The 576,716-nt window shown below is 45.3% G+C and overlaps 14 protein-coding genes, 1 long non-coding RNA gene and 2 pseudogenes across 20 annotated transcripts; 4 read left to right on the forward strand and 13 right to left on the reverse strand.

Annotated features, from left to right (window-relative positions):
- Nucleotides 1-25,899: 25,899 nt before the first annotated feature.
- Nucleotides 25,900-39,928, forward strand: LOC141104586 (uncharacterized). The gene is made up of 9 exons (XM_073594206.1): nucleotides 25,900-26,040; nucleotides 26,655-26,786; nucleotides 29,721-29,894; nucleotides 29,981-30,086; nucleotides 30,211-30,308; nucleotides 30,403-30,502; nucleotides 30,592-30,693; nucleotides 30,786-30,890; nucleotides 38,405-39,928. The coding sequence occupies exons 2-9, from the start codon at nucleotides 26,709-26,711 to the stop codon at nucleotides 39,622-39,624; spliced, it is 1,983 nt and encodes a 660-aa protein (XP_073450307.1). The 5' UTR covers nucleotides 25,900-26,040; nucleotides 26,655-26,708; the 3' UTR covers nucleotides 39,625-39,928.
- Nucleotides 39,929-45,690: 5,762 nt separating this feature from the next.
- Nucleotides 45,691-263,336, forward strand: LOC141106758 (uncharacterized). Its single transcript, XM_073597685.1, is given in 26 exon segments — nucleotides 45,691-45,820; nucleotides 47,056-47,187; nucleotides 47,657-47,833; nucleotides 47,920-48,043; nucleotides 48,170-48,267; nucleotides 48,359-48,461; nucleotides 48,754-48,849; nucleotides 51,596-52,625; nucleotides 129,087-129,210; nucleotides 130,800-130,976; nucleotides 131,064-131,187; nucleotides 131,304-131,401; nucleotides 140,815-140,914; nucleotides 141,189-141,293; nucleotides 151,219-152,082; nucleotides 153,894-154,002; nucleotides 198,139-198,672; nucleotides 206,978-207,155; nucleotides 254,755-254,817; nucleotides 257,303-257,443; nucleotides 257,530-257,653; nucleotides 257,778-257,875; nucleotides 258,040-258,133; nucleotides 258,426-258,530; nucleotides 260,372-262,014; nucleotides 262,016-263,336. Coding segments are annotated over 25 exon segments (6,558 nt in total). The 5' UTR covers nucleotides 45,691-45,820; nucleotides 47,056-47,109; the 3' UTR covers nucleotides 262,187-263,336.
- LOC141104596 (uncharacterized) lies at nucleotides 72,745-127,565 on the reverse strand. 3 transcript variants are annotated; one of them, XM_073594224.1, is made up of 10 exons: nucleotides 127,312-127,565; nucleotides 126,105-126,248; nucleotides 124,343-124,519; nucleotides 124,133-124,256; nucleotides 123,911-124,008; nucleotides 123,711-123,810; nucleotides 123,314-123,418; nucleotides 119,038-119,899; nucleotides 93,963-94,810; nucleotides 72,745-74,655 (listed from the first exon to the last, which is right to left on the reverse strand). In XM_073594224.1, the coding sequence occupies exons 2-10, from the start codon at nucleotides 126,180-126,182 to the stop codon at nucleotides 73,853-73,855; spliced, it is 3,195 nt and encodes a 1,064-aa protein (XP_073450325.1). In that variant the 5' UTR covers nucleotides 126,183-126,248; nucleotides 127,312-127,565; the 3' UTR covers nucleotides 72,745-73,852. The 3 variants fall into 3 exon arrangements, with proteins under 3 accessions (XP_073450325.1, XP_073450323.1, XP_073450324.1); XM_073594222.1 differs by lacking the exons at nucleotides 93,963-94,810; nucleotides 119,038-119,899; nucleotides 123,314-123,418; ... (4 more) ...; nucleotides 126,105-126,248; nucleotides 127,312-127,565 and adding exons at nucleotides 75,924-76,019; nucleotides 76,169-76,265; nucleotides 82,703-82,800; ... (2 more) ...; nucleotides 84,359-84,540; nucleotides 85,079-85,310 and having other exon boundaries at nucleotides 72,745-75,006; XM_073594223.1 differs by lacking the exons at nucleotides 72,745-74,655; nucleotides 93,963-94,810; nucleotides 126,105-126,248; nucleotides 127,312-127,565 and adding an exon at nucleotides 125,373-125,603 and having other exon boundaries at nucleotides 114,680-119,899.
- Nucleotides 161,811-182,961, forward strand: LOC141104613 (oocyte zinc finger protein XlCOF8.4-like). Its single transcript, XM_073594257.1, has 8 exons — nucleotides 161,811-161,932; nucleotides 175,722-175,899; nucleotides 176,651-176,803; nucleotides 176,890-177,010; nucleotides 177,140-177,216; nucleotides 177,565-177,685; nucleotides 177,997-178,092; nucleotides 180,798-182,961. Exons 2-8 carry the CDS (start codon nucleotides 175,822-175,824, stop codon nucleotides 181,694-181,696), a joined length of 1,545 nt encoding a protein of 514 aa, XP_073450358.1. The 5' UTR covers nucleotides 161,811-161,932; nucleotides 175,722-175,821; the 3' UTR covers nucleotides 181,697-182,961.
- On the reverse strand, nucleotides 188,206-194,532 carry LOC141104626 (uncharacterized; annotated as a pseudogene).
- LOC141104601 (uncharacterized) lies at nucleotides 211,981-227,095 on the reverse strand. The gene is made up of 8 exons (XM_073594234.1): nucleotides 226,427-227,095; nucleotides 223,586-223,707; nucleotides 221,427-221,550; nucleotides 221,217-221,302; nucleotides 219,713-219,821; nucleotides 217,190-217,294; nucleotides 216,646-216,750; nucleotides 211,981-213,642 (listed from the first exon to the last, which is right to left on the reverse strand). Exons 3-8 carry the CDS (start codon nucleotides 221,509-221,511, stop codon nucleotides 212,399-212,401), a joined length of 1,734 nt encoding a protein of 577 aa, XP_073450335.1. The 5' UTR covers nucleotides 221,512-221,550; nucleotides 223,586-223,707; nucleotides 226,427-227,095; the 3' UTR covers nucleotides 211,981-212,398.
- On the reverse strand, nucleotides 237,311-251,591 carry LOC141104593 (uncharacterized). Of its 2 annotated transcripts, XM_073594217.1 has the most exons (10): nucleotides 251,473-251,591; nucleotides 251,214-251,381; nucleotides 248,114-248,263; nucleotides 247,724-247,873; nucleotides 247,517-247,595; nucleotides 246,511-246,602; nucleotides 240,740-240,857; nucleotides 240,165-240,266; nucleotides 239,541-239,675; nucleotides 237,311-239,374 (listed from the first exon to the last, which is right to left on the reverse strand). In XM_073594217.1, the coding sequence occupies exons 2-10, from the start codon at nucleotides 251,289-251,291 to the stop codon at nucleotides 238,428-238,430; spliced, it is 1,851 nt and encodes a 616-aa protein (XP_073450318.1). In that variant the 5' UTR covers nucleotides 251,292-251,381; nucleotides 251,473-251,591; the 3' UTR covers nucleotides 237,311-238,427. The 2 variants fall into 2 exon arrangements, with proteins under 2 accessions (XP_073450318.1, XP_073450319.1); XM_073594218.1 differs by lacking the exon at nucleotides 240,165-240,266.
- A 23,134-nt stretch (nucleotides 263,337-286,470) lies between the features above and the next one.
- Nucleotides 286,471-305,645, reverse strand: LOC141104628 (uncharacterized). Its single transcript, XM_073594281.1, has 8 exons — nucleotides 305,538-305,645; nucleotides 294,178-294,325; nucleotides 293,192-293,344; nucleotides 292,982-293,105; nucleotides 292,792-292,880; nucleotides 292,593-292,701; nucleotides 290,645-290,758; nucleotides 286,471-287,747 (listed from the first exon to the last, which is right to left on the reverse strand). Exons 2-8 carry the CDS (start codon nucleotides 294,253-294,255, stop codon nucleotides 287,017-287,019), a joined length of 1,398 nt encoding a protein of 465 aa, XP_073450382.1. The 5' UTR covers nucleotides 294,256-294,325; nucleotides 305,538-305,645; the 3' UTR covers nucleotides 286,471-287,016.
- Nucleotides 305,646-312,670: 7,025 nt separating this feature from the next.
- LOC141106759 (uncharacterized) lies at nucleotides 312,671-349,900 on the reverse strand. Its single transcript, XM_073597686.1, has 17 exons — nucleotides 349,683-349,900; nucleotides 348,061-348,215; nucleotides 346,245-346,397; nucleotides 346,035-346,158; nucleotides 345,832-345,929; nucleotides 341,728-341,848; nucleotides 337,412-337,516; nucleotides 332,995-333,699; nucleotides 322,531-323,079; nucleotides 317,789-317,883; nucleotides 317,191-317,343; nucleotides 316,981-317,104; nucleotides 316,724-316,828; nucleotides 316,526-316,623; nucleotides 316,129-316,249; nucleotides 315,672-315,767; nucleotides 312,671-313,905 (listed from the first exon to the last, which is right to left on the reverse strand). Exons 2-17 carry the CDS (start codon nucleotides 348,169-348,171, stop codon nucleotides 313,067-313,069), a joined length of 3,597 nt encoding a protein of 1,198 aa, XP_073453787.1. The 5' UTR covers nucleotides 348,172-348,215; nucleotides 349,683-349,900; the 3' UTR covers nucleotides 312,671-313,066.
- Nucleotides 349,901-354,471: 4,571 nt separating this feature from the next.
- LOC141104616 (uncharacterized) lies at nucleotides 354,472-367,930 on the reverse strand. 2 transcript variants are annotated; one of them, XM_073594260.1, is made up of 8 exons: nucleotides 367,308-367,930; nucleotides 365,107-365,218; nucleotides 364,342-364,497; nucleotides 364,144-364,255; nucleotides 363,927-364,024; nucleotides 363,653-363,692; nucleotides 358,911-359,009; nucleotides 354,472-357,536 (listed from the first exon to the last, which is right to left on the reverse strand). In XM_073594260.1, the coding sequence occupies exons 2-8, from the start codon at nucleotides 365,179-365,181 to the stop codon at nucleotides 356,665-356,667; spliced, it is 1,452 nt and encodes a 483-aa protein (XP_073450361.1). In that variant the 5' UTR covers nucleotides 365,182-365,218; nucleotides 367,308-367,930; the 3' UTR covers nucleotides 354,472-356,664. The 2 variants fall into 2 exon arrangements, with proteins under 2 accessions (XP_073450361.1, XP_073450360.1); XM_073594259.1 differs by having other exon boundaries at nucleotides 363,575-363,692; nucleotides 367,308-367,924.
- A 15,436-nt stretch (nucleotides 367,931-383,366) lies between these two features.
- LOC141104658 (uncharacterized) lies at nucleotides 383,367-436,252 on the reverse strand. The gene is made up of 9 exons (XM_073594324.1): nucleotides 435,944-436,252; nucleotides 430,620-430,751; nucleotides 429,804-429,995; nucleotides 429,594-429,717; nucleotides 429,396-429,484; nucleotides 426,872-427,054; nucleotides 426,656-426,767; nucleotides 422,973-423,873; nucleotides 383,367-384,908 (listed from the first exon to the last, which is right to left on the reverse strand). Exons 2-9 carry the CDS (start codon nucleotides 430,713-430,715, stop codon nucleotides 383,966-383,968), a joined length of 2,640 nt encoding a protein of 879 aa, XP_073450425.1. The 5' UTR covers nucleotides 430,716-430,751; nucleotides 435,944-436,252; the 3' UTR covers nucleotides 383,367-383,965.
- Nucleotides 399,242-399,494, reverse strand: LOC141104673 (uncharacterized). The gene is made up of 2 exons (XR_012235498.1): nucleotides 399,449-399,494; nucleotides 399,242-399,340 (listed from the first exon to the last, which is right to left on the reverse strand). It is a non-coding gene; the product is annotated as an uncharacterized lncRNA (long non-coding RNA).
- On the reverse strand, nucleotides 409,316-410,447 carry LOC141105434 (uncharacterized; annotated as a pseudogene).
- A 4,739-nt stretch (nucleotides 436,253-440,991) lies between the features above and the next one.
- Nucleotides 440,992-455,338, reverse strand: LOC141104618 (uncharacterized). The gene is made up of 7 exons (XM_073594271.1): nucleotides 454,501-455,338; nucleotides 452,189-452,312; nucleotides 450,827-450,991; nucleotides 450,617-450,740; nucleotides 450,395-450,492; nucleotides 444,980-445,079; nucleotides 440,992-443,447 (listed from the first exon to the last, which is right to left on the reverse strand). Exons 2-7 carry the CDS (start codon nucleotides 452,264-452,266, stop codon nucleotides 442,531-442,533), a joined length of 1,482 nt encoding a protein of 493 aa, XP_073450372.1. The 5' UTR covers nucleotides 452,267-452,312; nucleotides 454,501-455,338; the 3' UTR covers nucleotides 440,992-442,530.
- A 15,736-nt stretch (nucleotides 455,339-471,074) lies between these two features.
- Nucleotides 471,075-493,765, reverse strand: LOC141104622 (uncharacterized). Of its 2 annotated transcripts, none has more exons than XM_073594274.1 (9): nucleotides 493,617-493,765; nucleotides 487,768-487,857; nucleotides 487,546-487,643; nucleotides 487,317-487,416; nucleotides 486,929-487,024; nucleotides 486,728-486,829; nucleotides 481,267-481,364; nucleotides 480,246-480,324; nucleotides 471,075-474,167 (listed from the first exon to the last, which is right to left on the reverse strand). In XM_073594274.1, exons 2-9 carry the CDS (start codon nucleotides 487,799-487,801, stop codon nucleotides 473,317-473,319), a joined length of 1,458 nt encoding a protein of 485 aa, XP_073450375.1. In that variant the 5' UTR covers nucleotides 487,802-487,857; nucleotides 493,617-493,765; the 3' UTR covers nucleotides 471,075-473,316. The 2 variants fall into 2 exon arrangements, with proteins under 2 accessions (XP_073450375.1, XP_073450376.1); XM_073594275.1 differs by having other exon boundaries at nucleotides 487,768-487,906.
- A 39,627-nt stretch (nucleotides 493,766-533,392) lies between these two features.
- LOC141104648 (histone H3) lies at nucleotides 533,393-534,122 on the forward strand. The gene has a single exon (XM_073594312.1). The coding sequence runs from the start codon at nucleotides 533,428-533,430 to the stop codon at nucleotides 533,836-533,838; it is 411 nt and encodes a 136-aa protein (XP_073450413.1). The 5' UTR covers nucleotides 533,393-533,427; the 3' UTR covers nucleotides 533,839-534,122.
- Nucleotides 534,123-535,146: 1,024 nt separating this feature from the next.
- LOC141104644 (histone H1.01-like) lies at nucleotides 535,147-535,868 on the reverse strand. Its single transcript, XM_073594306.1, has one exon. The coding sequence runs from the start codon at nucleotides 535,837-535,839 to the stop codon at nucleotides 535,183-535,185; it is 657 nt and encodes a 218-aa protein (XP_073450407.1). The 5' UTR covers nucleotides 535,840-535,868; the 3' UTR covers nucleotides 535,147-535,182.
- Nucleotides 535,869-576,716: the final 40,848 nt, after the last annotated feature.

Consider the following 576,716-nt stretch of genomic DNA (forward strand, 5'->3'; position numbering starts at 1 on the left):
ATAATACAAGTGTAACGAGCCCCTGCTCGCTCGATTCCACTCTCCCGACACTCCTCTGCTGCTATAGAATCAGATTGCAGATCGCAACATCTGATTGCTCGGTCATCCAATGCTCCGGGATTAGAACTACAGCTATGTGCCGTTCTAACCCAGTTGTGATAGCTCAGAACAAACATCAAGCAGGCTGTATGTAAGTTCAACCAGGAATCTCTTTTATTGCAAAATACAGGCTCTTTTATACACTAAAAGTGGAGGTGCATACCTCCGGCTCATATTGCTCTGAACATACACCTGTGACCAGAAACCTAATTAACATGGGCTAATTAATTAATCCCTTTAGACAGCCTAGATGACTCAGACATGACCTTTAGGCCAGACTGGCCGTTTTGAAGCTCAGAAAACACAATCAACATAGACTCTTCTTTACACAATAGCAGAGTTAATTAACACAAACAACAATGGGGATCTAATGACTGTTAGATCCCATAGTAGACTTATTTACAATACACATTCTAGCAGGCATCAGACAGGTGGCTGGAATTGACATCAGCGTCTCCTAACAGTATTTGTCCCAGCATTATGAATCAGCCACTATTCCAAGCTTCATGACAATACTCCCCCCTGGGAAACAGTCCAACAGCCACAGTGGGACCCCGAACGAGTCAACTCGAGGATGTTGGAAAAGTAGTCTTAAGGTTCCAGGTCCATCTGCCGGGATAACCCATCCGCATTCCTGTTTTGAGGCCCTGGCCGATATTGTATGTTGAAATTGTACGGTTGCAAAGCCGGGCTCCACCTTAGTAATCGGCCGTTCTCTCCCGCCACCCGGTTAAGCCATATCAAAAGATTGTGGTCCGTCATGATGGTAAAAGAGCGTCCATACACATAGGGCTGCAATTTCTTTAAAGCCCAGACTAAGGCCAAACACTCTTTTTCCACGGCAGCATATCCAACTTCACGGGGTAACAACTTGCGGCTGAGATACGCCACCGGGTGCTCTTTCCCGTCATCGCCAACTTGACTTAGTACGGTTCCCAGTCCAAACATGGAGGCATCAGTATGAATGACAAAGCGTTTGTTAGGATCAGGTGCCGCCAGTATGGGAGCTTGCGTTAGGGCAGTTTTTAACTGATGAAACGCTGTCTCGCACTCCAGAGACCACAGGACCTGTCTAGGGAGAGTCTTTTTGGTCAGGTCCGTCAGGGGTTTGGCTATGTCACTATAGTGGGGTACAAACTTTCTGTAGTACCCTGCTGTCCCTAAAAATGCGAGTACCTGGGTCTTGGTTCTGGGAACTGGCCAGTTTAGGACGGGCTCGATTTTTGCAGGTTCTGGCCTCTGCTTCCCACACCCCACTCTATGTCCCAGATATTGCACCTCAGACATCCCGATATTACATTACGTCTGGCTTCAGGGTCAGGTTAGCGGCTCGGATCCTATCTAGCACTATTCCCAGGTGTCTAAGATGTTCCTCCCATGTCTGGCTATAGATTGCGATGTCATCAAGATATGCGCATGCAAAATCTTGCAGACCATTGAGGAGTTCATCTATCATCCGCTGGAAGGTAGCCGGAACATTCTTCATCCCAAATGGCATTACCCGAAACTGGTAAAGGCCGAACGGGGTGATGAAGGCCGACTTTGGAATTGCTTCCGCTTCCAAGGGAATCTGTCAGTAGCCCTTACATAAGTCAATAGTCGTCAGATAATGTCCCTGAGCTATTTTGTCCAGCAATTCGTCCACTCGGGGCATAGGGTAGGCATCTGTCACAGTATAGTCATTCAGTCGCCTATAGTCCACACAAAATCGGGTCGCGCCATCCCGTTTTGGGACTAATACTACAGGGGAAGCCCAGGGGCTTGCCGATGGTTCGATCACCCCTAACTCGAGCATCTCCTTAATCTCCGCTCTCATCCCTTCTTGCACTGCTCCGGGAATCCTATAGGCTGGTTGTCTCAGGGGCTTTTGCCCGGGGGTCTCTACTTTGTGCACAGCTATGTGAGTGTAACCAGGGAGTGCCGAGAACATCTCCTGCCGGTCCTGGAGTAATTCTCTGGCCTGTTCTCGTTCTTGGGATCCTAATCTATCCTAATCGATCCTAATCTATCTCCTAGCCGTATATCTTCCACACCCCTGGAACAGTTACTGATTTCGGGAAGCTCCAGCATCGGTAGATATTCAGAGTCCCCGGTGGCAGGAGCGCATATGGCGGCTACGGCCTCAGTCCTCTCGTGATAGGCCTTCATCATATTAATGTGGAACGTCCTCTTAATGTTTGTGTCTGCACAACTGGCAACCACGTAGGTGGTATTGCACAGCTGTTTTACCACCTGATAGGGGCCCTGCCAGGAGGCCTGTAATTTATTTTTCCTTCAGGGGTTTTAGTACCAGGACTTTCTGTCCGATATAAAAGGTGCGATTCCGTGCAGACCGATCATACCAAACATTCTGCTGAGTCTGGGCCGATTGCATATTCTCATGGACTAGATCGGTAAGTTCCCGCAGGCGCTCCCTGAGTTCCAAGACATAACTAAGGATGGGGAGGCCTTCTGGATCCTCTACCCCCTCCCACTGGGCCCTCACTAAGTCTAAGTGCCCCCTAACCCTTCACCCATACAACAGCTCAAATGGGGAAAACCCTGTGGACTCTTGGGTTACCTCTCTATAGGCGAACAGTAGATGGGGAAGATATTTCTCCCAGTCCTTCCTACTCTCCACGAAGGCCCGAAGCAGCTGCTTCAGGGTCCCGTTAAATCTCTCACACAGCCCATTAGTCTGAGGGTGGTAGGGGGCGCTCTGGAGGGGTTTAATCCCACAGAGACGCCAGAGCTGCAGCGTCAGCTCGGCTGTGAACTGGGTACCCTGATCGGACAATATCTCCTGGGGAAACCCTACCCTAGTGAATACCTGCAGTAAGGCATCTGCTACTGTATCAGCCTGGATATTGGATAAGGGAATGTCCTCCGGGTAGCGGGTGGTGTAATCCACCACCGTAAGAATATACTTCTTCCCAGTGGCACTGCGGCAGGCCAGTGGGCCTATATCAACTGCTATGCGGCTAAAGGGTTCTCTAATGATCGGCAGGGGTTGCAGCGAGGCTTTTGGGTGATCCCGTCTTCCCTACTTTCTGACAAGTCTCACAGGTGCGGCAGTATTCTCGCACCTCAGCATGTAACCTGGGCCAGAAGAACGCATGGGACAACCGACTCCGGGTCTTAGCTATCCCTAAATGTCCGGCCAAGGGGATGTTCTGAGCCAGCCGCAATAGCTCCCGTCTGTATTTCTGGGGTACAACTAGCCGTTTGTGGGGACCCTGTCACTTACTGGTACCCATTCCCTCGGTGTAACGATATAGAAACCCCCCCTCCCACTCTATTCTGTCTTCCCCCAACCCCCCTGGATCCTTGCCCGCCCTGTCCCGATAACCAGCTAATGTTGGGTCATTCTGAGTCTCTTGCCTAATGTCAGAGGGAGAATCCCAGGACACAGGGTTGTCAAGTCGGGGTAATGTAGGAGGATTTGGTCTTACCTGGGTCCCCATAGGATTGGAGTTGCCTTGAAGTTGGCTCTGACGTCGGGTGGTCACGGCCATGGTGGCCTCTGGGGCATATGAGGAAGTCAAACGTCCCAAATCGTTCCCCAAAAGTACTTCCGCGGGTAACTCACATAGTAATCCCACTCGCACTTGTCGCTCCCCTGAGCCCCAATCCAAGAGGACTTGGGCGGTGGATAAACGTAGCACCTGGCCCCCTGCTACCCTGACTGCAACAGTCTGGCCGGTCCGGGCCAACTGGGGAATCATGTGAGGCTGGATGAGGGTAATCGTACCCCCGGAATTGCGGAGTCCCTGGGCCGGCTGCCCATTAACCCATACTGCCTGACGATGGTGCTGCCGATTATCTCCCGCAGTAGCTTGGACGGGATCAGCCTCAAAAAGTTCGCCAAACTCTTCCTGAACATCTCGATGGTTGGGCTCGTTCTGGAAGCAATGAGCCACTGGTCTGGATGGATGAGCAGTCTCTCGGTACCTCGTGGATCGGGTAGGACAATATCGCTGCAGATGACCGGTTTGGTTACAGGTATAGCACTTAGGTCCGTTAGGAGGGTTGGGTCGGGTTGGGGGTCTAGAGGCAGACCACTGAGGTACTGAAGTTGGGTTAGAGGCTGGTAAACTGGGCCAAGATAGTGGATAGCGCTCGCTTTCGCCTGACCTTCGAGAGTCCAGATATTCATCAGCCAAAGTAGCCGCTTGCTGTACAGTCTATGGACGCTTATCTCGCACCCAATCCCGTACTACCAGAGGGGTGTGGTTAAAGAACTGTTCTAAGAGTACTAGCTGGGTGATATCCTCTATGGTATGAGCGTGGCTTCCCTGGAACCAGCCCTTAAGGTTCCGCTGCAGACGATGTGCCCACTCCACGTATGTTATGTTGGCTTGTTTCCGGGATTCTCTAAACTTACTCCGACTGGCTTCGGGTGTAATGGCAAATCGGGCTAGCAGAGCTTCTTTTACCCGGTCATAATCTTTAGCGTCCTCGTCCTCCAGGGCCCGATACGCATCGGCTGCTCTGCCAGTCAAATTACTCGCCAGTAAGGCAACCCAATCTTGGGACAGTACATTATGTATCTGGCATAGTCTCTCAAAGTCCTGCAGGAACGCTTCAATTTCCTCCTCTCCTTCCTTATAATAGTTTGAACGCCAGAAAGGGCAACTTACAGAAAGGTGCTGTATCTTTAGGTGTTGTCTTCAATTGCCGTATTTCCGCCATTCTCCGCTCATGTTGCCGCTCTAGTTCTCTCTCTTGTCGCTCATCCTGCAGCTGGATGTCTCTAATGGCATTCTGTATGACGGTCTCTGATGGGTTAGCACCATATAATGCCAATCGCTCTCGAACTTGTTGCTGAAACAAGTCTTCAACTGACCGGGGTCCTGCATCACCATCCCTCTGATCCGACTTGGCTAGCTCACTGATCAGGGTGGCCTTGTTCTTTGTCCCACCGGTCCCTCAACGGCTCTCAAGTAAGTCTTTCAGCGTGGCTCTCCTGTAGGCTGCATAGCTGGCCATTCACTGTGGTGGTTTGGAGTGTCCCAGTAACTGGAGAGCAAATCCCACCGCTGCCAACCAATGTAACGAGCCCCTGCTTGCTCGATTCCACTCTCCCGACACTCCTCTGCTGCTATAGAATCAGATTGCAGATCGCAACATCTGATTGCGCGGTCATCCAATGCTCCGGGATTAGAACTACAGCTATGTGCCGTTCTAACCCAGTTGTGATAGCTCAGAACAAACACCAGGCAGGCTGTATGTAAGTTCAACCAGGAATCTCTTTTATTGCAAAATACAGGCTCTTTTATACACTAAAAGTGGAGGTGCATACCTCCAGCTCATATTACTCTGAACATACACCTGTGACCAGAAACCTAATTAACATGGGCTAATTAACTAATCCCTTTAGACAGCCTAGATGACTCAGACATGACCTTTAGGCCAGACTGGCCGTTTTGTAGCTCAGAAAACACAATCAACATAGACTCTTCCTCACACAATAGCAGAGTTAATTAACACAAACAACAATGGGGATCTAATGACTCTTAGATCCCATAGTAGACTTATTTACAATACACATTCTAGCAGGCAACAGACAGGTGGCTGGAATTGACATCAGCATCTCCTAACAGTATTTGTCCCAGCATTATGAATCAGCCACTATTCCAAGCTTCATGACAACAAGAGAAGGTTAGATACTGCAGACATGATACAAGAGATAGTCAGAGACTGTAGACATGATAAAATATAGAAGAGCACTGGGGGGGGGGGGGAATCAGAGAGCACAGGGGGAGAAGAGTCAATGGGCCACTGGGGGAGCCGAAGGGCACTGGGGGGGCTGGAGAGCACCAGGAGGAGGAGAGCACCGGGGGTCAGAGAGAATGGGGGTGGAGAGCACTGGAGAGGGGGTGAGCAGGGAGCACTGGGGGAGGCAGGGAAAAACAGGGGGTAACGGAGAGCACTGGGGGAGCTGAAGATCCTAGGGAGCCGAAGAGCACTGGGAGAGACAGAGAGCCCTGGGGGGGAGTGGAAAGCACTGGGGGGGGTACTGGAGAGCAGGAGATGGTCGGAGAATGCAGACATGATACAAGAGATGGTCAGAGACTGCAAACATACTACAGGAGATAGTCAGAGACTGCAGACATGGTATAGGAGATGGCCAGGGACTGCAGACATGATACAGGAGAGGGCCAGAGACTGCACACATGATACAGGAGAGGGCCAGAGACTGCAGACATAGTACAGGAGATGGTCAGAGACTGCAGACATGATACAAGAGATGGTCAGAAACTGCAGATATACTACAGGAGATAGACTGCAGACATACTACAGGAGATAGAGACTTCAGACATACTACAGGAGATGGCCAGAAACTGCAGACATAATACAAGAGATGTCCAGAGACTGCAGACATACTACAGGAGATGGTCAGAGACTGCAGACATGATACAAGAGATGGTCAGAAACTGCAGACATACTACAGGAGATAGAGACTGCAGACATACTACAGGAGATGGCCAGAGACTGCAGACATGATACAGGAGATGGCCAGAGACTGCAGACATGTTACAGGAGATGGCCAGAGACTGTAGACATGATACAGGAGATGGCCAGAGACTGCAGACATACTACAGGAGATAATCAGAGACTTTTACCCCCTTTTACTCTCTGCCTCCCCATGCACAGTCCTACCTTCGGCATAAACAGATAGTTAATACTATTAGCAATGTGTTTAACTTTGAGTAAGAGATTGCAGACATACTACATGAGATAGTCAGAGACTGACGACATGATACAAGAGATGGTCAGAGACTGCAGACATGATATAGGAGATGGCCAGAGATTGCAGACATACTACAGGAGATGGCCAGAGACTGCAGATATACTACAGGAGACGGTCAGAGACTACAAACATACTACAGGGGATGGTCAGAGACTGCAGACATGATACAAGAGATAGTCAGAGACTGCAGACATGATAGAATATAGAAAAGCACTAGAGGGGTCGGAGAGTTTCGGAGGGGGAATCGGAGAGCACAGGGGGAGCAGAGAGCACTGGAGGAACCAATGGACACTGGGGGAGCCAAAGGGTACTGGGGGGCTGGAGAGCACCAGGGGGGCAGGAGAGCACCGGGGGTCCGAGAGCACGGGGGGTGAAGAGCATGGGGGGGTGGGCATGGAGAAACGGGGTGAAGGAGAGCACTGGGGGAGCTGAAGATCCTGGGGAGCCGAAGAGCACTGGGGGAGACGGAGAGTACTGGGGGGCCATAGAGCACTGGGGGGAACCAGGGAGAACAGGGGGGAGCCAGGGAGCACAGGGGAGCAGAGAGCACTGGGGGAGCCTAAGAGCACTGAGGGGGAGTGTCAGGAAGGACATTCCAGCAGACAGAATGGCTCTTCTAGAGAGCTTCCTGTGCACAGGCACAGGCTAATTCGTATTCCTGTTCATGCTCATAGAAATTGTGCAAGAGCTTGCACACGTGAGCATGCGGACATCTGTTGCTCATGTGCGCGCATCTGTTGCTCACATTGGCGCCAAGCAGGCTATTTAAACGGAGCCTGTGCTGTCTTGTCTACAAAGTTCCCGTGCATACCTGCAAACTTTTTCTCTGCATCTGACTACTGTTACTGACCCGGCTTGTCTTCTCTTGAACTCTGCCTGCGTTGATCCCAGCTTGCCTTTGACCATGCTTCTGCCTACACATCTGCACCTGATCAATTTGAATAAACAAACCCACTCCAGGTCTCTGGGTCACAAAAAATCTTCTCCTCCTCAAATAATGGTGCTGGCTCAGTATGCAAAGTAGCATATAGAAAAGAATAGAACAGTAAGCACCAGTAGTTACGGTGTGAAACATGTCAGCTGTTGATGTCATCTTTTGCTGTATGGTTTTTGACCAATAAAGAAATCGTTGTTGGAGTGCGGCCATGCGGATTTAATTATTTTCTATAAACCTGATCCGTTTGCCTGTGTATGATCTGGTTCGTCTGACTTTGCTTCTGTCTCTACTGCTGCTGGACTGCCTGCTGCGAGCCTATGCCTATGTTCCATTAGTGTCCATCTGGCGTTCCTGCTTCGCTGCGATCTACTGATTCAGCAAAAGAAGTTGGATAAGAGGAGTGGCGGGGGCAGCTGCATATAGAGGAATTGATTTTTCCATATTCCCCCTGCAGCCTCTGAACACCTGATTCTCCTCCTCTTCCTCCTTCATGCATTCAGCGGCTGCAGGAGGAATATAGAAAAATCAATTCCTCTATATGCAGCTGCCCCCACCACTCCCCCTATCCAGGCACATAGGGAGGTTGCAAGGGCACTCGCTTTCTGTCCGGTCCGGCAGACGGCATCAGGCGATGGAGTCCATTGCTGCTCCTTCCCTATCACGGTCATGGGGCAGCTGGATAGTTTCCACCCACCAGCCCCGACTGCAGAACCGAATAGGCGGCCGACCAGCCAGCCACAGAGAGGCCGGGTGAGCGGCGCAGGTTGAAGGAACAGCCCAGCAACTGCAGCTGCTTTGGGCCCCACATGGAAATGCGGCCCAGCGGTGCCGGCCTGACACCCCCCACCCAATGTGTGGCACCCAGGGCGGACCGCCCGCCCCCCCCCATTGTAATGCCACTATGTCAGTATAGTGTAGTGTGAGCATAGTGTGTCAGTTAGGGATGGGCAAATGGTTCGGCCCGAGCATCAATTCGGGTCGAACATGTGCCTGTTCGGCTGTTCAAACACCGGAATTTGCAGGGTGTTCGCCCCGATAAACACCCTGCAATGCATTGAGCCCTGCATTCTGCATTCTGATAGGGCAAAGCCTTGCCCAATCAGGGTGCAGTGTAAGCTGGCTGTTAAGGAGCAGACCTGCGAAGCCGGCCGCTGCGTCCTTAACAACCAATAAGTCATCAGCTGTCAATGGGTTTCCCCGCTGACAGCTGAATAATAAAAAAAGTGTCGGTTAAAAAATAAGGGAAAAAAACGGTGTGGGGTCCCCCCAAAATCCGTACCAGACACTTATCCGAGAATGCAGCCTGGCAGGTCAGGAAAGGGGGGGGGGGGACGAGCAAGCGTCCCCTCCCGGACCATACCAGGCCACATGCCCTCAACATGGGGGGTGGGTGCTTTGGGGCACGGGGGGCTCTGCCCTCCCTCCACCCCAAAGCATCTTGTCCCCATGTTGATGGGAACAAGAGCCTCTTCCCCACGACCGTGGCTGGTGGTTGTGGGGGTCTGCGGGCAAGGGCTTATCAGAATCTGGAAGCCCACTTTAACAAAAATGCCCAGCATGCACCCATCCATGACATCAGAAGGGGCAGTGCCACTGGGCAACATAGCCAGGTGGCCCCTTACCTATATAAGAATTGCCAAAGCTCGGAGCAGGCATTTGGCATGTGGACTGGTATGGTTCAGGAGGGGGGAGGCAAACAAGGAGAGGCAGACATTCCGATGCCACTGAGGGGGCCAGCACCTGTGTCCACAGGCAAAGGTGGACGTGGTGCCTCCTCAGGCAGGGCACATTTGTCTCTGTTTAGTGATGTTGCCCGTGCTATCCAGCCACAGCATGCAGAGGAGGTGGTGGACTGGCTTACTAAACCATTCTCATTTCCCTCATCCTTTATGACCCAAGCTGACACTAGTGCAGTCCACTACAGCTGCCAGAGAGGCTTATTCTGCCTCCTTGTCCACATCTACTCCTGCCATAGTCCCAACATCATGCATGGAGGAGTCAGCTGAATTATTTGAACACAGCGTCAGCCACTTTCTTCTTGACTATGCACAGACATTACTTGATTCTGATGTTGGTTCTGAGGTAGAGGAAGGGAGTAGCATGAGCCTACAGAGAGGGGAGAACACTAATAAACAACAAATTGTCAGTCATGTTCTCCCCAGCTGTAGTTTTTTGCAGCAAGGCCAATTCTTGCTTTTATCAAGAGTACCTCTATAGCAGGGGTCTCAAACTGACGACCCTCCAGCTGTTGCAAAACTACAAATCCCATGAGGCATTGCAAGGCTGACAGTTTCAAACATGACTCCCACAGGCAGAGGTATGATGGGACTAGTAGTTTGGTAACAGCTGGAGGGCCGTTTGAGACCCTGCTCTATAGGGTTATGGTGTGAAGGCACCACCAACACCCAAAGACCAATTTTTTCGCAACTGTTACTTCTATCCAAAGTCTGCGAAAGGGACACCAGTGTATATCTAAAAAAAAAATTGTTAATCTTGGCCTGAGTGTACTATAGTTTGTCTTCCTCACATAAGGCTTGCTCACTGTGGTGCAAAACTTCCTTATTTTCATCCAAAGTCTGCCAAAGAGACACCAGAATTTATCTAAAAAATCTCGAATCCTGTTCCGAGTGCACTAAATTGTAACCTCATCACGTTGTAACCCCCCCCCCCCCCCCGGCACTAAATTTAAAGGAATTTTTAATTTGTATTGTTTCACTTTAAGTATCATTAAGTATTATTTAAGTATCACTGCTCCTTTAAAAACAATTTTTTTAAATGTTTTTTTTGCATTGGTAGATGTCCCCCAGGGCAGTACCCGGGCCCCTATACCCTTTTATGGCCAATAACTTGCATATAAATGGGGACTTTTGATGTTTCAAGTTCGGGTCCCATAGACTTCAATTGGGTTCGTGTCCGAACTTTTGCGATGTTCGAGAGCTCTGGCGTGAACTGAACTGGGGGGTGTTCGGCCCATCTCTATAAGAGACCAGGCAAATAAATAGCCAAAGGTTTTCCAGGCATGCAGGGTATCAAAGAACCCATGAATGATTCCCTCACAAAGCTACATTTTGATCCATACTTCTCAAGGTGTCTCTTCGCATCTATAAATTATTCATCAGTTTGAGTGTGCAAAGGAGTGTAGGACTTTATAGAGAAGATGAACAACTTGTGGAGGTATCCAAGGTGTGTAAGTCCCTTTAAGGTGTACAGGTTGCAATGAGTGAGAAAAGTGGTTAAAGATGTTTCCTTTAATGGCTAATCTCTATATTATTAGTTTTTTTTTTTCTCAAGGGAGCAAATCATGACCACAATATTTCTGGCTATGCACTGGTATGTCTCCTTTGGGCAGAAGAAGTAGGCCAGAGCCATGAAAGCTGTGGTTTTTATTGTAATGCAACATGGACTGCCTTATTGGAATGCCAATTTATGGGATTCTAAAAAGTAGCAAGGATATGATCAAAGGGATCAATGTGGGCCAATCCAAAAGGCTGAAATGGAAGGTCATCCAGGTCATGTGATTAGTAGTATTGATAATAGAAAATGTGGAACAAGATAATTTTTTAAGCTGACATTTCCTAAACAAAATACTACTTTCTATCTTATACTATCTTGTAGTACTGAAATTAGAGGCAGCCAGTACACCAGTATTTTTAGAAGGAGGTCAGCAACAACAGCCCCCATATTTCTTAGCACAGGTCTTCTTCAACCACTTCCCATACATCCTTGGGTTAAAGTGGTTCTACCGGGGTGATGCCTGCAGGTGCAGGCATCATCCCTGTATTTTTATTTTTCAGCCGATGAACTCCTTTAACATAAAAGCCATCCTAGCGGCTTATTTGCCGCTGGATTGCTTTTACAGGCAGTGGGAGGGGTGTCCCCCTCTCCCCCCCGCCACCCTCTGGTGCAACCGGGGAGCCCGGCACTGAAGCTGGCAGTTGCACCAACTTACCATAGAGCTTTTCAGAGACAAGATCATCTCCAATCACCTCTATGGTATTAGGAACCGGAAGCGACCAGTATTTTGGCAATTCCAGTTACGGTCTTTTGTTTACACACTATTACTAGCTTGTACAAGCATCGGATCAGACCAATCTTGGTCTGATCTGATACAGTTAAGGGCAGAGGAGACATTTGGGGTATGATAGACCCCAGATATCTTAGTAAAGAGGACCTGTCACTGTTGATCGTGGTCACAAGTGATGTTGAACTTCCTTGTGACTGCAATAAAAGTGATAAAATAAGAGACAGTGTAAAAAAAAAAAAAAATGTAATGCGCCCTCATCCTCCCATGCTTGTGCATAAAGGAAAAAACATGTGTCGGTTTCGCACACATACGTAAACGGCGATCGCATGATACATGTGAGGTATGATGGCAAATGTCAGAGCGAGAGCAAAAATTCTAGCCCTTGACCTCCTGTGTAACTGTAAACTGGTAACTTGTAAAGGCAATTAAAGTATCGCTCATAGAAATTTTTAGGTACTGTAGTTTGGTGCCGTTCTTCAGGCATCCACAATTTTAAAGCATGACATGTTATGTATCTATTTACTCAGTGTAACATCATCTTTTATATGTTACCATGAAGGTTATTATATTGTGTTTGTTTGCACTAAAATCCATTAAAGTGTATTTTATCTCAATAATTTTAAAAAACCGCTGCAAAAATACAGTGCGACACACTCACAATTTTATTCTCTAGGGCCTCTGCTTAAGAAACAGACAGGTATATAAAGTTTTGGGGTTCTAAGTAATTTTCTTGCAAAAATATGATGATTTTTACACGCAAGAGCGAAGTGTCAGAATAGGCCTGGGAATCAGGTGGTTAAATTGATGTTCACCATTCTCACATAATATTTGTATCAGAAGAGTCATGCCTTTCTTAAAACCACATGTGATTTCAGTCTGATACATAATCAGCTGCTTTTATTTTCCCCAATATTTGCTTAAAGCAGTGTGTGCTGATAGGTAATCAAAGCCTAAAGGTTTTTTGATTAAACGTAATTCCTACCAATACACATTTATTAACCACTTACCATCTGACCACTGGATTGAAAGATCCAGACGGAACAAGAGTCAATGCTGGTGGGCGATCAATCACACATATATTTTTTATTTATTTTTATTGTTTATTTTTTTTTATGGTTGAACTAGATGGACTTGTGTCTTTTTTCAACCTGACTATGTAAAGATCTTGCGCTCCTCCACATTCTGTTTGAGGATGCCCCACAGATGCTCAATAGGGTTTAGGTCTGGAGACATGCTTGGCCAGTCCATCATTTTTACCCTCAGCTTCTTTAGCAAGGCAGTGGTCATCTTGGAGGTGTGTTTGGGGCCATTATTATGTTGAAATACTACCCTGCTGCCCAGTCTACAAAGGGAGGGGATCATACCATGACACTACCACCACCATGCTTGACTGTAGGCAAGACACACTTGTCTTTGTACTCCTCACCTGGTTGCCGTCCCACAAGCTTGACACCATCTGAACCGAATAAGTTTATCTTGGTCTCATCAGACCACAGGACATGGTTCTAGTAATCCATGACCTTAAGGCCCGTACACACGATCAGATTTTCCAACAGGAAATGTTCGATGTCAGGCTGCTGGCGGAAAATCCGACCGTGTGTATGCTGCATCAGACAATTGTTGTTGGACTTTCCGCCAACAGATGTTGGCTAGCATATCTTCAAATTTTCCGCCAACAAATGTGTATTGTCGGATTTTCCGATCGTGTGTACACAAGTCTGTCAGACAAAAGTCCAAAGTACAAACACGCATGCTCGGAAGCAAGGAGAAGCCAGAAGTGGTCTGTCTTGTAAACTAACGTTCATAATGGAGAATTAACATTTGTGACGTGGCAAAATTATGAAATCTCCAAATGCAGCGCACAATTCTCTTCTTCTTTAATGGGATAATAAGAAAGCTGCTTTGCTGGTGATACTGTTGGAGTTATTGCAAAGAAATTTTTAAAGGCTTTATTTTTCTAGTGATATCAAGAATATTATTATGCTTTTTTTTTTTTATTTGGGCAAGTTACCACAACACCATTATCCCGTAGTTTTTAAGATCAAAGATACAACTATGTTGGTGTCCCTTGTCAATTTTACATTGTATTTTTTTTTTTAAATGTAACTGCCGACTCCCAAACTGTCATTTGAAGTAAAACACATAGCCAAGTATTATTCTCCACAATTTTTTTATTGTGCATTAACAAAATAAAACAAATAAAATTAGACATGATATCTGCCAATAGAACTTAACCAAAAAGTGCATTCTATGCATCCAAAAATATAGAAAATATACCAAATCAAATCATTAATTTCAACCAAAAAAATAATGTCAAAGCAATAACTCCAAGGCCAATAATAAAGAACACGTTATCTCCTCCGATTCCGCAACATGCCTGGTTGACGAACTGGCGTTCAGAAACGAACTGAAAAGCGCGAGCTGAAAAGTGCGAAATGAAAAGTGTGAATCAACACTCACCAAACTTCTACTAACAAGAAATTAGCAGAAGGAGCCCAAAGGGTGGCGCAAAAGAGCTGAAAAAGACATAGTACGTCTAGTACGTCACTACGTTCGTAATTGTTGGCCAACAATTGTGTGACGGTGTGTATGCAAGATAAGTTTGGGCCAACGCCCTTCGGACAAAATTCCATGGTTTTGTTGGCGGAAAATCCAATCGTGTGTATGAGGCATTAGTCTGCTTGTCTTCAGCAAACTGTTTGCAGGCTTTCTTGTGCATTATCTTTAGAAGAGGCTTCCTTCTGGGACGACAGCCATGCAGACCAATTTGATGCAGTGTGTGGTGTATGGTCTGAGCACTGACAGGCTGACCCCCCACCCCTTCAACCTCTGCAGTAATGCTGGCAGCAATCAGACGTCTATTTCCCAAAGACAACCTCTGCATATGACGCTGAGCATGTGCACTCAACTTCTTTGGTCGACCATGGCGAGGCCTGCTCTGAGTGGAACCTGTCCTGTTAAACCCGCTGTATGTACTTGGCCACTGTGCTGCAGCTCAGTTTCAGGGTCTTGGCAATCTTCTTATAGCCTAGATCAAAGAGTTGCAAAAGGCACCAACACAGGATGGAACTGTGGGAGCCTAAAGTAGCACAGTGCCACGTCCCAAATTTAATTGAATGAATAAAGGAAGTTGAAAAAATTGACTTTCTAGGCACCAATCGTAGAAAAATAAACAATAATATTTTATTAACAATTAATACATTACAATAAAAAACATTTAAAATACTGCAAACTAATTGCAATAGCAACTAAACTTCTCCAATTTAGACTATAAATGTCAGGAATCATGCCATATGAGACATGTATGACTTAAAGAGGAGGGCCCATTAAAAAAAAAATTAAAAGTCAACAGCTACAAATACTGCAGCTGCTGACTTTTATATGGACACTTACCTGTCCCAGGGTCCAGCGATGCGGGGGAAATTTCAAATGTTTTTTTTTTTATTTATTTTTTTTAGGAATTTTCATGCATTTTTTTTTTGGGTGGAAAACCACTTTAAGTAGATAATAACATTCACCGTAAGCTTTGCGAAAACTTGTTTTTTCAGGAGCTTGATAAGCGTTCTAAGGAGAGAAAGAGGCAATTGATTGTAACAGTTGTGTAATCATCTAAGTATAATATAAATATGTAGAAAGAGGGTCTCAACAAGTGCGTGAAAAATTGCAGGACAACATCAAAGGGCGGCCAAGCAACAGGCATGCAATGTGCGCAGCAAGCAACATGTGGGGATGTGCCAGGTAAAAAAAAAATAGTACTTCAATAACCATATTTAACAACGCCAAAATAGAAGACTGCCAAGACCCTTTGATGTTGTCCTGCAATTTTTCAAGCACATTTTTTTCTGTACAGAGCTATTCCTGTTCATCAATTCTGTGCTGCTGAGGCTACAGAGATGGAGATTGAGGCTGCTGGTGGCATCACATGCGGTATTTGTCAAAAACAGCGTGGGGATCCACCCGCAATAGCTGGTTGCTAAGGAGCTGGCCAGGAAGCCGGTCGCTGTGTCCTTAACAATGGATGACTCATCAGCTGTCAGCGGGTTGCCCACTTACATCTGAACGTAGAGAAAACATGCCGGCAATTAAAAATTATGAAAAAAAAAAAAAAACAGCGTGGGGTTTCCTCCAATGCATACGATGCCCTTCAGGTCTGGTATGAATTTTAAGGGAAACCCCATGCCAAAATTAAAAAAAAAAAAAAAATGTCATGGGGTCTGCCCAAAATCCATACCAAACCCCTTTATCCGACCAGGCAGCCCAGGAAAGGACCTGAACCATACCAAGCCCCATGCCCTCAACATGGGGGGTGCTTTGGGGTGGGGGGGCTCTGCCAAGGACCTCTTCCCCACAACCCTGGGCAGTGACTCCAGCCTCCCCTTATGTGAATGAGTATGGGATGCCCCGTTGTACCCATACTCATTCACCAAAAAAAGTGTCAAAAAGAAATAAACACACAGTAGATCCATCGCCAATCATGATGCCCGCTGCACCGCCAGACCCCCAAAAAAATAAGAGAAAAAAACCTCCGGCCCTCAATAAAGGCTCCTGCCAACTGCCTGCTCCCCCATCTAACAGTTCTTAAATAGCCAAAAGGAGGAGTCACCCAGTGATGTCACTGTGTGGCCCCACCTCCTTGTGATGTCCCCAGACAGGAGTATGCTGGGGTGGTGACATCACAAGGGGGTGGGGCCATGATGAATCTACTTTAAAAAAAAGAAATTTAATAAAAACTGTGTGCCTGTTTTTATTTCTTTTTGACACTTTTTTGGTTAATGAGTAGGGGTACAATGTACCCCCACATTCACTTAGGAGGGCGGGATCTGGCAGAGCCCCCCACCCCAAAGCACCCCCCCCCATGTTGAGGGCATGTGGCCTGGTATGGTTCAGGAGGGGGGCGCTTGTTCGTCCCCTCCCTTTCCTGAGCTGCATGTTTCGGATAAGGGTTTGGTATGCATTTGGGGGGGGGGGCACGCTGTTTTTTTTTTTTTTTGTTTTTTTTTTTTTGTTTTTTAAGCTCTAAAAAATGCTCCTGGGGTGATGCCTGCAGCTGTAGGCATCATCCCGGTACAACTACTTGAAGCAGAAGGCCTACATCGGCATGAAGGGGTTAAAATTGTCACGATCTGGGGTCTCTATTATGTACATACCTATAACGGAGAGACACACAATGATTTTTGTATACATTTTCTATATTTTGTATTTATTCTGTCATACTTTTCTATAGAGGTCTTTTAGTTTGACCTACCCTATATACTGCAGCACACATTGGAGGGCATAGATTGCTTGTGTCATATCAGATGAAATAAAATCATTAATTTCAAACTCTTTACCCATTTTAGTGGAGGGGAACCTCTTTATTTTCTACTCGAGTATAGGTCGATCCGAGTACAAGTCGAGGCCCTAATTTACCACAAAAAAAATGGGAAAACCTTATTGACCCGAGTATAAGACGAGGGTGAGAAATGCAGCAGCTACTGTAAGTGGAAAAAGAGGGTCAACAATGCCCATCTGCAGCTGTATACCTCCCTGTGTCCTGTGCATGTGTCCTGTGTATATGTGCACGTGTCCTGTGCATATGTGCACGTGTCCTGTACCTGTGTCCTGCGTATGTGTGCATGTGTCCGTGTCCTGTGTATGTGTATGTGTGCATCCTACCTGTGTCTTGTGCATGCCTCCGTGTGCCGCTCTGCATCGATCAGCGTGTGCTATTACTATTCGGCGGCCATTCACTGTTCAAAAGCCGCGCCTCCTCCTCGTCCGTGATAGGCAGAAAACTCCATTTCCCAGCAGTCAGCGGTCAGCCTATCACGGACATTCTCTCATCCTCATACCACGGACAAGGATGAGAGAATGTCCGTGGTAAGCTGTACACTGACTGCTGGGAATGGAGTTTTCTGCCTATCACAGACGAGGAGGAGGCGCGGCTTTTGAACAGTAATTGGCCGCCGAATAGTAATAGCACACGCTGGCCGCCGTCTGCCTGCATGACACGCTGATCATGTAGGCAGACGGCGGTGACTCGAGTATAAGTCGAGGGGGGCACTTTCAGCCCAAAAAAAAAAAAATGTCTGAAAATCTCGACCTATACTCGAGTATATACAGTACTAATCCTGTGCTTCCTATACCTTCCACAGTTAAAAAAAAAAATTTAAATTTTTTTAAAAAATAACCTTTTTGATCCAAAAATGTTAATCTATTTTTAGGAGGATGAATTACATTTTTATTCATTTATCTACAAAATTAAGAGCCTTCCTGTAAATACATTTTGGAATTTCTGGGAGATGTGGTCCAACACACAATCCATTTTAACCACTTCAACACTGGGCTTACTGTATTCTGACACTTCAGAAATCAAAAAAATAAATAAATACATTTAAAAACCCGACACTACTTTTTTTTGCTAGAAAATTACTTAGAACACCCAAACATTATATATTTTTTTAAGCAGATGGGCACATCCTTTTGTGGGAAAGCAGTTAAGGATGGGCCAGTATTTTATGTATATTTTTTTCTACCCCTGTAAACCTGTAATAAAACTCCATTGAATATCATAATTTTTATGATCCCTACTATTTGAACCCCTAAATAAATGATACCTCGGTAACTGTAATGAATGTTATATAATTGTATCAATATGAGATCCAGCATACCATTTTTCTATAAATATTTGGTTCAATATTTCTGTCTGTTCCAAAAAATCATCACCCTTTATGTAATTTTGATGGTCCCTCACAATCTGGCCTTTAAGGATATTGTTGAGCTAGAGGGGATGATGGCCACTATTTACTGCTAGATAACTGTTTCTATCTGTCTGATTGCAAAAAACTTTAGTATTGAAATGGTCTCCATCTCTCAGGATGTTAACATCCTAAAAACAAAGTTACTAACTGGTAACGTTCTTTCCTGGAGTCTTTCAGGATAGTCAACCTGAGAGACCTTGGCTCCTCCCCTCTGTAGAAAACACTGCGCCAGCCTTCTTTGCAGACCAAAGATCCACTCTATAGTGTCTCACAAAAGTGGCGAAGCTGGACCATTCCGTGCGGTCCCAGAGCCTGGCGTGGCTTTGTACTACCATGCTGCTGCCGGTGTAGGACCACAAACTGGGCTACACTTCCTTCTACCGCACTCGGTAGCGAAAACGGAGCCCCCCCCCTGACCTCCACCTGCTCTCAGGGATGCGGGGGTGGTGATCTTCTCCAGGTATGTTTTACCTGGCCTGTCCAAAGAGCCTCTGCCCCTTTTCAGGACTTCTTGCCTGAGCCTCCCTGGCTCTCCTGGCTCTGTTCCAGGTGGTGTCTCCCCTCTGGAGGAAACACAAATAACTGAGGAGCCAGCAGGGGAGGATGAAATTTAAAGAAGGCTGGCGCAGTGTTTCCTACAGAGGGGAGGAGCCAATGTCTCTCAAGTGGCTGTCCTAAAAGACGGTTAGGGGAAAAATTAGCACATTCTCTATTGGTATGACAAGTTATTATTATTTCTTCACATTCTGCCATAAATAATTTGTTGTATATGTTAGGTTGCAAAAAGATATCTATATACTGTCAATCCAGCTGTAATGGAGCACTTTCCATTAGCTAATGGCCTCCCTGGGAACCTCTCTGTTCTTATACATTTTGAATAAACAATAAATAATTGGTATATGACCACCAGTGGAGTTCAAATATTTAGCTTTTTTTTTAGCCAGTACTCCCATTTTTAATCTTACATTTACTTAATCATTCCTTGTTAAACAGGTCAACAGGTCAAATAATTGTTGACAATTCGCATTGCGGCGATCGTTGTTGCAGTGTGTCAGTCTGACACACCGCAACTCCGATCTAGGTAAAGAGTCTCTGACAGAGACTCTTTACCACGTGATCAGCCAAGTCCAAAATCCTTCCTTTTTAAACAGGTCAACCTTTCAGCAAGTTGAATGATTGTATATTTTATTTTTTCTAGATCTCTAATACCCCTTTGAATATACACTATATTACCGAAAGAATTGGGATGTCTGTCTTTACACACACATGAACTTTAATGGCATCCCAGTCTTAGTCCGTAGGGTTCAATATTAAGTTGGCCCACCCTTTGCGGCTATAACAGCTTCAACTCTTCTGGGAAGGCTGTCCACAAGGTTTAGGAGTGTGTCTATGGGAATGTTTGACCATTCTTCCAGAAGAGCATTTGTGAGGTCAGGCACTGTTATGGAGGAGAAGGCCTGGCTCGCAGTCTCCACTCTAATTTTTCCCAAAGGTGTTCTATCGGGTTGAGGTCGGGACTCTGTGCAGGCCAGTCAAGTTCCTCCACCCCAAACTCACTCATCCATGTCTTTATGGACCTTGCTTTGCACACTGGTCCAAATCAAAGTGGTTGCGATATCCTGACCGGATGTCATATGACGTCTTTCAGGATATCAAGCCATTGTGCGCCCCCGGGGGCACACATCACGGCGATCGTTGTTGCGGTGTGTCAGTCTGACATACCGCAACTCTGATCTAGGTAAAGAGTCTCTGACAGAGACTCTTTACCACGTAATCAGCCATGTCCAATCACGGCTGATCACAATGTAAACAGGAAGAGCCGTTGATCGGCTGCTGATGCGAGTAGAGGAGAGCCGATCGGCTGCTCTCCTGACAGGGGGGGTCTGTGCTGATTGTTTAATCAGTGCAGCCCCCCCCCTTGGATGCCTGGCTAGGACCACTAGGATGCCGCCAGGACCTCCAGGGATGGCCACCACACTGTACCACCAGGTATGCCACCCTAGACCACCAGGGAAATGCCAATCGGTGCCCAGGCAGCTGCCAATCAGTGGCAAAGAAAAATGCCTGCCAGTGTCACCAGTGATGCCTATCAGTGAAATCTATCAGTGCCAGCCATCAGTGCCCATCAATGCCCATCAGTTCCGCCTTTCAGTGCCACCCATATGTACCTATCAGTGCAGCATATGAGTTCCCATCAGTGCCACCTATCAGTTCTGCCTATCAGTACCGCCTATCAGTGCTCATTGGTGCCACCTTATCAGTGCAGCTTATCAGTGCCCATCAATGAAGGAGAAAACTTACTTATTTACAAAATTTTATAACAAAAACAAAGAAAAACTTTTTTTTTTTCAAAATTTTCAGCCTTTGGTATTCATTTAAACCGCAGAGAAATACCACCAAAAGAAAGCTCTATTTGTGGGAACAAAATGATAAAAATTTTGTTTGGGTACAGTGTAGCATGACCGCCCAATTGTCATTTAAAAAGTGACAGCGCTGAAAGCTGAAATTTGGCCTGGGCAGGAAGGTGTGAAAGTACCCTGTACTGAAGTGGTTAAAGCGGTAGTAAACCCAGCCATAAAACAGTTTAATTTCCGGCACGTGCCGGAAATGCAGCACTCCCATTGGTTGTGCTCTCAACCAAACTGTCAAACTATCCAATGGCTGGTGTCATAATTGATCACATGTGCAGCATCATGGCAGTTGTAGATTAAACAGAGACAAAGATGGCAGCTTCCTTGGCTGAAAACAACAGGAGGGTTTACTTACACTTTAAGGGCACATTTCAAACCCAAATTTAGACTAATTCCCCGCTGAATCGGCTGAGATTTGATCCATCTATGACCGGCTTTGGGCTAAACCTTATATACAGTATACATATTTATTTATGATCTCATCCTCCTTCAGGCCAGATCTCAGACGATGTTGAGTAACCAAAATTTTATCAGGACAAGGATCCTGTGCTGTGGTACAGAATCTTCTCATAGGTTTTTGGGCTTCTCAGCATTCTTCGGGATACCTCCCCCAACCATCAACCCCTCTCCTCAGGCCACAGTGCTTGGTGTAATCCTGGGTTCTGACTTCTCATTTTGCCCCCACATTCAATTATTGACCAAATCATACCACCTTCACCTCTGCAACATTTCCAAAATTCACCCCTACCTAATAAATGACACCATAAAGCCTTGTACACGATCAGATTTTCAGACGACCGTTCGTCCGTTTTTTGTTGCATGACGAAAGTGAAGAGGTTACTCACCATACAAAGATTCTCGTACGACAGAATACAACTTCAGAAGTGACGTAATGTGTTGATTTGTTTTGTATGTATTCTTTCGTTTCTGAGCAGGCGTAGTCTTGCTCTTACGATATTTTTTCAGATGAAAACCGTACTAATTAAACAAAAATCAGATGTTGAGTTCACATACGACAAAAAATTTTAGTCTGCACATCCAGCTTTTGTCGGACGAAAAAACTGAATCGGCTGTCAAAAGCACCATGCTAACGATCCGAAAATTGGCAGATCGTCCATCGGACGAAATTTTACTTCCGATTTTCGTATCGTGTGTACGGGCCTTAAAGCTTCTAATTCACTCCCTTGTTATTTCCTGCCTCGACTATGGCAACTTCCTCCTTGCTGATCTACCTCTACGCAAGTTATCAGTCTATCATGAATGCTGCGGCCAGACCCGTCCAATTTACCAACCGTTCAGTATCCACCACCCCTTTCTACCAATCCCTATACTGGCTTCCCATTGCCCACCAAATAAAATGTAAAATACCACAACATACAAAGCCATTTAAAACTCTGCCCCAAGCTACATCACCAACCTAGTCTCAAAAATACCAACCAAACCGTCCCCTTCACTCCTCCAAAGACCTCCTGCTTTTTAGCACCCTCATAACCTTCTGCCATGCTCACCTCCAAGACTTCTTCAGAGCCTCTCCCATCCTATGGAACTCTCTACACAAATCTGTCCAGCTATCTCCTAGTGTCCACTTTAGGTGATCTTTTAAAAACTCTATTCAGAGAGGTCTATCCTGCCTCCACCTAACAACTGAACTTTTACTTTCTACATAAACTCATCCCCTCACAGGTATTACCGTTTGTACCACTTGCCCACCCCCTCTAGATTGTAAGCTTCCATAAGCAGTGTCCTCTTAACCCTCCTGTATCGATTTGTATTGTAACTGCACTGTCTCCCTTTATGATGTAAAGTGCTGAGCAAACTGTTGGCACTACAGTATATAAATCCTGTATAATAGCAACAACTATGATTTAAAAGGTGCAACTGGTTTTCAATGGCTCCTGAGGATTACAAAAGCTCCCTTTAACTATCTTGGAAGTGTTATTCTGCCAAAAAAACTCTTTTCTAAATGTTTTCGAGCAAATGTTGCCTTAGCCAGTGGTTCTCAACCTTAGGGAGACCAAGGCATGGTAAATCATTCCAAAACCCCAACATGGCCAGAATCGACAACTAGATTGCAGTTGACCTGTTGCCGACCTCTACTCTATCCATAGCAGACAAAAATACGTTTAGGATAAAAATACAGATCCATAATGTATTATTATAAGAAGCTGTAGGGATGATCCATTAAAATTGAAGAGATGAAAAAAAGGAAAATGATAGCAGTTGTATCCAACAGCATCTGATCGTATTCTCGTTAAATGTTTCCCAAAAAATTTACAAAAAAATCTAATTGGTTCCTTTTAGTTGCAACTCTTGTTCTCTGCGTATTTTCAACTCTATTTATTGCAATGGTAAATGCAGTGTAGTAGAAAAAAAACAAGGGACGCTACTTACGGTTAGTGTGATGTGTCTCTTGTGTTGCTGTCTCCTCATTTAGTAGAAATCTTCCTCCTCTGCTCTACCCCTAATCGTCGTCTTCCGATGCATACTATCCCTTTTATGAAAAAAAGTGATCTATGAAAGGTGGACGATGGATGATTGCAAGGTTTGCCTCCTCGATTCATAGATCATGTTTTATTCATTAAAGCAATAGTACGGCGTCTATGAATGGAGGGGTGGAAAGGGTGGATATAGTTGAGCAGCTAAGGATGAGCTCCGGCGTGTTCGCATGCTGCATGTGCCGAGCCCACCACGAAGTCGGCACTGCGCTAATCACAGGCAGTGAGACATTTCCCAATCTCTGCAGCCGCACATCGGGAAATGTCTCACTGCCTGTGATTAGCGCTGTGCAGTGCCGAGTTTCTGGCGGGCTCTGCACGTGCAGCATGCGAACACGCCGGAGCTTATCCTTAGTGAGCACTCTTGATGACTGCTTGTCACAACTCCCTCAGCTCTATTAATCCCTGCCACACTGGAAGATTACTGTGGTAAGGATGGGTCAGAGGAGGGAGGTTTCCACTAAACCAGGAGCCAGCAACACAAAGGACACATCACGCTGATAGTAATTAGGAATGAGTGCAGGCCTGTTCGGACGCATGACACCAGGATCCCCCAATGATGCTAAGATCCTCCATGGTACCAAGATTCACCATGACACTGCGGTCCTCATGATACTAAGACCCCCATGGCACCATGATCCTCAATGACACCAAGATTCTCCATGATGCTAAGATCCTCCTGGCACCGAAATCCCCCATGGCACCAAGATCCCTCATGATACTAAGATCCTCCTGGTGCTGAGGTCCCTAATGGCAACAAGATCCACCATGACACCAAGATCCTCTATGGCATGAGATCCTCCAAGGCACAGAGATCCTCCATGGCATCAAGATCCTCCATGGAGCAAAGATCCTCCATGGAGCAAAGATCCTCCATGGAGCAAAGATCCTCCATGGAGCAAAGATCCTCCATGGAGCAAAGATCCTCCATGGAGCAAAGATCCACCATGGAGCAAAGATCCACCATGGAGCAAAGATCCACCATGGAGCAAAGATCCACCATGACACCAAGATCCTCTATGGCATGAGATCATCCATGGAGCAAAGATCATCCATGGAGCAAAGATCATCCATGGAGCAAAGATCATCCATGACACTGAGATCCCCCATGGCACCGAGATCCCTAATGGCACAGAGATCCTCCATGGCACAGAGATCCCTAATGGCACAGAGATCCTCCATGGCACAGAGATCCCTCATGACACTGAGATCTACATTGTACAGCACTCCTGCTAGCCCCCTGTACGACTCTCTCCATCTCCGGCTGCTGTACCAGATGGGAAGCTTGAGCCTGGTGAGCATCATTATGCTGGGGTTGTCCGGGGCCTAGAGAAGCCGGAGCTGTCCAGAAGGACTTCCACATCTTCATTTCCACTCCAGGAGTTGGAGGGATTGCAGGAAAAGCACTCCTGCCAAGCCATAGCCCCCCATCTGCTAAAGTCTCCCTGTCAGATCAAACAGGAATCCAAAAACCAGCAGGAGGAAGGCTGTAGCCCAGTACCAGACCCCAGCACAGTGGTTGAGAATCAGTGGACCAAACAGCTCAGTGAGTTCTCAACAACTATAGCATACAAACATGTATTATTTTATTCAGCCAGCAGGTGGCGCTCTAGGTGGATAAATAGCTTAGTATCCGCACTATTGAATTACAACTCGCCGCTAGCTAAATCCCTCCAGCCGTGAAAAAAACATTCCTATAGTAATACTTCATATTATTATATTTTCCCCTCACAGGATACATATACAAACCTCCGCTGCCTGTGCGAGCAACTATCTTCCCTTCTCCCACTTCCGCTGTTTGCGTTCCACGGCCGCTGATGGTGACGGAACGTCACTTCCATTACTATATCTGACGGAACACCGCTCAGCTGCTTTCTGGTTGTCATGGTGACGCCCTGTAATGGATCGTCTTACAAAGGAGGTGTTTCGTCAGATTAGGCGACCCGTCAGAATGTGTAACGGAAGTGGCGTTTCGTCGCCGCCATCTTGCTACACCCCGCACTCCTCCGCAGCTAGGATACACTGAGAAGGGGGGAAGCGGACATCTTGTTACACCCACCGGAGTTTTGAATTTTACACTTATTTTAACAGTAAACTGAGTTTATATAGTGAAATACAGCACTGAGAACTCCGTCTGAATGTTTAATTTTAAAAGCAGTGAACTTCTGTTAGCAAACCTGTGAGATGAGCAGGCTTGCCACTGCTTTTAAAATTCAACATATAACCAGTCATGCGGAGTTCTAAGTACTGTATTTCACTATATAAACTCACTTTACTGTTAAAACTAAGTGCAAAATGCAAAACTGTGGTGGGTGTAACAAGATGGGTGCTTTCCCCTTCTCACTGCTTCCTTACTGTGGAGGAGTGCGGAGTGTAGCAAGATGGCGGTGATGGAACGTCACTTCCGTTGCACATTCTGACAGGTCGCCGAATCAGACGAAATAGCTGCAACAGAGTCACCACTAGAGGGCGCTCGTTTGCTGCGGGAGAGGGAGTACAGGGGCGGCGGCCATTTTGTTGTAGCTCGAAAAGGTGGAGAGTGACGCTTTTTATATTTAATAGAAGCTTCCTGCAGGAGAGTGTGTGCATAGCGAGCAGAAGGTAATAACGTCTTCGTATTATGAGAGAAAGGTGTTCCAGCACTTTCTGTAGAATGGAGTTTGGGGGGAGTCATGTGACTGGTCACATGTCCTGTATAACTTACACAGTCTCATTGGGATTTAGTGATAAAATAGATATTCTCTTCTTCCTCTTAACAGCCCCATAACAGGCCTAAGGAAAGCAATATGACCCATTGTGGGGGGATGTAATGCTGCCTGTGAGCTGTGTTATATTATTATCAATATCAGGAATGATAGGTTATCTTCATATACGTCTCCTAACACCTGTGCTGTAGAACAGTGCCATAATTAAGAGGATTTCCCGGGTGAAGTTTGCACAGAAATCCGTTTGGTAGTGTCGATCTCCTGTGTCCCCTGCAGCACTAAGTGGTTCCTCCCACAGACCCCTGAAGGACTCAATAGGGATGTGGAGGTCAGTGGCAGGAACCACTGACAGCTGTGGGGGGACATAGGAGATCAACACTGCCAGAAGTATTTCTGTGTAAACATCATTTGGCAAACCCTTTTAATCAGGGCACTGTCCTGCAGCACAGGTGGTAGGTAAAATATATATACTCTCTGTCTTATTTATTTTGTCTTATTTTTGTGTCCAAGGACAGCCAAAGTACACATAAAAACAACACCTCAAAACAGGTCAACTGATTGAAGATGGAGAAGGAGCAGAATCACATGACTGAGAGGATATTAAACCTCACATTGGAGATCATCTTCCTGCTGACCGGAGAGGTGAGGAGGATTCTGGGAGGTCACATGGCATCACTCTTATCTCTATTAATAAAACACAGAGCTGACCGGAGAGGTGAGGAGGATTCTGGGAGGTCACACGACGTCACTCTTATCTCTATTATTAAAACATAGACCTGACCGGAGAGGGGAGGAGGATTCTGGGAGGTCACATGACATCACTCTTATCTCTATTAATAAAACACAAACCTGACCGGAGAGGTGAGGAGGATTGTGGGAGGTCATATGACATCACTCATCTCTAATAATTGAACACAGACCTGACCAGAGAGGTGAGGAGGATTCTGAGAGGTCACATGACATCATTCTTATCTCTATTACTAAAACACAAACCTGACCGGAGAGGTGAGGAAGATTCTGGTAGGTCACATGACATCACTCTTATCTCTATTAATAAAACACTGACCTGACCGGAGAGGTGAGGAGGATTCTGGGAGGTCACATGACATCACTCTTATCTCTATTACTTAAACACAAACCTGACCGGAGAGGTGAGGAGGATTCTGGGAGGTCACATGACATCACTCTTCTCTCTATTAATAAAACACAAACCTGACCGGAGAGGTGAGGAGGATTCTGGGAGGTCACATGACATCACTCTTCTCTCTATTAATAAAACACTGACCTGACCGGAGAGGTGAGGAGGATTCTGGGAGGTCACATGACCAGGGCCATCTTTAAGGCAGGGCAAAAGGGGCAGCTGCCCTGGGCCCCATCATTGTTGTGGGGCACAAAGTAGCTGTCTCATACTTGCCAACTATCCCAGTTTAAATTCCCTTGTCCCTGGAAGTTTTAGTCCTGTGCTGTGTCCCGATATCTCAGTGTGAAGTTCTGTTACTAATGCTGCCCAGTTCTGCCCTATTGCCGTGTTCAGATGATTCACCTCTAGACCCTGTGTTTATATGTAAATAACCTGCATTAAAATTTAGCGGCAGCAATTATATGTAAATAGGCACGGACCGGCACCATTGATATATAAATAGAGGCAGCATTCATGTGTATATCATGCCCCCCTGAGGTCATATCCACCATCACTTCTGCTGAATGCTTCCCACTGTGGGAGGTAAAGGGGCATTCTTGAAAGTCCTGCTAACAACTGTGGTCAGTAAGCCTATAATCAGCCTGTTCTGTAAAGGTAAAAAAATTGGAGGTGGAACCCTATTTTCAAAATAACATGGGGCCACAGCGCCCTGAATTTTGGTGCATGTGAATACGCACATCTCATTAGATGCGTGAGGGTGTCATTAACAATTAATGGCATTGCTGTGTATCTGCTAAAGGGCAAAACGTTTCTGTCATGTCAGGAAAGCGATTTTGCATGCATTCCCGACATACACAAATGTATTTGCAGGCCAAATATCTCAGTTACATTGGCGGTCAGTGTAAATCTTCTCATTACTTTGGGGCTTGGTGTACAATCCTTTCATTCACACTAGTGGCCAGTGTGAAGGTCCCCCTTACATTGGTGCTCAGTGTAAATTCTTCATAAATTGGTGATCAGTGTACATTTCCCTTTACATTGGTGGTCAGTGTAAATCCCCCTTTACATTGGTGGTCAGTGTAAATCCCCCTTTACATTGGTGGTCAGTGTAAATCCCCCCGAACATTCGTGGTCTGTGTAGAAGTGTCCCCTTACATTGGTGATCAGTACAAATCTCCTCGACAATGGTTGTCAGTGTAAATTCCCCCTTACATGGAGGTCATTGTATATTCACCCTTACACCGGTGGTTGGTGTAAATGCTCCTATTACATTGGTGTCAGTGTAGAAATCCCTCTTTATATTGGTGGGTGGCGTAAAATTCCTTGTTACATGGTGGTCAGTGCAAATTCCCTCTCACATTGATGGTCAGTGTAAATCCCCCCTCACATTAGTGGTCAGTGTAGAATCCCCTACTATATACTTGCCAAAGATATCCAGCTTTGTGATTCAAAATTTGCCACAGTATACTGCCTCCTAACTAATCCCATTCCCCCACCACTACCACCGATCACATCAACCCCTCAGCATTGCCACTGATCACACCCCCCTCCCCCAGCAATGCCACTGATCTCAGGAGTCCTAGGATCCCTAGGAGTTTTCTGTCTATTGACACCTCCCCAGTCCATAGTGTGCAGGCAGTGAGGAGATGATGTGCTGTGACCTTTAGCAACCAATCAGTGAGCAGTAATGATGTGCACTAACCTCTTGAAACCAATCATTGAGCGGTAAAAATATGCAGCAGCCTCTAGCAACCAATCAGTGAGCAGTAATAATGTGCAATAGCCTCTAGCAGCCAAATAGTGAGTAGTAAGGATGTCCAGTAACCTCTAGCAACCAATCAGTTTGCAGTATTGATATACAGTAATCTCTAGCAACCAATCAAGCAGAAGTCATCGGCTGCAACCTCTAGCTAATAATCAGTGAGCCACAATGTATGCTGTAACCTCTATTAGCCAGTCAGTGAGCGCTAATGATACGCTGTAACCTCTGGCAACCAATCGCAATCTCTGCCTGATCAGATTCAGTAAACTGATTTTGAGTCTAGCTGCTATTTATTGCATGTCTCAGAGCAGGTGGAGAGTGAAATTACATGGAAGGAGGGGCCCAAGAAAATGTTTTCCCAGGGTCCAATCAATATTAAAGATGGCTCTGCACATGATATCACTCTTATCCCTATTAATAAAACACAGACCTGACCGGAGAGGTGAGGAGGATTCTGGGAGGTCACATGACATCACTCTTATCTACATTAATAAAACACAGACCTGACCGGAGAGGTGAGGAGGATTCTGGGAGGTCACATGACATCACTCTTATCTCTATTAATAAATCACAGAGCTGACCTGAGAGGTGAGTGATTTTAGGGACTCCAAGTGACAAAAAACTGCAGTGAGTTATGTTGGGAGGTCAATGATCTTCTTTTTGTAAAATACAGGAAAGCATTATAGTGAAGAAGCCATCCTACGTTCACATGACTCGTGTGCCACAAAGTTGGAGCAGGAAACAGAGCCCAGTAGCGGAGACTCCAACTCACTCTTTAATACCTGAAATAAACAATGACAAGATCTTAGAAGTCACCAACAAGATCATTGAACTGCTCACAGAAGAGGTGAGTGGTGCCGAGAATTCTGGGACATTATCCAGTAACAGACAAGGGATGTGTCTGGATGGTGACGGTATCATTGTGTGTGTCAGGTTCCTATAAGGTGTCAGGTCAACACAGAAGAAGGGAAGTATTTGTATTGCAATGATCTGCCCAAGGAGACTGTGATGGAGAACCGGCTGCCCTTCACATCACCGGGTAAGAGGAGACTTTCATTTCTGGTAAAGGAGAGAAGAGTATTGAGGTTCCCCCTAGATACACACATCCTCTGATATAAAGACATAGAAACAATGTATTCAGTCAGTGTGTGTGTTTCCTACAGATGGATCCAGTGACAGAAATCCCCCAGAGAGATGTCCCCGTCCTCTGTATTCCCGGGACTCCACACAGGAACATCAGGAGATCCCTCAGGAGGATCAGGTAGATGGAGCTGAGAGTCTTAAAGAAAGTGCCATGATGTTTGATCTGAAATCATAATGCAGATAAAGTTACCACCTATATTATTCTTATATAGTGTGATAACCAGACTGTCAAAGCTGAAGATGAAGCTGAGATGCCTGTGAAGGGTGGTGAGATGCTTAAGGAGGAAGAAATTTCTATAGAGATCAGCACAGGTGAGGAATAAACACTAAATCCAGAGAAGAGTCCCAGATTCTCATTGTTCAGTCAATACAACAATCTCATCTCCCTCTTCTATTCACAGACCCCGGAGCCACTAGAGCTACTCAGAGAGACGTCAAAGCTGAGGAGGATGAAGGACGTGTGAGGATTAAAGAGGAGGAAATGCCTATAGAGATCAGCACAGGTGAGGAATAAACACTAAACCCAGAGAAGAGTCCCAGATTCTCCTCGTTCAGTCACTACAACAATCTCTTCTTCTCCCTCTTCTATTCACAGACCCCGGAGCCACCAGAGCCATTCAGGGAAATGTAAAAGCTGAGGAAGAGGAAGAAGGACACGTGAGGATTAAAGAGGAGGAAGTTCCTTTTGAGATTGGCACAGGTAAGAAGCACAAATTGCCAATTACATATAGTTTGTGAAGGAGCAAGTTGATACTGTCTTGTGATATTCTGGAGACTTGCAGAATGCAGAGAGACCAAGAAGGGCTCCATCTCACGAGTTATGCTTTGGGAGCTTATAATACACAATGAAAGTTGTTGATTTGATGGGGTTTTAGCCACTCCTTTCAAGTGTTTTTTTTACATTTTTGGATACTGCAGTCATCTTTATTCATGTATATGCAAGTGTGGATCCTAAGGAAACAAGTTATGCGAAACCCGTTAATCCTACATGCTGATACAATGTTGTAATTGTCTATGATATAAGACATGGTGTAATTGGATTTATACTTGAAGTTTTAAATTATTGGTATATTAACTGTGCTTTGAAATAAAACTGGTTGGTTTTTATTTCTATGTGAGTTTGTATAAGTCCCACCCTCTATGGGGATTTCTGCCTTACCCTGGGTGTTACCCAAGGGATGGTTGGAGCCCCACCAATTTTCTTAGCAATGCACATTTGTGATGGTGCTCCAATGAGGATTGTTGTTAGTTCATTTCACACATTAGATAAGATTTAAAGTGATATTAAAGTCTCTTTTTTATTATATTTTTTTTAAATAACAAACATGTCGTACTCTAACTGCTCTGTGCAGAGGTTTTGCACAAAGCAGCCCAGATATTCCTCTTCTCGGGTCCCCCACCGGGGCTCCTGGCCCCTCTCACCTGCCAAGTGCCCCCAGAGCAAGCAGCTTGCAATGGGGGCACCTGAGCAGGCTCGCTCCTGACCTGTGGCTCAGCGTGTCATTTACATACAGAGCCACGGCTCGGTCCCGCCTCCACTCTCTCCTGATTGGCTCAGTGGCTGTGATTGGCTCAGATGCTGTCTCAGCCAATGAGGAGGCAGAGTCCCTGTAAGCCGAGGAACTCATGCACATCGCTGGATTGAGATGGCGTTCAGGTAAGTATTAGGTGAGGCTGCACTCAGAAGAGGCAGAGTCCCCAGGAGCTGAGGCACTCGTACACATCATTGGATCGAGATGGGGCTCAGGTAAGTATTAGGGGGGCTGCTGCACATAGAAGAGGCAGAGTCCCTGGGAGCCAAGGCACTCGTGCACATCACTGGATCGAGATGGGGCTCAGGTAAATATTTGGGGGCTGGGGGGGGGGGGGCTGCTGCACACAGAAGAGGCAGAGTCCCTGGGAGCAGAGGCACTCATGCACCTCACTGGATCGAGATAAGGCTCAGGTAAGTATTAGGGGGGCTGCTGCACACAGAAGGGGGAGCGTCCCCAGGAGCCGAGACACTCGTGCACATCACTGGATCAAGATGGGGCTGAGGTAAGTATTAGGGGGGCTGGGGGGGGGGGGCTGCTGCACACATGAGAATGTATGAAGGTAAAAAAAAACCTTGAGCCTTTAGAACCACTTTAAGACTATATAGTATTCTTCTTCGCTCCTCTGCTGGCTGCTACATATAAGGTAGAGAGGTGAGAGTAGGAGAGCTTGGCCAGCACAGACAGTAATCAAAAACTCCCAGAAAAGGAGAGGGCTGTGACATGTAAGGAGGAAGAATGCTTTACTGGTAAATCAAATCGTCGTTGTCATGATGGTGCTCTCAGCCTCACCCTGCACTGAGAGTTTCCTGCTAACAGGAGAACAATCTAAGTGCCAGCTAACTGAGAGAGATCATCACTTGGGTCAGTTCACTATGCAGTTAACCCTTTACACACACAACCTTAGCTGCCACCACATGTTTATTGGAAACATGCAATGCTCACAGTATTTACTGTGAAGATATGTGTGGGTAGGGGCAAGTGGCGCTACCTATATGGGTACGTATCTTTTATGTATTAGCTATATAGCTCAAAATTAATTATGTGCTCTCCTAGTAGTGAATAAGTGTGCTTGGGCAAACTCGTGTAATAAAGTATATATATGCCCAATGGGATAATTATCCCGTAACAAGAAAACCAGTTTACCACCAAAGTGTATATGTATATACAAATGTGACAGAAAATATCATCAGTACCATTAATTGTAAATAATAAATAAATATGACTGCACACAACTCTCTCCTATTCTATAAAGGATTAACCTTATTTTACAATTCGTTCTTATACTTCCTACAGTGGCTAATATAGAGTCTATTATCCGTCCACATCCAGTGCCATCCACTGGTTACATATTGCCACTAAATATCCATTGTGCACAATTAATTGTAATTGTCCTTCAGGTTTAGGCTTGTGTGTGTGGGTCTGTGACTGGAGACATAGCTGCTGTCCTGCTTGTGTGAATGGTTCATGTGAAATGCATTTCACATGAACCATTCACACAAGCAGGACAGCAGCTATGTCTCCAGTCACAGACCCACACACACAAGCCTAAACCTGAAGGACAGTTACACCTGGAGTGGAAGCCCCCTAAGGATAACCCCATTGGACAACTACATCGGATTCCAAGAAAGTATCGAGGATACCAGATGCTTTTTACCCCTGCAGGGGTGCAGGGAGCGGGTGAGTGGGGACCCTTGAGGGGGAGCACCTAAGTCACTGGATTTCAACTGTCATCACCACAGTCACTTCACGCAGGAATTTTTTGAATGAAATATCTTCAAGATAGAACTTTCATAATATTGATTTTTATCCACAATTTTTTAGATATTACAACTGTGTTACAACTGGTATATTTTTGAAACAACGGATCACTTTATATACACATTTTTTTATTTATATATATATATATATATATATATTGGTTGGTCACGTTAATTGTGCACAATGGATATTTAGTGGCAATATGTAACCAGTGGATGGCACTGGATGTGGACAGATAATAGACTCTATATTAGCCACTGTAGGAAGTATAAGAACGAATTGTAAAATAAGGTTAATCCTTTATAGAATAGGAGAGAGTTGTGTGCAGTCATATTTATTTATTATTTACAATTAATGGTACTGATGATATTTTCTGTCACATTTGTATATACATATACACTTTGGTGGTAAACTGGTTTTCTTGTTACGGGATAATTATCCCATTGGGCATATATATACTTTATTACACGGGTTTGCCCAAGCACACTTATTCACTACTAGGAGAGCACATAATTAATTTTGAGCTATATAGCTAATACATAAAAGATACGTACCCATATAGGTAGCGCCACTTGCCCCTACCCACACATATCTTCACTTTCTATCTCATCCCTGCGGGGGTGAGCAAGGGGAGGCTGCAAGCCTTGATCTGTGAGCGTGGGAATCTTAATCCCTTTCACAGTATTTACTGTAACAGTGGAATTCCGGGCTATCACTAACTAATCTTAAATCTGCTCCCACCCTCCTTCTAACACCTATACTAACTACCCCTTGGAAGAAAGATGCATACACTTACCTTTTTTTAGGGCACAGCTTCAGGGGAGAGACGGGAGTGCAGGCAATGGATGGCAAATAGTACGATAGCCTATAGTAAGCCTATGGGTAATGTTGCTACTCCACCTATTGCAGACCCTCCCACCCACCCGTTGCATTCCAGCAGACCCACCCACCTGGCCAGATTTCTAAATGCTTCCATATTTTCATATAAGCTCATGCTACAGCCTGATAATTAATACATTATTTCACAGCATAACATCCTGATTTGATAGATATCAATTATGGCGTCAGGAATCGGAGGCAGAGATGGCCAGATCTGCATGGCTACACTTAGAAACCATATAAATATTATATTTAATTTATTTATAATATTATTATACAGGATTTAGATAGCGCCAACAGTTTGTGCATCGCTTTGCAACATGAGAGCAGACAGTACAGTTACAATACAATTCAATACAGGAGGAATCATAGGACCCTGCTCGTTAGAGCTTACAATCTAAAAGGGATAATACAACAGAAGAAATCTAAACACGAGCAAACATAAAGATATACGTGAACAATTAACTGAATGACAAAATACCTAACCACCTAACTATAAATTCAATATATACAAGATGAGAAACACAGGTCACAGGCAAGCAGCATCTGACTTGGCACAGCAAAGCAAAACACTGACGTGAAGTGTGCTAGGAGAGGAGAGACAAAATACCCTCCCGTCAACCAGCAAAGGGTGGAGACTGATTACTGGTAACTGCTGGCTGCAGATAGACACCTGCTGGTGGACACTGGTACTACTACTTTCCACTCTGGAAAGCACAGAGCCACCACCAGGTGACCCAGGTTCGGATATATGGTATGGCTGTGATGCCAGTTACCCTCAAGAGATGCAATGTGTCTAATCTGCTTCCTGCACCTTGTAATATATGGGTATTTAATCTTAAAATGGTGCTTATTCTTTTATACATTCAAGTGGATGATCTTTCTTAACATAATTTTAACCACTGAAAGACCAGGCTTTTTCTGGCACTTTTTGTTTACAAGTTTAAATCCAGTTTTCGTTTTTTTTGCTAGAAAATTACTTATAACGCTGAAACATTATATTTCTTTTTAGCAGATACCCTAAGGAATAAATTGGCGATTGTTGCAATTTATGTCGCACACATTTGCGTAGAGGTTTTTCAAGCGCAATTTTTTTGGGAGAAATACACTTTATTGAATTAAAAAAAAAAAAAAACACAATATATACCCCAATTTTTCTTTCAAAATATTTTAATGTATTTCAAAAATATAAATCAATATAAAACAATACCCACTGGGGGTGAAATACAAGAGACATATATCAGACATTAGGTAAACCTCTAACAGAAGGATAAATAACCTCCAACTTTATATTATCTGCCCATCCTGAGGACAAAAGTACAAAGGGATAAGGAGAGGTTCCGCCAGCACCCCTATTGGGATCATGCTGTGCCTGGCCGAATCTCTACAAGCCCCCAGTTCTCATAACATCACTTGTTAGGCCTGGAATCTAACAAAAAGAATAGGGTTGCTGTAGCCTGATTCACTTGCCCCAACGGCTTAGTCCTCCGGATGAAGGTCAAGTTGTGCTAATGTTGGAGGGTCTCTCCATGTACCTTGGAGGGCTAAGAGGGGGAGGGGTAAAGGAGGGGGGAGAATTGGGGGTGAAAAAGAGGGGTAGAGTATAAAGAACCTATCAACGTGAGAGGATTGTGTGGCCCCTGCTGGGCCGAAGAACTTTACGGTTGAACTCCTGGTATAAGGGGAATGCCCATATGACGGGCCCATGGTTCCCAGGTAGCTTCAAACTGCGTTTTGGTATTGTGGAGAATGCTAGTAAGTTTCTCTTGAGACATGATCCAGGATATTTTACGTATAGCAGCCTTGTAGGAAACTTTGGGTTGTTTCCAAGCTTTGGCAATGGTAAGCTTGGCTCCCAAGAGAATGAAGTGTACTAGTTTGCGAGTGTGTTTTGGTGTTTTGGGAAAATTTGCATTGAGTAAGGCTATGGCTAGGGTTTTCGGGATCTGAAAATTCGAAACTTTTAGGATCAGGGAGAAAATCTTGCTCCAAAACGGCCTTAATCTAGGACACTCCCACCATATGTGGGCCATGGTACCTGTGAGTTGGCAGCCTCAGAAGCACAGGGGGTCTGATGAAGGGTACATTTTGGCTAGTCTGTCAGAAATACCCCAATTTTTTTTGTAAAATATGAAAGATAATGTTATGCCAAGTAAATAGATATCTAATATGTCATGCTTTAAAATTGCACACCCCCGTGGAATGGCGACAAACTACGGTACTTAATAAATCTCCATAGGAGATGCTTTAAAAAAAATGTAGGTTACCTATTTAGAGTTACAGGGGAGGTCTAGCACTAAAATTATTGCTCTTGCTCTAACCTTTGCGGTGATACCTCACATGTGTGGTGCGAACACAGTTTACATATTTTTTTTTTTTCACACTGTCCCTTTATTTTTATTTATTTTTTATCACTTTTATTCCTACTATGAGGAATGTAAACATCCCTTGTAATAGAAATAAGGATGACAGGTCCTCTTTCTAGAGAGATCTGGAATCAAAGTGACCTTAAATTTCTCCTTTGCCTTAAAAAAATAAAAAAATTTACAAAAAAAAAATTGATCTTTTGCTTTAACCTGTTGGTGCCCAGCGCACGCAAATATGCAGCCTCTCGGCGGCTGGGCCTTGGCACCAAGCGACCACATATTTGTGCGCAATAGCATCGATGACTGCCGGCAAACGGAAAGTTAGCCAGTCACGGCGGTCACATGGCAGAAAAAGCCCTGCCCCCGCCTCCCGGCATTCCAAAGCCCTTAAAGTGGCAACGGGAGCTGGTGCCAAGGGGTTAAAAAATAAATGTTGTTTTCTTCCACCCTGGACCAGAAGTGACATCATGTCATTCTAGTCCTCCAAGGCCATTGAGGCGATCAAAGATGATCTAGACTTTTATCGCCTCTGTGACCAGCCGGCCACACTGTTGGATCGTTTCTTGGGAGAGCCGGTGAAAACAGTAAGCCAGAGAAACACCGGCGGGAGGGGGGGGACAAAATGTGGGTGTACTCACTTTTGTGAGATACTGTAGATGGAAATGCATGTTCTAGGGTCAGTTTTATTTTTTTTTTAACCAATTATAGAACATTGTTTTACAATAAATATTTAATACAGGATGTTTTTTTGACATTGATATCACATCACAGCATTATGGGTTTTCTAAAGAGAAAGTAAAGTGTGTAGACTGGAGCTTGAGCTATTGAGCTCTGTAAGCAGCAGGGTTTATATAGTAAAGCAGCTTAAAGTGATAGTAAAGCCTTTTGTTTTTTTTTTAAATAACAAACATGTTATACTTACCTGTTCTGTGTAGTAATTTTGCACAGAGCAACTGCAATTCTCCTCTTCTCAGGTTCCCCGCCTGCATTCCTGGTCCCTCCCTCCTGTTGAGTTCCCCCAGAGCAAACAGATTGCTATGGAGGGCACCCAAGCACACAGCCTCCGCTTAGCCAAACCCCCTCCCTCTTCTGATTGGCTCACTGGCTGTGATTGAGAGCAGCAGGAGCCAATGGCTGCCTCAGCCAATCAGGAGTAAGAGTAGAGGCTCTTGTGGACATCGCTGGATCAAGAGGGAGCTCGGGTAAGTATTAGAGGGGGCTGTTGCTCACAGAAGGTTTTTACCATAGCATAGAATGCATGAAAGTAAAAAACCTTAAAGCCCCATACACACTATCAGATTTTCTGCTGATTTTTGTCTTCAGATTTACCAAAACCATGAAGTGCAAGGGCCTGCCTGATTGCATACAAATTGAAACTCCTAAGGTTTGACCTCATATTATATGGTTTTGGTAAATCTGAAGGAAAAAATCAGCAGAAAATCTGATAGTGTGTATGGGGCTTAAGCCTTTAGAACCACTTAAAAAATAAAGCCTAAATTTCTACTTGCTGCCTATTAATGTTTTGTTATATGTAAACAACAATATTTTAACTGATGTAAACAATTCCAAAATTTAGAACATTTTAATGTCCACAAATGTTATTAAAAACCCTTTTATTGCAGAAAACATGTCATTTAAATGCTCTAATATTTTTTTTTTCTCTTTATTTCCTCCAGATGGACAATACATCAAGAATGAAATGACGATAAATCCCATAAAGTTCATCACATCCAGTTCTCTAGGAGGAGATCCCATTACCTTAAATCCCCATTCAGTCCTTCATAGCAATGATGTGTCATCTGATCCCCCCACACCTGGGGGGAGTATTCCTGATCACTTGCTTCCCACCACCCATCATACAGACCATAGAGAAGAAGAAAAGTTCCCATGTTACATTTGTGGGAAATTTTTTACCAGAAAGGAAACTCTCACCGTACACCAAAGATCTTACACAGGGGAAAGGCCATGTTCTGTGTGTGGAAAATGTTTTCTTCGGGAATTGTGCTTAATTAATGAAGAAAGACCATCTACTGGAGAGAAGCCATATTCCTGTTCAGAGTGTGGAAAATGTTTCAGCCAGAAGTCAAGTCTTAATTACCACCTACGGGTTCACATAGGTGTGAAACCGTTTTCTTGTTCCTATTGTGATAAATGCTTTACCACAAATGCCCGTCTTCTCCAACATCAGAGAACTCACACTGGGGAGAAGCCATTTTCATGTTCAGAATGCGGGAAATTTTTTACTTCCAGTTCAGCTCTTTTCCATCACAAGAGAAGTCACACTGGAGTTAGACCGTATTCATGTTCAGAGTGCGGGAAATGTTTTACTGAGAGTTCAGCTCTTGTCAAACACCAGAGAACGCACACTGGGGTGAAGCCGTATTCATGTACGGAATGTGGGAAATGTTTCACTTCACATTCAGGGCTTGTCAATCACATGAGAACTCACACAGGGGAGAAGCCGTATTCCTGTTTAGAGTGTGGGAAATGTTTTACTGCTCCATCAGCTCTTTTTTATCACCAGAGGACTCACACTGGAGAAAAGCCGTATTCATGTTCAGAATGCGGAAAATGTTTTACTGAAAGCTCGGCTCTTATTAATCACCAAAGAACTCACACGGGGGAGAAGCCGTATTCATGTTCGGAATGTGGGAAATGTTTTACTACGAGTTCAGCTCTTGTTGATCACAAGAGAATTCACACGGGGGAGAAGCCGTATTCATGTTCAGAGTGCGGGAAGTGTTTTACTATGCGCTCAGCTTATGTTTATCACAGGAAAACTCACAAGGGCGAGAAGCCGCATTCATGTTTGCAGTGTGGGAAAAGTTTTTCTGAGAAAAAAAATCTCCTTTTACATCAGAGAAATCACACTGGGCAGAAGCCATATTTTTCATAAAAAAATTATAGACATGTTTTGTTAAAAACAGGTTATTCTGAATAACTCAAACAGCCGTCTGCATATAAAATCATGAGCCCTGTGCGGGGGAGGTTATTGCAGTACCAGTTCAAAAAAATAATAAATCACTTGCATCTTCTGAACATATGATACTGTTTCTGACCCTTCTGTATCTTACTTTTATGTAACATTTCCAGAAATGGCTATGGTTAAAGAATACGCTTTTTGTACAGAAAGGAAACTGGCATCACGCACTTTGATTATGCCTATTTGTCAGCAATCAATACATTGATTTTTAATTTCTTTTGTGTTTCCAGTTTGCATCTGTTTTCATTCTATTTTAGATATTCTTTCAGATTTATGCTGACCAGTACATAAGTACACAGACATACAATAAAGTTAAAGTGGTTGTAAAGGCTCAAGGTTTTTTACATTCCTGCATTCTATGCATGAAGACAAAAACCTTCTGTATGCAGTATCCTCCCATTACACTTACCTGTAATACATAGGCGATTTTCCGCAGCTAGCTGACTATTCTGATTGTGGACCAAATCCATGATACATAGACTAAAGACAGGTTCCGCAAATTGGGATTTTAAACGGACCACAAACAGTATTATAGTAAAAATATACAAATTTATTGAACATTGATATCAGTCAATGACATAGGAGTGGAAATAAAAGCAACAAACACATATGTTGAGAACAGAGATGGAAACCGCTGAGAGGAAAGCCCAAAACCTGTCAAACAGACAGAACGTCTAACGCGTTTTGAAAAAACAAAATGCAGATCTTCTTCAGGGACAGAGGGCTTACGAGTTCCAAATCTGTAGTTTATAGCTCAAATTTTAATGCTCCACCCATACAGAGAAAAATCATAACTCGATAATGAAACGAGAGCTATGTCTGTCAGAGCAGCGCACAGGCATCTGACTAGGGAGATGGCGACAGCCAATAATCCACATACGATGAAGTAGTCCCACTACAATATTTGTGGTATATATTGACAGTGACTCTAGAGGAGATGTTCCATCCGGCAGACACAAACAGCCACACCATTCCATCTCAGCTATATAATCAATAGGGTCTATCCAGCCATCAGGTAGATTCATGTAACATCTTACAACCTGTGATGGTTTGGACGTTTTTTTACTCAAGACACAGATTCCACTCCACACTGACCCGGTTTGTGTTTATGGGGAAAAAAGCACTATATTTTTCCTCTAGAGTCACTGTCAAATGAAAAGCATAATGGGCTATGCATTGCATACTAGCCCATTATATGACACTTACCTGCAAACGAATCCCGCGCTGTCCCCTGAGCAGGCCGCGTCCATCTTATCCCCTCTTCCTTCCGGGGCCACGGACTCCAGCTCTCGCGCGGGTGGCAGCCAGTCACAGCACACGCTGGGGAAGAAACAGCACGGTGGTCCGTTTCATCACAGCGCATGTGCCGATGACGTCGGCGCACTACAAGTGATGTATCTCCTAAACGGCACACGTTTAGGAGATATTTCCACTACCTATAGGTAAGCCTATTGGTGTGCTGTAAAAGATTTCGGAAGGACTCCTCCTAGCTTAACATAATAAACAAGATCTATGACAATGTAATAATCTTCCATCATATGAAGGATTTGCTGTGTTGGTGGTTACACTGCTTGAATTTATCCAGACATCATTCCATCGGTCCAGACACAATGACAATCCCTACCTCTGATGTCAGCCACCAGGGCTTGAGTGTTCACTACAGAGACCTTGTAGCTCAAGGAGAATGGAAAATGCAGGCCTCTACTCTTGTTTCAAACGTATTGTAGATCAGAGCAGCCTTCATGGCCCTCTAGTATCCCTCTCACCTCCTTTGTGGAAAAATAGTTCAGATAAGGTTAAGGATACAGGTTTCCATGAGCCCTGGGAATGGACACTCTGTCCCATGCTTGGTTGTCCACAATAAGGTATGCCTTCCTCCTCAGCCTCTGAATTTGAGGTTGCTACAGAGAGTGGCTCTTTTTCAAGAAGTGGTTATAGTTATAACACAGTATCGGCCACAGAGGCTGTAGATCTCCACACTTCTCTACTTAGGTCTAGAACAGGATTCTCCAAACTTTTGAAACAGAGGGCTAGTTTATTGTCCTTCAGATGTTATAGGGAGCCAGACTGTGGTCCAAGCATAGAAAATGCCCCAGAATCAGTGGGAGTAAACAATGTCTCTGACTTGGTGGTCAGTGGGAGTAAAAAACAAAACACAGTGGTAGCGGGAATAGTGCCTCATCATTGGTGTCATTTGGAATAGTGCCCCATCTTTGGTGTCATTGGGAGGAATCGTGTTCCATTGTTGGTGTCATTGGGAGGAATAGTGTTCCATTGTTGGTGTCATTGGGAGGAATAGTGCCCCATCTTTGGTGTCAGTGGGAGGAATAGTGCCCCATCTTTGGTGTCATTTGGAATAGTGCCCCATCTTTGGTGTCAGTGGGAGGAATCGTGTTCCATTGTTGGTGTCATTGGGAGGAATAGTGTTCCATTGTTGGTGTCATTGGGAGGAATAGTGCCCCATCTTTGGTGTCAGTGGGAGGAATAGTGCCCCATCTTTGGTGTCAGTGGGAGGAATAGTGCCCCATCTTTGGTGTCAGTGGGAGGAATAGTGCCCCATCTCTGATATCAGTGGCACAAACAGTGCTCCATTGTTGGTGTCATTTGGAGGAATAGTGCCCCATTGCTGGTGCCAGTGGGAGAAATGGTATCCTGAGCGCCAGGTTAAGGCAAGCAAAGGGCCGCATTTGGCCCACGGGCCGCAGTTTATAGACCACTGGTCTAGAACATCCAATAAAATTTCCAATGAGGCCGAACCTTCTGAGCCAGGGACCGTTCCATATATGAACAAACTCAACCTAACAGCATGGAGGTCAATTAATCAAATTATCAAGGCTAGGCTGCTTCCAGGCTGTGATCTCCACCTTAAAGTGAAACTCCAGTGTTTTTTTGTGTTTATTAAAAGTCAACAGCTACAAAAACTGTAGCTGCTGACTTCTAATAAACACACAATCACCTGTCCCACAATCCAGCGATGTGCTCACTTGAGACGTCCTTTCTTCCCGTCTCCTCTCCCCTGTGACTGCTTACGGCTTCACAGCCGGGTGCCCAATGCACATGCAAGAGTCGTGCTGTGCCTCCTGAATGGTCTGGCAGTAGCAGTATTCTGGGACCTGTGATGTGTTGCAGAAGACTGCAGGGAGGGAGGGGGAGAGGAGAACTTCTGCTCAGAACGCCTAGGTGATCTGATCGGAAGTGGGAGTGGGTACCTGTCAAAACTAGGTACCCGCCCCCCCCCCCCCCCCCCAAAAAAAAAATTTAAAAAAAATGACATGCCAAATGTAGCAGGGGAGGAGTACTTAAAATGGAACTTCCCTTTTTGGGTGGGGCACTACTTTATTGAAGGCCAAAAAGAAACTCAACTAAAATAACTTACAAAAAGGTATGGGAGTGCTTTGTGAAATCAGCCTTTTTACCATCATTTGACCCTTCTTTTTCCAGGGTAAATTATGTGCTAGACTTCCTTCAGAAGGGCCTGGAAAAAGTTCACTTCTCTGCTATATCGGCCTTATGTGGCACTAGATGGTCCACTTACCTTATAAGAAGCCCTACAAGTTTAAGTATAACTAAAGGCTAAACATTTTTTTTTTTGGTTTTCGATAGGGGGCGAGGAATTTGAACATCTGTCAGTTTTTATTGCTATTTGTGTCCCCGTTATGGAGATTCACCCTCTCTATTCCTCCTGTTTACCATTATCATTGAAAGTAATGACTAGGCCTCACTTAGCAATGTCCTGGGAGTATTCCAGTTGGGCTTCGGGAGGTATTGCATTTAAATGGCCTACACCTCTAACAAGGGCATTATTCAGCTTTAGTCAAAGCCGTACAGTTTGTTTATATCTATAAACCTACATAGGAAATCTTTTTCATAAAGGTAAACTAATCCTTTAACTGCTTCCCGCCACAATATTGTAGAATGATGGTAGGGTGGGACCACTTTTGTTCTGGGAGGACATAATATGATATCCTTCCATTCTTGCTGTGCGTGTGCGCATGCAGGGGGTGCGCAGCATGACGAACGGTGGTGAGCTGTGTTCCTCAGACACAACGCATCGCCAAACGCAGTAAAGAACCGATGAGGTAGGCTCTTTACCATGCGATCAGCTGTGTTCAATCATAGCTGATCACATGTAAACAAATGCTGCTTATCAGCATTTCCTTTCCTCAGCGCTGTCAGTGTCTGAGGAAAGGAAAACCGATAACCGGCTTTCCTGTGGTGACAGGAGCATTTACACTGATCACCAGGGAACTGATCATCAGTGCAGCATATCAGTGTCTATCAGTGCCTATCAATACCGCCTTATCAGTGCAGTTTAATCAGTGCCCATCAGTGCATCCTCATCAGTGCATGCAGCCTCATGAGCACACTTTAGAGCAGCCCCATCAGTGCCGCCTCATTAGTGCCCATCAGTGCTGCCTCATTGGTGCCATCTCAACAGTGCAAGCCTCACCAGTGCCAACTCGTCACTGCCCATCAGTGCAGCCTCATCAGTGCCCATCAGTGCATCCTCAGTGCCCATCAGTGCATCCTCAGTGCCCATCAGTGCAGCCTCATCAGTGCAGCCTCATGAGCACACTTTAGAGCAGCCCCATCAGTGCCGCCTCATTAGTGCCCATCAGTGCTGCCTCATTGGTGCCATCTCAACAGTACAAGCCTCACCAGTGCCAACTCGTCACTGCCCATCTGTGCAGCCTCATCAGTGCCCATCAGTGCATCCTCAGTGCCCATCAGTGCAGCTTCATCAGTGCCCATCAGTGCATCCTCAGTGCCCATCAGTGCAGCCTCATCAGTGCGGCCTCATGAGCACACTTTAGTGCAGCCCCATCAGTGCCGCCTCATTAGTGCCCATCAGTGCTGCCTCATCGGTGCCATTTCAACAGTGCAAGCCTCACCAGTGCCGATTCGTCACTGCCCATCAGTGCAGCCCCATCAGGGCATCCTCAGTGCCCATCAGTGCAGCCTCATCAGTGCCCATCAGTGCAGCCTCATCAGTTCCCATCAGTGCATCCTCAGTGCCCATCAGTGCAGCCTCATCAGTGCCCATCAGTGCAGCCTCATCAGTGCCCATCAGTGCAGCCTCATCAGTGCCGCCTCATCAGAGTTGCCACAACTGAATTTGAATTACACAGGTTTTGAGGCTAATTAAATACAAATAAGGCACCAAGTGAGTTTAATTACCACCTTAATCAGCCACAGAACCTGTGTGATCAATATGTGTTCTGGTTTAAAGGGATGAGGTGGAAACCCTATCATCAGTGCAACTTCATCGGCACACATCAGTCTAGAAAAAAAAATTACTTATTTGGAAAATTTTACAACAAAAACTAAGAAAAATGTTTTTTGGGGTTTTTTTTTTAATTTCTGTTTGTTAGGCAAAAAAATAAAAATCCAAGTGGTGATTAAATCTCACCAAAAGAAAGCTCTATCTGTCTCAAATAATAAGAATGTCATATGGATACAGTGTTTTTGCAAATGTCATTGAAAGTGTGACAGCGCTGAAAACTAAAAATTGGCCTGGGCAGGAAGGGAGTGAAAGTGCCCGGTATTGAAATGCCATGAATGTTTTATCCTATGACATCCAGCCTGCAGGGGGCGCTCTAATCTAATACTACAGTTCTAGTAATTACATTATAAAACGGAATGAGGGCTAACATTGTCTTTTTCCTAAAAACAAAATTTGTCCAGCCAAGAAAAACATTATTCTAAAGTTCTACATTTATTTTATTATCTTTATTTTTCAGCTCAGGCTGGGTACCAATGAAGCACTCTCCTGCCCTGCCTTTCTGTCACCTATCATCACCTCTATCATTACTATTCCTCCCAGCACGGAAAAACTCCTCCCATTTCCGCGCAGCTGCTTCCTGGTTGCTATAGTGACGTCTAGCGTAGCGACTGGCTGGACAATCTCCCATAAGCAGGGGACCGTTTATTCCAGGGTGGAGCCAGAGCCACCACTAGAGGACAACCTTGTAACCATGTGAGAGCAGAAAGTGTCCTCAGCGCAGGAGGGGCGGCGGCCATTTTGTCGTAGCCGGAAAAGGTGGAGAGAGGAGCTTTTGTAGCTGAAATAAACTTCCTTCTGCAAGAGTGTGTGTCCAGTGAGAAGGAGGTAATAATGTCTTCATATTAGAAGAGGAGGGGGTACCAGCACTCTGTGTAGAATGGACAGGGGAGGGGGGTCATGTGACTCTAGTCAGGTCACATGTCCTGTATAAAGCTCACAGGTGGGGATTATTTATTCCAGGTATTTATATGGTGCTGACCATTTACAGAGCACTGTACATATACATGTATGTTTTCCTTCTGCTCGTTTTGGTTTTGTCTTCAAAAAGGGATTCTCCTCTTATAAACCATGTAACAAGCAAGGCGGGGACCGCGTACCTCTCAGCTGTCCTGGAATGGATTTATCACTATAGTCCCTAGGTCCTGTGTACTGAGGCTTACCTCTGCCTCTTACCTCTCAGTAATGATTGTATTCCCGTCTCTCGGTGAGCACTGCACAGTGCGTTTCTGTACATTCATTTTATTTATCTGCATACACATAGTCCCTGCCCATGGCTCCCAACTGTCCCTGATTTCGTGGGACAGTCCCTGATTTGGAACAATGTCCCTCTGTCCCTCATTCCTCCTCATTTGTCCCTCATTTTGGTCTGATCTATATTTTGTATATAAAATTCACTATTTATCTTTCAAAAAGTGTTTCCCAGCGCTAAACTTTTCATCCAATTTCTAAATTGCTGCATTTGCAAATACCAAAAGCCAATATAAAGGAATAGTAGTGGCAAAAAGCACTTGTGAGTTTAACCAATCATTTTTTTTTATACAATTCTCCTTTAAGGGGGCATGGCAGGGGGTGTGTCCTATGGCTACATACTTTTGCTAATAGGTGTCCCTCATTGCCATTTCAGAAAGTTGGGAGATATGCCCGCGTACTTTCTCTTCACCCATCACAGCTAGTCACTTTAGACACACCCACTTTTCCATCCCTAAGCTCATCCCCAGGACTCCAGTATTTAAAGTGAAACTTCGCCAGAAGCAAAAGTCTGCCACCCAGGTGGCACTGCCCCCCTTGGGTGCCATCATTATCGTACCTGTGCAGCTAGCTGTACCCATGGGCTCTGCCTGGCCTTTGCATCCTGGCTATTTAGGGCTCACTTTATTCTCTCTAAAAGGTTCCTCTTCATGCTGTTACCAGGCCTGAGCAAGCATTTTGTCCTAATGTGGGGGATGGGATGCTGAGTGTGAGCGGTGCCAAATCAGTATCTATACATTAGCAGATGGGTTCAGACTCTGTTGTGTGTGTTCCCACGGGTATGACAGGTTTTTTTCTCTCTTTACTTATAGACAAAGTGAGGGTAAAACTGTCCATAAAGAAACATCTCAAATCACCTACTGAGGATGGAGAAAGAGCAGAGTCACATGACTGAGAAGATATTAAACCTCACACTGGAGATCATCTACCTGCTGACCGGAGAGGTGAGGAGGATTCTAGGAGGTCACATGACATCACTCTTATCTCTATTAAAAAAACACAGACCTGACCGGAGAGTGAGGAGGATTCTGGGAGGTCACATGACATCACTCTTATCTCTATTAATAAAACAGACCTGACCAGAGAGGTGAGGAGGATTCTGGGAGGTCACATGACATCACTCTTATCTCTATTAATAAAACACAGACCTGACCGGAGAGGTGAGGAGGATTCTGGGAGGTCACATGACATCACTCTTATCTCTATTAATAAAACACAGACCTGACCGGAGAGGTGAGGACGATTCTGGGAGTGGGACATGACATTGCTTATTGCTGTTTTAAAATGCAGACCTGACTAGCGTAGTGATGGGTTTACGCAACCCTCAGTGGCAAAAACTGCATGCGTTTACAGTGAGATGTAAATTATTTTACTAACTTATGTACTGAACTTTATTTCTCTTATAAACCACAGGAATGCATTATAGTGAAGAAGCCATCTGAAGATCACATGACTCGTGTGTCACAAACTTGGAGAAGGAAACAGAGCACCATGACACAGCCTCCAACTCACTCCCTAATAACAGAGATAAACAAAGACAAAAAGATTCTAGAAGTTACCCAGAAGATCACTGAGCTTCTGACAGGAGAGGTGAGCGGTGTCGGGAATTCTGGGACATTATCCAGTAACAGACAAGGGATGTGTCTGGATGGTGACTGTATCATTGTGTGTGTCAGGTTCCTATAAGATGTCAGGATGTCACTGTCTATGTCTCCACGGAGGAGTGGGAGTATATAGAAGGACACAAGGATCTCTACAAGGATGTCATGATGGAGAACTGGCCACCCCTCACATCACCGGGTAAGAGGAGACTTTCATTTCTTGTAAAGGAGAGAGCCATACGGAGGGGTCTACCTAGATACACACATCCTCTGATAGAAAAGATATAGAAACAATGTATTCAGTCAGTGTGTGTGTTTCCTACAGATGGATCCAGTAATGGGAACCCATCAGAGAGATGTCCCCGTCCTCTGTATTCCCGGGATTCCACACAGGAACATCAGGAGATCCATCAGGAGGATCAGGTAGATAGAACTAAGAGTTTTAATGAAACCTAAAGTTATGGTTGATTCAATTGGAGATAAAATATTGTATAATCTTATGTATCGTATCCAGGGTAAAGACCTTATTGTAAATAAAGTAGAATTTGAAGAAAGTCCATGTGTGATGGGTGATGATCCATGTAAGGAGGAGGAAATAATTCCAGAGATCAGCACAGGTGAGTAATAAACACTAAATCCAGAGAAGAGTCCCAGATTCTCCTTGTTCAGTCACTACAACAATCTCTTCTTCTCCTCCCTCCTCTGTCAGTAGACAGTAATGGGGAGACAGTATGTGCCCAGTGGGGGAGTCAGGAGACATCAGCCTCTATTAGACTCCGGCTCTCCTTCTCACATCATGTCATTGTGTGTTACCAGCCAAGAGACGTGACCAGTCTCCCCCCACACACACTCTCTGGGGTCTCTCATACATCTCAGTACAGGGGGCTTCACTCTTATCTTTATTCACAGACCCCGGAGACACTCAGAAAGACATAAAAGCAGAGAAGGAGGAAGAAGAACATGTGAGGATTAAAGAGGAGGAAGTTCCTGTAGAGATCAGCACAGGTGAGGAATAAACACTAAATTAAGAAAAGATTTGCCGATTCTTCCTGTTCAGATAGAGGAACCCTGGATAAACAAGAAAAATCTAATAGCCAGGGCCCGTGTACACAGCACATTCTTATATTGGATGGACAGTTCTTGGTTCCCTCAATATCCACTTATAATGTGCCTCCTTGGATACATATCTTTATTGTGTAATTGTTTGCCTGTATGGTTCCTGCCTTGTTTCCTGATGGGAACATTTTTGGTCATGTGACATCGGTCATATCTGTGTTAAATTAATAGAGATAATGAATGATCATCCCAGAATTCTCCTCGCCTGCTGTGGATTCAGGTGCCATGGGTGCTGAGACATGGGGGAAGGGGTGCTGGTGTGATCAGTAATGAGAGAATGGGGGGTTCAGATGCAGTAGGTGGTGAGAGAAGGGGGAATATAGATGCAGCGGTTTTTTAACCACTTCCCATCTGCCCATTGTATATATGTGGTTGGGGGGTGCTCTCGAGTTCAAAGAGGATGTTACTGCTCTAGGGGCACTCAGCAGGTGGGGGGGGGGGCAGGAGTGCCGGTGCGGAGGATCGGGGCTGCCCTGCCATTGCACAGAGCAGGTAAGTATGACATTATTTTTTTTTTTAAATGTGTTTTTAAAATACCTTTGAATCATTGAGGCTCAGCTTCACATATGGTTGTCACACTTACCGCTAACACAGGTGATCAGACACTATAACTGGCTTCTGTGTTCTTCACCTATAGCAGCCCTCATTCCCTTAAGAAAAGCAGACCTACCAGTACTCAGGAGATGGAGTTGTAAGTAACACTGAAAATGCACTGAGATAGGTAGGAGGAGAACCAGGATAAAGCAGAATCACGGAGGCCAAGGGAGTGTAGTTTGCTGAGAAGGAGCAGGTGGTCATCTGCGTCGAAGGCAGCAGAGAGGTCTAAGAGTATGAGTATGGGGTAATGGCCATTGGTTTTAGCAGTTAGTAAGTCATTGGTGAGTTTTAATAGGGCAGTTTCAGTGGAATGTTGTGGACGGAAGCCGGACTGTAGGGGGTTGAGGAGGTTGTTGTCCATGAGGTAGCAACTCATTTGGTCATGGACAAGGGGTTCAATGAGCTTGTAGGCAAATGGGAGCAGAGAGATGGATCTTAAGTTATTAAAACAGGTGGGGTCTAGTGAGGGTTTTTTAAGTATGGCGGTAACCAGTGTATGTTTGAGCGGGGAAGGAAAGGTGCTGGAGGAGAGGGAGAGGTTGAAGATGTGGGTTAGCGAGTTTAGGATAGAGTGGGAAGGTGGTCGCAGTAATTGTGAGGGAACAGGGTCCAGGGGACAGGTGGTGAGGTGGGCCATGGAGAGGAGTTTATCAACTTCATCGGTGGTAACTGGGCAGAAGGAGGAGAGTATTGAGTGTGGTGTTGGACCTGATGTGTTGGGTAGGGGAGGAAGTTGAATGCTGGTTATCACCTCGCGAATTGTGTCGATTTTGCTTTTGAAATGGTTGGCAATCTGTTGAGTGGTAAGCAAGTTCATGGGTGGGGGCAGTGGGGGGGTGATGTAAGGAATTAAGGGTAGAAAAGAGTTGACGAGGTTTGGATGAGAGGGTTTTGATGAGAGTGTTGTAGTAGGTTTGTTTAGCAGTGTGGAGGCAGGAGTTGTATTTGAGAAGGGCAGATTTGTAGAGGGTAAAGTCTTGCAGGGATTTAGATTTACGCCATGCCCGCTCAAGAGCATGGCTGCGTCTCTTGAGACTTCTGGTGTCGTCTGTTTGCCAGGGTTGTGGCAGATGGGGCTTGGTTCCGCGTGTAAAGAGAAGCAAGTACGTCTAGGGAGGATGACAGCGTGTTGTTGTAGATGGAAGTGGTTAGGTCTGGGCAGGACAGGGGTGCGATTTTGTCGTAAAGGCCATCAGTAGCAGAATGAAGAAGGGAAGGGTTGAGGGTTGCAAATGTTTCTGCGGGTAGTGGTTTGTGGGTTGGCAGCATGGGAGGTAGATGACTTTGAAACGGATAAGGTTGTGATCAGAGAGAGGAAAGGGGGTGTTAGAGAGGTTGCAGGGAGTGCAGCTATGGGAGAATACGAGGTTGCCATTTGAGTGAGTGGTGGATTGTGTCCATTGTGTTAGGTTAAAAGAGGAGGTTAGGTTAAGTAGTTGATAAGTGGCTGCAGTATTAACATTGATTGGAATGATAAAGTCACCTAGGATGATGGCAGGTACTTCAGAGGAGAGAAATTAGGGTAGCCATGCAGAGAAGTCATCCAGAAATTGTGACATTGGTCCAGGAGGCCGATAAATGACTGCGACCCTCAGACAAGCTGGAGAGAAAAGACGAATGCAGTGCACGTCGAAAGAGCAGGGGGAAAGAGAGGGAGGTGTGGGAAGAACCTGGAAGGTTATGACATCATTCACAGCTCTCTCTCACTCTCATGAGAGTTTGCCAGGAAGGGAGGGGGATGAGTCATAAGAGGGCCAATGAGAGCTGCAGAACTGGAGGTGTCCCTCTGTGTGTCTGTTTAAATCCAGGAAGTGAACAGGCAGCAGCTTCAGCTGCCCACAGTTAAAATGGATGCAGCTAGACTCAGTGGAGGGGGATTTTTGCAGCTTTTTGGCAAGTACAGATATATAAAATAATAAGCAAAGTGGTTGGAGGGAAGCTTCAGAATGGAAAAGATGTTTTTATTACAAATTATGTGAGCAGACTGCAGTTCCTCTTTAACTATTTATATTACTCTTCCATCTCTTATTTTTCCCAGATGGACAACACATCAGTAATGACATGGAGGAACGTCCCCTAAATTACGGCACGTCCAGTTTTCTAGGAAAAAAACCCATTACCCCAAATTCCCATCCAGTCCTTCCCAGTGCAAATCTTTTATCTAACCCCTCTATACATGGGAATCACTCCACTTCCATCACCTATCATACCAATCACAAAGGGGATGAAAAGTTTTCATGCTACATTTGTGGGAAATTCTTGACCAGGTATGAAACTCTCACCGTACACCACAGATCTTATACAGGGGAGAAGCCATGTTCTGTTTGCGGGAAATGTTTTCTTCGGAAATTGTGCTTAATTAATCAAGAAATAGTTGACCCTGAAGAAACCCCATATGTGTGTTCAGAATGCGGGAAATGTTTCAGCCAAAAGTCCAATCTTACTTACCACCTCCGGGTTCACACAGGTGAGAGGCCATTTTTCTGTTCCCAGTGTGGAAAATGCTTTAAAACAAATGCCCGTCTTCTCCAACATCAGAGAACCCATGCTGAGGTGAAGCCGTATTCTTGTTCAGAGTGTGGGAAATTTTTTACTACCAGTTCGGCTCTTGTCAAACACCAGAGTACTCACACCGGGCTGAGGCCGTATCCATGTTCAGAGTGCGGAAAATGTTTTACTACGCACTCCGTTCTCGTTAATCACAAGAGAACTCACACCGGTGAGAGGCCGTTCTCATGTTCGGAGTGCGGGAAGTGTTTCACTACTAGTTCAGCTTTGGCTGATCATCAGAGGATTCACACCGGGCAGAAGCCATATTCGTGTTCGGAATGCGGGAAATGTTTTACAACGCGCTCAGCTTTTGTTTATCACCAGAGGACTCACACCGGGCAGAAGCCGTATTCGTGTTCGGAATGTGGGAAATGTTTTACTACAAATTCAGCTCTTGTTGGTCATCAGAGGACTCACACCGGGCAGAAGCCGTATTCGTGTTCGGAATGTGGAAAATGTTTTACGACGCGTTCAGCTTTTGTTTATCACAAGAAAACCCATAACACGGAAGAGATGCAGTAGTCACGCTCAGAGCACGGGAAATGTTTTACCTGAAAAAATAAATTATCACATCAGAGAACTTACATTGGGCAGCAGCCATTGTCATGGTGAAAATGAGGGAGATATATCACCATAACAGCACATTATGAAACATCTAATAACTCCTACTGGTGACCACAAGTAATGAACCCTGCATGGAAAAATGTATTGTGTTAACAATCCACACAGACGTTAAACCATCTATAACTTCTGCATGAAGGAAGCTGTTTTCAGAGATTCTGACCCCTACACCATATCCTGTAGATTTCCAGAGTCGGCCGTTGGAGATGAGTGCTCTTTAGGCTTCCTTCACACTACTGTAGCGTACACACATGTCATGGCCGTATTTGCCCACTCAGTAATTGCACAGCAGTTCCGTGCATCCTTGTGCAAGCAGTCTTATACATGTCAATTGGGACACGGTGGCTGCATGGACACAGCCACTGCTCCCAATTTGATAGCCGTGGGGGTGCATGGCCTCAAGCGCAGACAAAGTGCATTTGAGGCCATGCACCTGCATGGCTGTTAGAGCGGAAATAAACCCATCAAATTAACAGTTTAAGAAAAAATGTAATAACCGGCACGTTCCGGGAATATAATGATCACTTTGCTTGGGCTCTCAATCAAACTGTCAAACCATCGAATGGCTGGTATCATAACTGGTCACATGTGCAGCACCATGGCAGATGAAGATCAAACAGAGGCCAAGATGGCAGCTTCCTCGGCTGAAATTGGAGGGTTTAGCTCCGCTTTATATTGGCAGCAGCGGCTGTGTTTGCAGCCACTGCATCCCAGTATGACATGAATGTAACAACCTGCAAGGGAATGAACACCTATGCACCCCCCTGTTTGTTAACACGGGCCTCGCACAGGCGTATGCTATAGTATGCCTGTGTAAACAAGGCCTTAGTAGCTAAAAAGACACTGCTCACCTTGTTTTTTGCACACTTAAAAACATGAACAGTATATCCTAGTTATATGCCGATTTGTTTTTATCCTTATTTTAAATGTGCTTTCAAGTGTTTGCCGTCATTAGCAAAGACAAATTAAAGCCTAACTCCAGGTTTACTTTCATGTAAATTAGCTTGATGGGCCAAGCTGGCCCAAACAAACTATTTCCTTTACCAATTGATGTGGCTGCTGTCAGCACTGTATAAACTTTGTGTCGCATAAGCTACATAAAGTATACAGCGGTGTGATCTGGCAGTAGGAGCGCTTCTCAGCCATTTACAGGAAGCCTTTTGTATTTTTGTACATTGAATACAAGGCTTTCTCTGATTGGCTGAGATTGAAGTTGTGATGTCATGCACCCGCCTCTCCACATCAGCCAATCAGAAGGAGCCGGGTATTCACTGTATTTACAAGGCTTCCTGTGAATGGCTGCAAAGCATTCAGCCCGACTAGATGTTGTTTCAGCAGCAGATGGAAAGTTCCTGTACTGCTGCCAGAACACAGCTGACGCAACATACAATTTATACAGGACTGACAGCAGCCCATCAATTAGTAAAGGAAATAGTTTGTTTGGGCCACCTTGGAACAAACTACAGTCAGGTCCATAAATATTGGGACAATCTTTTTGGCTCTACACACCACCACAATGGATTTGAGATGAAACAAACAGATGTGTTTTAACTGCAGACTTTCAGCTTTCATTTGAGGGTATTTACATCCAAATCAGGTGAACGGTGTAGGAATTACAACAGTTTGTATATGTGCCTCCCACTTTTTTAAGGGTTCAAAAGTAATGGGACAATTGGCTGCTCAGCTGTTCCATGGCCAGGTGTGTGTGTTATTCCCTCATTATCCCATTTACAAGGAGCAGATAAAAGGTCCAGAGTTCATTTCAAGTGTGGTATTTGCATTTGGAATGTTGCTGTCAACTCTTAATATGAGATCCAAAGAGCTGTCACTATCAGTGAAGCAAGCCATCATTAGGCTGAAAAAACAAAACCCATCAGAGAGATAGCAAAAACATTAGGTGTGGCCAAATCAACTGTTTGGAACATCCTTACAAAGAAAGAACACATCGGTGAGCTTAGCAACACCAAAAGACCCGGAAGACCACGGAAAACAACTGTGGTGGATCACCAAAGAATTATTTCCCTGGTGAAGAAAACACCCTTCACAACAGTTGGCCAGATCAAGAACACTCTCCAGAAGGTAGGTGTATGTGTGTCAAAGTCAACAATCAAGAGAAGACTTCACCAGAGTGAATACAGAGGGTTCACCACAAGATGTAAACCATTGGTGAGGCTCAAAAACAGGAAGGCCAGATTAGAGTTTGCCAAATCTAAAAAAGCCTTCACAATTCTGGAACAACATCCTATGGACAGATGAGACCAAGATCAACTTGTACCAGAGTGATGGGAAGAGAGGAGTATGGAGAAGGAAAGGAACTGCTCATGATCCAAAGCATACCACCTCATCAGTGAAGTATGGTGGTGGTAGTGTCATGGCGTGGGCATGTATGGCTGCCAATGGAACTGGTTCTCTTGTATTTATTGATGATGTGACTGCTGACAAAAGCAGCAGGATGAATTCTGAAGTGTTTCAGGCAATATTATCTGCTCATATTCAGCAAAATGCTTCAGAACTCATTGGACGGCGCTTCACAGTGCTGATGTACAATGACCCAAAGCATACTGCGAAAGCAACCAAAGAGTTTTTTAAGGGAAAGAAGTGGAATGTTATGCAATGGCCAAGTCAATCACCTGACCTGAATCCAATTGAGCATGCATTTCACTTGCTGAAGACAAAACTGAAGGGAAATGCCCCAAGAACATGCAGGAACTGAAGACAGTTGCAGTAGAGGCCTGGCAGAGCATCACCAGGGATGAAACCCAGCGTCTGGTGACGTCTATGCGTTCCAGACTTCAGGCTGTAATTGACTGCAAAGGATTTGCAACCAAGTATTAAAAAGTGAAAGTTTGATGGATGATTGTTAATCTGTCCCATTACTTTTGGTCCCTTAAAAAGTGGGAGGCACATATACAAACTGTTGTAATTCCTACACCGTTCACCTGATTTGGATGTAAATACCCTCAAATTAAAGCTGAAAGTCTGCAGTTAAATCCCATCTTTTTCGTTTCATTTCAAATGCACTGTGGTGGTGTATAGAGCCAAAACAATTAGAATTGTGTTGATGTCCCAATATTTATGGACCTGACTGTATTTAAAGTGAAAGTAAACCTGGAGGTAGGTTTTAAGGTAGAAAGTGCTTAGGCAAGGTAGCTGGTTTGACATGGAAAAGGAATGCAATTGGTACACAGAAGGTGCTCCATTTGCATTCTCTGTACTGCTATGGTGCCGTCAGACCACAAGGGAGGATCAATTTGTAGGTAGTTTGCAGGCAAGGGACAGGTGCAGAGCTTTGGCCAACTGTGCCTTGCCCCTGGTATACTGCAGGAGAATTTGAGGCTGTAGATGGGTCCTATAGCCATTCACAGGTTGCCTCATGGATTATCCATCTCTGGTCATTAGTTACATCCCAGTAAAATACCAGATGATTTACAAGAAGGCAAAACTCCTTTAGTCCTTAAAAAGAATTAAAATTTCATAGAGGTTGGTTAAGGAGGGTTTGATTTTAGGGTTCAAGTATTGCCCACAGCTGAAAGGGTTAGATTTAGGGTTAGAGTATGGCCCACCGCCGGGAGGGTTAGATTTAGGGTTATGGTGTGTGCACAATTTTCCTTCTGATTTAGACTTTACAAACGAAAATTTCCGAAGGGACAAACTCCAAAGTTGTAATCGTATGTGAACAAAACTAACGATTTTAATGTGTATTGTGTCTCCATCAAATAATAAAAAATCCTTTGTCAGTTAGGAATTTTCGTACAATAAGTACCATCCTCGGGTTTGACTTGCTGTGAAACATGGAAGAAAACTGGACAATCGTTCGCCCAATTTTCTTATAGTGTGTACCCAACTTTAGAGTATGGCCCACAGCAAGAACTAGCATTACAGAAAGATTAGGACTACAGGGAGGATTACTGCCAAGTGAAATGTACAATATCCTGTAAGCTTTATTATGTCAATGTAATTTTAAGTTATTTATTAAAATGATATTTTGTGGTCCTGTCATGAAGGTCCTTGTGCAGGCATTTATGTCTCTCGGTTGTTCTGAGTTGTCACTGTCACACACTGTCCCATTGGAGACTACAAGTGGCTGTGCTGATGCACATTGCATAGGCATGATCCATGGTTGCCACCACCCAGAAACCTACCTGGGAACATGAGATGCAGCAGTTGCTGGAGTGTATTTGTTAGGAAGTGGTTGTAAAGTGACTGCAGTTCAGTCAGGGGGTGTTGATTTGGCAATTAGCTTCAAGGGACTGTAAAATAAATACATATATATCTGCAAGGACTTGCATTTGGTGAGTCAGTATCATGGCGTAACCTACCACATGAATACAAGAGAACACTACAAGCACAAGCTAATAGTATAGAGCCATTGTGGTGCTTTTCCAACACATCAAGATAAAATGTCTTTGGGCTGTAATCGTGTACTGAAAATCGCCATCTAACTTTCCTATGTGACATAAAGGGAATATGCTTTGTGAGGAAATGCTCACAACATGAGACCCAGGACCTGCTTGTAGCTATTAGCAAAGATGGACTGTTTACCGATAGAAGTGTCACTCCTTTTACAGTATATGGAACATGGTTTAGCATTGCTGGCAAACTGGTCAAAGCAAACTGCAGTTCCATTTTTCTAAATGTGAAAAAGGAATCCTCTCATAGAATAAATATTGGGAGTACAGTGTTGGCCAGTACTACAGAAGAAACAGATTTGGGGTGTTTATTTCAGAAAATTGCAGAATGAGCAAAAAGTGTGACCAGGCAGTGGAGAAAGTAAATCAAATCAGTGGGTGCCTTCCTAGAGAAAGCATTAGCAGAAAAAAAGGTGGTACTGATCACACTATATAGCTCATTGAGTTATCACTAGAAGGATCACCAGCAGAAGGAAAATGGTCCTGATTCCCTTATATAGAGCTTCAAGCAGGCCATGGATGATGTGATTGTTGCAGGAAAGAAAACTGATTCCCTTATCAACACAGTCAGTGTCCGGCGGGGGTATCAGGGAGCTGTCCCTGCTAGTGGCAATAATCATATGTAGAAATCCAGCATGCTGTTTGTACCCAAGTCGATTGTTGGATCAACTTAGGTACAATGAGCCTGCCCATAGATGGTTCGAATCTCGGCCATCTATGGCCGGCATTAGTTATCACTAGAGGGATCAACAACATGAGGAAGTAGCTCCTGATTCCTCTATATAGATATTTATAACTAGAGGGATCACCAGGAGAAACAAGGTCCTGATCCCACTATAAAGATCCTTAGTTATCACTAGAGGGAGCACAAGCAGGAGGAAAGAGGTCCTGTTCCCACTATATAGATCTTTATATCACAAGAGGGATCATCAGAAAGAGGACTTGATCCCACTAAATAGATCTTTATCTATCACTAGAGGTATTACTAATATTTAAAGGAGAGGGGAGGTCATGAACCCCCCATGTAGATCTTTAGTTATCACTAGAGTGATCGCCAGAAGGAGGAAAGAGGTCCTGATTCCTCTATATAGATCTTTATTTACCACTAGAGGGATCACCATCAGTAGGAAGGTGGCCCTGATTCCTCTATATAGATCTTTATATCACTAGACGGGGCACCAGCAGGAGAAAGAAAGTCTTAATACCTCTATATAGATCTTTAGATATCACTAGATGGGTCATCAGCAGAAGGAAGGAGGTCTTGAGCCGTCTAAATAGATATTTAATTCACTGGAGGTATTGCCAACAGAAGGAAGGAGGTCCTGATCCCCCCCATATAGATCTTTAGTTATCACTTGAGGGATCACCAGAAGGAGGATGGAGGTCCTGATTATGCTATGATGCCGCGTACACACAAGCTGACTTTCCGGCAGACTTGGTTCGGCGGACTGAACCCCGTCGGACATTTCGATTGTGTGTAGGCTCCAGCTGACTTTTTTGTCCCAAAAGTCAGACGGACCTAGAAATAAAACATGTTTCAAATCTTTCCGACGGACTCAAGTCCGGTCGAAAAGTCCGCTCGTCTGTATGCTAGTCCGACGGACTAAAACCAACGCTAAGGCAGCTATTGGGTACTGGCTATCAACTTCCTTATTTTAGTCCGGTCGTACGTCATCACGTACAAATCCGTCGGACTTTGGTGTGATCGTGTGTGTCCAAGTCCGTTCGTTTGAAAGTGCGGCGGACCTACGCTGCAAAGTCCGTCGGAAAGACTGCCGGACCTAGTCCGTCGAAAAGTCCGCTCGTGTGTACGCGGCTTAAGAGAGCTTTAGTTATCACTAGAGGGATTATCATCAGGGGGAAGGAGTTCCTGATTCCTCTATAAAGATCTTTATTCATCACTAGAGGGATCACCGGCATAAGGAAAGAGGTCCTGATTCCTCTATATGGATCTCTAGATATTACTAGAGGGATCACTGGAAGGATTTCCTGATTTATCTTTAGTTATCACAAGAGGGATCAGGAGAAAAGAGGGCCTGATCTTACTATATAAAGTTTTAGTTAGACCTCATTTAGGATACTGAGTCCAGTTCTGGATACCTCATTTGCTAATGGATTTTAAGATAATCCAGAGAAGAGCAACAAAAATGGTGAAAGTCTGTGGGATAAAAATATATCAGGAACTGAAAGCATTTGTTAACCTAAAAAAAAACATATTCATCCTGTTCCTTCAAAGCTTGTTATACAGCACAGTGCTTGTGCTGTGAAATTTGGCCCCTTCTATCACCTAAAAAACCTGGCTGATCCTGCCCTTCCCCCCTGTAAACTGACCACGGTATATCATGGCTGCTGAGCCCTGACACCATGGTCAGTTTACGTGCCTCTGCTATCTGCAGCTCTTCCGTCCCCCCCACTCCCTGCCTGTCTGCTCCTGTGTCAGTGCCTACCCCCTCCTGCTGCAAAAGTTACTTTAAATGCTTTATACCATTCTCTCTGTTTAACTACTTCAGCCCCGGAAGGATTTACCCCCTTCACGACCAGGCCATATTTTGCGATACGGCACTGTGTCGCTTTAACTGACAATTGTGCGGTCCTGCAACGCTGTACCCAAACAAATTGATGTTCTTTTTTTCCCACAAATAGAGCTTTCTTTTGGTGGTATTTGATCATCTCTGCGTTTTTCTTTTGTACTACAAACAAAAAACACAGATAATTCTGAAAAAAAAACTATATTTTTTACTTTTTTCTGTAATACATATCCCCAAAAAATATATAAAAAAACAATTTTATTCATCAGTTTAGACCAATATGAATTCTTCTACATATTTTTGCTAAAAAAAAAAATTGCAATAAGCGTATATTGATTTGTTTGCGCAAAAGTTATTGCGTCTTCAAATTAGGGGATAGATTTATGGACTTTTTTTTTTTTAAATATGTTTTTACTAGTAATGGCGGTGATCAGCGATTTTTAGCGGAAATGCGACATTGCGGCAGACAAATCTGACCCCAAGTGACATTTTTTTTGGTGACCAATGACATTATTACATTGATCAGTTCTAAAAAATACACTGATCAATGTATAAATGACACTGGCAGGGAAGGGGTCAACACTAGATGGCGATTAAAGTGTTAACTGTGTTCCCTGGGTGTGTTCTAACTGTGTGGGGGATGGTCTCACAGTATGCATTAAAACAGTGGTCATCAACCCTGTCCTCAGGGCCCACTAACAGGCCAGGTTTGCAAGATAACTGAAATACATCACAGGTGATATAATTTGCTGCTCCGTGATTGCAGTATGCTAGTCTGCATCTCCCCAAGGTAATACATAAAGCCTGGCCTGTTAGTGGGCCCTGAGTACAGGGTTGATGACCACTGCATTAAAAGACGTACAGGTATGTCATTTTGCGTGTAGCATCCAGATGTTTAGGCAGGGTTGCTCCTAAAATTACCTTGGCACATTGTTAGAGATCAATTGGTTTCACCCTAAATGTAAAATTTCTGCACTTCTCTCTTCTGTGGCTAGATGTCTATGATATAAGATAAGGGCAAAACGAGATTAGGAGTATATGGGGTATCTCAGCCAATGGGCAGGGGTTTTCTTAATTTCCTTGGCCTGCTGGGAGAGCCTACATATTGGGTGGAGTCAAGTGATCGGGGTTCTGTGCCACCTGGACGGCTTTCTGGGTGGAGGTGTGTTGTGCTGCCCAGGCTGCTAGGCCAGAGTTTGGGCCTATCCCAGGCACATCTGGCTGTTAGACTGTCTGAGGGTCAATCCAGAAGCAAGAGAGCAGCGTAGGGTTGGCACTGGCTTGTAGTCCAACCAGAGGTGACGGTTCAGCCGGCTGGAGAACCTGTCATGGTCAGAGGTAGAGGGGAAGTTGTCTCCACTAAGGGACCAACCACCTTATTACCAGGGACCACAGTGAGTAGCTGAAGCAAGTACCGGAGCAGTATTCTCGGCAACCCAGGATGGTGAACAATAGGGAAACTTCAGCAGGTGCCAAGCCAGGGACCTAGCCAGTGAGGTGACGCTTGAGGAGTATCCAGAGTGCCAAACCAGAGACCCAGCAGGGAAGCGGGAGTGACGCTTGAGGAGGATACTAAAGTAAAAAGATTGGAAGAGCTCATAGGATTCAGTGGCAGTGAATCAGCGAGTCTAGTGAGAGAGATTGGGAGCCCAGTGGGCTGAGAGTCTACAAGAAGTGATCGTTTAAAAGTAAAAGGAGTTTGTTACAACTTGTGTTAGGAACTGTTCTAAGACTGTTGCCATAGAAGACAGCGCTTCTACACATGCAGAGGTGGTGTCTTGCTGGATGCCTTTCCCTGCATGGCTGTCTACCTGTAGAAGTCTCAGAGTCTGCTAATTAGCATTGCAACTACCTAAGGGTGTCCTGGCCCTAAACCCTCTCTCCCATAGTTCTTTTAAAGAGAAAATAAATCTCTTTGCATCCAAGAAGTGTCTGATGCCCATGAATCTAACTTGCACTACACCCAATATGCCTTGCAATCCACTCTATATAGAAGGATGTCAGCTGTCCCTGGCTTTGGAGGTTCTCATTAGACTAAAGGAGGCCTGAGATCTTGCTACATGCGAAATAGAGCCGACCTGCCACAGTATATATACTGTGGCTGGTTGGCAAGTGGTTAATTGTATACAGAGGGGAGGGGGAGGAGTACACAGACTGGTCAACTGCCAATCCCCCAGTCTAAATCCCAAAGACTGCACTGATCTCCAACCCCAGCAGCAGATGGGGGAGGAATGGAAGTCGGCCAGCAGCACTCCATTGAGGGGAACTTGGGGAGGTCCTAGGACAGGGATGGGGATTTTCAGTGGCTGGAGGATGTATTTGGACATTTTGATCTCCCTGTGGCTCCCCTGCAGCAGCTGAAGCCAGTGGGAGTGAAGAGAAGAAGCCAGAAGCAGAGGAGCTACAAGTGGATTGGTGCTGTGGGGGGGGGGCATATCAGTGCTGTGGTGGGATGTTGGAGCTGTGGGGGGGCCATCTTAGAGGACAGACAGAGGAGCTGTGAGGTCGAGGGTAATTTCAGCAGACCACAAGCTTATAGAAGAAGGGGGAATGCCATGGACATACATTGTACTGACCTGGCCAGCTTGAAGCAGTTCTGTAGGTCAGTATGACCATTTCACTGCCATGGATGTATAATCCATGGCAGTGAAATGGTTTAACCACTTATAGACCGGAAGAATTTGCCCCCTTAATGGCTCACTGCATCACTTTCACTGACAATTGCACGGTCGGGCGACGCTGTGCCCAAACAAAATTGACGTCCCTTTTTCCCACAAATAGAGCTTTCTTTTTGTGGCATTTGATCACCTCTGCAGTTTTTATTTTTTGCGCTATAAACATAGAGCGACAATTTTGAAAAAAAAAAATATATATATATATTTTTACTTTTTTCTATAATATACAAGAAAAAAAATATAAAAAACAAATGTACTCATCAGTTTAGGCCGATATATATTCTTCTACATATTTTTGGTAAAAAAAATATCGTAATAGGCGTATATTGATTGGTTTGCACAAAAGTTATCGCAGCTACAAACTATGGGATAGATTTAGGGGCTTTTATTTATTTTTATCGTTTTTACAGGTAATGGCAGCGATCTGCAATTTTTAGCGGGACTGCGACATTGCGATGGACAAATCTGACCCCAAATGACACTTTTTGGGGACCAGTGACATTATTACATTGGTCAGTGCAAAAAAAATAAAAATGCACTGATCAATGTAAAAATTAAGGGGTTAACTGTGTTACCTAGGTGTCTTCTAACTGTAGGGGGGATGGGCTGCCAGGGACATGACAGAGATCACTGTTCTCAATCACTGGGAACAGTATATCTCTGACATGTCCCCTGTCAAAATGGGTCATCGAGTCTACCCGATCAGCGGGCATGCTCTCACAGCACGCAGCGGGTGCGCGCCACCGGCGCCCGCAACTGAGCCTGCACGAGCCGCCGTACAGCTACGGCGCTTCACACAGGAGAGCCAATCTGTTGCCGTATAACGACGGTGGCTGGTCGGCAACTAGTTAATAATCCTTTGGCCCCTGTGTTTTATAAAAATAAGCTGTTCTTTACCTCATCTCAGAGCTCCCGTGACCCGCCGCCTCTCTTCTCTCCTCTCTGCCTCCCGTCAGCAGGGTTTTCTCAGCCCCGCCCCCGCTGCAGCTGTCAGACGGGGAGAGCAGAGAGGCTGCGGGTCATGGGAGTGGCACTCTGAGATAAAGTAAAGAACGGCTTATTTTTATAAAACATGGACACAGGGGCACAAAAGACTATTAAACAGAGAGAATGGTATAAAGTGCATAAGGTGGCTTAACAACCACTTTAAAGCTGAACTCCAGCCTTGCACAGTTGTACAGGTTCCTCTCCTGTACTGAAATAGTTTACTCTGATTTCACTGCACACTAGGAGCTTCTCACAGTGTGCATTAGAAGCTGCGGCAAGTCAGATACACTAATCAGTCATAAAATAATGTCCACCCACCATAACATGACCACCCATCTAATATTAAGTAGGGCTGTCAAAACAGCCCTGACTCATTGAGGCATGGACTCCACTAGACCTCTGAAAGTTATGCTGTGGTATCTCACACCAAGTCGTCATAAGCAGATCCTTTAAGTCCTGTAAGTCCGGGCCTCCATGGATTGGCCATCCCACAGGTGCTTAATTGGATTAAGTATAGAATATGGAAGCCAAGTCAACATTTCAAAGACATCTTCTTCCATGGTGTCAGTGAGAGCATTTAAAACATTCAGGGTGTCCTTTTATGCACAGGTGGATCTGACTTGAGGAAAAGGTTCTCCCTGAAACACCACCGGTCTCTTCCATCCCCAATTCTTTCATACACTTGTGAATGCTGAGAATCTCACCACCCTGACATTGGTTATTATATTGGGGTACTATGCATCAGGATTGGCTTATGTCTAGTTTCATGGTGAGTTCCGATTTGTCAATGTTGTTGTATTATATCTGTATAATTAATACAAGTAATTGGTTAAACACTGTACTGTTTGGTGTGCTGCCTTTCATTTATATATTATGTATAATGTGAATATTTTAGTGGAAACCATTTCATTTACCAGGATAGTGAGAGACAAACAAGAAACCATGCAAACCTGGAGAAAAAATACAGACGTACAGAGTATATCCTACAATACAGTCTACCCATCAGCAATTTCTCTTTTTGACCATAAGAGTTCAGGCTTTAGATGAACAATGCATTTATACAAAAAGATACAAAGGAAGACATACACACAAAGAACAGTTATCGAAAATAAAAGAGGTAAATATTACAGAAAGATGACCATCATCTTTCTTCTGCTTCAGGGGCTGCATGAATTATCTGAATCGTACCCCAATCAGCAACTGGACCCCAAAATATGAACAAAGGTAGAACTTCAATCCTCAACTCTATACTGTCTAAGCTCAAAGAAGAGTTAGCAAATTCCAACCTGTCCAATGAGGAATGAGGGTTGCAGTTGATTTATCCAAAGCTTCAAACATTCATAACTATCATGCTATGAGTAACAAATCTTAGGATAAGTGGTCTCAGCCTTCATCTATGAACGCTTAGAGACCAAAGCTGACTATCGAATTCAAGGCAAGAGAGCTAACCATACAGTCAACATGCAGACTCTCTCTATTACTATAGGTGCCTGATTTTGTTGGGGGGATTTCTTTGCCCTGCATTTGTTCTTTTTTTTCAAATATTATTTATTGAACAGTTTTACTTTTTTTTTTTTTTTTTAAACATGCATACACACAAGCAATCAAATTAGTTGGCACTGTGTCAGAAACCATGAAATCAGGCCGAGGCAGAATTAGTTAAATCACACTTAATAATAAAAGTAAAAAGAACAAACGGAGTCAAAACATAGCCAGAGTTCAGTAAGCAGAATGGATAGTCAGCCAAGCCAAAAGTCAGGGATCAATGTAGTGGAACAGCAAGCAGGATCTGGAGCCAGAAGGGATGTCAGCAAAGCCAGTCTTGAACAGGATCACAGGAGATTTCTGTGAAGTTGACCAAGGCGAAGGCAGAGATCCTCTAGACTGGACGGCTTAAGTAGGCAGGACTGACAAGCAGGATATCATCAACAGCTGAGTAACTGTGGAGAGATAGGAGCTGGCAATTAGCTGACAGCTGAGCGGCCAGCTCAGAGAAGGAAGGACTGAGCCCAGCCCTGACACACTGCCTGCTTATGCTCTTATTATAGACTAGCATCAGAAGCCTTGGAGCTAGAATCCAAACATTAACCCTCAAATTAAATTCCCCCTGTAACCCTAACCTTCAATCTAACTCTGTAACCCCAACACTAATACATCATGCCTTCCTGTAAACCAAATATTAAAGTGATTGTTATTTAAAATAAAAATAAGGGTTTACAAATATATTATACTTACCTGCTCTGTGAAATGGTTTTGCACAGAGCAGCCCCGATCCTCCTCTTTTCGAGTCCCCTGCCGGCACTCCTGGCTTCTCCCCCCATTCAGTGGCCACTATAGCAAGCCACTTGCTATAGGGGCACTCGTGCGAGCTCACTCCCAAGCTGGCATAGAGCGTGTCCCCGCCCCTCCTCAAAGGCTGTGATTGACAGCAACGGGAGTCAATGGCTCTCACTGCTGTCTCTGAGCCTGAGTATGCAGACAGCAAAGAGAGCCACTGTTTTTGTGCACAGTGCTAGTTCGAGCTCAGGCAAGTATAGGGGGAGCTGGGAGCTTCAGCCTTTAGAACCACTTTAACTCCCTGTAACGCTCATACAGACCTTATAACCCTGTATATAATACTAATCCTAACCCTTTCTGTAACCCAAACAAAAATCTCCCTGAAAAACCTAATGATAAATCTCTGCATAACACTAAGACCCCATACACACTATTAGATTTTCTGTAGATTTTTGTCTTCAGATTTACCAAAACCATATAATATGAGGTCAAACACTAATGCCGCGTACGCACGGTCGGACTTTCCGACGGGAAGTGTTCGATGTGAGCTTGTTGTCGGAAAGGCCGACCATGTGTATGCTCCATCGAATATTTGCTGTTGGTCAAATTTTCCGCCAACTTCACTTGTTGTCGGAAAGTCCGATCATGTGTACACAAGTCCGTCGCAGAAAAGCTCACGCGTGCTCAGAATCAAGCAGAAGGAGCCGCACTGGATACTGAACCTCCTTTTTCTCGGCTCGTCGTACGTCTTGTAAGTCACCGAGTTCTTACGTTCGGAATTTCCGACAACATTTGTATGACCGTGTGTATGCAAGACAAGTTTGAGCCAACATCCCTTCGAAAAAAATCCATGGCTTTGTTGCCAGAAATTTCGATTGTGTGTACGCGGCATAAGAATTTCAATTTGTATACAATCAGGCAGGCCCTTGCACTACATGGTTTTGGTAAATCCGAAGACAAAAATCTGCAGAATATCTAATAGTGTGTATGGGGTCTAACCCTTCTTGTAATCTTCTTAATTTCTGTAAACCTATGGAGGGAAGGTATGAATACCACTAATCCTCCCTGTAACCCCTACCCTTCATGTAATACTAACACCAAGGCTGGTTTTACACCTGTAGAATTTCGTTTTGGTGAAAAAAGTATTAAAATCCCTCATTCTCCCATTTGATGGTGCCTTCTCGGACTTGCCTAATTTTGAACAAATTTTCTTTGGAGTACCATCTCAATGTCTCGATTTTCATACAGTAGAACGAACATTCTACTTCTGGGTTATCTTTGACAAGTACATGCGCATAAGACTAGTTACAATTTTTCTCAGTCAGGAGCGAATTCAACTATTGGAAATTTGTTCATTCCCAACAGATTCAACAAAAATTTTCCATCCTTGTCCTTTAATTTTTTTTGCTTGCTCTGGTCAAAACTGATTGTGGAACCATCCCCTCTAATTCTCAGATAATTAAACCAACGTTGAAAACAACAATTTTCTATTGAAATTGTAAAGCTGTAAGGCCTACTTAACACTAGCCATTTTTGTTACTATGCCCCCTCCTTGTGACCCCACCACCAACTAACCCTTCCTGTAACCTTAATTAGGTTTGTAACCTTACAAGTATACCTCCCTCTATTCTCAACAGTAACCCTACCTATAACCCTAACACTAATGACCTCTCATGTAATATTTACCCCTTGTTCTCAGGATTATTTTTTTTTGCTGACTCTTCTTACCAATTTGAGGAGCAGAGCTCCCAGAATGGGAATGCTCAAGGCATAGAGAGTGACCACACTGACCCTGTGTGGAGACAGCTTTTCTCTACCTGTGCACTAGAAAGGCAGTGTGTTCCCTCCCTTGCTGGGTGACCGTAGCCTCAATAGTTGAAGGTTTTGACCTTTTATTGTGGAAGTATTTTAACCTCCCTTTTTTTTTTTGGTGGACATCCTGAGTTTAACCAAAGACCCCTGATCAGCTCCTCAGGATCCTTTGGTCCGCAGTCTACCACCACATCCTAGACCCTAACCATTTTTTGTGACTATTCCCCTCCTCGTGACCCTACCACCAACCCTTCCTATAACCCTATAACTTCTCTATAGAGAAGGCCAACCAAACTGATAACAGGCATGGAGGAGCTCAGCTATGGGGAAAGAGGAGAGGAACTGAATTTATTCTCTCTTTAGAAGAGGGGGGATATGATCAACATGTACAAATACAGAAGGGGTCCATATAGTGAACTTGATGTTCAGTTATTCACTTTAAGGTCATCACAGAGGACAAGGGGGCACTCTTTACATCTAGAGGAAAAGAGAGTTCATCTCTAAATAAGGAAAGGTTTCTTCACAGTAAGAGCTTTGAAAATATGGAATACACTCTCTCCTGAGCTGGTTCTGGGTAGCTCATTAGATTGCTTTAAACAAGGCCTGGATTCTTTCCTAAATGTACGTCAATACTTACATTTTAGCTGCCTCGGAGGGGACAGGGAAGGGGTCGGGACGAGCGCCGTCAGATTAAATACAGTGAGAATCTCCTGTTTACTTGGCAGCCTCTGTAATAGGAAGTCACGTCTCCTGGGACACCACTGGACCACTGTTCTGTCTATCATAGGAGATTCTCACTGTAATCTGTCGGTGCTCATCCCGCCCCCCTCCCTGTCCCCTCTAGGCTGCAGATGGGCATCAGGCTGCATTGATGGCAATGGTGAGGCTGGTGCATTGATGGCAATGGTGAGGCTGCATTGAGGTGGACTGATGAGGCTGCATTGATGGCACTTGTGAGGCTGCAGATGGGCATTCCTTATTTAAAATTTAAGTTTTTTTCCTGAAACTTTCCTCTTAAAATGAATGTGCGTGTTATACGCCTGTGCGTGTAATACGCCGATAAATACAGTAACTGCGTACTAACATTTATAAGTAAAGTTGATCCAGGGAATATCCAATTGCCTCTTGGGGGTTTAGGAAGGATTTTTTTTCCCCTGCTGTAGCAAATTGGATCATGCTTTCCTGGGGGTTTCGCCTTCCTCTGGGTCAACTGTGGGTATAGGATTGTGTATATGGGATTGTATGATTTTTTATTTTTTTTTTTTTATTGGTTGAACTAGATGGTCTTTTTTCAACCTGACTAACTATGTAACCCTAATTATTATTTTTCCCATACAGGTCTCCTTCTAATCTCAACAGTAACCCTGACACTAATGTGCCCTTGGAGCTACTGATTATTTTCCCTGTTGCATCAAATTGTGCAACTCTTTGTAAAGTTTTGCCCACTGTAAATCAAATGGAATTTTCTGTGGATGAAAGGAGAGTGTATTTCTAACTTGTTTAGCACCCTCTACCTGAAGGTAGGTGCTAGAGTAGTATTCTCTTTAGCTCAGGGCCCAAGTGCAGGTAAATATAGCCAGGCCTGTAGTTTAGGCTGAGCCTGGTTGTTTTGATTTGGGACTGGGAGTGTTCAGTGCAGTGGTGGGTGTGGCCACCTGTGCTCTGACTCAAAAGGTGCCTCCCCTGCTTTCAGAAGGATTGTTCTGGAAGAGGGGTTGGAGCTGATGTTTGAGTGGCAGGCAGCTCATGTGAGGAGCTCTGACCAATTACCCTTTGGTGTTGGCAGGGGGAAGGCCTCCCATATAAGCTGAGGTCACATGCTGCCAAGGGGGAGTTCTGGAAAGTAGTAACAGAAAGAATGGAGTATTGAGTTGCTGTTCCGGGCGTCCCCACGTGGGGATGCGCCGAAAGCGGAGGAGGGATGGAGGGAGTCTTAGATAAGATCTTCATCTCCATGAGGTATCAGGCTGCTGTGACCGGGGAACACCGGACTTGTATGCTGGAGGAGATCTGTTCGGAAGAAGTAGCAGTCAAGCGGAGGAGAGTAGAGCAGAGTTCTGTGACCGGGGACACAGAACTATTATGCTCTTAAAGAAAGATCAGTGCAGAATGCTGTGGCCGGGGAACACAACATTGATAGTCATGGACTGGCTAAAAGCAGTAGTCCGCCCATTACCATGTGTCAGGCCATCGTGTGGAGGTACAGAGTTATCTCTGGCCTGGTTAGCACAATGGTAATACCTTCCAAAAGACTGTGTGGCTGTCTGATTCTCTGGGCCATCGGGGAGAGGCTGTGTATGCTTCTGGTTCTTTGATTCGCATAGACAATACCATTATGGTCTGCGAGGAATTATTCAGAGTGATTCTTTCTTGTCCCAATGGAAGCGAAGAAATAGAATGTCAGTACTCTTGCAGTAAAGGATTTGTACAAGGAAAGAAGGAGCAACAGTCTGCAGAAAAGTTATTCAAAAGAAGGAGACTGGGGTGCAAGGAGTGTATCCAGTTTTTGCAAGGCCAAGGCCACTGAATAACTTCACATAATGTGCTGAATGTTATGGGCATCTCATATCATCCTTTCCCCAATTCAAGTTGTATCCTACAATAAACGTAACAAAATTGTGCAAATGACTGTCCATTGTCTTCACTGATAGATGGAGGTCTGGCAGCAGGGTGATTGGCGGATTGCTAAGTAACCAAGAGGTAAACATACCGCTACACTTGCTAAACATGTCTTTTCATACTAACCATGTACCTATGTAATTAAAGACTCCACCAATTTACCGACTCCATTACTCCGCAATTAGTCAATTTAAATCTTCCCAGGTTACGCTAAAACAAACTTCTCTAGAAATACAATTGTTATCTCCAAATTAATCCAAACTGATCTCTAAGTATTATCTTGAGCTACTTACTACCAAAACAACTCAAACCTCCAAATCGTTCCAGGTGGCATGATGTTATACCAAAATTGACGACAGAGGAGTGGGAAATGTTGAGGAAACCTACAGTTGTGCTCATAAGTTTACATACCCTGGCAGAATTTATGATTTCTTGGCCATTTTTCTGAGAATATGAATGATAAAACTTTTCTTTCGCTCATGGTTAGTGTTTAGCTACAGCACAATAAAGTGAAGGTTCTGGAGTAGCCATCTCAGTCTCCTGACCTCAATATCATTGAGCCACTCTGGGGAGATCTCCAACGTGCAGTTCATGCAAGACAGCCCAAGAATTTATAGGAACTGGAGGCTTTTTGCCAAGAAGAATAGGCAGCTTTACCATTTGAGAAGATAAAGAGCCTCATCCACAAATGACTTCAAGCTGTCATTGATGTTAAATGGGGCAATACATGGTAAACTTTTGATCAGAGTCATTTGGGTAGTTTCTGTTGTCATTATGATTTAAAAAGTGAAAAAACACAGTTGATTGATAATAAATGGCTTCAGCCAAACACTAACCAAGAGTGAAAGAAAAGTTTTGTGTTATCATTCATATTCTCCAAAGAATGGCCATGAAATCATAAATTCTGCCAGGGTATGTAAACTTATGAGCACAACTGTATATGTTCTCAGTTATCTCCTTTAAAGATAAACTCATCCAACTCAAAATCTACCATCAAATGTACTATACACCTATGAGACTATATTCTCCACTTTGTTTCTGCCTCTGCGGTTGTGAAGCAAATTTCTATAATGCCATACAGTTATGCCCACAGATACAAATATTTTCGGCTTTAGGCCTTCCAAATTTACACTGTCCCAGGGTGTGTCTACTGGAGCTGGTGGAGGATTTCCCCATCAACCTCCATACTAAGAAAATTTCAAGGGTACTATACTTTTATGCTAAAAAAAAAATCTAATTACCTGGAAAAGACCCCTCCCTCTGACTTTAGCGGAGAATAAGAAACAAATTCCATACTTTCCTTGTACAAACTCACCTATACTACCAGAGGTTCTCCTAAAAGATTCAACAAAATTATGAGTCCATAACTCAATCTACTCTTACCACTTTTCCCTGTTCGGTCTCAGGAGACCACAATTACTCACCTTTCTTTCTATGTATACCTTCTAGGTGAATATACCAATTGTATGTACTCCCACTACTGTATGTCATTGTGTTCAAGCAGTTATACCGGGGATATGACTGCAGCTGTTAGCCATAACCCCAGTATCGATTTTCCCAAGTGGTGGTGCCCTACATCATAAAAGCATTCCTAGCAGCTAATTAGCCACAGATCACTTTTACAAGTGGCCGGTGCCTCTCTGGGCTCTCTCTTACAATCGCGGAGCTCGGCACTGATCATGGTTTAAGATATCGGAAGCGACGAGCATTTCATCACTTCCGGTTAGGGCAGATGTAAACAGAGACATTTTATTTCTGGAAAGCAGATCAATGTTTTTATTTTAATCTCATGCTTTCAATGGTAGAGGAGGGTTTTGGGGTCTTATACACCCCAGATGTCTTCATAAAGAGGACCTGTCATGCTTTATTGCAATCAAAAGGAATGTTTAAATTTCTTGTAATAGCAATAAAAGTGATTACAAAATAATAATAATAACAGGACACGGTAAAAATATGGCATACTGTATGTTATAATATATCTACTTTACAAACACAGAGTCAGAAACAAAGTGGGCAATATAGTTTCATATGTGTATGGTACATTTGATGGTAGATTTTGAGTTGGATGAGTTTATCTTTAGAGTAGATGACTGAGAACATATAGGTTTCCTCAACATCCTCCCACCCCTTTGTTGTCAGTTTAGGTATAACATCATGCCACCTGGAATAAACTCTGAGGGTATGAGTTGTTTTGGTAAAAAATAAATAATACAAATGTTTTTTTAAAAGGGCCCTGGTCCCCCTGCGCTCACACGCAGAGGTGAACACATACGTAGGTCGCACACACATATGTAAACAGTGTTCGCACCACACATTAGAGGTATCACCGCAATCATTATAGCAAGAGCAATAATTCCAGTGCTAGACTTCCTTTTGTAACTCTAAACTGGTTACCTGTAAAAAAATGTAAAGCATTGCCCATGGAGAATTTTAGGCATCGTAGTTTGCCACCATTTCACAAAAGTGCGCAATTTTAAAGTATCACATGCTAGGTAACTATTTACTCAGCGTAACATCATCATTTATATTTTACCAAAAAATTGGGTTATATATATATATATTTTTTTTTGCATTAAAAATTGCATTAAAGTGTATTTTTTCCAAAAGAAAGTGCGTTTGAAAAACCACAGCGTAAATACCATATGACATAAAAAATTGCAATGACCACCATTTTATTCTCTAGGGCCTCTTCTAAAAAAAAAAAAAATAATAATAATGTTTGGGGTTCTAAGTATTTTTCTAGCAAAAAAAAATACTGATTTTTACATGTACAGTAGAAGTGTCAGAATATGCCTTCAAGTGGTTAAAAGCAATAAAGAGTAATAAAAAAGACTACATCAATCTAAAGGTAACGTTAAATACTGAAATTAATTAAATCAGACTTGGAAAGAAAACACAAAACAAATAAAACTAAAGATGTATTTTTCATGTTAACAAGCAGATAAAAACAAAGTGCGTGGTGGCGGTTTCCTTCCTGTACATGAATGGTACTTATATTCACCATATCCCTCCCTGGAAACAAGGATGTGACATAAGGATCAGAATTTCAAAAAAGTTAATTCAGAAGACACAACTGAGGGCCCGTTTTCAACCTTACATTGTGGTAATGTGCATGTTACTGCAACACAAGGCAATGCACATTATACTCATTACTATGTTATGATGTCTTTTATTTTAAGCTGCACCTCATCACAACACCTGCATTGCAGAGTTACAAACATGTTTTGGTGCTATGGGAGCCCATTCATTTCAGTGGTCTGCCTTAACACGACGCACATTAATGCACAACCTAGCGTGCTGCAAAAATGCAAATAGTCTCTTAACATTGGTGTGGACTATTAATACAAACATAATACCTCTCCTGCACAGGGTTCATGATTACAAAAGGAGTTCAGTGTGAGTTAGGCTACATTCACACTGAGGGGCGTTAGCGGTAAAGTGCCGCTAGTTTTAGCGGCGCTTTACCACTGTTATAGCGGTGCTTTTCGGCCGCTAGCAGGTAAGGAAAGGGTTAAAAGCGCACGAAAAGCCACTGCCGAAGCGCTTTGCAGGCGCTTTGGCAGTGCTGCCCATTGATTTCAGGACTTTTTTTCCCGTCCTACAAGCGCACCACCCCAGCGTGAAACTCAGGCTTTCACACTGGGGCTGCAGAACAGGCAGTTTTACAGGCGCTAATTTTAGCGCAAAACACCTGTATACCTTTTCAGTAAAACATCTTTCTCAATTTTATCAAAAATATGATTTCTGTCCTTTATTTTTTCTCTGATGTAATACATTTTTTTTCCTGGGTTAAACATTTCCTGAAATGTGACCCTAACTACAACTTCACTGCCATGTGGGTTTTCTTGTGGGCACTGAGAGCTGAACTTGCAGTAAAACATTTCCCGCAATCTGAACATGAGTACGGCTTCTCCCCCGTGTGAGTTCTCTCGTGATAAACAAGAGCTGAGCGTGTAGTAAAACAATTCCCACATTGTGAACATGAATACGGCTTGTGCCCGGTGTGAGTTCTCATGTGATAAACAAAAGCAGTACTCGTAGTAAAGCATTTCCCACATTCTGAACAAGAATACGGCTTCTGCCCAGTGTGAATTCTCTTATGTAATTTGAGATTGCTCCGCTGGCTAAAACATTTCCCACACTCCGAACATGAATACGGCTTCTCCCCCGTGTGAGTTCTTTTGTGTAACTCAAGATGGGATCCTCGAGCAAAACTTTTTCCACATTCTAAACATGAATACGGCTTCTCTCCTGTGTGAGTTCTCATGTGGTTCACAAGGGTTGAACTCATACTAAAACATTTCCCACACTCGGTGCATGAATACGGCTTCTCCCTTGTGTGAGATCTCTTGTGAGTAACAAGAGCTGAACTCTCAGTAAAACATTTCCCGCACTCTGAACACGAATATGGTTTCTCCCCCTCATGAGTTCTCCTCTTGTGATAAACAACAGCTGATTTCGTAGTAAAACATTTTCCACATTCTGAACACGAGTGTGGCTTCTCCCCCGTGTGAGTCTTCTTGTGATAGATAAGAGCTGAACACGCACTAAAACATTTTCCACACTCTGAACATGAATACGGCTTCTCCCCAGTATGAGTTCTCTTGTGATTAACAAGAGCTGTACTTGTGGTAAAACATTTCCCGCACTCGGAACATGAATATGGCTTTACCCCGGTGTGAATTCTCTGATGGCGAAGAAGATGGGCATTTGTGTTAAAACGTTTCCCACACTGGGAGCAAAAATACGGTTTCTCGCCTGTATGGATCCGTAGGTGGGAAGTAAGAGTTGACTTCTGAGTGAAATATTTTCCGCATTCTTGACACACAAAATGCTTCTCTTCACTATTAATTCTTTCTTTATGATCTGTATGATGGGTGATGGGAGGGGAGTGATTGGGAAAACTCCCCCTAGGTGTAGAGGGATCAGATGATAGAAGTTCCCCCATATCATTCCTGATGTATTGTCCATCTGGAGGAAATAAGATAGAAGGGGAATAGGGACAGTTAAAATACATGGTAAGACTTCTTATATATCAGTGTAGTGTATGGCAGCATTACAATGGTATCCATGTGTTACTTGTCAAGTAGCGGTTATATGACTTGTCTTACATGCAACAGGGTTCATATTGGCAAGGCTCATGTACATCACTTCTGCTGCTGTCCCTCTCCCATCCAGGACTACATTGCTTTAGTAGGCATTTCTGGCACTTCCTACAGGGTGACTATGTCAGAAAAAGTGCCTTTATGCCCAAAAAAGCCTGCAAAAGGGATAAACGGAAAAAGGAGAGAACACTGCTGGGATTAAGGCCTGGTTCACACCTTTGCATTTTTAGCGCGTTTTGCAGAAACACACTTCCATCCATTTAACATGGTTTCCTATGGATGTAGTTCACATCTGTGCATTTTATGAAAAGGGCCAGGGACTTTTTTTCTGGCTTTTGGTTCCATAGACTTCATTGGATGAAAAGCATGTATTGAAAAACACAAAATACACCTGCAATATGCAAACTGCAACGTGCATAAGTGTGAATCAGGCCTTAAAGCAGCAACCCTGCAACGTTATGAAATAATGGCACAACTGAATCCCTAGGGGGAAAGAATAAAGTCATGCAGGGTGATGGTAGCAGCTCCCCTGGATAGGTCCTGAGATAGCCTGATATACATATGCAAAGAAAAAAAAGGAGATGGGCGCACCATCTGTATTAATAATTGGAATAGATTAGGAAAAAATGCACTCACTTCTGAGTCAGGATCAGTGTGTGAATGTTGCCCTCTGAGATATGCAGAGATCATCAGGCAAGTGGCTGGTGGATGCAGAAGTCCGCTCTGCAGAGACCATGCAGGGAAATACGTTTCTGTATTTAACATATACTGTATATTACTCACTCATATGGATCTCTATAGGAAATTCCTCCTCTTTTATTCTCTCGTATGCCTCTTCCTCCTCCTCAGCTTTGACGTCTCTCCGAGTTTCTCCGGGGTCTGTGAATAAAGAGGAGAGTGAAGCCCCCTGTACTGATATGTATGAGAGAACCCAGAGAGTGTGTGTGGGGGGGAGAAGAAGAGATTGTTGTAGTGACTGAACAAGGAGAATCTGGGACTCTTCTCTGGATTTACTTTTTATTACTCACCTGTGCTGATCTCTGGAGGACTTTCCTTCTCCTTATACAGATCACAAATCTCAAGTGTCTCTTCATCCTCAATTTTAACAAAAATCAGGCTTTCCTCCTGGATAAGATACATTGTGATATCTGCAACTTTAGTTGTCCTTTAAAATAAAAATGCTGATAAACACATGAAAAACATTTAATATGTTGCAACTTACCAGTCTTTAGTGGGCAAGTTCACCTTTACAGAAAATCTGTAAGGTGAACTTACACTGGACCCCCTCCCCTCTCCTCCCCCCCCCCCCCCCCCCCCTCCGTCCCGCTATACAGAAGTCGTACACATGTGACACATTCGGTCGCCGCTTCACCGGTCCAGGGATTTTAAATCCCAGCAACTTAATCTCTCCTAGACCTACTTCGTAAAAGGAGACATTCTAATTGGTCTGCGCCATCACGTGGACAGAGCTGGCCAATCGGAACCCACCTAGCCCACCCCGTCAGCACTGGAGAAGAGGAGAGAAAGCCACAGGGATTTGAAATCCCCGGACTGGTAAAGCAGCGACCTGATGTCTCCTAGCGAGTGATCGTGGGGGGGTCCAGTGTAAGTTCACCTTACAGATTTTCTGTAAAGGTGAACTTACACTTTAAATATAGTGGCTGCATTTGTTTTTAGTACAGAAAATACCTGTTGATTTTGCCACAAATACAGTGTCTCTGACCTCCTGTGAGTTTAACAGGAAATGAAAAATCCAAGTTAAAACGAAAAAGAGTTCTGCCAATTTTTTTTTTTAAAGTCAGCAGCTACAAATACTGCAGCTGCTGACTTTTAAAATAAGGACACTTACCTGTCCTGGGTTCCCGCGATATCCTCATCCGAACTGTCCCTCGGCTCTCTGGTGGAGGCGCCGCCATCTTCGGTAAGGGAATTAGAAAGTGAAGTCTTGCGGCTTCACAGCCTGGTTCCCTACTCTCGCTGCGTGATGCCACTGGTCCCTGCTGTCTTCTGGGACCTGTGTGTCTCCCATAAGACAGCAAGACAGCGGGGGGGGGGGGATGAGGCGCCGGACGTGACATAGATAGCCGTAGGTGGCTCGGCTCGGCTATCTATGCCCGGAAGTGGGAGCCAAATACCTGTATTAGACGGTATCTGCTCCCCCCTCCCCCTTGAAAGGTGCCAAATGTGACACACTGGAGGGGGGAGGATTCTGAAAAGCGTAAGTTCCATTTTTGGGTGGAATTCCGCTTTAAAGATTAAGGATGATTTGTTTTTCTTTCCTGCAACCCTGCCGGGAGAACAGTGATTATTGCTAGCAGCTATGGCCGCTGGCAATAATCACATGTAAAAATCCGAAATGCTGGTTGTACCTAAGTGGATCGATGGATCAACTTGGGTACAATCAGCCTGCCCATAGATGGTTCAAATCTCAGCTGGTCCCTGCTGAACTAGTGGAGATTGAAACTATCTATGGCCTGCTTTACCAGAAACTTGGTTCCCATAAATCTTTGCAATGGCGGATAAAATTCAAAGCACTTGACCATGTAGCAGGTTCACAAATTTGCTCTGGACTGTCACCACCTCTTTCTGTCCAAGTAGTTGCAATAGCTCTGGTAGAATGTGCTGAGACATGGGGGCTTCACATTTATAGCTATATAGAATTCCTCAGACATGAAAGATGAACAAAACATATTTACTATAGTGTGTACTTTTCTCAATTAAGAGCACTAAGTGTAATTTACGTCTGCTACTATGTTACTTCACTATTTGCACGAGTCACTTTTGAAAAGTTTTCCTGACACCAAGAAAAAAAAAAAGTGACAGGGGAGGAGTTCCAGCACACAGACTGTAATTGACAGCTCTAGCTCTGTTCCTGCATGCTGTGGGAAGGGTGGGGGTGGGGGGGGGATGTCCCTTCTCTCCAATCAGCTCTCAGAGCTCTCCTCACTGATGTACCTTTAGCTTTCCACCCCCTGTATTGCAGAGCTGAGAGATCCTGTGTAAATCCTGCACTTTGAATGGATGTAGAGGAAAGATGGCTGCAGATAAACAGGTACAACATATGTAGGAGGATTTGTTTAATATCCATGTATTGCCTGAGGCTAGTCAAGTCACTGGGTATATAGAAGGGTTTATAAACAACTTTAATAGTGTAGCAGGGGGACCCCATGCTACTCTGTAAAATGGTGGTTTACTTCAGATTTCGTGGGAAGCAAGCACACTGATGGCACAGGTATGTGCTGGCGTCATAGGAGAGCCAGAGATAGACCTCAGAGCCACACCCTCCCGAGGGGGTCAGTGTGTGAAGGGAGCTGTGAGAGGTGCTGGTATGCACCATGGTGTCCAGGTTGAGACAGAGGAAGGTCAGAGCCTGAGATAGAGTCCATGAGGAACCGACAGCTAGGTAGTTGTAAGGAAGAAGCAGGGTACTCTTGAACCCTGCACTCTCTATGTAATGCACATCAGAACTATGTACATAGCGCACTCTGAACTCTGCACTCTGTACGTAGCGCACTCCTAAACTCTGTAGGTATCGCACTTATAAACTCTGCATTCTGTATATGGCACACACCTGAACTCTGCACTTTGTATGCAGGGCATTACTAAACTCTTCACTCTGTACGTAATGCACCCCTGCACGCTGTATGTAGCGCACTCCTGGACCCTGCACTCTATACGTAGCGCACTCTTGAACCCTGCAATCTGTATGTAATGCACACCAGAACTCTGTACATAGCGCACTCCTGAACTCTGCACTCTGTATGTAGCGGACTCCTGGACTCTGTAGGTAGCGCACTTATAAACTGCATTCTGTATATGTCACACACCTGAACTCAGTACTCTGTTTGCAGGGCATTACTGAACTCTATACGTAACCCACCCCTGCACTCTGTACATAGCGCACTCCTGAACTCTGCACTCTGTACGTAACACACTCCTGAACCCTGCACTCTGTAAATAGCACACCCCAGATGTAACCAGACTTTTGAGTTAACCATACTGCTGATGCGGCCCACGATGAAATTGAGTTTGATACCCCTGCTCTAAAACATCATTCCTCTTCAACAACTGCTCCTCAGAAGACACACTATCATTCTTAAGTTGTTGATTAATGGGAGAAGGAGAGGACCCTGATGAAGCAAGGGGTAGAGTCCACTGAGCGTCTACTAACAGATGAAGGAGCATAGAGAGCCAAAGCATTTTGGACAAATGGGAGCAATCAGGATAAGGGATGTCCTCGTCTCTTGAATTTTTTTTATGGATCTGGGGTTCACCAAGGCTTCAACCCTTCTGTTAACTGTAAAAAAGCCAGGAACCAGTGCATTGTCCCGATTACCGAATAGATTTACTTGGGGCCACCCCTATTCGTCCGTGATCATGTGGAAAAGAAAAAAAAAACTTCCTGATGTAAGATCCATTTGGACATTAGAACATGGTGTCTGCTTAGGAAGTTGGCCATCAGATTGAGGATTCACTTCATATGAACTGCTGTTAAAGATGTCAAGTTAATCTCTGACAAGGATAGGATTTCCTTTGCCAGTTAGAACAAAGTTTTGATCTTGGTATCACCCCCCACCCCCCATTTTGTGATATACCACTTCTGTGGCATTGTTCCAGAAAAACAGCACATATTGACCCTACTGAAAGGAGATCAGAACCAGTGCAATGGCATTCAATTCTCTGCAATTGGGGAGAACCTTTCTGCATCCTTCTTTGACCATTCTCATGCCCAAATGCCTACAAGCAGGATTGCTTCCAAATCTGTGCCATAGAGAGGAGCTCTTGAAAAGGGAATACCACCCAACTTGATCTTTGAAGTGGAGTCCCCTTCAGCCAAAAGGTTAATAAAGAGGACCTAACTGATAAGCAGATGGATTCTGCTGATGTATGTAACCAACTACTCTAAAAAGTGTAGGAAAGGATTCCAAAATCTCTTTCTGAGATGTAGCTTTTTCTATACGAGCCTTCACCTGCCCCAACCAATGTTTCAGGTTTCTGGTGGTCACCGAGGCAGGCTTGAGATTAGACAAAGTTGACCCCCAGGATCTTTTGAACATGGTCCCTTTTTATCCCTGGTATATTTCATAAAACCCATGTCTTTGAAGGCCGTGTTTGTGCTGGAGATTGCTCTGGACAATCTGACAGCTGAAAGGTAAAATGTCTACATCCTCGCTGAGGCTTTGGTCTTCAGAACATAAATAGACACAAACCAGCTGCGACAAACTAGGAGCCCAGAGAGAGAGAACACGGAGGCAAAAAAAAAAAAAACACAGGACCTAAAGTGCAGGTGCTTTTTGGGGGGAATTGAGGGTACAGGATGAGTAGTAATAGGGCACAATGCAGAGAGATAGTTTACAGGGTGACAAGCAGGCACGGCAAGGGATTATGACACATGATATTAGGGTGCAGCAGAGGAGAAATAGTCTACAGGGTGACCAGGAAGCACATCAAGAAAGAATGATTCTCAGGATGGTAATAGGGGAGAGCAGAGGATAAATAGTCCACATGGCAACCAGAGGGCACAGGAAGGGAGAATGATCCTCTAGACGATAATATATATGGGATAGCAAAAAAGAAATAGCCCACAGGGAAACTTGAAGACACAGCAAGGGAGAAGGATCCTCAAGACGGTAATATGGATAGGCAAAGGAGGACGGACAGGTTCAAGGACTCACGGTTAGGACACCAGAGTGCCCATGGCCTCTGGTAGGGTGGACTTGGTGCTGGGTGGCTTGTCCCGGTGGGTCCGTGGAAGCAAGGGATTGGCAGCCTGAGCTAGATCCAAGGGGAGAGGAGCAGAAGATGCAGGCAGAGAGACAGCTGGGCAATGGGAAGCCCGGAGTCACTCCTGGAGATCCGACCTTAATCTGGGGTCCTCACTGTCATAGGTACCCCGTAGGGCTGGCAGACTCTGGCTCTTTTACCCAGTTCAGGTAGATATAACTGAGCAGAGACTCGATTTCACAAACCAGGCAATTTGAGACATCAGATTGCCTGGGTAAAAGGATCCGCCCGCCGCCCTCCCACGTGGCCACATCAGGAGCACTAGACTTTGGCGCTCTGCCCACTAGACCCTGGGGGAAAGGAAGTCTGCAGAGATCAATACACTGGCCGCAGCAGGGGATCCGACTGCCTGGTGCCCCACACACAGGAGATGTGGAGTGGCAGGAGCTGTGTGCAAGGGGCCAGGTGCCGGATGCATGGCTCCCTGCATGTATGTGGTGAGGGCATGCGGGGATCAGAGGGGGAAGCCGGTAAGAGGAGACAGAAACAGCATCAGAGGTAGCACAGCTCCTCACAGTTCCTGCCATGCCGGGGGAGACACTAAAACTAAGGTTGGAAGAGAAGCAGCTGCTTTTAACCACTTCCGGACTGCCCACTCTATATATACGTCGGCTGTTTGAAGAGGGTTATCTCAGCCTTTTTGACACCAGATCTCATATTTAAGAGGACCTGTCATGCTTTTTTCTATTATAAGGGATGTTTACATTCCTTGTAATAGGAATTAAAGTGACACCTTTTTTTTTTTTTTTTTTTTTTTTTTTTTAAGAACAGTGTAAAAAATAAACATAAAAAGGTAAAATAAATGAGAAAAAAAAAAAAAGAAATTGAAACACGCCCCGTCCCGAAGAGCTCGCGTGCAGAAGCGAACACATACGTGAGCAGCGCCCGTATATGAAAGCAAAGCACACACGTGAGGTATCGCCGCAATCAGTAGAGCAATAGCAATAATTCTAGCCCTAGACCTCCTCTGTAACTCAAAACATGCAACCTGTAAATTTTTAAACATTGCCTATGGAGATTTTTAAGGGTAAAAGTTTGTCGCCATTCCACGAGTGGGTGCAATTTTGAAGAGTGACATGTTGGATATCAATTTACTCGGCTTAACATTATCTTTCACAATATAACAAAAAAAATTGGGCTAACTTTACTGTGGTCTTATTTTTCAATTAAAAAAAAGTGTATTTCTTTTCCAAAAAAAGACCGCTGCACAAATACGGTGTGACATAAAGTATTGCAACGACCGCTATTTTATTCTCTAGGGTGTTAGAAAAAAAATGTATAATGTTTGGGGGTTCTAAGAAACTTTCTAGCAAAAAAAAACTGTTTTTAACTTGTAAACAACAAATCTCAGAGAGAGGCTCGGTCCTTAAGTGGTTAAAGATTTGTATGACAGTGTTTGTTGTAAATTGTGGGTGGTGCTACGCTATCAGGTGCTGTCTGAATGACAATTTGGGAAAACAACAACCTTATCTTTCCTATGTAGACTACTAATCCCATCAGTCCCCTGTAATGAAGATGAACAAAAACAGACATATCTGTAGCCTAGCTTAGGTGACAACCATGGCTCCTTCCCTAGATACAGTGGAGGAGTGAGTATAGCCTTTTGGGGACATGTTATTAGTAGGATTACCATTTAAAAATTAATGGAAGAAAAATGAATAAAGCCACTTCTTCTAGGGACTGAAAAGGTGCAATATATTACATTTGTGTGTTTGGGTTTCAATACACTTTGAAATCAAACATAATATTAACTTTCAATAGGACTCCATTTCTTCTACCTCGTCATCCTGAGGGATCTCCTGATGTTCCTGTATGGAGTCCCGGGAATACAGAGGATGGGGACATCTCTCTGGGGGATTTCTGTTACTGGATCCATCTGTAGGAAACACACACACTGACTGAATACATTGTTTCTATGTCTTTATATCAGAGGATGTGTGTATCTAGGTGAATCCTTAATACTCTTCTCTCCTTTACAAGAAATGAAAGTCTCCTCTTACCCGGTGATGTGAGGGGCAGCCGGTTCTCCATCATGACGTCCTTGTAGAGATCCTTGTGTCCTTCTATATACTCCCACTCCTCCATGGAGAAATAGACAGTGACATCCTGACATCTTATAGGAACCTGACACACACAATGATACAGTCACCATCCAGACACATCCCTTGTCTGTTACTGGATAATGCCCCAGAATTCCCGACACCGCTCACCTCTCCTGTCAGCAGTTCAATGATCTTCTGAATCACTTCTAAGATCTTCTTGTCATTTCTCTCAGATCTCAGAAAGAAAGTCTGAGGCACTGTGATGGTCAAATGGTCACCGGAATTCACATAAGGAAAACTCTGTATAAAGAAATAATCATATCATGTGATCTCCCAGAATCCTCCTCACCTCTCCGGTCAGGTCTGTGTTTTATTAACCACTTCAGCCCCGGACCATTTGGCTGCCCAAAGACCAGAGCACTTTTTGCAATTCGGCACTGCGACGCTTTAACTGACAATTGCGCAGTCGTGCAACGTGGCTCCCAAATAAAATCAATGTCCTTTTTTTCCCACAAATAGAGCTCTCTTTTGGTGGTATTTGATCACCTCTGCGTTTTTTATTGTTTGCACTATAAACAAAAATAGAGCTAAAATTTGAAAAAAAAAAACAATATTTTTTACTATAATAAATATCCCCAAAAAAATATATAAAAAAACAATTTTTTTCCTCAGTTTAGGTCGATATGTATTCTACATATTTTTGGTAAAAAAAAAAAAAATTGCAATAAGCGTCTATAGATTGGTTTGCACAAAAGTTATAGCATCTACAAAATAGGGGAGTCTTATGGCATTTTTATTAATATTTTTTTTTTACTAGTAATGGCGGTGATCAGCAATTTTTATCGTGACTGCAACACTATGGCGGACACATCGGACACTTTTGGCGCTATTTTGGGACCATTCACATTTATACAGCGATCAGTGCTATAAAAATGCACTGATTAGTGTGTACATGTGACTGGCAGTGAAGAGGTTAACCAGTAAGGGGTGGGGAAGGGGTTAAGTGTGTCCTAGAGAGTGATTCTAACTGTCTGGGGGATGGGCTAGCAGTGACACGACACTGATCACGGCTCCCGCTGAGAGGGAGCAGACGATCAGTGCCCTGTCACTAGGCAGAACGGGGAGATGCTGTGTTTACACTGGCATCTCCCCATTCTTCAGCTCCGTGACACGATCGCGCGCACCCGGCGGACATCGAGTCCGCGGGTCCCGCGGGCACGGTCATGGAGCTCGAGGCAGGGGCGCGCGTGCGCCGCAAAATTGAACGTAATGTATACATACGTTAATTTGCGCAGCCGTGCCATTCTGCCGACGTATATGTACAGGAGCCGGTCCTTAAGTGGTTAATAGAGATAAGAGTGATGTCATGTGACCTCCCAGAATCCTCCTCACCTCTCCAGTCAGCAGGTAGATGATGTCCAGGGTGAGGTTTAGTATCCTCTTGGTCATGTGACTCGGCTCCTCCTCCATCCTTTGTCAGGTGATCAGATTTGAGGGGTTTCCTATTTGCATTTATTTGTCTTTGGACACAGAAGCCGAAAACCAGGAGAGGTAGAGAACATCTATGGAATCCACTATGTCATAGATCAATGTCATCAGAGAGAAGTATGGACCAAAGAGACATGAAGAGAGAGGAGAACAAGATCAGCACATTAATAGACATGGAGATGAAGAGAACCTGTCATTCCTCATATTGATAACAATATAACACAGCTCACATTCAACATCCCATCCCCTCACAATGGGTCGTAGTGCTTCCCTCGGATCTGGGAACTAGAAGAAGAGGATCCTTTTATATCCCTTCTCACCAAATCCCAATGAAACTACCCTATCCACCCTATGTGTTTACAGGACATGTAGAGTTGCCACCTCATCCCTTTAAACCCTAACACCTTTAAATTACACAGGTTCTGAGGCTAATTAAATGCAGAGAAGGCACCAAGTGAGTTTAATTACCACCTTAATCAGCCACAGAACCCGTGTAATTAATATGTATTCGGGTTTAAAGGGATGAGGTGGCAACCATAAGGACATGTCCCCAGTCACATGACACCCCCACCTCCTAAATTCATTCCATTGAGATCCCCTCCTCTCATTAGACGAAGTTTTTACCTTTTCATACCCGAGCACACACTCCCAAGCTTCATTCAGCTTTAAATCTTCTACTCATGCCTACTTCCGAGCTACGAAAAAATGGCCGAAAACTCTCCACCATTGAGGACACTCTCTCCTCATACACTGCAAACGGCCGCCCTCTAGTGGTGGCTCTGGTCTCCCACTGGAATACATGGCGCTCTGTCACTGTCTGACTTCCGGAGGATTGTCCAGTCATTCGGCTGTGGAACGCAAACAGCGGAAGTGCAGGAGCCAATGGGCGGAAGTTGAAGGATATAGACAAAGGCTAGTGTGAGTAGAGAGGAGGCAGACAGTGTTTTAGGAATGAGGGTGGTATCCAAGTACCCAGCCTGAAATAGAAATAATTAAAAAAAAATAATGACTTAGGAACGCTTTAACAACAGGATGGACGTCATAGGGGGAGATTTATTAAATACTGGTGCAGCTTTGCATAGAAACCAATCAGATTCCAGTTTTTTTGTCAAAGCTTAATTGAACAAGCTGAACTTAGAAGCTGATTGGTTACTATGCACAGCTGCACCAGATTCTGTGTGCTCCAGTTTTAGTAAATCCCTCCCATAGTATTCATATTCAATTTATTTGATAAAAAAAAAATTTGGCAAGGGGCATATGAGCATCACAATCACCCTTCATTCAATCATAGAAAACCAAGAAGGAAATTTATTAAATCTGGAGCTGACCAAATTTGGAGAAGCTGTGCACAGCAACCAATCAGCTGCTATCTTCAGCTTTTTCAGTTAGAACCCTTTCACACTAGGGCACTTTGCAGGCGCTACAGCGCTAAAAAAAAGCACCTGCAAAGCACCCTGAAAGAGTCGCTCCTGTCTCTCCAATGTGAAAGCCAGAGGGCTTTCACACTGGCGTGGTGCGCTGGCAGGACGCTAAAAAGCGCCCCGCTATCGGCCGAATACCTCCGCAAGTACTACGGTATAGCGGCGATTTACCGCCGATGCCCCAGTGTGAAAGGGGCCTTAAGCTTTGAAGATAAAAGCTGATTGGTGGTTACCATGTACAGCTGCTTCAGTTTTAATAATTGCCCTCCTGTGTTCTGAATGGAGGAGCGCTCAGCAAGTGACCCTCTGTGATCACTGTACTCCAGCCCTGACTGTCAGTGTCACTGCTGGAACTTCAGCGGTGATCTCGCCTTCAGAGGCCGCATGTAAGGAACATTTTTTTTTTTTTAAAAGAAGCAGCAGCCGCCATGGGGCACATATCATTAGAGTTACCTGATTGGTACCTAGCCAACGCTCACGCTTCAGCTTTAAGGGCTCATTTACACTTGTGGTTGGAGGAGGTAAAACCACATGATTGAGCCGTGTTTTTACCTCGCCCAACCACTCCCCTTTTAGCTGCAAAGGCAGTGGGCACATCCCGCAAGCTCGATTCTTTGCAGGAATTACACCCCCAGTTGAATTTGGAGGCCACTACCGCCCGCGGAAAGCAACCTTTTCATATAAATGGGGCTGTGCTGCAGCTGCCCCACTACCTACCGCGCACAATGCACGCAGGTTGTGGTGTAGTAATGCAGCATTTAGAAGGTTAAACAGGCAGTGAGGAGGTGACATATCATGTCAAAAGTCTCTATAAAGTGATCCAAGGGTGGGTTGCTTTACAGAGAAGTGCCAGGCCTTGCTGCTAGTGTAAATGATTATAGAAAAAACAACCAGCACAATAAAAATAACCCTCTTCAAAACTGCTAAACACTCAGGGTCAATCATTCAAATCCCATGCAGTAAAAATGGCTATTTACATTTTTACTACTAGTGTAAATGAGCCATAAATGAAAAAAAGTCACTGGGCTATAACAGAATCCTGTAAATCACCATCTATCACCACTATGTGAGATAAAGGGAACATGCCCAAAATGTTTAGAACCCCCCCCCCCCAAAAAAAAAAATGTAATATATTAGGATACATAGTGGGGTAAGGGCAGAGCAAGGGGGAGGCCTCCTATAGTGGCATGCTTTGTGTGCTGTGGCAGCAATAGTTTATTAGCTGCGTATACAGGACAAACCAGGGGGATCAGGGACTAGAGACACAATGCAGGGAAGGTCAGGAACTGCAAACATGTAATGGGGGGAGGTCAATAACTGTGAACATGGAACAGAAGGTGGTCAGGAACTGCACACATGGAACAGGGGGAGGCCAGGAACTGCACACATGGAACAGTGGGAGGCCAGGAACTGCACACATGAAACAGTGGGGGGTCAGGAACTGCACACATGAAACAGTGGGGGGTCAGGAACTGCACACATGAAACAGTGGGAGGTCAGGAACTGCACACATGAAACAGTGGGGGGTCAGGAACTGCACACATGAAACAGTGGGGGGTCAGGAACTGCACACACGGAACAGGTGGAGGTTAGTAACTGCACACATGGAACAGTTGGGGGGTCAGGAACTGCAAACATGGAACAGTAGGTGGTCAGGAACTGCACACATGGAACAGGGGGCGATCAGGAACTGCACACATGGAACAGGGGGAGGCCAGGAACTGCACACATGGAACAGGGGGCGATCAGGAACTGCACACATGGAACAGGGGGAGGCCAGGAACTGCACACATGGAACAGAGGGAGGCCAGGAACTGCACACATGGAACAGAGGGAGGCCAGGAACTGCACACATGGAACAGAGGGAGGCCAGGAACTGCACACATGGAACAGGGGGCAGTCAGGAACTGCACACATGGAACTGGGGGAGATCAGGAACTGCACACATGGAACAGGGGAAGGTCAGGAACTGCACACATGGAACTGGGGGAGATCAGGAACTGCACACATGGAACAGGGGAAGGTCAGGAACTGCACACATGGAACAGGGGGAGGTCAGGAACTGCACACATGGAACAGTTGGGGGGTCAGGAACTGCACACATGAAACAGTGGAGGGTCAGGAACTGCACACACGGAACAGGGGGAGGTTAGTAACTGCACACATGGAACAGTTGGGGGGTCAGGAACTGCACACATGAAACAGTGGGGGGTCAGGAAATGCACACATGAAACAGTGGGGGGTCAGGAACTGCACACATGAAACAGTGGGGGGTCAGGAACTGCACACATGAAACAGTGGGGGGTCAGGAACTGCACACACGGAACAGGGGGAGGTTAGTAACTGCACACATGAAACAGTGGGGGGTCAGGAACTGCACACATGAAACAGTGGAGGGTCAGGAACTGCACACACGGAACAGGGGGAGGTTAGTAACTGCACACATGGAACAGTTGGGGGGTCAGGAACTGCACACATGAAACAGTGGGGGGTCAGGAACTGCACACATGAAACAGTGGGGGGTCAGGAACTGCACACACGGAACAGGTGGAGGTTAGTAACTGCACACATGGAACAGTTGGGGGGTCAGGAACTGCACACATGAAACAGTGGGGGGTCAGGAACTGCAAACATGGAACAGTAGGTGGTCAGGAACTGCACACATGGAACAGGGGGCGATCAGGAACTGCACACATGGAACAGGGGGAGGCCAGGAACTGCACACATGGAACAGGGGGCGATCAGGAACTGCACACATGGAACAGGGGGAGGCCAGGAACTGCACACATGGAACAGAGGGAGGCCAGGAACTGCACACATGGAACAGAGGGAGGCCAGGAACTGCACACATGGAACAGAGGGAGGCCAGGAACTGCACACATGGAACAGGGGGCAGTCAGGAACTGCACACATGGAACTGGGGGAGATCAGGAACTGCACACATGGAACAGGGGAAGGTCAGGAACTGCACACATGGAACTGGGGGAGATCAGGAACTGCACACATGGAACAGGGGAAGGTCAGGAACTGCACACATGGAACAGGGGGAGGTCAGGAACTGCACACATGGAACAGTTGGGGGGTCAGGAACTGCACACATGAAACAGTGGGGGGTCAGGAACTGCACACACGGAACAGGGGGAGGTTAGTAACTGCACACATGGAACAGTTGGGGGGTCAGGAACTGCACACATGAAACAGTGGGGGGTCAGGAAATGCACACATGAAACAGTGGGGGGTCAGGAACTGCACACATGAAACAGTGGGGGGTCAGGAACTGCACACATGAAACAGTGGGGGGTCAGGAACTGCACACATGAAACAGTGGGGGGTCAGGAACTGCACACACGGAACAGGGGGAGGTTAGTAACTGCACACATGAAACAGTGGGGGGTCAGGAACTGCACACATGAAACAGTGGAGGGTCAGGAACTGCACACACGGAACAGGGGGAGGTTAGTAACTGCACACATGGAACAGTTGGGGGGTCAGGAACTGCACACATGAAACAGTGGGGGGTCAGGAACTGCACACATGAAACAGTGGGGGGTCAGGAACTGCACACATGGAACAGGAGGTGGTCAGGAACTGCACACACGGAACAGGGGGCGATCAGGAACTGCACACATGGAACAGGGGGAGGCCAGGAACTGCACACATGGAACAGGGGGCGATCAGGAACTGCACACATGGAACAGGGGGAGGCCAGGAACTGCACACATGGAACAGGGGGCGATCAGGAACTGCACACATGGAACAGGGGGAGGCCAGGAACTGCACACATGGAACAGAGGGAGGCCAGGAACTGCACACATGGAACAGAGGGAGGCCAGGAACTGCACACATGGAACAGGGGGCAGTCAGGAACTGCACACATGGAACTGGGGGAGATCAGGAACTGCACACATGGAACAGGGGGAGGTCAGGAACTGCACACATGGAACTGGGGGAGATCAGGAACTGCACACATGGAACAGGGGGAGGTCAGGAACTGCACACATGGAACAGGGGGAGGCCAGGAACTGCACACATGGAACTGGGGGAGATCAGGAACTGCACACATGGAACAGGGGGAGGCCAGGAACTGCACACATGGAACAGAGGGAGATCAGGAACTGCACACATGGAACAGTGGGGGGTCAGGAACTGCACACATGGAACTGGGGGAGATCAGGAACTGCACACATGGAACAGGGGGAGGTCAGGAACTGCACACATGGAACAGTTGGGGGGTCAGGAACTGCACACATGAAACAGTGGGGGGTCAGGAACTGCACACACGGAACAGGGGGAGGTTAGTAACTGCACACATGGAACAGTTGGGGGGTCAGGAACTGCACACATGAAACAGTGGGGGGTCAGGAACTGCACACATGAAACAGTGGGGGGTCAGGAACTGCACACATGAAACAGTGGGGGGTCAGGAACTGCACACATGAAACAGTGGGGGGTCAGGAACTGCACACATGGAACAATGGGGGGTCAGGAACTGCACACAGGGAACAGGGGGAGGTCAGAAATAGCACACGTAGAACAAGGGGTGCTCAGGAACTGCACACATAGAACAGGAAGAGGTCAGAAACATGGAACAAAGGAAGGTCAGGAACTGTGGCCATGTCACAGGGGGTAGGTCAGGAACTGCAGACATGCAACAGTGGGAGGTCAGGAACTGTGGTCATGTTACGAGGTGAGGTCAGCAACTGCAGGCATGAAACAAGGGGCAGTATGGAACTTTGGCAGCAGAGGACCTTAGAAAATTACAGTAAAGATGGTTGACTTCTGCAACCCTGCTGGACTTCCTAACAGCTGTCCTTATTGAATCAGCACAGCATTTTTTTATGTACTTTAAATACTGCGACTCTCCTTGTGTTTCTGTATCTCGGCAGCGCTGAGGAGGGCAAGGTCGAAACCTGATGTAGCATTCCTTTCTCAGAGACAGGAGAGGGGTAAGATGTGACAGGCTGTTCGGGCTTCTGGAGAACAGAGGCAAAAAGTCCTGAGACCAGAAGGCCATGGAGCCTCCAGGCGAGATCTGGAGAGTTTTAAAATATACATATAAGAGGCTGTATTTTTTTTTTTCAGGCTCTTTCCCTTTATTTTCACCTGGTAATGCTGCTCATAACAGTCACTGTCCTAGGGTGGCAATTCATTTTATCTATTTGCAGAAAATGTTCTTAGCCTTAAAAATGAAAACTAATGCAGACACCACATCAAAGGAGTGGTAAGCTACAATACATTATATTTTTGTCCTTGGGTTTAGATACACTTTATGTGCTTAAAACATGTGATTATTAAGTCCACCCTGTTCTGGATGGATAGAGGTGTCACCATTGTCATGTGATAATGGAAAATTAGTCAAAGCAGTAAAAGCTGAAGCTCAGTGTTTCTAAATATAAAATAATTGACTTAAAGCCTTTTAAGCTTCACAGCTGGTTCCCTACTGCGCATGCGTGAAGGGTGCTGCGCTAACTGGCCCAGCGGCGGAGAAAGGAGGAGGGGGCCGAACCTCCGGGGTATCTTGCCGAAAGCCAGGTCTCCCAGAAGTGGGAACGGGTATCTGTCAAAAACAGGTACCTGTTCCCCACTCCCCCCCCCCCCCGAAAGGTGACAGATGTGGCACCGGAGGGGGGAGGAAGCAAACAAGTGGAGCTTCCCCTTTTCGGTGGCGCTCTGCTTTTAGAGAAAAAAGAATCTTCTCTCAGAGTACAACTTTGGAGGCACAGGGTTAGCCAGAAGAAAGAGATTTACCAGTGCTAATTAGAAGTAGGAATAAGCTCAGGGGTGTTTGGATCCCAGTCTGAACTCACCTGAGCGAGCCCATCAGGAAGCTGTCACCTGTAAATGGGCCAATCATAGGCAGCCGAGGCATTCTCCACCCCGCAGCTGCATGTATACTCACCTATTGTATGCATGCGGCTGCTGAGCAGGAAATGCCCCGGCCACAGATGACTGGCCCAGTACAGTTGACAGCTTCTTCTCATGTTGAATCAGGTGGGTTCGGACTGAGATTCAAACACTTCTGAGCTAATCACAAATTAGGATCAAATAATATGGTCAGGAAGAGCAAAAATAATTAGGGGCTCATTAGAGGGATTACCAGCAGGAGGAAAGAAGTCCTGATCCCACCATATAGAGCTTCAGTTAAAGCAGGCTCCAGGTTAGGCACCAGGGTTCTAGTCATTAAACTCTGTCACTGTCACTCTCTCTTTCAATTGAAAAGCAATCAAAACCCTGTTCATTTTGTATATAATATACCTGAATGCGGAACGCCAGTCAGCCATAAAATAGCAGTATGTGTCCCTCATACCAGTTTGGTAGCCTTGTTTAGATGCATATTTAGTCTAGGGGAGGTTTAATACTATGTTGGCATGGGCGACTAGCGCCAAGGTGAATGACAGTGGTAGGAAGCTAATTCCTGCAGTTATTTTACCCACCTGTGAGCGGCTAGCTGCGGCACCGAGCCCTGTACACTTCAATGACAGGTTGTGGTGGCTGCAGATATCTATGGCTGTCCACACAGCCAGTGATTACCTGCGGAGATTTCTGCAGACAGCCATGGATAGCTGTGGCCACCGCCAATCTGTCATTGAAGTGTACAGGGCTCGGGGGCCACAGCTAGATGCTCATAGATGGCTAAAACAGCTGCAAGAGACAGCAGATTCCTGTCGCTCTCATTCACACTGGCACTAGTCGACTATGCCAATGTAACCCACATCAGAGGTATACTGATCTTATTCCTAGATATCGCCGGTTTCCTCTCCGACATAAGTCCAGTCACATTAGGCCACCCCTCTTCACCAGTCATGCCCTTCTCTAAAGTATAACTAAAGACAAACTTTTTTTTTTTTTTTAGTTTTGGATACAGTGGAGAGGGATTAGAACACTTGTTTGTTTTTATTGCTGTCTGTACCCCTGTTAAAGCGCACCTTCAGTCATTATTCTGTATCACAGAAAATTAGAATATTACATAGGACCAATAAAAGAAAAGATTTTTATTACAGAAATGTTGGCTTACTGAAAAGTACGTCCATGTACAGTAAAGCACTATGCACTCATTACTTGGTCAGGGCTCCTTTTGCATGAATTACTGCATCAATGTGGAGTGGCATGGAGGCGATCAGCCTGTGGCACTGCTGAGGTGTTATGGAAGCCCAGGTTGCTTTGATAGCAGCCTTCAGCTTGTCTGCATTGTTGGGTCTGGTGTCTCTCATCTTCCTCTTGACTATACCTCACAGATTCTCTATGGGGTTTAGGTCAGACGAGTTTTCTGGCCAGCCAAGCACAGTGATACCATGATCATTAAATTAGATATTGGTACTTTTGGCAGTGTGGGCAGGTGCCAAGTCCTGCTGGAAAATGAAATCAGCATCTCCATAAAGCTGGTCAGCAGAGGGAAGCATGATGTTTTCTAGAATTTCCTGCTAGAGGGCTGCACTGACTTTGGACTTGATGAAACACAGTGGACCAACACCAGCAGATGGCATGGCTCCCCAAATCATCACTGACTGTGGAAACTTCACACTGGACCACTCTTCCTCCAGACTCTGGGACCTTAATTTCCAATTTAAGTGAAAACATTTTCACAGTCTGTGATGATTTGGGAAACCAAAAACGCCGCTCCTGTATGCAGATGGACCGGAAGTGGAGCTTGTCACTAGGGTAACCTGACACCAATCATGTTAACAGGTATGCAAAAACAAACTGAATTTTTAAACTAACTTTGTTACTGTATAAACCTAAAAGAATGGTAAAATAGAATGAAACACTCAAAGAAATAAAACTATAATGTTATTATTCATATTAACAAATAGGCAACAACAAACTGCATGAAGCTGGTTTCTGTCCAGCACAAAAAGCACACTCATCCACCACAACCGTCTCTGGTAGTTTGCTGGATGTGGAGTAAGGGTCAGAATCTCTGTTTATTTAAAATAAATTAGTGATTTAACGTTGGTGTGCAGACCGCTACGACAGCAACCTTTTCCTTTCTTGTGAAAACAAAAGCTGTACTTGCAGTAAAAATGTTCTGCATTAAGAACAAGAATCTGGCTTCTGCCCGGTGTGAGTTTTTTTGTGAAGTTTAAGACTGCTCCGCTGGCTAAAACATTTCCCACACTCCAAACATGTATATGGCTTCTCCCCCGTGTGAGTCCTTAAGTGTAACTCAAGACTGCATCCCAGAGTAAAACATTTCCCACACTCTGAACATGAATACGGCCTCTCCCCTGTGTGAGTTCTCATGTGATTAACAAGAATTGAACTCCTACTAAAACATTTTCCACACTCTGAACATAAATATGGCTTCTCCCTCGTGTGAGTTCTCTTGTGAGTAATGAGAGCTGAACTCTGAGTAAAACTTTTTCCGCACTCTGAACATGAGTACGGCTTCTCTCCAGTGTGAGATCTCTTATGATAAATAAGAGCTGAGCTCTCAGTGAAACATTTCCCGCACTCTGAACACAAATACGGCTTCTCCCCAGTGTGAGTTCTCTTGTGTTTAACAAGAACCGTACTCGTAGTAAAACATTTCCCACACTCCGAACAGGAATATGGCTTCTCCCCGGTGTGAGTTCTTTTGTGATTAAGAAGAGCAGAACTTGTGGTAAAACATTTCCCGCATTCTGAACATGAATATGCCTTCATCATTGTGTGAGTTCTCTTGTGGCAAATGAGATTTGAGCTAGAAGTAAAACATTTTCCACACTCTGAACATGAATATGGCTTCTCACCTGTGTGAATTCTTTGATGTAGGAGAAGCTGGGAATTTGAGTTAAAACATTTTCCACACTGGGAACAGGAGTAAAGCTTAATGCCTATGTGGATCCGTCCATGGGAAACAAGAGAGGACTTATGGGCGAAAGATTTCCCGCATTCTGTACATGAAAATGGTTTATTATCTGTGTGAGTTCTTTTTCTATGTTCTGCATGATGGGTGGTGGGAGGTGAGTGATCAGAAAAACTCCCCCCAGGTGTAGAGGGATCTGATGACAAATTTGTCCCCACATCACTTGTGATGTGTTGTCCATCTGGAGGAAATAGGAGACAGAATGAAATTAGGAACCATTAATACACAGAAAGGCTCCACACTTCATATGGCATGTGTTCCCCGGTCCCCCATACTCCTCCATTAACCCCTCCTTTGATCCCTCTGGTTTCCCCCAACTCCACCACCACCACCATATTGTATGTTCTGTCCAACAGCCTCCACCCAAGTGTTTCTCTACCCATGACCCAAATCCCATCCTTCTACTTTTTTTTTCTACTACACCTATCTCACACATTACTCACCCAACACCTTTCAGACCTCACATCCTTTATAGGTGCCAAACAGATATTAGATTTCCCTTTACCTTGAAAATTTTCTATAAAACAGAAAGAATGGGAATATAACCCAGGCTGCACTAGGAGAACACGGCAAAGACTTTTGCTACATTTTTGCAAGTCTTACTAGAATTTTCTAAAAGTGACTAAAAAGTGTTCCCCTTCATGATAACTACCTGATCAGTCTCAGACCTGTTATGAAAAAAAGCTTCAGTAACATTTTATGCATTTTCATTATAGCAAGGAATGCCTGTAATTTGAGTTCAAGCTCTGTGCAGACCTCTGGAGTGGACAGTAGTCCTGACTAGATAGGTGAGGAGGATTCTGGAAGGCTACATGACTTCACTTTCATCTCTAGTAATAAAACACAGACTTGACCGGAGGGGTGAGGAGGATTCTGGGAGGTCACATGACGTCACTCTTATCTCTATTAATAAAACACAGACCTGGTGGCCACATTGAGGCTTGGAACACACGCCGTATACCATGTTGTGTGTGGCTGTGCAGTTAAGTGACGTCTGGAGCTTGGCTCTATCCAAGCCTCGCTGTGGTTTAGCACCTATCATTGTTGGTGGTCACATTGAGGCTTGGAACACATGCCGGATACCATGTTGAATATGGCCACATGTCATTATCTTGTACACAGGTTTGTTTAATTATTATTGATTATTGAGTGTATATTACTGCGCAGTGCATGGATGTGGACTCATACTCCAGTTGAAGTCTTTGTAGACGAAACGTGTAGGGTCTGATGAGTCCTTTCCATGCCATTGCGCCTTTTTGAATTTTATGCTTTTGTGATCACAGAGGATATTTTTTACTTGATGCAATACATCTTGGAACCTATGTAAAGCCTTTTTATTCTAAATAAACCTGTAACCATACAGTTTTTCACTATGTGGTGGCTTTCTGTTGTTTTTTATTGATGCTGTTAACCATAAACCTACCAAACGGTTCTGTGGTGGAAGGAGGCTTTTTGCCATCTGGGACATTTCAATCCTGATCCATATTCTCACATGGCGGGTCGAGGTTGCCTGAGGTGGCTCAGCTGAGGAGGAGCAATGGCGCCACTCGCTATCCAGAGCTTTGATACCACATGCCTGATTGATGCTACCTTCTGGTAAGCGTATTTAATCTTCTCCCTTGGGTGGTGGATGCACACAGCGGTGACTCCTTTAATCCTACACTCCTGGATTCCTTCCCATCAATTTATACTAAAAGATGAATGTTTTATTCACCAATGGGACTATACTACCAATGTGGATTTACAATTTGCACAGTGCACTTTATTTAGAGACTATCAATCAGATGATGGTGTTAGAGTTTTATGTATATGCTAATCACAATTTATCTTGTATATCACAGTATGTTGATATGTCAATACTCAACATTTGATTCTTCTGTTTTCACTTTATTCATTCACATAATTTTTGTTAAGGTTGTAGTGCTGGCTGCTATTGTTTATTTATGTGGATAGCACAGTTTTTGTTTTTTTTATTAATTCCTAAAACACAGACCTGAAAGGAGAGGTGAGGAGGATTCTGGATGGTCACCTGATATCACTCTTGTAGTGGAGGGCAGAAACTTTTTTTTCTTTTTGTGTGTGTGTTGTTTTGTTGAAATCAACAGTGTAAAGCAGTCAGGTGGATAGGTGATGAGGTGGATCTCAGCAGGATGGTGTGCTGTGGCTGGACAGGGCTAGACATGCCGGCACCGGGCATTGTGCGCTAGTCTTGGTTGAGCTCAAAGTACAGTATAATTTCCCTATGCTGGGAGAAAGTGGCAGTCTTTTTCTGAGCTTTCCCCAGTGATGGACATGGGGAACTGGTGTCTGGGTGTCCCAAGGAAAGGAGAACGGAGGGTGCTTTGAGCTGCTGAGTCTGATGGCTTGGTAAGGATAGTGTGCTACTTTCTGGACCCTGGGACTGCTGGGACATAGTTCTGTATTGTCTGAGCTGCTGTGCTATGTGAGGCTCTCAGCTGCAGCCAGACCCCCACAGCCCCCTTCCAAGAGCCTGTGGACTTCACCTTGTCTCCGCTAGCAGCCCCTAGCCTTGTCTACCTGGATCTCTGCCCTGTTCTGAACTTACCCTTGTCTGCCTGGTTTTCCGCCCTGATCTGGACTTAGCCATCTTTACCCGGATTTCAGCCCCATTCTGAACTTACCCCTGTCTGCCTGGATCTCTGCCTGTTTGCACTTAGTCCTGACTACTCGGGTCTCCGCCCCTGGGTACGGATTCCCCATTTCTGCATGGACTGTGTGGTGTTACATTGCTATCAGGTGGACGGTTTCACTTCATACTGTGTCTTGCTACCCTGCTGTGCCAACACTGCTCTGCCCATCTGCCAAGGACTTTAAAGTGGTTGTAAACCCTTACAGACCACTTTAACCTACAGGTAAGCCTAGATTAAGGCTTACCTGTAGGTGCAAGAAATATCTCCTTAACGTACACGGTTAAGGAGATGTTTTCCTAAAAACAGGCACCGATGTCTGCGTGCCATTAGTGAAGGCGATCATGCCCTCACTGACTGCTCCCGCGTGCATGCGCCGGAGTGACGTCATTGTTGCTCCGGCCAGTCACAGCGCCAGAGGAGCGATACCCGGAAGTCACTCTGGTATCATGGCGGCAACGGAGGAGGTGAACGAGGGTTGCTTTGGGCACTTCGATCTCAGGTAAGTAATTCATAATGAGCTAGTATGCTATGCATACTAGCTCATTATGCCTTTGTCCTGCAGGGTGTTTTTTTTTTGCCCTGTGGACTATAACCCTTTTGCTGTCCCAAAATGCTGCCCTGAGGATCACCCTTCATCGCTGTCTACTGTTTGTTCTATGGACCAATCCTCCTCCTGCCTGTACCCTGAGTCCCCCAATAAACACTCACGCATTCCTTATGATTTGCCTTTGTGTGCTCTCTCTTTGCACTCCTGGTTCGTCACAATTCTTATCTCTAATAATAAAACACAGACCTTACCGGAGAGGTAAGGAGGATTCTGGGAGGTCACATGACAACACTTTCTCATCAGCAGCCAAGGCAGGGACCATGCAGGGAAACAATAGTTTCTATATTTAATGTATATATTACTCACCCATGGGGATCTCTATAGGAATTTCCTCCTCTTTAATCCTCTCTTGTTCTTCTTCCTCCTCCTCAGCTTTGCCGTCTCTCTGAGTGGCTCTGGTGTCTCCGGGGTCTGTGAATAAAGATGAGAGTGAAGCCCCCTGTACTGAGATGTATGAGAGACCCCAGAGAATGTGTGTGGGGGGGAGACTGGTAACACACAATGACATGATGTGAGGAGAGCCGGAGTCTAATAGGGGCTGATGACTCCTGACTCCCCCACTGGGCACATACTGTCTCCCCATTACTGTCTACTGACAGAGGAGGGGGGAGAAGAAGAGATTGTTGTAGTGACTGAACAAGGAGAATCTGGGACTCTTCTCTGAATTAAGCCCTCATGCACCTCGGTTTGTCATGCAATTTGTCATGTAAGTTGCATCCCATTGCCGGCAACTCGTTGCGTATCATGTTGCAACGACTTTGAAAAAGGTTCCTGCGCGACTTTTTCCAATTTCATTGCGACTTGCATAGACTTCTGTTAAACAAAGTCGCAAGTTGCAATGAAATCGTAGGTGCAAAACACATTGATCTGTGGCTTTGAAATCGCACTGGGCTTAGTGTTTATTACTCACCGGTGCTGATCTCTAAAGGGATTTCCTCCTCCTTACATGACTCATCATCCATCATGAGTGTCTCTTCATCCTCAATTTTTACCAAAATCAGCCCGTCTCCCTGGATAAGATATATTAGGTTATTTGCAACTTTATCTGCATTGTGATACAAAAGATGACTAAACACAATAACAAAAAATGAATATATTGCTGCTCATCAGCTATTAGATGTGCTGGCGACATTTGTTTTCAATTTTCAAGGTAGGAACATTTTCAGTAAGTACAGAAAATACCTCTGACGAAGTCGATGACGAAACACGTTAGCGCGTGACCACGCGGCTATCGGGTCAGTCAACAAGTGTGGAGCACAACCCAGGAATCACCGCAGCTAACAAAAACTGGGGAGTGGTGAAAGTGACACACATAGCTGGATGAGTGACCCATTGTTTACATTCTTTTAAATAGTGCAATTGTTCAGGGGGGTTTTGGACTAAATTAGTGTAACAGTATCAAGCTACAAGATTGTTTTTTCCACATGAGTGTTATTGCTGATGAGAGGAGGATCCTCATTCAAGGAGAACTCTGTTGGAAGAAGGTGTCTGAGTATAAGGTGTAGTCTATCCCTTGATCTGCTGATGAGAGGAGGATTCTTTCATACGATTGGCACTGTACTTAAGGTGTATTTCCTATTAAGATCTGGTGAGTTTAACATCCACAGGGAGCGGTATTCCACGAGGTGTGGTGATGGGACTCAAGGAATAGATCTGGATCATCAGCAGCCTTATTTAATCCGTCCTGATATGATGAATATATGATTCACAGGGTGCATATGTTTTAGACTTTCATTAAAAGACATTTCATATGGTGTGTGCAGCCCTGCAAATGCTTGTATTTCCCTGGAAATTTAACCAATTAAGGACCGAGCCTCTTTCTGAGATTTGGTATTTACAAGTTAAAAACATTTTTTTTTTGCTAGAAAATTACTTAGAACCCCCAAACATTATATATAATTATATATATATATATATATATATATATATATATATATATATATATATATATATATATATAATTTTTTTTTTCTAACACCATAGAGAATAAAATGGCGGTCTTTGCAATACTTTTTGTCACACCGTATTTGCGCAGCGGTCTTACAAGTGCACTTTTTTGGAAAAAAATTCACTTTTTTAAATTAAAAAATAAGACAACAGTAAAGTTAGCCCAATTTTTTTTTATTGCGATAGATAATGTTACGCCGAGTAAATTGATACCCAACATGTCACGCTTCAAAGTTGCGCCCGCTTGTGGAATGGCGACAAACTTTTACCCTTAAAAATCTCCATAGGTGACGTTTAAAAAATTCTACAGGTTGCATGTTTTGAATTACAGAGGAGGTCTAGAGTGAGAATTATTGCTCTTGCTCTAACATTCATGGTGATACCTCACATGTGTGGTTTGAACATATGTGGGCGCTGCTCACGTATGTGTTCGCTTCTGCGCGCCATCTTCACCTCACTCATCTCCATGTCAGGCTAGAGAGAGGATCCGATCGCCTATGCTGCTACTGACGGCTTCGGTAAGCGGCAGAGGGCACCAGAGTGTGGTGGGAGGGCGGCCCCCTCCCGCCACCGATAAAAGTGATCTTGCGGCGATTCCGCTGCAGAGACCACTTTTATCCTGAAGCGGACCGCCCGCTGAAGAAGAGGATACCGGGGTTATGGTAGCTAGCTGCTGCCATAACAACGATATTCCTCTTCAAAGTACCGATGTATAACGTATGGAGACGGGTGGGAGCCATCTTCCTCTCACTCGTCTCCATGTCAGGCTAGGGAGAGGACCCGATCGCCTCCACCACTGCCTACGGCTCCGGTAAGCAGCGGAGGGCACCAGAGAGAGGCGGGGGGGAGGCGGGGGGGGGCCCTCGGGCCCTCCCCCCGCCGATAAAAGTGATCTTGTGGCGAATCCACTGCAGAGACCACTTTTATCTGAAACCAGACCGCCCGCTCTTGAAGAGGATACCGGGGTTATGACAGACTACTACTACAATAACAACAGTACTCCTCTTCAAAGTAACGACGTATAACGACGGTGGGCGGTCCTGAAGTGGTTAAGCATACAAATTTATGTCATGCAACCTTTATAGCAGGAGCTTTTTGTATATTGGAATAATTTTTAGTATAATATCTGTTTAAATATATGAGCGCTGGGGAAAGCACAATTTTTGTAGTTGTTTGCTTTCGTTTTTATAGTACAGAAAATACCTGTTGATCCTGCCAGAAATTAGGTGTCCAGCTCACATCCTGTGAGCTGAACAGGAAGCACAAACAACTTCTATTTCTTATGTTAACTATCAACCCCATCAGCTCACAGAAATGAACCAAAGTAAACAGATTGCTAGTCCAGCCTGGGTGACAACCATGGTTCCCTCCATAGATGCAGTGGAGGAGTGAGCGTACGCAGATAGCATGTAGTTTGTTAAACTACAGAGAAAAAAGCACTTTGTAACAAAAACATCTAAGGGTCGGTAAGCTGTAATACAATACCGTTTTGATTTTAGGCTAAGATAAGTTTTAAAAACAAACCTAATTTCATTAAGATTCTCCAATCCTCCTACCTGATCCTCCTGAAGGATCTTCTGATCTTCCTGTGTGGAGTCCCGGGAATACAGAGGACGGGGACATCTCTCTGGGGGATTTCTGTTACTGGATCCATCTGTAGGAGACACATCCCCGGCACCGCTCACCTCCTCTGTCAGCAGCTCAATAATTTTCTGGGTGACTTCTAGAATCTTTTTGCTTCTCTTAGGTGTCAGGGAGGGTGTTGGAGGCTCCATCATGGTGCTCTGTTTCCTGCTCCAAGTTTGTGACACACGAGTCATGTGATCATCAAATGGCTTCTTAACTATAATGCATTCCTGTGTTTTAGCAAGAAAATACTTACTTACACATAATAAATGTGTAAATAGTTTACGTCATACAGTAAATCAATCGAAGCCCCCAAAATCACCAACAGTCAGGTTGCTGCTTTCTTAAAGCTCCTCCCCTATAACTGATCTCTGTAGTGTAAAAGTAACAAAAAGTTGTAACGTATTAATGATTTCGGCTAAAACCTGCTGATCACCGGTGTCTAATCATACAAACACACAGAAATTTGTGTACAGAGAACATCGATCTGGCTGTTTTTTCTCCCTGAAAAGCAGGGAGAAAAAACAGCCAGATCAGCAAGTAAAAGCAGCAAATATTACACTTGTTAGGCACCAGTGTCGTTAGTACAGTGTCATGTACAGCATTATCACTAATCGCTGTACAATAAAACCTCGGATTGCGAGTAAAGCGGTTAACAAGCGTTTCGCAATACGAGCACTGTTTTTTAAAAAATCCTGACTTGGTTTGTGAGTGTTGTCTCGCAAAACGAGCAGGTTTCAAGCCACAGTGGTGTGCAGTACTGCGTTTGGCCTGAGGTGGGGGGAGCCGGATCCGAGCGGAGCCAATCAGAGTTCAGCCGAGCTGTCCCCGGGCCTTTCCGAGTGTTTCCGAGGCTCTCCGGCGCCCCCCCACCTCTGGCCACATGGGGTATTGCATGCCTTTAAAAGTCAATGCGTAACAAATTATTTTCGTTTCCATTGACTTCTATGGGGAAACTCGCTTTGATATGCGAGTGCTTTGGATTACGAGCATTCTCCTGGAACGGATTATGCTCCTAATCCAAGGTTCCACTGTATTAGTGTCACTAGTGATGCCATTGTCAGTTAGTGTCCCTCTCAGCCAGTGTCTGTTAGCCTCAGATTTCCCGCCACACTATCACAATCCCACTATAAGTCGCGGATCACCACTATTACAGTATAGCGTCATCGCTGCTTAAATTCTAGTACAGTGGAACCTTGGATTACGAGCATAATCCATTCCAGGAGAATGCTTGTAATCCAAAGCATGTGCATATCAAAGCAAGTTTCCCCATGGAAGTCAATGGAAACGAAGATAATTTGTTCCACATTGACTTCTATGGCATGCAATACCACATGTGGCCAGAGGTGGGGGGTGGACGCCAGAGAGACTTGGAAATACTCGGAGACCATTTAGTTACCCTTGGCAAGACTCTGGAACTGAGTATTTTTGAGTGCTTCCAAGTTTCCGAACGGCTCCGAGTGTCACCGGCACCCCGCACCTCTGGCCAAATGCGGTACTGCACACCGCAGAGGCTTGAATCCTGCTCATTTTGCGAGACAACACTCGCAAACCAAGTCAGGATTTAAAAAAAAGAATTGCTCATACTGCAAAAAGCTTGTTAACCGCGTTACTCACAATCCGAGGTTCCACTGTATACAGTATATACCAGGGATATGCAATTAGCGGACCTCCATCTGTTTCAGAACTACAAGTCCCATGAGGCATAGCAAGACTCTGACAGCCACAAGCATGACATCCAGAGACAGAGGCATGATGGGACTTGTAGTTTTGCAACAGCTGGAGTTTCGCTAATTGTAGACGCCAAAGCTTGCACGCAAACCAATTAATATATGCTTAATGGGGTTTTTCTTTTTTACTAAAGACATGTAGCAGAATACATTTTGGCCTAAATTTACGAAGAAATTTGATTTTCTTTAATTGGATATATTTTATAACAGAAAGTAGAAAAAAAATAAAAAATCGGGGCCCCCCCTCTTTTTTCATTTGTGTAAATAAAAATAAAAACCCCAGTGGTGATCAAATACCATCAAAAGAAAGCTCTATTTGTGTGAGAAAAACAAATTATATACATTTTATTTGGGTACGCAATTGCCAGTTAAGATATTGCAGTGCTAAATAGCAAAAAAAAAAAAACGACCTGGTCATTAACGGGGTAAAACCTTCCAGAGAGCAAGTGAGCAGCAGCCACCCTGGAAGACGGCACTATGTAGGTTACATACTCCTGACCACTACACTACATTCGTTACATACGGAACAAGTGGTTAAATTACCTGAAGCTGTGATGATTTGACAGCGCTGGTCTGAGTCTTCTCCTCTTCTCTTTACTTCCTGGAGTGGTCCTTTTTCAGGTGTCCATGTCACCCAAAGAAGGACCTGCCTGTGAGACGTGTACACTTCCTATGAATGGCCACCGGTGGGGTGCTCTCAGTAGAGAGAAGAGGGTGACATCACCACAGGGGAGGGCAGGTGACTGGTGATCTTGGGGTGCCATCGCAGTACTGAATCAGTGGTTCCCCCGTACCAGAACTGGTGGTAGTGAGGGACCTGGACTGGGGGCTTAGGCGAGTATGACTGCCTTCATCAGGTAAGAGAGGGGAAAAGACCAGGAGTAGCAGTTGGAGGGTGGTATAATTAAAAATTGGTCTTTGCCCAGAGCGGGGTTTTAAAGAGGAATTTCAGGAAAAATGCAAAATTTCCCTGCCATACTCTCCGATACCTCTTGCCCGCCATCATCGGACTATGTGTTTCTATGCAACATTTTGATGCGTACAGTTTAATCTGTGTTTTATTAATAGAGATAAGAGTGATGTCATGTGACCTCCCAGAATCCTCCTCACCTCTCCGGTCAGGTCTGTGTTTTATTAACCCTTTCATGACTAAGCCTATTTTTGAAATTTGGTGTTTACAAGTTAAAATCCGTATTTTTTGCTAGAAAATTACTTAGAGTTCCCAAACATTATATATATTTTTTTAGCAGAGAATCTAGAGAATAAAATGGCGATTGTTGCAATATTTTTTATCACACGGTATTTGTGCAGCGGTGTTTTAAATGCAAATTTTTGGAAAAGGGACACTTTCATGAATTTTAAAAAATCCAAACAGTAAAGTTACCCCAATTTTTTTGTATAATGTGAAAGATGATGTTACGCCGAGTAAATAGATACCAAACATGTCACCCTTTATAATTGCACGCACTCGTGGAATGGCGACAAACTACGGTACCTATGAATATCCATAGGCGACGCTTTAAAAATTTTTTACGGTTACCAGGTTTGAGCTACAGAGGAGGTCTAGTGCTAGAATTATTGCTCTCGCTCTGACGATCGCGGCGATACCTCACATGTGTGGTTTGAACACCGTTTACATATGCGGGCGCGACTTCCGTATGCGTTTTCTTCGCTGCGCGAGCTCGCGGGAACAGGGGCACTTTAAAAAAAAAATTTTATTATTTATTTATTTAATTTATTTATTTTTTTACTTTAAAATTGTGTTTAAAAAAATTTTTTATTTTTTTTTTATTTTTATTGCTGTCACAAGGAATGTAAACATCCCTTGTGACAGTAATAGGTGGTGACAGTTACTCTTTATGGAAGGATGGGGGGTCTAAAAGACCCCCCATCCCTCCTTTATACTTCAAAGTATTCAGATTGCCGAAAACGGCGATTCTGAATACTGTGTACTTTTTTAAATTCGGCGCCATTGGCAGCCGAGTAAACGGGAAGTGACGTCATGACGTCGCTTCCGCGTTTACAACAAGAAGGCTGGAACGAAGCCGCTCACAGCTTCGTTCCAGCCCGCCCCCAGCCGCCGAAGATTCCCGATTGGACACCGGGCCTCCCGATCGCACGGGAGGCCCGGTAACAGCGGCGGGAGGCGGCGGGAGGGGGGGATGTCCCCTCCCGCTCCCCCGGTATAACAACCGAGCGGCTTTTAGCCGCATCGGTTGTTATACACGGGTAGCCGATCGCCTGCTGGAAACAACGGTACCGGGATGATGCCTGCAGCTGCAGGTATCATCCCGGTATAACCCCGGAAAGCCGAGTACGCACATCTGCGTACGGTCGGCGGGAAGGGGTTTAATAGAGATAAGAGTGATGTCATGTTACCTCCCAGAATCCTCCTCACCTCTCCGGTCAGGTCTGTGTTTTATTAATAGAGATAAGAGTGATGTCATGTGACCTCCCAGAATCCTCCTCACCTCTCCAGTCAGGTCTGTGTTTTTTGTTAATAGAGATAAGAGTGATGTCATGTGACCTCCCAGAATCCTCCTCACCTCTCCGGTCAGGTCTGTGTTTTATTGATAAAGATAAAAGCGATGTCATGTGACCTCCCAGAATCCTCCTCACCTCTCCGGTCAGCAGGTAGATGATCTCCAGGGTGAGGTTTAGTATCCTCTTGGTCATGTGACTTGGCTCCTCCCCCATCCTTTGTCAGGTGATTAGATTTGAGGGGTTTCCTATTTGTATTTTGTTGTCTCTGGATACAGAACCTAAAACCAGGAGAAGTAGAGAATAAGGATGAGCTCAGGCGTGTTCGCAGCCCCACGTGCCGAGCCCGCCAGGAAGTCAGCACTGCACAGCGCTAATCACAAGCAGTGATACATTTCCCGATTTCTGCAGCCGCGGATCGGGAAAATGTCTCACTGTCTGTGATTAGCCCTGTGCAGTGCCGACTTCCTGACGGGCTTGGCGCGTGCAGCTGTGAACACGCCTGAGCTCATCCTTAGTAGAGAACATCTATAGAATCCATTATGTCATAGATTAAGGTGATTATTTTTTTTAAATGAAATCCGGGGACATATTTTTTTTTTACTAGTAATGGCGGCAATCAGCGACTCATAGCAGGACTGCGATATTGCGGCAGGCAAATCTGACATTAAGTGGAACTTTTGACACTTTGTGGAAACCAGTGATGTTAATACAGTGATCAGTGCTAAAAATATGCACTGTCACTGTGCTAATGACACCGGCTGGGAAGGGGATAACATCTAGGGCAATCAAAGGACTAAATGTGTACCTAACAAGTGTTTTCGCACTGTGGAGGAGGTGTTTTCACTAAGGGATGGCATAGATCCCTGTCCCTGCTTTGCAGGAACACAGGATCAATGTTTTTCATACTGACAGAACGGTGATTTGCCTTGTTTACATAGGCAGACCACTGTTCTGCCTGCGTACATAACGATCAGCAGGTACCGGTGGACCCAGAAATGCAGGATCACGTGTGTACGTGATCCTTCGCAGAGCGACCGCCCTGTAGCAGTAAATCTGCTATCGGACGATTGGCAACTGGTTAAGATCATCAGCATTATAACTCACAGGCAGCAGGCACTCTATCATGGCTCTGGCTGGCAGTGTCACAGTGTGTCACATAACATGGCTGCTGGGTGCAGATTTTGTTAACTTATAACCAATATGCCAGAGACACAAAGTGCAATGTCATCTATTCACAGACACCCCCAAGCACCCCTGTGTTGAAAGCACTGGCAGCCCCACGCCGCCAGCTTCACAGCCTCTCAAGTCTCCCTCTCCGGGCCCCGGCTACTACTGGGTGGGGAGCAGAGGAAGGTCACTCCGCCAGGGAAGGCAAGGAGATAAGCAGGTAGGTGGCTGCCCGGGACTTGAGCCAAGGCAGAAGAACATGCGAGAGCGGAGCTGAATGGACATGTGCCCAGAACTGAAGAAATGGCACACGATCATCAGGCTCACACGATCATAGGCTAGTTGGAGCGGTGGAGTGTAATTCTGAATTTTTTTTTTTATTCTGCACTGACTGTCTTTAAAATTGCCCCAGCCCCTGTTCAAATCCAATCCAGGGACAAAACCGGGGAAAGATTTGGTCCGGGGACAGTGTCCTCAATCCGGGGACTGTCCCCAGGAACCGGGGATGTCTGGTCACCCTATTATAGCGCTGGTAGATTTTTATCTACCGCTGATAGGTAAATTTAGTGGGTTGCTTATTATAGGAAGTTAGATTTGCCTCTGTTCCAGCTTGGCAGACGTTGCATGCAGTTCCACATTGTGCCGGTGGGTGTCGTTGTCACCATAGGCAGGTGTTGGAAAATGGCTGTTGAAGACCCCCTTGGTCGAAACGCGTCGGACGATCTCCCCTTCCTTACGCTGCTTAGATTTTATTTTAATTGTGATCACTTTTATCCATTTTTTGTATGGTATTTTTAGAAATAAAAATCCCTGGTTTACCTGCACTATGCAGAAGCTTTTTATTTTTTATTTGCATATTATCCCGATGCAAGAAACTGCCTTCCAGTAGCCCTACTTCCATCACGGGGTCTGGATCAAATCTGTCCCCGGCTTCTCCTTGGAACACATCCTTGAGGTCTATTGGCTGATATCCAGTTGGCGGCCCTTCCTGATGTTTCTTCACCCCACCAGAGAAGTCAAGAAGGGAGACAGAGGTTCCACCGTTCCGGATATCGTTTTCCAGCCTAGGTTTGGCTCCATGCACCATTGACTCCATGTCATATGACAGTGGAGTCCACGTCATCTGGTAAGAGTACCCATCTTATCTTACTTCTTGATGTTTTCATTCTGATGCCCCATATTGAGATGTTGGTTTACAGCTACGGAAGTTCTGTACCCCGTTGTTGACTCAGTCACAGATCCACACCGTGCACCATTGACTTTATTTTCTAGTTTCACATCATTTTTTGGTCCATACCAGTTCCTCTTAATAATTTGAGTTTGGAATCATCCATTTACCATATGTGGACACTTTATACTGTGTTTGTTCATTTCATTTCACTTATGGTTTTTGCACATATGCTTTACTGTTCAGTACAGCATCTCTTACTTAATTGTTTCACTACACCTTAACTTCCTATTACTTCTTAGCGCTGCATTTTTTTGCCATTTACCAGTTATTGTTTGTCACAATGTATGCAGCTGCTGGCTCACATATATTTTATTTTTGCTATTAGAGCGCAGTGTTTTCTTATTCTCAGGTGTTGGAAAAGCAACGTGTCGAAGCGTATGGGTGCTCCTCTGTCCCGGAGATAACTCGGTGGAGGTGGTCCTCCGAGTTGCATTCTGGGAGAGGGTATTTTTGGGACAGACGCCATGTTTTAGGGGTTCGTTTTCAGCCACCTGCTGGCCCTCCTGGCCGACAGGTATGCACTAGGAATACCACCTCGTGGTCTGTCGCTGTGGCTTGTGAGTGGGCCCACAAGCTTGTCTGGGGCCTACCACAGCAGCCGAGGAATGGTCCTGAGCTGTCTATCCAGAGTGAAGAAGCTGGACAACCGAGAAGATCCCAGGGGAGGACCCATCATGGAAGGATCATGCAGAGTGCTGGTCTGGAGAGGGGCCTGGTGACTCGGTTGGAAGACGCGTTCCGAAGTAATCTTATTGCATGGTACTGCCGGGTTGGCTTAAAGGTTCAAGTATTATATCTGACATTCACCACAAACCAATACATCTTGTGGCAGAGGATCGTACGGGTTTTATTCCAGATAAGTCTGTGGCAGAGACTTTTGTTCCTGCTACGTGCTGGCTGCTAGGCAAGTGAGAGATGTCTATCCAGATGGGCAAAGATTGAATCCTACAAAAAGGGGGGACCTTTCGATTGCAAGTGTTCAATTACAAAGAATATTTCTGAAGAAATACAACAGAAAGGTATTTGAGCTTCCCTGCAGCTTTCCTGCTACCTCTTTCCTGCTACTTCCCTGGTTTATTCTATTAAAGCATTGGAAAACGTACTCAAGTGTTTGGTGCTTATATCGTCCAGAGATAAACTCAACGGAACCCTAGACCCGGTGTTAGTGAAACGGAGGTATCCAGAGTGAAGGTAACAAGCCGCTTAAACCAGCAGCTCCACCGAGAGTTATTGCTACACTATCATAGATCAATGTCATCATAGAGAGACGGACAACGAGAGAAATACGGAGCAGAGAGACATGAAGAGAGAGGAGAACAAGATCAGCACTTCCATAGGTATGGAGATGAAGAGAACCTGTCATTCCTCATATTGATAATAATAAGACACAGCTCACACTCAACATCCCATCCCCCCACAATGGGTCATAGTGCTTTCCTCGGATCTGGTATGGGGCTGGTAACAGGAAGAAGAGGATTTTTTTTATATCTCTTCTCACCAAATCCATCCCAATGAGCCTGTGATTTATACGGGACATTTGACGTGATCAGTCACATGACCCCCCCCCAAATTCATTACACAGAGACCCCCTCCTCTCATAATAAGAAGACATTATTACCTCCTCCTCACTGGGCACACACTCTGCAGGAAATCGTTTCTCTCAGCTATAAAAAAATACCACCTTGCATCTCTTTTCGGCTACAACAAAATGGCCGCCACCCTCCCTGGACCGAGGACACTTCTTCCTTTCAAATGGCAGACGGTCGCCCTCTAGTGGTAGCTCTGGTGGCCTTACCGCTGGAATAAACTACTGGAAGATCGTATAATCAGTTCGCTGGGCGTCACTGTGGCAACCAGTCGCACATAGCGGAAATATGCAAAGGGAAACACCCCCTCGAAATATGGAAGCCACAGAGCGGAAGTGGGAGGAGAATGGTGATGATAGAGAGGAGACAAGCCGTTGTTTGGGGCTGAAGGAGGTGTCCATGTATCCAGCCTGAGCTAGAGAAATAATGTAGTAGGAATAGGATGAGAAGGATATATTTCTTTGCTGTACAAGTTTAGCTTTAAGAAAATAGGAGGAACGTGTTAGACCATTCCATCTCCAGATGTGTGTGTGTGGTGCAGATACCTGAGCTTTATTATCAGCCTAGAGCGCCACCTTGTGGCTAGATGTCATAATGATGCATTTAATATTTGTATTAATAAAAATTCTGTAGCGCCTTTCTTCCTGGGGACTCAAAGTGCTCATCAGATTGGTTTCTGGAACTGGTACTGCAATGCTGGAACTTTTCTCCATTTGTGGGGTCATTACCAAAATAACTACTTGCCGTCTGTCCAAAGTAGATTTACTGCGGACGGGCGGCGCGGGCACGCTGGACAACGTACCGGTACCTCGCCGCCTGTCTTCCAGGTTCGGGGATGCACATGAGCCCCCTGCTGATCTATGCTGTGATTGGACACACCACAAGTTTGGGAGCAGTTTTCAGCCAATGGTTTTGGCTGAAGTCAGCTGATTGGCTGTGTCCAATCAATCAGAACTCTGCATAGAAACAGAGAAAAGCAGGGAGAAAAAACAGTCAGATCAGAAAAGCAGCACATATTACACATTGTTTGGCGCACAGTTAACCCCTTAATTGCCCCTAGATGTTAACCCCTTCCCTGCTCCTGACAGTGTACAGTATTATCACTGATCTCTGCATTAGTGTCACTGGTGACATTATTGTCAGTTAGCACCAGATTGTCCACCACCCTATCACAGTCACACTATAGGTCGCTGATCACCACCATTACAGCGTCTATAGCTGCGTCATTTCCAGTATATATACCATAGTTTGTAGACGCTATAACTACAAACCAATCAGTATACACTTATTTTCTTTTTACCAATGACATGTAGCAGAATACATTTTATGAAGAAATTTAATTTTTTTATTGGATATGTTTTATAACAGAAAGTAAAAAATATATTCTTTAGTTTCAAAATTGTCAGTATTTTTTCATTTTTATAATACACAATAAAAAAAAAAAAAACAGTGATGATCAAATACCACCAAAAGAAAGCTCTATTTGTGTAAAAAAATGTATACAAATGCCATTTGTGTACAATGTTGCATGAGTGAGTAATTGCCAGTTAAAGTAAATCCACTCCACTAAAAAAAAAAAAAAAAAAAAAACCTGCAAGACAAAGGCATAATGAGCTAGTATGCATAGCATACTAGCTCATTCTGAAATAGTTACCTTAGATCGAAGCCCCGGCAGCGGTTCCCGTACACTGGTCCAGCCGGCGACATCGCTCCTGGAGTTTTTTTCGGGTATCGCAGGCTCCGGCGCTGTGATTGGCCAGAGCCGCAATGACGTCACTCCCGTGCATGCGTGCAGGAGCCACCGGTAACGGCACGGCAGCTGAAGCAATGGCACGAACGAGCCACTGCTTCAGTGCGCATGTGCCAATGACGTCGGCACATGCTGAGACAGGGGATAACTCCTAAACCATGAAGGTTTAGGAGATATCTGGGGTAGCTACAGGTAAGCCTTATTATAGGCTTACCTGTAGTGAAAAGTGGATTGTAAAGGGTTTACAACCACTTTAAAGTAGCACAGGGTTGAATAGCAAAAAATGGCCTGGTCATAAAAGGGGTAAAATCTTTCAGAGGTCAAGTGAGCAGCAGCCACCCTGGACCACTGCACTATGTATGTTACAACTTCTGACCACTGCACTATGTATGTTACATACTCCTGACTACTGCACTATGTATGTTACATACTCCTGACCACTACACTATGTATGTTACATACTCCTGACCACTGCACTATGTATGTTACATACTCCTGACCACTGCACTATGTATGTTACATACTCCTGACCACTACACTATGTATGTTACATACTCCTGACCACTGCACTATGTATGTTACATACTCCTGACCACTGCACTATGTATGTTACATACTCCTGACCACTACACTATGTATGTTACATACCCCTGACCACTACACTATGTATGTTACAACTTCTGACCACTGCACTATGTTTGTTACAACTCCTGACCACTGCACTATGTATGTTACAACTTCTGACCACTGCACTATGTATGTTACAACTCCTGACCACTGCACTATGTATGTTACAACTTCTGACCACTGCACTATGTATGTTACATACTCCTGACTACTGCACTATGTATGTTACATACTCCTGACTACTGCACTATGTATGTTACATACTCCTGACCACTGCACTATGTATGTTACATACTCCTGACCACTGCACTATGTATGTTACATACTCCTGACCACTGCACTATGTATGTTACATACTCCTGACCACTGCACTATGTATGTTACAACTCCTGACCACTGCACTATATATGTTACAACTTCTGACCACTGCACTATGTATGTTACAACTTCTGACCACTGCACTATGTATGTTACAACTCCTGACCACTGCACTATGTATGTTACAACTTCTGACCACTGCACTATGTATGTTACAACTCCTGACCACTGCACTATGTATGTTACAACTTCTGACCACTGCACTATGTATGTTACAACTTCTGACCACTGCACTATGTATGTTACAACTTCTGACCACTGCACTATGTATGTTACAACTCCTGACCACTGCACTATGTATGTTACATACTCCTGACTACTGCACTATGTATGTTACATACTCCTGACCACTGCATTATGTATGTTACATACTCCTGACCACTGCACTATGTATGTTACAACTCCTGACCACTGCACTATGTATGTTACAACTTCTGACCACTGCACTTTGTATGTTACAACTCCTGACCACTGCACTATGTATGTTACATACTCCTGACCACTGCACTATGTATATTACATACTCCTGACCACTGCATTATGTATGTTACATACTCCTGACCACTGCACTATGTATGTTACATACTCCTGACCACTGCATTATGTATGTTACATACTCCTGACCACTGCACTATGTATGTTACATACTCCTGACCAGTTAACTACATACGCTACATACACCTGATCACTGCACTACATACATTACATACGTGTGACCACTGCACTACAAAAATTACATACTCCTGACCACTGCACTACATACATTACATACGTATGACCACTGCACTACAACAATTACATACTCCTGACCACTGCACTTCCTCTAAAAGTTCCTAAGTCTGCACACCTGCTGGCTGCTGTGCACATTATGAGGGAGGTTCCCACCATCCCTGTGCTGAGTTCCAGGGTCTGTACTCCCACTGTGCCCATTATGAGGGGTTCCCACCATTCCTGTGCTGAGTTCCTGGGTCTGTACACCCACTGTGCCCATTATGAGGGGTTCCCACCATTCCTGTGTCTGTACACCTGCTGGCTGCTGTGCCTATTTTGAGGGGTTCCCACCATTCCTGTGCTGAGTTCCCAGCCGGGTTTGTACATCTGCTGTGCCCATTATGAGGGTCCCCAGTGATGCAGGACATCAGCAATGTCAATGGCCCACTGCACTAGTATATATCAGCCACTTTTACATTTGCTAACACCTGTCCAGGATGACACACCAGTCTGGAAGGTGAAGTCCACAAGCTAAATACAGCAGAACAACTAAGCCCAGCATCCACTCTTCCCGCTAGCAGTACTGTAGTAAATTACCATGTGCACCTGCAGGCTGGCCGACTCCTCTGCTCAGGCCTCCATCCACACTCGAGAAACTGGAAGTGACAAAAGCAAGGAGTGGTTGTTTGAGTTACTGTTGCCTTTCTATCATCTGGAACCAGTCTGCCTATTCTCCTATGATATCAACAAATCATTTTCGTCCACACAACTGCTACTCACTGGATGTTTTCTTTTTCGGACCATTCTCTGTAATCCATAGAGATGATTGTGTGTGAAAATCCAAGTAGATCAGCAGTAAATGCCCAGACCAGCCCATCTGGGATCAACAACCATGCCACGTTCAAAGTCACTTAAATCCTCTTTCATCCCCATGCCGATGCTCGGTTTTGAACTTCAGCAAGTCATCTTCACAACGTCTAGATGCCTAAATGCATGAGTTGCTGCTATGTGGTTGGCTGATTAGCAATTTGTGTTACCGAGTATTTGAACAGATGTACCTAATAAAATGGCTGGTGAGTGTATATGAGATAGGGACCTTTTTAAAGTGTAAGTTCACATTTACCAAAGACCTCCCTAGGCATATAGGTATATGGGAGTTTTGATTTCCTGCAGAGCATGTACGATTTTCTGAGGTGTATTTGTTATTTTTGTTGGACAAGTCTTTTTCAAACTTACCACGTACTTAGCCCTGCAAGAATCTAGAACAGGGGTCTCAAACTGGCGGCCCTCCAGCTGTTGCGAAACTACAAGTCCCATTATGCCTCTGCCTGTGGGAGTCATGCTTGTAACTGTCAGCCTTGCACTGCCTCATGGGACTTGTAGTTGCGCAGCAGCTGGAGGGCCGCCACTTTGAAACCTGCCGGAGAATGGTAGAATAGAATAAAATCAGACGCACAAAGCAAACAAAAGAAAACAAAGCTAATCTGTATTTTTCAAGTTAACAACTAGGCAAAAACACCCATGGTACCAACTGTATAAACCTAACAGAATGTTTAAAAAAGATTAAAAACATTAAAGGAATAAAACCATAATGTTACTATTCATTTTAAAAGTAGGCATATACTAACTGGTTTACTTGCAGGTGCAGGATGTGATGCAAGGGTCAACATATCTAAAGACTGTTTAACTCATTCAGAAGACACAAGTGATTTAACGTGGGTTAATGCAACAACCTCTCCAGCACAGGGTTTATGATTACATGAGAACAGTGGGAGATATTTGGGTGCTTTAGACATTTGTAAAGAAAATTGTATTTTTACACTAAATTTTTTTTCACTGAGGTACACAGGACGTCTTCCACCATCGGGTTATACTGCTGCCTACAGGAGGATTGGACACTGGCAAACAAAAAAACTGTAGGCCAGCCCAAGATAACCCCTCTACCACAGTACTGAGTGCATGACATAAACTCATAGGGTAGGGCCTGTGTCCCTCAATATCACAAAGAAAAGGATTTAACAGTGAGTAAGAGATTCCACTTTTCTTTCTGATTCATTGAGGGACAAAAAAAGTCTTTAATTTGCAGGATGTCCACAAGTAATCCAACTCAGGGTGGTCAACACAGTAAACAAATGATAACAGGTTTAACAACTGGGAAATTGGGGACTGCTTGCAGCAAGGGACACATAAATTACCTTACACCAGTGGTCTCCAAACTGTGCCCCATGGGCCAGATGCCACCCTATTGCTTGCCTTTATCTGGCCCTTGGGGCACTGTTTCTAACCACTGATACCAGACACTATTCCTTCTACTGAGACCAACAATGGAGCACTTCCACTGACACTAACAAAGGGGTACTTTTCCTCCTCCTACTGACCACCAAGTCTGAGGCATTGGCTACTCCCACTGACGCTTTTCTAAACTCATTGGCCACAGTTCAGCTCTTCTAAAGTCTGAAGACCAGTAAACTGACCCTTTGATTGGAGACGCCTGCCTTACAACATCAGATGAGGCCACAAAATCCACCTGGTGGAACTTGGAGAACATTTGAACAGAAGACCCGGTGGCATCCCTGCAAACCTCTTAAACAGTTGCTTAATCCGCTAAAGGCTAAGAAGCACTTGATGATCTAGGAGGGTGCACCTCAACAGGAAAGAGTTAAACCCTATCCTCGAGGAAGCTAGGATCATGGTCTGTCTAGAAATGGTGGAATAAGAAGCCAGTGTGTTCTTACGGGGTCCATCCAGGATGAGAAAAAAGAAATCAGTCTTCCTGAAAGAAGCAAGGACAGAGAGATTCTCATAGCCCAAACTACATCCAGATAATGGAAGGGAATTTCATTATGGTGAACTGGAATCAGGCAAAGGTTACAGAAAAGTAATGCCCTGGTTGAGGTGAAATGAAAAAATCACTTTATGCAACACCTTACGTAAGTCCTCAATACTACCTTGTCCTTATGCAAAATGAGAAAGCATTCCTTGTAGGAAAAAGCCATTAGTTTAGTAGACAATTGCTTTGCAGAGGTGATGACTATAAAGAAAACTACCTAGTGGGTGAGAGAAGAGAGAAGTATATCCTTAATTGGTTCAAACATCTGTTTCTGAAGCACAGAAAGAACCAGATTTAGATCCCATGAAGTCACAGGAAAATGGACAGGGGGAGCTACATGGGTCTTAATCAAAGACTGAAACAGAATATAAAATGCACAAATCGGTCTTTTGATAATGCTGAGAAACATTTCCTGGTCTAGACCCAGCTGCAGAAAGAAAAGGACTCATCCCACAGAGAAAGTCATGGGGTGGAAGCCCCATGACTCACACAAACTTAGGTATACCTTCCATGTCAAATGGTAAGTATTGCCAAAAGTAGACTTATGAGCTTTTATCACTGTAGGATATACAGACTCTGATGCCCCTGTCCCTCAGAGCTTGGATTTCAACAGCCATGACATTAAAACTAGTGACCATGAAGCAGGATGGCAAATTGGTCTTGGAACAAATGATCCAGGCAATCTGGTAGAAACCACTAAGTGTCTGCCTGGGTTGGCATACCAAATCTGCTTAGGCCAGTCCAGAGTAATGAGGATCACAGGAATTAATTCTGTGAAGAAAAACAGGAAAGAGCTTCAGCAAAGGAAAGATGTACAGTAAATAAGGGTGTACTAATCTCATAGAGCCAAAAGAGCATCCATTGCTTCCACTAGATTAGAGGATCCTTGTACCTGGAAGAAAACCGGTCAAGTTTGTTGCTGAGCCTGAAAGCCACAAGGTCCATATCCTATGCCCCTTACCTGCAACACAGATCCTCAAACATCTTCCAGTGTAGTGACCACTCCCCCAGGTCAAGTCATTGCTAGCTTAGGATTGCTAAAAAGATGGAGACATGTAGACAGCACTGATAGAAGCAACTAGAGGTTGATCCTCTGGTTTCAGAGTGTTGTGCACTGCATTATTAAGAATCTCCCTTACATTAGGAGTAACAGCAGAAGACTGAAATCCTCTGGGGTACGCTCATCAGTCAAGAAGGGGGGCGACTCAGAAACAGGCTGTGGCTGATGGCTTAGAAGCCACAAATATGCAACCAAATCAGATATAGAATCTACAGTAGAGCACACTTGTAGCTTCTTCGATCAGAGTCAGCTAATAAGTTAGTGATTTGGGTCATAACCTCTTGCATGATCATGGTAGGAATCTTAGCCAAAAGGGGTGGGCTCCGTCCACACCCAACAAAGCCAAAGAGGACTCCAGGAATGAAACAGGCTCCAAGAGCAGTAGATAATAGGATTCCAGGCTGCAGACATTGGCACCATCAGTAAGCGCCTAGAAGCAGTTATTAGAATGTGACCTGGAAGCAACCAAAACAGCGGGATATGTTGTGACCGCATTATGGTAAGGAAATGTATAGAATTAGGATATGAAGCAAGACCTCAGGTATCCACAAAACCTGAACACCTGGTAGCATGTCAGAGTCAGATAGCCAGAGGTGACCAAATTCACTCTAAGCAGGCAGCAAGAATGAATCAGAAATCGAAGTGGCTCTATGCAAGCAGAAGCAGCAGGGAGATGCTTCCTACATACTGAATTGAAGGAAAGAGTATGGGGCACGTGTGACACTCCACCCAATGGATGATGTCAGCGCTCAGTTCCACAGCATTAACCCTTTCTATAGCAAAACCAGATGGAACAGGTAATTAAGACACTCAGTGATCTAAGTAAATGAGTTCCTGGTGCTCAGCCAGACCCTCCTACTCACGGAGTCTTCAGAAACAGGGCAATGCAAGCAGCTCTGGATCTGCAAAGTCCTCTACAGCTAACTTTTATTGGAACAGAGTCTGGAAACCACCCTATGCAAAACCCATTGCCCAATGGTCACTTTCACAGTATCCCCGCAACATGCAGTCCAAATGGGCCCAGACAAGGTTTCAAAAAGTCGGGCTTAGTATGACTGCAATCAAAGGGACAAAGCTCCAGCAGGGATATAATGAAAAGTCTTATGCCGCGTACACACGATCGGAAATTCTGCCAGCAAAACTCCGATGAGAGCTTTTTATCGGAAAATGCGACCGTCTGTCTGCTCCATCGGTCTTTTGCTGGCGGAATTCCAGCCAGCAAAACATTAAGAGCAGGTTCTCTATTTTTCGGTCGGGAAAAGTTCCTATCCAAAAATGCGATCGTCTGTACAAATTCTGACGCGCAAAATTCCTACGCATGCTTGGAAACAATCCGACGCATGCTCGGCAGCATTGATCTTCATTTTCTTGGCTCATCGTAGTGTTGTATGTCACTACGTTCTTGATGGTCGAAAGTTCAGAGAACTTTTGTGTGACCGTGGGTATGCAAGGCAAGCTTGAGCGGAATTCCGTCGGAAAAACCATCCAAGATTTTTCCGACGGAAAATCTGCTCACGTGTACGGGGCATTAATGAAAAAAAAGATGATAACGTTGCTAACAAGTGGGTCTTTTCATCCATCCCAATAGGACACTAGCAAAAAATCAGGGGCATACTGGAAGTAGGAGGGGTTATCCTCTGCTGGCTTACAGTATTTTTTGTTTACAGTGTTCAATCTTCCTTTAGGCGGCAGGACTGAACGTTAAAGATTGTGTCCCTAAATGAAGAAAGAAAGAAACATTTCTGTCACTTCATCATGAAGATAAGTTTTGCCCACTGTGAATTCTACAAGGTAATAGAAGATTTTTCTTTCCTTAGTAAAACATTTCTAAACATGGCTATGACTTCCCAAAAAAGCAGTACTCGTAGTGGAATAATTCTGCATTATCAACATGAATTTGGCTTCTGCTCTGTGTGAATTCTCTTATGAAATTTAAGATTACTCTGCTGACTAAAACATTTCCCACATTCCGAACATGGATACGGCTTCTCCCCTGTGTGAGTTCTCTTGTGTAACTCAAGATGGGACCCCAGAGTGAAACTTTTCCCACACTCTGAACATGAATACGGCCTCTCCCCTGTGTGAGTCCTCATGTGATTAACAAGAGTTGAACTCCTACTAAAACATTTTCCACACTCCGTACATGAATACGGCTTCTCCTTTGTGTGAGATCTCTTGTGATTAATAAGAGCTGAACTCTCACGAAAACATTTCCCGCACTCTGAACATGAATACGGCTTCTCCCCCTCGTGAGTTCTCTTGTGATAAACAAGAGCTGAATTCGTAGTAAAGCATTTACCACATTCAGAACATGAATATGGCTTCTCCCCCGTGTGAGTCCTCTTGTGATAAATAAGGGCTGAACATGCACCAAAACATTTCCCGCATTCCGAACACAAATACGGCTTCTCCCCAGTGTGAGTTCTCTTGTGGTTAACAAGAGCGGTACTTGTAGTAAAACGTTTCCCGCATTCTGAACATGAATATGGTTTCTCTCCTGTGTGGATTCTCTGATGGCGGAGAAGATGAGAATTCGAATTAAAACATTTTCCACACTGGGAACAAGAGTAAGGCTTCATGCCTATGTGGAGTCGTCCATGGGAATTAAGAGAGGACTTCTGGGTGAAACATTTCCCGCATTCTGAACATGAATATGGCTTATTTTTTGTGTGAGTTTTTTTTCTATGATCTGTATGATGGGTGATGAAAGGTGAGTGATTGGAGAAACTCCCCCCAAGTGTAGAGGGATCTGAAGACAGACGTGTCCCAATGTCACTCGTGATATGTTGTCCATCTGGAGGAAATAAAAGACAAAAGCAGAATAGGGACAGTTAAAACACATGACAAAGCTCCACATTTTCAGTATGTCAGTGTAGTGCGTGGATAGCACTAAAATCCATTCATTTGTGCAAATAAGAAATACTTAGCATATTTTTAATAATGTAAATGATTACCGTGTCTATCCTTCTTAAGCCGGGTACACATGGGCAGAATGTCAGGAGACATTTGCCAGATCAAAAAAAACGTCCAACATTCAGCCTGTGTGTATGTCGGTCTGTCCGACAGAAGCCGGCCAAACACAGAGCTGACCAGAGAGGTGAGGAGGATTCTGGGAGGTCACATGACATCACTCTTATCTCCATTGACCACTTTGAAGCGAGGTTCCCATTTAAAAAAAAAAAAAAAATTAAAAGTCAGCAGTTACAAATACTGCAGCTGCTGACTTTTAATTGGACACTTACCTGTCCCAGGGCCCAGTGATGCGGGGGATCAAAGCCCCGCTCGTCCCCCCACCCTCCGCTCGTCCGCGCCGGCATTTCAACTGCGGGCGCCCGGCTGTGGCTTCACAGCCGGGCACCCACTGCGCATGCGTGAGCCGCGCTCCGTCACTGGCCCCGCAATCATCTGGGACCGGTCACGTGTCCCAGATGGTTGACAAGAGGGAGGGAGGAGAGGCGATCTCCCTTCCTGCGCCATGGGAAGTGATGTCAGGAGCCCAGACGAGGGACCTCCTAGCAACAGGCATTTAGAGGTGAGTAAAAAAAAAATTTTCTCCAAATGTTTTTTTTTTTTTTTTTTTTAAGAACATTACTATTTTTTTGGGGGGGGGTGGAACTCAACTTTAAGACCAGGCTTTTCTGGCACTTTTTGTTTACAAGTTTAAATCAGTATTTTTTGCTAGAAAATTATGTATAACCCCCAAACATTATGCATGTTTTCAACAAAGACCCTAGGGAATAAAATGGTGGGTATTGCAATTCTTTGTCACACTGTATTTGCGCAGCGGTTTTTCAAACTCAGTTTTTGGCAAAAAACAAAACAAAATACACTTTTTAAAATTTTAATACAAAAAAACACAATACATAACCCAATTTTTTTTGTAAAATATAAAAGATGATGTCACGCCGAGTAAATAGATAAAAACATGTCACGCTTTAAAATTGTGCACACCCGCACAACGGCGACAAAACAACATAAAGTATCGATAGGCAATGCTTTGAAGGCCTTTACAGGTTACCACTTCAGATGTACAGAGGAAGTCTAGTGCTAGAATTACTGCCCATGATCTGACTATCATGGTGATACCTCACATGTGTGGGACCATTGGCCTTTGCGCTCTAGCACAGGGGCACTTTAATTTTTAATTTTTTGTTAACCACTTCAATACCAGGCACTTAGACACCTTCCTGCCCAAGCCAATTATCAGCTTTCAGCGCTGTCGCAATTTGAATGACAATTGTGCCGTCATGCTACACTGTACCCAAACTAATTTTTTATCATTTTGTTCCCACAAATAGAGCTTTCTTTTGGTGGTATTTGATCACCTCTGCGATTTTTATTTTTTGCGCAACAAATAAAAAAAGACCGAAAATTTTGCAAAAAAACATATTTTTCTTTATTTCTGTTAAATTTTTTTGTAAATAAGTACGTTTTCTTCTTCAATGACGGGTACTGATATGGCTGCACTGACGGGCACTGATAAGGCGGCACTGATGGGCACCGATGAAGTGGCACCAATGAGGTGGCACTGATGATGGACACTGATAGGTGGCACTGGTATGCAGCACTGATGGGCACTCATAGGTGGCACTGATGGGCACTCGTAGGCAGCACTGATGGGCACTTGTAGGCGGCACTGATGGGCACTCATAGGCGGCACTGATGCATACTCATGAGTGGCACTGATAGGTGGCATGGATGGGCACTGATAGGTGGCAATGATGAACACTGATGGATGGCACTGATGACACTGATGGGTGGCACTGATGACACTGATGGGTGGCATTGCTGGGCATCCCTGTTTTGTCATGTAAATATGATGTGCCAGTCAGTGCCCATTTGTGGGCACTGATTGGCATATTTTGGGCATTTTTTTTTACATGCGGATGGCCATGGGGGATGTACCTGGCCATCCACATGCTGGGGACTTCCCTGGCGGTCCTGGGGGCTTCCCTGGTGGTCTAGTGTGGCCATCTGAGGGGGGTCTGCGCAATGTCAGCAGAGCCGCCAATCGGCTCTCCTCTACTCGCGTCTGTCAGACGTGAGTGAGGAAAAGCCAATCAACGGCTCTTCCTATTTACATCGTGATCAGCCGTGATTGAACACCGGAGGCTCTTTACCGAGATCGGTGGTGCGGTGTGTCAGAATGACACACCGCACCACCGATCGCAGCAATGCGCGCCCCCACAGGCGCGCGCCGGCATGTTATCCTGCTGGACGTCATATGACGCCCAGTCAGGATAACTGAACCACCGCTCGGCCGTCATTCTGCTATAGGCTGGGCGGGAAGTGGTTAAATTATTAATGTATATTATTTTTTTTATTTTTACTGTAAACATCCCTTGTGACAGCAATAGTCACGTGACAGGTATTCTTATGGAAGGTCCTGGAGTCTATAGGACCCCAAATCCCTCCTTTGCGCTTGAAAGCATTCAAAATGCCAAGAATACTTCTGATTTTTTTAAAACTAGCACCTTTAAGACTCCAGTAAACTGTAAGTGATAACAATTAACCAGTTGCTTAGCATCACTCCGGTACAACCACCTAAAGTCAAATGATGTACAGGTACGTGATTTGGCGGCAAGTGGTTAATAATATACAGAGCTGACCGGAGAGGTGAGGAGGTTTCTGGGAGGTCACATGACATCACTCTTATCTCTATTATTAAAACACAGACCTGACCAGAGAGGTGAGAAGGATTCTGGGAGGTCACATGACATCACTCTTATCTCTATTATTAAAACACGGAGCTGACCGGAGAGGTGAGGAGGATTCTGGGAGGTCACATGACATCACTCTTCTCTCTATTATTAAAACACAGACCTGACCAGAGAGGTGAGGAGGATTCTGGGAGGGTCATGTGATATCCCTTTAATCTCTATTTGTAAAACACAGACCTGACTGGGGAAGAGAGGGGATTCTGGAAGTGTTACCTGACCATACTCTTCTCCTATCAGGAGGCCACACAATTAAAAAAAATGACCAGTCTGTGCACATAGTGACATAATCTAGAGTCAAGAAAATGTCTGTCAAGAGGACAATGAAAAACTAAGAATGGACTATACAAAAAAGTACTTTACGTGTGGACAATGGCCAGAAGAACAGTAATAAAACAGATTTTTTTTTTCCTGTGCTCAGCTACTTTACATATGGTGACTGAAAAAGAAGAATCTGCAAATCCTTTCTCGATTTAATGTTTATTTCTCACCCGTGCTGATCTCTATGTGAACTCCCTCCTCTTTAATCCTTACGCGTCCTTCTTCCTCCTCCTCAGATTTGACATCTCTCTGAGTGTCTCTGGTGTCTCCGGAGTCTGTGAATAAAGATGAGAGTGAAGCCCCCTGTACTGAGATGTATGAGAGACCCCAGAGAGTGTGTGTGGGGGGAGACTGGTCACATCTCTTGGCTGGTAACACACAATGACATGATGTGAGGAGGAGAGCCGGAGTCTAATAGAGGCTGATGTCTCCTGACTCCCCCACTGGCCACATACTGTCTCCCCATTACTGTCTACTGACAGAGGAGGGGGGAGAAGAAGAGATTGTTGTAGTGATTGAACAAGGAGAATCTGGGACTCTTCTCTGGATTTAGTGTTTATTACTCACCTGTGCTGATCTCTGGAGGGATCTCCTCTTTGCAGGGCTCATCACCCATCACAGATGGATCTTCTTCATCTTCAACTTTAACAATAATCAGGCCTTCATACTAAGTAGTACAGGAAACTTGTTAATGTCCATTTCGGTATTCAGATTTTTTGGTAAAGCAGAAAAATATCAGGTTCAACTAGAGCCCTCAATTATATTACCTGATCCTCCTCGGGGATCTCCTGATCTTCCTGTGTGGAGTCCCGGGAATACAGAGGACGGGGACATCTCTCTGGGGGATTTCTGTTACTGGGTCCATCTGTAGGAAACACACACACTGACTGAATACATTGTTTCTATGTCTTTATATCAGAGGATGTGTGTATCTAGGTGGATTCTCAATACTCTTCTCTCCTTTACAAGAAATGAAAGTCTCCTCTTACCCGGTGATGTGAGGGGCGACCGGTTCTTCATCATGTCGTCCTTGTAGAGATCCTTGTGTCCTTCTATATACTCCCACTCCTCCATGGAGAAATAGACAGTGACATCCTGACATCTTATAGGAACCTGACACACACAATGATACCGTCACCAACCAGACACATCCCTTGTCTGTTACTGGATAATGTCCCAGAATTCCCGGCACCACTCACCTCTCCCGTCAGCAGTTCAAGTATCTTCTGGGTGATTTCTAGAATCTTCTTGTCATTGTTTATATCAGATATAAGGGAATAAGTTGAATGCTCTGTCATGGGGCTCAGTTTCCTGCTCCAATGTTGTCGCACATGAGTCTGGTGATCATCGGTGGCCTTCTTCACTATAATGCATTCCTGCGTTTTAAGAGGTAAATAAATATCACGTCATAGTGAAAATAACTCACATCTCATTGTAAATCAATGGAGGTTCACAAAATCATTAGTTCTCTAATCAGTCCTAGAGATGAGAGGAGATAGCTCGACTGCCGCACATCTATGGCTTGAGTAGTTAGCAGGTAAAAGCAGCCTCAGCTTGTTTCATCCAAGCCCTGCCCCAGCGCGTTTCACCCCACCCCAGGGGCTTAATCATGGAGGTCCATGATTACATGATGCCCCTGGGGTGGGGCAAAACATGTTGGGGTCGTGGCTTGGATGAATCGAGCTGAGGCTGTTTTTACCTGCTAACCACTTGGGCCAGACAAGATGTGCAGTGGTCGAGCTATCTCCTCTCATCTCAACAGTGTGCTTTGGGTCTGGATGAACCTCTCCTCAGTCTGCACCCTCATTAGTCAGCAGCATCCAACCTATTGGACCTTAACAGCCTGAGCCGGGCCCCTAAGCATTTATCGCGGGTCATTGTAATTAGTCCTGTTTTTAAAAAATAGATGAGAATAATGGTTATCCCAGTCACGGCACTGCTGTCACGGCAGCTGCACGCCCCAAGCTATCAAAACCCCCTGTAAATTCACCCCAGTTGGAAATTAAGGGAGCCAGCCCCTGAACTGAGAGAGACTTGGTGGGAATACAAGTCCCAGGATGACCGTGTGCAAAATGAGGAGGAAAAGGATGGGAAGCACAGGGCACAAGACTCAGTCCCTATGTGGAGAGTCAGGGTGAAACTGTTGGTGTGCTGCTCTGGCTGGCGATGCTGGAGTGGAGGGACCCAGTAATTCGTGGGAAAGGACATCCGTGCCTGGAGTGCTTGTACCTTTACCCTGGATCATTGCTTCACTGTTACTGTTGCTAGTATTTGCTCTGTTGGGCATTCTGCTTAAATAACCATCTTTTCCTCCAGTCTCTGTGTGTCTGAGGCTGTGGTATTGCCTGAAGAGTTGTTATTAGTAGAAACCAGGGAATCCGCACAGCAGCAGCTTCTCCAGGGGTATATGCAGATACAGATGTCATGTGACCTCCCAGAATCCTCCTCACCTCTCCGATCAGGTCTGTGTTTTATTAATAGAGATAAGAGTGATGTCATGTGACCTCCCAGAATACTCCTCACCTCTCCGGTCAGGTCTGTGTTTTATTAATAGAGATAAGAGTGATGTTATGTGACCTCCCAGAATCCTCCCCACCTCTTCAGTTAGGTCTGTGTTTTATTGATAGAGATAAGAGTGATGTCATGTGACCTCCCAGAATCCTCCTCACCTCTCCGGTCAGGTCTGTGTCTTATTAATAGAGATAAGAGTGATGTCATGTGACCTCCCAGAATCCTCCCCACCTCTTCGGTTAGGTCTGTGTTTTATTAATAGAGATAAGAGTGATGTCATGTGACCTCCCAGAATCCTCCTCACCTCCCCGGTCAGGTCTGTGTTTTAATAATAGAGATAAGAGTGATGTCATGTGACCTCCCAGAATCCTCCCCACCTCTTCGGTTAGGTCTGTGTTTTATTAATAGAGATAAGAGTGATGTCATGTGACCTCCTAGAATCCTCCTCACCTCTCCGGTCAGCAGGTAGATGATCTCCAGGGTGAGGTTTAGTATCCTCTCGGTCATGTGATTCAGGTCCTTCACCATCCTCGGTCAGGTGTTCAGATTTGGGGAGTTTCCTATTTGTATTTCGTTGTCTCAGGACACAGAAAGCTAAAACCAGGAGAGGTAGAGAACATCTATGGGATCCATTATGTCATAGATCAATGTCATCAGAGAGAGAGACAGACAAAGGGAGAAGTACGGAACAGTGAGACATGAAGAGAGAGGAGAATAAGATCAGCACATTAATAGATATGGAGAGATATGGAGATGAAGAGAACCTGTTCAGAGGGAGCATTCCCAACACACTGACTGAGCTCCTGATCACCGTTTACGATTGAGACTCAGTGGGAGGGGCTCCAAATCATGTGACTACTGTGGCAGATATTCATAGCAGTCACATAATCAGGAACTCTGTCTCTACCTCCCATTGTTCAGAAGCCCTTAAAGTGATATTAAACCTTTTTTTCTTTTTTTGAAGTCTAATAGAGGAGGTCAGGACATGCCATATAGGAGGCGGTGGCGGCGGCAAGGGGTTAGGTTAATATATTAGATATGTTTCTACTACAGGAGAGATGCTTGCAACAGAATTATTTACACCTTACAGCCAACTACATGAATCTGTCGCATGGTTCGCCATTTGTAGAAGGGGCGGGGAATGCCTCAGATGCTTATGATTGGCCCAGTACAGTGACATCTTTCTGGAAGGCTCAGTCCGGTGGGTTTGGACTGGGATCTGAACATTCCGGAGCTCATCCTTTCTTCCGAGTGCAGAGGTCAGGAGTAGGTCACATCGTGCTGAATTCATCTCTTTTCAAACTTAGGAACTTGAGCTCTTTTTGTACACCAATGAGCTTCAGGATGAGATAAAGGGGCAAAAATAGCCCTGCCCATGGCTCATTGGAGTAAAAAAGACGGCAAATTCGCCTAGCGATGAGTTCAGGGGACACCCGAGCTCGCCTCTACTAGCCACTGATGCCGAGTTCAGTCCCACCACTGGCATAGTTCGGAGAATAGATGAGGTTGTGCTCCAGGCTGGGAGAAGATCACTATTTTATATTCCTGCTGACCAAATTTAAATGAATTAATCCCTTTATAAAGAACATGTGACCCCCCCCCCATCCAGTCCATACACAGAATGCTGAAACCCCCTTGTCCCAGAAGACAATATTACCTCCTCCTCAGTCTTCAGCAGGAATATTCTTCCAGATAATATATAAAAAAAAAGGGACACATCGGGGCTACAACAAAATGGCTGCCATGCACTCCTATTCTGAAGACACTTCCTTCTCTCACAAAGCAGTGGTATTCACGTCATGTAGTGGCCGTCTCATGGCGGCCATTTTGTTGTAGTCCACACAGGATATAGAGAGAATTTTGTTTTGTTTTTAAGCTGATAAAGATTCCTCCAGCAGAGTGTGAGCCCACTGAGTAGGAGGCAATAATGTCTTCTTATTATGAGAGGAGGGGTCACAGCACTGACTAGGAGGGAGGGGCTGTCATGTGACTTCAGTCATGTCACATGTGCTGTATAAAGCACACAGGTGGGATTTTTTTTTTCTGTTTCTGTGTGTGCTGTCCAGATATGGTTCTCCTCCATGTCTGCTCCTGTAGTTGTACCTTCTGTCTCTCATTTAATATTTACAGATGAGCTCATGTATGATCTCTGTTAGGAACTGTGCCCCTTCTAGAGAAGGTAAGTATGGAGTGGGGTGTACCTGTGGAGCATGGATGGTGGTAACGATGAGGGAGTCGGGAGAAATGTGCTACGTCCAGGCACAGCGACTGGGGAGCAGAGAGCTATAAGGGGGATGGTGATGGGGCTGGGAGGTCCCATGATCAAGAGCAGAGCTGGTGCTACCACTAGGCAGCCGACAAGGGCACCCGGCCACCGCTGTTCCTACTCTCTTCTCTCTGCAGCAAGTCTCAGCATCAGCAGGCAGCGACCACTCCGTTCGCACATAGTGTCAGAGGTGCAGTGGCGGCGAAGGACTGTGTCTGTGTCCCGACTCCCGAATGAATGGAAGCAAGCAAGCAAACATTCATTGATGGACGCTGGTGAGGCTACATTTGATGGACGCCGGTGAGGCTACATTTGATGGGCGCCGGTGAAGCTGCATTTGATGGGCGCCGGTGAGGCTGCATTTGATGGGCACCGGTGAGGCTGCATTTGATGGGCGCCGGTGAGGCTGCATTTGATGGGCGCCGGTGAGGCTGCATTTGATGGGCGCCGGTGAGGCTGCATTTGATGGGCGCCGGTGAGGCTGCATTTGATGGGCGCCGGTGAGGCTGCATTTGATGGGCGCCGGTGAGACTGCATTTGATGGGCGCCGGTGAGGCTGCATTTGATGGGCGCCGGTGAGGCTGCATTTGATGGGCGCCGGTGAGGCTGCATTTGATGGGCGCCGGTGAGGCTGCATTTGATGGGCGCCGGTGAGGCTGCATTTGATGGGCGCCGGTGAGGCTGCATTTGATGGACGCCGGTGAGGCTGCATTTGATGGACGCCGGTGAGGCTGCATTTGATGGGCGCCGGTGAGGCTGCATTTGATGGGCGCCGGTGAGGCTGCATTTGATGGACGCCGGTGAGGCTGCATTAGACGGGCGCTGATGGGCTGCATTTGGGCGCTTCATTAAATAGGTGGGGTATACATGGGCAGGGAAAAGGGGGTGGGGCCAGGGGGGCAGCAAAAATTTATTTCGCCTAGGGTGTCAAAACTTCTTGCACCAGCCCTGATCAGGAGGGAGGTGAGGTGAGTAATTTAGGTGTGCAGTGGGGCAAGTGGAAGGCACCATGTTGTGGGGGTGACATCAGTGGGAGGAGGGTTAAAAGTAGGTGGAAGGTGCTTTGACCAAGACTGTGAGAGAGTAGGGCATTTTGAAAATAATTAGGAATTTATTTTATATTTATTATTTGTCCTTTTTTTATGTATTTTTGTTTCTTGAGACAGCCAAAGCAAAAGTAGAAACGGCTTAAAACTGAAAACCTAACTAAAGATGGAGAAGGAGCCGAGTCACATGACAGAGAGGATATTAAACCTCACCCTGGAGATCATCTACCTTCTGACCGGACAGGTGAGGAGGATTCTGGGAGGTCATTTAATCCTAAAGTAAAGGTTAAATGTACAAAAATGTGCCAACTCCAGAATGAGTGAGAATGCATATATTACAAACCATGTAAAGAAGTGTTTTAACAGGCAGTATTTGCAGAGGGTATAACAGCAGGGAGTATGTTCAGGAGAGGAGTGTGGAGGGTATGACAGTGGGTGGTATGTACAGGAGAAGAGAGTGGAGGGTATGTACATGAGCAAAGAGTGCAGGGTATGACAGCAGGCAGTATGTACAGAAGAAAAGAGTGGAGGGTATGACAGCAGGCAGTATGTACAGAAGAAAAGAGTGAAGGGTATGACAGCAGGCAGTATGTACAGGAGAAAAGAGTGAAGGGTATGACGGCAGGCAGTATGTACAGGAGAAAAGAGTGGAGGGTATGACAGCAGGCAGTATGTACAGGAGAGGAGTTTGGAGGGTATGACAGTGGGCAGTATGTACAGGAGAGGAGTGTGGATGGTATGACAGCAGGGAGTATGTACAGGAGAAGAGTGTGGATGGTATAACAGTGAGCGGTATGTGCAGGAGAAAAGTGTGGCGGGTATGACACTAGGCGGTGTGTGCAGGAGAGAAGTGTGGAGGGTATGACAGAGGACGGTATGTGGAGTGTGGCGGGTATGACGATGGGCAGTATGTACAGGAGAGGAGTGTGGAGGGTATGACAGTATGTACAGGAGAGAAGTGTGGAGGGTATGACAGTGGACAGTATGTACAGGAGAAGAATGTGGAGGGTATGACAGTGGGCGGTATGTACAGGAGAGGAGTGTGTGGAAGGTATGACAGTGGGTGGTATGTACAGGAGAGGAGTGTAGAGGGTATGATAGCGGGCAATATGTGCAAGAAAGGAGTGTGGAGGGTATGACAGCGGGCGGTATGTACAAGAAAGGAGTGTGGAATATATGACAGCGGGCGGTATGTACAGGGGAGGAGTGTGAGAGGTATGACAGTGAGTGGTATGTATCAGAGAGTGTGAAAGGTATGACAGCGGACGCTATGTACAGGAGAGGAGTGTGTGTAAGGTATAACAGTGGGCAGTATGTACAGGAGAGGAGTTTGGAGGGTATGACTGTGGGTATTATGTGCAGGAGAAGAGGGTAGAGGGTATGACAGCAGGTAGTAAGTACAGGAGAAGAGTGTGGAGGGTATGACAGCGAGCGGTATGTGCAGATAAGGAGTGTGGACGATATGACAGTGGGCAGTATATGCAAGAATAGTGTGTGGAAGGTATGACAGCGGATGGTATGTACAGGAGTTTGGAGGGTATGACAGTGGGCAGTATGTAAAGGAGAGGAGTTTGGAGGGTATGACTGCGGGCAGTATGTGCAGGAGAAGTGTGTAGAGGGTATGACAGCAGGCAATGTGTGCGGTAAAAGAGTGTGGATGGTATGACTATGACTGGAAAAGGGGACAGTCTGCCAGAGAAAATATGATTGATTTTAGAAAGAGGGACTGGAAAAGAAGATATTCTGGAAGGGTATAGACTATTGCATGGATTGACAGTGAAACGTGGATTGTTTTGTCTATGAAGTGATATTTATTTAACTGCAAAAACACAGGAATGCATTATAGTGAAGAAACCATTTGATGATCACATGACTCGTGTGTCACAACATTGGAGCAGGAAAATAAGCCCCATGATGGAGCCTCCAGCTTATTCCCTTATATCTGAGATAAACAACAGCAAGAGGATTCTAGAAGTCACAAAAGATATTATTGAGTTGCTGACAGGAGAGGTGAGCGGTGTCGGGAATTCTGGGACATTTATCCAGTAACAGACAAGGGATGTGTCTGGATGGTGACGGTATCATTGTGTGTGTCAGGTTCCTATAAGGTGTCAGGATGTCACTGTCTATTTCTCCATGGAGGAGTGGGAGTATATAGAAGGACACAAGGATCTCTACAAGGACATCATGATGGAAAACTGGCCGCCCCTCACATCACCGGGTAAGAGGAGACTTTATTGTAAAGGAGAGAGCAGTACGCAGGGTCCACCTAGATCCCCCATCATCTGATAAAAACATAGAAACAATGTATTCAGTCAGTGTGTGTGTTTCCTACAGATGGATACAATAATGGGAACCCACCAGAGAGATGTCCCCGTCCTCTGTATTCCAGGGACTCCACACAGGAAGATCAGGAGATCCTTCTGGAGGATCAGGTAGCTGAAACAGAGAAAGCTAATATTATTTTCTTTCTTGTCCATAACGTGACGTAGGAATTTAGATACTGTTGGGTTATACTGCTACCTACAGCAGGATTAGACGCTGCTAACATAAAAATTGCAGGCCAGCCCCAGGATAAGGCTCTTTACTCATCATGACTCTACACGTCAGGTCTAACTAAAAAGTTTTTGCTAGCCTTTTTTTTTTTACTGTTATTTTTTTCTTTTTCCATCCACTTCAATCAAGATCCCTTACTGCACCACTGCTTGTGCTTGTCTCTTCATAGCAACTATCAGAATCAACCTTTGCTCTGAAGTGTAAAAACCCAGACCTTGGTGAAATGGACGTTGCGCGGCTAGTCTGGAATGTGTACTTTGGGCATTGTGCTCTGTGTGCACTAGTAAACATTAGCTGTGGGGCGCTTTCCAGGTTCAGAGGTTTGCCCCAATGTATGCCCTGTCTATAAAGATTCCCCTTGTTTAAGACCCTTTCGACTGAAGCATTAGAACACTGGACAATTTACAAACTTCCCACTCTCGCCACTTTTACCGCAGGAAAGGGTTAATGTGGAGTGCAACATCATGTGCATATTTACCCAGTTCCTCACATACCACAGCATGCCCCAGTCTTATCCTCTACAGCAGGGATACAGAATTAAAATTCATGGAGGTCCGATTAGTACAATTTTCTTCCAGCAGAGGTCTGAAATGCATGTTGGTCACATCACATCCCTCCTTCTTTATTTCACAATCCTGATATCTTACATCAGTGTCCTCAGACCCCCTGCATATCACAATCACCCCTTCACATCACAGTTTTCCCTTCAGTGTTCTGAACCCCCTCCACAGCGGTGTCTTCTGCCCCCATCACATCACAGCCCCCAACAGCTCTGCCCCCATCACATCACAGCTACCCACTGCTCTGCCCTCCATCACATCACAGCCCACCACAGCTCTGCCCCCATCACATCACAGCCACCCATAGCTCTGCCCTCCATCACATCACAGCCCCCCACAGCTCTGCCCCGCATCACATCACAGCCCCCCACAGCTCTGCCCCGCATCACATCACAGTCCCCCACAGCTCTGCCCCGCATCACATCACAGTCCCCCACAGCTCTGCCCCCCATCACAGCCCCCCACAGCTCTGCCCCCCATCACATCACAGCCCCCCACAGCTCTGCCCCCCATCACACCACAGCCCCCACAGCTCTGCCCACATCACAGCCACCCACTGCTCTGCCCCCCATCACATCACAGCCCCCCAGCTCTGCCCCCATCACATCACAGCCACCCACAGCACTGCCCCCATCACATCACAGCCCCCTATAGCTCTGCCCCCCCATCACATCACAGCCACCCACACCTCTGCCCACTATCACATCACAGGCCCCCATGCAGCTATTCCTCTTCCTTCATGTCAGACTTCCCTGCAGCTATTCTCCTCCTTCACATAACAGATCCTCCCTGCAACTATTTCCCTTCCACATCACAGCTCTGCCCATTCCTTCATTACTCAGGCACACAGTGGGAGGCACAGCAACAGTGGATGGAGGGCGGTAGGGGGACCTGCTGGAATAAAATTTTCAGATTAACAAGCTGGTGATTGGTTTCTAAGACCGCCCTGTAATCACCAGCACGTTGATATAAAAAGTTGATTCTGGCAGCCCCCCTCCCACCTCCCACCTCCCATCCACTGCTGCTGTACCTCCCACTCTGTGTGCAGTACTGTTCCTCCTCCTGCTCTCTACTCTGCTGTGATAGTGACAACAGCGGAGGTGGGGAGACAGAATCGGCTCCTAAATGGTAGATCTGTGGTGGTCCGGAATCTGCCATTTAGTGAATCCTGCTCTACAGAGTCTAATTCTGACCTTCCTAGGTCCTTGGAACAGGCTGGGCCACTAGTCAGTGTGACTATCTCTGATAGATTTTGAGTACCAACAGTCTGTCACTGAAGAGGCTGTACTTGAGGCATCTCACTTGATACTGTGATTAGGAATGCTATGGAGGCCAAATCGTACTCCTTCCTTAAAGTGGGAGGTCTAGAGAGAGGCCAACTAAATTCACCACCCTTCTCCTTCATCTACTCCTGCAGTAGATTCCCCTTAAAGCCTGGCTTCCATGTAACCTTTAGGGCTTCAATTCAGAAGCCGACTTAACCCTCTGAATTGCCTTCTTTATGAAGTTGTTCCCCCACTTCTACCATTGAGGGGCTAATTGTGAACCTTGGTGGGTCCTTTGTTGGTGTGCCTTACCAGCATTCTGGTGCAGAGAGTGCCCCTTTAGACCTACAGACTAATCTCTTGCCTCTGGCACTCCCTTCAGATGCTCCTTATCTTCCCTGTGCTATTGCACTTTATTCACTTTATTCATACTCTTTGGGTTCCTACTTTCCCTGGACCCCGTGCTTTAGCTCATTGATTCCTAGAACTGTGCCTCATACAGCCCTTCACTCTTTTCCTCAGGAAGATCTCCTGGCATATAAAGCCATTCATGGTACATGGTACTCCTTAGCACCTTTCTCTCCAGAGGGACCCCCTGACCTACTAAGTTACCTGGGAACTAGCTCTGACTGTTCCTTATCTGAAAAAAGACCTGGATCCTCAGTGTTGCCTAGGGAAGATTACTACTGATTGGAGAATCTGCCATCTCCTTTGTGATGCACTCAAGCAACCTCCTATCTGTTTTTTGGATCCTTGTAGTCAGCTTCTTCCTGAAGAACCTAACGCCTGCAGGATCAGGCTTTGCCAGGTTCCAGCGTTGGTAACCGTCACATGCGAGTGAGCTTTTCCTCTCTAAAAAGGTTCAGTCTGTGTACCCTCAAGTCTTTGGTCTTCAGACCGGGTGTTAACCCCTTCTCTCTCTCTCTCTCTCTCATGGGAGTTTTTGGGTGTTAAGAAACCATCCTTCAACTATATCCTCACTGCCTCCTCTCCTGTTTTTTTCCAGCGCATTTCAGCCCCTCTATTTCTTGTCATAGGTCTAGTTTCTGAGCAAGCCAGTGGGTCTATATACTATGCATGGCTCAAAATGTCAAGTCCTGAGCTACTAGCCAGGCCTCAAGGGTTACTCGCCACCATTTGCCCCACCCAACCCAGATCCTGCCCTGCCCCTAAACACGCCCTCCTAAATTATCTCATGAAATGACACTTAAATGTTTTATACAGAATGAAGTTATAAAATAAATATTAACAACAACTTTATCAATGCCCACCAATGCAGCCTGCCTGTGCCCACCAATGCAGCCTGCCTGTGCCCACCAATGCAGCCTGTGCCCACCAATGCAGCCTGTGCCCACCAATGCAGCCTGTGCTCACCATGCAGCCTGTGCTCACCATGCAGCCTGTGCTCACCATGCAGCCTGTGTCCACCATGCAGCCTGCATTCACCATTCAGCATACCTGTGCAGGAACAGGAGAGCTGCGTGGATGATCAGAGCACAGGAAACACAGCGATAACAGCTTTTATTTCATTTTCTGTGTTCCCGCCGCTCAACGTCACATACAGCCCCGCCACCTGACCGGGGAACCTTGATTGACAGATCGCCCATCCCGGGATTGGACGAGTGATCTGTCTATTAAAGTCCCAGGACCAGGAGGAGGGGCTGTATGTGACAGGGAGCAGCAGGGAACACAGAAATGTGAAATTAAAGCTGTTATCGCTGTGTTCTCTAAGCTCTGGTCATCCGGGCGGCTCTCCTTTCTCTTCTCCTCCACGATCGCTGGGAGAAGGACTCCCATTTAACCCAGGCTGCCGCCGGTGCTCGCCCCCCCACTCCCAGGCAGCCCTTTCTCGCCAGCCCTCAAAATCCACTCGCAAAATGCGAGCAGGCGAGTGTAATTTTTGAGGGCTGTACTATGGACCAAGTAGTTCTTGGTGTGATCTTTCTGCATCTTTATGTGGCTGGGATAACTTCTGCTAAAATAGTGTAACACAATCAGCGCAATGAGAAGTAATAAATGACCCTGCGCCACGGTATCTATCAAGCGAAATTAGTGTAATACTAATACTGAGATCCAGTAGGTGGATGCCGCAGTTATCAAAAATATATGGGAAAAAAATTATGTATAAAAAGAGGAAGGGGAATTGCTGCCTCTACAAATTACTACCACCTAGGTGGAGTACACAATTGTATAATGGAGTGTAGAAATGGCGCTATTCCACTCTTAATTGTGTATGGTGAAAGAAAATGCCTGGCAGTTTATTACACCCTTGGCTTGACACCAGTCCTAGACAAAATTATTAGAATACCAAAGAAAAAATTATATTATTAAATATATAACCCAAATAAGAAAGAGTGAAGCTGTGGAGAACCTCTGCCTTTGAGTAGGCAGCTGGCCAAAAAGTTGTGTAGTGATTTTACTCTCCCTAAAGGATATAGTGAAATTCAGATTCCAGGACAGCTTTGGAATCAGAAAAATTTGGGGCAAATGTGTTACACCCCCTACCAGGTAAATTATGTGCAAATGGTGCAATTGAGTATTCCTAGTAACATAAAAGACGTCACCTGGAGCGTCTTGATGATGAAACGCGTAGGGCGGTACCGTACGTCTTTGCATCACTTCTGGTCAGAGTGGCGGTTGTTTGTACACAGCGCCGGCACCATTTTTATTCCATCTCATTGCTGCATGTAAAATTTTGACTCCATGTGAGTATATATCTATACATTTTTATCATAAATAAAGTTTTTTAAAAACAATATCACGCTATGGGCATTCCTCTCTCCTGCATGTGACATCTTGGGAGAAAGCCAGCATTTGACTTGTAGACCATCGAGCAGGCTCCAGAGAGCTACACATTGGCTAAAACTGTGAATGCCAAATACCACTGAAGGGTAATGCTATCTGAGGAGTGCAATACATTACCAGCACGGATAAAGTCACCTGGCACTATTGTCAGCTGAGAGAAAAATCAGCACTAAATTTGACCAGTCTAAGAACACCGTTTAAAGCACAAAGTCACTTTAACCAATGAAGCTGTATATCATCTAAAACAGTTGGACTATTTATTTTACTCATTTTATTTTATTCATTTAAAATCCACTTGTTTATTACAGAATATTCATCATTTATATTTGTGTTCATGTTTATGGTTTTGACTTTGATACAGAGGATCAAACACACATGTTATCTGGGGTGCACTAAGATTTTTTTATTCTTGACATCATCCATTCACAGAGGGTGCAACACACCTAGTTCACTTTTCATGATTGTTTTATTTACTTTTTTTTTGTTTACATTTTTTTGTTTATATTTTTTTGGTTTCCAACAGAGAAATCACTTTGACACCCACCAGAAGGTGTAACACGCCATATCTATCCTGCTGTGTGTTTTTGCATCAGTTTATCGCACAAACTTTTATGTCACTAGGAATACTCAATTGCACCATTTGCACATAATGTACCTGTTTTTGTGACAGGCAGGGGGTGTAACACATTTGCACCAAATTTTTCTGATTCCAAAGCTGTCCTGCAATCTGAATTTCACTATATCCTTTAGGGAGAGTAAAATTACTACACAACTTTTTGGCCTAGCTGCCTACTCAATAAAGGCAGAGGGTATAACACCGTTCTCCACAGCTTCACTCTTTTTTATTTGGGTTATATATTTAATAATATATTTTTTTTCTTTGGTATTCTAATCATTTTGTGTAGGACTGGTGTCAAGCCAAGGGTGTAATAAACTGCCAAGCATTTTCTTTCACCATACACAATTAAGAGTGGAATAGCGCCATTTCTACACTTCATTATACAATCAGCGCAATCACTAGTTAAAATATAAATCAACATGTGAAAACAACTATTCCAAAATATTTCTGTGCCTAATCACCAAGGCAAACAAAACTGCCGCTCGCACTCTCAATTGTTTCCACTGTTACACCCTAAAATGTATATGTTCTACATTAATACAATGCGGCACAATTCCATCCATCACCATACTCTTCTTCATCAATGCACAAGTGAAAAAAGGTATCAATAAAATCAAACTAAAAATAAAGAAGATAAGTGTCTCTAATAATGTATATGTAACAATCAGTGCCACCGATCTGCTGAGGAAAACCAATCAGAGGTCGATACACGTGTAGAGGGGAGGAGCCGAACTTGTTGCATCACGCAGCCATGGTGGTGAGCGAGCGGACGCTATTGAATTGTATACATGCTGTTTTACTCTATTTTTCCCATAAGTGTGTTTTTTAGCGGGGTTTAATAAAGCTTTTAAATGGTGAGCACTATGTATTGTACGTTTATATTTGCATGCTATTGGAGCGATATCCCACAAGTGGAGGAGAGTCTAAGAAGCGGGGTTGTGAATAGTAGAGAGCTATTCCTCACTTATTGGAATCACTCGGGAGGCTGGTGAAGCAGCAAAGGGCTGATCATGAACAGCTAATCCACTAAGGATAAGAAAGGCCACAAAGGAGTGGAGTAAAAGATTTATTTCTAAGTCTATCTGACTCATTGTTGAGGTGAGCAGATATATTGGCTGGTGGAGGTGTACATAACTAAGCAATATCTATAGAAGAGCATGGTGGTGATTCATATCTACAGATGTTCACAGTTCAAGAATTTACACATATGTTTTCAATAGGACTATATTCAATGGCGTGTACTGTTTGATTTTAAGGACACAGATTTGCACATTTTTTGCAAGAGAGTAGCGCTGCAATATATATATATATATATATATATATATATATATCTCGAAGTGTCTCTAATAGCCTCTCAATTGAAATGTAAATATAAGATGTTCAAAAATTGTGACAAATCAGATTCTTCACAAAACCACCACCTCTGTAGGAGGTGCCCGCTCACCTCTGGAGTCACCACAGAGTCTCATTCACCTATCACCTATTTACACTCCTCCTGTGGGTATCTCAATAACACTCTTCCTCCTCCTGGATCCAACTCATGTGTTATGAGTGTACCCTTACGCTTGCTTCTCATCCAGTAGTACATAATGTGAGATAAAAAGGGAGAGAGCCATAGTGCTCTCTGTTTTGCAAACTTTTATTCTCCTTAAAAACAGGGATAAAACTCACTTGCATAGATAACATAAAAGCAGGCGTTACAAGATACTCAGCTCACTGCTGATACTCTGATTCCTGTTGTATGACATCACAGGCTCGGCTCCTCCCACCTATACGTGCTACGCCCTCCTATTGGGCTTCCTCAGTAGGCGGGGAGCCGATCTTTCTATTGGACTTTTATTGCTGTTTGTTTCCACGGTAACAATCATTTAAACCTGGACACGCCTTTACCAGCGAGCGTGCACGCCCACTAGCTCACTATAGTGATGACCTCCCCTGTCTCCTCCTTCCTCGTTGCTTTTACTCGGAAGCCACTTCTGCCCTACCTAGAACTAGAAGTCACATTCCTGTATGTGGGGGTCTTTGGATCCTTGAAGAGCCACCATCCAGAACAGGTAGTCCCTTCTACATCAGGGGGTTCCAGCCATGGGCTGGTTTCCTGGTTAGAACTCCATTAGGAAACATCTAGGTGTTGCCATGCCTTCGTCACTGAGGAGGAATGGGAGTCCTTTCCGTGAAAGGGGAGGTAGTTTGGTCCCTGCTCTGGATGGTGCCAAGAGTCTCAGCCTTGCTTGCACTGATTCATTTAAGGACAATGCCTTGGGAACCAGTTCTTGTCAACTGGTAACCTCTGCATGGAGAGGAGAGGTTAATGTACATAGGGATGCCTCATGTATGGCGAGAAATGAATGAATCATCACTGAAGGGGCCTGTGCCTCCCTGGATTGTCAGCAGGCAGAACACCCCAGTTTCCTGCTGCAGGTAGGTGGAAACTGACTGTCTTGATGACTTTGTGGGACCAGACTACTTGCGGATGGGCCTCTCTTCCCTGGCAGCCTATTAAGGTGGTTTCTTCAGATGCCCTACCTTGTTCTGTACCAAACAAGAAAAATGCTCTTAATGGTTCTAAGATTTCTGTACCTTGCTGCATGGCAGTCGGGGATTCGCTGGATCTGGGGAATTATAAGCTTTCTTCGACCTTAGCTCAAGGCTAGGGTGGATCTTCAGCAGAATTTTTCTGGTGTGTCTCTGCTACACCTTTTGTGTGCTATGAGGATGCTTTAACTTCATCCTCCGTCCTGTCTGTTGATTCTGTCTCACCAGTTTGAGGCTAAGGTCCCACCTTCACTTTTGCCTGCCCTTGTGGGGGATGCTACCGATGCATCCCACTCCTTCAATTACATTGACTTTGCAGAATCTGACCCCTCCCTGAGGACTCAAACCCACTTTACAACCCTGGTGGGCTGTGGTGCTTTGCTGATACAGGGCTTTCCCTGATATGTCTTGCCTAATGAGATTGGTTGTTGGGTCAGACAGCCTCTTAAGTCACTGGGTTTTGTCTTGTTGATCCTAGAGGATCAGTGGTGCAGTGGCCTTGGGCCTTTGTGTGTAGACCGTCTAGTCTTTCTCACCTGGATTTGCTTGATCCTAGGTTCATTCTTGGCCCCTGTGCTTTCTAGGGGTTGAGCCTATTTTCCATTGACCACATCATATTTTGGGTCTTCTCTTCACAGGAATTAGGTATGTTTTACCTGTTTTCAGTGGGTTGGGTTGAACACCTTCTCACTAGCTCAGGTTTGGTGCTCCTTTCTTGTGGAATCATTCCTTCTGGAGGGAACCTTTTTCGGTAAGTGGTCTCCAAACTTTCTAAACAAAGGGCCATTTTACTGACCCTCAGGCTTTAAGGGGGCCCAACTATGGCCAGAGGGAGTAGAAAGTGCCCCAGCATCAGGGAAGAAAACAATTTCCCATCATTGGTTTTAGCCAGAGGAATGTTACCCTATTGATGGTTGAAGGAATAGTTCCCCAAGGGCCAGGTAAGGGCAAGCAAAAGGCCACATTCAGCCCATGGGCCGCAATTTGGAGACCAATGTTATAGGTTTTAAGCATCAGACTGATTCTGCATGTCCTCCCCCTTGACAGGTTCCTCCATTGGTTGGGGGTTGGGCCTCATCTGGTCCAGATTTAGGTCTTGATTCTTCAGGTGGCTCCTGGAATGCAGGCAATCCCCAGTACCTTCCTTAGGTGATTGTTTTATTATTCACCCCATAGGGACTGCTTTTTGGACCTCTCGAAAATATCTGAATAACTGTGTCCCTCAATGGTCAAGCCATAAAATCCTGAGTTTGAGAGACCCACTTTTGTGTTTCTAATCATGCTTTTGTTATTGCTTTCTACAAACTGAGGCATGCTTTAGAAGGGGTTATCCTGGTGTTGGCCTACAATGTTCTTGTTTGCCACTATCCAATCTACTTCAAGGTGACCATATCTAAATTCCTGTGTCCCTTAATAGACCCCATGAAGAGGATTTTACAGTATTTTATTTTTTTTATTGTAAACTGATAACAAATAATGTTGCAAAGAACCTAATGTATCTTATTCAGGAAGAAAGCCTTATTGTGGTTAAAGTTGAAGATGAAGAAGAGCCATATGTGGAGGATGATTCATGTAAGGATGATGAATTCCCTCCAGAGATCAGCACAGGTGAGTAATAAACACTAAATCCAAAGAAGAGTCCCAGATTCTCCTTGTTCAGTCACTACAACAATCTCTTCTTCTCCCCCCTCCTCTGTCAGTAGACAGTAATGGGAAGACAGTATGTGCCCAGTGGGAGAGTCAGGAGCCATCAGCCTCTATTAGACTCCGGCTCTCCTCCTCACATCATGTCATTGTGTGTTACCAGCCAAGAGATCTCTATCTCCCCCCCCCCCATACATCACGGTACAGGGGGCTTCACTCTCATCTTTTTTTTTCACAGACCCCAGAGATACCAGAGAAATTCAGAGAGATGTCAGCAATGGGGGTGAGGAAGAAGCACATGTGAGGATTAATGAGCAGGACATTCCTATAGACATCAACACAAGTGAGTAATAAACACTAAATACAGATAAGGTTTGTCCTCCATACGAAGCTTGAAGTTAAATAACAGACATTCCCTGCTGTGATACTTACAAGCAAATTCCTAAAACGTCACTGAGGCTTTCTATAAAGACACTTACCTATTCTCAGGGGGTTTCAGTCCGGTCATGTGATCGGCTCCCAGGGCCCGGCTTCAAGAGAGAGGAGGGACAGCCGAAAAAAGATGCCCCATAGCAAGCCTATGTTTGACGTCACTGACCAGGCATTTCATCTGTTGTCAGTACTATCTCCTCTCCCCTGACGCCGGCTGCTGTGTGTAGACCACATGACTGGACCGGAGTGCCCTGAGAATAGGGAAGTATAAACGTCTTCCTTCTAAAGCAGGGGTCTCAAACTGGCAGCCCTCCAGCTGTTGCGAAACTTCAAGTCCCATGAGGCATTGCAAGTCAGACAATTACAAGCATGACTCCCACAGGCAGAGGGATGATGGGAATTGTAGTTTCGCAACAGCTGGAGGGCCGCCAGTTTGAGACCCCTGGGGTAGTTATATACGAGTTAGAAGGTGGATGGGAGCCGTTTTAGGCACAGCTGGTTCTAGGCCAGAATTTTTTTTTTTAACCACTTGCCTTCTGGGCACTCTTATCTCTTATCCCCCCCCCTCCTGTCCAGGCTAATTTTTAGCTTTTAGCTCTCTCACACTTTGAATGACAATTGCGCGGTCATGCAACATTGTACCCATATGAAATTTTTATTTTTTTTGAGACTGAAAGAGCTTTCTTTTGGTGGTATTTACTCATCATTGGGTTTTTTTTATTTTTAGCTAAACAAACCAAAAAATATGAAACATTTTGAAAAGGAAAAAAAATAACTTTTTTTTAGTTTGTTTTATAAAATTTTGCAAATAAGTAATTCTTCTCCTTCACTGATGTGCGCTGATGAGGCTGCATTAATGGGCACTGATAGGGCCTGATTATCTGTGTACATGTTCCCTGTCACACTTGCCGGTTACCGGCTCTCCTTTCCTCACGCTGTGACAGCACGTGAGTAAAGTACTGCCGATAACCGGTAAGTCTGTTTATGTTGTGATCAGCTGTGATTGGACACAGCTGATCACATAGTAAAGGGCCACTCTGATTCCCGCTTCACTGGGTTGGCTGGAGGACCAGTTCAGCAACATAAACAAGAATTGATGTGGTCTGAAGCACCATGGGCAACATGCCCCCATCCCTACACACACACACACACACACACACACACACACACACAAAAAGGTTCATTGGTCATGGGACTTTGTTTAAGGCAAATCTCATCAAAATCATAATATAATTGGTACACATTTAAAAAAGAAAGTATACGATTGCAAACAAGCAATAATCCACTTCCCCTCAGCGCTCAGGAATTGTCTAATATTCAAATGAAGTAAAATAGTTGATTAAACAAATAGCTGCTGCTATAAAAACAATTGTCATATAAATAAGGTGTTTAATGTCCAAGGACACTAGCGGCGCTGAAACAGGTAGGTGACTCAGTCCATATATTGAAACACCTTCAATCAATACTGCATCCTTCAAAGCAGAGCTGACACTGCTGGTAATTCACGTTAGGTTGATTAATCACATCCCCACACCTCGTAGGGCTTCTCGCCCTGAGGATATTAAACTCACCAGAAGGCAGAAGGGAATGCGCCTTGAGAATGTAATAATGATGATTTTAAAGACGCATATCCTCAAGGCGAGAAGCCCTATGAGGTGTGGTGATGTGATTAATTGGTATACATTATTTCAAATTTATTAATAGAATAAATGGAAATAATAGAGTCCTGAATACCTATGATAGCAAATTTCCTGTACAATGAATAAACACATTCAAATTCCAATGAGCTGATTCATAAGTGACATGATAACAATATGAATTGATATACGATCCTGGTATTCGTATACATGATGTTATTTTGCATATAGAGATACATGATTACATAACATATCAGCCAAAATTTCTTAACATCCTATAACTCATTTTGTGGATTCCTGTACACTTCATCAGGAGTTGATGCAAGAAAAATATATGTGGGAGTAAGTAGATCCCGAAGTGATAATATCATATAAAAAAAATAGATAACACCAGCGCAAAAAGCCACTATTCTCACAATGGCCCATGCCTCTTCTGGAGCTTCCAAAACGGCAGAGGTGAATTATAAACTGCTCACGAGATGGCACTATACTCCCATGGTGCTTCATAAGACCTTTCCTCAAACATCACCTCTGTGTTGGAGAGGGTGTGGTGAACGTGCATCACATGCTCATATATGGTGGTTTTGCCCTCTTATACGTCCTTATTGGCTGTCTATTCTTCATTGGAATAAAGAGATTCAGGGTACTGAGATTCCTAATGATCCATGGATTGTATTGCTACATTGTACAGACAAACCAGTGGTAACATATAAAAAATCTATAACACCACATCTCCTTAATGCTGCAAAAGCTCTTATCCCTCGACTTTGGAAACAACCAAACATACCTACCCTACGCCAATGGCTAGCGGAAGTAGATCGCTTGTACTGTATGGAAGATCTTACTCTCTCCCTTAGACAAAAATCTGACCTAGCGAAAAAAATATGGTTCCCCTGGTTTGCCTTTAAATATACATCTGCTTATGCGGAAATTATGTCCCCAACCAAATAATTTGTTTTTGGCTATTCTTATTGCATAATGGAGTTTGGACCGAGGCGGCCCCATTTTCCCTATAACCCAACCTCCCCCCCGTCCTCCCTTTTTTCCTTCTTTCTTTTTTCATTCTCACTCTAATTTCTTAAGGTAGTATGCTTATGTAATAGTTTTTCTCAGGGAAGATTTTGTCACTTACATGCGATACGTGGTATACGTAGGAAGGCCAGTATGGTGGCCTGAATTTATGGGAGGAGCCCGGGGGGTACTTAAGCAGCCCGCTCACCTGTGGTGCTTGTCGGTTTCCTGTGCGCGATATACGTCACTAGGCCGACTATTCGATATACCAGCGTCCGCAAGTTCTTGCCTCGCAAGTTCCCGTATTTTCGATATTCCGTACTCAAAACCTTCGAAGTCCGCGTTTTTCGTTCGTATTTTGTACCACGCGTCTGGCTTGGCTGTCGCAGGTAAGGTCCCGTCGGACTTTTCGTTTTCATATCATGTCACTAAACCGTGATTTCAAATTTTCGTTTCACTCGCATTTCACAAACTGCAATGTATATCGCTTGTACGTTCGATATGTTACCATTTCGACAGCACCGCGACACAGACGTCGCTTCATTTCTAGCATGTCGGTATTCAAAACGAAAAAAAAAAAAAAAAAAAAAAATATATATATGCGTCGGTAGACAGCCATAGCGAGTCGCAATTTGCAATTTATCAAGTCGGTTCGATACCAACCATTTCTCATTTCTGAAACATTTCTAAACTCATTTCTGACATTTCAAATCATTTCAAACATTTCTCATTTCGGTCACCTACCGCGCTCCGATTCGAATCCAGTCGCACCAAAAGATGCACCGATTCGTTCCGGTGTGCCCCAGTTATTACGGCCTCATTTCTATACATGCTCCAGAGTTACGTTATTGTCTGACATTAGTACCTCTGTCATGTTTATCATTTCATTTCCACGTATCACGTCCCGACACGAATCCAGTCGCATGCAAAATGCACCGATTCGTCTCGGCGTGCCCCAGGATTGGCCTCATTTCTATACATGCTCCAGAGTTACGTTTTCAGTCATTCATACCTCTGTCATGGTTATCATTTCATTTCCACCTATCACGTTCCGACATGAATCCAGTCGCATGGCAATGCACCGATTCGTCTCGGCGTGCCCCAGGATTGGCCTCATTTCTATACATGCTCCAGAGTTACGTTTTCAGTCATTCATACCTCTGTCATGGTTATCATTTCATTTCCACCTATCACGTTCCGACATGAATCCAGTCGCATGGCAATGCACCGATTCGTCTCGGCGTGCCCCAGGACTGGCCTCATTTCTATACATGCTCCAGAGTTACGTTTATCAGTAATTCGTACCTTCTGTCATGGTTATCATTTCATTTCCACCTATCACGTTCCGACATGAATCCAGTCGCATGGCAATGCATCGATTCGTCTCGGCGTGCCCCAGGACTGGCCTCATTTCTATACATGCTCCAGGGTTACGTTTATCAGTAATTCGTACCTTCTGTCATGGCTATCATTTCATTTCCACGTATCACGTTCACACATGAATCCAGTCGCATGGAAATGCACCGATTCATTATGGCGTACCCCAGGGCTCGGCCTCATTTCTGATACATGCTTCAAAGTCCGGATCATAGCTAATCGCAGACATCGGGGGATGGATCCATGTCTCTGCCATGCAGCTTACTACCATTTCACTCCCACAACGCATCACCGTTTCGGAACCAGTCGCATCTGACATGCACCGATTCTTTACGGAATGCCTCGCTGGTTCCAAACAGCATTTCATACCTATACCAGAGCTCGGTTGGTTGCCAGTCGCAAACACGGCACAACCAATTCAAGCCTCGGTCTAATAATCATTTCTCTCATTTCATTTCATACGGTGCTCCGATTCGAATCCAGATGCATCAAACAGGCACCAGATCGTCCCGCATGCACCAATGTTTTCACTTGCCTCATTTCAATACATGCTCCAGAGCCCGGTTCTCGGTCGAATCGATGACGACGACCAGGCCGGACCTCTGTCATGGAGTTCATTCATAATCAACGCAAACATTTCGAATCATTTCATTGTCATACAAATCGTTGCTTCAAAAAATCAGTTAGCAATCCCTTCACGAATTGTCACCTTTTCGTTTTTCTCAGGTCAGTCAAAGTTCAGTAGGTCCACCCTGCACCAGGTTGGACGATATCCCCCCAGGTAAAAAAAAAAAAAAAAAAAAAAAAAAAAAAAGGGGGAATGGGAGAATAAGTCGGGTAAGTATGACTCAGCGGATCAAAAAAAAAAAAAAAAACTTGAAATTCATCTCACCCCTAATAGGTTACAGTCAACCAGGAAATAAAAGCTCAAGAGAATCCTCACCAGAGCAACGATGTCTCAGACCGGCAGCGAAGACCTCACGGCCCCTCTGTCACCTTCTCCAGTCTCAGAAAGCGGCAGCGTGCAATCCCTTAGGGGATGGACTATCCCCAAACTGACGGCAGAGCTCAGACGCAGAGGTGTCCCCTTCCCCGCCACAGCAAGGAAAGGCGAGCTTTTCAAACTCCTCTTTCCCCCACCAGCAGCAGGACCCAGTACCCAACAGGCATCCCTTCAGTCGATATCATCGGCCATTTCACAGTTACACACGATGGTGTCATCTCTATCCGCCTCAGTGGCAGACGTCCAAACCAGGGTTGCACTTCTGGAGGCCCGACCGGCCACGGCTGTCCCCGACCCAACGGCAACTCAAAGCTTGACACCTCTTCCTGCAGGTACCTCAGGCTCGAGCCATATTGTCTACCCCTCCCACCTGGTCCCAACCAGTATCAGGAAGGACATCTTGGACGGCAAGGACGTCAACCTGGCCTCTCTCCTCATTTCCGTGCATGATTTGGCAGAAAATAAAGCCTACTCCTGGGGTGACATATCAGTGGTCCTTAAAGCCAAAGACCCCAGATTGAACCGCAAGCTAACAGTCTCAGAGTTTACCCTGGCCTTTGGCATGTTCAGAGATGTCCTGTGCTCAGCCACCCCTAGCAGGCGGGAAGAGCTGGACTTGTATCTCCATACTGTGGTAGACTTGGGCCACAAGTACGGAGGTTTTGCCTTTTACGACTACCATCGTTCCTTTTCAGCCAAGGCCGCGGCCAGACTCATACAGTTCCAGATCACGACAGATTGGAGTCTCATGGATACAGAGCTCTTCTGCCGCCACTTTGCCGGCTTACGCTCACCTCTGTGTGCGATTTGCCAGTCTTCCACCCACACTGCCACCTGGTGCGCCAATACGGCAACCAGACGGCCTTTCGAGTTTCCCTCTACCTCAGGTTCAGTACAGGGTCAGCCGATCCCTGAACCAACGCCTCAGGTGGACAAACTCGGACGCCCAGTCCGAACCGTGGGAGGGGCAGCCATCTGTAATAACTTTAATCAGGGGTCCTGCAACTTCAGTCAGTGCCGTCTACTTCACCTCTGCACCTTATGTCATAGAGCACACCCTAGGATTTTGTGCGAAGTCAAGCAACACAAGAAGGCGTGACTAAGCCGGATCAACCTCTTATGGTTAGGATGGTATCTCACTTCACATCCCACCCCTTCCCTGGCCACCTTCCTTATCCAAGGCTTCACAGCAGGCTTTCACACCGGCCTCATTTCACTACCCCACACTACCCACGAATGTGCCAATCTTCGTTCGGCAGCCATTGACGAACAAGCCATAGATCAGCTCTTACAGGCAGAGGTGGATCGAGGTTACGTGATAGGCCCTTTCAGTTGCCCCCCTTTCAACACATGGAGAGTCAGCCCTATTGGGCTTGTCAAGGGCAAGTTTTCAAATAAATTGCGTTTGGTGTACGACTTGTCTGCGCCTCATTCTTCCCACATACCCAGCCTCAATTCCCTGATCCCCTCCGAGGAGTTTTCCCTAAAATATTCTTCCGTGGACATGGCAATACAAGCGATCATCAAAGCAGGCACAGGCGCCTGGCTCTCCAAAGCCGACATCTCGGATGCCTTCAAGCTCCTGCCCATCCACCCATCCCTTTGGTGCTGGCATGGCATCAAGTGGAAGGAAGCATATTATTTTGCTACAAAGCTCACCTTCGGTTCGAAGAGTAGCCCGTGGCTCTTCGACACGTTCGCCCAGTCCCTCGGTTGGATACTATTACACAAGGGTCAATGCCATGAAGTCATCCATTATCTAGATGACTTCCTACTGATAGAACCACCCAGCAAGCCCCCAGGAGATCTCGACAAACTTAGGGTAATTTTTGGAAACCTCAATGTTCCTATTGCCGAGCACAAAGTCGATGGCCCAGCAAATAGCATCACTTTTCTCGGGGTCAGCTTGGATACCTGCGCAATGCAAGCCAGTCTCCCCCTCGACAAACTAACACGCATTAGGGCAGTCCTTCACGAGTTTACACACACCAAGGACTGTACCAAAAAACAGTTGCAGTCCCTCCTGGGCATGCTCAACTTCGCTATGCGAATTATTCCACAAGGCCGCACATTTGTATCACGCCTACTCAGATTTCTGTCGGAAACTCAAGACCCTGATCAGATTCTGAATTTAGACTCTGCAGCCATAGCGGACCTATCCATGTGGGAGGAATTCTTGTCCGCCTGGAATGGCATATCTCTATTCATACCTATAGTTTCGGTCCGTTCACCCCAGGTGGTAACGGACGCCGCAGCCTCCACAGGTTTCGCGGCAATTTTTGGCCATCATTGGTTTTCAGGACCCTGGCCCCAACAGATACTATTGATACCCGGCTTTTCCCAAACATCTGCCCTCTTTGAGCTTTACCCCATAGTGGCAGCCGCACAACTCTGGGGCCACCACTGGACAGGACAAACTGTAGTCTTTAGCACCGACAACCAGGCCACGGCAGACATCATCAACAAAGGCAGGTCCAAGTCCCTAGCAGTCATGTCCTTCCTGCGCAGGTTGGTACAACTGTCTTTACAACATCAGTTTAATATACACTGTGCATTTATTCCCGGCAGATACAACTCAGCAGCTGACGCATTGTCACGTTTCAATTATTCCTCCTTTTTCAAACAGGTTCCCGATGCCGATCCAATGTCGGCCCCTATCCCTGTCTGGTCACAACTGACCCTGGACTAGATCAACATTTACACGGAGCTACACAACTCATAAATCATTCCCTCTCCTACAACACACTTAAAGCCTACCAGACAGCTTGGAAGGCCTTTAACAAATTCCTCACGTCCTGCCGTAAAGGACCAACAGATATCAAGCAGGTACTGGCCTTCACTGCACACTGCCACACGCAGTTGGCCTTATCCTACAATACCATCCGGCTATACCTAGCCGGCATTCAACATTTTATGGCGCTTGAAGACCCCACGAAATCTTCACTATTCTCATCTCACGCTATACGAGCCGTTTTAAGGGGAATCCAGAAACAACAACCAGTCATCAGCACTAAGCGCTTGCCCATTACGGGACCCATCTTTAGGGACATGTCAACTATTCTGGCTACCTCGCCATTCGGTCTGCTCCGCAGCACGGTCTTACAAGCAGCGATATATCTAGCGTACTATGGGTTCATGCGCCCTGGCGAATTCACCTCTAACAAACCCACAGACCGAGTACTATGCAGACGACACTTACTTAGATACCAAGACCACTTCATCCTGCACCTCGAGGTCTCTAAAACCCAGCAAACGGGCTCAGGAGCGAACATTCACCTCTTCAAAACCGACAACAGCTGGTGTCCAGTCGCCGTACTCAACCGGCTCCTGTCACTCCTGCCTGAACAACCAGACAGCAGTCCCCTTCTACCGTTCCCAGTTAAACCCTTAAACGCCTCTCAGTTTGTGGAACACATAAGAATACTTCTCCGCAATCTTCATCTTAACCCTAGTCAGTATTCCGGACACTCGTTTCGCATCGGAGCAGCCTCCGCGGCATCCCGCCACGGGGTTCCGGACCACATCATCAAAAGACTGGGCAGGTGGAAGTCAGCCTGCTTCGCCCGGTATATCCCCAACCCACAAACAGAGATGGCACAGGCATTCTCCAAATTGGCTCAATGAATAATTGAAAATCAATAAATCATAACCCTACCTGAATGTTTTTGCCCCCTTATTTTGGCATACCGGCCATTAGACCAAGGCACACTTTCAGGTCCATTTCATAAGCTAAGTCCACACTTTCAGGTCCATTTCCGATGCTAAGTCCTATCTTTACTATAAGTGGTATCCATGTACATACCGGACATAGGGCTCCAACCATAAGTAGGAAGGCCAGTATGGTGGCCTGAATTTATGGGAGGAGCCCGGGGGGTACTTAAGCAGCCCGCTCACCTGTGGTGCTTGTCGGTTTCCTGTGCGCGATACCCACCCTCCCATCCCCATTTCACAGCATTTCTCAAACTATTCATTTCATTCATTTCTCTTACAGAATAATCATTTCTTAAACCAGGGTATGCCCCCTTATTTTGGCATACCGGCCATTAGACCAAGGCACACTTTCAGGTCCATTTCATAAGCTAAGTCCACACTTTCAGGTCCATTTCCGATGCTAAGTCCTATCTTTACTATAAGTGGTATCCATGTACATACCGGACATAGGGCTCCAACCATAAATGCTTTTTATGCTGACCAGTTGATAAACATTGAGTGTCTCAGATCTGGATTTGTGTTACAGACAATACGTAATTATCCATGTACCTTTATATATTTTCACTTTTGGCTAACTAATAGTTTACCACAATGTTTAAGTGTATTGTTCTTCTCTGAACTGTATATGACTCTTTTTATATTATATTCTTTCAATAACAACTAATTAAACAAAAAAAGATAGATAAAAAGTAAATAGCTCCCCCAAAGTAAAGGGGGGGGGGGGGGTTGAAGGTGAAAAGCCTTGTTACTTGTCAGCAACACTGCACAATCTTGCACATGTGCATTGCGGAAGCCGGCTGGAATTCCTCAGGAAGTCACAGCCAGCTCCCAAATCCAAGATGGCGGCACCAGGGACCAACAGCATTCAGAAGAATCAGCTGTGGAAAGACAACGCTGAACTCCAGGAACTGGTAGCTGCCTGTTTTGTAGGCCCGCAGTAACAGTATTTGTAGCTGCTGACTTGTTATTTTTCTAAAAGGCTGGGGTTCCTCTTTAATATTCATGATCGATAATAAAAGCCATTTTAATCTACCTAACAGTATAATATTTAAGGGTTCTATAACGGTTCCTATTTACCTTGCTCTTATTTCTAATAGATGGACAACATATCTGGAACGACATGGAAGAACTTCTCATAAAGTACATCTCACCCAGTTCTCCAAGAGAAAACCCCATTATCCCAAATCTCCATCCAGCCCTTCCCAGTATTGCTTTGTTCTCCGATCCCTCTAAACCTGGAGGGAGTTTTTATGACCCCTCACCTCCCATCACTCATCACACAGATAACAGAGTGTGTTATGTTTGTGGGAAATTTTTTACCAGTACTGAAATGCTCACCGTACACCAAAGATCTTACACAGGGGAGAAGCCATGTTCAGTGTGTGGGAAATGTTTTCTTCGGAAATTGTGCTTCATGAATCAAGAAAGAAGTCACACAGAAGAGAAGCCATATGTGTGTTCGGAATGCGGGAAATGTTTCAGCCAGAAGTCAAACCTTACCTTCCATCAACGGATTCACACGGGCGAAAAGCCATTTTCTTGTGCTCAGTGTGGTAAATGTTTTAGCGTAAATGCCCGTCTTCTCCAACATCAAAGAACTCACACCGGGGTAAAGCCATATTCATGTTCGGAGTGCAGGAAATGTTTTACTGAGAGTTCAGCACTTGCAAAGCACAAGAGAATTCACACCGGGGAGAAGCCGTATTCATGTTCAGAGTGTGGGAAATGTTTTACTCAGGGATGTCATCTTGAGTTACACAAGAGAACTCACACCGGGCAGAAGCCCTATTCATGTTCAGAGTGTGGAAAATGTTTTACTACGAGTTCAGCTCTTGCTAATCACAGAAGAACTCACACAGGGGAGAAGCCGTATTCATGTTCAGATTGCGAGAAATGTTTTACCCGGAAAAAAAATCTTCTGTTACATCAGAGAGTTCACACTGGGTAAATGTCATATTCATGTTGAAAGAGCACTTTTGAAACAATGCGTCGTCATGAACCCCCTGTGCAGGAAATGTCCTTGCAGCACAAACATTGAACCATAGGTACATTCTCGATGAATTAAATTTTTTTCAGAGATTCTTCTCTTGCATCACAGCCCGTAGATTTCCAGAAAGGAAGGAAGCCAACACTATGCAGTTTGCTTTTGCCTATTTGTCACTATGAACAATACCAGTATGGCGTTATTCCTTTCAGTGTCTCTTTTCATTCTATTTTAACTATTTATTTTAGGTTTATACAGTTGGTGTCATAGGTACATGGCTAGTTTAAAAAAAATATGTTACAAAAAAATCGCACTCCTTTCTTCAGAAAACATGAGCTGGTTGGCAGGAAGACAAGATCTCCTATAAAGTGTGGCCTGATTTTATTTTTAGGGGCAACCAAAATGTAATTAGTAGGTTGCATTGATGGGACTTTGATTGGTATAGGATTTGGCACAGGAGGTTTACTGGGTGGGTTAGAACAGTGCTTTTTAACCGGTATGAGAGAGTCTTCAGGGGTGCCGTGATAACAGCCCAGTCTGAGTGTGATCCTGTGTTAAATCCTGTGCCGAGAAAGAGCACAGCCTGCACCTCCAAAAAATTTGTGAGGGCTGCCTGCCCGTGTCCTACCTGCCGTGTCCTACCAACCGATGATGTGATTGGTTGCTAAGGACATGTCAATTGGCCTACACAGCTTTTTGTTTTGCCGGCAACAGTACAGATAGCAGCTGGGAGGAGGTGTTTGCTATGCTCTCTCACCTCTCTCTGCACAGGAGTTAACACAGGATTTCTTTGTAATCAGACTGTACAGGGGTTGATTACCTCTCTCTTACCTTCCCCCCACACTGCTAATCAAACTCTGTAGAGTTGGATCTAAGAGCAATCCTGTGTACTCCTGTATACAGACCGGAAGGAGAGGAGCTAGGTGGGGGAGAGCACAGCCAACACCATCTCTTGGTTCTCTCTTCCTAGGAGGGGGTATTTTGTACTGGGGGGGGTTGCGCTAGGAGGGGTGATTGATTTGGAGAGGATTGGGGGGGGCTAGAAGTTGGGGATTTGGAGGGAGACATTTTACAACCTACAGATCACTCTGCCTCATAGACTACATTTTAGAGATTTTTTGCACCAGTAACACGTCAACAACACATAAAAATCATGGCAGCACCTTTTTGCTTGTTTCAAACTCACAGAGCAGCCCATTTAAAAAAAGCGTCTCGCGGTAACACGCAAGCTCGGATGCACCTACTGGTGTGAACAAGCCCTTAGACTGGTGTGCCCTGGAATTGTGCGCAATTCTAAAGGGTGCCTCGACTGGAAGAAGGTTGAAAGACACTGGGTTAGAGTCACAGAATGGTTAAAATGGGTTAGTGTTATGGTTACAAAAAGGTTCAAGTCTACAGGGAAGGGTAATATTAGGATTACAGGGAGTGTTAGAGATAAAGGTAGGTTTAGTATGAGAATTAGGGTTTCAGAGAGGGTTAGAATCATGATTAAGTGTACAAGAAGGGTTAACGTGTTTGGGTTACAGAATAGGTGTGAGGATTAAGAATAAAGATAGAGTTACAGGGAAAGTGCATTGGTAGGGATAGAGTTATAAGAATGGTTTGTGTAAGGATTAAGATTACAGGAGGGCTAGTGTTTGGGTTGTAGCTAGGGTTAGTATGAGTGTTAGGGTCACATGGAGGGTTAATGAGACGAGGCATTTAAAGCCAAACTCATAGAACTAGAAGAAATCTGACCTTGCAATGGGGCCCCTCATGCTGCAATGGTTAAATGCTCATTATGTCTAGGGATGCAGGAACAGGCAGGAATATTCACCCCATTCTCCACTCCAGCCAGCTCCAGCACTGTCCCATTCTTTCTGAAGCTCCGGTCTCTGGGCGATTCCACAGAAAAATTGTAAGCCAGCCCCCATATAACCCCTCCTCTACTGAGCATATCTCAGTTTTTTGCTAGTTTCCTAGAAAATCGGATGCCTTTTCTTCAGCCTAGCTTTGGAGGCCGTGACTGGGTGCTGCATTATGGCATTTTTCAGACAGGAGTTGATTGTGTTAGCTGCCAAGCACCTTCAGAGAACAGAGTTGTAGCACAGCCCCAAATGTGGCCTTTCTCTGAAGACTTACTTTGTGAGTAAGGCTGTTTGGCTAAAGCACTGTTTGCACTGTTGGGTACCTTTTCAAATTTACAACCATCACTGTTTTTTACCATTGTAAGGGTTAAGGCTCAGGGGCTGAGTACTGATGTCATCCACTGGGTGGTGCTCAATGTGCTCTTCCCTCCAATCAACATAGATGAAGCACCATCCCGCTGCTGCTCCTGCTTCTGAAGCACCACATGGATCTTGGGTCTCCAAACTGTTTACACCACCTGCCCTTTGTGACCTGGTAACCTGAAGCCCTCATTATCACCAGCTGTTCAGAACTGTGATTAACTAGGGCCTTGTCTTATATTGGGCCTGCAATATTGCTGTGCAGATGAAGTATATCTGTGCTAAGACAAAGAGGACAGTCCTGGTTCCACAGGTGACCCCAGCCCATAATTTTTTCGTGGTTCTGGGTGCATTTATTCGTTATCCTAAGAAGGCACTGGCACCTGTAATCTGAAACCCCTATTTTTTAAAGGTTATCATCAGTTTCTTCTTGAGCTCCCCCAAGTCCATAGGAACCTCCATATCCAAATCAGACTTCTTAACTGTTTGTGCTCAGCTCCTGGGGCACCCAGGAAGCTCTAAGCGCACTTCAACATCACCTACTACAGAATACTACAGTCTTTGGATCAATCTAAACCTGTGTCCATCTCTTCCAATGGCCGCGCTCTGAAGAGAATGTTTTTGAGGCACTGCAGTCTCCTGTCTTTGCCAAGGGGTGTATTTAAACCTTATTAATGCACTGCATACTACTCTGCAAATGAAGGGTGAGCCTAGTATGCCAGGCCTGGAGCCTTTTAGAGTTTCTGTAGCTGTAAAGACCTCTCCACTGCTGCTGTTTGAGACATGTGGATTACTCTCTGGTACCTGTTACCCCTCAGGATCCCTCCCCTCCAGAGTGACTCCATCACCTACCTGGTTGACGACTGGTATTACTCCTGGCTGTTCACTGCCTTTATAAGGACCTGGCTCCTCAGTATCCTTTGGAGGTACCTGCTATTTAGAAGAGTGTTGGGTCTTGTGTATGCCTGAGGGTCTTTTTATGGTATCCTTATTGTGGGATACTCAGCCTGCCTCCACTGAAGAGGGTCACTTCTAGGACATTTGTAGTCAGAACACTTCTATAGGGCCTAATTCCTGCAGGTTTTGACTGGGTAAGGCCTTGCAGGTGTCTATCATTGATGGTTATCTGTAACTGGTGGCTGAGGTTGTTTAGCTTAAACTTGCACTAAAAGGTCTACACCATGTGTGTCATTGAACCCTTCACTTACAGTCAGTAAATACCCCCTACTTCAGCCATCAGAGGTCTGTAGGATGTGGGGGAAAACACTCTTTTGGCATTGTCTTGTTTTTGCTTGTTGGCCCTTGTTCCATCTCAGACATTCTCTCCATTGCTGGGGGCCTGGTCTCTGAGTGAGACATCAAGATAGTGTCTATGGACAAGAAGTCCCTGAAATCTCCCATCAGCATCTTGCAGTGAAGAGGGTGGTCTTTCTCCTTACTTCAGAAAACCCACTTACCAGGCTATCCCCATGCCCAGGGCTTCAGTCTTGTTTCTGTGAACTGAAGGTTACCTCATCAGGGAATTCTGCCATGATTTGACTTCCTCAGTTGGACTGCATTGGACCTAGGACCTTCACCTCTAGGAAGGTTTGGCAATTCTTCCTGTAATATGACAGGTGGCCTGGTCTTTACACTGGATGACTTTGAGAGTACTGCTTTAGACCACCTTGCCTTCCATGGAGGCAGTGCATTGGCATCTGGCTCTCCTGAATTAGTGGTCTCTGAGGTTTAGTCAGCTGGATGCTCCACATCTCCTGCAAGGCAGGCAAAAATTATTGCTGGAGGGCTCTGTGCTCCCCTGGATTGTAGGCTGGCAGAACATGCTGAGATCTTGCTGAAGATACACCCCTATCGGGGATTGAGTACATCCAGAGACACCTCCCAATCCCTTCTTATGGGTCTAGGAAAAGACATGCATATATAGGAGTGCCAGACCAAAAGATAAGAGTCCAAATGTATTTATTGATGTTCTGGTAAAAGACAGCCAACGTGTTTCTGGGTTTTGGCTGTCTTTTACCACAACGTCAATAAATGAATTTGGACTTTTATCTTTTGGTCTGGTGCTCCTCCCATATATGACATCTTTTCCTAGTAACCTGCTGGAGTATCCACAGTAAGGTAGCCTTGCCTGTTCTGAGCAGCCTAACCTGAGCCATTGGGTTTTTCAAATGTTTTTTGCCCCCTAACTGCCCTACTTAAATAGCATAAAAAATTCCCAGCTCCTCTTGGATGCCCTTTTGTTCATTGGAGCCTTCTTATGGGTCTGTCAGTAGCTGTTGCCCACCCCTTATTTGGACTGCTTTTGGATAGGCTGACTGTTGCTGAATTCCTGTGTCCCTCAATGGATGAGAACTAAGATACAGTTTTTGTACTAACCATAAAATCTCTTTGTTATAGTCTATTAAGAGACACAGGGCCCACCCCTCTGTGCTTTTCCTTGCCCTTGGTACTGCTTTTACACAAACCTGAGGCATGATAGGTGGCAGCGTAACCTGAGTGTTTTTAAATTTCTCTTTACCTTAACAGACTCAAATCCATTTTACAATAAGTACAAAAATCGTATGTTTCCTTTTAGGTCTGCATAGTTTCTGGTCTAATAAGCAGACCTGATGTGGATATTTGCCAGCATATCTGCACTATATCATCAGGAAATTCCACTGTGATTTGGCTTCCTGACTTTTACTTCATTGGACATCTGTTCTGGAACCTTCATGTCTGGGAAAGTTTGGCAGTCCTTCCTGTGATAGGACAGGTGACCTCCCACAACATTTGTCCACTTTGCTGATGAACCAGTGCCCTGTCTCCTCCAGGGGTTGAGCAGCCCATGTCCAATAAGGAGACCCAACACACATCCTCTTAGGGATCCCTGAATCCTGGGCTCAATCCATTATGCAACATTTTCTCTTCTCTTGTTGGTTTTTGGCCCTTGGTCCCTCTTAGTCACCCTCTCCATTGCTGGGGGCCTGGGCTCTGGGTAACACATCAAGATAGTTTCTTTGAACCAGGAAGTCCCTGAAATCTCCCATCAGCATCTTCCAGAGAATAGAGTGGCCTCTTTCCTAACATCAGACATACCTAACTTACCAAGCTATCCCCATGCCCAGGGCTTCAGTTTTGTTTCCTAGAACTGAAGGTTACCACCTCACCTGAATAGTCCATCGTGATTTGGTTTCTTGAATTGGACTCTATTTGACATCACCTAGATGGGACTGTTATGGAAATGATTAAGAGCTCCAATCGAGCTCAAGGTTATCTGCTGCTGTCTCTAATTGGAAAGTGTGGCTATGCATGCATATAAAAGTAAACACGCTGAGACACGCTCAGCACCGTTACTTCTTACACTTCTAATTTATTCAAGGCGGTGCTAATGTTTTATACACAAAAATACGTCATTGCTATGTTAGCCTAATAGGTACATCTCATTGGTTAAGATAGAAAAGAAAATGGAGAATCTTCATAACGAGGTTTGGCTGTCCTTGGTTTTATCTTCAGTTCCGCGTTCTTCTGATGTGTGGGATGTAGGGGGTACCCGCCATCTTGAGAAAAATATAGGAACAGAGCAAACCTGTATACTTATATAATGAGTAAGGAGAAAAATATGTATGCACATAAGAAAATAGACATTTTCAGATTATTATTATTATTATTATTTACATCACATTCCTTCACAGGACCTTCATGTCTGGGAAAGTTTGGCTGTCCTTTATGTGATAGGACTGGTGGCCTCTCACAACATTTGCCCATTTCGCAGATGAACCAGTACCCTGACTGGTTCCTCTAGGGGTTGAGCAACCAAAGTCCAATAAGCAAGCTCAACACATCCTCCTTGAGACCCCTCAACCCTGGGCTCTAACCATTCTGAACCATTTTCTCTTTTCGCTTGCTGGCCCTTGGTCCCTCTTAGCCACTCTCTCCATTGCTGGGGGCCTGGGCTCTGGGTGAGACATCAAAATAGTTTCCATGGACCAAAAAGTCCCTGGAAACTTCCACTAGTGTCTTCCAGTGAATAGGATGGTCTCTTTCCTAACTTCAGACATACAGTACCCCACTTATTGGGCTATCCCCATGGCCGGGGCTTCAGTTTTGTTTTCTAGAACCTTACCACCTCACCTGGAAAGCTCACCATGATTTGACTTCCTGAGTTGGACTTTGGGGACAGGTCTGATCACCTAGTTGTTCTGGGACCTTCACGTCTGGGAAAATTTGGCACTCTTTCCTGTGATAGGACAGGTGGTCTCCCGCAACATTTGTCCACCTTGCTGCTGAACCAGTGCCCTGACTGTTTCCACCAAGAGTTGAGCAGCCCAAGTCCAATAAGCAGACCCAAAACACATCCTCCTTAGAATCCCTTAAACCTGCGTTCAACCCATTCAGCACCAATTTAATAGATTGTCTAGCATTATTTCACACATGAAACATTGTATGAGGCTTGAAAGTGGAAGAAAAACTTACAAAAGGTATACACACAGCCAAAGCAATACTAGTTTTAATGGGAATCCCATTTATAGCACTGATAATTTGAAGCTGCACATTGTGGAAATCGCAAGGCGTACCAGCACAGCGCCATTCTCTGTCAAGGAGTGTTTCTGGTGCCAGGGGAGGATAGTGATGATAAGGAGAAGGAGGGCAGCTACTCGGGGGTCAAATAGGTCCATCTGTATCCAGCCTGACCTCATTTATATTCTATGGTAAAAAAAATATGAAATTTGAACTTAACTAATTTTCCTTGATATATATTTAGGAACTGGGTGACATGAGATCACGGTTTGGTACCGCATTCCATTTATACAAAAAGAAAAGAGGAAGGGGCAAGCAGGACTTTTAAGGTACCAAGGATTGAAGTAAACAATAAATTTAGAAAAAATATAAATTTTATTTAAAGCGGGGGTCCACCCACACCGCCAAAAAAAAAAATATTAAAAGCCAGCAGCTACAAATACTGCAGCTGCTGACTTTTAATACATGGCCACTTACCTGTCCCAGGGTCCAGCGATGTCGGCAGGCGACGCCGAGAACCCGCTCGGTTCTCGGCAGCTGCTGCCGCCATCCTAGGTGAGGGAATCAGGAAGTGAAGCGTTGCGGCTTCACTTCCCGGTTCCCTACTGTGCATGCACGAGTCGCGCTGCGCGTCCCAAGTGGTCCCCGCTCTCTCCTGGGAGCTGTGTGTTCCCAGGAGACAGCGCGGTGGGGACGGTAAGAAGCGTAGACTCCCATGGGAGTCTATGCCGGAAGTGGGTGCAGATACCTGTCTTAGACAGGTATCTGCACCCCCCTCCCCCCTGAAAGGTGCCAAATGTGACACCGGAGGGGGGGAGGGTTCCGAAAAGCGGAAGTTCCATTTTTGTGTGGAACTCCGCTTTAAACAATTCTTTAAAATCACAATAAACATTTTCAAGGATCTCGTATCAATTCTTTTTACATGTACAACCACTTCTTACTCTACATGTTTCGCTCAGATGAGCTTCCTCAGGAGTTTTTGGAAGTGTCACATGAAGTAAAATATACTGTAAGAGAAACAACAATTGTAAATGATTATGCTTGAAAAAAATTTTTCTAAATTTATTGTTTACTTCAATCCTTGGTACCTTAAAAGTCCCGCCTGCCCCTTCCTCTTTTCTAATTTCCCTTGATAGGTACATGCATGTTGTCAATTAGATCGCAAGCTCTAGGAAACAGGGTTGATGGTTTGTACTGTGAACAGGAACATGTTGCACAATCTGTAATGTTCTAGCAATCATCCCAAAGCATGTCAATTAAATTGCAAGCTCTTAGGGACAAGGCTGATTTATATGTGATCAGGAACATGCTGCCAAATCGGTAATTGCCCAGCAATCATCTTACAGAGAGTTGTTAATTAGATTGCCAGCTCGCGGGGCCAGTGTTAATTTATACAGTGATAAGGAACATGTTTTCAAATCAGTAGTGGGAACAGGGCCGATGGTTTGTACAGTGATCAGGGACATGCTGCCAAATTAGTAATGGTCCAGCTATCATATAGCAAAGCCTTCTTGTCAAATTGGATTGCAAGCTCTTGGGGACAGGGCTGATTTATACGGCGATCAGGTACATGCTGTCAGATCAATAATATCCCAGCAATCATCTTACAGTGCCTTACCAGATGGATTGCAAGCTCTTGGGGACAGGGCTAATTTATACAGCAATCAGGAAGGCTGCCATATTACTAATGGCCCAACAGTTATCTCACAGCTCACTGTCAATTGGATTGCAAGCTCCTTGTGACAAAACTGATTTATACAGAAATTGGGAAGGCTGCCATATTAGTAATGGTACAACAATCATCTCACAGATTACTGTCAATTAGATTGCAAGCTCTGCGGGATAGAACTGATTTATACAGAGTTCAGGAACATGCTGTCAGATCAATACTGTCCCAGCAATCATCTCACAGTGCCTTATCAATTGTATTGCAAGCTCCTGGGGACAGGGATGATTTATACAGCAATTGGGAAGGCTGCCATATTAGTAATGGTACAACAATCATCTCACAGCTCACTGTCAAATAAATTGCAAGCTCTTGGGGACAGAACTGATTTATAAAGTGTTCAGGAACATACTGTCAGATCAATAGTGGGCCAGCAATCATCTCAGCTCATTATCAATGAGATTGCAAGCTCTTGGGCCACTACTGATTTTGCAGCACGTTCCTAATCCCTGTATAAATCAGTTTTGTCTCCAGCAAAAATCTCAAAGTGTGTTGACAATTGGATTGCAAGCTCTTGGGGACAGGGCTGATTTATACAGTGGTCAGAAACATGCTAACAGAATAGTAATGGGAACAGGGGCTCCAGTTTGTACAGCGTTCAGGAAGGCTGGAATATTCATAACAGTTCGGGCAAACATCTCACAGTGTGCTGCTGATTGCAAGCTCCTGGGGACAGACTCATTCATATTAAATCTCACAGCTCTGTTTACGTTTTCTGACATCTGTTCAGTCCATGGACACAGGGGCAGCACCATGGTTAATTAGTTCACTCTCTCGCTTTGTAGCCCTGGGTTCCAGTCACAACCACATAACACCTCTTGTTCCTTGATGTGATCTAAACAAATTGGCGTAAGTGCCATGGATGCGGGCACCTCCATTTTTTTCATATAGTGCCTCTGTATACAATTATTAATTACAAAATGGTAATGGCGAGGGAGCCATTCTGCGTTTTACACTCACAAAAAATACAGAAATTACTTCACAGTAAACACGCAGTGCTTTATGTCCAAGGTACAGCCTAATAATATAGAGCCATTTTCCCCAGGTATTTATCTCACTATTCTAATCATACTATTATATTATTATCATACTATTATATTATACTGTCTCCGGCTTTATCTGGACACATTGAGAACCCTTCTCCCACTGTCCTGAGCAACTCCCTCTCTATTATCGCTGTTCTGTTCTCCTCCAGTATTTTATTACAGGAAAGAGCAGGAGCCACCACAAGAGGGCGACAATCTGCTAAAAAAGAGGAGGAAGTGTCCTCAGTACAGGAGGGGCAGTGGCCATTTTATTGTAGACCAGAATAGGACTAAAAGGAAGCTTTTTTTTCTAGATCTAAAAAGTCCTGATAGGGATGTGAGACTGGAGAGTGTGTTTCCAGAAAGGAGGAGGTAATAATGTCTTTTTATTATGAGAGGAGGGTGTGGACAGGATGGGGGGATCATGTGATTGGGGTGTCAGGTCATGTATCTCACCGGTATATATACATATATATAAAGCTCACCAGTGGGATTGTTACATTTGATGTATGTTGGCCTCTGTTTGGAGAAGTTCCCGGGAAATATCTTATTGATCATTCCACAGATAGCCTTTCATTTCGCTCTTTTTTATGCCACACTTCGATTGTGTTCATTTTTTTCCATATTACCGGTAATCTTTTTAATACTAATTTTCCACAAACCAATAGAAATATGTGAGAATTATTCTCTCAATTCCTTGCTCGGGTAGGGGGGGGGAGGCACCAATTTTTTCTGTATGATGGTCACATTGTAGACTTTACTAATTTTCATGGGCTGAAAAAAAAATGTGTTTTATAAATGAATGATTTAAATTTAAATAATTGAAATGTGCCCCAGGAAATAGCTCCACATTAGAACCCCCTTCCATATCAGAGAACCTCTTCACATCATAAATCCCCTTCACATTAGAGTTACCCCTTCAACATTAAAAGTCCCCCTTTTACATCAGAAGTTCCCCCTTTCACATCAGAGTCATCACTTTTGCATCAGAACTCCCATTTCTTATCACTGCCCCACCTTTCACATCAGAATATCCCTTCCTTCACATCAGAGTCTCCCCAATTCACATCAGGACCCTCCTTTCACATCAAAACGGGCTCCAAGAAGTAACTTCACATCAGAACCTCACTCCATATCAGAGTCCCCCCTTTAATATCAAAAGTCCCCTTCACATCAGAGTCATCACTAAGGCCCCTTTCACATGGGGGCGGCGTTGGCGGTAAAGCGCAGCTATTGTAAGCAGCGCTTTACCGTCGGTATTCGGCCACTAGCGAGGTGGTTTTACCCCCGCTAGCGGCCGAGAAACAGTTAAAAACCACCGCAAAGCGCCTCTGCAGAGATCCCCATCACATCAGATCAGATCCCCTTCACATGAGAGCCCCCCCTCCCCTTCACATGAGAGCCCCCCTCCCCTTCATATCAGAACCCCCTCCCCTTCATATTAGAGCCCCCTTCCCCTTCACATGAGAGCCCCCCTCCCCTTCACATCAGAGCCTCCCTCCCCTTCCCCTCAGAAGCCCCTCCCCTTTACATCAGAGCTCCTCTCCCCTTCACATCAGAGCCCCATCACATCAGAAGCCCCATCCCTTCACATCAGAACCCCCCCTCCCCTTCACATCAGAGCCCCCCTCCCCTTCACATCAGAGCCCCCTCCCCTTCACCTCAGAACCCCCCCTCCCCTTCACATCAGAGCCCCTTCACATCAGAGCCCCCCTCCCCTTCACATCAGTGCCCCCCCTCCCCTTCACATCAGTGCCCCCCCTCCCCTTCACATCAGAACCCCCATCCCTTCACATCAGAGCCCCCCTCCCCTTCACATCGGAGCCCCCTCCCCTTCACATCAGAGCCCCCCTCCCCTTCACCTCAGAGCCCCCCTCCCCTTCACCTCAGAGCCCCCCTCCCCTTCACATCAGAGTCCCTCTCCCCTTCATATCAGAGCCCCTTCACATCAGAAGCCCCATCCCTTCACATCAGAGCCCCCCTTCCCTTCACATCAGTGCCCCCCTCCCCTTCACATCAGTGCCCCCCTCCCCTTCACATCAGTGCCCCCCTCCCCTTCACATCAGAGCCCCCCTCCCCTTCACATCAGAGCCCCCCTCCCCTTCACCTCAGAACCCCCTCCCCTTCACCTCAGAGCCCCCCTCCCCTTCACCTCAGAGCCCCCCTCCCCTTCACCTCAGAGCCTCCCTCCCCTTCACCTCAGAACCCCCCCTCCCCTTCACATCAGAGTCCCTCTCCCCTTCATATCAGAGCCCCTTCACATCAGAAGCCCCATCCCTTCACATCAGAACCCCCCTCCCCTTCACATCAGAGCCCCCTCCCCTTCACATCAGAGCCCCCCCTCCCCTTCACATCAGAGCCCCTCTCCCCTTCATATCAGAGCCCCTTCACATCAGAAGCCCCATCCCTTCACATCAGTGCCCCCCTCCCCTTCACATCAGTGCCCCCCTCCCCTTCACATCAGTGCCCCCCTCCCCTTCACATCAGAGCCCCCCCCCCTTCACCTCAGAACCCCCCCTCCCCTTCACATCAGAACCCCCCTCCCCTTTACATCAGAGCCCCCTCCCCTTCACATCAGAGCCCCCTCCCCTTCACCTCAGAGCCCCCCTCCCCTTCACCTCAGAGCCCCCCTCCCCTTCACATCAGAGTCCCTCTCCCCTTCATATCAGAGCCCCTTCACATCAGAAGCCCCATCCCTTCACATCAGAACCCCCCTCCCCTTCACATCAGAGCCCCCCTCCCCTTCACCTCAGAACCCCCTCCCCTTCACCTCAGAACCCCCCCTCCCCTTCACATCAGAGCCCCCCTCCCCTTCACATCAGTGCCCCCCCTCCCCTTCACATCAGAACCCCCATCCCTTCACATCAGAGCCCCCCTCCCCTTCACATCGGAGCCCCCTCCCCTTCACATCAGAGCCCCCCTCCCTTTCACCTCAGAGCCCCCCTCCCCTTCACATCAGTGCCCCCCTCCCCTTCACATCAGAGTCCCTCTCCCCTTCATATCAGAGCCCCTTCACATCAGAAGCCCCATACCTTCATATCAGAGCCCCCCTCCCCTTCACATCAGTGCCCCCCTCCCCTTCACATCAGTGCCCCCCTCCCCTTCACATCAGTGCCCCCCTCCCCTTCACCTCAGAGCCCCCCTCCCCTTCACATCAGAGTCCCTCTCGCCTTCATATCAGAGCCCCTTCACATCAGAAGCCCCATACCTTCATATCAGAGCCCCCCTCCCCTTCACATCAGTGCCCCCCTCCCCTTCACATCAGTGCCCCCCTCCCCTTCACATCAGTGCCCCCCTCCCCTTCACATCAGAGCCCCTCTCCCCTTCACATCAGAGCCCCCCTCCCCTTCACATCAGAGCCCCCCTCCCCTTCACCTCAGAACCCCCTCCCCTTCACCTCAGAGCCCCCCTCCCCTTCACCTCAGAGCCTCCCTCCCCTTCACCTCAGAGCCCCCCCTCCCCTTCACATCAGAGTCCCTCTCCCCTTCATATCAGAGCCCCTTCACATCAGAAGCCCCATCCCTTCACATCAGAACCCCCCTCCCCTTCACATCAGAGCCCCCTCCCCTTCACATCAGAGCCCCCTCCCCTTCACCTCAGAACCCCCCCTCCCCTTCACATCAGAGCCCCTCTCCCCTTCATATCAGAGCCCCTTCACATCAGAAGCCCCATCCCTTCACATCAGAGCCCCCCTTCCCTTCACATCAGTGCCCCCCTCCCCTTCACATCAGTGCCCCCCTCCCCTTCACATCAGAGCCCCCTCCCCTTCACCTCAGAACCCCCCTCCCCTTCACATCAGAACCCCCCTCCCCTTCACCTCAGAGCCCCCCTCCCCTTCACCTCAGAGCCCCCCTCCCCTTCACCTCAGAGCCTCCCTCCCCTTCACCTCAGAACCCCCCCTCCCCTTCACATCAGAGTCCCTCTCCCCTTCATATCAGAGCCCCTTCACATCAGAAGCCCCATCCCTTCACATCAGAACCCCCCTCCCCTTCACATCAGAGCCCCCTCCCCTTCACATCAGAGCCCCCCCTCCCCTTCACATCAGAGCCCCTCTCCCCTTCATATCAGAGCCCCTTCACATCAGAAGCCCCATCCCTTCACATCAGTGCCCCCCTCCCCTTCACATCAGTGCCCCCCTCCCCTTCACATCAGTGCCCCCCTCCCCTTCACATCAGAGCCCCCCCCCCTTCACCTCAGAACCCCCCCTCCCCTTCACATCAGAACCCCCCTCCCCTTCACATCAGAGCCCCCTCCCCTTCACATCAGAGCCCCCTCCCCTTCACCTCAGAGCCCCCCTCCCCTTCACCTCAGAGCCCCCCTCCCCTTCACATCAGAGTCCCTCTCCCCTTCATATCAGAGCCCCTTCACATCAGAAGCCCCATCCCTTCACATCAGAACCCCCCTCCCCTTCACATCAGAGCCCCCCTCCCCTTCACCTCAGAACCCCCTCCCCTTCACCTCAGAACCCCCCCTCCCCTTCACATCAGAGCCCCCCTCCCCTTCACATCAGTGCCCCCCCTCCCCTTCACATCAGAACCCCCATCCCTTCACATCAGAGCCCCCCTCCCCTTCACATCGGAGCCCCCTCCCCTTCACATCAGAGCCCCCCTCCCTTTCACCTCAGAGCCCCCCTCCCCTTCACATCAGTGCCCCCCTCCCCTTCACATCAGAGTCCCTCTCCCCTTCATATCAGAGCCCCTTCACATCAGAAGCCCCATACCTTCATATCAGAGCCCCCCTCCCCTTCACATCAGTGCCCCCCTCCCCTTCACATCAGTGCCCCCCTCCCCTTCACATCAGTGCCCCCCTCCCCTTCACCTCAGAGCCCCCCTCCCCTTCACATCAGAGTCCCTCTCGCCTTCATATCAGAGCCCCTTCACATCAGAAGCCCCATACCTTCATATCAGAGCCCCCCTCCCCTTCACATCAGTGCCCCCCTCCCCTTCACATCAGTGCCCCCCTCCCCTTCACATCAGTGCCCCCCTCCCCTTCACATCAGAGCCCCTCTCCCCTTCACATCAGAGCCCCCCTCCCCTTCACATCAGAGCCCCCCTCCCCTTCACCTCAGAACCCCCTCCCCTTCACCTCAGAGCCCCCCTCCCCTTCACCTCAGAGCCTCCCTCCCCTTCACCTCAGAGCCCCCCCTCCCCTTCACATCAGAGTCCCTCTCCCCTTCATATCAGAGCCCCTTCACATCAGAAGCCCCATCCCTTCACATCAGAACCCCCCTCCCCTTCACATCAGAGCCCCCTCCCCTTCACATCAGAGCCCCCTCCCCTTCACCTCAGAACCCCCCCTCCCCTTCACATCAGAGCCCCTCTCCCCTTCATATCAGAGCCCCTTCACATCAGAAGCCCCATCCCTTCACATCAGAGCCCCCCTTCCCTTCACATCAGTGCCCCCCTCCCCTTCACATCAGTGCCCCCCTCCCCTTCACATCAGAGCCCCCTCCCCTTCACCTCAGAACCCCCCTCCCCTTCACATCAGAACCCCCCTCCCCTTCACATCAGAGCCCCCTCCCCTTCACCTCAGAACCCCCCCTCCCCTTCACATCAGAGCCCCCTCCCCTTCACATCAGAGCCCCCTCCCCTTCACCTCAGAACCCCCCCTCCCCTTCACATCAGAGCCCCCTCCCCTTCACATCAGAGCCCCCTCCCCTTCACCTCAGAACCCCCCCTCCCCTTCACATCAGAGCCCCCTCCCCTTCACATCAGAACCCCCCCTCCCCTTCACATCAGAGCCCCCTCCCCTTCACATCAGAGCCCCCCTCCCCTTCACCTCAGAACCCCCCCTCCCCTTCACATCAGAGCCCCCTCCCCTTCACATCAGAGCCCCCTCCCCTTCACCTCAGAACCCCCCCTCCCCTTCACATCAGAGCCCCTTCACATCAGAGCCCCCCTCCCCTTCACATCAGAGCCCCTCTCCCCTTCATATCAGAGCCCCTTCACATCAGAAGCCCCATCCCTTCACATCAGAGCCCCCCTTCCCTTCACATCAGTGCCCCCCTCCCCTTCACATCAGTGCCCCCCTCCCCTTCACATCAGTGCCCCCCTCCCCTTCACATCAGAGCCCCCTCCCCTTCACCTCAGAACCCCCCCATCCCTTCACATCAGAGCCCCCCTCCCCTTCACATCGGAGCCCCCTCCCCTTCACATCAGAGCCCCCTTCCCCTTCACCTCAGAGCCCCCCTCCCCTTCACATCAGAGTCCCTCTCCCCTTCATATCAGAGCCCCTTCACATCAGAAGCCCCATCCCTTCACATCAGAACCCCCCTCCCCTTCACATCAGAGCCCCCTCCCCTTCACATCAGAGCCCCCTCCCCTTCACCTCAGAACCCCCCCTCCCCTTCACATCAGAGCCCCTCTCCCCTTCATATCAGAGCCCCTTCACATCAGAAGCCCCATCCCTTCACATCAGAGCCCCCCTTCCCTTCACATCAGTGCCCCCCTCCCCTTCACATCAGTGCCCCCCTCCCCTTCACATCAGAGCCCCCTCCCCTTCACCTCAGAACCCCCCCTCCCCTTCACATCAGAGCCCCTCTCCCCTTCACATCAGAGCCCCCCTCCCCTTCACATCAGAGCCCCCTCTCTTTCATATCAGAATCCCCATCCCTTCACATCAGAAGCCCCATACCTTCATATCAGAGCCCCCCTCCCCTTCACATCAGTGCCCCCCTCCCCTTCACATCAGAGCCCCTCTCCCCTTCACATCAGAGCCCCCCTCCCCTTCACATCAGAGCCCCCCTCCCCTTCACCTCAGAACCCCCTCCCCTTCACCTCAGAACCCCCTCCCCTTCACCTCAGAGCCCCCCTCCCCTTCACCTCAGAGCCCCCCTCCCCTTCACCTCAGAGCCCCCCTCCCCTTCACATCAGAGTCCGTCTCCCCTTCATATCAGAGCCCCTTCACATCAGAAGCCCCATCCCTTCACATCAGAACCCCCCTCCCCTTCACATCAGAGCCCCCCTCCCCTTCACCTCAGAACCCCCCCTCCCCTTCACATCAGAGCCCCTCTCTCCTTCATATCAGAGCCCCTTCACATCAGAAGCCCCATCCCTTCACATCAGAGCCCCTCTCCCCTTCACATCAGAGCCCCCCTCCCCTTCACATCAGTGCCCCCCTCCCCTTCACATCAGTGCCCCCCTCCCCTTCACATCAGTGCCCCCCTCCCCTTCACATCAGAGCCCCCTCCCCTTCACCTCAGAACCCCCCCTCCCCTTCACATCAGAGCCCCTCTCCCCTTCACATCAGAGCCCCCCTCCCCTTCACATCAGAGCCCCCTCCCTTTCATATCAGAATCCCCATCCCTTCACATCAGAGCCCCCCTCCCCTTCACAACAGAGCCCCCCTCCCCTTTACCTCGGAACCCCCCCTCCCCTTCACATCAGAGCCCCTTCACATCATAGCCCCCCTCCCCTTCACATCAGAGCCCCCCTCCCCTTCACATCAGAGCCCCCCTCCCCTTCACATCAGAGCCCCCCTCCCCTTCACATCAGAGCCCCCATCCCTTCACATCAGAGCTCCCCTCCCCTTCATATCAGAACCCCCTCCCCTTCACATTAGAGCCCCCCTCCCCTTCACATCAGAAGCCCCATCCCTTCACATCAGAACCCCCCTCCCCTTCACATCAGAGCCCCCCTCCCCTTCACATTAGAGCCCCCCTCCCCTTCACATCAGAGCCCTCCTCCCCTTCACATCAGAGCCCTCCTCCCCTTCACATGAGAGCCCCCCTCCCCTTTACATCAGAGCCCCTCTCCCCTTCACATCAGAGCCCCATCACATCAGAAGCCCCATCCCTTCACATCAGAGCCCCTCTCCCCTTCACATCAGAGCCCCCCTCCCCTTCATATCAGAACCCCCATCCCTTCACATCAGAACCCCCTCCCCTTTACATCAGAGCCCCCCTCCCCTTCTCATCAGAGCCCCCTTCCTCTTCACATCAGAACCCCCCCCTTTACATCAGAACTTCCCTCCCCTTCACATCAGAGCCCCCCCCCCCTTCTCATCGGAGCCCCCTTCCTCTTCACATCAGAACCCCCCCCTCCCCTTCACATCAGAACTCCTCTCCCCTTCACATCAGAGCCCCTTCACATCAGAAGCCCCATCCCTTCACATCCGAGCCCCCCTCCCCTTCACATCAGAGCCCCCCTCCCCTTCACATTAGAGCCCCCCTCCCCTTCTCATCAGAGCCCCCTTCCCCTTCACATCAGAACCCCTATCCCCTTCACATCAGAACTCCCATCCCCTTCACATCAGAACCCCCCTCCCCTTCAGATCAGCGCCCCCTCCCATTCACATCAGAGCCCCCCCTCCCCTTCACATCAGAACTCCCCTCCCCTTCACATCAGAGCCCCCCTCCCCTTCACCTCAGAACCCCCTCCCCTTCACCTCAGAGCCCCCCTCCCCTTCACCTCAGAGCCCCCCTCCCCTTCACCTCAGAGCCTCCCTCCCCTTCACCTCAGAACCCCCCCTCCCCTTCACATCAGAGTCCCTCTCCCCTTCATATCAGAGCCCCTTCACATCAGAAGCCCCATCCCTTCACATCAGAACCCCCCTCCCCTTCACATCAGAGCCCCCTCCCCTTCACATCAGAGCCCCCCCTCCCCTTCACATCAGAGCCCCTCTCCCCTTCATATCAGAGCCCCTTCACATCAGAAGCCCCATCCCTTCACATCAGTGCCCCCCTCCCCTTCACATCAGTGCCCCCCTCCCCTTCACATCAGTGCCCCCCTCCCCTTCACATCAGTGCCCCCCTCCCCTTCACATCAGAGCCCCCTCCCCTTCACCTCAGAACCCCCCCTCCCCTTCACATCAGAACCCCCCTCCCCTTCACATCAGAGCCCCCTCCCCTTCACATCAGAGCCCCCTCCCCTTCACCTCAGAGCCCCCCTCCCCTTCACATCAGAGTCCCTCTCCCCTTCATATCAGAGCCCCTTCACATCAGAAGCCCCATCCCTTCACATCAGAACCCCCCTCCCCTTCACATCAGAGCCCCCCTCCCCTTCACCTCAGAACCCCCTCCCCTTCACCTCAGAACCCCCCCTCCCCTTCACATCAGAGCCCCCCTCCCCTTCACATCAGTGCCCCCCCTCCCCTTCACATCAGAACCCCCATCCCTTCACATCAGAGCCCCCCTCCCCTTCACATCGGAGCCCCCTCCCCTTCACATCAGAGCCCCCCTCCCCTTCACCTCAGAGCCCCCCTCCCCTTCACATCAGTGCCCCCCTCCCCTTCACATCAGAGTCCCTCTCCCCTTCATATCAGAGCCCCTTCACATCAGAAGCCCCATACCTTCATATCAGAGCCCCCCTCCCCTTCACATCAGTGCCCCCCTCCCCTTCACATCAGTGCCCCCCTCCCCTTCACATCAGTGCCCCCCTCCCCTTCACCTCAGAGCCCCCCTCCCCTTCACATCAGAGTCCCTCTCGCCTTCATATCAGAGCCCCTTCACATCAGAAGCCCCATACCTTCATATCAGAGCCCCCCTCCCCTTCACATCAGTGCCCCTCTCCCCTTCACATCAGTGCCCCCCTCCCCTTCACATCAGTGCCCCCCTCCCCTTCACATCAGAGCCCCTCTCCCCTTCACATCAGAGCCCCCCTCCCCTTCACATCAGAGCCCCCCTCCCCTTCACCTCAGAACCCCCTCCCCTTCACCTCAGAGCCCCCCTCCCCTTCACCTCAGAGCCTCCCTCCCCTTCACCTCAGAGCCCCCCCTCCCCTTCACATCAGAGTCCCTCTCCCCTTCATATCAGAGCCCCTTCACATCAGAAGCCCCATCCCTTCACATCAGAACCCCCCTCCCCTTCACATCAGAGCCCCCTCCCCTTCACATCAGAGCCCCCTCCCCTTCACCTCAGAACCCCCCCTCCCCTTCACATCAGAGCCCCTCTCCCCTTCATATCAGAGCCCCTTCACATCAGAAGCCCCATCCCTTCACATCAGAGCCCCCCTTCCCTTCACATCAGTGCCCCCCTCCCCTTCACATCAGTGCCCCCCTCCCCTTCACATCAGAGCCCCCTCCCCTTCACCTCAGAACCCCCCTCCCCTTCACATCAGAACCCCCCTCCCCTTCACATCAGAGCCCCCTCCCCTTCACCTCAGAACCCCCCCTCCCCTTCACATCAGAGCCCCCTCCCCTTCACATCAGAGCCCCCTCCCCTTCACCTCAGAACCCCCCCTCCCCTTCACATCAGAGCCCCTTCACATCAGAGCCCCCCTCCCCTTCACCTCAGAACCCCCCCTCCCCTTCACATCAGAGCCCCCTCCCCTTCACATCAGAGCCCCCTCCCCTTCACCTCAGAACCCCCCCTCCCCTTCACATCAGAGCCCCTTCACATCAGAGCCCCCCTCCCCTTCACATCAGAGCCCCTCTCCCCTTCATATCAGAGCCCCTTCACATCAGAAGCCCCATCCCTTCACATCAGAGCCCCCCTTCCCTTCACATCAGTGCCCCCCTCCCCTTCACATCAGTGCCCCCCTCCCCTTCACATCAGAGCCCCCTCCCCTTCACCTCAGAACCCCCCCATCCCTTCACATCAGAGCCCCCCTCCCCTTCACATCGGAGCCCCCTCCCCTTCACATCAGAGCCCCCTTCCCCTTCACCTCAGAGCCCCCCTCCCCTTCACATCAGAGTCCCTCTCCCCTTCATATCAGAGCCCCTTCACATCAGAAGCCCCATCCCTTCACATCAGAACCCCCCTCCCCTTCACATCAGAGCCCCCTCCCCTTCACATCAGAGCCCCCTCCCCTTCACCTCAGAACCCCCCCTCCCCTTCACATCAGAGCCCCTCTCCCCTTCATATCAGAGCCCCTTCACATCAGAAGCCCCATCCCTTCACATCAGAGCCCCCCTTCCCTTCACATCAGTGCCCCCCTCCCCTTCACATCAGTGCCCCCCTCCCCTTCACATCAGAGCCCCCTCCCCTTCACCTCAGAACCCCCCCTCCCCTTCACATCAGAGCCCCTCTCCCCTTCACATCAGAGCCCCCCTCCCCTTCACATCAGAGCCCCCTCCCTTTCATATCAGAATCCCCATCCCTTCACATCAGAAGCCCCATACCTTCATATCAGAGCCCCCCTCCCCTTCACATCAGTGCCCCCCTCCCCTTCACATCAGAGCCCCTCTCCCCTTCACATCAGAGCCCCCCTCCCCTTCACATCAGAGCCCCCCTCCCCTTCACCTCAGAACCCCCTCCCCTTCACCTCAGAACCCCCTCCCCTTCACCTCAGAGCCCCCCTCCCCTTCACCTCAGAGCCCCCCTCCCCTTCACCTCAGAGCCCCCCTCCCCTTCACCTCAGAGCCCCCCTCCCCTTCACATCAGAGTCCCTCTCCCCTTCATATCAGAGCCCCTTCACATCAGAAGCCCCATCCCTTCACATCAGAGCCCCTCTCCCCTTCACATCAGAGCCCCCCTCCCCTTCACATCAGTGCCCCCCTCCCCTTCACATCAGTGCCCCCCTCCCCTTCACATCAGTGCCCCCCTCCCCTTCACATCAGAGCCCCCTCCCCTTCACCTCAGAACCCCCCCTCCCCTTCACATCAGAGCCCCTCTCCCCTTCACATCAGAGCCCCCCTCCCCTTCACATCAGAGCCCCCTCCCTTTCATATCAGAATCCCCATCCCTTCACATCAGAGCCCCCCTCCCCTTCACAACAGAGCCCCCCTCCCCTTTACCTCGGAACCCCCCCTCCCCTTCACATCAGAGCCCCTTCACATCATAGCCCCCCTCCCCTTCACATCAGAGCCCCCCTCCCCTTCACATCAGAGCCCCCCTCCCCTTCACATCAGAGCCCCCCTCCCCTTCACATCAGAGCCCCCATCCCTTCACATCAGAGCTCCCCTCCCCTTCATATCAGAACCCCCTCCCCTTCACATTAGAGCCCCCCTCCCCTTCACATCAGAGCCCCCCTCCCCTTCACATCAGAGCCCCCCTCCCCTTCACATCAGAGCCCCCCTCCCCTTCACATTAGAGCCCCCCTCCCCTTCACATCAGAGCCCTCCTCCCCTTCACATCAGAGCCCCCCTCCCCTTTACATCAGAGCCCCTCTCCCCTTCACATCAGAGCCCCATCACATCAGAACCCCCATCCCTTCACATCAGAGCTCCCCTCCCCTTCATATCAGAACCCCCTCCCCTTCACATGAGAGCCCCCCTCCCCTTTACATCAGAGCCCCTCTCCCCTTCACATCAGAGCCCCATCACATCAGAAGCCCCATCCCTTCACATCAGAGCCCCTCTCCCCTTCACATCAGAGCCCCCCTCCCCTTCACATCAGAACCCCCTCCCCTTTACATCAGAGCCCCCCTCCCCTTCTCATCAGAGCCCCCTTCCTCTTCACATCAGAACCCCCCCCTTTACATCAGAACTTCCCTCCCCTTCACATCAGAGCCCCCCCCCCCTTCTCATCGGAGCCCCCTTCCTCTTCACATCAGAACCCCCCCCTCCCCTTCACATCAGAACTCCTCTCCCCTTCACATCAGAGCCCCTTCACATCAGAAGCCCCATCCCTTCACATCCGAGCCCCCCTCCCCTTCACATCAGAGCCCCCCTCCCCTTCACATTAGAGCCCCCCTCCCCTTCTCATCAGAGCCCCCTTCCCCTTCACATCAGAACCCCTATCCCCTTCACATCAGAACTCCCATCCCCTTCACATCAGAACTCCCATCCCCTTCACATCAGAACCCCCCTCCCCTTCAGATCAGCGCCCCCTCCCATTCACATCAGAGCCCCCCCTCCCCTTCACATCAGAACTCCCCTCCCCTTCACATCAGAACCCCTCTTCCCTTCACATCAGACCCCCTCCCCTCTCCTTCACATCTGAGCCCCCCTCCCCTTCACATCAGAGCCCCTCTCCCCTTCACATCATAGTTACATAGTTACATAGTAGGTGAGGTTGAAAAAAGACACAAGTCCATCAAGTCCAACCTATGTGTGTGATTATGTACATCAGAGTCCCTCCTTTCATGTCAAGGTCTTCCTTCCACATCAGAACCCCCCCCCCCTTCACATCAGAACCCCCTTCTTTCACATCAGAACCCCTCTCCCTTTTTTACATCAGTGTCCCCCTTTTCACATTAAAGTGCCCCTTTTCACATCAGAACCTCTCTCCCTTTTCACATCAGTGTCCCCCCTTTCAAAATAGGGTCCTCCTTCCAAATCACCCCCCCCCCCCCCTTCATATCCGAGTCCCCACATTACATCAGTGTCCTTAGTCATCCTGTCCTACCTTACAATCTTCATCACAGCATTACACAGGGCAATCGGTGGGGATCGTGGTTGGGAGGCCAGTCCTCTTCTGAATGCTGGGGTGGCCCTATATTAGTGTCATGCATTTGTATAGTGCAGTTGGGCTGGCTGCCAGCACCATAGCAACAAATGACATTGCGTGCCCTGGCTGCTCTAAGTCAGTTTTTTTGGTGCTGGCGGCTGACCTGCCTGCATCTTGGAAACCAATGAAGCAAATACAGAACAAGGTGCTGTAGGCTGGGTAAAATCTTGCAGTGGGCCGGATGTGGCTCAGTGGCTGTAGTTTGGAGACCCCTGCCCAAGAGGATTAGTAATAACAGTATTTAAAGCAGCATTTAACCCAAAAACAAAAATGCAATAGATTGCAGCTTACAAATCCTGTGGTGGCTGCATTCGTTTTCTTTTTTAGGCTTTTCTCATTATTTTCAACCGGTGATTGGGTCAGTACCGCACTGCTCATCTTAAGGTGTTTCCACTCTGGATGGAGATGGCATGGAGCCACCCTTGGACCAGGTCTATATATGCTAATATAATAAATCAAAAGCGCATACTTCTAAGAGGGTCATCAGTAGAGAGATCGACAATCCACTTTGCATCCACATATGTGCTCAAAACATATGGAGAACAACCATAGTGCAGTATTTAAAAACACCAAATGTTTTATTAAATATTTATGCACTAACATAATCCAGGGTTTTAACAGCATTAAAAATAATATCAGTACACTAACCATCACTTTCAGCACTGCACTTCTGGTACCCGTATTGCATCATCAAATCACATGACTTCATCTTTTCAACACTTTACACAAAAAGTGGAACAGTCCATTTACTGGTCCCACCTCTTATTAGGTTTATTTAAATATACATATATAGTGTTGATATATACTAAAGTGTTAAAATATATTCTATTTCAGTGCTATCTTTTTTGTTTTGCTGGGTCCTGGGACAACCTAAACAAAGACAAAATTGATTTCTGGGTAAACGGATCTCTCTAAACGGATCACCTGATTGAAGATGGAAAAGGAGCAGAGTCACATGACCGAGAGGATATTAAACCTCACCCTGGAGATCGTCTACCTGCTGACCGGAGAGGTGAGGAGGATTCTGGGAGGTCACATGACATCCCTCTTATCTCTATTAATAAAACACAGACCTGACTGGAGGGGTGAGGAGGATTCTGGGAGGTCACATGACATCACTCTTATCTCTATTAATAAAACACAGACCTGACCGGGAAGCTGAGGAGGATTCTGGGAGCTCACATGATGTCACTCTTATCTCTATTAAATAAACACAGACTTGACCTAAGAGGTGAGGGGAATTCTGGGAGGTCTCATGACATCACTTTTATCTTTTTGACAAAACACAGCTGATTTTACAATTCAACATCAAAACAGTCATACACATTTCCAAATACTGTATTTCACTATATAAGATCCGTTTTAGTGCTAAAAATAAGTGTGAAATGCCAGACTCCGTTGGGTTAACAAGATGTCCGTTTGCCATCTTCTCACTGTATCCTTACTGTGGACGAGTGCGGGGTGTAGCAAGATGGCGGTGACTGAACATCACTTCCATTTCGAAATCTGACGGGTCGCCTAATCTGATGAAACACTGGAGAGGTGAGGAGGATTCTGGGAGGTCACATGACATCACTCATCTCTAATAATAAAACACAGACCTGACCAGAGAGGTAGGGAGGATTCTGGGAGGTCACATGACATCACTGTCAAAGACCTGATTGGAAAGATAAAATGTATTGTCAAGGCAGACATTTTAATGAATTGGAAATGTTTAACCTAGTTGGGATGGTGACATACCCTGGTGTTTTTCTTTATTATAGAATTATATCGCTTTCAAGTTATCTGATGGCTTGGTTGCTTCCAACATGATGAAGACCCAGAATCCCATTATAGAGCCTCCATCTTACTCCTCAAGAAAGAAGAAGAAGGTTGAAGAAGTCACCAAAGAGATTGTTGAACTGCTGACAGGAGAGGTGAGCGGTGCCGGTAATTCTGGGACATTATCCAGTAACAGACAAGGGATGTGTCTGGATGGTGACTGTATCATTGTGTGTGTCAGGTTCCTATTAGGTGTCAGGATAGCATTGTCTATTTCTACCCAGAGGAAAGTAACTACTTAGGACATGAGGATCTGGAAAAGGTCATCATCATGGAAAACAAGACACCCAACACATCACCAGGTAAAAAGAGACTTTAATTTCTTGTAAAGGAGAGAAGAGTATTGAGGATCCACATTCAGTAGATATACACATCCTCTGATTTAAAGACATAGAAACAATGCATTCAGTCAGTGTGTGTGTTTCCTACAGATGAATCCAGTAACAGAAATCCCCCAAAGAGATGTCCCCGTCCTCTGTATTCCCGGAACTCCACACAGGAAGATCAGGTACATGGAAACAAATTAAATATCACCAATTTCTAAGAAGCAGATCCTAAAGCACTACTCTTAGGGCTTTGGGAATGAAACCTGAGTGCTGCCATCTTTGTGAATTGCACCATGTAGATTTACTACAACCCATTTGGAGAAGAGCTTTATACCTACTAGACTAAGGTGTGAGGGACACATTATGCTGAGTGCAGGAGCAAAGCCTAGCACATGAGTTCCTCAGCAGATCTGATAAAGACCTGTTTTTTTTATATTTTCAGTATCTTACTTTGTGACCATTTCTGTGGCAATAATGCTTTTATGCTCAAAAGAACTTCATGCAAAGAATTTTGTTTTATCTTTGTACAGGTTACACTGGAGGTATATCAGATTGATTATAAAACAGAAGTTAAAGTGGAAGCAGATGCTCCATATGTGATGGGTGATGAGCCATGTGAGGAGGATGAAATCCCTCCAGAGATCAGCACAGGTGAGTAATAAACACTAAATCCAGAGAAGAGTCCCAGATTCTCCTTGTTCAGTCACTACAACAATCTCTTCTTCTCCCCCCTCCTCTGTCAGTAGACAGTAATGGGGAGACAGTATGTGTCCAGTGGGGGAGTCAGGAGCCATCAGCCTCTATTAGACCCAGGCTCTCCTCCTCACATCATGTTATTGTGTGTTACCAGCCAAGAGACGTGACCAGGAGGATCAAAAAACCAGAGGATCAGCAGAGCTGGGGGTTACAACCTGGGGTCCCTCATTCATCTCAGTACAGGGGACTCTCCTCTTTATTCACAGACCCCAGACAGACTCAGAGAGACGTCAAAGATGGAGAGGAGGAAGAAGAACATGTGAGGATTAAAGAGGAAGAAGTTCTCATAGAGATCGGCATGGGTGAGTAGTAAACACTAAATACAGAAAAGAGTCCCAGATTCTTTGTTGAGCTGCCTATTTATAGAATCCCATGGTTTTGTACTTGCCATAAAACCAATTTCTTGGAGTTCATTAAAGTGTAACCTTAGTCAGAAAACTGAGACCTAATAGATCATGTCAGCATGGTCCGTTTTACGGGTATAGCTATGTAAAAAAATAAAAAATAAGTGCCTATACTGTTTAAAATCCAGTAATACACTGTCTCACCCACTCCGCACATGCTCAGTTACTTTCAGTTCTCTGCATTGTACCTAAAATCAGAGTCAGTAGAGGTCGATCTGCTGACAGTATTAAGATTCACTGTTGCTGAAAGGGGAAGAAGCAACAGGAATGACAGACTGTGTGAAGGGAACATAGATAAGGGAAGAAGAAGATAAAAGCAGGAGATGTGAGAGGACAAACTCTACTGCCAGTGAGAAACAAAAGAGTTAAACTTATAAGGATAGTGTCTTATCTCCCTAATTCTCTCTCCTTGCTTTCTCATGGCAGCTTGTGAACTCCAGCACTGTAAAGCTTCTGTTAGGCTTCCTCTCTAGCTAAGCTAAGACATACAATCTGTGAACAGTCTCAACCAGAGGCTGTTCAACTTGGAGACCTTCTGCAGATATGGGTACGGCCCAGCGTGATATTTACACCATCTCCCCTCTAGTTAAACTTACAAGGATAGTGTGTTATCTCCCTGATTATCTCTTCTTGCTTCTTCTTGCCAGCTTGTGATCTTCAGCACTGTAAAGCTTCTGTCAGCCTTCCTCTCTAGCTAAGCCAAGACATACAATTAAGGCTTGAAATGTACATAATTTAAGTGAGGAAAGTATAGTATAGTTTTTGAGACCAATGTAGACGGGGAGAGTTTTCTATAAGAAAGTAACTGCTCTGGGCTTCAACAAAATGGCAGCCTCCAGTGAGAAGAAACAGGAGTAATGCTGGAGGCATCTTACAGCACACACTAATGCTGGTAGCATAATTTTTAACGTGGAATGTATATTCAAGGAATTGTACAATGGAAAACAAGAAAGCCATTGACCAACCAGGTATAAGCCCTCCCACTCCCATCATGCTTCACTTTTATAAAAAAAAAGGCAGTACAAGAAGTAGTCACAAATGTATTGGGGTTGGGACCTGTGTCCTTTAATGAACTCTAAGAAAGGGAAATTACAGTAAATACAAAAATGTTGTTTTCTTTCTTGTCCATCAAGGGAAGCAGGAATCAGTAATGCAGACATAATTGGCTCATTCAAAATTTTACTGATTCATAATTTCTGTGCAGTACTATGAGGTCCCAAAGAAGCAGGTGTTCACGTAAAACATGTAGACCAACTTATGATTTAGTTAAGAACATGGAACATTGGTGATAACTGTCTCATATCCTTATGGTTCATTAAAATTTTTTGCATGTATTTTAAAGTCTAGCTTTTTTTTTTGGTCAACCAGATTTTTTATGATCCTATATTTGTAATAAAGAATACATTTTATGTATGACTTTTGTGTTATTGTGGTTTCCAGAGACGTATTCAAAATCCCACACTATAAAGCTATTCAATTTTTCTACTTTATCAAAACTAGGGGGTGGGCAACAGTAACAAAACACTAATATGCCCACATAACAAAATAGTTAAACTGGGGGCAGCCTGCAGCTAAAAGAGACTACCATAGGACATGAGGCCCAGAAGCACCACAAGCAGAATCCAGTGCCTGAGGGTCACATTCTAGGCAGTCCCCGCAATTATCAGTTCAGTGGGGTCGTGGGGTCCAGGCAGCCTCCAAGCCTATGCTGGATAGTTGCATAAAGACAAAAAAGCATCTTGAGTAGAAATAGGAAACTTGTCTCAATAGAAAAAGACATGGTTTCTCAACCAGGTTTCCATGGAATTCTATGGCTCCTCCAGAGGTTGCTAGAGGGTCCTTGAGCAATTTTTGCCCCACAGATAAGTTCCCACTGACACCATTGATCTTTTTAGCTTTCTGTAAGTGGGTAATAATTCCCAATGACCACAAGTGTAAGGAGCATTCTTCCTGCTGACCATCACAATAATGTATCATGAGTCGTAGATCTAGTCGTTTTTAGCAGGGGGTCCAAGAGACCAGAAGACCAGAGACCAGTTATTTTAAGGGTACCTATGTGTTGAAAAGGTTGGGAAAGGCTGTTCTAGGACATTAAATAACTGAAGCATGATAGGAGTCCGAGAGGTTTTACCTGGCTGGCCAACAGCTTTTTGTGTTTGCCAGTGTTCAGTTTCTCCCTTTGGCAGCAGTATACCTCGGAATTACTGATTCTTGTATCCCTTAATAAATGAGAAAAAAAATTGCTAACCAACTGTTTTTATAGCAAGCGTCCACCAATGAAGAACTTTCATTCTCTGTGTGGCCGTGCCATGTGGCTAACCCATGATGTTGGTGTCACTTAGCATTATAGGTTTTCTAAAGTGACTGCAGAGTCTGTTTCTTTTTAGACTGTCTCTCTCCAGTTGAATCTCCTTACATAGCAGGGAGGAGGAGGGATGCAATGTAATAATTGACTTGCCCATGCATAATGAGCTATTAGGTTGCTGGTGTGGTGCTCCAGTGTCCACAAACCTTTGGCAAAACAGTATATATTCAGGTGTGAGACATTTCTAAAGTATTTAATGTCCATTAAAAAGCTATTCCACCTCTTTTTTTTACCCCAGACGGACAACAGATCTTGAAGAAAAAGGAGGAATTTTCCATTTTGTTTCCAGGAAATGAAAATTACATCACATTAAGTTCTCAAAGAGAAGACCACATTACCCCAAGTCTCCATCCAGCACTCCCCAGTGCAGATCGATTATCTGATGCCTCTACTCCTGGGGAAAATTTTCCAGATCACTTACCTCCCCTCACCCATCATATTGGTCATGGAAAATTTCTTTGTTATGTGTGCGGGAAATGTTTCACCAGGAAGGAAAGTCTCACCTTACACCAGAGGTCTCACACGGGGGAAAAGCCACATTCATGTTCCGTATGTGGGAAATGTTTTCTTCGGAAATGGTGTTTAATTAATCACGAGAGGACTCACACAGGTGAGAAACCATATTCATGTACGGAATGTGGCAAACATTTCATGCACAAGTCAAATCTTGCTTTCCACCAACGGACTCACACAGGCGTTCCAGCAACAGATCTGCACAAGCCATACTCTTGTCCTGAATGCGGGAAATGTTTCAAAGTAAATGCTGGTCTTCTTCTACATCAGAGAACTCACACTGGCGTGAAACCATATTCATGTTTAGAGTGCGGGAAATGTTTTTCTATGAGCTCGGCTCTTGTGAAACACAAGAGAATTCACACCGGTGAGAAGCCGTATTCGTGTTCAGAATGTGGGAAATCCTTCAGTCAGAGGACCCATCTTGTTTTACATGAGAGAACTCACACCGGAGTGAAACCGTATTCATGTGAAGAGTGTGGGAAATGCTTTACTGCAAGTTCAGCTCTTGCTAAGCACAAGCGGACTCACACGGGGGAGAAGCCGTATTCCTGTACAGTTTGCGGGAGAGGTTTTGCGCGTAAAGAAAACCTTGTAGTACATCTTAAAATTCACACCAGGTAGAAGCCGTATTCATGTTCACAATGATGGAGATGCTTTCTGTAAAAATAAATATACATTTTTTAAACACACCTAAAAATGGGGGGAAGGAGGCCTAGCGGTGCCCAATTTTTATAAGCATTTCCTTGCTGGCCAATTGACATTTGCTCACTGCTGGCTGACTACTCCCTTAGATGACACCTCTGTATCCTTGAAGGCAGCATGTGTGGGATCATATAAGGCTCTCTCCCATCTAGTGTACAGAGGTTTGAAGTCCCCCTACTCCCTTACCTCTTCTATGCGTTCAGTTATAAAGGCATGGTCTGTGGCACAGGGGTTTACGCCATCTAGTCCTGATCGGCTTTCTCCCAACGTGCCACTGGAGAAATCCAAACCTAACTCATTTTTTTGACTATCCTGATCCGGTAGTCGGGACCAAATATGATATTAAGACTCTACAACATATAGTTTCTAATGGTTCCCTGATGGCCTTTAATGATTTTAAAGAGCGCTACGGATTGCCAAATTCACAATTTTTTAGGCATATCCAATTGAGACATGCTTTTTGCAAGAGGAAAGGATCCTCTTAATCTTGAACCAAATGACCTAGAACTACTGACACGCAGTGACTCATTATCCAAACCAGTATCCATTCTATACCGTAAACGGTTCAATTGATGACACCCTGCAGATTGGCCTGGGAGACCGCAGCTCCTGGTTTAGACCGGGACGATTGGGACATCTGGGAGGCTCAGTTTAGGTGCCTAGTCTCCACTAGAGACCGTTTGATCCATTACAAATTTCTACATAGAATATACCTTATCCCAGCTAGGCTGGCTAGGAAATTTAGAGGCCAACCCTCTCTATGCTGGAGATGTTCTGCACCCTTCCCAAATTTTATTAACACATCTTTTGGGAATGGCCTAACATTAAACCCTTTTGGCAAGAAATTGCGACATGTATCCAGTCGGTCCCCTCCATCTCGATTCCCCTTTCGGTTGAAGTATGCTTGTTGAGCATAGTTGAACCTCTGGCTACCTCTGGCTACCCTTTGTACAAAGTTAGCCTTTAAACGCGTCGAGCTATTAGATGCCCCTTTGTTTACATCTAAAGACTGTTAACAACATTATGTTCTACTGGATCTTACCAATTAAAATTATGTTTTTATTGTGGAGGCACACAATAACGAGTTTGGTGTTTTATATGATGATATCATTGTGAACCAATATGTTGCTATGCTATTATGCTACCATGTTGTTATGTATGGAATAAATTCTACCTATTTTAAATGTTTGTATGTATTATGTTACTATGCAATATATATGGTCACAACTCACAATTACCCACCAGACACATTCATGTTGTGATGCCTCCCTGGCTGCATGTTTCATATAAAGTCCCAAACCCCTCTCCCATGTATCTCAGCAATTAGGGATGGAGGCACATGCACTGTGCCTCATATAAAGTCCCAAACACTCTTTTCTCCTCATTAATGGCTGTTTTGAGTTATTTTGAGGGGACAGCAAATTTACACTGTTATACTGTCACGAATGTCACATCTACCCCAATGCAGGTGGTCAGACACTATAGCTAGCTACTGTGTGCTTCACCTATAGCAGCCCCCTTTCCCTTAAGGCAAGCAGGCCTACCGGTACTTGGTTGCCCCCAGGACTTGTACACAATACTATAGTGCCTGGCCACCACACCAGGGCACACGCAAAAATAGCAAACAACAGACTACTTGCAGTTTAGCAGACAGATAGCGTGGTTCTATGACAGTCCAGGTAAAAGGCAGGCTGAGTTCAGGGAATAGTCCAATATCCGATCCAATGACAGTCTAGGTAAAAGGAAGGCTGAGTTCAGGGAATAGTCCAATATTCAATCCAGGTCATATACAGGGAAATCCAACAGCAAAGCAGGGCAGACAAACGGGAGGCTTGATCAGGAACAATGCAGGTAACGCTGTCTCTATCACAAGCAAGAGATAGAGTGTTCGGTTTGCTTATATCAGATGACTGACCAGATCAATCACCTTGCAGGTGAACACAGACAGGGGGAATGCATTAGCCAACACCCGGATGCTGGAATGAGGAGCAGGAGCACTAAGTGATCCTGACATATACAAGCTGTACACTCACTACTGTACATTGTAGCAAAGTGTCATTTCTTCAGTGTTGTCACATGAAAAGATATAATAAAATATTTACAAAAATGTGAGGGATACTGTATTTATTACAGATATTTAAATAGTGCCAACCAGTGGCAGTGTGTCCATTAAGGGCCCCCTCTGTGTACTATGGATAGATTCATGCATTGCATGAATCTATCCACAACCGCTGTAACCACACCCATTCAAGCGCCCCGGCGCCTGAATTACAGCGGCGGGGGGGGGGTGTTTTTGAAGCACCTGATTAGAGCTATAGGCTCTAATAGGCTTCAAAAAAGGTGCACTGCAAACCATTGCGCTTGCAGTGCACCCAGGTGTGTTAGTTAGCAAAGCAAATTAATATTTGCTTTGCTAACACAGAACCGCCTCTCAGCCAATCAGGAGGCGTGGATGTAATACCAGGCACCTTTGAAGGCAGAGGCGATCCCATTGGCCGTCTAGCAAAACAGGAAGACATGCATGGAGGACACAGCATCTATTGCAGCTCTACCCGTCCCACAGCTCACCGCCTGACCCGCCACCATGATGGGGTAAGTGCCAGGCAGACAGTGGGGGGGGCACAGTGGGTGCATATGATGGGCACAAAGGCTGCAATTGATGGAGCACAGTTGGCTGCATTTGCGGGGCACAGTTGCTGCAATTGATGAGGCACAGTTTGGCTGCATTTTCTCTGCAAAGTGGCTGCATATTATAGGCCCAGAGGCTGCAATTGATGGAGCACAGTTGGCTGAATATGATGGGCACAGTTGGCTGCATTTGATGAGCACAGAGGCTGCATATGATGGGCACAGTTGGCTGCATGTGCTGGGCACAGAGTCTGCATATGATAGGCACAGTTGGCTGCATTTTCTGGGCACAGAGTCTGCATATGATAAGCACAGTTGGCTGCATTTTCTGGGCACAGGGTCTGTGAAGAATATTATTAATATTTAATATTCTTGTATCTCAGAGGCACTTCCGGATGAATAGCATTGATATTCAAACTGACTTAAAACAAAGTGTGAGTTTATTGTCACACAATTGGCATCATAAATACAATGTAAAAAATATAATAGTTCAGTTCAGTGTGGGTAAAAATATATGAAATAGAATAAAAGTTATAAAGCTGTGATAAGCTTATGAAAGCATGTGTGCTTCATGGATGCTGTCTGTCTCCATGCTGTCTTGTGTGTCGTCCAAGAAGAAGCAGGAAATGACGTTCTTAGACTTCTGGCAGAATTGACAGCTATCCCAACTTGTCACAAAGTGTCTTGTGAACATGTCAGTGTCATCTATCGTAGTGACTGTGTGTATGTGTGTGTCTGTGTCACCTTCAGTATGGAAGCATTGGCTTTATATGTTACATGTGAACGTCATAACCTCACACCAACTTAGAACCTTGTATGGCACATATTCATTTCTGCTAACTTCAGCAATATGCTATACAAGAAAAGATTCCAACTCAGAGTCATATATGGCATACGATTGACAAGCGCACATGTAACACTCCATGCTTGAAGTAATATGATGATCATGTAATGTCATATAACCAAACATCAATATAATATGAACACATTTTACCAACTTTACATTAAGTAACTATATACTAGTACTTATTAATATGACTGGAACTTCAAACTAACTTAACTTAACAGGATATAATCCACAATGTATATTCCTTTAGCTACGTGAACACGTGTCTATTTTTGTCTTCTCATGACATTCTATACCAAGATACCTTAAATGTCATACTCAAATTGGCTACACCAGAAAAATCCAGCAATGCTCAGCTGTAGATGAAGAATCATGTCAAATCAATTGATCAAGGTCATTCACACATACTCTATTTATTATGATTAATCATAAAACCAAGTATGTTTTGCAAGCTTGCCATGAATATAATATAACACCTATAAGTGCCGAATTATGAATTTGGAATAATATTCTAACAGTCTGCATATGATGGGCACCGTTGGCTGCATATTATGGGCAGAGTTGGCTGCTTAGGATTGGCACAGGTGGCTGCATTTGCTAGGCACAGAGTCTGCATATGATGGGCACCATTGGCTGCATATGATGGGCACAGTGGCTGCATTTGATGGCACAGTGGCTGCATATGTTGGGAACAGTGGCTGCATACTGTATGATGGGCACAGTGAGGCTGCAATTGATGTTTTTGTTTCAGTATTTTTCAGAATTTTTCAGTTAGTTTGCACCCCCCCAAAAGCCACCACTGGTGCCAACAATTTACGCAGCGCTTTACATATTGTACATTCACATCAGTTAATTTTCCTCAAGTAGCTTACAATCTAAGGTCCTTACTGCAGTCCACATACATACACATTCTATAGTCAATTTTGATAGGAGCCAATTGACCTGCCAGCATGTCTTCTGGAATGTGGAAGGAAACCAGAGGACTCAGAAGAAACCCACACAAGAACAGGAAGAACTTTATGCAGGTAGTGTCCTGGCTAGGGAGTGAACTGAGGACCCCAGTACTATAAGGAAAGAGTGTTAAGCATCATATACTGATGATAATGAGGTCTGATGACCCCAAAATGAGTGTGGAAATGGTATGATCCTCATTTCTCTAAAATTAGCAAATCTGTGATCAGCATTCACAGTGCTTTATAAAAGCGTGTCCAATGCCACATTTTGACGCAAGTGTACACCACCCCTAAGCATACCTCCCAACATTTTGAAATAGGAATAAGGGACACCTACTATCGAACGTATGTAGGCATAGGACACGCCCCCTGCCACACCCCCTTAAAGGGGAATTAACCCAAAAAAAGTTAATTAAATTCACAAGGGCTTTTTTTTACCACTACTATTCCTTTATATTGGGTTTTAAAATTTACAAATGCAGCTATTTAGAATTTGGATGAAAGGTTTAGCACTGAGAAACACTTTTTGAAAGATAAAAAGTGCATTTTTTACAACTATATAAATCAGACCAAAATGAAGGACGAAAGAGGGACAGATGGACATTGCTCCAAATCAAGGACAGTCCCTCGAAATCAGGGACAGTTGGGAGCTATGCCTAAAAGACAAGATGGTGGCACCCACTGGGGGAATAACTGGGTTTCTGAGGATAGACTGGAGTGTTGTTTTGTTCACTGATTATGCACTGGTGAGTTGCTTATAACCGGAATAATCCATATTTAAATATGCTGCAAAAGCAATCTCAGTGTTCCTGATCTTCTGCAGCCTCTACCTGTTCACATATATTTGCTCCAGCGTAAGCTGCACATCATTGCTCTGGACCAGCTTATTGATAGTAACAACAGAGAGCCATGCCTATGCAATGCAAATCAGCATGGTGGTCTTTGGTCTCTATTAGCGGGTCATGTGACAGGGTGACAACACAGGAGAACACCTGGCAGACAGTTGTCACCTTAAAACAGGAAGTGCCTGAACAAGGATCAGAAAGTAGAATTAAACCCTCAGCATTTTTTAGCTTAATGCAATGAGCACAAAATAATACATATTCCCCAGTAAACTTTGTTAAAATTCTTATTTTTGGAACTTGCCGTTTACAACTTTCAATGCTGCTGGCTCCCAGGCTTCACGGGAAAGCGTTAATAGTGGACAGTGCAGTCTCCAGTCAGTCTGTTAGCTTAGAGAAAAGTAGGGGGAGGAGGCAGAGTGAGGAGCAGGGGAGTGGTTTGCCATCCTAAGCTACAAGGCTGTATGCATCTATTGATGCACACAGTGTAAGTAGGCCCTGCAAGCAAGGGTGGCTACATAGGATGCTGCAAGAGAAAGGAGCCACCCTAAAACAGGAAAATTCAGCAGCAGTCAAAGCACCAACCTAAACAGGCAAAAGGGCAAGGACTGAAAAGAAAAGAAGTCACATACTCAATATGTAATTAAATCAACTGTTGAAAGGGTTTTAAAATGAAGGTTTAATATCACTTTAAAGTGTTACTAAACCCAGGACTCTGCACTCATTATATCTGGTCTCCCACAGTACACAGAACATGGAAATGCAATTATTTTTGTAAATATAAACTGCTAAATACCTTTTCTCATCAACAGTATATAGCAGTCTTGTGACTTCTATCAGTGTCTGGTTAAAGCATGCCATTCTACTCTGACTGTCCTATGAGGCTGCATGACCCCTCACCATCTGTCTGGAAAGTGCTGATTGGCCCTGTGCTGATCACATGCACTCTCCAAAGAAAAAAGAAACATTCTAGAAATACACACCAAACTGAGCATGTGCAGCTTTTCCCCAAGGCTCTGTTCAATCAGGAGATGGACTGGGGACAAGCGAAGAAGGAGAGGATCAGAGAAGACAGGATCAAACAGCCTTTTTACACAATACGGAGGATTAATCCTTAGCTTCCACGGTGAGTATAACAAGCATGCTTTACTCACTGCATACACAGACTGATTTTAATGTTGTTGGTTTAGTAACACTTTATTACCAGGATCACCAGTTTTTATTTTCAATTGAATCTGCAGACTTTAATTACATGAACACATTAAAGTGTATCAAAATCTTTAGTGATTGAGTTTACATTTTCAATGCTTTTATGAGACTAATGATGTCTAATTAGATTTGACCTCTCCCACACACACAGAACAAAGACATGGTCAGACACCAGAGGGAACTATTTCACGACAAGTCTTGGTAAACCACATCCTACATTCTGAATGGGTTTATGGCTTCTCCCCGGTATGAGTCCTCTGATGCACAAAAAGATAGGATCTCCGGGTAAAACATTTCCCGCATTCCGAACATGAATACGGTTTTTCTCCCGTGTGGATTCTCTTGTGTCTGGTAAGAGCCGAACTGATCGGAAAACGTTTCCCGCATTCCGAACACGAATATGGCTTCTCGCCGGTGTGAGTCCTCTGATGTACAATAAGGTGCCCTATCTGAGTAAAACATTTCCCGCACTCAGTACAGGGATATGGCTTCTCTGCTGTGTGAATTCTCTGATGGACGATAAGATGTCCAATTTGGGTGAAACATTTCCCACACTCAGAACACGAGTACGGCTTCTCTCCTGTGTGAGTCCTCTCGTGCTCGATAAAAGTCGATTTCCGAGAAAAAAATTTGCCACATATAGCGCAGGAATATGGCTCCTCCACTGTGTGATTTCTCTGGTGAGAGATGAGGATTGCTCTCTGAGCAAACACTCTACCGCATACAGGACACGGGAACCTTTCAGACCCTCTATGATCGATGGGGTGGGTGACAGGAGGGGAGAAATTGGAAAAGCTTCCTTCATGTGTAGAGCCATCAAAGGACAGATCTGCACTAGGAAGGATTGAATGGAGATATGGCGGTATAAAGTTTTCTTCTGTAGAATCTTCTCTGATCTCATTTTCTACTCCATGAGAGATAATGGGAAATTTCTCCATGTTATTCCCATTGTGTTGTCTGTCTGGAAGAAACAAAAGATGACAGAAATGGTTAATAAATGCAGAAGTAGAAAAATAGTGTTTGACCTATAGGGTTGTTTTATCGGCACTGCTATCATAACCTCTTGCCAGCAGCTTCAGGCACTGCGACGTATGGGTATTTCCTGGTTTAGAGGCATGCATGCGCGTGCCTCCTGCTGTTCTGTACTGTGATTGAACATAGCACAAGTATGTCAGCAGGTTACAGCCAATCATTTTGGCTATATACCTGCTGATCGGCTGTGGCCAATCACAGCACAGATCTGTGTTTTTGTAAACCCAGGCTCTGGCTGGATACCTCCTTGCTATCAGTTACCATTCAGAATTAAAAGCAAAGAAAGACCTAGCCAGATGACCAGTTAGTAAAATCAGCACATATACACTTGCATACACTTGTTAGGCACACAGTTAACCCCTTGATTGCCCTCCTGATCACTCCTGTCACCCAGCCAGTGTCATTAGTACAGTGTACAGTATTATCCCTGATCACTTTATTAGTGTAACTAGCGACGTCAGTGTCAGTCAATTAGTGACCCTCCCAGCCAGTGACAGTTAGCGCCAGATTGTCTGCCACATTATCACAGTCACACTATAAAGCCCTGTACAAACAGGCAGAATGTCAGGAGACATTTGCCGGATCAAAAAAAAAAAAAAAACTGCCAACATTCTGCCCATGTGTAAGTCGGTCTGTCAAACGGCAGACGAGCATGCTGGAAAACCAGCAGCTGACTGACTCCCGATCAACACTCTCATCCAATAGCAGAGAGTGCTGATCGGAGTGTTCTGGTGGGGGGGGGGCGTCCCACTGTCAGAACACAACAGCTCAGCAGTAGAGATCGCTGGACTAACCTCGTATGTTTAGTGCAGCAAATCTGCCAAGAGCTGACAAGTCATTTTTCATGCAGCCTGCAGGTTTGTATGAAAAAAAAACTGTAGCGTGTACCCGGGTTAGGTCGCTGATTACTAGGATATTGTCTGTACGGATTAGTATCTTGATCACGGTCAGAACTATACTAGTGTCCCCAATAACACAATGTCAGCAGGATCAGCCCTGATCACTGCCAGCACCTGTGACATGTAGCAGAATACATTTTGGCCTAAATTTATGAACAAATTTGATTTTATTGGGTATGCTTTATAACAGAAAGTAGAAAATATTGGGTGTTTTATTCAAAAATTTTGATCTTTTTTCGTTTATATAATAAAAAATACAAAACCCAGGGGTGATCAAATACCACCAAAAGACAGCTCTATTTGTGTGAAAAAAATGATATAAATGTAATTTGGGTACAGTGTTGCATGGCCACGCAATCACCAGTTAAATTAGCATGGTGCTGAATAGCAAGAAATGCCCTGGTCATGAACCTTCCAGAGGTCAAGTGGTTAAGCAATCATATTTAAAGCCTAAACTTTTTTTTAATTTGGAGGTACTTCAGACAAGTAACAGGAAAAGACTGGCACACTGCACACATGGTCTGGATTACACTTTTCAGGGCAATGGAGCTGTATGGCATGGAGGACAATGAAAGATCTAAGAAAGAGGTTTGTGGCAATAGAACATTCTCCAAAGGACAATGGATGTCATTCCTCACCTGTGCTGATCTCTGGAGGAATGTCCTCCACTTTAATCCTCACATGTTCTACTTCCTCCTCCTCCTCAGCCTTAAAGTTTTCTTGAGTGTCTCTGGTGTCTCTGGGATCTGTGAATAAAGATGAGAGTGAAGCCCCCCTGTACTGAGATGTATGAGAGACCCCAGAGAGTGTGTGAGGGGGGAGACTGGTCACGTCTCTTGGCTGGTAACACACAATGACATGATGTGAGGAGGAGAGCCGGAGTCTAATAGAGGCTGATGGCCCCTGACTCCCCCACTGAGCACATACTGTCTCCCCATTACTGTCTACTGACAGAGGAGGGGGGAGAAGAAAAGAGATTGTTGTAGTGACTGAACAATCAGAATCTGGGACTCTTCTCTGGGTTTACTGTTTATTACTCACCTGTGCTGATCTCTGCAGGGATCTCCTCCTTATACAACTCATCATCCCTCATGTAAGATTCTTCTGATTCCTCTCTAAAATCATTCTGGTTCATATCTGACACAGTCTACAAGAGAATAAGGAAGGCTCCTTTACTATTAGCATTAATGATTCCTTTAATAATAACAGGGAGAGGTTTAGGGAAGCATTCTGCTCCCAATGAGTCTTGCAGGAACATTGTTAGATGCAACACACCAAGATGAAAGTGTCCATATCAGATTCACACAGCAGGAAATGGAATTTCATTGGACTCCATGTTATTTTAAATCTTAATTCCATTCTGGAGAAAAGAAAGGTTGCCACACATCGATGATGTCACTGTATTCCTAATTTATTCCAAAGCAACCACAATAGCAGTCCCCACCTGAAGACTGCCCCCTCTAACACATTTCACCCACCTAGCTTAGCCATAGAGATTCTACAAGAGGGGGCGGTCTTCAGGCAGGAACTGCTATTGTGGTTTACACAATTGCAATGACATCATCAGTGTGTGGCGGCTTTTCTTTTCTTCAAAATGTTCAGAGTGCGAATGGTATCATTTACTCCTTGCACCCCGTGTTCAGGTGACAGTGGGAAGGCTTTATATTGGAGTGGAGGAAGCTTTATCTCATCTCATATCAACTTGGAGTGGAGGAAGAAGGTTTATCTTGTCTATCCTATCTTGGAGTGAAGCAGGAAGCTTTATCTCGTCTATCTCAGCTTGGAGTGGAGCAGGAAGCTTTATCTTGTCCATCTCAGCTTGGAGTGGAGGAGGACGCTTTATCTTCTCCATCTCAGCTTGGAGTGGAGAAGGAAGGTTAATCTTCTCCATCTCAGCTTGGAGTGGAGGAGGAAGGTTAATCTCCTCCATCTCAGCTTGGAGTGGAGGAGGAAGGTTAATCTCCTCCATCTCAGCTTGGAGTGGAGGAGGAAGGTTAATCTCCTCCATCTCAGCTTGAAGTGGAGGAGGAAGCTTTATCTCGTCCATATCAGCTTGGAGCGGAGGAGGAAGCTATATCTCATCCATCTCAGCTTGGAGTAGAGGAGAAAGCTTTATCTGGCCCATCTTAGCTTGGAGTGGAGGAGGAAACTTTATCTCATCCATCTCAGCTTGGAGTGGAGGAGGAAACTTAATGTTGTCCATTTCAGCTTGGAGTGGAGCAGGTAGCATTGTCTTGTCCAACTCCTAGATTTGAGCAACCCCACCCCCATCTAACCAACTGTTTGAATGAAAATACATTTCTAAATGCCCATTTTACTTACCAGAATCCATGGTCTAAAGACGATCCTTCTCTCTTCTTTGTTTACTTCATAGGGTTCTTCTTTGTATGTCCACATTACTGCCTGCATGATGTGGACATCTTCTATTGGTGGAGGCCACACTTCTTGGCTGAGATCTCTCTAATGGGCTCCAGAGGCTGGAGAACTCACAGGGGGTGTTTGAGGAGACTAGTGCCGAAGAAAATAATGAGCATGAAAAATCCCCAGCCCCCCAGGCAGGGAATTAGCTTGGCTCATACAGGACACTACAGGATGGCTCCGGAGCAGGTGTTTGGAATCAAGACTGAGGAGTAACGCAAATGATGCACAATGCACTATTTGCATTACATTTTTGCCTCGAGTTGCTCTTTAATTGTTCCACTTTCAATGATTCAATTCAAGGTGCAATATATTACATTTGTGTGTTTGGGTTTCAATACACTTTGAAATCAAACATAATATTAACTTTCAATAGGACTCCATTTCTTCTACCTCTTCATCCTGAGGGATCTCCTGATGTTCCTGTGTTGAGTCCTGGGAATACAGAGGACGGGGACATCTCTCTGGGGGATTTCTGTTACTGGATCCATCTGTAGGAAACACACACACTGACTGAATACATTGTTTCTATGTCTTTATATCACAGGATATGTGTATCTAGGTGGATCCCCAATACTCTTCTGTCCTTTACAAGAAATTAAAGTCTCCTCTTACCCGGTGATGTGGGGGGCAGCCCGTTCTCTATCATGACGTCAGACGTGCAGAAGGAGAAAGTGACTTCCTGATAAACACAATGATACAGTCACCATCCAGACACATCCCTTGTCTGTTACTGGATAAATGTCCCAGAATTCCCGGCACCACTCACCTCTCCTGTCAGAAGCTCAATAATCTCACTGGTGACTTCTTTGACCTTCTTGTTCTTTCTCAGGGAGTGAGATGGAGGCTCTATAACAGGTCTCTGAATCTTCATCATGTTGGAAGCAACCAAGCCATCAGACAATTTGAAAGCGATATAACTCTGTATTGAAAACAAAAAAAACAGAGTAAGTCATCATCCAAACTAGATTAAACCTTCCAAAGCATTCAAATAATTGTCATTATGTGTTTAACATCATCCCACAAATAATGCCAGGTCTGTGTTTTATTAATAGAGATAAGAGTGATGTCATGTGACCTCCCAGAATCCTCCTCACCACTCCGGTCTGGTCTGTGTTTTATTAATAGAGATAGGAGTGATGTCATGTGACCTCCCAGAATCCTCCTCACCTCTCCGGTCAGGTCTGTGTTTTATTAATAGAGATAAGAGTGATGTCATGTGACCTCCCAGAATCCTCCTCACGTCTCTGGTCAGGTCTGTGTTTTATTAATAGAGATAAGAGTGATGTCATGTGACCTCCTAGAATCCTCCTCACCTCTCCAGTCAGCAGGTAAACAATCTCTAGGGTGAGGTTTAATATCCTTTCAGTCATGTGACTCCGCTCCTTCTCCATCCTTGGTCGGGTGATCTACGTGGAGGTGCGTTCTCATGTATTAAATTTACCTTCCGTTAAACCAATTGGCTCTAACAAGAAATAAAATGTATAAGAATTAGAAGAAGTGATATCTATGTAAATGTGTATACAGTAGAAGAAATGTGCTTAGATGTTTTTACTGCAGAATCCATGCTTCAGGGGGAAAAGAAATAGAGAAAAAGCAGGTGAGGAGGGGGGGATTTTTTTTTTTGGTTTTGTTCTCTTTTTTCCCTGCTCCTGTAATAAAAAAAACACATTCTACCTGCAATGTTTATGCTCCACTGTTGTTCCTGACTTCCTCTTTGGTCCAGCACAGAATGACACACTTGACCTGGCCTACAAGTTTACATGACACCCCCACCCCCACTTTATCCAGTCCACACAGAACCCCCCTTCTCCCATAATAAGAAGACGATATTACCTCCTCCTCTCCCTCCAACCTTATATCCACCACCAGGAGGTTTGGAAAAATGATTGGAGCTACTCCTCCCTCTTCCTGAGGACTACAACAAAATGGTCACTTGGCAAAACACAACCAAAAAAAAAAAACACTGCAACTAAAAATTCTACTGCTTCCAAGTTTTTAGCACTAAAGAATTACCAACTTACACAACATTAACTTTGTTTTACGAAAACAATTCCTCTAACACAATAATAGTGGAGATTGTGAGTTCTACAACAAAATGGCTGCAGCCTCTCCTGTACTGAGGACACTTCCTCCACTTAAATAGAAGACGTTTGCCCTCTAGTGGTGGCTTTAGCTCTACACGGGTATAAAAGGGTCTGTTGCTGAGTCCAGGTGTTATTCTACAGAGAATATGACCTTGGAGTAACAAGTCTGGGGAATTTAGGTAGTATAGTGGTTGGTGGGATGTTCCTGTGGAATTTCTGACTAGAAATCTCCTATTTCACATGTGAAAAATGCTGCATGTGTGCTGCCTTTGGCCCTGTGCAAACTGGCTTTAGAGACAGGCGTTTTGGGCACATTTTGACACTCCCTGAACACCTATAAAAGCAGCCTACAATGGATAATATGCAGAGTGGACAGAACGGTTCACATTTGAAAAACATGTAGTGTTTTACGTCACTGTGTGGAAAAAATGAAGCCGTCCTTAAAGAAAAATCACTTAGCGGGTGTCTGGGGTGCAATTTTTAACGTGTGTCAAAAATGCACATTAACGCTATAGGTGCGTTGGTTCGTGTTAGTGTCAGCGCTGTTTTTTTTTTTTTTTTGTACAAGTGTGAACTTAGCCTAGGGCACTGTCTGGCATCTGGAAGATTCTACAATCAGGTCTCCTCTGCATCATGTCCGTTGATCGATGCAGGCTGAACGCAAGGGGACAGAAAGAAGTGTTTTCTACATGGTTTTCTCTGTGATTTTATATCCCTTGTGGTGTGAACTCACCCTAACTGTGTTGGGTGTCACTATGGTAACAAGGAAGGCAGCTGTGAAACGCATACAGCAGAAGTACAGGAGCAAGGGGTGAAAAAAACAAAACAATAATACTATAATATTATCAATTAGTAGTAGTGATAATAATGTTCTTACCCACTTGATGGTGCTGGAAGCATCACGTGTCCTCCTATTGGTCTATCCCATCATAGTTACAAGCTCTCACATCCTCCTATTGGTCTCTTTTAGCGGTTTCCAAGCTGCGGCCTAGGGGCCAGATGTGGCCCTTTGCTTTTATCGAACCCTTGGGACACTATTTCGTCCCACTGATATGAGGAACTATTCCTCCACTGACACCAATGATGGGACATTATTCCTCTCACTGACACCATTTATGGGGCGTTATTTTATAGTTCTTTATTCCATTTTCTACTCCCATGGGCCACAGTCCAGCCCCCCTAAGGTCTAAAGGGCAGAAAAATGATCCTTTGTTTAGAATGTCTCCAACCCCTGGTCTATTGCATCCTGGTAACATGTTCTTGTGCCCTCCTATTGGTCCACTGCAGTCTTTACTAAGTAGCAGACTGCAGTCCAGACCAAGTGACAGTCTTGGTCACCACCAACCCACCAGTCCTCAGCACCAGATCCCCAACTCAGCAGCAGTCACTGGTTGGTAGTACTGCCAGTGTCCTAGCAACAAATGATGTCACGTGTGTGCCACACCCCCCTGCCTCCCAGCTCCTGCTGACCCATAATATCTTTGTGTGTCGCTCAGGCTCAGCTGACATGGGGAATAGATGTGAGTTCCTCCACATCTGCTGCTAGAAGTGCAGGCCTCCCAGCTCCTGCTCTTTGCATGCCTGGCTACAGTGACATATCAGTAAGGTACAATGGGCAATTTTGATGGGACAACTGATCTATAGGGGCACTCTGATGGGACAACTGATACACTGTATGAGGGCACTCTGATTGGGACACCTGATGAATGGGGGAACTCTGATAGGGACACCTGATGAATGGGAGAACTCTGATAGGGACACCTAATGAATGGGGGAACTCTGATAGGAACACCTGATGAATTGTGGGAACTCTGATAGGAACACCTGATGAATTGGGGGAACTCTGATGGGGATACCTCTTGTAAGGGGGCACACTGATGGAAAGCACCTTCTGATGCAGACACCCGATTTAAGGGGGCACTCTGATGGGGATACCTGATGTAAGGAGGCACTCTGATGGGGATACCTGATGTAAGGAGGCACTCTGATGGGGGAACCTGATGTAAGGGGGCACTCTTATGGGGGAACCTGATGTAAGGGGGTACTCTTATGGGGACACCTAATCCCATCCTGGCACGAACCCCACAGCAGCTGGCAGGAGAGGAGAGGGGGAAACTAGCAGCACTGCAGTGGGGGGGCGGGGTACCAGGGGAGCACAAACTGCAGCAAACGGAAGGGGAACCTGGCGGTGGGAGCTGCATTTCCTGGAAAGAATCCCCTGTATTCTCCTCCTGCAGCAGCTGAATTTCGGTGGAAAGGAGAAGAGGAGAAGCCAGGCTCTTAGCTGCTGCAGGAGGAAAATAAAGATCAGTTCCAATAAATGCCATCCCAGCTGCTGTCCAGGTCCGGAGGGTCGACAAGGAAGGAACGTGATCTGCCCATCACCTGTCCATGATCAAAGTGTAGATCACGATTGACGGGTTGTTCTCCCACCCTACTATCATTCTATCGTATCACAGTAACATTTTCTCTGGTTCTCCTATTGGTATATAACATCATATTAATACTGTAAGTTCTCACATCCTCCTATTAGTCTATTGTATTATAGTAACTTGTTCTAACAGCCTCCTTCGGATTTATTGCATCATTGTTACAAGTTCTTATGCCCTACTATTGATATGTCACATCATATGTAAATTTCCACGCCCTCCTATTGGTCATAATAACATCTTGCGTCCTCCTGTTGGTCTATTGCATCACAGTAACATGTTATTGCGTCCTCTTTTGGGTCTAAATGTAATATTCCCCAGGCGCACATTCCTGAAAATGGCTACAGTAATGCTGGGTGCTGTAATGACCACCGGCTGGAAACCGTAGACAATTAAAGTGTAGAAATGTTGAGGGGCGTGGCCGGATCCCGTGCGTGATGGCTGCACGATAACTCCGCTCTGATCCTCAGTGGCTTCCCAGGGCTAATCTACATGAGTGATCACCGGAAAAACACAGAGGTTCCCAGGGTCAACATCCAGGGGACATTAGACAATATCCAAACGAAGGATGGACCGCTATACACCCCGCAAATTGACGGAATTCTATCCACCGCCGGGCAAGCTGCCCTTCCAAGATGGCACCAGCGGACCTGCGGCTCCCTCACGAGGCAGCCTGTCAGTATCCACAACAAGGGCACAGTATGATCACACTGCAGCAGGCACATCACAAAGGGGGGAGAGCAGCTTAGCCACCTCTACATCATCCACAAGCCCAGCTAAGTCAAAGCTGAAGTTGTCACATGCAGAAGATCTTAGCAATGAGGTAAGCCTCCCCCTGCAGCCCCCTCCTGTGAGCACAGCACTACACAGCACCATAGCAGCATTCCCCACAACGAATCAACCAGTCCTTGATACCACACTGAGAGACATGCTGTTGACTGTGCAGAGCTCCATTCACTCTGAGATATCAAATATGATGCAGCAATTTAATTTTGAAATATCCTATATGGGGAATAGAGTGACCAATATAGAAACTAAGATGGAGAAAATCACATCCTCCTTTAATGAAATGGTTGATGCCCAAGCAGAAGAGGCAGAAAACATAGACTGGATGAAAGCAAAAATAACAGATTTAGAGGATCGTTCCAGAAGGAACAATGTCAAAATCAGAGGCATTCCAGAATCCATTCAACAATCTGACCTAAGAGATTACTTCACACAACTGTTACTATCATTCATCACTGACGCTCCTCTAGGAGAGGTGATCATAGACCGCATTCACCGCCTACCAAAACTGCCACATTTACCTGAAACTACACCACGGGACACTATAGCCCGCATTCATTTCTTCCATATAAAAGAGAAATGCATGAAAGCTGCCAGAAATACTGCGGAATACCCTCAACAATACTCAAATTTTTCCTTCTTTGATGATCCTTCAAAGCACACAATGCAACAACAAAGAAACCTTGCAACTATCACTAAACCTCTTCGCAAACCACCAGATCCCCTACAAATGGGGTCACCCAATGAAACTGATAGTCACGAAAGGCAACAATTAATTCACAATTAGATTACTGGATGAAGGCCTGTTGCTCCTCAGACAATGGAACATCCTGGAACCCTTGGAACAATGCCCAGATCACCAACATCTTCATAATAGCAACAACAGGGAAGACCTAAAACCTCCAGATGACATGACCACCTGAACCACTACAACCACACTAAGCCACATACCTAGCCCTGGATTGTCGATCTGAGATTTGTTCACTTGTTACTAAGCCCCACTATTTGACGCAGTGTCAACCGCTCAAGCAGAGTTCTGCTATTTTCTTAACGTTCAGTACAGAGCCACTTATATAAATTGTTGTCCTTGATTGGATCCCCAATTCAACCGGGAAGGGAAAAAAAAACCCGACTCCTTGTGACAGAACTTTCCACGCATAAACCATGCCTTTCAAAATATCATCATTGAATGTTAAAGGCCTGAACCACCCGAGGAAAAGATACTCCCTTTGGGCCGAAACGCGCAACCTTAAGTGCGATATCCTGTGTCTCCAAGAGACTCACTTCAGCCACACAAAAGCGCCTAAAATGTTGCATAAAGACTTTCCACATATAATCACTGCAAACACTCCCACTAAATCCAAAGGAGTGCTGATAGCAGTTAAAAACACTGTGGCCTTCAAATCCCTAACTACCCCCACGGACCCTTAGGAAGGTTCATAATACTGATCTTTGAAATCAACAATACCATATATACCCTGATAAATCTTTCCACCCCCCTAACTCTGGCCAAGTACAGTCTCTGAAGAAACTGTGAAAGAAGGTGTCGAAAATAAAACAAGGTCAAGTAGTCCTCTGTGGGGACTTCAATCTGGCACCAGACCCCTCCATTGATGTGAAAGGCTCCAACCCGAAAAGACCCTAAACATTGATACAAATGCCCTTTATGATATATGGAGATGCTAGCATTCCACAGAAAGAGACTTTACCTTTATCACAAAAACACATAATACGTATACCAGAATTGACCTCTTCCTAGGAGATAAACATCTGCTTCAGGATGTCCCTGAGTCAGAGATCCACACGATCACCTATTCAGACCATACGCCCATCTTGTTAACCCTTGGGGACAGACCAGAAAAGGTACCCTTCAACAACTGGCGCAATGATCCTCACATAATGTCAATTCCTGTCAACAAAACCCAGATCCAAAAACAACTGAGATATTTTTTTACCATCAATGCAAACTCAGTTGACAACCCATTTACAGTATGGGCCTATCACAAGGCCTACATGAGAGGGGTTCTAATCCAATTAAGCTCTCGGGCGAAACGTCAGAGGACTCAGCAGCTGACAGAAATACTTGACACCATAAAATCACTAGAAACCGTTAACAAAACTAACCCAAATCCAACAACCAGTAACAAACTATTCCAAGCCAGAAGCGACCTCAGATCCCTACTCAATGCTAAGCATGCTAAACTCCTACTTAAATTATGAGCCAATTTTTACGCCCATGGCAACAAAGTGGGCAAACTAATAGCAGCATTAATTAAAAAAACGCAGAACCAAACAAAAAATCCCGTATATTCTACACCCCACCCACCCAGGGCAACAAAATGTTTCACCCTAGGGACATTGGCAATGCATTTAAAGAGTACTATGAAGCATTATACAATCTGAAAAATTACCCTTCAGTGGAACAGCCCACAGACGCAATAATTAAACGATTTCTAGATGACCTCCATCTACCTAAAATTTCCAATTGCCACCTTACTGCTCTCAATGCTCCGATCACCACTAAAGAAATAATACAGGCTATCGCGTCGCTTCCCAATGGCAAAGCCCCAGGCCCAGATGGCTTCTCAGCTGAATACTACAAAGAATTTTCCACAACACTAGCCCCCCACTCGTGTCAAACATTCAATGCTGCTGTATCCTCAGGCGAGTTCCCACCAGAGATGTTAACCGCAAACATCATTACTCTACCTAAACCAGGGAAGGAGCCGGTAACCCCACAAAACGTTTGCCTCATTTCATTGTTGAATACCGATCTCAAACTTTACACAAAAATAATTGCCCGAAGATTGACCCCCATAATGCCCCACATCTTACACCCAGACCAAGTAGGCTTTATCCTGGGCAGACAGGCACCAGACGCTACACGCAAAATTATAAACCTTTTTCACCACGCAGAACTCAAGAATACCCCAGCAATTTAGTGTAGCGCTAGACGCCGAAAAAGTGTTTGACAGAATACACTGGGGCTACTTAAAACAATCCCTTACTAAATTTGGCTTTCAAGGTAATATACTGTCAGCCATATTGGCTTTATATTCTAAACCCTCAGCCCGTAGATTTACTGATGGAATTCTGTCTGAACCCTTTACCATCTCGAATGGTACAAGACAGGGGTGCCCTCTATCCCCAATCATTTTTACGTTAATGATGGAACACTTGGCCCAAACGATCCGTAATAACACATTGATCCCAGATATACAAATTGCAGGCCGGTACCACATAATCACCCTTCTTGCCGATGACATCATCGGTACGTTATCTAAACCGGCTTCTTCCCTGACAGCAGTTTGTGAAGTATTAGATAATTTCAATGCTTGCTCTTTCTACAAAGTCAACGACTCAAAATCGAACATCTTAAATGTGGGTGTATCCAAATCTGTAAAAAAAGCAATACAATCCAGAATTCCATTTAAGTGGGTAACATCATCAATGACATACCTAGGCATATCACTAACCACCCCATCTAAAGAATTGTTCAAACAAAATTTTACCCCCTTTCTGAACACTTGCAAACAAGACCTCCAACAGATCAGCAAACAACACTTGTCATGGGCAGGTAGAATAGCAGCATTCAAAATGTTCACACTCCCAAAACTACTGTACTTATACAGAGCATTGCCTATAGACATCCCTGACATTTTTTCTTAACTCCATGAAGTAAATCCAGAGAAAATATGTATGGTCAAGTAAAAGACCACGATGTCCTCACTCTGTTACTATAAGACTGAAGAAAGCGGGTGGCATGGGTCTCCCAGAAGTAAAAGACTACTATATAGCAGTATTGATTGACCAAGCTAGACACTGTTTTACCCCTACAATGGGTAAACAACAGAGACACATAGAACAAACCTTCGTTCCGGAAGGGGATCTCGGCTCACTAATCCTAGCAAGTGGTATGCCCAATGTAAACTACACAACCAAACACCCCACAATAATGGCAACCATATTTTATCTCAAATATTAATATTAATTCCTTAGACACAAACATCCCGATATAATTGGAGATACTTCAGTTCTTAAATCCGGAACTCTCACTGCATCACTGGTCCTCCCCAAAACACCAACCACTGTCCACTGTGCTTGCAGCTGACAAACTAATTGCTTTGGATTTTGTGGGAATTTCAGAGACCTGGTTCAACAGCTTTCATGATTGGCTGGCAACCATTCAAGGGTATACCCTTTATCGCAGGGATAGAGAGGGTAAAAAAAGGGGGAGGGGTATGCCTATATATCAACAATAATGTACAAGTAAATGCGAGAGATGACATTACTAAGAGAGCTAGGGAGCTAGGGAGGAGGTGGAATCCTTATGGGTAGAGCTCCAAAGGGATGAAGCTAAGGGGAAATTAATACAGAGAGTATGCTATAGGCCCCCTAACCTGAGGAAGGAAAGGGAGACAGATCTATCACAATTTGGATTAGCAGCAAGGATGGGAAGTGTTATCATAATGGGGGATTTTAATTATCCAGGCATAGACTGGGCGGAGGGAACCACGCATTCATCTAGCGCTCGCCAGTTCCTAAATGTCTTGCAGGACAATTTTATGGGTCAGATGGTAGACGCACCAACTAGAAATAAAGCGTTACTGGATCTACTGATTACCAACAATACAGACCTGATCACAGATGTGGAAATACAGGGCAATTTAGGTAACAGCGATCACAGGTCAATTGGCTTCAGTATAAATCACACAAATAGGAAACATAAGGGGAATACAAAGACACTGAATTTCAAAGGAGCCAACTTCCCTAAACTACAAACCTTGCTAGAAGGCATAAATTGGGATAAAATCTTAGGAACAAAGAACACGGAGGAGAGATGGGTTTGCTTCAAGAGCATATTAAATAAGGGCATTAGCCAATGCATCCCATTGGGTAATAAATTTAAAAGAGGAAACAAAAGTCCTGGATGGCTTAACTCTAATGTAAAAATGCATATAAAAGCAAAGGAGAAGGCTTTCAAAAAATATAGGGTTGAGGGATCAGCATTCAGACTTTATAAAGAATGCAACAAGAAATGTAAGGGTGCAATAAGGACGGCTAAGATAGAACATGAAAGACACATTGCGGAGGAGAGCAAAAAAATCTCAAGAAATTCTTTAAGTATGTAAACAGTAAGGCCCCTTTCACACTGGGGCGGTAGGGGGCGTCGGCGGTAAAACAGCGCTATTTTTAGCGCTGTTTTACCGCGGTATTCGGCCGCTAGCGGTGCAGTTTTAACCCCCCGCTGGCGGCCGAAAAAGGGTTAAAACTACTCGTATAGCGCGGCTATAGCCGCGGTATAGCCGCGCTGTCCCATTGATTTCAATGGGCAGGAGCAGTTTAGGAGCGGTGAATACACCGCTCCTTCACCGCTCCAAAGATGCGGCTGACAGGAGATTTTTTCTTCTCCTGCCAGCGCACCGCTTCAGTGTGAAAGCCCTCAGGCTTTCACACTGAACAAACAGCGGGGGCTGTTTTGGGGCGGTTTGCAGGCTGTATTTTTAGCGCAATAACGCCTGCAAACCGCCCCAGTGTGAAAGGGGCCTAAAAAAGGGAAGACAGACCATATTAGCCCCATAAAGAATGAGGAAGGACATCTGGTTACAAAGGATGGGGAAATGGCGAAGGTATTGAATTTATTCTTCTCCTCGGGCTTCACAAGGTAATCAAAGGGCTTCAGTAACCAAAACTGCAGTGTTTATCCTCATGACACATCACAGGAAGCACCTCCATGGTTAACAGAAGACAGAATTAAAATTAGACTTGGGAAACTTAACATAAAATAAATCACCGGGACCAGATGGCTTGCACCCGAGGGTACTTAGGGAACTCAGTCGAGTGCCTGGAATGGTACCAGCTGATTGGAGAAAAGCCAATGTAGCACCAATATTTAAAAAGGGCCCAAAATACATCCCTGGGAATTACAGACCAGTTAGCCTAACATCAATAGTATGTAAACTCTTGGAGGGGGTGATAAGGGACTATATGCAAGATTTTAGTAATAAGAACGGTATCATTAGCAGTAATCAGCATGGATTCATAAAGAATAGTTCTTGCCAAATCAATCTATTAACCTTCTATGAGGAGGTGAGTTGCCATCTAGATAAAGGAAGGCCCGTAGTGGTGTATCTGGATTTTGCAAAAGCATTTGACACAGTTCCCCATAAATGTTTACTGTACAAAATAAGGTCCGTTGGCATGGACCATAAGGTGAGTACATGGATTGAAAACTGGCTACAAGGGCGAGTTCAGAGGGTGGTGATAAATGTGGAGTACTCGGAATGGTCAGGAGAATGTAGTGGGGTCCCCCAGAGTTCTGTGCTGGGACCAATCCTGTTTAATTTGTTCATGAACAACATGGAGGGTGGGGTAAACAGTTTGATCTCTGTATTTGCGAACGATACTAAGCTAAGCAGGGCAATAACTTCTCTGCGGGATGTGGAAACCTTGCAAAAAGATCTGAACAAATTAATGGGGTGGGCAACTACATGGCAAATGAGGTTCAATGTAGAAAAATGTAAAATAATGCATTTGGGTGGCAAGAATATGAATGCAATCTATACACTGGGGGGAGAACCTCTGGGGGAATCTAGGATGGAAAAGGACCTGGGGGTTCTAGTAGATGATAGGCTCAGCAATGGCATGCAATGCCAAGCTGCTGCTAACAAAGCAAACAGAATATTGGCATGCATTAAAAAGGGGATCAACTCCAGAGATAAAACGATAATTCTCCCACTCTACAAGACTCTGGTCCGGCCGCACCTAGAGCATGCTGTCCAGTTCTGGGCACCAGTCCTCAGGAAGGATGTACTGGAAATGGAGCGAGTACAAAGAAGGGCAACAAAGTTAATAAAGGGTCTGGAGGATATTAGTTATGAGGAAAGGTTGCGAGCATTGAACTTTTTCTCTCTGGAGAAGAGACACTTGAGAGGGGATATGATTTCAATATACAAATACCATACTGGTGACCCCACAATAGGGATAAAACTTTTTCGTGGAAGGGAGTTTAACAAGACTCGTGGCCACTCATGAAAATTAGAAGAAAAGAGGTTTAACCTTAAACTATGTAGAGGGTTCTTTACCGTACTGTAATCACACACATAGGTTGGACTTCATGGACTTTTTCAACTTGGTGTCTTTTTTCGACCTCACCTACTATGTAACTATGAATGAACGAATGAATGAAAAATTTATAAAGCGCTGCAAATGCGAACTGAATCGCCTCAAGGTGCTAAATGCGTTTGGTGTTGTCAGCTTGTAACTGTGGGTATGGGGTTGTGTACATGGGGTTTTTCTATTAGTTTTTTTCCCACTGGTTTAACTCGCATATTTCAAAAACAAGGCCCACAGATTGAATCTGGCCCACCAGGTCTTGTCATGTGGCCCTCACACCCAGTTTTGCAGCTGGAATAGGGTGGAACACCATTCCGCCACCTCCGGGTCTCACCCTCCACTCCTGCTCCCCCTTGTTATTTGTAAACACAGAAGCTGTTTGTGTTTACAAGGGACAGCTTTGTTCAGCAGCTCCCAGATCTAACAGACCCCTGTTTGCACTCACAACAGGGACAGATCTCCAGAGAGAGAAAACGACCTTCCAAGACAGGGAGGTACTAGAGCCGTGCCAGGTAGGAGAGAGAGATGGGAGGAAGCTATGGGGAGGGGTTGGGGTACACTCTGCACACAGCACACCCCTGAATCCTGCACTCTGTACACAGAGCACCCATGAATACTGCGCTCTGCACATAGCACACTTGTGACTGAACTCTGCACTCTGTACATAACACACTCCTGACTGAACCCAGTGCTCTGTACATAACGCACTCTTGAACCCTGCGCTCTGTACATAACACACTTCTGAACCCTGTACTCTGTGAATAGCACACTCCTGAACCCTGTGCTTTGTGCACAATGCATTTCTGAACCCTGCACACTGTACACAGCACACTGCAGATACAACTGTCCCTTAGAGGGCAACCATATTGCTGATGCATGATGCAGCGCACAATGAAACTGAGTATGATATCCCTGGTTTAACTAGATGGACTTGTATTTTATTTTAACCTATGTAGATAGCTTTTTATTCTAAACTCATACAGACGGCTCTCACTTTTTTTATGTTGTCATCACAGGATGTGTTTTGCCGTTCAGCTGTTTGTGATTGGAAATACGTGGATGTCATTGCAAATGTATTTTTTGTGTTCTCTAAAATGAATTTATTTTCTTTACAGCTTTCTTCCTATGCAGCAATTTCCAGCTAGGACAGTATCTGCATGGAGTTAGTATATTCTTCTGTAGTTGTAGTTTTTCTTATGTGCTCTTCAGTTTCCTCCAACAATTTTGCCCATACTAGGCTTGCTTTACAGGAGGGACCATAGGGAGACAGTATTCAGCTTTCCTGCAAAGTCCCCCAAAGGAAAATTTGAGACATATCCACTATTTCCTGAGAGGAGCCCTACCCACAGCACAGCACTTTGTTGCAAAGCTTTGTCTAAGATTTGACTTGTTTAGAAAGACCTTGAGTAGTCTGACCCTGGGGAAGCACAAGAAAGTTAAGTGCAAGCAACTTATGGTCTCCTGCCCTTAGTGGTTCCCCTTCTGACTTCTATGTCATTACAGCTACATGAAGAGCGCTGTTTTTCTGTTTTGTTTACTTACATTGTTTTATAAAAAATGTACGGCCCCCTCTTGATGACCTCACAAGCAGCATGGCAGCACGGGACCAAGTACTGGCAGAAGACAAGAGGATCTCAGCAGGACAACAATGGATCCTCTGGGTGGGTGAGTATTTAAATTGTGAACTACACACCAACCAGTATGCAGGGTTTAAAAAAAAAAAAAAATGGGGGGGGGGGGGGGGGGTTGGAGGCAAAGTTAGCAGACTCTACTTGTGCCTTCAGAATTTTGCCAGAGCAATGCCTGTGAAGGTTCTAATTTATCCAGGTCAAGGTATATATAGTAATAATTGGTCACATTCACCTTGGTTCTGTAATGTTGAAGATGTGTGATTCAAAGACCATTCATCCTATTTAATTGAACTCAGCAGTCTTCTGGCTCTCGGTCTTTTTAGGCAGCAGCACAGCCTTGATGTTGGACAGGATTCCTCCTTGGGTGATGGTGACTCCACCGAGAAGCTTGTTGAGCTCTTTGTTGTTGTGGACATCCAGCTGGAGGTGTCGGGGGATAATGTGGGTCTTCTTCTTGTCAAGGGTGGGGTTGCCGGTCAGCTTGAGGATCTCCGCTGTCAGGTATATGGGAGATCCGGCCCCAACACACTCTAGTTGCCCTTACTGAGCAGATGATGAACACGACTGACTGGGAACTGCAGACCAGCCCGCCATAATCAGATCTTTGCCTCAGCCCAAACCTTGCCTCCTTGCCATCTGTAGATAAATGAACAAGTCCAATTTGGCACCATGGCAGACTGACTTGTTTCCAATGGAACATGAGTGTCGTGATTACTGTACTCGCAGTCCATTGACCCTTCTTCCAGCTTTAACTGAAAGTCCATACTTTGGTATGGAGATAGAACTGGAGGAAGAGTCTGCAGGAACCTTGGATTGCACTGATTACGGTTGCAATGGTTTTGCAAAAATAAATAAATGCACATTTTTTCCTGCAAATACATGTGCAATTATTATTTTTTGTTGAAGGTAGGACTTAGCTTTAAATGATAAAAGGTTGTATCAGTTTGCAGAGGTGATGTCTTGGCAATTTATATCTTCTACCAAAATAAATGGTCACCAGAAATGTATATACCTACACTTTGGTATGCAGGTTCCTGGTAAACTGCATCAGCTATTCCAACTCAATGACAACAGAGACCAGGTTTCACAAAAAAAAATCTTTACTGCTCTGGTATGTCATGCTAGAGCTCTTCTAAGCACTTTGTCCCAGTACACCAGTTGTACAAAGAGATTTTTCTAATAGAACAAACTATAACAAAGAACACATTCAGTAGGTGTCTTTCCTGGTTACTTTTTTACTGGGCTAACCTAAAAAAAAACTTTGCACAAGCCTAAAAAAGACTGCTTGCCTTTGACTACAATGTTTAAAAGAAAACAAGACATAAAATGCAACAGGAAACTGCATTAATACAGGAGGCAAAAATAGGTGGCCAAACCGTGGAAGGCTAACATGTTTCGAGGGATGTGCCCCCTCTGAGCTCTGAAGAAGGGGGCATGTCACCAGAAACACATTAGCCTTCCAAATACGCCATGCATGGTCAGACATCATCGCCTCACGGCCGGTGTTGATATTTGAAATCTCTTGTTCCTTACTATGTTTGTGTGTATATAATCATCTATTATATCCAATAAACATTTATGGTGGTAATGCACTAGGCCTTTGCACCCTCCTGTGTATTTTTTCTACAATTTGACGTAGATTTCCCGATCTGAGGAGGGCTAAAGCACTGTGACAACACCATCGGATGTACTACTGTCTGAGTGATGTGGTATCTAAACTTTTTTTTTTTTTAAATCTTTGCCATCCAACACACTTTCAGGTTTTGTTGGATAGATTTCTTTCTCTTGCTCCTGGCTTTTTTTTAGTCTCATACTACAGGAGGCAAAAATAGGTGGCCAAACCGTGCAAACAGTTATGCATGGTCAGACATCATTGTCAGACTGTAATGCAGTTTATACCCCTGATTAATTTACGATGGGGGGGAATACCATGATGATGTAATTTCAGCATGCATGCGCAAGAGTTACATCATCAGTGGCTGCCCAATTGTAGAGGCGGGCCTGTTAGAAGACTGGCAGAATATGTCAGCAATGAGAGGGAGCTTGGATCTCTCATCACTGTGAAAGAGCACACATAAAGGGAAGTGTTCAATAATGTTCAAGAATCCTATCATACTTGACATTAGGGCGACAGCACACCCACCCCAAAAATGGTAAACTTCTAATTTAGGCGCCCATTCACACTAGTAGCTTAAGGTGATTGTAAAGGTTTGTTTTTTATTTGATTAAAATAGCAAACATGTTATACTTACCTGCTCTGTGTAATGGTTTTGCACAGAACAGTCCTGATCCTCCTCTTCTCCGGTTCCCACTCTGGGCTCCACCCCCCTGCTGAGTGCCCCCAGAGCAAGCCGCTTGCTACAGGGGCACTCGTGCACGCTCGCTCCCCTGCCCTGCTCCCTCCTTACTGGCTGTGATTGACAGCAGTGGGAGCCAATGAGGAATGAAAGAGCCTCAGCTCTCATTCACATTGCTGGATGGAGATCAGGCTCAGGTATGTATTTAGGGGGGAGCTGTATGTAGAAAGTTTTTTTAGCGACGGACTGATTAGTCATAGTGTCCACTTGAATGCTTCTATTGTCCCTTCATCTCTTTCCTGCTTGTGTATGATGGAGGCTTCCAGATCATAGATCTGCCTTCTGGGGGAAGGGGGTTATAATATGACTGCCTTTCCAATTAGGTAAAGTCCATTGGAGAAATACTGGGAAGGGGCCAGGAGAAGGAGGACCCGAGTAGAGGGGGATTGGGGATCCTATGTGCAAAACCACTACATAGAGCAGGTGAGTATAACATGTTTTTTATTTCTTAAACTTGCCTTTAATTTCACTTTAAAGTGGAACTTCACCCTAAAAGGGACGTTACCCTTTATGTCCTTGTCTACCCTCCTCCAACACTTTTATAATTTTTTTAGGGGGGGGGGAGCAAGTACCTATTTTTGCTAGGTACCTGCTTCGATCATCTGGGCCAGGGGTCTCCAAACTTTCTAAGAAATGTGCAAGATTACTGTCCTTCAGACTTTTAGGGGGCCAAACTAGGGACAGGGGAGTAGAAAATCCCCCGGTGTAAGCAATGTACAGGCTTGGTTGTCAGTGGGAGTAAGAAAGTTACATAGCACCCTGTGGTCAGTGGGAGGAGGAAGAGTGCCCCATCATTGGTGTCAGTGTGAGGAATAGTGCCTCATTGTTGGCGTCAATGAAAGTAAGGGTGCTCCATCAATGGAGTCAGTGGGAGAAAAAGTGTCCCACCATTGATGTCAGTAGAACAAAAAGTGCCTTGTATCAGTGGGAGGAATAGTGCCCCAAAAGCCAGATAAGGGCAGGCAAAGGGCCACATCTATCCCACAAGATGCAGTTTGAGACAACTGATCTAGGTGACTCCGACAGTGTGGTCCCCCCCACCTACCTTCCTGAAGCCTTCTGGGATACATCACAGGTTCCAGCAGACTGCAGTACCCTTTACAAAGTGAAGCGCAGTGGAAAGCTGGCTGTAAAGTCGCAAGGAGTCACAGCTGGCTTCCCAGACTAAACAGGCTGGCGTTAGGGATCCGAAGATTCGAACTGGCCCGGGTGAGAAAAGCGCCGGATCCTTGGACAGATAAGTGTCCTTTTGTTGAAAGTCATCAGCTACAGTATTTGGAGCTGCTGACTTTTAATTTTTCTCAAAAAGGCTGAAGAACCTCTTTAAATTGGCCATGCATGGCTTGAATTTCAGCTACCTAATGCTGAATTGACCGAAACTCAAGCTGTATATGGCTCTGTTGGCTTTACCTGGCTCAATAAAAATCAACTGAAAAATCGAAGGAGCTGGGTGCTTGCTTGTTTGGTGTTGGCTAAGTGATAACTGCACCCTATGAGATGCAGCCACTGTACGATTATCCAGACAGACGTGTACTTTAAGGCTGCTTAAATACAATATCCAGCGGGGGAGATACCTCCATCCACGCTGTTTAGCTCGGATGAAGAAATTAAGTAACAAGAGCAAAAAAAACGTGTATGGCTTGCCTTAGTTTCACCATCCTAAAGCCTGGTATAAACTGTAAATTTTTTTTTTCATTCAACTCAGCGGGCTGAATGTTAAAAACCCGACAGATCACCGTACCAACACACTCAACATTACTGCAGCAATCTCCCCCTTTGTGCCTTTGTGTTCTGACAGGAGGACTGCCCCCTCCCCACATTAATTAGCACTTGCAGCCATTAGCTGGTTTCCAAGCATGTCCCTTTGATAAAAGCCGGTGCACACCCAGGCTTAGGTTCCAGGAAGTAAGTAAATAAGAGATAGTTGTATTACTTTAAAGAGGAGCTCCAGTCTTCCCCCAAAAAATGAAAAGTCAGCAGCTACAAATACTGTAGCCGTTGACTTTTAATATATAGACACTTACTTGTCCAGGGATCCAGCGTTGTCCTCACCCAAACCAATTCTTCAATGGGCTTTGGGTCAAGGTGCCAGCATCTTAACTAAGGGAAACCTTGTGGCTTCACAGCTGGCTTCTCACTGCACATGCCTGAGCCGCGTTTCACTTTGTGAATGGTCCTTCAGTCTTCTGGGACCTGTGATGTGTCACAGAAGGCTGCGGGCAAAGGGGGGTGTTAAACTTCCGCATGGTGATCCAGACAGTAGTGGGAGCGGGTACCTGTCAAAACCAGGTACCCCCCCCCCCCCCCCCCAAAAAAAAAAAAAAAAAAAATGACTATGCAGCAATTGTGGCGGGGGGGGGTTGGGGGGGAGCAAAGCAAGCAGACCTTCCCCTCTGTGATGAAGTTCCACTTTAATGTCCTACATTTCCTATGCTCTAATTCTTTTCAAAATTGCCCAACCTAATACGTAGCATCTCTAAAATAATAAATGTCAGCCAAGGATGCATACGGTACACAGACCTTTACTTTACTTAGCTGTCTAGTCCTTTATATGTCTGTTATTTTCTCCTATAAACATACTCCAATCATACTATCATCATGCATGCTGTGTTAACATTTAGGACTGAAAATTGTTCTCTACATTATAGTCAACAATGACTAATAAAACCAATAAAATCTTTGTACATTAAAAAAAAAAAATACAATTAACACAACTGTAGATTTTAACCAGCAAAGAAATTACAAACTAATAAAAAAACAGTATTGTTATCGATTACAGGACAAAGACAGAGGAGAAAATTAGATTCTCACTTTAAGAAAAAATGAAATTTAAGAACAAACGTAGAAGACGCAATTTACTCGCCTACTTCATCCTAGCTGAGTAAAAATGTGATACAAGGGACAACATTTTTGTAAAACAAGGTTTTCATAATCAGAAAGACACATAAGATTTAAGACTTGTGTGGACCTTTCATGTTTAGAAAACTTCATTCCAGATCATTACATGCTGCTGTTCTGTAAATTCTGAGACAGACCAGTGCAGTCGTTTCCTCCTTCCAGGGTACCGAGAGGGAGGGTCTTCCTCTAGTCACATTAACAGAGTTTTTTGTAAGTAGTGTACAGAACATCCCCATTGTTCAAAGAAAACATTTACATTTCTTGCCAGTTTTAGAAAATTATAGCTGATGGTTGATTGAAACAGGACAGTATATTTAAATTAAATAGGTAATTAAATACTGTATGTAATACGTGGAGTTTTTTTGTTGTTTTTGCTTTAGGCAGATCTGAGATTATTGCTACAGACTTTTCCACCCATAAAAAGGTGATTACAGCTATTATTTGATGTATTACAAGATTTGTCATTTGTATAATGCAACATTTTGAACATCATTGCGGCTTCACGCCAGCATGCGTTCTTTGATGTTTAATAAGACTGGCTCTCTGGGAATAGGATTTTCCGCAATCCACACATGAAAACAGTGGCAACCCGGTATGTGTCCTCTGGTGCTCGGTGAGATAGACTCTCCGGGTAAAACATCTCCCACATTCTGGACATGAATATGGCTTCTCCCCGGTGTGAGTTCTCTGATGTCCAATTAGATTGGCTCTTTGGGTGAAACACCTCCCACATTCAGAACACTTAAATGGTTTCTCTCCCGTGTGAATCCTCTTATGGTTAATGTAAGCTGAAATAAGAGAAAAACCTTTCCCGCATTCAGAACACGAATACGGCTTCTCCCCTGTGTGAGTCCGCTGATGCTCAGTAAGACTAGCTCTCCTGGAAAAACATTTCCCACATTCTGCACATGAGAACGGTGACACCCCGGTGTGAGTTCTTTGATGTACGAGTAGGTTGGCTCTCCGGGTAAAATATTTCCCGCATTCCATACATGAGAAGGGCGACACTGCGGGATGAGTCCTCTGGTGTGTAATAAGATGGGACCTCTGGGTAAAACATTTGCCACATTTAGAACAGGAAAACTGAGTCACCCCAGTATGAGTACGCTGATGGAGAACAAGACTGGTTTTGCGGGTAAAACACTTTCCACATTCTGAACAAGAAAATGGAGACACTCCAGTGTGAGTCCTCTCGTGTTCGGTAAGGCTGACTCTGCGAGTAAAACATCTCCCACACTCTGAACACGAGAATGGCTTCTCCCCCGTGTGTGTTCTCTGATGCGATGCAAGATTGCCTATCTGGGTAAAACACTTCCCACACTCAGAACATGAGAAAGGCTTCTCAGGGTTGTGGATCCGTTCGTGAATGGCAAGAGTTGACTTTTGTTTAAAACATTTCCCGCACTCAGAACATGGATACGGTCTGTCGTCTGTGTGAGTTCTTTCATGTTCAAAAAGAGAGGATTTCCAAGAAAAGCACTTTCCGCATACAGAGCAAGAATATTGATCCTCTGCTGTACGATTTCTCTGGTTTGGTGTAACTTCTGTTCCCTGGGCAAAAAAACCCCCATATACGGAAAACGGCAACTTCCCACTCCTTCTACGAGCTTTACGGCAGGCGAGGGGTGTAGAGGGTTCTGAAGAAGTAGTAGGAGGTGATGGATGGAGATCTGGGGTGGTGGAGCTTTCCTCTGAAGAATCAGATGTAATACCCTCATCTTCCATTTCACCATCTGTGAAGATAATACAATTATTCCCATTGCATTGTTCATCTGGAGGAAATCAAAGAAACTAGATAGGAAGGAAGGGTTAAAGGGAAAATACCATTTATTTATGCAGGCAGACCATGGCTGTTGGAAGGAGGGGAGAGCAGGGTGCTGTACAATATCAAAGCACCCTGCCTCAGTACACATGTAATAAGAAAAAGCAACACTCAAACCAGAGTCCCAATAAGTTCTGATAGGGAGTTGAGAAATCAGTGCTCAGGCTCCGAGTGTCTTCCAATCACCCATACAAAATGCAAGCCGACAATCTGAAATACCCAAGTCTACGAGTCTATTTGGCCAGGTGGCCTTAGTCATAGCAGCTTACACCTTTTAGCCAGGTGGTCTTAGTCACAGCCAATAGGCTATGACAAAGGCCACCTGGCCGAAACGCATAAGTGTTTTATCCTGTTATATTGTAGCAAATAAAGACTCTCCTATTTTCATTTGCACCCTGCCTCTGCACTCCTCTCTGATACAAACAGTGGGCTGGCTCTTGAGAGGGGATATGCAAATATCAAAATGTCTTGATGGGTGGTGTGACAGACCCAACCGGGACAGGATCTTTTGGAGGGGACTGCAGTATAGCCTCTTGCATACTGACTATGGGCCCTGGCTTTTGAGGGGGCTCTATTCTTTGGGAAGTGTGTGTCTGGGGGACCTTTGGAGTGGTTTGACTTTGGATTCAGGTCCATGTCTCACCGAAACACACACACTCTGGGAACCTAGGACATTGATACAGGTTTGGGACCTCTGTGCCCAAACCAGCAATGACTGCTTCACCCCCACCCCCCCTCCTAGACGACTCAGAATAGATGTTAAAATAATCAGCTCAAAACAACCTAATACTGGTGTCTAATCTGATGTGTAATCTGTTTATTAAGGTGTCATTCTCTCATTGTATAATTTCCCACTGTGTGCCTCCTAGGTGCCCCCATTATTAATTGAGTGACCTACTGTTTCTGTCTGTCTGCTAATCCCCTTGGAGATGTGACTAGCATTATGTCAACTTCACCTGGTTAACAAACCATTGTGGGATGTTCATGTGTTTATGTTAGATGTTCATTAGATGTACTGATGATTCAATTGCTGTTTACAGTTTGCATTGTTTAGAATAATGTGATCAAGCTCTTACTCGATTTTGTGTGGTGTATATTCTGTGCGAGTTTACAATAATGTTGGTTTCCGGTTTGCACCTAAGCTAATGTCGTCTAGTTTTTGGGTGAAATTCTCAGCTATAATAGCTGGTATCTGGTTCAAGAGTGGAGGAAACTGTATCTTGGCAGAGGCACCCATGCCTGTCACAGGTGGATAACTGTCTAAAATAAAGGGCATTCCCAGGCAAGCTGAATCTGCATGCACATTGCCCTAAGTAAACCCCACATGTGATGCTGAGCCTCCATAAACTGAAATTCATTAAATGAAGCGGGGGTAAGGTTAATCAGGCTGCTCCAGCCTAGAAAATCGGTAGCTCTATCTGACCTGCAGCAGTTTCTAATGTGTAATGTGAGAAGCACACAGTGTGCAGTGAAAACAGAAAGTAATTTCAGTACAGGAGAGGAGTCTGTACAACTGGAGTTCCGTTTTAATTGATATATAAATATATATTTGTAAACTGACCACAAACCATTATAGTTTGGCACCCTTTTGTGCAGTAGCAGGCGCTCGACTTGTCTGGTGATCTGCCAGAGAATGAGATTCTAGCCCTGCGCTTCTTTATAGCTTTCAGGGATGCAAAGCCTCTGCTATGGTTTATTCATTTTACTCAATTATAGAGTGGAACATTTTCTAGAGTTTACAGACTGTACAGAGAACACGGATCCACAAGGAAGCTCTCAATCTAATGTCCCTAGACCAGCGGTCTCCAAACTATGGCTTTTGGGCCACATGCAGACCTTTGCTTGCCTTTATCTGGCCCTTGGGGCACTATTCAATCCACGCACACATTTAAGAAACTGGCTGTTCAGTGATGCTGGGTGCTGTAATGACCATAGGTTGGAAACCGTGGATAATCAAAGTGAAGAAAATGTCATCAGCACACCAAGGAATCCTTGAAAGGGTCCAAAGCTTTATTCCGTGGTCACATGATAAATATACAGGAACATTTTGGAGCCACGCAGGGCCTCTTCGTCAGTTGCCTGACGAAGGGGCTGCCTGGCTCCGAAACTCTGCTGTATATTTATAATTTGACCACGGAATAAAGCTTTGGACCCTTTCAAGGAATCCTTGGTGTGCTGATGACATTTTCTTTACTTTGACTATTCCATCCACTGAGACCAAAAATGGGGCATAATTCCTTTCGCCGACACCAACAATAGAACACTATTCCTCCCACTGACACTATCAACATGGGAACAATTAAGCTCATTGACACCAATGAGGCACAATTCCTTCCACTGACACCAATAATGGGGCACAATTCCTTCCATTGACACCAACAAAGGGGCACAATTTTTTCCATTGACACCAACAATGAGGCATTAGTCCTCCCACTGACACCAAAGATACAACATTGTTTACTCCCACAGGACACCAGGACAATGGCCCTAGTTGTGTCTGAAGGACAGTAAACTGGCCCTTTGTTTGAGACCACTGCTCTAGACCTTTCATGCTCATAGTACAGCTAATTTTCAGAAAGACCTCAATTAGCCTACAAGATTGTTAAAGGCTGAACCAGGCAAAGTGGAATGCACAAAGCATATTAGATTTTTGGTATTAGATCATAAGAAGTGGGGAATGGCTATTGCTTGGTCCAACAATATTAGAGTAGCATGGTCAGATTTTCAGTTCTGCACCAATTGGTCTTGTTGGTGTATCCTTGAAAGATGCTGCTCCAAGCAAAACATATGATCATAGAAATCTCTGACTGGAGTAATACAATTTGCCATCTTTATATCAAATTTTCTACTGTAACCAAATATAATTTGCCACTTTATATGCATGAATATACTGGGTATTAGTCTTTTTTCTCACCTGTGCCAATCTCTACAAGAACTTCATCCTCTTCAATCTTGACCTGTCTTATTTTTTCCTCCTCTACTTTGATGTCTCCTTGAGTCTCTGTGATGTCTCCGGGTTCTGTGAATAAAATTGAGAGTGAAGCCCCCTGTACTGAGATGTATGAGAGACCCCAGAGAGTGTGTGTGGGGGGAGACTGGTCACGTCTCTTGGCTGGTAACACACAATGACATGATGTGAGGAGGAGAGCCGGAGTCTAATAGAGGCTGATGGCTCCTGACTCCCCCACTGGGCACAAATTAGGCAGATTTACTAAAATCTGTTGTACACAGAATCTAGTGCAGCTGGGCATAGTAACCAATCAGCATCTAGATTTTATTGTCAAAGTTTAATTGGACAAGCTGAAGTTAGAAGCTGATTGGTCACCATGCACAGCTGCACCAGATTCTGTGTGCACCAGTTTTAGTAAATCAACTCCATACCGTCTCCCCATTACTGTCTACTGAGTTTAAGTTTTTTTTTTTTTTTAATTTTGTGGTATTTAGTGCTCAGTACTCACCTGTGCTGATCTCTACAGGAATTTCCTCTTCTTTGACTATTACATGTAATTCTTCCTCCTCCTCAGCTTTCACGTCTCTCTGAGTAGCTCTGGCATCTGCAGGGTCTGTGAATAAAAATAAGAGTTAAGCCCCCTGTACTGAGACATACACTATCCACTTGCCGATCAGTCGCATACCTGGTACGTCACCAGTCTTCAAGTGGTCATACCATAATGATGCATGCAGCTGCAGGCATCTTCCCGGTACCGTTTTTTAAGTTATAGCAATCGGAGCGGCTAACTAGCTGCTGGTTTGCTATTACAAGCAGCGGGAGGGGACGTCCACCACTTCCCACTGCCTTCTGTTGCTTGCTCTGGCTCTCTGGTCCCACCAAGAGACCCGAGCAACCAACCGGCGCATCAGCCAGCAGGACAGACAGCTGAACATAGCCGGGTAGCCGCTATGGTAACTCGGAAGTGATGACCTGACATCACTTTTGGTTTACTTCAGATGTAAACGGCGCCATTTTTAAAAACTCAAAAGCATTCAAGGACACAGATCTTGTTTTGAATGCTTTTAAGTGCTTTTAAGTGCAAAGGAGTGATTTGGGGTCCTAATGAGCCAAGATCCCTCCATAAAGAGTACCTGTCACATGCCTGTTTACATTTCTTGTAGCAGCAATAAAAGTGATGAAAAAAAAAATAAAGAGCCTTTACCCCCTCCATGCTGGTACGCAAAGGCAAACGCACATGTCAGCGCTGCACGTGCGCACACAGCGATTGTCCAACACGTGAGGTATCATTGCGAACGTCAGATCATGGGCACAAATTCCAGCACCAGATCTCCTCTTTAACGCTAAAGTGGTAACCTGTAAAGGCTTTTAAAGCACTGACTATGGATAGTACAATTTGTCATTTGTCACCATTGCACGGGTGTGCGCAATTTTTGACATGTTTGCGATTGTTTTGTTAAGTGTAACATCTTCTTTTATATTTTGCAAAAATTGGGTTATGTATTGTGTTTTTTTGCATTAAAATTCAAAAAAGTGTATTTTTTTCCCATAAAATACGTGTTTGAAAAAACGCTGTGCAAATATCGTGTGACAAAAATTGCAAAACCCACCAATTTATTCTCTAGAGCCTCTGCTTTAAAATAGGCATATAATGTTTGGGGGTTCTAAGTAAGTTTCTAGCAAAAAAATCTGATTGTGGCATGTGAACAAAAAGTGCCATAAAAAGCCTGGTCCTTAAAGCGAAGTTCCACCCTGAAAACTATTTTCACATTTTCCCAGTCCTTTATTAATAATAAAAGACATTTGCAGTGAAATTTTTTTTAAACTTACCAGAAGTGCCCTGTTGCTAGGTGGTTGCTCCTAATCTGCCACTTCTGGATCCGCATCACTTCCTCCCTCACCTGTGCTCCTGGGAAATGTTAATCATAATTTCCCAGGAGTCAGTGGGCAGGACTTTGTGCAAAAATCATGTTATTTCCCGACAGGAAATGATGTGATTTAAGGCGGATCTATCTATGTTGCCATAACAATGAAGCAGGACCTACCTCCATCGCTGCCTGTTGCTATGGCAACTTGCTAAACAATCTGCGATACGGCCGCCGCAGCATCGTGCATGCGATCGAGAGGTGCACGCTGGTTACCCAGCATGCATCTCTCAATCGGTTATCCAGGAAGAGGTTGAGATTGGACTTCTTATGCCCACACTCATCATGGCACCGGCCAGAAGAGGATCATCTAAATCGTAAGAATAAAAAATATATATATATGATTACTATCCACTAGCAAATATACATATAGTTTATGTGTGTTACTGCAGTGTGTGGGGATTCCTGGAAAAAAAAATGTTTGTGGCCAGAACTCCGCTTTAAGCTTGTGGACACCTGGCTGTTACCCCTATATTAGCATGTTGGACATCCACTTTCAAAACAATTGGCATTAAATTTGGACTTGACCCTCTTTTATGGCTATAACAGCCTCCACTCTTCAGGGAAGGCTCTTGCTAAATGTTTTTGTGGGAATTTGTGCCTATTCAGCAAAAGAACACTGATGTTGGATGAGAAGACCTGGCTGGCAATTAAACTGATATCCCAAAAGAGATCAGTAGGGTTGAGGTCAGGACTCTGAAGGCCACTCAAGTTTCTCCACTCCAAACTGGTCAAACCATATCTTTATGGAGCTGGCTTGTACACAGGGGGGCACAGTCATGCTGAAACAGGAAAGGGCCTTCACCAAAATGTTACCGCAAGGCTGGAAGTTTGGAAGGCCACAATTGTGTAAAATGTCTTTGTATGCTGTATCAATAATAGTACCCTGTCTCTGACAGGTATGTGAATTTGTAATAGGCAAAAACATTTATCATGGGAAGGCACAACAAAATTCTAAAGAGTGTCCTAGATATTCTTTTTGAATTCTGCAGACTGTCTCCCCATTACTGTCTACTGACAGAGGAGGGGGGAGAAGAAGAGATTGTTGTAGTGACTGAACAAGGAGAATCTGGGACTCTTCTCTGGATTTAGTGTTTATTACTCACCTGTGCTGATCTCTGGAGGGACTTCCTCCTCTTTACATTGTTCTTCACCCATCATATACGTCTCTACTTCTTCCTCATCACCATCAATCTGATTTACATCCAGTGTAACCTACAAAAGGATAAGAATGATTTGTGTAGAGACAGGGTTAATTATGATAAATGTCCCAAAAAAAAACAAAACAAAGGATTTGTCAAAGACCAAGGAGGGCCAAAACACACCATCAGCATTAAAGTCTATGAGACCTGCAGTGTTCATTCCTGGAGGGGACCAGAAGCCCAGACGGAGCTGAACAAAAACATGCACTATAACAGTAACCAAGGAATCAGTTAACAATTGAGTTGTGGGAAATTAAACATCTAGAAATATGAAAATCTCGCTGTCTGCAGCCAGGTGTTTTCCGCCCTTTGTTCTTCCGGTCTTTGGTCCCGGCATCTTAACTATGAGTAGCCAGTTGAAAGTTTGCGGCTGCCCACTGTGCATAGTGAATGGCCCCACAGTCCTCTGGGACCTGTGACGTGTCCCAGAAGACTGCGGGTAGGGAGGGGGGAGGAGAACGTGCGCTTGGATCACCAAGCCAAAAATAGGAGTGGGTACTTATCAAAACCAGATACCCGCCCCTCCCCCAAAAAAAGAAAGCACCATTTGTTAATGAGGGGGGGGCTTCCTCTTTTAGTTGAAGCTCTGCTTTAAGGTTTTTCACCGTAATGCATTCTATGCATCATGGCAAAAAAACATTCCAGTATCAGTTCTGCCAAATACTTACATGGCTCTTCTTTTGATCCAGAGCTGTGCCTGAAAGCAGCATCTCTGCTCTCTCTCCTCACAGAGGCAATGGCCATTGGCTCCTGCTGCTGTCAATGAAATCCTGAAAGGAGAGGGGGCGTGGCTGAGCTGCACTGTGTGTGTCTCTGGACACACAGAGCCTGGCTTGGAAGTGAGCTTTTACCACCACATTTCACGGTGGGGATGCTGTGCTCAGGGTGATGCGCAGTGTTAGATATTTTATTTTATAAGTTAACCCTGCTTTAAACTTCTCCACAACTTTATCCCTGACCTGTCTGGTGTGTTCCTTGGACTTCATGATGCTATTTGTTCACTAATGTTCTCTAACAAACCTCTGAGGGCTTCACAGAACAGCTGTATTTATACTGAGATTAAATTACACACAGGTGGACTCTATTTACTAATTAGGTGACTTCCGAAGGCAATTGGTTCCACTAGATTTTAGTTAGGGGTATCAGAGTAAAGGGGGCTGAATACAAATGCACGCCACACTTTTCACATATTTATTTGTAAAAAAAATTTGAAAAACATTTATTATTTTCCTTCCACTTCAAACTATGTGCCATTTTGTAATGGTCTATTACATAAAATCCCAATAAAATACATCTACGTTTTTGGTTGTAACGTGACAAAATGTAGAAAATTGCAAGGGCTATGAATTTTTTTTTCAAGGCACTGTACTTGCTGATATAGGAGCATTTAAACATTTTATTATTCTACCTGATCATTGTGATGTTCCTGTGTGGAGTCCCGGGAATACAGAGGACGGGGACATCTCTCTGGGGGATTTCTGTTACTGGATCCATCTGTAGGAAACACACACACTGACTGAATACATTGTTTCTATGTCTTTATATCAGAGGATGTGTGTATCTAGATGGATCCTCAATACTCTTCTCTCCTTTACAAGAAATGAAAGTCTCCTCTTACCCAGTGATGTGAGGGGTGGCTGATTCTCCATCATGACGTCCTTGTAGAGATCCTTGTGTCCTTCTATATACTCCCACTCCTCCATGGAGAAATAGACAGTGACATCCTGACACCTTATAGGAACCTGACACACACAATGATACAGTCACCATCCAGACACATCCCTTGTCTGTTACTGGATAATGTCCCAGAATTCCCACCACCGCTCACCTCTCCTGTCAGCAGTTTATGATAGTGCCACCATCTAAACTAGAACATCAAGTGTATGAAAATCTATGGCCATTAAAATGTGCTTAACCTCTCCAGTCCGGTCTATGTTGTATACAAGAGTGATGTCATGTGACCTCCCAGAATCCTCCTCACCTCTCCAGTCAGGTCTGTGTTTTATTAACCCTTTCATGACTAAGCCTATTTCTAACATTTGTTGCTTTCAAGTTAAAACCAGTATTTTTTGCTAGAAAATTACTTAGAACCCCTAAACATTATATATATTTTTTTTAGCAGAGACCCTAGAGAATAAAATGGCGATTGTTGCAAATTTTTTATGTGACATGGTATTTGCGCAGCGGTCTTTCAAACACAATTTTTTGGGAAAAAAGACATTTTCATTAATTTAAAAAAAAAAAAAACAGTAAAGTTAGCCCAATTTTTTTGTATAATGTGAAAGATGATGTTACGCTGAGTAAATAGATACCCAACATGTCACGCTTTAAAATTGTGCACGCTCACAGAATGGCGTCAAACTACGAAATTTAAAAAACTCCATAGGCGACGCTGTAAAAATTTCTACAGGTTACATGTTTAAAGTTACAGAGCAGGTACTGTGCTAGAATTATTGCTCTCGCTCTAACGATCGGGCGATACCTCACGTGTGTGGTTTGAACACCATTTACGACTTACGTATGCTTTCGCTTGTGCGCGCTAGCACGGAGGGGTGGGAATTTTTTTTTTTTTTTATTATTATTTTTTTTACACTTTCTGTTTAAAAAAAATAATAAAAATCTGATCATTGTTATTGCTGTCACAAGGAATGTAAACATCCCTTATGACGGTAATAGGCGGTGACAGGTACTTTTTTATGGAGGGATCTGGGGTCTATAAGACCCCAAATCCCTCCTTTGCACTTAAAAGTATTCAAAACGCCAAAATCTGCGTTTTGGAACACTAGGGTTTTTTTAAATTGGCGCCATTGGCAGCCGAGTAAACCGGAAGTGATGTCATGACATCGCTTCTGGGTTACTAGATAGGAGACCTGATCAAAGCCAATTCAGGCTTCATTCAGGTCTTCGGCCAGCCGGTGGACATGTCGGCTGATCGCTCAGGTCTCCCGATGAGACGAGAGAGCCACAGAAGGCTGCGGGATGTCCCCCTCCTGCTCCTTAGGATAACGGCCGAGCGGCTTTTAGCAGCATCGGTTGTTATCATTAAAAAACCAACTGCTGACTCTAAAAAAACAGTACCAGGATGCAGGCATCACCCCGGTATAACCCCTGCAAGCCGAGAATGCAAATTTACATACGGTCAGTGTTAAGGGGTTAATAGAGATAAATGTCATGTGACCTCCTGGAATCCTCCTCACCTCTCTGGTCAGCTCTGTGTTTTATTAATAGAGATAAGAGTGATTCCATGTGACCTCCCAGAATCCTCCTCACCTCTCCAGTCAGGTCTGTGTCTTATTAATAGAGATAAGAGTGATGTCATGTGACCTCCCAGAATCCTCCTCACCTCTCCGGTCAGGTCTGTGTCTTATTAATAGAGATAAGAGTGATGTCATGTGACCTCCCAGAATCCTCCTCACCTCTCTGGTCAGGTCTGTGTCTTATTAATAGAGATAAGAGTGATGTCATGTGACCTCCCAGAATCCTCCTCACCTCTCCGGTCAGGTCTGTGTCTTATTAATAGAGATAAGAGTGATGTCATGTGACCTCCCAGAATCCTCCTCACCTCTCCGGTCAGGTCTGTGTCTTATTAATAGAGATAAGAGTGATGTCATGTGACCTCCCAGACTCCTCCTCACCTCTCCAGTCAGGTCTCTTTTATTAATAGAGACAAGAGTGATGTCATGTGACCTCCCAGACTCCTCCTCACCTCTCCAGTCAGGTCTCTTTTATTAATAGAGACAAGAGTGATGTCATGGGACCTCTCTGAATCCTCCTCACCTCTTTACTACGTCCTCAGGGTGAGGTAAAATGCCCTCTCAGACATGTGACTTCGCTCCTTCTCCATCCTCGGTCAGGTCATTGATATAGAGGTCTCTCCTTGCAAACTGTCTTCAATTAATCTGTATGAGATTCCCCAAAAAATGCGGAATTAGAAGAAATGATAAAAACAAAGCCTTGTGCACATAGTTGCCTAGGGCTGTACAGTGTAAAAATCAGGTGTATTTCCAAGCCTGGAAGCCAGAATTGCTGTGTACATCCGCCCATAGAAATCAGGATGAGGCTCACATAGGTACCTGCATATACATACAGATGTACAACCTTGGATGCACAACTTGTGATGCAGACTGCACCCAGGGTCATATATCCATGCTCAGGGCCTTGTGCTTTCACAAAGGTCTGGAACCCAGAAGAGCTTTGTTCCAGGCCCTCATCCCTGAACACCCAGGGCCTCAAAGGCCTGTACCACACCATACAGTGTCCAGCTCAGTCCAGGCACAGTCTGCTTTAGACTTGGACAGTCTGCCTGCTGCGGGGCTGGACCCAGTGTCCGCTGTCACCCTAGCAAGACAGAATCACCCCTCCACGTTCTTTTGATGCCTCCCCACTTCATCAGAGCCCTCGTTCACTAATTCTAACAGGTGACCCTGTGCATGTGACCTCCCGCCATGTGACAGCGCTTGTGCCTGAACAGAAAATTAAGACCCCTTTCACATGGAGGCAGTTTTCAGGCATTTTAGCGCTAGAAATAGAGCCTGTAAACTGCCTCCATTCATTGCAATGAGTGCTTTCATACCCGGGCAGTGCGCTTGCGGGACGTTAGAAAAAGTCCTGCAAGCAGCATCTTTGGGGCGTTTTGCGAGCTCTATATACAGCACTCCCAAAACGCCCCTGCCCATTGCAATGAATGGGCAGCCCTTCCGAAGCACCTGAAAAGTGCCAAAAAAAGCCGCAAAAACGAGCTGCGCTTTCCCGCAAAAGCATGGGCGGCCCCAGCGTGAAAGGGCTCTTAACCACTTCCCTCCCGCCGAACGCCAAATGACGTCCTCGGCTTTGAGCGGGGATATCTGAGTGATGCCTGTAGCTACAGACATCATCCATATATCGTTTTTTAGAGCCGGCGAATCTGCGCAGCATAAGAATGATCATAGCGGCTGATCCGCCGCTTGATCCTCCTTGCGAGAGGGGACGCCCCCCCTCCCGCCGATGCTTGTACTGACTCACCGCTACGATCGGTGAGTCGGTCACAGGATCCGCCACCCCCGGATATTTAGCATAGAGATTTCCAGCGGACCAGATGGTCGCCGGAGTCTCTATGATCGTTCGGAGGCCGGGCGCGATTTTATGACGTCATGCTCGGCCTCTGTATTAAAAAAAAACGGCGCTGCTTCGGCTGGGAAACGGTGATCTTTTTTTTTTTTTTTTTTTTTTTTTTGAGTTCAGGCTTCTAAGCCTAGAGGTGAGATGTGGGGTCTTATTGACCCCACATATCTCACTGTAACGAGCACCTGTCATGCTTATTCCTATTACAAGGGATGTTTACAAAAGTGATCAAAAAAATGTTTTAGGGAAAAAAGTGTCAAGCTAAAATAAAAAAAGTAAAATTAACAATAAAAACAAAAATTTTTTAAAGCGCCCCTGTCCCCGTGAGCTCGCACGCAGAAGCGAACGCATACATAAGTCCCGCCCACATATGAAAACGGTGTTCAAACCACACATATCAGGTGTCACCGCGAACATTAGAGTGAGAGCAATAATTTTGGCCCTAGACCTCCTCTGTAACTCAAAACATATAACCAGCAAAAATTTTTAAAGCGTTGGGATTTTTAAATAGCGAAGTTTGGCGCCATTCCACGAGCGTGTGCAATTTTAAAGCGTGACATGTTGGGTATCTATTTACTCGGCGTAACTTCATCTTTCACATTATGCAAAAACATTGGGCTAATTTTCTTGTTTTGTTTTTTTTTTTTTAAAGCCCAAAAAACGCGTTCGAAAAATTGCTGCGCAAATACCATGCTAGATAAAAAGTTGCAATGACCGCCATTGTATTCTCTAGGGTCTCTGCTAAAAAACATATATAATGTTTGGGGGTTCTATGTAATTTTCTAGCAAAAAAATTATGGTTTTTACATGTAGGAGAGAAATGTCAGAATTGGCCTGGTAGGCAAGTAATCTGGACACCGTCACGTGGGATCAGTGATGTCATCTCATGGGTAAGCTCTACTACTGGAGCTTACACAGAGTGTTGCTGCATGTCACCGCCATTGGAAGGCTTTCAGGGGCACACAACATAAAATTATGGCTTGCTTCCATGCCAGGGAAGGTTGGGTGCTGTGTACATGGCTGTATGCGGGTTCACGCCACACATTCCCGTGTACAGACGTGTTAATACAAAGGCAGGCGTGTGTGACTTCCCACCAGTACATACCTGCGTTCATCCATTTATGTCTATGGGCAGCTATATGCAGAACCTGGACTTCCCCGACACAGTATAAAGCCAGAATTTTATGATGTACACCCCTAATGTGCCCTGACTGTCTTATGTACTAATGATTGTCTACTCCATACAACCCACCATGGCTGAACGACGCTCCAAGGTGCCGTGTCTATGACAACCACCATTTACAAGAAGAACAACCATACCCCACCCTGTCATCGTATTTATCTCTATAGAGACCCCAATACACTAGAAAAAACTAATTCCCCCAGAGGAGAGCCTGCTGACCATTGACTATAGAGGACATGTCACCTGACCCACACCATCACATGACTCCCCCCCTTCCCCTCCACACAGAATGCTGGGACCCCCTGTCTGCTCTGATAAGAAGAAGACAATATTACCCCCTCCTCCTTCTCACTGGGCACACATTCTGCAATCTCCCGACTAGATCAGGAATGAGCCTTGGAAACTCCTTCCTCCACCTCTTCCGGGCTACAACAAAATGGCCGCGGCTTCTCCTGCGCTGAGGACATTTCTTGCTCGCACAGATGTGCGCCCTCTAGCGGCGGGCGGAAGACTGGCATTTCTATGGTGAGCGCAGGGTGTTGCTATTTTGTTGTAATGCAGAAGAGCTTATTATGAGAGCAGGCAGGGGAAGTCCCAGTACTTTGTCTGGACTGGATGTAGGGGGGTCATGTGACCTTGTGGGTCATGTTTTTTTTTTTTTTTTTTTTATCATGTTTATTTTATTTATTTCCAATAAATTGTAATGTATTCATTTTTTATGTTTATTATATTCATTTTCAATATAATTTAATATATACTTTATTACATTTATGTTCAATATGATTTTATATATTTATTGTATTACGTTTTACCTGTTTTTCCAATATATTGTTATATTTTTATTTTATTGTGTTCATCATCTTAAGTTTCATTATGATTTAATATAATTATTGTATTACATTTATTTTATTAAATTCCAGTATGATTAAAAATATTATTTTATTATGTTTTTTATATTTATTTTCCATATATTTTAATGTATTTATTTCATTATGTTTATTATATTTATTTTCCATACATTTTATTTACTTTATTATGTTTATTATATTATTTTCAATATAATTTTGTATATTTATTTTATTATATTTTAATTGCATTTTTGTCCCAAAATATTTAAATATACTTATTTCATTATCTTTAATTATATTAATTTTCATCATGATTTTATATGATTATTGTATTATGTTTTTTATATTTATTTTCAATATAATTGTATATATTTATTTTATTATGTTTTAATTGTATTTTTTCCAAAATATTTTAATATTTTTATTATATTATGTTTTTTATATTCATTTTCATTATGATTTAATATGATTATTGTATTATGTTTATTATATTTCTTTTCAATATAATCATATATATTTATTTTATTACATTTTAATTCATTTTCTTTTCAAAATATTTTAATATATTTATTTATTTATTTTTTTTATATTCATTTTCATTATGATTCAATATAATTATTGCATTATGTTTAATATATTTATTTTCAATACATTTTATTATGTTTATTATATTTATTTTCAATATAATGTAATATTTACTCTATGTTTATTATATTTATTTTCAGTATATTTTGTTTTTTTTTTTAAATTATGTTTATTATATAAATTTTCTAAATAATGTATTATTTACTTTGTTATGTTTATTATATTTTTTATAATATAAATGTTTTTTAAATATGTATTTTATTATGTATACTTCCTGGATTCCATCTGCTCTTAGCTCTGGCTGCATGCAGGAGGGTGTGCTTAGCTGAGAAAACCCTTCCTCCACTCCTGAAGATCCCTGGGATCTGGAAACCAGATAGTAACTGAAGAAATGTAAAAAAAAACAAAAAAAAGTTTAAAACTGGTAAATATGATATATTGTCCTATCTACAGTATTTACTAATGCTAGCAGAATAAGAGTTGAAAATAGTAAGTGTTGATTGAGAGACTGAAGTTCCACTTTAATGATTCAGTGCATTCTATGGTGCGTTTGGAGGATCAGCCTGCTGCCTCCAGCCTTGGGTCTTTTAGGGCTCCTGCAGCAGCAAAGATCTTCCTACAACATCTGCTATTCCAGGATCCATGAATGGGCGCAAATCACACTGCAAAGAATCACACGGGATTTGAACCTGGAATGCGGTGTGATTCCTATCTGAATCACATGCAGTTTCCCCCACCGCTGCTGTGTGTGTGTGTGTGTGTGTGTATATAGAAAGGGATTAAAGCGCCATCTTGGGAGCAGTTTAAAAAATGTTAGAACTCACAGTACCTATCAGGTAGGGGTGTTGAAAATAATCATTTAATCAATGCATCGCAATTCAGCCTTACACTGCATCGATACAGAGAACGGCTGAATCGCAATTGCATCAATGACGTCATCCTGGCGCTCCCCTCCTTCGTCCTCCATCTCTCTGTATGTCACCCACAATGGGGAACTCCCGCTGTGTCACAGAGCTTGCATCTGAAATGCCCGGGACGGCCGCTCACCAGTGCCTGGATCACACACAGTGGCCATCTCCCACTGTGTCGCGGAACTTGGATTTCAAAATCCTGCTGCTGTAACAAAGTCCTGCCTCCTAGACCAGCTTCTGTGATAGACAGCACACTGATCCAAAGCTGGAAAATTGAATCAGTGTGCCGTCTATCACTGATGCTGGTCTAGGAGGCGGGACTATGTTACAGCGGGAGATACCCACTGTGTGTGATCCAGGCACTGGTGAGGCTGCATTGATAGGCACAGTGAGACTGCATTGATGGACACAGTGAGTCTGCATTGATGGGCACAGTGAGTCTGCATTGATGGGCACAGTGAGTCTGCATTGATGGGCACAATGAGTCTGCATTGATGGGCACAGTGAGTCTGCATTGATGGACACAGTGAGGCTGCATTGATGGGCTCTGCCTCATTTGATGGGCACAGTGAGGCTGCATTGATGGGCACATTGAGGCTGCATTTGATGGGCACTGCCTCATTTGATGGGCACAGTGGGGCTGCATTGATGGGCACAGTGAGGCTGCATTGATGGGTACTGATCAGGGCTGCATTTGATGGGCACAGTGAGGCTGCATTTGATAGGCACAGTGAGGCTGCATTGATGTGCATAGTGAGGCTGCATTTGATGGGCAAAGTGAGGCTGCATTGATGGGCACAGTGAGGCTGCATTGATGGGCACAGTGAGGCTGCATTAATGGCACAGTGAGGCTGCTTTGATGTGCACAGTGTGGCTGCATTGATGGGCACAGTGAAGCTGCATTGATGGGCACCGTCTCATTTGATGGGCACAGTGAGGCTTTGCTGATGGGCACAGTGAGGCTTTGTTGATGGGCACAGTGAGGCTGCAGTGATGGGCATAGTGAGGCTGCAGTGATGGACAGTGTGGTTGCATCTGATGGGCACAATGAGGCTGCATTGATGGGCACAGTGAGTCTGCATTGATGGGCACAGTGAGGCTACATTTGATGGACACAGTGAGGCTGCATTTGATGGGCAGTGAGTCTGCATTGATGGGCACAGTGAGGCTGCATTGATGGGCACAGTGAGGCTGCATTTAATGGGCACAAGTCAGGCTGCATTGATGGGCACAATGAGGCTGCATTGATGGGCACAGTGAAGCTGCATTGATGGGCACAGTAAGGCTACATTTGATGGACACATTGATGCTGCATTTGATGGGCACAGTGAGTCTGCATTGATGGACACAGTGAGTTTGCATTGATGAGCCAAGTGAGGCTGCATTGATGGGCTCTGCCTCATTTGATGGGCACAGTGAGACTGCATTGATGGGCACATTGAGGCTGCATTTGATGGGCACTGCCTCATTTGATGGGCACAGTGAGGCTGCATTGATGGGTACTGATCGGGGCTGCATTTGATGGGCACAGTGAGGCTGCATTTGATAGGCACGGTGAGGCTGCATTGATGTGCATAGTGAGGCTGCATTTGATGGGCAAAGTGAGGCTGCATTGACGGGCACAGTGAGGCTGCATTAATGGGCACAGTGAAGCTGCATTGATGGGCACAGTGAAGCTGCATTGATGGGCACCGTCTCATTTGATGGGCACAGTGAGGCTTTGCTGATGGGAACAGTGAGGCTTTGTTGATGGGCACAGTGAGGCTGCAGTGATGGGCACAGTGAGGCTGCATTGATGGACAGTGAGGTTGCATTTGATGGGCACAATGAGGCTGCATTGATGGGCACAGTGAGTCTGCATTGATGGGCACAGTGAGGCTACATTTGATGGACACAGTGAGGCTGCTTTTGATGGGCAGTGAGTCTGCATTGATGGACACAGTGAGGCTGCATTTAATGGGCACAGGTCAGGCTGCACTGATGGGCACAATGAGGCTGCATTGATGGGCACAGTGAGGCTGCATTGATGGGCACAGTGAGGCTACATTTGATGGACATTGTGATACTGCATTTGATGGGCACAGTGAGGCTGCACTGATGGGCACAGTGAGGCTGCATTTGATGGGCACAGGTGAGGACTGTATTGATGGGCACAGTGAGGCTGCATTGATGGGCTCAGTGAGGCTGCATTGATGGGCGCAGTGAGGCTGCATTTGATGGGCATAGGTGAGCCTGCATTGATAGGCACAGTGAGGCAGCATTGATTGGCACAGTGAGGCTGCATTGATGGACACAGTGAGGCTGCATTGATGGGTACTGATGGAGCTGCATTTGATGGGCACAGTGAGGCTGCATTTGATGGGCATAGTGAGGCTGCATTTGATGGGCACAGTGAGGCTGCATTTGATGGACACAGTGAGGCTGCATTTGATAAGCAATGGTGAGGCTGCATTTGATGGGCACAGCGAGGCTGCATTTGACAAGCAATGGTGAGGCTGCATTTGATGGGTACAGTGAGGCTGCATTTGATGGGCACTGCCTCATTTGATGGGCATAGTGGGGCTGCATTTGCTGGGCACAGTGGGGCTGCATTTGATGGGCACAACGAGGCTGCATTTGATGTTTAAAATCCAATGGGTTGCCAGTACATCAGGTGTGATCAATTTTCAAAGATTGGCACCATAGATTGTAGACTCTATGGCCCCTTTCACACGACAAGCCCGCTCGGATCCGCCTGTCTGTTTTTAGGCGGATCCAAGCGGGCCATCCATTGACTTCGATGGGCAGGTGGATGTCAGTGGAGATGTGTCCGCTGACACCCGCCTGCCATCCGATCCGCTAAAATCAGATGTATAGGGCGATACGTTCAGCCAGCAATCTGGTGGATTGGATGAGATTTGATGAAAACTGACATTTTCAGTCTTTTTTCATTTATAGCGCAAAAAATAAAAAACCCAGCGCTGATTAAATACCACCAAAAGAAATTTCTATTTGTGTGAAAAAAAGAACAAAATATGGGTACAGTGCTGCATCACTGAGTAATTGTCATTCAAAATGTGAGAGCCCTTAAATCTGAAAATTGGTTTGGTTAGGAAGGGGGCTTAAGTGGGTAAGTGTTTAAAGTCAAAATGTCATTTTTTTTTTGCTTTTAAGCCCGGGTTCACACCTATGCGAATTAGATGCGGCTTACACCGCATCTAATTCGCAGGACATTTTAAAATACATTCATATGAATGCATCTGGTTCACATATGTGCGTTGCATTCGCACTGCGCATTGCACAAAAAACGTGTGCGTTTTTTGGGCATTGCGGTGCGAACTACAAGCCTATTATCTCCTATGGGAACGCATCTGATTCGCAGATGCATTGCGTTCTGAACAAGGAATTTCTACTTCTCTTCACTACATCTCCCCCTCTCCCCCCCCCCTCCCTCTCCCTCTCCCTGCTCTCTGATACTGAGCAAAAACGCAATGAATTCTTTGAACAGGAGATTTTTATCTCCCCAGTGAAACCTGAGCTTCAATTCGCACCGCACAAGTGTGAAACAGGGCTAAAGGTAAATGAGAGATCTGAGGTCTTTTTGACCCCAGATCTCTGAATAAAGAGGACCTGTCTTGCGTATTTCTATTACAAGGGATGTTTACATTCCTTGTAATAGGAATAAAAGTGATCAAAGAAAATAAATTTTAACCACTTGCCGACCAGCCGCCTCAGTTATACTGTGGCAGGGCGAATCTATTGCGTGGCGCGCGCGAGTTGTATAAACAAAGCAGATCCCTGTTCTGTCAGGGGAGTACAGTGTGATCGTCTGTTCCTAGTGATTAGGAACAGCAATCTCTCTGTACTCCCAGTCAGTCCCCCCCCCCCCACAGTTAGAAACACCTCCCTAGGACATACTTAACGTCTTGATTGCTCCCTAGTGTTAACCCCTTTCCTGCCAGTGTTATTTAGACAGTAATCAGTTTCCCTTTTTTTTAGCACTGATCGCTGTATAAATGTCACTGGTTCCAAAAAAGTTCCAAAGTGTCCGATCTGTCCGCCGCAATGTTGCAGTCCCGCTAAAAATCGCTGATCACTGCCATTAATAGTTAAAAAAATAAAATACTAATAATAACAATGCCATAAATCTATCCCCTATTTTGTAAACACTATAACTTTTGCGCAAACCAATCAATATAGGCTTATTGCGATTTTCTTTTTACCAAAAAGATGTAGAAGAATACATTTTGGCCTAAACTGATGAAGAAATTAGTTTTTTTACATTTTTTTGATGATATTTATTTTTGCAAAAAAAATAGTTTTTTTTTTTCAAATTTGTCGGAGGTTATCAAATACCAGCAAAAGAGATCTATATTTGTGGGAAAAAAAAGTACATCAATTTTGTTTGTGTACAATGTCGCACGACTGTGAAACTGTCAGTTATAGGGACGCAGTGCTGTATGGCAAAAAATGGCCTGGTCATTAACCACTTGCCACCCGCCCACCCTCAAATGACGGCTGGGCAGTGCAGCTCTAGTTCTGGGTGGATGTCATATGGCGGCCGCGGCTCTTTAACCATGTGATCGGCTGTGTCCAATCACAGCCGGTCACTTGTAAACACGGAGATGCTGGTAATCGGCACTCCTCGCCTCACACTGACAGAGTGTGAGGAGAGGAGAGCCGATCAGCGGCATCTCGTCACAGGGGACAGCTAGGTATGCAATCAGTGCCCTGATTACAATTAAGTGACCACCAGTGCCAGCAATGATTGCCCACCACTGCCAGCAATCAGTGCCAATCAGTGCCCACAATTGCCACCAATCTGTGCCCACAAAAAGCCAGCAATCAGTGCCCACAAGTGCCAGCATTCAGCGGCCATTAGTGATGCCAGTCAGTGCTGGCTATCAGTGCTGCCCATCAATGCCCATCACTGCTGCCCATCAATGCTCATCACTGCTGCCCATCAATGCTCATCACTGCTGCCCATCAATATCCACCAGTGCTGCCTATCTGTGCCCACCAGTGCCGCCTATCAGTGCTCATCAGTGCCACATACCAGTACCACCTATCAGTGCCCATAAGTGTGGCATATTCGTGCCTCCTCATCAGTGCCCATAAGTTCCACCTCATCAGTGCCCATCAGTGCAGCCTATGAGTGCCCATCAATGAAGGAGAAAAATTACTTATTTACAAAATTTACTGACAGAAACTAAGAAAAACTTTTTTTTCAAAATTTTTGGTCTTTTTTTTATTTTTTATGAAAAAATAAAAAACCTAGGAGTGATTAAATAACACTAAAAGAAATCTCTATTTGTGTGAAGAAAATGATAAACATTTCACATGGTTACAGTGTAGCATGACCGCGCAATTGTCAAAGTGTTACTGCGCTAAAGGCTGAAAACTGGCCTGGGAAGGAAGGGGGTGTAAGTGCCCTGTATTGAGGTGGTTAAGGGGGTAAATCCTTCTGGGGCTGAAGTAGTTAAAGGGACAGTGTAAAAATAAAAAGTAAAATAAATAAGGAAAAAAAAAAAAATTCTAAGCGCCCTGTCCATCCGAGCTTGCACGCAGACGCGAACGCATACGTAAGTCGCGTCCACATATGTAAACGGTGTTCAAATCACACATGTGAGGTATCGCCGCAATCGTTAGAGAGCGAGAGCAATAATTCTACAACTAGATCTCCTCTGTAACTCTAAATAGGTAACCTGTAAAAATGTTTAAAGCGTCGCCTATGGAGATTTTCTAAGTACCGTAGTTTGTCGCCAATCCACGAGCGAACGCAATTTTAAAGTGTGACATGTTAGGTATCTATTTACTCAGCGTAACATCATCTTCCACATTATAGAAAAAAATTAGGCTAACTTTACTGTTTACTTTTTTTTTTTAATTCATTAAAACGTATTTAAATTAAAAAAATGTGTTTGAAAGACTGCCATATTATTTTCTAGGTTCTTATTTATAAAATGTTTGGGGGTTCTAAGTAATTTGCTAGCAAAAAATATAGATTTTTACTTGTGAACAACAAATGTTAGAAAAAGGTCTGGTCTTTAAGTGCTTAAAAAAGCCACGTACACATTCATAGCACAATACACAATACACACAGACTAATTATCCCTTTAACCCGAACATCAGTCCTGCCTGTAACCCTAACCCTCCTTTAACAATGAAAATAGTACCACTTGAATGCCCCCGCCCCCCCCCCCAAACTTGTGTCAGTCGGATCAGCATGTGAAAAGACTGGAGCAATACAGACAGAAATCGGCTTAAATGGCTCCAGTAGGCTTTAACAAAATGGTAGCCGCCTGCACACAGATACCGACTCCCTGTTGCATAAATGTAAATGAGATGGGTAAAAGATGGCTTCAGCTCCTGTTCTCCGCCTGTAGAGAATTCCTCAGACGTGTTTTGCCCTCTGTGGGGCTTAATCGTAGAGGCCTAGAAAAGGGCGAAACGCGTCTGTGTGCAGACGGCCATCTTTTACTCATCTCATTCACATTTATGCAACAGGAAGTCGGTGTCTGTGTGCAGACAACCACCATTTTGTTAAAGCCTCCCTTGTAAACTTAATTCCTTGTATGCGTGCTTACAGTGGCTTACAGAGTGCTCATAGCCTCTACGGCTGAGGGAAGGTCCCTCCATCCTTAAGGATTGGGAAACTGACTTGGCTCAATTATTCTCCACTAAACACCAGTTTATTCTCTATTTCATGCACAAGTCTGCTATCTCCCCAAGACTGCAAGAATCTGGATACAAGCTATTGACCCATTGGTATCCCCATAAAACAATATAGCATGTTCCCAGAGATAGACCCCTTCTGCTGGAGGTGTGGTGCAGATAGAGGCACGTTGTATCATATTTTCTGGGCCTGTCCGCTGATCAGCCCCTTCTGGCGGAGTGTCTGCACTCTGATATAAGACTTGACGGATTTCTCTCCTAAGCATAACCCTGTAGCCGACCCGCACACCTTCTAAACTTCCGTTCCTTCTCAAAACGTAAATGCAGCTGTTCCCTTGTTGTCCATCTCATCAACAAGGCTAGGGCTTTCATCTCTATACAGTGGAAGTCTATCTCATCTCCCATGTTAGGTCATTGGATCAAAGCTATGAATGACATTTAGAAGATGGGAGGAACACACCTTATCCCTTAAACTGATATTAAAGCTTTTTTTTACATTAAAATAATAAACATGTCATAATCACCTGCTCTGTGCATTGGTTTTGCACAGAGAAGCCCCAATTCTGCTCTTTTAGGGTCCTCTGCCAGCGCTCCTGGCCCCTCCCTCCTGCCTGAGTGCCCCCAAAGCAAGCAGCTTGTTATGAGGGCACCCAGGCAGGCTTGCTCCCGAGCCACTGCTCTGCATGTCCATTCACACAGAGCCATGGCTCGGCCCCGTTTCTCTCTCTCATTGGCTCACCGGCTGTGATTGACAGCAGCAGGAGCCAATGGCTCAGCCAATGAGGAGCAAGAGTCCCCAGATAGCTGAGGCTCTCGTGGATAGCGTGGAGGAAGATGGGGCTCAGGTAAGGATTTGGGGGGATGCTGCACAGAAAAGTTTTCATACCGTCTTGCATTAAATGCATGAAGGTAAAAAACCTTGAGCCTTTGGAACCATTTTAAAGCGGAGTTCCACCCAAAAATGGAACTTCTGCTTTAAGCGAAGGTGACCCCCTGACAAGCCACATTTTTGGCATGTCATTTTTTTGGGGGGGAGAACGGATACCCTCAGAGGGTTCCAGCTCCTACTTCCTTCTGGCGCACCCTCGGCGCTGGAAGGGAGATTACCTCTCCCCCCTCCCTCTAGGCAATCATCTGGGACACGTCACAGGTCCCAGATGATTGCGCGGCCAGTTACGGCATGCAGCGCGGCTCGTACATGCGCAATGGGTGCCCGGCTGTGAAGCCACAGCCACGCGCCCACAGCTACAATGCCGGCGCCGCAGAGTGGTGGGGGAGACGAGCGGGGCTTTGTTCCCCCGCATCGCTGGACCCTGGGACAGGGAAGTGATTATTAAAAGTCAGCAGCTGCAGTATTTCTAGCTGCTGACTTTTAATTTTTTTTTTAAGCGGAACTCCGCTTTAAAAAGCAAGAGGCCCGTAATCATAAAACCTGGTTTTATTGGACTGTATTGTCCCTCTCTGACAAATACACAGATCTACTGGCTTCCAGCCTGGAAAAAAAGGTCAAAGACCCCTTCCTCCTGCCTTTTTATTTTTTCCTTTCTTCTTACTGCCTTACTCCTTCACCCCTCTTCCTTTTCTTTTCTAGCTGTTCCTCACTCTACCTCTCCTACAACTGTAAAAATGACCTCTGTTAGAGGCATACCCTTTCCCCCCAGTGGTGTGACTGTCAACCATCTTTGAATGTATGACTTCTTAGCAAGGGTCTACTTCGCAGGTGCTTTCTCATGGCTTTAGACCAGAGGTCCCAAACCTTTTTGGCATCAAAGACTGGCTTTGTCAAAGACAATTTTTCCATGGACTGGGGGTGGGGAATGGTTGTTTATGGCTGTTATAGCCTACCGAGCAACTGTAAGGGCTAATTCACACAGTGTGCAGTGACTGCATTATAAAACGTATGTCACCCAAAGGACACACAGGACACAAATGTTTCCTTCCTATGTATCCCATTCACATTGTAAAGCGGGAAAGCACTCCAGCAGCTTTCCGATCCCATACAGATCACGCCTTCTGCTGCGCGATTCCTAACAGGTTTCTAACATTAGCAGTTCAGAGAGTGTGAGAAACCAATCTGATTACCTAGGTAGATGTAAACCCTCTGCACTCCCAGATAAACCTCATGAAAATGTGTTCGTAAACTGAGCCCAGTTAAATCACTGCATTTAACCATAATTAGGAGTAGTATTAACACAGTTCAATAACTTGTGAAGCACAAATGTCCACAGTTTTTAAGCTGTTTATTGTATCATTGTCAATTTCCAAGTGTTTCATTGGATTATGTGTACTTTCAGTAAAGAAAAACTAACACATATACCCACAGCCAAGGGTTTTTATAGCGTTACCCCCTTTCAGTAGGGTTGAGGTCAGGGGTCTGGGCAGGCCACTTGAGATACTTCACACCAAACTTGTCAAACCATGTCTTTATGGAGGCAGCAAAAGAGCCTTCTCCAAATTATTACCAGAAGGTTGGAAGCGCAATGTCTTTATAGGCTTATATAGTGGTAGGTGTTCACAAACCTTTAGCCATATATCAACTGTAGCCAAATTCTTTTGAATGCCTGATGTGAGCTTGTTGGTCATCCTAATCTAAAATCATGACAGTCTTCACTCTTCTGGATTGCGTCTTTGGAAATGTGCACCCATTTAGCCAAAAGAGTATTTGTGGGGCCAGGTACTGATGTTGGACAACAAAACCTGGCTCTCAGTCAGCTTTTCAATTCAACCCAAAGACATTCAATAGGATTTTGGTCATTGATTCCGTGAAGACCACTTTAAGTCCCTTCACACCAAATTTGTCAGACCACATCTTTTTAGAACTGGCAATAAAAGCCTTCCCCAAACTGTTGCCACAGAGTATTGATGTTGGACCTGGCTCTCAATCAACCTTCCAATTCATCCCAAAGGTGTTCAGTAGGGTTGAGGTTGGGGTTCTTTGCAGGCCTTTCGAGTCCCTTCATACCAAACTTGTCAAAACATGTCTTTATATTACTGGAAAAAAAAGTCTTCCCCAGGTGCCAAGGTGTCTCTGTAAAATGTAGCAATAACAGGATCCTTCACTGGGGACACCAGAACTCTGAACCTAAATAATATGGAGGAAAGCCCACATCACTTATACACTTAGGAGGCTTTCAGGTGTCCTCAATTCCTTGACCAAAAAGTGTACTGTACAAATCTACCAGGGTTCAAATGGAATAAAAATAGACACCTGCTTTTTCGGTGGGTTCAAAGATAAAGACAAAAAAAGTATGTAGCTGGACCAAAGCTAGCTTTAAATAGGAAAAAATGCACAAGCAATCGGACTAAAAAAAAAGGTGCCTACTTGATGACAATCATGCTCATTGGCTACAGCCTATCAGTGTAATCCCTGAAGCCTCATGGGATCTAGAATGTAAGCTAAGGGCAAATTCTGTTTTAAACGGCTTCCCACATTCAGAACACGCGTGCGGTTTAAGGCCTCTATGGACCTTCTTATGTCTAAGCAAATTCGATTTACTGCGGAAACCTTTGCCACACACAGAGCAGGAATAAGGACGATCACCGGTGTGAATTGTTTGATGCGTTTCTAGATTGCCTTTTTTGGCAAAGCTTTTCCCACATTCGGAGCAGGAAAACGGCTTTTCCCCCGTGTGAGTCTTCTGATGGGCAATTAGGTGGTCTCTCTGAGAAAAACATCTGCCGCAGTCCGAGCAGGAATAGGGCTTTTCCCCCGTGTGAGTTTTCTTGTGTTTGGTTAAGGCGGAATTGAAAGAAAAAGATTTCCCACATTCGGAACATGAAAATGGCTTCTCTCCGGTGTGCATTCTCTTATGTTTAGACAGAGCCGATTTCGCTGGGAAACCCTTCCCGCATTCAGAACACGAATAGGGCTTTTCCCCAGTGTGAGTTCTCTGATGCAAAACGACGTGTCCTTTCTGGGTAAAACATTTCCCGCACTCTGAGCATGAATAGGGCTTCATAGGAATCAGTTCATGCTCAATCACATATAATTTACGAGGATGATCTTCGCCACTCTCAGGCGATAAGGGCTTTGTGTGAGACCTCTTGTGAGAAGCAAGAAGTTCCCTCTTGGAAAAACATTCCCCACACTCAGAGCAACGAAAGGTTTCACCTCCTCTGGCTGATGGATGATGGACGATGGGAGTTGAATCATTGGGAAAACTGCCCCCATGTGTAGAGGGATCAGACAGGTCTCCACTGGGCAGTACTAGGAGAAGAGTTTGGGTAGTGGGGTTTTCAAATGGAATGTGGTGCTTACCCAGATTATTGCGGTCGTGTTTTCCATCTAGAAGAAAACAAAAATGGAAGGGGATAGAAATCGTTAATAGATTAGCAAGCATAAATGACAAGTTGGCCTATATCCCATTTAGTAACATAATCGGACAAATATATAAATGTTTCCAGAATTAAAAAAAGAAAAATGTTCTGTATTTAGTTTTTTTTTTACTCACCCGTGTTGATCTCTATAGTAAGTTCCTCCTCTTTAAACCTTGCACATCCTACTTCTTCTTCTTCTTCTTCCTCTTCCTCCTCCTCCTCCTCCTCAGATTTGAAATCTCTCTGAGTGGCTCTGGTGTCTCCGGGGTCTGTGAATAAAGATAAGATTGAGGCCCCCTGTACTGAGATGTATAAGAGACCCCAGAGAGTGTGAGGGGAGGGGGAGGGGGGGGGGTGGAGACTGGTCACCTCTCTTGGCTGGTAACACATAATGATACAAGGGTGAACAATTCCAGGACACTTTTTAGCACTCAAGGAGAAAAGCCCAACATGCACCCCCCTCACCATCACCAAGCTGTGATCTACTTTGGCTGCATAGGTTGAAGGTCCTGCCACTTTTGCACCCTCTCCTGCTAAAGTGCCCAAGGCAGACACATTTTCTGCCCACCTTTTGGCCTGGCCATTGATGTCAGAAGGAGACTCTAATAGAGGCTGATGGCTCCTGACTCCCCCACTGGGCACATACTGTCTCCCCATTACTGTCTACTGACAGAGGAGCGGGGAGAAGAAGAGATTGTTGTAGTGACTGAACAAGGAGAATCTGGGACTCGTCTCTGGCTTTAGCGTTTATTACTCACCTGTGCTGATCGCTACAGGAATTTCCTCTTCTTTAATTACAACGTGTATTTCTTCCCCCTCAGCTTTGACACCTCTCCGAGTGGCTCTGGTGTTTCGGGGGTCTGTGAATAAAGATGAGAGTGAAGCCCCCTGTACTGAGATGTATGAGAGACCCCAGAGTGTGTTTGTGTGTGTGTGTGTGGGGTGGGTTGGTGTGGAGGAGGACTGGTCACATGCCCGGTAACAGACAATGACATGATGTGAGGAGGAGAGCCTCCTGACTCCCCCACGGTTCACATAGGGGTTGATTTATGAAAACTGCAGAGTGCAAAATCTGGTGCAGCTGTGCATAGAAACCAATCAGCTTCCAGGAATGTATGGTCTAAGCTTAACTGAACAAGCTGAAGATAGACATTGATTGGCTACCATGCACAGCTGCACCAGATTTTGGGTGCTCCAGTTTTAGTAAATCTCCCCCACACTATCTTCCCATTACTGTCTACTGATAGAGGAGCGGGGGAGAAGAAGAGATTGTTGTAGTGATTGAACAAGGAGAATCTGGGACTCTTCTCTGGATTTATTGTTTATTACTCACCTGTGCTGATCTTTGGAGGGATGTCCTCCTCCTTACACAGATCATCTATCACAGAGGGCTCTTCTACTTTTTTCTTGGATACCATTGTAGAGTCAATCTGATTTGAATCCAGCGAAACCTACACATAAATATGAATTATTTATTTAACGTTTGTCTTTATAATGTTCTCACATCCTCTTCAACAAACTCAATATTGAAGTACCCTTTTCTAGTGAGAGGAAGAATAGGGCAGATCTCTCTAACACTATGTTCAGCACTTGGGTCCAATTCTGGACATTATCTGCACAGAGTTTGCTTGTTCTCCTAGTGCTTGCCTGGATTTTCTGCAGGTGCTCTGGATTCCTCCCACACTCCAATGACATACTGGTAGATTAACTGGCTTCTGTCCAGATTGTCCCCAGTATATGTGTGTATGTAGGCATGCATGTGAGATAGAAACCGAAGGCTGGCTATACATTAAGCAATTTTCTGTCAACCTAAAGAAAATTGCTCGATTCCCCCGTCAACGCATTCAGTGTTGATGGAGGAATCCTTCCCGCTGCGCAATTGTATTCTTACTTTGGGAGGTTCCCCCCCCGTCAGAATACAATGATCACTGCTGGCGCTATAGCCAGTACAACCAGTCTGCCCATAGATGGATCAAAATTCGGCCAGGAACTGTATGTAAATACCTGTAATAATAAATAAATTAACAAATATGACCAAAGGTTTGTGGACACCTGGCCATCACAGCCACTATAGGGCCAAAATATTGTCAACACACCTCCAAGTGGTTGAATACAGATGTTTCTAGTGAAAGGTACCATAAATGCTATCGCATACAAAGAAATTTTAGACAATATCCACCTTGTAATAAAATGTAAAAATAAGAAGGCCAAATACAGATACAATGGCAGAACACTGTCCCTTAAACCATAGACAAACCAAAAAGAGTTGTAGGTATAAAAGTTTGGGGAAGTCCCTTTTTTGCTCAGTATGACAGTGTGACTGTACACAAAGACGTCTACAAAAACAGATGGCTTGACCAGTTTGGTGTGGAAGAACTCGAGTGGCTTTTACAGAACTCTGACCTCAGTCCTACTTAACACCTTTGGGATGAAGTGGGACATTGATTGTGAGCTAGGTCTTCTCAAGGAAACAGTGGGGAAAATAATTATTTGATCCCCTACAGATTTTGTAAGTTTGCCCACTTAGAAAAAAAAAAACAAAAAAAAATGAAGGGTCTATAATTTTTTATCATAGGTGTATTTTATATGATAGAGACAGAATATCAACCAAAAATACAGAAAAAAACACGATACAAATGTTAAAAATTGAGTTGCAGTTTAGTGCATAAAATAAATATTTGATCCCCAAGCAAAACAGTACTTGATGGAGAAACCGTGGTTGACAAGCACAGAGGTAAGACGTTTCCTTTAGTTGGTTACCAGGTTTGCACACATCTCAGGAGGGATTTTGGTCCACTCTTTACAGATCTTCCCTAAATCCTTAAAACTTTCTATTAAATCTTCTCCCCTTGTTGTTGTTTTAACTTTGGATAGTAAAACATTCTCTTTTCTGCCAGTAAATACCTTAAACAGCCCACTTCCTCTTTCTTGTCTGGTAAAAAGCCTAGGCTTATGACATCATGCACAGCTCTTGCTCTCACACTTGTGAGAGTTTGCCAGGAAGGGGGGGGGGGGTGAGTCATAAGAGGGCCAATGAGAGCTGCAGAGCTGGAGGTGTGCCTCTGTGTGTCTGTGTAAATCCAGGAAGTTAACAGGCAGCAGCCTCATCTGCCCACAGTTAAAATGGTTGCAGCCATACTCAATAGAGGGAGATTTCTGCAGCATATTTGGCAAGTACAGAGTCACAGTATATATATATATAAAATATTATGCAAAGTGGTTGGAGGGAAGCTTCAGAATGGCAAAGATGTTTTTATTACAAATTATGTGAGCAGACTGCAGTTCCTCTTTAAGGTTTCTTGGCTGTCGCTTGGCAACTCGAAGTTTCAGCTCCCTCCATAAATTTTCTATAGGATTAAGATCTGGAGACTGGCTAGGCCACTCCATGACCTTAAAGTGTTTCTTCTTGAGCCACTCCTTTGTTGCCCTGGCAGTATGTTTTGGGTCATTGTCATGCTGGACACATCCATGACCCATCTTCAGTGTTCTGGCTGAGGGAAGAAGGTTCTCATCCAAGAATTTACAATACATGGCCCCCATCCATTGGCCCCGCAATGTGGCAAAGTTGGCCTGTACCTTTAGCAGAGAAACAGCCCCAAAGCATCATGTTTCCACCTCTGTGCTTGACTGTAGGGATGGCGTAATTAGGGTCATAGTCAGCATTTTTCTTCCTCCAAACATGACAAGTTGAGTTAATGCCAAAGAGCTCAATTTTGGTCTCATCTGACCACAGCACTTTCTCTCAATCCTTCTCTGAATCATTTAGATGTTCATTGGCAAACTTAAAACGGACCTGTGCATGAAGAGGAGGACCTTTTGTTTGGTGACTGTGGTCACAAGCTCCTCCCATGTAGTTCTGGGCTGATCCCTCACTCTTCTCAAGATCATCCTTACCCCATGAGGAAAAATATTGCATGGAGCTCCAGACCAAGGGTGATTGATGGTTATTTTGTATTTCTTCCATGTGTGAATAATCACTCCAACAGTTGTCTCCTTCTCATCAAGCTTCTTGCTGATGGTCTTGTAGCCCATTCCAACCTTGTGCAGGTCTACAATCTTGTCTCTGACATCCTTTAACAGCTCTTTGGTCTTGTCCATGATGGTGAGGTTTGAATGGAAGAAAGATTCTGTGGACAGGTGTCTTTTATACACATAACGAGTTGTCGTTAGGAGCACCTTCTTAAATTGACAGGACTAATCTGTGTACCATATGAGCACATACTTTAGCCAGTCTGTGGTAGCCAGAATTATTGTTGGTTGGTAGGGGATCGAAAAAATAATTTTACTCACTGAACTGCAACTCAATTTATAACATTTGAATCGTGTGTTTTTTCTGGATTTTTGGTTGATATTCTGTCTCTATCATTTAAAATACACCTATGATAACAACTATAGACCTTTCATTTCCTTGGAAGTAGGTAAACTTACAAAATCTGCAGGGGATTAAATAATAATTTTCCCCACTGTATGTGGACACCTGATCAACTCCTCTCACTATAGTTGATGTGGACTTTCCTCCATATTATTAGGGTTCAGAGTTCTGGTGTTCCCCAGGTAGGATACTATTATTGCGACAGCTTACAAACACAGTTCTATAAAGACATGATTTGACAACTTTGGTGTGCAGGAACTCAATAGTCCAGCCCAGAACCCTGACCTCATTCCTACTGAACATCTTTGGGATGAATCGGAAGGTTGATTGAGAGCCAGGACTTGTAGTCCAACATCAATACTTTGGGGCAACAGTTTGGGGAGACATGGTCTGACAAATTTGATGCGAAGGAACTCAATAGGCCTTCACAGAACCCCAAACTCAACCCTACTGAACATCTTTGGGATGAATTGAAAGGTTGATTGAGAGGTCTTGTCGCCCAACATCAATATCCAATTTAATAAGTGCTCCTGTGGCTTGATGGACACAAATGTTCAGACACACTCCAAAACCCTGTGGAAAACCTTCCCCCAATTGTTAAGGCTATTATATTAGCAAGGAGAGGCCAAATCCATATTAATGCCCATGGTTCAAAATGGGTATCCAAAATGTTCATACAAGAATGTTAGATGTTCACAAACCTTTGCTCATACAATGTATTTTAAAGTTTAAGGCAGACCATATATTATAGCCAGCCATAGATGGGTCGAATCTTGGCCAGTTCAGCAGGGACCAGCCAAATTTTGAACTATCCATGAGCAGGCTAAATGTACCCAAGTCAATCCATCTATTGCAGGGTGGCTTACTGCTTGCCCCACCAAGAGAACACAATAGCTCAGCCGGAGAGATTCTCCCATCAACACTGACTGTGTTGCTGGGGGAATCAAGCAATTTTCCTATGGCTGCAGAAAAGAAAATCACACCATCAATGGGCTGCCTAACCAATTTTCTTAACCATGTGTGGAGGAAAAGACAATTGCTTAATTCCCTCACCAACACAGTCAGTTTTAATGGGGGAATCCCTCCCACTAGGATATTGTATTCTAGGTTTCCTAGCCATCAGAATACAATTATCACTGTTTGCAGCTGAAGCCGCTGGCAGTGGTCACATGAAAAAAATTCAGACAGGCTGGTTGCACTGAAGTTGATTGACAGATTAACTTCAGTACAACCAGCCTGCCCATACATCGAAATGTGGCTGTGTCAGGGAAGGTTCCATCCGCTGATGACACTGCCTGATATTTGGCGTGCAGTACTGTGGTCCACCAGCACGTGTCTCCTGGCAGTCTGGAACTGCCAGGGGAGCTTTCCCCTGTCCCCTGGTAGTATTATGTGATCTTTGGGCCGCAGTACTGGCGTCCACCAGCGGGTGGTTCCTGGCAGTGTGGGGCCGACATAATCTCCTGCAATCAGGCATCACCTGAGTCTGAGATGTGTATAAATACCCGGCAGACACACTTATGCCTGGCCTTGATATTGTCCTTGTGTCCTGACCTGCAGCCTGTTTATCCGTTATCCGCTATCCTGATCCTGAACCTGAACCCTGATTCCTGTATCCTGAACCTGTTTGTATCTGTTCCTATATCCCTGGATCCTTGCTCTGCAGCCTGATCCCTTCCATCTTGTTCCCTGTCTGTTTACTCCTGGCCCCCCATCTGCTGATCTCCAGTTTATGACCCTGGCCTGGCTTGACTACGATTCTGGTACTCGCTTTTGCTATATATGCTGGTTGGTTTATTATCACTGTTTGGTTGTTTGGTTTGTTCACTCTGTTTGTATTGGTGGGGTGTTCACATTTATATGCATTTACCTTAATAAACTTACTTTCACCTATTTATGTTTGGTTCACTCTGTTGCAGTCACACAGTTCTGGTCACATCTGGTTTATGATAGGCTGGTTCAGCATTCAATACGTCTATGGCTTTAGGCATGAAGTACCTTATCTGGTGGACCCATACAAAATCACTATACTTACACAATTAGGTCTTTAATCTCATTTACACAATACTAAATCACAGTGATATCCCTCTAAAACCAAACCACATACGTTTATCTCATTAACATTTATGAAAGCTAGCTAACCATTACTGAATCACAGAACATATTCATTCTCACAAGCCAGTAACTCAAAAACATGATAAAGGTTATTCTCTTTCCCTACACTAGTTCATAAGCTGTGTCTGTGGGGTTAGTCATGTAAGACATTTTTCCCTCATAATCTGATCCTTCTCCTGGATCTCACTTCTATTGTCTTTTCCTTTGGCTTCTAAACCGGAACTAAACCTATTGAGTTAAGAGTTTCAAAAAACGGTTACATTCTCAGCACGTTTCGGGAATGTAACATGTCACATTGGTTGTGCTCTCAGCCAAACTGTCAAACCACCAGTCTGGTGTCATAACTGATCACATGTGGAGCACCATGGAAGTTGAAGGTCAAAGAAAGGCCAAGATGGCAGCTTCCTTGGCTGAAAACAAGGAGGGTTAAGTTCTGCTTGAACTTTCTAATAAGGCCTCTATTTGGATTGTGTATCATAGGAGGTCAAGTCAGCAACAAGCAGCAAAAGTAACCATCAGCATATAGTATAACTGCAGTAATGAGGAATTCTTATCTGGGAAAAGGCATTTCTAAGCCGTAACGTGTAGCTATTAATATTTCCTTGGATTCCAAATACCTGGTCATCCTTTTGGATCCCAAGCGGTTCTGAATCCCGGGAACACAGAGGGCTGGGACATCTCTCTGGTGGGTTTCCGCTACTGGATCTATCTGTAGGAAACACACACACTGACTGAATACATTGTTTCTATGTCTTTATATCAGAGGATGTGTGTATCTAAGTGGATCCCCAATACTCTTCTCTTCTTTAGGCCTAGTACACACTAATAGAAAATCAGATGAAAATATCCATATTCTGAACAATCTGTAGATTTTCTGTTTGTTAGTACACTGCTTTAAAGAGCCGATATGGACCGTTCAGACAAAAACTTCCAAACGGACATATTGGAAAATCTTTCTCATTATTTATAGCAGGACTTCACACAAAAGGGGAAGTTCTGCTCCCCCCCTTCTCTGCCACATTTGGAAGAATTGTAATGTTTTTTCGTGGGTGGGAGCTGCAGCGGATTTATCAGAAGCTGTCCCCACCCCCCCTCTACTCACTCCCCGCAGTCTTATGGGACATTTCACAGGTTCCAGAAAGCTGCAAGGCCATTCCCAAAGCACATATAGTTATAGTTGGCTCCCCACAGTGAACATGCTTGGTGTGAGGGACCTGAAGTCCGACCAAGGACCGGCCAGGGAGAGGACGACTGTTTATTAAAAGTTTATTAAAAGTCAGCAGCTACAGTTTTTGTAGCTGCTGACTTTAAATTTTTTACACAAGTGACTGTAGCTCCTCTTTATCATAACATTCGATTTTCATTTAATTAGTACAGTATTCGTCCTATAAAAATTGAATGAGCGAGTCCTTGCATGATTGGGAACAAGTATGACCACAGGCTAGACACTGATTGTAGCTACGTATGTGGGAAGTTGTCCTCTGTTATTCGAGGATTTTTTTACCGTTTTAGGCATTCTTGTTTTCAACATGGGACGAGGACGCAGAAAAATGCAAATGATCATTCGCCCGATTTTCTAATAGTGTGTACTAGGCTTTACAAAAAAATAAAGTCTCCTCTTACCTGGTAATGTGAGCGGCGGATGGTTCTCCATTGTGACCTCCTGGTACAGATCATTGTGGCCTTCTAAACATTTCCCCTCCTACATGGAGAAATAGACAGTGACATCCTGACACCTTATAGGAGGAACCTAACACACACAATGATACAATCACCATCCAGACACATCCCTTGTCTGGATAATGTCCCAGAATTCCCGGCACCGCTCACCTCTCCTGTCAGCAACTCAACAATCTCCTTGATGACATCTTGTACATTCCTGTTCTTTCTCAGGGAATAAGATGGAGGCTCTATAATAGGGCTTTGGGTCTTTAAGTTGGAGGCAACCAAGCCTTTGGATAACTTGAAAGTCATATAATTCTAAATCCAAATAAAAAAACACCAGAGTTTGCCACCATCCAAACTTGACTAAATATTCTCAATACATAAATTCAATAACAAGGTCTTTAAGACCTCCATTAAGGTCTGTGTTTGACATTCCCAAGATCCTCCTCACCTATCCAGTCAGTTTTTTTTTTGGTAGATAAGAGTGAGGTCAGGTCTACGTTTTACTAATAGAGATAAGAGTGATGTCATGTGACCTCCCAGAATCCTCCTCACCTCTCCGGTTAGTAGCTCAGAGATCTCACTGGTGACTTCCTGGACCTTCTTATTGCTTAGGGAGTGAGATGTAGGCCTTATCACAGGGCTTTGTGTGTTCATTTCTTCAGAAGCAACCAAGCCATCAGATATCTTAAAGGTTATATAATTCTATATTGAAAGCAAAAATATCAAGTTATGTTGCCTTAGTGCATGAAAATACATATCATTACAATGTTATATGCTCATCCTATTAGCGCTGTGTTTTATTAATAGAGATAAGAGTGATGTCATGTGACCTCCCAAAATCCTCCTCACCTCTCTGGTTAGGTCTGTGTTTTATTAACAGAGATAAGTGATGTCATAGGACCATGTGCCAGGCCCATTCACTTCTATGACAGGTTGTTGGTGGATGCAACTATTTTTGGTTGTATGCACAGCCAGGGATTACCTGCACTTTGTGTGCGTCCAGCAGCAATCAACCCAGGTAAATAGCCATGAATTTCTGCAGCCACCGGCAACATAGCATTGAAGTGAATGGGCTCGGAAGCTGCAGCTAGCTGCTCAACACAGCAACCAAAATCAGTAGATTCCTGCCACTGACAGTCGCATCAGGAAAAACTGCCCGTGCAAATGTAGCCTTATGCCGCGTACACACGAGCGGACTTTTCGACCAGACTGGTCCGACGGACCAAGTCCGGCGGACAATTCGACCGCGTGTGGGCTTCATCGGACCTGCAGCGGATTTTATCGAAAAGTCTGCTTGTCTGTATGCTAGTCCAATGGACGAAAACCGACGCTAGGGCAACTATTGGCTACTGGCTACCAACTTCCTTATTTTAGTCCGGTCGTACGTCATCACGTACGAATCCGTCGGACTTTGGTGTGATCGTGTGTAGGCCAGTCCGTTTGTTGGGAAAGTCCGTTGGAAGTCCGCCGAAAGTCTGTCGGACCAGTCCGGTCGAAAAGTCCGCTCGTGTGTATGTGGCATAAGATTCACATTAAGATGTGCAGTGACTCCTGCAACATCAGACCGAATGTAATCTTTCATTAACCGTTTTGCGTTTTTAGGACTGAAGATTGTATAACCCCCCCCCAAAAAAAGTTATATAATTTTCAAAAGCAGACACCCTAGAGAATAAAATAGTAGCAGTTCCAATTTGTTATGTTACAAGATATTACCACAGAAGTCTAGGAAACTAAACATTTCTGTAAAAAATATGCTAAAGTGAAAGTGTTACTAAACCCAGGAGCCTGCATTCACTATATCTGATCTCCCATATTACATGGAAATGCAATTATTTTAGTAAATATAAACTGCTAAATATATTTTCTCATCAGCAGTATATAGCAGTCTTGTGACTTCTATCAGTGTCCAGCTGAGCACTGGTAAAGCTTGTAGGAGGAGTTTTCATTTTCCTCTTACAGTCTTATGAGGCTGCATGACCCCTGACCCCTTGCTGATTGGCCCTGTGCTGATTACATGCATCCTCCCAAAAAAAAAAAAATCTCTAGTAATACACACCAAACTGAGCATGTGCAGAGTCCCCCCCAAGGCTATGTTCTATCAGCAGATGGATTGGGGACTGTGGAAGAAGGGGAGGATCAGAGAAGACAGGAACAGCCTTCACAGTGAGTATAGGCAAGGGCGGGGTCACCCAATGACATAACCGAGTGACCTCGCCCCTTCTGACATCATGTGCCGTCAGAGCTGTCACAGCGAAAAGACAGCAGTCGGTTGTGGAGGCAGAGTATTTTCGTTTAAGTCTTTTCTATGTTTCGGCTCCGTCGGTTGGGGTGATTGACGACAGAGGTACATCATGGGACACTTTTTTTTATAATAAAGGAATTGTCAAAAACTGTGTATTGTGGTTTTTACTTTTTGACACTTTTTTTGGTGAATGGGTAGGGGTACAATGTACCCCATACCCATTCACATGGGGGGGGGGGGGGCAGGACACGGGGGCCCCCTTGTTAAAGTTGCTTCCAGATTGCGATAAGCACCCCACCCGCAGACTCCCACAACCAATGGCCAGGTTTGTGGGGACGAGGCCCTTGTCTCCATCAACATGAGGACAAGGTGCTTTGGGGGGGACCCCAGAGCACCTTCCCCATGTTGAAGGCAAGCGGCCTGGTATGGTTCGGGGGGGGGGGGCTCGCTCGTGTCCCCATCCCTTTCTTGGCCTGCCAGGCTGCTTGCTCAGATAGGGGTCTGGTGTGGATTTTGGAGGGGATCCCTACGCCAATTTTTGTTTTCATTTTGGCATGGAGTTCCCCTTAAAATCCATACCAGACCTGATCTGTTCAAATGTTCTAGTGTGAAACGAACCGGGGGGTGTTTGGCTCATCCCTATTGGCCAGGGAAAGTGAGAGAGGGAACCGAAGTGATGCCATACATGTTGATTTGGGGCAGTAAGAGGGGGAGGAGAGCGCTCAGCTTCCTCCCCTCTAACTGGCATCACCCATTATGCCGACCCCGTAGATGGGCAAGCAGAGAGGGCGCCTGTTACCAGGGGATGTGGAAGCAATCCGGCAGCTGCAAAGGTGCCCGCCTGCTGACTTCTGACAGCCAGAAGTCAGCTTGTCAGATAGGTAAAAGTGTTAAAGAAGCTACTGCAGTGTAAACTCTTTTACATTCCTGTCTGGATGTGACAGTGAGTAATACAGAAATCACAGCAGCTGACACTGAGCGTTGGGTGTTTCTGTTAAAATCTGTGGTGGCCGCTACAATGTGTGTGCAAAGGGTTATCTGCTTAGTTAATCTACCCCAGTAACGGTCATTCTCCGCCTGCTGGTGCTTAGATTGTTGTCCCGCAAGCTGGTAAATCTCTATACAGGGTGAGAGTGTTGACGTCACATCTGTGCCCATCCTTCATGGCAATGTGCCATGCATCATTGCTTTCCCCAGGGTTAGGGATGAGCTCAGGCATGTTCGGATAGAACTGAACTTGCATGAGCTATCCCACCAGTAGGCTGTCGCTGCAGACAGCCAATCATAAGCAGCGGTGTCAATCTCTGCCTCGCACCTGCACTTGGCTGAGAGGTGGGGAATGCCTCTGCCGCTTATGATGCTACCCAGGATTCCCCGGGTCCTTTATGATCCCAACAATGCCGTCCTCACCTCTCTGGTCAGCAGGTAAACGATCTCCAGGGAGAGGTTTAATATCCGCTCAGTCACGTGACTTGGCTCCTTTTCCATTTTCGGTCAGGTGATCTGTTTCAAGGCGTTTCCCCGAAAACTGTTTTGGCCTTCAACTAAGCTGCCAGATTTAGTCGTTCCTTTAATTATCTGTAATTATAAGAGGCATAATATATAAAACATAAGCTCAGGCTTAAAAATATAAAGAGAGAGCGAGAGAGAAAGAGGGATAAGGACATACGCAGAGAGAGATTGCTCTGTTAGGTCAAGTGGGATAAACGTAATAGCTTCCTCCTCCTCACTAACCAGCCACTCTCCTGCCTCACACAACTACTGGATCTCCTCCCCTTCCTGCTCTGAGCTACAACAAAATGGCCACAGTCTCAATTGTTTCTGGACTACAACAAAATGGCCACTACACTGCTTGCTGTAGGCTCAAACACAATAGCCACATTGACCTCTCGCAGCATTTTAAACCTCTATTGGTGGCTCTGGGGCAGTGAGCATTTAGTGTCCACACTTGAAACAATGCTACAACCCTACTTATTGTCCCGGAGCAAATACTAGAGGCAAAATAAAGGTAGACAAACAGTTCTCAATCAAAGAGAGGGAAGTGGACATTTTCTTGTAGCACACAATATGTTTCTAATACTATTTTGCAAAGCAGGGAGAACTGTGTGTGCCATGACATTTAACCCATGTCTGCTTGCAGCTAATCTTATACAAAACAATGTTGTCAATATGGAAACACATTGTCCTCACTGCAGAAGGTGGCCATTTTCTTGTAGCCCAGAGAAGAAAGCAGATATTCCCAATGAGTTTTCAGGCTGGAAATTGTGTGCTTATAGAGGAGGAGCTAAAAATGTTATATTATTATGAGAGAGTTATCTAAATGCACAACAAAACTGTAATACATTGATAGTTGTTCTGTGTGTGGGAGCACAGTGGCCATTTTGTTGTAGTCCACAGGAGAAAGCAGCAGATGTCGCTGATGCTGTTCAGGCTGGGAACTGTGAATGAAGAGGAGGTAATAAAGTATTTTTGAGACTTTGAGAGGCAGATTTCAATGCAGAAACAAAACTGTAATATATTGTTAATTGCTCTAGACTATATGTATGTATAGGTATGAGCACAGTGGCCATTTTGTTGTAGCCCAGATTAGGAGCAGAAGGTAGAAGGCAGGAATTGTGAGCCTGAAGAGTGTGTGCTCAGTAGGAGGAGAAGGTAAGGGTGTGCTTTTTGTTCGATTAATTGCTATTGTGTATTCTCCCTCTTTTTGTAACCAGTTGCTGCCCTCATAACACATGTGCAGTGGAAAATGGGTGGACTTTAATGCTCACACACTGCATGTATGCATTGCTTTGCAGCTGATGTTTTTGTGCTGAAAGCGCGCTCACTGCACGCTCCCACCACAGAGACAGAGCCATCAAAGACAGACCAATGATCAGTAGCCGACGGGACTGGCTCCTGACCATGTGACCACCGTGACAGTCCTGATTGCCGTCACCCCCCCCAGCGTTCATAACTGTAGCCATGCCCTCATGGGGGTTGCTGAATAGTGTGGTTCAGCTGTTACCCTGCACAGCCCAGCATTCATCTCTCAGGTAAAGATGAGCTCCGGCGTTTTCGCATGCTGCACGTGCCAAGCCCGCCAGGAAGTCGGGGATGCGCTGCGCTAATCACAAGCAGCGAGACATTTCCCGATCTCTGCAGCCACACATCAGGAAATGTCTCACTGCTTGTGATTAGCGATGTGCAGTGCCGAGTTCCTGGCGGGCTCGGCATGTGCAGCATGTGAAAACGCCGGAGCTCATCCTTACCTTAACCAAAAATGCTGCAATCGAGTCGATCGTACGATAATCGGATCGTTAGTACAGAGCTTTCGAGAGCCGATCAGGACAGTTCATCCATTTTATTATATCGGACATGCACTGAAATTTTTTTTAATGATTTTCGTTTAAGCAGTACAGCTGTCGTTCGAAAATGTAATACAGATGCATTACAACACATGACATCGCTTCCGAATTTTTATTCTGTCGTACGGGAATTTTCGTGACTTTAGGAAATGCATCAGATTCGACGTGAGATTAGCATGGAAAAAAAAATGGACGATCATTCGTCCGATAATCGGATCGTGTGTACAGGGCTTGAGACTGCCATCAGTCCAGGCAGCTGGCGGATCCAGACTTCCTAAGTCGGGATGACGCGCTGCCTCGACTGATCCTGGTGACCTCAGCGGAGAGCGGACTTCAGACCGCTCTCTGCTGAAAACGGGTCACAGGAGTGCAAAACAAATTGCACACCTGTGACCCAGAGGAGAAGCCCAGCCTAAAAAGCTCAGGCCGGACTTCTCTTTTAACTTGGTGGGAAATTATGGGATGCCCAGAAAGATTTATTTCAACTTGCTTGGGACTTCTATATACACTCGTGTATATACACTCTAGTCTTCTCTCCAGCACAACTCTCGCTTAAGACCTCTTTCCTTTACTCCTACAGCACTTCATTTGCTGCAGATTCCCAGATCAGCTAGCACCGCATGGTTGGGCCTGACACTAACTGAGCCAGGCCTCTGTGAATTGCCTTCTGCGGGCAGGGACCTCAGACCCCTATGATGTAGAAATAGTTCAGGTGCTAACTGTCCTCTACCCAGCTACTGATCCCAGATAGCTCTCTTCAGGCCCTGCCAGCCAGCCTGGCTGCAACGACCTCTCTCCACTGCCCTTCCCACAGTCCACTCCTCTGGTTCTCCACCCATCTCAAACTGAAAACTCCCAGTTCCCTCAGGCATGCTCCCCCAGTCCTCCTGACTGTGCTTCACTCACCAGCCCTCCTAGCTGCGACCAGTTGTCCTCCCTGTAGTCTCTTAGTGCTCTCTCCCGCTGTGTTCTCTTTGCTCTCTCATGTGCCTCTCCTCCAGGATCTCTTCTCTCCTTCCGGATGCACCCGAGCCCCGACCCAAGGTCACCCCTCCAGACTGGGGAGCTCCCTGTGGGCCCAACAGCCTCCACACTCTCTCAGTCCAGCTCTTCCACCCGACAACTCCTCCCCCAGCTGGGCTGACCCTGGGTATTTAAGGAGGCCTGCCCTCTGCCAATCCAAGTTGGGAATTGGTCAAGGCTACTTAAAATAACCCAAGCACCTCCACCTCCACCTCTCCTCCTCTCTTTCTATCACCAGCTAGAAAGAAGAGGGCAGTGACATTGATGCTACCTGTAAGTCATCCAGCCCTGCCACTCCCAGCCCAGAATGAAAACAAATAGGCCTAGCCACCAGCTAGGCCTACCTAAATTTTCCTACCCTATAGAAAAATCCTCACTCTAGCACCTACCTAACTATAGGATGCTACATAACTTTTTAAAGGGATGCTGGGGTGGGCGAGAGGGGGTTAAATATCAACTATAACCATCTACGCTTCTTTCATATTTTTACCTATTTGTTACTGTTTATTTTCTCTAATTCCAAAACCAGTTTATAAAGAAAGACTTTTAAGCAGATCACCTGACTGAGCATGGAGGCGGAGCAGAGACGTGTAACAGAGCGGATATTAGACCTCACCCTGGAAATCATCTACCTGCTGAATGGAGAGGTAAGGAGGATTCTGGGAGGTCACATGACATCACTCTTATCTCTATTAATAAAACACAGACCTGACCGGAGAGGTGAGAAGGATTCTGGGAGGTCACATGACATCACTTTTATCTCTATTAATAAAACACAGACCTGACCGGAGAGGTGAGGAGGATTCTGGGAGGTTACATGACATCACTCATAACTCCAAATAATAAAATACAGACCTGACTGGAGAGGTGAGGAGGATTCTGGGAGGTCACATGACATCATTCTTATCTCTATCAATAAAAGACAGACCTGACCAGAGAGGTAAGGTGGATTCTGGGAGGTCACAGGACATCACTCTTAACTCAATTAATAAAACACAGATCTGACTGGAGAGGTGAGGAGGATTCTGGGAGGCCACATAACATCATTCGAACACTGTGGCCACTGTGGTTCCTCCGGCTTGCTTGTACATCACTACAAGATGTAAAAATCGGTGGGAGAGACCACAGCAGCCAGCAAGGGGAGCAAATATTTAAGTCATTTGATCGGCAAATACGTGCACCTGCTGGGGAGCAGAGAAGCGGTGGCTAGGGTTGTCCCGATACCGATACTAGTATCGGTGCCGATACCGAGCATTTGCTGGAGTACAAAGGGACATAATATTGTTATGGTACAGAGAGGATGGGAGGATTTAGTAGAAGTGAGGTAACAACTTGACATACTAGATACTTCTCAAGAGTAAGTAAGGATGAACAGGGTAGCAGAGTAGCACCAACTTAAAATCAGCATACTGTACATAAAGAAGGTTTTGTTATTAGAGTTAACTCAGAGGTTCCACTTCAGAATAATAGCCTGAACAAAAGAAGGCCCAGTAGGGTTCTGGTTGCTCTAATATAGGCCAGGGAGTCCACAAGACCCAATAGGCAAACTTTAGGTTGGAAAGGGACAGGGATGGTAGTGAGTCGAGTAATGAATTGGACAACTGCATTACAACATTGGTGCAACTGAGGGCAAGCTGATGAAGTTTCTCTTTAACTGTGCCTAAGCAGGATCATGAAGATTGTACCTTCTCTATTATTGTCATCCTGAACAATAGCAGTGCAGTTCCTGTACCTTGAGCCTCATAGCTGTACTGCTGACTCTGACTGCTAGAGTGAGAGTTGGTGATGCCACTATTGTACCCCACATTGTTCTCCTTTCTGGAGGGGAAGCTGTACCAGAGGGCCTGCAGTGCAAGGATCTCCCTGTCTCTACTTTATTAATTCTGTGGTTCTGCTGATTCTTGATCATTCCTCCACAAGTCATCAGATCACCTGTTATCAGGGGGCAGCTCTGACTTGAGAGTGCAAAGACCTGCCTCTACCAAGATGGCAGCCTTTAGGCAGTTTCCTGCGTTATGTTAAAGTGTTCTGCTCTTTTACATTTTGGCTGATGTGTGTAGGAGTTAATGTATTTTGTGACATGGTTTCCCATGCATGTGTGTCACTTCCCGATTTTAGGACATGGGGACACCACCCCATACAGGGGAATCAACCTCGTGGAGCGGAGTCTGGTGTGGGAGCTGTGTAGTGAGGACAAGTGTACTATATGATTAGATTTTTGCTGGCTGCATTCCCCTGCAAAGGGACCCAATTTCATAGGGCATGCATGTGATTTGACATTTTGCATGGACTTCTTTAGGTATGGTATGGGTAGAATCAACCTACACTGAAGTGAGACCATACTGAGTGACATGGCTTGTAATGCACTTGAGGTACCCTTATGCCCTGTACACACGGTCGGACATTGATCAGACATTCCGACAACAAAATCCATGGATTTTTTCCGACGGATGTTGGCTCAAACTTTTCTTGCATACACACGGTCACACAAAGTTATCGGAAAATCCGATCGTTCTGAACGCGGTGACGTAAAACATGTACGTCGGGACTATAAACGGGGCAGTAGCCAATAGCTTTCTTTTAATTTATTCTGAGCATGCGTGGCACTTTGTTCGTTGGATTTGTGTACACGCGATCGGAATTTCCGACAACGGATTTTGTTGTTGGAAAATTTTATAGCAAGCTCTCAAACTTTGTGTGTTGGAAATTCCGATGGAAAATGTGTGATGGAGCCCACACACGGTCGGAATTTCCGACAACAAGGTCCTATCACACATTTTCCGTCGGAAACCGTGTGTACGGGGCATAAGAGGTTGACATCCCAAGCACCCCCTAACATGCTTCACACACCATGGCTTTCAGAGTCCAGGTCCTATTTTAATATCTTAAATGGTAATCAACTTCAACCGATAATGTACTGTTGTAAAGAGGTATTAATAAGTCTACTTGAACATATGCATTTAGCAGTCTCCTGTACACAGGAGTGCTCACGCACTTTTTATTAAAACTTCTTATTATCCCATCATAAGACGAGTAGTGTGGCTGAAATCCTCAAAAGATACGCTACGCTTCTTTGGCAATCAAAGCATTAATCTAGTCTTGCTGCTCATTAGATTTTTCCTTTATATATAGAATTATATAGCTCTCAAGCTTTCCAATGACTGCACAATGAGAAAACAAAGTCCTGTTACTGAAACTCCATCTCACTACCTAAGAAGAACCAACAAGATTCAAGAAGCAACCAGGGAGATCACTGAGTTGCTGACAGGAGAGGTGAGCAGTGGTGGGAATTCTGGGACATTATCCAGTAACAGACAAGGGATGTGTCTGGATGGTGACTGTATCATTGTGTGTGTCAGGTTCCTATAAGATGTCAGGATGTCACTGTCTATTTCTCCATGGAGGAGTGGGAGTATATAGAAGAACACAAGGATCTCTACAAGGATGTCATGATGGAGAATCAGCCGCCCCTCACATCACCGGGTAAGAGGGGACTTTCATTTCTTGTAAAGGAGAGAAGATTATTGAGGACCCACCTAGATACACACATCCTCTGATATAAAGACATAGAAACAATGTATTCAGTCAGTGTGTGTGTTTCCTACAGATGAATCCAGGAACAGAAATCCCCCAGAGAGATGTCTCCGTCCTCTGTATTCCCGGAACTCCACACAGGAACATCAGGAGATCCTTCAGGAGGAATTGGTAGGTTGCATCCATCTATCTAAACTAACAAGTACACCCATATAGCACCTTCCTACTTGCAAGCAATGTAACCATCTATTCAACCCTGTGATCATTATAAAAGGAATGTTGCTTTAATCTGTAATAGCAAATGGATGATATTTAAAGAAACCATTCTTGTATAGGATACCCTTGCATTGAACATTGATTACAGAATGGAAGCAGAAGAGCCCTATGTAAGGATCGATGAACTGCAAATCCCTCCAGAGATCAGCACAGGTGAGTAATAAACACAAAATCCAGAGAAGAGTCCCAGATTCTCCTTGTTCAGTCACTACAACAATCTCTTCTTCTCCCCCCTCCTCTGTCAGTAGACAGTAATGGGGAGACAGTATGCGCCCAGTGGGGGAGTCAGGAGCCATCAGCCTCTATTAGACTCCGGCTCTCCTCCTCACATCATGTCATTGTGTGTTACCAGCCAAGAGATGTGACCAGTCTCCCCCCACACACACTCTCTGGGGTCCCTCATACATCTCAATACAGGGGGCTTCACTCTCATCTTTATTCACAGACCCCGGAGACACCAGAGACACTCAGAGAGATGTCAAAGCTGAGGAGGAGGAAGAAAGACATGTGTGGATAAAAGAGGAGGAAATTCCTTTGGAGATCAGCACAGGTGAGGAATAAATACATTTTTTTTGCTGTATTTAAAGACAAATTTTCATTGTTTAACCTTTTTAGAAATGAACTCCAACTAAAAAGGAATAATTGTTTTCAGCCACTGTAGCCCAGGTCACCTTGGTGGGTTGCCATGGGCTGGAGTTAAAGTTCTTAAGTCTGTTTGCATGAATTATGCATTGATGTTTCTCATATAACATAGCTGCCACTCTGCTATGTAGCCGATGACGTATAACAAACAAAAAAGTGAAAGCATGCATATGCCCGATCACTAGCATATGTTCAAAAATGGGAACCAATCTAAGACTTGTCCCACCATACTTTAACCTGTTTTCAGAAAATGGAGAGCAGTGCAGTTTAGTTAATTTATGTTCACTGGTCTGCAGTGTTTAAACCCCAAAGCACTCAGTGCTCACTTACTGTTGACTCTGGGCAACAGGGGAAAATAGATTCTGTGGCGTTGATTTACAAAAACTTGAGAGTGCAAAATTTGGTACAGCTGTGCATGGTAGCCAATCAGCTTCTAACTTCAGCTTGTTCAATTAAGCTTTGACTGGAAGATGATTGGTCTCTATGCACAGCTGCACCAAATTTAGCACTCTCTAGTTTTAGGAAATCAACCCTGTGTTCTTTGTATGGAGATGGTCAATCATGAGGACTTGTACTCCAGAAAAGTCTTTAGCAAATAGAGGATTACCATTTAAACAGGGGATCCTATTCTGGTGTAGAACAGGACATCATCTGTGTTCAGGAAAATTTCATATCCATCCTAATACCACTTACCATATATTCAGATCTGGATTGTCCATGAATGTCATTAAAAAAACTGTGTTGCCATTAGCTACAGCACAAGCCGATCATGTATGGCCTGGACCTGCTGATCGGCTGAGCGAATGACAGAAGAGAGCCCTGTGTTGTTTACGAACACAGGGCTCTCTATGGGGAATAGCGTAGTGCCTGTTTTATTTTGCTCTCTGTGAAGCAGGGAGCAAAAAGTCACATTGCCTAGTAAAAGCAGCACACACTACGCACTTTACACTGGCTAGGCACACAGTTAACCTTTTGACTGCCCCTCAATGTTAATCCCTCTTCAGCCAGTGTCATTAGTACAGTGACCATGTATAGTATTATCACTATATTAGTGTCACTGGTGATGTCAGAGGGGGTGTGTGAGAGAGAGAGAGGGTGTGTATGTGTGAGAAAGAGGGTGTGTGTGTGTGTGTGTGGCAAAGAGGGGGGGGGGGGCTGAGAGGAGAGTGAGGGGGAAGATGAAAGAGAGAGAGACCTCTAGCTCTGTCCCTATTTGCAGTCCCTGCTCTGCTCCCCATACCAGTCTTTGTCTGCAGGTAGTCTGTGTATGATTGTGCCTGGTACCTTCCATGCCAGCTCTCTGCTCTGTTTTATCCAGCAGCTCCCTCGCAGCCTGCGCCTCCCACCTGCCTTCGTCTTCCGGGCCCCCAGTCAGCCTGTTCTCCGGGCCTCACTGTTGAAGAGGAGGTTTAAGGAGTCCAGGCTTCAGAAGGCGCCAGGGTTGCTGTACCCGCTGCTTGCCTTTTCAGGGGTCAAGGAGGCGGTGAAACTCTTCTCACCCTCCCGAACTCTCAGGCCTGTTCACCTTCGCCATGGAGGCTGCGGGGCCGCCCACTCACTCGTGCCAAGAGATACCCGTACCTCATCGCTGTTTGCTGCCATGCTTTCACCGATACGAACCTGGACTCTCTTGTGTGCCCACAGAGATGGCTCTGCATGCCATTAGTTTGCCATCACTGATATATACCATAGTTTGTAGACGCTATAACTTTCACTCTAACCAATTTCTCCATTTCTTTTTTCCCGCAGAAGGACAATATCACATAAATAGTCTGGAACAACATTCCATAATCTCTCCAATAAGTGAAATAGGTGCTTACATCAAAGCAGAGTTTACAGGAGAAAACAACATTATGATAAAGATCCATCCCAGTACAGATCTACTATCTGATCCCTCTATGCATGGGAGAAATTTTCCCAATCACTCACCTCTTGCCACTTATCACTCAGGTTATAAAGTGGGTAAAATGTTCCAGTGTCCAATATGTGGGAAATATGTTACCCGGAAATCCACTCTTGTTGAACATCTGAGGACTCATACCGGGGAGAAGCCGTATTCATGCTCAGAATGTGGGAAATGTTTTGCCAAAAGAACCAACTTTATTTTACATCAGAGAACCCACACAGGGGAGAAGCCATATTCGTGTCCTGATTGCGGGGAATGTTTTTCTTCTGGTTCAGCTCTTAATAAACACAGCAGGACTCACACAGGGGAGAAACCGTATTCATGTTCGCTATGTGGGAAGTGTTTTTCCCAAAAAAACAAACTTACTTTGCATGAGAAGACTCACACAGGAGAAAAGCCCTATTCATGTTCAATGTGTGGGAAGTGTTTCTCCCGAAGAAATAAACTTATGTTACATGAGAGAACTCACGAGGGGGAAAAGACCTATTCATGTTCTGAGTGTGGGAAATGTTTCTCCCAAAGAAACAAACTTATTTTGCATGAGAGAATCCACACTGGTGATAGGCCCTACTCATGTTTGGAATGCGGGGAACATTTTTCTAGCAATTCAGCCGTTGCTATTCACAAGAAATCTCACACTGGGTTAAAGCCGCATATATGTTCAGATTGCGGGAAATGTTTCTCTCGGAATTCAGCTCTTACTGATCACAAACGGATTCACACGGGAGAAAGGCCATATTCATGTTCGGAGTGTGGGAGATGTTTTGCTCGGAAGGATAATCTTATCTCACATCAGAGAACACACACAGGCGTGAAGCCATTTTCGTGTTCTGACTGTGGGAAATATTTTAGCCATAAAGCCAGCCTTTTTGTGCATAAGAGGACTCACACGGGGGAGAAGCCGTATTCATGTTCATTGTGCGGGAAGTGTTTTTCACAAAGAAACAAACTTATTTTGCATGAGAGGACTCACACAGGGGAAAAGTCCTATTCATGTTCAACGTGCGGGAAGTGTTTCTCCCGAAGAGGTAAACTTATATTACATGAGAGAACTCATGAGGGGGAGAAGCCCTATTCATGTTCCGAATGCGGGAAATGTTTCTCCCAACGAAGCAAACTTATTTTACACGAGAGGATTCACACTGGGGAGAAGCCCTACTCATGTTCGGAATGCGGGGAACGTTTTTCTAGCAAATCAGCTGTTGCTAGTCACAAGAGAGCTCACACAGGGTTAAAGCCCTATACATGTTCAGATTGTGGGAAATGTTTCTCTCGGAATTCAGCTCTTACTGATCACAAACGGGTTCACACAGGGGAGAGGCCATATTCATGTTCGGAGTGCGGGAGATGTTTTGCTCGGAAGGATAACCTCATCTCACATCAGAGAATACACACAGGGGTGAAGCCATTTTTATGTTCTGAATGTGGAAGATGTTTTAGCCATAAAGCCAGCCTTTTTATGCATAAGAGGACTCACACGGGGGAGAAACCATATTCATGCTCAGAATGTGGGAAATGTTTCACAAGGAGGGCCTATGTTATTGTACATCAGAGAACTCACATCCCAAAGAGTCACACATCAAATAAGTCACAGTGATGATCCCCAACATGTCCTAGTTCTGAAAGAAGATATACATTATATAGTAAAACCTTTGTGAGCCCTTGACCATCACATCCACTATATAGGCAAAAATATTTGATACCCCTCCAAACAACTAAATTCAGGTGTTTCCAATGCTACAGCAAACAAAGAAATTTTAGACTATTTCAACCTTGTGGTAACATTCTGATGAAGGACCTTTTCTGTTCTAGCATGACTGTGCCCCTGTGTACAAAGCTAGCTCTATAAAGACTTAATATGATGAGTTTAGTGTGAAAGAACTTTAGTGGCCTGCACAGAACCTTGACCTCAACTGTACTAAACACAGTTGGAATAAAATGGAACACTCACTGCAAGCCAGGTCTTCTCATCCAACATCAGTACCTGACCTCAGAAATGCTCATTTCGCTGAATGGCCACATATTTCCATAGACACACTCTTAAATCTTGTTCAAAGCCCTTCCAGAAGAATGGAGGCTGTTGTAGCTACAAAGGGGAGAATTCCATATTAACGCTCATGGATTGTAAATGGGATGTCCAAAAAGTCCTTATAGGTGTGATAGTTAGGTATAGCCATATAATGTAGCTGTAAATCAAGTCTTATTAGGCAGGACCACTTAAGCAACCACCTGCATGTTCTAAATAAGGTAAACATAAGAAATGTTGCTATGCGATATATATCTACCATATCTCCAAATATCCCTGCAGCAGATGTGTATCTAATGCTAAAGCTTTTTATGTGTATCTAATGCTAAAGCTTTTTTTTAGGATAGAGTAAGAAATTATTAAAAACCGCCTATCTATGTCCCATTTTTTGCAGGGTCTACAAAATAAATAAAAAAATACTAATTATTTTAGCAGAGGTGCCCATGGTTCCAAGGGTGTATGTTTGCTGGAGATGTTGGATATTTGTAAGAAAGGTCTAGAATACCGGTCCTACTTGAAATATTCTCCTAGAATAGTCACTTTACATTTGGAAGTTGCCTGTTTTTATCTCTTCTTTAACATTTTTATTTTGTACTCTTTTAAATTTGATGTAAACACTTAATGCGGTTAGTAAAGACATCAACAAAATATTATGGCCTGACTCATTTATTCCATATTAATACAAGGTATTAATATGGAGGTATACAAGGTCAACGGAGTAATCAACAGAAGTGTATTGTAGAGGATGTGAGGGTTATATTGTATATCTAGCTTGCAAATATATTGTAGTAACCTGATAGCTTAGCTGGACACAGCTCAGTTAGTGACAGTGAGATTTAGTGCCTTACCAACATTACTTTTTTATCTTTCAATAAAATGGTTATCTACTTACATACTCTTAGCAAGCAAAAGCATGTGTAATGGTGTGTAATGCCAACGAGACCACCTCAAGATCCACAGTCCTCAGCCAGCGGTATGGGAAGCCCTCATAGCATCTAGGTTAAGGCGTTTTGAGGGCCGAGTCCTCTTCATCAGGGCCCAAAACCTTTGAGCCAAAAACCTAAGATAAAGAGGGCTCGACCCTCAAAACGCGTTAGCCTAGATGCTACGATGGCTTCCCATACTGCTGGCTGAGGACCGTGGATCTTGAGGTGGTCTTGTTGGCACCATTACACATGCTTTTGCTTGCAAAGAGTTTTTAAGTAGATAACCATTTTATTGAAAGATAAAGAAAAGTAATCTACTTACAAACTCTTTGCAAGCAAAAGCATGTGAAATGGTGCCAACAAGACCACCTCAAGATCCACAGTCCTCAGCCAGCAGTATGGGCAGCCCTCATAGCATCTAGGCTAACGCGTTTTGAGAGTCAAGCTTTCTTTATCAAAGCCAAAAAGGTTTTTGGTTTTGGCTCAAAGGTTTTGGGCCCCGATGAAGAGGGCTCTGCCCTCAAAATGCCTTAACCTAGATGCTATGGGGGCTTCCGCTGGCTGAGAACTGTGGATCTTGAGGTGGTCTTGTTGGCATTACACACCATTATACATGCTTTTTCTTGCTAAAAGTATGTAGGTAGATAACCATTTTATTGAAATATATCAATATATCAGTAATGTTGGTAATGCATTAGGTCGGTGTGCCCTTTCTTTTGTTGTTGCTTCCAAGTCCTGGACGCCCACAAGTCCTGGGCAGCAAGACCTCTGGCATCACATGCATCAGTCGGACAAGCATAGAAAAGAGAGAGAGCTACACACTAGGGATGAGCCGAACACCCCCCTGTTCGGTTCGCACCAGAACATGCGAACAGGAAAAAAGTTCGTTCGAACATGCGAACACCGTTAAAGTCTATGGGACACGAACATGAATAATCAAAAGTGCTAATTTTCAAGGCTTATATGCAAGTTATTGTCATAAAAAGTGTTTGGGGACCTGGGTCCTGCCCCAGGGGACATGGATCAATGCAAAAAAAAGTTTTAAAAACGGCCGTTTTTTCAGGAGCAGTGATTTTAATAATGCTTAAAGTCAAACAATAAAAGTGTAATATCCCTTTAAATTTCATACCTGGGGGGTGTCTATAGTGTGCCTGTAAAGGGGCGCATGTTTCCTGTGTTTAGAACAGTCTGACAGCAAAATGACATTTTGAAGGAAAAAACTCATTTAAAACTACCCGCGGCTATTGCATTGCCGACAATACACATAGAAGTTCATTGATAAAAACGGCATGGGAATTCCCCAAAGGGGAACCCCGAACCAAAATTAAAAAAAAAAAATGACGTGGGGGTCCCCCTAAATTCCATACCAGGCCCTTCAGGTCTGGTATGGATATTAAGGGGAACCCCGGCCAAAATTTAAAAAAAAAAAATGACGTGGGGTTCCCCCTAAATTCCATACCAGACCCTTCAGGTCTGGTATGGATTTTAAGGGGAACCCCGCGCCAAAAAAAAAAAAAAAAACGGCGTGGGGTCCCCCCAAAAATCCATACCAGACCCTTATCCGAGCACGCAACCTGGCAGGCCGCAGGAAAAGAGGGGGGGACAAGAGTGCGGCCCCCCCTCCCTCCTGAACCGTACCAGGCCACATGCCCTCAACATTGGGAGGGTGCTTTGGGGTAGCCCCCCAAAACACCTTGTCCCCATGTTGATGAGGACAAGGGCCTCATCCCCACAACCCTGGCCGGTGGTTGTGGGGGTCTGCGGGCGGGGGGCTTATCGGAATCTGGAAGCCCCCTTTAACAAGGTGACCCCCAGATCCCGGCCCCCCCCCCTGTGTGAAATGGTAAGGGGGTACATAAGTACCCCTACCATTTCACGAAAAAAGTGTCAAAAATGTTAAAAATGACAAGAGACAGTTTTTGACAATTCCTTTATTTAAATGCTTCTTCTTTCTTCTATCTTGCTTCATCTTCTGGTTCTTCTGGCTCTTCTGGTTCTTCTGGTTCTTCCTCCGGCGTTCTCGTCCAGCATCTCCTCCGCGGCGTCTTCTGTCTTCTTCTCCTCGGGCCGCTCCGCACCCATGGCATGGGGGGGAGGCTCCCGCTCTTCTTCTCTTCTTCTTTTCTTCTTTTCTTCTTTTCTTCTTTTCTTCTTTTCTTCTCTTCTTCTCTTCTTCTTCATTTTCTTCTCCGGGCCGCTCCGCAATCCATGCTGACATGGAGGGAGGCTCCCGCTGTGTGACGGCGCTCCTCGTCTGACAGTTCTTAAATAACGGGGGGGGGCGGGGCCACCCGGTGACCCCGCCCCCCTCTGACGCACGGTGAATTGACGGGACTTCCCTGTGGCATTCCCCGTGACGTCACAGGGAAGTCCCGTCAATTCACCGTGCGTCAGAGGGGGGCGGGGTCACCGGGTGGCCCCGCCCCCCCGTTATTTAAGAACTGTCAGACGAGGAGCGCCGTCACACAGCGGGAGCCTCCCTCCATGTCAGCATGGATTGCGGAGCGGCCCGGAGAAGAAAATGAAGAAGAAGAGAAGAAGAGAAGAAAAGAAGAAAAGAAGAAAAGAAGAAGAGAAGAAGAGAAGAGCGGGAGCCTCCCCCCCATGCCATGGGTGCGGAGCGGCCCGAGGAGAAGAAGACAGAAGACGCCGCGGAGGAGATGCTGGACGAGAACGCCGGAGGAAGAACCAGAAGAACCAGAAGAGCCAGAAGAACCAGAAGATGAAGCAAGATAGAAGAAAGAAGAAGCATTTAAATAAAGGAATTGTCAAAAACTGTCTCGTCATTTTTAACATTTTTGACACTTTTTTCGTGAAATGGTAGGGGTACTTATGTACCCCCTTACCATTTCACACAGGGGGGGGGCCGGGATCTGGGGGTCACCTTGTTAAAGGGGGCTTCCAGATTCCGATAAGCCCCCCGCCCGCAGACCCCCACAACCACCGGCCAGGGTTGTGGGGATGAGGCCCTTGTCCTCATCAACATGGGGACAAGGTGTTTTGGGGGGCTACCCCAAAGCACCCTCCCAATGTTGAGGGCATGTGGCCTGGTACGGTTCAGGAGGGAGGGGGGGCCGCACTCTTGTCCCCCCCTCTTTTCCTGCGGCCTGCCAGGTTGCGTGCTCGGATAAGGGTCTGGTATGGATTTTTGGGGGGACCCCACGCCGTTTTTTTTTTTTTTTTTTGGCGCGGGGTTCCCCTTAAAATCCATACTAGACCTGAAGGGTCTGGTATGGAATTTAGGGGGAACCCCACGTCATTTTTTTTTTTAAATTTTGGCCGGGGTTCCCCTTAATATCCATACCAGACCTGAAGGGCCTGGTATGGAATTTAGGGGGACCCCCACGTCATTTTTTTTTTTTAATTTTGGTTCGGGGTTCCCCTTTGGGGAATTCCCATGCCGTTTTTATCAATGAACTTCTATGTGTATTGTCGGCAATGCAATAGCCGCGGGTAGTTTTAAATGAGTTTTTTCCTTCAAAATGTCATTTTGCTGTCAGACTGTTCTAAACACAGGAAACATGCGCCCCTTTACAGGCACACTATAGACACCCCCCAGGTACGAAATTTAAAGGGATATTACACTTTTATTGATTGACTTTAAGTATTATTAAAATCACTGCTCCTGAAAAAACGGCCGTTTTTAAAACTTTTTTTTGCATTGATCCATGTCCCCTGGGGCAGGACCCAGGTCCCCAAACACTTTTTATGACAATAACTTGCATATTAGCCTTTAAAATTAGCACTTTTGATTTCTCCCATAGACTTTTAAAGGGTGTTCCGCGGCATTCGAATTTGCCGCGAACACCCCAAATTGTTCGCTGTTCGGTGAACTTGCGAACAGCCAATGTTCGAGTCGAACATGAGTTCGACTCGAACTCGAAGCTCATCCCTACTACACACAAACATATATTCGCAGGCACCACAACTAAGCGCAGGAGTGATATATACTGTTAACGACAGAGAGTCCAGCTTCTGGAATAAGTACAAATAATATGTGAACCTTTTGAACACCAATGTATAGAGTAGTGGATTTAATGAAAAATTTTGACTCAACTTTGTCCGTAGTTTGGCCCTTTTTATTGGTCAGCAATTATAGGTGGACCGCCCAATTTCAGTGTCTAGTTCAGTGGTGGTCAATGTTCTTGATATGGAGTGCCTCAAACACGGTCTACTACTTCAACAAAGGGTCGCACATAAAATTCTGTGAAAATTCAGTGTCGTAGACACCAGACATGCAGCAGGATATAGGCAAAGAGACTGAGAACATGATACAGAAGGTGGGCAGATTCTGTAGATGGAATATAGGAGATGGGTATAACAAAAAGGATGGTCAGAGACTGCAGAAATGGCACAAGAGATGGCCAGAGACTGTGAACATGGTAAAGGAGATGATCATGGACTGCAGACATGATGCAAGAGATGGTGGACATAATACAAGAAATGACCAGAGACTGTACACATGATATAAGAGATGGTCAAAGACTGCAAACATGATACAAGAGATGGCCAGAGACTGTGAACATGGTAAAGGAGATGATCAGAGGCTGTAGACATGATACAAGAGATGGCCAGATTCTGCAGACATGATACAATAGATGGTCAGAGACTGCAGACACGATACAAAAGATTATTATCATAGTTGCCAACAGTCCTGATTTTCCCAGGAAAGTCATCTCATTTTCATCTCCTGTATCATGTCCGCACACTCTCTGACCATCTCCAGTATCATCTTCGCACACTCTCTGACTATCTCCTTATCATTTCTGCACACTCTCTGACCATTTCCTGTATCATGTCCGCACACTCTCTGACCATTTCCTGTATCATGTACGCACTCTCTCTGACCATCTCCTGTAGCATGTCTGCACACTCTCTGACCATCTCCTGTAGCATGTCCGCACACTCTCTGACCCTCTCCTGTAGTATGCCTGCACACTCTCTGACCAACTCCTGTATCATGTCCGCACAGTCTCTGACTATCTCCTGAATTATGTCTGCACGGTCTCTGACCATGTATCATGTTTGCACAGTCTCTGACCATGTCCTATATCATGTCCGCACAGTCTCTGACCATCTCCTGCATCATGTCCAAACAGTCTCTGACCATCTCTTGTATTATGTTCGCACAGTCCCTGACCATCTCCTGTATCATGTCCGCACAGTCTCTGACCATTTCCTGTATCATGTCCACACAGTCTCTGAATATCTTCTGTATCATGTCTGCACAGTCTCTGACCATCTCTTGTAATATGTCCGCACTGTCTCTGACCATCTCCTGCATCATGTCTGCAAGGTCTCTGACCATCTCTTGTAATATGTCCACACAGTCTCTGACCATTTCCTGTACCATGTCCACACAGTCTCTGACCATGTCCTATACCATGTCCACACAGTCTGTGACCATCTCCTGTATCATGTCCACACAGTCTCTGACCATCTCTTGTATCATGTCTGCATAGTCTCTGACCATCTCCTGCATCATGTCCGCAGTCTCTGACCATCTCTTGTAACATGTCCCCACAGTCTCTGACTATTTCCTGTATCATGTCCACACAGTCTCTGACCATGTCCTGCAAAATGTCAACACAGTCTCTGACCATCTCCTGCATCCTGTCCACGCAGTCTCTGACTATCTCCTGTATCATGTCCACATAGTCTCTGACCATCTCCTGTATCATGTTCGCACAATCTCTGGCCATCTCCAGCCATCTCCTGTAGCATGTCTGCACACTCTCTGACCATCTCTTGTATCAAGTCCGCACAGTCTCTGACCATCTTCTGCGTCCTGTCCACACAGTCTCTGACTATCTCCTGAATTATGTCTGCACAGTCTCTGACCATCTCCTGTATCATGTGCGCAGAGTCTCTGACCATCTCCTGCATCCTGTCCGCACAGTCTCTGACTATCTCCTGAATTATGTCTGCACAGTCTCTGACCATCTCCTGTATCATGTGCGCAGAGTCTCTGACCATCTCCTGCATCCTGTCCGCACAGTCTCTGACTATCTCCTGAATTATGTCTGCACAGTCTCTGACCATCTCCTGTATCATGTTCGCAGAGTCTCTGACCATCTCCTGCATCCTGTCCGCACAGTCTCTGACTATCTCCTGAATTATGTCTGCACAGTCTCTGACCATCTCCTGTATCATGTGCGCAGAGTCTCTGACCATCTCCTGCATCCTGTCAGCACAGTCTCTGACTATCTCCTGAATTATGTCTGCACAGTCTCTGACCATCTCCTGTATCATGTTTGCACAGTCTCTGACTATCTTCTGTATCATGTCCATTAGGGGTGCACCGAATAGAAATTTTGGTACCAAAACCGAAAATGAAGGATGCACTAGGCCGAAAACCGATACTGAAAATGACAGTTTTTAAAAAATATTTATATTTTTATATACAGTGGGGACGGAAAGTATTCAGACCCCCTTAAATGTTTCACTCTTTGTTATATTGCAGCCATTTGCTAAAATCATTTAAGTTCATTTTTTCCCTCATTAATGTACACACAGCACCCCATATTGACAGAAAAACACAGAATTGTTGACATTTTTGCAGATTTATTAAAAAAGAAAAACTGAAATATCACATGGTCCTAAGTATTCAGACCCTTTGCTGTGACACTCATATATTTAACTCAGGTGCTGCCCATTTCTTCTGATCATCCTTGAGATGGTTCTACACCTTCATTTGAGTCCAGCTGTGTTTGATTATACTGATTGGACTTGATTAGGAAAGCCACACACCTGTCTATATAAGACCTTACAGCTCACAGTGCATGTCAGAGCAAATGAGAATCATGAGGTCAAAGGAACTGCCTGAAGAGCTCAGAGACAGAATTGTGGCAAGGCACAGATCTGGCCAAGGTTACAAAAAATTTCTGCTGCACTTAAGGTTCCTAAGAGCACAGTGACCTCCATAATCCTTAGATGGAAGACGTTTGGGACGACCAGAACCCTTCCTAGAGCTGGCCGTATGGCCAAACTGAGCTATCGGGGGAGAAGAGCCTTGGTGAGAGAGGTAAAGAAGAACCCAAAGATCACTGTGGCTGAGCTCCAGAGATGCAGTCGGGAGATGGGAGAAAGTTGTAGAAAGTCAATCATCACTGCAGCCCTCCACCAGTCGGGACCTTATGGCAGAGTGGCCCAACGGAAGCCTCTCCTCAATGCAAAACACATGAAAGCCCGAATGGAGTTTGCTAAAAAAACACCTGAAGGACTCCAAGATGGTGAGAAATAAGAGACTCTGGTCTGATGAGACCAAGATAGAACTTTTTGACCTTAATTCTAAGCGGTATGTGTGGATAAAACCAGGCACTGCTCATCACCTGTCCAATACAGTCCCAACAGTGAAGCATGGTGGTGGCAGCAGCATGCTGTGGGGGTGTTTTTCAGCTGCAGGGACAAGACGACTGGTTGCAATCAAGGAAAAGATGAATGTGGCCAAGTACAGGGATATCCTGGATGAAAACCTTCTCCAGAGTGCTCAGGACCTCAGACTGGGCCGAAGGTTTACCTTCCAACAAGACAATGACCCTAAGCACACAGCTAAAATAACAAAGGAGTGGCTTCACAACAACTCCGTGACTGTTTTTGAATGGCCCAGCCAGAGCCCTGACTTAAACCCAATTGAGCATCTCTGGAGAGACCTAAAAATGGCTGTCCACCAACGTTTACCATCCAACCTGACAGAAGTGGAGAGGATCTGCAAGGAGGAATGGCAGAGGATCCCCAAATACAGGTGTGAAAATCTTGTTGCATCTTTCCCAAAAAGACTCATGGCTGTATTAGATCAAAAGGGTGCTTCTACTAAATACTGAGCAAAGGGTCTGAATACTTAGGACCATGTGATATTTCAGTTTTTCTTTTTTAATAAATCTGCAAAAATGTCAACAATTCTGTCTTTTTCTGTCAATATGGGGTGCTGTGTGTACATTAATGAGGAAAAAAAATGAACTTAAATGATTTTAGCAAATGGCTGCAATATAACAAAGAGTGAAAAATTTAAGGGGGTCTGAATACTTTCCGTCCCCACTGTACAATTGTATTATATTCAACTTAATATTAATATCATCAATTACATTTAAATTAATATGAATTTATTGTTGGTCATCATTGGCACCTTTAGTGCAAGAAAAGCTCAATAAAATGCAGTCTCTATCCATCTCTTGTATCATGTCCACAGTCTTTAACCATCTCTTGTATCATGTCCACAGTCTCTAACCATCTCATGTATCATGTCTGCAATCTCTTACCTAAACTTAAACACATTGCTGATAGTATTAGCAAAATTTCCATTCAGTGCACCTCTAGCAGACATGATACAGGAGACGGTCAGAGACTGCAGACTTGATACAAGAGATTAATGCAGCCTCACCAGTGTCCATCAAATGCAGCTTCACCAGTGCCTGTCAGATGTAGCCTACCAGTCAGATGCAGCAGCCTGCCTGTGCCCATCAGATGCAGCAGCCTGCCTGTGCCCATCAGATGCAGCAGCCTGCCTGTGCCCATCAGATGCAGCAGCCTGCCTGTGCCCATCAGATGCAGCAGCCTGCCGGTACCCATCAGATGCAGCAACCTTCCTGTGCCCATCAGATGCAGCAGCCTGCCGGTACCCATCAGATGCAGCAACCTTCCTGTGCCCTTCAGATGCAGCAGCCTGCCTGTGCCTTTTCAGATGCAGCAGCCTGCCTGTGCCCGTCATGCAGCCCCACCAGTGCCTGTGCCCATCAGATGCATCCTGCCAGTGCACATCATATGCAGCAGCTTGCCTGTGCCCATCATGTAGCCTCACCAGTGCCTGTGCCCATCAGATGCAGCAGCCTGCCTGTGCCTGTCATGCAGCCTCACCTGTGCCCGTCAGATGCAGCAGCCTGCCTGTGCCCATCAGATGCAGCAGCCTGCCTGTGCCTGTGATGTGCAGCCTCACCTGTGCCTGTGCCCGTCGTGAAGCCTCACTAGTGCCTGTGCCTGTCATGCAGCCTCATCAGTGCCTGTGCCCATCATGCAGCCTCACCAGTGCCTGTGCCCATCATGCAGCCTCACCAGTACCTGTGCCTGTCATGCAGCCTGCCTGTGTCCGGATCAGAGCGGCGATCTTCATGTTTCACGGTGCTGAATTTGAATTGCCTGGGCCGCAGTAACAATGTCCCGCCTCCTGTGATCACGTCACACTGATTCAATGTCCCGCCGTCTATCACAGGAGGCGGGACATTGTTACTTCAGCCCAGACAATTCAGCTCCCTGACACAGGGAGATCGCCGCTCTGCAATGAGAGGAGGAGGGAGGGGAGGACATTACCCTGACCAGGATGGCAGGATGACCGTGGAGAGCAGGGGAAGGGAGAGCAGCAGTGAAGCCCAACACCATAGACCTCTCTCCCTCTTTTTCTCTCTCTCTCTCTTTCTTTCTCTCTCCCTCTCTATTCCTCTCTCTCTCCCTTTCTTTCTTTCTTTCTTTCTTTCTTTCTTTCTTTCTTTCTTTCTTTCTTTCTTTCTTTCTTTCTTTCTTTCTTTCTCCCTCCCTCCCTCTCTTTCTCTATCTCCCTCTCTCTCTTTCTCCCTCCCTTTTTCTTTCTCTCTCTCTCTCCCTCTCACGTTCTTTCTCTCTCTAACTCTTTCTTTCTCTCTCTCTTTCTAACACACTCTCTCTCCTCTCTCTCTCTCTCCATCCCTCTTTCATCTCAGACTCTAACCACGCCCCCCTCTAAGCCACACCCAAAATTTAGCATATTGTAAACCTCGCCCACTTTTTACACTGAACGCACCACTTATTTGTTTTTCACTCCAACTAGGCCACTCCTACCAATGAATGACCCACCCATAATACTAATATTAGTAATACTCCACCTACAAAGAAGTGTCCCTGAAATTGTTTTGAGAATGTTGGTAACTATGTATTAGGCCTCTTTCATAAGGCCGATCCGTTCAGTGTAACGTGTAAAGTGTAACGGAGGAAAAACCTACTTTTCCATCCGTCTGCGGATCGAATCGGGTGACGACGGACTCTACAGTCCATCATCATCCAATCCCCCATAGGGGAGAGCGGCGCTCTGATAGGTCCGTCGCTGCACAGTGTTCAGCGACGGACCTGTCATCTGCCAGCTCAGCGGGGATCGTCCATGTGAAGGAGCCCTTATTGTACAGAATTTATATACCCTGTTTCCCCGAAAATAAGACCTAGCATGATTGTCAGTGATGGCTGCAATATAAGCCCTGCCCCCCAAATAAGCCCTACCCTGTTTCCCCCGAAAATAAGCCCTACCCTGAAAATAAGACCTACAAGGACTTTAACTAGGGCTTATTTGGGGGGGTAGGGCTTATATTGCAGCCATCACCGACAATCACGCTAGGTATCATTTTCGGGGAAACAGGGTAGCATAGAGAGCTAGGAGCGCATGATACCAAAGATAGAGACTGTGTACATAATACAAGAGATGGTCAAAGACTGCAGGTACGATACAAGACATTATTATTATACAGGATTTATATAGTGTAGAGCAGTGGTGGCCCATCCATTAGGGGCGCCAGAGCGTGTGAATTACAGCGGCAGGGGTGTTTTTTGAAGCACCTGATTAGAGCCAGAGGCTCTAATAGACTTCAAAATAGGATGGGCTTGTGGCACAGAGCATTGCGCCAGGAGCTCACCCAGGTGTTACAACAGCAAATTAATATTCACTATTGAAACACTGATCCTCAATCCGGCCAATCAGAAACAGGTCTGAGACCCATTTTCCGATTGGCCGAAAAGAGAAGAGCCCCAATTGACAGCCAAGGAGGAGAGAGAAAACGGAAGCCGCCGCAATGCCCATGGAGAGCAGGGGAAGGGAGAGCAGCCGCCGGAGAAGCCCGGGAGAAGTGCACCAGACCGACTGACCGCTGAATGAACGACTGGGGTGTTACTGTTTGCCGCCCCCCAAAAAAGATTACCACCAGCCGCCACTGGTGTAGAGAGCTAGAAGCGCCAAGAGAGACCACACAGAGGCAGATCACACAAAACCCAACATGCAAGCATTTATTGGGGACAGCAGGAGTAACAAGTCTACTACTCAGTACAACAAAATACTCCACCAGGTAGCAATGCAACACCACACAGACAGTCTATATAGGGTAAAGACCAGGGTATAGGTAGAAGGGCCAAGTCCAGCACACAGGAAAAAGATCCAGGCAGAGTGGGTAAATTCAGCACATGGGCAAAGATTTGGGCAGTGAGGGTTAAGTCCAGAACACAGGGCAAAGATCACAGCAGGGTATGGCATGGCATGGGAAAATCCAGCATACAGGGGCAAAGATCTGGGCAGAGTGGGTAAATCCAGCACACGGGCAAATATCTGGGCAGCGAGGGCTAAATCCAGCGCACGGGCAAATCCGGACAGTAGGGGTTAAATCCTGCACTGCGTCAGATTACACAGCAGGGATGGCAGAACTCTGGCAGCATGGGGGTTAAGTATCTCACCAGCCAGTAGTGGAGAGCCTGGGGCAGGGAGCTAGGGGCCGGTAGCAGAGGCAGGCCAGGCAGGAGTCTTCCTCGGTCCATAGGTCCTGGTACAGTAAGGGGGGTTGTGGGCTGCAGCACAGAACCTCTCACAGCAGGGCAACAGAGCAAGGCGACAGCAAGCAGGGGGACTCTCTGTGCTCAGACTCCACTCCGGCATTTTATCTCCATAGTGGGCACATTCTCGTTGTCCAGGTAACCCGAGACTTGGCATCAGGTTACTCTGGCAACAGACCCCACCCTCTCTGTGCTGGCCCAGCACAGGGAGCGCGGCCTTTGTGTCCAGTGGGCACAGAGTGTGGAAAAGTGGGATTGTGCTGTGCCCACAGAGACAGGAGAGAGTGGGCAAGTGCCAACAAAGGGTAGCCTGCATGAAGTGAATCCACAGGGGGGGGCTGTCTGCCCATCACTCGTCCAGGGGGACAGGATGCAGCCTTGGCAGGGGGGAAGTCCTTTGGCAGCAGTTGGGTTGTGGAAGCCGGGGGGGGGGCGGTAGTGGCAAGCAGGGAGGGGGGGGGGCAGAGGCAGCCAGCACCAACAGTTTGTGCAGTGCTTTACCATATGAAGGGTGACAGTACAGTTGCCATACAATAAAATACAAGAGGGTTAATTAGGCCCTGCTCATAGGAGCTTACAATCTAATAGGATGGGACAAGTGGTACAAAAGGTTATCACTGGGGGGGTGAGCTGATGGAAGTGATAAAAGTTCAGTGACTACAGGCATGATATAGGAGACGGTCAGAGACTGCAGACAGCATACAAGAGATGATCAGAGATTAAAATTAAAAAAGATGGAGTGCTAGAAACACAGCTAGTGCGAAATAGAAATAGTTCCAAGGTCCAGGTGTGGCAGTAGGCAAAGTTAATTTATTGCTGAGACCAGACCAGGGTTTACGGGTTCTGGTCTGTATCAGTGTGGACAGCCAGCTGTAGAGAGCAGAAGCGACTCTGTGGATATGGGTGAGAGAGAGAGAGAGGAGCGGCGCCACTCTGAGTGCAGTATGTCCGTTAAAATTAAATGTTTAATAAAAGTAAGATCAAATCACATTTTGGTGAGATATAATGTGCATGGCATAAGTAGCTTGGGCTCCTGTAGTCCAACTGGGCAGCAGTGGTGGTCAGCAGTTCCCAGCGGCTCCGGTGGTTCCCAAGGCTCCAAGACTGAAGACGGTCACACAACTCAAGCTACTTATGCCATGCACATTATATCTCACCAAAATGTGAGTTGATCTTACTTTTATTAAACATTGACCCTTTCCTTTGATCCAGTTATTAGATGAAGGGTCAACAATAATTTTAAAAAACTGTTTAAACAGAATTTAAAAAAACAAAAAAAAAAACAGTAAAATGGACTGACTGAAAATGAATAAACTGTTGAGAAAAGAAGCAGAAAAACATACCCTTCCAGTATGTCTCAAAAGATGGGAGACAGCAAAACAAAACATGAGCTCAAGTATGGGTTTGATTTGTGAGTTGTACTTCCTTCCTTTACCAATAAGTACATTTCCCTTAAAAGACCAAAGACTTATGAATGAATTTGGATTCCAAAGAGGTTGCTACTTTGATGGTGAAGGCCTCAGATCAGTTTGAATTTGATCCAGGATCCATTGGTCTTCTTTGCTCTTGATGGTCTTATCAAGAGCCATTGCCAAGCTTGCCCTACATCCATATGGTGTGAGACATAATCTTAACCAGGGCTTTTTTTCAGCAGGAACAAGGGGAAATGCAGTTCTGGCACCTCCAGAACTTAATGTATGTAATGGCAAGGGGTGCTGGGGTGTGCTGGAGGGTCTATTGATGCTGACTGCTGGGGAATCTATTGTTGCTGGAGGGGATCTATTTTTGCGGAGGAAGGGGGTCTATTGTTGCTGAGGAGGTCTTCTGTTGCTCATGGGAGATCGGTTGCTAGGGATGGGTCTTATGTTGCTGGGAGGCATCTACTGTTGAGGGGTCATTGTTGCTGGTTGCTGAGGAATCTATTGTTGCTGGAGGGGATCTATTTTTGAAGGGGGGTCTATTGTTGCTGGGGAGGTAGAGTATGCTCAGTTGTAGCAGCCAGCATATGTGTGTATATATAGGATTATCACTCCTTCTAGCTTCTTGTCCAACTTCTACTACTTGGTCCTCTGACAAACTATTTATTTATTTATTTTTTACAAAAGAGGAGTCCTTTAATCCCAGTATATTGTTACAGTTCATAAGAGATAATGAGTTAGAATGGTCCTTTTGCTAGTGTGTAGTGTATGACATAGGTAACTAAGCCATAGACATCATGTTGCTTTATTCTCGACCAAAGCAAATCTATCCAAACCATTGGTTATCCAAATGGGATAAGTGATGCAACACTAGCCATCTGAGCTGCTCACAGTGTATACCACTTTATAAACAAGAAATACTACAGAAGGCTGGATGGGACAAGAGAGCCCAGATGAAGCACAATGGAAACCAAGATGAGGAGTAGTGGCGTAAAGTACTTACGGAAGGGGGGGGGGGAGGTTATTATCGGAGCTGTATGATATGGTTTTTCTGGACACTTAGCCTGAGAGGGAACAGAAATAGAGGTGTGAGACATCATGAAGGTGTAATGAACATAATGACCAGTGTGATCATAGTGTTTGGTTTGGCATAGTAGGGGAGAGGCTTCTTTATGAGCCTGTGGATTTGTGAGAGGTGCAGCTGCATGGGTCAACAGCTTGGCCTTAACTTGCTTAAAGTGCTGGCAAGCTTAGACATTTGAAAACTACCAGACATGATGGGTAGGAGGGTGGGTGGTATAACAAATGGGATGGGGCCCAAGGGTGGGGTGGGGGCTGGGAGCGCAGGGTTTGGATTGGTCAGTGGGATGGGATGCAAAGGGCAACGTGGAAAACAAGGGAAAGACCAGTCTGATTTAGGGCTGTGTGGGCGAGTATCAGGACCCATTAGGGCAAAGTGATAGTCTTTTGCTAGACCAACCCTCAACCCACTTGTACTCACCTTTGCATCACTGCCACTCCTCTCCTCTGTCCCAGTCAATATGCAATGCGTCCAGGTGTAGCTGAGCTTGTGACCTCCTCTCAGGATGCAATGTTTGGGCCTAGAGCAGTGGTCTCCAAACTGTAGCACTGGGGCTGGATGTGGCCCTTTGCTTGCCTCTATCTGTCCCTTGGGACACTATTCCAGCCTCAACAAACCATGATGAGGTACTATTCCTTCAACTGATACTAATGATGGGGTGCCATTCCTCCCACTGATAACAATGGGGCACTATTATTCCCACTGATGACAACAATGGGGTACTATTACTCCCACTAAAACTAATTATGGGGCACTATTGCTCCCACTAAAACCAATAATGGGGTATTGTTTACACCAACTGACACCAGGGCATTTTCTACTACTACTGGTCTACTACTACAGTCCCCCCCCAAAGTCTGAGGAACAGTAAACTTTCCCTTTCTTTAGAAAGTTTGGAGACCCCTGGCCTAGGGGACAATTGCCAAATAGGTCAAAGGGCTAGGTTTAAAGAAACTCTTGCATGTTGCCCTGAATTAGCAAAGTGAGCAGGTCTCTAATCACCTCTGAATTGATGTAAAGAGGAAGGGAGATGGACGTGCATTTCTGCCTTTTATAAACAGTCAGTGCACCCATGAATGGCTGTGATCTGAGCTGTCACTGGACAACTCGGATCACATTCACAATGCACAGAGCCAATCAGTGTGGCTTTGTACTTTGTGATCACTGTGAACCAACCACATCCATCATAAGTGTAAACACTAGTAGTGATTGTAAATATTCAATTTATTCTGTTGTGAATGAACTGAACGTTTCTAAACACAGCAGGAAGGAGGATCATCACTGATTAAAGGCAATGATAAGGGATCTTAAAGTGCCACTGGCCACCAATGATGATGGGATAATTTTTTTTCCAAGGTGGGGGGTTTAAGTGCCACTAACCACCAATGGTTCTCAGAAAGGTGCCTGTGTATTTGTGACGAAACAGAGCATCGGGAGGTGCGGTCAAGGCCTGTACTGGTATTGACATCCTGGCAGCCTTCAAGTGGAGCGCTCTGGAGCCGAGCAAAGGTGCAGTGTTATGCAGAAGTACCGGGCAGGAGGAACCACTGTGCGCAGCGGCACGCAGGTTGAATTAAAGTCTTGTCATATCGGAGCAGACTGTTGTACCATAACATGTGAGTGCTTGGACCAGTAGTGTTTTTGTTTGTGATCTAAAAGGTGTTTTAGTGGTATAGCGCTATATGGGGAACTGCATATCTTTTTTTACTTGCTGTCTGGGTACAACGTGATGTGGATGTTATGGCGGTGAACTGGAGGAAGAATCAGACTAATAGTAGGTTGATTTGGCCTACAGAAAATAGCCCAGAAACGTCAGCATGTGATTGGGGGCTGGGTTTGCTCAGGCCTGCAGCACACCACTCAGCGCCAAAATGGATTTAGTTAATGCTTCTAAGCAGAGCCAGAACTACAGACTGGAAATTACAGGTATAAAAAGACTTACAGTATCTAAACTGAGTCTTTTAAAGGACAGCAGCCGTTTAAAATATTACATAAAATGACAATAATAGCATACATAAACTATAGAGGTAAACATACATTATAAAACAGCGCTATTGTTGAGCAAAAATACATAGGAAATTATGCGGCCAACTACGCATAAAAACATCACACAGAGAAGTAGAGAGTCCGTGAAGTGGTCAGAGGACAGTCCATAAGTGACAATACAGCCGTATCCCAGTGTGCGCCTTCCACCGGTCAGTGAAGTATCACCCTGTGTTGACACTCTCCCCCTAGGGGGTCAGACTCACCAGATCTGCAAATAATAACAAGCCTCCAAGAATAAAGAGATCTCCTCATCACCTCTCTCTCAATCCCACTCCGGGGGGTTTTCAGGGGGGGGTCACAACTCCACACTGATCTGTCGTGCAGCTAGACCAGTCCCCACAGAAGCTGTGGGGACTGGTCTAGCTGCACGACAGATCAGTGTGGAGTTGTGACCCCCCCCTGAAAACCCCCCGGAGTGGGATTGAGAGAGAGGTGATGAGGAGATCTCTTTATTCTTGGAGGCTTGTTATTATTTGCAGATCTGGTGAGTCTGACCCCCTAGGGGGAGAGTGTCAACACAGGGTGATACTTCACTGACCGGTGGAAGGCGCACACTGGGATACGGCTGTATTGTCACTTATGGACTGTCCTCTGACCACTTCACGGACTCTCTACTTCTCTGTGTGATGTTTTTATGCGTAGTTGGCCGCATAATTTCCTATGTATTTTTGCTCAACAATAGCGCTGTTTTATAATGTATGTTTACCTCTATAGTTTATGTATGCTATTATTGTCATTTTATGTGATTGGGGGCGTCTGGAAATTCGGGGCTGTGGGCACTTTCGGATCCTTGGTGTCAGCTCTGCAGGAGGACGGACACAAAGCCAGAGAATGGAAGCCGCTGAGAAGAGTTGTGACCGGAGGGAGAGAGCCAGGAGACGGAATGGGAAAAAGGAGCTACAGGTGGACACAGAGGTCCTGGGAAGTCAGCAGTTAATTTTCTGTGGCTCCACTGCGAGAGCGATTCTTCCGATATAGTGTCTATTAATGAACATCGGGGACCCCCTATTTGGTGGGGGCTGGAGTCTCGCTATTTTGGATGGCAGCTTCTCATCTGTAAAATATACACGTGGTTGCTGCGTCATGCAGCTTGCATCTCGTGAGTGCAGATCGGTGTTGGCTAAGAGGACACTTCGGGTGCAGCACATTTCTTTGATGGTGGAAGTCAAAGAATATTACAACTTAACAGAACTTTATTTGATCACAATATAAGGACTGTATAGAAGATTAATTTGTTCACTTAGGTGGTGGATTATAATATTTGACTTTGGAGATGTTATATTATAATTTACACAACACTTGTATAATTTAAGTTTTTAATTTGTTTGTATATGTTTTGAATATTGTGTTATATACATTTGCGCGTGGCATTATATATAGAATTTAGATTGGAGTTTTGTATATTGACCTTTTATGCCAGCTGCCAGTAGGTTGTTTTTCTCTAGCGCAGACTTTTTCTACCTTTTTGACCCCACTAAAAGTGCATGAGGCCTGAAATAGTAATAAGGTCACATACTTCTGGTGAGTGAATAATTATACTCATGTGGTGGATGCACATGGTATTGAAGTTTGGCATGTTGTCAAGAGGTTGAGGAAGATAGAAGGATGATTTATGGACACTGTTTTATTTAGGTGACCTTTTAACCACTTAAGGACCAGCCTCGTTTTGGATTTTAGGTGTTTACATGTTTAAAACAGGTTTTTCTGCTAGAAAATTACTTAGAACCCCCAAACATTATATATGGTTTTTCTTCTAACACCCTAGAGAATACAATGGCGGTCATTGCAATACTTTTTTTTGCACCGTATTTGCGCAGCGGTCTTATAAGCGCACTTTTTTTGGAAAAAATTCACTTTTTTGAATAAAAAAATAAAACAACAGTAAAGTTATCCCAATTTTTTTTTATATTGTGAAATATAATGTTACGCCAAGTAAATTGATACCCAACATGTCATGCTTGAAAATTGCGCCCGCTCGTGGAATGGCGTCAAACTTTTACCCTCAAAAATCTCCATAGGCGACGTTTAAAAAATTCTACAGGTTGCAATTTTTGCGCTACAGAGGAGGTCTAGGGCTAGAATTATTGCTCTCGCTCTACCGGTCGCGGCGATACCTCACATGTGTGGTTTGACCACCGTTTTCATATGCGGGCGCTACTCGCGTATGCGTTCGCTTCTGCGCGCGAGCTCGTCGGGACAGGGGGGTTTTAAAAATTTTTTTTTTTATTTTTATTATTTATTTTACAATATTTTATTTATTTTTACACTGTTTAAAAAAAAAAAAAATTGTGTCACTTTTATTCCTATTACAAGGAATGTAAACATCCCTTGTAATAGAAAAAAGAATGGCAGGACCTCTTAAATATGAGATCTGGGGTCAAAAAGACCTCAGATCTCATATTTACACTAAAATGCAATAAAAAAAAAAAAAAAAAAAAAAAGTCATTTAGAAAAATGACATTTGAAAAAATATGCCTTTAAGAGGCGTGGACGGAAGTGACGTTTTGACGTCGCTTCCGCCCAGCAGTGTCATGGAAACGAGTGAGCGCCATCTTGGCCTCACTCGTCTCCAGACAAACCACTGAGCAGGACGCGATCGCCTCCGCCGCTACCGACGGCTCCGGTAAGCGGCGGAGGGCACCGGATCGCGGCGGGAGGGGGGGGGGCCCTCTCCCGCCACCGATAAAAGTGATCTCGCGGCGAATCCGCCGCAGGGACCACTTTTATCTGAAAGCCGGCCGCCGCACGAAAACGGGGATACCGGGGTTATGGCAGCTAACTGCTGCCATAACAACGATATCCCCGTTCAAAATTAGGACGTACATAGTCGTGCGGCGGTCGGGAAGTGGTTAAGGATATTGTTTTCAACATACATTGGCTCCTGCTGCTGTCAATCAAATGCTGTGAGGAGGGACCAGGGGTGGGGCCGAGCTGCGCTGTGTTTCTATGGAGCGTGGCTCCAAAGACACACAGCTCGGAAAAGAGCATGCAAATGTGCCCCCATAGCAAGCAGCTTGCTATGGGGGCACACAGAAAAGAGGAGCGGCCAGAATCACCAACGGGGAACCCCACAGGAGGAAGTTTGGGGATGCTCTGTGCAACACCATTGCACAGAGCAGGTAAGTATACATGTTTATTTTTAAAAAAAATCTAGATTTTACAATCACTTTAAACTCTTGAAAGTTCAGTATAGAAACTCCATTATTGTATCAAAAAAGAAAAATGTTGTCTATATACCCGTACCATGATACAATATGGCACAGGTACATAGCGAGATCATCTCTTCCATAAATGTCTTGTTCCCACCAACCTCCTAGGTAAAGGTTGGCATAGAATGAGCCACATGTTTTTCCCATTGTTTCCCCTTGCAACTGGAGGTAGTGTGACCCTGAAAATATAAAAACTTTAGGCTTGATTTACTAAAACTGGAGAGTGCAAAATCTGGTGCTGCTGTGCATGATAGCCAATCAGCTTCTAATTTCAGCTTGTTCAGTTAAGCTTTGACAAAAATACCTGGAAGCTGATTGGTTTCTACGCAGAGCTGCACCAGATTTTGCACTCTCCGGTTTTAGTAAATCAACCCATTGTGTGTAAAGTAACTTAAACGGGCATAGGAGAAAGGTGTTGTGGTTGTGTTGTTCTATAACTCACTTATTCATACATTTTTACTGTTTGTATATCCAAACTTTGGGGAATTGACCAATACAAAGGTTTAAAATCCTAAATTACTAGATCGAATTGGAGAAATGATACTGAGCTAATGGTCTACTTCTGTCTTTGGAATGGAGTAAAGAAGCGTGAACCTTTAGTAGGCCCTTCAGATACAAAAAATCCTAGATTCCTTCCAGCTTTAAAAGTCAGTGGGTCACATCTGAAATATGTTCACTGTTTTATTGATAACCAGAGGCATAAGGAAATCAGCTTTATCAAACAAGATATGAAATGTTCCACAACACAGCATAATACAAGTGAGTATATATATTAAATAAGATGATGCCGTAGCAGATAGCTTCTGAAGACAATACAGTTAGTGAGCGTTGGATATGGGCAGTCCATGTTTATTGTTGTCATGAATGTACCAAAAAGCCTGGTTTTGAAAATGGATTTTATGACTTGTTGAAGCAGGCAATAGTTGTTCCCTCTTCTACTGAAAAAAAGGGAACACAAGTATCATTGCACATAGTTGACCAATGTATTTGGTCTGAATTTAGCAGAATATGGCAGCCAGTTCTAATATACCAGTACACCAGTGAAGCAGGTTTATGTTTTACTACTTGTGTTGCATTTGATATATATATACATATATATATATATATATATTTATATTTCTAGATTGTAAGCTCTAACGAGTAGGGCCCTCTGATCCCTCCTGTATTGATTTGTATTGTAAGTGTACTGTCTGCCCTTGTGTTGTAAAACGCTGCGCAAACTGTTGGCGCTATATAAATCCTGTATAATAATAATTATATATATATATATATATTTTTTCTTTGAGTATTCGAGTGGACACTTTGCAAACAAATGCCATTGGATACAATTGGAACATAGATACTATTGGTTGGCAATTCAATGTTTCCATGATATTCTGTCTATATGATGCATTCAGGTAACCATGGCCAAACATAGCTTGACTTTTTGACATATATGACCTATGGTATGTATAACACAAAAATGCCATCTACAGGTTGAATTGAGAAATGTTTCTCCCAAAGAAGACTATGTAAGGTAGGAAGTAGTGAGAAAGTATAATCTCATGTGGTATTGTCTACTAAACTTTACAAAATAAAAGGTCGGCAGGTTAAGCTGACAGAGCACTCTATAATGACTTAACACCAAGGAAGGTCTGTGCCAAAAAAAAATTCACCTGATGACACTTTCACCTGATTTCCTGCAACTGCTTGTAGAGTAGAGCCTTGGGTCCTCGTTGCCTATGGAAATCGTGAAGCTGCTATAACCTGAGCTAAGTAACTTTTTAGCGTATTTCTGTTGTATACATACCATAGTTCCTGCTTATTCGCTAGGCAGTAGGTATCAATTTGCTTGTTGTGTTTTATCTGTAAGTCTTGTATTATATTGATAGTTTGTATGTACAACATTTTTGTTTAGTAAAAGCACATTAATACACCACAGAGGTCTAAGCCTCCTTGCTTCTAACACAAAGTGGCTTTAATAGGCGCAAAGCGAAGCACCACTTTCTGTTCTTCTATCTCCTATCTATGGCCAACTTAACAGTGCAAAAATAAGCAATGCGAGAGCTGGTCGTAGTATTTGTTTAAAAGGGACACAGACAGAATCTAAAAATCTATTGTACTTATCAGTGATCATGACATGGCATAAGAGTTAAACAATAACCTCTGAATACTGTGAATTTTTCTGCTTTCAGTGTATTTTCCCCGGTTGCTTTTTTGCATCTCTAGCTGAAAAAAAAAAAAAAAACAGGACACCTGCTTTCCAAATACTACAGTGCTAAATACGTATCCAATAAAACCAAAAAAAGTGATACGAGCTATTTCAGACTTTTTAAAGAAAACAACTGTGATTTCATACCGCGCTGAAACATTAAAAAAGAAAAAAATGTGTAATCAAATGACTATCAAGTGAAAGTAATATAAACAAAAAAGTCCAATAATCCACCACCGATTAGTAAGACCCACATAAAGTGCTGGCATGTCCATGTGGGCTCCAATACGTTGGATGCACCACAAGAAAACTGGGGATCAGAATTAATGAGCATTTAAACAATAAAAAAATGGATTCCCAAAACATAGCCTGTCAAATCATTTCAGGATTTACCACAGCAGGGATCCCAGTTTGGCTTCCTTTTGTGGTATTTACAGAGTTGAGCCTCACTGGAGGGGAGGCAATATGAAGCAAAAGATCTCTAAGAATGAAACTGAATGGATCTATAAACTAAATACTCGTACTCCCCTAGGAATGAACATCGCTAATGATCTCAATTGTTTTATCGCAAATTATTGAAAATTGTGATGGTGTTCCAAATCCTCTCCTATCCTTTAATTTTATCTTTTTCTTCTTCTTTCTTTTCTTTCTTCTTTCAGTTTATGTTTTGTCCACAAGATGGCAACTGATAGTTTTTTTAGATTCTTCACATTTCATTGTAATTCACTAGATCTCCACTGGGGGACATTTCCTTTCTTTTTGTCTACCTACTCTACTGAATTGCAATGATACATTATACAACATTTATACAGATATGGTTTTTGATATTTTAAAAATATTATGTATATCCGCTAGCTTATGAAGTCCTTATTCTGTATTGCCTATCAATCTTTAATTCAAGCCAGTTGTGAGGATTGCAGCGGATTGGTTATCCTTTTTTGTGGTGATGTATAAATAGGAGGAAGTGACGGGCTCTGTCACGTGACCCCTGATGACGTCAGACGTTGCTGACAAAACACGTTGTGTCCCGTGATACGTGCCACGTCACTTCCGCCACTCGTTGGAATGCAGGTGGAACGCTGTCGGTGTCCCTGCCATTTTACAAAACGCGATTTTATCTGCTGTTTATGTAAGTGCAACCTGTATATTTTTAATACATTTTCTAAATGGTACTGCACTATGAGGAGCCTTTTGTTCTTGTCTTTTTGATGCCATTTCCATTTGGTGATTGTGCCTAATTCTGAGCTGCCGTTTCCTTGGACATCCGTTTGTCTTGCTGTTTTTGACTACCTGTTATGGGTGTCAATTTCATCTGGTGAGTAGAAAATTTGCCTAGAAGTTGGTGGAAGGAGATGCACTGGAAACATTAGCCATATATGTTTTCCACACCGTTACGTTTGATGCATAGAAGAATTACCATCACTTTATGTGGGTCTTACTAATCGGCGGTGGATTATTGGACTTTTTTGTTTATATTACATTCACTTGATAGTCATTTGATTAAACATTTTATCTTTTTTAATGTTTCAGCACAGTATGGAATCACAGTTGTTTTTCTTTACATATTGAGGCTTTGAGCCTTACTACCTGCTGCTTTGTTTATACACTTTTATTAATATTTTTATATTCTGTGATTGCACTGTATATTCATTTGTTTACACTCCAGGGTGCGCAGATAGAAGGGGTTTCTGAGATTTCCCTTTTTCTCTCTATTTCAGCCTTTGTAATAAGAAAATAACTGCTGAATACAGAAAAAAAAAATCAGCCCAAAAGAATAAAACCCATAATGCTGTAATTTGCCAATTAGGCAAAAAATGGTGTGGTGCTGGTTTAGCTTGGCCTTTTGTCCAACGTAACACTGCTAAAAAGCAAAAGCAAGCACAATGGGAATATGTTTGGTAACCAGTGTCAATTACTTGGTGTAATTCAAAATTGTCCAATTCCTCAAAGTGAAAACCGGATGACCATCTATGTAAATTATTTTTTGTGCAACAAGCCGCTCTCTTTCAGTAAGCAGTTTCCCACACTTTGAATGCATTTATGGCTTCTCTCCCATGTGAGTTCTCTGATGTTCGAGAAGACTGGCCTTCCGGGTAAAACTCTTCCCACATGCCAAACATGCGTACGGCTTGACCCCCGTGTGAGTCCTCTGGTGTATCATAAGATGGTCCCTTCGGGTAAAACATTTCCCACACTCCGTACATGAAAATGGTTTCTCCCCAGTGTGGGTTCTCTGGTGTTTAATAAGAGTCGAATTAAGAGAAAAACATCTCCCGCATTCAGAACACGAGAATGGCTTCTCGCCTGTGTGGACTATCTTGTGTCTGTTAAGAGTCGAATTAAAAGAAAAACTCTTCCCGCATTCAGAACACGAATATGGCTTCACCCCCGTGTGCGTTCTCTCATGTAAGGGAAGATATCCTACCTGAGTAAAACATTTCCCACATACAGAACATGAATATGGCTTCTCCGCAGTGTGAGGCATCTGGTGAGACATGGATCCTGCCCTCTGGGTAAAACAATGCCCATCTATGGAACACAGAAATAGTTCACCCCCTCTATGATCTGTATGATGGGCAACGGAAGGCAAATGATCAGAAAAACTCCTCCTATATGAAACGGGATCGGATGACAAATCTGTACTGTAAGGTATTGAATGGCGGTGTGCAATAATGGGGTTTTCTTCTGAGGAGTCGTATGTAACGTCATTTACCATTTCTGGAGAGATCATTTGATGTTTCTCTGTATTATTCACTTGATCTTGTTGTCCTGGAAGTAAAGGTGTATGATTTTAAACTTATAAATAAATATTAAATATATAGTACAGAATGGACAAAACACTATAGGCTCATTCACATGGGCATTCAACCCTGTGCAGCATGCAGAGCTGTTTGTGTTACTTTGTTTTACTACTGCTGAACTGTATGCAGGCGGCCCATATAGAGTGAATAGGTATGAATTGGCTGTACAGACTCACCTGTAGAACTGAGATTGACAGATAAGCAGGGACGGGTCCATGAAGTCAGACAAACAGGCTCTTCATTGGAGTTTGTGCACCCATCCCTGCATACCCATCAAACTCAGCTGTGCGGGAGAGTCTGTACAGTCAGTGGCTTATGTTCAATTTATATGGGCTACCCGTGTGCAGCTTGACATAATAACAAATAGCTCTGCTCTCTTCATGGGGCTAAGCTCCTATGCAAATGAGTTCTACGGGTTATTTAAAGTGTCAGGACCTGGATCACCTGCTGGTGGCACTGTGGTTCCCGGAGCATAAGGTTGTAGTTCTGGTGTCCACTAGCAGGTGTCTCACAGTAGCCAGCAGATCCCAGTAATCAATCTCCACCTGATGCTGGCTACTGGGAGGGTATTTAGTTCCTACTCCACTGTTCCCTCATGCTTCAGTGTTTTGTCTTGCTTGCTGTTGGAGCCTGAATCCTGTCTGATCCTGCTTGTCTTGTGCCTGTACCTTGTACCCTGCTCTCTCATTTCTACTACCGTTGTTCCTGATCCCAGCCCTGGTTCTCCCATTCCTTGCATCTCTGGTATTACCCTGTTTATCTGTGTTCCACATTTTGTATATATTGTATATAGTTAGATGCTAGTTAGGCTTTCTGTTAGTTAGGTTGTTTGTTAGGTATTTTTGTCAGTTGGTTATGGTTCACTTGTTTTTACTTGTTTACTGTGTATTTTTGTTGGGTTTTGTATCACTGTTAATAAACTTGCTTAACCACTTCCCGTCTGCGCTATAGCCAAAAGACGGCTACAGCACGGGCCTCATGGCTGGGAGGGCGTCAATAGATGTTCTCCCGTGCATTAGCTGCCTTGCGCTCCCCCTGAGGGGCACACGTGGCGCACTCTGTGATCACAGAGTCAATGAGACTCGGCCCCTTACAACGTGATCAGCTGTCAGCCAATGACAGCTGATCACGTGATGTAAACAGAAGATCGGTAATCAGCTTTTTTTTCTCCTCATGCTGACAGGGTGAGGAGAAAAAAAAAAAAGCCGATCATCGGCTTTTGTCAAAGGGACATCAGTCCCAAACAGGGAGAGCCACCACCTGATCTGTGCCCACCAGTGCCGCCTGCCAGTGCCCACCGGTGCCACCTGCCAGTGCATATCAGTGCCGCCAATCAGTGCCCACCAGTGCCACCTATCAATGCCCATCAGTGCCTCATCATCAGTGCCACCTATCAGTGCTGCCTATCAGTATCACCTACCAGTGCCCATCAGTGCCACCTATCAGTGCCCTTCAGTGCCACCTATCAATGCCCTTCAGTGCCACCCATCAGTGCCACCTATCAGTGCCACCTATCAGTGCCCACTAGTGCCGCTTCATCAGATCCCACCAGTGCTACCTATCAGTGTCCATCAGTGCCGCCTTAGCAGTGCCCATCAGTGCAGCCTCATCAGCACACATCAATGAAGGAGAAAAATTACCTGTTTGCAAAATTTTATAACAAACTATAAAACTGTTTTGTTTTTATTTCAAAATTTTTGGTCTTTTTAGTTTTTTTAGCAAAAAATAAAAAACCCAGAGGTGATTAAATATCACCAAAAGAAAGCTCTATTTGTGGGGAAAAAATGATAAAAATGTCATTTGGGTACAGTGTTGCATGACCCCACAATTGTCATTCAAAACGTGACAGCGCTCAAAGCTGAAAATTGGCCTGGACAGGAAGGGGGTTTAAGTGCCCAATAAGCATGTGGTTAAATCAGTTTGGTCCCAGTTTCCTAAGTGTAGCCACACAGATCTGGCCATCCCTGCAGTTGGTGTCCCTGGCATAAATAATATTGGGGCATGGCACGGCTCTTCAGTTGGATTGGATCTTCCACTGAATTCCACCATGATTACTAAGATGATTAAACGTACCGTATTTATCGGCGTATAACACACACTTTTTTCCCCTTAAAATCAGGGGAAAATCGCGGGTGTGTGTTACACGCCGATCCCTCGCTGACTGTGAGCGGAGGAGCGAGCGCCGCCGACATTCATACATAGCCGAGTGTACTCGGCTAGGTTCGGCTAGCTCCGCTCACAGTCACGCCCAGTCCCGTCCTAAGATGGACATGACACAGGGACTGGGCGTGACTGTGAGCGGAGCTAGCCGAACCTAGCCGAGTACACTCGGTTATGTATGAATGTCGGCGGCGCTTGGCTCTGCCCACAGGACTACGAGAGGAGCCGAAATCAGCCGAGAGCCACCGAGAGACACAGGATTGGCTCGGTGCCTCTCGGCGGTGCCATATTTAAAAACTGCAATGACAATACAAGGCTGCAGTGTCACTGGGCAAGGCTGCAAATGACACAACAAGGCTGCAGATGACACAAGGCTGCAGATGACACTGAAAGGCTGCAGATGACACTGAAAGGATGCAAATGACACTACAAGGCTGCAGATGGACACTGATAAGGCTGCATTGATGGGCATTTAAATGTAAGTTTTTTTCCTTAAAATTCCCTTCTAAACTTGGGGTGCGTGTTTTACGCCGGCGCGTGTAATACGCAGATAAATACAGTAATTTATTTTCAGTGTACTTGTGTACATTCATGAAGGCTTAAGCTCAATCTGCTGAATTAATATACTAATGTATGACATAGTAAAAAAAAAAATGACCACTATTTTTTTACAGCCTAAGAACAATATGTAAAGATTTTTCTCACCTGTACCGATCACAATAGGGATTTCCTCTTCTTCAATTTTGACAAAATCTATGCTTCCTTCCTCATCCTCCTCAACTTTGACATCTCTCTGAGTTTCTCTGGTGTCTCCGGGGTCTGTGAATGAAGTTATTTGAATATATATTTTATATATATATATATATATATATATATATATATATATATATATATATATGAGTGAAGCCCCCTGTACTGAGATGTATAAGAGACCACAGAGAGTGTAGTGGGGGAGATTGGTCACATCGCTTGGCTGGTAACACACAATAATGCTTGGATAACGAAACACGTCAGAACGTGGCCGGATGATATCACATTAGGAGGAACCGTAAATCGGCCATCTTGGTATGATATCTGATGTGAAAGCTTATCCTTAAGGGGGTAATGCATGTAATAAAAAGGCTATTGTTTCTACAGTATATATGAGTGACACGAAATGTATGAGAGATCCCAGAGTGTGTGTGGGAGGAGACTGGTCACACACAATGACATGATGTAAGGAGGAGAGCCAGAGTCATGTTTCTTATCAATGGGAAAACAGAGCCTGGGACAATGCACATAACCGCATTGATGAACTTAACTTCACATCAGAGGTCCCCCATCACACTAGAGGTCCCCTCTTCACATCAGAGGTCCCCCATCACACCAGAGGTCCCCTCTTCACATTAGCAGTCCCCTCATCACACCAGAGGTCTCCTCTTCACATCAGAGGTTCCCCCATCACACCAGAGGTCCCCTCTTTACATCAGAGGTTCCCCCATCACACCAGAGGTCCCCTCTTCACATCAGAGGTCCCATCTTCACATCAGAGGTTCCCCCATCACACCAGAGGTCTCCTCTTCACATCAGAGGCTCCCCCATCACATGATGCATCACATGATGAGAGGTCCCCTCTTCACATCAGAGGTGCCCCTTCATGTCACAGGCCCCCCCTCACATCAGAGGCCCCTCTATACATGAAAGCCCCAATCACATCAGAGTTGTCCCTACACATCAGAGGCTCATTCTACATCAGTACTCGCATCACATCAGAATTCTTCCAAAACCAAACAGTCCCCTCTATACATGAATGCTCAATCGCATTAGAGTTGCCCATTTACATCAGAGGCTCACTCTACATCAGTACCCCCATCACATCAGAGTTCTTCCAACACCGAACAGTCCCCTCTATACATCAGAGGCCCCTCTATACATGAAAGCCCCCATCACATCAGAGTTCTCCAAACACCAAAGAGTCCCTTCTATACATCAGAGTCCCCTCTATACATGAAAGCCCCGATCACATCAGAGTTCTCCAAACACCAAAGAGTCCCCTCTATACATCAGAGGCCCCTCTATACATGAAAGCCCCCATCACATCAGAGTTGCCCCTACACATCAGATTCTCCCTCTATATGAGTCTCCCGATCACATCAGAATTCTCCCAACACCAAAGAGTCTGACCATCGCACCAGAGTCACCCCAATCACATAGTCTCCTCATCACAGTAACCCCCCCCCCCCCCCAATCACACAGTTCTCCCTTCACATCAAAGTCCTAACTTCTGACTCTAACAGAGCAGAAAAGGGCAGGAGGTGGAAAAAGTCTGCAGGAGGTGGACATCCATGTTGTCCTAAAAGCTGGGGTCAGCCCTGTATGCTCTTTGCCCTGGATCAGAGTCATGTATTGCCATTGTAAGGATGCACTGTCTACCATTACCATAGCAATGAACGATACTATGCATCCTGGCGCTAGAGCATCATCAGTTGTTTTGGTACATGGGGCCGGCCTGTCCGCACCAAGGCAACTCATGATGCTGATCCAGGTCAAACTGGGCCCACTGCTATGCAGTACCCTGGTTGAGAGATGCTGGTCTACTGACAGAGGAGGGGGGGAAGAAGAGATTGTTGTTGTGACTGAACAAGGAGAATCTGGGACTCTTATTATTACTCACCTGTGCTGATCTCTGGAGGGATCTCCTCCTCCTTACATGGCTCATCACCCTTCACATATATCACATCTTCATCTATATCTTGAGTTTTATATTCAGTTAGGCATCCTTCCTACATAACCAACAAAAAAAAGAATGCCATCCAGATTCCTGGGCTGGGTTTTGACACCAGCTACATTTTCTCCAATTGAAATTCATCTACCTCATAGTTCTGTGGGAACTTGTGATGTTCTTGTGTGGAATACAGAGAACGGGGACATCTCTCTGGAAGATTTCTGTTACTGGATCCATCTGTAGGAAACACACACATCGACTGAATACATTGTTTCTATGTCTTTATATCAGAGAATGTGTGTATCTAGGGGGATCCTCAATAGACAGTCTTCTCTTACCTGGTGATGTGAGGGGAAGCCGGTTCTCCATCATATCATTCTCAGAGAGATCCTTGTGTCCTTCTAGATACTCCCATCCCTCCAAGGAGAAATTGACAGAGCCGTCCTGACACCTTATAGGAACCTGACACACACAATGATACAGTCACCATCCAGACACATCCCTTGTCTGTTACTGGATAATGTCCCAGAATTCCCACCACCGCTCACCTCTCCTGTCAGCAGCTCAATGATCTCGCTGGTGACCTCTTGAACCTTCTTGTTCTTTCTCAGGGAGTGAGATGGAGGCTGTACAGTAGTGTGTTGGGACTTCATCAAGTTTGATGCCACTAAGCCATCAGAAAATTTGAAAGCCACATAATTCTATATTGAAAACAAAAATACAAAATAATGCCACTAACCAAACTGGAGTAAACATTCTCAATGCATTAACCACTTGACCTCCAGAAGGTTTTACCCCATTCATGACTAAAGTATTTTTTGCTGTTCAGCAATGCGCTACTCGAACTGATAATTTCTCGGTCATGCAACACAGTACTCAAATTAATTTTAAATGTTTTTTTCACACAAATAGAGCTGATGTCATGTGATCTCCCAGAATCCTCCTCACCTCTCCGGTCAGCTCTGTGTTTTATTATTGGGAGATAAGAGTGATGTCATGTGACCCTCCCAAAATCCTCCTTACCACTCCCGTCAGGTCTATGTTTTATTAATAAAGATAATAGTGATGTCGTGTGACCTCCCAGAATCCTCCTCACCTCTCCGGTCAGGTCTGTGTTTTATAAATAGAGATAAGAGTGATGTCATGCGATCTCCCAGAATCCTCCTCACCTCTCCGGTCAGGTCTGTGTTTTATTAATAGAGATAAGAATGATGTCATGTGATCTCCCAGAATCCTCCTCACCTCTCCAGGCAGGTCTGTGTTTTATTAATAGAGATAAGAATGATGTCATGTGATCTCCCAGAATCCTCCTCGCCTCTCCAGTCAGGTCTGTGTTTTATTAGTGTAGATAAGAGTGATGTCATGTGATCTCCCAGAATCCTCCTCACCTCTCCGGTCAGGTCTGTGTTTTATTAATAGAGATAAGAGTGATGTCATGTGACCTCCCAGAATCCTCCTCACCTCTCCGGTCAGGTCTGTGTTTTATTAATAGAGATAAGAGTGATGTCATGTGACCTCCCAGAATCCTCCTCACCTCTCCGGTCAGCAGGTGGATGATCTCCAGGGTGAGATTTAATATCCTTTTGGACATGTGACTCCGGTCCATCTCCATCCTCAGTCAGTTGGCTTTCTTACAGGTGTTTCCTCATAAACTGTATTTTGATTCTGTTAAGTCACACTGGCTGTACAGGGGAAAAAAAGCCTGGAATTAGAATCAGATGTCTTTACTGTAGCATATAAAATTATTATGGGTAGACAGAGTAAGATTAAGAGAAATAGAAACATTGGCAACTACATCGTCTAGATTGGTTTTCTTTGGTTAAGTCTTGGGAAAGCCTTAAACTGACTTTTAATCTGACCATATTTTGCCATCCCTTGTCCTCCCCATCAACATGTCATGACTGGGCCTCTGTGTTTCTCTAGACCAGGGGTCTCCAAACAAACTAAACATTGGGAGCAGCAAAGATCCCAATGTCAGTGGGGAAAAAAAATGCCCCATTGTTTCTGTGAGAGTATTTGTGCCTTACCATTGGTATCAGTTGGAGGAATTGTGCCCCTCTTTAGGCCCCATTGTTGGTGTCAGTGGGAGAAATTGTGCCCCATCATTGAATGCATTGGGCCCCATTATTGGTGTCATTGGGAGGAATAGTGCCCCTTCATTGGTGTCAGTGGGGGGAATTATGCCCCATTGTTGGTGTCAGTGGATGAAATAGTACCCCAAGGGCCACATAAAAGCAAGCAAAGGGCCGCAGTTTGGAGACCGCTGCTCTATATAAGGCAGGCAGATCATAGCTGGTGGGGAGGGGCCAACATGGCGTTGTTCATAGCTTACTGATAACATCCCAGCACCCTGCCTCAGTACTCCTCTTAAAGTGGACTTCCACCCACTTTTACAACTCTTCAGCATCCCTCACTTAACTGTGCATTGTAAACGAATTGGATATTTTTTTATTTTTTTTCTCAGCACCTACTGTATATCTGCTGTATTCATTTTTCACTTCTTCCTCCCTGGCTGTGGCCCATCGCATCATTTCCTGTTTGCAATGCCTTCTGGGAAGGGGCGGCAACTTCCTCTGACACTGCCGCTGCTATGGAAACCTGACCTGAAACCTATTACACTGCTTGTGCTGCACTGAGCATGTGTGAGATCTGCAAGGATGAGATCCAGGAAGAAATACAGTCTGGCTTCAGATGCCCACACTTAACCACTTAACGACCGGCCACTGTATATATACATCATTTTTTTAAAGATGGATATCTCGGTAACGGCAGCAGCTGCTGCCACAACCGAGGTATACATCTTTAGGGCCGGCGTTTCTGTACACAATAATGGTGGTCTCTGTGGCGGGTTCGCCGCGAGATCACCGTTATCGGCGGCGGGAGAGGTGCCACCCCCCCTCCCGCCGCTCTCCCGCGCCCTCCGCCGCTACCGACGGCTCCGGTAAGCGGCGGAGGGCGCGGGAGAGCGGCGGGAGGGGGGGTCAGTGCTTCGGTATAGTGACGAGTGAGGCCAAGATGGCGCCCACCCGTCTCTATACCATAGGACGGCCGGAGCGACGTCATTACGTCGGCTCCGCCCACTTCTCTTAAAGGAACAATTTTTTTTTGTGTCATTTTTTTAAACGACTTTTTTTTTTTTTTTTTTTTTTGCATCTTAGTCTAAATATGAGATCTGAGGACTTTTTAAACCCCAGATCTCATATTTAAGGACCTGTCATGCTTTTTTCTATTACAAGGGATGTTTACATTCCTTGTAATAGGAATAAAAGTGATCCAAATGTTTTTTTTTTTTTAAAACAGCCCTGTCCCGACGAGCTTGCGCGCAGAAGCGAACGCATACGTGATCAACGGTGGTCAAACCACACATGTGAGGTATCACCGCGACCGGTGGAGCGAGAGCAATAATTCTAGCCCTAGATCTCCTCTGTAACGCAAAACATACAACCTGTAGAATTTTTTAAACGTCGCCTATGGAGATTTTTAAGGGTAAAAGTTTGGCGCTATTCCACGAGCGGGTGCAATTTTGAAGCGTGACCTGTTGGGTATCAATTTACTTGGCATAACATTATATTTCACAATATAAAAAAAATTGGGCTAACTTTACTGTTGTCTTATTTTTTTATTTAAAAAAGTGATTTTTGTCCAAAAAAAGTGCGCTTATAAGACCGCAGTGCAAATACGGTGCAAAAAAAAGTATTGCAATGACCACCATTTTATTCTCTAGGGTGTTAGAAAAAAAACAATATATAATGTTTGGGGGTTCTAAGTAATTTTCTAGCAAAAAAAAAACTGTTTTAAACATGTAAACACCTAAAATCCAAAACAAAGCTGGTCTTTAAGTGGTTAAGATGGCCACGGCCTGCTGTAAGTTTATAAAATAACAAACTACTGCTATAAACTAACAAAACAGACCTTAGTTTACAGACTAACTTTACTAGAATACATTAAGTTTGTGTATTATAGGGGTTTTTTTATTTAAAAAGTATCATTTCGGCCGGAACACCACTTTAAGATCTCTCAACCCCAAGTATGCAGTGGGATGGCTCTTTAGACCCCTTTCACACTGGGGCGGGTTGCAGGCGTTATTGCGCTAAAAATAGCGCCTGCAAACCGCCCCTAAACAGCCTCCGCTGTTTGTTCAATGTGAAAGCCCGAGGGCTTTCACACTGAAGCGGTGCGCTGGCAGGAGAAGAAAAAATCTCCTGTCAGCCGCTTCTTTGGAGCGGTGAAGGAGCGGTGTATTCACCGCTCCTGCCCATTGAAATCAGTGGGACAGCGCGGCTATACCATGGTAATACCGCGGCTATAGCCACGCTATACGAGGGGTTTTAACCCTTTTTCGTCCGCCAGCGGGGGGTTAAAACTGCACCGCTAGCGGCCGAATACCGCGGTAAAACAGCGCTAAATATAGCGCTGTTTTACCGCCGATGCCCCCTACCGCCCCAGGGTGAAAGGGGCCTTAGAGAAGGTAAAAACAAGCCGAGGACTACGAAACCCCACCTCTCTCCTAATCTAACATAGATTCAATCTATTATTCATAACATAGAGAGGAGGTTTTCTGTAGTCCAAAGAAATAACTGATAACAATGCAAATGTTAAGCATTATCAGATTCATGGCAGGATCAACAGGTATTTTTGGAACCTATCAAACAGGTATAATAAAGCACTGTCAATGGGATATGTAACCCTTAACAGCTGGCATAAGCCAGCTGTTAAAAGTTCACATGGGTAATTGGGAACCTGTACCATCGGCTTATGATCATGAACAGTGACAAAGCAGTCACTGTGCTGGGGGGGGGGGCACAGCACAAACAAAGTATGCCATCTGTACGTACAGTATCTCACAAAAGTGAGTACACCCCTCACATTTATGTAAATATTTTATTATATCTTATCATGTGACAACACTGAAGAAATGACACTTTGCTACAATGTAAAGTAGTGAGTGTACAGCTTGTATAACAGTGTAAATTTGCTGTCCCCTCAAAATAACTCAACACACAGCCATTAATGTCTAAACCGCTGGCAACAAAAGTGAGTACACCCCTAAGTGAAAATGTCCAAATTGGGCCCAAAGTGTCAATATTTTGTGTGGTCACCATTATTTTCCAGCACTGCCTTAACCCTCTTGGGCATGGAGTTCACCAGAGCTTCATAGGTTGCCACTGGAGTCCTCTTCCACTCCTCCATGATGACATCACGGAGCTGGTGGATGTTAGAGACCTTGAGCACCTCTGCCTTCTGTTTGAGGATGCTCCACAGATGCTCAATAGGGTTTAGGTCTGGAGACACGCTTGGCCAGTCCATCACCTTTACCCTCAGTTTCTTTAGCAAGGCAGTGGTCGTCTTGGAGGTGTGTTTGGGGCCGTGTTGGAATACTGCCCTGTGGCCCAGTCTCTGTAGGGAGGGGATCATGCTCTACTTCAGTATGTCACAGTACATGTTGGCATTCATGGTTCCCTCAATGAACTGTAGTTCCTCAGTGCCGGCAGCACTCATGCAGCCCCAGACCATGACACTTCCACCCCAATGCTTAAGCACCATGCAAGACACACTTGTCTTTGTACTCTCACCTGGTTGCCGCCACACACGCTTGACATCATCTGAACCGAATAAATTTATCTTGGTCTCATCAGACCACAGGACATGGTTCCAGTAATCCATGCCCTTAGTCTGCTTGTCTTCAGCAAACTGTTTGCGGACTTTCTTGTGCATCATCTTTAGAAGAGGCTTCCTTCTGGGACAACAGCCATGCAGACCAATTTAATGCAGTGTGCTATGTATGGTCTAAGCACTGACAGGCTGAGCCCCACCCCTTCAACCTCGGCAGCAATGCTGGCAGCACTCATATGTCTATTTCCCAAGGACAACCTCTGGATATGACGCTGAGCACGTGCACTCAACTTCTTAGGTCGACTATGGCGAGGCCTGTTCTGAGTGGAACCTGTCCTGTTAAACCTCTGTATGGTCCTGGCCACCGTGCTGCAGCTCAGTTTCAGGGTCTTGGCAATCTTCCTATAGCCTAGGCCATCTTTATGTAGAGCAACAATTCTTTTTTTCAGATTCTCAGAGAGTTTTGTCATGAGGTGTCATGTTGAACTTCCAGTGACTAGTATGAGAAAGTGAGAGCGATAACACCAAATTTAACACACCTACTCCCCATTCACACCTGAGACCTTTTAACACTAACAAGTCACATGACATCGGGGAGGGAAAATGGCAAATTGGGCCCAATTTGGACATTTTCACTTAGGGGTGTACTCACTTTTGTTGCCAGCTGTTTAGACATTAATGGCTGCTTGTTGAGTTATTTTGAGGGGACAGCAAATTTACACTGTTATACAAGCTGTACACTCACTATTTTACATTGTAGCAAAGTGTCATTTCTTCAGTGTTGTCACATGAAAAGATATAATAAAATATTTACAAAAATGGGAGTGGTGTACTCACTTTTGTGAGATACTGTATGTAGAATCGACAAGAAGATTACCAGCAGGTCATCTTAAGAGTCTATAATCATTTATTTTTTATAAAAACGAGACAACAGGCAGGTTATAGGGTATCCAACAAGTTTCAGGAGCCAATAATTCCCCTTCATCAGGACTTGAATGGAAAAGCACCACCAGTACACATCCATTGTGGATAATTATGCTCCTCCCTGACATAGAACACTTTCCAGGAATTTATAGAGTCCTCTAGGAAGCTCTGTCATTTTTCCACCTAAGCCCTGATGAAGGGGGTTTCTGACACCTGAAACACGTTGTTTTATTTTTTTTTTACCTACCTGCTGTCTCATTTTATCAGCAATAAGTGATTATGGACTCCTAAGATGATTGTCTAGTGCTCTCCTTGTCTATATCACTTTCTCAGTTGCGGACACCATTGTTCCTGGAAAGAGGGGGTGAATTCTCTTCTTTTGTAGTACAGCTGCCGAGGTTAAATCAAGCCCAACCAATTGATGAATAGAAAGAATGAAGTCCAGCGGCTCACATCTACCTTTTTTCCGTGCTTTACAGATATGTCAGCTTGGTGTTAAGACCCACCACTAGGCTGCTTAACAGTGTTTTTCAACCTTTTTTCAGTCAAGGCACCCTTTAGAACTGTGCACAGTCCCAGGGCACACCAGTCTGAGGGCTCGTTTACACCAGGAGGTGTGTCCAAGCACACGCTTTGTTGCGTGTTGAATATTTTTAATGAGCGCAAACATACACGCGAGGGGGGGGGTGTCATTAGGAATAATGGTACCCACATGCAACTGCAAACGCAGCACATTTGTGTGCTGCGCAGGAAACCGTGCGATTTTGCACGTTACCTCACTGCACCTGGTGTGAACAAGTCCTAAAATGTAGTCTGTGTGCGGCAGAGTTCAGTGATTGTAGTCTCCAAATTCTCCCTTCTAGCACAAATCCCCCCTCAGTCTCCATTCTAGCACAAATCCCCCCCTACTAGCATAGCCTACCCCCCCCCCCCAATTCCTTCTCCCAACTCTGCTCCAACACCCCCCCAAAAGTCCCGCTCCTAGCACAAATGTGGGCTGTGCTCGCTGCTCACTCTTCTTCCACCCACACTCACCTCCCTCCTCCCTCACCCACAATTTCTGCTGCCTGTACAGGAGCAATGTGGGAAGGAGATATGGGCAGTAGTCAAATCCTGCACATTGGAAGGAGTGTGCTACTTTGTGTTAACTCCTGTGCACTGCGACTGCGAGGGGAGCACAGCCCGCACGGCTCTCTCCTCCTTCCTGCAGCTATCTGAACTATGTGAACAGCTATCTGAACTATTGCCGGCAAAGCAGAAAGCTGTAGTGCCCCCCGACATGTCCTTAGCAACCGATCGGTTGGTAGGACAGGGGTGGCCGTAGGGTTGCCACCTTTTCTTCAAGCCAAATCCTATCACTTTAGCGGCCTGGGACACCTTTGGGTGCCCCAAGGACAGCAGTAATGTGGTGCACTTAGCGTGCCACAGCGAACAGTTTGTGTAGCCAAATCGCTGTTGCTGACATCATCGCCCTGCCCCCAGACAGCTGCCCCCAGCTCCCAGGTGGCAACAGATTTGTGTGTGACTATCTTGGTTACTTGGGGAACCACGGCCCAGTCTGGATAATGTGTCCGGGTTTCAGTCTGCCTGAAACCCGGACACATGATTCAAAACGCAGACTGTCTGGGTAAATCCCGGGCAGGTGGCAACCCTAGGTGGCCGGCCCCTTACAGCTTTCTGCTTAGCCGGCAATAATTCACATAGCTGCTGGGAGGAGGAGGAGAAAGCCATGCTCTCTCTCTCCTTGCAGAGTCACTGCACATCAAAGTTAACAAAGTAAAGCTCAGACCAGAACGTGGCTACGGCACCCCTGAGGACACTTTGCAGCACCCAGGGTGCCGTGGAACCCCAGTTGAAAAGCCCTGGCTTAGCAAATCAAATATTCATTATTTTTTGGTTTACATACACTTTAAGGCTCCTACAAATAAATTTGGCATTATTGGTGGGAACGTGTAAAAAAAAGCGCTGCTCAAATGCTTCCAGTTGATTCTCCTCTCACGGATGGTGCCAGCCCCTCTAGGAGTACGTCTTACTCCATGAAACAACCCCAATAGCAATATTAGGGGTCACACACCATGTAGATCAACCACATCTGCCAGTAAACTAACAGAGGCTTCAGCTACAGTCCCTGCCGAACTGAACCGCTTCAGTGGGTGTGGCCAAGATGCAAGGACTGTAGCTGAACCCTCTGTTAGCTTATGTGGATGTGGTTGATCTATGTGGTGTGTAGGGTTGCCACCTCATCCCTTTAAACCTGAACACATATGAATTACACAGGTTCTGAGGCTAATTTAATGCAGATAAGGCACCAAGTGAGTTTAATTATCACCTTAATCAGCCACAGAACCTGTGTAATTAATATGTGTTTGGGTTTAAAGGGATGAGGTGGCAACCCTAGTGTGTGCACCCCCTAATTTTGCTATTGGGGTTGTTGGCGGCAATATGTATATACAGTATCTCACAAAAGTGAGTACACCCCTCACATTTAAAAAAAAAAAAAATTATTATACCTTCATGTGACGACACTGAAGAAATGACACTTTTCTACAATGTAAAGCAGTGAGTGTACAGCTTGTATAACAGTGTAAATTTGCTGTCCCCTCAAAATAACTCAACACACAGCCATTAATGTCTAAACCACTGGCAACAAAAGTGAGTACACCTTAAGGGAAAATGTCCAAATTGGGCCCAAAGTGTCAATATTTTGTGTGGCCACCATTATTTTCCAGCACTGCCTTAACCCTCTTGGGCATGGAGTTCACCAGAGCTTCACATGTTACCACTGGAGTCCTCTTCCACTCCTCCATGACGACATCACAGATGTCACAGATGTCCACACTGGTGGATGTTAGAGACCTTGCGCTCCTCCACCTTCCATTTGAGGATGCCCCACAGATGCTCAATAGGGTTTAGGTATGGAGACATGCTTGGCCAGTCCATCACCTTTACCCTCAGCTTCTTTAGCAAGGCAGTGGTCTTCTTGGAGGTGTGTTTGGGGTCGTTATGAGGTTGGAATACTGCCCTGTGGCCCAGTCTCTGAAGGGAGGGGATCATGCTCTGCTTCAGTATGTCACAGTACATGTTGGCATTCATGGTTCCCTCAATGAACTGTAGCTCCCCAGTGCCGGCAGCACTCATGCAGCCCCAGACCATGACACTCCCACTGTAGGCAAGACACACTTGTCTTTGTACTCATCACCTGGTTGCCACCACACACACTTGACACCATCTGAACCAAATAAATTTATCTTGGTCTCATCAGACCACAGGACATGGTTCCAGTAATCCATGTCCTTAGTCTGCTTGTCTTCAGCAAACTGTTTGCGGGCTTTCTTGTGCATCATCTTTAGAAGAGGCTTCCTTCTGGGACAACAGCCATGCAGACCAATTTGATGCAGTGTGCGGCGTATGGTCTGAGCACTGACAGGCTGACCCCCCCACCCCTTCAACCTCTGCAGCAATACTGGCAGCACTAATACATCTATTTCCCAAGATAACCTCTGGATATGACGCTGAGCATGTGCACTCAATTTCTTTGGTCGACCATGGTGAGGCCTGTTGTGAGTGGAACCTGTCCTTTTAAACTGCTGTATGGTCTTGGCCACCGTGCTGCAGCTCAGTTTCAGGGTCTTGGCAATCTTCTTATAGCCTAGGCCATCTTTATGTAGAGCAACAATTATTTTTTTCAGATCCTCAGAGAGTTCTTTGCCATGAGGTGCCATATTGAACTTCCAGTGACCAGTATGAGAGAGTGAGAGTGATAACACCAAATTTAACAGACCTGCAACATTGTAACACTAATGAGTCACATGACACCGGGGAAGGAAAATGGCTAATTGGGCCCAATTTGGACATTTTCACTTAGGGGTGTACTCACTTTTGTTGCCAGCGGTTTAGACATTAAAGGAGAAGTCCAGCCTGAGCTTTTTAGACTGGGCTTCTCCTAAGGGTCACAGGAGTGCAATTCGTTTTGCACTCCTGTGACCTGTTATCAGCAGGGAGAGTGGTCTGAAGTCCTCTCTCCACTGCAATAAGTCAAGTCAGCGCGTCATCCTGACTTCAGAAGTCTGGATCCACCAGCTGCCTTGACTGATGACTGTCTCAGTGAGCCGCTGAGATGGCCGCTCCCCGCCCCTCCACAGCTCAGCACTTCAGTGAGCGTGGAGGAACAGAGCAGGAGAGTTGCTGACTGACAGTCAGCAGCTCTCCACTCGGGGAGGAGTGAGAACCGAGCCATCGGCAGTGTTCTGTGGCTCAGTTATCAGTGCAGAGCCGGCGGGGGACAGATGGAGCATCAGACCGATGCTGCATCCACCTAGGTAAGTATGAATGTCAAAAAAAATGGCTGTGTGTTGAGTTATTTTGAGGGGACAGCAAATTTACACTGTTATACAAGCTGTACACTCACTACTTTACATTGTAGAAAAGTGTCATTTCTTCAGTGTTGTCACATGAAAAGATATAATAAAATATTTACAAAAATGTGAGGGGTGTACTTACTTTTGTGAGATACTGTATACAGTGGAGGTTCACACTGATCACACTCACCTGCTATAGCCCCCCCCCCCCCCAGATAAAATTATACTGATGAGCAGCTCCCTTGTTTTCCAGTGCCCCAAAATATCTCTGCAGAGTGATGACACATTGGGGCCATGAGGCCATGGCCTGTCACCACCATGGGAGGTTTCAGCTCAGACCAGGGAAAGGGATATCACCGCTCCAGGTAGATTAAACTGGAATGAACCTCTCCTCTAGTTTAGAAGCCACAGGTGCTGGCAATGCATGTAGCAATGAAACTGAGAAAAATTCTGGACAGCCGCACTCCAAAAAGTAGCCTTTATTAGTCAAGAAAAATAAAAAATACATGCAACGGCAGAACGGACAGAAGAGCTGACGCGTTTCACACTATCAAACAGTGCTTAATCATAGCTCTGATTAAGCACTGTTTGATAGTGTGAAATGCGTCAGCTCTTCTGTCCATTCTGCCGTGGCATGTATTTTTGATTTTTCTTGACGAATAAAGGCTACTTTTTGGAGTGCGGCTGTCCAGAATTTTTCTCAATTTTATTTCAGCTCAGACCACCTTCTGTACCGGAGTGCACCTGCCCACTGTGTCACTCCTAAGCCACTTATCAGCCATAAATCTCCTCTGTAATTATATTTATCTACTGCAGGGATCTTTAACCGCTTCAATACCCCCTTCCTGCCCAGGCCAATTTCCAGCTTTCAGCCCTATCACCCTTTGGATGACAATTACGCGGTCATGCAACACTGTACATATATGACATTTTTCATATTTTTTTCCCCACAAATAGAGCTTGCTTTTGGTGGTATTTTATCACCACTGGCTTGTTTATTTATTGCACTACAAATAAAAAAAGACAGAAAATGTTGACAAAAACATTTTTTTTTTCTTAGTTTCTGTTATAAAATGTAAATAAGTACGTTTTCTCCTTCACTGACGGGCACTGATGAGGCAGCACTAACGGGCACTAATATGTAGCACTGATGGGCACAGATAGGTGGCACTGATGAGGAGTCAATGACAGGCATTACTGATGGGCACTGACTGGCATTACTAATGGGCACCGATTGGCATCCTTTATGGGCACTGACTGGCGTATAATGTGGGTACAGGTGGGCACTGATTGGCATATAGGTGGGCATCACTGGTGGGGCATTGATGGGCACTGTTGATGGTTCTGCACTGATAATCAATGCGCTGATTATCAGTGCAGACCCCCCTGTCTCAGGACAGCAGCCGATCGGCTCTCCTCTACCCGCGCCTTTTCAGCGCAAATGGAGGAAAGACGATAAACATCACTTCTCAGTTACCACTGTGATCAGCTGTGATTGGACACAGCCAATCACATGATAAAGAGCCCACCTCAGAGGCTCTTTACCTAAATCAGAGATGCGGCGTGTCGGATCGACACAGCACCAATCGCCGCGCAGCGCGCCCCCGGGGTGCACGCATGAGCGGCTTATCCTGCTGGATGTCATATGACGTCCAGTCAGAATAATGGAACCACTTTACGGCCGTCATTCTGCTATATGGCGGGCGGGAAGTGGTTAAACTATGGCCCTCCAGTTATTCAAGAACTACAATTCCCATCATGTCTGGTCATGTCTGTAAACGTCAGAGTTTTACAATGCCTCATGGGACCTGTAGTTTCACAACAGCTGGAGGGCCGTAGTTTGGCGATCCCTGACTACAGAGACCCCAAAAACATCACAGGAGACTAATCCCCCACTTCAAAGCCTGCTGACCCCTGACTATAGAGGACACATGAGCCCACAGACAGTGCTAGGGCCCCCTTCTCCCATAACAAGAAGATATTATTACCTCCTCCTTACCTGGATACACACTCCATAGATACCAGGATTCCAACAGGAGTGAAGCTCCTCCCCTGGGCTACAACAAAATGGCCGCTGAAGCTCACACTGGACAATACCTTGATTCCATTTCAAGCTAATTCTACTTCGTTTCCCGTAGTATGTATTAATTCATCCTATTTACACAGCAATAACCCTGGTATACTAAAAATAATTGATAACTAGGATAACGGAGGAACTGGACGCTCTATAACAAAATGGCCGGCGTCCCTCTTGCATTGAGGACACTTCCTCCTCGCTTAGGTCGGACGAACGCCCTCTAGTGGTTGGCCCTCTGGAAGATTGGACTCGCGACGGGGCGTCACTGTGGCAACCAGGAAGCCTGGAACGCATACAGCTGGAATGTGGGAGCCACCGGGCGGAAGTGATGATAGAGAGGAGACAGGAAGTTGTTCAGGGCTGAGGGAGGTCTACAACTGTACATGTATCCAGCCTAGAACATTTTATAGATAAGAATGTTTTTGTGGGCTGAAGGACTTTATTTTGACAGCGTACCCTATAAATATCCAAGTAAAAGCTCTTGGGAACAAGCCTCTTTGGTTTGTCCCCATCTATGACAACAAACTTTATTATATTTATTACAGACATTTATATAGTGACATCAATTTGCATACTATACATCAGTCCCTGCTCTCAAGGAACTAACAATATAAAGCCCTTAAAGCAGAACTAAACCCACAGATTTAATGGTTTCCACAAACAGTTAAGTTCAAGGCATGCTGTGGTTGATAACTGTCACAGTTGCTTGCGCTCTCAACAAAGCTGTCAAGCCATTTAATTGCTGGTGTCATAACTGATCACATGTGCAGCTGCACAGAGGCTAAGATGGCAGCTTCATGTAAAGGAGAGAAGGGTTTAGTTCCACTTTAACTCACATACATACACATACTAGGGCCAGTTTAGACAGGAGTGAATAAGCCTACTAGTGGAGGAACCCCACATGAGCAGAGGGAAACACGCAAACTCCATGCAGACGGTGACCTAAGTTCACCCCCAACTCCTGGGAAACGGATACACATGATAGCAGGGGTGCTTGTAACATCATTGAACCAATATGGCCATGTGGACATTTTTGGGGAATTCCACAGCTGTAGCTGGTTGGGCCGGCGGCCTGCTATCATATGACAGTTTCTCATGGGTTTGACCTGAAGCTTAGCTCATCCCTAGTCCTGACCAGGATTTAAGCTGAGCACCCCAGTGCTGGAAGGCAGAAGTGATAGCCACTGAACCACGGTGCTGCTCTCTTCCCCTCTGTAGAGGGATCAGGAATGCCAATGCCGTAATCCAATCATCACCAAGTGGACTTGGTATGGTTAAATTTTAACACCGTTTTCTGCAAATTCACAGGAGTTTAGATGTCTAGAGGTGTACAATAGTGGGTATGACTGGTATTAAAGAGGGTTTGTCATAGGTTAACTTCTTGCTGACTACGCAACGCATTCGGTTGCAGGAAAAGTTGGCTTTAACGCCAAGCCACCACACGAGTCCACCACGGCCTAAGGTTATGTGCTGAGAGTTCTCCTGACACACCAACTAAGCTGTCACCCACAGCTCTCGGTCATGGCTTCCGATTGTGACCCAGTGGGACAGGCTCCTGATCACGTGACTACTGTAGGAGCCAATCACAGCGTTCACATGACAGAGAAGCCATGTGGCCCTCCGGGAAATAAAGCCTGCTTAAAGTGGAACTAAGCCTCCCAGTATTCTCACCTCCACCTTTCAGCAGTGTGGCCATTACATCCTTCGCTGGCTGCTGTTATCTTCTCCAGAGTGCTGTTTTTTTCAGCCTCTTGATTGGCCAGTAGAGGATAACGTCATTCTGGCACAGCTGAAGTGTGCCGGGAATGCACATTTGATACAAAACTGTGAGCAGGCAATACTTTGATTATTGCAGAAGAAACGTATCATGTGTCCACAGCGTTAAGAAAATTTAGTGGAGCAGGATGGAAAAAAATGTATGTGTATGTGGTTTTCACTCGACAAAGCTCTTTCGCTCTTAAATGGAGATGGAGCCCACCCAAAACTAAGCTTCAGTCACCCAATTCTTCATAGGTGACCTCCTAAATGGCATCTTTCCACCGCTTCCTCAACTGACAGAGACCTCCTTGTGTGAGAAGGACTCTCACCATCCAGCTCCTCTCTTCACTGTCCATATCCTCCTGCAGTCCTCTAATATCTGTCTTCTGCCTCACAGAGTTTCTTCCTTGGCTGCATCAGCTGTCAAATTGTGACTTTCCGTAAGACATTAGGAGTGGCCAAAATTGGACTAGGCTGGCAAACTTGTAGCCTCTTCGCAAATACTCAAACACTCCACCACTCAGGCAGTGATACATCTGAAGGTGTCAAAACTTGTAATGCTTCACATGATACAGCCCTTCTCAGGCAGGGAAATCTTGAAAGTAACTGTAAAACACAGAGGAGGGAGCAAACGCTTGGTGCATTACCAACACCACTTTTTATTAAATCAAAAAGCCGGAAATATATTCACAAACATAAAGCAAAACAGGCATATCAAATAACAACTCTAGTCGTGGGATGATTTAATCTAACATATATGCCAAAGTTTTCAGGCTGACATGTTTCGGAGGGCGCGCCCCCTTCTTCAGACCTAACTTAGCTCTGAAGAAGGGGACATGCCCCCTAAAACGTTTCAGCCCGTTCCATCCTGTTTGTGAGTATGTTCCTGGCTTTTTGATTCAATAAAAAGTGGTGCTGGTAATGCACTAGGCTTTTGCACCCTCCTGTATGTTTGACAACTTTGTAGGCTCCCAACACTCAGCAACCAATACCGCAAATATTCTGCTCTCAGAGGAAGCACCACTCCATCATCAATATTAATGTGCATGAAATAATAATGTATTACATGTATAAATAAGGACCTTTTTAAACAATAAATCATGTTAGGGTGGATTAATCACCTCTCCTGTTTTTTGTCCCATCAGATCCTCAGCTAAAAATTTAGACCTCTCGTAGGTTGCTGAATAGGGCCCACCATATTAATTCCAGATGTGCCTTGAAGTAAATGTCCATTGCCCATTTCTGCTGGGAAGTGATGCTAAAGCTACATAATCTTCATTAATTGCATCTCTTAAACTCTGCCGATGTCAGTGAAGAAAAGAATGGGAGCCAACACCAGTGAACAAAGATATGGGAGCTTCTGTACAACATTGGGGATAACGCTGGCAATGTCATGAACAAAGGAATGGAAGCTTCTGTACAACTTGAGAACAAACCAACCATCTTTAACAGGCTTGCCCCTTTATCTGGGAATTCCCAGTGTTGAAGCCCCTCTAATGACTGACTATCCAATGAATGAGGACATCCTCTTTATTATTAGTTTTGGTGATGAAACCATAGCCTTTGCACATGCTGAACTATTTTACAGTACCTTTTAGTGTAAGATTCCTGGCTGAATCACATTTATACTTGCAGTCATGACTGAATCAGGCTTTGTGGTTTGTCTGGCAGAGATTCCACTACCACACACTCATTGTCCACTGCAGGAGATGCTTGGTTTTCAAAACTGGGGCTGGTGAGTTGAGTCATAATGCACCACTGGGTAAAATGTCCCACACTTCCAGCCATGTGTCAGAATTTTTGCTGTTCGTACATCATGGACAGCTTGGCTGGAGGCATCAGTGTTTTTGGATAAACCATGAAGCCCTTGCTAGAGTGTTCACTTAAGTTTACCTCCCGCCCACCCTTCACTTGTATTTACCTCCAGGGCACAACACATTTGTTATTTTTGTCACCTGAATGGATGTAAAGTCTTCCAGCGGGGCAGGTTTCCCCCTCCCCCCCTCCTCATCCCAGAGTTGGAATCCCAACTGGCATGAGATCACTATATTCTTTGCAGTTATTTCCATTCTGTCCTTTTAACTGCCATGATCTTGTCCTCTGGTGAGGTTCAGGGACAACTTAGACAGGCTCATAATCCACTAGGGGGCTAAATTGAGAGTTGGCTGCCCCTTTTTTCCTGGTGATCTTATATTTATGTACCCATTCACCCCTGACACCAAAAGTTCTTGAGTTTTGTGATCAGCCTGACTCATAGACAGTTTTGAGCTCTCCCTTTACCAAGATCATGGCCAAGGTCACTGCGTATCTGATACATCGTCAAATTTCAGTGATTTCCTACCTAGACATTTTCCCAATGTTCACAAAACCAAAAGAAAGGTTACTTTTATACCTCCAGTTAGTTCTGCAAACCTTTTTTAGCCGTGGGTTGGCTGGTGAAGCTGCAAAAGTCCTCTCTCAATGAAATTGATCATCTTTCTGGTGAACCAAGTAGGCTCAAAAGATTTTTATCTCATCTTAAAATTAGTTGATCTAACTAGAGAAACTATAGAATCATCATAACAATCTGTAAGATGTTAGGGTTGATGACGTCAGCTATTCCAGTGATTCTGTGGGCCCAACTTCGCTGCAGGAAGTTGCAGGCCCTTCTTCTGACACCATGATACAGAAAGAATTCCATTGACAACCTTACTACCTCACCTCTTGTAGTGATACAAAGCCTTACCTGCATGGGGGACCACAGGAACATCCAGACAGAAAGACAATGAGCTCAGAGTAATCCTCAGAACAATTACCACCGATGCAAGTGCATGGGGCTGGGGAGTGTACTTGGGCTCTCTCAGGTTCAGGGTGATTGGCATTCAGATCTCAGGTGGTCCTCAAATTTATAGAAGCTTTTAGCAGTAGGCAAAGTGCTCAAGGCCCTTCAGAGTCAGATCAGATAGAAAGAAGTTGTGGTCTAGGCAGACAATACCACTGCGATGGGTTATCTAAACCCTCAGATCTTGGAATGTGCAGAGCAATTTTGAATACCTCCGAGAGCTGGGCACATCAGGGGCTCTCTAAATTTATTGGCAGATTTTCTAAACTATTGACATTTTTTTTTCTTTGAAAAATGCTCTTAGTGCTAAAAACAATAATAATATTAAGTTCCACAGCTGCACTCAGTGACACCAAAATACAAGTGTTTAAATCTATTGTGCAATATTGTTGCGCTGTGCCTTTAAGACTGAAACCAAAACATGAAAACAAACATCCAAATATATAGAAGTGTGTAGATCAAGACGTAAATATATAAACACCATCAGTGATATCACACATTAAGATGGGATCGGCCCCTTGGAAATGTCCGTTTGGAGGAAACGCGTCGGATCTGACCCTTTGCAGAACTCATCGCGCACTCTGGAGCCGGAACCAGCGGCGCTGTTTACTGTTTGACACTTGCGATTAAATGGAGAGATTGTGAGTAGATACACAGTTATTTTATCTATAAAGCAAGCGGTTTTACACTATGGGAGGCCGTTATGTGTTTCTTTTGCCAGATTAACATCTGTGAAGCGACAGAGCTGATCTGACCGGTCTCCCTGTTGGTGTGCCCTGTGGTTACCCTATTGCTGAATGCATTGGCTGCAGCATTGTCTACGCATTCTAAGACGTTTTTAGACAACCTGTAATTTGAGGTCTCCTTGTCTGGCAAGAGGCTGCGAGTGGCAAGGTGGTGGATTTCATTGGGGGCATTTTAAGTAGATCATCCACTTGGATGGACTTTCTGGGACTACTTTATGTGTGATATCATCAATGGTGTTTATGATTTACATCTTGAACATTTTTTACAAACTGCAAGGGCCCTTTCACATGGGCGGACTCCGGCAACAGATCCACCTAATTAGCAGGGAATCTGTCTGCTGATCCTCGCTGAGCAGGCGAATGACAGGTCCGTGTCTGCTCTGCTTATGCAGAAAGGACACGGACAAAGCCTGCTCTCCTCTATGAGCGGTCAGATGTAAACAGACTGCCCGTCCGTTTACATTTGACTGTCATCTGAGCCAATAGACGGATGGGGAACGCAACCTTATCTGTCTGTTTTTAGCAGATAGGACCAGATCAGAGGTCGGCTGGTGCAACAGACACAAGTCCATTTACATCGGCTTCTCCATAGAGGACAATGCATGGTTCTTAGGGTCTGCCTAAAAAACTGACAGGCGGACCCGATTGGTCCACCCGTGTAAAAGGGGCATAAGTCCAGATCTGTATGGTAGGACTAAGGAACTTTGTACTTTACAATTGTTCCATGGCAGTTCCGGGGGTCCTGGCTTTAGTTCCTAGCTGCAATATTATCTGCATGACATTTGTGTAGCTTTCCAGCCATCATTAATAAAGGATCAGTCCAGATAAAAGTGATACTTTGGTTACCAGTGGAACCATCAAAGGAAAGAGAATTAAACTTTATGTTTATTAGTTGGTAGACATTACCGGACAGACTCCATCCAACTGTAGTTGTAGTCAAATGTACTAAGCCCCAGGTATATTTGCTAAATATAATTCCATGTGGACAATCTTATCTAGTCAATATCTATCCCAAGCCATGTCATAAACAGAATTGCTCAAATGAGAGCCACTTCCGCCTGGCAGCACTAGGGTCGCCGGTTTGAATATCAACCATGACACTACTTACCTGGAGATGGCATGTTCTCTCTGTGCCTGCGTGGGTTTCCTCTGGGTACTCCAGTTTCCTCCCACACTCCAAAGACATGCTGGTAGGTTAATTGTCTCCTGTCTAAATTGGCCCTAGTATGTGTATGAATGTGAGTTAAGCCGGGTACGGTACACACTACAGTTTTTTTTAGGTTGTACGAAAAAAAACTGTCAGCCCTGGTCGGAGCCGTACTAACCATGCGGGGTTAGTTCAGCAATCTCCCCCACTGAGCTGTTGTGTTTTGACAGGGGGACGGGCACTCACCAGAACACTCTGATCAGCGCTCTCTGCCATTGGCTGAGAGCGCTAATCGGGAGCCGGTCGGCTGCTGGTTTTCCAGCATGCACATCTGACAGAAGCCGGCCGGCTTCTGTCGAACAGAAAGACATACACACAGGCCGAATGTCGGCCATTTTTTTTTGAACCGGAAAATGTTTCCCAACATTCTGCCTGTCTGTACCGGGCTTTAGGGACTTTAGATTGGAAGCTCCTTAAGGGCAGGGACTGATGTGAATGTAAAACATATATGTGAAGCGCTGTGTCACCTCTAAGCAACTACACTTGTCTAAAGAGAACAAAGACAAATAAGAGACAGATAAATAAGTATCAGCCTCTAAATATTGTATTTTTATACTACTGTCACTACATGCTCTGTCAGTTTCTTTTTCATTGAATTCATCTAAAAGAACATTATGCAACCAATTTAAGGAATGCTTAAACTAGAACAAATAAAACACACCTCCTTTCAGTTGGCTACAATGCCAAAAACTGAACCAGTAAATATAAACTGTAGTCAAGAAAGAAAAATAAAAGTAATAGCCATATGCTATCATTCATGTCCACAAATAGGCAAAAAAGAAGGAGTTTTCTTTCTGCATCAAGAAATATAAAGATTTAGCGCAAATGTAGAAAACACCTGTGTGCACGCAAGTTGCTTGCCTGGCGTTTTTTGACACAGGAGTCTCCGGGCCAATAAGAGCCAGAAGAACTGTTTTACTCACTCGGGAAACGCGTGCGGGTTACTGCTTGTGTGGAGGGGCAAATGTCTATCCAAACTGGATTTGCTGGTAAAATTCCTCTCGCACACAGGACATGAATATTGACGGACACCCGAGTGACTCATTCGATGCCTGAGAAGTTGAGACCTTTCAGTAAAACATTTTCCACATTCTGAGCACGAATGCGGCTTTTCCCCCGTATGAGTTCTCTGGTGTGCAATAAGATGGGCTTTTCCGGTAAAACACTTCCCACACTCCGTACATGAGTATGGCTTCACCCCCGTGTGTGCCCTCTGGTGTACGATCAGAAAGGCTCTCTGGCTAAAACACTTTCCGCACTCCGTACATGAATACGGCTTCACGCCTGTGTGGGTCCTCTGGTGTATAGTAAGATGGTCCCTCCTGGCGAAACGTTTCCCACATTCTGTGCATCCATATGGCCTCTCTCCTGTGTGGGTTCTCTGATGTAAAGTAAGTTTGGTCTTTTTGGAAAAACATTTCCCGCATTCCGAGCATGAGTACGGCTTCTCTCCGGTATGAATCCTCTGATGTTCAACGAGACTTCCTTTCCAGCTAAAACATTTGCCGCAAATGGAACACGGGAACACTGGACCCGCTCTGTGATTTGGAAGATGGGTTAGAGGAGGTGGCTGATTGGTTAAACTCATTCCATGTGTGGAGGGATGAGAAAATAGATCTGAACTGAGAAGTACTGGATGGCGATTTGAGGTAACAGGGTTTTTCTCCAGAGCCGCTGTTGTGATGTCATTACCATCTATTTCATTTTCTGGAAAGAGAATATGGTGTTTCTTTGGGTTATAACCACTGCCTTGAACATCTGCAGTAAAAAGGAGTGGGAGAGGTAGGGTTGAAGTATTGTTAAACACAAGCTTATTTACATGAAAAGTGTTTTAAAATGTACTATTTCTTAGGGACCTCTCTGTGTAGGGACATGAAGGCACCTCATTGGCCCTCCCTGTGTAGGGACACAAAGGCACATTCTAGTCCACGCTCTTGAAGCCATGGGATCTCTTTGTGAAGGGACTTGAAGGCACTTCTTTGTGCACTCTCTTGAACCCACTGGACCTATGTAGGGACATGAAGGCACCTCCTAGTGCACTCTCTGGAAGCCATGGGACCTCTCTGTGTAGGGACATGAAGGGACCTCATTGACCCTCTCTGCGTAGGGACACGAAGGCACATTCTAGTGCACTCTCTTGAACCCATGGGACCTCTCTGTGTAGGGACATGAAGGCACCGCCTAGTGCACTCTCTGGAAGCCATGGGACCTCTCTGTGTAGGGACATGAAGGGACCTCATTGACCCTCTCTGCGTAGGGACACGAAGGCACATTCTAGTGCACTCTCTTGAACCCATGGGACCTCTCTGTGTAGGGACATGAAGGCACCGCCCAGTGCACTCTCTGGAAGCCATGGGACCTCTCTGTGTAGGGACATGAAGGGACCTCATCGACCCTCTCTGTGTAGGGACACGAAGGCACATTCTAGTGCACTCTCTTGAACCCATGGGACCTCTCTGTGTAGGGACATGAAGGCACCGCCTAGTGCACTCTCTGGAAGCCATGGGACCTCTCTGTGTAGGGACATGAAGGGACCTCATTGACCCTCTCTGTGTAGGGACACGAAGGCACATTCTAGTGCACTCTCTTGAACCCATGGGACCTCTCTGTGTAGGGACATGAAGGCACCGCCTAGTGCACTCTCTGGAAGCCATTGGACCTCTCTGTGTAGGGACATGAAGAGACCTCATTGACCCTCTCTGTGTAGGGACACGAAGACACATTCTAGTGCACTCTCTTGAACCCATGGGACCTCTCTGTGTAGGGACATGAAGGCACCGCCTAGTGCACTCTCTGGAAGCCATGGGACCTCTCTGTGTAAGGACATGTAGGCATCTCATTGGACCACTCTGTGTAGGGCCATGAAAGCACCTCCTGGTGTACAGTCTTGAAGCTATAGACCTCTCTGTGTAGGGAAAAAAGGCACCTCATTGACCCTTTCTGTGTAGGGACAAGAAGGCACCTCCTGGTGCACTCTCTTGAAGCCATGGGACCTCTTTGTGTAGGGACATGAAGGCACCTTTTAGTACACTCTCTGGAAGCCATTGGACCTCTCTGTGTAGGGACACAATGGCACCTCCTGGTGCACCCATTGGAAGCCATAGAACCTCTCTGGGTAGAGACACAAATGGCACCTTCTAGTGCACTCTCTTAAAGCCATGAGACCTCTCTGTGTATGGACATGAAGGTACTTCATTGGCCCTCTCGTTTTAGGGACAGAAAGGCACCTCCTAGTGCCTTTGAAGCCATAGGACCTCTCTGTGTAGGGACATGAAGGCACCTCACTGGACCTCTCTCTATAGGGACATGAAGGCACCTCCTAATGCACTCTCTTGAAGCTATGGACCTCTCTGTCTAGGAAATTACAACTAGGAAAAACCTAAATTTGAGGAAATGGTAATTCTTTTGGATACATGGCAGAGGCCCACGAAGGGAACATACATTATTAGAAGTTGAAAATAGCTTTCATAGATGCTGTACAAGATTTTTAATTTTTCATTCAGTACCACCTGTGTATGGCTCACCTGTGCTAATATTTATAGGCATTTCATCCTCCTCAATCTTCACACATATTACTTCATCGTCCTCCGCACTGACATCTATAGCACTTGCTCTGGTCTCTGTGAATAAAGATGAGAGTGAAGCCCCCTGTACTGAGATGTATGAGAGACCCCAGAGAGAGTGTGTGGTAACCCCCCAGCTCAGCTAATCCCCCACTCAGTAGTAACCCCCAGGTCTGATGATCCTTTGGTTTTCTGATCCTCCTGGCCATGTCTCTTGGCTGGTAACACACAATGACAAGATGTGAGGAGGAGAGTTGGAGTCTAATAGAGGCTGATGGCTCCTGACTCCCCCACTGGGCACATACTGTCTCCCCATTACTGTCCACCGATAGAGGAGAGGGGAGAAGAAGAGATTTTTTGTAGTGACCGAACAAGGAGAATCTGAGACTCTTTTCTGAACTTTGAGCTTATTACTCACCTGTGCTGACCTCTGAAGGGATTTCCACCACCTTACATGGCTCATGATCCCTCACATATACCTCTTCTACTTCCTTTCTAGCTTCTGTTCTACTGTCAATCTGGCGTGCATCCAATGAAACCTACACAAGAATGAGAAACATTCCTTCAATCGTTATCCTATTACCATCAAACATAAAAGCAAAAATTGCTTCTGTAATAATCAGAGGTAAATAGATTCTTTACTGCAAATACAGAAAGTAATCAAGCTTGAATAGACTGGATAGTGAAGATATTTTATGGCTGGTTATGTTATGAGCATGATGTGTATCCATGAACTCAATCCAGGAAATTCAGGGTGAAGAGGTGCATGTCAGAGACATTTTAGCTAAACTTTAATATCACCTTTTAGACTCTACCTGATAATGATGAGGGATCTTGTGTTGTTCCCGAGTGGAATTCCAGGAATACAGAGGACGGGGACATCTGTCTGGGGCATTTCTGTTACTAGATCCATCTGTAGGAAATACACACACTGACTGAATACATTGTTTCTATGTCTTTATATCAGATGTGATGTGCAGAGGGGCAATGTTTCAAGTAATAACCACTCTTGCCTTGAAATGCCGAGGCCTGGGGTCCCACCATGGAAACTTCCTGCATAAAGTTTGTAGGCTCTCCCCATCTTGGTGCACATTTCCTCCAGGCAGACTGGTTTTCTCCTACAATCCAAAAACTAGTGAATAGGTTATTGGAACCCATACTGATCTGATTGTGTGTATGAGGATGGGAAGAACTTTAGTTGGAGATGTTGGTACCATTGAGAAATAAAAATTGAATTGGATCCTTACAAGAAATTAAAGTCTCCTCTTACCTGGTGATGTGAGGGGTGGCCGGTTCGCCATCGTGATGTCCTTGAACAGATCCATGTGTCCTCCTAAATAATCCCACTCCTCCATGGAGAAACAACCAGCTGCATCCTGACACCTTATAAGAACCTGACACACACAATGATACAGTCACCATCCAGACACATCCCTTGTCTGTTACTGGATAATGTCCCAGAATTCCCACCACCGCTCACCTCTCCCGTCAGCAGCTCAATGATCTCACTGGTGACTTCCTGGACCTTCTTGTTCTTTCTCAGTGAGTTAGATGGAGGCTCCATAACGGGGCTTCGAATCTTCGCCATATTGGAAGCAACCAAGCCTTCAGATAACTTGAAAGCTATATAATTCTACATTGAAAGCAAAATATAACAGCATTTAAACTAAACATTTTCAATGCATTCAATTTAATACATCTACCATCCGTTTCACCTCATTGGCCATGTCTATGTTTTATTACTACAGATAAGAGTGGTGTCATGTGATCTCCCAAAATCCTCCTCACCTCTCCGTTCAGCTCTGTGTTTTATTAATAGAGATAAGAATGATGTCATGTGACTTTCTAGAATCCTACTCACCTCTCCGGTCAGGTCTGTTTTATGAATAGAGATAAGAGTGATGTCATGTGACCTCCCAGAATCCTCCTCACCTCTCAGGTCAGGTCAGCGTTTTATTAATAGAGATAAGAGTGATGTCATGTGACCTCCCAGAATCCTCCTCACCTCTCCGGTCAGGTCTGTATTTTATTAATAGAGATAAGAGTGATGTCATGTGACCTCCCAGAATCCTCCTCACCTCTCCGGTCAGCAGGTAGATGATCTCCATGGTGAGGTTTAGTATCCTCTCTGTTGTATGTTTCCTCTCCATCTCCATCTTTAGGCAGGTGATTTATGCTGAAGTTTTTCCTAGTATTATTATTTTACCTTGAATCGAGTTGTGTTTTCTGTTCTATGAAATAGAAAGGGGCAATACTAAAAAATAAATATGAACCCAAATATAAAAGCAAGCATTGCTCATCTTTTAAATCTATTTCTCAAAGGAGGCTTCAGCCAAAAAAGGGTTGTAGCTCTGTACTGATGAACAGAAGTATGGCCATAAATCCACTCTGTAATAATCATTGTCTCTACAGAGATCCCAGTACAGCAGAGGAGACCAATCCCTCCTCCAGTGCAGAGCCTGCTGACCCCTGACTATAGGGGACACCTGACCTGACCCACAATAGTACTGACCCTCCTTCTCTATCCAGTCCAAACAGAGTACTGGGACACCCTTCTCACATAATAAGAAGACATCATTACCTCCTCCTCACGCATCCTCCAGCGTTACAACCCCATCAGGAAGTGCTTTGAACTGAAAAAATTTCGGCTAACAATTCCTCTGGCTCTGGGCTACAACAAAATGGCCGACAGCCTTTCTGCACGGAGACACTTCCTGCCCTCACATGGCAGATGTGCTCCTGATTATAGATAAATATATATTTACTGTATTGGCTACTATCTTTGCCCTGCTAAAGTAGATTTTTTTTTAATAATTGTTGTTCTTTTTTATTGCTATATATATTGTATATACACTTTATAATATATATTTATGTATCTATATCTATCTAGCTATCTATTGTATTCATTTTTTTTAGCTATATCTAATCGTTATTTAAGGTCACTTTCACACTGAGGTGCTTTACAGATGTTTGTGCGCTAAAAATAGCACCTGTAAAGCGCCTAAAATGTGCCCCTTTTGCAGAACCAGTGTGAAAGCCTGAGTGCTTTCACCCTGGGGCGGTATGCTTGCAGGATAGGAGAAAAAGTCCCGCAAGCAGCATCTTTGGGGCGGTGCGGGAGCGGTGTATACACCGCTCCTCCATCGCCCCTGCCCATTGAAATCAATGCGCAGCAATGCTGAAGCGCCTGCAAAGCGATTCGGCAGCGGCGCTTTTCGGGAGCTTTTAACCCTTTTCTCAGCCGCTAGCGGGGGGGTTAAAAGCGCCCCGCTAGCGGCCGAAAAGCGCCGCTATAACAGTGGTAAAGTGCCTCTAAAACTAGCGGGGCTTTACTGATAATGCCCCCCCCGCCCCAGTGTGAAAGTAGCCTTAGTGGCTACTATTTCTGCCCTGCTAAAGGAGTTGTGTGGAGAAAAATGCCTTGTTGATGCCAGAGGTCAGAGGAGAATGGGCAGACTGGTTTGAGATGATAGAAAGGCAACAGTAACTCAAATAACCATTTGTTACAACCAAGGTATGCAGAATACCAGCTCTAAACGCACAACAACCTTAATCACCTCAATACAGGGCATTTTCACCCCCTTCCTGCCCAGGCCATTTTTCAGCTTTCAGCGCTGTCACACTTTGAATGACAATTGCGCGGTCATGCAAAACTGTACCCAAATGAAATTGGTATCATTTTTCCCCACAAACAGAGCTTTCTTTTGGTGATATTTGATCACCTCTGCGGTTTTTATTTTTTGCGCTATAAACAAAAGAAGAGTGACAAGTTTGAAAAAAACACAATATTTTTTAATTTTTTCTATAATAAATATCCAATTTTTTTTTCTTTAAAACTAATTTTTTCCTCAGTTTAGGCCGATATATAATCTTCTACATATTTTTGGTAAAAAAAAATTGCAATAAGCGTATATTGATTGGTTTGCGCAAAAGTCATAGCGTCTACAAAATATATTTTTTTATTATTATTTTTTTTTTTTTACTAGTAATGGCAGCGATTTTTATCGTGACTGCGATATTGCGGCGGTCATATCGAACACTTTTGACACATTTTTGAGACCATTCACATTTATACAGCAATCTGTGCTATAAAAATGCATTGATTACTGTATACATGTGACTGGCAGGGAAGGGGTTAACACTAGGGGGTAATCGAGGGGTTAATTATGTTCCTAGGGAGTGATTCTAACTGTAGGGGGAGGGGATTCTCAAGGGGAGGGAACCGATCGGTGTTCCTCTGTACTGAGAACACACCATCGGTCTCCTCTCCTCTGACAGGACCTGGACCTGTGTGTTTACACACACAGATTCACGGTCCTGCTCGAATCGGGGGTGCCCTGCGGACATCACGGGCGCCGGGCTCGTGCACCGGGTCCCCAGGTGGGCCGGGAAAGCAAGGCCGTCATATGACGCCCTCACGCAACGAGAGCTGCACCGCCTGGCCGTCAATTGATCAGCAAGCAGTTAAAGCAGATGGGCTACAGCAGGAGAAGACCACATCGGGTGCCACTCCTGTCAGCAGGACAGGAAACTGAGGCTACAATTCGCACAGGCTCCCTGCACTTTTTTTCCTGCAAATTTAATGCGAGTTCAGCCATACAACTGCATGGCTGAACTCGCATCTCACAAACATTGGATGTAATCGGCACCTGCAGTGCGGGTCCGAATTACATACAATGTCAAAGATCGCGCTAGTGTGAACCTGGGCTGAAGGTGATAACAGGAGATGCTATGCCCAAAGAAGCATACGTTGCCAGCTGTGATAACCTGAAGAGCTGAGAAGATAATCACCAGATAATGGCAGGGAAAGGCAGGATGCACTGCAGGGAAAAGATGAGAGGGTGCGGATAACTATTTTTTATAGTGATTTTGTTAAGCTCCCTCTAGTCCACACATGACCTCAGTGTGTGGTCTTTCGTCTCAATAAAGAATATACCGGCACCAGCAGGGGAAGAGGATAGATGGATAAATCTCTTTTCCAAGTTCTCATTGACAATTTCGAATAGAGGGAATATGCACCCAAAAGGGATTTCAGCACCAGGGAGTAAGTCAATTGGGTAGTCGTATGATCGATGAGGTGGAAGAATATCAGCCTTTTTTTAGTCGAAAATGTCCAGAAACATTACAGGCTTTTTACAACTTTTGGTTGTTGTGGGTTGTTCCCATGTAATATGCGTGCAATTTTCATGCAGGTTACTGGTATTATTTTTGTTTTTTTGTCTTTATGTGATTTTTTTATGCGATTTTTCATACAATTTTGTCTGGGGTAGATGTCAATATGCTAGATTTCTTAGTATATCAACATACATTTCTTAGTGAATATAACATCCAGTTCTGCCTCATTTTTCTCTGTGTCTTTCTATAGTTGTCCATTTTAAGTACACATATGCTCATACCATGGTTTCTGAGGTGTAGTGACCCCAATATATTTTTATGTGGAAAAAAACTTTTGAGCTAAAAAATACGGACACTTGGATAGATAAATAGACATGGAGGCACATTTAAATTTAGTGCATATATTTGTGATATTTGTTTATAATATCTAATGTTTTAAATTCAAGGTTTTAGTAATGATATGTTTGTTTATGTACATTCAATTATGTATGAAATAGTATAAGAATTTTACAGGTAGTAGCCATTTTCTGAATAGTTTACATCTAGAAGCCACTTCTTTTCCTATATATATATATATATATATATTTATGAGCCATACTCATTTTCAGTAATAATTTTACTAATGAAGTTTTCAGATTTATATATAGGTCACAGACATGAGACAACTTCTTGAATGCATTTGCATCCTTTGTTTAATACATGTCTTTGTACAGTAGATGTGTGGTCATTGGCATTTTCATGCTCCCATATTTTCATATTTTCATATGTAGTTTTTTGTTATATATTCACGCACATGTATGTCTATGCTCACATGCTTAGTGTTCCTCACCTGGAGATACGCATGTTTATATGGACTCGGATGTTCGTTTACCATTACATCATTCCACTTTACATTTTTCACTTTTTTCATATTATTTTCACAGTAGTTCACGTCTCTATTTATAATACATATCCTCGTTTTCACTTTCTCCACTATATAAATGTCTATATGGATATGTTTTATATCGAGTATTTTTATTCCAACACATATACACATATGCACTTTGGTTTAATATCCAACATTAAGTATTTTTTCATTTTTTGATTATATTCAATGGATGTTTCATTAAATGTTTTTGGGTCTTTGCAGATAGCATCTTCCAAACATATATATATATATATATATATATATATATATATATATATATATATATATATATATATATATATATATATATATATTTATATATATATTTATGCATATCCACTTTTACACATTTTTTTATTACCAAAAGGCATTTGATTTTGAGTGTGGCTGTCCAGAATCTTCCCTTTATCCGAAAACGTCCAGAAAGTCGTGTTAAGCTGGCGGAACACTCTGGCTTATGCTGGGTACTGGCTGGAGGTTAGACAGTCTCTGGATTCAGGGGTGAAGCAGTGCTGCATGCAGTAAGTGGGTGTAAAGGACACTTCTTTTTTGACCCAGTTGATCTGTGGGTTATGTGCCCACAGCCACAGAATTCCCAGCATAACAGGGAACATTGGAGAACATAGGACATCAAAACAGATTCATTCCTGGTGGACGGATTCTGTCAAAGTGAAAACCGGTGCAGTTTCTTGTGTGACAGGTCCTAAACTGGGCATGGAACCATCAGCTAAATGTATGGGTAAGATGGAGAAGATCCAGAGACCTGGAAGTACGCAAGAATACTTGGAGAAGACTTACTGGGTCTCACAGGACAGTTGCGCAGAAAATGTTCGGCTCCTCCACAGCACAGACAAAAATTGGCTTGCCGATGGCGTAGTCTCTCATCAAGGGTTAAGGAAGAGCAAACCAGGCCAATCTGCATAGGATCTACTTCAAAAGCAGCTGTGGTGGAAGGTGCAGAGGCAGATGTAGGAGCAGATGGAATTTTGGGCAACATCCATGTAGGCCTGAAAGCTTGGGTCCATTCTGACCACAGCTCTTGCAGGCATCTGTCGAGCTGAATAGCCAGCTGATTGAGTCTTTCTAATGAAGAGGGGGTCTCTACTCGAGCCAGCACAACTTTGAGAGCTTCCTCCGGGCACTGTCCCTGCTGTAAGGTATTCTGGGGAGCTTCAGCGGTGGCCATATATTGCAGGTTGTCATAAAGTTGTGCCATGGATTCAAAGAATGTGTTGACAGAGTTAACAACAGGACTCTTCTGTTCCAGCAAGTTGTGGGTCCAAGCCTGAGATTCATTAGACAACAGAGATATAATGAACCCACAGTCTCTAAGGAAAAAGTCCTTGGCTGAAGGGCCAAAAATAACAAGCAGGCATTCTTGAAGGTTGGTACCCTTGGTTCAGGAGGTGGAACCATCACAGTAGGTTGTGGAGGTTGCATGTTCCTAAACTGGTGAGGCAGATGCAGTGCTGGCATAAGGTGGGCTAGGGTAAGCAGGAGCAGACGACACAGTAAAATTTGCAGGCGACCCTCCAACTGGAAGTATCCTTCCTGTAGACTCTTCACTGCTTTTGTAAGGTCTGTGGCACAAAGCCTCGAGTGGGGAAGCACCTCTTTCGGCCTCTGACATGTTGGCTGGATGATACTGTCATGTACCTGGTCAGAGGTGCTGAGAGGGCTCCCTTTGCGGCTGAGTGCAGAACACCCCTATAGGTAATAACAGGAAATGCTGTGCCCAAAGAAGCATGGGTTGCCAGCTGTGATAACCTGAGAAGATGATCACAAAATAATGGCAGGATGCACTGCAGGGCAGGTGTCCCTCAGAAGTTCCAGGCGTACTTGACAGCAGGATGAGACAGGAAACAGGTTCAGGAGCCAGACCAGGGGTCATGCACGGGTGATCAGTCAGGAGCAAGGACAGTAGCAGGATCAGGAACAACAAGAGGTCATACACAAGTAATCAGGCAGCAGTGGAGTCAGTATCACAAGCCTGGGTCATACCCAGGCAAACAGGCAGCAGTGCAGTCAGTAACACAAGCCAGGGGTCAGATCCAGAGATGGAGACAAGATAGGTCAAAGGCAAGCTGGGTTGGTAACAGGGAATCCAGTTGCAGAATACACAGAAGCACAGGAACACAGGGGGGGGGCTGACAATCATCCAGCAACCAGCGAGCAGGGCTGCTGTTCTTTTAAAGGCTGGTGGGCACCAGAATCTATCGCGCCCTGCTCACGCTACGGCACACATGCCAATGTGCACAGGAGCAAGCAGGATGCAGCAATGCCAGGTATTGGCGACATTGCCAGTTTTTCTCTGGCTATCCTCCTGACAATAATGCACGTCACAAAGCCTAAATCATCTCAAACTGTTTTTTTGAACATGACAATGAGTTCACTGTACTCCACTGGCCTCCACAGTCACCAGATCTCAATCAAATAGAGCACCCTTTGGATGTGGTGGAGATTTGCATCATGGATGTGCAGCCAACAAATCTGCAGCAACTGCGCGATGCTATCATGTCAATATGGATCAAAATCTCTGAGGAATGTTTCCAACACCTTGTTGAATCTATGCCACAAAGAATTAAGGCAGTTCTGAAGGCAAAAAGGGGGTCCAACCCGGTGCTGGCCAGGTGTACCTAATAAAGTGGCAGGCAAATACACATATGAAAAGTATAACCCTGAAAGGGTCAACATCACATTCTAAATGGTAGTGTGAAAGGTGCAATATCTAGAGCATACATACAAGTAAAATGTCTTTGATAGGTCCTCACCCAGCTGTATAGTAAGGCTCTAACGCCTTTCAGTTTAAGGAAAATAGAGTAGGCAGAATTACCTTATTTCATGACCCTGTAGGCTTCCTCCCTGCCTGGCAACAAACCTTGTCATCTTCACCTGTTATACGTTGTGGGTCCATCATCATTTTGGGTCTTGAGTGGGAACAGAGGAAAGCTAAGCTTTGGCTGCTGGGGGCAAAATTTAAGATAAGCATTGCTCTGTTTTACACCCCCTAGACCAGGGGTCTCTAAACTTTCTAAACAAAGAGAGATTGCCAGTTTAATGTCCTACAGACTACAATGGGGGCCACTATGGCCAGTGTCCCAGCGTTGGTAGGAGTAAAAAATTCCTCAGGCTTGGTGGTCAGTGGAAGTGAAAATTTACCTAGTGCCTTTGGTCAGCAGGAGGAATAGTGTCCCATAATTAGTAATAGTAAGAGAACCGATGAGCCATCCTTGTGTCAGTGAAAGAAAGAGTGTCCCATCATTGTTATCAGCAGGAGGAATAGTGTTCCATAATTTATATCAGTAGGAGGAAATGATGCCCTGTTGTTGGTGTCAGTGAAAGGAATAGTACCCCATCATTGGTGTCAGTGGGGTAAATACAGTATGTCCCATTGTTGGTGTCAGTGGAAGGAATAGTGCTCATCATTGGTGTCAGTGAGAGAAATGATGCCCAGCTATTGGAGTCAGTGAAAGGAATGGTACCTCATTGTTGGTGTCAGTGGGAAAAGTAGTGTCTTGTATCGGTGGGAAAAATAGCGCCCCAAGGGCCAGATAAAGGCAAGCAAAGGGCCACATCTGGGTCATGGGCCACAGTTTCGAGCCTACTGTCCTAGACTAAAGGAGCTTAGAGCCTTTCCATAGGAAGGGAAGCTACCAAAGAGGGGTTCATCTTGAATTGTCAATGGTACATGTTCTTTCCAGAAATATAGAAGCCGAAGAACTGAAAGAGAGATCAGGGATTCTTTTGGCAACTCCCTGCTCTAATGCTATTGTGATAGAAACAATGGGAATGATAAAGGCAGTATAGCTAGCAACAGGTGCAGTGTGTACCTGAGAAAAATTCAATTTTTTTCTCATCCATTGAGGGACATAGAAGTCTTCAACCTTTTGAGATGTAAAAAAAATGGTCGAACTGAGGGTGAGCAGCACAATAAACAATCGCTAACAGACCCCAAAAAATTGATCATATGTGCCAAAAAGTCTTACTCCCCGTACACACGATCGAACTTTCCGACAACAAAACCGTGGAATTTTGTTTGAAGGTTGTTGGCTCCAACTTGTCTTGCATACACACGGTCACACAAATGTTGGCCAACAATTATGAACGTAGTGATGTACAAGACGCACGGCAAGCCGATAAAAAGGTTCAATAGTCAGCATTCATTCCGAGCATGCGTGTTTGTACTTTAGATTTTTGTTACGACGGACTTGTGTACACACGCTCGGAAAATCCAACAACACACATTTGTTGGCGGAAAATCTGACCGTGTCTACGGGGCATAAAAAGCACTCACAGATCTAGTGAAGTGTGCTTTGACTGGAAAGGGTGTAACCAGATCCTTGAGACCTTTGGTGATGGTCTGCCTGAGCCACTAATAGATGGTGTAATGAGAAACCGGAGCACCCTTATGGGAAAAAGGGAATCAGTCTTCCCAAAAAAGCAGTGTCTGAGAGACTCTCATAACCCATACTGTACCACATCCAGACAATGTCCCCCTCTTTTATCAGTGTATTCCCTTACATCAGTGTTCCCATCTGAGTCATCCCCTACCTCAGGATCTACTTACAATACAGTCCCCATCAAAAGCAGCTTGCTATAGGGGCACACACAGAAGAGGAGCCAGGAGCGCCAGCAGGGGACCCCAGAATAGGAGATTTGGGGCTGCAATACCATTGCACAGAGCAGGTGAGTACATGTTTATTGTTTCAATTAAAAAAAAAATGCCTTTAGGAATGCTTTAATCCTCAATCTGTGCACATTGAGGATATGGCTCAATGGATAACAAAGAAAATAGGATTTTTTTAAATCACCATAAAATCTTTACCTGGAATCCATTGGGACATACTGTAGGCCCCACCCCTCTGTGTTTACGAACACACTATTGGTCCTTCTTTGCTACAAAAATTAGGCATCTGGTAGTAGAAGGGGTTGTTATAGGCTGGCCTATAGTTTTTTTTTTTTTTTGTTAAATATCAGTGTTCAGTCCTCCTGTAGGCAGTAGTGTAACCTGAAGATTAAAGTGACTGTAAGCCCATATTTTTTTTTTAATAACAAACATGTTATACTTACCTGCGCTGTGCAGTGGTTTTACACAGCAGTTTCGATACTCCTCTTCTTGGGTCCCCCACCTGGCACTCCTGGCTCCTGCCTCCCGCCAAGTGCCCCCATGGCAAGCCGCTTTCTCTGGAGTCACTCGTGCGGGTTTGCTCCCAAGCCAGCTCTATGTGTCCATAGCCAAAAAAGGCTTGGCCCCACCCCCTCCTCATTGATAGCAGCAGGAGCCAATGAGAGGGGAGAGAGACTCTGCTCTCATGCACATCGCTGGATCAAGATCAAGCTTAGTTAATGATAACGGGGGAAAAAAGGAGAGAAAAGCGCCAGTACCTAAGTGTAACATTTATTAAAACATATTGGTAAAATGAAAAACAATAAATATTGTTTTTCATTTCACCAATATATTTTACCTGCTTCCCACCCGACCAATGTACATAAATGGCCGGGTAGAAGCTTCATCATTCTGAGTGGATGTGGCGCGATCCTGTGATGGCTGCGATCTTCGGACGCAGCCCTTTACAAATTGGGATATTGGCGATGTGATTGGCCCTCCCAATCACATGATGTGTCTGTCTCGGCAATCCCCACTGAGCTCAGTGCGGGAGGGGGGAGTGGGGGATGCTGCAACCTGTGCTGACAGCTCTCTGTGTAAGTGATGCTTTTACACAAGAGAGCTGTTACAGATCACACAGACTGCAGCCATCCCCACACAGTACACCATGCACCACTGTCTGTGCCCCATAAACATCTGTCAGTGTCCCATCAACATCTGTACCAGTGCACAAAACATCTGTCAGTGTCCCATCAACATCTGTACCAGTGCACAAAACATCTGTCAGTGTCCCCATCAACATCTGTACCAGTGCACAAAACATCTGTCAGTGTCCCATCAACATCTGTACCAGTGCACAAAACGTCTGTCAGTGTCCCCATCAACATCTGTACCAGTGCACAAAACATCTGTCAGTGTCCCCATCAACATCTGTACCAGTGCACAAAACGTCTGTCAGTGTCCCCATCAACATCTGTACCAGTGCACAAAACGTCTGTCAGTGTCCCCATCAACATCTGTACCAGTGCACAAAACATCTGTCAGTGTCCTCATCAACATCTGTACCAGTGCACAAAACATCTGTCAGTGTCCCCATCAACATCTGTACCAGTGCACAAAACATCTGTCAGTGTCCCATCAACATCTGTACCAGTGCACAAAACATCTGTCAGTGTCCCATCAACATCTGTACCAGTGCACAAAACGTCTGTCAGTGTCCCCATCAACATCTGTACCAGTGCACAAAACATCTGTCAGTGTCCCATCAACATCTGTACCAGTGCACAAAACATCTGTCAGTGTCCCATCAACATCTGTACCAGTGCACAAAACATCTGTCAGTGTCCCCATCAACATCTGTACCAGTGCACAAAACATCTGTCAGTGTCCCATCAACATCTGTACCAGTGCACAAAACATCTGTCAGTGTCCCATCAACATCTGTACCAGTGCACAAAACATCTGTCAGTGTCCCGTCAACATCTGTACCAGTGCACAAAACATCTGTCAGTGTCCCATCAACATCTGTACCAGTGCACAAAACATCTGTCAGTGTCCCGTCAACATCTGTACCAGTGCACAAATCATCTCTCAGTGTCCCATCAACATCTGTACCAGTGCACAAAACATCTGTCAGTGTCCCATCAACATCTGTACCAGTGCACAAAACATCTGTCAGTGTCCCGTCAACATCTGTACCAGTGCACAAAACGTCTGTCAGTGTCCCCATCAACATCTGTACCAGTGCACAAAACATCTGTCAGTGTCCCCATCAACATCTGTACCAGTGCACAAAACATCTGTCAGTGTCCCGTCAACATCTGTACCAGTGCACAAATCATCTCTCAGTGTCCCATCAACATCTGTACCAGTGCACAAAACATCTGTCAGTGTCCCATCAACATCTGTACCAGTGTATAAAACATCTGTCAGTGTCCCATCAACATCTGTACCAGTGTATAAAACATCTGTCAGTGTCCCATCAACATCTGTACCAGTGCACAAATCATCTCTCAGTGTCCCATCAACATCTGTACCAGTGCACAAAACATCTGTCAGTGTCCCATCAACATCTGTACCAGTGTATAAAACATCTGTCAGTGTCCCGTCAACATCTGTACCAGTGTATAAAACATCTGTCAGTGTCCCATCAACATCTGTACCAGTGCACAAAACATCTGTCAGTGTCCCATCAACATCTGTAATAGTACAATGGTGTTCCATTCCATGGCAACATTGACATCTGTCAGTGTTTGTCTGGCGACGATCAACATCTGTCATAGTGTACAAGTGCACAAAAACATCTGCCAGTGTACCAGTGTTCCACTAATAAATAAATAAAAAAATGAAAGCACCCCCATCCCCCTGTGCTTGCGTGCAAAGGCAAACGCACACGTTGGTACCATACGCATACATAACCCGTGATCCCACTACATATGTGTTATCGCCACGAATGTTAAAGCGAGAGCAATAACTCTAGCACCAGACCTCCTGTGTAACTCTAAAGTGGTAACCAATAAAGGCTTATAAAACATCTATGGAGATTTTTAAATACCGAAGTTTGGCGCCATTTCAAGAAATGTGCGCAATTTGAAAGTATGACATGTTTGGTATCTATTTACCTGGCGCAACACCATATTTGATATTTTACTTGGGTATTGTCTTTGTGTGCATTAAAAATTCAATAAAATGTATTTATGCGTTAGTATGTAAAATTGCGTTTGAGAAACTGCTGCTCTTTATGGACCTTGCTGTGTGCACTGGTCCAAATCATTTGGTGGAGGGGGGATTATGGTGTGGGGTTGTTTTTCAGGGGTTGGGCTTGGCCCCTTAGTTCCAGTGAAGGGAACTCTTAAGGCGTCAGCATACCAAGACATTTTGGACAATTCCATGCTCCCAGCTATGTGGGGACAGTTTGGGGATGGCCCCTTCCTGTTCCAACATGACTGCGCACCAGTGTACAAAGCAAGGTCCATAAAGACATGGATGAGCGAGTTTGGGGTGGAGGAACTTGACTGGCCTGCACAGAGTCCTGGCTCCTGACCTCAACCCGATAGAACACCTATGGGATGAATTAAGAGTGGAGACTGCAAGTCAGGCCTTCTCATCCAGCATCAGCGCCTTACCTCACAAATGCGCTTCTGGAAGAATGGTCCAACGTTCCCATAGACACACTCCTAAACCTTGTGGACAGCCTTCCCAGAGTTGAAGCTGTTATAGCTGCAAAGGGTGGGCCAACTCAATATTAAGCCCTACAGACTAAAGGCCCGTACACACAATATGAAAATCGGCAGTAAAATTTCGTCCGAACGATCTGCTGATTTTCGGATCGTTAGACAAAAGCTGGATGTGCAGACTATAACATTTTTGCCGTATGTGAACTCAACGTCTGATTTTTGTTTAATTAGTACGGTTTTCATCCGAAAAAAAACGTAAGAGCAAGACTACGCATGCTCAGAAACAAAAGAAGACATACAAAACTGATCAACACATTACGTCACTTCTGAAGTTGTATTTTGTCGTACGAGAATTTTAGTATGGCGAGTAACCTCTTCACCTTTCAACATGAGACTAACATGCAACAAAAAACGGACAAATCCGAACAAGGCTTTAGTCTGGGATGCCATTAAAGTTCATGTGCGTGTAAAGGCAGACGACACAATACTTTTGGTAATATAGTATACAGTAAAACCATGGATTGAGAGTAACTTGGTCTGAGAGTGTTTTGCAAGACAAGCAAATTTGTTTTATAAATTTTGACTTGATAAGCGAGCGATGTCCTCATATACGAGTAGTGTCATGTCACAACTGAGTATAAAAGAGAAGAGAGGCGCCTCTAAGTGTAGCAATGTGGTAACATTTAATGAAGGTACAACATTTAGCAAATCACATGGTTGATGATTAAAACAGGCACATCTAAGTATGCAGGCATCCGGGGAAAAGATGTCCACATAGACCGTCCTCCTCACCACCATCGACATCATCACTTCCACTGTGCTCCCAGCCTCACTTTCTGATCGCTCTATTGCTGGGTAGTCTTCCCGGTCACGATTGCAGACCGACAGCGGTGAGAGCCAGCAGTGCAGAGGACGGTCTATGTGGACAGCTTTACCCGGGATGCCTGCATACTTAGATGTGCCTCTTTTAATCATCAACCATGTGAGATGCTAAATGTTCTACCTTCATTAAATGTAACTACTGTATTTATTGGCGTATAACGCGCACTTTTTCACCCTTAAAATAGGGGGGAAAATCGTGTGTGCGTGTTATACGCCGATATAGGCTGCCACCGAGGGGAAGAGCCCTGCCGAAATACAGCCGGATCTCCTGTGTACTCGGCTCAGCTTGCAGTAACGCTCAGTCCCGCCCCCTGGACGGCTCCTAGCATTGACATCCCGGCATTGGACCGGCGTTATGTCCATCATAGGATCCGAGCCAAGGGGCGTGACTGGGCGTGACGCCGAGCACACAGGAGATCTGCTCTATTTCAGCAGCGTTCGTCCCCTCCTTACCCTCGGTGGCAGCCTATATTTCGGCAAGGCTCCAGATGGACACTGGTCAGGCTGCACTGAGGAGCAATACTGCAGATGGGCACTGATTAGGCTGCAGTGAGGAGCAAGGCTGCTGATGGGCATTGATTAGGCTGCAGATGGACACAGATCAGGCTGCAGATGGACACAGATCAGGCTGCAGATGGGCACAGATCAGGCTGCAGATGGGCACAGATCAGGCTGCAGATGGGCACAGATCAGGCTGCAGATGGGCACAGATCAGGCTGCAGATGGGCACAGATCAGGCTGCACTGAAGCTGCAGATGGGCACAGATCAGGCTGCACTGAAGCTGCAGATGGGCACAGATCAGGCTGCATTGATGCTCACTGACCATTATTTTGCTTCAAAATGGTTTATTTAAAAAAAAGTTTTTTTCCTGAAACTTCCCTCTTAAATTGGAGTGCGTGTTATATGCCGATAAATACAGTATATTGCAACACTTACCGCGTACACACGACCGGACCTCCCGGCAGAAAAGGTCAGACGGAATCATTCCGTCGGACATTCCGATCGTGTGCGGGCTTAATCTGACTTTTTCTTTCTAAAATTCTGACGGACCTAGAAATAGAACATGTTTCAAATCTTTCCGACAGACTCAATTTCTAGCGGGAAAACCGCTCGTCTGAATGCTAGTCTGACAGCCCAAAAATGACGCAAGGGCAGCTATTGGCTATTGAACTTCCTTGTTCTAGTCCCGTCGTACGTCATCGCGTTCTAAACAAACGGACTTTGGTGTGATCGTGTGTAGGCAAGTCCGTTTCAGAGGAACTCCGTCTGAAAGACCGTCAGAGTTTACTGACGGAAAGTCCGGTCGTGTGTACGCGGCATAAGAGGATCCTCTCTTCTCTTTTATACTCTGTAGCTCCTGATGGATTTTGCTTCTAATCCCCTTGTGGAGGCTGCCATTTGTGGATGGACATTTTATGATTATACAACCTATCACATTGCTATAATCTTTTCATATGGACTATAAACTGAAGGGTTGTGGAACGAATCATCTAAGTTTCCATTATTTCTTATGAGAAAATTTGCTTTTGATATACGAGTGCTTTGGATAACAAGAAGAATTATGCTCACAATCCAAGGTTTTACTGTATATTTGTATGACAATTTAAAACAGTTTATTGATATTAACTATTTATTTTTACTCTGTATTCCAAAGGCTGTTTTTTTTTTGAACATGTGACCAGCAGCAGAGGACTAAAAGCTCCTCTCGCTTATGTTTCCCTGCAGACAGGCTGGGAAAGAGCTGGGACACATAACAGCTGTATTTTAAATAGTTTTGTTTAATTAAAATAATTACAGTGCCATCATCCATATACAGAAAGAGAAGGGAAAATGTAAATTGAACAGTTTGTATTTAGTATCGCTTTAAAAAGGGGTTCCTGGGTGATAAAATGCATCAAATGACCTGAAGCCCAGGTGTGCTAGCCGGGAAAATGTCCTGCTCTTGGAGGAGTCTCTACTGCGAAGAGATAAAAGGTATTGGATTTAGATAGCACATCAAGAGAAAGCATCTGAAGGAAATATGCACTTGGGTTAAAGTTCCACTTTAAACATCTCCCACATACACAACACAAATCCATCTATGTCCATTGTGAATTATTTGATGTTGGAAAATTTGTGGTCTTTTAGTAAAATGTTTCCCACGTGAGTTCTCTGATGTTCGATGACGTAGCCTCTCCGGGTAAACCGTTTCCCACATTCTAAGCAAGAATATGGCTTTTCCCCGGTGTGAGTCCTCTGATGTGCTATAAGATTGGCTCGCTGGCTAAAACCTCTCCCGCACTCCGTACACGAATACGGCTTCTCCCCTGTGTGAATCCTCTGGTGTTTAGTAAGAGCTGAAATAAAACAAAAACTTTTCCCACATTCCATACAGGAATATGGCTTCCCCCCGGTATGAGCCTTCATATGTACCGTTAGGTTTCCTATCTGGGTAAAACACTTTCCGCATTCGGAGCAGGAATATGGCTTCTCAACTGTGTGGGACCGCTGGTGTGACAAAAGTTCTGTCCTCCTTGTAAAACATATACCACATATGGAACACGGGAACATTTCACCCCCTCTGTGATCTATGTGATGGGTCACAGGAGGTGAGCGATCAGTATAGCTTTGTTTGTGTGTAGAGGGGTCGTAGGACAGGTCTGTGGTGTAGGGTTCAGGAATGGAAATTGGAGCTATGGGATTTTCTCTTGAAGTATCTGCTGTAACATCATCTTCTATTAGACCATCCGGAGAGACAATACGATTATTCCTGGGGTCTTGTCCATCTGGAGGTAGTAAGAGATGGAAAGGGATAGAACCACCTAAAAGGCCAATGGACATAAATTACAAACACATTCTCTAAATTTAGAAAAAGAAAAAAAGACTGTTCTTTTTTAGAAAACTGGAAATGTACATTAAAGATGAACTTTAGGATCCCGATCTCTTCCACTACTAAAACCTTTTCCATAAGCACAGTAAAAATGGTGAAGTATTTTTAAATTAATCTCAAATACAAAATACAGTGAGTGCTCAGAGATCAAAAGCAGCTGGCACAAAAAGGTGACCAACCTAATGATCAAAATAAACCAAAAAAAAAAAATGCAGCACATAAAGTGTATCAAAATACATACAATCAAAGAGTGCATAAGTATGTATAAAACAATATGCATCAAATTATAATTAGATAAGAAAGACCTTATAGAAATGCTGCTATAGTGACCATAAAGTGCCAGTGCACACAGAAAGTCCAATGAATGTCCCAAGAAATCAAACGGCACCCACTTATAATAGTGATTCTCAGTGCAGCAAGATTATACGTTGTGCATCCTGTGTGTCAATCCTTCACCACCATGCACTCACCAGAACATTATTGGGAATTATTATACCATATCACATCAACCCCACAGAACCTCCATGCTTTGATCCTCAATAAAGACAAAATGTATCCAGAGCGGAGTCCTGTGTAAAGAATGCTAACCACACAGAGCTAAGATTACTGCTGATCCGGGCCTGGATGTCAGCATGTATTGCTTCTCCCAACGTGTTTTGTGCGTGTGCATGTCCTCAGGGGTTATGTCCACTGAGGACATGCACTTGCACAAAACGCTTTGGATGGAGCCTTAGGTGCTGATATCACACCGCCGCTTCCAGGCCTGGATAGACAGCCTTCTTAGCTCCGTGTGAGGAGAATTCTTTACACAGGACTCCGCTCTGGATACATTTGGCCTGGATTGAGGATCAAAGCGTGGAGGTTCTGTGGGGTTGAGGTGATATGATATGTCAATACCCATTAGCGTTTTGGTGAGTGAATGGTGGTGGAGCATTGACACACGTGATGCACAAGGTATAATCTTGCCTTCTGGGACATGTGATGTTTCCCAGAAGGCTGCGGGGACGGGTGAGGTCAAGCTTCTGCTCAGATCACTGCGGTGTTCCGACCTAAAGTGGGAGCGGGTACCTGTCAAAACCAGGTACCAGCTGCCCCCCCAAAAAATAAAATGCAAAAACTTAGAAAGGGAGGGGGGCAGACAATCGTAACTTCCCCTTTTGTGTGAACATTCATTTAAGAAAATTGATGAGTATTTCCACAGCCCGTTAACATGACAAGCTAAACCCCTTATTGGTTTACAGGTTTTCACTGACTGAACATTAGAAAGTCAGAAAACAGTTTAGGATACTCATCTAAATTCCTTGGGTGCTTCTCATATGCCTAGGATTTCCTCCTTACTGAAGTCACTCTGCTTGATAAAAATTGCCTGGATCAGCTGTCAAACTAAGCTATGTACGTTAAGAGCAGACAGCGACTCCCATATCAATGAACCCTGCAAACAGGGGGTTGCAGGCTTCATTCATATTTACACTGTAACAATATTATTATTCCAAAATGTTTTATGAAGAAAAAATGATTGTCCTTTGATCTTAGCATAATGTCATGCTCCTCATATGCCTAGGGTTTCCTCCTCACTGAAACCACTCTGCTTAATAAAAATTTCCTGGACAGGCTGTCAAACTGAGGTACAGTACATGTCTTGGGAGCTGACATCGACTCCTGTATGAATGGGGGTTGCAGGCTTCATTCATAAATGCAATGTAACAATACTATTGTTACAAAATGTTTCATGAAAAAGAAATAAGTGTCCTTTGATCTTTACATAATGTCAGTTCTGACAAAAAAAAAAAAAACTGTACCATTTTAACCCCATTATTAGCTATAATTAACTTCAGTATTAATTCCTTCTTCCCCTAAAAGGGGAAGTACAGCCAAAGCTCGTTTGGCTGTACTTCTCCTGTGGATCACAGGAGTGCAGTTCGTTTTGCACTCCTGTAACCTGTCTTTAGCAGATAGCGGGTTGAAGCCCGCTGTCGGCTGATGTCACAGAGCCGGTCCAGGCTCAGGAAAGATTGCGACAATATGGTCAGGATGCGCCCACATGCCTGGATCGGCACACGGATCAGCTTCTCAGCAAGCTGCTGAGAGCCTGAGCAGGCCACTCCACCCCCTCCGCAGCCCAGTACTCTGGTGAGTGTGGGGGAGCAGAGCAGAGAGTCGGTGACTGACAGTCACTGGCTCTCTACTCTCGGAGCTGTGAGAACCGAGCGATTGGCAGTATTTGATTGCTCGGTTCTCAGTGTTAGAGACGGTGGGGGACAGATGCTGCATCCATCTAGGTAACCATACTTCTCTTTTAAATATTCCACTGATTTTATTCTTTGCTACCATTTATTTTTAGACCTTTTTATTATTGTACTTTTTCTTTAGCATTGCATTTAAATAAGCCATTTTTTTCATTTGTAAATAAAAACTTTGCCAGACTTTCTACCTGAAACATATTTCATTTGACCACCTGCAGATTTTGTAAATTTGGCCATAATTTTTAACATAGGTGTATAAATGATAGATAGAATATCAATCAAAAATCCAGAAAAAACTCATGATAAAAATGTTATAAATTGAATTGCAGTTCAGTGACTAAAATAAGTATTTGATTCCCAAGCAAAACATGACTTAGTACTTGGTGGAGAAACCCTTGTTGACAAGCACAGAGGTAAGATGTTTCTTGTAGTTGGTGACCAGGTTTACACACATTTTAGGAGGTATTTTGGTCCACTCTTCTTTACAGATCTTCTCTAAATCCTTAAGGTTTCTTGGCTGTCTCTTGACAGCTCAAAGTTTCAGCTCCTCCCATAAATTTTCTATAGGATTAAGGTTTGAAGACTGGCTAGGCCACTCCATGACTTTAATGTGCTTCTTCTTGAGGCACTCCATTGTTGCCTTGATGGTATGTTTTGGGTCATTGTCATGCTGAAAAACCCATCCATGACCCATCTTCAGTGTTCCAGCTGAGGGAAGAAAGTTCTTATCCAAGATTTTTCAACACATGGCCCAGTCCATTGGCCCCTCAATGCAGCAAAGTCGGCCGGTACCTTTAGCAGAGAAACAGCCCCAAAGCATCATGTTTCCACCTCCGTACTTTACTGTAGGGATGGTGTTCTTAGGGTCATAGTCAACATTTTTCTTCCTCCAAACACGGCGAGTCCCCCTCCTCAAGAAGGCACATGTACAGGCCAGTCTTAAATTTGCCAGTAAACATCTAAATGATTCAGAGAAGGATTGGGAGAAAGTGCTGTGGTCAGATGAGACCAAAATTGAGCTCTTTAGCATTAACTCGACTCACCGTGTTTGGAGGAAGAGGAATGCTGACTATGACCTTAAGAACACCATCCCTACAGTCACGCACGGAGGTAAAAACATGATGCTTTGGGGCTGTTTATCTGTTCAAGGTCTCCACCAAGTACTAACTCATGTTTTGCTTGGGGATCAAATACTTTTTTTACTCACTGAACTGCAACTCAATTTATAGCATTTGTGTTTTCTAGATTTTTGGTTGATATTCTGTCTCTATCATTTAAAATACACCTATGATAAGTACTGTATAAAAATTCCATTTCTCTTTTGGTTGGGTTCCTCTCTCAGTCAATGCTGTATAGAGAAAATCTGGGAATATTTTTTAATATCTAGTGTTTACCACTCACCTGTGTTGATCGCTACAGGAATTTCCTCCTCTTTAACCTTCGCACGTACATCTTCCTCATCCTCAGTTTTGACATCTGTGTGAGCCTTTCTGGTGTCATACGCATCTGTGAATAAAGATGAGAGTGAAGCCCCCTGTACTGAGGTGTATGAGAGACCCCAGAGAGTGTGTGTGGGGGGAGACTGCTGTAGTGTAGGCATTGCAAGGGTCATTTTTCAAGCCTAGTAGCTGAAGTATTAGTAACATACAGACTGGCTGAATTGTAATAATAATCTGATAGATGCAGATACCCATTCGTTCAGAAATCATCCAGCTTCTAGTATATATCTATATATGGGCATTGGCTTAAAGTGGTTGTAAACTCTTCCATGTACCCAGTGAAGTGAATGGCCTCAGGTGATACACAGAGACAAAACAAATCCTCCTACATAACGTGTACCTGTTTATCTGCAGTCTTATCTTCTCTACATCCATCCAAAGTCCAGAATTTATAAAGCTCGCCTGAGAGTTCAGAAAAAAGGGGGCAGAGAGCTGAAGTTACACTTTGCAGAGCTTATTTAGGAGAGCTCTGAGAACTAATTGGAGGGACGGGACACCCTCCCCCTACACACAGCTCACAGGAACAGAGCTGATGCTGTCAATCAGCTAGAGATCTCCCTCCTGTAACCTTTTTTCTCTTGGTGTCAGGAAAACTTGTCATAAGTGATTCATGCTGATTGCAGAGGAACGAAGCAGCAGACAGAAATTACATTTAGTGCTCTGGAATGAGACAAGTACACACTATAGAGGGATATGCTTTGTTCATAATATAGGTCTGAGGTTTACAACCACTTTAAAGAGGAACTTCAGTCCCCCACCAAAATATTAAAAGTCAGCAGCTACAAATACTGTAGCTGCTGACTTTTAATAGACAGACCCTTGCCTGTCCAGAGATCCGGCGATATCCTCATCTGGGCCGGTTCTTCGCCGGACTTCGGGTCCCATGCTGACTGTATGAAGCAGTCTGTGACTCCTTGAGACTTAACAGCCAGCTCCCCACTGCGCATGTGTGAGCTGTGCTACACTCTGAATGGTTCCGCAGCCTCTTCGGACCTGTGATGTGTCCCAAGAAGCTGCAGGTGGGGGATGGGGTAGCAAACTTCTGCTTGCATTGTCTGGGTGATCCTGATGGAATTGGATACCTGTAAAAAACAAGAACACCCCCCCCCTGCAAAAAAAACCCAAAAAAACTCTGTACCAATGTTAAAAGGATAAGTTCACCTTTTGAGAAAAGATAAAAAAATGCACATTTTTTTCCAGGTAAGAAAATGTGCATTTATTATTTTTTGTTGCAGGACCCTGGAAAGCATTGCCGATCGCTGATGCCACGCAGCTCTGCTACAGATCTGTCAGTGTCTAGGCTTGCTTGTACCTCATACGAGGAAGCCGATACATGCTGACAGGAAGAATAAATGAACTACCACAGCGTTCACAGCACCGTAGTAGTTCATTGAAAACTACAAGCCGACAGCCGCAAAGGCTGCTGGACCTTGTAGTTTTTCATTCACAGAGCGCTGTGAATGAGTGACGCAGCCGGGTCGGTGGAGCCACGCACGGCCACGTTATTTTAAAAAAATTTGCCAGCTAGCGGAAGGAGAAGAACCCCCGCTAGCTGGCACAGCAGGGATCAGGGAGGTGCGAGGGCCGGTGCAGTCATAACATGTTATGAAATGTGACTTTATCCTTTAAAGAGGAGAGGGGGAGGATGGAAAAAAAAAATGGAACTTCTATGTAGGGTTGAAGTACCGCTTCAACTCTTTGATGGGATGATAAGGGACTATATACAAGATTTTAGTAATGACAACGGTATCATTAGCAGTAATCAGCATGGATTCATGAAAAATCTTTCTTGCCAAACCAATCTATTAACCTTCTATGAGGAGGTGAGTTGCCATCTAGATAAAGGAAGGCCCGTAGACGTGGTGTATCTGGATTTTGCAAAAGCATTTGACACAGTTCCCCATAAACGTTTACTGTACAAAATAAGGTCCGTTGGCATGGACCATAGGGTGAGTACATGGATTGAAAACTGGCTACAAGGGCGAGTTCAGAGGGTGGTGATAAATGGGGAGTACTCAGAATGGTCAGGGGTGGGTAGTGGGGTTCCCCAGGGTTCTGTGCTGGGACTAATCCTGTTTAATTTGTTCATAAACGACCTGGAGGATGGGATAAACAGTTCAATCTCTGTATTTGCAGATGACACTAAGCTAAGCAGGGCAATAACTTCTCCGCAGGATGTGGAAACCTTGCAAAAAGACCTGAACAAATTAATGGGGTGGGCAACTACATGGCAAATGAGGTTCAATGTAGAAAAATGTAAAATAATGCATTTGGGTGGCAAAAATATGAATGCAATCTATACACTGGGGGGAGAACCTCTGGGGGAATCTAGGATGGAAAAGGACCTGAGGGTCCTAGTAGATGATAGGCTCAGCAATGGCATGCAATGCCAAGCTGCTGCTAACAAAGCAAACAGAATATTGGCATTAAAAAGGGGATCAACTCCAGAGATAAAACGATAATTCTCCCGCTCTACAAGACTCTGGTCCGGTCGCACCTGGAGTATGCTGTCCAGTTCTGGGCACCAGTCCTCAGGAAGGATGTACTGGAAATGGAGCGAGTACAAAGAAGGGCAACAAAGCTAATAAAGGGTCTGGAGGATATTAGTTATGAGGAAAGGTTGCGAGCACTGAACTTATTCTCTCTGGAGAAGAGACGCTTGAGAGGGGATATGATTTCAATATACAAATACCAGACTGGTGACCCCTCAATAGAAATAAAACTTTTTCGCAGAAGAGAGTTTAACAAGACTCGTGGCCACTCATTAAAATTAGAAGAAAAGAGGTTTAACCTTAAACTATGTAGAGGGTTCTTTACTGTAAGAGCGCAAGGATGTGGAATTCCCTTCAACAGGCGGTGGTCTCAGCGGGGAGCATCAATAGCTTCAAGAAACTATTAGATAAGCACCTGAATGAGCACAACATACAGGGATATACAATGTAATACTGACATATAATCACACATAGGTTGGACTTGATGGACCTCAACCTCACCTACTATGTAACTATGTAAGTGCTGGATTACAAAACCTTTTTGCAAGAAGCATTTGATCTTGATAATTAAATCCAGGATGTTATTGGAAGACAAAGCACCCATTTTTCCTAGCAAAAAGCTAAAGCCGACCATAGATGGAGCGATGTTCTTTCCTGCAACCACGGGCGCAGGATGAAAAATTACGCGATTTCTTCATCAACACAGTCAGTATCGGTGGGGTAATCCCTCCTGTGGATCTATTGTGTTCTCCCAACAGGGAGGGGGCAGGGGCGGGGGCCATCCCGGCCGGGAGAACACACAGTGATTATTGCTAGCAGCCTCAGCCGCTGGTAATAATCACTTGAAAAATCAGACAGGCTGGTTGTACCCAAGATGTCTGATCTATCAACTTGGGTACAATCAGCCTGCCCATACATGGTTTGAATCTCGGCCAGTCCCTGCTGAACCAGCCAAGATTCGAACCATCTATGATGGGCTTAAGGAGCAGGTAGTGAAGTCCATCAATAAGCAGCCCTCTTTTTTCCACTACCTATGTTTAATGGGTGTGTCCAGCCTGGGTAACAATTATGGCTCCTTGCACAGACACATAATGTAGGAACCTCAGGTGGCAAACTTCTATATATAGGCATAGTCTGGTTTACACCTTAAAGCGGAGTTCCACCCATATAGAAGTCAGCAGCTACAAAAATTGTAGCTGCTGACTTTTAATAATCGGACACTCACCTGTCCCACGGTCCAGCGATGCGGGCGAACGAAGCCCCGCTCTTCTTCCCCTCCTCTCCGCGGCGCCAGAATTCTGACTGTGGGCGGCCTGTTGTGGCTTCACAACCGGGCACGCACTGCGCATGTGCGAGCCACGCTGCGCGCTGTGATTGCCCGGGCAATCTTCTGGACCCTGTGACATGTCCCAGAAGATTGCAGGGAGGGAGGGGGGGAGAGGTGAACTTCCTTCTGGCGCCGCGCAGCCCAGGAGGAAGTTGGAGCTGGATGCCTCTAAAAAGAGGGTATCCGCTCCCCCCCAAAACAAAAATGACATGCCAAATGTGGCGTGTCAGCAGGTCACCTTTACTTAAAGCAGAAGTTCAATTTTTGGGTGGAACTCCGCTTTAATTACTCCCACAAGTGGCACTGTCTGACAGAGGAGGGGGGAGAAGAAGAGATTGTTGTAGTGACTGAACAAGGAGAATCTGGGACTCTTCTCTGGATTTAGTGTTTATTACTCACCTGTGCTGATCTCTGGAGGGATTTTCTCCACCTTACATGACTCTTCACCCATCACATATAGCTCTTCTGCCTCCTCTCCAACTTCAGCTCTACAATCAGTCTGGTTTACCTCAAGCATTTCCTGAGTGAGAACAAGAACAATTCTCTGAAGATGTTTTGCTTTACATTAGAAAAAGTTAAAGTGATTCTAAAGGATTTTTTTTTATAATACTAAACTTACCTGCTCTGTGTAATGGTTTGCACAGAGCAGCCCCGATCCTCCTCCTCTGGGGTCCCCCCTGATGCTCCTGGCTCTTCCTCCCTTCTAAGTGCCCCCATAGCAAGTCACTTCGTGGGGGGGGGGCATCCAGACTCGCTTCTGAGCCACGCTCTATGTGTCCATTGACACACAGAGCACGGCTCACCCACACAACCCTGCTCTCTCCTCACTGGCTGCGATTGACAGCAGGAGTCAAGGGCTCCTGCTTCTGCCTAAATGTGCAGTGAGGAGAGAGAGAGCAGAGGGAGCTGCTGCTCTTTGGCACAGCTCTGGGATTGAGAACGGGTTCAGGTGGAGCGGGGGAGGGGGGGAGCTGGTTTAGAACCACTTTAAACAAACTTTATTGAAAACACAGAAAACATTTCTTTCACTCATGGTTAGCGTTTGGCTGAAGCCATTTATTATCAATCAACTGTTTTTACTTTTTTTAAATCATAATCACAACAGAAACTACCCAAATGAGCCTGATCAAAAGTTTACATACCACAGTTCTTAAAGCGGGGGTTCACCCACACCACCAAAAAAAAAAAATATTAAAAGCCAGCAGCTACAAATACTGCAGCTGCTGACTTTTAATACATGGCCACTTACCTGTCCCAGGGTCCAGCGATGTCGGCACGGGACGCCGAGAACCCGCTCGGTTCTCGGCAGCTGCCGCCGCCATCCTAGGTGAGGGAATCAGGAAGTGAAGCGTTGCGGCTTCACTTCCCGGTTCCCTACTGCGCATGCGCGAGTCACGCTGCGCGTCCCTAGTGGTCCCCGCTCTCTCCTGGGAGCTGTGTGTTTCCCAGGAGACAGCGCGGTCGGGACGGGAAGAGGCATAGACTCCCATGGGAGTCTATGCCGGAAGTGGGTGCAAATACCTGTCTTAGACAGGTATCTGCACCCCCCTCCCCCCTGAAAGGTGCCAAATGTGACACCGGAGAGGGGGAGGGTTCCGAAAAGCGGAAGTTCCATTTTTGTGTGGAACTCCGCTTTAATACCGTGTATTGCCCCCTTTAACATCAATGACAGATTGAAGTCTTTTGTGGTATTTGTGGATGAGGCTCTTTATCTTCTCAGATGGTAAAGCTGCCCATTCCTCTTGGCAAAAAGCCTCCAGTTCTTGTAAATTCTTGGGCTGTCTTGCAATGATATTGAGGTCAGGAGACTGAGATGGCCACTCCAGAACCTTCACTTTATTCTGCAGCAGCCAATGACAGGTTGACTTGGCCTTGTGTTTTGGATCATTGTCATGTTGGAATGTCCAAGTACATCCCATGCGCAGCTTCCTGGCCGATGAATGCAAATGTTCCTCCAGTATTTTTTTGATAACATACGGTACTTCATTCATCTTGCCAACAATTTTGACCAAATTTCCTGTGCCTTTGTAGCTCACACATCCCCAAAACATCAGCGATACACCTCAGTGTTTCACAGTAAGAATGGTTTACCTTTCATCGTAGGCCTTGTTGACGCCTCTCCAAATGAAGCGTTTAGGGTTGTGGCTAAAAAGCTCAATTTTGATCTCATCACTCCAAATGACTTTTTGCCAGAAGGTTTGAGACTTGTCTCTGTGCTGTTTGGCGTATTGTAAGTGGGATACTTTGTGGCATTTGCGTAGTAATGGCTTTCTTCTGGCGACTCGACCATGCAGCCCATCTTTCTTCAAGTGCCACCTTATTGTGCATCTTGAAACAGCCCCACCACATGTCAGAGAGTCCTGTATTCCACCTGAAGTTATTTGTGGGTTTTTCTTTGCATCCCCAACAATTCTCCTGGCAGTTATGGCTGAAATTTTAGTTGGTCTACCTGACCGTGGTTTGGTTTCAACAGAACCCCTCATTTTCCACATCTTGATTAGAGTTTGAACACTGCTGATTGGCATTCTCAGTTCCTTGGATATCTTTTTATATCCCTTTCCTGTTTTATACAGTTCAACTACCTTTTCCCACAGATCCTTTGACAATTCTTTTGCTTTCCCCATGACTCCGAATCCAGAAACGTCAGTGCAGCACTGAATGTAAGATGCAAGGGTCTGTCAGGAGTCCAGCAACTCATTGACCTTTTATACACACACACTAATTACAAGCAAACAGATCACAGGTGAGGGTGGTTACCTATAATAGCCATTCAAACCCCTTTGTGTCAACTTGTGTGCATGTTATCAGGCCAAAATCACCAGGGTATGTAAACTTTTGATCAGGGTCATTTGGGTAGTTTCTGTTGTGATTATGATTTAAAAAGAGTAAACACAGTTGATTGATAATAAATGGCTTCAGACAAACACTAACTATGAGTGAAAGAAAAGTTTTTTGTGTTATCATTCATATTCTCTGAAAAATGGCCAAGAAATCATAAATTCTGCCAGGGTATGTAAACTTATGAGCACAACTGTATGTGCACATAAATACACACACGCTTTTAAATAAATGTAAACAAACATTTTGAAAAGTATTAACACATTTTTTTTATGTTTTACATCTTATGGCAGAGCCGGTCAGGGGGAGAGAGAAAAAGGGGCATGAAAGAAGGGAGGGGGTGAGAGGGAATATGAGAGAGGGGGTGAGAGTGGGAGACAGAGGGGGTGAGAGAGAGGGAGGATGAGAGAGGGGGGGGGAGAGAAGATAGTGAGAGAGAGGGAATATGATGAGAGAGAGGGGGAGAGGGAGGATATGAAAGAGAGGGGGTGAGAGAGAGAGGGAGGATGAGAGGCAGAGGGGGTAAGCGAGAGCGGGGGGAGAGTGGGTGAGAGAGAGGGGGGGTGAGAAAGAGAGAAAGGGGCGAGAGAAAAAGACACAGATGGGTTGAGAGACAGAGGGGAGTTGAGAGAGAGAGAGGGGGTGAGGAGAGAGGGGGGTGAGAGAGAGAGAGGGGGTGAGGAGAGAGGGGGGTGAGAGATAGAGAGAGGGAGGGAGAGAGAGACTGGGGTGAGAAAGGGAGGGGTGAGAGAAAAAGACACAGAGGGGTTGAGAGACAGAGGGGAGTTGAGAGAGAGCGGGGGTGAGGGTGGGAGAGAGGGGGCGAGAGAGAGAGGGGGAGGGTGAGAGAGAAAACGGGAGTGAGAAAGAGAAAGAAGGGTGAGAGAAAAAGACACAGAGGGGTTGAGAGACAGAGGGGGTGAGGGTGTAGGTGAGAGGGGGAGAGAGAGAGGGGGGTGACAGAAACAGAGGGGAGTGAGAGAGAGAGAGGGGGGTGAGAGAGAGGAGAGAGAAGTGAGACAGGGGTGTGAAGGGGGTTTGAGAGGAAAAAAAAAAAAAGCGGAGGTGTTCAATATGCCTGCTACTCACAATCATGGCCCCAAACTGGTCTCCCCTAGGTTCAGGCTGCCAGGATCTACAGTTGCTGTGTCCTCTATATTCATATCTGCCATCTTCATTACAAACCCTTTTCACAGCAATGTATGCAAGTGGGAAGGGGGGAGTGTGGGGCAGGACAGACATAGCAGTGATAGGATTGGAGGTGGAGCAGATTCAGCCTCCTCCGTCCTGTTTATAGAGCACACTGTACTGGGCACTGCCGACTGAATTGACACAGTACAATGCCGCCACCCCAAGCTCACAGGCACCCCCCAACCCCGGCCGGCAAAGGAGATGAGGAGATGATGACGCAGATCCAGTACTGCTGGTAAAATACAATGGATTACTCAGGGTGTACTGCATGACAGGGTACAGTCACAGTAGGTCTTCCTTCCATTGGGGCCCATGTGGCCCGTACACTTTTGTACTCTGGATGAAAACACTGGATGGCACTGGCACATGGGTGATTAGGGTGTGTCCAGGCACATCCAGCACACCCAATGTGCATGCCTATGTTCACCTGTCACTTTAGGTGTGTCTGAAAATTCTGTTTTCGATTCCATCTACCTGATATTTCTGGAGGTTCTTGTGATGTTCCTGTATTGAATCTCGGGAATACAGAGGACTAGGACATCTCTCTGGGGTATTTCTGTTACTGGATCCATCTGTAGGAAAAACACACACTTAATACATTGTTTCTATCTCTTTATATCAGAGGATGTGTGTATCTAGGTGGATCCTCAATACTAGAAATGAAAGTCTCCTCTTACCCGGTGATGTGAGGGGTGGCCGGTTCTCCATCATGGTGTCCTTGTAGAGATCCTTGTGTCCTTCTATATACTCCCACTCCTCCATGGAGATACAACCTGTGACATCCTGACACCTTATAGGAACCTGACACACACAATGATACAGTCACCATCCAGACACATCCCTTGTCTGTTACTGGGTAATGTCCCAGAATTCCCGGCACCACTCACCTCTCCTGTCAGCAGCTCAATGATCTCACTGGTGACTTCTTGAACCTTCTTGCTCATTTTTAGGGAGTGGAATGGAGGATCTACAACAAGGTTTTGGGTCTTCATCATGTTGGATGCCACCAACCCTTTACATAACTTGAAAGCTATATAATTCTAAGTTTAAGACCAAAATACAAAGTTATTTGCCACCATCCAAGCAGTGTTTTAAATTGTCATTCATTATAATGTATGCCATTACCATATATATCAGTGCTTTAGTCTAGTCTGTTTTATTTTAACTGAGATAAAAGTGATGTCATGAGACCTCCCAGAATCTTCCTCTCCTCTCAGCTCTGTTTCATTTTTAGAGATAAAAGTGATGTCATGTAAACTCCCAGAATCCTCCTCACCTCTCCGGTTAGCTCTGATTTATGAATAGCAATAAGAGTATTGTCATGTGACCTCCCAGAATCCTCCTCACCTCTCCAGTCAGGTTTGTTTTATTAACCACTTCCCTACCCGCATATTGTCATATGATGTCCTCGGCTTCCCGGCGGTATAGAGGGCGTACGCCCGCCGCGTCAGAGAAGAGCCGATGCGCGTGCCCGGCGGCCGCCAGGCTCTCGCAATCGCTCGTTACAGAGCAGGACCGTGGATCTGTGTGTAAACACACAGATCCACGTCCTGTCAGGGGAGAGGAGACCGATCGGTCTCCTCCCCTAGTCAGTTCCCTCCAACTACAGTTAGAATCACTCCCTAGGTAACACATTTAACCCCTCCTTCCCTGCCAGTGACATTTGTACAGTAATCAGTGCATATTTATAGCACTGATCGCTGTATAACTGTCAGTGGTCCCAATATAGTGTCAAAAGTGTCCGATATGTCCGCTGTAATGTCACAGTCACGATAAAAATTGTGATTGCCGCCATTACTAGTAAAAAAAATAATAATAAAAATGCCATAAATCTATCCCCTATTTTGTAGGCGCTATAACTTTTGCGCAAACCAAATAATATACGCTTATTGTGTTTTTTTTTTTTACCAAAAACATGTAGAAGATTACATATTGGCCTAAATTGAGGAAAAAATTTGTTTTTTGTTTTTTTAAATTTGGGATAATTATTATAGCAAAAAGTAAAAAATATTGTGTTTTTTTCAAACTTGTCACTCTTCTTTTGTTTCTAGCGCAAAAAATAAAAACCGCAGAGGTGATCAAATACCACCAAAAGAAAGCTCTATTTGTGGGGAATAAAATGGGCACAGTGTTGCTTGACTGCGCAATTGTCATTCAAAATGTTACAGCGCTGAGAACTGAAAATTGGCCCGGGCAGGAAGGGGGTAAAAATGCCCTGTATTGAAGTGGTTAATAGAGATAAGAGTGACGTTATGTGACTCCCAGAATCCTCCTCACCTCTCCGGTCAGGTCTGTGTCTTATTATTAGAGAGAAGTGTGATGTCATGTGACCTCCCAGAATCCTCCTCACCTCTCCGGTCAGCTCTGTGTTTTATTAATAGAGATAAGAGCGATGTCATGTGACCTCCCAGAATCCTCCTCACCTCTCCAGTCAGCTCTGATTTATGAATAGAGATAAAAGTATTTGTCATGTGACCTCCCAGAATCCTCCTCACCTCTCCGGCAAGGTCTGATTTATGAATAGAGATAAGAGTGATGTCATGTGACCTCACAGAATCCTCACCTTTCTGGTCAGCTCTGTTTTATTAATAGATAAGAGAGATGTCATGTGACTTCCCAGAATCCTCCTCACCTCCCTGATCAGGTTTGTGTTTTATTATTAGAAATGAGTGATGTCATGCAACCTCCCAGAATCCTCCTCACCTCTCCAGTCAGCAGGTAGATGATCTCCAGGGTGAGATTTAATATCCTCTCAGTCATGTGACTCCACTCCTTCTCCATACTTAGGTGATCTATTTTCAGATGTTTCCTCATGGACAGTTTTGCTTTCAGTTAAGGCTTGTTTGCTCTACCAAGCACTACGAATCAGAAACGAGAACAAATACAAGAAGGCATTAGTTTTATAAGTAATTTGACAGGTCTTCATTGTAGAAAATGTACCTCACGGACAGAAATACCCCACAGCTTCCACCACCACTCCAGGAGCTGCTGAAAGGCAGGACAACACACACTTCTGTCCAGCCACAGCCCCTGTCTACTCCAACAGCTAGATTGCAGCTGTCAGAGCAGACAGGAAGCCAAAGCCTGTCAGGAGGAAGGCTGTGGCCCAGTTCCTACCATGGCCCGGTGGTCGGGAACCACTGCTCTACGTCACTACAGGTAAGGGCTAGCAGATCGAACCACAGAACGCAGCAAAGAGTGAGGGATCCTACCCACTTGGAAGTGAGATGGATGCTAAAGCACTTTTACCAGGCTTAAATCTTCAACGTAGCAGAATTCGACAGTGCAGGCAGTGGGAGAGAGAAGTAGCAAAGGAGAAGTTTGGGGTTTTCCAAAAATCAAACACATTACTCACCTCTATGATGCAGCATCGGTCCCCTGCCAGCTCTAAGCCTAAGAATTGAGCGATCACATGACCACTGATTGCTCCGTTCTTAGACAGCTCTGAGTAGAGAGCAGTGACTGTCAGCGCTCACTGGAGAGGAGCTGGTGAGGGGTGGGCGTAGCTGGCTTCAGCAATTGGCTGCAAGCTGAGAGGCAGAGTACGCTATCAGGCAGCTGGGTGGATCCTGACAATATGGTTGGGATCCTTCCAGAACCTGGAGCACCTCTGTGATGTCAGCTGACAGCAGGCAATAGCTGCTATAAGCAGACTTTGGGTTACAGAAGTACAAACGTAAATACTCCTGTGACCCAGAAGACAAGTATGGCCGTAAAAGCTATAATCATGCTTATCCCCTGACCTAACCCCACCCTCACTGCATACACACCTCCATCTGATGGCCACGGTTCCTCTGTTTGTTTTCATCCAGCTCAGCAAGTCTTCACTGTCCTGGCCGCGCCTGCACATTGCAGCCCCTTAGACTTCTAAGGAGGGAGGGAGCGTGTCCCGAGACAGGAGACGATAGGCCAGTGCGACAAAAACTCAGCAAATTGGAAACAATAAGCGAACGACCATTAAAATTCAGTGTTATGCTTTCATGTAGTGGTGTTCATGACTCTAGAGTGGTGATAAATGAGGCCCTGGGAGGCTTTTACTGAGAAGGTCTGTACTGAGTGACTTGAAAAGGCTCTGCGTGTTTCTGTGCTATACGTCGCGCATGTACAATACTCCGCTATTTAAAAGCAGGGGAAGAACGCCTAAATATCCCTTATACAACAATATTTATCTCTATAGAGACCCCAATACAGCAGAGGAGACTAATTCCCTCCACAGGGTACAGCCTGCTAACCCCTAACTATAGAGGACACATGACCTGAACCCCAACATCACATGACCCATCCACTAGTCCCCTTTTCTTCCCATAATAAGAAGATATTATCACCTCCTTCTCAATGGGTACCTCCAGCCTCATATCAGGAAGCTGCTTTGATTACAGAAATCCCTCCCCCCTCCTCTTCCGGGGTACAGCAAAACGACTCCTCCTGTGCTAAGCACTTCAGTATAAACTCCCCATATGTACATTTGTATCGAGTTTATACATTTATTTTATCGAAATAATAGATATCTGGTGTGCTACAAACTAAAACGTTCACCCAGTCAGCTGCCTGAACCAAGAAGGCTGAGTGTCTGCGCTACTAGAAAATGGCCGCCGCCGCCAGTCTGCTAGTGTCATCTCACGTCGACCTGTGCGCACCAAACGCGTTGCTAAGGAAACCAGGAAGCGGCTAGGCGACCGCGGAACGCACAAAACGGAAGTGTAAGAGCCACAGACCGGAAGTAACGCCCACTGTACAGCAATAATAGGAATATAACAACAACTGAGATCTAAAGAGATCCTAATTATACGTTTGATAAATATTTTTATTGTTAAGTAAATGGATACTGAATGTGTGATACTATTTCCCAACTATTTTTCTGATCCCAAGTCAAACTGGGGAGGGATATGTAGAAAGCCCTCAGACATGATTGTCATAATCATAAAAGATGTAATAAAATATCTTAAACTTTATATATATATATATATATATATATATATATATATATATATATATATATATATATATATATATACAGGGTGGGCACTGCTGCCTAGGCGGTGCAGCCACGGTTGCTGACTTCCCCTCTAGCCTGGCTGGGGAACACGAGGGGCTGAAGAATGTCTGGCGGGCACAGCTGGGGAGGCGGGGGACAGTGGGGAGAGGACATTGGGGAGCCGGACAAGTCGGGCACTTGAAACTATCCTGCCCGGTGAGTCTTCTCTGACCTTGTTCCCTGTTGTAGTCACCTGTGCCCTAGGCAAGACTGGCGCCAAACCCCTCCAGTGGTGGGTGAGGTGTTAGTCTTGCCTAGGGCACAAAATAGTCAAACACCGACCCTGTGTGTATATATACTATATTTTTAAAAGTATTGGGACATCTGCCTTTACACGCACATGAACTTTAACCACCTCAATACGGTGCACTTCCCTTCCTGCCCAGGCCATTTTTCAGCTTTCAGCGCTATCGCACTTTGAATGACATGGTCATGCAACACTGTACCCAAATTTATTTTTTATAATTTTCTTCACACAAACAGAGCTTTCTTTTGGTGGTATTTAATCCTTCACTAATGTGCGCTGAGGAGGCAGCTCTGATGAGGTGGCACTGATGAGGAGGCACTATTATTCCGCACTGATGAGGTGGCACTGATTAGGTGGCACTATTATTCCGCACTGATGAGGAGGCACTATTATTCCGCACTGATGAGGTGGCACTGATTAGGTGGCACTATTATTCCGCACTGATGAGGTGGCACTATTATTCCGCACTGATGAGGTGGCACTGATGAGGAGACACTATTATTCCGCACTGATGGACACTGATAGGCAGCACTGTTGGCCACTGATCGGTGGCACCGATGGGCACGGATAGGCAGCACTGATGGGCACTAAAAGGCAGCACTGACTGGCACCAGTAATGGGCACTGATTTGTGTCACGGATTGTTGGCATTCATGGGCATTGATTTGTGGCACTTCTGGGGCTTTACTGTAATCGGGGCACTGATGATCAGTGCCCTGATTACAGTAAAGCCCCAAGGCCAGTCACGTTCCTCCACCCCAAACTTGCTCATCCATGTCTTTATGGACCTTACTTTGTGCACTGGTCCAAATAATTTGGTGGAGGGGGGATTATGGTGTGGGGTTGTTTTTTATTGGTTGGGCTTGGCCCCTTAGTTCCAGTGAAGGGAACACTTAAGGCGTCAGCATACCAAGACATTTTGGACAATTTCTAGCTCCCAGCTTTGTGGGAACAGTTTGGAGATGACCCCTTCTTGTTCCAACATGACTGCACACCAGTGCACAAAGCAAGGTCCAAAAAGACAAAAAAAAAAAAAAAAAAGAGATGGGTTCTATCAATTCCCTACTCTATCCAAAAGTATATTTAAAAATTTTGAATCAGTGGGCTCCAAACTGTGGCCCTTTGCTTGCATTTATCTGACCCTTGGGGCACTGTTCTTCCCACTGACACCAATGACGGGACACTATTCCTTCCACTGATACCAATGACGGGTCACTATTCCTTCCACTGACGGGACACTATTCCTTCCACTGACACCAATGATGGGGCACTATTCCTCCCACAGACACCAATGATGGGGCACTATTCCTCCCACTGACACAAATGATAGGGCACTATTCCTCTCGCTGACACCAATGATGGGGCACTATTTCTCTAACTGACACCAATGATGGGGCACTATTCCTCTCACTGACACCAATGATGGGGCACTATTCCTCTGACACCAATGATGGGGCACTATTCCTCTGACACCAATGATGGGGCACTATTCCTCTGACACCAATGATGGGGCACTATTCCTCTAACTGACACCATTGATGGGGCACTATTCCTCTGACACCAATGAAGGGGCACTATTCCTCTAACTGACACCAATGATGGGGCACTATTCCTCTAACTGACACCAATGATGGGGCACCATTCCTCTCACTGATGGGGCACCATTCCTCTCACTGACACCACTGGTGGGGCACTATTATTCTCACTTGCACCAACAATAGGGTGTTGTTACTGACACCAGGATATTTTCCACTCCCACTGGCCACAGTTCGGCTCCTCTAAAGTCTGAAGGAGACAGTTAGAATAATCCATACATATTGATTTATTGAGCCAGGGGTTGCGGGTTAAAATGGCGTCCTATGTGTAAAGGTATGTGGACTTTAGGAATGTCCTAAAAACAACGGTTACTCTTCAGTCACTGGTGATTCTTCCAACTAGTTCAGCTCCTGTGAGAGGCATATGTGTATCACTAGTCACGTCACCGAAGTTCAAGTGGTTGTAAACCGTTACATATACCCAGTGCAGTGTCTGGTCTCAGGGGATAGATAGGGATGAAGCAAATCATCCTACATAAGTTGTACATATTTTTCTGCAGTCTTCTCTACATCTGTTCAGAATTTATACAGCTTATCTAAGCTTTCAGAAAAACGGAGGGCAGAGAGCTAAAGTTACACTCTACAGAGCTCAGCGAGGGGAGCTCTGAGAGCTGATTGGAGGAAAGGGACATGCCCCTCTTCACACAGCAACTGTACTGAGGTTATCAATCACAGGCTGTGTATTGGAGATCCCTCCCATCATCGTTTTCGTTGGGTGTCAGAAAAACTTGTCAGAAGTGATTCATGCAGATAACTGAGGAACAAAGCAGAGCAGCAGACAGAAATGACACTCAAGTGCTCTGGATTGAGATAAGTACACACTATAGAGGGATATGCTTTGTTCATATTTCATGTCTGAGGTTTACAACCACTTTAAGTGCTGTGATACTTTGACTGACAATTATGTGGTCATGCAACATTGTGCCCAATTTAAATTTATATAATTTTTTAAACATATAGAGCTTTCTTTTGATAGTATTTATTAACCAATTTACTATATAAAGAAAAAAAGACCAAAAATATAAAAAAAGTTTCTCTTACTTTTTGTCAAAAAACAAACACCAAATAAAAATTCTAGGACAGTCTATAAACCTCAGGAATGACCCCTTTTTTTAAAGCAGACACCCCAAGGTGATCTGATTTTTTTTTTGCCATGAGGGGTGGATTTCATTATTGCTGGCTCTGTACTGTATTTAACTGGTGCTGGCTGGTGGTTAGAAGACTTTTTTTTGACTGATCTGTGTGTAAGAACAAACTGTGCTTCCTGATCACCGGCCAGTAAGTGACACCCGGCTGCTACCTGTAACCTGTGTTTACATTTTATAATTGGTCACAGTGATCACAAGGTACAGAGTCACTCCCACTGGCCTCGCCCCCTGTATGACAGCACCGGGACAACCACCAAGCACCAGCTACAAGTCCCTCATGACACATCCTACACAGGTCTATGGGCTCTTCCTAGGTGATAGATCTGGTGATTAGGCCTAATAGAGAGCATTACGCCAGAAATGCATCGAATGAAACTTGACTGGTTCAGCAAGGACCAGCCGAGATTACATCCCTCTATGGGCAGGCTGGATGTATTTAAGTTGATCCATTGATCGACTTTATTAGTACAACCAGCATGTCAGATTTTTTGCATGCGATTATGTCAAGGCTGGGCTCAGCCCTTCCTTCTCTGAGCTGGCCGCTCAGCTGTTGGCTAATTGCCAGCTCTCATCTCTCTCCACAGTTACTCAGCTGTTGATGATCCTGCTCATCAGTCCTGTCTACTTAAGCTGTCCAGTCCAGAGGTTCTTTGCCTTTGTCTTGGTCACATCACAAGAAACTATCTCCTGTGGTCCTGTTTAAAGACTGGCTTTGCTGGCATCCCCTCTGGCTCCAGATCCTGCTTGTTGTTCCACTACTTTGATCCCTGACTTCTGGCTTGGCTGACTATCTGTTCCGGAACTTTAGCTATGTTTTGACTAGGTTTGTTCTTTTTAATTTTATTATTAAACAAGTGTGTTTTAACTGTACTTCTGTCTCGGTCTGATTTCATGGTTTCTGACAGATTACTGCTGTTGGCTACAGCTGCTAACAGTGATCATTGTGTTCTGCCAGCAGGAAAGGCTCCCTGCCGGCAGAATGCAATAGCGCTGCGGGAGGGATTCCTCCATCAACACTGGCTGTGTTGGTGGGGGAATCAAGCGATTTTTTTTTTTTTTTCCTGCAACCTGTGCTTGCAGGAAAATAATATTGCATCATCTATGGCTTACTTTACATGCTCCTCCACACCCTGAAGGGGTATTCCTCTTCGCTCTCAATGTCTAAATGGATTGACACAGGAGCCAAGGAAAGGTGGGTAGTCTGAAATTTGAAATCAAAGCCCAAGAATATTGAAATACTGCAGTCATGCTGAATCTTGGTGTCCTTTGTGTGTTTCTTACAGATCTGCTCAGTAATCCAACATGAAACAACTCCTACACTTTGCCTCTGTGCAAAAGCTCCATGTACGCCCCATTCACATAGGTGGGGGATAACTTCCATGCCCTGCCCAGGGCCCCGTTGTGCCAGCAAGAGGAGTTTTTGCGCACATCCCCGTGACACCAGTCCCATAGATGTCTATTGGGACACGCAGCTGCTTTTGTGTCAACAATGTGACATCTGTGCGCGTGCACAGCCTCAAATGCACCCAGGGTAAGTTCAGGGACAAGCACCCACACGGATGTCGTATTGTGGCACTGTGGTTTATTTACTAAGACTGGAGAGTATAAATCTGGTGCAGCTCTGCACAGAAGCCAATCAGCTTCCAGGTTTTATTGCCAAAGCTTAATTGAACGGGATGAAGCTAGAAGCTGACTGGCTACCGTGCACAGCTGCACCAATTCTAGTAAATCTACCCCAGTGGCTGTGTCTGTTAGATATGTGTTGTTTGTTTGTTAGACGTGTGTGACGTGTTTCGTTTACGAAACCGAAATTTGGACAACATTTTTTCTATTTGGAGATTCGGATGTATCCGAATTTCTGAATCACAATTGTAACAAATTTCAACAAATCCAAAATAAATCTAACAAAATGAATTATCTGAATTCAATAATTAATTTGAAATGGGAACATATTGCAATAAATACAGTAAGATATAAAGGTGAACTAAGATGATGATTCCTACTAAAGCTGGATACACACTATACAATTTTCTGTAGATTTTTTCCTTCAGATTTACCAAACCATATAATATGAGGCCAAACCTTAACCGTTTCAATTTGTATGCAATCAGGCAGGCCCTTGCACTACATGGTGTTGGTAAATCTAAAGGAAATCAGACAACACAAGTTGTATAGTGTGTATGGGGTCTTAGACCTCATACAAACTATTAGATTTTCTGCAGATTTTTGTCTTCAGATTTACCAAAACCATGCAGTGCAAGGGCCTGCCTGATTGCATACAAATTGAAACTCTTAAGGTTTGACCACTGAAGACAAAAAGCTGCAGAAAATCTAATAGTGTGTATGGGGGGGCCTTAGCCTGCTCGACAGAAGAGAATAGAATAAAACAGAAAATAATAGGAGTAGAATAGAAAATAAAAGAATGGATCAGAATAGAATAGAACAGAAAATAAAAGAATAGAATAGAAAAGAACAGAATAAAATAGAACTAATATAGCCGTCTTCCGAAATTCAAATCGGTTTGAAAATAACAAATATACAAAATGAATCCAAATGGATGAAACAAATTCCGAAAATGAATATGACAAAATGAAAGTATTAACAATGAATGAATCCTAAACAAAATAAATGTTTCCGTCGTGCACATCTCTAATATCCGTGCAGTCAAGTGTATCAAAAGACATCGATGGGACTGCCAGCATGGGGATGCAAAGAACACTTGTGCATCCGCCTGCTGGCAAAACAAGGCCCTGCATGGGGCACGCAAGTACTCACCCCATGTGCATGTGGTCTAATACAGACCAATTACTGATGCTCTCTTTCCTTGTGCAGGGTAGCTGGTAATGTACCTGCCCCCCCCTCCCCTCATAGTTTTAGTAGTGGGTGGATCCGCTGGGCTCCGCTCTGCTCAGGCTATGTGGAGCACAATAACAATGCCACTGCTACTTTTACAAGGTAATATCTGGGTTTGCAGATATTTAGTGCACACAAAGTGGATTTATATCCTTTGTGGCTATTGATTTATACAGTAAATTTGATAAAAAGCTTTGGTGCCTGGAGTTCAGCTTTGAACCAACCCTTTTGCTTTGTTCTGCATGGATCCAAATTCAAACAGAGAAAAAACGGAGCTAGAAAGAAGAAGGGGAAGAATACTGACACAGCGACAACAATACTAACAACCTAAAGTAACAGGACATAGTTAATATGGCTGAAAAACACACAAGTCCATCCAGTTCAGCCCAGACATGCGACATCATCCTGTCTCTCTGAAGAAATGATTCCCTTAGTCAGAACATGCAGGAGTTTCCATGTTTGTATGGACCTGCTGATGCCGAACCAGATTTGATTTACTGCTGTAGCATTTTCCACAAACGGGACAAGAATACGGGTGGACATCAGTGTGAATAATTTGATGTGTGGCTAGCTGAGCTCTTTCACTAAAACATTCCCTGCACTCCGCACATGAAAACGGCTTCTCCCCCGTATGTGATCTCTGATGTGCGAAAAAGTGGCTTCTCTGGTTGAAACATTTTCCACACTCTGTACAGGAGTACGGCTTGACGCCCGTATGAGTTCTCTCATGTACGATAACATAGGCCTTCTCTGTAAAACGTTTCCCACACTCTGAACAAGAATACGGCTTCTCCCCAGTGTGAGTCCTCTGATGTTTGGTGAGATGGGTTTTCTGAGTAAAACATTTCCCGCACTCTAGACATGGATACGGCTTCTCACCCGTGTGAGTTCTCTGGTGTTCAACGAGGCTGGCTCTCCAGGCAAAAAGCCTCCCGCATTCAGAACATGAAAACGGCTTCTCCCCAGAGTGGATTCGATGATGTGTCATGAGATTCCTTTTCCTGTCAAAGCATTTCCCACATTCGGAGCACGAATACGGCTTCTCCCCGGTATGCTTCTTCTGATGTTGAATAACACTGGCTCTCCGGGTAAAAGATTTCCCACACATTGTGCATAGGAACCTTTTACCCACTCTACAAGCTGTATGATCGGTGGCAGGAGGGGAGAGACCGAGCAAATTCCCTATTTGGGGCGATGGATTCGAGGAACAGTTGGCACTTGGAAGCACTGAATTAAGATCTGGAGTAATGCTGTGTTCTGAAGAATCTGATGTGATGTCTTCTTCTTCTTCCATTGCTCCATCTGGAGAGACAATGGAACATATTTATAGCTTATTCTAATTGTGTTGGCCTTCTGCAATGTAAGAAGTAAACTGGCCAGTAACAGGTAAATGGTCACTAAATATACAAGTTGGTCATACAGAACCTGTTTTCATTGCATACCTTATTTTTGATCCAGTGATGGCATCACAGTGACTAAGTGTCGGTATAGAGAGTGTAGGACGCCGCTCACCCAGCCCGATACATGTAGGTGTATATGATGGCCTCAGTTAATGCTTCTCCACAGCCCACGTCCCCTGACACGTTTCGTCCCACCGCCATAGAGGTGGGAGACAAGAGCAGAACTAGAGCATTTATGCATCGTCAGCTGTGGCAGAAGAAAGATAAACACACGTATGTGATTAATATAAGAGGGTGGGTGGGTGAGGACGTGGCCTGTGGAGCTGCATTAGCTGAAGCCATCACATACACCTACATGCATAGGGCTGGGTGAGCAGCGTCTTACACTTTCTATACCGACACTTCTGGATGAGTGAAACCTGACGCCAGCACCCCTTTTCCTGAGTTCCAATGGGGAAACACACACCTCGGGCTTGGATCGACACTACAAGGTTATAAAGGTCACAGTGGTAGCACTTTCGCCTGACAGCACTAGGATCATCGATTTGAATCCCAATCATGGCACTACCTGCGTGGAGTTTGCATGTTCTCCTTGTGCCTGGGTGGGTTTGCTCTGGGTACTCCAGTTTCCTCCCGCACTCCAAAGGCTTGCTGGTAGGTTAATTGGCTCCTGTCTAAATTGGCCCTAGTAGGTGTATGTATGAATGTAAATTAGGGACCTTAGATTGTAAGCTCCTTGAGGGCAGGGACTAATGTAAATCTACAATGTTTATATAAAATCGTTGTGCTATATAAATACATCTAATGAAAAAAAATCACTGGATCTCTATAGCTCTCTATGCAATGCAAGTATGTCATGGCTGCTGGGAGGGGCCGACAGAGTGCTGTACATAGCTTCTTAAAAACATCACATCACCCTGTTTCCATACTCTTTTTGTAAGCCCTCACCCCCAATGCAATAAGTGGGCTGACTCATGGGAGGAGTTATGTACATTTCAAAATGCCTTGATGGGCAGATACCAATCTGGAGGAGTGGGAGATTCTAGCTAGACTGTATGTAGATTGCCCATGGGGAGCACACAAGGCACGTTCCCGAGAGGATGCCATATGACCTCCACCCGGGACATCGAATGTCCCCCCTGGCCTGTCATTTATCTATAGGCCAGGCGGGAACTGGTTAATAACCGCTTTAAGGATGAAGAGGGACTTACTGACCATCATGGCACACAGTTCAAAAACTTGTGAACATTATCTGCATTTATTGTTTATTCCTCACCTTTGCTGATCTCTGGAAGGACTTCCTGTTCCTCAATCTTAATCTGTATTACTTCCACATCTTCTTCATCTTTGACTTCTGTCTGAGGAGATGCAGTGTCTGTGAATAGAAATGAGAGTGAAGCCCCTATACTGAGATGTATGAGAGACCCCAGATAGTGTGTGTGATAACCCCCAGCTCAACTGATCCCCCACTCAGTAGTAACCTCCAGCTCAACTGATCCCCCACTCAGTAGTAACCTCCAGCTCAACTGATCCCCCACTCAGTAGTAACCTCCAGCTCAACTGATCCCCCACTCAGTAGTAACCTCCAGCTCAACTGATCCCCCACTCAGTAGTAACCTCCAGCTCTGCTGATCCTCCACTCAGTAGTAACCCCCAGCTCTGCTGATTCTCTGGTTTTCTGATCCTCCTGGTCACGTCTCTTCGTTGGTAACACACAATGACATGGGTGAGTCAGCTATGTATGCTTTGTATACTTCTTAAGTGAAGTTTTTCCCTTTTTGAACCTTTTTTTGATTATATTGGAGAGTCTAATAGAGGCTGATGGCTCCTGACTCCCCCACTGGGCACATACTGTCTCCCCATTACTGTCTACTGACAGAGGAGGGGGGAGAAGAAGAGATTGTTGTAGTGACTGAACAAGGAGAATCTGGGACTCTTCCCTGGATTAAAGCCTAGTACACATTATCAGAAAATCGGATGAAAATATCCATATGGAGAGCAATTGTTTGATGTTCTGTTCATTAGTATACTGCTTTTGAGAGCCAATGTCGACTGTTTAGACTGGGGGTCAGCAACCCGTCAATCGAGGGCAGGTGACAGGTAGATCCTGTCCCTTCCTTGCCAATCCCCAGAACCTGGACAGGAGCAGTGGTGGCATTTACTGGAGCCAATCCACTTTCCTTCTGCAGCTGCTGAAAGCCGCCTCTTCTCCCCTCTCTCTCATTGTCTTTTAGCAGCTGCAGGAGGAAAGGGGATCAGTTCCAGTAAATGCTACAACCCCTCCTGTCCAGATTACTCTTCCTTTTGGTGCCCGATCCACCCTATGTGTTCTCCTATCCCCCCCCTCGTAGCGCTGCCAACCTCCCTCCTCTCCTCCTCTCCTCTTCTGCTGGCTGCTGTGGGGGATCTTTTCAGGATGGAGAACGAGGTAGAGGCCAGTAAATATGTCATTTACCAGCCGCTTCCTTTCGGCACCGATCACTCACTGTGTAAAATTCATAACTGAAGCATAGTAAACTTTGTATACAATGTTTCAGTTTGTAAATGAACAGGAAGCTCTGTAGAGAGCTATTCCTACTCATTCATTCTGTGTAGCTGAGGCTGCAAAGATAGAGACTGAGTAATGTGTCCTCAATCTCCTTTTTCTGTCTCAAAAGTAAGACATCAGAGGTCTGTTTAGACCCCTAATGTTACACCACAGCCCCCCAAAAGGGGTTAAAAAAAGGGTAAAAAATAAAATTGTAAAAAATAATGAAAGAAAATGCAAAATAAAATAATAAAAATAAAAAAAATACTGACACTGATCACTGCCCTACTGACACCATCTACTGCTCTGCTGGCACCGTCCATTGTCTTACTGGCACCGTCCATTGTCTTACTGGCACCGTCCACTGTCCTACTGGCACCGCCCACTGTCACAGTCCACTGTCATACTAACACCATCCACTGTCCTACTGATACCATCCACTGCCCTACTGTGACACCGTCCACTGCTTTACTGACTGACACTGTCAACTTTTAAGGTAGGCTTATATTTTTACAGTAAAATTTGTTTCATTATATTTTTCTAAGTTTTATATACTATTTAGTTAGGCCTTGCTAGCTAATTTCTTAAAAAATAAGACTGACGCCGAACACTGGTGATCTTTGATCTCTTTCAAGTTGTTCAGGTAGAACTCCACCTCACAAGGGTTGCCTACCCCTGGTTTAGACAAAACAATTCCAAAAGGACATGCTGGAAAATTGCTTTTATTAGTTAACGACACAAAGGAGTTTTGTTTAATTAGTACAGTACTCGTCCTTAAAAAAAAAAAAAATCAATTGAGAGACTGCGCATGTTTGAAAAGAATTTACGACCCGGAAGAAGATGGCAACAAAAATAGTTTTTTCGGAAACATGAAAAAAATGATCGTATGCAGGGTGACAACAGATTTTTTTTGAGGAGATCTAAACTGAACTTTCTGAGACAGTGATAAGTGAATAGCAGAATAACGAACAAATAAAGGGTTATGATTAGTGATTATTATTATTAACCACTTGACCTCCAGAAGATTTTACCCCTTCATGACTAGGCATTTTTTGCTATTCCGCACTGGTCTATGCTAACTGTTTATTGCGCGGTCATGCAACACTGTACCCAAATTAAGATTTTATCATTTTTTTTTCACACAAATAGAGCTTTCTTTTGGTGGCATTTGATCACCACTGGGATTTTTTATTTTTCATTATATAAATAAAAAAGGACAGAAAAATGTGAAAAAAAACATAATATTTTCTGTCTGTTATAAAACATATCCAATTAAATCTCATTTCTTAATACATTTAGCCAAATTGTATTCTGCTACATGTTACAAGAGCTGGGAATGATCAAGGGCTGATCCTGATAATGTTGCGTTTTTGGGGACACTACTATAGTTCTGATCATGATCAAGATACTGATCCGTACAAACACCATACTAGTAAACAGCAACCTAAAGCGTGACTGTGATAGTGTGGCGGGCATTCTGGTGCTAACTGACATTGGCTGGGAGGGACACTAACTGATTAACTGACACTACTAGTGACACTAATACAGCAATCAGTGATCATACTGTGCACTGACACTTTACTAATGGCACTGGCCAGGTGACAGGGGTGATCAGGAGGGCGAACAAGGGGTTAAGTGTGTGCCTAACAAGTGTATATGTGCTGATTTTACTTTTACAGCTCTGGCTGGATTTCTCAAACAGCACAGGTAAACAGCTCCTTTAAACAAGGAAATACACTGCCACATACGGTTATGTCGCGGTGTCTGGTGATCAACGACTTATAGTGGGACTGTGTTAGTGTGGCGGTCAATCTGGTGCTAACTGACACTGACTGGGAGGGACAATAACTGATTAACTGACATTGCTAGTGAAACTAATACAGCGATCAGTGATAATACCGTACACTGATGGCACTGGCTGGGTGACAGGGGTGATCAGGAGGGTAATCAAGGGGTTAACTGTGTGCCTAACAATTGTATATGTGCTGATTTTACTCAAAAACTGGCTGGATTTCTCCAACAGCACAGGTGAGCAATTCCTCTAAACCAGGAATTATATTGCGACTTACAGTGTTGCAGTGCCTCGCTGTGTCGCCGCTAGCAGTAAACGTACTGTAAGCGGTGGCAGGTGGTTAATAATAGTATTTTTTTAAAAACCAAATATTATTATTAACTGCTTCCCGACCGCCTCACGCAGATATACTGCGGTAAAAGGACTTGTACAGGCAGATTAAAGTACCTGTACGTTGCCCTTTAAGAGTCGGCTTGCGGGCGCACACGCGCCCGCCGGGAGCTCCGTGACCGTGGGTCCCTCGAACTCGATGTCCGCGGGGATACCCGCGATCCTCTCACGGTGAGGAAGAACAGGGAGATGCTGATGTAAACAAGTATCTCCCCGTTCTGCCTAGTGGCACTGTCACTGATCTCTGTTCCCTGTGATCGGGAGCGGCGATCAGTGTAGTGTCACACACAGCGCCCCCACCCCGTTAGAAACGCTCCCTAGGACACACGTAACCCATACAGCACCACCTAGAGGTTAACCCCTTTTCTGCCAGTGACATTTTTACAGTAATCAATGCAATTTTTTTAGCACTGATCGCTGTATTAATGCCAATGGTCCAAAAAATGTGTCAAAATTGTCTGATGTGTCCGCCATAATGTCGCAGTCACGATAAAAATCGCAGATCACCGCCATTACTAGTAAAAAAAAAAAAATTATTAATAAAAATGCCATAAAACTATCCCCTATTTTGTAGACGCTATAACTTTTGCGCAAACCAATCAATATACTCTTATTGCAATTTTACCAAAAATATGTAGGAGAATACATATCGACCTAAACTGAGGAAAAAAATGTCTTTTTATATATTTTTTGGGGATATTTATTTTATCAAAAAGTAAAAAATAATGCGTTTTTTTCAAAATTGTCGCTCTTTTTTTGTTTATAGCGCAAAAAATAAAAACCGCAGAGGTGATCAAATACCACCAAATGAAAGCTCTATTTGTGGGGAAAAAAAAGGGACATCAATTTTGTTTGGGAGCCATGTCGCACGACTGCGCAATTGTCAGTTAAAGCGACGCAATGCCAAATCGCAAAAAGTGCTCTGGTCTTTGGCCAGCAAAATGGTCTGGGGCTTAAGTGGTTAATATTATTATTGTTACCATGATTAATTTCCTTATTTTTTAATGGGATAAAAATGGCTATATAATTGCATTTTACTTACATACACGTTACATTACTTCCGATTCTACGCAGGAATGTAGCTACGAACGTGGGAGGTTTTCCTTTGACACTCGAGAATTTTCATACTAATAATGGCATTCTCGCTTTCAGCATGGTACAAGGGAAAATCAGATGATCGTTGGTCTGATTTTCTAATGATGTGTACTAGGCTTTAGTGTTTCTCACACACCTGTGCTGATCTCTGGAGGAATTTCCTCCTTACATGGCTCATCACTTCTAACATATGTCTCATCCTCTTCCTCTGTACCTTCAGTTACACAATCCGTCTGGTCTGCATTCAGCATCACCTAAAAAAAGAGTAAATAATAATACATTAAAGCAGTTTTGATTCTATAATGATCACAAAAATCAACAAACTCTGCAGATAGCGCATTGCTTATCGCCAAACCCTGCTCTGGGAGATAAAGAGTAAAGGTGATCTATCTGTCAGATCTGGGGGAAACCCACCTCACACTTTAAAGATGGCTGTGCCGAAAGCACAGTAGTTTATATACTAATTAATATTTGCTTTTTATCCATACCTGATCCTCCTGAGGGATCTGCTGATGTTCCTGTGTGGAGTCCCAGGAATACAGAGGACGGGGACATCTCTCTGGTGGGTTCCCATTACTTGATCCATCTGTAGGAAACAGCACACTGGCTAAATTGTTTCTATGTCTTTATATCAGAGGATGTGTGTATCTAGGGGGATCCTCAATACTCTTCTCTCCATGACAAGAAATGAAAGTCTCCTCTTACCCAGCGATGGGAGGGGCAGCCAGTTCTCCATCATAGAATCCCTGTGTTCTTCTATATACTCCCACTCCTCCATGGAGAAATAGACAGTGACATCCTGACACCTTATAGGAACCTGACACACACAATGATACAGTCACCATCCAGACACATCCCTTGTCTGTTACTGGATAATGTCCCAGAATTCCCGGCACCGCTCACCTCTCCTGTCAGCAGCTCAATGGTCTCTCTGATGACTTCTTCAATCCTCTTTTTGTTCTTTCTCAAGAAGTGAGATGAGGGCTCTATAATAGGGCTTTGGGGATTCAGCAAGCTGGATGTGAACAAGCCATCAGATAACTTGAACGCTAGATAATTCTACGTTTAAAAAAAAAATAGACATCAAGTTATATCACCATCCCAGCTAGATAAAACCTTCTCAGTGAATGAAAATTATTAACTTTACAAATAGTTTCCTCTCTCTATTAAGGTGTGTTTTCATACCAAGCAGTTACAGAAACTAGGCTAAACAAATGTCATGTCACAAATAGGACCAAAATAGGGTCCTGAAGAAGAGAAAGAAAATAGTGTAATGTAGCATGAAGTTACAGGAAATAATTCCCTCTTCAACCAGGTCTGTGTTTTATTAATAGAGATAAGAGTGATGTCATGTGACCTCCCAGAATCCTCCTCACCTCTCCGGTCAGGCCTGCGTTTTATTAATAGAGATAAGAGTGATGTCATGTGACCTCCCAGAATACTCCTCACCTCTCCGGTCAGGCCTGCGTTTTATTAATAGAGATAACAGTGCTGTCATGTGACCTCCCAGAATCCTCCTCATCTCTGTGGTCAGGTCTGTATTTTATTAATAGAGATAAGAGTGATGTCATGTGACCTCCCAGAATCGCCCTCATCTCTCCAGTCAGGCCCGTGTTTTATTAATAGAGATAAGAGTGATGTCATGTGACCTCCCAGAATCCTCCTCACCTCTCCAGTAAGCAGGCAGATGATCTCCAGGGTGAGTTTTAATACCCTCTCAGTCAGGCCACATTCCTTTTCCATTCTTGGTCAGGTGATCTATTTTGTCTTTAAAAATCACCTGTAATATAAAAGAAAAAAACATGTGAATAGAAAAAATGCAACAGAGCAAGGAGTGGTGAGGAATTCATGAAATGCAAGTTTAAGGGAGATGGTGGGGGGAGGTTTGGGCACCAAAAACACCAGATTCCAGAGAGGTATGGACACAAAAATACGACATTCTAAAGAGATAGAAACACAAAAGCACCAGGTTCCAGGGAGATAAAGCCACAAGAATACCAGATTCCAGAGAGCAATTGGGACAAGAACGCCAGACAGGTATAGGCACAAAAACACTAGATTCCAGAAAGCCATGGGCACAAGAATGGGCATGGGCACATCCCACAGATGTATGGGTAGAGAATGACCAGATTCCAGAGAGGTATGGGAACAACGTTATCAGATTCCAAAGGTGTTAGCACAAAAAACACCATTTTGCAGAGAGATATGGACACACAAAATACCAGATTCCAGAGAAATATGGGCACAAGAATACCAGCTCCCAGAGAGGTATGGGCACACAAACACCAGATTTCACTGAGGCATGGACAGAAAAGCACAAGATTTCATAGAAAGATGGGCACAAAAACACCATATTCCAGAGAAATATGGGTACAAAAACACCAGATTCTAGAGAGGTATGGGCCACCAGCTTTCAGAGAGGTATGGGCCACCAGATTCAAGAGAGGTATGGGTCACCTGATTATAGAGAGGTATGGACAACCAGATTCTATAAAGGTATGGGTCACCAGATTCTCGAGCGGTATGGGCCACCAGATTCTAGAGAGGTATGGGCCACCAGTATCTGGAGAGGTATGGGCCACTAGATTCTAGGGAGGTATGGACCATCAGCTTCTAGGGAGGTATGGGCCACCAGCTTCTAGGGAGGTATGGGCCACCAGCTTCTACGGAGGTATGGGCCACCAGCTACTAGGGAGGTATGGGCCACCAGCTTCTAGGGAGGTATGGGCCACCAGCTTCTAGAGAGGTATGGGCCACCAGATTCTAGAGAGGAATGGGCCACCAGATTCTAGCAAGGTATGGGCCAACAGCTACTAGAGAGGTATGGGCCAACAGCTGCTAGAGAGGTATGGGCCACCAGATTCTAGAGAGGTATGGGCCACCAGATTCTAGAGAGGTATGGGCCACCAGATTCTAGAGAGGTATGAGCCACCAGATTCTAGAGAGGTATGAGCCACCAGATTCTAGAGAGCTTTGTGCACAAAAACAGTAAACAGCAGAAACATATATGCACACAAAATGCTAGAGCTCTGTAAAATGAAGGCAGAATAAAAAAAACTGAACTTCAGTATATATAAGCAAAGGGATGCATCTCTATAAACCACACCTCTTAAAGGGCTAGGCTTAAAAAAAAAAAAAACTGCCTATGGAAGTAAGGGGCGACGTCTGTAGATAAAAACAAACTGTGAAGCTTTGGCCAAAGTTAAATAATGCCATCTCTATAGGTGTAGGCCATTTACATACCTCTTGAAGCCTGGCGGGAAAAATCTCAAAGATGACATCATCCCTGCCTTGTTGCTAGGATGTTGTTAACACACACCCAGTGGATTCAATCCCCCTTGCATACGCTCTCTCTCCCCTGTTACAGTAACTCTGAGGTCAGAGATTTTGAGTCAGAGGAGGTAGTAGACCACACATGTAAAGGGGTTTGAAGACTCGTTCCTGTGGTGGTGGGTGTGAGTGTTAACTGCTGGGAGTGTCTTAGCAACATCCTAGCAACAAGGCATGATGGCATATCCACTGGGAGTTTTTCAGCTAGGCTTCGGGAGGTACATAAAAGGCCTACGCCTATAGCAAGGGCTTTAAGAAACTTTAGTCAAAGCTGCAGTTTGTTTTTAACTACAGGTTCCTCTTACCTGCATGTGCATTTTTTTTTGGTAAGGGTGAATTAACCCTGTCAGAAGAATCTCATATTTACTCTCTATCTGACAGCATGTAAATGCACCATTGTTGCCCCCTGTGTATACTGCATACAGGACATGTGACCTGACCCACATAGTCACATGACCACCTTCCCTCATCCAGTTCTCAGAAAGTGCTGGGACCACCTTGTCTATTTCAGTCATTCCATAATAGTAAGACATTATTACCTCCTCTTCAGTAGACACACTCTGCAACCTCATCTGGAAGCTTTTGCCCTTACTGGGCCTCCACTCCAATCGCCTCCTTTGGGCTACAATAAAATGGCCGCTAGGTTCAAACACAGAACAACTGCTGGACTTAATTTATGTCAACTTTTAGTTACTGGGTAAAAGTAGGAGATAGCGCTACATCTTATTTACTCAATATTAGTTTTATTTTGCTGAAATCATTAGCGAGCAGGATACATGAAAGAGCTTGACGTTCTACAACAAAATGGCTGCCGCTCTCCTGTAGTAAGGACATTTTTTTTTTTTTTACAATTTAATAGCATAAGAGGGAGGGGGTATATTTACAAGTTACTGTCCACGCGAGATTGAACGTCAATGTGACTCTATCACTGTCCGACCTCTAGTATTTTGTCCTCTCGCTTGAAAAGGTGTTGCCATGGTAACCAGGAAGCAGTTAGGCAGCTGTGGAACGCAAACAGCGGAAGTAGGGAAGGACGTTATTCTAGCTAAATAATAATCATAATCTTTAACTTTAATATTATTATATTACATCTTATATATTATTGTTTACATATTAAATATTATTATATTACATCCTACAAACGTGCCTGCACCCCCTTCTCTTAATCCCACCACTCCTACAACCACATCCTCACACTATTTACAGACACTGCATTTAGGCTGCATTATTGTGCGTCTTTCTGAACGTTTTTTGCCTGTTTTTGCGCATTTATGCTAGTTTTTCAGGATATGAGCTTCAGATGTGTTTGTATTAGCCTATAGAGAACTGTGACATCATTTGTTGCTGTGTGGACACATCCTTAAAATCTCCGATAAATGCACAAAAAAAAACACGTGTATTGTGCATTTTTGCTTGCACCAATGCCATTCTATGAGACTCAAAATGCCCCAGAACGCACCAATCTGCCTGAATTGAGCTACAAAAGTAATTTCATAACCTTTTTGAGCTTCAGGGGTTTGGCTTCAGGCGTTTAGGAGTGGAGATGTGGACCATCACTAGTATAGAGATGCATTGATTTTTTTTTTTTCTCCCTGAGCTTTGCATGTGAATGGGGTCTTAGGAACCACTGCACCTGCCATTCCCTTCTCTCAGCTCCCACTGCACCCTCTTTCTCTCGCCACCTACACCCTCCCCTCTCTCACCACCAACCAAACCAGTAGTCTCCTCTTTCTTACCACCTCTTGCAGCGGCATACTTATTTGTTTACCAACCACCACTCCTGCACCCACCTTCTCTCACCTTTTTGCTTCACCTACACCCACCCTTTTCTCACCACCCACCACACCTGAACCCCACTTTTCTCAGCACCCACCTGCCTACGCTCCCCATTCTCACATCACCCACTGTGCCTGCTGTCCAATCTCTCATCTCCTATTGCTTCTGCACCCTCCTTCACTTATCACATCTGAACCTCTTCCCCATCTTTCAGCACCCACCATGCTTGAAGCCCTCCTTTCTCTCAGAACTCACTACACAGGCAGCCCCACTTCCCTCTGCACCCACCGTGACAGCACCCCCTTCTCTCAGCACCCTTCATACCTGCATCCCACCTTCTCTCCCTACCCACCATGCCTGCACACCACCTTCTCTTCCTACCCACCATGCCTGCACACCACTTTCTCTCCCTACCCACCATGCCTGCACACCACCTTCTCTCCTCACCCACAATGCCTGCAGCGTACATTTTCTTACCACCCAACATGCCTGCACACTGCCTTCTTTTCCCACTCACCACACCTGCAGCCTACCTACTCTCACCACCCACCATGCCAGCATCCCACTTACTCTCCCCACCCACCACACCTGCAGCCCACTTACTCTCCCCACCCACCACACCTGCATCCCACCTTATTTCTTCACCCACCATGCCTGCACACCACCTTCTCTCCCCATCCACCATGCCTGCAGCCCACGTTTCCTTACCACCCCTGCACACAACATTCTTTTCCCACCCACCACACAGGCAGCCCACCTTCTCACCGCCCACCATGCCTCCAGACCACCTTCTCTTAAAACCCACCATGCCTGCACACCACCTTCTTTCCCCATCCACCATCTTCTCTCACCACACCTGCACACCACCTTCTTTCCCCGCCCACTATGCCTGCACACCACCTTCTCTATCCCCACCCATTACACCTGCACACAACCTTCTTGCCCCCACTCACCATGCCTGCACACCACCTTCTCTGTCCCCACCCATTACACCTGCACACAACCTTCTTGCCCCCACTCACCATGCCTGCACACCACCTTCTCTGTCCCCACCCATTACACCTGCACACAACCTTCTTGCCCCACTCACTATGCCTGCACACCACCGTTTCACCCCACTAACCACGCCTGCATCCCACTTTCTCTCACCACCCACTATGCCTGCATACAACCTTCTCTCCCCACCCAACATGCCTGCACACCACCTTCTCTCGCCATCCACCAGGTAGCCCGCCTACCAAGGCAAGTATACGTACCCAGCCACACTACTTTGCTGCCACCCCACACTGCCTGAGCCCTCAATAATGGTTCTTCTAGGTATAGGGGCGCATGTGACCTACCCTATGTGACAATTCTAGGGCCAAAACAGTCAGTCATAAGGCCTGAACTCTGTCATAATGGTGGAAGTTGGGTATAAGTGAAACTAAATGCTCCTATCTTCTTCAGCGAAGAAAGCTGCCATCTTGGCCTCTGTTTGATCTGCAACAAGAGCTGTCTTATCAAGTGGGCACCCCTGGGCCCGCTTGAGGTGTTCTGTCAGCTGAGGTGTTCTGTAAGATTAGCAAACCTGTGAGATGAGCAGGCTTGCTGCTGCTTTTAAAATTCAACATCTAACCAGTCAGACGGAGTTCTAAGCACTGTATTTCACGATATAACCTCACTTTGCTGTTAAAAATAAGTGTAAAATGCAAAACTCCGTTGGGTTCAACAAGATGTCCACTTTCCCCCTTCTCATGTATTCTTACTGTGAAGGAGTGCGGGGTGTAGCAAGATGGCGGCGATGAGACGTCACTTTACACATTCTGACCGGTCGCCTAATCTGACAAAACATGGGCATCACTAAGGTAACCAGGAAGCCGCTGGGTGGCCATGGAACGCACAGGGCGGATGTAGGGAGAGCCAAAGGGTGGAAGTAGGCGGAGACTGGTGATAGAGAAGAGAATGGCAACAGCTCAGAATAAGTTAGTAATATATTTATTCAGATATGATTATAATAAGAAGTTTACAATTATATTATTACTTCTTCTGTGGTGTTGCCAATGCCATATGGAGCAGCCAATCATATTGCAGCAGGCTTTATGTTGAAATGTGTGTTTGGTTACTATGGGCAGCAGCACAAACTCATCCAGACTGCCCAATATACTTTACTCCAGGCTGACTGTCCACCCTGGAGGGGTTTGTTATTGTTCTCTGTAGCTTTGAGAGCAGAAAACCTGCATTTTTCTAACCCAATATAAAGCGTTAGTGCACCTTTCCAAAGAGGGAAAGATAAAAACCAAGTGGTCGGCTTTGACTACAGTTGGATAACCTTGCTGTATTTATGTAAATCCTGAAGCCTGGCTGCAAACTCCCAGAGATGGTGCCCCCCAACCTACCCTGTTGCTATGATGTTGCTAAGACACTCCCAGTCAATATTGTTCACCATCGCAGGTGTGAGCTCTCTCCGATTCATATCTCTGCACATGCATGCCCTCTCTCTCCCCCTTCTGAACTCAGAGCTGCTACTGTTGAGGAGACAGCAAACTGTGCATGCACAGGGATTTGAATGAGAGAGAGGGCACCTGTGATGGTGGAGGACAGCAGAATTTTCTGGGAGTGTCTTAAAAACACCCTAGCAACAAGGCAGAAGGGGGGGGGGGACACCATCTCTGGGAGTTTTTCGGTCAGGCTTCAGGACATACATAATAGCCTACACTTATAGCATGGACATTTTTCAACTTAAAGCTGACCTTTATCGAGAGAAACAGCCTATTTTCATCTTGATCCAGCCCCTTTCCTCAACCACAATTAGAGTAAAAAAAAGCTCTTTCTTACTTTTTTTTTTTTACGCTTCCTATATTTTTACCTAGGCAAGATTGGTGTACACTCCATTAGTATATTGTAGAGCATGCACGCCGCAGGGATGCAGATCTCTAGATCTTGGTTTCCCATGCAACGATCCAGAAGAAAACGCAGACCCCGGACCTCAGAATGTCTGCGCAGGAAAGCCCTGTTCATGCTGGATCCCAGGAACTGAGTGGAGCCTTCACCACATTTGTGCATGTGCCATGCTGTATTATTAAGCTCTTCCTGCCCTCCCCAGTGTCCCTTTAAACAGTTAAGAATGTCGGGGGGGGGGGGGGCAGAAAGGATTGACGATCATGTATTTCACCACATAAGCAATGACTACCCAGTGTTAAAGCCTACCCTTTTGCCATCACACGTTTAACCACCTCAATACTGTGCCATACCCTAAAGATAGCTACAGCAAGCCTCACTTGTTCTGGGAGGGGGTCCTCACAGAACACGCCTCCCACGTGCCCCCTGGGGCATGCATGGGGTACGCTCTGTTACTGCTATGTCCTTTGAACACAGCTTATCACAGATCGAGGTAAAGGATCCAACCACAGCACCCCTTTACCATGTAATCAGCTGTGTCCAATCACATGTGAACAAACTTGGCAGTTATCGGCATTCCTTTCGTCACGCGCTGGAGAGCTGATGATTGGCAAGGTTGACGGGGCCCATTTACACTGACAATCAGGACACTGATCATCAATGCAGCCCCATCAGTGCCCCTTAGTGCCTCCTCATCGGTGCCGATCAGTACAGCCTCATCAGTGCAGTCTCACTAGTGCCCATTGTCAGTGCAGGCTCACTAGGGCCCATCAGTGCAGCCTCACTAGTGCCAATCGGTGCAGTCAGCGCACATCAGTGGTGTTCTTCTTAACTGACAGTCAATATAAAGCAGCACATACAGGAAGTTCCCCTACACCAAGCACACATAGACAAAGCCTTTTTTTTTTTTTTAATTTTTTTTTTTTTTTTTTAATTTTTTTATTAAGAAGATAATAGAATACATCAATCGTCAAAATGAAAAAGGAGCACATCGCTCATCGAGTACAAAATGTAAAAATAATACTTCATTCGTAACAGATGACAACAATAAAATATAGGCAGATATAGGCTTGTAACACAACTGGATATCTAGTTATGGGCATTGAGAGTCCCGACGTCGGAGCCCCTTCTGGGAACTAACTGCTCCGATGAGCCGGGTCTCCCCCAGCCCATCTCTCATCAAACAAGTGAATAACTGTCTAGAGTACAGATACACGCCTACAGAAACTGGAAAATGATAAAAGGTAGACAACCAAAAGGGGTTTGTATCACTGTAACCATGGAAGATCATGTCTAAAACGCATTTATACATTCGTTACTGGGAAGAGAAAAAAAAATAAATAAATAAATAAATAATTAAATAAATAAAATAAAAATAAGAAAGGAAGAGAATCAATTGGTCTGTCTATCTCTCATGGAGGGTCAAATTTTGGTTTGATGATCCAGTCCATAACATGTTATGTTCGAAGGTTAGAAGGGTGTTACCTTTGATAATCTGCCCTGAGGCATATAGCCCAGATAATTAAAAGTACTGAGAGCTTGAGGGACCAATATAGATGTGTATAGAGGACAGGAGAGTGAAAGGAGGAGAGGAGGAAAACAGGAGGGGCAGAGGGGATAGAGAGGATGAAAGGGTTAGTTGATCTTCAGGAGTTATGGGAGGGAAGTGCACAGGAGACCTTAAAGAGGGGGGGACCGATAGCCCCTCAGCTAAGGACCACTCCAGTGTACTATCTATCACACATACAAAGGATGCCCTACTAGATTTGCCCAGGGTTCCCAAATAGTGTTAAATTTATCAGTAGTATCTAGGATAGTGTTGGAAATTTTTTCTTGCAGCATGATCCACGTGATTTTTTGCTTGGCTAACCGAATGGATACTTTCGGTGATTTCCAGGCCCTGGTGATGGTCATTTTGGCCCCCACTAGAATAAACTGGATCAGCTTCTGTGTATGTTTAGAAATTTTTGGTATGGGACCATTTAGCAATGCAACAGTTGGATCTTGTTGCAGAGTACAACCGCATGTTCTGCGGATAAGGGAGAAGATCTTGTTCCAATACATTCTGATTTTAGGGCATTCCCATAGTATGTGTAAAAGAGACCCCACATGAACGCATCCTCTAAAGCAAAGAGGTGACGTTAGCGGATAGATTTTGGCAAGACGTGACGGTACCAGATACCAGCGTGTGAGAACTTTCAGCCCTGCTTCGCTAATTGTAGTATTAACCATACCTTTAAAGGAGCGGGCAAAATTAATATGCCACTTATCCAGGTCCCAGCTGAAGTCAAGATCTCGCTCCCAGCTTGTCATATATGCTGCTTTTTCCGTGGGTTCCGCCAGGGATGAGTAGATGAGAGAGATACCCCCTTTGGTGTCCGAGGCTGAAGCACACCATTGTTCATAAGGCGTTACAAAGAGATGGTTCTCATTGTCCTTCCATACCCGATTTAAAAAATGAAAGAGTTGAAGGAATCTAAATTTTTCGGTTGGGGGCATTTCGAGTTTGGAGGTACAGTATGCTAGGGTGAGGGGACCATTGGAATTGAAGAATTGACCAATTCTATAAAGGCCCTTGTCCAGCCACCATTTAAAGGCCCGAATCTCCAGGCCAGGGGGAAAATTATGATTTCTGAAGATATGTGCCAGGGGGTGCCATGTGGAGATGAGGGGTTTGAACTTATGAAGGGCATCACAGAGTTTCATTGAGTGAGATAATGTTGGTGCTAAAATAGGGGGGCGTTTTTTGGGGATATTCCAAAGCAGAAAGTCTAAGGTGAAACCGGGAACCGCCTCACGCTCCATGCTCACCCAGTCTGGTTTGGGTCCTTTCATATAAATAGTTGAGAATTGGCTTAATTGTGCTGCCTGATAATACCACCACAGATTGGGGACCCCTAGTCCTCCCTTTTTTCTGGGCCTAAAAAGCACCTCTTTAGAAAACCTGTGGCCTTTTTTATCCCAAATAAAACGGATTATGGCAGATTGTAGGCGTTGAATGTGCGGTTTGGGGACTGGAATGGGTAAGGAACGAAAGAGATAAAGTAGCCTAGGTAGGAGTGTCATTTTAACTGCATTCACTTTACCCAACCACGAGAGCTTATATAGCGACCATTGGGTCAGGTCGTCCGTGAGCTTTTTGATCATGGGGGGAAAATTATATTTATAGAGAGTATCTATGCCAGATGTAAGGTTAATGCCAAGATAAGGGATAGATGTGGAATTCCATGAGAATGGAAATTTACTCTTTAGGTTATTTACTATGTCTGGAGGGGTGGAAACATTGAGAGCGACTGATTTGGATACATTAACCTTAAGTCAGGAAGCTAATTCAAAGTTTTGTAGAAGTTGCAATATGTTGGGGATGGAGGTCATGGGAGACGTGACGAACAGGAGGACATCATCCGCGAATAGAGCGCATTTGTGGTAATTTTGCCCACAGCGAACTCCATGGATATCTGGGTGTTGTCTGATCGCGATGGCCAAGGATTCTATAGCCATCGCGAAGAGAAGGGGAGAGAGAGGGCATCCCTGCCTTGTTCCTTTCTGTATGGAAAATTTATCTGATAGGTGTCCTAGTAGTCTCACCTGTGCCTTAGGTTGATGATAGAGGGCTCTTAATATATTGATAAAGTTAGGGCCGAAACCCCATTTACCTAAAATTGTGAAGAGATAGGGCCAAGCCACCGTATCAAACGCTTTTTGGAGATCTATGGAGAGGAGGAGGCCCCCCTGGGGAGATCCCCCATCCCACCCCGATCTCATTAGGGAGACTGCATTTATCGCTCTCCGTATCTGGTCCGGTCCCTGTCTCCCTGGTATGAACCCTACCTGGTCCTTATGTATGTAGGTATCTATAAAAGAAGCGAGTCTATTGGATAATATTTTTGTCATAAGTTTTAGGTCGTTATTAATTAACGAGATAGGTCTATAGTTACTGACATCGCTGGGATCTTTACCTGGCTTAGGTATAACTGAAACAAAAGCCAAATTGGCATTTGGGTCTAACGGAGATGCTTTAGCTAAGGAGTTGAAAAGGCGGGCCAGGTACGGAGAGAGGGAATCTATAAAAGTTTTGTAATAGTGGTTTGAGAAACCGTCTGGGCCTGGGGCTGAGTCCTTTCTGAGCCCTTTTATGACTGCTCGGATCTCAGATTCTTGAAATGGGGATTCCAGTATGGAGCGGTGAGATTCGGAAATTTTTGGCAATGGGATTTTGTCTAGAAAAGCATCCAACTTTTGTTGAGAAATTGGGCAATCGTCGGAATACAGATTGGCATAAAAGGATTGGAATGATTTAAGAATTTTACTTGGGTTTTGGGTTTGCGATCCGGATTGGGTTTTTATTTTAGGTAGGGCAAAAGACCTGTGTTTCGGGGTAAGTTTGGCCGCTAGCTGGGGGCCAAATTTGTTCGCTCGTAGATAGAAACTGCCGCTGAGCCAATGGAGGTGCTTTTCTGCGTTGGAAGTCAAAGCTGAATTAAGGGATAGCCTAATAGAATCTAGCTTAGATAGAGATGTAGGATTGGGGTTCAGTTTATGGGACTTGCTGAGATTTTTGTATTCTTTCTCTAGTTTCTTGATATCAATTTGCCGTTCTCTCTTTAAATTGGCTGCAAATTGGATCAATTTCCCTCTGATTACTGCTTTGTGAGCATTCCAGAGCGTGCTAGGGGAGATGTCTGCCGTGTCATTCAATAGAAAATACTCTTTAATATCCTTTTCTAGTATAGTACAGTGGACGGGGTTAGATAGGAATTTCTCGTTAAGGCGCCAGGTGCGTGGGCCAGATGGGGATAACGAATTGGATATTCCTAGGATTACTAGGGAGTGGTCAGACCATGGAACATCGTGGATGGAGGCTTGATTAGCAATTTGTATGTCAGAGTTCAATAAGAAAATGTGGTCGATTCTAGCATATGTCTTGTGGGGTGCTGAGTAGTGTGTGTAGTCCCTTGTTGCGGGGTTTAATTCCCTCCATGAATCAATGAGTCCCACCGAGTGAATAAGTTTGGCAATCTGGAGGCTTTGTTTGGGGGGTCGTTTAAGGCGAGGGATCCCCTGAGCTGCTTTATCTAAGATTTGATCAAAGGTAATATTGGAGTCCCCTCCCATAATCACCCTACCCTCAAAATGGGGTGAGAGAGTTGCTAGTAAGGAGGAGAAGAATTTAGCTTGGCCTTTGTTGGGGGCATAATAGGAAATTAAAGTGTATAGGTTACCTTCAATCAGTCCTTTGATTAGAATGTATCTTCCATCATCATCTCGCACAGTTGAAGTGTGAGAGAAAGGGGTTTGTTTGGAGATTAGGATGGCTACTCCTCTCTTTTTCTCGCTAGCGTTTGCGAGAAAAAAAGTGGGGTATTTGTTGTGTAAAAAAGAAGGCGAGTAGTTTGAGGGGAAATGTGTTTCTTGGAGGAGCACTACATCTACTCCTCTTGAGTGATAGCTTTGGAAAGCTTTGCGTCTCTTGACGAGTGAGTTGAGCCCTTGAGTGTTATGGGAGGCAACTTTAAGTGTCCTCTGTAAGGTAGGTGGGTCAGTCATTTTCACTAAGGGAGTAACTCTGGTGCAATAGGTGTGTTCCTACCCGGTTCCTTGATGATGCAGCATGGAGTCTGGGAGAGAGATCTTGCTGTCGCAGCGGAGGGCTCTGGGTAAGGTCGGTCTCCTGTGCACCTTCCTGAAATAAAAAAAAGGGGAAGGAGGAGAAGAAGGGGAAGAAGGGAGAGATAAGAGGATGAAAGAAGAGAGGAAGAATCATTAAATAATACATTCTAGTAACTTCAAAAAAGACTAGGCGTAAAAGCCCAGAAAATCCAGGAACTGGACTGAAAAGTTCAGTTCGAGTCTGAGACCCAAAAACAAAAGGGTCTCAAAAAAACAAGAACAACCTCAGCCGAGGTTGTTAGTCTGGTGTAATCAGTGGGAGGATCTCCCCTGATCACAACAGAGGAAGTGGCGATGCTAGCCCAGCCGAGCCGCCGGGGCCCCATCTAATGGGGAACAATGGAACCTAGTAAGTGTGAGCACAAAAAATTTGAATAATATACCCATATAAGAGACACGGATCAAAAATGAGGAGTTGAGCCCAAACTCTAAGAGGTACAAGGGCAAATCACTGTTTTAAAAAAAAATGACAAAACAAAACCCTCCATAGGGGGAGGTCCATTAATAACCGGGAGGGGGGGTGGAGGGTAGGAACAGGGAAGTGGGAGGGAGGGGGAAGAAGTGAAGTGAGGTACAAACTTATGCCCTGGTTTCCCCGTAAGTCAAAATAACCTCAAGTGCGGTCCATTATGAAAACCGAGGGTAGTTATTGGAAAAAAAAAAAAAAAAAAAAAAAGGGGGGGGGGGAGGTGAAGGGAAACAACCCGGAGTCATCTTCGTCCATCTTCATTGCAGTGAAGAGAGTGGGGGAAGATCAGGTGAGTGCGACCACCCTCACTGATGGATAAGTGGGGTCTGAAAGGGTGTATGCAATGTACACCATAGCCTCTCCTTCAGAGGGTACAACCTTAGGGAGAAAAGGGAGTCACAAAGTCCTTATAAAGCTGAGAAGGGATGACTTCATCTTGGAGGAAAGGAATCGCGGTGACGCTTCGTTTGCTGTTTGTTCCAGAGGGGGGTGATGGGGCTGCCTGGAGGGGGTCTCTTAGAAGAACTTGACTTGGACGGAGGATCCTGGGGGGAAGCTTCTTGAGAGATGAATCCAAGTCGCAGGAGTAAGTGTTCGCCTTCTTGGAATGAGGAGAATCCATACGATCTTTCCTTATGTTGGAACTGAAGGCGGAAAGGGAAAGTCCAGCGATATTTAATTGATTTCTGAGAGAGGATTTCAAGCAGAGGTTTTAAAGCTCTTCTCTTTAGGATTGTAGTTTTGGAGATGTCTGCGAAGACTTGAATCTTGTTTCCTTGGAAGGATAATGCGTCTAAATTCCGAGATCTTTTCATGACCTCCTCTTTGGTCTCGTAATAGTGGGGCTTAACCACTATATCCCTCGGGAGCCCGTCCTGTCTGGGTGGTTGCAGCGCTCTGTGAGCCCTGTCAATCTCCAGTTTGCGGTCAGAGATATCTGGGATCAGTTCTTTCATGAAAAGCTGCACCGTGTCATGAATATTAGTTACAGACTCAGGGATACCTCGAATACGGAAGTTTCCTCTCCGATTACGATTTTCCAAATCGTCAATTTTCCCTAAAGCTGTTTCAAGTTGATCTTGCATCAAGTGAATGCAGTCGGTATTCTGATTGGTGCGCGCAACCGTTTGATCAACTGCTTGTTCAATCAGGTCAATGCGGGCCCCCAAGCTCTGTAGGTCTGCCTTAATAGACGTGGTGATTTGTGCTGCGTTTTGGGCCAGGCCTGTGGCCAGCATGTCTGAAAAGCAATTCAGAAGTTGTGCCATGTCTGACTGGTGGGGATAGTTCAGCGGTGCTGCCTGTTGTATAGCAGGGGATGGGGCGGAATCATGCAGTGAAGGGATATGGAGCATGTCAGTTAGGGTCCTGTTAAAAACGGAGTCTTTGCTTGTAAGATAGGCATTCTTGGGGGAGATGTTACTCACAGAGGATCCCGGTGTGATGTTGGGAAGCTGATCTTCCTCTGGGATGTCAGCCATGATGACTCCGTCTCCTGTGTCTGCCTGTGAGGAGGTCGCGGCCGCCATCTTGGATGTAGTGGGGTCGGGTAGGCCAAAGGAGAGTTTCCTGCTAACCGCTGGGCGCTGTGATCGGTTGGGCATGTAGATTTGTGCCCGCTAGCCTCCTCTACCAGCGGGTGTTAAGCAGGGACGGTTCCGCTAAATAATTCGGCGTCTGGGGACCGCGGAAGGCTCGGCTGTGACGGAGCTCCCGTTCAGAGCGTCTTCCCGGGAGTCCCGCGCATGCGCACTTCCGACAAAGCTTTTTTATTTCCACATTTGTTTTTTATTTAAAATAGTGAAAAAATGGGGCCATGTTTGAAGATCTCCAATGTACTGCACAAAGGTCCCCAAACATATTTATTTAGCAGATCCTTATAGGAAGGGGAACCAGGAAAATTGTTGACGGCCTTTTTTGTAACCAAACAATGAAGGTCATGGCCATTGGGTGGCGGTAAGTATACATCTATGGAGTGGGGATGTATTGGTTCAATCAGGGTAAAAAGAATAAGTGTGCATTGTCTGAAAATGCACTTTTTATTTAACGAGGGGGAACGTAGGGACTACCACCAGAGGAACCGACTGTTTATGAGCATTATAAATTCCTTCAAGAAAAATGCTCACAGACTGAAAAGGATCTGTTTTTACATTCACAGTGTAAACTGCTGCTCTAAACTCCACTTGTCCTTTTTGGTCTAGGATGAAAAAGGTGTCGCCCATAGGAGCCTGCCCTCACTGTGATGCAGCTCAATTTCTTTACAAAGCATATAGACAGGTTGAGTTTAAAGCTGCCCCAGCCAGGAGGGAAACAGTCAACCTGTTTCTCACACTTTTTGCTGAGCTCTGCCTCTCTCTCCCTGTGCTGTGAATAAAAGGGGAGAGGGCTCTGCCCTCATACACAGAGTGCATGGGAAGGAAAGACACAGACAGCCATCAAGATGTAGGAGAGCGTTCCTGTTCCCGATTCCAGCAGAGCTGTTACTTACCTGTATCCAGGAGCCTTCCACATGTAGGGGGATTGCTGGGACCTGCAGTCCTCCCTGAAGATACCAACTATGGACTCTGCCATAAATGGACTCTTGCCTGTGTAGGTATGCTGGGGCAGCCACAAGCCTGAGTTAGGGACTAGGGATGTTAGGAAAAGACTGCACTTTATGTTGTCCTGTTGCGTCAACTTATTCTTCAGTAAAGCTTTTGAAACTTTGCCTGGTTTGAAGTTACTAAAGGGGTGTAATGCAAGTAAGAGGCACACATAGTCTACAGCTTGGGTCACTAGCTCATTGGAGTATGAAGATAACAGTACAAGAATAAATACAGTGTGAAGATAAAGAGGTATAGCAAGGGTAACAATGGTTTCTCCAGCAGCCTGTCGTAAACGTGTACGTGACAGGGGGAATAGCCTCTTGCAGTGAGTTGTTGTCGGCACTCTCTCCATGAGCGATCCGTATTCCAAAGCAACAGGAGCAGATCAGCATGGCAGAGGTCCTCAGCCTTTACACAGGTATGGAAGAGGAAGAGTCATGTAAAGTGCACGCATGGAGTAAGCGCTAGGTACACAGCGGGGTTCCATACAGTTACTGGGAGTGAGGTAGCAGTGATAAGCTGGACAGGTAGAGAAGGCAAGGGCTCTGCGTGTTCCTCCTAAATGCACAAGTGACTGTGGTGGTGTAGAAGTACATCAAGAGAGTTTACTAGAGGTCAGTCATTGGTTCAAGTAAAGGTACACCATGTGTAGTGGAATGACAGTGCCTAGCATGCCCAGAAGATCCCACCCCAGAGTAGGCCTCTTATGCGACTCTTGCTTGGAGGGAAACATTGAGGGTGTGACAAACAACCACCCCCTGCCCCCTACAAGCAAGCCACACACTTATGATATCAATCTCTTGAAATGTGTTTATTCCATATCTGTTTACTGAGTACCTGTAATCATGCCCCACCTTTATTGGGCTTGGTCCTAGTGGATCTCCAGACCAGTTTTGAAAGACACCAGAGTATCCTGTGGAAACCCACACAAGTATGAGAACATGCAAACTCCATGCAGGCAGTTTCCTTGTTGGGATTTGAACCAAGAACCCCAGTGAATCTGTGAATATAAGAGAGTCTGATCAGCCACAGGTTTCTCTCCCCTATTCACTGATCCTGTTATAGGCAGAATTTTCATGGAGGAGGGTAGGGATGGGTCTTCCATCCAACTGGCAGATCAATGGTTCTACTGGCAGATCAACAGGTAGTAAATCAAATATTAAAACTATGTTACATAATTTTTGCTAATAGTTTCACTTTAAAGCTGACCTCCAGGAATGTGGATTGGAGAGTTCCCCGCGGGTTGCCTAGGACTAGGTTACCACTAAATAGCACACATACTTACCTTATCCCTCTTTCCTGCTGCCTTCCAAGTGAGGCTTTTCACTTCTCTTCAGCACTCAGGTCAATGGTTGCAGCTGTGATGTCATCACATACAAAGCAGGACCAGCAGTCCTGCATTGTAAGTGAGGAAGTCCAGGGTCTCCTCACAAACTAAAGCCCCAGAGAGAAGAGGTGAGCATCGGCTGCTAGGGAAGTGAGGGATAAGGTAAGTAAAACTACTTTTTACTGGTACCCTAGGCAAAAGCAAGCATTTAACCCTTGCAGTACAGGGGGAGCTCCACTGCCAAGGGAACGTTTTTTTGTATTCCCAGAGTTCCCCTTTAAAGTGGATGTATGTCAAGCCAAAACAATTTTTTAATTTCAGACAGCGTGGAAGGAATTAGAACCCCGGTCTAGTTTTTACTATTATCTGAGAGATTTTTCCATCTCTTTTTGTCTGACCTGGTACAGGAACCCAGAAAGCAATAACATTCTAAAAGGGGTTCTTCAGCTTCTTCTTAAAAAAGCTTTTATTGGGGTAGGAAGGCCTCGTTCACCCCGGAGTGATGACATCCATGCCTCATGTAGGGTCGGGTTTACCCACACAGGTGTTCCATGCATCACTCTGCAGGTAGTCCCATTTATGTCTATTGGGGAAACAGCTGCTGTGTCTCAATGACATCAGTATGGGTTTGGGTGCGTGTCCCCAAACTCACCCAGGATGCGTTTGGGGCCATACACCCGCACAGGTATCATATTAGGAGCAGCACCTGCATCTGTGCAGCCACTCCATCCCAACAGACAACAATGGGGACTGCCGGCACAGGCATGCACAGAACACCTGTGCATCCATGGGCTGGTAATACACGGCCCTGCACGGGGGCACGGATGTCATCGCCCAGTGTGAATGAGGCCTAAGTGAGAAGAGCTCACTAATGAACCCTGGGATAGTAGTAAAAAACAAGGCAGGAATTCTAACCCTTTTACTCTCTATCAAACCTGTTTTTCAGCCAGACCTAACCCTCCATTCTCCTTTATATCGTGCCAGATGTAAACGGACTTGTGTCTGTTTACACCTGGCTACCTCCAGGTCCGATCTGATAAAAAAAAAACAGAAGGGGATCTGTTTCCCTCTGGCTGGCTGGATCGCCAGGTGTAAACAGACAGCTGCTCCATTTACATCCGGCTGCCCATAGAACAGAGCGTGCTGTGTCTGCCCTGTGTAAGCAAAGCAGGCTGGGACCTGCCATCTACCCCCTCCGCAGGGGATCAGCAAACAGATCCCCTGCTGAGTGAAAACAGATCCAGCCCATGTAAAAGGGGCCATACACTTTAAGCTAAAATTGTTCACAGAGGGGTATAACTCACAGCTATAGCAGCATATCCTTCTTCTCTGTGTCAATCCTCTTAGAGACAAGGTCAATACCCCAGTGGTCTGTTGTGTCCCCCAGTGAACTATCAGACAAAAATGTGTCACCTCCACACCAGTAGAAGCGAAGAACCTTAATGTGGTTGGAAACCTCTATATAGTGTACTTGTCTGTCCAGAGCACCATGTGTCATTTCTGCCTGCTGGTTCCTTTCTCTGCTATCGGCATGAATCACTTCCTGACACCAAAAGCAAAATGATGATGGAAGGGAGCTCCAGCTGATTGACAGCCTCAGCTCTGTTACTGTGAGCTGTGTGAAGGGGGGTTGTCCCTTCCCATCAATCAGCTCTCAGAGCTCTCCTTATTGAGCTCAGTGTGTAATTTCAGCTCTCCACCCGCTGTTTTCTGACATCTCAGACAAGCTTTATAAATTCTGGACTTTGGACAGCTGTAGTGAAGAGAAGACTGCAGATAAACAGGTACAACTTATGTAGGAAGATTATTTTCATCTCTGTGTATCACCTGAGGCCAGTCACTTAACTGGGTATATGTAAGGATTTACAACCACTTTAAATAAAGTTTCTTAAAATCCTTATTTAGGAGACCTAGTTTTTTATTTATTTTCAACAAAGCTGGGTATTAAAATTATATAAAACTAGTAAGTCATGTTTTCTTTCAGACTTTTTTTCCCAGTATAAATACAAGACAACTACACAATATGGCTCAAAGTTTGTGGACTTCAGGCCTTGACATGTAAATGAGCTTGTTGGATCTTCCATTTCAAAATTATAAGCATTAATATTAAAACTGGCTTCTCGTTGCATCTATAGCAGCCTCTGTTCTTCTGGAGAGGCTTTTCACAAAGTTTTCAGGTGTGTTTGTGGGAATTTGTGCTTATTCGTGGGAAAGAACATCTGTGAGGTCAGGTAGGGATGTTGGGTGAGAAGACTGGGTTGGGCCAGCCTTTTGAGTTCCTCCACATCACACTGGTCAAACTGTCTTTATGGACCTGGCTTTGTGTGCATGGACAAAAGGTACATAATGGTCCTTTCTCAAGGTTTAAAAACACATAATGGTATACTTGAACATTAGCAGTACCTTTCCCTGGAAACACCTGAGCTCCATATTATGGAGGGGCGTCCATATACTTTTGGCAATTTGGTGTACAGTACACATACCTACCCAAACTCAGCTCCCACCTCCTACTTCAGCTTCTGCCCCATGAGAATTGATATGCGATATAAAGCAGGACTTATTTGAAAACCGTCTACCACATTCAGAACATGAGTACGGCTTCTCCCCCGTGTGAACTCTTTTATGTTTGGTGAGATTTGATTTTAAGGAAAAAGTTTTCCCGCATTCGGAGCACGAATATGGCTTTAGCCCCGTGTGCAGTTTTTCATGTTCCACAAGACTTGACTTTAAGGAAAAACATTTCCCGCACTCCATGCATGAAAACGGCTTCTCCCCTCCATGGAGTTTTTCATGTTTGATAACAGATGATTTGTGGGAAAAACATTTCCCGCACTCAGAGCACGAATATGGCTTTTCCCCCGTGTGAACCTTTCCGTGAGTGTTGAGAGAAGATTTGTGGGAAAAGCTTCTTCCGCATTCCGTACAGGTATACGGCTTTTCCCCTGTGTGAACTTTTTCATGATCGATAAGGGACGACCGGTGGGAAAAACATTTACCGCATTCAGAGCATGAATATGGCTTCACTTGCGTGTGAACTTTCTCATGTGTGGTAAGATTTGATTTATAGTAAAAACACTTCCCGCACTCTGAACAAGAAAACGGCTTTTCCCCCGTATGAGTCATCTGATGTAAGACAAGATTTCGTCTGCTCGGAAAACACTTCCCACATTCCGAACATGAAAACGGCTTCTCCCCAGAGTGAGTTCTCTGATGTTTAACAAGTATGCATTTTTCAGTAAAACATCTTCCGCATTCTGAACAGGAAAACGGCTTCTCCCCAGTGTGGATTTTCATGTGTCTGACGAGTTGCTGTTTCAGAGAATAACTTTTCCCACATTCGGAGCATGGAAAGATCTTCCTATTTTTGTGACTTCTCCGATGTGAAGTGAGGTCTGCCTTCTGGGTAAAACATTCACCACATTCGGAGCAAGGGAAAGTTTTACCCCGTCTACGAGCTGTGTGAGGATCTGAGTGTCCAGGAATTCTCTTGCTATGATTTGAAGTCCTGAGGTTCTCCTCAGAAGATTCTGTAATGTCATCCTCTTCAATTTCACCATCTAAAGAAACGGGATGTTTCCCCATGTGGTGTCTTCTGTATCGTCCATCTGAAGGAAACCAAAATGAAATAAAGAAAGTTTGAAGAACCCCTGTATCATTAAACAGCTACGATGTGATTAAAAAAACAAAAAAAAACAAATGTTGTGGTACCCTGATACATGTGTGGTGGGAGCGTCCAAGGATAAAAAGATTTTCAGATGCAGATATACCAACTATTCTACACAGTTTTGGAAGCCAGTATCCCCAAATAACCCATACGAGGTGCTGCTCAACCATAAGCCTGACCAGTGCATGGCTAATCAGTTTAAGCTGATATCTTTTATTTTCACTGCCGCAAATCAGACTCTGGCGAGAGATTGGAAATCCGGGGTTCTGACTATAGCACAGGTAAGAAAACCAAGATGGCATGGTATTTGATAATGAAAAAAAGGCCTGCGGTTCAGCATGATAAGGTCACAAAATTGAGGAAAGTCTGGAACCCATGGATTTCCAATTACTGGGGGGGGGGGGACCCCAAACGACCCTTTGTGGTCACTCAGTCTAACCAATATCTCGCTACTATCTAGAGCAGGGGTGTCAAACTTAATTTAATCGTGGGCTGCATCGGCATTATGGTTGCCCTCAAAGTATCTGTAAGACTAGGTGTCCATAGCATCCCCCAACACTTACATCAGATGTCAAGAGTTCCCTCACCATCAGAAGTCATGAGTCCCCTACCCTTCCTTACATCACAGTGCACCCCCCTTGTGCTGCTGTCGGGAAGAAGCCGAGGGTAAAGCTGAGAAGGAGTAAGTGCAGGGTCTGGAGGAGGTCCAGAGTCAACTGCTGGAGCCTGCTGAATGCTGAGCGCATGGAAGTGGGACATCAGGGGGTGCTCCGGCTGCACAGAGTGGACCAGGATCTGTAGGAGGAGTTATAAGCTAAGACAAGGTGAGGGGGGTGCTGCAGCTACAGGAGAGGTGTGAGGGCACAGATTCGGCCCCTGGCCTTGTGTTTGACAAATGTGATCTAGGGACTCTCCCCGGGGTGTGGGATCCTCTCTGATCTTGCTCCAAACCATCCCCTAACCCACTTCCTTTTTCTTCTTCTTCTCCTTGTTACCTTTGCTCTTACTTCCTACACTGTCTATGCCTACACAAGCCATCTTTCACAGGGCTCACCATCTCACGTCGTTATCCTCTTAGCCCCCTCCCCGCAGGGCACCGCAAACCTTGCAATGGCATGAGCCCTCTTTAGGTTCACTACCTCTTTTCGGAGGCTTAACTCCGTACAGGATATGTGTCGTCTGATGAGAAATACGCATTCCTGTTACTCATTTTTCAGTGGTAATTGGGAGATTCTTTGGCCCAGTTATATCTGTTCTGCATACTCACAACCCTTGGTATCCCTTTACCGACTTCTGATGGAAAACTATGGGCACTTTCTGCATTGCAGTACTTGTATGGGCCATTGTAAATTGTTCCACCTCTTTGTTCATTGTAGAACTACATTTTCTGTTATAAAACCTCAACAAAAAATGATTGAAATGGAAAAAAACCCAAATGTTGAAAGCCCACACATCACTCTTGGGCTAGCGGGCCATTTGGTCCTCTACTGCATCGTTTCTCAACTCCAGTCCTCAAGTACCCCCCAACAGGTCATGTTTTCAGGCTTTCCATTATTTTGCACAGGTGATTTGATCAGCTTCACTCCCTTCGTTTAGCCGTTTCATCTGAGGGAAATCCTGAAAACATGACCTGTTGGGGGTACTTGAGGACTGGAGTTGAGAAACATTGCTCTACTTCTTCCTGCACCATTAATATAACCACACTTGAATCAGCCTACAAAGTGGTGACCAGGTGGTACGCAGTCCCCTCCAGATTAGCTCACACGATCCCTGGATACACAGGAATTTGCTTTCAAAGATGCCAAACCACTGGAGATGTTCTTCATATTTGGTGGACCTGTCTAATGCAGGGTCACTTCTGGTCCAGGGTCTTTTATTTGCTATGTACTTTACTTGGTGTTCAGGTTGCCAAAGACCCCTGGCTGGCTCTTCTACATTGTAAGCTTCCAGAGCTTCTAAACTCCCCCACCCGCCAAAAAAAAATAAAAGTCAGCAGCTATAAATCCTGTAGCTGCTGACTTTTGTGACTTCACAGCCGGCTTCCCACTGTGCATGTGCGAGATGCACTGCGCTTTGTGAATGGTCCTGCAGTCTTCTGGGAGTTGTGATGTGTCCCAGAAGGCGGCGGGAGACGGTGGGGGGACAAGTTCCACTCGGATTGCCGCAGGTGCCGGTTTAGTTTGGATTTAGTGTTTATTACTCACCTCTGCCGATCTCTGGAGGAATTTCCTCCTCCATACATGACTCATCTCCCCCCACAGATGGCTCTTCGGGTTCTTCTTTTACCAAAACTTTGATGAAACTTTCATCCTGAATAGAGAAAAAAATGATACAAATAAGATCCTTGGTCTCACATGCTTGAACAATCTCAAAGATCTACATGGTCAGAGCTCAAGGTCGATACTTGGTAAGATTTGAAAAAAAAGTGATTATACAATCATCATACAAAGTTCTCAGCTGCATAGAGAGGTGAGGGTGAAGAAACAGTAGCATACTGAACTTACCAGTTAATGTCTGTTCAGGGGGGCGTGTGTCAGGAGAGGTCTTCTCATTGGAGGCGAGCACGCCGAGTTCCCAGCACAGTCAGAAAACTGACCATGCTGTGCTCTCACACCTAGTGTGGTCAGTTAATAGGAAAGCAGAGGGACTGGCAGGAACACCAGGGTTTTCACACAAAGGAAGCAATACAAAGAGAACAAGGATACTTTCTCATACTATATACTTATATTTCTCATACTTTTACCTCTTCCCTGGGCCAGTTGATAAACTTCCATGGCTTCCAATACCACCTCTATGCCGATGACACCCAGATCTATCTCTCCACTCCTCAACTCACCCCCTCCATCCCCTCAGGGATCTCAAACTTACTGAATGACATATCGGTATAGATGTCACACCAGTTTCTCAATCTTTCTAAAACTGAGCTTGTTATATTTCCTATTTCCCGGCCCCCCCCATGACTTTACCATTAGGATTAACAGCACATCCATTGGTCCCTCCACACATGCCATGGTGCTGGGTGTAATCCTTGACTCAATCACTGGCTAAATCCTGCCGCCTTAACCTCCACAACATCTTCAGAATTTAACCCTTCCTGACGACACCACAAAGCAACTTATTCACTCCTTGATTATTTCCTGCCTTGACTACTGCAACTCTCTCCTTAATGGCCTATCCTTACGCAGGCTATCCCCCCTTCAGTCTATTATGAATGCTGCTGCTAGACTAATACACCTCACTAATCAATCCGTGACTGCTGCCCCTCTCTGCCAATCCCTTCACTGGCTTCCCCTACCCCACCATATAAAATTCAAAATGCTAACCGCAACATACAAGGCCATCCACAACATCGCCCACAGCTACATCACCAACCTCATCTGCACATATCGCCCCCCCCGCTCCTCCCAGGACCTCCTGCTCTCTAGCTCCCTTGTTACCTCCTCTCATGCTCGGCTTCAGGACTTCTCCAGAGCCTCTCCCATCCTCTGGAACTCCCTGCCCTGGTATATCCGATCCGCCCCTAACCTGTCCACCTTCAGGAGATCCCTGAAAACTCATTTATTCAGGGAAGCCTATTCCACACACACCTGACAACTGTCCCCGAGCCACCCCCATCAAATCATTCCCTGCATCTATTACCTTTTGTACCATCATCCCCTCCCTTTAGAATGTAAGCTCTACGAGCCGGGCCCTCCTGTACCTTCTGTATTGAACTGTACTGTAATTGTGCTGTCCCCCCTATACATTGTAAAGCTCTGCGTAAAATGTTGGCACTATATAAATTGTGTATTATAATAATAATACTAGTAAATGGTACAACAGGCACATATCAGGAATCTGAAATGTTGGGTTTACCTACTCTTCAAGACCAAGGTCTATTAAATTCTTCCTAAACCCTCTATGCCCCAATAGTACAAAAAATTATATACTCACACAATAGAAGTATAAGATTGCAAAATATGTTTTAAAATGCTGGGAGGCTCAGGATGTCTCTGTGGGGGGTGGGGGTATGGGGGTTCTGGAGGGGGTCAGGGGACTCTGCAGGTGACTTAATAGGCCTGTAGCAGATGAGGTTTCTGGAGGGGCTTGGGTCTTTTCAAGAGGTTAGGGGCTCTGCAGGGACACTGTCGCAGACTGGGGAGCACTGTGGGGGTTTGGAGGTACCGTGCAAAGTTGGGAGGCACTGTGGGACACTGTTGGGAGCACTATGAAAGCTATGAGGCACCATGGTAGTTTAGGATCTGCAGATGGCTGGAGACCAAGAGAGGGAGGCTGCATCCTGGTGCTTGAGAACCAATGACCTTTCTGCGTCCCAGCAACCAACAGGCTGTGATAACGCTGCACATTTGTATGCAATGTAAACATTGCACAAGGACTACAAGCGTAAAGAGCTCTTTTTAGGATTTTGTTGCCAGCAAGTTCCTGTGTACTAGTTGCCGTATTTTCATATGGCCATGTGCATGTACCTTTAACAGTAACTCCACTTTTGAGAAAAAACACCATTCCTCTCTGGATGATCAATGTACATTGCAGGAATCTTACCAAACTTTGTTGCAGATTCCTACCTTATGTTATTGTGTCCATGTGCAAGATGAAGGTGAATGGGGGTAATTATCAATCAGCTGCTGCACTTGCAGAGCTCTAATGAAGAAAGTGGCCGGGTCTGCATCCCTTTAGACATGATTTCCCTTTGGAAGTATCTCACCAAAAATAACATTTTTGTTGAAGGATGCCAAAAATCATCAGATCGTTGTATCTTAGTGCAGACTTCTGGGAAAATCAGTGAGCCAATCACACAAGCAGGAAATTACATTTCTGGGGGGTGGAAAGCCTCCAGGCTGCCATATTGCATTTTACAGAAAATTATAGTGGCTGCAGATTGAAAAGGAAAGGTCATTTTTAATAACATTCAATTACAATATGACCTTTTTTTTCATTTGCCAATTTTTACTGTTTAAGTGATCAAAATGGCTTCTTTACTAGTTTGCTATTGGAAAGAAGCAATAGTAACTATATATATATATATACACATAATCTCACAAAAAGTGAGTACACCCCTCACACTTTTGTATGATATGTATAATATTTTATTCTATCTTTTCATGTGACAACACTGAAGAAATTACACTTTGCTACAATGTAAAGTAGTGAGTGTACAGCTTGTATAACAGTGTAAATTTGCTGTCCCCTCAAAATAACTCAACACACAGCCAATAATGTCTAAACCACTGGCAACAAAAGTAAGTACACCCGTAAGTGAAAATGTCCAAATTGGACCCAAAGTGTCAATATTTTGTGTGGCCACCATTATTTTCCAGAACTGTCTTAAAGTGGTTGTAAACCCTAACAGACCACTTTGACCGACAGGTAAGCCTAGATTAAGGCTTACCTGTAGGTCCAAGAAATATCTCCTAAACCTATACGGTTTAGGAGATATTTGCAAAAAGACAGGCACCACTGTCTACGGCGCATGCGCCGTAGACAGCAGCGCGCAGGTGCACTGAGCATGCCGCTGCTAACGGCGATATGCCATTAGTGGCGGCTCCCGTGCGCATGCGCGGGAGTGACATCATCGTGGCTCCGGCCAATCACAGCGCAGGAGCCACGATACCCGGAAAGAAGATGGACGCTCCATAGCAGAGGGGACATCGCAGGCTCCTGTGTCAGGTAAGTGACACATAATGGGCTACTATGCGATGCATAGTAGCCCATTATGCTTTACCTTTGCAGGGAAACAAAGAGGAAGTAAACCCTGATGGGTTTATTCCTCTTTAAACCTCTTGGGCATGGGGTTCACTAGAGCTTCACAGGTTGCCACTGAAGTCCTCTTCCACTCCTCCATGACGACATCACAGAGCTGGTGGATGTTAGAGACCTTGCGCTCCTCCACCTTCCATTTGAAGATGCCCCACAGATGCTCAATAGGGTTTAGGTCTGGAGACATGCTTGGCCAGTCCATCATCTTTATCCTCAGCTTCTTTAGCAAGGCAGCGGTCATCTTGGAGGTGTGTTTGGGGTCACTATCATGTTAGAATACTGCCCTGCGGCCCAGTCTCCGAAGGGAGGGGATCATGCTCTGCTTCAGTATGTCACAGTACATGTTGACATTCATGGTTCCCTCAATGAACTGTAGTTCCCCAGTGCCGGCAGCACTCATGCAGCCCCAGACCATGACACTACCACCACCATGCTTGACTGTAGACAAGACACACTTGTCTTTGTACTCCTCACCTGGTTGCTGCCACACATGCTTGATACCATCTGAACCAAATAAGTTTATCTTGGTCTCATCAGACCACAGGACATGGTTCCAGTAATCCATGTCCTTAGTCTGCTTGTCTTCAGCAAACTGTTTGTGGGCTTTCTTGTGCATCATCTTTAGAAGAGGCTTCCTTCTGGGATGACAGTCATGCAGACCAATTTGATGCAGTGTGTGGTATATGGTCTGGGCACTGACAGGCTGACCCCCCACCCCTTCAACCTCTGCAGAAAAGCTGTCAGCACTCATATGTTTATTTCCCAAAGACAACCTCTGGATATGACGCTGAGCACGTGCACTCAACTTCTTTGGTCAACCATGGCGAGGCCTGTTCTGAGCGGAACCTGTCCTTTTAAACAGCTGTATGGTCTTGGACGCTGTGCTGCAGCTCAGTTTCAGGTTCTTGGCAATCTTCTTATAGCCTAGGCCATCTTTATGTAGAGCAACAATTCTTTTTTTCAGATCCTCAGAGAGTTCTTTGCCATGAGGTGCCATGTTGAACGTCCAGTGACCAGTATGAGAGTGTGGGAGCGACAACACCAAATTTAACACACCTGCTCCCCATTCACACCTGAGACCTTGTAGCATTAACGAGTCACATGACACCAGGGAGGGAAAATGGCTAAATGGGCCCAATTTGGACATTTTCATTTAGGGGTGTACTCACTTTTGTTGTCAGTGGTTTAGACATTAATATCTGTGTGTTGAGTTATTTTGAGGGGACAGCAAATTTACACTGTTATACAAGCTGTACACTCACTACTTTACATTGTAGAAAAGTGTCATTTCTTTATTGTTGTCACCTGAAAAGATATAATAAAATATTTACAGGCTATTGCCAATTCAATAATATTGCTCAAGATCAGGTGACTATTTTATACTTGTCGATATCAAGTTACAATTTTATACACTTCATGCACTTTGAGCTCAAAGACTCCTCAAGTAGCTCAACTCACCCAAAAAATCTATCTACCTGATTATCCTGAGGGATCCTTCGATGTTCTTGCGTGGAATCCCAGGAATACAAAGGATTAGGACATCTCTCTGGATGATTTTGGTTACCAGGTTCACCTTTAAGAAATCGATATGTAAGTGTAATAATATAATTATTCTATAGAGATGTAATAATTACCGTGAGAATGCATACACAATACGTTCATATTGTGAACGAATAATACAACAACCTTTTCTTTTTAGAATGGTCAGCTAACTACTTCAATACCAGGCACTTCCTGCCCAGGCCAATTTTCAGCTTTCTGCGCTGTCGCTGTTTAGATGACAATTGCGCGGTCATGCTACACTGTACTCAAACAGAATTTTTATCAAGTTGTTCCCACAAATAGAGCTTTCTTTTGGTGGTATTTGATCACCTCTGCGTTTTTTATTATTTGCTAAACCTAAAATTTTGAAAAAAAAAAAGTTTTTCTTTTGTTTCTGTTATAAAATTTTGTAAATAAGTAAGTTTTCTTCTTCACTGATGGGCACTGATAAGGCGGCACTGACGGGCACTTATAAGGCGGCACCGATGAGGTGGCACCAATGAGGTGGCACTGATGAGCACTGAGGATGGGCACTGATAGGCAGAACTGATGGGCACTGATAGGCGGCACTGATGGACACTCATGGGTGGCTCTGATGGGCACTGAAAGGCTGCACTAATGGACACTGATAGGAGGCACTGCTGGGCACTGATACGTGGTACTACGTGGCAGCTGCCTTGGCACCGATTGGCATTGCCCTGGTGGTCTAGGGTGGCATACCTGATGGTCCAGTGTGGTGGCAATCCCTGGTGGGCATCCTGGTGGTCCTGGGTGGGCATCCGAGGGAGGGCTGCGCTGATAAACAAGCAGCACAGACCCCCCCCCCCCCCTGTCAGGAGAGCAGCCGATCAGCTCTCCTCTACTCACGTCCGTCAGAGGTTCTTTACCGAGATCGGTGTAGCGTTGTGTCAGATTGACACACCACCGATCGCCGCGATGCACACACCCGTGGGGGATCGGTCGTTCTGGAGGGCCAGAACGAGAGCCGCGCCGTCCAGCCGTCATTTGACGGTGGGCGGGTGGCAAGTGGTTAATGAAGCTTGGCAAATGCCCCATATGTGTTGATTTTATATTTGTTTTAAATGGGACCAGCTCTGCTCGCTCACCTCCCACTATATTGCTCCCACACTGCACACCACATGTGACATCTGCTAGTTTCTCCTGCTCTGATCCCCCAGCTCTGTTGATCCTCTGCCACTCAGTCCTCACTCTCCAGTTCCATTCACCTTCTGCTATAGCGTTCACATGTGGCATTCAGAGTGCCTTAAAAAAAGTGTGTCTAATGCCACATTTTGAAGCAAGTTTAAATGAGCCCTAATGGCTTTACTGACATCCAAGAGGCCAGATTATATAGCATCTGGGAGTCTCGGATTGGAATCCATGTTCACTATTTGTATCTCTCATTGCTTCATTAAGATGTACTGAGAATACAGTTTCAAGGCTGAAATAGATACCAACAAAACTGAAGACCAAATGGATGTCATGGAGGTGCAAGTTCCATAAAGTAAATACCACCTGGTGCCACAATGCACCAAATGTAAAAAAAAAAAAAAAAAAAAAAAAAAAAACACATAATGTAGGGTGCTTTTGTAGAGTACAGAGTGCTAAACAATACACCAAACTGCACATGGAGGAGCCTCAAGCTTCTGGAATAAAATCAATCAACAACCCTATAAAAAGATGCACACAATCCCAACTGTGAAGCATGAAGGTAATCCTCCTGTGGCTGCAGCAGAAATAAAGTGAAGATTATAAAGTGGCCAACACAATCTCCCGTCCTAAGCATCATTGAGGAACTTTGAGGAGATCCTATGCAGTTCTTGCTAAACAACCAAAGAATGCATAAGATCTGGGAGGTTTTTTGCAAAGAAGTATAATCAGCTTTATGAAGTGATAAAATCAAGAGCCTCATTCACAACTATCAAAGAAGACTACAAGTCGTCATGCAAACTTTCAGATGGGTTAATTTTATTATTTCCTTTTAATGCTATGGTTTGTTTAAAGTGGTTGTAAACCTCAGACATGAAATATGAACAAAGCATATCCCTCTATAGTGTGTACTTGTCTCTATCCAGAGCACTAAGTGTAATTTCTGTCTGCTACCTCCTTCCTCTGCTTTCTACATAAATCAATTCCGAAAAGTTTTCCAGACACCAAGAGAAAAAAAGGTGACAGGGAGGGAGCTCCATCAGATTGACAGCTGATGTTCCTGTGTGTGTGTGCTGAGTGGAGGGGGTGGTGGGGGCTCTGTTCTTGTGTGCTGAGTGGAGGGGGCTCTGTTCCTGTGTGCTGAGTGGAGGGGGTGTGTCTCTTCCCTCCAATCAGCTCTCAGAGCTCTCCTCACTGAGCTCTGCAGAATGTGACTTCAGCTCTCTGCCCCCTGCTTTCTGAACTCTCAGACAAGCTTTCAAATTCAGTACGTTGAAGGGATGTAGAGAAGAGAAGACTGCAGATAAACATGTACAACTTATGTAGGAGGATTTATTTCATCTCCATGTATCACTTGAGGCCAGTAACTTCACTGTGTATATGTGAGGGTTTACAACCACTTTAATGACTGTGCTAATCTGTGAGGTCTACTAGAGCGTGATGTCATCTTTGTCTAGGTTACGAAAAAAGGAATGGAAGCAAGTACCTGTTGAAAAAAGAACTTGCTACCCCCCCCCCCCCCAAAAAAAAAAATATTATTCTAAATGTGTAACAAGGAAGGAGGCTATGGGGAAAGGTCCTCTTTAAGTTTATGGACTGATTCACAAACTGGTTTAGAAGGTTGGATTAGGGAGGGAAATTATACATTGCCTGGAGTAGACCTATATTACCAGTCAAAATGACCTTTTCTGGAGAAATTTCTCTCCAGTAATCCTCACATAACAAAACGACTTGGCTACATAATCTTTGCTGAGTTGACGCATCAGGATTCTTACCTTAAAAACCAGAAATGTTTCATCTGTATTAAGCCATCAACTCACCCATGCTAATCTCCAGAGGCTCTTCCTCCTCTTTATTCTTCACATGTTCTTCTTTCTTCTCCCAAGCTTTGACGTCTCTCTGAGTGTCTCTGGTGTCTCCGGGGTCTGTGAATAAAGATGCGTGTTAAGCCCCCAGTACTGGGATGTATGAGAGACCCCAGAGAGTGTGTGTGGGGGGAGACTGGTCACATCTCTTGGCTGGTAACACACAATGACATGATGTGAGGAGGAGAGCCGGAGTCTAATAGAGGCTGATGGCTCTTGACTCCCCATCAGGGCAGAGACTCCCCATTTCGAGATAAATTATTTTTTTATTTTTTTGCTGCAGGGGGTATGGGGAGAAGTATGTAAAAATGGAGCCTACTCACTGTGTACATGGCAACATTTGCAATAGTCCTTATACCCAAACAATATTCTTCAATTACTGTGCCACAAACAGAAGTCTAACAGACACATATAATCCTCTGTAAAATCATTCCTAAAAAATGAATCACTAACAATATCTATGCTTTTCTGCACACAGCCTAACTTAAAGCGGAGTTCCGCTGGAAAAAAAAAAAAAATCAGCAGCTACAAATACTGCAGCTGTTGACTTTTAAAATAAGGACACTCACCTGTCCAGGGCGCCTGCGATGTCCTCATCCGAAGCTGACCTGTCCTCGGGCTCCAGGTGGAGGCGGCGATATCTTCAGTAAGGGAATCAGGAAGTGAAGCCTTGCGGATTCACAGCCTGGTTCCCTACTCCACATGCACGAGTCACGCTGCGCATTCTGACTGGTCCCTGCTGTCTTCTGGGTCCTGTATGGCGTAGATCACTGCAGATTCTGCGGCGATCTTTCGCTGGAAGTGGGAGCAAATATCAGTATTAGACAGGTATCTGCTCCCCCCTCCCTCCTGAAAGGTGCCAAATGTGACACCGGAAGGGGGGTTGGAACCGGATAAGCAGAAGTTCAATTTTTGAGAGGAACGCTGCTTTAAGGAAGAACTTCAATTGCATAGTCATAGACTATGAGCTACCAGTGACTGTTGTACAATATAGCATAAACTGGTATATATATATATATATATATATATATATATATAGTGGTCATAAGTCTGAAATACACATCACAGTGTATATATATATATATATATATATATATATATATCAGGGGCCAGGAGTGCTTATCGTACAGTGCGCAGGTGGAGTGTGTAACTTGTGGAGTGCATGGGTCAGGAGTAAGTAACGCACAAAGAGCAGGGGTCAGGAATGTGTAATGTACAGATCACCAGGGTCAGGAGTGCAGAACCAGTACAGATCCTCCCAGCTAACCCCAGTACAGATCTCTTCCCCATTACAAAACTTCCCCCAGTACAGCTCCCCTCCAGTACAGATTGCCCCCTACCCAGTACAGCTCCCCCAAGCAAAGAACTCCCCTCCTGTAATAGAGTTCCCCCACGTACAGACTCTCCCTTAATACAGCTCGCACCTTTAGTACAGCTTCCCCAGTACAGATTCCCCCTTCCTAGTACAGCCTCCCCCAGTAAAGATCCCCTCCTCCCAGTAGAGCTTCCCCCAGCACATCTTCCCCCCTCAGTACAGCTCCCCAAGTACAGATCTCTCTCCTCAAAGAAACACACTCAAGAGTAAGGATGGGCTTGTGCGTGTTCGCAACCACACGTGCCTGAGCCCATCAGGAAGCCGGCACTGCACAGTGCTAATTACAGGCAGTGAGACATTTCCCGATCCGAGGCTGCACAGAACGAGAAATGTCTCACTGCCAGCGATTAGCGCTGTGACGGCTTCCTGTCGGGCTCAGACACGTGTTGTTGCGAACACGCCCAAGCCCATCCTTACTCAAGAGTCAAACTAGGCAGTAAGGATGAGCTCCAGCGTGTTCGCACACTCCACGTGCAGAGCCCGCCATGAAGTCGTCACGGCGCTGCGCTAATCACAGGCAGTGAGACATTGTCCCGATGTGCGACTGCAGAGATAGGGAAATGTCTCACTGCCTGTGATTAGCGCAGAGCCGTGCCGACTACCTGGCGGGCTCTGCACGTGGGCTGTGCGAACACGCCGGAGCTCATCCTTACTAGGCAGTTAAGAAACTTGGGGGAAGAGGAAGTCCTCGCTCTGTTGTGTCATGTGACCGGAGTCAAGAAAGCTATAAGGAGAGTCTCCCTTATGCTGAACTACAGCTGCCTGTGTCTAAAGCCAGCCATAGGTGCTGAACCAGCTGAATTTATAACCATCTATGGGCTAACTGGTTGTACTGAGGTTGATCTATCAATCAACTTCAGTACAACCAGCCTGTGGGGTTTTCTCATATGATCACTGCCACTGGCTATAGCTGGCAGCAGTAATCATTGTATTCTGATGGAGGGGAACCTTCCACATCAGAATGCAATAGGGCAGCGGGAGGGATTTTCCCATCAACACTTACTGTGTTGATGGAGAAATCAAACAATTTTCTTTCCTTCAACCAAAATAGCATAATGTACGGCCAGTCTAAGACTTCAGTGACAGCAGGAGCGGTGGCCGCAGTGCTTTCGGTGTGCAGCGGTTGTAAGGCTAGTGTAAGGTTTTAAGGCTAGCTGCTACATCATGTATGCTCTGCGGGAGGTTTGGACCCCCTTATCCCCCCCCGCTTATCTAAGTCCCGTCCCTATTACTGTCTACTGACAGAGGAGGAGGGAGAAAAAGAGATTGTTGTAGTGACTGAACAAGGAGAATCTGGGACTCTTCTCTGGATTTAGGCTCCATTCACACTAGCGCGTTTTTTGATGCATTTTGCATTTTGCAGAAATGCATGGGGATTTTTTAACATGGGTTCCTATGGAACATGTTCACATCAATGCTTTTTTGTATCTCTGCGTTTTTGGAAAGGGTCGGGGACTTTTTTTCATGCAAAAAGCAGCGTTTTGCATGTAATGGATTTCAATGGACAAGCATCAAAAACGCAAGTGCACCGTTTTTGCAGCGTTTTTGCCGTTTTTTTTTTTGTAATTTTTTTTTAAGACTGTAAAAAAAAATGAAAAAAAAAAAAAAAAACGCAAAACGCAAATCGCGGCAAAAACGCGGCAAAAACGCCGCAAAAACGCTACAAAAACGCTGCTCAAAAACGTGCCAAGCATGAAAAAAAAACCTCCAAAAACGCTCAAAAGCAACATGCATAGGTGTGAATCGAGCCTAATGCCGCGTACACACGGTCGGACTTTTCGTCTACAAAAGTCCAACGGACGCCGACGGACTAAAGCTGGCTGGTAATCCGTTCGTGTGTGGGCTTCTCCGGACTTTCAGCAGACTTTTTCAGCCTCAAATCCGACGGACTTTAGATTTGAAACATGCTTCAAATCTTTACGTCGTAACTACGACGGACCCGAAATCCGCTCGTCTGTGTGCTAGTCCGACGGACAAAAACCCATGCTAGGGCAGCTATTGGCTACTGGCTATGAACTTCCTTATTTTAGTCCGGTGTACGTCATCACGTACGAATCCGTCTGACTTTTGTGTGGTCGTGTGTAGGCAAGTCCGTTCGTTAGAAAGTCTGCTGCAAGTCCGCCGAAAGTCCGCCGGAAGTCTGTCGGACAGGCTGTCGGACTTTTGTAGACGAAAAGTCCGACCGTGTGTACGCGGCATTAGTGTTTATTACTCACCTGTGCTGATCTCTGGAGGAACTTTCTCCTCCTTACAAGGATCATCACCCATCACATATGGCTCTTCTTTATCTTCCATCTTAATATTAGTCAAATTTTTATCCTAAAGAATACAAAACAATACAGATATGATACATGTTACTTAAGAAACATTTTTGATTTTTGTACACAAACTATATCCAAGAGTCTCAATTCCATCTACCTGATCCTCCTGAGGGATCTCCTGATCCTCCTGTGTGGAATCCCGGGAATACAGAGGATGGGGACATCTCTCTGGTGGGTTCCCATTACTGGATCCATCTGTAGGAAACACACACACTGACTGAATACATTGTTCTATGTCTTTATATCAGAGGATGTGTGTATCTAGGTGGAACCTCAATACAAGAAATGAAAGTCTCCTCTTACCCAGTGATGTGAGGGGTGGCCACTTCTTCATGATGACATTTCAGCCAGTGGTTGATCTGTGATTAATAAATGACAATAAATAAAATGTAATGTTCTGAAGATGTCTACTACTTTGGTTCTTGAAGAGTGAAGGATGGGATGGGTGAGGTATTATTCTATAGTCTGGGCATATACTGGAAAATCTTTCATAGTCCATGAATATGACGGTTGGGTCATGTTGTGAGGGACACACACCAGAAAATACTGAACCTGGGTTGGTTATAAGTAAGGATGGGCTCTGGCGTGTTCGCACACTCCACGTGCAGAGCCCGCCAAGAAGTCGGCGCGGCTCTATGCTAATCACAGGCAGTGAGACATTTCCCGATCTTTGCAGCCGCACATCGGGAAAATGTCTCACTGCTTGTGATTAGCACAGCGCCGTGCTGACTTCCTGGCAGGCTCTGCACGTGGAGTGTGTGAACACGCCAGAGCCCATCCTTAGTTATAAGATGTTTAGTCATGTGACCATTTATAGAGAGCATTTCATCACATGGGCACTTGTGATCACAAGATCTCTCCGTTTTAGGAAATCTATTATGACCACCTACCAAGGACTGTGGGTAATAGGGGGGATCAGCTGGGCTAAATCAGAGAGTAGAATTAAATTATTCAGCTCAATATAAATGTTAAACTAACAGAGGTGACTGATCTTCCCTCTGACTGTGTGCTGCAATGTAAGTGACATCACATGACCACCAGTCCACACATTGGGGTTGATTTACTAAAACTGGAGAGTGCAAAATCTGGTACAGCTGTTCATGGTAGCCAATCAGCTTCTAACTTCAGCTTGTTCAATTGAGCTTTGACAAAATAACCTGGAAGCTGATTGGTTTCTATGCAGAGCTGCACCAGATTTTGCACTCTCCAGTTTTAGTAAATCAACCCCAGAATGCCTAGATCCCTTCTCCCATAAAAAGAAGACATTATTACCTCCTCCTCACTGGGTACACACTCTTTAAGTTAAAAGAGAGGACAAGCCTTATAGCTTTTCCTGTCTTGCCTTGTGGACTACAACAAAATGGCGACTTCACACCCAGAGCATGTTTACTTAATGTATCTATACTTCTAAACAATAACTAGCATTGTGGGATTATTCTAAACCAATTTACACACATTTAAACTAGATTTTACCAAAAACAAAATAAATAGGAAAGACACTGCACTACAAGAAAATGGCTGCCGACCTCCTGAACTGAGGACACTTGTTATTCTCTTATTCTTTTTCCTGTCAATTCTCTGTTTTGAGGAGCGAAGAGAGCTCTTCTCACAGGAAGAAATTGCTGTCGGATACTGTTTGATCGCCTAAACAATGTCAGGTGTTCTGTCAAAATCGGCGACCCACCAGAATAGGTAATCACTACGGTGTTTCGTCAGATTAAGCGACCCGTCAGAACCAGGAAGCTGCTGGGTAGCCGTGGAACGCACACAGAGGAAGTGTGGGAGCCGCAGGGCGGAAGTGGGAGGAGACTGGTGATGATAAAGAGGAAATACAAGCAACAGAGGAGAGATGGTCAATGTCATTCAAATATGAATATATTTAGTCAGATATGATTAAAATAACATTTTTAGAATTATTATTATTACTTTCTCTGTGATGTTGCAATATAGAGCAGCCAATCATATTGCATATGTGTTTGGTTGCTATGGGCAACAGCACAAACTCCTCCATCTTGTTCCATATAATAAGCCCCAGGCTTACAGTCCACCCTGGAGCTGGAGTTTGTCATAGTTCTCTGCAGATTTGGGAGCAGCTGTTCCATAGTTCTTAGCACAGAAGTTATGATCTCCATAGAGCTGCTCCCCTTAAGCAATGAAACAAGTTCTGTAATAACAGGCCATGCTCTTGTTAGAAAGGTGTCTGCACTTCTTGCTGTCAGCTAACAGTTTAACTACTTCAGCCGCAGAAGATTTGGCTGCTGAATGACCCATTTCTTGCGATTCGGCATTGCGTCGCTTTAATTGACAATTGCGCGGTCGTGCGACGTTGCACCCATACAAAATTGACGTCCTTTTTTTCCCACAAAAAGAGCTTTCTTTTGGTGGTATTTGATCGCCTCTGCAGTTTTAATTTTTTGCGCTATAAACAAAAAAGACTGACAATTTTGAAAAAAACAATATTTTGTACTTTTTGCTATAATAAATATCCCCATTTTTTTTTAAAAAAGCTATTTTTTTTCTCAGTTTAGGCCGATTATGTATTCTACATATTTTTGGTAAAAAAAAAATGGCAATAAGCGCATATTGATTTGTTTGCACAAAAGTTATAGCATCTACAAAATAGGGAATAGATTTATAGCATTTTTATTATAATTTTTTTTTTTTACTAGTAATGGCGGCGATCTGCAATTTTTATCGGGACTGCGACATTATGGCGGACACATCGGACACTTTTGACACATTTTTGGGATCATTGGCATTTATACAGCGATCAGTGCTATAAAAATGCACTGATTACTGTAAAAATGTCACTGGCAATGAAGGGGTTAACACTAGGGGGCGATCAAGGGGTTAATGTGTTCCCTGTGTGTGTTTCTAACTGTAGGGGGAGGGGACTGACCTGGAGGAAATGACAGATCTTGGTTCCTAGCTATTAGGAAATCACGATCTGTCACTCCTCACAGAACAGGGATTTGTGTGTTTACACACACTCGTCCCTGTTCTGCCTCTCATGCCCGCGATCGCTCGTGACCGCCGGTGATCGCGACCGTAGGCCATAAGCATCGGCACCCCCGCAGTGCAGCAGGCACGTGTGCACCCCTGATATTCCGATCCCTCAAGCCGATGTATAGCTATGACGGCTCGCGGGATCATGCTGACCTGCCGCAGTATAATGATGCCGGCTGGTCGGCAAGCAGTTAAAGTGAGCCTGTCATTTCTTACTTTTGCTCTCCTGTGACCCCGAGTCAGTTGATAGCAGGCTAATGTCTGCTATCAGCTGGTTACACAGAGCCATTCCTAGGCTCTGGAAGGAATTCTTACCATATTGCTGGCTGGGATCCACACAGCTGCTTGACTGATAGCTAGCTCTGGTTCTCAGTGCATGTCTTCACCTGCGCCCAGCCTGGAACTCCAGTGAACGCTGGAGGGGGAGAGTGGTGACTGACAGTTACCGCTCTATACTCGGAGCAGGCAGACAACTGAGCAGTCATGTGATTGCTCTGTTCTTGGTCTAAGGCTCGGTTCACCCATAATACCGATGCGGCTCCCAGCAGGGGTCCTGTGCGTCCTGGTTCACCCTTATCAGCTCAAATTTTTGGCTGCATTCGGACCTCAAAACGGACCAAAAGACTCACAGGGCTCCTGTGAAATTCGCTCTGGAGCAGCAGCGGAGATATGTGAACCGGCTCCATAGAGAGCCGGTCACAATCTCCCCAGCCTTAGAGCCCACATGGGACAGCTGCAGCATCACACCGATGGTGCAACATAGAGGTGAGCATGAGGGTTTATTTTTTTTATGAACCCCAATCTACAAAAGTACCCATTTTTCTTCTCCCACAGCCCTCCAGTGGTGTTCAGAAGTGTGGGATTTTATATTAATAAAAAAAAATACCTACTGTAGGTGAATGCAGCATTGATCTGATGCTGCATCTGTTGCCCCCTGCCTCTACACCAAGAAATGAGCGATCAAAGACCACTAATTGCTCACTTCTCGGTCTTTAGTGAGAAGAGAGCCAGTGACTGTCAGCCACTAACTTCCTGCTCTGCCCCTCCAGCGCTCACTGGTGTGTAGGGCTGTGGAGGGGGTGAGAGAAGCTAGCTTAGGCTCTCAGTGGTGTACTGAGAGGCTGAGCCAGTTGCCAGTCAGGCATTTGAGTGGATCCCAACATTAAAGTCGGGATCCCTCGGGAGTCTGGATTGGCTGAGTGATGTCAGCAGACAATGGGCTTTAGCCCGCTGTCAGCTGAATATGGGTCACAGGAGTGCATACTTGCCAACTGTCCCGGATTTCCCGGGACATTCCCAGGACTTGGACGCCATTCCTGAATTCCTGGTGTCCCGGGAAATGTCCCGAGAAATCCGGTTGTTCACGATTCGCCGCCGCCGCTAGAGGTCCGCGGCCGGCGGAGACAATGTCTCCGCCGGCCGCCATTTTGGTGAAGTTCAGGAAGACGGCTGGGGGGGGCTAGACGGAGCTCCTGCGTCGCCGCCCACCCTCCGCCCCGCCTACCCCCCCGCCCCTTTCCATATCAGACTGGCAGCGGGGCGGGGGGTAGGCGGGGCGAGGCGGAGGGTGGGCGGTGACGCAGGAGCTCCGTCTAGCCCCCCCCAGTCTGATAAGGAACGGGGCGGGGTTCTAGCCATGCTACTACTAGGACACCTCTAAGGTAGGGGGGGGGGCGCACCGCTGTGGGACTCCTGATGTGAGGGGGGGGCTCCTTTGGGGACACACACATGATGCAAGGGGGGCTCCACTGGGGACACCTGATGCAAGGGGGGGTCCACTGGGGACACCTGATGTGAAGGGGGGCTCAACTGGGGACACCTGATGTGAAGGGGAGCTCCGCCGGGGACACCTGATGTGAGGGGGGGGCTCCGCAAGGGACACCTGATGTGAGGGGGGGCTCCGCCGGGGACACCTGATGTAAGGGGGGGTTCCGCAAGGGACACCTGATGTGAGGGGGAGCTCCGCCGGGGACACCTGATGTGAGGGGGGGCTCCGCAAGGGACACCTGATGTGAGGGGGGGCTCCGCCGGGGACACCTGATGTGAAGGGGAGCTCCGCCGGGGACACCTGATGTGAGGGGGAGCTCCGCTGGGGACTCCTGATGTGAAGGGGGGCTCCGCTGGGGACTCCTGATGTGAGGGGGAGCTCCGCTGGGGACACCTGATGTGAGGGGGAGCTCCACCGGGGACACCTGATGTGAGGGGGAGCTCCGCCGGGGACACCTGATGTGAGGGGGAGCTCCGCTGGGGACACCTGATGTGAGAGGGAGCTCCGCTGGGGACTCCTGATGTGAAGGGGAGCTCCGCTGAGGACTCCTGATGTGAGGGGGAGCTCCGCTGGGGACACCTGATGTGAGGGGGAGCTCCGCTGAGGACTCCTGATGTGAGGGGGAGCTCCGCCGGGGACACCTGATGTGAGGGGGAGCTCCGCTGGGGACACCTGATGTGAGGGGGAGCTCCGCTGAGGACTCCTGATGTGAGGGGGAGCTCCGCTGGGGACACCTGATGTGAGGGGGAGCTCCGCTGGGGACTCCTGATGTGAAGGGGAGCTCGGCTGAGGACTCCTGATGTGAGGGGGAGCTCCGCTGGGGACACCTGATGTGAGGGGGAGCTCCGCTGAGGACTCCTGATGTGAGGGGGAGCTCCGCTGGGGACACCTGATGTGAGGGGGGCTCCGCTGGGGACACCTGATGTGAGGGGGAGCTCCGCTGGGGACACCTGATGTGAGGGGGAGCTCCGCTGGGGACACCTGATGCGAAGGGGAGCTCCGCCGGGGACACCTGATGTGAAGGGGAGCTCCGCCGGGGACACCTGATGTGAAGGGGAGCTCCGCTGGGGACTCCTGATGTGAGGGGGAGCTCCGCTGGGGACTCCTGATGTGAGGGGGGGCTCCGCTGGGGACTCCTGATGTGAAGGGGAGCTCCGCTGGGGACACCTGATGTGAGGGGGAGCTCCGCTGGGGACTCCTGATGTGAGGGGGGGCTCCGCTGGGGACTCCTGATGTGAAGGGGAGCTCCGCTGGGGACTCCTGATGTGAGGGGGGGCTCCGCTGGGGACTCCTGATGTGAGGGGGGGCTCTGCTGGGGACTCCTGATGTGAAGGGGAGCTCCGCTGGGGACACCTGATGTGAGGGGGAGCTCCGCTGGGGACTCCTGATGTGAAGGGGAGCTCCGCTGGGGACACCTGATGTGAGGGGGAGCTCCGCTGGGGACTCCTGATGTGAGGGGGAGCTCCGCTGGGGACACCTGATGTGAGGGGGAGCTCCGCTGGGGACACCTGATGTGAGGGGGGCTCCGCTGGGGACTCCTCGTGTGGGGGGGCTCCGCTGGGGACTCCTGGTGTGGGGGGAGCTCCGCTGGGGACATCTGATGTAAGGGGGGCTCCGCTGGGGGCACCTGATGCAAGGACGGACTCTGCTGGGACATCTGACACAAGGACGGACAGCTGGTGGCAGGCGACGTGGCTAGTGACACGCTCAGGGATCCCACTGATTCTGCATTATGGTGAATTGAATGATTTCATTTTATATTACAATGTAATAATAGAAATAATGCACTTCAATCATCCTGACACCATAACAACCATGATGCCGGGATGATTGAAGTGCTAACACCAGGTGTTTGGAGTATCTTTATCTGCTGATTGTTAAACTTTCTAGAATACACATATTTCTATTGTTGTGTAGGATCTGGGGCTGCTGTCCCGTCATTTCCCTCTCCCCCTCCAATCCCTCTCTCCCTCTCCATCCCTCATTCATCTCAGACTCTAACCACACCCTCTTGAGCCACGCCCATTTAAGCCATGCCCACTATGACGCGTAAACCATGCCCATTTTCAGCCGCGGCGCACTTGTATATTTTTCCTAAGCCACGCCTGTAAACGAATGCCCCACCCCCTCATTATTCTACGGCTCCGCCTACAGCCACAAAAGTGTCCCACATTTTTTTTTTACAATGTTGGCAACTATGGGAGTGCAGAACTAAGTGCACTCCTGTGACCCCCAGGAGAAGTATGGCTAAAAATAGTTTTGGCCCTACTTCTCCTTTAATGGACAGCCAATATAAAACAGCGTATACATTACCCTGCATCAAGAGACAAAGGTTTTTTGTTTTCAATTTATTTTTTATTTTTATTAAAATAGTGAAAAAAAATGGGGAGATTATTGTAAACAATCGAAAACACAAAAAAAGGAAATATTTCCAACCATTTAGTCAGCACATTTTTGAAGGAAGCAATACCAGGTACATTATTATTATTAATATTATACAGCATTTATACAGCGCCAACAATTTGTGTAGCACTTTACAACATGGGGGCAGACAGTTGTCTGTTGGGTTGTGAACAAGCAAGCTATCGCTTGTGAAACGTCTACCATTGCCTGTATCTGTCTGACCCTTTTTTGACAATAAAGATGACATCGAGATAATTTGGAGTTCCAGTGTGCGACCAATTCCTTGTCATGAGGGCAGACAGTACAGTTACAATACAAATCAATACAGGAGGAATCAGAGGGCCCTGCTCATTAGAGCTTAGAATCTAGAAGAGAGGGTCAAGTGGAAGAAAGGGTGATAACTGTGGGGGATGATCAGATTGAGAATATGAAAATACAGTTGTTAGGTGTGGGTAGGGTAGGCTTCTCTAAAGAGAAGGGTTTTCAGGGATCGTCTAAAAACGAATAGAGTAGGAGATAATCGGACAGATTGGGGTAAGGCGTTCCATAGGATTGGAGAGGCTCTGGAAAAGTCCTGGAAGCAAGTAGGAGGTGACGAGGGAACTAGAGAGCAGGAGGTCTTTAGAGGAACAAAGAGAACAAATAGGTTGGTATTTAGAGACTGGGCTAGCGATGTAGCTGGGGGTTAAGTTGTGGATGGCTTTATAAGTAGTTGTTAGTATTTTGAATTTAATTTGTTGGGTGAGCGGAAGCCAGTGGAGGGATTGACAGAGATGAGTAGCAGACACAGAGCGATTGGTAAGGTGGATGAGTCTGGCAGTAGCATTCATGATGGATTAAAGGGGGGATAGACTATGTAGAGGTACATGGACAACAGTGTCTTTATTAGCGTGAGAGAATGTAGGGACTACCGTCAGAGATAGTGACTATTTACAGACTTATTTCTTCAATAAAGGATAGAAGGTACCAAAGCACTTGAGGACTGAAAAGGATCTGTCAATGTTTCCATTCTTGGAGGAAGACGTCATTCAACTGGAAGATATTCTACATCCTACTAAAAGGAAAAAAAAAAAAAAAAAAACTTCCTATATCTTCCATTTAGGGATGCAACTCTGATGATACCAAGCAAACTAGGGTTATACTGCTGCCTACAAAAGAAATGCAGTGTGCAAGTGCAGAAACCTTTGTGGAACAGAAACGGTGCTTCAGGCCATTCAGGTGCAGTAGCACCCATTCGCGCAGATGCAGTAATGCGCCACTTGACCTGAACACGCAGTCAAGAGTGCCATATAGCTGCACTGAAAGCCAGACGTGAAAACAGTACCAATGCCACTATTAACTCTGGCCATCCTGGAGCCTTCACTGCATCACCAGAAGGGTGGCTAGTGATCACCATACTTCAAAGGGGAGACTGCAATGGGCAACATGGGATGAATGTTTAAAAGGATTTCACCCTGTACTAAGGCCTGTAAAGCTTCCTGCAGCAAACTCCACTGCCAAGAAAAGCTTCCACAGGCCAGCCCTGCTTCTTCCACCACAGGCCATCAAGACTCTGGCCAGGAGTTCATTGATCGAAGCTGCAGGAAGAGCTGCAGTGGCAGTGGAGCAGCTGGGTGCTCAAAGAATAATCTTAGAATATAATCATCCAGAAACAAAAATACGAATCTCCAAAGAAGGGCATCATCTCTAAGTAGAGAAATGTCTTTCACTGAAGCATGCTAACAAAACTGAGGCTCCAAAAAGACATGCTTGAAATGGGTAGGGTTTTATAGGGGAATGTCTCTGCAGCCGTTTTTTTTTGCCAGTGTCTAGTCACCTGAAAGTCACTGCATATAACGCAGTCATTATTATTTAAAATGTCCTTTTCTATACAATTAAAAAAAAAAGTTTTGACCTGGTGTGTCCCACAATAAACTATTATGGCGCGTACACACGATCAGAAATTCCGCCAACAAAACTCCAATGAGAGCTTTTTGTCGGAAAATGCGACCGTGTGTACGCTACATCGATCTTTTGCTGGCGGAATTCCAGCCAGCAAAAGATTGAGAGCATGTTCTCTATTTTTCGGTCGGGAAAAGTTCCTATCCGAAAATGCGATCGTCTGTACAAATTCCGACGCGCAAAATTCCTACGCATTCTTGGAAACAATTCAACGCTCGGAAGCATTGAACTTCATTTTCTCAGCTTGTCTTAGTGTTGTACGTCACCACGTTCTTAACGGTTGAAAGTTCAGCGAACTTTTGTGTGACCGTGTGTATGCAAGGCAAGCTTGAGCGGAATTCCATCGGAAAAACCTTGGAAAATCCGCTCAGGTGTACGGGGCATTAGAGAAAGGCATTTCAACGGCTAAAAACCTGCAATGAACTTTCCGAAAATCTTTATATTTATTTAGGAGACCTAGTCTTTTGTTAACAAAAGGAGTATTTGCCTAAAAAAATGAGGATATGTTTTCTTTCGGTCCTTAAAACCTGTTTTTTTCCAGGATAAATACAAGTCAACTACACTGGCCCAAAGTTTGAAGACACTGGACCATCACACCTAAATAAGCTTGTTGAACATCCCATTCCCAAACCATCAACAGCAATAACAGTGTTCACTCCTCTGGGAAAGCTTGCTACAAGATTTTGAGAGTGTTTGTGGGAATTCGTACCCATTCAGCATTTTTGAGGTCATATACTGCTGCTGGATGAGAAGACCTTGGTTGAGTCAGGGCTTTGTGCAGCCATTTAAATTCCATCACATTAAACTGGTTAGGGTACATCTTTATGGACCTAGCTTTGTACACTCCCGTAAAGGCTCTTCAAATTGTTGCCATAAGGTTAGAAACAAGAAAATTGTAGTAAAATGTCTTTGCGCAATGAAGCATTATTAGATCCTTTTGCTGGAACTGTGCTGGACTGACCTTCCGTCAGACACCCCTTCTCTTTCTTCTGCCTCTTCTCTTTCCTTCGCTTCTTCTCTCTCGACTTTTATGACTTTCTCTTACACCCCCCCCCCCCATTTTACCCTCTCGGCACCCAATGCACCATCTTGTCAGACTTCTAATGGTACCCAACTACTATGGAATAATGTGCTTCTTTTAGCTCACATTGAGGCTGCACTAGTATTCGGTTTGGCTTCCTTCCGCCATCTTAGGTAGCTCCCTATAGTACGGATGACCAAGTAGATGTTTGAGCTTGTAACTGGCAGAGGTTTTTATGGTTGTTGAGGATTATTTTTTGTGCTGTTAGCTATTCTTTGCTGATAATACCCATTGTCATCTCATGTGATGTCATCATCGCAGTATTCTCCTGACCTTTCATTGTCATTATGCCATACTCTTCAATAATACTTTATTCTTAATTAAAAAAAAAAAATATTCCTTTCACTGGAAACGCCTAGAGTCAGTAATTTGAAGGGTAATGTGTATCCTTTTAGTCGTTAGTATACATTATGTGCCTCCCCAAATTTAGCATCTATCTCCTAACACCAAATCTGCCCCATAAGAAGTTATATGAGATATAAAGCAGGAATTATTAAAAAACCGTTGCCCACATTTAGAACATGAATATGGCTTCTCCCAGTGTGAACTCTTTTATGTTTAGTGAGATTTGATTTCAAAGAAAACTTTTTCCCACATTCAGAGCATGAATACAGCTTTTCACCTGTGTGCACTTTTACATACTTGCACAGAGACGATTTGCAAGAAAAACATCTTCCACATTCTGTACACGTATATGGCTTCTCCCCCATGTGAAGTTTTTCATGATCAGAAGGGGACGACCGATAGGAAAAACATTTATACAGCATTCAGAGCATGAATATGGCTTCACTTCCATGTGAACTTTTTGATGGGTGGTAAGATTTGATTTAGTATAAAAAAAACTTCTCACATTCTGAACATGAAAACTGCTTCTCCCCCATATGAGTCATCAGATGTAAGACGAGGTTTCGCCTTCTTGGAAAACACTTCTCACATTTCGAACATGAAAATGGGCTCTCCCCAGAGTGAACGATCTGATGTTGAACAAGTATGCATTTTTCAGTAAAACACCTTCTGCATTCAGAACAGGAAAATAGCTTCTCCCCGGTGTGGATTTTCATGTGTCTGGCTAGTGACTGTTTCGGGGAAAATTCTTCCCGCATTCGGAACATGAAAAGATCTTTTGCCTCTTGTGACTACACCAGTGTGAAGTGAGGTCTGCCTTCTGGGTAAAACTTTCACCAAATTTGGAACACAGGTAAGTATTATCTGAGTGTCCAGGAAAACCACGATATGAAGTCAAGAGGCTCTCCTCTGAAGATCCTACTATGATGTTTTCATCTTCAATTTTACTGTCCAATGAGGAAATGGGTGGTTTCTCCATGTTGTACCTTCTGTATCGTTCATCTGAAGGAAACAAAAAGAAATGAAGAAAAAATGTTTGAAGAACTCCAGTAATCATTAAACAGCCACAAATGTATAAATCATAGCACAGGATGAAATGACTAAAAATATTCAAATTGGAAGCATAGCCAAAAGAAGATGAAAAAGGACAATTCAGCGCCTCCTTTTCAGCTGAACCAAATTTTTCTTCATTCTAATGCTCTGCACACCACATGGCCTTTAATTTTACCCTGTCTGATTTCTTGACCCCTCTAGTAGATTTGAGCTTGGACGTGTTTGAACTAGAATTCTAACCCACCTATGCAAGCTCACCAGGAAGCTGTCATCTGAATAGGCCAATAATCTGCAGCCAGGGCATTCCCCTCCCTGTAGCTGCACGCACACAAGGGACATGTAGGTGACTTGCCCATACAGGTGACAGCTTCCTGGTGGGCTTAAACATATGGGGTTGAATCCTTGTCCAAATATACCCAAGCTCATCACTGCTCTCTAGTGCCAGAAATGATGAAAATTGTACCATATTGCAACTGAAACTCCCTGGAAGAGATGACATGGAGCTCCCAGCATTAAGGCATCTAGCATTTACAGCAGGTCAGTGCCAATGAAGAAATGTTCCTTCAATATCACACAGGTTCTGTTTGCAGCCTCTTGTGGGGTAATCTTTCTCCCTGATGTATTGGCTCCTCTACAGTGCTTTAGGGGTTTAAAGATAAAGTATGACCAAAGTTAGTTCTGTACTCCTGTGATCCAGAGTCAGCTGACAGGAGGCTAAAGCCCACTGTTGGCTGACATCACAGAGCCAATGCAGGCTCTGCAGGGATCCTGAAAATAACGTCAAGATCCACCCAGATGAGGTGCACCGCTGAGAGCCTGAGTAGGGTTGCCACCTGTCCGGTTTTGACCCGGACAGCCCGGGTTTGACACATGTGCCCGGGTTTCAACCCGCCCGAAACCCGGACACATATAGCAACTGTTCAACCTACCTCTGGCCCCGGCTGCAACTTCTAGAGTGGCGCATGCTGATTCCCGTGCCCGCCGCCATAAATGTACACTGTCACACTGTGCGAGTGTGCGAGAGCTAGGCAGTTGGCAGCGGGCGCCCCGTGATTTTCTGAATTAGTCATGTGCGGGCGGCGTTCATAAGGGTTTGTGATTGGCCTGGTGGAGCTGTGGGTGATCAAGGCCGCCCGGAGTCCCGCCTCCCTGCCTGGCGCGCGATGTCTGTGTGTCTCCTGACTGAGGTGAGGTCTCTCTGTCATCTGCTCTACCAACCGCCTGTCTGTCAGCTACCCCTCCCCTCTGTCAGATACCCCCCTCTCCTCTGTCAGCTACCCCTCCCCTCTGTCAGATACCCCCCTCTCCTCTGTCAGCTACCCCTCCCCTCTGTCAGATACCCCCCTCTCCTCTGTCAGCTACCCCTCCCCTCTGTCAGATACCCCCCTCTCCTCTGTCAGCTACCCCTCCCCTCTGTCAGATACCCCCCTCTCCTCTGTCAGCTACCCCTCCCCTCTGTCAGATACCCCCCTCTCCTCTGTCAGCTACCCCTCCTCTCTGTCAGATACCCCTCTCTCCTCTGTCAGCTACCCCTCCCCTCTGTCAGATACCCCCCTCTCCTCTGTCAGCTACCCCTCCCCTCTGTCAGATACCCCCCTCTCCTCTGTCAGCTACCCCTCCCCTCTGTCAGATACCCCCCTCTCCTCTGTCAGCTACCCCTCCCCTCTGTCAGATACCCCCCTCTCCTCTGTCAGCTACCCCTCCTCTCTGTCAGATACCCCTCTCTCCTCTGTCAGCTACCCCTCCCCTCTGTCAGATACCCCCCTCTCCTCTGTCAGCTACCCCTCCCCTCTGTCAGATACCCCCCTCTCCTCTGTCAGCTACCTCTCCCCTCTGTCAGATACCCCCCTCCCCTCTGTCAGCTACCCCCTCCCCTCTGTCAGCTTCCCCCTCCCCTCTGTCAGCTACCCCCCTCCCCTCTGTCAGCTACCCCCCTCCCCTCTGTCAGATACCCCCCTCCCCTTTGTCAGCTACCCCCCCTCCTCTGTCAGCTACCCCCTCCCCTCTGTCAGCTACCCCACCCTCTCTGTCAGCTACCCTCCCTCCTCTGTCAGCTACCCCCCTCCCCTCTGTCAGCTACCCCCCCTCCTCTGTCAGCTACCCCCTCCCCTCTGTCAGCTACCCCCCCTCCTCTGTCAGCTACCCCCCCTCCCCTCTGTCAGCTACCCCTCCTCCCCTCTGTCAGCTACACCTTCTCCTCTGTCAGCTTCCCCCTCCCCTCTGTCAGCTACCCCCTCCCCCCCTGTCAGCTACCCCCCTCCCCTCTGTCAGATACCCCCCTCCCCTCTGTCAGATACCCCCCTCCCCCCTGTCAGCTACCCCCTCCCCTCTGTCAGCCACACCTTCTCCTCTGTCAGTTACCCCTCCCCTCTGTCAGCTACCCCCCCTCCTCTGTCAGCCACCCCCCACCCCTCTGTCAGATACCCCCCTCCCCTCTGTCAGCTACCCCCTCCCCCCTGTCAGCTACCCCCTCCCCTCTGTCAGATACCCTCTCCCCTCTGTCAGCTACCCCCCTCCCCTCTGTCAGATACCCCCCTCCCCTCTGTCAGCTACCCCCTCCCCCCTGTCAGCTACCCCCTCCCCCCTGTCGGCTACCCCCTCCCCTCTGTCAGATACCCCCTCCCCTCTGTCAGATACCCCCCTCCCCTCTGTCAGATACCCCCCTCCCCTCTGTCAGCTACCCCCCCTCCTCTGTCAGCTACCCCCTCCCCTCTGTCAGATACCCCCCTCCCCTCTGTCAGCTACCCCCCCTCCTCTGTCAGCTACCCCCCCTCCTCTGTCAGCTACCCCCTCCCCTCTGTCAGATACCCCCCTCCCCTCTGTCAGCTACCCCCTCCCCCCTGTCAGCTACCCCCTCCCCTCTGTCAGCTACCCCCCCTCCTCTGTCAGCTACCCCCCCTCCCCTCTGTCAGATACCCCCTCGCCTCTGTCAGATACCCCCCCTTCCCCCTGTCAGCTAACCCCTCCACTCTGTCAGCTACCCCCCCTCCTCTGTCAGCTACCCCCCCTCCTCTGTCAGCTACCCCCTCCCCTCTGTCAGCTACCCCCCCTCCTCTGTCAGCTACCCCCCTCCCCTCTGTCAGCTACCCCCCCTTCCCCCTGTCAGCTACCCCCCCTCCCCTCTGTTAGCTACACCTTCTCCTCTGTCAGCTACCCCCCCTCCCCTCTGTCAGATACCCCCCTTCCCTCTATCAGCTTCCCCCTCCCCTCTTTCAGCTACCCCCTCCCCTCTATCAGCTACCCCCCTCCTCTTTCAGCAACCCCCTCCTCTCTGTCAGCTACCCCCCTCCCCTCTGTCAGTCACACCTTCTCCTCTGTCAGCTACCCCCCTCCCCTCTGTCAGCTACCCCCCCCCCCTCTGTCAGCTACCCCCCTCCTCTGTCAGCTACCCCCCCCCTCTGTCAGCTACCCCCTTCCTCTGTCAGCTACTCCCCCTCCTCTGTCAGCTACCCCCCCCTCTGTCAGCTACCCCCCTCCTCTGTCAGCTACCCCCCCTCCTCTGTCAGCTACCCCCCCTCCTCTGTCAGCTACCCCCTCTGTCAGCTACCCCCTCCCCTCTGTCAGCTACCCCCATCCTCTGTCAGCTACCCGCCCCTCCTCTGTCAGCTACCCCACCCTCTCTGTCAGCTACCCCCCCGTCAGCTACCCCCAAACAGCACGCATTCCCCCCCTTCGTCCCCCGCTCCAGCGGGGCTAATGTCCTGCAGCCGGGTCACACTGCACTGTCTGTCTGTGCGCGCTCTCTCTCCCACCCAGCCGCCTGCACCGATACCCCAAGACAGTGAATTGAGGGCCTCTGGACTGGTGTCCTAGCAACCAGGGACGCTTTTGCAGGAGAAAGCATGGTATTATAGACTCTGCTCTACTGACATCATCCTCTGCCCTACTGACGCCGTCCTCTGCCCTACTGACGCCGTCCTCTGCTCTACTGACGCCGTCCTCTGCTCTACTGACGCCGTCCTCTGCTCTACTGACGCCGTCCTCTGCCCTACTGACGCCATCCACTGCTCTACTGACGCCGTCCTCTGCTCTACTGACGCCATCCTCTGCTCTACTGACGCCGTCCTCTGCCCTACTGACGCCGTCCTCTGCCCTACTGACGCCGTCCTCTGCTCTACTGACGCCGTCCTCTGCCCTACTGACGCCGTCCTCTGCTCTACTGACGCCGTCCTCTGCTCTACTGACGCCGTCCTCTGCTCTACTGACGCCGTCCTCTGCCCTACTGACGCAGTCCTCTGCCCTACTGTCGCCGTCCTCTGCCCTACTGACACCGTCCTCTGCTCTACTGACGCCATCCTCTGCGCTACTGACGCCGTCCTCTGCTCTACTGACGCCGTCCTCTGCTCTACTGACGCCGTCCTCTGCCCTACTGACGCCGTCCTCTGCCCTACTGACGCCGTCCTCTGCTCTACTGACGCCGTCCTCTGCCCTACTGACGCCGTCCTCTGCTCTACTGACGCCGTCCTCTGCCCTACTGACGCCGTCCTCTGCCCTACTGACGCCGTCCTCTGCCCTACTGACGCCGTCCTCTGCCTTACTGACGCTGTCCACTGCCCTACTGACGCCGTCCACTGCCCTACTGACGCCGTCCACTGCCCTACTGACGCCGTCCACTGCTCTACTGACACCGTCCACTGCCCTACTGACGCCATCCACTACTCTTTTTTTGGGTACACAAATGCTTTTGTTTTATTTAATCATGCCCCTTTAAGTCCCCCTACTGTTAATGCAATTTGGCCATAGCCACTGTTCACTGTAGAACACCTCATTACTACTCTCTTTGGGTAACCCAAAAGGTGTCCCAGGTATTTTACAATCCTATAGCGTGTACTACAAAAAAATTGCCGTGCGCCGCAAAAGTGTTCGGGTTTGGCTTGAAGAAAAGGTGGCAACCCTAAGCCTGAGCCAGCTGCTCCTACCCCTCCACAGCCCAGCACTCCAGTGAGCACTGGAGGGGCAGAGCAGAGAGGCGGAGACTGAAAGACACTGGCTCTCTGCTCATTGAAGACTGAAAATTGGGCAAACAGCAGTCTTTGATAACTCAGTTCTCTGTGTAGAGGTGGTGGGAGACAGATGCAGCATCGATCCACCTAGGTGAGAATGAATGTTTGTTTTTTTTTCGAATCCCACACTTCTCATTTAATGCCTAATCCATACAGTGAAATATCCTTCCCAGACTTTGGGGATTCTCAATATCTGTCTATCATCCCTGTCCATAGGAGGCTTTAAAGGTTTTTAAGTCATCTTTAATCTTACACGTTGATGTCAGAATTGGTATCTTCAGTCTTCCATGTCTGCTGGGGGGGCAGAGTGGAAGCCCTAGCCACTGCCAGTGACCCCGCTGTTGGCCTCAACAGCAAATCATACATTAGGAAGCAAACTAAAAAGTTTGTTTTTCTGTAACATCAGGCCAACTACGAGACTCTGCAGACATGCTGTGCATCGACTTGGTGTCCTGCAGTCCCAGAGCAGCAGCAAGCACATCAGGCTGGCAATGCCACCACAGCAATAGAAGCCTGTGGTTAGCATTGTCACCCACATGCAGGAAGAGGCAGATGCTGGCAGGATCAACATGCATTTGGAAGCACTTATCATACAGCTACAACTAGCAATTGCTATAGTAAGTCTACAAAATCAACAAGGTACCGTTTAAAGTGACTTTAAGCATGATAGCAAAGGATCAATCTTGCAGGATCCAACTCCATATTCCTATAACTTCCACATTTCAGTTCTCATGTGTGCGGGTACGCCATGCTTCATAGCAGTGGCAACACTCCAGGACAGAAAATGTAACTTTTTACACATGTGCTTGTTACTTAAAGCGTAACTCCACTTTTGTTGAGAAATAAAAACATTCCTCGCTGGGTGATCTACTGTAAGTACATTGCTGGGATTTTATTATCTATTGTTTATTACAAGTTCTTATATATCGCTGTCAATTTGCACAGCACTTTACACATATATATTGTACATTCACATTATTCCCTACCCTCAAGGAGCTTAAAATCTAAGGTCCCTAACTCATACATTATCTCACAAAAGTTAGTACACCCCTCACATTTTTGTACATTTTTTATTCTATCTTTTCATGTGACAACACTGAAGGAATGACAATTTGCTACAATGTAAAGTAGTGAGTGTACAGCTTGTATAACTGTAAATTTGCTGTCCCCTCAAAATAATTCAACACACAGCCATTAATGTCTAAACCGCTAGCAACAAAAGTGAGTACACCCCTAAGTGAAAATGTCCAAATTGGGCCTAAAGTGTCAATATTTTGTGTGGGCCCAATTAGCCATTTTCCCTCCCCGATGTCATGTGACCCATTAGTGTTACAAGGTCTCAGGTGTGAATGGGGAGCAGGTGTGTTAAATTTGGTGTTATCATTCTCACTCTCTCATACTGGTCACTGGAAGTTCAACGTGCCGCCTCATGGCAAAGAACTCTTTGAGGTTCTGAAAAAAAGAATTGTTGTTCTACATAAAGATGGCCTAGGCTATAAGAAGATTGCCAAGACCCTGAAACTGAGCTGCAGAACGGTGGCCAAGACCATACAGCGGTTTAACAGGACAGGTTCCACTGAGAACAGGCCTTGCCATGGTCCACCAAAGAAGTTGAGTGCACGTGCTCAGCGTCATATCCAGAGGTTGTCTTTGGGAAATAGACGTATGAGTGCTGCCAGCATTGCTGCAGAGGTTAAAGGGGTGGGGGTCAACCTGTCAATGCTCAGAACATAAGCTGCACACTGCATCAAATTGGCCTGCATGGCTGTCGTTCCAGAAGGAAGCCTCTTCTAAAGATGATGCACAAGAAAGCCTGCAAACAGTTTGCTGAAGACAAGCAGACTAAGGACATGGATTACTGGAACCATGTCCTGTGGTCTGATGAGACCAAGATAAATTATTTGGTGGTGTCAAGCGTGTGTCGCAGCAATCAGGTGAGGAGTAGGGATGGTCCGAACTGGCAGTAACGCAATCAAGTAGACGGTGTTCAACCATCACTACACGGACGCTATCTGAACTGTCCCTAATCTAGCTATACACTAATGTCAAGATTACTGACACAGTCTCACTACACTACAGTGAAACTATCTGAGCTGTCCCTACTCTAGCTGCACACTATTGGCTGAAGATTTCACTGCTTCAGCCAATCAGGGCTTGCAATACACTGTTCAGCACTGCAATGCATTGTGGTCGGTTCGGGGGGGGTCGAACAAATGGTCGAACGACCCGTTTGTTCGGCTGTTCGCTGACCGACCGAACAACAAAAGTTTGGCCCGAACTTCTGCTCAGGCTGAACCATTCTTGGTGAGGAGTACAAAGACAAGTGTGTCTTGCCTACAGTCAAGCACGGTGGTGGGAGTGACATGGTCTGGGGGTTACAGTTTATAGAGGGAACCATGAATGCCAACATGTACTGTGACATACTGAAGCAGAGCATGATCCCCTCCCTTTGGAGACTGGGCCGCAGGGCAGTATTCCAACATGATAACGACCCCAAACACATATCCAAGAAGACCACTGCCTTGCTAAAGAAGCTGAGGGTAAAGGTGATGGACTGTCCAAGCATGTCTCCAGACCTAAACCCTATTGAGCATCTGTGGGGCATCCTCAAACGGAAGGTGGAGGAGCGCAAAGTCTCTAATATCCACCAGCTCCGTGATGTTGTCATTGAGGAGTGGAAGAGGACTCCAGTGGCAACCTGTGAAGCTCTGGTGAACTCCATGCCCAAGAGGGTTAAGGCAGTGCTGGAAAATAATGGTGGCCACACAAAATATTGACACTTTAGGCCCAATTTGGACATTTTCACTTAGGGGTGTACTCACTTTTGTTACCAGCGGTTTAGACATTAATGGCTGTGTGTTGAGTTATTTTGAGGGGACAGCAATATTACACTGTTATACAAGCTGTACACTCACTACTTTACATTGTAGCAAAGTGTCATTTCTTCAGTGTTGTCACATGAAAAGATAGAATAAAATATTTACAAAAATGTGAGGGGTGTACTCACTTTTGTGAGATACTGTGCACATAGTAGAGCCAATATAGATAGGAACCAATTAACCTCCCACCATATCTTTGGAGTGTGAGAGGAAACCCACACAGGCACAGGGACAACATGCAAACTCCAGGCAGCCAGTGTCGTGGTTGAGATTCAAACAACCAAGTTCTGCCAGGCAGAAGGGCTAACAACTTAGCCACCGTGCTGCCCACAAACTTTGTTGCAGATTCCTAATTTTGATATTCTGAAGAAATAGCTGTTTGTCTGTGTCCATTTGCTGAGGGAATCTGTACTGGAGTATTTGTATAATTTTCAATCAGCTGCTGCACCTGCGGGGCTCTAAAGAGGAAATTTGCAGGGCCTGCATCCTTTAGACGTGATTTCCCTTTGAGAGTATCTAACCAAAAATGATATCTTTGTTACAGGGGATGCTCAAAATCTGACTTGTATCTTAGTGCAGACTTCTGGGAAATTCGGTAAGCCAATCACACAAGCAGGAAATGACATCTCTGGGTGGGCGGTCTGTATATTATCTGTGTACAGAACATCTCCAGGTAGCCATATTGCATTGCATTTTCATATAATTACAGAGCTGCAGATTGAAAAGGAAAGGTAATTTTTAATAAATTTCAGTCACAATATGATTTGTGTCACAAACGTGTACGCGGTATTATTTTTTCTTTATTTGCATTTTTTTCCCCCACAAAAGTGGAGTTACCAGTTTGTTTCAATATAAGTGAATAGAGGCGGTTGCAAAGCATCAATACCTGCCGAAATTTGCAGGTGGCATTATTCTTGCCTTGCCATGACACAACGCTGCTGTGTGTACACCTCCATGCACTCCATGTTTTAACAATTGTATGTAGTGTTGATAGGAGGAAGCGGAAAAAATGCAAACCAGCCAGCTAAGGCTGAATCGGGCCTTACTTGCTGATTTTCCTGAGCTACATGAGCTGATCGTCTTTGCTCGTTTTTCAGGCGTTTTGTGTGTGTTTCAGGCCTGAATGTTTCTTTTTTTTTTATTATTATTATTTATAGCCAATGGAAAGCCAGTTACTAGGCAAGAAAACATATGTTTTGCCATATGCTTCTTTTCAACGCTTGAAGTCCAGGGTGTTTTAGAGCAAGTGTTTAACCCCTTAGAGACCACCCCACATACATTTACTGCGGAAGGGCGGCTGCTGTTCGATGGATCACATATATGGTATATGGTATGTGAACAGCGCTTCCGTGTAAGGCAAGCGCATGTCCTGGCTGTGCTGTGATTTGTTACAGCACAAGCAGATCAGCGGGTCCTGGTCAATGACTGATCGCCAGAACCCGCTGATTGGCTCTGTCATTCACGGAATAGAGCTCTGTGTTGGCAAACAACACAGAGCTCTGTACACTGACAGGCAATCTTGCTGTTTTTGTATTCCCTGCACAGGCAGTGGTTTCAGCGGGGAACATCTATGGTTTAAAAAAACTATTTGATTAACTCCAGAGATAAATTGATAATTTTCCCACTCTACAAGACTCTGGTCTGGCCGCACCTGGAGTATGCTGTCCAGTTCTGGGCACCAGTCCTCAGGAAGGATGTACTGGAAATGCAGCGAGTACAACGAAGGGCAACAAAGCTAATAAAGGGTCTGGAGGATATTAGTTATGAGGAAAGGTTGCGAGCACTGAACTTATTCTCTCTGGAGAAGACGCTTGAGAGGGGATATGATTTCAATATACAAATACCGTACTGGTGACCCCACAATAGGGATAAAACTTTTCTGCAGAAGAGAGTTTAATAAGACTCGTGGCCACTCATTAAAATTAGAAGAAAAGAGGTTTAACCTTAAACTACGTAGAGGGTTCTTTACTGTAAGAGCGGCAAGGATGTGGAATTCCCCTCCACAGGCGGTGGTCTCAGCAGGGAGCATCGATAGTTTCAAAACTATTAGATAATTGACCGCATGACCGCAACATACAGGGATATACAATGTAATACTGACACATAATCACACACATAGGTTGGACTTGATGGACTTGTGTCTTTTTTCAACCTCACCTACTATGTAACTATGTAAAAGCAGGGGGGAAAAAAACAAGATTGTTAAGTAAAAGCAGCACATATTACACATTGGTAGGTACACAGTTAACCCCTTGATCACCCCTAGATGTTAACCCCTTCCCAGCCAGTGTCATTAGTACAGTATAATGTTAGCACTGATCACTGTATTAGTGTCACTATTGATGTCAGTGTCAATTAGTGTACACCCCAGCCAGCACCAGCTAGTGTCAGATTGCCCACCACTCTATTACAGTCCCACTATAAGTCGCTGATCACTGGTATTACTAGTATAAAAATAAATAAATAAAAATTCCAGTATATATTCCATAGTTTGTAGGCGCTATAGTTTTCACGTAAACAAAATAATATACATTTACAGTAATACCTTGGATTGCGAGTAAATCAGTGTACGATCGTTTCACAATACAAGCTATTTATAAAAAAAAATCCTGACTCGATGTGCGATTGTTGTCTTGCAAGATGAGCAGGATTTAAGCCACTGCTGTATGTATTACTGTATGTGGCCAGAGGTGCGGGGGCGCTGGTGACGCTACATCGGCGTTTCCTGGTTGTACTGATGCCTGTTTATTCAGTGTAAGTGACGCCTGAGATGGTCGATTCTTCACATTTATAACAGTACTTCACTATGAGTCCTTTCTTTTTCTCCCTGTCCTTTGAGCTTGGTCGCTGACTCTGAAAGTCCCAGAATTACTTTGGAAGAGGCTCCTGTACATATCCATCCGGCTTATACTAGATCTGATTGATCACAGATTTTTTGACCCCAGACTGCAAAGCTGGTGGTCTATGATTTCTGGTGAGTGGGGTCACAAGAGGGGAGTGTGGCACACGGCACCAGCTAATTCCTTGGAGCACCTATGCACTTTATTTGGAGCACTTACCACTTTAATATTTGAATATATTTTTTTATTATTATGTTGAAAGTATCACTGCAGGGTTACAGTAATTGATCCCTGTTTCCTGTCACTTGGTTTACAGTTATCCTATAAGCGCTGTAGATATATTATCGTTCACTCTGAGACACTCCCAGCTGGGAGCAGTTCCTGAGTGTCTCCGAGCGTCACCAGCGCCCCCGCCCCTCTGGCCACATACAGTACTGCATACAACAGCAATGCTTGTGGAACTAATCATCTGAGTTTCCGTCATTCCTTATATGGAAAATCGTTTTGATATAGGAGTGCTTTGGATTACAAGCATGCTTCTCGAACAAATTATGCTCGTAATCCAAGGTATTACTGTATTGGGATTTATTTTATTTTTTTGATCAAAGACATGGCTTAAATTTTACATATTTTATTGGATATGTTTTATAGCAAAAAGTAAAAAAATATTGTTTTTTTTTTAAACTTTTCGGTCTTTTTTCGTTTATATAATAAAAAATAAAACCCAGTGGTGATCAAATACCATCAAAAGAAAGTCATTTTTGTGTGAAAATGATAAAAATGATATAAATAATATAAATAAATGATATAAATTTAATTTGGGTATAGCATTGCATGACCACGCAATTTTCAGTTAAAGTAGCGCAGTGCTGAATAACAATAAGTGGTCTAGTGATGAATGGGGTAAAACCTTCCAGAGGGCAAGTGGTTAAACTTGAAGTGGTAATGGTCAGGATGGGTTGGTCTACAGTCAAACAAGTGAAAGGGATTGGCAGGTACAGGTGTCTGGCAAATTCGGGTTGGAACATATGGATGGGCTGCATGAGAGGGCTTTCTTCGACCAAGTGGCTTTAATACTGGCTCACTGTGTATAAGATGGAAGAAAGGCAGAATTTGGGGCTCTCACAGAGCTCAGGACTACCTCCCAGTTCCCATGTGACAATGCTGGGTATCTAAGAAGCCAATGGGCAAGCACCAGCACTTTTCGTGTGGCAAGAAGGGTCAAGGAGTCACATGCACCCTCATACAGGCAGTCCTCGTACTTCTCTTAGGGCCAAGAAAACTTCTGAGGTTGGAGGACATTTTCAATAAAACAAGAATAAAAGAAAAACATTTAAAACAAATCTTTTTATTCTTTATAATTTAGGACACCAAGACACCCACGTTGTCCATGTTCTTACTCAGCTACCACACCCTGCCCAGGAACCTTTTGCCTCCGGTGAAAGCTGAGATGTGACGTAAGGGTGGACCTCCTAGAAAACCGCTTCCCGCATTCAGGACACAGATATGGGTCTTCACCACTGTGGATCTTCTCATGTCGCACCAGGCTCGATTTATAGATAAAACCTTTCCCGCACTCGGAACATGAATACGGGCGGTCACCCGTGTGAGTTTTTTGGTGCCCGATCAGATGTCTTTTACAAGAAAACCATTTCCCACATTCAGAACAGGAATACGGATGATCGCCGGCATGGATTCTCTGGTGCTGAACCAGGTTCGACTTCTGGGCAAACCCTTTCCCGCACTCAGAACAGGAATACGGACGATCGCCGGTGTGAATTCTTTTGTGCTTAGCAAGGTCTGACCTAAAAGCGAAACATTTTCCGCATTCAGTGCAAGAGTACGGCTTCTCCCCTGTGTGAATCCTCCGATGAGAAATCAGATATCCTCTCCGCGTAAAAGATTTGCCACATTCGGAGCAGGAAAACGGCTTCTCCCCCGTGTGGGACCGCTGATGTTTGGTAAGGTTTGATATCTCGGCAAAGCATCTCCCGCATTCAGGACAGGAAAACGGCTTCTCCCCCGTATGAGTTCTTTCATGCGACATAAAATGAGCTTTGTGGTTGAAACATTTCCCACATTTGGAACAGGAATAGGTCTTCATACCAGTGTGAGTTCTTTGATGAAACCCAAGTTCTGATCTCTGAGTAAAACCTTCACCACATTCTGAACACAGGAAGGCTCCGCCCTCTATATGATCTGTGGATTGGGTGATGGCAGGTAAGTGGTCAGGAAAATTCCCCCCATGTGTGGAGGGATCAGACAACAGATCTGCACTGAGAATGACTGGATGGAGATCCGGGGTAATGGAGTTTGCTTCTGAAGAATCGGATGTGACATCATCTACAACCACACTATCACGAGCAACAATGGGTCGTTTTTCCACATTGTAATCTCTGTATCGTCCATCTGCAGAACATAAGACAAGAAGATGGAGAAGAACTTTGTAAACTTGAAGACACAAGCATAAAGGGAATGAATGCAGATCAAGATCTCTGAAATGATTCTAAGAAATTTATTGGGACCAAATGTAACTTTTTTTTTTTTTTTTTACTTAGTTATGTTTTAAAGTTCCTAGTGAAATCAGTAATTATAAGTACCTACCATGAACTGAGCTACAAATACTAAGTGAGAATTACAAGAAGACAAAACACCTCCCGTGCATGAGTGTGGTGGTGGTCTGGCAACAGTTCTTTATATTCATTCACTTCTCAAATGGAAATATGGAAACACCACACTTTGCTGCACTCTTAGGACTGAGGGAGCCCCAATATCGTACTATAAAAACACAAAAGAGAGAGGGCGCACCAGCCTAGCATGTTATCCCAATGTAAAATGTATTGTAAGACAAAGATAAATCTACTCACAAACACCAAATCAGACTAAGCTCATAAAAAATATCAGAGTTAGTTGGTCCACTCCGCATGCTTCTGGGTTTGGGAGGACACCACCTGGATCCCAACTGTCTACGCGTTTCGAGGGTAGTACCCTTTTCAGAGCCTGAGGAAGAGGGTGCCACCCTCAAAACACATTAAGACAGTTGGGACAGAAGAGTTGATTTATTTTTATCTTACAGTAAATGTTACCTTGGGATAATGCGCTAGGCTGGTGCACCCTCTCTCTTTTGTGTTTACCAAGTGAGAATTACACTTTCATTTGTCATGATCTTTTCCCTATTAAAACCTATTTTTTTTGTTCCTATTGGACAAGTAGAGTCAATCTTTACAAAGCCCAACTCCAACCAAAAGTGTTTTATCTCATATTCATAAGAGGTTTTTGTTAAGACATGTATAAGTACTCCTACAATGGGAAACCATATTGACTCTTTAGAGCAGGGGTAGGCAACCTCGGCCCTCCAGCTGTTTTGAAACTACAAGTCCCATGAGACATTGCAAGACCCTGACAATCACAGGCATGACTCCTAGAGGCAGAGGCATGATGGGATTTGTAGTTTCACCACAGCTGGAGGGTCAAGGTTGCCTACCCCTGCTTTCGAGTCTACGGCCAGATTCTGCAGTCTGCCCTGTAGATAAATCTATAACTGTATCACTGGATCTCAATGTTTTTGGCAGATAGACCGGGCAATAGACTATTCTGATTTGGATTCAGGAGCTTTCTCAGAGTCCACCTGATATTCATAAACATTTTATATCCCTGATGAAGGGTTGTTTTGGCCCCTGAAATGTGTTGGCTGCCCATTGTTCTTTTTATAGTTGTTATCTGAAGAAAAATAAAAAAAATTAAAGAAGAAAGATTAAAATTCCTTCAAGCACTCTCATTCTTGGCTCTTTCTCTAAGCTGAGACATATAGTGTCTTTTTACTTCCAGCAACCCACTTTGTGCTGTATAGGAAGGGCATCCTGTTTTTGTGGAAAGCTACCGAAAACTGGTCATGGCTCCATTGACCCTGTGCCCAGCAAGAAGTTAGAAGAGTTCTAGAGTCCCCTGATCACTTTTATCGGAAGGTGGTGAACCCCCACCCAAAAGCCTAGGACCATGGTAAACTGCTCAAAGACTGAGAGCAGGAGGAGCTCCAGAAATGACCATTCCCTGATCTCCTCTGCATTTTTAGGAACCTGGATGGCTTTGTTCCTTCTGGGTTCAGAGCTGTCATTCTCCAGCTTCAGTAGCCAGGTCTATCTTTTGGCCCTGATGTTTCCAAAAGAGGACCTGTCACCTGCCCCTTTGTAATAGCAATAAAGTAAAATGAAAATAACAAAAAAAAAAAAGTAAAAAAAACAATAATAATATTTGACAAATTGTAAAAGTGCCAGTGTTGCCCCTATAAATTGCATCACACATGTGAAGTAGAGCTGCGCGATTAATTGTTAAAGAATCAGATCGTGATTCTTCCCCCCTTGCGATCTTAGCAAAGCATTTTCCCGATTCTATGCAGAGTTCTCTGCTCACAGCAGACAGCTGTCTTAAAAAAAAAAAAAAAAAAAAAAACACAGGCAACCTGCCAAGTTTATAACAACATCTCTTAGTGCTGGCTTCAAAGTCGCCCGACTCTCGTCCGACTCTGAAGCCGCCCCGTACAGCGCGACTTCAGTGCGGCTTGCAAAACGACATTTTATCTAAGTCGGAACAACTTGAGTCGCTTCTATTAGGACGGTTCCATTGTACTGAATGAAGCGCGACTTGTCAGGCTGACAAGTTGCCCCTTAGATCAAAGGGATGAACTTCGGTCTGCAAATTAGGTCAGTTTAACCACTTAAAGACTAAGCCTTTTTCTGACACTTGTTGTTTACAAGTTAAAATCAGTATTGTTTGCTAGAAAATTACTTAGAACCCCCAAACCTTATATATATATATATATATATATTTTTTTAGCAGAGACACTTTTTTTGGTCAAATGTAAAAGATGATGTGGTGTCGAGTAAATAGATACCCAACATGTCAAGCCTTAAAATTGATGATGAGACGGAGCACAATTGTCGCTTTCATAAACATTCTTCCCTTGGTGCACATTTATGTTTGTATTTGTTTATATGTTGGGGGAGGGTCAACATTTTTTGGGGGAGGGGTCATGTGTTTGGGTGTAACTTTAATTTTTTACACTTAATTTTTTTAATCACATAGGGTGCCAAACGTTCCCTATGTGATAGCATTTTGTCATACATGATACATCAGTGTAAAAAAAAATTCAAAAAATTGCCCCGGAAGGAAAGATCTGGGTGTTATTATTCACCTGTGCTGATCTCTGGAGGGATGTCCTCCTCCTCACATGGCTCATCGCCCATCACATACGTCTGCTCTTGGGTTTCTCTGTCCTTAGTGTTGTATTCAGTCCAGTTTTCTTCCTATATAACACCAAAAAAAACCCCAAAAAACAGAAGGTGTATTTTTTGGTTTTATGAGCTGGGAATGGATTGCTATAGAGAACAGGGAGCTATGTTCCATCTACCTGATCCTCCTGAGGGATCTTCTGATGTTCCTGTGTGGAGTCCCGGGAATACAGAGGACATCTCTCTGGGGGATTTCTGTTACTGGATCCATCTGTAGGAATTTTCTCTGTCTTACATTGCACATCAGTCCTTAAAAAAGTCTCTTCTCTCTCTGTGACTTCGACTTTAATCAGATGTTCAGTCTGATTAATACAAAATAGGTTTATTAACCAGGGTCCACACGGCCTCTAGGTAAGTCATAAAGCATATCTGCGAAAAATCACAAACCAAACTGGATTTTTTCTGTGTTGTATTGACATGCATCAGGTTTACATTGTTCTGTAGTACGCTGACACCTAGTGGCCGTTTAGGGCCACTAAATCTTGCTAATGTGATTTGTTTTTTTCCTCTGACCTCCCTTCCTGTTTAACCACTTCAGCCCCGGAAGGTTTTACCCCCTTCATGATGAGGCCAGTTTTTGTGATACGGCACTGCATTACTTTAACTGACAATATTGCGCGGTCGTGTGACACTGTACACAAATAAAATTGATGTCCTCTCTTTCCCACAAATAGAGCTTTCTTTTGGTGGTATTTGATCGCCTCTGCGTTTTTTTTTTTTGCACTATAAACAAAAAAATACCAACAATTTTGAAAAAAAAAAAAAAAAAAAAAAATTTTTAACTTTCTGCTATAAAACACATCAAATAAAAAAATCGAAAAAAAAAATTGAATTTCTTCATCAATTTAAGCCAATATGTATTCTGCTACATATTTTTGGTAAAAAAATCCCAATAAGTGTATATTGATTGGTTTGCACAAAAAAATTTATCGCGTCTACAAACTATGGGATATTTTAATGAAATTTTTATTTATAAACTTTTTTACTAGTAATGGCGACAATCATCGATTTTTCAGAAACCTAACTGACACTGTTTTGGGGATCAGTGACACTAATATAGTGATCAGTGCTACAAATATGCACTGTTACTGTATACTAATGACACTGGCAGAGAAGGGGTTAACACCAGGGGCGATCAAAGGGTTAAGTGTGTCCCTAGGGGGTGCTTTCTAGTTGTGTGGGGGTTGCTCTGACTTGCTTAGCAGGAACACAAGATCTCTATGTTCTCCCCTGTCAGAACAGCGATCTGTCTTGTTTACATAGGCAGATCACCGTTCTGCTTTTGTGTGGAATGATCGCGGATGGCCGGCAGACATCGCGTCCGCCGGACCCACTGATTGGCTCCCCCTCTGACCAATCCACTTGCGCGTGCGCCCTCAGAGGCTACTGCATGAAACTACGTACAGGTACATCTTTTTACGCAGTTGGGCCGTCTTGCCGCAGTAAATGTTAAACCGGTTAAAGAATATTTAAACCCAACATTTCATATTCCTAATATGTGCCTGCTGTACCATGCACTTGTATGAAAAAGTATACTGCTATCTTTGTATTGCTTCCTTTGTGTGAAATCCCTGGTGTTCCTGCCAGTTCCTCTACTTTCCTACCAAAAACTGACCACACTAAGCAGGAGAGCACACCATGGTCATCTTTCTAGCTATGCTGGGAACTCAGCCTGCTCTCCTCCAATAATCAGACTTGTCCTGACATACTCTCCCCTGCACACCCATTCACTGGGAAGACCAGTGTACTGCTGTTTCTCCTCCCCTAGCTCTCTGGACTCCTTATGAAGCTGAGAACAGAGAGAATGTGAGCACTTATAAAAAAGGAAATTTTTTTTTTATTTATAATTTTTTTTTATATATCTATGCACAAATGTTTTGCCTTTCGTTTCTATTTGAAACTAAATTGGCTTGCTTTACAAGATGAGGGTTTACATATACTTTTAGACTAGTCAGCTTAGTCCTAGCTAGACTATCTTTGTTTCTTTCATGTTCCCTGAGCCCGGGTTCACACTATAACGGGCTGCGGATCGCACAAGATCGCTGTGCGTCCCTGTTCCTCGTTTCACGGATGAATCAGGGCCGATTCTATGCCTGAATTCGGCCCTGAAATGGAGCCAAAGACGCACAGCGTTTTTGTGCAGTGCGCTCCGCAGCCGCCCCGGAGATATGTGAACCGGCTCCATAGGGTGCCAGTCACATTCTCCTGCTATGCGAATTAGATGTGGGGAAACGCACATCTAATTCGCATAGGTGTGAACCCGGGCTCAGTCAGTCTTAGTTTTTCGAAAAACACAGGGTTATGGAAGGTCATAGGTGTTGATTTACAAACTGGAGAGTGCAAAATCTAGTGCAGCTGTGTATGGTAGCCAATCAGCTTCTAACTTCAGCTTTGACAATAAAACCCGGAAGCTGTTTCTATGCAGAGCTGCATCAGAGTTTGCACTCTTTAATTTTAGTAAATCAACCCCATAGTCTTCTTACACATCAAACATCCCCTGTACTGCTATTATCTGAAGTAGAAATTGGATTCAACTTCCGTGCCGATTGTGCTGAGTCAGAAGGTGACCATACTGTCTGGCCAGACTGAGTCTAAAAGAGTTATGCCAATGGGTATAGCAGCATTTCAAACAGAACACTATACCTGATCTTCCTGAAGGATCTTGTGATCTAAATACCAGGAATACAGAGGACGGGGACATCTCTCTGGGGGATTTCTGTTACTGGATCCATCTGTAGGAAACACACACAATGACTGAATACATTGTTTCTATGTCTTTATATCAGAGGATGTGTGTATCTAGGTGGATCCTCAATACAAGAAATGAAAGTCTCCTCTTACCCGGTGATGTGAGGGGCGGCCGATTCTCCATCATGACGTCCTTGTAGAGATCGTTGTGTCCTTCTATATACTCCCACTCCTCCATGGAGAAATAGACAGTGACATCCTGACACCTTATAGGAACCTGACACACACAATAATACAGTCACCATCCAGACACATCCCTTGTCTGTTACTGGATAATGCCCCAGAATTCCCAACACCACTCACCTCCCTTGTCAGCAGCTCAATGATCTTCTGGGTGACTTCTAGAATCTTTATGCCTTTATATCTCTCAAGTATCAGGAAATTAGATGCATCTACCATGAAGAGGTTCTGGCTCCTGGTCCATGCTCCTGGTCCATAGGGATGTCCACCAGCTGTCATATGCTCAGTAGATGTCTTCTTCACTACTTTGTAATCCTGTGTAAGAAAAGATAGTCTCTCTATAAAGAGAACATTATTCACACCCCACATGTGTGCAACATAGTCCTCCTGGTTTATCACAATATAAAAAAGTGATGTTACAGACAGTTTTTTTTAGTAACCTCCTTGTCTTATTAACTGTGATAGGGTGAAGACATGCAACACTCCCAGAATCCTCCTCCTCCCTCCGGTCAGGTCTGCGTTTTATTTATAGAGATAAAAGTGATGTCATGTGACCTCTCAGAATCCTCCTCACCTCTCCGGTCAGGTCTGTGTTTTATTTATAGAGATAAAAGTGATGTCATGTGACCTCCAGGAATCCTCCTCACCTCTCCGGTCAGGTCTGTGTTTTATTTATAGAGATAAAAGTGATGTCATGTGACCTCCAGGAATCCTCCTCACCTCTCCGGTCAGGTCTGTGTTTTATTTATAGAGATAAAAGTGATGTCATGTGACCTCCCAGAATCCTCCTCACCTCTCCGGTCAGGTCTGTGTTTTATTTATAGAGATAAAAGTGATGTCATGTGACCTCCAGAAATCCTCCTCACCTCTCAGTTGAGGTCTGTGTTTTATTAATACAGATAAGGGTGTTGTCAGGTGACCTCTCAGAATCCTCCTTACCTCTCCGGTCACCAGGTAAATGATCTCCAGGGTTAAATTTAATATCTTCTCAGTTATCGTTTTCCTTTGCTCCTCCAGTCTCATAGGATCAGTCATAACTGAAGAACTGGATTCTGGCTCTCATGGAAGAATCTAAAGGAAGGGTTTGACATAAACATAAAAATATACAGTTGTGCTGCAACTAATATTATTGCTTCAGAAAGGTTTTAAGGTGTTTAAACTTCTACTCTGGACAAAATGTTTTCCCAGATTACCTGTTCTATGAGGTGGGTGTAAAGATATGGATTAGTATAGTGGCTAAATAGATAGGACATTTGCTTTCCAGCATTAGGGTGGTGGATCTAAATATCACCAAGGATACTATGCACATAGAGTTTGTTCAGCTTGTTCTGAGGGCTTCCACTGTTTGCTTTGGTTTCCCCTCAAAAGCAAAGAAGTCATTTGGCACCTCACCAAGCTGTACTGTATGTTTGCTTCTAAACCTGTGCAATAAACAGAAAGAGACCTAAGACCCTCAATAAACATTTGACAGCAAGCTCTACTAGGACCTTAGACCCCCAATGGACCTTAGATACCTAAGACCCTCAATGGACCTTTGCCAGCAAGCTCCACTAGGACCTTAGACAGTATGCTACTTTGGGACCTTAGACCCCCCATAAACCTTAGACAAGAAGCTCCAATGGGACCTTAGACCCCCAAGTGGACCTGAGACAGTGAGCTCCATTGAAATCTTAGACCCCCAATGGACCTTTGACAGTAAGCTCCACAAGGACCTTCCACCCCCAATGGACCTTTGACAGTAAGCCCCACAAGGACCTTTGACCCCCAAAGAACTTTAGACAGTAAGCTACTTTGGGACCTGAGGCCCCCAATAGACATTATACAGTAAGCTACATTGGGGACCTTAGACCCCCAATAAACCTTAGACAGGAAGCTCCAATGGGACCTTAGAACCCCCCCCCCTCCAGTGGACCTGAGACAGTATGCTCCATCGAGACCTTAGTCCCCCAATGGACCTTAGAGAGTATACTACTTTGGGACTTTACACAACCAAAAGGACCTTAGGCAGTAAGTTCCATCAAGATATTAGACCCCCTAATGGACCGTAGATAGTAAGCTCCATGGGGACCTTAGACCCCCCAATGAACCTTAGATAACAACCTCCAATAGGACGTAGACCCCCAAAAGACTTTAGACAGTAAGTTCCAAACCTTAGATCCCCAATGGACCTTAGATTAAGGTAGATCTTGAAGTAATTTTGATTACATGGGAGCAAAAAATGATTGCTTGTAAAATCTAATTATAGGCCTCAACCCAAAACTAAGCTCTAATATCACAGAAAATATGAGCGAGCACCAGAATATTTTTTGTTCTACTTTTTTTTAATACTATGGTCACAATGTCCACCAAGGTAGATGGTGTAGAGTTTTAACCCAGTAGTAAATCATATATAAGACTAGTAATTTTAGATATAGTTTAGAGCTGAAAGGATATATTAGGAACTACCAGATTACATTGGGGGTTATCTCAGAAGAAGGGCAAGCAACCATTATTCATTCTTTAAGAACAGGGTCATACTGTCAAAGCCCCTTGGGCTTGACTGATGATGGGAAAAATTATCCTAGGCTGGTTAATGGCATGTGTTCCACCACAGATCTTACATGGCATTTGGACACACATATGGTATGACCACTTTTTAGGCCAGGTTTGTGCATAAATGCCTATACTCAGGACACCCAAAGTTTGGCTATTGATACTATTGAAGGAGGGTAAGCGAGCAGCAGGAAAGAGACACAAGTACCAGATTATCCATGAGGGACCGACGAAGATCAAAGAGGCTTTCTAACCTGTTTGATTATTCTGGTCACCTTGAGGTCAGTTGGTCAGTGGTGGCCTGCTACTGCCATAGTCAGTTTGTTGCCTGTTCTGGACGATTACAGAATAGGCACCATTTGTCCCATAGTTGTGCCCAGCTAAAGGGTCTGGGATGGCATGCCTCCCAACTGCCCGCCATTTAGAGGGATTGTCCCTCCTTAAGAGGAACTGCCGTCTGCTCACATAATTTGTAATAAAAAGATCTTTGTCATTCTGAAGCTTCCCTCCAACCACTTTGCATATTGTTTTATATATACTGTGATTCTGTACTTGTAAATATGCTGCAGAAATCTCCCTCCACTGAGTCTGGCTGCATCCATTTTAACTGTGGGCAGCTGAAGCTGCTGCCTGTTTACTTCCTGGATTTACACAGACACACAGAGGCACACCTCCAGCTCTGCAGCTCTCATTGGCCTTCTTATGACTCATCCCCTCTCCCTTCCTGGAAAACTCTCATGAGAGTGAGAGAGTGAGAGCTGTGCATGATGTCATAAGCCTAGGCTTTTTACCAGACAAGAAACAGGAAGTGGGCTGTATAAGGTATTTTCTGGCAGAAAAAAAATGTTTTACTATTCAAAGTTAAAACTACAAGGGCAGAAGATTTAATAGATGGAAAGATTAAAAAATCACTGAAGTTCCACTTTAGGGTTCAAATCCCTCTGTCCCTCCTTCACCCTCAGCTGTGCCTCCTTTTGGTTCGATGTATAAAATGGTAAACAATTTTTTTTTTTAAGTACCAAAAGTGTTCTTCTGTACTAAACCTTTCACCACCCTCTCAATCCCAGTATAAGGGAAAATTAGCAGTGAACAAAAGAATTTGAGGGTTTAACTCGGGGTTTCTGCTTGAGCAATGACCAATTTCTGCATCTGAGATAAGTTCCCACTGTCACCACTGATCTTTTTAACTATCTGTAAGGGGGTAAATATTCCCAATGAACACAAGTGTAAGGTGCATTCTTCCTCGACCAGGATCCCATGGAACCCTAGGGTTCCTCCAGAGGTTGCTAGGGGTTCCTTGAGCAATGAGCAATTTCTGTCTCTCAGATAAGTTCCCACTGACACCATTGATCTTTTAAACTATCTGTAAGGAGGTAATTCTTCCTAATGACCCCAAGTGTAAGGAGCATTCTTACTGAACCAGGGTTCCATTGAACCCTACGTTTCCTACAGGGGTTTCTAGGGGTTCCTTGAACAATAAGCTCCCTATAATATCCTATGCTCCCTCACTCACATCTTCAATCTCTCCCTCTCTAGTGGCACCTTCCTCTACCCTCTAAAACATGCGCAGATCACTCCCATACTTAAAAAGCACTCACTGGACCCCACCAACTTGAACAACTTAAGACACATCTTATTGCTCCCATTCACCTCTAAACTTCTAGAACGCTTAGTCTACAACCGTCTTAGCTCCTACTTCAGTGAAAATAATCTTCTTGACCCCTTACAGTCTGGCTTTGGCTCGCAGCGCTCCACGGAAACTACCTTACTAAAACTCGCTAACGATTTACTAACTGCTAAAACCAACAGCCAGTACTCCATACGCCTACTACTTGACCTCTCTGTGGCCTTTGATACTGTTGACCACCAGCTCCTTCTCAATAAACTACATTCCCTTGGCCTCCGAGATTCTGCTCTATCCTGGTTCTCTGCCTATCTATCACAGCGCTCCATCAGTGTTACCTACAACTGTGTCTCCTCCTCTCCATTGCCCCTTTCTGTGGGGGTCCCCCAAGTCTCTGTTCTTGGACCCCTTCTCTTCTCTATCTAAACCTCCTCCCTTGGTCACTTGATAACCGCCCACAGCTTCCAATACCACTTATACGCTGAAGACATCCAAATCTATCTGTCTACTCCTCACCTCACTCCTTCAGTCTCCTCTCGCATTACTAACTGACATATCAGCATGGATGTCTGACCACTTCCTTAAACTAAATCTCTCTAAAACTGAGCTATTAATACCCCCCCCCCCCCCCCGCCCGTGCCCCCCTCCATGACTTTTCCATCAAAATCAACAATGCAACCATCAGTCCCTCCCCTCACACCAGGGTACTAGGTGTAATCCTAGACTCTGACTTGTCATTTCAGCCTCAAATCCAATCATTGTCAAAAGTTTGTAGAATTCACCTCTGTAACATCTCTAAAATCTGCCCCTTTTTAACAAATGAAACCACCAAGCTCCTCATTCACTCCCTTGTTATCTCTCGCCTTGACTATTGCAACTCCCTTCTCATTGGCCTGCCTCTCCATAGGCTATCCCCTCTTCAGTCTATCATGAATGCTGCTGCCAGACTTATACACCTTACCAACCGCTCAGTGTCTGTCAAGCCTCTCCTCCAATCCCTACACTGGCTCCCAATCACCCAGCAAATTAAATTCAAAATACTAACCACAACATACAAAGCCATTCACAACTCTGCCCCAAGCTACATCACCAATCTTGTCTTCAAATATCACCCAAATCGACCTCTCCGCTCTTCTCAAGGCCTCCTACTCTGAAGCTCTCTCATCTCCTCCTCCCATGCTCATCTCCAGGATTTCTCCAGAGCCTCTCCCATCTTCTGAAACGCGCTACCTCAACCTGTCCGGCTATCCCCTACTCTTGCTACCTTCAGGAGATCCTTGAAAACTCATCTCTTCAGGAAAGCCTATCACGTCTCCAGCTAATCTCCTACCACTTCCATCAGCTCATTCCCCACAGTTACAACCTTTTGTACCACCTGCCCCACCCTATTAGATTGTAAGCTCTTCTGAGCAGGGCCCTTTTAATCCTCTTGTATTTTATTGTATTATAACTGTATTGTCTCCCTTTTATATTGTAAAGCGCTGCGTAAACTGTTGGCGCTATATAAATCCTGTATAATAATAATAAGCAAATACTGCCTCTCAGAAAAGTTCCCACTGACACCATTGACTTTTTTGCTGTCTGTAAGGGGGTAATTCTTCCCAATGACCCCAAGTGTAGGGAGCATTCTTCCCGCTGACCATCACACTAATGTATCATGAGTTGTAGATATTGCCATTTTTAGCAGAGGTTCCCCAAGCAAGGAAAGTTATTTCAAGAGTTCCTCTGTGTGGAAATAGGTTGGTTTAACCAGTTATTTTTTTGTGCATTAGCTTCCTACGATCCACGTAACTGAGGGCATGACAGGGGTGTGTCCTTTACCTACATATTTGTACTACAATATGTACTTCTTTCATATCTCAGAAGGTTGGGAGGCATCTGGTTGGCCATCACATGCGGCAGAGGTCATTGCTACACTGTTGCCACAGGATGGACCATCGAATCGTACCATTTGTGCCGTGCGAAACAACAATCTGTATTCAAAGACAGAGGTAAAAGGCTCCAAAAGCACCAGATGGCAAGCTATGCCACCTTTGATGCCCCTGTTCACCCCACCTGCATAAAATATCACCCTGAATGTTACATATATAAATAACAATATTCATACCTGTTTCAGGAGGCTCAGTTCATTCCAGGTAAATACAGGATGCCCCTATAGAATTAAATACACAATGGGCAGAGCAAGAATTCTGCCAGCTGTGCTCTTGTCTAAATTGTACTACTTCCTGGTAGACCATAACAAAATGGCCGTTGCTCTAGTTTTTTTTTTTTATTCCACGGGATGCACTACGGAAAAATGGCCGCTGATTTAGGTATAGGAATTTTATAGCTGCTCTGTACACGTTCACTACTTGTAATCCGCCAGCAGAGGGCGCAGGTCGGCGTTCACGATCTGTAATATGCAGCAATCCACCAGCAGAGGGTGCAGGTTGCCGCTCACGATCTGTAATATACAGCCGACCACCTGCAGAGCGCGCAGGTCGGCGCTGACGATTTGTAATGTACAGCCGCCCACCAGCAGAGGGTGCAAACGGCGCTCACAAGCTGTAATATGCAGCCGTCCACCAGCAGAGGGCGCAGATCGGCGCTCACAAGCTGTAATATACAGCCGTCTACCAACAAAGAGCACAGGTCGGCGCTTACGATTTGTAATATGCAGTCGTCCACCAGCAGAGGGCGCAGGTCGGCGCTCACAAGCTGTAATATGCAGCCGTCCACCAGCAGAGGGCGCAGGTCGGCGATTCACAAGCTGTAATATGCAACCGTCTACCAGCAGAGGGCGCAGGTCGGCGCTCACAAGCTGTAATATGCAGCCGTCCACCAGCAGAGGGCGCAGGTCGGCGCTCACAAGCTGTAATATACAGCCGTCCACCAGCAGAGGGCGCAGGTCGGCGCTTACGATTTGTAATATGCAGCCGTCCACCAGCAGAGGGCGCAGATCTGCGATTCACAAGCTGTAACATGCAGCCGTCCACCAGCAGAGGGCGCAGATCGGCGATTCACAAGCTGTAATATGCAGCCGTCCACCAGCAGAGGGCGCAGGTCTGCGATTCACAAGCTGTAATATGCAGCCGTCCACCAGCAGAGGGCGCAGGTCTGCGATTCACAAGCTGTAATATGCAGCCGTCCACCAGCAGAGGGCGCAGGTCGGCGATTCACAAGCTGTAATATGCAACCGTCTACCAGCAGAGGGCGCAGGTCGGCGCTCACAAGCTGTAATATGCAGCCGTCCACCAGCAGAGGGCGCAGGTCGGCGTTCACAAGCTGTAATATGCAGCCGTCCACCAGCAGAGGGCGCAGGTCGGCGCTCACAAGCTGTAATATGCAGCCGTCCACCAGCAGAGGGCGCAGGTCGGCGATTCACAAGCTGTAATATGCAACCGTCTACCAGCAGAGGGCGCAGGTCGGCGCTCACAAGCTGTAATATGCAGCCGTCCACCAGCAGAGGGCGCAGGTCGGCGCTCACAAGCTGTAATATACAGCCGTCCACCAGCAGAGGGCGCAGGTCGGCGCTTACGATTTGTAATATGCAGCCGTCCACCAGCAGAGGGCGCAGATCTGCGATTCACAAGCTGTAACATGCAGCCGTCCACCAGCAGAGGGCGCAGATCGGCGATTCACAAGCTGTAATATGCAGCCGTCCACCAGCAGAGGGCGCAGGTCTGCGATTCACAAGCTGTAATATGCAGCCGTCCACCAGCAGAGGGCGCAGGTCTGCGATGCACAAGCTGTAATATGCAGCCGTCCACCAGCAGAGGGCGCAGTTCGGCGCTCACAAGCTGTAATATGCAGACGTCCACCAGCAGAGGGCGCAGGTCGGCGATTCACAAGCTGTAATATGCAACCGTCTACCAGCAGAGGGCGCAGGTCGGCGCTCACAAGCTGTAATATGCAGCCGTCCACCAGCAGAGGGCGCAGGTCGGCGCTCACAAGCTGTAATATGCAGCCGTCCACCAGCAGAGGGCGCAGGTCGGCGATTCACAAGCTGTAATATGCAACCGTCTACCAGCAGAGGGCGCAGGTCGGCGCTCACAAGCTGTAATATGCAGCCGTCCACCAGCAGAGGGCGCAGGTCGGCGCTCACAAGCTGTAATATGCAGCCGTCCACCAGCAGAGGGCGCAGGTCGGCGATTCACAAGCTGTAATATGCAACCGTCTACCAGCAGAGGGCGCAGGTCGGCGCTCACAAGCTGTAATATGCAGCCGTCCACCAGCAGAGGGCGCAGGTCGGCGCTCACAAGCTGTAATATACAGCCGTCCACCAGCAGAGGGCGCAGGTCGGCGCTTACGATTTGTAATATGCAGCCGTCCACCAGCAGAGGGCGCAGATCTGCGATTCACAAGCTGTAACATGCAGCCGTCCACCAGCAGAGGGCGCAGATCGGCGATTCACAAGCTGTAATATGCAGCCGTCCACCAGCAGAGGGCGCAGGTCTGCGATTCACAAGATGTAATATGCAGCCGTCCACCAGCAGAGGGCGCAGGTCGGCGCTCACAAGCTGTAATATGCAGCCGTCCACCAGCAGAGGGCGCAGGTCGGCGATTCACAAGCTGTAATATGCAGCCGTCCACCAGCAGAGGGCGCAGGTCGGCGCTCACAAGATGTAATATGCAGCCGTCCACCAGCAGAGGGCGCAGGTCTGCGATTCACAAGCTGTAATATGCAGCCGTCCACCAGCAGAGGGCGCAGGTCGGCGCTCACAAGCTGTAATATGCAGCCGTCCACCAGCAGAGGGCGCAAGTCGGCGATTCACAAGCTGTAATATGCAACCGTCTACCAGCAGAGGGCGCAGGTCGGCGCTCACAAGCTGTAATATGCAGCCGTCCACCAGCAGAGGGCGCAGGTCGGCGCTCTAGCTCCTGTGTCCTATATTGGAAGGCGTGCTGTGTGCTAATGAGCTCATAATTTATAATTAATATTAATTCATATTTATAAACGAGGAAAGGTGGAATTTAGTTACTGAATGCACCCCCATCCCAAGAAGTAATTATTGTATTGTCAATAGAACAGAAGACTTTGCACGTTAAAGCTGGACATAGTATAAAGCGGAACTAAACCCATCGATGGTTTAAAAAAAACAGTTACATTTCCACCATGCCGGGAATGTAACTGTCACATTTGCTTGTGCTCTAAACCAAACTGTCAAACCATCAAATGACCGGTGTCATAACTGATGACATGTGCAGCATCAAGGTAGTTGTAGATCGATCAGAAGCTAAGATAGCAACTTCCTTGGCTGAAAAGAATAGGAGGGTTTAGTTCCACTTTAAGGATGAAATATGACAAATGGGGTAAAAGTGGAGATGTTATCAACAGCAGCCAATCAGGATCTACACTTAAAGATCCCTACACGTCTAAGAAAAAGAATGACAGGAATTTCTTCTGCCCACCAGAAAATACATAGCGTTATCCTCCCCTCCTTCAGCAGAAGCCACGTTTTATGCCTTTGTTTTGGTGTGGTTGGTGAGTGGGGACATGCCCAAGTGTGGTTGGGGACCAGAAACATGTTTCTGTGCGATTGGGGACATGCTCAGCTGTACTTGTAGACCAGACATACTCTGGTAAGTTGACCATTCAGATGTGGATGGAGACTGTGAACAAGCTTAGGTGTAATTGAAGCACAGAGAGGTTCTTGGGTGTATTTGGAGCTCAGAGATAAGAGAAGGTGTGGTTGGAGACTGGGGTCATGCCTAGGTGTAGTTAGAGCTTAGAGATATGCTTAGGTATTGGTGGACACTGGGGACATGCTCAGGTGTGGTCAGGGCTCAGACATATTGCTAAGGTGTGGTTGAAGACTATGAACATGCTAAATTGTGGTTGGATACCGGTAACGTGTTTCAGTGTGGTTTGAGCCTGTGGATATGTTCAGGTATGGTTGGAGCTCAGAGGTATTCCTAGTTGTGGTTGGAGCTTAGAGATATACTCAGGTGTGGTTTGAGACTGTCGAATTGCTCAGGTATAGTAGGAATGCTGAGGTATGCTCAACTGTAGTGCACATGCTTAGGTGTGGTTGGGACTCAGAAATATGCTCCAGTGTGGTTGGAGAGTGAGGACATGCTCAGGTGTGGATGGAACTCATAGATATGCCAAGAAATGGTTGGAGACTTGGGGCAAGTGTGGTTGAAGACTGCTTACATGTGTTCAGTTGCTGGTGACATGTTTTGGTGTGGATTGAGACTGTGGGCATGCTCAGGTGTGATTGGAGCTCAGAGATATTTTGAGGTGTAATTGGAGCTTAAAGATATGACAAGGTGTGGTGGAAGAATGTGGACATCCTAAGGTGTGGTTGGAGCTCAAATATATGCTCAGGTGTTGTTTGAGACTGTAGAAATGCTCATCTATAGTAGGAATGCCAAGGTATGCTCACCTGCGGTTGGAGACAGTGTACATGCTTAGGTGTGCTTGGGGCTCAGAAATATGATCAGGTGTGGTTGGAGACTCGAGACATACTTAGGTGTAGTTGGATACTAGTAACGTGTTTCAGTGTGGTTTGAGACTGTGGATATACTCAGGTGTGTTTGGAGCTCAAATATATGCTCAGGTGTGGTCAGAGCTCAGAGATATGCTCAGGTGTGGTTTGAGACTGTAGAAATGCTCAGGTATGGTAGGAAATCTGATGTATTCTTAGTTGTTGTTGGAGACTGTGCACATGCTCAGGTGTGGTTGGAGCTCAGAAATATGCTTAGGTGTGGTTGGATACTAGGGACATGCACAGGTGTGGTTGGAACTCAAAGATATGCTAAGTTGTGGTTGGAGACTTGGGGTATGCTCAAATGTGGTTGAAGGCTGTGAACATGCTCAAGTGTGGATGGAGCTCTGAGATATGCTCGTGAGACTGGGGACATCCTCAGGTGTGGTTGGTGATTGAAGACATGCTACAGACAGACTGAGAACAAGTAATTAAAGACTGCTAGAGATCCCTGTCTTACCTCTCCCACTGCTAGCTTCCAGGGCCTCAAGGCTGCACAACAAGTTTTGAAGGGCCCAGAGACACATATTACTCCTAATATGTATCTCTATGCACCAGCTCACCTCACCCCACTCTTCCTTTTCTCACCCTTCTGACTTTTGCCCAGTTATGGGCTTGTAAATAAGCTTTTGTAGGCAACCAATGGTGTGAGCAAGGAATCATTATAAAAAAAAAACTAGACAACTTATTACAGAAGTTCATGAATTTATTAGGTTGACATTTTAGTGCTGAGGATAGTAAGGATGTTTGAAAATACAGTTGTTACCCTATTTGAAAAGTATGGCAGGGAAATGATTTGAATCTGTCCTGAAAATAACACAGAGACAGAAATAGCAAATCATTTTTTGTATTTTAAAAATGATCAGTCTGGGTGGATGCAAATAGACTGATGAAACCTTGAAGTTAATCAGTTCTCTGCAATTATTCTTGTCTCCCTCCCGTCTGTATCCCTCCTCCATGAAGGCTTCTTCAGCTAAGCAGAGCAATTAGAGTCTTCAAGGGTTACAGTATAATAAAATTACACCCACTTAGCACCCACATAACAAACTATCATTTTCAAGAGGACTAATCCCTTGGGCTGCAGTGCTTTCTTTTCACTTTCACATTTTTAGATTATTTTCTTACTGCTCATTGCACTAACCCAGTGGTCTCCAAACTGTGGCCCCTTTACCTGGCCCTTGGGGCATTATTCCTCTCACTGACATTAACAATGGAGCATAATTCCTGCCACTGATGCCAAAAATGGGGCACTATTCCTCCCACTGACACCAATGATGGGACACTATTTCTCCCACCAACACCATCAATGGGGCACTATTCCTAAACTGACACCAACAATGGGACACTATTTCTCCCACTAACACCAATGATGGGACACTATTCCTCCTACTGACACCAATAATGGGACACTATTCCTCCTACTGACACCAATAATGGGACACTATTCCTCCTACTGACACCAATGATGGGACACTATGCCTCCCACTGACATCAACAATGGGGCACTATTCCTCCCACTGACAACAATGATGAGGCATTATTCCTCCCACTGACACCAGTAAAGGGGCACTATTCCTCCCACTGACACCAACAATAGGGCACTATTCCTTCAACTAACACCATCGATAGGGCACCTTTTTTCCCATTGACATTGATAATGGGGCACTATACCTCCCACTGACACCAATGATGGGGCACTATTCATCCCACTGACACCAACAATGGGGTGCTATTAATCCCCCTAATACCAGAGATTCATTGTTTACTCTCATTGACAACAGGACAATTTCTACTCCCAATGGCCAGAGTCCGCCCCCCCCCCCCCCCCTAAAGTCTGAAGGACAGTAAACTGCCCTTTGCTTAGAATGCATGGAGAGACCCCTGACCTAACCCAAAAAAGGCAGTGGAATTAAAACAAGGATGGAAAACACCTGTACCATGTTGAGGGTTTAAAACAAAAATAATGTGGTGGAATAACTACAATATCCAATAGAAAACAAAAAAACAGATGACCTGATCAAACCTTCCACATTTGCAAACAGAATTAAATATGAAACTAAAAAAGACTTGGCGTTAACTAAGGCCTGACGGACGAAGCGCGTTGGCTGTTTTTAAAGCTGTAACTCATGTAATTCAATAAAGGAAGACCGTAATTTAACCAGGGTGCTGACTATTCCTCTTGTGGATTATGAAACTAAAAGAGGCCCATACACATACAGATTACTCAGCTGCTATATCCTAATGTGGGAAGCTCTTTCCTCCAGTGGGAATTGAGGTGTGCCATCAAAGAAGTTCTCTTTACAAACAGTTTTCCGCACTCAGAACACGGATATGGACGATCCCCCGTGTGAGTCCTCTGATGCAACATAAGAGTCCCCCTTTGGATAAAACACTTTCCACATTCTAAGCACGAGAATGGTTTCTCTCCGGAGTGGAGCTTTTTATGCCGCACCAGAGACGATTTGCGGGAGAAGAGTTCGCCACATTCAGAACAGGAAAATGGCTTCACTCCCGTATGAATCCTCTGATGTGCAGAAAGATTCCCTGACTGGGCGAAACATTTCCCGCATTCAGGACAAGAAAAGGGCTTCTCGGACGTGTGGATCCTCTGGTGAATGTGGAAAATGGATTTGTCGGTAAAGCTCTTCCCGCATTGTGAACAGGAATACGGCTTCACACTGCTGTGGAGTTTCTCGTGTGTACTGAGAGACGACTTCCGAGTAAAACGTTTTCCGCAATCGGAACAGGAGTACGGCTTCACTGCTGCGTGACCGATTTTGTGTTTTTTAAGGTCTGCTTTCTGGGAAAAACTTATTCCACATTGCGAACATGAAAATAGCTCACCACTAAGGTTCTGGTGTGAGAGGAATTTAGCCTTTTTGATAAAACATTCGTCATATTCAGAGTAAAGGACCGTATCAGTCAATCTACTGGCTGTGTGTAGTGCCGGGAATGAGTTATCAGGATAGTGCTCCTCATGTAAGGAGGGATCAGATGAAGGATCTTCAATGTTAGGTACTGCATAGGCATTTTCAGAAATTTGGTGTTCTGAAGAGTCATATGTGATTTCATTATCTTCAATTACAGCATCGGAAGAGATGCTCAGATAATTCTCCGCAGACTTCCTTTTATACTGTCCATCTAGAGGAAATGAAAGACAGAAGGGAAACGTGTTAAAAACAAGGCTCGCAGGCTATATGCGGCCCGCTAGGCCAAATTATGTGGCCCTTTCACCTATCCTGCAGCTGCAGCACCCCCCAGACGGCAGCAGAGAGGAGGTCGGAACTCCTTCTACAGATCCTGCGCCTCCACCTCCCCTGGTTTCAGCTTTCAGCAGCTGACTCCAGCCCTCCTCTGGTACTCCTCCAGACACTACTTTCTGCTTCCCAATTTTGCACCCAACTCCTTCATGGCAGCAGCACCAGGTAAGGGGGCTGCACTGTGATGGTCAGAGGGCTCTTGACATCTGGTGTAAGGAGGGGGTGGTTCTCTGGACATCTAGTCTTATGCCCCGTACACGGTCGGATTTTCCGACGGAAAATGTGTGATAGGACCTTGTCGGCGGAAATTCCGACCGTGTGTGGGCTCCATCACACATTTTCCATCGGATTTTCCGACACACAAAGTTTGAGAGCAGGCTATAAAATTTTCCGACAACAAAATCCGTTGTCGGAATTTCCGATCGTGTGTACACAAATCCGACGCACAAAGTGCCACGCATGCTCAGAATAAATAAAGAGATGAAAGCTATTGGCCACTGCCCCGTTTATAGTCCCGACGTACGTGTTTTACGTCACCGCGTTCAGAATGATTGGATTTTCAGACAACTTTGTGTGACCGTGTGTATGCAAGACAAGTTTGAGCCAACATCCGTCGGAAAAAATCCTAGGATTTTTTTGTCGGAATGTCCGAACAAAGTCCGACCGTGTGTACGGGGCATTACAGTTACATCTGGCCCTTTGAGGGCTTTCATAATGCTGATGCGGCCTGCAATGAAACTGAGCTTGACATCCTTGCCCCAGAGGAACCCTTGTGTCAGGACCTGGATCACCTGCTGGGGGCACTCTGGTTCCCTGGGTGGAGCGGTTGTAATTCCAGTGTACCCCAGTAGGTGACCCCCACCGAATGCTGATTGCTGGGAGACACTTGCTGGTGGACACTGGAATTACAACCCTTCGCCCAGGGAGCCACAGGGCCACCAGCCACAACTCAAGGAACCCCTAGCAACCTCTGGGGGAACCATGGTTGAGAATGGCTGAGCTAAATCAATACTGGGTTGTGAAACTGCTTTAAATTCTGCCCTTTGTCATTTAAGTTTGGAACTCGGGAGATACATGGCTTTCTACTGAAGTGCAATAATCATCTAAAGTAAAAGGTGCAGCTAACCCCTGAGTCCAAGAGATACCAACTACTGAATGGCCACAAAATCTACAACTGATACCATTTTCTACTGTATGGTACAAACACATCCATAACAGCAATCGCCAAAGACTGCTAAGTCTACCTGCCCAATTAACTTGCATATAGCCAGTTTTTTTGGCTTTACACTAAGCACCAGATATTGGAAAAGGGCAGGGTATGGAGACTGGTTAAGTTTTTTTGGCCGGTGAGGAGGAGAGTTGGAGACTAACAGAGGTTGGGACTCTTTTCTGGATTTAGTGTTTATTACTCACCTGTGCTGATCTCTGGAGAAATGTCCTCCTCTTTACATGCTTCACCACCCATCACATATGGCTCTCTTGCTTCCTCTTTAAAATGAATCGGATTTTCATCCTGTGCAACACAAAGCAATACTATAAGAAGAGGACTATGGGATATTTGTTGTCTGGAACAGCTTTATGTCCATTGCTGGACTAAAACTTCCATCTGACCCCTTTAAATAGTTGAAAGAAAAAAGCCAAAAGGCCAAACGCTGCGCTAAAATTAAATTACCAACTAAAACAGGGATTAAGCAAAAAATCTACAAAATAAAAACAGCCCGCACCAAGAGTTACAATACAAACCCGGAAACACAAATTATATAAATAGTGCAGCGCTAAATTCTTAAAATAAATGTAGTGAAAACATAATAGTCCAGAAAACTAAGGCAGATACATGTAGCATATGCCGATAATTGTGAAAATTAAATCCCTTAGTGAAGTAAAATTATGCAAATAAACATGAGTGATATGCATATAAACAACAATGATGATCTTAAAAAGTGGATCAATGTGCCCACACTAGCAGTATTTGGAAAAAGTTAGGAGTCAGTCAAACACAAGTGAGATGACATGCGTGATAAATGTGCAATAAAAATAAAAATAAAATATAAAAAATAAGTCCCAATGAACTCGCAAGAAAAGGAAGAGAAATCAATCAATGAATCCTTTGGACAGCACTGTGATGAGAAGAAAAGGTCCCTTATCCAATAAAAACGGAACACCCAAGGTGAATAGGTAGGCTCCTTACCAGATAAAAAGACCAATATGTTGGTCTCACCAGGCCCAGGGAATTGGGTCTCCCGAAAACCATATAGACAATTCAGGGCTATAGTATCGGTGACGCCAGAAAGGATCGAAAGGACCAGGGATGCTCCGTCTGTGATTGGCCGTGTCACGATGAGCATTGGATCTGCATTCCCAGCAAGCATGTAAGTCTGGTGGGATCCCAGGAGCTATCAATCAATAGAAGGGCTGATACTTCAAATATATGGATAATGCATCCATACTGTCTTCACCATTTTTTTTTTTTAAGGATAGCAACACTCTCAAGCAGCAAGAACCTAGATCTGCTCTAGGTACGATCACACATTCACACCATCCTTGTAATGTGGAGATGAAGGGTGCCGGCTCAGCAGAAGCAATTAGTGGAAAAAGGAAAATCGACGGCCGCAGTCCAATACAGCACCTTTATTGTAAAACGTGGTCCATTCACCAACAGAGGCACAGGTACAGAATGAATATCTGATGCGTTTTGCACCGTTAGTGGTGCTTAATCATAGCTGTAGGACCTCCGACTCCAATCTGTCTTTTATACGTATAATCTACTGGTCACCTGACCAAACCTATACTTTGGTGAAAACGCATCAGATACCACTAACGGTGCAAAACGCATCAGATATTCATTCTGTACCTGTGCCTCTGTCAGCTGCCTTGTTCCTCTGCTATCTGCATGAGACACTTCTGACAAGTTTTTCTGACACCAATAGATAAAAAGGTGACAGGGGAGGGACCTACAGCACACAGCCTGTGATTGACAGCTTTAGCTCTGTTCCTGTGTGCTGTGTGAAGGGGGTATGTCTATTCCCTCCAATCAGCTGTCTGCAGAGTGTGACCTCAGCTCTCCGTCCCCTTTTTCTAACAGCTCAGACAAGCTGTATAAATTCTGGACTTTGAATAGATGTAGAGAAGTGAAGGCTGCAGATAAACAGATACAACATATGTAGGAGGATTTGTTTCATCTCAGTGTATCACCTGAGGCCTGTCACTTTACTGTGAATATAAGAGGGTTTACAGCTCTACACTGGAAAAAGGTGAACTTAAAGCGGAACTTATAACAATGTGATTAAAAAATAATGGCCTTTAGCAAGGAACATACATTCAACATTAATAATTACGCTACCAAAATTGGCTTGTGCTGCAAATTGCCTCCAGCATTGCTCCTGGTTCTTCTTACTAGAGGCTGCCATTTTGCCTAAGCCCAGAGCCCCAGAACAGCAGTAAATCATAAAGTGGAACTCATCCCATTGATTTAACAGTTTAAAAAAACAGGTACATTCCTGGAATGCCGGGATTGCGAACGGTCACATTTTCTTGTGTCCTCAACCAGACTGTCAAACCAACAAATAACTGGTGTCACAACTAATCACATGTGCAGCACCATGGCAGTTGCAGATCAAACAGAAGAAGCTTCCTTGGATGTAAAGGATAGGCGGGTTTAATTCTGCTTTAAGGCTGTCAGCAGATCGGCCTCTACAAATTCAGCAGTGCCTAAAACTGGAGATCAACTGAGCATGTGCAGAGCAGAGTGAGACAGTGTATTATTGGATTTTAACCACTTAAGGACCGGAAGGATTTACCCCCTTAATGACCAGGCCATTTTTTGCAATACGGCACTGCGTCGCTTTAACTGACAATTGCGCGGTCGTGCGACATTGTACACAAACAAAATGTATGTCTTTTTTTCCCCCACAAATAGAGCTTTCTTTTGGTGGTATTTGATCACCTCTCCGTTTTTTTTGTTTATAGCGCAAAAAATAGAGTTTTGAAAAAAAAAAACAATATTTTTTACTTTTTGCTATAATATATAAAAAAATAAATTCTTCATCAGTTTAGGCCAATATGTATTCTTCTACATATTTTTGGTATATAAAAAAAAAAAATCGCAATAAGCGTATATCGATTGGTTTGCGCAAAAGTTATAGCGTCTACAATATAGGGGATAGATTTATGGCATTTTTATTATAATTTTTCTTTTTTTACTAGTAAGGGCAGTGACCAGCGGTTTTTAACGGGACTCCGACATTGTGGCAGACAGATTGGACACTTTTGACACTTTTTTGGGATCACTGACATTTATACAGGGATCAGAGCTAAAAACATCCACTGATTACTGTACAAATGACACTGGCAGGGAAGGGGTTAACACCAGGGGGCGATCAAGGGGTTAAGTGTGTCCTAGGGAGGTGTTTCTAACTGTGGGGGGGAGTGTACTGACTGGAGGAGGAGAGAGATCGCTGTTCCTAATCACTGGGAACACCAGACCCCTCTCTACTTCCCTGTCAGAACAGGGATCTGTCTGTTTACATTGATAGATCACCATTCTGGCTCTCTGAGGAGCGATCGCGGGTCGCCGGCGGACATCGCGCACGCATTCCCTAGAGCTATTAAAGCGCCCGACGTCCAGCCGCCGTGCCAACCTGCTGCAGTATGATGACGGTGGCTGGTTGGCAAGCGGTTAAACAGTATAGACACTTATTTTAAATGTTTTACACAGCTATGCCTGCAAAAAAGGCCAGCCTGAAGTCATCTAGCAGGCCTTCATTTTTTAATAATTTGTCAAAAAACATTTGGTCATATACTTAAAGAGGAGGCCCCCCCCCACAAAAAAATAAAAGTCAGCAGCTACAAATAGCTGCTGGCTTTTAATATTAGGACACTTACCTGTCCAGGGGGCCCACGATGTTGGCACCCCAGCCGATCTTCGGATCAGCTGTCAGGTACAGCTGCCGCCATTAGTGGTAAGAGAACCTGGCAGAGAAGCCTTTTGGCTTCACAACCTGTTCCCTACTGCGCAAAGCTCGCTGCGCTTTCTAATTGGCCTGGCGGTGGAGGAAGGAGGAGGGGGGTTGAACTTCTGAGAGAGCGGGCTTTGGCCCTGTCTCCCGGAAGTGGGGAACGATACCATGTTCAAAACAGGAACCTGTTCCCCCCTCCCCCTTGAAAGGTGCCAAATGTGGCCCCTGGGGGGGGGGGGCAGAAGTTCCACTTTGGAGTGGAACTCCGCTTTAAGGACCCTTCCACATGGGGCGGGCTCTGTTGGAGTCTGTCTGTCCAGCTGTAAATCTGTCTGCTGATCCCCGATGCGCAGGGGAATGATTGGTCGTGTCCATTTCGCTTATGCAGAGTGGACCCAGCCCACTCTCCTCTATGGGCGATCGGATGTCAATGGACCGCCTGTCTGTTTACACCTGACTGCCATCAGATCCAATCCACCAGACAGGATCAGACTGGATGTCGGCGGATGTCAATGGACACATGTCCATTGACACCCAACGCTCCACAGAGGAGACTGGAGGGTCCAATCGGGTCTTCCTGAAAAACTGACAGGCAGACCCGATCGGTCGGCCCATGTGAAAGAACCCTTATTTTTTCCATCATCTCTTTCCCAACTTTGTCATCAATGTCCAATGCGCAAACAATTAAAGTTCTCAATCTTTTAGGAATTTTAAAGTCTTCAGATTTTAACTGCCCAAAAATGTGTACAGCAATGCAGGAGAATTTCACAAATTCAACAAGATAAAATAGATCTTGAGCGTTCGGGGAGCCCGGTAAGAATGCGACTGGCGGCATCTGGTTCCTGGGACACAGCGAGAGGAACGGATGTCATTCCTCCCACTGTGTGACCTCAGAAACTGGAAGCGACAAGAATTTCATCACTTCCTGTTTCCGTCTCATGTAAACAAGCCGTTACCGGCTTATACATGCATCAGATCAAACCAATCTTGATTTGATCTGATGCTATAGAAGAACAAGGAGAGACCCCAGATCTCTCCACAAAGAGGACCTGTCATGGCCCATGCTATCACAAGGGATGTTGTTCATAGCAATAAAAATGATAATAAATAAATAAAAAGACAGTGTAAAAAGAAAAAAAAAAAAAAGATTTAAAGCGCCCCATCCTACCGTGGAGCATGCATTCACAAATGTGAATGCATGCGCCAGTCTTGCACAGAATGTAAACGGAGATCTCACCACACATGTGAGGTATCGTCATGAACATCAGAGTGAGAGCAATAATTCTAGCGCCAGAACTCCTGTGTAACTCTAAAGTGGTAACTTGTAAAGGCCTTTAAAGCATCAACTTGGGAGATTTTTAGGTACCGTAGTTTGGTGTCGTTCTATGGGCGTACCTAGTTTTAAGGAGTGACATATTTGGTACTGCATCTATTTACTCGCCGTAACATCATCTTTTATGTTTTACCAAAAAATGAGGTATTATATAGTGCTTGTGTTCACTAAAATTCAATCAAGTGTATTTAAAAAAAAAAAAATTGCTCTTGAAATCCGCTGCGCAAATAAAACATAAAAGAATTGAAAATGAAAACACCCACCATTTGATTCTCTAGGGCCTCTGCTAAAAATATATATGTTCAAGGGTTATAAGTAATTTTCTAGGTAAATTTTTTTCATACTTTTACATATATGTAAGAAGTGTCAGAATTGGCCCGGGGCTGAAGTGGTTAAGTTGTTCTTGCTACAGATTACATGTGGGCTACCCAACAGAGAAATGCAAGGCCTATAAAATAAAATGTGAATCCAAATGTGCATTAGACAGGAGTCTGTCATTGCCTCTGTTCCCCCAAATTTTAATTGAGAAGAACCTTGTACCTGATCCTCCTGAGGGATCTCCTGATGTTCCTGTGTGGAGTCCTTGGAATATAGAAGACGAGGACATCTCTCTGGGGGATTTCTGTCACTGGATCCATCTGTAGGAAACACACACACTGACTGAATACATTGTTTCTATGTCTTTATATCAGAGGATGTGTGTATCTAGGAGGATCCTCAATACTCTTCTCTCCTTTACATAAAATGAAAGTCTCCTCTTACCCGGTGATGTGAGGGGTGGCCGGTTCTCCATCATGACATCCTTGTAGAGATCCTTGTGTCCTTCTATATACTCCCACTCCTCCATGGAGAAAGGCACAGTGCTGTCCTCACATCTTATAGGAACCTGACACACACAATGATACAGTCACCATCCAGACATATCCCTTGTCTGTTACTGGATAATGTCCCAGAATTCCCACCACCGCTCACCTCTCTTTTCAGGAGGTCAATGATATCGTCGGTAGCTTTTTGAACCTTCTCAATGTTTCTCCTCTCATGTATCAGGGAGTGAGATGGAGGCTCCACAAAAGGACTTTTGCCCTTCATCAAGCGGGAAGCAACAAACCCACTGGATAACTTGAAAGCTATATAATTCTAAATTTAAAGAGATGAAAAATATGATAAGTCTGCTGATAAATTAAAGGAGATCTAGAACAACATATACGCAATAACAATACAAACAAAAGTTATATTTGACAATCCAATATAGGGAAGGCTTTAAAGTGGAGGTCCACCACAAAAAAAAAAAATTGCACCAAAAAATCCCTAAAAAATTGGAGGAAAGAAAAAAAAAATTTTTTAAACTCACCTGAAATGGCTGTTGCTAGGTAGTCTTCCTAATCTGCCTCTTCCTACGCCGCGGTGATGTTCTGTCTTCTCCTCCCCGCGTTGTCTTCTGGGGAATGGGGTGCGGTGTGTTATGGGAACTGTGTGTGTCGCGTCCCATTCACAAAACGCTGCGCGACTCGCGCATGCGCAGCAGGAAACGGGCAGTGAAGCCATAAGGCTCCACTGCCTGTTTCCCTTAGTTAGGATGGCGGTGCCGGGACCCGAGAGCCGAGTCAGCCTCGGGCGGCTGACATCGCGGGCACCCAGGACAGGTAAGTGTACTTATTTAAAGTCAGCAGCTACAGTGTTTGTAGCTGCTGACTTTTAATTTGTTTTTTCCCGGCCGGAACCCCGCTTTAACTATTTCCTTTCATGTTGTGTGTTCTGCCTGTCCGCTGGCTATCTCTTTCCACAACTTTGTGGATTCCCAGCATGCTTTGCAGCTTTCAATTTCTAAGGACTATGTATCTCATGGTACCTTGATGCCTGCTTGTAGTGATTCCTGTACTGATTCCACCGCCTGAACCTCCTCATCTCATCACCTCTGTAGTTCAAAAAGCAGGCTCTGTGAAATGTGTGACACAGCAGTACTTACTCACAGGGCATAGTGACTACGTGTCACAGAATTCCATGAAGTATACGTGTGGTATTTTTCACAAAGTAAAGTCACAAACTTCAAGATCGTTCAGATTAATGGAAATAGGCTAGAAATAATTAAAATACACTGTGTAAATGAATATATGATTTTACATTTTAACCATAGATATGCATTAATAGAGTTGGGAGTGATGTCATGTGACCTCCCAGAATCCTCCTCACCTCTCCGGTCAGGTCTGTGTTTTATTAATAGCGATAAGAATGATGTCATGTGACCTCCCAGAATCCTCCTCACCTCTCCGGTCAGGTCTGTGTTTTATTAATAAAGATGAGTGATGTCATGTGACCTCCCAGAATCCTCCTCACCTCTCCAGTCAGCAGGTAGATGATCTCCAGGGTGAGATTTAACATCCTTTCAGTCATGTGACTCCGCTCCTCCCCCATCCTCAGCCAGGTGGTCTGGTGCAAATGTTTTTACCTTCAGTTTAGGCTGTGATGTAGAAATAACAGGGAGAAAAATGATATAATACAACAATAAGGTATATCACTCCATCCAAATCAGAAAAGTTGAATCATCTATTTGCTGTCATATCCAGGCAGTATTGCTTGTCATAAAATAAAGTTTGATGCTCTAAAACTTAACTCCAAAGTACAACAAAAAGTGCATGTAAAACACACACAAAAGAGGTGCAATGGTAATGTCACTTGGTCCTTCTCCCGAAACCGGATGAGCTCTGAAATGTTTCTCCTTAGAACCCAAATGGCCGAGCCCACCAGGAAGATGTCACCTGTAATGGACCAATCATCTGCGGTGGGGGCATTTCCTGCATGTATACAAGGGGCGGAGAATGCCATGTCCACAGATGATTTACTCGTTACAGGTGACACCTTCCTGTTGGGCTTGGCCACGTAGGTTCTGAAGAAAATCTGAACACACCTGAGCTCATCTCTACTCCTAAGGAGAAAGGGCCTCTTCCCTGACCCCCCCTGGGGCACACAGCTCCTGACAAGGGCAGTAGCCCAGTTCGCCTAGCCAAAGCAGGGTGGACCCCTCTCCTCACAGTCAGCTGAAGCCGACCATCAAGTACTGGACACGGAATCTCTGGAGAAGTGATTCCCAAGACAGGAGAGTAATGAACCCCCTAGGCTTCAGGGTAGGCCCAAAAACCCACACCCTTAGTCCTGTGGAGTGAAAAATACCAACATAAATTGGTGAAAGTCCATATACTGTGAAAAAAAAAAAAACTAGGTGCCTACTAGGCGTCTTATGGCCCGGTATTAAAACATGACATCAGACTCAGCCCCAAGGACTAGTCTATGGAGCATAGTGCAGAAAAAACAAGTGGCGTCATCTCCTGGCTATGTGTCATGTCACACAGTGGGGTCCCAAACCCACACTTTGATTCTGGTCCATCCAACTTCCCGGGATGAGACCTCCCCACAACAGCTCCAGGTCACTGAGTGACGATTGGTAGGTGGTAGGACAGGCTCCTGATGAGATGAGCTTGGGCATGTTCAGTTGCTCTTCCAAACCCACTAGGCTGAGATCACCAGGAAGCTGTCACCTGTAATGGATCATTCATCTGTGTGACAGAGTGGCCCCTTGCATACGAGTGGCTTTGGGGTAGGCAATGCCTTGCCACAGATGATTGGTCCATTACAGATGACAGCTGTCTGGCGGGCTTGGTGGTGCGAGTTCAGAAGAGCATCAGAACATGCCTGAACTCTGGATGCCTTACTCAGGAGATGCTTGACACTGTCAGGTACCAGGAGCAGATAGACCCAATCAAATCTGGAGACACTGGGCTTCACGGAGTTCCCTGCACTTAAGGTGGGGGCTGGGAGTGCCCCCCACCTTATGTGGTGGACGATCAATTCAGTTTCCTCACCCTTGGGAGGAATCCTCAGAATCCCCATCATGCCAGGTAGATTATTCCGCAACCAGCGACCCCCATATTTCCTCTCCTGGACCCTGAAAAGGACAGATCCTACACTTTATCGTAGCGGAAACGCCAAGAAGCAATACATAATTTTTTTAATTAAACTTCACAGTTCAGGATGCGCACTCAAGAATAACACCAGGTGCAAAAAAAAGTAAAGTGCGCAAATAAAAGCGCACAGGGTGTACACTTGGTCCTTCCTCGAAGTGGAAGGCCCCTGGCCCTGATCCCCTGGGGCGCAAGAGTCCTGATGGGGACTGGGGCACTTATTGTAAACCCAGCTGAAATTAGGAGGCCCCCTTTCTTCGAGAGGCCTGCCAAAGCAAGACCTAGCCAAGTACTTGGCGGGGAGAACTTTACCCTAAGGCCTCATGCCCCCCCCCCCCCCCAAGACTTTCAGGGCAAGTAAAAGGACCTAAACCCTACCCCTACAATAATATGGCGGTTGCTGCTGTCATGCCAATCCAATGACCTGGGAAACACTTGCCAATGGGGATTCTTTTACTTTAGATAGACTAAATGGAAAGAATAGAATAAAAGACACTATATAGTAGTTTTATATTTGCTCTTGTTGCCTAAAAACCAGTCAGTCCTTCTCTTTGCACCTGTAAGGACTACAAACAGGCTGCAATAGTTGCCATTGGTGAGTACAGTTGATCTTGTTTCCACAACCCCCCTTTGCTTAATCTTCATGATCTCCATTAATATTCATCAGCTCATTCTCACTCCCAGACTTACCTGGTTTCGGTCCCCTTTTTTATAATATCCCTTTAAGACACCCTGACCGGAAGTTCTATTGCTCTCACCTACTTCCGCCCTGAGTCAGCTACTGTATTGAAAGGGGTCAGGCTGCAGAGTGGAGCTCCACCGATGACAGGAAGCACGTGTCCTCCACTCCACTTCTTTTTTTTTTTTCTTTTTTTCTTTTTTTACTGAACTTTATTGTGAATCTCTGCAGCTGGAATTCCACTACAGGAAGTGGAGGTCACATGATTCTTGTGTAGAGTGGAGCTCCAGTGACTGCAGTCTGCAGCTACTGAGCCATTCTGTTGTTACTAATAATTAAGCCTGGAATTTGCAGAAATACAAGAAGATATTTTTTATTAGGTTTTGTACTTTCTGTTAAAATGCTCTCCTTGTAAAAGCAATTCTTTTTGTTATTTACCAATTTATATTTTTGGTGATGATGGAAATTCATGTTTATGTTGGAAGAAGAATACAATCCATGTATCTAAGCACAATCTCATTGTCCTTGTTTGCCCACCTTCATACCAACTAACAGGGCCAAGAATAACCACTTACCTACTGGGCACTTAAACCTCCCTCCTGCCCAGACCAATTTTCAGCTTTCAGCGCTCTCACACTTTGAATGACAATTACTCAGTCATTTAATACTGTACCCAAATTATTTTTTTGTCCTTTTTTTTCATACAAATAGAGCTTTCATTTGGTGGTATTTGATCACCTCTGGGTTTTTTATTTTTTGCGCTATAAGAGAAAAAAGACCGAAAATTTTGAAAAAAAAAATGCATTTTTCTTAGTTTCTGTGATAAAATTTTGCAAATTATTAATTTTTCTTCATACATTTTGGCCACAATTTATACTGCTACACATCTTTGGTAAAAATAACCCAAATCAGTGGATATTATTTGGTCTTTGTGAAAGTTAGAGAGTCTACAATCTATGGTGCAAATCATAAAAAATTGATCACACCTGATGAGGCCTATCTCATTTCTTGTGACCCGAACAAGCCAGGAAAGTACAAATACCCCCCAAATTACCCCTTTTTTGAAAGTAGACAGTCCAAGGTATTTAGTAAGATACACGGTGAGCTCTTTGATGTTGTCATTTTTTCCCACAATTCCCACAAGATTTTTATTTATTTTTTTCCACAAAATTGTCATTGTAATAGGTTATTTCTCTCACATGGCATGTATATACCACAAATAACACCCCAAAATACATTCCGCTACTCCTCCTGAGTATTACAATACCACATGTGTGGGACTTTTTTACAGCCTGGCCACATAGAGAGGCCCAACATGCAGGGAGCGCCATCAGGTGTTCAAGGAGCATAAATTACACATCTAACTTGTTGACTAACTATTACACTTTTGAAGGCCCTGGAGCACCAGGACAATGACACGTGACACTGATGTGGCACTGATGGCACATGACAATGATGACCGATGGCACTAATACGTGGCACTGATGACACGTGACGCTGATGACAAATGGCACTAATACGTGGCACTGATGACAGATGGCACTGATGACAGATGGCACTGATACGTGGCACTGATGACACGTGACACTGATGACAGATGGCATGTGACATGACAGGGGGCACTGATGACAGATGGCACTGATACGTGGCACTGATGACAGATGGCACTAATATGTGGCACTAATACGTGGCACTGATGACAGATAGCACTAAAACGTGGCACTGATGACATGTGACATTGATGACAGATGGCACTGATATGTGGCACTGATGACAGATGGCACTGATGACACATGACACTGATGACAGATGGCACTAATATGTGGCACTGATGACAGATGGCACTAATATGTGGAACTGGGGACAGATGGCACTGACAGGTGGCACTGAGGACAGGTGGCACTGGAACCAGATTGCACTGACAGGTGGCACTGGGGACATTTGTAGACTTAAAGGCTAAGTTCACCTTTACAGAAAAATCTGTAAGGTGAACTTACACAGGGCACCCTCCTCACCCCCCCCCCCCCCCCCAGTCCCGCTGACCTGGAGCACCCACACTGACACCTCTCCACCTCTCCAAAGCGTACCTCATCAGAAGGTATGTTTAAGATCATTCTAATTGTTCTGCGCCGTTACATGGGCGGTGCCGACCAATCAGAACCCACGTAGCCTGTCCTGTCACCGCAGTCGAAGAGAAGAGAGAGCCACAGGGATTTCAAATCCCGGGACCGGTGTAGCGGTGATACGAGCTGTCAGAACGGGTGATCGCTGGACTCCAGGTTAGCAGGACCGGGTGGGATGGGAAGGGGGTCCAGTGTAAGTTCACCTTACGCATTTTCTGTAAAGGTGAACTTGCACTTTAAACTCTACCTAACTATCCCCTGTAATAATAATAAAAAAAAAACATTTCTGCTAATAAACATAACCAAAAAAAAAAAAAAAAATTAGATTCATACATTTTTTCCTAAATGTATTCTGCTACATGTTTTTGATACAAAACGTTGTGTGTGTGTGTGTGTGTGTGTGTGTGTGTGTGTGTGTGTGTGTGTGTGTATGTATTATATATATATATATATATATATATATATATATATATATATATATATATATATATATATACACACATACATACTGTATTCAGTTTAGCTAGATCCGTTCCTGTTATTCTCTTCCTACTACTGGCAGGCAGGTGTTTTTACAGTATTTACAGCTACCTGAAGAAAATTGCTGGTGTTCTTCTGATCCTATTAGTCCTATTAGCTATAGTATTTACAGTTAGTGTAGTGCGTCCTCTGCACAGTGTGCACCTAAAGCTACCTGAAGAAAATTTGTGTTCTTCTGATCCTATAAGTACAGTACCGCAGGCAGCTACAGTATTTACAAGTTAGTGTAGTGCGTCCTATGCATGGTGTGCACCTAAAGCTATCTGAAGAAAATTAGTGGTGTTCTTCTGATCCTATTAGTACAGTACCACAGGCAGCTGTAGTATTTACAAGTTAGTGCACTGTGTCCTCTGCACAGTGTGCACCTAAAACTACCTGAAGAAAATTAGTGGTGTTCTTCTGATCCTATTAATACCACAGGCAGGCAGCTACAGTATTTACAGTTAGTGTAGTGCATCCTCTGCACAGTGTACACCTAAATCTACCTGGAGACAGTTGCTGCTGTTCTGCTCCTATTAATACCACAGGCAGGCAGCTACAGTATTTACAGTTAGTGCACTGTGTCCTCTGCACAGTGTGCACCTAAAGCTACCTGAAGAAAATTAGTGGTGTTCTTCTGATCCTATTAATACCACAGGCAGGCAGCTACAGTATTTACAGTTAGTGTAGTGCGTCCTCTGCACAGAGTGCACCTAAAGCTACCTGGAGACAATTGCTGCTGTTCTGCTGCTATTAATATCACAGGCAGGCAGCTACAGTATTTACAGTTAGTGCACTGTGTCCTCTGCACAGTCTGCACCTAAAGCTACCTGAAGAAAATTAGTGGTATTCTTCTGATCCTATTAATACCACAGGCAGGCAGCTACAGTATTTACAGTTAGTGTAGTGCATCCGCTGCACAGTGTGCACCTAAAGCTACCTGAAGACAATTAGTGTTCTTCTGATCCTATTAGTACAGTACCGCAGGCAGCTACAGTATTTACAAGTTAGTGTAGTGCGTCCTCTGCACGGTGTGCACCTAAAGCTACCTGAAGAAAATTAGTGGTGTTATTCTGATCCTATTAGTACAGTACCACAGGCAGCTGTAGTATTTACAAGTTAGTGTAGTGCGTCCTCTGCACAGTGTGCACCTAAAGCTACCTGAAGAAAATTAGTGGTGTTCTTCTGATCCTATTAGTACAGTACCATAGGCAGCTGTAGTATTTACAAGTTAGTGTAGTGCGTCCTCTGCACGGTGTGCACCTAAAGCTATCTGAAGAAAATTAGCGGTGTTCTTCTGATCCTATTAGTACAATACCACAGGCAGCTGTAGTATTTACAAGTTAGTGCACTGTGTCCTCTGCACAGTGTGCACCTAAAGCTACCTGAAGAAAATTAGTGGTGTTCTTCTGATCCTATTAATACCACAGGCAGGCAGCTACAGTATTTACAGTTAGTGTAGTGCGTTCTCTGCACAGTGTGCACCTAAATGTACCTGGAGACAATTGCTGTTCTGCTCCTATTCATACCACAGGCAGGCAGCTACAGTATTTACAGTTAGTGCACTGTGTCCTCTGCACAGTGTGCACCTAAAGCTACCTGAAGAAAATTAGTGATGTTCTTCTGATCCTATTAATACCACAGGCAGGCAGCTACAGTATTTACAGTTAGTGTAGTGCATCCTCTGCACAGTGTGCACCTAAAGCTACCTGAAGACAATTAGTGTTCTTCTGATCCTATTAGTACAGTAACGCAGGCAGCTACAGTATTTACAAGTTAGTGTAGTGTGTCCTCTGCACGGTGTGCACCTAAAGCTATCTGAAGAAAATTAGTGGTGTTCTTCTGATCCTATTAGTACAGTACCACAGGCAGCTGTAGTATTTACAAGTTAGTGTAGTGCGTCCTCTGCACAGTGTGCACCTAAAGCTACCTGAAGAAAATTAGTGGTGTTCTTCTGATCCTATTAATACCACAGGCAGGCAGCTACAGTATTTACAGTTAGTGTAGTGCGTCCTCTGCACAGTGTGCACCTAAAGCTACCTGGAGACAATTGCTGCTGTTCTGCTCCTATTAATATCACAGGCAGGCAGCTACAGTATTTACAGTTAGTGCACTGTGTCCTCTGCACAGTCTGCACCTAAAGCTACCTGAATAAAAATTAGTGGTGTTCTTCTGATCCTATTAATACCACAGGCAGGCAGGCAGCTACAGTATTTACAGTTAGTGTAGTGCGTCCTCTGCACAGTGTGCACCTAAAGCTACCTGGAGACAATTGCTGTTGTTCTGTTCCTATTAATACCACAGGCAGGCAGCTACAGTATTTACAGTTAGTGCACTGTGTCCTCTGCACAGTGTGCACCTAAAGCTACCTGAAGAAAATTAGTGGTGTTCTCATACTAATAATACTACAGGCAGGCAGTTGATTCTGCTAGCTGCAGTATCAGTATATATATACATCCCAGCTTTTTGCAGCTACATCTCACTGCAGGCCATTAGTATGTCTGTAAGGCCAACAAGGAGAGGCAGACAGTCACAAGCCAATACAAGAGGGCAAGCAGGCATCACACACAGGGCAAGCAGGCACACAGATACCAGGCAAATTTCCCTGCCCCAGCTGCTGCACCGCCGAAAGAAGTTCGCTCCTAGCCATCCACATGCCCAGCGGTTGAATGCTAGCTTGGCTAAATTGCTAGCACTTCAACTGCTGCCTTTTCAGTTGGCAGACTCTGCCCCCTTTTGTGGAATGTGCGGTTCCTCAGTGGCAGGTTCCCAAACGCCACTTTTTCTCACGGAAGGCAATGCCGGCTCTCTACCGGCATATGGAAGGCAATGTCTTGGCCTCGCTGGACAGGGCGGTCAGCGGTAAGGTGCATATTACCGCTGACTCATGGTCCAGCAGGCATGGACAGGGACGTTACCTATCTTTCACCGCGCACTAGGTGACTCTTCTGGCAGCTGGGAAGAATGCAGGACAGGGTGCAGTAGTGTTGGAGGTTGTGCTGGCCCAAAGCTCCAAAATACTACTAGTGGTGATTCCGCCACACCTCTCTCCTCCACCCCCTCCTCTTCTTCTTCCTCCATGGCCTCTTCCTGTGCTGATTTGACTTCGGAACCAGCGGTGCTCCATAGGCATTCAAGGGGATACGCAAGCACGCAGGCCAAAAGATGCCATGCAGTGCTTGAGCTGGTGTGCTTGGGGGACAGGAGCCACACTGGGGCAGACATTCTGTCAGCTCTGCAGGGGCAGGTTCAGAGGTGGTTGACGCCATGCCAGCTTAAGGCAGTTATAGTGGTTTGCGACAATGGCACCAACCTCCTCTCCACCCTCCGACAGGGACAAATGACCCATGTGCCCTGTTTGGCTCACATCCTTAACTTGGTGGTGCAGCGGTTCTTGGGCAGGTACCCGGGCTTACAGGATGTCCTGAGGCAGGCCAGGAAAGTCTGTGTGCATTTCCGCAGGTCATATAATGCCAGTGCTCGGCTGGCTGACCTCCAAAAGGAATTTAACCTGCCCAAGAACCGCCTAATCTGTGACATGCCCACCAGGTGGAACTCAACGTTGGCCATGCTGCAGCGGCTGCACACACAGCAGAGAGCCATCAATGAGTACCTGTGCGACTATGGCACCAGGACAGGGTCAGGGGAGCTTGTTTTTTTTTCCCCATACCAGTGGGCCATGATCAGGGATGCATGCACTGTCCTGTCACCATTTGAGGAGGCCACGAGGATGGTGAGCAGTGACAGTGCATGCATCAGTGACACTGTCCCCCTTGTCCACCTGTTGGAGCACACGCTGCGTGGAATAATGGACAGGGCACTTGAGGCAGAACAGAGGCAGGAAGAGGAGGACTTCCTTAGCTCTCAAGGCCCCCTTTATCCAGACAGTGTTCCTCACACAGGAAGAGGACGAGGAGGAGGAGGATGAGGAGGAGGAAGCGGAGGATTGTGTCAGCATGGAGGTGGAGCCTGGCACTCAGCATCAGCAGCAGTCTTCAAGGGATCATTTACAGTCCCAAGAAACCCATGGACTTGTACGTGGCTGGGAGGAGGTGGCTGCGGATCATGTCGTCCTTAGTGACCCAGAGGACTCCGGACCAAATGCCTCAGCAAACCTACGCTGCATGGCCTCCCTGATCCTGCAAAGCCTGCGGAAGGATCCTCGTATTTGTGGTATCAAGGAGAGAAGGGATCAATACTGGCTGGCAACCCTCCTTGATCCACCTTACAAGGGCTGGCAACCCTCCTTGATCCACCTTACAAGGGTAAGGTTGCGGACTTTATCTTGCCATCGCAGAGGGAGCAGAGGATGAAACATCTTCAGGAGGCCTTGCAGAAAGGTCTGTGCAACGCGTTCCCAGAGACTGGGAGGTTACAAACTCCTGTTCCTGGACAACGTGTTGCTGAGGCTTCGGTCAGTCAAAGAAGGAGCGGTGGAGAAGCGATGCGTTCAGACAATTTTTTAGTCCGCAGCCCCAAGGTATGATCGGTTCCAGCAACCATCGCCAGTGTCTGTTTTACATGGTGCAGAAATACCTAGGGGCAAGATCTGACTTGGACACCTTTCCCACCAAAAATCCTCTGGGTTACTGGGTCTTGAGGATGGATCACTGGCCAGAGCTTGCACAGTATGCAATTGAGCTACTGGCCTGTTCTGCATCCAGCGTTCTTTCGGAACGCACATTCAGTGCTGCTGGAGGTTTTGTAACCGATCACAGGGTGCGCCTGTCCACCGACTCGGTCGATCAACTGACCTTCATAAAAATGAATCAGTTTTGGATCACCACCAGCTACCAAGCACCTGATGCTGATGTAACCGAATAATTTTTTTTTTGAAATGTCAGATCCCTTCAAGACTACCTATGCGGATGCTGAGTGACTATCCTCTTCCTCCTCAATTATCATGCTGATAGCTTGTAAGAATATTTTTGGTTCTGGGCGCCGCCACCAGTGGCTAAGGCCCAATTTTTCAGCCCCTGTTTAACAGGGGCGTGTAATTACAATTTTTGATGCAATACTTTGCAGCAGGGCTTGTTCCTGCGCTCCAACTAGAGTATCTGTGAGGGGTTGCAGTTTTGTGGCACCAGCACCAGTGCCTAAGGCCCAATTTTTCATCCCCCGTTTAACAGGGGTGTGTAATTACAATTTTGGATGCAATATTTTACAGGAGGGCTCATTCCTGCGCTCCAACTAGAGTATCTGTGAGGGGTTGCAGTGTTGTGACACCAGTGCCTAAGACCCATTTTTTCTGCCCCTGTTCAACAGGGACATGTAATTACAATTCTTGATCTAATATCTCACAGCAGGGCCCGTTTCTGCGCCCACCAAGAGTAACTGTGAGGACTTACAGTGTTGTGGCACCAGCACCACCACCACCAAAGGCCCAATTTTTCTGCCCCTGTTCAACAGGGACATGTAATTATTATTCTTGATCTAATATTTCACAGCAGAGCCCGTTTCTGCGCCCACCAAGAGTAACTGTGAGGGCTTACAGTGTTGTGACAACACCAACACCTAAGGCCCCAATTTCTGCAGAGTATATAGGGCAGGCCCCTAATTTCAAACACACAACTTACAAACGACTCCTACATGCAAATGGAAGGAGACAACAGGAAGTGAGATGAAATCTACCCCTAGGAAGGGAAATTCTCTCCTGTAAGAGTTAATATGGGAAAAACGTGTCTCCTTTCCACTGATGCTTTATCACCAATCCTTGTTTCACTAAAAACCCCAAATTGTCAAAAAACATTTGTCATTGGGACAGAAAGTGAGGTAAAATCTTCTGAAGAGGTGCACAGACAGCAAAACAAATGTCACAGGGGTGATAACCCTTCCCCATGTTTTCCAAGAAGCTTAAAAATAGATTTTTTGGCTGGAGCTACACTTTAAAAATGTACCAGTTCAAAATTACAAACAGATTCTACTTAACAACAAACCTACAGTCCCTGTCTTGTTTGCACCGCCTGTATACTGCTGTTCAGAGGGCCTGGGGCCCCACGCCTTTCCTTTTTTTAATTTGGGTGCGGGGTTCCCCTTAATATCCATACAAGACCCAAAGAGCCTGGTAATGGACTGGGGGGGGGGGGGTACCCATGCCGTTTGTCTCACTGATTTTCATCCATATAACCGGGACCGGACATTACATTAAAGCCGTAAGCAGTTTTAAATGACTTTTTTTCCTTTAAAAATGACATTTTGTGCAGGGACTGTTCTAAGCATGGGAAACACGCGCCACTTTACAGGCATACTATAGACACCCCCCAGGTATGGTATTTAAAGGATTATTTCACTTTTTTTTTTTTCACTTTAAGCATCATTAAAATCACTGCTCCCCAAAAAACGCCCGTTTTTAAAACTTTTTTTTGCATTGATACATTACCCCTGGGGCAGGACCTGAGTCCCCAAACCCTTTTTAGGACAATACCATGCAAATTAACCTTTAAAATTAGCACTTTTGATTTCGAACCTTCGAGTCCCATAGACTTCAATGGGGTTCTAACGTTCGTGCAAATTTTCCGTCCGTTCGCAGGTTCTGGTGCGAACCGAACCGGGGGGGGGGTGTTCGGCTCATCCCTATCTGACATTAACTGCCGCTCGGGGGAACTGACATCACCAGTGACACTAATACAGTGATCAGTGCTAAAAATATGACACTGGCTGAGAAGGTGTTAATATCTAGGGCGATAAGGGGTTAAATATGTTCCTTAACTAGGTGTAATGTGTGCACAGTGTGCCGCTTTAAACTAATGATCTCTGACAGATCACTCCCTCTGTACAGAGCTCTGTGTTGAATATCAACACAGATCTCTGGGCTGTGATTGGCCGATCAGCTGAACCGGGTGTGAATCATTGGCCGGAACACTGTGTACAATCGCAGCAGGAGTCGGGTGGGGCCAAACATGCGTGCGCCCTAAACCTGGGAGTAGGCAGCGACGTACCAGCACATTGCTTTGCCTACAGCGCCCCCCATTCTCAGTACAGCACCCCTCATCCTCAGTACAATGCAGTCGTTAAGTGGATAATATTTGCACCAGAACATACTGTATATGATTTTCAAGACGATGAGGTTTAATGCTGACATACCATTGGACCGTAAAACATTTTTTGCTTGGAGATCCATGTGTGTCTCAAACTTGACCCTGTTAGTTGGCGTGAAGGTAGGCAAAAAAGGACAACGAGATTAGAGACATGGATTGTATTCTTCTTCCAACATAAACATGAATTTCCATCATCACCAAAAATATAAATTGGTAAATGTTAAAAACAATTGCTTTTACAAACAAATCCAGTTTACAAAAAGTTAACTTAAGGACAGCACTTAAAAAAAAAAAAGAAGTGGAGTGGAGGTCACGTTCTTCCTGTCATCGGAGGAGCTCCACTCTGCAGCCAGACCCCCTTGACTGTATTCCTTTTCCTGTGTTCCCTCAGATATGACAACCCGTCAGAATTGGTAACGGAAGTGACGTTCTGTCGCCGCCATCTTGCTACACCCCACACTCCTCCATAGTAATGATAAACCGAGAAGGGGCCAAGCGGACATCTTGTTACACCCACCAGAGAACAGTGGAAGTAGAGTGCCAAACTGCGCCACCTGCTGGGTGACGGCAGCATTACACAGCATCGAATGCCTGCGGATTGGCTTCTGTCAGAACCGGGTAACCGGCGGCGAGGAAGAAGACAGCAGGAGCTATTTTTTAATGAAGGACTTGTCAAAAACCGGCTCTTGATTTTTTTTTTTACATTACACTGCTTTTTGGGTCAAATGGGTATTGATACGATGTACCCAATACCCATTCACATGGGGGGGGGGCAGGATCTTGTTAAAGGGGGCTTCCAGATTCCGATAAACTCCCCGCCTGCAGACCCCAACAACCACCAGCCAGGGTTGTCAGGAAGAGGCCCGACCTGCTGGGCGGCATATTGCCGAAGGGTCTGGTACGGACCTGGGGGGGGGGGACCCCACGCGTTTTTTTTCCCGCAATTTGTTTTTTGCTGGCATTTTTTTTTTTTTTTTTTTTTTTTTACATTTAGTTGTCAGTGGGGAACACTGTTGACAGCTGATGACTCATCGGTTGTTAAGGTCGTGGCGGCCGGCCCCCTCCTTAGCAACCAGCAATATACAGTGTTTTAAACAGAAAAATAAAAAAACGCAAAACATCAAAAATCGCATCACAAACACTTGCGTTTTCGGTGCGATTCCATTGATGTCTATTACACACAAAATGCTGAGAAAAGTGCCCAACCCTTTTAAATAACACACCGGCCACCAAACGCTTAGATGTGAACGTGTACCATAGAAAACCATGTTAAATGGACTGTAGTGCATTTCTGCAAACTGCAAACCTCACTAAAAAACAAATAGGTGTGAACCTAGTCTAAAGGAATGTCATTACAAACTGACCATTTTCTTACATTCAAGTCCTGTATATAACACAGCTAAAACTTGAAATAATTTGTTTTGGCTTCAGAGCTGCTATTATTATTATGCATGCATCTGTGCCACGCCGTATAAGATGGAGGGACTCGTGGCGAAAAAGGCATCTTTAGTTAAGTATTCTTGTTATATTTTCTAATATTATTAAATTTTCTTCTGTATCTAGGATTACTTAAAGGGTAAGTTTATCTTTACAGAAAAATCTGTAAGGTGAACTTACACAGGACCCCCTCCTCATCCAGCTGACCTGGACCGTGGCAATCTCCCGTTCTGAGCCCTGGTATATCCGGGTCAGGAGTCCAGGGCTTAGAAATCCCCTCGGCATTCACGCGCCTTCTTCCCAGCTGATAGGACAGGCTATGCAGCTTCTGATTGGTTGGCGCCACCCATGTGACGGTGCGGACCAATTAGAATGCTCTGAAACATCCCTCCTCTCGGGGTACGTTTTGGACATTCAGCTGAGAGGATTTCTAAGCCCCGGATTCCTGACGCGGATATACCGGGGCTCGGAACGGGAGCTTGCTGCGGTCCAGGTCAGTTGAACCGGGGGGGTGGGGGGTGAGTTGGGTTGTCCTGTGTAAGTTCACCTTACAGATTTTTCTGTACAGATAAACTTACCCTTCAATTAAATATTATACCTACAAGTGTTTGTGATCTCTTTTTGCACATCTCGAATACAATCCCAAAAATGTAAACGGAACCGTGATAAAACAGAAGGCAAAAAACCTTCAGCGTTTAGAACCCCTTTAAGTACATCAACTTTTTCTGAAGGCACTGTTTAAAGATCTAATGTGTGTCTGTTCAAATATGCAGAGAAATCAACAATTTCCACACGGTGTACCTCATTGTTTACATGACTGTAGTATTTAATGTGCAACTGTATCCAGTTTTAGTCCCAGGTAGCAGTCCATAACTCAGTTTTCAAATGGTAATGCTGGGTGGACCATGTCGGCAGATGTTGCATGTTCATCAGAGCTTTGCTAGTCTTGGTGAAGTAGAGTACTGTCCTTGTTCTGTGTCTAATAAAGCAAATCAAGCGATAGACAGAAGCCGATTGGAAGACTAAAGAGGAAATGAGTCAATTTTGACCCCGATGCAAACATTTCAGTGTTCACTTCAAGAATGGTGGCAACAATATACATGACTGAAATAAATATAAAATTAACAGGGCATTTCTCCTCATTGGAATTCATTCCCATCGAACTGGTTTGGCATAAATAATAAAAATAAACACTCAGGCGTTACTACTTTATAAAGCTTTTATGTGCATTCAAGTTCCTCCCATAATCTATGATGGTTTTAGGTCTGGGGTATTTTTTTGGTTTTGGCAGGGAATTGTGTGACGACAGACTGTTTGCCTAAAATCCAACCGTTAGCACACTCCATCAGACAATTGTTGTCCAACTTTCCGCCAACAAATGTTGGATGGCAGGCTAGTAAATTTTCGGCGGACAGCGGTCTGTTGTCAGATTTTCCTATCGTCTGTACACAAGTCCGTCACACAAAAGTACAAACACACATGCTCGGAATCAATGCTCACCAACACGACATTAGGAGAAGGTGCCCAAAGGGTGGCGCTCAAAAGCTGAAATTCCACGTAGTACGTCATTACGTTCGTGTTTGTTGGCCGACAATTGTGTACCGTTTGTATGCAAGACAAGTTCCTGGCACACGCCTTTCGGACAAAAGTCTGACGCTCTGTTGGCCAACAATCCGATCGTGTGTACGAGGCTTTAGAGGCAGTACTTATGAAAATTCGATGAGGCGAGTGGTGGATGTGGCCACACTGCACTCACAGTGGGAGGGGTTTAAAGGGACATTGTTAAATAGAACCAAAATCTATTCGCTGTATGCACAGCACACACAAGCTACAGTCTTTGTAATCACAAAATATGCTTTAGTTACTGTGCCACAAGTGAGTCTAACAGACACACGTAAACCTCAGCACCATACATTTAAAGTGCATGTGCAGCCAAAACTTTTTCTGTCTTCTGTATAGGTCAGTGTACAAAGTGTTGTAGACAGGAGTATGCAGAGCTTTTTTTCTCAGAGAATAGGTGCAGGAACTCCTCCCTTATGAGTCACCCTTCATCTCTGCCCCTCACCCACCTCTGAGCCCTCTCACTTGGCTCCACCCCCTACCCACCTCCCAGTACCGCCCCTTTTAGAGAATACAGAACCAGGTATAATTGTGTGGTACTAAGTAATTTGTATTGGAATTTAATAGATCCCACCCCAGCAACAATAGCCCCCCCCCCGGCAAAAACATACCCCACCACAGCAACAGACCCCCCACACAACAGGCCTCCCCCCAACAAAATACCAGTCAAGCAACAATAGACCCCCAGCACCAGCAGCAACAGATCTCCCAGCAGCCAGCATCAATACATCCTCCAGCAGCCAACAATAGACCTATCTCTTACCAGTAGATCCCTCCCAGCAACATAAGACTCCCCCCCCCAGTCAACAACAATAGACCCCCCCCAAAAAAAGATCCCCATCAGCGACAATAGATCCCTCCGCAGCCAGCAACCATAGAACCTCCAGCACATCCTGCCATACAATACATTCAGTGTTGAAGGTGTTGGAGCTGCTGGAAAAAAAAACCCTGGGAGGATGTATCATACAACAACAAGGGGTATATAGCATAGCGCACAGTGTACAGGGTATGACGATCACGATCATCTAATTCTCATGATATGCTATATAATTTTGGCTGCTGTACGTTGCACACTCTGACTTCTGTACTCCCAGCTTAAAAAGTGCAAAGGTCAGGAGGACTTAATACAGAACCCCTTGAACCCCTCTTGCCTTTATGGCTTACTCTTGCACCCTATTTTCCCCACTGCACGACCAGCACCCTTGAACACCTCTTTTACCACCATTTCCCTGCACAGTTCTTTTACCACTGCACTCAACACACACCTCCACAACCACTGTTCCCACTGTCCAACACATCATTGCACCACTGTACCCCTTCACATAGCTCTGCCATCACTGTACCCCCTTGCATACCTCTGCACCCCACCAGGGCACACCTCTGCCACAACTGCACACCTCTGCAATTAATAAATTCCCTCTGCACACATCTGCCACCACATCACCCTCTGTTACTTCACCCCCCATGCACTTCTGCAAATGTACCCAAGCACACCACTGTACGCCCTCACACACTTCTCACCTACCAGCCCACACATGCACGTCAGTGCACACGCACACCTCAGCCAACACCACCCCATGCACACCTCTGCCACCAATGTCCCCAAACACACCTCTACCACCATTGTACCTCTCCAAAAACACATCTACCACCACAGTACTACCCCCCAAAGAACACCTCTACCACCACTGTACTCCAGGACACCTCTGCCACTACAGTACCCTCCAACCTAACTCTGCTACAACTGTACCCATGAACACCTCTGTAGCACTGCACACCTCTTCCTCAATTATACCTCTGGCACAACTGTATCCCTGTACACCTCTGCCCCCATTATAACCCTGAAGCACACCTATGCACCTCCCCAGCACACCTCTGCCCCCACTGTACTCCTCAGCCTCCAATGGTCCTCCCAAACACCTCTGTACCCTCAAATGCACCTCTGCCACAACTAAAACGCTGTACACCCCCCTTCCTCCCTGAACACCAATGTACTCCTAACACACCTCTGCCACCACTGTACTCTTTAGCCTCCAGTGCTCCTCCCAAAAACCTCCGTACACTCTGTAAAGAAGAGAAGGAGAGATGAGCCCTGCTCCCACCATCAACTAGGTGGCACCATGTTAGCTGTAGCAGGCTCCAGTCACACTCCACCATCCTTAGCTTACAATACCGGGTTAACGTCCATGTATGAGCAGATGCCGAAGCTCTGACCACTGAGCTTTGCATAGAGCACCAGAACAGGCCAGAGCGGGGAGGTGTAAGGTAAGTAATACAGCCTGTAACTTAACCTCTGGAGACATAACAAGCACTTAAATATCAAATCATCAAATACAGCCACTTTGTCCAGCATATGCAGCCACTGTGCACAACAAATACAGTCAGTGTGCCCATCATGTGCAGCCACTGTGCCCATCATGTGCAGCCACTGTGCCCACCAAATACAGTCACTGTGCCCATCATGTGGAGCCACTGTGCCCATCATGTGCAGCCACTGTGCCCACCAAATATAGCCACTGTGCCCAGCATATGCAGCCACTGTGCCCACCAAATACAGTCACTGTGCCCACCAAATACAGTCACTGTGCCCATCATGTGCAGCCACTGTGCCCATCACATGCAGCCATTGTGCCCAGCATATGCAGACACTGCGCCTACCAAATACAGTCACTTTGCCTACCAAATACAGTCACTGTGCCCATCATATGCAGCCACTGTGCCCAGCATATGCAGCCACTGCGCCCAGCATATGCAGCCACTGTGCCCAGCATATGCAGCCACTTGTGCCCATCATATGCAGCCACTTGTGCCCATCATATGCAGCCACTTGTGCCAGTCAAATGCAGCCACTTGTGCCAGTCAAATGCAGCCACTTGTGCCCAGTATATGCAGCCACTTGTGCCCAATATATGCAGCCACTGTGCCCATCATGTGCAGCCACTGTGCCCACCAAATACAGCCACTGTGCCCATCACATGCAGCCACTGTGCCCATCATATGCAGCCACTGTGCCCAGCATATGCAGTCACTGTGCCCATCATATGCAGCCACTGTGCCCAGCATTTGCAGCCACTGCGCCCACCAAATACAGTCACTGTGCCCATCATATGCAGCCACTGTGCCCAGCATATGCAGCCACTTGTGCCCAGTATATGCAACCACTGTGCCCAGTTTATGCAGCCATTGTGCCTACCGACCCCCCCCCCCACTCGCGGCTCTGGCAGCACCCCCAAACCCCCCCACTTCCACTTACCGCTCCAGTGTGGGTGTCCTCCGCTCCTCTTCCTAAGCGCCAGGCATCCAATAGGGTGGCCTGGCACTTTGGCCAATCAGGAAACAGGTCTGACGCCCTGCCTCCTGATTGGCGGGGAGGAAAGGAAGGTTAGTGTGAAAATAGCGAAACTTTATTTGCTATAGTCACACAATTGGGTGGGATCAAGGAGCACTCTCTGCGCCCCGAGCCCACCCTATTTTGAAGCCTATTAGAGCCTCTGGCTCTAATCAAGTGCTTCAAAATGTACCACCCCCAATTTGGACATTTTCACTTAGGGGTGCACTCACTTTTGTTGCCAGCGGTTTAGACATTAATGGCTGTGTGTTGATTTATTTTGAGGGGACAGCAAATTTACACTGTTATACAAGCTGTACACTCATTACTTTACATTGTAGACAAGTGTCATTTCTTCAGTGTTGTCACATGAAAAGATATCATAAAATATTTATAAAAATGTGAGGGGTGTACTCACTTTTGTGAGATACTGTATATTGTAATATATATATATATATATATATATATATATATATATATATATATATATATATATATATATATATATATATATATATATATATATATATATATAAAGAATACAATTAAGATTTTGGGCATTCCCTGCCACAGAAATGTCATTTTTCATGATATACTTCCAAATTGACATAACATCTAAAGACCCTGCCACTTTCCTCAGAGCCCTGATTGATCAGCCAACTAATTGATAATTATGAAATCACTCCCATTAGATTCACTTTCCACGTGGACACCGAGAAACAACTATTTCTTCAGAATAACAGAAGGTAGGAATCTGCAACAAAGTTTGTTACTTAATTCACAGAGAGAGGAGTGTTTTTTTTCTCAACAAAAGTGGAGTTACTCTTTAGGTACAAAGAGCATGCGATTCTTGCCTGTACTATACTAATGAAGGGGGCACCAGGCGAGAATAAAGCACAACCAATATGGTGTTCTAACTGCCACCCCCCCCAATGTGACCAAACATGGCACCTCTTGTCTCATCATAGGGACGGCCTGCTTTTTGACAGTTGTCAAGCAGCCAATCTCCAGACATCCTAGGAGGAACGGGATGTCACATGTTCCCCCATACCCAGGAGTACTGGGTGTTTTTGAGAGCCCCAAGAGACGAACAGGGTGGAAGGAAAGCATTGTGAAGGGAGAATCAAAAAGGAAAGGGTGTGGGCAGATTCTTTTTTACGTTTTCTCAGAGTTTAGATATGTGCAGGTCCTTTAGATGCTTAGTTTATACTTAAAGTGGCTGTAAACCTCAGACATGAAATATGAGCAAAGCATATCCCTTTTTAGCAGTGATCTCCAAACTGTGGCCCGCAGTCTGGATCCGCTCCTTTGTTTGCCTTCATCCTGCCCTTGGGACACTATTTCTCTCACTGATATGAAGCACTATTCCTCCCACTGACAACAATACTGAAGAGCTCTTCCTCCCACCGACACCAAAGATGTGGTTTTACTCTTTCCACTGACACCAAAGATGGGACATTATTCTTCTCATTGACACCATTGATGGAGCTCTATTCTTTTCACAGAAAAAAAGCCCTAAAGTCTACAGGGCAGTACATTGGCCCTTTGTTTAGAAAGTTTGGGGACCCCTGTTCTATAATGTGTACTAAGTGTCATTTCTGTCTACTGCCTCATTCCTCTGCTATCAGCACCAGCCACTTCTGAAACCAAGATAAAAACGGTGACAGGGTAGGGAGCTCCAGCACAAAGTCTTTGATTGACGGCCTCAGCTCTGTTCCTGTGTGCTGTGTGGAGTGGGGTGTGTCTCTTCCCACCACTCAGCTCTCCTCACTGAGCTCTGCAGTGTGTAATTTCATCTATTTTTTCTGAAAGCTCAGACAAGCTTTATAAATTCTGGACTTTGAACAAATGTACAGAAGACTGCAGATAAACAGGTACAACCTATGTAGGGGGACTTGTTTCATCTCTGTGTATTGGTCACATCACTGGGTATATATAAGGGTTTACAACCACTTTAAATCAGTACCTAAAACACCTCTTTTAAAAATATTGGTGGAGCCTGGTGAGCTGATTCAGCTCCTGTCTTTCTAGAAGTCATCGATATGCCACCAATTAGATCTCTCTCTACCATAATTCCCAACTCTATTCCTTTGTGTGTTCCGGTTCTTCCTATCCTCTAGTCTCATAAAAAAAAAAAAAAAAATCCAGCAGAGGCGATGGGAACACAGCCCATGCACAGGTCTCATCAGCAAAGTCCCGGAGACATAGAAGAGACTGATGGATTACCTCTAGATAGATCCTTGAATGCACTAGGTGCTTGAGTGTTCTGTCATTAAAGAGGAATTAAACACATTGATTTAAAGGTTTCAAAAAACAGTTGCACTCAAGGCATGCTAACTGGGAATACTAACTGTCACTTTTGATTGTGCTCTCAACCAAACTGTTAAATAATCCAATGGCTGGTGTCATAACTGATCACATGTGCAGCACCATGGCAGTTGCAGATCAGACAGAGACCAAGATGGCAGCTTCCTTGGCTGAAAAGGATAGGAGGGTTTAGTTCCGCTTTAAGGCATGCTGGGAATGTTAACCATCACATTTGCTTGTGCTCTCAAACTGTCAATCCATGAAATGTCTGGTGTCATAACTGATCACATGTGCAGCACCATGGCAACTGCAGATCAGAGGCCAAGATGGCAGCTTCCTAGGCTGAAAAGGAGAAGAGGGTTTAGTTCAGCTTTAATTAGTGGAGAATTAGTATTGTGAGCACCCGATGGCCTGACTAATGGTCAGTTTTAAAGGTCTGTGAGCACCTAGCAAAACTCAACTGTTGTTTCCTGAGGCAGAAACCTCTTGCGCAATGTGTGTACGAAGATGCGCTATAAGAGAGTCTTTCAGCGCAAACTGCTGCCCGCATTCAGAACAGAAGAGCCACTGATAACGTAAGTGGACTTTCTCGTGTCTAACCAGGTCAGATCTCTGCTTAAAAGCCCTCCCGCACTTGGAACAAGAATACGGACGATCGCCAGTGTGAGTCCTGTAATGCGTCACAAGGTTTGCCCGTTCGGTAAAGCATTTCCCACACTCCGTGCACGAATACGGTTTCTCCCCTCTGTGAAATTTTTCGTGCCTGGTAAGAGACGACTTCCGCGAAAACCGCTCCCCGCATTCGGAACACGAATATGGCTTCTCCCCGGTGTGAGTCCTCTGGTGGTTGTTGAGCTTCGTTCTGTCAGTAAAACATTTGCTGCACTGCGAGCAAGCGAACGGCCTCTCGGCCGAGTGGCTCTTTTGGTGTCTGACCAGGTTAGACCTTTCGCTAAAACTCTTCCCGCACTCCGAACAGGAAAGCGACTTCTCCCCAGTGTGGCTTCTCTGGTGTATGACCAGTTGCCTTTTCCAAATGAAACTTTTGCCGCATTCCGAACACGACAATGGGTCCTCCCCTCTGTGAATTCGCTGGTGCGTAAGAAGGTTTTCTTTTTTGATGAAACTTTTCTTACACTCAGAACAGGGAAAGCGTTTTGGAGAAGACGAGTCCGCGCTGGGGAGGGGCGACTGAGGGCTTGAGGTAATAGGCATTTCATCTGAGGAGTTGTCTGTGACGTCATCGTCTTCTAAGTCACCCTCTGGACAGATAATGGGCTGTGTTTCGTAACTTCTGTAACGTCCATCTGTAGGAAAGAAGGAATGAGAAGGAATCATTTAACCACTTCAGCTCCGGGCCAATTATGACACTTCTTACATATATGTAAAAATCAGCATTTTTTTTTTTAACTAGAAAATTATTTAGAACCCCCAAACGTTATATTTTTTTTAACCCTTTGCCCTCCAGAAGATTTACTGCCCTTCATGACCAGGCCATTTTTTATGATACGGCACTGCGTTACTTTGACAATTGCGCGGTCATGTACCAAATACAATTTGAGTCCTTTTTTCCCCACAAATAGAGATTTCTTTTGGTGGTGTTTGATCACCTCTGTGGTTTTTCTTTTTTGCGCTATAAACAAAAAAAAAAAAAAAAAAAAAGTCAATTTTGAATAAAAAGCAAAAAACTAAAAAAAAAAAATAAATAATATTTGTTGTTTTCTGCTACAAAATCCATCCGATAAAAAAGAATAGAAAAAAAAATCTAATTTCTTCATGAATTTAGACCAATATGTATTCTGCTATATATTTTTGGTAAAAAAAAATCTCAATAAGCGTATATTGATTGGCTTGCACAAAAGTTATAGCGTCTACAAACTATCGGATATATATATATTTTTTTTAGTAATGGCGTCGATCAGCGACTTATACTGGGACTGCGATATTGCAGAGGACAAATCGGACACCTAACTGACACTTTTTGGGAACCAGTGACACTAATACAGTGATCAGTGCTAAAAAAATATGCACTGTTACTGTATTAAAGACACTGCCTGGAAGGGGTTAACATCAGGGGCCATCAAACAGTTAACTGTGTGCCTAGCCAGTGCTTGTGTACAGCGGGGGGAGGTACTTTCACTAAGGGAAGGCATGGATCCATGTCCCTGCTTTGCAGGAACACAGGATCAATGCCTTCCCTACTGACAGAACGGTGCTCTGCCTTGTTTACATAGGCAGAGCGCCGTTCTGCCTGTATACTAAACTGCCTGTGTACTGAACAATCGGTGGGTGCCAGCGGACATCGAGTCCGCGGTACCCGCCGCTGGGCTCCCACTGTGTGTGATCACAGCGGGAGTGGCCCACCAGCAGCACGCGCCCCAGACCTGGAAATTTCAGATTACGTACTAGGTACATGATTTGGCGCTGAGTGGCCACCCTGCCGCAGTATAACTACAGTGGGCGGTCCACAAACGTTTAAGCAGAGGGCCCTGATGAAGTCACGTGGTGTGTGACGTCACGCGTAGTGACGGGAGAGGCACTCGTTACTGACATTGGCTTACGAGCTCGCCGCTCGTTGGAGACATATTGTTTTTACCCTGCTTCTGATGTGAGTACCCATTGTATGTCTGAATAAAACTTTTTAGACTTTAAAACCAGTATTACACTATCTGGCATTTCCTTCTGCTTGTCTCATTCCCCCAATAAATATTGAGGGACTAGGGTCCCTGGAGAATACTTCTTTACCCAGGACCATAAGAAGAGACAGCCATCACCATTACCCATGTTTTGCTGTTACCTCATTACCTGAAGGTAAGGGGCCACTGCTTACTAGTGTGTGTTTCTATGCATGAAGAAGATACCACCAACCCTTTGTTTCACCTGAGCACCCCACTGTGATACCTGCTATATGGGAACGAGTCACTATAATTTTGCACATCAAGGAACGATTTGAACATTTTCTATGACATATATACAGTTTTGGCTGGCACGTTTATATTGCGGCTTACTGCGCTGTGTGCACGACATACACCGCGGTGTATTGTTCACTGTTTTATCCTTTGCACATTTGCACATGTATGCCTATGGATTATAGAGATTGCACATGAAATTTTTTTCACAGTTTGCATTTTTGCACATATATTTTGCACATGTTTTATTGCTTGTAAGTGTCATTTTATGCACTGTGCACTTTACCATTTATATGTTTTTATCAGATTATATCACTACTTTTGATGTAATATTTTATGGGCAGTTCTAGTACTGACCCACGTGTAATGTGAGAGCTCCATTTACTTATTTGCAGTTTTTCTCACTATCCGTAGCAACATATCATTTATTCTGGGACTGTCCGAATTTTACCATTTCTTATTGGTTTAGCGCAGCACCACCTCCTTTATTACATCTTTCTGACTATTTGGGTTGAGGTATACCCCTTCCGGTGCAGGCAGCTTTTCCATCTTGTTCTATTCTCCTTACATGATAGCGCAGGAATAATTACTTGTCATGCAGGATGGTTGGATGCCTGTCTCCCCTGCTGCATTGCTGTGGTTTCATCCTCCAACTGCTCTTTCAATAGAGGACTCAGCAGTGACATAACAATTGGAGGAAGGAGTCACATTGTGTGGTGGGGAACAAAGACATACGACACACCTGGGAGGGAGTGTTGAATAATTTGCAGACTGACAGAGTCTGTGGGGCTGAAAGAGGATTGCTAGGAGATGGGTCGTTGGGGGAATGGAGAATAAGGTAAGCAAAAGTTCTTTTACTCTCCCCTAGCCTGAATTAGCAGTTAACCCTTGTAGTGTGGGCACAGAGCTCCACTGCAAGTGAGAATGTTTTGGGTTACTGTCAGATGGGCTTTAAAGAAACATGAATGTTAACGAAATTAGGTGGACAGCTTCCGCAATGCCCCGCCATAGAAGCTGCTGGCAGAGTAATCACCACAATCATGAAATGAATCCAGAATGGATGAAACATTGAGGAGCTAAAAGAAGAGATGTAATCCAGTACCATGTGTGGGCCTTTGACCTCCTCTAGCATGAAGTGCACACCTTTTCCTCTCCCCATGTGAGTGCAAAGGAGGAGAATTCAAGCCTCATATTCTGCGTACAGAGAATTGTGGTTTGAGAAGCGTGTTCATACGCCTCCTGCTTCCCTCCTATCCAGGCATATTGTAAGAACATGTAGTATGTTATAGGAGATGTAGTGAAGGCATACTGTCGGGACATGTAGTATGTTATAGGACATGTAGTCAAGGCTAATGCCCTGCACACACGGTTGGATTTTCTGACGGAAAATGTGTGATAGGTCCTTGTTTTTGGAAATTCCGACCGTGTGTAGGCTCCATCACACATTTTCCATCGGATTTTCCGGCACACAAAGTTTGAAAGCAGGCTATACAATTTTCCGACAACAAAATCCGTTGTCGGAATTTCCGATCGTGTGTACACAAATCCGACGGACAAAGTGCCACGCATGCTCAGAATAAATTAAGAGACGAAAGCTATTGGCTACTGCTCCGTTTATAGTCCCGAAGTATGTGCTTTACGTCACCGCGTTCAGAATGATCAGATTTTCCGATAACTTTGTGTGACCGTGTGTATGCAAGACAAGTTTGAGCCAACATCCGTCGGAAAAAATCCATGGACTTTGTTGTCGGAATGTCCGATCAATGTCCGACCGTGTGTATGGGGCAATACAGCACTGTCGGGACATGTAGGGAATTGTAGGACACGTAATGAAGGCATATTATTGGGACATGTAGTGAAGGCATACTGTTGGGACATGTAGATAATTGTAGGATATGTAGTGAAGGCATACTGTCAGGACATGTAGTGAAGGCATACTGTCGGGACATGTAGGGAATTGTAGGACATTTAGTGAAGGCATACTGTCGGGACATGCAAGGAATTGTAGGACATGTAGTGAAGGCATACTGTCAGGACATGTAGGACATGTAGTGAAGGCATACTATCGGGACATGTAGGGAATTGTAGGACATGTAGTGAAGGCATACTGTCAGGACATGTAGGACATGTAGTGAAGGCATACTATCGGGACATGTAGGGAATTGTAGGATATGTAGTGAAGGCATACTGTCGGGACATGAAGGGAATTGTAGAATATGTAGTGAAGGCATACTGTTGGGACATGTAGGGAATTGTAGGATATGTAGTAAAAGGCATAATGTCGGGACATGTAGGAAATTGTAGAATATGTAGTGAAGGCATACTGTCGGGACATGTAGGGAATTGTAGGACATGTAGTGAAGGCATAGTGTCGGGACATGTAGGGAATTGTAGGACATGTAGTTAAGTCATACTGTGGGGGCATGTAGAGAATTGTAGGACATGTAGTGAAGGCATACTGTCGGGACATGTAGAGAATTGTAGGACATGTAGTTAAGTCATACTGTGGGGGCATGTAGAGAATTGTAGGACATGTAGTGAAGGCATACTGTCGGGACATGTAGAGAATTGTAGGACATGTAGTTAAGTCATACTGTGGGGGCATGTAGAGAATTGTAGGACATGTAGTGAAGGCATACTGTCAGGACATGTAGGGCATGTAGTGAAGGCATACTATCGGGACATGTAGGGAATTGTAGGACATGTAGTGAAGGGGTACTGTAGGGACATGTAGGGAATTGTAGGACATGTAGTGAAGGCGTACTGTTGGAACATGTAGGGAATTGTAGGACATGTAGTGAAGGCGTACTGTTGGGACATGTAGGGAATTGTAGGACATGTAGTGAAGGCGTACTGTTGGGACATGTAGGGAATTGTAGGACATGTAGTGAAGGCATACTGTCAGGACATGTAGGACATGTAGGACATGTAGTGAAGGCATACTGTCGGGACATGTAGAGAATTGTAGGACATGTAGTTTGACCACCGGGCACTGAACTATAGTGCCAATTCACGTGTACCAAGCAGGAAATGCAGCTGTGGGGGGCACAACTTTTGAAAAAAACATAAACATAAAAATGCAGTATATTGTAAAAGAAGGCTAAACAAGATTTAAAAATAAATGACTTTGCACATGCTGATTGCCATCTACAGCAGGATTGGGGCTCATGCATATGGCCGCAAGGAGGCTGTACAGCATGGAAAAGTGTGCAGAATATGCGTAAAGTCTTCCCTGGGAGCAACATCTGCTGCATACAGCTGCCCACAGAAAGCAATTACAGGATCTAGGTAAACGCTGGTACTTGTATAAATATTCAAAGGAACATGCAACCCTAGACGCAGACATCCTGTGTCCAGGGTTGTACATCCATGTGTGTGAAGCTGCATGCACCTCTGTGTTTTAAATCACGGGCAGATTTGCCACGATTCTGCCCGCGATTTCAAAGCACCAAGGTGTAAATGACAAATCGCATAAAGACAATTTTAGGTACCATTTATTTGAATAGCACCTACAAACTCTGTGTGGTTCTGCCACGATTGTCGCGCTGCAATCACAGCAACCCACATCATGGGAGACATTTCGGCCAAAAGTAGCTCCTGAACTTTTTTTAGGGTGACAAGCTTTTGCAGCGCGATTTATTTTGTGACAATCGTGGCAGAACCGCACCGCGATTTTAGGTGCCAGTCATATGAATGGAATCTCAAATGTGCGTTCTGTGATTCATCATTTACACCTCAACGATTTGAAATCGTGGGCAGAATCGCAGCAAATCAAAATGCCCGCAATTCAAAATGCCAAAATGTGAATGCAGCCTGAGCGTGTTCACCAGCGTATACCTGCTTGTAGCCGCATCCTGTAACTGCTTTCCACAGGCAGCTGAACGCAGCAGATGTGGCTCCAATTTTACGCAGGCTCTGTACACTCATGTATACTGTACTGCCCCCTCGTGGCCCTGTGCTATTGCTGCAGAGGTTAGTATTTATAGGGGTTGTAAAGGTTAGTTTCTTTTTTTTTAAATAACAATCCTCCTCTTATGGGGTCCCCCATCGGCGGTCCTGGCTCCTCTCCGCATCGAGTGCCCCCTTGGAGACCCGCATTCCAAGGGGACACCCGTGCGGGCGCGCTCCTGAGTCCTGCTGCTGCGTCCATTGACACAGACAGCAGGACTCGGCCCTGCGCCCCTTGTCACTGAATTTGATTTAAATCAGCGGGAGCCAATGGCTCCTGCTGCTATCAATCTATCCAATGAGGACCCGAGACTGCTGTGCTCGTCCTAGTTGGTGGATGACAACATGATAACATGAAAAACCTTGAGGGTTTACAACCCCTTTAAGTGACAATGGAATAGAAGTGTTACAGATCTCAAGGTTGAAGAAAATAGAGCATTATAAGTCCTCCCTATCCTATCTTCTTACATTGCAACGATCACAATCATTTTTTTTTAATACATTGTGGAATGAGTGTTTATTACTCACCTGCACCGATCTCTGGAAGCTCATTACAGCCCACAAATGTTTCTTCTAGTTCCTCTTTGACTTTGACCAAACTTTCCCTCTGAATAACATAACATGATATAAATAATTAGAATAAAGTTTAAAATATTAGTCATTGCAACACATGCACACCCCATGCAGACCAGAGTAAATGTTTCCACTGCTGCAATAGGCCTATCTAGTTGCTCACAATTTTGTCATTACAAACATCAGAGCAATACACACTGTATATCATTTTATGAAACACATACGGCTTTCTTTAATATCTTTATATTGGATGCAACCCATGGTCCCCAGATAATATCTAAAAGCTGAGGCTTTTTCCTGACTATATAAGTGAGTCTATAGAGGGGAAGAGAGACATTATTTTATTTTTTTTCCCATGCATCAGAAAGGGGTCTCTTTCTATATCAAAATAAATTATTATTATTATTATTATTATTATTATATTGATTTAAAAATAAAATACTCACAGTAACACTTTGGCATTTGTTTTTTTTTTGAACAGATTTTTTTTTTTTTTTTGATTTATTGCTTTTGCCATTACGTTGATACAAACCAACACACATTTCCCAATCACAATAATATGTGGTACATGTACAGATCTCAACACGATACAACTGAGAACCAATCTCAGCATTACTGCATAAACGTTAAAGTGTTACTAATCCCACACCAGTAAAATCAGTCTGTATATGCAGTAAATCCTGCTTGTTATACTCACTGTGCAACCTAAGGGGTTAATCCTCTGCTTTGTGTAAAAAGGCCGTTTGATTCTGTCTCCTCTGATCCTCCCCTTCTTTTACTGTCCCCAATCCATTCGCTGATAGTACAGAGCCCAGGGAGGCACTCTGCACATGCTCAGTTTGCTGTGTATTGCTAGAAAGTTTTTTTTTTTTTGGTTGGGTTACAAGCCCTCTTTACAGTATATAACAATAGCGACTCTGGTCCCCAAGAATCCTCATTTCCCTCACTGTTTTATTTCATGGATTTTTCTATCTACCTGATTATCTTTAGGGATCCTGTGATGTTCCTGTGGGGAATCCCAAGAATAAAGGGGGCCAGGGCATCTCTCTTGTTTATTTCCGTTGCTATAGACACCTGTAAGAAATAGACATATCGTCTCATTAAAATGAATCACATCTATAGGACTCCTAATAAGAAAACACCCAACCGCCGCACACCAGCTCAGCCCGAGTGTGAAATAGTAAACAGCTTCAGCATCGCTCCATCCAGGCCACACAACAACGCGCTTCGCCCCATTACCAGGGCTTAGCCATGGAAGGGGTGGAACGCGTCAGTCGGCGTAGCCTGGATGGAACCCAGCTGAAGCCGTTTAGTAATTTACACTTCAGCTCAGCTGATGTACGGCAGTTGGATGTTTTCCAGTTGCATAGAATCAGGATGAGTTCTTTGTTCCTCCTGCACGATAGTAGGAGTCAGTGGACCTTCAGGCTAGGTTCACACTGTGTGTGGTGTGACTCGCAGCAGGGGGCCTGGTGCGTCCCAGTTCACCAATTCAGGTCCAAATTTTTGGCTGAATTTGGACCTGAAACAAAGCCAAAGACGCACAGGACTCTTCTGAAGTGCGCTCCACGGCCGCCCCGGAGATGTGTAAACTGGCTCTATTGAGAGCCAATCACACTCTCCGGTGACGCATATTGGATGCGAGGAAACCCACATCCAAATTTGCACTAGTGTGAACCCAGCCCAAAGGTTGCTTTCACACCTGAGCTTAGTGTTTTTTTTCAGTAATTTTGTGCATGATTTTGGTCTGTATATGTGCTTTTTATACAGCGTTTTTGAGCTTTGGCATTTTTTATTAGCCAATAGAGAAAAACCTCATCTGTTGCATCATTTGTTGCTAGGTTTTTCAGCTTTTTTAGCTTTTCCACCACCTTTTATTTTTTTTGTATTATTATTACTATTTTATTTTTTTAAAGGGGTTGTTAGGGTAAGGGGTTAGAGTTTGGGTTAGAGGTTAATATTTTACTTATTGTCTTATGTATTTTTTTATGGTCAGGGTGTTAATAATACTGCCATTTCTACTAATAATAATAAATGAATACATGTAAAATAAAATTAAAATAATCATAAATAATAAATGAATAGTATGTAATAATAAATAAGCACATAGTGTACATACATACATGCATACATAATTAATCCCTAACCTTAACACCCCAGCTCTATTTTTTAAGGTTAGGGGGTAATTATTAAACATTATTACATATTATGAATTTATTTTATTTATGATGATTTTTAGTGATATTATAATAATATTTAATATTTAAAGTAATACTAAAGTCTTTTTTTTTTGTTAAAAAACAAACATATACTACTTACCTGCTCTGTGTAATGGATCTGCACAGAGCAGCCCAGATCCTCCGCTTCTCTGGTCCCTCTTCAGTACTCCTGGTCCCTCCCTTCTGTTGAGTGTCCCTACAGAAAGCAGCTTGCTATGGGGGCACCCGAGCCCAGCCACAGAAAACGTTGTCTATTCAGACACGGAGCCGCAGCCCAGCCTTGCCCCTCTCTTTCCTCATTGGCTCACTGACTTTGACAGCAGAGGGAGCCAATGGTGCTTCGCTGCTGTCTCGAACAATAAGAAGGGAGAGTCCCGGGCAGTCAAGTCTCTCCTGCAACATTTCTGGATCGAGATGGGGCTCAGGTAATTATTGGGGGGGCTGCTGCACAAGGAAGGCCAATCTGAGCTACAAGAAAAGCTCTAGAACTTTGAGCTTCATGCGACTTGTAGTGAGGATGTGAACCATCTCCAGAGAGAATAATTGATTTTTTCTTTCCAGCGTTTTGGAGCGAGCTTCAAGCTACAAAATGCTGAGGTGTGAATGGGGCCTTAAGACGCATGTCTAGAGCGGCACCCCAACCTATGCATGGTCACATCTATAAGACTGCAATAAGGATTGATCACCAATCGTAACTACAAATCAATAGAGAGAAGGGCCAATGCAGAAAGCAAAAGAATACTGTCCAGTAAGGATGAGCTCCGGCGTGTTCGCAACCCCACGTGCAGAGCCCGCCAGGAAGTCGGCACTGCACAGCGCTAATCACAGGCAGTGAGACATTGTCCCGATGTGCGGCTGCAGAGATCAGGAAATGTCTCACTGCGCTGTGATTAGCGCTGTGCAGTGCCGACTTCCTAGCGGGCTCGGCACATGGGGCTTGTGAACACCTAGGAGCTCATCCTTACTGTCCAATCAGAACAAAATCTGAGGGATGCCTTCAGCAGCAATGTGGGATGACATGCCTCAAAAATTCAAAAGATGTATAATATCCACCTGAAGACCAGGCCTATTTTGACACTTTTTTTTTGTAAGAAAGCTCCTTTAAACCCCCAAACATTATATTATAATATATATATATATATATATATATATATAGCAAAGGCCCTAGAGAATAAAATGGTCGTTTCAATTTATTATGTCACACGGTATTTGCGCAGTAGTTTTCCAAACGCAATTTTTTTGGAAAAACTACACTTGTATGATTTTTAATGCACACAAACACAATATAACCAGTTCAGCTCTTTGGGCGTAGCCGGCGCTGCTGGTCAAGGGAAGAGATTGCAGTGGGACCGAGGAAAATCCATGCCTCGATCTCACATACAAACAGTGAAACAGGAAGGGAGGTCCCTTCTGGTTACAGATGCATCCTTTCCTGGCCAGCACAGCCAGGGGACACTTCTAACCAAGTCCATCGGTGCTTGGTTAGATGGTGTGAGGGGCAGGGGAGACATTGGGGTCTATTAGACCCCTAATGTCTCCATAAAGAGTACCTGTCACCTGCCTAATGCTATCACACAGGGGTTCATTAAAATGGTTGTAAACCCACTTTGGAAAAAAATAGAAAAAATAACACCTGCAAGACAAAAGGCATAATGAGCTACTATATAATACTCAACTGGGATCGAAGACCCCGCCGTGGTGCCCGACACAGCACCGGCCGGCGATATGTCGTCCCTGAGTTACGTCCGGGTATCGCGGCTCCAGGGCTGTGATTGGCCAGAGCCGTGATGACATCACTCCCGCGCATGGGAGCGGGAGCCAGCAGTCACTGCATGGCCTCCTTTAGAAACAGCATGATCGCTGTTTCTAAAGTGCACCAGCGCCGTTGTCTACGGCGCATGAGCCGTAGACATCAGTGCACGTCTCTTTTGTAAATATCTCCTAAACTGTGGAGGTTTAGGAGATATTTCCAGCACCTACAGGTAAGCCTTAATCTAGGCTTACCTGTAGGTAAAAGTGGTTGTGCAGGGTGTACAACCACTTTAACCCCTTGTGATAGCAATCAAGTAAAAATAAATATAAAAATAAAAGAAGACGGTTTAAAATAAATAAATAAATAAATAAAATGTATTATAATAAAAAAGAAAAATTGCTGAACATCCCCGTAGCCCTGCACACACGCAAGGCCAGGGTGTGCACATTCATGTAAACCGCAGCGTGTGACATTTCGCCGCAAACGTCAGAGTGAGAATAATTCTACCTCAAGAGCTACTAGTTAACTCTAAACTGATGAGCTGTAAAGACTTTTAGCCTAGGTTCAGACTAGTGTGATCTCAGACATCGCATTTGATTCGCACCCGCACCACAGGTGCCGATCGCATGCGGTGTCTGAACAATGCGAGTTCAGACTCGTCCAGTTGTATGGCTGAACTCACATTGGATTCGCACAGAAAAAGGTGCAGGGACTTGTTTTTCCCCGCACTGGAATCGGATCACATGGGTGTTCTACCCATGCGATCCGATTCCTGTAAAAATCCACAGTTCGCACTGCGATCTGTGAACCGTTCTTGGGTGTCATTAACATTGTATTGACACCCGCAGCGGTTCGCAGAGGGCAGTGTGAACTGCCTGTGGGAGAGAAGCGATGCGGGAAGCGGCGCTGGATTCCCTTTTTGTTCCCGCATCACACTAGTCTGAACCTAGGCTCAAAGCGTCACCTATGGGGATTTTTGGGCACCATTGTTTTTGGCTATATTGCGGGCGCACGCAACTTTAAGACATAGAATGTTTGGTATCTATTTATTCGATGCAACCTCGTCTTTTATATTTTTTACCAAAAATTGGTATTATATGGTGTGGTTTTGCACTAAAATTAATTTTATTATATTTTTCCCTGAAAATTTGCGTTTAATAAACAGTTGCGCAAATATCATGTGAAACACAAATTTGCAACTATCACTTTTTTATTCTACAGGGCCTGTGCTTTCAGAAAATATATAATGTTCTGCTAGCTTAATCAATTTTATTGCCAAAAATGTAAATTTTTACATGTATGCGAAACATAAAAGTAAATAGATACCTAAAATATCACGCTTGTGGAACGGCGCCAAACTATGGTACCTAAAAATCTCCACAGGTGATGCTTTGTAAGCCTTTAAAGGTTACCAGTTTAGAGTTACAAAGGAGGTCTGGTGCTAAAATTATTGCTCTCGCTATAACGTTCAAGGCAACACCTCACATGTGTGGTGAGAACACTGTTTACTGATGCGTGCACGACCTACGTATGCATTCACCTCTGCTGAGCAAACAGATACCCAACATGTCACGCTTTAGAATTGCGCACGCTCGTGGATAGGTGACAAACTACAGTACCTAAAAATCTCCATAGGTGACACTTTAAACATTTTTACAGGTTACCATTTTAGAGGTACAGAGGTCTAGTGCTAGAATTATTACTCTTACGCTATAATATTTGCAGCAATACCTCACATGTGTGGTGGGAACACTGTTACATATGCACACATGACCTACATTTTTTTTTAATCACTTTTAGACCTATTACAAGAAATGTAAACATCCCTTGCGATAGAATTACAGTATGACAGGTCCTCTTTATGGAGACTTCTGGAGTCTATAAGACCCCAGATCTCTCCTCTACCCTTGAAAGCATGAGAAAAAAAGTGTTTACATCTGCCCTAACAGAAGTGATGAAAATGCTCATCCTAGACCTAGACTATAGAAGTTATCAGAGATGATCCAATCTCCAGACACCTCTATTGTAAGCCAGTGCAACCACCGAATCAGATCCCAGGCTCTCCGCTGGGATGGGAGAGGCACCGGAGGGCGGCGAGATTGGGGGGCCTTCCAGCGCCTGTAAAAGTAATCCAGCAGCTAATTAGCCACTGGCATTGCTTTTACTTTGTACAGCATCACTGGTCATAACCCCGGTATAACCACTTGAAGTCACTCATGTACATGTACGTGATTTGGCGGCAAGTGGGTATACTGTATAAATGAGATGCTGGCTCAACAACTACTGTGCTTCCATATTGTCAAGGTCAAATCAGTTTCATGGAGATCACTGGCTCTGGTCTGCTCTCATCGGACGGAGAACTCCAAAGGGCTCTTTTGTCAGACTAGTCAGGTTTTCGGTAAAACAAATAGCATGTGGTTACTATGGGAGACTGCAGTTACATCTGTTGCATCTTTATTACTCACCTGCGCTAATCTCCATAGGATTCTCCTCCTCTTTAATCCTCACACGTCTGTCTTTCTTCTCAACTTTGATATTTCTCTGAATCCCTCTGGTGTTTCCGGGGTCTGTGAATAAAGATGATCTCTAAAGAATTCTGTGCAACTGAGTAGTAATTACAAAGGAGAATCTGAGACTCTTTTTTGGATTTAGTGTTTATTCCTCACCTGTGCTGATCTCTACAGGAACGTCCTCCACTTTAATCCTCACACGTCCTCCTTCCTCCTCCTCCACTTTGAAATCTCTCTGAGTGTCTCTAGGGTCTGTGAATAGAGATAAGAGGGAAGCCCCCTGTACTGAGATGTATGAGAGACCCCAGAGAGTATGTGTGGGGGGAGACTGGTCACGTCTCTTGGCTGGTAACAAACAATGACATGATGTGAGGAGGAGAGCCGAAGTCTAATAGATGCTGATGTCTCCTGACTCCCCCACTGGGCACATACTGTCTCCCCATTACTGTCTACTGACAGAGGAGGGGGGAGAAGAAGAGATTGTTGTAGTGACTGAACAAGGAGATTCTGAGACTCTTCTCTGGATTTAGTGTTTATTACTCACCTGTGCTGATCTCTGGAGGGGTTTCCTCCTCCATATGCAACTCACTGGCCTTCACATATGGCTCTTCATCTTCAATTTTAACAACAACCAGACCCTCAACCTAGGTAAGACAAACAATACATAATAACTCCTTTTATCAATTTACAATATCAACAAAGCAAAGCTTTACTAGTCTATCTGCCCTAAATCTGGCCAAAAATGTGTCTCTACGATCTTTAGTTTTGCTTACCTGATCCTCCTGAGGGATCTCCTGATGTTCCTGTGTGGAGTCCCGGGAATACAGAGGACGAGGACATCTCTCTGGTCGGTTTACATTACTGGATCCATCTGTAGGAAACACACACACTGACTGAATACATTGTTTCTATGTCTTTATATCAGAGGATGTGTGTATCTAGGTGGATCCTTAATACTCTTCTCTCCTTTACAAGAAATTAAAGTCTCCTCTTACCCGGTGATGTGAGGGGTGGCCGGTTCTCCATCATGATGTCCTTGTAGAGATCCTTGTGTCCTTCGAATTACTGCAAACTACTTTATATGCCTGAGCATGTACACAGAAATATGTTGCTTTAGAATAAAATTAGATAAAGCTGCAAACAAAAAGATTGAAATTATTTAAAAAAACAAACAAAAAAAACACAACCTTAAAAGGGGTTGTAAATCCTCATGGTTTTTCACCTTAATGCATTAAGGTAAAAAACCTTCTGTAGTGCTGCAGCCCCGTTTTACTTACCTGAACGCTGTCATCCTCCGGCGGGGAATGAGCACACCAGCTCTAGCTGGCGTCTCATGTCCTGATTGGATAGTAGATTGACAGCAGCGCAGCCATTGGCTCCTGCTGCTGTCAATCAAATCCAATGACGCGGCACCGGGGGCACGGGGCCGAGTCATGCATTTTGTGTGAATAGACACAGATGCAGGATTCGGGAGCGCGCCTGCACGGGTATCCACCATAGGAGAGCCTTGTCCAACATGGACACTCGATGCGGGAAGGAGCCACCAGCGCCGCTGAGGGACCCCAGAGGAGAATCGGGGCCACTCTCTGCAAAACGAACTGCACAGTGGATGTAAGTATGACATGTTTGTTATTTTTTTTTTTAAAAGAAAAAAAAAAAACGAGGGTTTACAAAACATAGAACTCATTATCTTTGGTTTTAATGGGACAATTGAGAATACTCCTGTGAGTACAGGACTCAGAAGATACATATTGTTTTCTAAATGTATTTTAATTTTCATGCCATCTTAGTGAAAAATATGCTTGTCCTTATTCCAATAAAAGTTGATAACTTGGCTGTTGGTCAGCGATAAGGATGAGTTTGATTACTTATAAATATTGGAGATGAGCATGGGCGTCCTCTACACTCATCTGTAGCCGAACTTGCTTTTTTTTTACTACAATGAGCTGTGGGCCGGGTCATTTCCACTTCGCAGTTCATGTAAAGAGGCCTGGAATGACTCAGCCTGCAGCTCTTTGGAGTGAAAAAAAAAAAAAGTTTGGAGCATGGCTAGAGATGAATTTGCAGAATGGGCATCTGCTATCTGAGAACCCAGGGTTAAATAATTTTTTCCCCCCATGAAGTCTGGCTGCAATTCTTTGCGGAGGATCAATCTAAGTATTCCTTACAGTGACTACCGGTTGGTCATACGGTAGGCATGACGGACGGTTGGCCATACAGTAGGCATAATGGACAGTTGGCCATACAGTAGGCATGCTGACTGGTTGGTCATACAGTAGATGTGATGGCTGGTTGACCATACAGTAGATGGGATGGCTGGTTGACCATATAATAGACGTGATGGCTGGTTGACCATATAGTAGACGTGATGGCCGGTTGGCCATACAGTAGGCATGATGGTCGGTTGGTCATACAGTAGGCATGGCAAATTGTTGGTCATAAGGTAGGCATTACAAATGGTTGGCCATACGGTAGTAAAGCTGCACGATTAATCGTTAAGAATCGAGATCGCAATTATTTCCCCCTCGGGATCTGAACAAATAATTTTCCTGATTCTATGCAGAGTTCTCTGCTCAAGCCGACAGCTGTCAATAAAAAAAGAAAAGAAACAGGCAGTCTGTCAAGTTTCACAACATTCCATAGCCTCTGAGCTAACTATAAACATTGTAACGTTTTGTTCTTTAGATCAAAGGGATGAACTTCGGTCTGTAAATGAGGGAAGTTTAACCACTTAAAGACTAACCCTTTTTCTGACACTTGTTGGTTTCAAGTTAAAAATCATTATTCTTTGCTAGAAAATTACTTAGAAGCCCCCAAATATTATATATATATATATATATATATACACACACACATACACGGACGGAAATTATTCAGACCCCCTTACATTTTTCACTCTTTTTATATTGCAGCCATTTGCTAAAATCATATAAGTTCTTTTTTTTCCTCCTAATGTACACACAGCACCCCATATTGACAGAAAAACACAGAATTGTTGACATTTTTGCAGATTTATTAAAAAAGAAAAACTGAAATATCACATGGTCCTAAGTATTCAAACCCTTTGCTGTGACACTCATATATTTAACTCAGGTGCTGCCCATTTCTTCTGATCATCCTTGAGATGGTTCTACACCTTCATTTGAGTCCAGCTGTGTTTGATTATACTAATGGGACTTGATTAGCAAAGCCACACACCTGTCTATATAAGACCTTACAGCTCAGAGAGCATGTCAGAGCAAATGAGAATCATGAGGTCAAAGGAACTGCCTGAAGAGCTCAGAGACAGAATTGTGGCAAGGCACAGATCTGGCCAAGGTTACAAAAAAATTTCTGCTGCACTTAAGGTTCCTACGAGCACAGTGGCCTCCATAATCCTTAAATGGAAGATGTTTGGGACGACCAGAACCCTTCCTAGAGCTGGCTGTCCGGCCAAACTGAGCTATCGGGGCAGAAGAGCCTTGGTGAGAGAGGTAAAGAAGAACCCAAAGATCACTGTGGCTGAGCTCCAGAGATGAAGTCGGGAGATGGGAGAAAGTTGTAGAAAGTCAACCATCACTGCAGCCCTCCACCAGTCAGGGATTTATGGCAGAGTGGCCCGACGGAAGCCTCTCCTCAGTGCAAGACACATGAAAGCCTGCATGGAGTTTGCTAAGAAACACCTGAAGGACTCCAAGATGGTGAGAAATAAGATTCTTTGGTCTGATAAGACCAAGATAGAACTTTTTGGCCTTAATTCTAAGCGGTATGTGTGGAGAAAACCAGGCACTGCTCATCACCTGTCCAATACAGTCCCAACAGTAAAGCATGGTGGTGGCAGCATCATGCCGTGGGGGTATTTTTCAGCTGCAGGGACAGGACGACTGGTTGCAATCGAGGGGAAGATGAATGCGGCCAAGTACAGGGATATCCTGGACAAAAAGCTTCTGCAGAGTGCTCAGGAAATCAAACTGGCCTGAAAGTTTACCTTCCAACAAGACAATGACCCTAAGCACACAGCTAAAATAACGAAGGAGTGGCTTCACAACAACTCCGTGACTGTTCTTGAATGGCCCAGCCAGAGCCCTGACTTAAACCCAATTGAGCATCTCTGGAGAGACCCAAAAATGGCTGTCCACCAACGTTTACCATCCAACCTGACAGAACTGGAGAGGATCTGCAAGGAGGAATGGCAGAGGATCCCCAAATCCAGGTGTGGAAAAACTTGTTGCATCTTTCCCAAAAAGACTCATGGCTGTATTAGATCAAAAGGGTGCTTCTACTAAATACTGAGCAAAGGGTCTGAATACTTAGGACCATGTGATATTTCAGATTTTCTTTTTTTATAAATCTGCAAAAATGTCAACAATTCTGTGTTTTTCTGTCAATATGGGGCGCTGTGTGTACATTAATGAGGAAAAAAATTAAATTAAATGGGGGTAATACTTATCGTCCCCACTGTGTGTGTGTGTATATTATATTTTTATATGGTTGTTGCAATAGTTTATGTCACACTGTATTTGCGCAGCGGTCTTTCAAATAAGTAAAAAAATTGTGATTCTCATTTTTCCCAGAATCGTGCAGCTCTATACGGTAGGCATGACAAAGAGTTGGCTATACAGTAAGTGTGATGACTTGTTGGCCATACAGTAAGTGTGACAGCTGGTTGGCCATACGGTAGGCATGACAAATGGTTGGCCATATGGTAGGCATGACAAATGGTTGGCCATACAGTAGGCATGACAAAGGGTTGGCCATACAGTAGGCATGACAGATGCTGGGCCATACAGTAGGTGTTACGGCTGATCGGCCATACAGTAGGCATGATGGCTGGTCGGCCATACGGTAGGCATTACAAATGGTAGGCATGATAAAGGGTTGGCCATATGGTAGGCATGATAAAGGGTTGGCCATACGGCAGGCATGACAAAGGGTTGGCCATACGGCAGGCATGACAAAGGGTTGGCCATACGGCAGACATGACAAAGGGTTGGTTATACGGCAGGCATGACAAAGGGTTGGTTATACGGCAGGCATGACAAAGGGTTGGCCATACGGCAAGCATGACAAAGGGTTGGCCATACAGCAGGCATGACAAAGGTTTGGCCATACGGCAGGCATGACAAAGGGTAGGCGTGACGGCTGGTCTGCCATACAGTAAGGCATACAACACGCATGACTGCCAGTTGGCCATACAGTAGGCGTGACGGCCGGTTGGCCATATAGTAGGCGTGACGGCCGGTTGGCCATATAGTAGGCGTGACGGCCGGTTGGCCATATAGTAGGCGTGACGGCCGGTTGGCCATATAGTAGGCGTGACGGCCGGTTGGCCATACAGTAGGCATGACGGCCGGTTGGCCATACAGTAGGCGTGACGGCCGGTTGGCCATACAGTAGGCGTGAAGGCCGGTTGGCCATACAGTAGGCGTGAAGGCCGGTTGGCCATACAGTAGGCGTGAAGGCCGGTTGGCCATACAGTAGGCGTGAAGGCCGGTTGGCCATACAGTAGGCGTGAAGGCCGGTTGGCCATACAGTAGGCGTGAAGGCCGGTTGGCCATACAGTAGGCGTGAAGGCCGGTTGGCCATACAGTAGGCGTGAAGGCCGGTTGGCCATACAGTAGGCGTGAAGGCCGGTTGGCCATACAGTAGGCGTGAAGGCCGGTTGGCCATACAGTAGGCGTGAAGGCCGGTTGGCCATACAGTAGGCGTGAAGGCCGGTTGGCCACACAGTAGGCGTGACGGCCGGTTGGCCATACAGTAGGCGTGACGGCCGGTTGGCCATACAGTAGGCTTGACAAATGTTTAACCATACGGTAGGCGTGACAAATGATTAACCATACGGTAGGCGTGACAAATGGCTGACCATATGGTAGGCGGGACGGCCGGTTGGCCATACAGTAGGCGTGATGGCCTGGTTGGCCATACAGTAGGCGTGACGGCCGGTTGGCCATATAGTAGGCGTGACGGCCTGGTTGGCCATACAGTAGGCGTGACAGCCAGTTGGCCATACAGTAGACTTGACAAATGTTTAACCATACGGTAGGCGTGACAAATGATTAACCATACGGTAGGCGTGACAAATGGCTGACCATATGGTAGGCGGGACGCCTGGTTGGCCATACAGTAGGCGTGATGGCCTGGTTGGCCATACAGTAGGCGTGACGGCCTGGTTGGCCATACAGTAGGCGTGACGGCCTGGTTGGCCATACAGTAGGCATGACAAATGGTTAACCATATTGTAGGCGTGACGGCCGGTTGGCCATACAGTAGGCGTGACAAATGGTTGACCATAAGGTAGGCGTGACAAATGGTTAACCATATGGTAGGTGTGACGACCGGTTGGCCATACGGTAGGCGTGACAAATGGTTGACCATAAGGTAGGCGTGACAAATGGTTGACCATAAGGTAGGCGTGACAAATGGTTGACCATAAGGTAGGCGTGACAAATGGTTGGCCATAAAGAAGGCGTGAAGGATGTACAGTGAACCCAATGGTTACACAATCTCTTAGTACATACTACATACTATCCCAGAGATACTCTCTGCATCCCCCGGACTTTCCCGACTTATGCAAGTCATGTCACCATAAGAGACTGATTTTGGAATCACCACGCAGCATATATTTTGAATGAACTTTTACCTCCCAACTGACAGAGTCATGAGCAATTGTATTCGTTGCTGGGTATACTTCTAAAAGGAACAGATTGTGGTATTGCAGAGATTACAGCCCCAGCAACGCTCCCCATCTAATATTCTACACATCAGAGGAAGATGAGAATTTGCTCAGATGACATGATCCCCCCATTCACTCCACAGAGTGCTGGCACCCCTTCTCTCATAATAAGAATATTATTAGTAGTATTACCTCCTCCTCACTGCTCGGACAACCTCCAGCCTGTCAGCTTCAACAGCTGCCGAAAAGAGAAGAAAATTCTCCTATTTCCTAATTTCTTCATTTGAGCTACAAAAAAATGGCCGCTAAGCTTCACAGTCCCCGCCTGGTGGTTCATTCTGCGCGCGCGCGTCACCACAGCAACCAGACAACAGCTATGCTATTCTGACAGATCACCGACTGTGTTCTGTACGGGGAAACGTACTCAGGAACATCGTTGTACTTTCATCGACCGCTAGAGGGTAAACTCATACAAAATATTTTTTTCATTCAAGCGCAGCAGCGGCCATTTTCTTGTAGTCCAAATATTGTTAAAGCCAATAATAATTCAAGATTGAAATGAGTATATAGTCTATTGATGAAGCTGAAGTTATCTTCTTATTCGGCCAGCTTCTTATTCAAATTCAACTTTTGCTTACCTCATTCTCCATTCCCCCAACGACCCATCTCCTAGCAATCCTCTTTCAGCCCCACAGACTCTGTCAGTCTGCAAATCATTCAACACTCCATCCCAGGTGTGTCGTATGTCTTTGTTCCCCACCACACAATGTGACTCCTTCCTCCAATTGTTATGTCACTGCTGAGTCCTCTATTGAAAGAGCAGTTGGTGGATGAAACCACAGCAATGCAGCAGGGGAGACAGGCATCCAACCATCCTGCAAGTGTTAAATACTGAAGATTTTTGCATAGGCTGCAGAGCTGGAATGAAAAGAAAGTAAAAGCCACTAGAGAGCAAAGTATAATTCCTCTTTATGTCCACTATATGCTGCATCTTTCTTGTCTTTAACTACTTTAGCTCCAGAAGGTTTACCCCTCCTTAATGACCAGGCCATTTTTTTGCAAAACGGCTCTGCGTTGCTTTAACTGACAATTGCGCGGTCATGCGACTCTGTACCCAAATAAAATTGATGTCCTTTTTTTCCCCACAAATAGAGCTTGTTTTTGGTGCTTAGCAGAAACACGAGATCTGTGTCCTTCATACTAGCAGAACGGCGATCTGCCTTCTTTACATAGGCAGACCGCCGTTCTGCCTCTCTCGGAAAGATCACTGGGTTTCCCGCGGACATCGGGTCTGCAGGACCCGCTGATTGGCTCTTGCTGTGCCCAATCACATCGGGAGAAGGGCTCTGGCGGCACACACCCCAGAGCCGAAGAAAAAAATCACGTACAAGTACATGCTTTTGTGCTTAAGGGCCGCCCTGATGCAGTATATGTACATGGAGCGGTCCTTCAGAGGTTTGAACCTGTGCTTTAAATCAACAAGTGTTTCCATAGCCAAACCTAATGTCACCAAGGAGTGACATTAGAGTTCCAAAATCCTAGTGTTGTCACCAAAACAGGAAGTGAGAGGTCTTCCCGATTGGACCCAGTAAAAAAATCTAAAAAAAAAAAAAAAATGTAGCTTCGTTTACACTTTAGCCACCTGCCCACGGCTCACAGTAAATATACAGACATTATCACATACATGTACGTATTTGGCCTTCTTCCGGGTTTGCAACCTCCTAAAACTTGAGGTCTCCGCTCTGGTAAATCCATCTGGTGTTTTCTGCGATGGGTGCTGGTTGGGCAGGGGCCCATCTAACTCCTCACCTCCATTATTAAGCCCCGTGGGCGGGGTGAAACGGCTTGGGGGCGTGGCTTTGGATGAAGCTGGCTCAGGCTGCTTTCACATGTTCTCTAAAGGCTTTGCTAGCTGTGCAGTGTTTGGGACCTTTCTCTATGCATATCCATAAAAAATTGCTACACCCACCATTTTATTCTCTAGGGCCTCTGCTTAACCAGTTGCAGACCCATAGTTGCCAACTGTCCCGGATTTCCCGGGACATTCCCGGGACTTACACTCCATTCACGAATTTTTTGTGTCCCGGTAAATGTCCCGAAAAATCCGGTTTTTGATTTTTGCCGCCGCCGCCGCCCGCCGCCGCCGCTAGAGGTCTGCGGCCGGTGGAGACATTGTCTCCGCCGGCCGCCATCTTGAAGAAGCTTGAAGACGGCTGGGGGGGGGGGCTAGACGGAGCTCCTCCGACGCCGCCCACCCTCCGCCCCGCCTCACTCCGCCCACCCTCCGCCCCGCTCCGCCCCGCCTCACTCCGCCTACCCCCGCCCCGCTGCCAGGGAAAGGGGCGGGGGTTTTGCCATCCATGCGGAATTCGAAAAGACCGGCGGACTCTGAGGTAGGGGAGGGGGGCGCACGCCGCTGTGGGAATTTGTAGGGGGGGCTCCACTGGGGGACACCTGATGTGAGGGGGGCTCCACTGGGGGACACCTGATGTGAGGGAGGGCTCCACTGGGGGACACCTGATGTGAGGGGGGGCTCCACTGGGGGACACCTGATGTGAGGGGGGGCTCCACTGGGGGACACCTGATGTGAGGGGGGGCTCCGCCAGGGACACCTGATGTGAGGGGGGCTCCGCCAGGGACACCTGATGTGAGGGGGGGCTCCGCCAGGGACACCTGATGTGAGGGGGGGCTCCGCCAGGGACACCTGATGTGAGGGGGGGCTCCGCCAGGGACACCTGATGTGAGGGGGAGCTCCGCCAGGGACACCTGATGTGAGGGGGGGCTCCGCCAGGGACACCTGATGTGAGGGGGGGCTCCGCCAGGGACACCTGATGTGAGGGGGGGCTCTGCCAGGGACACCTGATGTGAGGGGGGGCTCCGCCAGGGACACCTGATGTGAGGGGGGGCTCCGCCAGGGACACCTGATGTGAGGGGGGGCTCCGCCAGGGACACCTGATGTGAGGGGGGGCTCCGCCAGGGACACCTGATGTGAGGGGGAGCTCCGCCAGGGACACCTGATGTGAGGGGGAGCTCCGCCAGGGACACCTGATGTGAGGGGGGGCTCCGTCGGGGACACCTGATGCGAGGGGGGCTCCGTCGGGGACACCTGATGTGAGGGGGAGCTCCGCCAGGGACACCTGATGTGAGGGGGGGCTCCACTGGGGGACACCTGATGTGAGGGGGGGGCTCCGCCGGGGACACCTGATGCGAGGGGGGGCTCCGTCGGGGACACCTGATGCGAGGGGGGGCTCCGCCGGGGACACCTGATGTGAGGTGGGGCTCTGCCGGGGACACCTGATGCGAGGGGGGGGCTCTGCCGGGGACACCTGATGCGAGGGGGGGGCTCTGCCGGGGACACCTGATGCGAGGGGGGGCTCTGCCGGGGACACCTGATGTGAGGACGGACTCTGCCGGGGGCAGGCGACGTGGCTAGTGACACGCTCAGGGCTCCCACTGATTCTGCATTATGGTGAGTTGAATGATTTAATTTTATATTACAATGTAATAATAGAAATAATGCGCTTCAATCATCCTGACACAATAACAATCATGGTGCCGGGATGATTGAAGTGCTAACACCAGGTGTTTGGAGTATCTTTATCTGCTGATTGTTAAACTTTCTAGAATACACATATTTCTATTGTTGTGTAGGATCTGGGGCTGCTGTCCCGTCATTTCCCTCTCCCCCTCTCCCCCTTTCCCTCTCCCCCTTTCCCTCTCCCCCTCTCCCCCTTTCCCTCTCCCCCTCTCCCCCTTTCCCTCTCCCCCTCTCCCCCTCTCCCCCTTTCCCTCTCCCCCTCCCCCCCCTCCCCCTTTCCCTCTCCCCCTTTCCCTCTCCCCCTTTCCCTCTCCATCCCTCATTCATCTCAGACTCTAACCACACCCTATTGAGCCACGCCCATTTAAGCCACGCCCACTATGACGCGGAAACCACGCCCATTTTTCGCCACGGCGCGCTTCTCGCGCCGTACTTACTGTTTTTTTACTAAGCCACGCCTACAAATGGATGCCCCGCCCCCTAATTATTGTACGGCTCCGCCTACAGCCACAAAAGTGTCCCACATTTTTTTTTTACAATGTTGGCAACTATGCAGACCACCCACCATAAGTATACTGCGTCAGGGCGGCCGCTCCGCGTCAAATCATGTACCTAGTGAGTGATCTGGAACTTCCAGGTCTGGGGCGCTCAAGCGCACCGCTGGCGGCCCACTCCTGCTGTGATCACACACAGCAGGAGCCCAGCGGTGGGTACCGCAGACTCGATGTCCGTTGGCATCCGTCGATTGTTCAGTACACAGGCAGAACGGTGATCTACCTATGTAAACAAGGCAGATTGCCATTCTGTCAGTATGGAAGGCATTGATCCTGTGTTCTGTGTTCCCGGCTTTGCAGAATCTGTGCCTTCCTTTAGTAAAAGCATCTCCCCCACAGTACACAAGCACTGCCTAGGCACACAGTTAACCCTTTGATGGCCAGGTCTTTCTAGTTTTAAGTATGATTTTTATGATTATTATGATATTGATCCAAGATTTGATTGATTTTTAATTGACTTTTATACCATTTTTATGCATTTGATATTTTATCAATGAATGTGTTTATTATGCCTGTTCTGCACATGTGTTCTTTACACGTATGTACACACGGTCCACGTGTTCTTAATATATGGGTCCGCATAGCCCCGGGATTTATATTGTGCGGAACCAGTCTGACTCCTTCAGCTGTAACGGCATGTGCAATATGTGATTTTAGGACTGCATGCATGTGGACTCACAAGTGTATGTCTTTGGACCGCTATGCACCGCCACCACTGTGCATTCATTGTATGCACCCCTAATGATATTGGGATAGGTCCTTTGCATTTTGCATTATGGCATAGATTGGCAGGTGCATTTAGAGGGGTCAAAAGGATTTCCATGTCTCCCCCTTCCCTCCCCCCCATCTTGGGATTTTATTTTGCATCCTGGGGATATTTCAGGTTGGATGTAGATGTGGGAGACGCACTTCTCCTGTCCTGGTCCATGTATTATGAGGTGTAGCTGTGGAGGTGTCTGTTAGATCCCTCTATGTGCTGGCCTCCACTAAAATGGCGGTGGCTGATGGCCAGCGGTGACGTCAGCCGCAAGGGTCGGTGGACTCACCGGAAATGACGTCTGGGCTGCACTTCCGGTTGTCTGGAGCGCAAACAACACGGCGTGTATTCCAGGCACAGAGTAGACGGCGCAGATGGGCCCTGGTGATACTGTGCAGAAGGAATCCTCCTACATGGACAGTGTATTGAGTCAGGGAATAACATGGTGACTGAATGGACACTCCTGGTTTCCTTTTAGTAGCGGCACATATATTGGATGAGCTCATTAGTTTGATGTACACTGTCCTATGTTTAACTCTTATGCCCCGTACACACGGTCGGACTTTGTTCGGACATTCCGACAACAAAATCCTAGGATTTTTTCCGACAGATGTTGGCTCAAACTTGTCTTGCATACACACGGTCACACAAAGTTGTCGGAAAATCCCATCGTTCTAAACGCGGTGACGTAAAACACGTACGTCGGGACTATAAACGGGGCAGTGGCCAATAGCTTTCATCTCTTTATTTATTTTGAGCATGCGTGGCACTTTGTCCGTCGGATTTGTGTACACACGATCGGAATTTCCGACAACGGATTTTGTTGTCGGAAAATTTTATCTCCTGCTCTCCAACTTTGTGTGTCGGAAAATCCGATGGAAAATGTCCGATGGAGCCCACACACGGTCGGAATTTCCGACAACACGCTCCGATCGGACATTTTCCATCGGAAAATCCGACCGTGTGTACGGGGCATTAGACCTATGGATGCCGGGAGCAATGTGCTGAGCTATGTTAAATTACGCTATGCTATGTCTAGTTTGACTGCAGAAGTGCAACATCCATTACTGTGTATCTGATTTTACCCATTAGCCCATTGGTATTTTATGTTTATTTATGCCAATCTATGCAAATGTCAGTATGGGAGGCGTTCACGCCTCACCTAATGGGCGTTACCCCCTTTGTGTACCACCCCTTAGGGAGGGGTTTCTTGATTGAATGCATGCTGGTTCTTGTGTGTCCCTATATATACACGTGAAGCTGAAGGAGGCAACACTGCTGGGCTCTGAGGAAGAAGGTATCACTTCGAAACGCGTCAGCCGGCAGTGGCCTCTCTAATTTCCACCTGTACCATCTGGAGTCCGTTGTCCTGAGACCTGCGCTGTCATCTGGAGATAGCTCATATTGTGTGTTTTTACCATCTGTTTGTGAGTAGTATCTTATACTTTACTTCTAATAAAATATATATTTTATATATATATATATATATATATATATATATATATATATATATATTTTAGTATCTAATAAAATATATGTAAGGATAATGCACAAGGCTGGTGTGCCCTCTTTTTCTTTTTTCGTTTGACTATTAGGATACCGCTATTCTTGAGGGCAGCAAGGCCTGTGACATGTTCCACTACAAGCTTTAGTCCAACCGGTATTCATTTGTGCGCAGGAGTGTTTGTTTTACTGCTATCAAAAACTCTTTGATGGCCCCTGATGTTAACCCCTTCCAGGCAGTGCCATTAGTACAGTGACAGTGCATATTTTTTAGCACTGATCACTGTATTGGTGTCACTGGTCCCCAAAAAGTGTCAGTTAGTGTCCGATTTGCTCTCCGCAATATTGCAGTTCCGCTATAAGTCGCTGATCGCTACCATTACAAAAAATAAATAAATATCCCATAGTTTGTAGACGCTAAAACTTTTGTGCAAACCAATCAATATGCGCTTACTGGTGTAGCACTAACTCCCGATGGAGCTGCTGGTTTAAGCGGGCTGTTACCTTCACTCTCGATACCTTTGTTTCACCGGCACCGGGTCTAGGGTTCCATTGAGTTTACCTCTGGACGATATAAGCACCAACACTTGAGTACGTTTTCAATGCTTTATTGAACCAAGTAACAAAGGAAGTAGCAGGAAAGAGGCAAGAGGAAAACTGCAGGGAAGCTCAAATACCTTTCTTTAGGTTTTTTTAGAACATCCTTTAAGGTTGACTACTGTAATTGCATGCAATCCCCTTTTTGTGGTACCCGATCTTTGCTCGCCTGGATAGACATCTCTCACTTGCCTAGCAGCCAGTACGTAGCACGAACAAAAGTCTCTGCCGCAGACTTGCTTGAATTAAACCCGTACGATCCTCTGCCACAGGATGTATTGGTTCACGATGGATGTCAGACACAGTACTTGGACCTCTAAGCGAACCCGGCAGTACCATGCAATAAGACTACTTCAGGATACATCCTCCAACCAAGTCACCAGGCCCCTCTCCAGACCAGCACTCTGCATGATCCTTCCATGACGGGTCCTCCCCTGGGATCTTCTCGGTTGTCCAGCTTCTTCACTCTGGATAGACAGCTCAGGACCATTCCTCGGCTACTGTGGTAGGCCTCAGACAGGCTTCTGGGCCCACCCACATGCCGCAGCGACAATCACGAGGTGGTACTCTAACACATAACTGTCGGCCAAGAGGGCCAGCAGGTGGCTGAAAACGACCCCCTAAACATGACGTCTGTCCCCAAAATACCCTCTCCCAGAATGCAACTCGGAGGACCACCTCCACTGAGTTATCTCCGGGACAGAGGAGCACTCATTCGCTTTAACACGTTGCTTTTCCAACACCCGCCGATGGTGACAACGACACCCACCGGCACAATGTGGAACCACACGCAACGTCAGCCAAGCTGGAACGGAGGCAAATCTAACTTCCTATAACGAGTAATTCACTAAATTTACTTATCAGATGGTAGATCATAAATCTACCAGCGCTACACTGGGAATTAGTTTTTTTTGTTTTTTTTTTTGTTTTTTCTTTATACCAAATATATGTAGCAGAATACATATTGCCTTAAATTTATGAACAAATTAGATTTTTGTTTCCATTTTTATTTTGGATGTGTTTTGTAGCAGAAAGCAACAAATATTGTTTTTTTTTTATTTTTCAAATATCGTTTTTTTTTTGGTTTTAGCGCAAAAATTTAAAAATGCAGAGGTGATCAAACACCCCCAAAAGAAAGCTCTATTTGTGGGGAAAAAAAGGACTTAAGTTTTATTTGGGTACAGTGTCGCACAACCGCATAATTGTCAGTTAAAGTAACGCAGTGCCGTATCATTAAAGATGTCCTGTTCGTGAAGGGCGGTAAATCTTCTGGAGGGCAAAGGGTTAAAAAAAATATAACGTTTGGGGGTTCTAAATAATTTTCTAGCTAAGCTGATTTTTACATATATGTAAGAAGTGTCATAATTGGCCCGGAGCTGAAGTGGTTAAATGATTCCTTCTCATTCTTTCCTACAGATGGACGTTACAGAAGTTACGAAACACAGCCCATTATCTGTCCAGAGGGTGACTTAGAAGACGATGACGTCACAGACAACTCCTCAGATGAAATGCCTATTACCTCAAACCCTCAGTCACCCCTCCCCAGCGCGGACTCGTCTTCTCCAAAACGCTTTCCCTGTTCTGAGTGTAAGAAAAGTTTCATCAGAAAAGAATACCTTCTTATGCACCAGCGAATTCACAGAGGGGAGGACCCATTGTCGTGTTCGGAATGTGGCAAAAGTTTCATTTGGAAAAGGCAACTGGTCATACACCAGAGAAGCCACACTGGGGAGAAGTCGCTTTCCTGTTCGGAGTGCGGGAAGAGTTTTAGCGAAAGGTCTAACCTGGTCAGACACCAAAAGAGCCACTCGGCCGAGAGGCCGTTCGCTTGCTCGCAGTGCAGCAAATGTTTTACTGACAGAACGAAGCTCAACAACCACCAGAGGACTCACACCGGGGAGAAGCCATATTCGTGTTCCGAATGCGGGGAGCGGTTTTCGTGGAAGTCGTCTCTTACCAGGCACAAAAAATTTCACAGAGGGGAGAAACCGTATTTGTTTATGGAGTGTGGGAAATGCTTTACCGAACGGGCAAACCTTGTGACGCATTACAGGACTCACACTGGCGATCGTCCGTATTCTTGTTCCAAGTGCGAGAGGGCTTTTAAGCAGAGATCTGACCTGGTTAGACACGAGAAAGTCCACTTACGTTATCAGTGGCTCTTCTGTTCTGAATGCGGGCAGCAGTTTGCGTTGAAAGAATCTCTTATAGAGCATCTCCGTACACACATTGCGCAAGAGGTTTCTGCCTCAGGAAACAACAGTTGAGTTTTGCTAGGTGCTCACAGACCTTTAAAACTGACCATTAGTCAGGCCATCGGGTGCTCACAATACTAATTCTCTGCTAATTAAAGCTGAACTAAACCCTCTTCTTCTTTTCAGCCTAGGAAGCTGCCATCTTGGCCTCTGATCTGCAGTTGCCATGGTGCTGCACATGTGATCAGTTATGACACCAGACATTTCATGGATTGACAGTTTGAGAGCACAAGCAAATTTGATGGTTAACATTCCCAGCATGCCTTGAAGCGGAACTAAACCCTCCTATCCTTTTCAGCCAAGGAAGCTCCCATCTTGGCCTCTGTTTGATCTGCAACTGCCATGGTGCTGCACATGTGATCAGTTATGATGCCAGCCATTAAATCATTTGACAGTTTTGTTGTGAGCACAAGCAAAAGTGACAGTTGGTATACCCAGTTAGCTTTTTTTTTAAACCGTTAAATCGATGTGTTTAATTCTGCTTTAATGACAGAACACTCAAGCACCTAGTGCATTAACCACTTCAATACCAAGGGCGTCATATGACTTTGTTAGGGAATATCTGAATGATGCCTGCAGCTACAGGCATCATCCAGATATCCTTCTTTCCAACCGGCGATTCTGTGCACGCTAAGAATGATCATAGTGGCAGTTCCACCGCTTGATCGTTCTTAAAGGCGACAGGAGGGGACGCCCCCCCCCCTCCCGCCACCATCAGGTGCTTCTCCGGGCTCTCCCGTTCCATCGGGGGGCCCGGAGAAAGAATCGACCGGCGCCGGATGACGACGATAGAGATTTCCGGTGACCAGATGGTCACCAGTCATCTCTATGTCGGAGGCCCAGGCGCGTCATTATGACGTCAATAAACAAAGCCGCGATCGCGGCTGTCAGCATGAGATCTGTGCTTTTTTTTTTTTTTCCCGATCTCATGCTTTACAGCCTGGAGGAGAGATGCAGGGCCTTATTGACCCCACATCTCTCCATAAAGAGGACCTGTCACAATAGATCAATAGATTTGTAAAAAAAGTGTAAAAATAAAAAAAAATAAGTAAAATAAATAAATAAATAAAAAAATTAAAACGCCCCTATCCCTGGTATTTCTCATTTAGAAGCGCACCCACATGTAAGCCCTGCCCACATACGTAAACGCCGTTCAAACCACACATGTGAGGTATCGCCGCGTTTGTTAGAACATGTGCAATAATTCTAGCACTAGACCTACTCTGTAACTCTAAACTGGTAACCTGTAAAAATTTTCAAAACGTCGCCTATGGACATTTTTAGGTACCGAAGTTTGTCGCCATTCCATGAGTGTGCGCAATTTTAAAGCGTGACATGTTAGATATCTATTTACTCGGCATAACATCATCTTTCACATTATAGAAAAAAAATGGGCTAACTTTACTGTTTTGTTATTTTTTAATTCATGAAACAGTTTTTTTTCCAAAAAAAGGCATTTGAAAAATTATTGCGCAAATACCGTGCAAGATAAAAAGTTCCAATGACCGCCATTTTATTCCCTAGGGTGTCTGCTAAAAAACATATATAATGTTTGGGGGTTCTGAGTAATTTTCTAGCAAAAAATCATGATTTTTACATGTAGGAGAGAAGTGCCAGAATAGGCCCGGTATTGAAGTGGTTAAAGGATCTATCTAGGGGTAAACCATCAGTCTCTTCTATGTCTCCGGGACTTTGCTGATGAGACCTGTGCATGGACTGTGTTCCCATCGCCTCTGATGGATTTCTTTTTTTAAATTTTTTATGAGACTAGAGGATAGGAGGAGCCGGAACACACAAAGGAATAGAGTTGGGAATTATGGTAGAGAGAGATCTAATTGGTGGCATATCGATGACTTCTAGAAAGACAGGAGCTGAATCAGCTCACCAGGCTCCACCAATAGTTTTAAAAGAGGTGTTTTAGGTACTGATTTAAAGTGGTTGTAAACTCTTACATATACCCAGTGATGTGACTGATACACAGAGATGAAACAAGTCCCCCTACATAGGTTGTACCTGTTTATCTGCAGTCTTCTGTACAATCGTTCAAAGTCCATAATTTACAAAGCTTGTCTGAGCTTTCAGAAAGAAAAGAGATGAAATTATACACTGCAGAGCTCAGTGAGGAGAGCTGAGTAGAGGGAAGAGACACACCCCACTCCACACAGCACACAGGAACAGAGCTGAGGCTGTCAATCACAGACTGTGTGCTGGAGCTCCCTACCCTGTCACCGTTTTTTCTCTTGGTGTCAGACGTGACTCGTGCTGATAGCAGAGAAATGAGGCAGTAGACAGAAATGACACTTAGTACACATTATAGAACAGGGGTCCCCAAACTTTCTAAACAAAGGGCCAATGTACTGCCCTGTAGACTTTAGGGGGGCCGACACATGCGTACTAGTAGGCTGTTTTCCCGGGATCGTACTGCGCATGCGTCGGACGTGAATCTGATGCATGCATACTAGGAGGCTGTTTTCCCGGGACCATACTGCGCATGCGTCGGGCAGAAATCTGACGCATGCCACTAGGAGGCTGTTTTCCCACGGCGCTACTGCGCATGCGTTGCCCGGGAATCCGACGCATATGTACTAGGAGGCTGTTTTCCCGGGACCGTACTGCGCATGCGTCGGACGTGAATCTGATGCATGCGTACTAGGAGGCTGTTTTCCTGCGGCGCTACTGCGTTTGCGTTGGCCGGTAATCCAACGCATGCGTACTATGAGGCTGTTTTCCCGGGACCATACTGCGCATGCGTCGGGCGGAAATCTGAACCATGCGTACTAGGAGGCTGTTTTCCCGTGTCGCTACTGCGCATGCATCAGCCGAGAATCCGACGCATGTGTACTAGGAGGCTATTTTCCCTCTGTGCTACTGCGCATGCTTAGGCTGGGAATCCAACGCATGCTTAGTAGGAGGCTGTTTTTCCGGTGCTCTACTGCACATTTGTCGGCGGGGAATCTGATGCATGCGTAGTCGGGGGAGACAGTTTTTTGGAACGCTCTCATTGGCTGGGATTTGTTTGGACGTTCCTCCAAGATCCTCCATAATGACTCCGCTCAGGTACAGAGGGGGGGAGGGGTCTATGTCTCTATATGATATTATGTATTTTGTTACATTTTTACATTTCAGTATATACTTTAGTAGATCTAAACCCGGATTTGTTGATGGCCTCTAGTTGATGTGATCCTTCTTTTTGTCAGGTTCCCTGATATATATTTCCACTCTCCCTGACTCTCCTCCCATTTTTCTGCCTTGTTTGTTCACTGTCACTTTAAGATTCCTTTACCATCTTAGGACTTACCAAAAATATTTCCAGGTCAGATGATGCCCAATCATGTTGTTTTTTAATATAATAGAACCTATTCCATACTGCTACACACTTATATGTATTTAGAATGGAAAAAAATTGGATTTGATTGATGGATGTGTATTTTCTTTATTACTGTACATTCTGCAAGCAGTATTGTGGATAATGATGCTTTTTGTACTGTACATGTGCTGTGCGATCTGGAGGGACGACACGGTTGGGAGGGATGGGTGCACATGTTGGCCCTGTCCCAATCTCCCCTCCTTCATCCATCCCGCTTTTCCATCTCTCCTTCTTCCCGTATTCTGTTCCGAGTCCCTGCTGGCCATGGGAATCATGTGGATCGCTACATTGGCGATGACTACCTGTGGCTGTATGGACACCCAAGGGCTCGATGTCCCTCTGGATATCCAACCCATTTTTCGGCCACCTGTCGCATCACTTTCCGTCTATACCATTTGCCACTTTATACATCTGTCCCTATTGGTGTGGGCTACATCCAGGGCCATCTTTAAGGCAGGGCAAAAGGGGCATCTGCCCTGGGCCCCATTATTGTTGTGGGGCCCAAAGCAGCTGCCTCATACTTGACAACTATCCCAGTTCAAATTCCCTTGACCCTTTTAGTCCTGTACTGTGTCTTATTATCTCAGTGTGAAGTTCTGTTACTAATGCTGTCCAGCTCTGCCTATTACCATGTACTAGGGATGAGCCGAACACACCCCGGTTCGGTCGCACCAGAACCTGCAAACGAACCGAAAATTCGCATGAACGTTAGACCCCCATTGACGTCTATGGGACTTGAACGCTCAAAATCAAAAGTGCTCATTTTAAAGGCTAATTTGCATGGTATTGTCCTAAAAAGGGTTTGGGGACCCGGGTCCTGCCCCAGGGGACATGTATCAATGCAACAAAAAGTTTTAAAAACGGCCGGTTTTTCGGGAGCAGTGATTTTAATGATGCTTAAAGTAAAAAAAAAAAAAAAAGTGAAATATTCCATTAAATATCGTACCTGGGGGGTGTCTATAGTATGCCTATAAAGTGGCGTGTGTTTCCCATGCTTAGAACAGTCCCTGCACAAAATGTCATTTTTAAAGGAAAAAAAGTCATTTAAAACTGCTTGCGGCTTTAATGTAATGTCGGGTCCTGGCAATATGGATGAAAATCAGTGAGACAAACGGCATGGGTACCCCCCAGTCCATTACCAGGCCCTTTGGGTCTTGTATGGATATTAATGGGAACCCCGCATCCAAATTAAAAAAGGAAACAGCAGTATACAGGCTCTATACTATGAACAGCAGTATGCAGGCGGAGCAAACAAGACAGGGACTGTAGGTTTGTTGTTAAGTAGAATCTGTTTGTAATTTTGAATGGGTACATATTTAACGTGTTTAGCTCCAGCAAAAAAATCTATTTTAAGCTTTTTGGAAAACATAGGGAAGGGTTATCACCCCTGTGACATTTGTTTTGCTGTCTGTGCTCCTCTTCAGAAGATTTCTCCTCACTTTTTGTCCCAATGACAAATGTTTTTTGAAAATTTGTTTTTTTTTGTGAAACAAGGATTGGTGATAAAGCATCAGTGGAAAGGAGAAATGTTTTTCCCATATTAACTCTTACAGGAGAGAATTTCCCTTCCTAGGGGTAGATTTCATCTCACTTCCTGTTGTCTCCTTCCGTTTGCAAGTAGGAGTCGTTTGTAAGTTGGATGTTTGAAAATAGGGGCCTGCCCTATATACTCAGCAGAAATTTGGGCCTTAGGTGTTGTTGTGGCCACAACACTGTAAGCCCTCACAGGGCCCTGCTGTGAAATATTAGATCAAGAATTGTAATTACATGCCCCTGTTGAACAGGGGCAGAAAAATTGGGCCTTTGGTGGTGGTGGTGGTGGTGGTGCTGGTGCCACAACACTGTAAGTCCTCACTCGCTCTTGGTGGGCGCAGAAACGGGCCCTGCTGTGAAATATTAGATCAAGAATTGTAATTACATGCCCCTGTTGAACAGGGGCTGAAAAATTGGGCCTTAGGCACTGGTGCTGGTGCCACAACACTGCAACCCCTCACAGATACTCTAGTTGGAACGCAGGAACGAGCCCTGCTGCAAAGTATTGCATCAAAAATTGTAATTACACGCCCCTGTTAAACAGGGGCTGAAAAATTGGGCCTTGAGCACTGGTGGCAGCGCCCAGAACCAAAAATGTTCTTACAAGCTATCAGCGTGATCATTGAGGAGGAAGAGGATAATTACTCAGGATAGTCACTCAGCATCAGCATAGGCAGTCTTTGAAGGGATCTGAGGTTTCAAAAAAAATTATTTGGTTTCATCAGCATCAGGTGCTTGGTAGCTGGTGGTGATCCAAGACTGATTCATCTTTATGAAGGTCAGTCAATCGACCGAGTCAGTGGACAGACGCACCCTGTGATCGGTTACAAAGCCTCCAGCAGCACTGAATGTGCGTTCCGAAAGAACGCTGTATGCAGGGCAGGCCAGTAGCTCAATTGCATACTGTGCAAGCTCTGGCCAGTGATCCATCCTCAAGACCCAGTAACCCAGAGGATTTTCGGTGGGAAAGGTGTCCAAGTCAGATCTTGCCCCTATGTATTCCTGCACCATGTAAAACAGACACTGGCGATGGTTGCTGGAACCGATCATACCTTGGGGCTGCGGACTAAAAAATTGTCTGAACGCATCGGTCAGACGGCCACCTTCTCCACCGCTCCTTCTTTGACTGACCGAAGCCTCAGCAACACGTTGTCCAGAAACAGGAGTTTGTAACCTCCCAGTCCCTGGGAACGCGTTGCACAGACCTTTCTGCAAGGCCTCCTGAAGATGTTTCATCCTCTGCTCCCTCTGTGACGGCAAGATCAGGTCTGCAGCCTTACCCTTGTAACGTGGATCAAGGAGGGTTGCCAGCCAGTATTGGTCCTTCTCATTGATACCACGAATACGAGGATCCTTACGCAGGCTTTGCAGGATCAGGGAGGCCATGCAGAGTAGGTTTGCTGAGGCATTCGGTCCAGAGTCCTCTGGGTCACTAAGGATGACATGGTCCGCAGCCACCTCCTCCCAGCCACGTACAAGTCCATGTGTTTCTTGGGACTGATCCCCTAAAGACTGCTGCTGATGCTGAGTGCCAGGCTCCACCTCCATACTGACACAATCCTCCTCCTCCTCGTCCTCCAACTCGTCCTCTTCCTGAGTGATCGGCGGGCACGCAGGAACACTGTCTGGATAAAGGGGGTCTTGAGAGCTAAGGAAGTGCTCCTCTTCCTGCCTCTGTTCTGCCTCAAGTGCCCTGTCCATTATTCCACGCAGCATGTGCTCCAACAGGTGGACAAGGGGGACAGTGTCACTGATGCATGCACTGTCACTGCGCACCATCCTCCTGGCCTCCTCAAATGGTGACAGGACAGTGCATGCATCCCTGATCATGGCCCACTGGCGTGGAGAAAAAAAAACAAGCTCCCCTGACCCTGTCCTGGTGCCATAGTCGCACAGGTACTCATTGATGGCCCTCTGCTGCGTGCGCAGCCGCTGCGGCATGGCCAACGTTGAGTTCCACCTGGTGGGCATGTCACAGATTAGGCGGTTCTTGGGCAGGTTAAATTCCTTTTGGAGGTCCGCCAGCCGAGCACTGCCATTATATGACCGGCGGAAATGCACACAGACTTTCTTGGCCTGCCTCAGGACATCCTGTAAGCCCGGGTACCTGCCCAAGAACCGCTGCACCACCAAGTTAAGGATGTGAGCCAAACAGGGCACATGGGTCATTTGTCCCTGTTGGAGAACAGAGAGGAGTTTGGTGCCATTGTCGCAAACCACCATTCCTGCCTTAAGTTGGAGTGGCGTCAACCACCTCTGAACCTGCCCCTGCAGAGCTGACAGAACCTCTGCCCCAGTGTGGCTCCTGTCCCCCAAGCACACCAGCTCAAGCACCTCATGGCATCTTTTGGCCTGCGTACTTGCGTAGCCCCTTGAACGGCTACGGAGCACCGCTGGTTCTGAGGACAAATCACAGGAAGAGGCCATGAAGAAGAAGAGGAGGGGGTGGAGGAGAGAGGTGTGTTACAATCATTAGTAGTGGCATTTTGGAGGCGTGGTGGCGGAACAACCTCCAACACTACTGCACCTTGTCCTGCATCCTTCCCAGCTGCCAGAAGAGTCAGCCAATGCGCGGTGAAACTTAGGTAACGTCCCTGTCCATGCCTGCTGGACCATGAGTCAGCGGTAATATGCACCTTACCGCTGACCGCCCTGTCCAGCGAGGCATGGACATTGCCTTCCACATGCCGGTAGAGAGCCGGAATCGCCTTCCGTGAGAAAAAGTGGCGTTTGGGTACCTGCCACTGAGGAACCGCACATTCCACAAACTCATGGAAGGGGGCAGAGTCTACCAACTGAAAAGGCAGCAGTTGAAGTGCTAGCAATTTTGCCAAGCTAGCATTCAACCGTTGGGCATGTGGATGGCTAGGAGCGAACTTCTTTCGGTGGTGCAGCAGTTGGGGCAGGGAAATTTGCCTGGTACATTCTGACGTTGGTGTACCGAAAGCAGATTGCCCACAAGTACTTGGCTTTGACACACCTAATTCTACACCTTCATTCCTCTCAATGCAGGTCTCAGAGAGGACTGAAGGTATAGTGGGGTTGGAGATGTCAGCTGATGAGGAGCAAGGAGAGGTCCTCTTTGTTTTTTGGTGTGGGTCTTTTAGATACGCTTGCCAACGAACTGCATGGCAGGTCAACATATGTCTGGTCAAGCATGTGGTGCCCAAGCGGGAGATGTTTTGGCCACGCGAGATACGCTTGAGACATATGTTGCAAATAGCAGCGGTGCGATCTGATGCACTCATCTCAATAAAGGCCCACACCAAAGAACTTTTTGAATAACGTGCAGAGACTGCAGCGCCCTGCACATGCGGAGCTTTGGGGTGTGATACAGTCAGTGTGCTGCCCTTAGGCTGGCCCCTGGAGGTCATCCTGCCTCGTTGGTGATGTGCCTCCTTCTCCTCCTCCTCTCTCCTATCAGGCACCCACGTTGAGTCAGTGACCTCATCATCCCCTCCCTCCTCATCACTGGAGCAAACCTGGCAGTATGCTGCAGCAGGGGGAGCATGACTGCCAGATTGCTGTCCTTCTGGCACCCCCTCTGTCTGTGCTCACGTTACTGCCTTCATCTAGCTCAGTATCATCATCAGAGCCTTCCAAACGCTGGGCATCCTCCTGGAGCACGTACCCAACACTGTGGTCAAACAGTTCGAGGGACTCCTCAGGAGGACATGGTGGGGCTAGGGAAGGAGTCACTGATGACATTGAGCCGAGGGAAGAGGCCGCTGCTTTGCCAGACAAAGTACCCTGAGCATGGGTGAGAGAGGATGAGGAGGATGAGGACGCTTGGTCATCCACTTGACCAAGTCTTCCGCATGTTGCGGCTCAACACCGCCAGCTGCCGAAAAAAAGGCTAAGCGTGTCCTACGGCCACATGCTGATGAGGATGCACCATCTCCACGACCAGCACTGTTGCCTCTAGACACAGAGCCTGCTTGCCCTCTTTTATTGGCTTGTGACTGTCTGCCTCTCCTTGTTGGCCTTCCAGACATACTAATGGCCTGTAAGCTGGGATATATATATATATATATATATATATATATATATATATATATATATATATATATATATATATATATATATATATATATGTATATGTGTATATATATATATATATATATATATATATATATATATGTACTGATACTGCAGCTAGCAAAATCAACTGCCTGCCTGTAGCATGAGAACACCACCAACCTTCTACAGGTAGCTTTAGCTGAACACTGTGCAGAGCTCGCACTACACTAACTTGTAGCTTATTTAGCTGCCTGCGGTAGTGATAGGATCAGGAAAACACCACCAACCTTCTACGGGTAGCTTTAGGTGAACGCTGTGCAGAGCTCGCAAAAAATAACTTGTAGGTTTAGCTGAACACTGTGAGGAGGACGCACTACACTAACTTGTAGCTTTAGCTGAACACTGTGCAGAGGTCGCACTACACTAACTTGTAGTTTTAGCTGAACACTGTGAGGAGGACGCACTACACCAACTTGTAGCTTTAGCTGAACACTGTGCAGAGGTCGCACTACACTAACTTGTAGTCTTAGCTGAACACTGTGAGGAGGACGCACTAAACTAACTTGTAGCTTTAGCTGAACACTGTGCAGAGGTCGCACTACACTAACTTGTAGTTTTCGCTGAACACTGTGAGGAGGACACACTACACCAACTTGTAGCTTTAGCTGAACACTGTGAGGAGGACGCACTAACCTAACTTGTAGCTTTAGCTGAACACTGTGCAGAGGTCACACTAACCTAACTTGTAGCTTTAGCTGAACACTGCGAGGAGGACGCACTACCCTAACTTGTAGCTTTAGCTGAACACTGTGCAGAGGTCTCACTACACTAACTTGTAGTTTTAGCTGAACACTGTGAGGAGGACGCACTACACTAACTTGTGGCTTTGGCTGAACACTGTGCAGAGGTCGCACTACACTAACTTGTAGTTTTAGCTGAACACTGTGAGGAGGACGCACTACACTAACTTGTAGCTTTAGCTGAACACTGTGCAGAGGTCACACTAAACTAACTTGTAGCTTTAACTGAACACTGTGAGGAGGACGCACTACACTAACTGTAAATAGTCTAGCTGCCTGACTGTGGTACTAATAGGATCAAAAGAACACCAGCAATTTTCTTCAGGTAGCTGTAAATACTGTAACAAGACAAGCCTGTCTGTCAGTAGGAAGATAACAGGAATGGATCTAGCTAAACTGAATACAGTGTATATATATATATATATATATGCAACACCTGGGATGCATATATATATACACAATGCACTGTAAGTGCAGCTAACTCACTGACTGTCCTGCCTAATCTAGCTAACTCAAATGAAATGACACTGTCTCTCTCTCTCTCTCTCTCTCAAAGCACGCCGGAACACACTACATAGGGCCGCCGTGCAGGCGGCCTTATATAGTGTGGGGCGTGTTCTAAACCTCCTGAGCCATAATTGGCCAAAGCCACCCTGGCTTTGGCCAATTACAGCTCTCTCTACCGACGTCGCTGTGATTGGCCAAGCATGCGGGTCACAGTGCATGCTTGGCCAATCATCAGCCAGCAATGCACTGCGATGCCGCAGTGAATTATGGGCCGTGACGCGCCACACGAATTTAGTGCGAACGGCCCATATCGTTCGCAATTCGACGAACGATCGAACAGCCGATGTTCGAGTCGAACATGGGTTTGACTCGAACACGAAGCTCATCCCTACCATGTACAGATGACTCACTTGTAGACCCTGTGTTTACATGTAAATAACCTGCATTGATATGTAAATAGTGGCAGCATTACTATGTAAATAGCAGCGGACCGGCATTGCTATGTAAATAGAGGTAGCATTCATACGTGTATCATACGTGTATCATGCCACCTGAGGTCATATTTACCATCACTTCTGCTGAATGCTGCCCACTTTGGAAGTAAAGGGGCATGCTTGATAGTCCTACCTACAACTGTGGTCATTAAGCCTAACATCAGCCTGTTCTGCAAAGGTAAGCAAATTGGAGGTGGAACCCTTTTTCAAAATAACATGGGGCCACAGCACCGTGAATTGTGGTGCATGTGAATACGTACATCTCAGCAGATGCGTGAGGATGTCATTAAGAAGGGCAGTGCATTTCTGTGGTTTCAGGAAAGCAATTTTGCATGCATTCCCAACACACACACACACACACATGTGAACGCAGGCTAAATGTCTCAGTTACATTAGTGGTCAGTGTAGCAACCAATTGGTGAGTGGTAAGGATGTCCAGTAACTTGTAGCAACCAATCAGTGAGCAGTATTGATGTACAGTAATCTCTAGCAACCAATCAACAAGCATAAGTCATGTGCCTTAACCTCTAGCAAATAATAAGTGAGCCATAATGTGTTCTGTAACCTCTAGCAGACAGTCAGTGAGTGCTAATGATACACTGTAACCTCTGGCAACCAATCACAATCGTTGCCTGATCTGATTCAGTAAAATGATTTGAGTCTAGCTGCTATTTATTGTAGACTCAGAGCAGGTGGAGAGCGAAATTGCATGGGGGGCCAAGAAAAAATGTTTGCCCAGAGTCCAGTCAATATTAAAGACGGCCCTGGTTACATTTATTGATTCCACACTGCTGGGCTTCCCACCCACGCTTCTCGCGCCGCGTGACTGGGTCACATGACACGATTGCTGTCTCGTTCAGCATTCTGGGCACTGTAGGCTGTTCAACGTTGGTCTTTGAGCATGCGCGATGGTCGCCCGTCGTCCGCTCCCGGTGTTCTGCCGAGAAAGTTCCCCTCGGCGGATAAGGACCCCCTTATCGTGCGCAGGTTCAACGCTTGCGCAGTAGGAACAACAAGGGAGCCGCCCAAAAGGGAGCCGAAGCTGAACACCTGAGTCAGCTGTACACGGCGCCTGCGTGCCAAGAGTATAGTAAAAAAAAAACACTTTGTAACAGGCCCCTCGCTGGCTCACTACACTCGCCACGCTTCGGGCACGGCCTCGCTACGCTCAGCATTTTAATATTCTAACTCTGTGTCCACTTGGATGGTGGGGCTTTAACCTGGACATAGGGCAGAATGTAGTGCGCAGGCGCCATGTAGATCTGACGATCAGCTGTACTTCGGCAATTTTTGGCGGCTCCGTAGTCGTTCGTACTGCGCAAGCGCAGCACAGGGGGGTCCTTATCCGCCGGGGAAACTTTCTCGGCAAGACACCGGTCGGTGATGTCCCACGCCAATCGGGTGGGAGGGTATAAAGGCCGGCATCTCCAGCTCTCTAATCGCTGGACTCTGGGGCGCTGCCACGCTTTTTGTTCACATAGAAGGTTAGTGTCATCTATAGGGCATGCTCTTCTTCATCTCTTGTTATTTCAGATCTTTTTTCATTATGTTACCCGGTCTTTTCCTTTTTTCTTTCCTAGTTGTTTCTGCTTAAAGCCGATTTTGCTTTTACGCTCTGTGTAGTGTTTGGGAGTCTGCCTGGCAGTCTACAGTGAGCAATCAATTCCAGTACTTTATCTGATTTGGAAGCTTAGCCATGCATCGTTTTGTCCTGGGTAAGTGTAAATGATGGTCTACTTTTGGAGATCATTTTGTGATTTTATTCGATTTATATCCAATGATTACTTCTTTCATAGTAGCAATTCCCTTTTTGTTTTCTGATACCACAGCTTCAATCTAAGTGTTTCCTATTGCACAATCTGATTTTTATTGGTTTATCCAGCGCCCTAGTATTGGACTTCAGTTTTACCAACATTGGTAGGTATTGAGGTTATGTTAGCCCTATACATGGGATGTGTTTGGTTCCTATGTTTATTTAAATGTTTTTTTTTTTTTCATTTCTCCTCTATCCTAGTATGCACCCGGTCTCCTTTTTGCCCCCTGCAGCCACAATGTGGTGGAACTGGGCTGCTGCCTCTGAGCGGTCTCTGTCCTGACCCGGCCGACTGGTGAGATCGGTGTAGGTAGGGGAGAATTGTCATTTGGGGTTGTGGGGTGGTTCTTTTTCACGGGGGGGGGGGGGGGGGGGGGGGTAGACTCCTCATGCCATGTTGCTTCTCCATTATCGCACATCATACTTAAATTATGTTGCTATGTACTATCTATGTTTAATTCTTTGCATTTTCAATTTCCTCTTAGAGCTACATTTTTTACATTGGTCACGTCTTATTTCCCTGAAGAAGCCAATGGTTCGGCGAAACATGTAGGGAAGAATTGACGCACAACTTTAGCAGGCCAAGACCATTCTGGCTAGTAGTAATTATAATGTGCTCTCCTTTTCTTATTTGATTTTAATGAATTGTTTGTATGTTTTGTATGTCTACAATATTGATGTAATAAAATACTTTATTATTAATGATTTCTTGAGTCGTCTGGCACTGTGATAATCCCCATTCCCTTTGTTCCTTTTTTCTAATAATCATTGGGATGAGGTGCCATATCTAACTAGGACATATCAGCCACACCCCCTTCCATTTCCATATGATATATGGAATGATAATATGTGTATTATGATGTGTACTGAGGGGCCCATCCCCCCTCTCACCACCACACATCCACATTCAGCAGACCTTTCCTAGTGCCTCTGTGTAGAGGTGATCAGAGAAGGTGATGTAGTGTGTTACCAGCACTATTGGGGGCAGTGTGGGGATTTCTACCGTAGAACATCGCTGACTATCAGAGTCTCCTCTACACCCCAATCCTACACCTGGGGGGGCAGTAAAAGCAGACCGCTGATTTCTGGATTTATTGTGTTCTATTTTACATGGATCGGACTCAGAGGAAGCAGAGATTTATAGGTGAGATCTCATTATAATAATTAGAATGTGTCTAGGTACCCCTCCCCCACATGGAGCTCACCCGGGACCCCCCTCCTCCACGTGGAGCTCATCCGGGACCCCCCTCCCCCATGTGGAGCTCATCTGGGACCCCCCCTCCCCCATGTGGAGCTCATCTGGGACCCCCCCTCCCCCACGTGGAGCTCATCCGGGACCCCCCTCCCCCACATGGGGCTCATCCGGGACCCCTCCCTCCCCCACATGGGGCTCATCCGGGACCCCTCCCTCCCCCACATGGAGCTCATCCGGGACCCCCCTCCCCCACATGGAGCTCATCCGGGACCCCCCCTCCCCCACATGGAGTTTATCCGGGACTAGGGTTGCCACCTTTTTTCAAGTCAAACCCGAACCCGGACTGTCCTTTGGTGTCCTGACATCCAATGCAGGACTATGGACCCTGCTCTGGTCACCAATAACCTTTGTAGTGTTGGGGTGCAGATGGTGCGGGGAGGAGGATCAGGTAAGTAACTCTCCTTTTATTCTTCCTCTGGACATTAATGGACAATTAAAAGTTGCAGGTTTTTTTGTTTTTTTTTTGCTAGAAAATGACTTAGAATCCCCAAACATTACATACTGGTTTAGGCAGAGGCCCTAGAGAATAAAACGGCGGGTGGTGCAATTTTTTATATCACCAGGTATTTTTGCAGTAGTTTTTCAAACGCAAATATTTTGGAAAAAGATCAACTTTAACCACTCGCCTACCAGGCACTTTTACCCCCTTCCTGCCCAGGCCAATTTTCAACTTTCAGCGCTGTCACATTTTGAATGACAATTGGGCGGTCATGCTACACTGAACTCTTATGAAATGTTTATTATTTTTTTCACACACATAGAGCTTTCTTTTGGTGGTATTTAATCACTGCTGGGGTTTCAATTTTTTTGCTAAACGGACAAAAAAAGACCGAACATTTTGAAAAAAAAAAAAAAAAAAAAAAAATTGTCATAAAATTTTGCAAACAGCTAATTTTTCTCCTCCACTGATGTGCGCTGATAAGACTGATAGGCGGGTACTGAGCAGGCAGCACAGCGCTTTTATTTGGGTACAGCGTCACACGACTGGTAACCTGTAAAGGCTTTTAACCACTTGACCTCCGGAAGATTTACCCCCCTTCATACGGCACTGCGTTACTTTAATAATTCATCCCTTTCATGACTAAGCCTATTTCTGACATTTGTTGCTTACAAGTTAAAATCCAAATTTTTTGCTAGAAAATTATTTAGAGCCCCCAAACATTATAGATATTTTTTTAGCAATTGTTGCAATATTTTATGTCACACGGTGTTTGTGCTGCGGTGTTTTGAACGCATCTTTTTGGGGGGAAAGACATTTTCATGGATTAAAAAAAATTAAACAGTAAAGTTAGCCCCATTTTTTTGTATAATGTGAAAGATGATGTTACACCGAGTAAATAGATACCAAACATGTCACGCTTTAAAATTGCGCCCACTTGTGGAATGGCGACGAACTACGATACCTAAAAATCTCCACAGGCGACACTTTCATTTTTTTTTACGGTTACCAGGTTAGTGTTACAGAGGAGGTCTAGGGCTAGAATTATTGCTCTCACTCTGGCGATCGCGGCGATACCTCACATGTGTGATTTGAACACCGTTTACATATGCGGGCACAACTTCTGTATGCATTTTCTTTGCTGCGCGAGCTCGCGGGGACGGGGGCACTTGAATTTTTTTTTTTTCTTATTTATTTTATTAATTTTTATATTATTACATTGTGTTTTAAAAAAATAAATAAAATTTTGATCACTTTTATTGCTGTCACAAGGAATGTAAAACGTCCCTTGTGACAGTAATAGGTGGTGACAGGTACTCTTTATGGAGGGATCTAAAAGACCCCCGATCCCTCCTTTGCACTTCAAAGTATTAAGATCGCCGAAAACAGCGATTTTGAATACTGTATATTTGTTTTAATCAGTCAGGCGCCATTGGCAGCCGAGTAAACCGGAAGTGACATTGTGACGTTGCTTCCGTGTTTACAGAGAGAGAAGACAAAGAGCCGTTTCCGGCTTCATGCCAGTCTATCTCTAAGCGACGGAAGTGACGCATCGCAGATCGAGTCTCCCGGTGGGACGGGAGGCGGCGGGAGGGGGGATGTCCCCTCCCGCTCCTCCAGGATAACAATCGAGCGGCTTTTAGCCGTATCGGTTGTCATCCCTGGAAAGCTGACCGCTGGCTCTAAAAAATGGTACCAGGATAATGCCTGCAGCTGCGGGCATCATCCTGGTATAGCCCCCTAAAGCTGAGGACGCATATATGCGTACGCTCGGCGCGAAGGGGTTAACTGACAATTGCACACTTAAAGTAATGCAGTGCCGTATGAAGGGGGGTAAATCTTCCGGAGGACAAGTGGTTAAAAGCCTTTACATGTTACCAGTTTCGAGTTACACAGGAGGTCTGGACTCGAATCATTGCCCTCCCTCTGATGATTGTGGTGATACTTCATGTGTGTCCCACGTACCAGGGAAACTTGGACACCTGTCTCCAAAAAATGCATCAAAAATGCAACTGCGGGTGTGTTTTTGATGCGTTTTCCAATCATTTTAATAGGAAGGTGCATTTTTCTTTTTTATGAAGAGTTTTTTTGTGAAGAGTTCCACAGGTCTTCAATGCATTTTTCTTACGCTTTTAAAGTGGTTGTATACCCAAATTGGACACTTTTACCTACAAGTAAGCCTATAATAAGGCCTATAATAAGGCTTACCTGTAGGTAAAATAAATATCCCCTAATCCTGTACGGTTTAGGAGATATTCCCTTTGCATGCAGCCGCTGACGTCAGTGGCGCATGCGCTCTGAATGCCCGGCTGAAGGTCGCTGCCGGACCTTGCCGGGAAGAAAACACCCACTCGCGCGCGTGGGAGTGACGTCATCGCGGCTCTGGCCACTCACAGTGCCGGAGCCACGAACCCGGGAGACACGCCGAGGAAAAGATGTCAGCTCCCTAGGCGTGGACCGGGCTCCGATGCGGGGGCTTCGTTCTGAGGTAAGTATTTCATAACGATCTAGTATGCGCTGTATACTAGCTCATTATGCCTTTGCCTTGCAGGTTTTTTTTTTTTAATGTGCTGGTTTACTACCGCTTTAATAGTTGAAAAACTGCTTAGTGTGAAAGGGCCCCGAGGCCGGCCATAGACGGAGTGATTTTCTTTCCTGAAACCACGGGTTGCAGGAAAGAAAATCATTTGATTTCCCCCCATCAACACAGACAGTCCCGGGAATCCCTCCCTTGGAGCTATTGTGTTCTCGTATGGGGAGCCGTCCCTGCTGGGAGGACACAATGGGGTTGATTAACTAAAGGCAAATAGACTGTGCACTCAGTTGCTCCAGAGCTTAGTAAATGAGCAGAAGTTCTGCTGACTTCCATTATCCAATCATGTGCAAGCAAAAATGCATTTTTTTTTTTTAATTTATTTTCCTTGCACCTGATTGAGTATTTCATTTCAAAGTGAACCTTTACCTCATTTATGAAGCTCTGGAGCAACTGCCCTTGCAGAGAGCAACTCCACTTTGCAAAGTGCACAATTTGCCTTTAGTAAATCAATCCCAAAGGGGTTATCAAAGACAATTAGACTGTGCACTTTGCAAAGTGCAGTTGCTCCAGAGCTTAAAGTGGTTGTAAAGGTTCAGTTTTTTTTTTTTTAAATACCAAACATATCATACTTACCTCCACTGTGCAGTTCAGTTTGCATAGAGTGACCCCGATCCTCCTGTTCTGGGGTCCCACGACGGCTCTCGCGGCTCCTCCTCGCAATAGATAACCCCTCTGGGAAGCTCTCTCCCGAGGGGGTTACTCTGCGGGCGCGCTCTCGTGTCATACACTCGGCATCCATAGACGCTGAGTGTATGACTCGGCTCCGCCTCTCAGCGGCCACGTCATTGGATTTGATTGACAGCAGCGGGAACCAATGGCTGCCCTGCTATCAATCTATGCAATGAAGAGCTGAGAAGCCGTGGAGAGAGCAACGCGGGATCGAGGCTCAGCTAAATAAAACAGGGGGGGGGGGGGGGACACTGCAAGGTGTTTTTTCACCTTAATGCATAGGATGCATTAAGGTGAAAAAAAAACGAACCTTTGCAACCCCTTTAACCACTTAAGCCCCGGACCATTTGGCTGCCTAAAGACCAGAGGACTTTTTACAATTTGGCACTGCACTGCTTTAACTGGTAATTGCGAGGTCATGCAATGCTGTACCCAAACGAAATTTGCATCCTTTTGTTCACAAAAAATAGAGCTTTCTTTTGATGGTATTTGATTGCCTCTGCAATTTTTAATTTTTTGCGATATAAACGGAAAAAGACCGAAAATTTTGAAAAAAATTATATTTTCTACTTTTTGTTATAAGAAAAATCCAATAAACTCAATTTTAGTCACAATATTAGGCCAAAATGTATTCAGCCACACAGGGCCGATCCTAGGTTCACAGGCGCCTGGGTGCAGAAATATTTCTGGCGCCCCCACATGGGCGCGGTCATTTTAATAACTCCTCCCCTTTACAAATATTTCTATGGCTATGACTCAACCACAGAGATGCTCCACCACGAAGTCTTCATTACCCTGGGATCATTACAGGTACAATAAACAAAATACAGGAAGAGAAGCAAGAGTACTTTATTGGGACCTGGAGGGGGGCCTCTCTGATGGAGACAGAGAGCGCTTCTGTTAGAGAGTCTGTTAGAAAGAGCCCTCAGAAATACTACAGACATGATACAGGAGATGGTCAGAGACTGCAGATATGATATAGGAGATGATCAGAGACCACATACATAGTACAGGAGATGGTCAGAGACCGCAGACATAGTACAGGAGATGGTTAGAGACCGCAGACATAGTACAGGAGATGATCAGAGACTGCATACATAGTACACGAGATGGTCAGAGACTGCAGACATAGTACAGGAGATGGTCAGAGACCGCAGACATAGTACAGGAGATGATCAGAGACCGCATACATAGTACACGAGATGGTCAGAGACTGCAGACATAGTACAGGAGATGGTCAGAGACTGCAGACATAGTACAGGAGATGGTCAGAGACTGCAGACATAGTACAGGAGATGGTCAGAGACTGCAGACATAGTACAGGAGATGGTCAGAGACTGCAGATATAGTACAGGAGATGATCAGAGACCGCATACATAGTACAGGAGATGGTCAGAAACCGCAGACATAGTATAGGAGATGGTCCGAGACTGCACACATAGTACAGGTGACTTAATATATGTCCCCTGAATGGCCCTCCCTGGACAATGCTGTGTCCAAGGGTGACTCCATTGCCTCTCCATAGATAGAGGAGCCAGGCTAAGACAGGAAATTAGTTGTTGATCGGATCATCAGATGAAAATAAAGGATCTAGCAGAACGGAGGTGGAAAGCAGTGGAGGTACCCGGACCTGGATCAGTATAAGGGGACCCTTATAACCGGATCAACGGAGGAACCTCACGGAGCAGTAGAGCCTAAGAGGGACATCTACAAGAGACAGCTACCCAAAGACACCCACTCCTCTGCTTAGTACCCCCTTGGGGGTGACGGATTCTGGTGAGTGGGGGAGCACGGGGGGGGGAGCACTTGGAGTCACCAGCTTCTACATGCACGGAAGTCACCTTTTATTATCTCTTGGGCATCTCTAACTGCATGCTGAGCATTGCTGACCGATCCTGGGGTTCTCAAAATTCCTGTCCCTGCAAATAAGACATTTTATTTTTGCCTGGTTTCATCACAGAGACTTTTTTATAGATGCTGCATTTATATATGCTGTTTATAATTTAACTGATGTTTGGATTCCTATTTTAGATTATATATGAACCTTGAGGGGGTCTAATATACTGCAATATAGAGTCTTAGCAAATTTCTTTTCTTTTTTGCACACAGTGCACTTCAGTCACTATATAAGTTGTTGATATGTGGTAATCTTACACGGATGTTGGTAGCCCCCAAATAGTTTGCTTTTTTTACGGATACTAACAACACCAAAAAAAGGGGGTGACACACTATTTTAGAAATTTTATGGTGGTTTGCTTTAAATGCAAAGATTTATAATGTAGGTTGGACAAGTGTAAACCCAACCCACCTGCTGGAACACATGAGAGGTATTATTCACATAAATAACACAGAGGAATTGCACGTTCACCTTTAAAGGGTCATATACTATATATTTTCTCAACAAATACTCAAACTTTCTTCACTCTATTTATTTCTGCATTTTTGCACACGCGTAGGGGTACATTCATTCAGGGGACATATATTAAGTCCTTTCCCCTTACACGCACTTTTTGTCACTTATTTATTTTTATTATTCCCACTTTTAAACAATATACACTGCTAATAGGGCAGCGCCAACTTCCCCAGATTTCTCTTTCATATACTTCCAATTAACTCCTATCAGGAATTAATTAAGGGGAGGCTGCAGCCCTTTGGATTACTTTCCTAAGCGCGGACTTCTAATTAAGTATCTTTATAGTACAGGTGACGATCAGAGACTGCAGACATAGTACAGGAGACAGTCAGAGACCGCAGATATAGTACAGGAGATGGTCAGAGACTGCACACATAGTACAAGAGATGGTCAGAGACTGCACACATAGTACAAGAGATGGTCAGAGACTGCAGACATAGTACAAGAGATGGTCAGAGACCGCAGATATAGTACAGGAGATGATCAGAGACTGCAAACATAGTACAGGAGATGGTCAGAGACTGCAGACATAGTACAAGAGATGATCAGAGACTGCAGACATAGTACAGGAGATGGTCAGAGTGGTGCCCTATGTACCCCATGATCCTGTTTCATGAATAAATAGACTATCCATCCATACTTGCACTAGCAATTGCCAGCACCTGGAGCTCTCCTCTCTCTGGAGGTGGAGGATTTATACACCTTGGTTTGGATCATCCTGAGCGGTGGTAAATATATTGCTTTACATGGATACCAAACACGACATGCTTTAAAAATGCGCACAAACGTGCAGCGACGACAAACTACATACATTTTTAAAAGCCTTTAAAAGCCTTTACAAGTTACCACTTTAGATTTAAAGAGGAGGTCTACTGCTAAAATCACTGCACTCGATCTGACCTTTTGCGGTGATACCTCACATACATTGTGCAATTGCTGTTGACATATGACCCCAGACCAACGCTTGCATTCGCCTTTGCACGAGAGCAGGGGGGGACAAGGGTGCTTTTTTTTTTTGGACATGGCAGCGCCTATGATGGACATCACACTGGTCCAGGATCGCAAGACATGTAACCTGTGTGACGTCCACCACAGTCAAGCCAACCAGTATAGCTAGGCATTGGCAATAATAGAATAGACTTTGCGCAGGCGCCGCCGCCCACCGGATTTTGTGCAGCAGTCTGAGCTGAGTGCTCGCTCACGCTCAGCCCCTTGAATCAATCCCCGCTCAGGCCGCGGCGCGTGCCCTCTGTTTGGGCACGCGCATTTTCCTTTTAATCAGACGTTCGGAGCTCGGGGCTAATAATGCTTCATTGAATGGCCGAGACTCGGGGCTTTTTGGGCAGTGGCGTCTCTAGCTTTCATATTTAGGGGGGGCACATGGGGGGGACAGGGACAAAAGTAGGGGGCAACTATAAAATGCATATACATATATATATATATATATATATATATATATATATATATATATAGATATATAAATATATACTGGGGCCCTTTACTACGACCCCACAACGGTCCTTTCACATGTTCTGCAGTGAGCTCCCTTCCTACTGTATTGGGGTCCCCCAGGGTGGCAGAAAACAAGATATATATGTCACCAGTTACCCAGAAAATATAAGGGTCCAAAGCAGTGGGAGAACTATCAGGGTTGTAAAGGTTGTCTTGCCTCCGGGCCCTGGTGTTCTGCCACTGTGGGGTTTCCCAGCCTCCTCTTGCTGTCCTGTCCCTGCTATTGACAGTGCTGGTCTGGCATCTCTTGGAATTTACAGGCTGGTTCTCCTGTCCTAAGGATGGGAGAAATCAGTCTGTTTTTTCAGTAACTGAGAGCCCTGGTGGAGTCCTTCCTGCAACTCGCTCTTCTCCCTGCCAATGAGGATGCAGGGGAAGGAGCACATCGGGCGGCCGTGGTTGTGTGAGCGCTCGCATTATGCAGTGTCAGCGAGCAGAGGGAGGGGGGAGGAATCACCCGCAGGAGCTGACTGGGGACTCTCTCCCTCTTAGACATTGATTTTTTGTAAAAAAATAAAAAAATAAAAAATGTATTGGGGGGGCACATGGTGGGGCACAGCATAATGTTGGGGGGGTCAGGGCCCCCTCTGCCCCCCTAGGGACGCCATTGTTTTTGGGGGCCCATTCGTGGCTCCAGCCCCTCCTCCCAATGCCACTGCTTCTGGCCACTAGACTATCAGTTATCAGGCTTTGGAAGCCCATCACCCCATCTATAAGGAACACGGTCCAATTGATCCAAACCCATTACACATAAGAGTCAATGCTGTCTCCAACCAGTGAAGCATACATTCACTCCCAAAAAAACATGAGTGCCATGGGCAACCTGCTACACACACCAATGCCTATCTCATAATTATTCTATTTCCAAATTAATTCCTCTCGGTGCAATTTTCCTCCTTGATTGACCATATCCCTTTTATTTCCTTTTTCTTGCAATTCTGTTTTTCTAAATGTTTTTTTAAGGCACATCCAAGGTTTTACTTCATAGTATGCTTAATGTTAATTGCATATTATATGTTGGTACCAAATGTTTTATGTTATGTGCCGGTCGCACTGTTATCATACCATTACTTTGTTTTTTGCCATGTAATGTTGCTGTATGGCATATATTCCTTTCAAAAATGCAATACAAATCTATAAAAAATAAACGTTCAGACATTGGGGAATGATGATGGGAATACAATAGTGTGCAGGTTTGGAGATCATGTGTAAGTTCATTATGGTGATAAACATGTCCATGTTAGGAAACATTTTCTACCTTCTATAAAGGACTGTGTGCTGTCCGAGGTGATATTGTGATCAGATTTGTATGTAGATGATACTTTGTACATGTTAATTATGTTTATTATTATTGTTAATTAGAACTATAAGTACAAAGAATGAGCTCACCCCCCACCCTGTGTGTACATTGATCTGTTGTTGATGATTGAAATAGATACAAATAGACAAAGATTTGTCTGGACTGATTGAGTACATACAATGTTTCGTTTTTCTTGTTTCTTTCCCCCATTGTGTTGTGGGTTAAGAACTCCACGATCTTCACAACTTGTGATTCCAGATAAAGTAACAATGTAAGGCGGGAGATTGTGGAGGATCTTTTATTGTAACAATGTGTGAGTGCGGCATAAGTGTTTATTCAGCTCTGCCACCTTGTGGTCATTCCTGGTAGAACACTTGGGTGTGTGTGCAGTACAAGGAGGTGAATAGGGAATGTATACAGCCAGAAAGTGGAGATGATCTCCGCAATAAATCTGGAATCAGGATGGGAATAGAAGGAAGGTTTATTCATCCCCCTCCCAGTCTGACCGATCTACGGTACTTCTCATCTAAAGATCAATGTTATTATTATTTTAGCATTGCCTCACAAACATGCCACCCACATCTCTCTACATAGAGCCGGACATACCTGCTTTCTATTCCTATTCTCCAATGAAGTTATATATTATTAATACTGTCAGGTAAAGTTCCCTGTAAAGACAAACCCTTTGTCTTCTTATCACACTCAGACTTGTAATAGAGGTGAGGAGTAATGAGAGGAAATGTGATCACAGTACATCATTCTCTCATCTCTTTTCATTCCAATCTTTCTATGCTGATCGTCTCCTCACCGCTAAACCCTCCAACCAAAACCATCCACCCCTCCATGTCTGTCCGTCCGTCCTAACAGCAATTCAGAGTTTCTAGGATTTGTATCATTTACTGCATTTCATGTGAAGGAACGATGTGATCTCCTTACAGGGACTGCTTTTTATTGTCTTCCATCCTTTAATTCTGCCGAATATCTTCTGGAGATCTGAGAACATTCAATATTAAATACCAAACAAACATCCCCCAGCTGAAAGGAACACAGATCTCAGATCCTCCTTCACACTCAATACATTTTATCCGAAGAAATCGCCCAGAACTGTGTTTGTTGCAAATATGAAATTGATTCATTCAAATTTCCCGCCGGAATTCTATGGAACCTTCCAATGATCTCAGATAGAATAATCCGACACTAAAATCTGATATCTCTTCCTCCGGGAACATCGATCAACGGGAATTGTCGGGCAGTTTATCTAACCAAGAATAATAAATCCATTAGAAATATGAATGTCACATTTCTTCTAGTCTTTTCTTTTACTTCGCAATGCAGAATCCGCCCTGCTAGAGAATGTTTTCTATAGAGATCAATGAAAAGTCTACAGAACAAGTATTTTCTGGGCTGAAAAACCGAGAAAGATCTCAGTCAGAATACATTTCTTTGAAATTCTCATAAGAAAGACATTACTGGCTGATGAAGGAAACGCCCACAGCTCTGATTGGCTCAGATTTCAAATTGCTACTTTCAAATTTGCCGCCTGAATAGTGAAGAACGTTACAGAGAAATAATCAGCCCTATTATACCGCCAAATCCGACACTGAGATCATCAGATGAGACATTTATCCGAGAAATATCATCATAGCTTTATTTTCATTGATTAGCCCGGAATGAATAGAAATGGATTCTAGAGATTATTGAATAATGTAAAAACTCTTTTATTCCAAGTCCTCGGAATGCAGAATCCCCACACTGCTACATACAGAACATGACAGTGAGATGACTTCTCTCATAGATTCTCTACTTTTCTACATTCTCTACCTTTCTATATGATGGCAAATAAAGTATTACACGTTTCATCATCAGATCTGTATATGATCGTAGAACTGGCCGATAATTAATATTCCCTCTTTAGGACATGTAGTAATTATGGACTCCCCCGTATTAAAACTAGAATATCTTTTTTTTAAATCTTTTTACATATAGCAAATTGTACATAGTTTGCTCTTCCTATATAAGGATCGGGAAATATGACATTATTGTTAGAAATAGGTGATAATGATGACATGCCAGACAAATGTGTACAATTAATCAATAAAGATAATGTTGTGCTTATGATGCATTACATCCGTTTCCATTCAGCAAAATATTGAAAAGCTTCTAACTAAATGAAATTCTCTGCAGTGTAATAAATGACTAGACCCCGCCCCTTCTCATGTCTCCCATCAGGTCCGCTTAGCCTTACACCCAGTAAGGAGAGATGTCAGAAGTAATGTGTTTTCTTTTCAAAATAACGTTTTATAAATATGAAATTAATATGAATAATTGAAACTGCTGATTGTATTTCTGTTATGAAGTGTTAAAGATTCATGTTCTCTGTATAATCTCCAGGTATAAATAAAAAATAATTGAAAAGAAGGAATAAATTAATCTCCTGGACATGTATTGCTGTTGCATTAATGTATCTGAATACAACAGAATATTTAGGAGCCTTCTAAAGGAATGGAATTCTCTATTTTATTGTAATGAATGGGTGTGACTCCGCCTCTTTCCCAGGAAGGTTTCCATCAGGTCCGCTCAGGCTGTATATAAGGAGGAGTCTGTGTGCGGGTTCTTTACTGTTAGTCTGAATATTGAAGATCTCGGAGATGTCTGGCCGCGGTAAAGGAGGGAAGGGTCTGGGGAAAGGAGGCGCCAAGCGGCACAGGAAGGTGCTCCGGGACAACATCCAGGGCATCACCAAACCCGCCATCCGACGTTTGGCCCGCAGAGGGGGTGTCAAGCGCATCTCCGGACTCATCTATGAGGAGACCCGCGGAGTGCTGAAGGTTTTCCTGGAGAATGTCATCCGCGATGCCGTCACCTACACCGAGCACGCCAAGAGGAAGACCGTCACCGCCATGGATGTCGTCTATGCTCTCAAACGCCAGGGGCGCACTCTCTACGGATTCGGAGGATAAACCCTCATAGACACCTACCCACTTCATCTACACAAAGGTCCTTCTCAGGGCCACCTACCTTCCCATACAAAGATCTATATACCGCATCCATCTCCAAAACTCACTACATCATCCTGAGTGCTGATTGTACAATCTCTTTATAGATCAACTTTCTACCCAATTGGATAAATAATTTAGTTGTGTTCTTACGTATCTTTAGTAAAGCAGATCGAACAGTGTATGGTCAGACATCGCACGTGTACCTGTTACACGGAGAACAAGAATATTTAACACTTCATAACAAACACCAGTTTCAGTTTTCCATATTTATAAAGATTATTTTGAAAAGCAAACAAAGAAATGCATTTTCCCCCTATATCTCCTTCCTGGGTGTAAATCTGAGCGGACCCGATTGGAGACATGAGAAGAGGCGGGGTCTATTCATTTATTGCACTGCAGAGAATTTTATTTATTTAGAAGCTTTTAAATATTTTGCAGAATAAAAACGGATGTAATTCATCAGAAGTGCAATATTTTCTTTATTGGTTCATAGTACGTATTTTTCTGGCATGTCATGATGATTATATATTTGTATCTTTTTTTTTTTTTTCCAGTTACATAATCCTATGCAGATCTGATAATGTATTTTATTGTACATACTTTTATGTATCTGGCAGCGTCATGATTTCTACCAGTCCATTCACATATTTTATATTATTATTCTAGTTGTAATTTGGGGGAAATCCGTTATTGCTACATCCGATAGAGGCCAGTCCCATGATCCTATACAGATCTGATGACAAACCTATTCTTCCTTTATTACGGTTTTCTAATTATTTTTCGGAGATTACACAGAGAACACAAATCACCAGTTACTATTGTTAATAACATTTCATATCTATATGGGGTTACTAAAGAAAAGGAGAAAAAAGTCGCATTTGTGTTTCTAAGATAAATCCATTCAATACTCTGCAGAAAATTACTTGGAAACATCGATTTGATGATTTCTAGTTACAAAGTGGATACCGATCTGTTTGATTCATTGTACATATGTATCTGGGGGTGTCATGATTTCTACATCTAGTAACAGAGAACATATTTTACATTATTCAACAATCTTCTGAATCAATTACTAATCGATGAATCTGCTTGAAAATAAAGCGCTAATGATATTTCTCGGATCAATGTTGGATTTGGCGGTATAATAGGGCTGATTATTTCTGTAACGGTCTAAAGAATTCAGGCGGGCAAATTTGAAAGTAGCAAATTGAAATGTGAGCCAATCAGAGCTGTGGGCGTTTCCTTCATTAACCAATAATATTTTTGATGAGGAATCCAAAGAAATGTGTTCTGAGATCTTTCTCAGCCCAGAAAATACTTGTTCTGTAGACTTTTCATTGATTTCTATAGCAAACATTCTCTGTGATTATGTAGTACAAATCCCTTGAAACAATATAATATTTCAGTGCGTTTATTAAGTGTCTGGAATGTTCCCCGGAAGAATTGACATTTTTTATCATTCAATTTGTCAGATTAGCCGATCTGAGATGATTGTAAAGTTCTATTAAAAATGAAGCCAATCCGTTCCATACCCCGCCCGCCATAATAGGACAATTCTGAGATCTGTGTTCCTGATCAGTTGGGGGGAGATGATTGTTTTGGTATATAATGAATGATTTCTGGTCTGTAATAAATTCAGCAGAACTAAAGTTTGAAGGACAATGACTATCAGTCCATGTAAGATGAGCAGATCCCCCAATAATACATTTCAGGCTCTTTATATGTAGTAATTGTTCTCCCTGTACAACTCTCCTGTATTAGAAGTGTGAATAAATAAGAATGTATTTCCTGTGTAAAGCTATGAAGAGAATTGAGGGCTCATTCCATGCGATGTGGTAGACACAATGAGGTATGTGTGGGCTCTTTGTAGAGAGATGTGGGTGGCTCTGAGAAGAGCCTTTGTGTTGTAAATGAATGGATTTGGGACTAGAAAGGAGTTGTTGGGATTACTTGGATTTGGCGGCGGCCTTGTGGCTCTCGGTCTTCTTGGGCAGCAGCACGGCCTGGATGTTGGGCAGGACTCCTCCCTGGGCGATGGTGACGCCGCCCAGCAGCTTGTTGAGCTCCTCGTCGTTGCGGACGGCCAGCTGGAGGTGTCGGGGGATGATGCGGGTCTTCTTGTTGTCGCGGGCGGCGTTGCCGGCCAGCTCGAGGATCTCAGCCGTCAGATACTCGAGGACGGCGGCCAGATAGACGGGAGCTCCGGCCCCGACCCGCTCGGCATAGTTCCCCTTCCTGAGCAGACGGTGAACACGACCGACTGGGAACTGCAGACCAGCCCGGGATGATCGGGTCTTGGCCTTAGCCCGAACCTTGCCTCCTTGTTTTCCACGGCCAGACATTGTGAGATTTCTGTGTCGTTACTCTGACAAAGATAACCAAATTCGGGCGCCTCCTTGTATTTATACCATCAATGCTCTGACGTCACACACTGTGATTGGCTACTTTTTAAGCCCGCCAATAGTGCTTTGAATGGTTTCTACACCAATCAGTAAATTAGGAAGGAAAGTATTCCACTCCTCCCCGTCACATGACTGAATCCTCCAATAGAAGAGTGAGGAGGGAGGAGTCTCATTTGCATAAGACGTCTATAAAATCAGCACATGAGGGCGGCTCCAGCACACATCGGAGTTGATCTGATTGATCCTAATCATGCCTGAACCAGCCAAGTCCGCCCCGGCGCCCAAGAAGGGCTCCAAGAAAGCCGTGACCAAGAGCCAGAAGAAGGACGGCAAGAAGCGGAGGAAGAGCAGGAAGGAGAGTTATGCCATCTACGTGTACAAGGTGCTCAAGCAGGTCCACCCCGACACCGGCATCTCGTCCAAGGCCATGGGCATCATGAACTCCTTCGTCAATGACATCTTCGAGCGCATCGCCGGCGAAGCTTCCCGCCTGGCTCATTACAACAAGCGCCGCACCATCACCTCCCGGGAGATCCAGACCGCCGTCCGCCTCCTCCTGCCCGGAGAGCTGGCCAAGCACGCCGTCTCCGAGGGCACCAAGGCCGTCACCAAGTACACCAGCGCCAAGTAATCCCCCATCATCATCATCCCAACACAAGACACAAAGGCTCTTCTAAGAGCCACCCACCATTTCCATCAATGAGCTCTCATCACATTTTATCTTTAACACAAGTGAAGAATTAACAGATTATGAAAGATCATTTTGTACAATCTGATGGGGAGTTGTACATTTGTGGATGAATTAGAATAAATCCATCCGAATACTAGCTAGTCTTCCAGATTCCCTTTATTAAGAAATTCCAGAAGATTTTTTTTTTTCCCCACTTAGACCCGTCCTGTAGAATGGATATCCGGAGGATCTAATTTATAGATGAATATTGTGCTAGTGGGGACAAACCATTCAATCTCGTTGTATGTCTTCTCCGTATAAAAGGCATGCATTTTGTCACCACTAGGTGTCAGTGTTGCTCCTCGTAGAATACATGGGAGATTTCCCCCGTACATTGAAAGCGGATTTGTATGTATAGAAGGATTACACATATATAATATCTTTATTACGTCATTTTTAACCGACACGTTTTGTTTTCCGTTTAATAAATGATCTTGGACTCTTCGACATATTAGGAATAGTTTAGGGATCATCTGCTTAGAATTTTTACTAATAGATCCCCTTGTTTTCATTTTGTCATACAGCATCTATATTTTAGTGGGAGTCCAAAGATTATATATAAAATCATCTCCTCACCTTAGATCGGGGGGAAGAGACGGATTAGATCATCAGCTGGACATACATTGTCTTTCCTGGTCTGTATCTACCTCTCTCTATATTTTGTATATATATATATTGTATTAGAGTATTTGGTGAATTTCAGTTGCCTCAGATTACATTACACAGATTAGAAAGTGCATTACACGTTGTAATGCAGATTATCATACATCCCTCAGATCCTGGGAGTTATCTCTGTTTGTGTCATCTAATTTACTGAAATATGGGCAAAAATAATCCAATCTCAATGTTTCTGATTATTACACTGATAAGGAGTCTCTCTAATCTTTAATTATAAAATTATTTCTTTAGATTGTAAACTCCATGAGCAGGACGCTCGTATTCATTTTGTATTGAACTGTATAGAGATTGTACTGTCACCCTTGTATTGTAAAGAGCTGTTTAAACTCTTAGCGCTATATACATTTTGTCAAATAATAATAATAATATTTTATGTAGTACACCAGCACCAAGTAAATCCCCAACACCCCCCATCATCCAAACAAGACACAAATGCTCTTCATAAGACCCTCTCATATGCTCCATATCAGAGCTGTCATTCTCCTTCTAATGGTGACATGATATCATGAGAATTATAGTTCAAATCATGTTTTTGCAACATTTTCTGACAAATAAAACCCAATTCATGTAAATGTATCGGATTGATTATGTAATCTAGATGTCGCCCTGTGTCCATTCCCTCAAATCCCCCGGTAGGAGTTGGCGGCACACCGATTATAATGTAGATCCAGCAATAGGAGTTCAATGATCTAATGCTGATCCACATGGAACATCTAGAGGTAATGATCGCACCGATCCCAGATGTGTCCGGAGCAGGGAGGACAATGCTGGGGGGACACGATTCATTGTCTGCTCAGCGATCTGTCCCTCCATGTTAGTACAGAATTGTGCCGGATGGAACAAGCTGTACAAGTCACCTTTCTACTTGTTATTCACTAAAGAACGGAATAATCCGATCAGTGAGATCGGAGGAGGATTTTCTGTATTATGGAGACGAGCATTCCAATGTCAGAGCTCCTAATTCTTACACCGAGAAGAGTCTCTAATCTTTGATTATAAAAATATGTATGAATAATATTTTCTCTTTTTGGTAATATATGGAGGAACTCCCCTCCCCCACCCCACACAAAGAAGGTAACTCTACTAACACAGATAACGGGCAGATCTTGGCGGGCATTTTAAAAATGGCGCTTTTTTTTAAAGTAAACCAATCATGAAAAGGGGTGTGAGTTAGTTGTCCAATCAGAAGGCAGTGATGTGTATAAATAGACGCCGCACAGCCCGTGTTCTCACACTTGTGTTTCTTCTGGAGATTGGAAGTATTGATCAGCCATGGCAAGAACCAAGCAGACCGCTCGTAAGTCCACCGGAGGCAAAGCTCCCCGCAAGCAGCTGGCCACCAAAGCCGCCCGCAAGAGCGCCCCTGCCACCGGCGGAGTCAAGAAGCCTCACCGCTACAGGCCCGGCACCGTGGCTCTCCGAGAGATCCGCCGCTACCAGAAATCCACCGAGCTGCTCATCCGCAAGCTGCCCTTCCAGCGCCTCGTCCGAGAGATCGCCCAGGACTTCAAGACCGACCTGCGCTTCCAGAGCTCCGCCGTCATGGCTCTGCAGGAAGCCTCCGAGGCTTATCTCGTAGGACTCTTCGAGGACACCAACCTCTGCGCCATCCATGCCAAGAGGGTCACCATCATGCCCAAAGACATCCAGCTGGCACGCCGCATCCGCGGAGAGAGGGCCTAATACACCCCCCGACCAACATCCTCATCACCCCCCCACACAATACAAAGGCTCTTCTCAGAGCCACCACATCCTCCTCACAAAGAGCTCCATACTATCTCATCACCACTACATCATACAAATACTCCTCACCACATCTCTACACCCCCCATCACACCGCACTCACATCTCTAACATTTCTAAGATGATTACAAAGTAACAATTCACACTTCTCTAGGAAGGAGATCTTTTCTCGTGCCGATCTCTTCCCACCACAATACAATATATAGGAGAGGAGAACAAGACACCTTCCTAGAAAGATTCTCTTCATATCTCTAGACTTCCCTCATCATTACCAGGAGATCGGGAAAGAAAACCTGTTCAAGAGAAATACAAAGTCATCTCCTCCCCTCCTGTACACAGATCCCGGGATCACCTCTTTCTCAGCTCCGGTGTAGAAATCCTACAACTGACTAGTAAGAAATCTCACACTCACTATTCATTCTTCTGTATGAAGACGAGATTTCCTCTCCCCGATCTATCACAGGAATCTCTCCTCTGCTATTCTACAACTTTCTCCAATCTTCCCCTCACACACACACCGATCACATTGTTACACCTTCCCATCAGCACACCTTACACTCTTTATTTCTTCTCATTCATTATCTACAGAAGACAATTATTGGCACCCTGGAGACAGTTGTACATTTCTCATTCCAAGCGTCAAATTATTTGATATGTCAGCCAATCAGCAGATAGTGGAAGGTGTTTCGCACACTCACTGTACAGATCACTATCTGTTGTGAAAATATGGAATTCTATTCTATGACAGTGAAGAGTCCATTCTCCTCATAACACAATGTTCTTGTTGCTGATCATTCTAACATGTCCGATCAGTACAATGATTTCCCTCATACCGATCACATGAAATATTGAAGATCATCTAGAAAGAGGAAGTGTGAATGTCCCCCTCCCCCGGGAGATCCCACAGACTGTGCGGGAATTGTCGGGGACCTCCAGGTCTCCTATCTGCACATGACAGATGTGTGTGGGGTGGGGCCCCTGAAAAGATCCTTTATAGCAGGAGGGATTTCCGATCTACAGGATCTCTAGTAATCATTTGTGGGATTTGTCATAAAATGTAATCTGAGATTCCCTGCAAGAGATAAATGTACAATGTGTGATGGGAACATATCATCTCATCTAGATTGTGTGTAAAGTCTATGCGGGCCCTGGTGGGTGTGGCTCTGTTAGGAGGAGGTGGGTGTAGGTAGGTAGGTGTAGCTCTGTTAGGAGGAGGTAGGTGGCTCTGAGAAGAGCCTTTGGGGGGTGGAGATGAAGGAGTTCTCCGGCTACTGCCGCATTCCTTTATTTCTTCTTCGGAGCGGCCTTCTTGGGCTTGGCTGCTGTCTTGGGTTTAGCCGCCTTCTTAGCCGGACTCTTGGCGGCTTTTTTCGGCTTGGCTGCAGCTTTGGCCTTCTTGGGGCTCTTTGTCGCCTTCTTGGCGGGAGAAGCTGCAGCCTTTGCCGGTTTCTTGGCGGCCTTCTTGGGGCTCTTGGCTGCTTTGCTGGGGACTTTCTTCTTGGGGGACTTGGCTGGCTTCTTGGCGGCCGCAGGTTTCTTGGGCTTGGCCGCAGCCGATGGCTTCTTTTTGGTGACTTTCTTGGCCTTGTCGCCCTCTTGCTGCTTCTTGTTGATCTTGAAGGATCCGGAGGCTCCATGTCCTTTGACCTGGACGAGGCTCCCCTTAGTCACCAGCGCCCTGATGGCGATCTTGAGGCGGCTGTTGTTCTTGTCCACATCGTATCCTCCGGCGGCCAGGAGCTTCTTGAGGGCGGCCAGGGAGACCCCGCTGCGCTCCTTGGAAGCGGCCACGGCTGTGACGATGAGGTCGGACACGCTGGGACCGGACGGCTTCTTGCTGCCTTTCTTGGCTCCTCCGGCTGCCGCCTTCTTAGTCGCCTTCTTCTTGGCGGCGGGCTCCGCTGGAGGAGCGGGGGATGGGGCGATCTCAGTCTCCGTCATGATTCTCAACGAGCTTTTGAAAATAGATAAATATCGTGTGTGGTGCTCTGGCTTATATAGAGACGTTCTGCACTACTATTGGTTGATATAGAACTTGCCTTCTGCACTGCTATTGGTTACACGTTAGACACGCCCACTGACTGTCACTCCAGTGTTGGGGAATCTTCTCTCTCTTGTGTTTCCCTGATAGAGAGACAGTACTGCTTGGACCTTGAAGAAGGGGACATACCCCGAAAGCTTGTCCTGAAAAATTGTATGTTAGTGCAAATAAAAAAAGTATCACGGACAGTACTCAATTTTCCCTGATAGAGAGAAAAACGATTATAATAAGAAACGGAAGGATGTCCAATCTTCATCGGGGACCCGATCTGCTCACTGGACTGTCACTTATCGATCTGTCACTTACCGCTCTCATGATCTGCTCAGGAGGCTGAACACAGAGGCTGCAAACACATCCATCCTCCTGAGTGTGTGTCCCATTCTTCCTTCTACCTGCTTTTCTACACACATTCTCATCAGAAAACAATCTTCTCACATTTCCCACTACAATCATCTTCACATTAGATGAGTGAAGAGTGAAGATCAGGAAACATTTCCCTCTAATACAGAACTCTGCTCATCTATAGCTGAGTAGAAGGAGCCTGGAACAAAAACATCAGCCGGAGACCTGAGATCCTTGTGTGATGTGATGGGGGAGATTGTTAGAGATACAAAGGTGTCATCTGATGAGGACATGTCATATTTCATGTACTATTTATCATTCTTTCCTCATTATGACAACTGTAAGTTTGTAGCCACTGCACACAGCAGACTAGTAAGGAGTTTATTCTGGTGGTGATGTATCATTATTTGCTCATCAATCATCATGATAAATATATTGCCATTCAAATACTCTGAGTAAGATTATTGCCTCATTTCACTACCCAGCTATATAGCCTACTCAGAAAATATACTGTATAAAGAAGAAAAACAAATATATTATATATATATATATATATATATATATATATATATATATATATATATATATATATATATATATATATCCCCCAAAGTTCAGTAATCATTACTTTGTGTCAAATTCCATTATAGTCTATGGTGGGTCAAATCTTGATAGTACATCTTGGTCATTTGTAGTGATAGATTTCTTTCTAGGACAGGGGTCTCCCAACTTTCTACCCAAAGGTTCAGTTTAATATTCTCTACTTTATGAAGGGGAGGGGGGGAAGGCAGCGCATTGTTGGTGTTAGTGGAAGAATAGTGTCCCATCGTTGGTTTCTGTGGAAGGAATTATGTCCCTACACTAAATGTGTGGTGTCAGTGAGAGGAATGGTGACTCATCATTGGTGTCAGTAGAAGGAATAGAAACCTATCATTGGTGTCAATGGCAGGAATTATGCCCCTATTGGTATTGTCAGTGGGAAAAACTCTCCATCATTGGTGTCAGTTGGAGGAATAGTGCCCCATCATTTGTGTCAGTAGGATGAATAGTGTCCCATCATTTGTGTCAGTGGGAGGAATAATGTCCCATCATTGGTTTCATTGAGAGGAATAGTACCCCATTATTGGTATCAGCGGGGAAAATAGTGTTCCGTCATTGGTATTAGTGAGAGGAATAGTGTCCCATTATTGGGGGTCACTGTAAATAATAGTGTCCCATCATTGGTGTTATTGGAAATAATAGTGCCCTATTATTGGTTTCATGAATAGTGTGCAACCATTGGTGTCCATGGGAGGAATAGTGCCCCATCCAGGGAAGTCAGCAGAATTTGTTTGGGCCCCTTATACAGCTTTAGGCCTGTGCCCCCCCCCCGGCCTGACAACCAACAATTCCCAGTGCCGCTCACTGTCTGTCCCACCAAATCTGCCCACTGGCCATCCCACAAAGGCCCATCCCATGTCCTCCTCCTTCTCCATCCCATGTCCTCCTCATCCTCCTGCAATCCCATCTCCTCCATCCCATGCACTCCTTTCTCAAGTCCCATCTCCTAGATCCCACATCCTCTTCCTTCTCCAGTCACATCACTTACATCCCACATCCCCATTCTCCCACAGTCTTATCTCCTTCATCCCATGTACTATTACTCCAGTCACATCTGATCCATCCCACACCCTCCCCCAGTTCCATTTCCTCCATCCCATGTCCCCCCCTCCTCCTCCAGTCCCATATCCTCCATCCCATTCCTTTTTCAGTCCCATCTCCTCCATCCCATTCCTCCTCCACTCCCATCTCCTCCATCCCATTCCTCCTCCAGTCCAATCTCATCCATCCCACATACTCTAATGCCGCGTACACACGGTCGGACTTTTCGTCTACAAAAGTCCGACGGACGCCGACGGACCAAATACGGCGGACAATTCGACCGTGTGTGGGCTTCATCGGACCTGCAGGGGACTTTTTCGGTCGAAAATCTGACGGACTTTAGATTTGGAACATGTTTCAAATCTTTACGACGGACTCGAGTCCGGTCGAAAAATCCGCTTGTCTGTATGCTAGTCCGATGGACAAAAACCGACGCTAGGGCAGCTATTGGCTACTGGCAATCAACTTCCTTATTTTAGTCCGGTGTACGTCATCACGTACGAATCCGTCGGACTTTTGTGTGATCGTATGTAGGCAAGTCCGTTCGTTAGAAAGTCTGCCGCAAGTCCGCCAAAAGTCAGTCGAAAGTCTGTCGGACGGGCTGTCGGACTTTTGTATCCGAAAAGTCCGACCGTGTGTACGCGGCATTACTTCAGTCCCATCTCCTCCATCCATTGAGTCAAGGGAAGAGGCCACGTTGGCAGGTGCTTTGCCAGACAAAGTACCCTGAGCCTGGGTGAGAGAGGAGGATGAGGACGGCTTGGTCATCTACTCGACCAAGTCTTCCGCATGTTGCGGCTCAACATGGCCAGCTGCTGAAAAAAAAGCCAAGCGTGTCCCACGGCCACATGCTGATGAGGATGCACCGTGTCCACGACCAGCACTGTTGCCTCTAGACACAGAGCCTGCTTGCCCTCTTTTATTGGCTTGTGACTGTCTGCCTCTCTTTGTTGGCCTTCCAGACATACTAATGGCCTGCAGTGAGATGTAGCTGCACAAAACTGGGATGTATATATATATATATATATATATACCGATTATGCTGCAGCTAGCAGAATCAACTGCCTGCCTGTAGTATTATTAGTATGAGAACAGGATCTGGCTAAACTAAATAAAGTGTGTGTGTGTGTATATATATATATATATATATATATATATATAGATAACACCTGGGATGCATATATATACACAATACACTGTAAGTGCAGCTAACTGACTCGACCTGCCTACTCTTTCTAACTTAAATCAAATGACACTGTTTCTCTCTCTGTCTATCTCTCTCTCTCAAGCCGGAACACACTACAAAGGGCCGACGTGCAGGCGGCCTTATATAGTGTGGGGCGTGTACTAAACCCCCTGAGCCATAATTAGCCAGAGCCTCATTGGCTTTGGCCAATTATGGCTCTCTGTACACACAGCGCTGTGATTGGCCAAGCATGTGGGTCATAGTGCATGCTTGGCCAATCATCAGCCAGCAATGCACTGTGATGCCGCAGTGAATTATGGGCCGTGACGCGCCACTTGAATTTGACGCGAACTGTGCATATCATTCGTAATTTGGCGAACGACCAAACACACGATGTTCGAGCCGAACATGGGTTTGACTCGAACACGAAGCTCATCCCTAGTCTATAGTATGCCCTTAAAGTGGCACAGATTTCCCATGTTTAGAACAATACCACAGCAAAATAAAATTTCTAAAGGAAAAAAAAGTAATTCAAAACTGGCTGCGGCTGTAATGTATTGTCAGGTCCTGGCAATATGCATGAAAATAAGTGAGAAAAACGGTATAGGTCCCCCCAGCCCATTACAAGGATCTTTGGGTCTGGTATGGATATTAAGGGGAACCCCGCACCCAAATAAAAAAAAAAAAAAATGGCGTGGGGGGGCCCAGGCACTATATACTCTGAACAGAAGTATATATACTATACGGCCTGCCCTAAATACTCTTTAGAAAATTGGGCCTTAGGCAGTGGTGCCACAACACTGTAACCCCTTACAGTTACGCTAGTTGGGCACAGGAACGGGCCCTTCTATGAAATATTATATTGATTATTGTAATTACATGCCCCTGTTAAACAGGGGCAGAAAATTTGGGCCTTAGGCAGTGGTGGTGCCACAACTCTGTAACCCCTCACAGTTACGCTTGTTGGGCGCAGGAACGGGCCCTGCTGTGAAATATTTGATCAAAAATTGTAATTACATACCCCTGTTAAACGGGGGCAGAAAAACTGTGCCTTCATGGTGGTGGCACCCTAAACCAAAAATATTGTTGGAAGCTAGCATCATCAAGATTGAGGAGGAATAGGATAGTCACTCAGCATAGGCAGTCTTCAAGGGATCCCACATCCTTAGAAAAATCAATCAGTTACATCAGCTTCAGGTGCTTGATAGCTGCTGCTGATCCAAGACTGATTGATTTTTATGAATGTGGGCCTATCAACGGACTCTGTGGACAGGCGCACTCTATGATCTGTTACAAACCCTCCAGCAGCACTGAATGTGCGTTCAGAAAGAACTCTGGATGCAGGACAGGCCAGTAGCTCAATTGCATATTGAGCGAGTTCTATATGTCTGATCAAGCATGTGGTGCCCAAGCGGCTGCTGTTCTGGCCACGCTTGATCCGCTTTAGACATAGGTTGCAAACAGCAACGATCTGCTGCACACGTGTCAAAAAAGGCCCACACCAAGGAACTTTTCAAAATCGGGGGGGAGTCAGCAGCGCCCTGCACCTGTGGAGCTCTGCGGTGTGATGCAGTAGGGTGACTGCCCATAAGCTGCCCCCTAGAGGACATCCTGCTTCGTTGGAGTTGTGCCTCCTCCTCCCCCTCCTCTCTTCTATCAGGCATCCAAGTAGAGTCAGTGACCTCATCATCCCCTCCCTCCTCGTCACTGGAGCAAACTTGGCAGTATGCTGTGGCTGGGGGAACATGACTGCCAGTTTCTAGTCCTTCTTGGGCACCCCTCTCTCTAGGCTCACGTTACTCCCTTCCTCAACCTGGGAACCAACATTGGAGCCTTCAAATCACTGCACATCCTCCATCAGCATGTACTCGACACTGTGGGCAAATAGTTTGGGGGATTCCTCCGTTCATGATGGTGGGGCTACGAAAGGAGTGACTGTGGTCTGACCTATCTGTGCATAGATCCTGACGGTGGTGTAGTAGAACCTGTTTCCTGTCGGATGGTACCCTCTGAACCAGTTTCTGGATACTTATAATTGAGACTTATCTCTCTGCAAGGTATGGCCGTCTGTTTAAATGTATCTATCATTTTTTTTTCTTGTATATATCCACCTGCATTATGGTTATTTCCTGTTGACAAAATCAATTTTTAAATGTACAGTGGTATATCACCATTTTAAAACCTATATGTTCTATTTTCAGACAGTGAGGTCCATTCTCTTTATTGTGACTAGCACAAGGCTGTCTCCCAGGGTCCATACATCATTGTCTAAATATTAAAATTTTGCTACACATTGTGGACAATCTCTCAGTCTCATATTTGGACTATTTTACTGATGGGTGCCTCAATGCTTGGTGGGCTTTGAAGCCCATAGTTGGCTCCCCTCCCTCTTTGGTACACTCTTTGCGCATTATTTTGCCCCTGTCCCTGGAACCGTCTGGGTTTTCCTGCTCCTCTCTTACTAGCAGATTGAGCTGGCCTGACCTATCTGTGCATAGATCCTGACGGTGGTGTAGTAGAACCTGTTTCCAGTGGGATGGTACCCTCTGAACCAGTTTCTGGATACTTATAATTGAGACTTATCTCTCTGCAAGACAATGAGGTCCGTTCTCGTTATTTGCTATCTGTAGAACCTTGACTGTATCCTGAAGAAGCCTAACGGTGAAACACGTAGATACACAAGGGCTCACTGCACATTATGTATCAGTATACATGATTTTAAATTTTTCTGTACTGTTCTATTCATGTTGTGTATTTTTCAATAAATAGTGTTTATTCTCATACCTCTTTGTTGTTTCCTATGCCTTTAGAGTCCAACCTAGGTTTACTGTTATAGTACACCCTTTTTTTCCCTTGTTCAATCAGGGAAAGAGTGAAGTTTTCTAGATGGGAAAGGAAGGTGAGGGGTTTGATCTCCCGGACACCTTTCTAGTGCCCCAAGAAAAAAAATAAGATATTAGGCATTGAATTTCGACCCGGCGATTATGGTCTCAAAAACTAGGAAGGCAGACTGGACATTGCCAATACTAAGGTGGTCAGCTGGAAGAGATGGAAGTTATCTCTGAGGGAAAGGGTTGATCTGATTAGGACTTACCTGATTCTGATCTTCTTGTACAGTATGTCAGCTTTGTCTGCATCTTGCCAGTGTCTTTCTATGCTAGGGTCAGAAGTGTATTCTTTCAGATGCTGTGGGGGATGAGACTGAACCCCATCAAGAGGAATGTCACCTATCTACCCAGGAGGGAGGGTGGCTTAGATATGGTCAACCCAGTTATTTTCTTTTCACTGCTTTTTCTCAAGTTGGTGAACATTGGTAATATGCTTGCAGTGGAACCTCCTGGATGTGTAGGCATATTTAGATCTTGGTTTAGGACTTTTCTACGACTTTGGGAAGAAGGTGGCCAAGTTAAGAATCTAAGGGGTCATCATGGTCAGCTACCAGCCTATGTCGCTCTGTGTCTGAAGTTACTGCAGCAGTGGTGATTGTCGGCTGAAGATATCAGTTCAGAGGAAAGTCCTTATGAGCTGAGTCTTGAGCGCAGACTTTCATGACCCACTGGCCTTAAGGGATTGCCCAGGCCCAGTTTTGAGGGCAGTGTTAAGACTGATTAATTTGGATAGAGCCCCCCCCTTAAATTTAGGGATCTGGCCTGATTGTGCTTCCATGGGAGGCTCTATGTTCGGGGCAATTTGAAATTCCGCAGTGAGATGGATTGTAGCTGTCCTCAGGAGGAGTGTGCAGATGAGGAGGAGACTATGGACCATTTTCTGCTTCATTGCCCTTTTAACATAGAGGTGTACAAACAGGTAGGGCGGGCCCTCGGTCTTCCTTTCCTCTCCAGGCTGGGTTATGCTGAGTGGGTGTACGGAGCATTCAATACTGGTGGAGTTTTTTGTTTTGATACACTTTTTTAAATTAGCCTAGTAGTCCATTATTTCACCTGGAATGCACGGCGTTAGGTCAGCACTCGGCATAAAATCCTTCCTGTTGAGGTGGTGGTGTATGACATTTTGCATGAGGTGGGGAAGATTTGGGAGCTTGAGAGAGACAAGTGGGGTCAGGGGGGTTGGTTGAAGGTGGAGGGGTTTAAAGCCTCCCTGACTGCCAGGCTGCGTACATAGGTAATGGGTTGTGCCTCTTAGGCCCTCTCTGCTGCTTTATGTAAATAGTTTTCTAAAAATGTTTTGGTAGTGGACTATGTATATATGGTATATATATATTCTGAACATGGATGTGTATTCCTTTGATTTCTGTTGAAGTTTTGTACTATGGTTTTGTTTTTTACTTGTGTATACAATTGGTTGCTTGATTCTTTTCAATAAGAGATCAATAGTGACCCAACATCAGTGACAGGAATTATGCCCCTACACTATATGTGTGGTGTCAGTGGGAGGAACAGTGACCCATCATTGATGTCAGTGGGAGGAATAGTGACCCATCATTGGTGTCAGTGGGAGGAATAGTGCCCCATTATTGGTGTCAGTGGGAGGAATAGTGACCAATCATTAGTGTCAGTGGGAGGAATAGTGACCCATCATTGGTGTCAGTGGGAGGAATAGTGACTCATCATTGGTGTCAGTGGGAGGAATAGTGCCCCATCATTGGTATCAGTGAGAGGGCTAGTACCCTAGTACCCCGGTGTCAGTAGCAAGAACTATGCATCACTGTTACTCACAGTGGGGGGGATTATGCCACAAGGGCCATAGAAAAGTAAGCAAAGGGCTGCAAGGCCACAGTTTGGAGACCACTGTTGCAGCAGTTGCATTCTGACCACCACTAATCACCAATGTAAGCAGCATCCACCCTCCAACCAACAATGAATTGATTTTAGCAAGGGGTTCCCTGAGTCCTGAAAATTATTTCAAGGGGTCCTCTGGGATAAAAAAAAAGGTTGAGAAAGGCTGCATTAGATGGATTTCAAATTCCAGTGTGTGAAAACAAGGCCATGGTATTCAGAGGGATTGCATATGTGTTTTGTACATTTTATATTTTTCTTTATTTTGGCCATCACTTAAAAATATAAATTTTAGAACATTTGTAATGTGAAATGTTGCAAATATTTGATTTTCTGTTTATAGGCCATCAAGTAAAGAAATAGGATTGTTTTTATGTTCAAAGGCTCTCAGTTTGAGTTGTTAATGAAAGAACCCCCCCCCAAAAAAAAAAAAAAAAGAAAATCTGCATGCTTACCCCTCAAATCCTCTCCCTCCCCAAATCTCCTCTCCTAGAACCAATTCTATACCCCTAAAATTTCCCCTCTGAATATAAATCATTGTCCTTTTTCAAATCCTCCTTCTTAGCACAAAGCATCCTCCCCAATTATCCCTTCTGAGTCCTCTTCCCCACCAAATTTAGATGTACCCTATATATTGCACCACTGCCGCTACCTCAACATTCCTCCTCCCAGCACTAATCCTCTACCCCTCAATCCCCCCTCCGGGCGCGCACCCGGGAACATCCGTGACTGATGGGTCCGGAGGACCCGGTGCATCACAGATCACGGTAAATAGTCGCTGATCGCGCCATTTACCACGTGCTTGTTCCGTCAAATGTCGGAGTGATCACTTGTAAACAAACCGGTGTCACGTCATGACGCCGGTTCCTTCATCCCCTCTCTGTACCGATGGGTACAGTGCAAGGGGAGAGATTGCAGCAATGCTGTGGGCTGGATGTTTAGTGCCCACAGTGCTGCTCAGTGTAAATAATCTGCAATACTCTGCAACACTGTGCAATACTCTGCCAATACCCTGCAACACTGCAATACTCTGCAACACTGCAATACTCTGCAATAAATTTTAACAGAAACAAAGAATTTTTTTTTTTTTTATCAAATTTTCAGTCTTTTTTGATTTATAGCGCAAAAAATAAAAAAAACAGCCATCATTAAATACCACCAAAAGAAAGCTCTATTTGTGTGAAAAAAAGGACAAAAATGTCATATGGGTACAGTGTTGCATGACTGAGTAATTGTCATTCAAAGTGTGAGAGCACCAAAAGCTGAATTGGTCTAGTTAGGAAGGGGGTTTAAAGTGCCCAGTGGTCAAGAGGTTAAATATTGACACCAAATTTATTAAAAGTAATGGCCACCAGATTGATACCTCTTTTACCCAAATGGATTTCTGCAGACCAAACAGGTTTCATCCCTTTCAGAGAGACAAGGGATAATTCTCTACGCACCCTCTTATTGATTCATCACGTCCGGAGGTGCTCCCAGTCCACCCTCCTCTTATCCACGGATGCTGAAAAAGTTTTTGATAGGGTGGACTGGGAATACCTTAAGATGACTCTCAAATACTTTGGGTCTGGGCCCCAAAATGTTTTACCGCATTTCTTCCCTGTATTCTTTCCCAACGGCCCAGATCAGAATTAATGGGACATTTAACGACCCTCTAACACTACATAACGGAACTAGATAAGGATGCCCCCCATCTCCCCTGTTGTTTGCCATCTCCCTTGAACCCTTTTTAGCACATATTAGACACAACAATAGCATCCAAGGAATCAAAGTGGGTCCCAGAATACACAAATACGCAGCATATGCAGACAACATTTTGTTTTTTTATCCAACAACCGCAAATTTCCCTACCAAACCTCATGTCCGCTTTTCAAACTTTCCAAACTTTGTCTAATTTTAAAATAAATTTATCCAAATTGCAAATACTAAATATTAACATACCCAATTCGGCCAGTGCAAGATTAAAACCTCAATTTCCCTTTCAATGGAAAACAGACACGTTAAAGTACCTAAGTATTCATCTTACTCCTCATCTCCATTCCCTCTTCAGATGCAACTATATTCCCCTGCTCAACAGTATTAAATCAGACTTGAGACAATGGTCATCTCTCCTACACTCCTGGTTAGGTAAAATAAACCTTATTAAAATTAACATATTACCTCGAGTTCTTTTCCTATTTCAAATGGTGCCTCTGGGTGTGCCTGTGGGGTTCTTCTCAATATTGCAGACCATGATATCCCGCTTTGTTTGGAAGGGCAGACACCCTAGAATTTCCTGAGAGACCCTTTTCCGCTCTAAAAATACGGGGGGTCAATCTCTCCCAAACTTTAAGGCATATTATCATGCAATTGCGTTATCCAGGATCGCAGACTGGAAATATGATATTGATACCAAATTGTGGGTACAACTGGAACATGAGCTTAGCGGCTCTGATCTGATTACCATGCCATGGATCCCCCGCTCTTCAAGAACATTCTCGCCTAACATGTCACCTTTAACTACTTCTTCACTTGCTATTTGGGACTCTTTGCACAAAAAATTATCTTGGGACTATAACTCTCCCATAATGCCATTACTGAATCACAACTTTTTTCTGTCTGGTAATATGGACACTGGCTTTAAATTATTGGTGCCTGAAGGCCCTCTTCTACTTTATCATCTCTTTCAATCAGGGAGCTTCAGACCCCTAGCGAATATCCTTGACTCTAAGCAGATCACTTTCTTGGACAGATGGAGATACAAACAGATACAGCAATGTGCCCGCTCTCTACCACGTCCAATACGGAATACACAAGAGTTAACACCGGTTGAATACATGTTCTTTCATAAAGATCCTCCCCTCCATTGTATTTCACAGTTCTATAAAGCCATCTTCCAGCTCCATAACCCTTCATACCCAGTTTTCCTTGCCAAATGGGAGTCCGACCTGAACTCTTACCTTTCAGATGAAGAGAGAGATAAAATATTACAGTTTGCTCATGTTTCCTCTATTTCTTCCAAGACAGACAAAATTAATTACAAGCTGCTGACAAGATGGCACTATACCCCAGCTAAGCTGCACAGCATGTTCCCCTCCAGTTCCCCACTGTGTTGGAGGAATTGCGGGAACACAGCTTCCCACGCACATATCTGGTGATCGTGCCCAGTAATTCAACCCTTCTGTACAAATATCATTCAACTTGTGAATCAGATAACGAATTGTCTTTTACCCATGGACCTGTGAACTATACGCCTGCATAATACGGTGGAATCAGTTGGTTCTTACAAGCATTCCCTTACTCCACACCTGTTGAATGCCGCCAAGGCCCTCACCCCTGCCATCTGGGGTCAAACTCCCCCCCCACACTGAGAAGTTGGATACAGGCAGTAGAAAATATCTGCCTTATGGAAGAACTTACTCTTATAGCCAGAGACAACCTGATGCGCCACATCGCAACATGGGCCCAGTGGAACAAATTTCAAAGTTCCATTGAGTACAAGGATATTACGTATGTGCCCCCTGAAAGCTCATACCTATCCAGCCTTAAGATATGTAGACTTAGCCTATTGACATGCAACTCTGCTTGAATTGTGATACCATGTAAAGTCCATCGACTACCAGCCTTCTACCTTCCTATTCTCCTATTTCCCTTTCTTTTTCTGATCTCACCCTTTTCCCTCTATCTACTCCTCACTGATTCCTCTTATCCCTCCTCTTCTTATATTTCTCTCCCTATTCCCTCAAAATCCTCAATTGTTCGCTTCATTTATCATGTGAAATTGCACTTGCCACCCTCACACCCTCCCAGATCCAGGTCAATAGTCAGAATTATATGTTCTTTAAGATCAGATTTTCCGGTCCTGTGTGTCTCCGGATTAGAATTACTTCATACATGCATGCATATGTTTTTTCACTTTGCAATGTCCTTGTACATTTTGTATGCCTTTTTCTTTGCCCAATAAATATTAAAAAAAAAAAAAAAAAAAAAAAAAAAAAAATACACAGACCTCAGATGCTATGCAGCAAATACCTGTGAGATTGCCCTTCCTCCCAGGCTCATCATCATGACATGTCAGGGTTAAGGAGGTGCCCAGGGGAAGATGACGTAACAGTTTAGACAAGCAGACATCTGTGACAGATGTCAACTGCTACAGGGCTATGGGATCAGTGTCGCACTGGAAATACCACTGTGCGTTGTTTCCTTACCCACCCTCTGCCCACATTTGTTGCGGGCAGATGGGGAAGAATAAACAAATAATTTACACAGGGGCAAGCCGGCAGTCCCGAACCAAAAGTGGCAGGAGCTGGAGGGCACAGAGAGCACAGCCCGTGCCTCCTCCTCTCCAGATCTGGCTTGTCTCATCCAGCACTAAGTTAACAGGAGTAGCAAAGCTGTTCTCACTACTCCTGTCAGCTTGTAGGTAGGAACTCTCCACACAGCACTTTGCCACCTTACATGATACCACTGCGCCCAGTCATGATTGCGGCAGAGCTCTCTGAAGGGACAGCATACTCAGTACACTGTCCCTTCAGAGGGAAGTGCGCATGCACTGGTGACTTCACCAGCTGCACAGCACAGACCAAAGATTTAAATGTCAATAAAACATGGATATTAGCTTTAAGAGCTCCAAGCAGGAGGACCCAATTTCACAAACTGTTGAATGACACACAGCCTGCTCTCTCATCTAGCGGAGATGGGAAAGTTCATGCAAAGACCACCATCAAGTTTGCAGGCAGAATTTAGAATGTCATGGATTACTACATTATAATACTTTTTTTCATAAAATACTTTTTTTTTTGCAAATAAAAAAGTAGGTTATAATGTAGAAAATTGTCAGGACGCTATCCACAGCAGAGGCTCACAAAAACATGGCATTCCTGCCAGTATCTTACATGGCTGCACAAAGGCACGCTGATGCAAACAAAAGTGCACTGGAGCACGGATGTGTGCACAAATGCGCACTGGCTCACAGCCGTACACGCTCCCGGCCTGGACTGTCAACAAACGGCCTTTATAAGGGAGCCAGTCATCCTCTGTGATTGATGGTTGATCTTCAGCTCTCCAGTGCATTTGTTCCTGTGTTACCTTGCATCTGTGGATACCCGTTAATGACTCGGCTTGCCCCTGGACCTGTCTTCTGCCTGCCTCCTGATCTGACTTGGCTTGTTTAACAAACCATCTTATCCTGCTCTCCTGTGTATGACCCTCGCTATCCTCCTGACTATGCTTGTTCATGTCCACAACCGGTATCTGACCTTGGCTTTGAACTGGCTTCTCTCCTGACTCCTGCTCCTCCTGAGTCCTGCTACTTCCCAAGGGTGGCACCTGTCTGCAGACACTATCTTAGTATCCCATCTGAGTACCCGGACATGTCGTCTGAGAACACCGCAGTCAGGACATCTCTGAAAGCAATTCCAGCAGGCGACCCGTGCTTCTTTGAACCTGTGTTCTCCTGTTCCAACTTTAGAGGAGTCTGGAACTTAGCCGCAAAGGAAGCCCTCTGTCCATTGGCCTCCAGCACTAAGTATGTGATAAAAACATTTAAAAAATTTTGAAATAAAAATTGACCACAAAACATTATACTCTGCAGGGTTTTGGTTTTATTTAACTTAATCACAATCCATCAGTGAGACGTCTTTTTGAGTCCCAACACATCATTATCCTTTTAGGACTAAAAATGAACAAAGATTTTAGCTTCTTGAAAAATGACTTTTTTTGATGAATGTGGTACTCTAGTCAAGTACTGTATGTGGCAATTGTATTTGGCTAAAGTTCATTTTTATGGCTTCTCCCATTTGAATCTTCCACTGCTAGACAGGGTTTCCTCTCTTGTGGATTCGGCTACTTTGCGAAGCCAGGTCTGACTTCCTTTTAAATCCTTTCCCACAGTCTGAACAGGTATACTGAAGATCACTCTTGTGAATTATCTGATGCGAAGTAAGATTTGATTTATCACTAAAACATTTGCCACATTCGGAACAGGAATACGGCTTCTCCCCCGTGTGAAGTCTTTCATGCGTGATGAGAATAGATTTGTGGAAAAAACGCTTGGCACATAGAGAACAAGAAAATGGCTTCATCCCCGTGTGACGTGCCTGGTGTTTGGCAAGACTCGACCTTGTGGTGACACATTTCCCACACTCTGAACAGGAGTACGGCTTCTCTCCAGTGTGACCTCTATGGTGAACCGTGAGTAAATGTTTCGAAGTAAAACACTCCCCACATTCTGAACAGAAATATGGCTTCTCCACAGTGTGAGATCTCTGATGGGAGATGAGGCGTTTTCTCTCAAAAAAACGCTTTCCACATTCCAAACAGGAAAAAGGCTTATCTCCTGTGTGAACTCTATAGTGTTTAATGAGTAGATGTTTATAGGAAAAACACTTCTCACACTCAGAACACGAATAAGGCATCTCGCCCGTATGAATCATCTGATGAGAAATAAGACGTGCTTTCTGGAAAAAAGATTTCCCACATTTCGAACATGAAAACGGCTTCTTGCCTGTGTGAGTTCCCTGGTGTGAAATCAGATGCTGCTTCTGAGAAAAACACTTCCCGCACTCCGAACATGTATACGGGTTTTCCCCGGTATGAATTCTTTCGTGTACTATAAGATAAGATTTAAAGAGAAAACTTTTACCGCATTCAGAGCAGGAAAATGGCTTCTCCCCAGAGTGCATTCTCAGATGTGCAGTAAGATTTGACCCTTTAGCAAAACATCGGCCACATTTAGAACATGAGTATGGTTTCACACCGGTATGGATCCTCTCGTGTTCAGTAAGACTGGATCTTTGAGTAAAGCCTTTCCCACAGCAGGAACATGAAAAAGGCTTGATGCCTCTGTGAATTCTCTCATGCTGAATGAGACTTGATCTCTCAGTGAAACCTCTCCCACATTTCAAACACGAATAAGGCTTCACCCCCGTGTGAATTTTCTGATGCTGAAGAAGATTGGATCTGCGAGCAAAACACTTTCCACATTCGGGACATGAAAACGGCTTTTCCAGTTTGTAATTGGGGCGGTGTGAAATAAGTTCTTCTATCTGGGTGAAAGACTCTCCACACTCATAACACGGGAAAGGCCTATTTTCTGTCTGCGATACTTGCTGGATGGTATGATAGGCATGGTCAAGAAACCACCCCCAACGTGTGGAAGCACTGGCTGGTGGATCTGCACTAGGAGGTTCTGGATGAAGATTTGCGGCTATGGGGCTTTCTTCTGAAGAATCAGATGTGACCTCATCATCTTCTATTTCACCTATTTCCTGGAGAAGGAGTCACTGATGACATTGAGCCGAGGGAAGAGGCCGCTGCTTTGCCAGACAAAGTACCCTGGGCATGGGTGAGAGAGGATGAGGAGGATGAGGACGGCTTGGTCATCCACTCGACCAAGTCTTCCGCATGTTGCGGCTCAACATGGCCAGCTGCCGAAAAAAAGGCCAAGCGTGCCCCATGGCCACGTGCTGATGAGGATGCGCCGTCTCCACGACCAGCACTAGACACAGAGCCTGCTTGCCCTCTCTTATTGGCTTGTGACTGTCTGCCTCTCCTTCTTGGCCTTCCAGACATACTAATGGCCTGTAGCTGCACTAAGCTGGGATATATATATATATATATATATATATATATATATATACTGATACTGCAGCTAGCAAAATCAACTGCCTGCCTGTAGTATGAGAACACCACCAACCTTCTACAGGTAGCTTTAGCTGAACACTGTGAGGTGGACGCACCCACTAACTTGTAGGTTTAGCTGAACACTGTGAGCAGGACGCACTGCACTAACTGTAAATAGTCTAGCTGCCTGACTGTGGTACTAATAGGATCAAAAGAACACCAGCAATTTTCTTCAGGTAGCTGTATTTACTGTAACAAGACAAGCCTGCCTGTCAGTAAGAAGATAACAGAAACGGATCTAGCTGAACACTGTGAGCAGGATGCACCCCACTAGCTTGTAGGTTTAGCTGAACACTGTGAGGTGGACGCACCCCACTAACTTGTAGGTTTAGCTGAACACTGTGAGCAGGACGCACCCCACTAACTTGTAGGTTTATCAGAACACTGTGAGCAGGACGCACTGCACTAACTGTAAATAGTCTAGCTGCCTGACTGTGGTACTAATAGGATCAAAAGAACACCAGCAATTTTCTTCAGGTAGCTTTATATACTGTAACAAGACAAGCCTGCCTGTCAGTAGGAAGATAACAGGAACGGATCTAGCTGAACACTGTGAGCAGGACGCACTGCACTAACTGTAAATAGTCTAGCTGCCTGACTGTGGTACTAATAGGATCAAAAGAACACCAGTAATTTTCTTCAAATTACTGTAACAAGACAAGCCTGCCTGTCAGTAGGAAGATAACAGGAACAGATCTAGCTGAACACTGTGAGCAGGACGCACTGCACTAAATATAAATAGTCTAGAAGATATCAGGAACGGATCTAGCTAAACTGAATACAGTGTATATATATATATATATATATATATATATATATGCAACACCTGGGATGCATATATATACACAATACACTTTAAGTGCAGCTAACTGACTGACTGTCCTGCCTAATCTAGCTAACTCAAATGAAATGACACTGTCTCTCTCTCTCTCTATTTCTCAGCACACCGGAACACACTGCACAGGGCCGCCGTGCAGGCGGCCTTATATAGTGTGGGACGTGTACTAAATCCCCTGAGCCATAATTGGCCAAAGCCTCCTTGGCTTTGGCCAATTACGGCTCTCTGTTAAGGCGGCGCTGTGATTGGCCAAGCATGCGGGTCATAGTGCATGCTTGGCCAATCATCAGCAAGCAATGCACTGCGATGCCGCAGTGAATTATGGGCCGTGACGCGCCACACGAATTTGGCGCGAACGGCCCATATCGTTCGCAATTCGGCGAACGAATGAACAGCCGATGTTCGAGTCGAACATGGGTTCGACTCGAACACGAAGCTCATCCCTAGTTTTAACGAAAAACGAAATAAATAAAATTGAATTTTGGGAGTAACTAAATAAATTTATTTTTTGGACGAAAACAAAATTCCGAAACAAAATATTTCAGTGTGCACATGTCTAGAACACTGTGCAGAGCTCGCCAAAAAATAACTTGTAGCTTATTTAGCTGCCTGCGGTAGTGATAGGATCAGGAAAACACCACCAACCTTCTACAGGTAGCTTTAGGTGAACACTGTGCAGAGCTCGCAAAAAAATAACTTGTAGGTTTAGCTGAACACTGTGAGGAGGATGCACTACACTAACTGTAGCTTTAGCTGAACACTGTGCAGAGGTCGCACTACACTAACTTGTAGTTTTAGCTGAACACTGTGAGGAGGACGCACTACACTAACTTGTAGCTTTAGCTGAACACTGTGCAGAGGTCTCACTACACTAACTTGTAGTTTTAGCTGAACACTGTGAGGAGGACAAACTACACCAACTTGTAGCTTTAGCTGAACACTGTGAGGAGGACGCACTACCCTAACTTATAGCTTTAGCTGAACACTGTGCAGAGGTCACACAAAACTAACTTGTAGCTTTAGCTGAACACTGTGAGGAGGACGCACTACCCTAATTTGTAGCTTTAGCTGAACACTCTGCAGAGGTCTCACTACACTAACTTGCAGTTTTAGATGAACACTGTGAGGAGGAGGTACTACACTAACTTGTAGCTTTAGCTGAACACTGTGCAGAGGTCTCACTACACTAACTTGTAGTTTTAGCTGAACACTGTGAGGAGGATGCACTACACTAACTTGTAGCTTTAGCTGAACACTGTGCAGAGGTCACACTACACTAACTTGTAGTTTTAGCTGAACACTGTGAGGAGGACGTACTACCCTAATTTGTAGCTTTAGCTGAACACTGTGCAGAGGTCTCACTACACTAACTTGTAGTTTTAGCTGAACACTGTGAGGAGGATGCACTACACTAACTTGTAGCTTTAGCTGAACACTGTGCAGAGGTCACACTAAACTAACTTGTAGCTTTAACTGAACACTGTGAGGAGGACGCACTACATTAACTGTAAATAGTCTAGCTGCCTGACTGTGGTACTAATAGGATCAAAAGAACACCAGCAATGGTAGCTGTAAATACTGTAACAAGACAAGCCTGCCTGTCAGTAGGAAGATAACAGGAACGGATCTAGCTAAACTGAATACAGTGTATATATATATATATATATATATATATATATATATATATATATATATATATATATATGTAACACCTGGGATGCATATATATATACACACAATACACTGTAAGTGCAGCTACCTCACTGACTGTCCTGCCTAATCTATCTAACTCAAATGAAATGACACTGTCTCTCTCTCTCTCTCTCTCTCTAAGCACGCCGGAACACACTACACAGGGCCGCCATGCAGGCGGCCTTATATAGTGTGGGGCGTGTTCTAAACCCCCTGGGCCATAATTGGCCAAAGCCACCCTGGCTTTGGCCAATTACAGCTCTCTCTACCGACGGCGCTGTGATTGGCCAAGTATGCGGGTCATAGTGCATGCTTGGCCAATCATCAGCAAGCAATGCACTGCGATGCCGCAGTGAATTATGGGCCATGACACGCCACGTGAATTTGGCGCGAACGGCCCATATCGTTCGCAATGCGACGAACGATCGAACAGCCGATGTTCGAGTCGAACATGGGTTTGACTCGAACGCGAAGCTCATCCCTACCATGTACAGATGACTCACTTGTAGACCCTGTGTTTACATGTAAATAACCTGCATTAATATGTAAATAGTGGCAGCATTACTATGTAAATAGCAGCGGAACGGCATTGCTATGTAAATAGAGGTGGCATTCATATGTGTATCATGCCCCCTGAGGTCATATTTACCATCACTTCTGCTGAATGCTGCCCACTTGGGAAGTAAAGAGGCATGCTTGATAGTCCTACCTACAACTGTGGTCATTAAGCCTAACATCAGCCTGTTCTGCAAAGGTAAGCAAATTGGAGGTGGAACCCTTTTTCAAAATAACATGGGGCCACAGCACCGTGAATTGTGGTGCATGTGAATACGTACATCTCAGCAGATGCGTGAGGATGTCATTAAGATGGGCACGCGTTTCTGTGGTGTCAGGAAAGCGATTTTGCATGCATTCCCAACACACACACACACACACACACAGGCTAAATGTCTCAGTTACATTGGTGGTCAGTGTAGCAACTGCCACGGAACGTCCCACACTCCGCTTGAGTGCTTCCGTCAGTATACCGCTTCCTAAGTTCTGGAACACGAGTCCAATGGATCTGGCTATAGGAACCCCCAAGAACTAGACAACACCAGTCTTGGAGTACATCAGAACTAACTCTTTATTTGAGATCTCCCGCACATTTATACTCAAAGCTAACCTAATTAACATGAGCTAATTTACTACAAAATTTACCCAGACCAGATGACAGACTTGTGGGCACCGAGCTTCACACAGTAATATAAACACAATAGCTGGAGCTAATTACAATTAACAATACAAACATAACCTAATTAACCTAATTAACATGAGCTCCAATAGGAGTCGTCCCGTCTCCTACATTGTATAGAGGACAATGTGATCAGCTCATTCAATTAACATAAACACAGGTAGTTGGAGTTGATACACCAGTATCTCCTCATAGGATGTGTCCCAACAGAATGAATCAGTCTTATCAGCAGGGGGCTGCTGGAGGAATCCCCCCCTCCCTCTTCAGGGACACACATCTACAGCAAGGAGTCCCCAACAGAATCAAACAACATACAATATATACATATATACACGACGGAGTCTGATTAGTACAGTTCAGACTGGATTTCTCATTCACCTCACAAAGAGTATTGTTCCATTGAAAATCCAGGGCCCATAATCAAAAGGCAACAGGCTTGCATACAGTCCTCTCCAACAGCCTCTGTCCCGGCTAGGTCTGTCACAGCAACCGATTGGTGAGTGGTAAGGATGTCCAGTAACTTGTAGCAACCAATCAGTGAGCAGTATTGATGTACAGTAATCTCTAGCAACCAATCAACAAGCATAAGTCATGTGCCTTAACCTCTAGCAAATAATAAGTGAGCCATAATGTGTTCTGTAACCTCTAGCAGACAGTCAGTGAGTGTTAATGATACACTGTAACCTCTGGCAACCAATCACAATCATTGCCTGATCTGATTCAGTAAAATGATTTGAGTCTAGCTGCTATTTATTGTAGACTCAGAGCAGGTGGAGAGCGAAATTGCATGGGGGGCCAAGAAAAAATGTTTGCCCAGAGTCCAGTCAATATTAAAGACGGCCCTGGTTACATTTATTGATTCCACACTGCTGGGCTTTCCGCCCACGCTCCTCGCGCCGCGTGACTGGGTCACATGACACGATTGCTGTCTTGTTCAGCATTCTGGGCACTGTAGGCTGTTCAACGTTGGTCTTTGAGCATGCGCGATGGTCGCCCGTCGTCCGCTCCCAGTGTTCTGCCGAGAAAGTTCCCCTCGGCGGATAAGGACCCCCCTGTTGTGCGCAGGTGCAGCGCTTGCACAGTAGGAACAACAAGGGAGCCGCCCAAAAGAGCCGAAGCTGAACACCTGAGTCAGCTGTACACGGCGCCTGCGTGCCAAGAGTATAGTAAAAAAAAAAACACTTTGTAACAGGCCCCTCTCAGGCTCACTACACTCGCCACGCTTCGGGCACGGCCTCGCTGCGCTCGGCATTTTAATATTCTAACTCTGTGTCCACTTGGATGGTGGGGCTTCAACCTGGACATAGGGCAGAATGTAGTGCACAGGCGCCGTGTAGAGCTGACGATCAGCTGTACTTCGGCAATTTTCGGCGGCTCCATAGTCGTTCGTACTGCGCAAGCGCAGTACAGGGGGGTCCTTATCCGCCGGGGGAATTTTCTCGGCAAGACACCGGTCGGTGATGTCCCACACCGACCGGGTGGGGGGGTATAAAGGCTCTCTAATCGCTGGACTCTGGGGCGCTGCCACGCTTTTTGTTCACATACAAGGTTAGTGTCATCTATAGGGCATGCTCCTGGATTCTTCAGCTCTTGTTATTTCGGATCTCTTTTCATTATGTTACCCGGTCTTTTCCTTTTTTCTTTCCTAGTTGTTTCTGCTTAAGGCCGATTTTGCTTTTACGCTCTGTGTAGTGTTTGGGAGTCTGCCTGGCAGTCTACAGTGAGCAATCAATTCCAGTACTTTATCTGATTTGGAAGCTTAGGCATGCATCGTTTTGTCCTGGGTAAGTGTAAATGATGGTCTACTTTTGGAGATCATTTTGTGATTTTTTTCGATTTATATCCAATGATCACTTCTTTCATAGTAGCAATTCCCTTTTTGTTTTCTGATATCACAGCTTCAATCTAAAGCCCCATACACACTATCAGATTTTCTGCTGATTTTTGTCTTCAGATTTACCAAAACCATGTAGTGCAAGGGCCTGCCTGATTGCATACAAACTGAAACTCCTAAGGTTTGACCTCATATTATATGGTTTTGGTAAATCTGAAGGAAAAAATCAGCAGAAAATCTGATAGTGTGTATGGGGCTTAAGTGTTTCCTATTGCACAATCTGATTTTTTTTGGTTTCTCCAGCGCCCTAGTATTGGACTTCAGTTTTTCAACTATCATTGGTAGGTATTGAGGTTATGTTAGCCCTATACATGGGATGTGTTTGGTTCCTATGTTGATTTAAATGTTTTTTTCTCTTCTATCCTAGTATGCACCTTTTTTCCCCCTGCAGCCACACTGTGGTGGAACTGGGCTGCTGCCTCTGAGCGGTCTCTGTCCTGACCCGGCCGACTGGTGACATCGGTGTAGGTAGGGGAGAATTGTCATTTGGGGTTGTGGGGTGGTTCTTTTTCACGGGGGGGGGGGGAAGACTCCTCATGCCATGCCGCTTCTCCATTATCGCACATCATATTTAAATTATGTTGCTATGTACTATCTATGTTTAATTCTTTGCATTTTTCAATTTCCTCTTAGAGCTACATTTATTATATTGGTTACGTCTTATTCCCCTGAAGAAGCCAATGGTTCGGCGAAACATGTAGGGAAGAATTGACGCACAACTTTAGCAGGCCAAGACCATTCTGGCTAGTAGTAATTATAATGTGCTCTCCTTTTCTTATTTGATTTTAATGAATTTTTTGTATGTTTTGTATGTCTACAATATTGATGTAATAAAATACTTTATTATTAATGATTTCTTGAGTCGTCTGGCACCATGATAATCCCCATTCCCTTTGTTCCTTTTTTCTAATAATCATTGGGATGAGGTGCCATATCTAACTAGGACATATCAGCCACACCCCCCTTCCATTTCCATATGATATTATATGGAATGATAATATGTGTATTATGATGTGTACTGAGGGGCCCATCCCCCCTCTCACCACCACACATCCACATTCAGCAGACCTTTCCTAGTGCCTCTGTGTAGAGGTGATCAGAGAAGGTGATGTAGTGTGTTTCCAGCACTATAGGGGGCAGTGTGGGGATTTCTACCGTAGAACATTGCTGACTATCAGAGTCTCCTCTACACCCCAATCCTACACCTGGGAGGGCAGTAAAAGCAGACCGCTGATTTCTGGATTTATTGTGTTCTATTTTACATGGATCAGGCTCAGAGGAAGCAGAGATTTATAGGTGAGATCTCATTATAATAAATAGAATACGTCTAGGTACCCCTCCCCCACGTGGAACTCATCAGGGACCCTCCTCCCCCACATGGAGCTCATCCGGGACCCCCCCTCCCCCACATGGAGCTCATCCGGGACCCCCCTCCCCCACATGGAGCTCATCCGGGACCCCCCTCCCCCACATGGAGCTCATCCGGGACCCCCCTTCCCCCACATGGAGCTCACCTGGAACCCCCCTCCCCCACATGGAGCTCACCCGGGACCCCCCTCCCCCACATGGAGCTCACCCGGGACCCCCCTCCCCCACATGGAGCTCATCCGGGACCCCCTCCCCCACATGGAGCTCATCCGGGACCCCCCTCCCCACATGGAGCTCATCCGGAACCCACCTTCCCCCACATGGAGCTCACTTGGGACCCCCCTCCCCCACATGGAGCTCATCCGGGACCCCCCTCCCCCACATGGAGCTCATCCGGGACCCCCCTCCCCCACATGGAGCTCATCCGGGACCCCCCCTCCCCCACATGGAGCTCATCAGGGACCCTCCTCCCCCACATGGAGCTCATCCGGGACCCCCCCTCCCCCACATGGAGCTCATCAGGGACCCTCCTCCCCCACATGGAGCTCATCCGGGACCCCCCCTCCCCCACATGGAGCTCATCCGGGACCCCCCTCCCCCACATGGAGCTCATCCGGGACCCCCCTCCCCCACATGCAGCTCACCCGGGACCCCCCTCCCCCACATGGAGCTCATCCTGGACCCCCCTCCCCCACATGGAGCTCATCCGGGACCCCCCTCCCCCACATGGAGCTCATCCAGGACCCCCCCTCCCCCACATGGAGCTCACCCGGGACCCCCCTCCCCCACATGGAGCTCACCCGGGACCCCCCTCCCCCACATGGAGCTCATCCAGGACCCCCTCCCCCACATGGAGCTCATCCGGGACCCACCTTCCCCCACATGGAGCTCACCTGGGACCCCCCTCCCCCACATGGAGCTCACCCGGGACCCCCCTCCCCCACATGGAGCTCAGCCGGGACCCCCCTCCCCCACATGGAGCTCATCCGCGACCCCCCCTCCCCCACATAGAGCTCACCTGGGACCCCCCTCCCCCACATGGAGCTTAACCGGGACTAGGGTTGCCACCTTTTTTCAAGTCAAACCCGAACCCGGACTGTCCTTTGGTGTCCTGACATCCAATGCAGGACTATGGACCCTGCTCTGGTCACCAATAACCTTTGTAGTGTTTTGGGGTGCAGATGGTGCGGGAAGGAGGATCAGGTAAGTAACTCTCCTTTTATTCTTCCTCTGGACATTAATGGACAATTAAAAGTTACAGGTTTTTTTTTTTTTTTTTGCTAGAAATTGACTTAGAATCCCCAAACATTACCTACTGGTTTAAGCAGAGGCCCTAGAGAATAAAACAGTGGGTGGTGCAATTTTTTATATCACCAGGTATTTTTGCAGTAGTTTTTCAAACGCAAATATTTTGGAAAAAGATCTACTTTAACCACTCGTCTACCAGGCACTTTTACCCCCTTCCTGCCCAGGCCAATTTTCAACTTTCAGCGCTGTCACATTTTGAATGACAATTGGGCGGTCATGCTACACTGAACTCTTATGAAATGTTTATTATTTTTTTCACACACATAGAGCTTTCTTTTGGTGGTATTTAATCACCGCTGGGGTTTTAATTTTTTTGCTAAACAGACAAAAAAAGACCGAACATTTTGAAAAAAAAAAAAAAATTGTCATAAAATTTTGCAAACAGCTACTTTTTCTCCTCCACTGATGTGCGCTGATAAGACTGATAGGCGGGTACTGAGCAGGCAGCACAGCGCTTTTATTTGGGTACAGCGTCACACGACTGGTAACCTGTAAAGGCTTTTAACCACTTGACCTCCGGAAGATTTACCCCCCTTCATACGGCACTGCGTTACTTTAATAATTTATCCCTTTCATGACTAAGCCTATTTCTGACATTTGTTGTTTACAAGTTAAAATCCAAATTTTTTGCTAGAAAATTACTTAGAGCCCCCAAACATTATATATATATTTTTAGCAATTGTTGCAATATTTTATGTCACACGGTATTTGTGCAGCAGTGTTTTGAAAGCAACGTTTTTGGGGGAAAGACATTTTCATGAATTAAAAAAAAAAAAAAAAACAGTAAAGTTAGCCCAATTTTTTTGTATAATGTGAAAGATGATGTTACACTGAGTAAATAGATACCAAACATGTCACGTTTTAAAATTGCGCACACTTGTGGAATGGCGACAGACTACGATACCTAAAAGTCTCCATAGGCGACACTTTAATTTTTTTTTACGGTTACCAGGTTAGAGTTACAGAGGAGGTCTAGGGCTAGAATTATTGCTCTCACTCTGACGATCGCGACAATACCTCACATGTGTGATTTGAACACCGTTTACATATGCGGGTGCGACTTCCGTATGCATTTTCTTTGCTGTTTGTGTTTAAAAAAAAATAAATACAATTTTGATCACTTTTATTGCTGTGACAAGGAATGTAAAACGTCCCTTGTGACAGTAATAGGTGGTGACAGGTACTCTTTATGGATCTAAAAGACCCCCGATCCCTCCTTTGCACTTCAAAGTATTAAGATCGCCGAAAACAGTGATTTTGAATACTGTATATTTTTTTTAATCGGGCGCCATTGGCAGCCGAGTAAACCGGAAGTGACATTGTGACGTGGCTTCCGTGTTTACAGAGAGAAGACAAAGAGCCGTTTCCGGCTTCATGCCAGTCTATCTCTTGGCGACGGAAGTGACACATCTCGGATTGGGTCTCCCGGTGGGACGGGAGGCAGCGGGAGGGGGGATGTCCCCTCCCTCTCCTCCAGGATAACAATCGAGCGGCTTTTAGCCTTATCGGTTGTCATCCCTGGAAAGCCAACAGCTGGCTCTAAAAAATGGTACCAGGATGATGCCTGCAGCTGCGGGCATCATCCTGGTATAACCTCCTAAAGCCGAGGCCGCATATATGCATACGCTCGGTGCAAAGGGGTTAACTGACAATTGCACACTTAAAGTAATGCAGTGCCGTATGAAGGGGGGTAAATCTTCCGGAGGACAAGTGGTTAAAAGCCTTTACATGTTACCAGTTTCGAGTTACACAGGAGGTCTGGACTCGAATCATTGCCCTCCCTCTGATGATTGTGATGATACTTCATGTGTGTCCCACGTACCAGGGAAACTTGGACACCTGTCTCCAAAAAATGCACCAAAAATGCAACTGCAGGTGTGTTTTTGATGCGTTTTCCAATCATTTTAATAGGAAGGTGCATTTTTCTTTTTTATAAAAGTTTTTTTGTGAAGAGTTCCACAGGTCTTCAATGCATTTTTCTTACGCTTTTAAAGTGGTTGTATACCCAATTTGGACACTTTTACCTACAAGTAAGCCTATAATAAGGCCTATAATAAGGCTTACCTGTAGGTAAAATTAATATCCCCTAATCCTGCACGGTTTAGGAGATATTCCCTTTGCATGCATCCGCTGACGTCAGTGGCACATGCGATCTGAATGCCCGGCTGAAGGTCGCTGCCGGTTTGCCGGGAAGAAAACACCCGTGCGCACATGCGTGGAAGTGACGTCAACGCGGCTCCGGCCACTCACAGTGCCGGAGCCGCGAACCTGGAAGACACGCCGAGGGCAAGATGTCAGCTCCCTAGGCGTGGACCGGGCTCCGATACGGGGGCTTCGTTCTGAGGTAAGTATTTCATAACGATCTAGTATGCGCTGTATACTAACTCATTATGCCTTTGCCTTGCAGTTTTTTTTTTTTTAATGTGCTGGTTTACTACCGCTTTAATAGTTGAAAAACCACGGGTTGCAGGAAAGAAAATCATTTGATTTCCCCCCATCAACACAGACAGTCCCGGGATTCCCTCCCTTGGAGCTATTGTGTTCTCGTATGGGGAGCCGTCCCTGCTGGGAGGACACAATGGGGTTGATTCACTAAAGGCAAATAGACTGTGCACTCAGTTGCTCCAGAGCTTAGTAAATGAGCAGAAGTTCTGCTGACTTCCATTATCCAATCATGTGCAAGCAAAAATGCATTTTTTTTTTTAATTTATTTTCCTTGCACCTGATTGGGTATTTCATTTCAAAGTGAACCTTTACCTCATTTATGAAGCTCTGGAGCAACTGCCCTTGCAGAGAGCAACTCCACTTTGCAAAGTGCACAATTTGCCTTTAGTAAATCAACCCCAAAGGGGTTACCAAAGACAATTAGACTGTGCACTTTGCAAAGTGCAGTTGCTCCAGAGCTTAAAGTGGTTGTAAAGGTTCAGTTTTTTTTTTAAATACCAAACATATCATACTTACCTCCACTGTGCAGTTCAGTTTGCATAGAGTGACCCCGATCCTCCTGTTCTGGGGTCCCACAGCGGCTCTCGCGGCTCCTCCCCGCAACAGATAACCCCTCTGGGAAGCTCTCTCCCGAGGGGGTTACTCTGCGGGCGCGCTCTCGTGTCATACACTCGGCATCCATAGACGCTGAGTGTATGACTCGGCTCCGCCTCTCAGCGGCCACGTCATTGGATTTGATTGACAGCAGCGGGAACCAATGGCTGCCCTGCTATCAATCTATCCAATGAAGAGCTGAGAAGCCGTGGAGAGAGCAACGCGGGATCGAGGCTCAGCTAAATAAAACAGGGGGGGGGGGGGACACTGCAAGGTGTTTTTTCACCTTAAAGGGGTTGTAAAGTTATTTTTTTTTTTTTTTTAAATAACAAACATGTTATACTTACCTTCACTGTGCAGCTCGTTCTGCACAGAGTGGCCCCGAACCTGGTCTTCTGGGGTCCCTCGGCGGCTGTTTCAGCTCCTCCCCGCAAGCATTTACCACCTTAATGCGAGGGCTCGCATGGTGGTGAGTGCTTGCGGGCGCGCTCCCGTGATACAGCCGGCGGCTATAGCCGCTCGCTGTATCACTCGGCCCCGCCCCCCGGCGCGCCGCGTCATCGGATGTGATTGACAGCAGCGCGAGCCAATGGCTGCGCTGCTTTCAATCCATCCACTGCAGCCAATCAGCGACCAGGCTGAGCTGCAATGAAGATGACGAGGACGCGCAGCGAAGATTCGAGGCGTCAGGTAAGTAAAACGGGGGGGCTTGGGGCGGCGGTACTGTCAAAAGTTTTTTCACCTTAATGCATAGAATGCATTAAGGTGAAAAAATTTTTACCTTTACAACCCCTTTAATGCATAGGATGCATTAAGGTGAAAAAAAAACGAACCTTTGCAACCCCTTTAACCACTTAAGCCCCGGACCATTTGGCTGCCTAAAGACCAGAGGACTTTTTACAATTTGGCACTGCGCTGCTTTAACTGTTAATTGCGAGGTCATGCAATGCTGTACCCAAATGAAATTTGCATCCTTTTGTTCACAAAAAATAGAGCTTTGTTTTGATGGTATTTGATTGCCTCTGCAATTTTTAATTTTTTGCGATATAAACGGAAAAAGACCGAAAATTTTGAAAAAAATTATATTTTCTACTTTTTGTTATAAGAAAAATCCAATAAACTCAATTTTAGTCACAATATTAGGCCAAAATGTATTCAGCCACACAGGGCCGATCCTAGGTTCACAGGCGCCTGGGTGCAGAAATATTTCTGGCGCCCCCACATGGGCGTGGTCATTTTAATAACTCCTCCCCTTTACAAATATTTCTATGGCTATGACTCAACCAAAGAGATGCTCCACCACGAAGTCTTCATTACCCTGGGATCCCTACAGGTACAATAAACAAAATACAGGAAGAGAAGCAAGAGTACTTTATTGGGACCTGGAGGGGGGCCTCTCTGATGGAGACAGAGAACGCTTCTGTTAGAGAGTCTGTTAGAAAGAGCCCTCAGAAATACTACAGACATGATACAGGAGATGGTCAGAGACTGCAGACATAGTACAGGAGATGGATCGGAGACTGCAGATATGATATAGGAGATGATCAGAGACCACATACATAGTACAGGAGATGGTCAGAGACCGCAGACATAGTACAGGAGATGGTTAGAGACCGCAGACATAGTACAGGAGATGATCAGAGACCGCATACATAGTACAGGAGATGGTCAGAGACTGCAGACATAGTACAGGAGATGGTCAGAGACTGCACACATAGTACAGGAGATGGTCAGAGACTGCAGATATAGTACAGGAGATGGTCCGAGACTGCACACATAGTACAGGTGACTTAATATATGTCCCCTGAATGGCCCTCCCTGGACAATGCTGTGTCCAAGGGTGACTCCATTGCCTCTCCATAGATAGAGGAGCCAGGCTAAGACAGGAAATTAGTTGTTGATCGGATCATCAGATGAAAATAAAGGATCTAGCAGAACGGAGGTGGAAAGCAGTGGAGGTACCCGGACCTGGATCAGTATAAGGGGACCCTTATAACCGGATCAACGGAGGAACCTCACGGAGCAGTAGAGCCTAAGAGGGACATCTACAAGAGACAGCTACCCAAAGACACCCACTCCTCTGCTTAGTACCCCCTTGGGGGTGACGGATTCTGGTGAGTGGGGGAGCACGGGGGGGGGGGGAGCACTTGGAGTCACCAGCTTCTACATGCACGGAAGTCACCTTTTATTATCTCTTGGGCATCTCTAACTGCATGCTGACCGATCCTGGGGTTCTCAAAATTCCTGTCCCTGCAAATAAGACATTTTATTTTTGCCTGGTTTCATCACAGAGACTTTTTTATAGATGCTGCATTTATATTTGCTGTTTATAATTTAACTGATGTTTGGATTCCTATTTTAGATTATATATGAACCTTGAGGGGGTCTAATATACTGCAATATAGAGTCTTAGCAAATTTCTTTTCTTTTTTGCACACAGTGCACTTCAGTCACTATATAAGTTGTTGATATGTGGTAATCTTACACGGATGTTGGTAGCCCCCAAATAGTTTGCTTTTTTTACGGACACTAACTCCAAAAAAAGGGGGTGACACACTATTTTAGAAATTTTATGGTGGTTTGCTTTAAATGCAAAGATTTATAATGTAGGTTGGACAAGTGTAAACCCAACCCACCTGCTGGAACACATGAGAGGTATTATTCACATAAATAACACAGAGGAATTGCACGTTCACCTTTAAAGGGTCATATACTATATATTTTCTCAACAAATACTCAAACTTTCTTCACTCTATTTATTTCTGCATTTTTGCACACGCGTAGGGGTACATTCATTCAGGGGACATATATTAAGTCCTTTCCCCTTACACGCACTTTTTGTCACTTATTTATTTTTATTATTCCCACTTTTAAACAATATACACTGCTAATAGGGCAGCGCTAACTTCCCCAGATTTCTCTTTCATATACTTCCAATTAACTCCTATCAGGAATTAATTAAGGGGAGGCTGCAGCCCTTCGGATTACTTTCCTAAGCGCGGACTTCTAATTAAGTATCTTTATAGTACAGGTGACGATCAGAGACTGCAGACATAGTACAGGAGACAGTCAGAGACCGCAGATATAGTACAGGAGATGGTCAGAGACTGCACACATAGTACAAGAGATGGTCAGAGACCGCAGATATAGTACAAGAGATGGTCAGAGACCGCAGATATAGTACAGGAGATGATCAGAGACTGCAAACATAGTACAGGAGATGGTCAGAGACTGCAGACATAGTACAAGAGATGATCAGAGACTGCAGACATAGTACAAGAGATGATCAGAGACTGCAGACATAGTACAAGAGATGGTCAGAGACTGCAGACATGGTACAGGAGATGGTCAGAGACTGCAGACATGGTACAGGAGATGGTCAGAGACTGCAGACATAGTACAGGAGATGGTCAGAGTGGTGCCCTATGTACCCCATGATCCTGTTTCATGACTAAATAGACTATCCATCCATGCTTGCACTAGCAATTGCCAGCACCTGGAACTCTCCTCTCTCTGGAGGTGGAGGATTTATACACCTTGGTTTGGCTCGTCATGAGCGGTGGTAAATATATTGCTTTACATGGATACCAAACACGACATGCTTTAAAAATGCGCACAAACGTGCAGCGACGACAAACTACATACATTTTTAAAAGCCTTTAAAAGCCTTTACAAGTTACCACTTTAGATTTAAAGAGGAGGTCTACTGCTAAAATCACTGCACTCGATCTGACCTTTTGCGGTGATACCTCACATACATTGTGCAATTGCTGTTGACATATGACCCCAGACCAACGCTTGCATTCGCCTTTGCGCGAGAGCAGGGGGGACAAGGGTGCTTTTTTTTTTGGACATGGCAGCGCCTATGATGGACATCACACTGGTCCAGGATCGCAAGACATGTAACCTGTGTGACGTCCACCACAGTCAAGCCAACCAGTATAGCTAGGCATTGGCAATAGTAGAATAGACTTTGCGCAGGCGCCGCCGCCCACCGGATTTTGTGCAGCAGTCTGAGCTGAGTGCTCGCTCACGCTCAGCCCCTTGAATCAACCCCCGCTCAGGCCGCGGCGCGTGCCCTCTGTTTGGGCACGCGCATTTTCCTTTTAATCAGACGTTCGGAGCTCGGGGTTAATAATGCTTCATTGAATGGCCGAGACTCGGGGCTTTTTGGGCAGTGGCGTCTCTAGCTTTCATATTTAGGGGGGGCACATGGGGGGGACAGGGACAAAAGTAGGGGGCAACTATAAAATGCATATATATATCTATATATATATATAGATATATATATATATAGATATATATATATAGATATATAAATATATACTGGGGCCCTTTACTACGACCCCACAACGGCCCTTTCACATGTTCTGCAGTGAGCTCCCTTCCTACTGTATTGGGGTCCCCCAGGGTGGCAGAAAACAAGATATATATGTCACCAGTAGGGATGAGCTTCGTGTTCGAGTCGAACCCATGTTCGACTCGAACATCGGCTGTTCGATCGTTCGCCGAATTGCGAACGTTATGGGCCGTTCGCGCTAAATTCGTGTGGCGCGTCACGGCCCATAATTCACTGCGGCATCGCAGTGCATTGCTGGCTGATGATTGGCCAAGCATGCACTATGACCCGCATGCTTGGCCAATCACAGCGCCGTCAGTAGAGAGAGCTGTAATTGGCCAAAGCCAGGGTGGCTTTGGCCAATTATGGCTCAGGGGATTTAGTACACACCCCACACTATATAAGGCCGCCTGCACGGCGGCCCTGTGTAGTGTGTGTTCCGGTGTGCTGAGAGATAGAGAGAGAGAGAGACAGTGTCATTTGATTTGAGTTAGATAGATTAGGCAGAACAGTCAGTCAGTTAGCTGCACTTACAGTGTATTGTGTATATATATGCATCCCAGGTGTTGCATATATATATATACACAGTATTCAGTTTAGCTAGATCCGTTCCTGTTATCTTCTATCTAGACTATTTACATTTAATGCAGTGCGTCCTGCTCACAGTGTTCAGCTAGATCCGTTCCTGCTATTTACATTTAGTGCAGTGCGTCCTGCTCACAGTGTTCAGCTAGATCCGTTCCTGTTATCTTCTAGACTATTTACATTTAGTGCAGTGCGTCCTGCTCACAGTGTTCAGCTAGATCCGTTCCTGCAATTTACATTTAGTGCAGTGCGTCCTGCTCACAGTGTTCAGCTAGATCCGTTCCTGCTATTTACATTTAGTGCAGTGCGTCCTGCTCACAGTGTTCAGCTAGATCCGTTCCTGCAATTTACATTTAGTGCAGTGCGTCCTGCTCACAGTGTTCAGCTAGATCCGTTCCTGCTATTTACATTTAGTGCAGTGCGTCCTGCTCACAGTGTTCAGCTAGATCCGTTCCTGCTATTTACATTTAGTGCAGTGCGTCCTGCTCACAGTGTTCAGCTAGATCCGTTCCTGCTATTTACATTTAGTGCAGTGCGTCCTGCTCACAGTGTTCAGCTAGATCCGTTCCTGCTATTTACATTTAGTGCAGTGCGTCCTGCTCACAGTGTTCAGCTAGATCCGTTCCTGTTATCTTCCTACTGACAGGCAGGCTTGTCTGGTTACAGTATATAAAGCTACCTGAAGAAAATTACAGGTGTTCTATTTGATCCTATTAGTACCACGGTCAGGCAGCTAGACTATTTACATTTAGTACAGTGCGTCCTGCTCACAGTGTACAGCTAGATCCGTTCCTGTTATCTTCCTACTGACAGGCAGGCTTGTCTGGTTACAGTATATAAAGCTACCTGAAGAAAATTACAGGTGTTCTATTTGATCCTATTAGTACCACGGTCAGGCAGCTAGACTATTTACATTTAGTACAGTGCGTCCTGCTCACAGTGTACAGCTAGATCCGTTCCTGTTATCTTCCTACTGACAGGCAGGCTTGTCTGGTTACAGTATATAAAGCTACCTGAAGAAAATTACAGGTGTTCTATTTGATCCTATTAGTACCACGGTCAGGCAGCTAGACTATTTACATTTAGTACAGTGCGTCCTGCTCACAGTGTTCAGCTAGATCCGTTCCTGTTATCTTCCTACTGACAGGCAGGCTTGTCTGGTTACAGTATATAAAGCTACTTGAAGAAAATTACAGGTGTTCTATCCCAGCTTAGTGCAGCTACAGGCCATTAGTATGTCTGGAAGGCCAAGAAGGAGAGGCAGACAGTCACAAGCCAATAAGAGAGGGCAAGCAGGCTCTGTGTCTAGTGCTGGTCGTGGAGACGGTGCATCCTCATCAGCACGTGGCCATGGGACACGCTTGGCCTTTTTTTCGGCAGCTGGCCATGTTGAGCCGCAACATGCGGAAGACTTGGTCGAGTGGATGACCAAGCCGTCCTCATCCTCCTCATCCTCTCTCACCCATGCCCAGGGTTCTTTGTCTGGCAAAGCAGCGGCCTCTTCCCTCAGCTCAATGTCATCAGTGACTCCTTCCCTAGCTCCACCATGTCCTCATGAGGATTCCCTCGAACTGTTTGACCACAGTGTTGGGTACATGCTCCAGGAGGATGCCCAGCGTTTGGAAGGCTCTGATGACGATACTGAGCTCGATGAAGGCAGTAACATGAGCGCGGACAGAGGGGGTGCCCAAGAAGGACAGCAATCTGGCAGTCATGCTCCCCCTGCTGCAGCATACTGCCAGGTTTGCTCCAGTGATGAGGAGGGAGGGGATGATGAGGTCACTGACTCAACGTGGGTGCCTGATAGGAGAGAGGAGGAGGAGGAGGAGGAGGAGGAGGAGGAGGCGGCAGCACATCACCAACGAGGCAGGATGCCCTCCAGGGGCCAGCCTAAGGGCAGCACATTGACTGCATCACACCCCAAAGCTCCACATGTGCAGGGCGCTGCAGTCTCTGCGCGTTATTCAAAAAGTTCTTTGGTGTGGGCCTTTTTTGAGACGAGTGCATCAGATCGCACCGCTGCTATTTGCAACATATGTCTCAAGCGTATCTCGCGTGGCCAAAATATCTCCCGCTTGGGTACCACATGCTTGACCAGACATATGTTGACCTGCCATGCAGTTCGTTGGCAAGCGTATCTAAAAGACCCACACCAAAGAACAAAGAGGATCTCTCCTTGCTCCTCATCAGCTGAGATTTCCAACCCCACTAGACCTTCAGTCCTCTCTGAGACCTGCAGTGAGAGGAATGAAGGTGTAGAATTAGGTGTGTCACAGCCAAGTACTTGTGGGCAATCTGCTTTTGGTACACCGACGTCAGATTGTACCAGGCAAATTTCCCTGCCCCAGCTGCTGCACCGCCGAAAGAAGTTTGCTCCCAGCCATCCACATGCCCAGCGGTTGAATGCTAGCTTGGCAAAATTGCTAGCACTTCAACTGCTGCCTTTTCAGTTGGTAGACTCTGCCCCCTTCCGTGAGTTTGTGGAATGTGCGGTTCCTCAGTGGCAGGTACCCAAACGCCACTTTTTCTCACGGAAGGCGATTCCGGCTCTCTACCGGCATGTGGAAGGCAATGTCCATGCCTCGCTGGACAGGGCGGTCAGCGGTAAGGTGCATATTACCGCTGACTCATGGTCCAGCAGGCATGGACAGGGACGTTACCTAAGTTTCACGGCGCATTGGGTGACTCTGCTGGCAGCTGGGAAGGATGCAGGACAAGGTGCAGTAGTGTTGGAGGTTGTTCCGCCACCACGCCTCCAAAATGCTGATTGTGACACACCTCTCTCCTCCACCCCCTCCTCTTCTTCTTCCTCCATGGCCTCTTCCTCGGAACCAGCGGTGCTCCGTAGGCGTTCAAGGGGCTACGCAAGTACGCAGGCCAAAAGATGCCATGCGGTGCTTGAGCTGGTGTGCTTGGGGGACAGGAGCCACACTGGGGCAGAGGTTCTGTCAGCTCTGCAGGGGCAGGTTCAGAGGTGGTTGACGCCACGCCAACTTAAGGCAGGAATGGTGGTTTGCGACAATGGCACCAACCTCCTCTCTGCCCTCCGACAGGGACAAATGACCCATGTGCCCTGTTTGGCTCACGTCCTTAACTTGGTGGTGCAGCGGTTCTTGGGCAGGTACCCGGGCTTACAGGATGTCCTGAGGCAGGCCAGGAAAGTCTGTGTGCATTTCCGCCGGTCATATAATGCCAGTGCTCGGCTGACGGACCTCCAAAAGGAGTTTAACCTGCCCAAGAACCGCCTAATCTGTGACATGCCCACCAGGTGGAACTCAACGTTGGCCATGCTGCAGCGGCTGCACACGCAGCAGAGGGCCATCAATGAGTACCTGTGCGACTATGGCACCAGGACAGGGTCAGGGGAGCTTGGTTTTTTTTCCCCACGCCAGTGGGCCATGATCAGGGATGCATGCACTGTCCTGTCACCATTCGAGGAGGCCACGAGGATGGTGAGCAGTGACAGTGCATGCATCAGTGACACTGTCCCCCTTGTCCACCTGTTGGAGCACACGCTGCGTGGAATAATGGACAGGGCACTTGAGGCAGAACAGAGGCAGGAAGAGGAGGACTTCCTTAGCTCTCAAGGCCCCCTTTATCCAGACAGTGTTCCTGCGTGCCCGCCGATCACACAGGAAGAGGACGAGGAGGAAGAGGAGGAGGAGGAAGATTGTGTCAGTATGGAGGTGGAGCCTGGCACTCAGCATCAGCAGCAGTCTTTAAGGGATCAGTCCCAAGAAACACATGGACTTGTACGTGGCTGGGAGGAGGTGGCTGCGGACCATGTCGTTCTTAGTGACCCAGAGGACTCCGGACCGAATGCCTCAGCAAACCTACGCTGCATGGCCTCCCTGATCCTGCAAAGCCTGCGTAAGGATCCTCGTATTCGTGGTATCAAGGAGAAGGACCAATACTGGCTGGCAACCCTCCTTGATCCACGTTACAAGGGTAAGGTTGCGGACCTTATCTTGCCATCGCAGAGGGAGCAGAGGATGAAACATCTTCGGGAGGCCTTGCAGAAAGGTCTGTGCAACGCGTTCCCAGAGACTGGGAGGTTACAAACTCCTGTTTCTGGACAACGTGTTGCTGAGGCTTCGGTCAGTCAAAGAAGGAGCGGTGGAGAAGGTGGCCGTCTGACCGATGCGTTCAGACAATTTTTTGGTCCGCAGCCCCAAGGTATGATCGGTTCCAGCAACCATCGCCAGCGTCTGTTTTACATGGTGCAGGAATACCTAGGGGCAAGATCAGACTTGGACACCTTTCCCACCGAAAATCCTCTGGGTTACTGGGTCTTGAGGATGGATCACTGGCCAGAGCTTGCACAGTATGCAATTGAGCTACTGGCCTGTCCTGCATCCAGCGTTCTTTCGGAACGCACATTCAGTGCTGCTGGAGGCGTGGTAACCGATCACAGGGTGCGTCTGTCCACCGACTCGGTCGATCGGCTGACCTTCATAAAAATGAATGAGTCTTGGATCACCACCAGCTACCAAGCACCTGATGCTGATGTAACCGAATAATTTTTTTTGAAATCTCAGATCCCTTCAAAGACTGCCTATGCTGATGCTGAGTGACTATCCCTGAGTAATTATCCTCTTCCTCCTCAATCATCACGCTGATAGCTTGTAAGAACATTTTTGGTTCTGGGCGCCACCACCAGTGCCTAAGGCACAATTTTTCAGCCCCTGTTTAACAGGGGCGTGTAATTACAATTTTTGATGTAATACTTTGCAGCAGGGCTCGTTCCTGCATTCCAACTAGAGTGTCTGTGAGGGGTTGCAGTGTTGTGGCACCAGCACCAGTGCCTAAGGCCCAATTTTTCTGCCCCTGTCTAACAGGGGCGTGTAATTACAATTTTTGAAGCAATAATTTGCAGCAGGGCTCGTTCCTGCGTTCCAACTAGAGTGTCTGTGAGGGGTTGCAGTGTTGTGGCACCAGCACCAGTGCCTAAGGCCTAATTTTTCAGCTCCTGTTCAACAGGGGCATGTAATTACAATTCTTGATCTAATATTTCACAGCAGGGCCCTGTGAGGGCTTACAGTGTTGTGGCCACAGCAACACCTAAGGCCCAAATTTCTGCTGAGTATATAGGGCAGGACCCTACTTTCAAACATCTAACTTACAAACGACTCCTACTTGCAAACGGAAGGAGACAACAGGAAGTGAGATGAAATCTACCCCTAGGAAGGGAAATTCTCTCCTGTAAGAGTTAATATGGGAAAACAATTTCTCCTTTCCACTGATGCTTTCCAATCCTTGTTCCACAAAAAAACCCAAATTTTCAAAAAACATTTTTCATTGGGACAAAAAAGTGAGGTGAAATCTTCTGAAGAGGAGGAAAGACAGCAAAACAAATGTCACAGGGGTGATAACCCTTCCCTATGTTTTCCAAAAAGCTTAGAAAAGATTTTTTGGCTGGAGCTAAACACGTTAAAAATGTTCAAAATTACAAACAGATTCTACTTAACAACAAACCTACAGTCCCTGTCTTGTTTGCACCGCCTGTATACTGCTGTTCAGAGTATATAGGGCCTGGTGGCCCCACACCTTTCCTTATTTTAATTTGGGTGCGGGGTTCCCCTTAATATCCATACAAGACCCAAAGGGCCTGGTAATGGACTGGGGGGTACCCATGCCGTTTGTCTCACTGATTTTCATCCATATTGCCATGACCCGACATGACATTAAACCCGCAAGCAGTTTTAAATGAGATTTTTTCCTTTAAAAATGACATTTGGTGCAGGGACTGTTCTAAACATGGGAAACACGCGTCACTTTACAGGCATACTATAGACACCCCCCAGGTACGATATTTAAAGGAATATTTCACTTTTTTTTTTTTACTTTAAGCATCATTAAAATCACTGCTCCCGAAAAAACGGCCGTTTTTAAAAGTTTTTTTTGCATTGATACATGTCCCCTGGGGTAGGACCCGGGTCCCCAAACCCTTTTTAGGACAATACCATGCAAATTAGCCTTTAAAATGAGCACTTTTGATTTCGAACGTTCGAGTCCCATAGACGTCAATGGGGTTCTAACGTTCGTGCGAACTTTCGGTCCGTTCGCGGGTTCTGGTGCGAACCGAACCGGGGGGTGTTCGGCTCATCCCTAGTCACCAGCATACCCAGAAAATATAAGGGTCCAAAGCAGTGGGAGAACTATCAGGGTTGTAAAGGTTGTCTTGCCTCCGGGCCCTGGTGTTCTACCACTGTGGGGTTTCCCAGCCTCCTCTTGCTGTCTTGCCCCTGCTATTGACAGTGCTGGTCTGGCATCTCTTGGAATTTACAGGCTGGTTCTCCTGTCCTAAGGACGGGAGAAATCAGTCTGTTTTTTCAGTAACTGAGAGCCCTGGTGGAGTCCTTCCTGCAACTCGCTCTTCTCCCTGCCAATGAGGATGCAGGGGAAGGAGCACATCGGGCGGCCGTGGTTGTGTGAGCGCTCGCATTATGCAGTGTCAGCGAGCAGAGGGAGGGGGGAGGAATCACCCGCAGGAGCTGACTGGGGACTCTCTCCCTCTTAGACATTGATTTTTTGTAAAAAAATAAAAAAATAAAAAATGTATTGGGGGGGCACATGGTGGGGCACAGCATAATGTTGGGGGGTCAGGGCCCCCTCTGCCCCCCTAGGGACGCCATTGTTTTTGGGGGCCCATTCGTGGCTCCAGCCCCTCCTCCCAATGCCACTGCTTCTGGCCACTAGACTATCAGTTATCAGGCTTTGGAAGCCCATCACCCCATCTATAAGGAACACGGTCCAATTGATCCAAACCCATTACACATAAGAGTCAATGCTGTCTCCAACCAGTGAAGCATACATTCACTCCCAAAAAAACATGAGTGCCATGGGCAACCTGCTACACACACCAATGCCTTTCTCATAATTATTCTATTTCCGAATTAATTCCTCTCGGTGCAATTTTCCTCCTTGATTGACCATATCCCTTTTATTTCCTTTTTCTTGCAATTCTGTTTTTCTAAATGTTTTTTTTAAGGCACATCCAAGGTTTTACTTCATAGTATGCTTAATGTTAATTGCATATTATATGTTGGTACCAAATGTTTTATGTTATGTGCCGATCGCACTGTTATCATACCATTACTTTGTTTTTTGCCATGTAATGTTGCTGTATGGCATATATTCCTTTCAAAAATGCAATACAAATCTATAAAAAATAAACGTTCAGACATTGGGGAATGATGATGGGAATAAAATGGTTTCCAGGTTTGGAGATCATGTGTAAGTTCATTATGGTGATAAACATGTCCATGTTAGGAAATATTTTCTACCTTCTATAAAGGACTGTGTGCTGTCCGAGGTGATATTGTGATCAGATTTGTATGTAGATGATACTTTGTACATGTTAATTATGTTTATTATTATTGTTAATTAGAACTATAAGTACAAAGAATGAGCTCATCCCCCACCCTGTGTGTACATTGATCTGCTGTTGATGATTGGAATAGATACAAATAGACAAAGATTTGTCTGGGCTGATTGAGTACATACAATGTTTCGTTTTTCTTGTTTCTTTCCCCCATTGTGTTGTGGGTTAAGAACTCCACGATCTTCTCAACTTGTGATTTCAGATAAAGTAACAATATAAGGCGGGAGATTGTGGAGGATCTTTTATTGTAACAATGTGTGAGTGCGGCATAAGTGTTTATTCAGCTCTGCCACCTTGTGGTCATTCCCGGTAGAACACTTGGGTGTGTGTGCAGTACAAGGAGGTGAATAGGGAATGTATACAGCCAGAAAGTGGAGATGATCTCCGCAATAAATCTGGAATCAGGATGGGAATAGAAGGAAGGTTTATTCATCCCCCTCCCAGTCTGACCGATCTACGGTACTTCTCATCTAAAGATCAATGTTATTATTTTAGCATTGCCTCACAAACATGCCACCCACATCTCTCTACATAGAGCCGGACATACCTGCTTTCTATTCCTATTCTCCAATGAAGTTATATATTATTAATACTGTCAGGTAAAGTTCCCTGTAAAGACAAACCCTTTGTCTTCTTATCACACTCAGACTTGTAATAGAGGTGAGGAGTAATGAGAGGAAATGTGATCACAGTACATCATTCTCTCATCTCTTTTCATTCCAATCTTTCTATGCTGATCGTCTCCTCACCGCTAAACCCTCCAACCAAAACCATCCACCCCTCCATGTCTGTCCGTCCGTCCTAACAGCAATTCAGAGTTTCTAGGATTTGTATCATTTACTGCATTTCATGTGAAGGAACGATGTGATCTCCTTACAGGGACTGCTTTTTATTGTCCTCCATCCTTTAATTCTGCCGAATATCTTCTGGTCTGGAGATCAGAGATCATTCAATATTAAATACCAAACAAACATCCCCCCAGCTGAAAGGAACACAGATCTCAGATCCTCCTTCACACTCAATACATTTTATCCGAAGAAATCGCCCAGAACTGTGATTGGTGCAAATATGAAATTGATTCATTCAAATTTCCCGCCGGAATTCTATGGAACCTTCCAATGATCTCAGATAGAATAATCCGACACTAAAATCTGATATCTCTTCCTCCGGGAACATCGATCAACGCTCCTCTGAATTGTCGGGCAGTTTATCTAACCAAGAATAATAAATCCATTGGAAATATGAATGTCACATTTCTTCTAGTCTTTTCTTTTACTTCACAATGCAGAATCCGCCCTGCTAGAGAATGTTTTCTATAGAGATCAATGAAAAGTCTACAGAACAAGTATTTTCTGGGCTGAAAAACCGAGAAAGATCTCAGTCAGAATACATTTCTTTGAAATTCTCATAAGAAAGACATTACTGGCTGATGAAGGAAACGTCCACAGCTCTGATTGGCTCAGATTTCAAATTGCTACTTTCAAATTTGCCGCCTGAATAGTGAAGAACGTTACAGAGAAATAATCAGC

Source organism: Aquarana catesbeiana, linkage group LG08, assembly GCF_042186555.1.
Source record: "Aquarana catesbeiana isolate 2022-GZ linkage group LG08, ASM4218655v1, whole genome shotgun sequence".
Lineage (NCBI taxonomy): Eukaryota > Metazoa > Chordata > Amphibia > Anura > Ranidae > Aquarana > Aquarana catesbeiana.

What these genes read in the sequence shown, in the direction of transcription:
- LOC141104601 (XM_073594234.1), bottom strand. Translation starts at nt 221,511, where the DNA reads ATGGAGGAGTGGGAGTATATAGAAGGACACAAGGATCTCTACAAGGAC. An exon ending in AGGAACATCACAATGATCAG is followed by an intron (nt 219,822 to 221,216) that starts GTAGAATAATAA and finishes ATCCTTTTGTAG; the next exon opens with GTTACACTGGATGTAAATCA. An exon ending in TCCTGTAGAGATCAGCACAG is followed by an intron (nt 216,751 to 217,189) that starts GTGAGTACTGAG and finishes TTTTATTCACAG; the next exon opens with AACCCGGAGACATCACAGAG.
- LOC141104628 (XM_073594281.1), bottom strand. Translation starts at nt 294,255, where the DNA reads ATGGAGATGGACCGGAGTCACATGTCCAAAAGGATATTAAATCTCACC. An exon ending in TCCACCTGCTGACCGGAGAG is followed by an intron (nt 293,345 to 294,177) that starts GTGAGGAGGATT and finishes TTTTCAATATAG; the next exon opens with AATTATGTGGCTTTCAAATT. An exon ending in TTGAGCTGCTGACAGGAGAG is followed by an intron (nt 293,106 to 293,191) that starts GTGAGCGGTGGT and finishes TGTGTGTGTCAG; the next exon opens with GTTCCTATAAGGTGTCAGGA.
- LOC141104586 (XM_073594206.1), top strand. Translation starts at nt 26,709, where the DNA reads ATGGAGAAGGAGCAGAATCACATGACTGAGAGGATATTAAACCTCACA. An exon ending in TTCTATAGAGATCAGCACAG is followed by an intron (nt 30,503 to 30,591) that starts GTGAGGAATAAA and finishes TTCTATTCACAG; the next exon opens with ACCCCGGAGCCACTAGAGCT. An exon ending in TCCTTTTGAGATTGGCACAG is followed by an intron (nt 30,891 to 38,404) that starts GTAAGAAGCACA and finishes TATTTCCTCCAG; the next exon opens with ATGGACAATACATCAAGAAT.
- LOC141104613 (XM_073594257.1), top strand. Translation starts at nt 175,822, where the DNA reads ATGGAAAAGGAGCAGAGTCACATGACCGAGAGGATATTAAACCTCACC. An exon ending in GACACCCAACACATCACCAG is followed by an intron (nt 177,011 to 177,139) that starts GTAAAAAGAGAC and finishes TGTTTCCTACAG; the next exon opens with ATGAATCCAGTAACAGAAAT. An exon ending in CCCTCCAGAGATCAGCACAG is followed by an intron (nt 177,686 to 177,996) that starts GTGAGTAATAAA and finishes CTTTATTCACAG; the next exon opens with ACCCCAGACAGACTCAGAGA.
- LOC141104658 (XM_073594324.1), bottom strand. Translation starts at nt 430,715, where the DNA reads ATGACTGATCCTATGAGACTGGAGGAGCAAAGGAAAACGATAACTGAG. An exon ending in TTGAGCTGCTGACAAGGGAG is followed by an intron (nt 429,718 to 429,803) that starts GTGAGTGGTGTT and finishes TGTGTGTGTCAG; the next exon opens with GTTCCTATAAGGTGTCAGGA. An exon ending in ATCCACAGTGGTGAAGACCC is followed by an intron (nt 384,909 to 422,972) that starts ATATCTGTGTCC and finishes ACGGGGTAAAAC; the next exon opens with TTTCCCTTGCTCCGAATGTG.
- LOC141104593 (XM_073594217.1), bottom strand. Translation starts at nt 251,291, where the DNA reads ATGGAAAAGGAGCCAAGTCACGTGACTGAGCGGATATTAAACCTCTCC. An exon ending in TTTACCTGCTGACCAGAGAG is followed by an intron (nt 248,264 to 251,213) that starts GTGAGGACGGCA and finishes CTTTCAATATAG; the next exon opens with AATTATATAACCTTTAAGAT. An exon ending in TCCTGTAGCGATCAGCACAG is followed by an intron (nt 239,676 to 240,164) that starts GTGAGTAATAAA and finishes CTTTATTCACAG; the next exon opens with ACCCCGGAGACACCAGAGCC.
- LOC141104618 (XM_073594271.1), bottom strand. Translation starts at nt 452,266, where the DNA reads ATGGGGGAGGAGCGGAGTCACATGACTGAAAGGATGTTAAATCTCACC. An exon ending in GCCACCCCTCACATCACCGG is followed by an intron (nt 450,493 to 450,616) that starts GTAAGAGGAGAC and finishes TGTTTCCTACAG; the next exon opens with ATGGATCCAGTGACAGAAAT. An exon ending in TTCTCCAGAGATCAGCACAG is followed by an intron (nt 443,448 to 444,979) that starts GTGAGTAATAAA and finishes CATTTCCTCTAG; the next exon opens with ATGGACAGTATAAAAGGAAG.
- LOC141104616 (XM_073594259.1), bottom strand. Translation starts at nt 365,181, where the DNA reads ATGGAAAAGGAATGTGGCCTGACTGAGAGGGTATTAAAACTCACCCTG. An exon ending in TCTGCCTGCTTACTGGAGAG is followed by an intron (nt 364,498 to 365,106) that starts GTGAGGAGGATT and finishes TTTTAAACGTAG; the next exon opens with AATTATCTAGCGTTCAAGTT. An exon ending in CCTTCCAGAGATCAGCAAAG is followed by an intron (nt 357,537 to 358,910) that starts GTGAGGAATAAA and finishes TTGTCTCTCCAG; the next exon opens with ATGGAGCAATGGAAGAAGAA.
- LOC141104648 (XM_073594312.1), top strand. Translation starts at nt 533,428, where the DNA reads ATGGCAAGAACCAAGCAGACCGCTCGTAAGTCCACCGGAGGCAAAGCT.
- LOC141104622 (XM_073594274.1), bottom strand. Translation starts at nt 487,801, where the DNA reads ATGATGGAGAACCGGCCACCCCTCACATCACCGG. An exon ending in GCCACCCCTCACATCACCGG is followed by an intron (nt 487,644 to 487,767) that starts GTAAGAGGAGAC and finishes TGTTTCCTACAG; the next exon opens with ATGGATCCAGTAATGTAAAC. An exon ending in CCCTCCAGAGATCAGCACAG is followed by an intron (nt 487,025 to 487,316) that starts GTGAGTAATAAA and finishes CTCTATTCACAG; the next exon opens with ACCCTAGAGACACTCAGAGA.
- LOC141104644 (XM_073594306.1), bottom strand. Translation starts at nt 535,839, where the DNA reads ATGACGGAGACTGAGATCGCCCCATCCCCCGCTCCTCCAGCGGAGCCC.
- LOC141104596 (XM_073594224.1), bottom strand. Translation starts at nt 126,182, where the DNA reads ATGGTGAAGGACCTGAATCACATGACCGAGAGGATACTAAACCTCACC. An exon ending in TTGAACTGCTGACGGGAGAG is followed by an intron (nt 124,257 to 124,342) that starts GTGAGTGGTGCC and finishes TGTGTGTGTCAG; the next exon opens with GTTCCTATAAGATGTCAGGA. An exon ending in GTCGCCCCTCACATCACCGG is followed by an intron (nt 124,009 to 124,132) that starts GTAAGAGGAGAC and finishes TGTTTCCTACAG; the next exon opens with ATGGACCCAGTAACAGAAAT.
- LOC141106759 (XM_073597686.1), bottom strand. Translation starts at nt 348,171, where the DNA reads ATGAGGAAACATCTGAAAATAGATCACCTAAGTATGGAGAAGGAGTGG. An exon ending in CCCTCCAGAGATCAGCACAG is followed by an intron (nt 337,517 to 341,727) that starts GTGAGTAATAAA and finishes CTTTATTCACAG; the next exon opens with ATGCGTATGACACCAGAAAG. An exon ending in CCCTTCAGAGGTCAGCACAG is followed by an intron (nt 315,768 to 316,128) that starts GTGAGTAATAAG and finishes CTTTATTCACAG; the next exon opens with AGACCAGAGCAAGTGCTATA.